General features: G+C 43.0%; 1 protein-coding gene across 3 annotated transcripts; it reads right to left on the reverse strand.

The window, feature by feature from the left end:
* Positions 1-161,782: 161,782 nt before the first annotated feature.
* On the reverse strand, positions 161,783-430,035 carry KCNK2 (potassium two pore domain channel subfamily K member 2). 3 transcript variants are annotated; one of them, XM_060246797.1, is made up of 7 exons: positions 429,725-430,035; positions 351,405-351,715; positions 303,617-303,734; positions 244,604-244,785; positions 237,539-237,725; positions 223,439-223,578; positions 161,783-164,062 (listed from the first exon to the last, which is right to left on the reverse strand). In XM_060246797.1, exons 1-7 carry the CDS (start codon positions 429,756-429,758, stop codon positions 163,745-163,747), a joined length of 1,290 nt encoding a protein of 429 aa, XP_060102780.1. In that variant the 5' UTR covers positions 429,759-430,035; the 3' UTR covers positions 161,783-163,744. The 3 variants fall into 3 exon arrangements, with proteins under 3 accessions (XP_060102780.1, XP_060102790.1, XP_060102798.1); XM_060246807.1 differs by having other exon boundaries at positions 244,604-244,764; positions 429,725-430,033; XM_060246815.1 differs by lacking the exon at positions 429,725-430,035 and adding an exon at positions 354,468-354,616.
* Between the last annotated feature and the right edge of the window lie 103,662 nt (positions 430,036-533,697).

Here is a 533,697-nt window from a genome sequence, read left to right on the forward strand (position 1 = left end):
CTGGTTTCCCCCCCCCTCCAATGAAACAATGGAGTATGGGGACACCTTTTTTTGGTGGGGCATAACTCAGACTCAATCCTCACCAAACTTGGAGAGCAGGTAGAGTTGGCTGGAAATCCCTTGTGAGTTTATTGACTCTAGTATGGGGGGGGGGGGGGGAGAGCATTCTACCACATCACAAACTTCATAATCTGAGCTAGTTTGTTCAGCTCTTAAAAGTTCATGGTGATTTGTGGCTCACAAAGCAGGCACACCACAAACTGAAATGAGCCACATTTTTCCAGTTTGTGTGCAGTCTTATCTTGTGCAACAGTTAATTCTAAAGGATAAAACTCATTGTTCTTTGGGTTACACATTTTATGTCTACCCTTGCTCACAGGTTTCAGAATGCTCTTGCCTGTAAACATTATGATTCTCCCTTTAGAAACTTCTGCTGTGCTGGCAAGTTCCACGCAACAAGTCAGTGTTAAATCTGTTTTTTGCAAAAGTCATTTATAGAGTGTTTGATCTCTTGTTCCACATACAATTCTATCTGTCATATGACAGTCTGTGATGGCACTAAAATTACAGGTTGCTGCTGGAGTTCTTAATGTGGTTACATAAGCATCCAGCCCTTCTTCAGCACCCTGCTGCTTCATAAAGAAATTACAGTGTTTCACAGTTTCGTTTTGTTTGGGTATACAGAATTTATCTAGTGACTTAAGTAACTGCTCCACAGAACAGCCAGTGTCAAGGACAAGAGACATGCTTGCCTTTCTTTCCTCCTCTTTATGAGGCAATGTAACAGCTTTTGTGTGTGTATGTGTGTGTGCTTTTCTTCCTCTTTCTCCAAGGCAAGATCCATATAGTTCTTTCCAGTGTTTCCATACCTGGGCAAGATTGATTGCAGTAAAGTTCAATGGGCATTGGGTGCTTCAAGCCTTGTCCCATGTTACAAAAGTCCCTACTGCTTTAGTTGTACTGAGTGCAGAGCTTTAGATGAGTTCTGCTGCTAAACTGCTGGCACCATGGTTCAAATGGGATAATAACAGAGAGTCAGGAAGGAGTAAAATGGAAAAGCCTATGTTAATAAATCTACTTGAAACTCCAGAACTCTCATGTGTGCATTCATGTGTGCATGTGCACTTCTATGTTGAGTCTAGGGCACACACATACACAAGCTTGGAAACCTCCCTGCCCAACACTCTGACAATGCCAGCCATTTAAAAAGAGCTTCGCCAGCAGCAGCAACAGCTAGAAGAGTGTGTGTGTAGTCCTAGCAATGTCACCTGGAGCTCTGGCTTCATTCTCCAGCCATGGCCATCCTCCTGGCCTGCACGGCTGAGCTATCAGAGGGAAGGGAAGCTGCAGCTGGGCTGAGGACCACTGTTGCCCCTGTGGGGGGAGGAGGGAGGGGTGTCCCTGGGCCAGTGGCACCCTAGGCAATTGCCTAATTTGCCTAGCAGGCAGGCCAGCCCTGTGGGAACCAGAGATCAGTTTTAATTCCAGAAGATCTCCAGGTCCCAACTAGAGGTTGGCAACAATACCTAAGTCACTTTCTGAGGCAGTTCCCTCACTCCATATCTCCCATGTCCCTGAGTTTACCCCTTCCCTTGTTTACTTTCCTAATTATCTCAGTTCCATATTGCAGGTATGGGAGGGGAAGATATGTAGAGCAACAATATCACATGAGCTGTAGTGTTTGTGTTATATGTTACTAGGAAAGGAGTAGAGTCAGGGAGCATCTAAGATCTAATATGGCCTTGGGATACATACAGGCTCAAAAATAGTGGATTTGTGTATCAGGTTTCCAAGGGGAGATGTTGCCGACCTTGGCTTAAGGCACTGTCCCTTACTATGATCCTGGCCACTAAACATGATCCTTCCAGGTCTTCTTCCCCATGCAATCTCCCTGGGATACCTTTCCTTGTGGATTTATTGTATGGCTACTGCCATCATTTTAGCAGCTCTGTTGTAAATAAGAAGCTGATGCTAACACCAGCCTTTCATCAGTGGAAAGCAGAAAACAGGGTGGATGGGAAGAGAGGCACAGAAATCAGACAAGATGAGATACAAATGAAGAGAGCTTCAGTTTCACTTTCAGACCTTTAATGGCATAACATAGGATACATAGAAAGATTTAAGTGGGCAAAATAAATCAAGATTAAACTTAGGTTGAATATAAATCAAGCATAGCCAGAGTTGTGTTGAACAATAGCGGCCAAGAATTTTGCTACAGCATAGGTAATTTCTAAATTAGAGTCATTCAGAAAAACCGACAGAAAGACAAATCATTCTGATTGATGGTAGGTGGGGAGAATCTGCAAAACAATTCCTGATGGGGTTTTTCAAATAGGTAACAATTATTCTATAAGTGGAAAATTGTATCAGGGCAGTTCACACCGCAGGAACAGAGTCTTTCAGGAAAAGGAATTTGGAGATATCTCCCCTGCAAAACCTTGGAAGAAAATGCATTCAATCTGGCCAACATAAAAGCCTTATGATAGCAAGGGATCACTAAATCAGTTAAACATTGGGCATCTTACTGCAGAAATGAAGAGAGCTGAAGCTGGCCTAGAGTTGTTAAGCTCCTCTTCGGGGCTCTAGTTTTGGCTCCTAACTGCTCATTATTAAGCAGCTTCCTTGAACTATCCCTTGAACTATCACACTATTAAGTGTGAATGTGTGTGTATGTATTAGTATTTTGGCTTTAATTAATAAGTTTGAACAGATCTTTTTATTTATTTAATTTATACCATGCCCCTTCTCCCTATGGGGACTTAGGGCAGCTTATTTAAAAATATCAATCAATACAAATACAATAAAATACAAATAACAGCAATAAATCGAACAATAAAACCATCTAAAACATTTTCATTACAAATTGCTTGGAGAATTAAAACAACTTGGCCAGATTCCCATTTTGTAACATTTGCCAAAGGATGCATGATTCCAAGGTGAAAAAAGTAACCATCTATGGAGCATTCATATGCTAACAGAAGTACTCTTCTTTTTTAAAATGCCCAGAGCTACATATGAACATATGAAGCTGCCTTATACTGAATCAGACACTTGGTCCATCAAAGTCAGTATTGTCTTCTCAGACTGGCAGCAGCTCTCCAGGGTCTCAAGCTGAGGTTTTTCACACCTATTTGCCTGGACCCTTTTTTGGAGATGCCGGGGATTCAAGCTATCAATTTCTTTCATAAAATGTGACCTCTTATTTCCAAAATACTTTGTATGAGGAGTGTCAAATAAAATTCACATGAAAACTGATCCGGACTTTATTAGGACTTATATTATTGCTTGGTAAAAGGCCCAAAAGATATTTATGAGGGACCATCATAACTGAACTTAACTGATGAAGAAGACTAATATGTTCAGCAAAGAAGCTTTGAGTAGAGGCAAGGAGAGACACTTTAGACTTCTGTTTCACTTTCTGTATGCAAAATCTCACAAAAAGAAATCTAACAAAACCATACCCAGTAACTGGGAAAAAGCTCACAGAAAAAAAACCACCGTCGTAATGCTCACAGGAAAAAAGCTCACAGGAAAAAAGCCCAAAGAAAAGTGTGGCCTTTTTTCTGTATGGTTTTTTTCTGTGTGGCCTTTTTTCCATGTAGGCTTTTTTCTGTGGGCTTTTTTTCATGGAACCCCTAATACCTACTACCTAAAGGAAATCAGTTTAATAGTAATTCCAACACAGAAGAAAATATGGTTCTGTGAGGGGCACAATGGGGGATCTTTAATATAAATTCTTAGCAACTTCATGAACTTGCAGTTTCCAGAATTCTTTGAAAGAAGCCAAATCATTATAAAATGGTATGGGTATATATTATAGACACGCCCAATTTATGGCATATTAGAGTAGATTCTATCACACAATACATTAGGTTGCTGGAATTTCCTGTTTCTTCCAGACTGTATGTCTTTTGGTACCTAACATAGGTCCAGTGCTTTCCCCCATTAACTTAATAGGTATGATGTCTCTTTTTTCCTTCACTACTCTCATTTGTACCTTGCTGATCAATCACTTGTACACACTTATAACCTCCACTTATAACTGAGTGATTGCCTTTAAATATTAAGTTGAGACAGATATGTGATTGAAACATAATTCACTAGGAATAGGCATGCTGACAGGCTAGGTTGCTGTCTTTGAAATAAAGGCCTGAAGGTCAGAGGAATATTATATGTGAAGGGGGTTAGATTTCAACCGCTTTCCCCCTTCCTTTCTTGCTCCTTTCAGTCTACTTTCGATGCCAGTTTTAGTTGATAATAGAATATTATCCAGACAAATAGATTTAAAATCAGCTGGAGTCATTGCAAGCTCATGAAGGATAGTCATCTCTGAGAGAGTTCTACATTTTGTCCAGCACCAGTGCTGGGGAGCCAATGCAAGGCTGGTGACCCAGGCCAAATGCCCCTGCCACCCCTCACCTCCTTGGCAAGGGTGAGCTCAATAGTGGCCACCATGGGGCTCCCGGCCTGAGTGCACGTGCATGCGTGCACCCTGACACTCCATCCCTCACATCTGCGCTTGGAAGCAGAGACATGAGGGGCAGAGCGACAGCAAGCGAGTGGCGTGCATCTGCACTGAGGCCAGAAGTCCCACAGCAGCTGCTACGGAGCTTGCTATTTTCCTCATCTCAAAAGCAAGGGCAGGTGGGAAGGCCAAAACCAGCGCCCTCCCTCCAGGGCTGTGCTCCAGGCAACAGCCTGAGGCTGCCTAATGGACGTGCCAGCTCTGATATTGTCTCACCACAGTTGTCATCAGAGTTAAGTTGCCTTATCACTTTCTGCAACGTAATTCTCATGGCACCAAATCATTTCATGTCTTGAATTACTGTTATCTCACTTCTCTACAATCATCATTTGGCTGATTCTTGGCATCTCTAGTCTGCTTTGCAACTTATCTTTCCTCAAAACTACAGAGTTGATACAGTGGATCATACTTCAACAGAAAGATGACAGAAATGTCTTCTGAAGAATACTGGCTTTCAGTCTGTCAGTCACCTACACCAAATAGGAAATACCAGGACATTTACTTTGTCCCATAGGATTCAGAGGCTGCTTTGTGTATCAGGTTATAACATTTACAAGTTCAGACACAGAGGAATCTAAACATTTCAGCTCAGGTTTTGCCACAGCAGCAAGAACAATGGATATTCTGTGTAGGCAGGATATATTGAATACTGAGCAGCAATGGACTAAAAAAAATCATCAACACCATAGAAGAAAAATGGAAGAGCAAAACATTCTATCTGTTAGGATTTTAGAAAGTCTAGATACAGGGCTGGCCCTAGACAGTCTGGTACCCTAGGCAATGCTAATTTCTGATGCCCCTCTGCACTGATAACGTCACCAAGTCATGTGAGGGGTGCCCAATTTGGCACCCCCAGAAGGCCGGTGCCTTAGGCAATTGTCTAGTTTGCCTAGTAGCAGGGCCAGGCCTGCCTAGATATATAGGAGAGTGCAGAAGTATTCAAATTATACCATCAAAATGTAACAGATTAATAATTTTCTTTTTTTTTACTCTCTTTGTGATAGTACATTAGAATCTCCTTTTGCCTGTGATGAACTGCAGCCTGGCTGAGAGCTTGAACTATTTAGTGATACACCAAGAAATTTCAGGTAGGCATTGCCTCAAAAAGTCTCAGAATCAACTGACGTGCTGTTAGTTTAAGGCCTCCAAACTACTCTTGTTTGTTTTGACTACATTCCTCCTCACTTCCTGAAATCCTGCCTAATGGGCTTGTCCACCTTCTGCCCTGATCTGGAAAGTTAGAATGGTACACCTCTGATAGAAGCATGAGTTTTGGTTTTTTCTTCTGGAGCCCCTATAACACCTAGGCTTTTATTCAGTGAAGATCACTGTCCTTATTTTGGGCTTTGTTCCTCACATTAGCTTTGTGGTATAGCAGATCTTGGAGCAGAGATGGTATTGTCTTGGCTTTGTTTTCAAGACTGGATCCATCCTATAGTAGAGGGCACAGGGGAGAGGAAAGCAATTACTTTTCCCTCTGTAAGCTAACTGACAGGTGCAATGTTGCTGCCACCATCAGCAAGAGACAGACTGAATTCCCCCAGGGGGACGTGGCATCCTCAATACAGGTCATTAAACTGATGGGCATTTTGCTAGTCACAAATCATCAGGACAAATAATTTGTTTGCTAATTTAAGATGAAGTATTTTGAACATTCTTTCAGCTGAAACAAGTATTTCACATTATTTTTAAAAATCCATTAAAATATAACTATATTTTACAATGCAATAATGAAGGTAGCATTTACAAAAAACACCAAGGAGAAATGTGATATAATCCTATGTGATATAATCCTGTGTGATTATATGTCATACAACACAATATATCATTTCTAACAACTGTGTCCCCTAATGTAACACCAGTTCAGAGGGATAAGCACAACTTTCTGAATCATAAACTAAATCATTTCTTGTGGCACCAGAAATGTTCCCTGGAGATCTTCTAGTCTGGTATGTGAAAGGATGCAAGAATACAATTTGAGATTACAAGGAATGTTAATGCTATTGAACACATTAGATATGACCTAAATTATGAATGGCACCAACAGACAGTTCTCGCATGGCATGTATGGGTTGAAGAGTTGCCTAGACAAATAGCTCTGCTGATATTTGCCACAACATCAAACATAAAGTGTGGCTATTATTTATTTAAAATAGTTATATTCCCTTCTTTCCTTTGAGTCAATGGGGCTAACAAAGCAACAACAAACTGACAGCATAAAACAATCCACCAGTGATTTAAAAACAAAAAAAATGAAATAAGATAAAAACAGCACACCCAGTTCTGTGAAAACAATTCTTCCTAGTTGAAATGCTCCTTAAAATAGAATAACTTTACAAGCCTTCTTGAATGTGGAAGTAAAGGTGTCCTCCACACCTTCTCCGATAACCGATTCTAAAGAACTGGTGGTGGCAGAAAGTACCGTCAAGTTGCAGCCAACTTATGATGACCCTATAGCAGTGCTGGCGAACCTTTTAGAGACTGAGTGCCCAAACTGCACCCCAAAACCCACTTATTTATTGCAAAGTGCCAACACGGCAATTTAACCTGAATACTGAGGTTTTAGTTTAGAAAAAAACTCATAGTGAAATAACAAACTGAAAGAACATTTGGTCTGGATAGCATTTGCTTAGGAAACCAACAAAATAGTAACATGTCAGAATGGGAGAATGATGGTGAGAGTGTCATAAGGCAATGAATGGAGGCTGTTCATTGCTCTGTTGCTTGCAGGTCTGGTTTTAAACTGAAAACATGCCTTTCCCAGAGGTGTTCCTGTCCAAATAATTTACTTTTGAACATGTACATACATTATAAACATCATTCTAGTTTGCCATTAGGAAAAAAGAATACATTAAAATATAGTGTGTTTAGTGGGAGCTGGTGGTCAGGGTGTCCAAATCAGATCAGGGAGGTCCTGATTCATATACCCACTCTGCCCTTACAGCTTGCTGGGAAACCTTGGACCAGTAATATACTCTGAGTTAACCCACCTCATAGGTTCATTGTGAAGATAAAAGAGAAGGGGAGAGTGTGTCAAACCACTTCAGTGTCCTTTTGGGGAAGGAAGACAGGGGATACATGATGTTAGTTAATAAATTAAGTTGATGAAAGGAGTCCACTGATCTAAGCAGCATCTTAGAGAACAAGATTTTTGAGAGTCAAAGCTCCCTTTATCTAATCGAGGGAGCTCTAATGCTGGAAAGCTTGTGCCCGCTCCCCCAAATCTTGTTGGTCTCTAAGGTGCTCCTGGGTTCGAATCTAGTTGTTCTACAATGGATCAGCTTAGCTACCCTTGGAAACTTCAGGGATAGTCTGAATTGTATTAACTAGAAAGTCTGATGTGAGAAAGCAGGGCCAGTTTGATGTAGAGGTTAAGTGCTGGGAGAATTAAGCTTGATTTCCCTCTCCTCCACTTTCAGCTACTGGAATGGCCTTGGGTCAGCCATAGCTATCATAGAGCTGTCCTTGAAAGGGCAGCTTCTGGGAGAGCTTCTGTCAGCCCCCACCTACCTCACAGGGTATCTGTTGTGGGGGAGGAAGATAAAGGAGATTGTGAGCTGCTCTGAGACCCTGAGATTCAGAGTGAAGGGCAGGATATAAATCCAATATCATCTTCTTTCTTTAAACTAAAACTGCAATCCTGTGCATGTGTAGAGAGTGCTCACTGTGCTCACAGTGCCCAATGAGGAAAGGCTCATTGGGGACTTGGGGATATTCAGTCTGGAGAAGAGGAGGTTGAGGGGGGGAGACATGGTTGCTTTTTTGAAGTATTAGAAGGGCTGCCACTTAGAGGAGGGCAGGGAGCTGTTCCTGCTGGCAACAGAAAAGAGGACTGGCATAGGAAAAACTTTTAAACAGTAAGAGTTGTTCAACAATTCAATCGACCCCCTCACTGGCAGTCTTTAAGCAGCGGCTGGACAAACACTTGTCAGGGATTCTCTGGAAAAGCAGAACAACAGTGCAAGAGTTCAAAGCCAGGTTATCAACAATTTGCCTTATGGTCCCTGTAGCTTGAATGAGCTCTGCTTAGATACTGCTATCAGAAGTATCGTATTTGAAAGCAAGGAAGTCTGCAGTTCCTCCCTTTCCACTCCTAAATCAGAGGCAATCCCAGCTGCTGTTTCTGCCAGATTAGTGAGATCCAACATTTCCTGTAATAAACCCACATCCCTTCAAATAAATGTGCTCGATACAAGGTCCTGATCTCTCTTTCCCTCCCATCCATCCCCACACACCCATGCTCTCTTCTTCCCTTCGGCTTTGACCGTGCCACAACAGTTTTGAAATATGAAACGCAACCAGGTCTTGGCCACATGAAAATGTGAAGCTGCCTTAAACCCATCTCTGTAGTGCAGGGGTGGCCAAACTGTAGCTCAGCTCGGAAGCCACATGTGGCTCTTTCATACGCATCGTGTGGCTCTTGAAGCCCTCACCAGAGAAGGCATTTGTCTCTCTAAACCACTTCTTCAAGCCAAGCCAGACAGTGGCTTGGAGAATGATTTAAAGTTTAAGTTGCTTTCTTTCCACCTCTCTCCCTCCCCACCTTCCTTCCTTCCTTCCTTCCTTCCTTCCTTCCTTCCTTCCTTCCTTCCTTCCTTCCTTCCTTCCTTCCTTCCTTCCTTCCTTCCTTCCTGCAGACATCTGACATTCGTGTCTGGTGGCTCTCACACATCTGACATTTATTCTATGTGGCTCTTATGTTAAGCAAGTTTGGCCACCCCTGCCCTAGTGGGTCCCATCTAACCCCCTCCCTAAAACTGCAGGAACACCTACAAGAAATTTTCCTCTGTGTGTTTCCCCCCACGCCAGAATTCCAAAGGTGCCCACAAGCTCAAAAAGGCAGGAGTGCCCTGTTGTCTCTCTGAAGGAAGCCCAGTTAGGGTTGCCAGGTTTGGGTTGGGAAATACCTGGAGATTTGGTGGAAGGAGCCTGAGTTTGGGGAGCAGAGGAGTTTCAATGAGATATGACTCCAGAGCCTCGTGGGGGGGGGGGGCGGGATGAGGGAGTGTGTGTGCCCACAGAAAGGGCTCCGAGTGCCGCTTTGGCACCCGTGCCATAGGTTCACCACCACTGCCCTATAGGTTTCCAAGGCAAGGGACATCCAGAGGTGGTTTGCCATTGCCTGCCACAGTGTAGCAACCTGAGACTTCCTTGGTGGGCTCCCTTCCAAGTACTAATCAGGGCAACCTGCTTAGCTTAAAAGATCTGATTAAATCAGACTAGCCTGGGCCAACCAAGAAAGAGACTGACACCAGATTGGGTTTAAGAAAGGGCCACTTCATTAATTATTTACACTTTTCTGCAGCAAGGGCAAACTTCAAATGCAGAATAGGCCAATGCTCCAATGCCAGGGGTGGCTCCAGAACACCTCTTTGTTATACTTTGAACAAGCCATCTCAAGCATAACAAATGGTGTGTTGCCCACCAAACCACGGAACTTAGAGAAGGAGTATAGCCAGGTTGGTCCCAAATGCAGTCCTCATTGTGAACCCTGGACTGCAAAAGTAGAAGGCTGAGCCTGATGGACCCCTTGACCCCAATGGGGAAGTGATATATGGTGCTCACCGAATCCATGTTCCCTTTCAAACACTGGCCTATCAAGTGACCAAACCAAATGAAAGAGGAAAGATGGGGGGTAGAGCTGGGTTTAAATCTTTGCTGTCTCCACCTCTCCACTGCAATGCCATGATTCTGGGCATCACATGTCACCTGTCTACTCCTCCTTCCATGGAGGCAAAGTGGCCCCTGCCTGCTACCACCACCAGGGCTCTGCAGCTGGCAAGGGGCCAGAAAAGGGCTGGCACTGCCTCATAAAAAGCCTGCATTCTGACTGCTGCCAAATGGACAGTCCTGAGTGATGGTACCACATGGAGAAGGCTCTCTGAGGAGCTCAACAAATGTGAGGAAATATATTGAAAGGGAGGCCTAGGTGTACAGTGAGCATATACCCGAAAACTATAGCTATTTGCATCATTCCAGCATACCTCCATTTCATGTCACCAACTTGGGGCAGGGTACACATTTTCCCTTCCAACTTTGCATGTTTGTCATGCCAAATGCTACTGTATCTGAAGTGCTATGTGAAGTGGGGAACAGCTTTATGAGTGCTGTAAACAGAGATCACTGTCTAACAACAAAATCATAAGAATTTGTGGGAGCTTCTTTACTTCTGACTAATTTTGCACCTCATGCAATTTATTTTCTTTGTTGAATCAAGCTGTTAGAATTGTTACTCTCTCTTTCATTGTTCCTATTAAATCAGGAAAAATGTCAATAAATGATAAATTTATCAGTTCAACTGATGTTGTGGAACAGCTCCCATAATGAAGGCAATATCAGAACATTTGTTAGTTCTGATTATAGTCTTCTGGTCTGAACACTGAACTAAGTATTCTTCTGAGTTACGAAGCCCACAGAATCAGTGGCCAGCATCACTACTAGGAGAGGTAGTAGATTCACTGAGATAAAAAAAGTGTCTGCTTAAGATTTATATAGACTATAAAGTATTACTGATATATATTGATTATTCCAGTTAGAACAGACTTTATTCTTAATGACTGGGACATTGGATGCAGGGAGAAACTTCAGCCCCTAACTCTACAGCCCCTAACTTCCAAAAATACATTCATATGTATTGCTATATAAGAAAATGACTGCCATCCCTTCCTGTAAAGGAAACCTAGCACACTCTGCTGGGACTCAACAACAGATTTAGGGCAATATGTTCTCACCTTCCCTGATAAATGGGTTGCCAAACCAAGTACTGGGAATCCTTTGCATGTTTGTGTCAAAGAATATTCCACTTCCCTCTCTTGAAGGCACTCCTAGTTTGTGGTATTGAACAGCAGGGTAAGGGAGTGGGAAAGGGACAGTGTGCACAACTGGTTACCTTCCTTCTTCTGATGAGATCTTTAATGGAAAGTTTGGATTTCCTACTTTTATCAATGAGGCGAGTCGCCATCCCACTCTCCTTCGACGCCTTTCAAAAGACCCCAGGGTAAATTTTGCAGGGGCTTGCTTAGCAAGGATGGCTAGCGATCATCTTCCACTATTACTCACTCTAGCTCCTTTAGTTCCATTACTGGTTCAAGATGCTTCTGTTCAACATCATAGGTTCAAAAACGTCTCCAAGCCCTGGTTCGATAAAGAATGCAAGCAAGCAAGAAGAGATCTAAAATCAGCGTATCATGCATATAAGAACTCTGAGGGCCTTGATTCTCTGTGTGCACAATACCATCTTTCATGTTCTAAGAAGTTATACAAACAACTGATTGCCACAAAGAAGCGTGAGGCCATGAAAGTGCTGTGAAATAGCATTATACAGTCATCCAAGGAGAAGATCTTGACAGGGTTTTGGAAATTGATCTCAAGCCACTCCTGCAGAGACATCTCCCCCATTGACTCATTTGTCACTCCCAAGAATTGGGAATCATTTTTTCAAGTGCTGTACTCTGATCCCCACCATTCTGCAGTTCCCCAGATTCATGAGGCCCTTTCAGACCTGCCACCTTGGCCTCCAGTAACGGCTGGAGAAGTTAGATCTTTGATCAGTAAACTCAAGAGAGGCAAAGCTCCAGGCCCTGATTTTAGTCCCCAGATCTATTGAAAGATAATATAGACTGGTGGTCCTCTCTCTTGGCCCCATTGTTTACATATATAGATTTGACAGGGGATTTACCTGAGGCCTGGAGAGAGGCTATCATCATTCCTTTTTTTAAGTCCGGGCAGAAGGATAATCCAGCCAATTATAGGCCAATCAGCCTCTTGAGTATTCTGGGCAAACTATATGCTAGCCATCTTCTAGAGAAATTGCAGTGCTGGCTGATTCAAGAAAGGTATTTGGTAGACAAGCAGGCTGGGTTTAGGGAAGGACGATCCACGTTGGGACATAATTTGATTCTATCACATTTGATAGAAAAATACGCAACCAGCAGAACGGTTTCTCTTTATGCAGCCTTTATTGACTTAAAATCTGCTTTTGACTCCATTCCCAGAGGGAAATTATGGGAGAAGTTAAGTGCCACCTCAATTGACAGGAGACTTTTATTCCTGATCCAGTCATTATATACCAACACGTCTATTAGGGTCAGGTGCAATAAGCAAGGTCTCCTTACTGACCCTATTCCAACTTTAAAAGGAGTCAAGCAAGGCTGAGTGCTGGCCCCTTCCCTTTTTGCCATCTTTATTAATGATATGATCAGCAACCTCCATCTAGTCGATACTCATCCCCCTCCCTGGCAGATAGGCAACTGGTAGCCTTACTCTTTGCAGATGACACAATCTTGCTGTCTAGAACACCAGTAGGCCTTAGAAGGGCATTAGCTCAATTTGGTCTTTATTGTGATCATAACCTCTTAGAGATTAATTATCAGAAAACAAAAGTAATGGCTTTTGGCCCAAAACCAAGGCTAAGGAGATGGAATATAAATGGCCATAGTCTACAATAGCTAACAATTTACAAATATTTGGGGGTCATGATTCATTCCTCAGGGTCAAAGAAGGCTCACCACAAATATGCTACCAATTCTGGTCGCAAATCGACCCAGGCCACCATTAGGTTTTTTCTCACGAAAGGGGGGCATTTTATACCAGTTGCATTAAAACTCTACTTGGCCAAAACAATACCCCAACTCACTTATGAAACTATGTTGGGTCCATCCTTATCAAGTTTTGATCCCCTTGAGAAAATTCAGTCCAAATTCTTGAGAGCCATTTTCCACTTTCCAACCTGCATTTCCAGTGCAGAACTACGCTTGGAAAGTGGCTTGCTAAGGATAGAGGCTAGGGTGAGCCTACTTTCAATCACCACTTGGCTTAATCTCAGCCATTGCCCCACGAATATCACATCGTTGATTTTAAAGGATAGTTATTGTTCCTCTTGGGTTAGAGCCATCCATCAGAAATTGTCTACGCTTGGCTTTTCAGCTGAATCTCTCCAGATAATGACCCTGGATCAAGCCAGGGCCATAGTCAAACAGAGACTACAAGACATTGAGAGACAGAATGATATTGCCAAGGTCCCGGATTATCTAGCTCCCCCACAAAGGAGATATGTGTTAGCTCCAGCCCCCTATCTCTCAACTCTAACAATACCATCCCACAGAAGGGCCTTTTCTATGGCCCGTTGTAATATCTTTCCTTCAGCAGTCGTTGAGGGCCGCTTTAGAAAGGTGCCTATGGCTGAGCGGGTTTGTCCTTGTGGTGCAGATAAAGTTGAAACAATTGACCATGTTTTGTTTGGGTGTGGCCTATACCCTGGCATACGAGCCAGGTACATTTATTCTTTGTTGGAGGGATGTCTCAGGTTTTCTGATTTCAAAATCAGAAATACGCTGTTATCAGATTTTAACCCCCAATTCACAATTAATTGTGCCAAATTTATTGCGGTAGCTAGGAGAATTCGTGAGGATTATGTAAAGAAGGGGTCCTGAACTGACTGTTTTTTGAATATTTCCAAGCTTGTTTTTTATCTTTTCTTAAATGCCTGAGTACTCTGTATACCATCACAAATGCTACTGAAACTGATATAAATACAGAGACCATGCATAAAGTTGCCAAATTTTGTTCCCATGCAATCAAATTGCATTTTATGGTTCTTACAAGTTAATGTCGAGGTAACAGATTGTAATTTTAACCAGTGTATTCTAGCTAATATTTTTTCTGGAGCTGTATAATTTTAAAACCTTTTATTATATGTACTATATTTATTAAGCTAGAAGATGTTTGACCACTACTGTATTATTTGTCATATCTTATTATTCATACTAATGTCCTATATATTATTTTCACATTTATTTTTTAAATATCTTACGTTTTACCTATTTAGGTCCATTTTGATTTTTACAATTTTTATGTGGTTGTTGTTGGCCTGCATTGTGCTGTGTATTGACCACTGTTGTCACTCAAGAACTAGGGAAAACATTTGTTTCCTGGGAACAACAGAAAGGAATGGGTTTGGAACAGCAGGAACTATCTTTCTTAACTTTTAGCAAAAATGAGCAGGAGGTTGGGTAGTGAGAAGTAGAAAGCAGAAGTGAGGAATGGTGGGGAAGGTCCAGAAAATTCTCTCCTTCTCCTTTTCTCATCCTTTAAGTTAGTTATCAAATAAAGGTTATCAAAGAAAAAATATATAGGCTATCAAATATCAAAGGGCAAATATCGAATGCCTTATCTGGCCAATACCAGATGTCAAATATCAAATATCTTTGCATGTCAAATACCAACACTGAATATCAGATATCAAATTTTCAGCAAGTAATACCAAAATTTACAATGAAGGAATTTGTGGAAGACTTATGAGGGCAGATTTGTTTCCATATTAATAATACACCTGAAACTGACAAGTGCTCCTCTCACTTCACTGCAGCTGTAAATATAGAGAGAACTAGAAACCTTATTAAAAATGTTCATACAGTATACATTATTCTTTTCTGAGCCAAAGGAACAATAAAAGGTATAAAGATAGATTTGTAGAGAGGTGGATATTGCTTATTGATTTTGGGGGCAACAAAAATGTAATGTAATGTTTTTGTTATGCACTTAATTATGCTTACTAAATGTTTTTTGTCTTGTGGGCTTTAAAATTAATAAAATTGCTAATGCATCTGCTTGATGTAAGAAAGTTGTAGCATTTCAGGAACACAAAAATAAGTGTGGACTTCTAATTCCAACCCCCCCCCCCCAAAAAAAAATGTCTTAGCAGTTGAAAATGCTTTTGTAATATGTATTCTCATGGAGAGTAAAAGGGAGCAAGAGAAGGAGATATTGGGGGGGGGGGGGGAGGCTATTTTTTGCACATTGTAATTAGAGTAATCTGTAACCATTACAGTAGCTGTCTTTGATTGCCTTTTTTTTAGCTGTAGCTGTGTAGTGTTCTTAAATTAATTGCAATCTAAACAGAGAGCAGTTGTTTTCAAAGCAGACACGCTGTTCTTGAGCAAGTTAATTTCAGATCATAAAATCACTTGGAAGTGGCCACTAGCCTTCAGCATTTGTGGCAATCAGCTTAAAGGTGGACCACTGTGAACCAGAAAGTCTTCTACATCTCTTTCTGCAGGGGTACTGATTTCTGTAGTCTGGAGATCAGTTGTGTTGTGTAATGTGCATGTTCTTTACCAGTATTCCTGCATGGATCATTGGAGTCTTAAGGACTGAGCTTGAGACTCTAGAACAATGGGCAGTAGGATCCAAATCCCTACTGCTCTGGTCCAACCAGAAGACCCCTGTTGGTTCAAATGATCCAATGGCGTCCTAGCGCAGGAACCCAGGACTGTATATAGTTGGCCCCGTTTAGTCAGTCTGTAGTTCAGCCATTATGATGCTGTACTGAATAAAGTGAGCTATGATCATGGCAACCTTGTCTCTTCTATGTGTGGAACCCACTAAGTTGTAAAAGCAGGAGATCTCCAGATCATACGTGGAAGGTCAAAACCTTAACTTATGGGGAGTTATGTTCCCCTAAGAATCAAGGTGGGGTACTCAAGTATTTCAGAAGTGCACATAAGAGATGCCCTGGTGGATCAGGTTAAAGGCTCACCCATTCAGTAACTTTTCACAAAAAGCCAGTGAATTTCCCTTGAGGGCCAACAGAACGGGCATAAAGGCAGAGGTCTTTTCCTGATGAATCCTCTTATCACTGCTATTCCAGGGTTTACTGCCTCTTGATGAGTAGGCTCACTTTTAGTTATCATGGCTAGTAGCCATTAATGGACCTATCAGCCCTTTTAAAGCCATCTGTGGTTGTAGCCATCACTAAATTTTTGATGAAATGCAAAATGTTTCCTTTCTTTTTTTCTTTTTTCTTTTAAAAAAGATATTCCTAAACTAAAGTATATGGCTGGTTTCTTTTCTTTGATACCCACACAAACATTTGATCAAGGTTGGGATTAACATCCTCCACTCTTCCATCTTATTTTCATAGTTAATTGCAAATGCATGACAGGAGTCAGAACATGAGCTGTTTTAACCTCTGGTGAAATAAATAAGCTTGATAAAGTGAAATTATTAGTGAAGTTGAATCAGCAGGTATTTAACCATTTAAAAAGTCAAATAATTTCATTACAATCTTCATACTTTTGTTGGTGAGATATGAACCCTTCCTCCGAGCTTCAAAAGGAATAGTAAGGGTTCAACCCTTCTCTAGGTATACCAAGCACACTTGGTCCTATCTAGCCAATGCTATCAATGATTCAGTTCCAATGAAAGCAATAGAATAGGACATAGCTGTGACTCAAGTTGCACCAATTCCACTGGGCATTAATTGTGACTAACTTTTTTTTTGCTGGACTAACTTTTTTTTTGCTGGAATGTGCCCACAAGGATTGGCAAAACCCTTGGAATTTGCAGGTGCTCTGCACTTTTAACCAGCATTAAGGTGAGATTAATGAGATCTGTGCACAGCCTCCACTGCTAGGTGGAATATGCAGCAAATAAAGTTGAGTTTTCTTTATGAGTTTAAGAAGTGTCTGAATGAAGATGTGGAAACAATAAGAATGTATTTACAAAATTCTTCTGGAAGCAAACAACCCCCCCCCCCCCTAAGGACACTACAATCTGGAATACATATCAGCAAACCTTGAAAACAGTACAATAAAAAAATACTAGTTCTGTTTTTTTAAACAAAACAAAACAAAAACACACACCAATGTATCAGTTCAAAACTGGATCTGCCAACATGGTCCTCTACTTTAAACCTGTTGTGATGGACTGCACTTTTAAAAGCTTAGAAGTGCTGGGTAAACAGATAAAGGGCTGACAGGCTGCTCCAAGCAATCCGATTGCTTAGCATCAGCTGAACAGAGAAAGACTTCTGAACTGGATGCTAAGGGGAATTCAGCCTGATTTCAGTCCTAGCTGAGAAGGGTTGAGCACTGTCAGTTTTGGAATTCAGCCTTAGCTGAGAGCAATTTAACACAGGCAAGAGAACTGAGGGAAAGCTGGCAAGGACAACTGGGTAGGCGGGTGGAGACTACCATTCAGGTTAAGGAAAGGGGACAGATCTTCTAGACAGAGAAGAAAATTCCTTACTAGTCAAAGAGGGCATTAGCTCTGAACAGTGCAGAGATCCCTGGTCTGATGTGGCTAGAAACTGCCTTTAGAGACTGTTAGAGACAGTTAAAAACTCAAGACAAGTAATGGTAGAGTTTACCAGCCTTCTGGAAACTAATGGAGTCAGTGAACACTCACAGAAAGGGTAGAAGATGAAGAAGAAGATATTGGATTTATATCCCACCCTCCACTCCGAAGAGTCTCAGAGTGGCTCACAATCTCCTTTACCTTCCTCCCCCACAACAGACACCCTGTGAGGTGGGTGGGGCTGGAGGGGGCTCTCACAGCAGCTGCCCTTTCAAGGACAACCTCTGCCAGAGCTATGGCTGACCCAAGGCCATGCTAGCAGGTGCAAGTGGAGGAGTGGGGAATCAAACCCGGTTCTCCCAGATAAGAGTCCACACACTTAACCACTACACCAAACTGGCTCATATCTCACCAACAAAAGAAAGGGTACTGGAGTGTTTGAGGAAGACATTAGAACAAATGCCTCTCAACATAAAGATTTAAGTCTCTGTGAAAAGCTTAAGAAACTCTCAGCCTAAAATACAAGAACTAAACTCTGTGCATGTACTGGTTTTACCTCAGAAATTTCATCCCCTGATTTCACCTGACCTTTATGTTGAATAAAATATTTTGTTAATTTTGGAATATCAAAATGCCTCAAGTGACATTTAAGTTGATTAAGTTAAAGCAGGCTCCTGATCCTTCCCTCAGGTTCCTGGGCTGAGCCAACAGCCAAAATATGCTGTGACAGGGTGGGACAGCCAAAGTTCTTCAGCAAAGAAGAAAACACATTACTAGGGCAGCTCAGTCAGTAAAGGAAAAGAAAATGGAGGGAAAATCTCACCTCTGAGGGAGGGAAGTGGACGGAGCCATCATACCTGTGTTTCCTGAGATCTTTAGAAAAGTAGGTTGAGATACTGATGTTTAGAGCTGGTACTTAAAATCCACAATTTGCCTCCTTACTCAGATCAACACTAATTTAAATAAACAGCAAAACATGTTCATTTTTCCTGAAGTACTACATTATACAGCCACAGAATGTAAAACACCAAGAAAGTGTCTATATGTAACTCCCATATATTTTCACAGGAAATACGCAGGAGAAGTTTCCAGCGGCTATTTCTTTAAAAAGGTCTTTGGTTTAACCTGCAGGAAAATTAGTCATGAACCATATGGTTCTCTCTAGACTCCAAGAGTGAAAATGGCTTCCTGATTTCTTTTTTCATATTTTTTTTGTTAAAAAAGCAAGCACCAGGGAATGAATTAGAAAAACAAAACAAGCAAAACCCTAAAAGCTTCCTGTAAGGCATTGTACAAACATAGTTGCTGGGGACATGGATTGGTGGCAGGCACACATCAAGGCCCTGTTTGTGTACATGTTGGCAGTGTTCCATGGCTCTGTGTCATACCTCACCCCTGCCTTCCTCCCTTCTACTCTACCTGTGAAAGCTGGGGTCTCCTGGGTATCCCTCAAGGGGCAGGTTTACCATGTTGGAACATCCCATGTTTCTGGGATGGCACACAGTGAGTTGGTCCCAGACAGGTCCCAGGGTGCAGGTGTGCTTTGGGTGATAGTGTGATGGATAATGGTTCCCTGTCCCCATATTATGTTGCTGCCTCTGCTCTGCTTTGCTGGAGCTTCTGTATTTAAGATGATGGGGGCCATGAGCATGTCCCAGAGCTGCAGGGGCTACCCCTCCCTGCCCCTCTGCTCACATATCCCTGAAGTTGGCTCCATGTGACTGCTGCCATGTGGTTGGTTGATTGCCCTCATCCATTATAGCCATACTGCTGCACCCCTGTGACATCTCAAGGACATGAAGGCATGCTTGCTGGAGATATTGGCATAGTTGTGGACAGGGCTTTTTTTTCTGGAAAAAGAGGTGCCAAAACTCTCAAGAGGGAAATGAAGGGAAAACAAACAGGCACTCCTCATGAACTTTTAAAGATTTTTTTGAGAATTTGGTTTCCATGAAGAGGTTCTGGAACTCCATTCTGCTGTGTTCGCCCAGGGGAAAAAGTTTCTGGTTGTGGTCATATGGCCTATCTGCAGAACCATTTGCCTTGTCCTTTCCTGCACAATTTCCACATAGGGATCAGCATCACTACTTTTGTGCTAGTGGCCAGCCACCTCCACCACAACTTATCTCAAGATTGCATTACACATCTTTATTTTCTTGGATTTTTGCTAGGTAACTTGAAAAGTTTATAAGAAGTCTGTCTTTTTACAAGAGAAGATATTTAAGTACAGTTCTGTAGTTTAGTCTATTTATGTACCACAAAAACTAGCCAGGGAAAAACAATCTAGAGTCTCTATTTCATTGATGTTTTGTTGAAAGCAAACTTTCAGGTTTTTTAGACATTGGAACTCCTTCAGGGTCATAAATGTTTTTAGATATCTCTTTGGGAATGTCAAATTCTGCCAGGGTGATCTTTGACTTTCCCTGAACTGTTCATGGAATTTTATTGAGAATGTAAGCTTTTGTGTGCTAAAAGCACACTTCATCAGACAAGAGTACAGGATGGAATTAGCAGTCCTACATATATAGATAGAGGGCAGTGAATTGGTATGCAAAATAGTGAAAATGTTTTTAGCAGATTAAAAGAATAACAAGTTGGGGCCTGGTAATCATTGGTTATTTATGGTTGATTTATATGATTTGTGACTGGTTTTATTGTCTACTGAAATAATTGCCTGCTGGACTAAACAGTCAAGTCAGTAAGAAAGGGGGGGGAGTATAACTTGGGCTGCATGAGAATGTCCATGCACAGAAAGCTAATTGTACTGTAATGCATAATCTGCAGTGCATAGAATTGAGTGAAGCAACTTACTAAACAGCCATGAACAAGTCAATTAACACTCAAACTTCTCATCAAAAAGTCTGTTCACAACTGACCAATAGGATGTGAGCTGAAGATGCAGATAACTGAGCATCCATAGTCAAAAGCTGCCTTCAAGGTCTGTTTGATCTCGTCTTTTAACTACAATACAGAGGGTAGTCAGTTACATGGTCTATAATTTTATATATTTTTCCTAAAGGCCACACGGTCCTACATTTTTATCAGTTCTTTGACTATCTGAAATATTTATACCCCCACACTCAAAAGCAGAGTTCTCAAAGAGTACAATAGAATGCATAATTAGACTAATACCCAAAGGATAAAACTGCAGCAGAGAAAACTGAACAGCAGCAATACAGAGGATAACACTCAGGAGTTGAAAGATAAACAGCTTCCCAGTTTGATTGCAGTAACATTCTGTACATGAAATCAGGTTGAAAACTGGTCAGAAAGTTCAACTGGTTCATAATGAAATCAATTATGTGGTACACTTAATTATAATAAAACCCTTCCATTCTCACTTCTGGGTAAAGCCAAAAAATTGATCAGTAACTTCAGTATTTACAAAAGCAGTTGCAAAGAGGTAAACTGACAAAGATATCTCAACCTATCAAGAAAACTAAATCCTAACTAGGAGAAATTTTACATGTAGTTTAGCTTCCATCCAGCATTGATTTATGTAGTATGAATAATGTTCTCTCAGTTTTTGAAGAGTAAAATAAACAATTGGTGATCTTTGCATATGCAGGGAGAAGAGGAACAGAGTGAAAGACACATGATTCAGAAAGAATAATGCTTTTTATAGATTAGTTGCAGGAGACAAAATCAGAAAACATGCTGAACGCTTTAGCAGGATGTGTTCAATTATCTGTGTCAATATATTCAAATTACTAGCAATAATTGTGTGTCTGTCCAGAATGCCTGCTGTGAAAAATGGAGCCAGTAATTAATTACTAAACCTTATATGTAATGCCAGATAGGATTTCCACCCTGTGCTGGCAAACTACAGGAGCTTTGGAGGGGTGGAGAATGGGGAAGGGGAACATCACTGACATGGTGGTGTCACTTTCCAGTGATAGTCTGCATGTGATGTCACTGTTCTCCCCCCTCCCAATACCACATTGCTCTAGGATTTCCTTCAATCTTATGTTTCAGCCTCCAAGCAAGAAATTTTTAATGATTTGGGTGGGGTTTTTTGCCAGTTTAATATATAGCAAATTTTTCTGTATTTTAGTAGTTTCAATTAGCTCTAAGATTATATGTTCTGCTTGTAATTTTTTTATATAAATTTGATTACTTTATGTTTGTTTATGGGCTTTTTCTAATTTTGCTATTTGTTGTTGTAACTCATTAATTTTATATTCTCTATTTTTTTTTTTTTTGGTATGTGGGTAATGAGATTGCCAAACCTTGGATGACTGTTTCTGATGCTTCCCATACAATCATTGAGGAGACTCCACAATCCTTATTTTCTTTGAAGTAATTTTGAAGATTTTTAAAATATTTGTTCACAATGAATTGAATTTAATAAAATGTTTTTATTAAACTTCCACATTCTCTCATGAATAGTTTGTCTCAGATCACTCAATTTGCACATCATAGGAAAATGATCAGACCAGGCTCTCAAACCTATTTGAGCTTCTTTCAAGTCTGGCATCAATTGTTTCGACAACAAAATATAGCCAATCCATGTATATGTATTAAACTAGGCTGAGTAAAAAGTGTAATCCTTATCTGTTTGGTGGCAACAACACCAGGAATAATAAAACTCAGTTTTTTCAATAACAAACTAAATTCACTATCTGGATTACATTGCCTATGTGATCTTCTACTTGGATATGATTTATCCAATTTTTCGTTAACCACATATTTTAAATCACCACCTAATATAACTTTTTCAGATTGAAATTTTCATAATTTAATAAAAAAATTGTTTGAGAAAAGAAATCTAGTCTATTGTAAACCATTTGTCCATACAATGAGCCCTTAATAAAAATAAAATGACCAACAGGGTCTACAACAGTATCAACATACTCATATCTAAGATGGCCAGCCAATAATATTGCCACTCCATGAGACTTCGAGTTTCATTGGGCATGAAATCGTGATTGATACGAGGAAGATTTTACCACCAGGTGATCTGCAGATCTCAAATGCGTTTCCTGCAGTAAAAGAATATCTGTTTCTCTTTTTAAGATCTGTGATGTTATATGTCTCTGTTTAATATTGTATTGAGACCACACACATTGAATGTCATAACATTGATTTCCAAAGTCATATTGCACTTATCAGTTCACTAGCCTGTTAACTTTTATATGTAACAATTATTGATCTAACTGTGTCTCTTATCTTTATTGAAGTCACAACCCTAAAAACTATCACTAATTAAATCTACCAGTTATATCTAAACACCTATAAATTACCTATAAATTGCTATAATACTATAAATCTAAATCCCTGTCAAACTATACTACTATTTATTCTTATAAAATCTGTGCTATACTACTATCAATCTAATAATACTAACTACCACTAATATACTTATAATAGCACTATATCACTTTAACCTATCCAATTTCAATATTTTTTGAGTACCTTGGAACAGTTCAATAACCTACCCCCTCCATTTACTGCCATATCTAACTCATATCTAAAACTTTTAACCAAACTTATTCATAGTAACACTATACTTATATTAATAACATTCTGGTATCACAGCTAGAATAATAAAAGAATATACACGATAGATGACAATACAGCACAGAAATTAACTTAATGAGTGTCAAGTCTTGAAGATTTCCTGGTCAATTCTGCAGGAGGATCTAAGTTTAATGTCTTAAGGAGAGTTAAGCCACTGTCAACATCATGAGGAGTAAGCAGTTTCCCCATATGCTGCACTTGAATTTTGCAGTACATTAACCATCAGTGTTTAATGTTGACTTCTTGCAATTTTTGAGTCACAAGTTTAAAAATTGTCTAAATGGCAAGAGCATGGATGGAATATCAGGGAATACTGTGATTTTCTCCTCTTTATATGGCAAAAAGCCTGCCTCTAGCCTTCAATATTGCATTGAGAATCCTGAAATCTTTTAACATGATCAGAATATCTCTTGGTTATTTCCTGTTAGGGTTACTGGGGGCACCAAGTCTGTATGCTCTATATATGACTGGAGTAGTACTTGCTTCCAAAAATAAGCATTTAGCAAGACAGTAATCAACAAATTGAATAAGGTCATTCAATGCCTCCACATCTTCAGCAAACCCACAAAGTTTCAAATTAGATTGTTTTAAGGTAGCTTCCAATGGAAGAATTTTTCCTTGCAAGTGAATATTTTCATCTTGCAATGTGAGCCCTAAATTAAGAGCAGTATCCGCTGCTTGTGCAGTCTGCATTAAAGTTGTCATAAGGTCTTTCAATTGTTCATTAATAGGCTTTAAAAGGCTAGCTATTTTTGTTGTGAGTTTGTCCAACACTGAATCCTCCATTGTCTGGAGGGAAGACTGCATTGAGTGCTGAATAATTGCTCCCAAAGAAGCTTTGTCTTGGTGCTCACCCATTTCCTGATCAGCTGTGGCTGCCATTTTGTCTGGAGATGTTTGTGTTGTCTCTGAAAAGGTCTGCTGCATTTCCCCACCAAAATATGCTCGAATCAAGCCAGAACACTTTGGGGATTAGTGTGCACGTGATCCTCCTGTCGTGCCCATCCTCCGTTTGCTAGTTTTGTGACCAGGGAGCAGTTAGGGGGCAGAAATGGGGATGGGCACTCCAGGGGGAATAATTCATGCAACCACCATGTTCACTTGCATCACCCTGCCCCCCATTTCACTCAATCTTTATGATAAAGACTGTAGAAATTGAGGTAATTCCAACAGCATTGCAGATGTAGTGACTGGAAATGAAGTCAGCATGTCCACTATGTCTTCCCTCCTCTTATTTTCTCATGTTGCAAAAGCCTATGCCTAGTGATCAGCACACATATCTACTATAATTATATCCCACACATCCTCCTAGAACCTCAGGAGGGCATGAATGGATGGTCTCATTGCATGCTTTCAGTAACTCATATCCCGTTTTTTTTGTCTGTATTTCCATTATACACACACACATGAACACACACCCCTCTGTGAGATAGTTTGGACTGAGAGGAACTACCTCAGTAGCACCCATGAGATTCATGATTGAATGGGGATCTGAACATAGGTATCCCTTGGGCAAGACTGACACTTTAAGTACTACAATGGCTCTCATTTAGGCTTTCTTGAAGTCATTTCATAGACTGCATACAGCTGTCAGTTTGGTCCTAGAGTAAACTCAACAGGAAATACCACCCAGTCTCTGACAACCAAACCATCACAGCCATGATGACCAAGTTTGGAACTACCATTTTCCAAAGCAGTTACCCTCTGAATATAAGTGCTGAGTCACTCTTATGTTGTTACAATCGGATGCTTTGCCCACTGGCTCTCTAATATAGAACAAACTTGATTCTAGCATCACCTTTGTCATTGTTTCAAGGATTCTGAAAAACATCTTCAGCTGGGCTTCTGAATAGGGATCATAGGGTAAATTCTACTTGATCAGAAGCCCTTATATTGCTCTTAGCTTGAGAAAAACTGGTTTTGACATTGTAAATGGCATCTGAAGTGTAAACTGTTAATATGTCTTTTACAACAGGGATCAGAGGATCAGAAACCATCAGTGTCTATTACATCTGATGACACATTCTCAGCAGGGAAACAGCAATCATACTTTAAATCTATCTGTGATACATAATGTCATTTTCACCTGTAAAAATGAATTCCAGAGAATAGTTTTCTTAAAAATCAGCTATAGCAGCTGCTGTGCTAGAGATTGTTGAATCACCAGCCTTAAGAAATGCAAATATACTAATAATTATTTGATGTAATCCAGACATCTCTATAAGGGATAAAAAACTTCGACACCAAGTTGGTGAGAATGTGAGACAGGAAATGGGGAGAAAGCAGTCTCTCTTGCCTCTCTTTTCCTTAGGGTTCCCAGTCTCCTGCTGAGGGCAAGGTTTCCCCCAATCTCGGGGCCTCCAACCTGCCAACACAGGATTAGCCAGTAGGGGGAGGCCCACCTCTGAAGAGCTCCATCAGTGCCCAATGTGCCCAACGTGATGACATCACCCAGATGTGACATAATTGCACTGGGCATGTCATACAAGGATGCTTTAGCATTTTGGTAAAAAAACTCTATGGTGCCATAGACTTTTTAACCAAAATACTAGAGCATACCTGCGCAGTGCAATTATGTCACTTCCAGGTGATATCATTTCACCATGCATGCAAAGAGCACATGAAGGAAGTCCCCCCCACACTGGCAGCCAGCCAAGACCTAGCAACCCTACTTTTCCTGCTCCATCTTACCATCTCTTTTCCATCCTTTTCACCTTCTCCCTCAAAGTACAGCGGGGGCTGGTCTCTACCACTTCTATTCCTTTCTGTATTTTATCCATGCCTGCCAGTCTGTGACTTACAAAACATCAACGATATACTCTGGCTTGCCAGATATATGGCAATTTCTCTCCTAGCTGCTCTTTTTGGTCTCTCAGGCAGATAACCAATTTAGAAAATTTATCAAGTTCCTAACAGGTTGCCATCCACTGCAAGCAACATGTAGGGTAGCAATAACAGTTATGTAGCAGCATACAGTGGAATGGAACAGTTACAGTGTTTACTGTATTTGGTCCTGGGGGATGCGCCATCTTGAGGGAAGAGGTAACTTCAGTTATTGGGTTCCTGGAACACCTAGATTTGAGTCCAGTGGCACCTTAGAAACCAACTGGGCTCTTTTTGTAGCAGGAACTCCTTTGCATATTGGGTCACACTTCCCTGACATAGCCAATATTTCAAGAGCTTACAAGGTTCTTATTACAGGGTCCAATGTAAGCACTTGGAGGATTGGCTACACCAGGGGAGTGTGGCCCAATATGTAAAGGAGTTCCTGCTACAAAAAAAAAAGTCCTTGAGACCAAGGAGATTTTTGGGGTATAAATTTTTGAAAGTCAAAGCTCCCTTCAGGAATCTGGGATCCTGGAGACACCACTGCTTTGTTAAAGAAGGATAGAGAAGCAGTGGAAGAGCATCAGGAGGCCAAATCTAAACAGATGCTTAGTTGCTGAGAGATGGAGAGTGGGAACATGGCTGCCATCATGTTTCCACCCTCCAGTTCTTTAATTAAAATATATTGGCTCTCCAAGTTGATTCTTTCTTCAGGAAGTGGCAAAGTCACAGATGCAAAATAAAACAGAAGTGCAGTGGCACTTCTAAAAACTAGCAACATATATTCCAGCACAGCTCATAGGTGAGCTTGGGTTGGACGGTGTCTGATCAATGCACGCATGTCCAGGGGGGCTTCCTGACCATCTCAGCCAGACCATTCCACAAGGTGGGGTCCACCCCAGAGAATGCACATGAACGGGCAGTTACTGATCTTACCCATTTCTGGGGTGGCACCTTCTGAAGGCTTTGTTCAGATTAGCAGAGTTGTTACAGCAGTGCATAGCAGGATAGACAGTCATGAAGGTAAGTGAATAAAGGCCATGAAGGGCTCTGAAGGTGATAATCAAAACCTTGAATTCAACCCAGTAACTAATCAGTAAACAGTGCAGTATCTGCAGAATGGGTGTAGCATGCAAGTTCCACTTTGTACCAGATAGTAGCCAGACTACAGAATGCAGCACCAAACAGAATTTTCAAATTTTCTTTAAGGACAGACACATGGTGCAGTGCATTGCAGTAATCTAGCCTCAAGTTAATGTAGCATGATCCACATGGCCAGATCAGCCAGATCGAGATAGGGGCCCATCCTTCAAAACCAACATTACTTCCCAAAGGGCTTTTTTTGTAGCAGGAACTCCTTTGCATATTAGGCCATACCTGCCCCCCCAATGTAGCCAATCCTCCTGGAGTTTACAGTAGGCCCTGTACTAAGAGCCCTTTAAGTTTTTGGAGGATTGGCTACATCAGGGGTATGTGGCCTAATATGCAAAGGAGTTCCTGCTACAAAAAAAAGCCCTGCTTTCCAATCAATGTTACTTCTGTCCTGTCAGGTATGATGCACCCACAGGCAATATTTCCCCTCCATTTTTCTTCACCTTTGTGACTGAGTCACCCTACTTATCTGTTTTCTTCTTTCCTTAAGAACTCTGGCTGTCCTACAATATAACAAAATGATACTTTAATTAATAGAAATACATTTAAATGTGATATAGAAATACATTTAAAAATAAGTGCACAAAATTCTAGCATTGTCCATAGTCAGTTTCTGGCTTTCTTTAAATGGATAACAGTGCACTAATTTATAAGGAATGCCAGTTTCAGATGTATTTCAAAATACATCTCACTGTTAAGAGCATATCAAGGGTCCTTTTTTTTTGTCTGCGACTCTCCCCAAGAAATAGCTCTTCAGCTTTTTGCAAAGCAGAATGATCTCAGCAGTGTTTTGGTTATTTACTTTAACAGTTTCTGCCCTGCCTTTCTGAAAAGCGCAAGCAAAAATTTTGTTTCCAAGTTCCACATTATGCAAAAATGATTGTTTGGTGTGGTGGTATTTTATTATTGGTGCCACTATGATGAATTCTTATTTTTACTTTTAGACCTACATGTGTGGCTTTGGCATCATTCAGAGGTCTTCAGTTCCTGTTGATCTTTAATACTTTGGGACAGTGACAGTTTTGGACCAGATTCAGCCAGTGTTAACTTAGCACCCCAGTCACCCCAGTATAACAAAGATGAGTGTTCCAAAAAAGAGCAAAACCTACCGCTTTCATGATGAATGGGAAATGGACTACTTCTTCATCATGATGAAAGACAAGTGTTGTTGTCTACTTTGTAATGCCGCTGTATCCTTGCCCAAAAAGGGTAATCTGGAACATCATTATAAGGCTCTGCACAGCAATAAGTTTGATGCTGATTTTCCACCCAAAAGTGAACTTCGTAAACTGAAGCTCAAAGAGCTTAAATCTAAATTGGCTGCACAGCAACAGTTGATGGCGAAGTCAAGGTCACATTCGGTCAATGCAACCATGGCATCCTTCAAGGTCAGCAACCTGATCGCAAAGAAATGCAAACTTTTCAATGAAGGAGGACAATCTTTTTGAAGGATTTAAGAATAAGAAAGAGATCATAGCTGCTGTTCAAGATGTATAATTGTCAAGAAACATCGTTGTGCGGCGAATAGAAGAGATGTGTGGAGACACAACTGAACAATTGTTGGAGGATGTTTTAGTTTGTGTTGCTTTCTCACTCCAACTGGATGAATCTACAGACATAAGAGACATAGCCCAGTCACTAGTCTTTATTTGGATGGTTTTTAAAGATTTCAGTGTTAAAGAAGAACTACTTGGAATGATTTCTTTAAAAGGGAGAACTGCCAGTCAGGAAATATTCAGTTCTTTCCATTCTTTTGTGTCAAAGTGTAATCTTCCATTGCATAAACTTGTTTCCATCACTACTGATGGAGCAAGAGCAATGACAGGTGAGGTTAACGGTTTCATAGGCCTCTGTAGACAGCATGACGATTTTCCAGATTTCCTTTCTTACCACTGCATCATTCACCAGCAAGTTTTGCCAAGCAAGAGACTCAATACAAAGACGGTCATGGACATCACTTTCAAAATTGTAAATTCAGTTCATGGAAGATCACTTCAAAGATGGCTTTTCAATCTTACTCTTGATGAAGGGGCAGCGGAAATCATTTTGCACACAGATGTAAGGTGGCTAAGTAGGCACAAATTTCTGCAAAGATTTTGTGATTTGCTGAATTAAATAAGAAGGTTTTTGAAGGAGAGGGGAGATGACAAAGCAGACTTGGAAGATGAGGAGTGGTTATGTGATATGGCATTTCTCGCTAACTTTACAGGCGAACTAAATGATATGAACACTTAACTTCAAGGTAAAAACAAATGCATCAGCAAGATGATGAGTACAGTTTCATCCTACAAGAGCAACTTTGAGCTAATGACTTTACAGGCGAACTAAGTGATATGAACACTTAACTTCAAGGTAAAAACAAATGCATCAGCAAGATGATGAGTACAGTTTCATCCTACAAGAGCAACTTTGAGCTAATGATGACTGACCTTGCAAACAACACTTTTGATCATTTTCCTAATACGCAGGACCATCTGGAACAATATCCAAATTTTGTTTTTCAGAACGAGAAGTATGTGACAGAAATCTGCTCTGTTATCCAGGAATTCGAAAAAAGATTCTGTGACTTCCAAAGAATTGAAAAAGTTGTGAAGTACTTGTCATACCCATTCAAACCAGATATGGACATTAAGGAAACTGCAGCTGCTATCAGTAAAAATTACTCATTGAACAAGGCATCTCTTGAAAACGAAATAGTAACCCTTAAAAATGAAATTTTTCTCAAGAAGGGGCAGCGGAGCAAGAATAGTTTTGGAAGCTAGTGCCTAGAGACAAATTTCCCAACTTGAGAAGATGCAGTGAAGCTCTACACTCCTGTTTCGTTTCAACTTATTTGTGTGAATCTGCGCTTTCCCATCTGAAAATGACAAAGAGTACACAGCGTTCCAACATGACAGATGAACATCTCCAGGATTCCCTGAGACTGGCCCTCACGCAATATTCACCCAACTTCAAAAAGCTGGTGGATGAAATGCAGGCTCAGACGTCTCACTAATTAGCAACAGCGAAGTTTCAAAGATTGCGCAAGATCAGCCTGGATCAATACTTGACCTACATTTAACACAAATTACTCAATAAAAGTTAAAGAAAGTTATAACAATAAAAATTTAAGAAAAACTGTTCGCAATTCTTTCTGGATTTTCAGCTCTCTGTTTTGTTTTTGCTTATTTTGCTTACCAGTAAATGACAGAAGGTGCATTGTAAATGTGTGTGTGTGTGGGGGGGGGGCGGTGGAATCCAACTTTGGTGGGTTAAAATCTAATTTGAAACTTAATTTTCATGGTGGTAGATCATCAGCACTTTTGTCCAGAAAAAATAGATCATGACCTGTTCGAAGTTGGACATGCCTGGAATACTGGTTCAGCTTTAGATTCCCTGTGCTTCAGGCAAGCTGTCTGATTTTTAATTTTTTCAAATACCATATAAATATTATAAAACACAGAAAATTTTATTTGGCACAATTTGGGGGTGGGGGTGGTGGAATGGATACATTATGGTATAGACACCAGCCATTCAACTATTTTCTGTCGCAAATTTACAACACTGATTTGTTCACACTTCAGCACTGGAAAGGAAAAGGTATGTTGGGATTCATTATAGTCTAATGCTGCCTCCTTGCTCTACAAACTTTATATCTTCCTGCAACAGTCATTTGAATATGAAGTGACCAAAATCTAATTTGAAAAGAATTAACTAATTAACATTGGTATTAAAAAGCATATATATTTAGAATGATCCAGATTGAAAAATGAACTACAGTTGGTATATTCAGAAATCATTGCATCTGACCATTATTATGACTTGTGGCTGTCCAGACAAAAGCCCCAATCAGAGAGAGGGACAGTTAGCAGATCAGGTTTTATTGGGAAGAGAAGTCAGTGTAGGAACCAAATGAACTGTGAAAGGCAGCTTAAGCTGAGGACCTATCATAATTTTATGTTGATGCACCCCAGGCAGCCAGTGCTATTATTTATTCTTGTATTTTAAACAAATGAAATAGACTATTATTTTATTCATTTGAAAATGAATGCACATCTCTACAACACTCCCTTTTCCTGCAGACATTTCTCATTATCATTCAGCAAAAGTTCTGGAAATTGTAGATTCCACCCACCGCTTTCCATGAATGGCATGCTTTCTGGTTTTGTAAGGACATTTTTGAATCTAATCTATGAAAGATTGGCATCAGATATTTTAGTTTTACAAAATCATTAAAAATGCAAGGATTCAAAGCTTTTAGTCTTTATTTTTCCACATTAGACTATGAAAAATAACATATGGGAAGAAATAAGGTAAGAAAAGAAATAAAATGTAGAGGTTCCAAAGGGGCCCATAAATACCTAGAGCCTTTTATCACCACCTGTGGCAGTACATGCAGACAGATGCTCAAGGGTATCCAAACCTAAAAATAGCTTCTATAGGGTAGAGGAAGTCTGCAATCCCACCTGGAGCAGTGATTAAAATGGTTAAACTATTAGTGATGTAAATCATGATCTTGCAAGACACTATGCTCTTCATGAATCGTTAAACAATTTTCCTTCACCTCCAAGTGTCTTTAGTAGTATTCAGAGATCAGCACCTCTAAAAAATAGAGAATCAGCAATGCTTGTACCTGATATACTGAACAAAACTATCTGAATTGCATGAAAATTGTACTTCAGGCATAGGGAGTGAAAGCAAAATAACATTAGAAATAAGAGAATAAAATATAACATGACATTCCCAAATAAATTACCTCAGGAGACATCTGGACCAATGACCTCTGGAGACAGCTGGACTGAGGTGGATCAGCGCTGCTGCTACTTTTGGATTTTATGGCAGTGTTTGACATGGTTGATCGTGACCTTTTGATCCACCACCTTGCCAACATGGGGATTTGGGGGACTATTTTACAATGCCTTTCCTCTTCTCTCTGAGGTCAGGGAAAGAGAGTGGCACTAAGGGAGAGGGTCTCACTGTGATTCCCACTGAGTTGCAGGATCCCTCAGGGAGTGACTCTTCCCGATGTTATTTAACATCTACATGTGCCCTCCCACCCCGCTGATCTGGGAATTCGGGCTTGGGTGCCATCAATATGCAGATGACACTCAGCTGTATCTGTTAATGGACGGCTGGCCAGATTTGGCCCCAGACATCTTGGACTGGGCACTGGGGTCCATGGGTCGTTGGTTGAGGCACACCAGGCTGAAGCTGAATCCATCAAAGATGGAGGTCCTGTATCTGAGCTGTGGGGACTTGAGTGGAGAAATCCAGCTTCCTACTCTGGATGGGGTACCTTTAAAGCCTGCCCCCAGGGTTTGGAGCCTAGGTGTGGTCCTGGATGCCTCTCTGTCTATGGAGACAAAGGTCACAGTGGCTGCCAAATCTGCCTTTTTCCATCTTCGGTTGGTCCGGCAGCTAGTTCCCTATCTCTCTTCCTGAGACTTGGCTACAGTGCAACAGGTCTTGATATTAACCTTCAAAGCCTTGAATGGCTAGGGATCAACATACCTGCAGGGCTGCATCTCCTTATATGTCCCATGAAGAAGAAGATACTGAATTTATATCCCACCCTATACTCTGAATCTCAGAGTCTCAGAGCAGTCACAATCTCCTCTATCTCTCCCCCCCCCACAACAGACACCCTGTGAGGTGGGTGGGGCTGAGAGAGCGTTTTACAGCAGCTGCCCTTTCAAGAAAAACTCCTGTGAAAGCTATGGCTGACCCAAGGTCATTCCAGCAGGTGCAAGTGGAGGAGTGGGGAATCAAACCCGATTCTCCCAGATAAGAGTCCGCACACTTAACCACTACACCAAACTGACTCTCATTAAGGGCATTAAGGTCAACTGATCAATGCTTGCTGGTAGTCCCTGCCTCAAAAGAGGTCTGACTGGCTTTGACTAGGGCCAGGGCTTTCTCAGCTCTGGCCCCAACCTTGTGGAAAGAGCTCTGTATGGAGATCAGGGTCCTGCATGACCTACTATAGTTCCACAAGGTCTATAAGATGGAGCTCTTCTGCCAGGCCTTTAACTGAATCCATGTGTGTGTGTGTATATATATGTGTGTGTGTGTGATCAGCTCTCCAGCTGAAAACCTGTTGTAAATAATTGTAAATTGGCCCAGACCTGTTCTCATCTGCTCACATAATTCACCTCACTATGCATTAATCTGTAAATTGGATGTCATTGAGCAGATGTGGAAATATCGCCATCTGTTTGTTCTATAACTTGTGTGCTACATATTGTTTTTATGGAGGTTTTATTTTTTTACTGTGATATTGTATTGGATTATTCTTGTAACTCACCTGTGTCTGCTTTGGTGGGTTATATGGGATATGAATTCCATCAAATACATACATACATACATACATGCATACATACATACATATATACCAGCCTGCTATAGCTGAGTGTAGTGCAGTAGCTAGAGTCTTCCACTTTTACTAAAAAGATCTGAAGTTTTCAAATCCCTGCTCAGCTATGAAGCTCATTAGCAGTCCCATCTCAAGATCTGTCATGGCACTAGCACTAAGAGCTGGTAACCTGAACTCAGTTGAGGAGAAATATGCAAAAAGTCTACTCAGCGAAGTACACAGAGCACAGCAACTGCACTGGAGTGTGTAGCAATTCTGTCACAACCCACCAATCATGACAAGGCATGCCAATGACAGCTCTGTGACAGGCAGAGATAAAAACAGCCAATGAACACATAGTGATGTAGCCACACCTTCCTGATGGCAGCCTGCCACTGCTTATATGCCACTCCAGCCATGCTACCCACATTCAAATACAGTTTGCTTGGCAGAGGCAATCTCCAAGACCTCACCCACACAAGGGTTCAGGTCTTTGGGTGGGTGGAAGTGTCTGAAGTGCTAAGCAAGGGGGATGCATACAGAAGAGCAGTGATATGAGAACACATCATCATGGAAGACATTTATTTTAGCTGCTCAGTAGATCACTGGGAAAAGACACTTCTGTGACAAATGGGTCGTTGAATTTTGACCAGCAGGGTGCTTGCAAGAGAGCAAAGCATGGTCGGCAACAAACCAATAAGCTGCAAAACAGAAAGATGAGACCAGGTAAAAATCTGCACCTCACACACTTGGGAGCCATCCTCTAAAAGCACACTCAACTGGGCATGCATGACTAAAGTTACTTATGGACTTTTGCTACTCAAGAGAAGTTTAAGAACTATGGCTTGGGGACCTTAATGTGTTTTGAATGTAAGTGTTTAAGCATGTAATAGATATTAATTACAACACGCTAGTATAAGCAAGTTACAGTGTTTTGCCTTTGTGTTTGCTCAGCCTCCAGGTGGGGCCTGGAGATCTCCCACTTTTACAACTGATCTCCAGCTGGCAGAGATCAGCTCCCCTGGAGAAGATGGCTGCTTTGCAGGGTAGACTCTATGGCATTTTGCCCTGCTGAGGCTCTTCCCCTTCTCAAGCCCTGCCTTCTCCTGGATCCACTCCCAAAATCTCAAGGTATTTTCCAACACAGGCCTGGCAACCCTAGCTGCCAGTCAGAATAGACAATCCTAAACTAAGTAGTCCAATAGTCTCATTCTGTCAAAAGCAGTAGTTTCAAACGCTAGAATACTACTTGATCTAGCATAGAAGAAAGACACATATTTAATAGATTTATTCTCAGTATGGGGTGCTTGTTTTTCCCCTCACCTGACTTCATTTTCAAACTCTGTGGTATTTAAGCATTCAAATGCCTAATTTAGTGCACAAAAACTGGGCTAAAACCAATAAATGAATGGGGGAGACTTGTCTTAGCAGTAGTATGTGCAAAAAGGATCTAGGGGTCTTAGTGGATCATATACTGAACATGAGTCAACAGTGTGATGCGGTGGCTAAAAAGGTAAATGCAATGTTGGGCTGTAACAACAGAAGTATAGTGTCAAGATCACGCAATGTGATGGTATCGCTTTACTCTGCTCTGGTAAGACCTCACCTGGAGTATTGTGTTCAGTTTTGGGCACCACATTTTAAGAAGAATATAGATAAGCTGGAAGGGGTCCAGAGGAGGGCGACGAAGATGGTGAGGGGTCTGGAGACCAAGTCCTATGACGAAAGGTTGAAGGAGCTGGGGATGTTTAGCCTGGAGAGGAGGCGGCTGAGAGGTGATATGATCACCATCTTCAAGTACTTGAAGGGCTGTCATATAGAGGATGGTGAGGAATTGTTTTCTGTGGCCCCGGAAGGTAGAAACCAGTGAGTTGAAATGAAATCAAAAGAGTTTCCGGCTCAACATTAGGAAGAACTTCCTGACCATTAGAGCGATTCCTCAGTGGAACAGGCTTTCTCGGGAGGTGGTGGGCTCTCATTCCTTGGAGGTTTTTAAACAGAGGCTAGATGGCCATCTGACAGCAATGAAGATCCTGTGAATTTAGGGGGAGGTGTTTGTGAGTTTCCTGCATTGTGCAGGCGGTTGGACTAGATGACCCTAGAGGTCCCTTCCAACTCTATGATTCCATGATTCTATGAAATGACAACAGTTGCATCATTTAACACTTTCCATTTCCCATTTCCTTTTGACTGGATGAATAAGTTTACAGACATTCCAATTGTTTTGCACATTAAAAGATTCTTTGCAGTCAGCCACATGCTCCTGTGGTGATCTTGACCCTGTGGTGAATTCAGCAGGAAGTGTTTATAGCTTCAGAACTGTTTTAAGGCTTCAAACAGAACGTGCTGAAGTCTTAATATGAAGATTTTGTTCAATGCTTGGTATCTTGTGGTAATGAAAGTATCCTCTTATTTGGGCAGCTGTTTCTCTAAACTTCCTTTATCAGGATATTACATTTCAAGGAACACTGGTTGGCCTTTAGCCCTAGCACTATGTGGAAGTGAGAACCAATGATAACAGTGTTTTGAGACATCGGCATTTTTACCACAGTAACTATTTCATGCCTTTGGTTGCTTTCAAGCGTAGGAGCAAGCTTCACTTGAAGTGGAAGATCCATGACTGGATCTCTCCCAGATAAGTAGCTGGGGAGTGGTTTTCCGGTTTTCTGCATTTTCCGCAGTCAGAATTTCCCCTATGCTGCTAATGACAACCTGCTTTATCACTTTAGATTACCTGGTAATACTATAGAGCAGAGATTTCAAACATGCGGCCCAGGGGGCAAATCAGGCCATCAAAGGGCTCCTATCAGGCTCCTGAGCAACTGGCTGTCATCTGCTTTCTTCTCTCTCTCTCTCTCTCTCTCACTCACTCAGCTTGTGGCATAGGAACTACAGTTAACTATCAAAGAATCCAAAGTTAGAAAAACAAGTGTAGTGTGTTGTGTGTATATACTTCAGTGGATGTGAATGAATCTGTGAAGCTATGGTTGTACTTCTGTTTCAATCTTCAGGTGCGATCAGAAAGGCTTTTTGACCTACCATAGCCACTGCCATAGCCACTCCTACCCCAGAGTTTAATGTGCGCAATCACACACTCACATCTGCTCCCTGCAGCCTGCTCATCCTTACCTCGTCATAAGACAGGCTGAGAATGGAATAAACAGCCACTGCGAACTTCCCAATAGCAAATTCCTTGCTGAGCCTCTGTGGTGCACTTCCAGCCAGATGAACAGCCTGGGCAAGCCATACATGCACCCTGCACATGCAGGAGCAGTGTGAAAGCACCTCTCAGCGCACATGTAGCCCCTGCCTGTCATGGGCACCATCTGATTGCTGGAGCACACCTCAATCTGGGGCAGCTTTTTCAAAGCCAAGATGTCACTGCAGCTGAATCCTGATCTGATGTATCTATTATTCACATTATGGGCTTTGGTTAGCTGCAATTTCAAGTCTAGATGCCTGTATTTGCTCCAAGCCTGTACAGTTATTTAATACTTTCAAATCTGTTAATAGAGAAGTACCACACGTAACTGCAGAACTACTTTACTGGTGACTGGTGGATGCAAGCCTGCAAAATTTATGCAAATATAAAACCCATGGCATTCAAACTAATAGTTAAGTTGTAACCTTGCCTTACTTCCTGTGCTTTCTGCTTATTAAAGGGAAATACCATCCATGAAAATTAATATGTAAGAATATTTTGCTAACCTCAATTTTTCAATTTAAAACAGAAATAGGTGGTATTAGCTTACTTTAATAGGATTTATTTAATGCTGTAGCTCCTTTTGTGAACTACTTTAGAAAGTAGTATATACTGTAAATATGAATAAATTAAAAGAAATATCATCATGAAGATGACTGAGATATTAATTCTTAGGTTTAAGTACATTGACTGAGAGGCATGGCTTCAAGAGGGTTCAAATTATTTCTCCCACGCTATTCAATCTCTATGTAAATATCTTTGGGAAATCTTTTTTGGGCCTGGAGTAAGCTGCCATCAATATGCTAATGACAACCTGCTTTATATTACTTTATATTACCTGGTAATACTATAGAGCAGAGATTTCAAACATGCGGCCCAGGGGGCAAATCAGGCCACCAAAGGGCTCCTATCAGGCTCCTGAGCAACTGGCTGTCATCTGCTTCTCTCTCTCTCTCCCTTGCTTCCTTCTACATCACAGCTTGCTTTGCCAGGTTTGCTCAATCGCACAGGAGCTACAGAGCAAAGTCTCTGTTTTCTCCATTTCCTGAGGCTCCTCCCTTGGGGAGGAAGGGGAGGAGGGAGAGCTTGCTTTGTGAGGCTCTCTCAGTTGCACAGCAGAGCTACTGAGTCAAGCCTCTCTTCCTTCTATTGGCTGAGGTTCCTCCCCCACTTGTGGGGAAAGAGCCAGAGCTTCCTTTGCCCAGTTCTCTGGATTTCATGGGAGAAATATGAAGAAAGCACCTTTAATACCAATAATGTTTTATTTTAAGTTTTAAAAAATGCTTAATTGTGTTTGTCTGTGCCCCTTATATAGTTTATATCTCTACCTGGCATCACATTTTATGACACGCATGGCCTGGCCCAACAAGGTCTCATTTATTCTAAAAAAGAAATGCTGGGAAATACTGCTTACTACTTAGCCTTAAAATTTATCACAAAAAGTTATTTTAAAAGTCAACTTTTCATCACAAACATCCAAAATAAGGACTTTATTGTGCTTGTGTGGAAGGATTTGTTCCACTTTAAGCTGCAAGTCATGACAAAGGCAATGAAACATATCACTGGTTTTACATAGACTGGCTTTATATGAATAGACTTTTCCTCTCACACATCAATGCCACGTTGGAAGACTGACTTGTGAAATACTTGCTTTAAGGATTCTGTAAAATTCTTTGTGGCACCTTTAAGAAATGCTAGTGTGAGCAAGTTTGGTAAGAGTCATTCTGTGGACTCCCTTGTACGTTCATTGTGCCTGCGAGCACATTTTGATTTATGAATCCTTATTTTGGATGCTTGTTATGAACTGTTGACTTTTTAAATAACCTTTGGTGATAAATTTTCAGGCTAAGTAGTAAGCAGTATTTCCCTGTGTTTCTTTTTTGGAATTCTACTTCCATGCAGGGAATTCCCTTTTTCTCCTAAGGTCTCATTTATGTCACATTTTGGCCCTCATAACAAATGAATTCAACACCCCTGCTTAGAGATTCTGAAACAGGGCATGACTGCTGTGGTTAAATGGCTAAGGGTAAAGAAGCTGAAATTGAATCCTGATGTGGTGAGACATGTATAAAGAGATATAGGGCTGTGAAGAGATACTTCTTCACAGAAACAGAGACAGGCTGCTCCAAGGAATCTGATTGTTTAACAGCTGAGCAGAGAAAGACTTGAGAGCTGAATGCTAAAGAGAACTGGGACTAGCCCTGATGGAGAAGAGTTGGGTTCTGACAGAGTCTTAATTCAGTCATGACTGAGAGCAGTTTTAACACAGAATACTGGGTAGTTTGGCAAGAAAGAGTGGATAGTTAGGTGAAGACTCACATTTGGGCAAAGGAAAGGTACTAGATCTTCTAGTGAGAAATGTCCCTACCCAGTCAAAACAGGGAGATAGCTCTAAAAAGTGGAGAGATCCTCGGTCTGGTGTGGTTACAAATTGCCTTTAGAGACCTTAAGGGTCAGTTAAAAACTCAAGAGGAATACTGGTGTTTCAAGAGAAGTTTGGGTACTGGAAAGACTGTACCAGCCTTCTGGAAACCAAAGGAATCAGAGAATATTCAAAGAAAGTGTACTGGAGTGTTTGGGAAAACACTGGAACAAAAGCCTCTCAACATAAATATTTAAGTAATTGTGAACAGCTTAAGAAATTCCCATTAGCCTGAAACATATGAACAGTAGTCTATAAATCTACTGATTTTACCTCAGGGTTATTTATTCAAGTTACCTCAGAAATTTTACTCCTGATTTCACCTGAACTTTTCCCTTCTATGTTGAATATTTTTTTTTAATTTCATAAGCTTTGAGTGCCATTTTAATTATTTAAGACTGTGACCCAGGAAGCTGAGAATGTCAGGGAGAGGGGGGAGGCACCCAGCAGTGCCCTGTAGGTGAGGTTGTGCCCCAGGCAGCTGCCTACCTCACCTACTTTCATGTGCTGGCTATGGTAGAAGATTGTTGCATTTATTGTATCTACAAAATATTTACTCCATTGCTCTGAAGTATCTGGTAAACTATTTGCACGAAGATGGACATGAGTTGGCTGGAAGGATTCCATTTAGGAAATAACCATATCTTGCACCCAAGTCATTTTTGTACCCCAGAATTGCATACAGACAATGTTGAGAGACAATTTTAGTGATGGCCATGATTCCTTGATCTGACCTCCAGATCAACTGTTTATAAAGTTTTATGACATCTGTATCAGGGATACAGTGCAGTTGTGATCATTTTTGCACATCTTGGATTATCTGGAAAAAGACTGAGATGGTAGAAGGAGTCCATGGTCAAAATAAACTAAATATTAAAGAGTGAGGTAGGTAAAAGAAAGATTACAGTACAGACCATTGGCTGCCTTAAGAAAATAAAAGATGCCCTGAATCACACTAGTACTCTGTCTAATCTAGCATCCCACACCACACATTTTTCCTGGAGGGCAAATAAACATGAAATAGAGTCTAAGGCCTTTCCCGTAGTGTTGTGTTCTGACACTGGCATTTAGAGTTTTACTGCCTCCAAATGTGTCAAGTGCCTTGCCATGAATTATGCTTCAGTACCATTATGCTTCAGTACTAATTGTGCTATGCTTTGCTCCTTTATCTCTGCAACAAGTAACAAGATTCCTTTCCTCCAGCCAGAGACAGAACCTTAAGGCCAGGTCACTGATAGCGCAGCACCTGCTTGGGAAAGGGACTGGACAACTGGAGAGGGGTTATGCTTGCCCACGCTTTTGCTTCCTGCCTTGCTTTGAAAGTGTAACCATTATTCTAATCTAAAGTATATATAAGGGGCCATTGCCCTGGCTCACTAGTCTTAGCAAAACTCATTTTGCTGCTAGTAGCATCAGTGACTAATAAAACTGCCATTCATCAAAGTGGACTGTTTAAATTACTTGAGTTACTGGGGTCTTGACAAAATGTTGAGGTTCCCTTTAAGTACCATGGTTTGTAGCCATCAGTGGGCTTAACTCCATGAATCTATCTAACCACCTTTTAAAGACATCCATACTTGTGGCCATCACTGCACCCACTGGTAGTGAATTCCACTATTCATTAAATCCCACAACTTAATTTACTCATTCAGTAAATAATTATTTCCTTTCGTCCATTCTTGATTTAACTTGTTCATAAATGATTTAGAGTTGGGAGTGAGCAGTGAAGTGGCCAAGTTTGCAGATGACACTAAATTGTTCAGGGTGGTGAGAACCAGAGAGGATTGTGAGGAACTCCAAAGGGATCTGTTGAGGCTGGGTGAGTGGGCGTCAACGTGGCAGATGCGGTTCAGTGTGGCCAAGTGCAAAGTAATGCACATTGAGGCCAAGAATCGCAGCTACAAATACAAGTTGATGTGGTGTGAACTGGCAGAGACTGACCAAGAGAGAGATCTTGGGGTCGTGGTAGATAACTCACTGAAAATGTCAAGACAGTGTGCGTTTGCAACAAAAAAGGCCAACACCATGCTGGAAATTATTAGGAAAAGAATTGAAAACAAATCAGCCAGTATCATAATGCACCTGTATAAATCGATGGTGCGGTCTCATTTGGAGTACTGTGTGCAGTTCTGGTCGCCACACCTCAAAAAGGATATTATAGCATTGGAGAAAGTCCAGAAAAGGGCAACTAGAATGATTAAAGGGCTGGAACACTTTCCCTATGAAGAAAGGTCGAAACGCTTGGGGCTCTTTAGCTTGGAGAAACGTCGACTGCGGGGTGACATGATAGAGGTTTACAAGATAATGCATGGGATGGAGAAAGTAAAGAAAGAAGTACTTTTCTCCCTTTCTCACAATACAAGAACTCGTGGGCATTCGATGAAATTGCTGAGCAGACACGTTAAAACGGATAAAAGGAAGTACTTCTTCACCCAAAGGGTGATTAACATGTGGAATTCACTGCCACAGGAAGTGGTGGTGGCCACAAGCATAGCCACCTTCAAGAGGGGGTTAGATAAAAATATGGAGCAGAGGTCCATCAGTGGCTATTAGCCACAGTGTGTATATGTGTGTATGTATATAATTTTTGGGGGGGCCACTGTGTGACACAGAGTGTTGGATTGGATGGGCCATTGGCCTGATCTAACATGGCTTCTCTTATTTGATTGTCCATCTTGATTCCACTGAGTGACCCCAAGCTGTAGTATTATGAGAGAAGGAGAAAAAGTTCTCTCTATCCACTTTTTCTCCCCAATCCTCTGGTGCATCATTTTACAAAGCACTAGGGTGTTCCCCTTTATCTAATTAATAGAAACAGAGATTGAGTATAAATGGGCAATTTTTGCAATGGAGGATGGTAAGCAGTTGGGTGCCGCAGGGCTCAGTACTGGGTCCCATGTTTTTAACTTGTTCATTAATGATTTGGAGTTGGGAGTAAGCAGTGAAGTGGCTAAGTTTGCAGATGACACTAAATTGTTCAGGGTGGTGAGAACCAGAGAGGATTGTGAGGCACTCCAAAGGAATCTGTTGAGGCTGGGTAAGTGGACGTCCATGTGGTAGATGAGATTCAGTGTGGCCAAGAGCAAAGTAATGCACATTGGGGCCAAAAATCCCAGCTATAAATACAAGTTGATGGGGTGTGAACTGGCAGAGACTGACCAAGAGAGAGATCACTGAAAATGTCAAGACAGTGTGAGATTGCAATAAAAAAGGCCAATGCCATGCTGGGAATTATTAGGAAGGGAACTGAAAACAAATCAGCCAGTATCATAATGCCCCTGTATAAATCGATGGTGCGGCCTCATTTGGAGTACTATGTACAATTCTGGTCACCGCACCTCAAAAAAGATATAGCATTGGAAAAAGTGCAGAAAAGGGCAACTAGAATGATTAAAGGCTTGGGACACTTTCACTATGAAGAAAGGTTAAAACGCTTGGGGCTCTTTAGCTTGGAGAAATGTTGACTGCGGGGTGACATGATAGAGGTTTACAAGGTTGTGCATGGGATAGATAAGGTAAAGAAGTACTTTTCACTCTTTCTCACAATACGAGAACTCATGGACATACAATCATAGACAGATTCAAGAGGGGATTGGATAAGCATATGGAGCAGAGGTCCATCATTGGCTATTAGCCACAGCTTATTGTTGGAACTCTGTCTGGGGAAGTGATGCTCTGTATTCTTGGTGCTTGGGGGGGGGGGGCACAGTGGTTTCTAGCCCCACTGCTAGACCTCCTGATGGCACTTGGTTTTTATGGCTACTGTGTGACACAGAGTGTTGGACTGGATGGGCCATTGGCCTGATCCAACATGGCTTCTCTTATGTTCTTATCTGTGGAACAGTAAGTTCAACAGAGTATGTAGTAGCTAAATGCATACCACTTTGAGCTGCTGGTAGATTTAAGATGATTTAAGATGAAACAAGACAATTTTAAATATATGAGATAATATGGCTAATTCTCAACCAGGGAAAAACTTCATGAAAAATGAAGATTCCTGGGGGGGGGAAACAAGTCAGAAAAATGTGGGGTTTTTTTATTGTGATTGTCATGATGCCTTAGATTTCTGAAATTCTATGTCAGCAAATGGAAGTAGAAAATAAATCCTAACCAGCCCTTTGGCAGCAGTTCAATAGGTGATTCAAAAGCTGTTCACATTAGCATTGACTTTATAGAACTACAACAGCTTTGAAAGCAATAGTGAGACACTGCAGATAACCTAACGATTATCAAAGAGTTTGAAATAATACCATATACTAAAAATTTCTGGAGTTAACCTGTAGCACATGGAGTATCAATAGTAACTCAAACTATTATTTTTCTCATGACATTCTCCTTATTTTGATTAATGTTTTAATCAACATATGCTTTCCTTTTCATTTTCTTGATATTTATTTTGCCACTGAGAGTGGTGCTTGCTTGTCAAAACTGGCAAATGAGAACATTTGTCATTTACAGAGTGTGCAAGTTTCTTCCAAGTACTGCTGTTCTTTAAATCTATTTTAACTTTTTTTTTGTCTGATAATGGCAGCAATAATAATACTCAGAGGACTGGATTTTAACATCTGTGAGTGCAAGGAGAACAACTGACACAAACCTCCCTCTTACCCCAGCAGCCCCCAATGCTAAGATGCTCATTGACGGAATACCATGTGGTATGGGTGGAGTAAGAAAGAGGAATGCTTGCAGCGACCTTGATGCTTCTGCTAGTAGAAGAGTTGCTTAATTCTCCTTTTCCTCACTGCCCTTTCACATTGTGTCCACAAAGGCATGGTGACCTTTAGCCTTATTTTGGGGAGGGGGGATAGATGGAACTGTTGGAGAAGGGACAGGTGGAATAGATCACTTCTCACAATATCCAACCCAGCATTTACTTAAAGCTTTCAAGCATTCATAGCATTATACATTCATTATTTCCCTTCTTCAACAAGCTGGGCACTTCAGGTGAATAAATAGTATATGTACCCTTGGGCCTGTAAAAAAACACTTGTGTCTGGTGCTTTGCCCCTTATTCTACCATAAGACTTGCTTTCTCACATAGTGGAATTTTTGATTTCAGGAACTGGCAACTCTCTTTAATAAACTGTTTAGGGAGATTTAAAAAGTGAACAGGAGTTTGTCACTAGAGTTTTTTTAAGATCATGACACTTCCGTCCTCATTATCTGATAAGTGTTCTATCTTGCTTGTTTTCTCATCTTCCTTTGGGAAGAAGATCCCTTTAGAATTCAGGCCTTGATTGTGTTCTAGTTGCTATGGTTACCAGCTGTCAAACTGAAAAGAGATCTGCCTGTTGAGCAATAGTTGAATGCAAGGGTGTATAATTTCTACATTAAAAATTGCTAATTTTATTTTATGTGTCTATTAAAATATTTGTACCTCACCTTTCCTCATGGTTCAAGGAGGTTCAAAGTAATTTCATTACCTCTTATCCCCAAAACAGATATTTTTAAAGTAACACACACAAAAAAAGAACTTCAAAAATATGTACAGAATGCAGCTGATATTGAGCTCTTTTGAGTTCCATTCATTTATATGGAAAGGTTGAACATGGAGCTAAATCTCTTCCATTTAAATCAATGAGACTTGAAAGTCATTATCAATGGTTGAACCATTTTTCTTAAAGACAATGAATGGAGAATCAATGTAATATAATGGGTTAAATGTCAGACCAATACTAGGGTAAAAAAAAATACTAGGGTACCAAGATTCAAATTCCCACTTATGAAACTTTCTGAGTGACTTGGGCCAGATTCTGCCTCAGCCAACCTATTTCACAGAGTTGTTGTGGGAATAAAACAGAGGAGGGGAGAACCGTTCCCCCTGCCAAACTTTTTGGAGAAAAGGCAGCATTACAATGCAACAGAATTGTAATTCATTCAAATGAAAATTACTTGCAATATATTTAGTCATGAGATGAAGAAACAAGCTGGATATGACCGTTATGTCACATGAAATCTACAACTAACATACATGAAATTCTTACACAATGAAATATAAATCAAAATGTCTTGCAATAAAAATTTGCCTCATTTGCTAATTCATGATAATTTACTAATAACTAATTCTATCAGTGCTGGCAATTGTCTAACACTGGTTAATTTCATTACATTTAATAATAATTCTTCACAACAAGGGAGTAAACTGCATATAATTATTTTCTTTCTTTCTTTACTTATTTGTACCCCACTTTTTTCCTCAATGGGACCCAATGCAGCTTACAACTGTAATACACAGAATATAAATGAACCAATACACAAAACAAGTAACTACATATTGGGCTGGTTCTAGATTCTGTGGCCACCTCATCTGAAAACCTAGTGAAGAAGTCAGGGCTACAGCAAAAGAAATCAAGGTGTTGAGTAAATCTTTTATTATTACTTCCTGTTCCCAATGTGTTTTGCATATGACTTCGTCAGGGGATCTGTTACAATCAAGAATACGCTCATACAATAAAAACCATTCATAAAACATGCATAATCAATACAATTCATTTTAAATATTTTTCTAACAATTAGTTTTAAAAATTATAGGAACCTACAATTTAAAATAGTCTTTTAGAAAAAATATTTATTTTAAAAGATTTTGTAATAATTTAACCCTAGGAAATTAGCAGCAAAATTAATGTATAGCTGAACAATTATTCTGCTTATCTCTTGTAGCATAATCCTCCAGTCTCACCTTGAGCAATAAAGGTAGAATCAGGCTCAAGGGGTTATATTATCTGATGCAATAGGTGTTCATTTAACCCTTTGAAGGGCCATAATTCAAAAGCATTTTCAAAATCATTGTATACACATTATAGTATCAGTTCTTTAAACAGCAGAGTGTAAAACACCCTAGAACTAAATAAGTTCTGAAATATATCTTTTGGTTAGAATATTAGTTCCAAAGTAAGAGATTAATATAACCACAGGAAGAAAGCCAGAGTGGAAAAGGAGACTTGGAGAGCAGAGACTCTTAGAACAACTGAAGACAAAAGCAGTATGGTCAGGTATGTTTTTGCTGTAAGAAAACTGGACACCTAAAGAAAGATTGTTCATTTTGGAAAGCTGAGTAATGGAAGGGTGTCTCTAGAGCAGTAAAAGAATCACCGCTTAGTGCCTCTGAATGTGGAGGAATGTGGCTAGTAGCCATTGGCAGACATCTCCTGTGAATCTATCTGATCCCTTTTTGAAGCTGTTTATTCCTGTGGCCCTCACTACATCCTTCAGCAGTGAATTCCACATTTTAATCACTCTGTGCAAAGTACTATTTCTTTTTGTCATCCCTGAACCTAATGTCCAGCAGTTTCATTGGATGATTTCAAGTTATAATATTTCAGGAGAGGAACAAATGTGTTTTTTGTCAACTCTCTCTACCCCATGTATAATTTTATAAACCTTTATCAAGTGAATGACCTTATTACTTGCTATAAGCAATAAAAGGAAAATGATAGTCCACAAGCTCAACCAAAAATTTGAAACTGAGGACCTAGGGAACATACATTACCTGAGGATCCAAACTGAGAGGGATGAAGATGGGAGCTTCTTCCTCAACTCAAACCAAAGAATCAGTGAGATGATGATAATGATGATAATGATTTTATTTCTATCCTCCTCTTCTCACAAGTGGGCTCAGAGCAGGTTACGACATAAAAACACAATAATAAAACAAGTTCAGCTACTATAAAACTTTTGAGATGCTGGAACACTGCAAAATGATGTAAGAAAGGAAGAAAGAACTCTCACAGCAACAGATAATTTGTAGAATCAACATGAGATTCATCCACTACCAAGCAATGATGAATATTGGAAAGCAACAGGAAAATTGCTATATTTTGCCACAGACTCTAAGCCAGACATTGCAACAGTAATAGGAATTCTGTGTAGAAAGCTGAGTAACCAACCCAGCATGGCTGGACAGGAGTGAAGAGGGTTATGTGGTACTTAAAGGCCTTTTTAAAAAAAAGAGAGAGAGAGAGAAATTTCTTTATTATATATTGAACTAGAATGCCACCCACAAGGTATTATTGACATGAAGTTAAAATTACCATCCAGTTCAGACCCTAGACTCTTCAGTTATGTAGTTGCAGACTGGGCAAGTGACACTAGGCAGGGACCATAAGTCTACTACTAGATATCTTTTTGTGTATGGTGGGGAGTTAATCAGCTGGGCTAGTAGAAAACAAACAACAGTAACACTCTCATCTACAAAGGCTGAATATACCAATAGCACAGCAATAACAATGGATCACACGCTGTAGAAGTGGAGGAAATTTGAGGGTTAATTTACTTGCACAGTTATTCAATAAGTAAGGGGGAGTAACATCGTCTAGTAATTGGGGTCTATAAGTTTCTTCTTCTAATTTCTGTTTTGTTTTTTCCTTGCTTTTATTGCTTGCTGGATCTGCCACTGATCTAGGGTTGCCAGCAAGCTGGTGAAGCCTGGAGATCACCCACTTTCACAGCTGATCTCCACCTGGCAGATATCAGCTCTCTTGAAGAAAATGTGCTGCTTGAAGGGCACTTGGAGTAATTAGTAGACTGATCAAAGCCACCAAGTAATACACTGTCTTTCAGTCTGCAAAAATATATTATAAGGATTGTATACAACACATAATAAACAATACTAATTATGATAGAGGCCGGCGATCACAATGAAATGAGAAGCTTAATGCTGTGATTAGAGAATGTAGAACAGGGTTCCTAAATAGTCGAGCTGTTAAACTGAAGAAAGAATTGAAACATCATCAAAATCTAGAGAGATGTCTTTTTAAGAAAGTGGCTGCACTGAAGCTAAACTCCTCAGGAGCGCCCACCTTGTGAATTTCAGTTGGACTATTTCCAAGTTTGGACATATCTATTCATTTGCGGATGGGGTTTTTTTTGGCCCCTTGGGATTTCTGCTACTTTAAAAGGCCCTAGCACCACCGGCCTCTATAATTATTGTATTGTTTATTATGTGTTGTACACAATCCTTATAATATATTTTTGCAAACTGAAAGATGGTGTATTACTTGGCTTTGATCAGTCCCTTGAAGAAAATGACTGCTTTGAAGGGTGGACTCTATGGCATTGTACCGTGCTGAGGCCCCTCCCCTCATCAAACTCTGCCCTCTCCTGGATCCACCCTCAGGGTCTCAATTAGTTCCTTCTAGAAAGCAAACTTATATCACAAGCTATATCCCAAAGCAAACCTATATCACAAGCTATATCACAAAGCAAACCTATATCACAAGGGGAGTTGCTAGTTGGATGGGTAGAATTCACAACTGTTCACCCCATCAGTTGCAATTTCCCAGCAGGCCCCAAACCCTAATGCAGAGAGAGTAGCATGAAGGGTTCCCAGCCTCCAGGCAAACTTGGAGCTCTCTTGGAATTAATACTTAGTTTGAGATGAGAGATGAGTTCCCCTGGAGAAAACATCTGCATTGGTGGGTAGACTCTATGGCATTATACCCTGCAAGCCTGGTAGCATGTATGGGATTTGCCATGCCAGTAATGATAAAAAGGACTGATTTTGTAAAATTTCATAATGTACGTATTTTCCCCCCTACAACTATGTCCAACTGACATCTCAATAAACCTATTTAGGATCAGATCACAAACTTCAATCCAGGTCTATTGAGCTACTTCTGGGTTTTGCAAGGACCTGTGTCCTGCACTGAATGCAAATGCCACCCTCCCCCCCCCCCAATATTTATTGAGTACCATACTATATTTGTGTATGTACAATTTGTACCTCTCCTGCTTCTTGAGAGAAAGTCATATGTCTCTACAGCTATACCGCGTCGTATACTAGCTCAGACACAGGGCCATCCAGCTGCATATTGCTCACTTTTTAAAAAGCTGTGAAATTCTCTTTTCTGCTGTATTTTGTTATGGTTATGCTTTGTTGTTTCTGAAGAAGTCAGGCTCCTTTGCAAACCCACGAATGGCACTCAAAGGGCTGTCAAGTACTTGGTATTCTTTAGAGATTTGTAGAAAGGCCCTTTTCATTTTGTTTTATTTTCCTCTTGTGAAAAAAACTAGACCGTACTGTCCTGCTCATTATTAAAGCTGTTAATTGTGGTTATTTCATTTGTTCTCTGTCTCCAATACATTTCCACTTCAAACACTTTTTTGCCACACAACTGTGATGAAATTATCCAGGGCTGTCCCTCTCTCCAAGGGATCCTTCCTGCCAGATTTCAGACAGACAGGAGAAAGAGTTTTATAAGCAGAATGGGCAACCCATAGATGTAGGTATGATAAAGGAGGCACAGAGGCTTGCCCTTAACATCCTAATAAAGCAGGCAGTGTGGCAGAGTATGGAGATATAGTATGTAAATGATAAATGCCACTGGACAGATACTGCATTTAGAAGACACATGGCAGGCATAGAGGGGATGGGTTCAAGTGAAGGGGCATCATAAAGAGTCAGCATCCAACCCTTTGCCTGCTCTGATGTCAGTGCAGGAATAATTCCTCTTTTCCGTTTCTCTTTGGGAACACATATATGTACAGTTCCACCGAACTCTTTAAAACCTAAGTGTACTTTTTTGGGCAGCAGGGAGGGTACATATGTACATTATCAAATGGAGTTCGCCTGCAGTAAAACCAGGTGTCAAAAAGCCAACAAATTATCAGTGCACTTTGCCATAGTTGGTACTATTGCTTAAGCTCAAAATTAATTAGGAATACAAATATACGTCCATCTCATAATGCTCAGTTTTATGACAAGTTGCGTAGCATTTTCCACGCACATTGTCCTCCACAATGTAAAAAGTGATTTCATGTGATTTTGAATCCCAACTAGCATTTCCATAGGTACAAGGCTTACGGAATGTGGTTTCTCCCTCCCTCCCTTCCCCCATAATCCTGTTCCTGGGGGTTTCCTGTTCCCTCAGGAGCAGGATATGGAGGCCATTTTGTGCTTCCACAAAAATAGAGGAGGTGCTATTGAACTTCATAGGGTTGCCAAGTCCAATTTAAGAAATATCTGGGGACTTTGGGGGTGGAGCCAGGAGACATTGGGGGCGGAGCCAAGAGCAAGGGTGTGACAAGCATAATTGAACTCCAAGGGAGTTCTGGCCATCACATTTAAAGGGACTGCACAAATTTTTAAATGCCTTCCTTCCATAGGAAATGATGAAGGATAGGGGCACCTTCTTTTGGGGCTCATAGAATTGGACCCCCTGGTCCAATCTTTTTGAAACTTGGGAGGTATTTTGGGGAGAGGCACTAGATACTGTACTGAAAATTTGGTGCATCTATCTCAAAAAACAGCCCCCCCAGAGCCCCCGACACCCACGGATCAATTCCCCATCATTCCCTATGGGAATCCTTCATGGAGGTGCATGATGGCTCCGGGGGCGGGGCTTCCCCCGCCGGCCAGCTGGCTGGGGGAGGGAGGAAGCCTGTAAAACCGGGGGATCCCCCTCTGGGACCTGGGGATTGGGAAGCCTAGAACTTCAGGACCAGGCTACTCACCCAAATCTTTTTTGATGGTTATTTACTTTAGCTTGGTCAATTCTCTAGATTGCCTTTCGCAAAGATTTGTATTCAGAGATTGTTTTTCACAAAGATTTTTATTCAGATTTAAACCTTTAACACATTCACAGGTATGCTTGTAGGCACGGGGGAGACAAATTTCTAATCTAGTGTTGAGAACTATTCCAGGGGGCAACATAATACATGCAATAACATGAATGTCATTACAAACTAGTACAGAACTCTCAGAACAGCACAATTTTCTGAACAAGGAATTCTAAATCAAGCCAAGGGTACGCTACCCATCACTGGGCACAGTCAACTGAAGAATACATCTAACACTCATGAATGGGAGAATGTGCTTGCTCAGGAATGTGTTTCTACTTTTCCAGTTTTGACTGAACTTCTGAATGTGGGTGAATGCAATTAGTTCCCTGTACTAGTTTTTATAGATTATGTAATGATGAATGGTGAAGATGGTGAGGGGTCTGGAGACCAAGTCCTATGAAGAAAAGTTGAAGGAGCTGGGCATGTTTAGCCTGGAGAGGAGGCAGCTGAGAGGTGATATGATCACCATCTTCAAGTATTTGAAAAGCTGTCATATAGAGGATGGTGTGGAATTGTTTTCTGTAGCTCCAGAAAGTAGGACTAGAACCAATGGGTTGAAATTAAATCAAAAGAGTTTCGGCTCAACATTAGGAAGAACTTCCTGACCTTTATAGTGGTTCCTCAGTGGAACAGGCTTCCTCAGGGAGTGGTGGGCTCTCCTTCCTTGGAGGTTTTTAAACAGAGGCTAGATGGCCATCTGACAGCAATGAAGATCCTGTGAATTTAAGGGGAGATATTTGTGAGTTTCCTGCATTGTGCAGGGGGTTGGACTAGATGACCCTTTCAATGATTCTATGATTCCTGCTCATGATAAGCAAGACTTTAATAAGCTCTTCTTTCATATTCAGTGACAGGTGATGAAACATAAAATTGCTTCCCTTCTATTTCATTTATATGGCAGACAGTGAAAATATCATACTTTACCAAATCCAAGCTCAATTTAGTCACGAAACAATTATAATGATTTCTGCAGTGTACAATTCATACTTGGAGACTGTACTTCAAATGCTAGCAGAAAGACATCACAAGTGACATGAAAGCAAACAAGAAAGAGGAGAGCACCAGCAATTTTAATGAGGGGACACTGGGTAATTTTAACATTTCAGAGAGCTCTGAGAGAGAGCAGATAAGAAGTGCTATAGGGGTGAGGTTTGGCTTTCTAAACAGCTGGGGAAGTTGCTGAGAATTTCTGAGTTTGTGGTTCCTGGGGAACTGCTGTTTGGTTTGAATGGGTTGAAGGTGATTGTTGCTGATTGATTAGGAGTGGCTGTGTTCCTGGGGCAGACTGAGGCCCCACCCTCTTTGCATTATTAAGCTGCGCCTTGCCAGAGGCGCAAGCCTTTGGCATGAGCCGAAGGGCGAGAGCTAAAGGGCTCTTGGCCTGTGGCTCTTAGCCTGGGGGCTGTGTAAAGACCAGGAACCCATATTCCGATTTTCCTTGTGTTCGCAATAAGGTAAGTAGACCCTCCAGAAGGAGAGCCACATAAACAAACAGGATTTAAAAGGGGACTCTGTGTGTGTGTATATAAAAATATTTTTTTTCTTTTATTGATTGACAATATGATATAGCAGAAAGATAAACACATAATAAATTTAAACAAATACAGTTGAAGTAAACAAAAAACACTAATACTAAATTAGGTTACATTATTCTCTGTATATGACATAGTTTAACTTTCAATAAATTATAATATAATACTCCAATTTTCACTTATTGATTAGTTACCATATTGATTATCAGTACAAATGCCATTTATTAACTAAATTTGGAATTTCCCCTTGAGAAATTAAATATTCTATTGGAAACCAAATTGTTTCAAAGGTTGTTGAACTAACATTATTTAATAAAAAAATTATATTTGCTGTTATCTTGCTCATCATGTAAAGGTTCCACAATTTTTTGTGCCAGAGGTCTAATGAAGGTTTTCTTTTATCTTTCCATAATAATGCAGTTGTGGCTTTGGCTGCATAAAGTAATAATGCAATAGTTTTTTTCACTATATTAGGAATTGATTTAGAAGAATATATATTTAATAATATTGATTCTGGTGAGGTTTCAATTTCACGTCCTGTAATCGTTTGGATTATTTTAGTTACATCTTCCCCAAAAGGTACACTGATGAACAAAATATCCAGCAGTGTGTATAAGATCCATCTTCAGTGCAATTTTTCCAACATTTCTTAGAAAGATGAGGTATGAAATGTGCTAATTGACTCAGAGTGCTATACCAAAAAGTCTTAATTTTCAGGGTTTGTTGTCTGATTTCTAAAGTTGACATTGTTGCATCATATGAATTCTTTTGTTCCCAAAGGTCAGAAGTAAGATATGTCTTACAAATAGACTGCCATTTTTTTATATGCAGTTTTTTGATCATCTTTACAACCATTAAAGTCTGGTATATTTGTGAGAGAAGTCCTTTTGAGTTGCTATATATAGCTTGAATATTTTTTTCAAAAGAAGTTAATGGCTGTTTAATTATTTTTTCTAAATGAATGGAGTCACAAAAACTTTTATTTGGAGATATGATAGCCAAGATAGTTTCATACCCAATCTTGCTTCTAATGTAATTTTATCCATTAATTTTCTTTTGTGGCACAGGTCTACTAATGTAGTTATTCTGGCCTTTTGTGAGAAAGTATATTGCTGAAGATCCTGTGCCGGTGGGTACCAAATTTGACCAATAAATGAGGTATACCTAGATATTTTAGGAAGTAATTTTGTTCGAACTGTATCCCAAATATTATTGACGCCATTAGCATTTCATTTTTTTTTACCTCTTTTGGCCTTTCTTTTGTAATTTGCCATATTACATCATTTATGTGGTAAGGATGGAAAAAATCTGTCAATATGTTAACCCAATCTGGATTGTTGTCTATTTTAAGTATAAGAAAGACCTTAGTGAGATGTGCTAGCTTATAGTAGTCTAAAACTGATGGAAATTGCATGCCCCCCTTGTGTTATATTTCTGCATAGAATAGAATGTTTTATTCTATGTCACTTCTGAGACCATAAAAAATCAGTTATCAATTTCTGCCAAATATTTAATTGCTTATTTGATGTGTGTATTGGAACAGTTCAAAACAAAAATATAAATTTTGGCATAACAAAAGCTTTTATTAAATGTAAGTGGATTTTTCCCCATTTCTGAATTTGTTGAAGAAGTTCTTTATGCCATTTTAAATAATTGTCTTTAAATAAATTATCTAAATTTGAGATAGTTGAATGTCTAAATATGAAAGATTGTTTAATGACCATTGAAAAGAAAAAGTATTTTTGATTTTAGTTTTCAGATCCATATTTAAATGTAAAGGCATTAATTTTGATTTATCATGATTAATTTTCAAACCAGTTGCTTCACTATATTCTTGTAAAATTATTTGTAGCTACTGGAGAGCTTTCATTGGTGATGATAAAAATAAAAGCATATTGTCCACAAATAGTGTGAGTTTGTATTCTTTATTGCCAATTTTGATTCCTTTCACAGTAGCATTATTTCTAATTAACGTTGCTAGAGGTTCAATTGTTAATGCGAAAAGTAGTGGGGATAATGGGCATCCCTGTCTTGTGCCTTTTTCTAATATAAAGGTTTCAGAATGAATATTATTTATTTTGAGAAAAGTTTGAGGGTTATTATAAATAGCTTCTATAGCCTTTAAAAATTTTGTGCCAAAGTCCATTTTTAGTAGGAGTGCTTTGAGGAATGAGATATTTACTGAGTCAAATGCTTTGGCTATATCCAAAGAAAGTAATGTTGATGGAATTTTATATTTATTAATATATTGCATAATATGGATGGTCTTATAAGTATTGTCCACTAGATCTCTACCTGAATTGAAACCAACCTGGTCTTTATCAATATAATTCTGTACTATTTTGTTTAGTCTTAGTTATTGATGGCATAAAGATTTTAAAGTCCACATTTAATAATGATATTGGCCTACACGAGGATGGGATCGTTACGTCTTTTTGAGGTTTGGGGATTTCGGTAATGGCAGCTTGTTTCCATGACTGTGGCATAATGCCAGAAGTTTGCATATAATTGCAGACTTTAAGTAAGGGCTCTATTAAATCCATTGCAAAAGCCTTATAAAAGCTGGTAGTGAAGCCGTCAGGGCCTGGTGCCTTATTATTTTTGAGAGATTGTATAGTTTCTAGGATCTCTTTTTTGGTGAAGGGTTTTTCCATAAATTCTTTGTGCTCTTTTAATAATGTTTTAGGTCGAAATTTTTTTTAAAAAAATGTTTATTTTTTGTTGTGAAGTGTTATTAGCTGAGTACAATTTTTTATAATATTCAAAAAAAGTCTGGCATATTTGGTCTCTTTTAGTTAGCAACTTGCCAGTTTTATTTTTTATCACATATATATGGTTATTAGCTTGACTCTTTTAGCTAAATTTTTGAGTAGTTTAGGGGAGTTACACCAGTTTTCTTGTTTTAAAGCCAATGGGTCTTTTTGAATTTGTTCTGAATCTAAGATTTCTAATTGTCTTCTTTTGGCCAAAAGTAGTTTGTATACTTGTTTACCACATTTTTTTTATGTTTTATCTCTAGATTTTGAATAGATTGAATTAAATTCTGTCTCAATTGTCGCTTTTGTTTGTTTATATAAGCTCAATATGAAATAATTTGTCCTCTAATAGTTGGCCTTAATGCGTCCTAAAGAGTCAGAGGAGTGCTCCTCGGTTGTGTTTTCCTTAAAATAAATTTGTATTTGTTTTGTGAGCTCTATTTTATAATGCTGGTTCAGCAACAGAATTAAATGTCCAAGATCTCATAGGACATGTTTCCTTATTCAAAGCCAATATAGTTTCCACCCAGGCATGGTCACTCTATAATTTGATGCCTATCTGTGATGAAACTAGCAAAGAGATGAAGCCCTGGGAAATTAAAATATAGTCTATCCATGTATGTATTGCATGTCTAGTGGAATAAAATGTAAAGTCTTTCTCTTTTGGGTTTATCATCTCCATGAGTCTATTAGAGCAAATTTTGATAAAAGTTCTGCCAATTTCATATTATTATTTTCGCTTTTTCATTTTTTGCTTTTGCCTAATTTATAAGTTTCATCTAATTGATAATTAACTATGTAATTGAAATCCCCTCCAATGATTAATTCACCTTCCCTAAATTGATCAATTTCTTTAAAAGTATCTTTCAGAAATTGTAATTGTTCTTGATTGGGAGCATATATCAAACATAAAGTAATTTTTTTGTTTTCCAGTAAACCTTTAATAAAAATGAACCTTCCTTTTTTGATCCTTCAGTATCTCTTCACAAATAAATTTTACATTCTTGGATAATAATATTGCCACTCCTCTGGCTTTCAATGAACTGTTTGCCGGATACTGTAAAGTAAACCAATTATTACAAAACAATTTTTTACTACTATCTCTAAGATGTGTCTCTAGTAAAAAGAGTATGTCTGGGTGTAATTTTATCAATTTAGAATACACTCTTCTCCATTTAACAGGGTTATTCAATCCTCTTGTATTTAATGAATAAACTTTAGATTGTTGTACCATTTGATCAGTAATAAATTTCACTATAAAAAGCACAAGGTAATATTATATTAAAAAAAACTTGCTTAAGCTTTAACTTCAAAGAGCTAACAAAAAAGAAAATTAGTATAGTGTTCTTCTTTCACACACTTGTACTAAGGCGACTCTATCCTATCTTATCTTATAACTACCTGTTATACTTTGTTAAGCTATGTCTATTACTTATCCTAATATTTTATATAATTAACCTATCACTAAACTTATCCAATAACTAACAATCTAAAACTATCCCTTATCTATTCTAGAATCTATCAGTCTTAAACAGACCTATTCTTATATTCTGTTACAATTTTATTTCTAACCTATCTAAACACTATTATTCCAACTCAACTTCTTTCTAAACCATTGGCTCCTGTTAAATCACAGGAGTGTAGGAGCAAAGTTCTCACTACCAACTCCTGGTTTAGTAAAAATTAAATAGAGGGCTTTCAATCAAACTAAAAACATAATGCAACCCTTACTTCTGACAAAAAAAAGATAAATACAATCTCTCTGTAAGTAACTTTACCAGGTATGAATTCTAGTCATTCAATCATTGTCCTTTTCATGGTATTTTTTCATTTAGAGTTGAAAGTACTGGAATTCTGCTGGTCTTGGTCTTTGGTGGTGTGTTATACTGCAGTCTTTTTGTTTTCGGGTTCTTCTTGGTAATATCCATAGACTCAGACAAACTCAGCTTCTTTAGCAATATCTGATGCTTGAAATCTGCTGTTGTTGTGTATCACCTGTAGTGTGGCAGGACCCAACCATTTGTATCTTTGTTGGGCTTTTTTAAGTTGTTGAGTGATGGGTTTTAGCTCTCTCCCCTTTGAGATGGCATCTGGGGGAAGGTCAGGAAAAATTTCAATACTGAGGTCATGATACTGAAATGTTTTCCTTTTTCTTGCTTCTTGAAGAGTGTGGATTTTTACTCAGTAATCCAGAAATGTGACTATTATGTCCCTTGGCCCTTTCCTTTTAGGATTTACTGGCGGTCTTAATCGATAGGCCTTCATTAGGCTAGGCACAGTGTCTTCCTCCAAGCGTAGTTTTTTAGCAAGCCAGTGCGCCATAAATGATTTTAAGTTTTGAGTAAAGCCCCTAATTTTAAGTTATTCTGTCTGATTTCAGTTTCTAACAATAGTATTTTAGAAGCCATTTGTTCATGTTCCTTCTGTATAAGTTGATTTTCTTGGATGGTTTTAGCGAGGGTCATTGAACACTTCGCTGTTTTGCCAACCTCCAGAAGGTTATTTTTAATTTCAAGCAATTGAGTTTGTGTTGGCTCAAAGAGGACTTTTATTTTTTCAAACAAATTGTTTTCCATTTCATTTAAGTCTGTTTTATTTACAGGGGAAGCCTCCTCTTGCATGGGCATCGACTCATCCGCCATTTATTTTTGCCCTGTTCCTGGCCCACCGTCTTTTTCCTGAGCGTATTTGCACTAAAATAATCACTCACCAGCTGCGATTTTTTTACCTACGCCTGCTCCGGACAGTGATTTTAAAGTCCCAGTGATCTTTTTATCCATTCGTGGATGTTGAGAATATTTTTTTAGTGGATCAGTGTCAGTTTAAGGGAAGAGTTTTTACTCTAGGCATCCATCTTGTTTGCCTTGGGACTGCATATTTTTAAAAAGCTATAATGAAGGTAGAATGGCAGCGGGGGGTGGGGTTTTTCCAGTGTTTTGCACTGTGTCACATATATGACTATCTGCCCACAGGACAGAAGTCTTGGGTATGCACTCAATGCAAAGAGCTCCTGGTCCTTAGGGAATGAGTTCATACCCAGGAGGCCAAGGTGACTGACTTGTAGAAGCAGAGACAGTCAGTTAGGCACTTGGAGAAGACTCATGGGGACGTATTAGATGAGCCCCACTCCCATTTCTGCTAGGGAGCATGAGGGTCGAGAGGGAACAGGGCACCGTTCTGAGGATAAGGGGAATGCGCCCTCAGAAGGGACCTCTTCTTCAGTTGATGAGCGGGTATCCTTTCGCGCCAAGGAAACATCCCTGGGCAGGGAAGGAGGAGGGGGTCTTAGAAGTTGATAATTCGATCCTTAGGTAAGTAGATAGCTGGGTGGCAAAACCACGTACTGACCGTATGGTGACTTGCCTGCCTGGTGTGAAGACAGCAGACATTGCGCGTGTTGTAGATAGGCTGACAGACACTGGTGGGAAGGAGCCAGCGGTTGTGGTGCATGTTGGCACCAATGTGGGGAAATGCAGTCGTGAGGTCCTAAAGGAAAAATTTAGACTGCTAGGTGGGAGACTTAAGGCCAGGACCTCCAAGGTAGCCTTCTCAGAAGTGCTACCTGTTCCACGTGCAGGGCTGGAGAGACAGGCACAAATTAGAAGTCTCAATGTGTGGATGAGACGATGGTGAAGGGAGGAAGGGTTTAAGTTTGTTAGGCACTAGGACGCTTTCTGGAACAAGCAGGAGCTGTACAAAAGAGATGGTCTTCACTTGTCCCCATATGGAACCAGGCTGCTGGCGATTAAAATCAAAAAGGTGGCAAAGCAGTTTTTAAACTAAATCTTGGGAGAAAGCTGACAGGAGATGAAATGAGGTGGTGACAAACAATATGGAGTGTCTGCCAAAGTCTCGAGGTATCAGGAGGAAGGTTGCAGGCCTAACTTGCCTGGGAAATTATAGATGTTTGTATACAAATGCTAGAAGTGTTCAAAGTAAAATTTGGTGAGTTGGAATGTTTAGTCTTGGGGAAAAACATAGACATTGTGGGAATTTCAGAAACTTGGTGGAATGAGGAGAATCAGTGGGACACGGTGATTCCTGGATATAAGTAATATCGGAAGGATAGGGAGGAAAGGGTTGGAGGTGGGGTGGCTCTGTATGTCAGAGAGGGTATACAGTCCAGTAAGACCAAGGTTAGAGAATTAGATTCCCTTCTAGATATGCTTTGGGTCAAAATAGAGGGCCCAAAAGGAAATTTAACTATGGGAGTTTGTTATCACCCACCAAATCCAAAGATAGAGGACGATTATAATATGATGGAAGGTTTAAAGATAGTGGCTAAATGTAAAAACTGTGTTGTAACAGGTGATTTTAACTACCCGCAGATTGATTGGGTCAATATGTGTTCAGGTCGAGAGAAAGAGATTGACGCCTTCAATGACTGTGCTATGGAGCAGATGGTCACAGAACCTACCAGGGGTGGGGCGATCCTGGATTTGGTCCTAAGTAATGCCCAAGACTTGGTGAGAGATGTAAAAGTGATTGCACTGCTTGGGAGCAGTGACCATAACGTTATTGATTTCACCATTTGTATAAATAGGGAGTTGCCCCAAAAGACCAGCACAACCAAGTTTAACTTTAAGAGGGGTAAATTCTCTGAGATGAGGAGGCATGTGAAGAGGAAACTGAAAGGAAAGGTAAATACAGTCAAAACCCTTGGGGAAGTTGGGAGGCTATTTAAAACTATAATCCTGGAAGCTCAGATAAAATATATACCACAAGTTAGGAAAGGCACAAACAGGCATAAGAAAAGTCCTGCATGGTTAACAAACAAAGAAATGGAAGCTGTAAAAGGTAAGAAGGACTCCTTTAAGCAGTGGAAAGCTAGTCCAAGTGAGATTAATAAAAGGGAACACAGGCTGTGGCAAATCAAATGCAAGACTGTGATCAGGCAGGCAAAAAGGGATTATGAGGAGCATATTGCAAAAAAACATAAAGACCAACCATAAAAATTTCTTCAAATATATTAGAAGCAGGAAACCAGCCAGGGAGGCAGTGGGGCCCTTGGATGACCAAGGGGTAAAAGGATTACTGAAGGAGGATAGGGAAATGGCTGAGAAGCTGAATGCATTTTTTGCCTCTGTGTTCACTGTGGAAGATGAGAAGTGTTTAGCCGCTCCAGAACCACTAATTTTGGAAGGGGTGTTGAAAGTCAGGTTGTGGTGAGAAGAGAGGAGATCCTACAACTGATTGACAAATTAAAAACTAATAAGTCACCCTGTCCGGATGGCATACATCCAAAAGTTCTGAAAGAACTCAAAGTTGAACTTGTGGATCTTCTAACAAAAATATGTAATCTTTCATTGAAAGCATTCCTGAGGACTGGAAAGTAGCAAATGTCACTCCCATCTTTAAAAAGGGTTCCAAAGGAGATCCGGGAAATTACAGGCCAGTCAGTCTGACTTCAATACCGGGAAAGTTGGTAGAAACCATTATCAAGGACAGAATGAGTAGGCACATTGATGAACACAAGTTATTGAGGAAGACTCAGCATGGGTTCTGTAAGGGAAGATCTTGCCTCACTAACCTGTTACAGTTCTTTGAGGGGGTGAACAAACATGTGGACAAAGGGGACCCAATAGATGTTGTTTACCTTGACTTCCAGAAAGCTTTTGATAAAGTTCCTCATCAAAGGCTCCTTAGTAAGCTCGAGAGTCGTTGAGTAAAAGGACAGGTCCTCTTGTGGATCAAAAACTGGCTGATTAATAGAAAACAGCAAGTGAGTATAAATGGGTAATTTTTAGAGAGGAGGGTGGTAAGCAGTGGGGTGCCACAGGGCTCAGTACCGGGTCCCATGCTCTTTAATTTGTTCATTAATAATTTGGAGTTGGGAGTAAGCAGTGAAGTGGCCAAGTTTGCAGATGACACTAAATTGTTCATGGTGGTGAGAACCAGAGAGGATTGTGAGGCACTCCAAAATGATCTGTTGAGGTTGGGTGAGTGGGCGTCAACGTGGCAGATGAGGTTCAATGTGACCAAGTGCAAAGTAATGCACATTGGGGTCAAGAATCCCAGCTCCAAATACAAGATGATGAGGTGTGAACTGTCAGAGACTGATCAAGAGAGAGAACTTGGGGTCATGGTAGATAACTCACTGAAAATGTCAAGACATTGTGCGATTGCAATAAAAAAGACCAACGCCATGCTGGGAATTATTAGGAAGGGAACTGAAAACAAATCAGCCAGTATCATAATGCCCCTGTACAAATCAATGGTCCAGTCTCATCTGGAATACTGTGTACAATTCTGGTCACCGCACCTCAAAAAGGATATTATAGCATTTGAAAAAGTTCAGAAAAGGGCAACTAGAATGATTAAAGGTTTGGAACACTTTCCCTATGAAGAAAGGTTAAAATGCTTGGCGCTCTTTAACTTGGAGAAACGTTGACTGCAGGGTGACATGATAGAGGTTTACAAGATTATGCATGGGATGGAGAAAGTAGAGAAAGAAGTACTTTTCTCCCTTTCTCACAACACAAGAAATCGTGGGCAGTCAATGAAATTGCGAGCAGTCAGGTTAAAATGGATAAAAGGAAGTACTTCTTCACCCAAAGGGTGATTAACATGTGGAATTCACTGCCACAGGAGGTGGTGGCGGCTACAAGCATAGCCAGCTTTAAGAGGGGAGTGGATAAAAATATGGAGCAGAGGTCCATCAGTGGTATGAGCCACAGTGTGTGTGTGTGTGTGTGTATATATATATGTGTGTATATGTATATATATGTATATATGTATATGTGTGTGTGTGTGTGTTTATATATATGTGTGTATATGTATTTATGTATATGTGTGTGTGTGTGTGTGTGTGTATACACACACACATATATTGGCCACTGTGTGACACAGTGTTGGACTAGATGGGCCGTTTGCCTGATCCAACATGTCTTCTCTTATGTTCTTAATGAGAGGGGCATTGGGTATCCCAGAAGGCACATAACTAATAGAAGCCAAAATTGGTTCTTTGTGAGAGTGAGAGAGGCAAAAGTAAAAGACATACTAGCAGAGCTCCATGGATCAGTTGTGGAAGTCCCTTCATTCCTACAGCTACAGTCCTTTCATGCCTATATTTATTCCTATGGAGGTCCCTCCTTACTACTTTCTGGAATACCTTCTGTTTCCAGAATCTTCTGGAATTTTATTCTCTATATGACATTAATGACACTTTGCATTGATTTTTTTTAAATTTTCAGCTGTACAGTAACTGTTGCTTCCAGGTAGGCAACTGATCCCCTGAGCCCTCTATGACTACCCTGTCCACTGACATCCCTCAGAGGCAAAATTTTCCCTCCATTTCCCCCCTTTACTAATGAGCTACCCCAATAATATGTTGTTGTTGTTTTTTTGAAGAATTCTGGCTGTCCCACCCTGCTACTGTATGATGTTTTGGTTGCTGGTTCAGCCCAGGAACCTGAGGTAAGGATCAGGATCTCACTTTAACTTAAATGGCACTACAGGCTTTCTGAAATTCAGAAATAACAAAAGATGCCATGCCATCGTGCCTGTTGTCTCCCCGGGCGAGAATGCAGTGGCAGGGCAGGCATGGGTGGGGGGGGGGATGGGGGCAGATGCTGCCCTTGGGTGCCAGAGACCCAAGTGCTGGACCTGGACTTGCCACAAACTAGCACAACTTGCTTGTGCATTAACCAGTGTTAGTTTGTGGCAAGCCCAGAGCTGGGCTCACTCTTCCCCTCTGAGCTCAGCTTCCCTTGTAAGGGAAGCCAAGCTTTGAGAAGAAGAACATGCCCTGCTCGTCAAGCTGAGAGCAGCCAGGCAGGGCTCACTGTCCTCCAAGCCTGGCTTCCCTTGCAAGAGCCTCACCAACAAAAAAAATGAATGAATGAAAGGGGAAAGAGAGAGAGAGAGAGAGAGAGAGAGAGAGAGAAAGAAAGAAAGAAAGAAAGAAAGAAAGAAAGAAAGAAAGAAAGAAAGAAAGAAAGAAAGAAAGAAAGAAAGAAAGAAAGAAAGAAAGAAAGAAAGAAAGTGTGACAGAACCGGCCCGATTCTGCCTTCAGACCCGGTCCCGTCAGCTCCCTATTGAGTCGCCAACTCCTGGAGGGAGCTATTTCTCCTCCTGCCCCTTGGGCTTGCTGTCACCACCTGCTCAGTCTAGGGGTTCAGATTGAGAGGAACAGGACTCCCAATCCCCCTCTCCAGCTATGAGGCCAGGCCTCAAGGTCCTCTGCCACCCTGTACTTGGGTTTCACAGAGACCTCAGCACTTCTTTGGGGCACCCCTGGAGGACTGGCACCTTATCCAACTGCATGCCTTCCCCGGGGCCCCCTTCTTAAAACAGCGTGGTCTAAGCGGTTTGGGGATCTATGTGGTACAGAGTTTGACTGCCAGCATTCCAAACAGTAAAAATATATTTATTTAAAAGAGAAAAAGAAAAGAAAAGAAGAACAAAACAAAAACAGTTGCATTTAAAAAGTTAGCACAGCACAGCACCCGTACAGCAAACAGCATGACAAACAAAATGTGGTTTTAAACGTGTCCTACTGTCCCTGATCTAAACATGCCCTGCCTTTTTGGATGACTTACTTGGTCTGACTGCCTGGGGGCCTTTTCTCTTGAATAGGCCGCATGCACAGGCAGGAGCCCCCACACTGGCAACCTCTTCCTTCGAGCTGCAGCTGAGAACTGAAAACTCTTTGTCAGTGTTAAGTTGCTTTAAGACAACTAAAAACTGCTGAATCATTTGTTATGTAACTAAGCTATACAGGAGTCATGAGAATCTCAGGTGCAGCTAATGAAAACAATCAGTGTTATGATTGGTGGGCTGTACTATATTAGTAAAAAGCCTAGCCCTGTGTGGGTGTGGTTGATGATGCTGATGGAGAGAGAGAAGGAGCAGACGTTGTGTGTGAAGGAGGAACATCTTGCTTGCATACTGAAACTCTGAAGGATTGCTTAGCTACTGAATTTGATGTATGGACTGGATTTCTGACTTCTCTACTTGGACTAAGAATTGGTACTGTATATTGGACTGACTGACTTTACTGTGTATGACCCATTGGCTTGCCTGAGACTGCTTCTTACGTGTTAACCCAATACAACTGATTACTTGGCTGTCTTGGAGTTTTGTTTTCTTTACCACAGTGTTCTGGAGTTGCACTTTACTACCTACTCAACAGGGACACTTCCCTACGCGTATCAAAACTCTGTCATCGGTTATGGGCCCAGCCCCGCCCAGTCTCCTGGAGAGTAAGAGCAACATAAGTGCCAACAGTTCCTGTGGTCTACTCATGAGTAACAGCCGTTTATTGGGCGTGGCAGTTTTTTTTTCTGCACATAGGCACAATGGAGTCCTGTATCCAAGTCTCCGTTATTCTTGTTAAGAGACTGAACGGAGATAATTACAGCACCTGGTCTGAGAAGGTCACTATGCTTCTAAAATACCAAGGCTTGTGGGAGTACGTGACGAATCCACCCGACGTAGCCCGTTTAGACTCTGCTAATGATGCAGCCGAAATTACTAAACACAAAAGCAACGAGGATAAGGCTTGTGCTTTAATTGGTCTCACTTTGGAAGACAGCCAGCTTATCCACATAAAATCCTTAAACAGTGCAAAAGCAAGTTGGGATGCCCTAAAGTCTCTTTATGTTAGTGACAGTGTGGGGTCCCATATATACTTAATGAAGAAACTCCTTACAGCAAAATATGAGGCTGGTGGGGACATGAATAGCCACCTAGAATTCATGAAAAGGAATTTGCAGCTGCTGCAAGAAAAAGAGGTGATTTTTTCTGAGCAACAGCAAGCTTACATAATCCTTTGCTCCCTGGACGCTAGTTACAATCAGTTTGTAGCCAATTTGGATATATTATCAAGAACTGAGATAACAGTGTCAAACATCACCCACCGTTTAATGAATGAGGACATGAGGAGGAGGGATGCAGCTATGTTTCAGCTATCTCCAGCTCATGCAGTCAAGTCTCCCGGACGGGAGGAATTTAAAGGGGCAGATAATCATGCAGCAAATGATAAAATTTTCTCAGTGAGGAGATGTTTTTTGTGTAACAGCTCAAAACACCTCAAGCACCAATGTAAATGCTTCAAAGAGAAACAGTCAACAGTACCTCCCAAGGGAGGAAAGCACGTGAACCTTGTTGTTAACAATTCTTCCTATAGCAACCAGTTCTTAATCGACAGTGGTGCGACTGTGAACATTATTAAGAACAAAAATCTCTTTGACACCTACACACCAGTCAAAGGTCAGTGTGTCAAATTAGCAGATGGGCTTTGTGCCCGGGTAGCAGGAAATGGTCTTGTTAAAATTCCTAGCCTTAAAAGAACACTTCAAATGCTTCATGTGCCAAGCTTAAAGTATAATATGATATCTGTATCTACTTTGACTGAGCAAAATTTTAAAGTCTCTTTTACAGCTGACAGCTGCCTGATTAATGCAGATGACATTTCTGTTGTGGCCAAAAGAAAGACAATTTATATTTCTTGGAGAGTGATGACATGATCCACCATGTGAGTATGAATAAGCCTCCTCACGAGGAGTGCATTCACATGTGGCACAGACGGTTGGGGCACATAAATTTCCATGCTGTTAAAAGAACTTTACAAGCAGCTGAAATTACCCCCAAGGCCTGCAATTGTTTTGTAGACTGTGAAATTTGCAAGGCAACAAAATCTAAAGCAGCACCAACTGTATCTCCAACAAAATTCAAGTCTGATGCAATACTGGACCTCGTTTTCCTAGATCTGATTGGACCCTTTCCAACCAGAAGTTTGGGCGGAGCTAAATTCTGTTTGCATATAGAGGATCATCATTCTCGCTATGGTTTTTGTTTTTTACTTAGATCAAAGGCTGAGACGTATCAAACTTTCAGCAATTGGCTTCGTTTCATCAAGAGGAAAACAGAAAAGGTTCCACGCACTATCATTACTGATAATGGTACAGAATTTTGCAATGACAAAATGTTTTCCCTATGCAGGAGATATGGAATCAGTCATCAACGGACGGCACCGTACTGACCACAACATAATTCATTTTGTGAAAGGAGAAATCAAACCCTTTATAATATGTGCTTATCTATGTTGAGAGACAGCAACCTACCAATGTGTTATTGGGGGGAAAGTATAATGTGTGCTTCCCATGTTCTAAACTACTCTTGGTCTTCTGCTACTGGCAAAATACCAGCTGAAATATGGTATGGCAGAAAAGTTACAATTAACCATATAAAGATATTTGGGATACCAGCTTATGTAAATATCCCAAAGCAGCTCCAGAGAAAGGGGCACAACAAGGCTGTTAAGTTGTTATTTCTTGGTTATGCGAATAATCACAAGGCTTACAGATTTTCCCAAGCAGGTGAAAAGAAGATAACAACTTCATGCTCTGCAAATTTTCTGGAAACCTCTGTGGGTTGGGAGAGAACGTCCTCTACAGTATTCCCGCCTGCAGCGGAGAAAACTGGTACGCTGCCACCACCTAGAGGCGAGAGGCGGAGTCCTTCACCCAACAGCAGAGACATCAAGCCAGAACCTGTAACACCTCCATCTTCGGGAGCGGCAGTGTCACAGCAGCAGCAGCAGCAGCCAGATGTCCAGCATAAAGCACCAGATGAGGCAACAACACCGGTTCTACGACGATCTACGAGAGAAACACGTCCTCCAGATCGCTACAGTCCGGGACAAGTGTGCATCGTTCTTGCTGAACCTTCCAGCTATGAGAGCATCAAGCATCTAACGCAAGATGAGCAGACTGGATGGTCAGATGCCATGACTGCGGAACTTGAGTCGTTGAAAAGTCTGCAAGTGTATGAAGAGTCTGTAATACCACCCAACCAAAAACTCATTGGGTGTAGATGGGTTTTTAAGTTAAAATCTGGATCAGATGGGCAGGTGCAATACAAGGCTAGACTTGTGGCACAAGGGTACTTACAGTCAGCACTAGAATATGACGAAACTTTTTCACCAACACTCAAGGCCACATCAATCTATTGCGCATTGTCTTATGCAGCAAAACACAATTGTGTAATTAAACACCTTGATGTCAAAACCGCTTACTTGCACACACCTCTAGAACATACAATTTATATGAAATTGCCACCAGGTGTGTCTGGTGAAAATGGCAATGTTAACTTATGTTGGAAACTTAAAAAATCTTTGTACGGGTTAAAACAATCTGGGCATCAGTGGAATCAATATTTAACTGAATGTTTGAAAAAGCTTGGTTTCAAACAAGGTGTAGCTGACCAATGTATATTTGTCAAGGGAAAAGGGGAGCAGCAGTGCTTAATACTTGTCTTTGTGGACGACTTAGCCATAATTTGTAGAAATGCAAAAATGCTAAATACCATTGTTGAAACTCTAAAGAACCAGTTTACAGTGAGAGATCTGGGCAACATCAGACAATATGTTGGTTTAGACATAGAATGTGTAAATGGAGGGTACCGAGTCTCACAAAAGGGTAAAATAACTCAGTTATTGAAAAGTTACAAAATGGACCAAAGCAAGGGAGTTAAATGCCCTATGCTACAGAATTTTGACATAGATGACAATGAGAGTCCATTGTTTGACCAAAGTATTTATCAGTCCTTGATTGGCAGTCTTTTATATATAGCAAACTGGTCAAGGCCTGATATTGCAATGGCAACCAACCAATTGGCCAGGGCGGTGAAGCAGCCAAGACAGAGCCATTGGATTGCGGCGAAACACATCCTTAGGTACTTAAAACATACTATAGAATACAGTTTGTTTATTACACCAACTAAAGACCTAAGAATATATGCATATGCAGATGCAAGTTTTGCCAGTGACCAAAACACCCGACAGTCCACTACCGGATTGGCAATTTTCTTTGGTGGTGCACTAATAAATAAATAAGTTACGGAATAAATAAAATAATAGGATGGAAATCCTTGAAACAACGACATGTAGCCCTCTCATCATGCGAGGCAGAGTACTCAGCACTTAGCACAGTGTGTAGCGAACTTATTTGGTACAAGCAGCTATTATCTGACATTGGTTTATTTTATGTAGAACCTATAACTGTGTACGAGGACAATCAAGCGGCTATCAAGCTAGCAAACAGTCTAGGAGTAAAATCTAGATCAAAACACACAGATGTAAGGTTTCACAACGTAAAACAATGCTTAGAAGACAAGCTAATCAATCTTGAGTACTGCGCTACAGCTGAAAATATTGCTGATATCTTTACAAAGTCTCAGACACCTGTTAAACACAAGGAGAACTGTCTGAAACTAGGTTTAAAGTAAAGGTGAAAAGGCTGGCAATGCTACTGTATATAAACTATGGATGTTTTATGTGACTGTATAGAATGTTTAGTTCCATAAGGGGAGGATGTCAGTGTTAAGTTGCTTTAAGACAACTAAAAACTGCTGAATCATTTGTTATGTAACTAAGCTATACAGGAGTCATGAGAATCTCAGGTGCAGCTAATGAAAACAATCAGTGTTATGATTGGTGGGCTGTACTATATTAGTAAAAAGCCTAGCCCTGTGTGGGTGTGGTTGATGATGCTGATGGAGAGAGAGAAGGAGCAGACGTTGTGTGTGAAGGAGGAACATCTTGCTTGCATACTGAAACTCTGAAGGATTGCTTAGCTACTGAATTTGATGTATGGACTGGATTTCTGACTTCTCTACTTGGACTAAGAATTGGTACTGTATATTGGACTGACTGACTTTACTGTGTATGACCCATTGGCTTGCCTGAGACTGCTTCTTACATGGTAACCCAATACAACTGATTACTTGGCTGTCTTGGAGTTTTGTTTTCTTTACCACAGTGTTCTGGAGTTGCACTTTACTACCTACTCAACAGGGACACTTCCCTACGCGTATCAAAACTCTGTCACTCTTCCTCCTAACTCACATGCAGAGAACAAAAGAACTTCCTGTCTCTCTAGGAGACTTTCCCCTTAGCGTTGTTGGTTTGGCTCTGGAAGGGAGGGGGGAGTGAGGGGAAGGCTAAGCCCAAGCCTGCTTCGCAGTTTCATGTTTTCCCTCCCAATGAAGCTCCAACATTGACTAAAATGGCGTTTCTCCACAGAAAGAAAGAAAGATGAATGAATGAATCAAAGATGAATGAATCAAAGGGAGGAGAGAGTTGGAAAAAAAGAAAGACGGACAAAAAGAAGGAAAGAATGAATGAATGAAAGGGGGAGACAGTTGGAAACAAATAGAGAAAAAAAGAAAGAAAGAGAAATTTAATAGGAAGGAAGGAAAAGGGAGGGAAGGAGTGAAAGAAAGGAGGGGAAAAAGCAAGCAAGCAAGAAAAGCAAAAAATAAAGAGACTGAAAGAAAGGGGATGCAAGCAACTCACCTGTAAAAGTGCTGACTCTTACAAAGCCCCAGCTCTGCAGCTTGGCCCCTCAAGCCCCACTGGCCAAGTGGATGTTGGGAGGCTCTGCCCCAGCGCAGCAGGCCTCCCCGAGCCCTGCTAGGCAGTGCAACATCAGGAGGCCCCGGCGCAAGCGCTGCAGGCCTCCCCGAGTCTCGCCGGACACCCAGACATTGGGAGGCCCCAGCGCAAGCGCGGCAGGCCTCTCCAAGCCCCATCAGACAGCGTGACGTCTGGAGGCCCCTGTGCAAGCATGGCAGGCCTCCCTGAGCCCCGCCAGACACCCGGATGTTGGGAGGCCTCCACACAAGTGCGGCTGGCCTTTCTGAGCCCCGCCAGGCAGTGGGGGAAGTCAATGAGGCCGAGCCAGAATGCTGCCTGGACCAGCCAGAACGGCGTTCCAGTGTGTTTCGGCTCAAAAAAAGCCCTGGGCTTGTGTATCAGTACCTTATATGGATTAAAACTACACATAGAAAGGTTGGTTGGATTATGTCAAATGTGTAATTTGAACTGGCTCTCAGCACACACCTGTGACTAATGGCAATGAATTATAATTCTGAACCCTATAAGCAGTGCTATCTTCAATGCTTAATTTGACAGAGATACTCCAGTTTTTTAAAACTTATTTACTTAACCAAATTCAAAGGAAATTATTTTATAGAGGTAATGCACATAAGAAGTAAAAGGAAGAAGATATAATTCTCTTCTTAATAATCCCCATACAATAGTGGATTTGCTATAACTAGCTAAGGGGGGACTTCTGGCAAGATGGTGTTGTGAAGCAGAGCGTTTTCGCTGGGCTCTGGTGAATGCTCTGTTTTAGCAAGCTCTAGAGAGGATCCTCCTGGAGAGGATACCTCTTAGAGAAGTGTCAGGGGACACTTTGTAGTCTGGGGAGCTGGCAGGTAACCCGGAGGGGAAGCGGAGGCTTACCTTTCGATCCCAGCCCTTCCTGTGTCCAGAGCTTGCTAACGCTCTAGTGTTAAACTGGGCCACCGGGAAGGAGTTGGCAGGGTAATGGACTTTTAAGACTGAAACTCTGTTGATATTTTTAGCTGTGCTGGCTGAACAGAAGAGAGAAGCAGAGAAGAGACAGAAGGAATGTGTATGTGAAAGGAGTGGCAGAAACGGGAAGAGGCAACGACGGAGGGGTGAATTGAGAAGCTGAAAGGAAGAAAAGTGGAGTGGAGCTGGGAGGCTGAAAAGTGGAGAGACGGAACAGAATGGAGAAGCGAATGACAGGGAGAGCATGAGTCTACTTTGGCTGAGTAGAGGACGGAGGGGTGAGCTGAGAAACTGAGGAGTCGAAAAGCGGAGTGCAGCTAGGCTGGGAGGCCGAAAAGCGGAGAGATGGAATGGAACGAAGAAGCGAAGGATGGGGAAAGCGTGAGTCTGGATCGATGTGAGGAGGGAAGGGAAGGACACTTACAAGGAAATAACAAGAGAGGAAGAACAAGATTTGACTCAAGAGCGGACGTGGTGGAATTGGGTGTGAAGAAAGGAGCAGTTGAAATGGTGGTAGGACAGAAAGTTTGAAACCGAAAGTAGCAAGAAAATGGCAACAGCCGTGGAAAGGAACTATGAGTAGAAGAAAGTATTGATTGGTGAGAGTAAGTAGCAGAAGGTTTGTGAAAGGAGGAATGGATTGGGATTAAAGTTTCAGAATATATAAGAAGGTAAAGGGTGTAGAAGATATTGTGGAATTTTAGAGGTTTAGATTTATATCGAAGGGACAGGAAAGCCTAAAAAAGGAAGAGGTGGTTTTTAGCTATTTTTATATGGCGGCCACCACTTCCTTGAAGAGTGGCAGAATACTGTGGTAGAAGAGAAAGGAAGACATCAGGACTATGAGGAGGAGTGACTTTTGAATAAAGATATATAGGGTACATATTAAGAAGAAAGAAGGCAGAAGAAGGAAGAAAAAGGGGACTAAAGTTGTTGATACCATTGACTTTTAGTGCAACGGAACATTGATAAGAAATACAAGAAATTTGTTTAATTATTGCTGGGAATATTATTGGGTTATATACTGTTATTGTGGAATTGATTGATTGAATTTGATTGGGGAATTTGAACTATAGAAAGAATGAACTGTATTTATTATGTTGACTAATGTTAGAATTCAATTAATTAGAATAATTAGACAGCATAGGAAGTTGATGGGATTGGAATAAATTTATTTGTAAAGGTGTTGAATAAGTTAGTAAGGTAGTTAAGTTGGTTAAATTGAGAGTGACTGGCAGAAATTTTAGAAATGGAGTCTAAAATTAAAAAATTTGGTCAGGGTACCCCGCCAGGGGGAGGTAAATCAGGATCTACTGCAATTAACCAGGATGCTCTGGAAAAACTACAAAATATAATGATAGCAGGGTTTAAACAGAACCAGGAAGCTTTAGAAGAAATTAAAACTGAATTAATGGGAGAAATTGAGAAAACTAATGAACGTGGTAGAATTTCAAAAACAATTGCTAGTTAATACACAACAAGTACATGACCTGTCAGCAAAGGTAGAGAAATTAAAGGACCAAGGAGAAGCAATGGCTATAAGTACATGAGAAAATAAATCCAACTTGTCAGAACTTGAAGACAGAGTACAAGAAACTCATATAAAAAAAGGTGATACAAAATACTTTCAAAATAAAAAATTAGGACAGCTCTATTATTCATGTGATTCTGGAAAAAAAGGGGTGTCGCTATTTATGTGAAGGAACATATAAATTCTAAATTGTTATATAATGATGAAACAGGCAGAATTGTATTAAGTAGAGATTAATGGGAATAAAATAATTTTGGGGAACATATATGCTCCAAACAATAATCAAGAGAAATTTGGAATATGGTCAAGAAAATTTTTGTATTGTAGGTGATTACAATGCTATATTTGATGTGGGGAAGGATAAAAAATATGAAAAAGCTAAAGCAAAATTCACACCGCTTATTACCAAAAACCTTTTTTAAAATGGCTGATGAGTTTAACTTAGTAGACGTATGGAGAATGAAGAACCCGCAAACTAAAGACTTCATCTACTTTTCACAAATACATAATTGTTGGTCGCGGATAGATATGTGTTGGATGTCAGCCTCCTTGGGCTGGTCCGTCGTTCAAGCAGATATTTATCCAAAGACGTATGCTGCATAACCCAGTACAAATCAATTTGAAAGATTCTTCATGTAAGCCATGTTGGACTCTGAATTTACAAATTCTAAAGGAAGAAGCAATTATAGAGAAGGCTAAAAAAGATATAAAGATGTTTTTTGAGTGTAATCTGAAAAAAGATATGCAGATGCAAGTAATTTGGGATGCCATTAAAGCCTTCTTTAGAGGGATAGCAATTAGCTTTACTGCAAAAAGAAAGAAAGAACGGAGAAAAGCTTATACTGATCTAATAATGGAATTAAGTGACTTGGAAAAACAACAAAAAGTTAAAAATACAAAAGAAATATTAAAGATTTATGCAATACAACATGAAATAAATTTATTATTGGCTGATGAATTAGAGAAGAAGCTGAAGTGGACTTAACAAAATTATTTTGAAAGTGTTAATAAGACTAGTAGGTGGTTGGCATATAAATTAAGAAAAGAAAGAGAGAAAAAAGTTATAAGATCACTCAAGAATGAAAATAAAGAAGAAGTTGCAGAAAAATCCCAAATGGATATAATAGTGCAAGACTTTTATCGGAAACTTTATAAGAAGCAAGAGATTCCGCAACAATCTCAGGAGGAATATATCAAAGATGTGAAGATCAAACAACTGACAAGGGAGCAACGGGATGGACTAGAAAATCCTATTATGATACATGAAATAATAGAGGTACTGAAAAGACAGAAAAGTAATAAATCGCCTGGCCCTGATGGACTGCCAATCGAATTCTTTAAAACATTCGAAGAGATCTTGTTGATTCCTTATAAAAGTGTAATAGAGGAAGTACAAGAAACAGCTATAATACCATCATCTTGGAGTGAGGCACTGATATCACTGATCCATAAGAAAGGGACAGATCCATCAGAAATTCACAATTATAGACCAATCTCATTTTTAAATGCCGACTATAAAATATTTGCATCAATTCTGTCTGAGAGGCTTAAAAAAGTTATATCTATTGTGATCAATGAAGACCAAACAGGGTTTATTCCTGGAAGAATGATGAGACAGAATATAAGATTCTTTATGAATATTCTAGAGTATTATCGGGTGCATCCTAAAAAGCAGTTTGCAGGCACTGCGCTAAACGCAGAAAAGGCGTTTGACAACGTCAATTGGAATTTCATTTTAAAATCCTTAAAAGCTATGAGATGTGGTGAAGCTTTTATTAAACTAGTTAGAGCCATTTATACAAAACAAAATGCGGAAATAAACATTAACGGTCACTTTACAGTGCCAATAAATATAGAACGGGGTACTAGACAGGGATGCCAGTTGTTGCCCTTGCTCTTTATCATAACATTGGAATTCTTAATTACTAAAATAAGAGATGACAATGAAATCAAAGGTACCAAAATCAAAGGGGAAAAATATAAAATATGAGCCTTTGCGGATGACTTATTACTTATAGTAGAGGATCCCATCTCTTCAATAGAGTATTTGATGAAGAGACTGGATCAATATGGAGGAGTATCTGGCTTTAAAGTAAATGTACAGAAAAATAAATTTTTGACTCAAAACATGACTAAAGATCAAATTGTTCAATTAGAAATGAAATCTGGTTTTAAACATGAAAAGAAAATTAAATATTTAGGTATTTATTTTTCAAATGATCTAAAAACTTTACAAAGGGACAACTACAATAAGATTCTAAAAGAAATTCAAACACACTTACTCAGATGGAGAGATTTACAAATTTCTTTATTGGGGAGAATTGCCACAATTAAAATGAATGCACTGCCTAGGATACTATTTCTATTCCAGATGGTACCAATTATTCTGTCGCAAACCTTTTTTCAGCAATTAAATAAAATGATTACAATATTTATTTGGCAAAACAAGAAACCGAGAATTAAATTAAAGGTTTTGCAAGATAGCACATCAAGAGGCAGTCTAGCCCTGCCTGATTGGAGAATCTATCATAAAGCATGCTGTTTAGCACGGTTAAAAGATTGGTTCATGTTAGAAAATAAAAGATTATTGGTACTGGAAGGTATAGGACTGGCAAGAGGCTGGCACGCCTATATTTGGTATCAGCCTCCAATGAGAAAAAATATCTTCCTCAGACATGAAATAAGAAAGTCATTATATAAAGTGTGGAATGAAGTTAAAAATATGATCTACATGTATGTACCATTTGAGGTTGTTAGCTGCCCTGAGCCTGCTTTGGCGGGGAGGGTGGGATATAAATAAAATGTTGATTGATTGATTGATCTTGGCTTTCACCAATAGAAGCTTCCAGTCAACCCAATTTATACTGCTGGGAAAATAATTATAATTATGGTGTGTTACTGGACAAACAGAACAACCTAAATTTGGATGACAGTGTGAAATTGGATTGATGGTTGAAGAATCAAGTAAAATCCAAATACCAATCAGATAAGGAAATGGGATTTAGTAAAAAACCAAATGAATTTGATGTGATAATTCATGATAATCAGAAACTTATTTCGAAATTTACAATTGGCTGTTACAAATTAAAATGCAAAGTGAAATGGTTAAAGAAAGCTGGATAAAATGGTTGAAGGATTTTGGATATAGTATCGATTTAGAGGAATGGGAAAAAAATTGGAATCAAAATTTAAAACTAACCAAATCATCAGTGTTCAAAGAAAATTTATACAAAATGCTATATAGGTGGTATTTAACACCCAAAAGATTGAGTAAAATATATCCTAAGTATTCAAATAAATGTTGGAAATGTAGGAGAGTAAAAGGGTCCCTCTATCACATCTGGTGACAGTGTGCGTATGCTAAAAAATACTGGACCCAGGTCAATATCTGGATTCAAAAAATATCAGGAATAAGATGTCAACATACTCCGGAATTGTATTTGTTGAATTTGTGTAAAGGAAACATCTCCAGATCAAAAAAGAAACTCTTGCTGCATATATTAACAGTTGCAAGAATATTATATGCAAAATATTGGAAAGTCTCTAAGATACCGGACAGGGACGAATTTTTACAAAAACTGTTAGAGACAGCTGAAATGGACACGTTAACTATTAGATTAAGAGGTGGGAATTTACAAGAGTGTAGAAAGACATGGGATGATGTATATGTTTGGATAAAAAGTATGGGAATTTCTATGAAAAAATCGGAATTTTGTTATGGTAAAACCCTCTAACTCCTTAGTGTGGATGGGTGGGTGGTGGTGGTGGTGTGGTTGTGTTTGTGTATGTATAGTTCCTTTTTTGTATATGGAATCTGTAAAATAAAGAGATTTAAAATGAAAAAAAAAGATATAACCAGCTAAGGGAACTGAAGATTCACTTAAATATGTTCAAATATTATGCATCATCCCCCATGACAATGCAGATGTCCAAACAACTTTTGTTAAGAATCAGATATGTTTTACATTTACAAGGTACAGCATTTATTTTAAGAAAACAGAAAAGCTATCACAATGATATTGTTATGAATTACAAGCCAGTATCTAGCATATAGGATTCCATAGCTTTGCAATATAAATGAAATGTCATGGTGTCTAAAAGAACAAAACAAAAAGAAAAGAAACAGACTCCTTAATATGGAAAATCCACCACATCCTTGGCCCCAGTTACGGTAGATTGATTACTCTTGAGTATATGTTTCATTAAAATGAAAGCTAATCCATAAAAATTAATGGTATTTATTGCAACAAATGATGGTCAATTCCTTTGAATAAATGGGAGCCACACAGTGAGCAAAAGGAAGCCTATGAAGAAAAGCTTGTTAATAATTAACTAATCATGAAAGCTGTTAAGTATGATGAGTGTGGTCATGATATGAACTGAGAGACATTTGAGTTTGATGAATGATTTAAAAAAATGCATTGAATTTCATATTAAATAGATCTGGGGCTGTAATACACAGCATGGAAATTATTTCTACTAATGGAAAGATTCCTCTGCTTTGTTTTCAGGAAGACATAGACACCTTCCACTTTCTTGAAAGGCTGGGATAGTAATCTTCTCTTTGATCCATGGATCTGTAATTTATTATCCATTCAGAGTGCTCCCCTTTTCCCTTTTGTGTAGGGTTGCCAATCCCCATGTGGGCACGGAAGAAAAAAAGGGGGCTCCCTGAGTTTAAGCAAAGCTATAATAGAAAAAACATCAGGGTGAAACAATAAACACTATACTATCAAAACATTTATTACAAGAAAATAATAGGGCGAAGAGAAAAACCTGTGGTCTCTACTTCTAAGTAGCCTCTACTTCTAAACAGTCAATAATGAGAAATTCCCATGTGGGGGCAGGGGATCCTCCAGTTTGGAGGCCCTCCCCCCACTTCAGGATCATCAGAAAGTATATGGGGGAGGAGTGTCTGCTAGGCACTCCGTTATACCCTAGGGAGACCAATTTCCATAGGGTATAATGGAAAATTGATCTGCACATATCTGGGGCTCTGGTAAGGGCTGCTTTTTAAGACAGAGGCACCAGATTTTCAGCATAGCATCTGGTGCATCTCCACAAAATACTCCCAAAATTTTAAAAAAGATTGGACCAGGGGGTTAAATTCTATTAGCCCCCAAAGAAGGTGCCCCTATCCTTCGTTATTTCCAAATGAGGGAAAGTATTTAAAAGGTGTGCAGTCCCTTTAAATGTGATTGCCAGAGCTCCCTTTGGAGTTCAATCATGCTTGTCACACCCTTGCTCCTGGCTCCACCCCCAAAGTCCCCTGGCTCCACCCCCAAAGTCCCCAGATATTTCTTGAGTCACACTTGGCAACCCTACTTTTGTGGCAAGAGGTGAAAAAAAGAGGGTGCTTTAATTATGTTCGACATCTTACGTTGGCAAAATGTCTATGTCATTTAAAAAATAAGTCAAATTCTATAGTCATATTTAATGTTGCTGATTTTTGGAAGGCAAGGGGTGGACACTGAACCATGGCCCACCTGCCCAGAGTATCAAGTGATTGCAACCATATGCCCAGGACTCAGCTGAGTTGAGAAAAAAAAATCTCCTGGAGCAGTCTCTGTTCTACAGGAAAACATTCACTCTTCTCTGGACCAATCCAAGCAACTTTCTCTAGCAAGATATTATAAGTATGTCCCCAGGCTCACAGTCTCTGAACATAAAACACAATTACTGATATGCATTTTAGCAATTGTGACCAAACAATTATGGATCACCATCCCTTAGCTATTAGCTGGTTTAAAGTGTAATTGAAATTATGGAACTGTTTTATTCATTTTTAACTTGTTTACTATAACTTGCCCTGACCCCCACTTGTAGGGGAAGGCAGGATATAAATTTCATAAAATAAATAAATCAATAAATCATAACTCTTTGTTAACATTCTGAAGCTGTGATCAAACACACTAAATAATCCACTTTCAACCCATTTTCAAAGTACTTTCCAATTGGATTTTGTCAGTTCGCACAGTAAAATCGAGTTGGAAAATGCACTGAAAGTGGACTGAAAGTAAATTATTTAGGGTGTGTGATCGCAGCCGGAGACTAATCTCCTACATTATTAGCATCCAAATCAACTTTATCTTCAAAATGCCTAAGAAATCACAACAAGCCTCTGAATCACCCAAGTTTACATCATTAATGCAAGCCAGAAAGGCCCCCTCACAATATGGACCAAGTACATGGCTTTTTACTGACACAGTGTTCAATGAAAACTGTGCTCTGCTGGCATCACTACCACAAAATAGGGACAAACTTGTGTCTCAACTTGTGTATAATGTACACAAGTACAAGTAATGTAATAATCTGCTCATCATTAAGTCTCATTTAACATTTGATCAAAACAGAAGATCAGGTTGAGCGTAAGGGTGCAATCACAGAAGTTGTTCAGACAGCCAGGAAATGCACCCTACATATGCTTTAGAGATTTGCTACCAGGGAGTACCAGGTAGCTATTTAATCTGGTCCCAGTCCATCCTAAAATGAGGTAAGGACAGGCAGGACTCAGGAGGCAAATGTGTTTATGTGATCATGCACATTAAACCAGGATGGGAGGCATGGCTAGGTCAGGCCAAATCTCTCGTGTGATCGCACCCTAAGAGTCACCATAACTATGGGAAGCTTCCTAGGGATCCACACCACTGTCATATTGCTATACTCCCATCTCTAACAAAAATCAAAATATTTGTTGGTGGAGCCAGAATGCCCAGAGGATTATTTATTTCAAATGGATTTCCCTACCTCTATCAGGTCTTGAGTAAAGCATGATGTATCAGTGTATGACTAGCAACAGAAGTTTCCTGTGGATTTTAATTTTCTATTTAATTGGGCAAGGATCAAGTTTTCGCAAGCAGGCTGCCATCTCCCCCCTGTTCTGCCATCAAAATATCTCAGTATTTGCCAAGGCAGTGCTGACAACCCTATTTCTGAGATCTATTTTCTACATGTAAGCCTTCACTTGATGATGCTGATATCCAGTTCTGACTACAAATATACTTACTCTATGGGCTGCTTTGAGCATTCAAAAGAAGTTGTGAACAAGGAGGCATATATGATTCATGCATCCTATCCCCAGTCTTCTTGGTGTTATCTGAAAGAACAAGATGTGCTTTTTATTTTTTGTTAAATTTTTCCCTTTGAAATATTTATAAGCCTGCCTTTCTCCTGAGCAACTCAGGACCCAATGCAGGTAATATATATAGTACAATAAAATAGTGTACTATCACAGAAATAAGAACAATACATTAAAGCAACAAATATTAAATACACTAAAACCACATTAACACACCCAGCTAAAAACACCTCCTGCCCCTCTGGCAAGACATCCTCCTTCAATCTGCCCAGAATATTTCAGTTTTACGGCCTTGCTGGAAAGCCAGGAGGGTAGAACCCCCCCCCCCCTTTCCTGGAAGGTGTTTCCATCACTGAAAACATGAGCCTAGGCTTTTGAGGACTGTGCCTTAGACAAAGGTGGCACTGACAATAGACCTTGCTTGGGAAACATTCCTATCCACTTTGGTAGGAATTTGAGAGAGTAAGCCTCTTGTTCTTTTGAGCATACAAAACTGTCAGGATTCAACCTGAACAATAGTGACTGACCTAGGCTGTCTCATGTACTACATAAAGAGCTGCTTCCCAGCAAGTCAGACCATTGGTCCTCCTAGGTCAAAACTGTCTCATCTGGCAGCAGTTCTCCAGACACATCTTTCCCAACACTTGATCATAGATATTATTTAGCAAGATATGTCACCGAATAAGCCTGTGACATTCTGTGTTCAAAACATGTGCTCTAACAATGAACCACAGCCCTTCTCTTGAGTCCCCTATTTCTTTTGTCATGGATAAAAGATATTGTAAAATGCTGGCATTTTGAAGGAAACCAGCATTTAATTATATTGTGCTTCAAATGATCAGCCATGCTATTTATCATCCTGTTTTGCATCTGTGATCACTTTCTCACTTTTAAATTATGTATTAATACAGAACAAACCAAATGGCTGGACAGAATCCAAGAATTCTCTTTGGACAATAAAGTCTGAAAGGGAGACCATGAGAGAAATCTTCATTTGTCAGTATCCCTTTTTTACTCATTAGTTTAATCTCATTTTCTATGTGTTAGAAGGTAGGGGGCTATGAAATCTATTCAGACTTCATGTGCCAGAGAGAGCTGCTGAGAGTATTATGGCACATTTACTCTAGGCACAGGTGGGTGGATATAAGGAATGAGCCCTAACATTCTCTGCAAATTGGTTTTCAGTTTATTAAAATCTTTTGGATATCTTGATGACTCAATTCCCTAAGACACAAGAGGAAAAAAAGTGGAAATCTGAAGAGTAGTCATCAGAAAACTCAGTCTTGCATTGCTTCGCTGACAAGGCCACACTGCCCAGTATCAAATATGCATAGGTAAGAAGAGCCAAAACAAATCAAGAATTCTTGGCAGCTCATCAGGAATGTGGCTAGTATTAATATTTTGCAGTAGAAAAGTTCAATGAACAGGTTAAGTTTCTTTACCCAGAAGTTAGGCAGGGCTGAGCTGGGCAAAACTCTGCTGCATTAGCTGACACAGCTTCTATAACAGTGTGCAGACTGCACAGTTGCCAACCTCCAGGTGGGAAGAAGAACCAAAACCTAGATTTCCGTTACCAACCAGCCTCAAAAAACTCACAAATAGTATGAATACATAACAATATATTCAATCTACAAAATATTATCTCTTATGAATGAAATATCCATAGAAAAGATATCCAAGCCATATACAAAGACAGCCCCCAATACAAGAAAAAAAAAATTAGTCCATAATGGTGTTCAAACAATCCAGAAGGGAGTCCACAGTTCATATCAACTTGAATAAACAAATTTCAATCTTTCCTAATTCAAAATTTCATAACAACAAGACAGTATGTAGTCTTCCTTGTTCACTTTTGCTTTTTCTGGGTTACACCTATAGCATTTAGATCATGGCATAACACTTCAGTGCAGTAGTCAAAGTCTTGCAAGAATAAAAACTTTGTTGATATTAAAGGAGTCACTGGGCTCCAACTACTGCACCCTTCTTAAATCTTTGTTCGCGAAGTCAAACCGAGAGAGAGAGAGAGGGCTCCAACTTTGTTCTGTTGCATGGGTAGACTCAGCTTTCACCTTGAAATGAATGCACCACAGAGGCCAGGAGCTGTGGCAAGCCTACTCCCCAACATCACATAAATCACCAAATATTGTTTTGTGAGAAGGGTTTTTTTTTTGTTTTTCAACAGTTCTTTCAGAGTCAAAACTATCTCATCTGGCAGCAGTTCTCCAGATACATCTTTCCCAACACCTGATCATAGATATTATTTAGCAAGATATGTCACCAAATAAGTGCTCATTGAGTTTCTCTTATCTTCCGTGCTGTTTATTACCTATGTCAGATACACAATACTTGAGACTTACACTTCATTGTATCTTTTCATTCTGTTTTTAGTGTTTTCACACATGCTAAATAATGCAGTTTCTGTTCTCTTCAGTTACTGTTTACAAGTGGATTTTGCCATACACAGTAAAATCCAGTTTCAAAGTGCATTGAAAATGGATTGAAAGTGCTTTATTTAGTGTGTGAAAGTGCAATTATTAGTTTGTTCTTTACTCTAGTACTTTTGTTTTGCTATCTTATTTCAGTTTACACATTAAAAAATTGAGCTGTCTACAACTCCTCTGCTCACTGCCCAAAATGGTCCTCCTTAAGGCATCCTACTGTAAGGCTCTTTTGGAAAAAAGGTTTGGGGCTTAGTCTGATTAATAGACTGCAGATACTTAGGCCGGATAGCTGATGTGTACATAGCTTTGTATTAATTTGCATGCTTAGCAAGGGCTCATGGGGCATGCTTTTGAAAAGGCCACTACGACTAGGAGAGATGGTACAAAGCAAGACTGAGCTAGCTGAAAGGAGAGAGCACCTTCAGCATGTTTCAATATAATAACCCCTTGGAGGTGTTAAATTGAAACATGCTGAAGGTGCTCTCTGAAAGGCAAAGCCTGTTTCTAGGCTTTGGATCCAAAAAGGACACAGATCTGAAACTGCTAGTTGGGAAGAAGTGAAGATTTCTCCCTGGGAGAGCATTGGTGACCAGAAACAACTAAAGAAGCTGAGAAGAGCAAGGAGCAGGAATTGTTAACAGCTGAACCCTTCAATGACTGCCTGAGATCAACACCCACAGAACTCCTAGAGATACACCTGATAGCTGATGCAACAAACCATAAGGCGAGACGATCTTCACAGGGGAAGTAGTTTATATTTTATTTAAGATTTAAACTATGATCCATTTGTAATTCTAAACAAAGGTCTAAGTAAATTAAAATTAGGGATTTCTGTACTGTAAGTAGCAATGATTAATGTACCTATGCTTTCCCCCCCAACAATATGTGATTTTAGTTAGTTTAGTGATAAACAATAAGTAGCGACTCACTGATCTACTTTGTTGTACTGTCTGCACCTTCTACAAAGTGGATTGTGAGTAAGATTGCTCTGGGGACACTGGATAATGAACCACTATTGAGAGCTTTTGGGAACATTTTTCACAGTTGAGTTCCATTGTATTTAAATAAACTGGATATATATTTTGAATCTGTGAATTAGTCTTAATTTGTCTATTGTGTTGTTTGAAGAGTTTGTATAATTGTCAACAATAATATTCTGATACTGATGTCACTTGACCATACAACAGTGCTATAAACTAAGTAATTAGCAATGAAGTGCTAAGCAGTTATACCCTTCAAATAAAATGAGTGGCCTAAGAAGGGGACAGTGGTGTAACTCTGCTTAGGAGTTTACTGTAGATAGTTTATAAATACCAGCATTGTTGATTCTAGATGCTATTGAAGAGATGTAAAAGGTAGCAGTGTGAAGGGACCTACAGTTTTATAGTATCTGTTCATCAAGTGAGAGGGTTTCATCCAGTGATATTTGATAGTTGTTGTAAGATTTGACCAGATTTCATGAACAGAATATTTCAAGAACATAGAGTCCTTGATCCAGTACAGTATACTGGTTAGATTGTTGGACTGGGACTGGAGAGACCTTGGTTAAATTCACATAACATGAGAAAAGAAGAGAATATTGTAAAATACTTTCAGTCCCCTTTGGGGAGAAATGTGGAATATAAAATGAAATAAAACTACATATGAATAAACTTGCCCTGAAGTTTACTGTTTTACCTTGAGAGATATTCTCTGTCAACCTAATCTACTTCACAGAGTTGCCGTGAGATTAAAATGGAGGACAAGAGAAACGTGTACTGCACACTGAGCTCTGTGGAGGAAGGGCAGGATAAAAATGCATTTAACAAAACACTGGCGATTTCAGCAAGTTTGCCATAGTTGCACAAGTGTTCCAAATGTACAAAATTGCAACATTTAATCTAAATTTTGCTTCCAATATGTTTTTTTTTCATGAGATCAATTCATTCATGAGACCAGTTCTTCAGATAATCTATGATATATTAAGTATAGCAGAGAAATCCTGAAAAGACTCTTGGAAGTGGCATCCCCTGTCACATTTGTGATGATACAAAGATGGAAACTGATTCAACAAACCAGGGGAAAACCTTGTCATGGGAATACTTGTGGGTCTATTTTGTAAAAGAAGAAGAAGAAACCCTGCCATGTAAAAAATTACCCTCAGGAAGTTGAATCACTGGCAGATGTATTATATGATCATTTATCCCACACAAACAAGTATGTAGCATCAATATTCCATCTGCATTTCCAAGATGTCATTATAATGCTACACAGATATCTGTGAAACTGGCACCATGGAGCTTCTCTGCCAAACAGGGAGCCGGAATGTCTGAGCTACAATTCAGTAGGGCCAGTAAACCCAGGATAAAAAGAATCCCATCTGGCACTGTGAGTTTCCAGGTGCAGGGCTCCAAATGAAATACTCCCACATTCTTCTGTTTTAACCACAGATGAGCTGCCTAACATCTATGAATTCCTTCCTGTTTGGAAAACACTGGATAAAATATTCATATCCTGGCCCTGTTAAGCTAAACACCATAAGGTCATAGATTTAAATTCTCTTACAGCATGGCAAGAACTGATGTGAACTCTTTTTCTTCTCTCTACATTACCCAAGAAAAATTGCATCAATTTTAAGTAAGCATGGCAGAGCAGTTAGTCAGTTTGAAGAGCCAGATGCTCATGTTTAAAGCCTTGATAAAAGTTGTCCAAAAAGCCTTCATACCCCAAAATGTCTACAAATTTTAAGCTAGAATTCTGTGATGTGACTTCAGTGAATCTGATGAGATAAAGGACAGTGGAGAGGTCCTTCTCAGAATGTGTGGCGTGACCTTGACCATTGTGAAGAATGAACTGTAGCAAGTGGCAGTGTTGAATGTCTACATTAGAGTCCTTCTATGTCAACAAGAAATTGCTGGCTTGACATTATGTAGCATATTTATGTCAGGGACATTTTGGAGGATTCAGGCCAAGAATCAAGAGTCAGAACTAATCCAAGGAAATGAGTCTATGAAGTAAATATACAACAGAGAGACTAATTGAATATAACAGACTGATGTTTTAAGGAACTTTATACAAGCTAACCGGGACAGCTCCAGACATTTTGCCTCCTGCCACCACCCCTTACTTCACGGTTCCCCCACCATCCCTACCATTTTCTCAGTGTTTCCAGAACACCAAAATGATGTTGCATTCAAAAGAGGAAGAATGTTGCATGAGCTGAGGAAGTCATGATGGCTTTTGAGGGGAGAGATGAGGAGAAATAATTCTTCCTTCTCCTGGACAAAATTTGCTGCCTGAGACAATCACCTCACCTCATGGATGAACTCGCCCTGAAGTACCAGGGTTGCAGGTAGACTGAAGAACAGCAAATAGACCGTGAAGCAAGACAAGCAGATAGATGAACAAGGACTGATTCAGGGAGCAGGCAGTCAAAAAAGAAGAACCTGGAGATATAAAATAGCAGCAACACTGGTCAAAAGGGAGGAGGAAGAGTAGGAGGAGATTGGATTTATATCATCCCTTCACTCACAGTGGCTTACCTTCCATTCCTCTCTCTACAAAAGACATCCCATGAGGTAGGTGGGGCTGAGAGAGCTCTTTTGAGAACTGCTCTGAGAGAACTGTGGCTGAGATCAAGATCACCCAGCTGCTGCATGTGGGGGAATCAAATCCAGTTCTCCCAGACTAGAGTCCGTGCTCTTAACTACTACACCAAACTGGCTCTCAAAAACAAAGTATACAAGTACAACAAAGTATACCTAAAATTGGGGTGTATTGATCATGAAGCCTGTGAAGCCTGCCTGAACTTTCTGAGTCGCTTGCTAGATCATCATATATCATAGAAGCCAATCAGGCTACAGCTGGTCAACATACAGACAGGGCTAACACACTAGACCAGTAAAAGTAGAAAAACCCAATCCACTTGGTCCACATGGCAGAAAAGGCAACTATGGGACATTGCTGCATAGGACTTCCTCAGGCTTATATTTGAAGTAAAACAAACAAACAAAGTACACGTATGAGAAGGTATATGTAAAATTGGGGTGTATTGTAAATTAGAAAATGAAAGCATCACCAGAACCCACAATATGAAAAATGTGACAAGCATATGATTGTAAACAATATTTAATACATCATTAGCAATTGTTTAAACTATAAAATAAACAGTATAATTATAGAAATATCAGAAATTTCAAGAGGCATTAAACTACAGATTGCAAGCCAAACTCCATTCAGACCATTCTTGCATATTTAATTTTAAAATAGCTACCAGTTCAAAACCAAGAGCCAGCAAAGGTCTGTTGCCCCTGTTGTAAAATATCCAAAGTAACATTAAACCAAAGTAGAAAATCCCCATTCACTGTTTTCATCCTGACAGCTGGTCCACAAGGCTGACAAGGACTGCTCTGAGACACTGCAAAATAAGAAGACTTCAGGCTTCTATTTGAAGTCTACAACTCCAATTGGGAATGTGTGCAGTTGCTATGGGGCATGTCCTGTATCAAATCAATCCACCCTGAAGTCTGCTTATTCCAGTTTACCTGATTGGCAGATTGCAACTGAACAAAAAACCTTCAAGAACAGCCTTGAGAGGCGCCACCCATTGTGAATTAATGTGCCTCCTTTGAAATAGATGAATTGTCACTCACTACACATGCCATTTAGGGGAAAGGACTGCTAAGGATTAATGAAACAGTCCTCTTGTTATTTAATCAGTTTTCAGGAAGCAAATACAGCAAGCTATTGCAGAGAAGCAAGAATTTTCCTAACTTAAGAGAAGATCAGGAAATCAAATACTGTTAAAGGAATGGACTGAAAAACCTATGATCTCCATTACATCATCAATGCCATCTCTACCACTAATTTTCCCATATTATTAACTATGCCAGTTGTTACCTTAAATATACCCAAAATATCTGCCTATTGTTCTCTTTAAGTTTTTGAAGGGCTGTCACTTAAAGGAAAGCAGGGAATTGTTCCTGTTGGCAGCAAAGCATAGGACTTGCAATAATGGGTCTAAATTAAGGGCAGGAAGGTAGCAGCTGGATATTAAGCAAAACTTTTTTACAGGAAGAGTTGTTCAACAGTGGAATCAGCTACTGAGGGAGATGGTGATCTCCTCCTCACTAGCAGTCTTTAAGCAGCAGCTGGACAAACACTTGTTGGCAATGCTGTAGGCTGATCCTGCATTGAGCAGGGGGTTGGACTAGATGGCCTGTATGGTCCCTTCCAGCTCTGTGATTCTATGGTTCTGTGTAAATACTGGATAACTGACTAATCTACAATAACTATCTAGATTTCATTTTTTAAATTTTTAAATTAATTTTAATATCTAGATTTCATTTGTAGCTTTTCCCCTAATGTCCAATAAAGGAAGTAAAATGTATTTGTCACATTTCTATTGTACTATGCTTTAGAAGAACAGTCATGGGAATAATTTTCAGTCCAATATTATGAAGAGTTACTCCAGTTCAAGGTCACTGATTTAAATAGGCTTAGAATGGAGTAATGCTTCATAGAATTGCACTACTTGTCCTTCTTTCAGTTCTGCTTAAGAAATAATGACATGACCATAGATATTTAGATAAGCCTCAGGGCTCTGGGAAGTTCCACCTTGGGGTGTGTACTGACTCACATTAAAACCAGCCTTGCATTACTTTGAATATGTTCTGATGTCTCTTTTTAATGAATGTATAACATGTCTGTGAACCCAGTACTGTTAGATGCTGTTATCTGCTTCCACTTTATGCTTCTTCTGTTGGGAATTAAGAGCCCTGCAGCCAGTTGCCTGAGATAGGACCCTTTCATACCCTCAGAAACACCAGCCAGAAAATTAGTTACAGCAGCAACACGTCTGGAAAGCAAGCAGTGAAAAGATATGTCCTCTATGTACTTTCTTTCCTGGCTCACTCACCTGTCCCCTAAACATCACTGTTGCCACTGCCTTCTTCTAGGAAGGAATGCATTCTGGGAAAGTGGCCCATCAACTGTTGTCATTCTCCAGGTGGGGTTTGGAGGTCTCTTGGAATTAAACTGATCTTCAAACTACAGAGATTTGGGCTGGCCTTCCTGTCAAGAACAGGAAGGAGAGGAGGTTCCTTAAAAATAATGAAGGATAGGGGCACCTTCTTTGGGGGCTCATAGAATTGGACCCCGCAGTCCAAAACTTGGAGGGTATTTTGAGGAGAGACATCAGATGCTATGCTGCAAATTTAGTGCCTCTATCTCAAAAAACAGCCCCCTCAAAGCCCCAGATACATGCCAATCAATTCTCCATTATTCCCTATGGGAATAGGTCTCCATAGGGAATAATGGAGTGCCCAACAGACATTTCCTCCCCCCCTCGCTTTCTGATGACCCTGAAGCGGGGGAAGGGCCTCCAAACCGGTGGATCCCCTGCCCCCACCTGGTTATTGGCAACCTTAATGTTCCACCCTGTTATATAGGTGGACTCAAGGGAAGACTTAGATATTCCCGTCAGCTCATTTGAGCCAGGCAGACTGAGCTTGGGAATGTGGGAACAAAGGGCTGCAGGGATTTGAATCCTGCAGCCCTTTGTTCCCACATTCCCCACCAATCACAAGCCCCCACCAGTTTGAATGACCCAATGATGTGCTAGCACAGGAACCTAGATGATGTATATAAGTACATTTCCTCCCCCCTCATTTTCTGGTGACCCTGAAGCGGGGGAAGGACCTCCAAACTGGTGGATCCCCTGCCCCCACCTGGTTATTGGCAACCCTAGTGTTCCACCCTGTTATGTAGGTGGACTCAAGGGAAGACTTGGATATTCCCGCCGGCTCATTTGAGGCAGACTGAGCTTGGAAATGTGGAAACAAAGGGCTGCAGGAGCCAAAACCCTGTTACCCTAAACCAATCATAAGCCCCCACTAGTTTGAATGACCCAATGATATGCTAGATGACGTATATAAGTTGGGCCTGCAGGTCCCATCCCCATTCTTGTATTGTAACTTTTCCTATGTGATTTCTAATAAAGAGCTTGTTATCACTACATGAGATTCTACCATGCCTAGAACCCACTATATTATAGTGGCAACGAAGGTGGGATCTGGATAAACGAGATCCAGGGCACCCTGGTACCACCAAGCACACCGAGCTCCAGCACCGCCGTGCAACTGGCACCGCCGCCCAGCCCGATCATGGCCGTCGTGTCCAGATCACAAAACTCCATTCCAGAGTTTGACGTGGCACAGCGAATCAAGGAGGATGAGCTCGAAATCAAGAAGGCCATCCTGCTAAGCAACTGCAGCATCGCCACACTACAGCTAGTAGAGGGCCTGGTCGCACCAGAGACGCTAGAGATGTCTTCCTTCGATAAGATCATTGAGGCGCTGACAGCAGTACTGGGGGCACTGCTGCGTACTGGGGGCATCACCACCCTACTTCCCCACAACAGGCAGTGCATCCTAACAGCGCTGTACGAAACCCATCCAGGGATAGTACGCATGAAAGCGCTGGCCCGCAGCTATGTCTGGTGGCCAGGAATTGACGACGTCATAGAATCCTGGGTGGCCTGATGTCAGCCATGCCAGGAGACACGACTGGCACTGCCCCGCGCCCCCGCCCAACAGTGGGAGTCCACTCGCATTCCCTGGTCCCGCCTGCACCTCGACTTTGCGGGGCCCTTCCAGGGGCATCTATTCTTCCTCATTGTGGACTCCTACTCCAAATGGTTGGAGGTAGTGCCAGTAGCCTCTACTTCTTCGCGGGCAGCACTAGGGGTGCTCCGCAGGGTTTTTACCACACATGGCCTCCCAGACACGTTGGTATCCGACAATGGGACGGCCTTCACCTCAGCCAAGTTTCAGGATTTCTGTAGCCGGAATTTAATAAAACACATAAGGTCAGCCCCCTTCCACCCAGCCACAAATGGCCAAGTGGAAAGAATGGTGTGGGCTATGAAGGAAACACTCCGCCGCATAATATATGGGGAGTGGGAAGCGCAATCCGCCGAGTGCCTCTTAGCACAGCATTCCACCCCCAGTATGGTCACTGGCTGCAGCCCAGCAGAGCTTTTCATGGGCCGGCGGTTGACAACCCTCCTGGATCACATACACCCAGACTGCACACCCGACCTACAGGAGATACCAGAGGCAGTCCGGGCCCTCCGGGGGTTTGACATGGGGGACTTGGTGTTTGCCTAAAACTTTGGGGAACGGCCAGCCTGGATACCAGCATGAGTATCCCAGGTACTAGGGACTGTCATGTATGAAGTCATCACAGAGGGGGGATGCACAGTAAAACAGCACATTGACCAATTATGCAGGCGAGAGGCACCCGGGGGAAAAGACGAGAACGCAACCACCCTGGCGCCTGATCTAGGCAAAACAACTCCTGAGCCGGAGGGAGCGGAAGAGCCCACAGTTACACTGGAACAGACAGAACCACCCTCAGCACCAGAGGCCGCGGAGGGCCCCATCCAGCCAGCAGAATCCCCCTCGGCACCTGGACCTCCGGGTGCAGAAACCACGTCGCCACCAGCTCCAGTGCTCAGGCAGTCGACGCGAAAGCACCGCAAGCCCGCATACCTTAAAGGCTATGTTCACTAGGCTTGCAAACTAAGAAGGGAGGGATGTTATGTAGGTGGACTCAATGGAAGACTTGTATATTCCTGCTAGCTCATTTGAGCCAGGCAGACTGAGCTTGGGGACATGGGAACAAAGGGCTGCAGGATCCAAATCCCTGCAGCCCTAGACCAATCACAAGCCCCCACCAGTTTGAATGACCCAATGATGTGCTAGCGTGGGAACCTAGATGATGTATATAAGTTGGGCCTGCAGGCCCCATCTTCATTCTTGCATTGTAACTTTTACTATGTGATTCCTAATAAAGAGCTTGTTATCACTACATGAGACTCTGCCATGCCTAGAACCCACTATATTATACAACCAGTTTTTCCTTTCTAGTTTAGCATGAAAGCCTTCCTTATGTAAACACCTTTGGCCCCACTCCCTGGACCTTGGTCCCAGTTAGAGTTCAGCCCCATCTCTTCCTGGAAGTGATGAAAGAAGGCTGTATACACACTCTCAGGGCTGCCTGTCCTTTGCTTTTTGTCTTAGGCTTTAAAGGTATCAGGTCCCACTTCTCTCCTCCATCTTCTTCTTACCCTGACACTTCCTGGCTGCTCGCCTTCAGTTATGCAGGCTGCTGCCAGATTGTCCAAATATCCATCCTCCTCCCTAGCAGTGATGAGAGCTGCTGCTTAGTTGGGGCCCACTGCTGCTTGCCTCACCTGGCTGGCCACTACTCCTGGGTTCCCTGCTGCCTCCCTCTCTGGGTAAGGGATTTTGGGCAATGGGTTTCTCCCAGCTTGCCTGTCAAGGATGGGAGCCCGCCCTGGACACTGGGAAAAAATGGCTGTTTTGGAGGTTGGACTCTATGGGACTATACCCTTTTAAGGTCCCTCCCATCCCCAAACCCTGCCCTCTGTAGGCTCCACCTCAAATCTCCAGAAACTGAAGTGGCTTCTCTAGCCCATCTCAATATACCTTGTGTCTCATCAGGAAGAGACAGAGCAGGAGTGTTGAACTCATTTGTTAAGACAGCTGGATGTGACACAAATGGGACTTTGTGGGCCTGGGTCATGTGCGTTATAAAATGCAATGTGAAGTATCAGAGATATAAACTTTATAAAGACAGAAACACAATTAAATATATTATTTTTAACTTAAAATGCAAACATGCTTAAAACTCTTGCAATATTTTGTTTAAAATGGAAAGCTGGGGTAATAGTGGAATATGGCAATGCAATTTTTAAAATAAAACATGAAGAAAAAGCACGAGGATCACAGCAGAAACTAAAAATATAAAATGTTCTGAGCCTGGGAAAACAATGAAATGGTATTGCAAGCTTCTCCTCCTCCTCCATGGTCTGCTCAGAATGGCAATGGCTCTCCAGTATAATATCCCCCTTTGGCTGTGGGTTCTCAGGTTAGAGTATTCACTAGGTCAGGTCCATTCAGCAGAGACAAGTTGGTTCAGAGCATTAGCCCTTTATTTGCAAGGACACAACTCCAGGAAGCATGAGCTTCAGCTGTCTAGGAACGCTGAAAAGTTAAGCTGATCACCACTCCATTGAAACACATTGCAGCACAAAGTTGCAAGGAAATTGTGGAATGGATTTTCCATTAAGGTCTCTGGGCCCTATCTATCTGGGCACAGAGACCTTAATGGAAAACCCATTGCAAGTTCTCCTTGCAACTTTGCTTCCTGCTGCAGCCTGCAAAGACAAGAGGGCTGAAGGAGCTGGGAACTTAGGCAGCCTAAGAGGTTCAAAGGGTGAGGACAGGAAGGGGAGAAAAGAACCTGTGTGAGGAAAAGCCCCCTTACAGAACATCGTAATCACCAACTTGGTTGCCAGAGCACCTGGAGAAGTGACTCACACACGTCTGGCCAGAGAGTGTGGGTAAACCTATCCAGGGGTAAAAGGGACTTATGTAGTACAAGCAGCCATAACGCTACAAAGGCACTCAAGACCGGTACAAGAGTGCCCATCAGGAGAACGGAAGGCTTCCCGTCGGTCCGTATGATGTCCATCCCAGCCATAGAGCGGAGGAGACTGTGCCGCCAGGAGCTATCCAGGCGAACAGTTTTGAAGCACTGACCATAGAATCCACTTTGGAGGGCTAACACCACACGCAGACATCTTCCTACCAGGCTTGACTCCATTCCAGCGAAGTGGACAGCTCACGTACACATCAGTTGTCACCTGTGCCTGCAAGCAACCTACCCATCCCAGGAGTGGCTAATCGTCCAACTGCCACTTTCTTTGTCTAACGGAACTCAAGACAAAGACTGGTGCCAAGGAGAAGACAGAAGAAGAGGAAGACCATCTTCAGCCAGAGCCAAGTTCCTTTGTGTAAACTGGGTGTTACCTAGGCCATGATTTGACCCTCTATTGTCACCCTTTTCGATAAGTCTAATAGTCTTAAGTATCTCCCCTCCCAGTAATCTCTCCTATTCTTCTCCCCAGCTGTCATTTTGGAGCCTCCCCCTGGTGCATTTTAACCTGAAAGTTCACTCAAATATCCAGGATACAAGCAAGTTCATTGGTTAGGAATGGGCACCCAATTAGGTGACATCAATGAACTTCCTATTGGCTATCGTAGTAGTCCAGCCCTTATGGTCACTGTGAAGCCTCCCCTTTTTGGGATGTCATACATCAGCTGACCACCTTTCTCCTCCCTCGTACCTCCCATCCCCTAAGGGCTCAAGAGAGTCCTTATAACCTGTGGACTAGCTACCCACAGGTGTGCTTCTAGCAGTATCCCAATTTCCACTGCCTAGATCCATCCCCGATTCTAAGGCCAAGTTTCGGGTCCCCTCTGCCACTTCATCGCTCATCGCCATTGGAGCCTTCCTTGAAGACTACGATCGGTAAATATCACCCTGTTTGTCTACCCATGTGTTCCCCTATCTCTCTATCTATTTTTCTTAGGACTGTATGTATGATTTTATGAGTATTTTATCTTGTATGAAAGCCTATATTTTTCTGAATAAATTTTAATTGTTTTACTTTATTAGAGTCCCTAATATTTTTAAGCATTAATTTCTGGATGTGGAATCCTGTATACACCGGTAAAAAATCCTGACTAAGCCAGGTGCCCACCTGACAATTCCCCAACCTTGTTTTAAGGGCATTTTGGCTTATAACTGGGTGGGTTGGTTCTGGCCCATGGGCTGGATATTTGACACCCTTGAAAAGAGGTGGTTTCAGTAGACCAACCAGCTGTAGCTTAGGGCTGCTATTGTACTCACACTAACTAAGGAGTGGATCCCATTGAACACAATGCTATTTATCTGAGTATACATGGTTAGAATCATTGTTAGTCATTTATTGAGAGAATTTATATATCCCACCTTTACCTCAAAGCAGTCAAAACCCAAGCCAGATAACCATTCTAGGTTTGTTGATGTGCTACAATCACTCATACATTAAACAGCATTCAAAATATATTTCAAGGGTTTAAAAAAAACCCCTCTTTTTCATGTACATCTCTATGCTTCCTAGGATTCCTTGATATACCAAAACTCATTGCTCTGTCCACTATATCATACTGACTCCCCCCCCCCCCCAATATTTGGTGGTTGGAAGTGTTTTGAACAGGTAAAGTTACCACATCTCAGGTCTTCAGACTGATTTGGTGACTTATTTCTTGGACCTCAGGGTGCTGGGCTGATATTGCAGGGCTGTAACCTAGCTCACACATGTAAGGGCTTCTTTTAATACATGTCTGTCTGTGGTACCTACTGCATGTGTAAATTGGAATTAGGAAGCAATTATCTGACATAGCTCAATTACAGTTGATATTTAGCACATACCTAATTTCTATGTGATATTTTAATATGGTGAATAGTTTGTTTCTTCAAAGTCATATGATTGTGACTACACACATTCACAGACACCATGTGGCATAAACCTTAGTGACATGCAGGAGCGTGCAGTTTTTTATTCTGTATTTTTCTCCTTAGCCCTGATTTTTTTTGGGGGGGGGGGGAGGGTTCCTGAAAAAAACCTTCCCAATACCGGTAAAGTATTCTGATCCAAGATTTTTCAGAAATCCCTCCCCCCCTCCCCCAATAGACCTGAATTGAAAATTACACAGAGAGAAAAAGCAATGGCAAAGCTGCGAAAAACTGCTGAGAGGGAGCTCAGCTGGGGCTCTTTGGTGACAGCCAGTTTGGTGTAGTGGTTAACTGCATGGACTCTTATCTGGGAGAACCAGGTTTGATTCCCCACTCCTCCATAGTGCAACTGCTGGAGTGACCTTGGGTCAGTTATAACTTTGCCAAAGCTGTTCTGCTCAAGAGAAGTTTCTGTCAAAGTCTCTCAGTCCCACCTACATCACAGGGTGTGGGAGTGAAGGGGAGGGGAAGGGATAGGTGATTGTAAACTGCTCTGAGACACCTTCGGGTAGTGAAGGGAGGGTATAAACCCAATCTCTTCTTCTTCTTTAAAAAACCTGCGTTTAAAGGGACTGCAGAAGGAAGCCTCAAAACAGCTGAGCAGCCAGAGCAATCTGCTCAAGCCCTCCAGCTGTTCTGGGTTTGCTGGCAATTCCCAAATATATCTAGGATTTTTTTCAGGGATAATTTTTGGTGTTCCTAAAAATACTGGATACATTTTGGCTGCTGAAATATATCTTCAAAATACTAATGAGGTGTTTTGCAGGTATATTTTCAGTTTGGGTAAACCCAAATGCACACTCCTAGTGGCATGTGGAAGTACAGCTATTATTATTATTATTATTATTATTGATTATAGTTCTTGCTCCATGGCATCACCAATCCCTGCCTAAGAGTTTGGATTTTTGGGAGTCTGGCAACCCTATTACATGAGGTTCTTGATCACTATTCCTAGTTTTTGTTTTCACAGTTCTTGATGTCTGGAGGAAATGAAGAGGAAGAAGAAGAAAGTTTCACTAGGTCTTTAGGAGTCTTAAGAGTCTACCCTAAGGTTAACTATTGTGTTAAACAGAATGAAATTTTGTTTTCATAGACATGCCAGACCAAATTAATGTAAATCTTTAATTGTCTTACTGTGTTTTTTTCTGTAATATTTTCCATGCCTGCTTATTCTCAATTACCAATGATTTTTAAAGCCTGTTCTTTAAATTGCCATAATTAATTATGACATTTTATAATGAATTCATCTGCAGGCATAAACATCTCCAGTGTTAATATGTTGTGACAATGAAAACGAAAGTCATACTTTTTTTTAATGACAAAATGTAAGAGCATTAAATCAGACAGAATCTGTTTTTGTTATGTTTTTGAATACAGGCCGTTTTACTCTTTCATAAACGCCATGATGAAAAGAAATTCAGAAAGGACAGGAACAGCAAATTTTGTTTTATAGTTCTTTGATTTTCTTGGGTATTCAGAAAATACTTACCTTATGATGCTTCCATCTTCATTTGAAAACAGGTTGATATAATAGAAAGGAGAAGCAAATGGTGCAGTTGGACCAGTACGAAATAAAGAAGGCTGTCCTTGTGTTCCCAGGGACTATAGTTATAGGTAACATAGGTAGTTTTATGGCAGTGTGAAATATGATCCACTCACTATTTTTCATAAACATTAAAAACTACCCCAGAGAAGTACTGAGAGTAACAGACTTGTGCTGCACCAAGAATCACTCTAGAACTGCTACATGTTCTTTTTTTTTCCTTTTAAGGTTAGGCAAATCTGGCATACCAACTTAATAAGTAATGGTGTTCTCACATAAACTTTGTTGTGGCCCCAGCACCAAGTGGAGGGGCAAGGTAGGTGCCCAAGACAAAGAGTTCCTCTGTATCCCAACTACTAACCCCATTAATAGCTTCAGTTAAAATAACACAAAATCACACATAATTTTTCAGAAAAGTGGAATAATATTGGTCACAACTTCATTAGTTACAGCTGTAGTATACTTTGGTGCAGTATGGGGTACTAAATCCTGTCCATTGACTGATCCCCCTGCCAGCTGATGATCTGCTGGACACCTTGTGATGACAGGTCTCTGGATCCCACAAGGATGGATGCCCCAAGGTGGTCTCCCCTGCCACCTAAGCATGAGGGTAATCCCTGGCTGTGCCTCCAGGCTGGGTGTACCACTTGACCCTCATGCCAAAATCTCTTAAGGGGATCCCCAAACTCAGGAAAAAGTGCATGCAGGGCAGCATTCCTGATAATGGATCTGGTCCCATGCTGATATTGGCAAGTTGTGACAAGAAAGAAGATCAATAGAAACAAAGCTGCATGCAAACCCCATCAAACAACACCTAACCAAAGGGCTTTGAAGGTGGGCCAAGCTGTCCATTGCTGAAGATGGTGAGCAGCGGTGGCTTGGCACCCTAAACAGCACCTGGGGGGCCTGCATCCCCAAGACCCACTGATAGGGCCAGCATGAGGTCAGGTGGGCCCCAGTTTCCCACGCTTTCTGCTGGCCTACCCCCTCTGGACAGGCATTCCACCATGGATGCCCTTGCTCTCCCTGCCACAAACAGGACCTCAGGTAATTTTGGGTCCCAACTTTAAAAAAAAAAATTCCATGAATTTTTCTCATGTTATTTTTTTTAGCAAACCTCATATAATTTAAAGTAAATGGCAGGCAGGAGCTAGCCTTCAAACAAAATGTCCTTGTGCTCAGGACAGGAGAAATGTGATAATTACTTTGTGCCTCTCACCTAGCTTTTGTTTTGTTGCTGACCTACTTGGAAACACTTCACCACTCTCCTCTTAAGATGCCCCTTGGTGCCTTTTCTCCACCCCCTCCTTCAATGGATTTTGTTTTTTATTTGGTTCTTGTGTTGACTTGCTGGCAACAATATTTCTGCCCTCATGGGAGAGTTAGTCATACTAAAAACTATGCATACAACTGAATACATCCTCAGTAGGAAATAGTGGAGCAGTAATAAGAAACATGAGATTTTTCAGAGGAAGACAAATGTCATGAATTTTTTTTTTCTGCCACTGTGGACATACCTTTAAATACAAAACATGCAGTGCTTTGGATTCTACATAGATCAAGAAGGTGATTGTATAAACATTCATCTAGAGTTCAGGGTTTTTCCATCCAGATGTTTTATAACAGTAGAGAAATTTCCAGTTAAGAGGCTTTGATCAAAAGAATAATCGAAGTGTCTGTACAAACTATTCTTCAGTAAAATTTGAAAAAAAATCCGTATCATGATCATAAAGAAGGGGGAATATAACAAGCCTGTCAAAAAGTGCAATCTTTGTCTGAAGCTGTAGACCTCTTCCTATGGCCTTGATTCTTTCAAGGTACTCAAACTTTAAAATAAATTAATAGTTCAGACAAATGATGTGTTAAAAAAGAAACAGTTGACAAAGGAATAACCTGGGGTCTCTCTCCTTCACACAGCCTATCTTCCTCTCATTCAGTCTGTTAATTAAAATATTTGTAATCATTTTTCTTCATATAATGTGCCCAAGGTGGTTTACAAAGCGATACATACAAGCAATACTCCCTCTAAGCTGGGTGCCCTTTGTGAGCAAAAATTCTACTTCATGAGCTGCTGTCATTAAAGTTGTGAGCTGTTGCATAAATTAGTTTGTTCTCGGGCCATTTTTCCTGAGCTAAGGCAAAAATGTGTGAGCCAAAGGCTAAAAAACTGAGCTAACTCAGAGGGAACACTGCATACAAACATACAGCCAGTTTTTTAGCTGTGCAGTAGCTGTGGTGATAGAGTTTCATTTGGTTTTGCTTTGTAACTGCTTTATATCTGCTGAGGTAAATAAATTGTGTAAATGGGAACTACAACTCCTATAAGGTTGTGTGAAACTTAAATGAACGAAACAACATTGATACATCGATTTTGACAATCATGTGCCTGCAGCCTGCAGCATAGCTGCTATCATGTGCCTGCAGCCTGCAGCATAGCTGCTAGGCTGCAAAGGCACGAGTTTGCTTCCCTAGATGGGAAGAGTCAGGGGGCGCCCCGTTTGGGTGTGCAGATTGGGAGGCGTGGTTTGACCTTCTAATGGCCAGAGCCACGCTCTCCTCAGTCTGGGGCAAGCAGGCAGACGATCGGCCCCTCCCACCTGCCCTGTATGTTATGTGGGCAATTTGCTGGTTGCCTCAATTGAGGAGCCGGGTAGGAATTTTTTACACTTGGGCTGATTGGCAGTGGCCGGGGTGTGATTTTTGCCTACCCTACATAGCATTGCAGTGGATTGAGGAATTGGCTATTGGGAGGTGCTGTTAAATAGGTGGTCACTTTAGTGGCAGGTTTTTGGGGTTTAGGGCACTATGCAGCCAGGGGAGGACTGTGAAGTATCCCTCTTTTGGGGAATTTGGGGTCTGGCATGATCAACCCTGGGGTTAAAGACCCAGGTTTGGAGAATGCAGACTGCCGGGAGACTCGGCTAGAGGGTGCGTTTCTGGCGAGACGTGCATCTGGGTTTGGGCCCTCTGGTGTGTGCCTCCCTGCTAGGCCTGCCCGGAGGGAGCTGAGTAACATTCAGCTCTGGCCGGGGGGCTGGGTCTCTCGCCCGTTATGGCAGGGGAGCGGTCGCAGTGACCCCTAGCCCTGGCCAGGCCACTGGTTGGGTACCCTTGCTGTTTATAAGGATTTAATAAAGTGGCCCAATTTTCTTCCAACACTTTGTGTCTGACTCATTATTCCATCATTGGGGGGGCAAACACCAAGCAGCAAGATTTGTTCTTTTATTAAACAATTGACTATAGAGCAGTACATAATGGCAACATGTCTGTGGCAGGAGGAGAAACAAGGACTTTGTGAAAATAATGCACATGTGTGGAAAGTGTGAAGATAATACACATGCATGGGATACTGCTGATTGTACTGTGTCATACAGTCTGAGTAAGAGAAAAGCACCCTGGCAAGTAGGCTTGAGCTGCTTATGAGCAAGCAAACTGCATGATGAAAAATCAGTTATCTGCTTGTTACGGGTGAGCAGGGATATATGCTGGAATTAAAGTCAAATCAAGCCAAAAAGATTTTATCTGTAAAGAATCTTTCCAAAACATTCCATGCAGTGGCTGAATTACTTTGCTCCACTTTGGGGAGTCATAAGACTACATGCTATCCTAAACAATTTAGCTGGATGAGATTCAGAAAATGTTATGGTAGCAGCAGAAAAAAGTTTTCTTTGCTGCTGTCACTGCCATTTGTTAGGATTTCCTCCAATAAGCTCATTGTTGTGCTCTGTCTGATTTGGCACGAGTCTTCTGTCAGCATCACTAATCCATCCATTCATTACTTTATTTGGATTTTTATGCTACCTGTTCACAGTCCACCTCAAAGAGGCTTACAATTAAAATAATGAATAATCAATATAAAAACAACTAGACATTAAAACCAGCCCAGAGGTATCCAAACAACATACAGTTATCTATCTGTAAAAAAAGAAAGAAACATTTTGCATACAATGGATACATGTTTGAAAATATATGTATCATAGAAGTACATTAATCAGGGAGCTGTGATTTGGATGCAGTTCCCTACAAAATGGGCACTTGGTAGCTGCTCTTTGGATTGCCATTGTAAATGTTTCTGAGCCTTATCCTAATCCTACAGGAAACTATGAAGATAAAATTTGAGAAGAATGTGTTGTAATCTGTCCCAATTCCATTGGGACTAATGCAGAAAAAGAAGTCTAAGGAAATAAAATAAAGAATAATCAGGGCTTTTTTGAGCAGGAATGCACAGGAATGCAGTTCCGGCTGGCTTGGTGTCAGGGAGTGTGGCTTAATATGCTAATAAATTCCTGCTGGGCTTTTTCTACAAAAAGCCATATGTTAAACAATGGTGACTTCAAGGAGTGTGGCCTAATATGCAAATGAGTTCTTGCTGGGTTTTTTCTACCAAAAAAGCCCTGAGAATAATATTGCTTGTCATTTGTATTCTAAATCAAAATGTTTGCTGTATTCATATTTTTCCTTTGTTTTCTCATGTTATCTCTACATTATGCCTACTTTTCTAGAAAATGTGAATGAGACATCTGTATGATAATTAATATGCACTACACATGGACAAAAAGCTCTTCTAAGGATTCATTGTTATTCCTTAGCAGCTGTGGTTTCACTTCTCACTTCGGCATTTTGCTTCTCCATCATACACTATCTCCAACAGTTGATCAAATGATAGACTAGTGCATTTGAAGCCTTACATCATAATTTGGAGGGAAATTACAGAAGGGGAAATGTTCTGCTTAATTCTCATGCTGTCTGAACCTCTGCTCTCCAGTATATCTATTGGGATGTTTTCTCTGCATAAATATCTAGCCACAATAATGCATGACTGAAAGATAATGCTGAGAAAAGGGAACAGGTTCCTTGTGGTATTGTTAAATACAAAAATGAGTTTCAAGAGTAGCAACTGTGAAAACTTGTGGAAAATCTCTGAGAGATGCTGTATTCACTAAAGGTGAGATCCAATGAGGAGGTATGTTGTTTCTTCAGATTCCAGAAATATTATGCCATTGCAATGGGATATTATATGGGCATATCATTATGGAATCTGTAGTGATAAGTACCAAATCAGACTTTTCCCTGCAGCCACTGTGGCCGGACCTGCCTGTCCCACATTGGTCTTGTCAGCCACCAGTGAGCCTGCAGCAGACGTGGACCTTTCTTAAATCTTCATTTGCGAAGTCAAGCCGAGAGAGAGAGTGATAAGTAAAGATAATCCCTTTCTTCAGCTTGATGATCTTGAGAAACAGCAGTATAATAACTGGCATGCAGGGCCTGTTGTGACTGCTGCCCTGGAAAGAGGGATGTGTTGACCTCTCACTCTCTGGAGGTCCAGAAGCAGATCCAGTACTGAGGAATATTTTCTCAGGTGCCCTACTAGATCTTCTTATACGTTAAACATAAATATGACCTGCAAGGTAATTTGTCTTGAAAAAACAAAATGAAAGGGGCACACAAAAATGTATTTTCTGTTTCTCAGACTTTCTGTTTCTCAGACAGATAGTCTGCTGTGTTTTTAGACTTGGCCTTTCCACTTAATGCTTAACTGTTTGCTCCATTGATTTAAAGTCTGCATTTTGCAGGATTCCCACCCCCCCCCCCCAATTAAAGAACATAACAGGGACAAAATCCAGCTTACATTGGTATTTGTACACTAAACTTTAGCCACCTAGTTGAAACAAAAGAGATATGTGTGATAATGTAATTTTCAAAAGAGGATAGGCTCAGCGGTAGAGCATCTGTTTGGCATGTGGAAGTTCCTGTTGGAATAGGCAATGTCTGGTAAACAAAGAACAGGAGAAGAAGACCCTGCAAGGGGCAGCAAGAACACATATAGGATAGTGAGGACAGCACCTTTTATCTTGTTAATAATTCTTGTCTGTCTCCAGATTTTTCCATGGTTTTGATCCTTCTTCAGCCTGGTCTCAATGCAATAGGCGCATAGTTTTTGTTTCTGGCTCTTCTATGTATCTGTTGCATTGATCCAAACCTGAAAATAAATAAATAAATAAAATTATGTACTGTGGCTTTGTGAAGCATCTTTAAAGAGAGACCAGGCTGAAGAAGGATCAAAACCATGGAAAAGTCCTAGTAGGGTGGTCCCATATTCTCTCTTCTGGATACTTTGGACTCTTTTAACAATTATTGGATCTTCAAGGGTTCAGCAGCAGAATACTTTGGAGGCATTTAGCCCAGAGAAACATTTTTTGAATTATTTCCTGAGGGTGATATAAGAACCTGGATTTTGTTAAAGGACTAGCCACTGCGTTCAAGGACCTTCTTGCTGGTCCCCCCCGTTTTCACAGAGTTTGCTACGTCATGGTGCGACCGAATTGTCCGGCGGTATAACCGGATGGGCAGGCTGGGCCCACCAACCTCGTCAGCCTAAGAGAAGGAAAACTCTAACATCAAACCCGGGCAGATAGAGCTCGTTAATGTAACACCTACCACCTGGAGGACTCACTGCCGGCGTCCCGGCTTACTGGGCCATGGCAGATGACCCCCAGGTGAAAGGGTGGAGCCAGTACCGCGCACACTGCGCTTCACCTAAAAAATTCCTCTGCGCAGGCCTGAAGGGCATATCCACACACACAACTCCCTTCTTAAATCTTCGTTCGCGAAGCCAAGCCGAGAGAGAGATGTGCTTTAATTGTTGTTTGTATAAAAGTTATTAGGATATACACATTTTGAATGTGAGAGTTAAATAATTTCCAGTGAGTTCTTGCTACCCATGGAGAAAATAGCTGCTTTGAAGTGTGGACTCTATGGCATTTTACCCTGCTGAGGCCTCTCTCTTCCCGAAACCCCACCCTCTCCTGGACCCACCCCCAGAGTCTCCAGGTATTTTCCAACACAGACCTGGCTACCCTTACTGCAGTAGCCTCCTAAGGAAGCGGTATGCAACACACAAGTCACCACCTGCTTCCCATTGGTTGGCAGTGAAACCTGAAGGAGTATCCCCATTGATTATTTGAAAGGGCAGCCAGGGGGCACCCATGCCATGCATTGATGTTGATAAAGAACTGATTGGAGTAACTTCTGATGAGTGTGCTGAGAAACCAGCTTGTGCTTTGAAACAAAATAAGAACTGAAAAGTAGAAATGAGTAACATTTTTGTTAATCTTATTGAAATTATTTTACAAACTTCCCTCAAAATAAACAGAAAGCCCTCCCTAGATTTGCCTCAAAATTCATTTTAGACAAAAGCCTAGCAGAAAGGAAAATGAATGATTCTGGGGAGTTCAGTTTCAGAAATATAGTTTCCTGGGGATCTTCAAGAGAGTTTAATTATGCACATCAGAAAATGATTCTCAAAATGGCTTGAAGCAATGAGGCAGTACATTGTCAGTATTAATCGAAAACTAAATACATTTTCAATGTGCTTCCAATTAAAACACAGTAAGCAAACAATTTATATTGATTTCTCTTTATTAGACAAAAAAATACACCAGGGTTCACAATGTATTAAAAGAAACCCCAAAGAATCTCCACCCCTTTCTCCTTCATTCTTCTGTAACATTTTTTTTGGTTAAAATAAGAATAATCACAGGAATAAATAATTGTTATTGCTGTTAGTAGCACCTGTTATGCTTTACATATTCTGTCTCAAGTCTTACAACAGTCCTATCGGGTAGGTCAGTAGTATTATTGTCCTCATACCGTGGATAGGATCTGATGCTGAGTCCCAGGTCAGACATCTGGTTGGCACTTTATTTCACATGATAAAGGAGTGCCACCTCCACATACATACCTAAATAACACTCTTCATATAGGTCTCAGAGAGAGAGAGAGAATCCTACAAGTTGGGTCTCCACATGAGATAATTATGACATCCATTACATTATGCAACAGCATTCCTTTGTGGTTTAAACCCCAGCATCTAAAATTCAGACACACTGCCTCTGAACACAAAGGTTCTATAATGGGTGAAACTCAGAGTTTATATAGTGTCAGCTATTGAAGGCAAGTAGTTGGAGATGAGAGACAGTATGGGTACACTGACTAGGCAGGATGTGTGAAACAACATCTTTATGACACCAGTTACTCAACAGTTGGTGAGAAGGTGTCAAGCTCCAAGGAACCAAGTCCTTTTCATTATTTGAATTATCATGCCACTGCTCACTGTGCTGGATTCCTCATCTGCTGAAGTGTGCTTAGAGCACATGAAAGCTTACATTCTGAATTACCATGTGATATATTATTTTCTGATTCATATATCCCATTGTGGCCTCATAAGAAATATTAAAAACAGAATTGCTTATAGAAAGGCTGCAATATATAAAAAAAAAAAGACAGATCAATTTCTTTTTGGATCCAAAATGGCTTCTGGAAGTTTATTGCTGGCAGAAGCAGAGCTCCTCTTCATGTTTCAGAGACTCGCTTTCCATACTGATTCAGAACCAAAACCAGAACAAAGGACTGCTGAAAGTAAGACTGTAGCCTGGTGTAGTGGTTACAGTATCTAACTAGGAGAAGGGAGGTCTGTAATACAGATCCTCACCCGGCCATATAGATTGCTGTATTACCCTAGCCCAATAACTCACTTTCAAGCTAGGAGACAATTGCACCTTTAAAACCAACTTAGTTTTATTCAGAACATACGCTTTCGTGTGCTCTAAGCACACTTCATCTGACAAGGAATCCGGCACAGTGAGCAGAGCCTCACATAGCTGATAAGCAGTGGTTCAGAATGCAAAATGGTACAGATTTAAGATCCAGTAAAAGAATAGTAAAATTAACAAATTGAGCAAACCTTTGATCTGAATAGCATGAGCATGCAAAAGCAACAAAACAGTACTATGTAAAACTGTGAGAGTGTCTGTTATATTTGTACCATTTTACATTCTAAACCCCTGCCTACCAAATAATTTTACTATTCTATCACTGGATCTTAAATCCTTACCATTTTGCATTCTGAGCCACTGCCTACCAGCTATGTGTGGCTCTGCTCACTGTGCCGGATTCCTCGTCTGATGAAGTGTGCTTAGAGCACACGAAAGCTTATGTTCTGAATAAAACTAAATTGGTCTTAAAGATGCAATTGACTCCTATTTTGTTCTACTATTTCAGACCAACACAGCTGCCTACTTGGATCTATCACTTTCAAGCTAACCTTGCTACTTAGGGTTGCCAGTCCTGGGCTGACAAACTCCAGGAGCTGGAGTCTGGGGAGGAGGAGTGTCACTGAGGATGCATCCATGCTACACTAAATAATGAGTTTCGCAACTGGATTTTTACTGTGAAGGAATAGCAAAAATCCACTTTTCCAAAGGGTTGGGGTGGGGGAGAGTTTTCCAAAGGGTCTGGGGGGGGGGAGAAAAGGGATGAAGACACTGACACTGTTGGCAGGGCTTCTGGGTGAATATCTAAAAATAATATCACAGCTCTGCTCCCATTTTGCTCAAAAATGTCCACAATCTCAATGGTAAAGATCATACAGATTAGTGGAAATCCTTAGAGCATCATGATGTCATAGAATCTGCAATGGTGTCCCCCCCCATTTTTTTTCTCCCACTGCTTGATCAAGTGAGTGAGGGCAATGGAGTGCAGGAGTGGCAGCTTACCCACTGTGGACAGGCAACTGGCAACCGTAATGATACCACACTAGGGCCGCGGTCACACTCATCATTAAATCCATCCCTAACCCGTCGCTATTATACCCCGCAGATTTTTTACAATGAATTTCCTGATCAGACATCCCTCCATCCTTCAGTTCTAAGCAGCGGACCTCATTTTTTGAGATGGCATTCCACACTCACGCAAGCGCAGTACCGTGGAATATCGTGCTTGGCTTTTTTTTTTTAAAAGGTGCCAGAAAAGGTGGGTGATCTGCCCCCCCCCCCCAAATTAAACGCCTGGCCAGGGAGGGGAAGCCCAGGAGTTCTCTTTGCTGTCTCTCCGCCTGGCAGGGAGACAGCAAAGGTCGGTGATCTTCCTCCCCCCCATTTAAGCCCCCCGCCGTGGTGTTTAAATGGGGGGGAGCACAACAACTCTCTTTGCTGTCTCTTCGCCTAGCGGGGAGATGGCAAAGGTGGGTCATCTTCTCCCCCCCCCATTTAAACACCCTGCCGTGGTGTTTAAATGGGGGGGGGAGCACGGCAACTCTCTTTGCTGTCTCTCCACCTGGTGGGGAGACAGCAAAGGTGGGTGAACTTCCTCCCCCCCCCCATTTAAACACCCCGCTGTGGTGTTTAAATGGGGGAGAGCATGGCAACTCTCTTTGCTGTCTCTTCGCCTAGCAGGGAGATGGCAAAGGTGGGTCATCTTCCTCCCCCCCCATTTAAACGGGACAGGGTAAAAGCCGAAATGGGTCGGAACAGGCCGAAATCGGCATCAAACAATGTAGACTGTCACAAAAAATGAACACCCCACCAGGGTGTTTAAATGGGGGGGAGCACAGGAACTCTCTTTGCCGTATCTCCACCTGGCGGGGAGAAGGCAAAGGTGGCCAATCTGCCCCCCCACACCATTTAGGAAAGGTCTCCTGTGCAAGCACTAGTTGTTTTCAACTCTGGGGTGACGCTGTTTTCACAAAGTTTTCACGGCAGACCTTTTACGGGGTGGTTTGCCATTGCCTTCCCGGTCATTACACTTTCCCCCTCAGCAAGCTGGGTACATATTTTACCGACCTCGAAAGGTTGGAAGGCTGAGTCAACAATTGCTGGCGCAATGATATCATTTGGAGTGGGCTCTCACAGGGAAGCGGATGTGCGCTTGTGATGAGTCAGCTACAATGGAGCGTTAAAACATAGAAAGTACGCGTGGGAGTCTTCGGAAGCATTCTTATTCCAGATTTAATGTACTATCAAAAAAGTCCACGTCTCAGTCATGGCAGTTTGGGACATGAACGAGCCAACGACCATTGCCAGAAGCTGATGTTTGGACAACCGCATAAAATCCGACATGCATCCGATGCTTTCATCCTTGCACATCTCGTCAGTTTATGTACGTCTGACCTTGGCCTAGCTCTCTTAATGACAGTTATTAACACATTTTTCAGCAGCCAACTGCCTTTATTTCCACAGTTATATTCCATAATTATGATATGTTCAAGCAAAACACATTTCCTTAACCAGAACTGCAATAAAGAACTCTCCAAATATTATTGACAATAAAATTATGTTTGGAACATAATTTGGAACAACTCATAGGTAGAATTCTAGCTATACTCAAATCAAAATCATTCATTTAATTGTAATCTGCATACTCCAGATGGTACTTATATTGCCCATGGCAGGGCTACATGCTGCAATTTCTTGTCAGCAGTATATAGCCATTGCTGCCTTCAGCTATTCACTTTTTTAAAAAGCAAATTAATAAACCTAACAAGTAGAAAATTAAGGTGGGCTAGGCCATGTCACTCATGGTATTCCCTAAAAGATCAGCAAGTCTGCTTACAGACCGGCACTTTGGGTCGACTCAGAGACACTTCTGAAGTCGACCCAAAAAATCTGTGTAGATGGCAACATCTCCTGGCCGTCCTCCTCCCATCCTCACTCTATCCTCCAGGATTCTTTGACTGGCTAAAAAAGCTACCACTTCCAAAGTGGTAGCAAATATTTGAGCCGGCCATCAGTTGCCTCCCTGCCATCTGGATGGGGAAGGCGCAAGTGAGGCAACTTGGTGGTCTGGAGCTGCCAAGCCGCCCCAAGCTGTTCCTGGGGTTTTTTGTAAAGGAAACCAATCAGAGCTCTGGTGTGCTTGTGCACACAAGCACTTGTCCCACAAGGGGGGGGGGGGGGAAGGGAGACTTCCGGGGTTGGAAAATGGCGAGCTGAGTTGCTTTCCATAACGGGGGCAGGCTGGCACGTCTGTTCAGGGTAGTAAAAGGCAAATTAATGCCTTCTGCCTACATTTCTCAGCTAGAGAATTGTCCAAGATTTGCACAGATACTTTGAGGAGACTTACCTTTGCTGAAAGGGAGTCCGGGGGGGGGGGCTCCTTTGAGGGATCTCCAAAGAGAAGTTGCATATTCATCATCTGCAGAAGTTTCCAGAGTCATTAATTTGGCATAAGCTTGGCAGGATCCAAACCTTCTTTTACAATTTTAAACATCTAATCTGCAAAGGGCTGGTGTTGAGTTGGATAAACTATGGGAAAAAGGTACTATTTGGTATCTCTTCATTCTGGGACTAATTCAAGTTAAACAAAACAAAAGTAAAAGGTGGGAGTTGGAAATACTGAAAGCCTGAAAGGAGAAGAAGATAAGGGGCTAAATTTGAACTTTTTAAACTTAAAAGACAGTGTTAAAAGAAGAAAGGAATTTATTGTTTAGTCTATCTGTGGTTGAGGAGGCAGCACCATCATCACAGACCTGCAGTTCTCACAGTCAACACAGGAAATACGTCAGATATCATGAGATTTCTCTACCAGTGAAACGAGATTTGAAGGCAAGAAAAGCAGGAAGTATTGGAGAAAGAAGAAGGAAGTCAATGAAGCAAACAGCCTACTCTAGAATTATAATACCAGAGAGAAACATCAGTGCCCATTGTTGTTGGGAGGACAAAGTTTTAACATTGTTTTTAAAGTGATTAGGACATTAAAAATTGGTGGAGTTAACAGATTTGGCAATTAAAAAATTACTATTGTTGGATAGTAGATAAGAAGATTTGAATTGGTAAAAGGGAAAAAAGGAATTTTTTTTTAAAGTGAAGCAAAAGTTGTGACTGCCATTTTGGGAGAAATAAAAACTTTAAACATTAATATCTGATCCTGGGAGGCTCAGAGGACAGTGAAATTGGGTGCATTGGAAAGGGCAAGCTTCACCTTATCAAACCTGATGGTTCAAATTTAATTTGGTGAGATTAATTTTTTGATTTCTTTTATATATCAGACCTGAAACAAACTCGTGCTAGGTATGCTTCAATAGAGAAAATACAAGCCCAATTAGATGCAATGGAAGCTAGGATAATGAAGGGGGTGAAAGAAATGATAACTGCCTCTAAAAAAGAAATAAGAAAGGATATTGAGGACTCAAAAAAAGAATTAAAAAAAGAAATAGAAAATCTCAGAAATGACACTGTGGTAATAACAAAGAAAGAACAAGAAGTGGGAGAGAGAGTGAAAACACATGACTCCACCTTGTTAAAATTACAAGAAAAAGTGACAATTCATGACTGCAAACTGATGGAAACTCAGATCCATCTGAGAGGTGTACCTGAAGATGAAGAATTAGACTTGAAAGAATACAGAATAAAAATAATTGCAGAATTTTTGCAGGAAGATCCTGAAGGGAATAGAAATATGTATGACTATATGTATAGAGTAAATTCACTCTATGCAAAAAAGAATAATCTTCCAAGAGATGTGGTCATAAGATTTATGACAAAAGAAATGGTTGGAAAAATCATGAATAAAAACTTTTAAAAGTCATTGACAGTGGGAGGCAGTAGAGTAAGAATTATGAAAGAACTGCCAAGACAAGGGTTAACTGACAGAAAGGCATATAAAAAATTGACAGAAAAATTACGTGACAATGGAATGAGGTATAGATGGATAATACCTGAAGGTTTGAGCTTTGAACTTCAAGGGAAAACGATTACAATCACAAATACACAGGAACTGCGTAGATTTTATGAAAAAAAATAAAGAATTTGCACCATGATGGATTACAAATTGATATCTTGGAATGTAAATGGACTAAATTCACCACAAGAAAAAAAGGCAACATTTCATTGGATTAAAAAAAAAAATGTAATATAGTATGTTTGCAAGAAGTGAATATTAGACAAAAGGATTATAAATGTTATGGAATAAACAATTGGGACTAGAATATTTTACATTAGCTGAACAGAAGAAGAGAGGAGTAGTCTTTTATATTAAACAAGAATTAGACCCGAAATTGGTATTTAAAGATAAGGATGAAAAATATATAGCGGTAGAAATTACTTTGAATGCAAAAAAACCGTTGTTATTGGGACTTTATGCTCCAAATGCTGCTAAAGACATTTTCTTTAAAAATATTACACAACATCTTGATGAAGTGACCTATGAGCAAATCTTATTGATGGGGGACTTTAACAGAGCAATTCAGAATACAATAGATCTAGGAAGGAAAAAAATGATAAAGAAGGAAAATTGCCAAAATCTTTTTTTTAATTGGTTAAAAAGGAGACTTTGGAAGATATATGGAGGAAGTTTAATCCTGAAGTACAGGACTATACCTTTTTTCAGCTAGACATAGCTCTTTCTGTAGAATTGACAAGTTGTGGGGTACTAAAGATTTGGGGCTTATAACAAAGAAAATAGAGATATTACCTAAAATAGGAGCTGATCCACAATAATGTGGATTACAAAATTGTTGAAAAAGTCAAGAAGATGGAGATTAAATGAAGATTTACTACAAAATAAAGAAATAGTGACATCTCTAGAAAATAAATCCAAAGCATACTTCCAAGTAAATGACAGAGAGGATATAGAATTTCAGATAGTATGGGATGCCTACAAGGCAGTAATGAGAGGATTACTAATAACATTGAATAATAAAGACAAGAGAGCAAAAGATAAATAGATGTTGGATATTCAAAATGAAATTAAGAAAAAAGAAGGTGAATTAAGGAAAAGGTCAGGAAAAAAGAAAATTATAAGGGAGATTACATTATTGCAAGCACAAATGAGACATCTGTTAAATAAAGAATTGGAATGGAATTTGAAAAAAATTAAAACAGAAATCTTTCGAGGGAGCGAATAAACCTGGAAAATATTTGGCCTGGCAATTGAAGAAAAAGAGAGAAAGTAAAATTATTAATAAAATTGTGGCTGATGGAAGAGAGATGGTAGATCAAAAAGGAATAGAGAATTTTTTAAATATTATGCTAAACTGTTTAAAGGTGTTAAAGTAAAGAAGGAAAAGATGGAAGCATATTTGCAGAAGATTAAAATAGCACCCTTAACTGATTATATGGAAAAAGTTTTGAATGATCCAATTGAAAAAATAGAAATTGAAGTAGCGATTAATGCAATGAAAATTGGAAAGGCTCCTGGACCAGATGGATTTACAGCGAAAAAATTTAAAACGTTTAAAGAAGAATTAATACCAAAACTTCAAAAACTAATGAATGTGATAAGAATAAACGGGAAAATACCAAATACATGGAAGGAAGCAGTAATTTTGTTGATTCCAAAGGAAGATAGAGATGTCACTAATGTAAAGAATTATAGACCAATCTCATTATTGAACAATGATTATAAGATATACACAAGAATCTTAGCACAATGGCTTAAACAATATCTAATAAATTTTATAAATGAAGACCAAGTGGGTTTTCTCCCTAAAAAGCAAATAAGAGACAATATTGTAAATATTGTTGTAAATATAGTAGAATACTAGGATATTGTTGTAAATATCGTAGAATACTATGAAAGACATCCAGAGAAGGAAGTTGCATTATTCTTTGCGGACGCAGAGAAAGCTTTTGATCATTTGAATTGGGACTTTATGTTTGCAGTAATGGAGAAAATAAAGTTGGGGGAAAACTTTATAAGAATGATAAAAGCAATTTATACTGAACAACATGCAAGGTTATGTATAAATGCAGATCTTACAGAAGAAATGATAATCAGCAAAGGTACAAGGCAAGGTTGTCTGCTTTCACATTGTTGTTTATAATGACTCTTGAAATCTTATTGCTGCAAATACAAGATGATGAAGAAATTGAAGGAACGAGAATTAAAGGATTTTCCTATAAATATAGAGCATTTGCAGACGATATAATGTTTATAAATGAAAATCCTATGCAAGTAACACCTTTGTTATTAGCCAAAATACAAGATTTTGGAGAATTGACGGGACTTTATGTTAATAAAGAAAAGTCAAAAATTTTGTGTAAAAATATGCAAGTAAGTAAACAAAAGGAATTGCAGATATTAACGGGATGTGAAATTACCCCTAAAGTAGAATATTTGGGCGTGGAGGGGACAGTGAAGAATACTGATTTGTTTAAAAACAATTATGAAAAGTTATGGCATAAAATGGAAAAAGATGTGATAAAATGGAACAAGCTTAATTTGTCACTGCTTGGTAGAGTAGCTGCGGTTAAGATGAACATTTTGTCAATAATAATGTATTTGTTTCAAACTGTTCCGATTGTGAAAGACAGTAAATAATTGAATAAATGGCATTTTAAGCTGCACCTTGCCAAAGGCTGAGCACATCTCACAGAGGTCTGAGAGGAGCAGAACAGAGCAGAGCAGCTCTCATAGCTGAGACAGCTGGAGAAGTTGCTGGGAATTTCTGAGTTTTGGAAGACTTCATTCTGACCTTTGTAGGGCTGCCTAAAATTCTGAGGTGTGATAGCTGGGGAACTGCTGTTTGTTTGGTCTTTGTTTGCTCTTTGTTTGGTTGAGTGGGTTAAAGGAGAAAGAGATTGAGAGTGACTGAGAGTGATTGCTGCTGATTACTGAGTAGTGCCTCTGCTCCACCCTCTTTGCATTTTAAGCTGTGCTTTGCCAAGGCGCAAGAGCTAAAGGGCTCTTGGCCTGTGGCTCTTCGCCTGGGGGCTCTCTAAGCACCAGGAACCCAGATCCCTGATTTCCTTGTTCTCCCAATAAGGTAAGTTGACCCTCCAGAAGGGGAGCCACTTAAATAAACAGCATTTAAAGAGGACTGTGTGTGTGTGTGTGTGTGTGTGTATATATATATATATATATATATATATATATATATATATATATATATATATATATATAAGATAGAATGCCAGCAGGGGGTTGGGGGCTTTCCAGTGTTTTGCACTGAGTGTCACATGTCTGACTATCTGCCCAAAGGACAGAAGCCTTGGGTGTGTGCTCGATGCAAGGAGCTCCTTGCATCGAGTTCGTACCCTTGAGGCCGAGGTGACTGCCCTAGAGAAGCAGAGACGGTCAGTTAGGCACTTGGGGAAGAGTCTCGGGGGCGTATTAGATGAGCCCCGCTCTGAATGTAGCAGCCCCATTGCTGCCAGAGAGTGTGAGGGTCGAAAGGGAAAAGGGCACCGGGCTGAGGATAAGGGGAATGCGCCCTCAGAAGGGACCTCTTCTTCGGTTGGTGAGCGGGAATCCTTTTGCACCAAGGAACCATCCCTGGGCAGGGGGAGAGGGGGGGGTTGTTAGTTGGTGATTCGATCCTTAGGCAAGTAGACAGCTAGGTAGCGAAACCGCATACTGACAGTATGGTGACTTGCCTGCCTGGTGCGAAGATAGCGGACATTACGTGTGTAGTAGATAGGCTGATAGACAGTGCTGGGGAGGATCCCGTGGTCATGGTGCAGTTGGCACCAATGATGTGGGGAAATGCAGTCGTGAGGTCCTGGAGGAAAAAATTAGGTTGCTAGGCGGGAGACTTAAGGGCAGGACCTCCAAGGTAGCCTTCTCGGAAATGCTACCTGTTCCGCATGCAGGGCAGGAGAGACAGGCACAAATTAGAAGTCTCAATGTGCGGATGAGACGATGGTGTAAGGAGGAAGGGTTTAAGTTTGTTAGGCACTGGGATGCTTTCTGGAACAACCAGGCTGCTGGCGCTTAAAATCAAAAAGGTGGCAGAGCAGTTTTTAAACTAAATCTTGGGGGAAGCTGACAGGAGATGAAATGTCTCTGCTTCGGGAGGACTCGTCTCAAAGAGATGAAGGGTTGGCTGCTATTTTTCTACCGGGTAATGGACCAGAGTTGTCCACTGCGATGGTGACAAGTAGTATGGACTGTCTGCCAGAGTCTCGAGGCGGCAGGAGGAAGGTGGCGGGCCTAGCTTGCCTCGGAAATTATAGATGTTTGTATGCAAATGCTAGAAGTGTTCGAAGTAAAATTCGTGAATTGGAATGTTTAGTGTTGGGAGAAAACATAGACATTGTGGGAATTTCAGAAACTTGGTGGAATGAGGAGAATCAGTGGGACATGGTGATTCCTGGATATAAGTTATATCGGAAGGATAGGGAGGGAAGGGTTGGAGGTGGGGTGGCTCTGTATGTCAGAGAGGATATACGGTCCAGTAAGACTGAGGTTAGAGAATTAGATTCACTTTTAGAAATGCTTTGGGTTGAAATAGAGGGCCCAAAAGGAAATTTAACTATGGGAGTTTGTTATCGCCCACCAAATCAAAAGAGAGAGGACGATTATAATATGATGGAAGGCTTAAAGATAGCGGCTAAACGTAAAAACTGTGTTGTAATAGGTGATTTTAACTACCCGCAGATTGATTGGGTCTGGTCGAGAGAAAGAGATTGAGTTTCTTGATGCTCTCAATGACTGTGCTATGGAGCGGATGGTCTAAGAACCTACCAGGGGTGGGGCGATCCTGGATTTGGTCCTAAGTAATACCCAAGACTTGGTGAGAGATGTAAAAGTGATTGCGCTGCTTGGGAGCAGTGACCATAATGTTATTGATTTCACCATTTGTATAAATAAGGAATTGTCCAAAAAGACCGCCACAACCATGTTTAACTTTAAAAGGGGTAAATACACTGAGATGAGGAGGCATGTGAGGAGGAAACTGAAAGGAAAGGTAAATACGGTCAAAACCCTTGGGAAGTTTGGAGACTATTTAAAACTATAATCCTAGAAGCTCAGATAAAATATGTACCACAAGTTAGGAAAGCCACAAACAGGCATAAGAAAAGGCCTGCATGGTTAACAAACAAAGTAATGGAAGCTGTAAAAGGTAAGAAGGACTCCTTTAAGCGGTAGAAAACCAGTCCAAGTGAGATTAGTAAAAGGGAACACAGGCTGTGGCAAATCAAATGCAAGACTGTGATCAGGCAGGCAAAAAGGGACTATGAGGAGCATATTGCAAAAAACATAAAGACCAACAATAAAAAATTTCTTCAAATATATTAGAAGTAGGAAACCAGCCAGGGAGGCAGTGGGGCCCTTGGATGACCATGGGGTAAAAGGATTACTGAAGGAGGATAGGGAAATGGCTGAGAAGCTGAATGAATTTTTTGCCTCCGTCTTCACTGTGGAAGATGAGAACTTTTTACCTGCCCCAGAACCACTAATTTTGGAAGGGGTGTTGAAAGACCTGAGTCAGATTGAGGTGATTGAGGTCAGATTGAGGTCCTACAACTGATAGACAAATTAAAAACTAATAAGTCACCGGGTCCGGATGGCATACATCCGAGAGTTCTGAAAGAACTCAAAGTTGAACTTGTGGATCTTTTAACAAAAATCTGTAATCTTTCATTGAAATCTGCCTCCATTCCTGAGGACTGGAAGGTAGCAAATGTCACCCCCATCATTAAAAAGGGTTCCAGAGGAGATCCGGAAAATTACAGGCCAGTCAGTCTGACTTCAATACCGGGAAAGTTGGTAGAAACCATTATCAAGGACAGAATGAGTAGGCACATTGATGAACACAAGTTATTGAGGATGTCTCAGCATGGGTTCTGTAAGGGAAGATCTTGCCTCACTAACCTGTTACATTTCTTTGAGGGAGTGAACAAACATGTGGACAAAGGAGACCCGATAGATATTGTTTACCTTGACTTCCAGAAAGCTTTTGATAAAGTTCCTCATCAAAGCTTCTTAGTACGCTCGAGAGTCATGGAGTAAAAGGACAGGTCCTCTTGTGGATCAAAAGCTGGCTAATTAATAGGAAGCAGAAATTGAGTATAAATGGGCAGTCTTTGCAGTGGAGAACGGTAAACAGTGGTGTGCCGCAGGGCTCAGTACTCGGTCCGATGCTCTTTAACTTGTTCATAAATGATTTGGAGTTGAGTGTAGGCAGTGAAGTGACCAAGTTTGCAGATGACACTAAATTGTTCAGGGTGGTAATAACCATAGAGGATTGTGAGGAACTCCAAAGGGATCTGTTGAGGCTGGTTGAGTGGGCGTAATGTGGCAGATGATGTTCAGTATGGCCAAGTGCAAAGTAATGCACATTGGGGCCAAGAATCCCAGCTACAAATACAAGTTGATGGGGTGTGAACTGGCAGAGGCTGATCAAGAGAGAGATCTTGGGGTCGTGGTAGATAACTCACTGAAAATGTCAAGACAGTGTGAGATTGCAATAAAAAAGGCCAATGCCATGCTGGGTATTATTAGGAAGGGAATTGAAAACAAATCAGCCAGTATCATAATCTGTATAAATCGATGGTGTGGTCTCATTTGGAATACTGTGTGCAATTCTGGTCACTGCACCTCAAAAAGGATATTATAGCAATGGAAAAAGTTCAGAAAAGGGCAACTAGAATGAGTAAAGGTTTGGAACACTTTCCCTATGAAGAAAGGTTAAAACGCTTGAGGCTCTTTAGCTTGGAGAAACGTTGACTGTGGGGTGACATGATAGAGGTTTACAAGATTATGCATGGGATGGAGAAGGTAGAGAAAGAAGTACTTTTCTCCCTTTCTCACAATGCAAGAACTCGTGGGCATTCAATGAAATTGCTGAGCAGTCGGGTCAAAATGGATAAAAGGAAGTACTTCTTCACCCAAAGGGTGATTAACATGTGGAATTCACTGCCACTTGAGGTGTTGGCGGCTACAAGCATAGCCTGCTTCAAGAGGGGGTTAGATAAAAATATGGAGCAGAGGGCCATCAGTGGCTATTAGCCATAGTGTTTGTGTGTGTGTGTGTGTGTGTGTTTGGCCACTGTGTGATACAGAGTATTGAACTGGATGGGCCATTGGCCGGATCCAACATGGCTTCTGTTATGTTCTTATGTGCTGACAGGCCTAGGTTAGGAAACCTCCAGGAGGAGGCTGAAGATATCCTGGTATTACAACTGAACTCCAGACAACAGATTTTTTTTTCTCCTGGAGAAAATAACTGCTTTGAAGGGTGGACTCTATGACATTATATTTAGTTTGGCCTCTCCCCTCTCCAAAGTCTGGCTTCTGTAGACTCCACCACAAAATCTCCAGGAATTTCTCACCGACCTAGAACTGGCAGCTGTAGTCAGGACTAGCCCCAATGAGTTTTCCCTCAAAGGCCAAAATAGACCTGGAAAGGGCCTCCTCCCCCAGCATTTTACTGACAGAACCAAGCTTGGTTGTAGGGTTGCCAGGTCCAACTCAGAAAATACCTGGGGACTTGGGGGGTGGAGCCAGGAGATTTTCCCATTGCCTCCCAAAATAAATAAAAACACAGCAATGCCATTCCTCTGAATACAGTCTTTATTTTCTTGTCTCCCAGAAGCTGACTGCACTTCCACTAAATGAAAGTGAACATGCACACACACTCACAAATCAGCCAAAATAAACACAGCTTGCTAGCACACACTTTTGTGATCTCACTGGGGCAATTTATTCATTGGAACTGCTGTATTTCAACCAACTTCTTCAGACTAACAGGAAAACAAAAGCAGAGCAACACCAAACAAACAAAGGGACTCTGCTTGCTTCTCTTCCTTTTACACACTCATCAGGAAAACCCAGGAACCCTCATCCAGTTGGGGGAAGACTGTCTGTGGCTGTTTCCATTCTCCCTCTGTCAGCCAATCAAAAGAGGCTTTCTTTCTCGCTTCTGCAAAGCAGTGTCTCAGTCCTCAGCCAATAGAATGCAACAGACCTTGAGTGGTGTCTGATGGACCAAAGGTTGATGCAGTGCACAGCACAGTCAATGAGAGAGCTTGAAAGTGTCAATACCATAGGCTTCTTATATATATAGGCTTCCTGTAATCCATACTGACAGTATCCTGGTTGTTCCTGGACAGTTTTCAAAGCCAGCCCTTCCTAGAGCACATTACAGTAATCTAACCTACATATAATCAAATTCAGATCACCATGCCCAGAACACACTTTTTGAAGAACTGTTACAGCTTATGTAGCCAAAACTGGCAAGAGGTGCTACATACCATACAGGAGATCTAACCCTCCATCCATAAAACAGCATATAGCAGCGCCCAGGATATGAATCTGTTTCTTCAGGAATTTAACCCCCTCCAGCTCATGACAGGCTAACTCCTTAAGCAGCTTTGCCATTGAGCAAGAGCATTTCAATCTTGATTGTATTGAGCTTCAGTTTATTGGTGCTGATCCATACTATTACTATCTCCGGTCATTTCCACAGACCCACCAAACTCAGCTGTTAAGGAGAGATAGAGCTGGGTGTCATCTGCATATTGGTGGCACCTTACTCCAAGTCCCGCAATGATTTCTCCCAGTAGTTTCATGTAGACAAAAACAATGTGCAAAACCAGATGGATTCCTGCAAAACACCATAGCATAGACACCATGGGCCCAACCATAGCCTTCTAGAATCAACCAATCAGAGCAGCATAATCAAGGATCCTTTACTTGATAGCAGAAATGGGTGAAAATGTAAGATATACTACCCCAGAAAATGCATTTGAGAGCAGATCTTGAAAAAGAAATCTTCAGGTACTACACGATGCTTGGACAAGATGTATAGTAGCAATGTTCTGATGTATATTAGCTAGCTTAAGACAGGCAGTAAATGATACTCTCCAGCAAGATGCATTGTTAAAGGGAATGAATAAGCAGAATGCATTTCACCCTGTTCTTTACTTCTGGATCCTGCTCCTAAAAACATATCAAGAAGCCCAGGATTTTGAGTACAACAGAAGGGTATAGATTTGTTTTCTTGCATTCTTAACCCACTGGCCTGTATTTTGCAGTCTGGAAGAAGAAAGGATATTTTTCTTCTCACTTTAACAGAGCAGTGTTCAGTTTGGATGAGACTGCATTGAACCAATATAATGAATAGATCTTGCCAGGGCATATTTTTGTAGGCAGTTACAGTGTGTCTGGGAGAGATTGTCTGGAACATAAAGTAAGACGATAAAGTCTTATTTGAGTTCAGAACTAGCCCACCTACTCCAGGTCAGTCCCATTTAAATCACTGGCATTGCTTCAGTTTAAGGAGGCTCCAAAGTGTGTGAAATAAAGTATATTGGCAAGTGCAGTGTGTCATCATTGGATGAGAAGGCCTGCACCTGCTAAAATACCCTCTTCTGGATGTCAGTGCAATGAACATAGCCACTGTAGTTTCATGGACACCTGCTGGGCAGGATATCAGTGTAAGGCATATCAGAAATCTGTCCTTTCTACCTGCATCATGAATCCCCTGTCCTATTGAAATGTCTTTCCCCTTGAAACCCACTTATGAACCCTCCGCAGTGTTTGCATTCATGTCTTCTGCAACTAACATAAATATGGCTGAGTTCATGCCTCCTACAAATTAAAAACAACTTGCTAATACCTCCTGAAGCAAGTATATTTTTTGTCAGTAGACTAACCCCGCTCCCTTTTATAATGTTTGGATGGAAATATTGCACAATTATCAAAAGTGGGGAAGCCATTAGTGTTTTCTTTCCCTCTTCCCACCAGTACTATTTAGCCATAGCCTATCTCTGTGGTCAATTAGTAAAATTCTCCAAATCTTTGCAAATGTGTTCCTGCTCCCCCAGATCCTTAACTTTCATTCAGTTTTATTCAGTCTTATGGCTTCTTTCTGGTTTTCCTGTGATATCATTTGCATCCGTGCAGGCAGATAGAAAGGTGTGGAATATTCAGGCTTATCTGACATTGCAGTAATGTAATACATACTTTACATACCAGACACCCATCAACCTTGTGTAATGGGAATGCACACTGCCCCCACTCCTCCCAATATGTGTGAACAGGGGCAACCCACTTATTTACAATGCATGTGCAACTTTGGGATGCACAAACTGACCACTGAATTTTTCAATGTTCACATTGAGTTCGCTTGCGAAGAGGGCGGGATAGAAATTTAAAGTAATAAATAAATTCACATGATCATGCCTGGTAAATATGTGTATTGGCCCATTTGTACAACATGGAGACAGCACATATCAGAAGAATCACAGGGATCGTGTACTCCCATTAGTCATGGTTGCTGGTCTTTTGGTACACATTATTGTAACATCTGAAGAGTACTAATTATTATATATGATAAAAGTGCAGAGGTTTTGAATGAAAATAAGATAAAAGGTCTACAAACCTATGACATTCTTCACTATAATTACATTTGAATGTATTGCAAAAGGGGTACTTTTTTTGCAACCCCTATTAATTACAGTGAATAGAAAGTTTGTGAACTTTGCAAAAGAAAGTAGGCATATCAACCACCAGTAGAGAAGGCAGCAAACTGTTTGCTGGGGGAATAGCCTGGAGGAAAATGAGATGCCTAATTAACTAGTTTGTATTGAAGGAATTGTAAGAATTTTTGCTTCATCAGCAAGGTACTGGTGCAACCTTTAGCACCATCATCAAAACCGAGCTCATTAGCATTAGTCTTTTACACTTTCCCAACTGCTTTAGATTTCAAAGAAAAATTATAGTGATGACTCTGTAAGGAGGCCAACTCTTTATTTCTGAAGAAACACCCTAGGGGTTAGGGATTAAACTCACTGAAACAAGAAACCTGTGAGCGAGCTGCACTCTTGCAGATTGCAGGTGGAAGTTCACATGACTGAATTCTCCTCCATTCAAAAAAATGCCTAAAGCAATCTGGCTGTCACAGAAATTGCTAAACTAGAACCTTTCACCCCCGAAATCTATGCTTCCATGTACAGGGATCTCTATCTATGAAGGAACTTTCAATTTACTGAGATCCTACCCTACATGCTTAACAAACATGTGAGTAGGTGTGATCTGGTAGATATGTTACTCTTGTGCTTTGAAAAGGCCGCAAGATAAGAGGAGGGATGAAAGATTGTTTGAATGACAAGAAGCAGAGGCTATGATACTGCAGAGCTGGAAAAAGTACAGAAGGCAATGAAGATGATTAAAGGTTGGTGTATTTTTCTCATGAGAAAAGGCTAGGTCAGAGGTGTTGAACTCATCTGTTATGAGGGTGGGATCTGACACAAATGTCACTTTGTTAGGCTGGGCCATGCATGCCATAAAATGTAACATGAGGTACCGGAGATATAAACTTTATAAAGGTGATTTTAGATGCCCGCTTGAGGGGATGGTGGGATACCAATCCAATAAATGAAATGAATGACAATAGCAAGTGAATGACAATAGCAGGCTTGATTGGATTAGGTGTGACATGCAGACAGGTAGTAAGTGTGAAGATACCAGCGTTGGTAATGAGACAGGAAATCCTAGGTCTCAATTCCATCCAGGAGGATTCAGTCCAGGAGAATGCAAAGAATAAATGGACATAAGTCTGACATTAGAAACTACAGCATTCAGTTGCTGACTGAAGAGTAGCAATGCTCTTACAAAGGAATTTCAAAGGGAGATCTCAAACTGATAATGAAGTTCAAGACAATGCATCCTTCAGGACTGAACTGAGAGCTAGTTTTCCTGTCTCATTATGTCAAGCATGCATATTTCTGTGTGCCATGATGGTCCCTAAGACAAAGAACAGAACACCAACCTCTCCTGCTCCCCCCTCTTTTACAACATAAGGGCATCTATCTGGCCCAAGGATGTTTAGGTTAGCCTGGCTGGTAACAGTGTGATGCGCCTCTCCCCCAGATTCACACAGACAGGTCTTATCTGCTCTCAGAGAAAGTGTGAGAAAGGGAGATGTTTTTAATAGCCTACATTCCTTAGTAATAAAAGAGATACTATGTAGTAACCTTTGAACCCGTGACTCAAATTGCATCTGTATGGTATCCTTTGAAGCTATCCTATAAAGTAACTATGTAACTCTGTATACGTCATAACTTCCAAGGATTCTGTCCTTGGCAAAGCTATTGAGTTTCTACAATAAAGCAACTTTTGATTCAATAACAAAAGACTGATTATTGGGAAATAGCGGTGCTTGACACATTACCAGTGTGTGGCAACTGAAACCATTTGGCATGTAAAACTACTCCACTCTCCAAGATATAAGGACTCATCCAAGTGTTCTAATTCCTAAGCAGTGTCTTTTTGAAATAAAATAAATACAGATAGGAACAGAGAAATCCATTTTTTTTTAAAAAAAAAAAATCAGACTAAACCAAGATAATTTCCTCAGTGTACATTGTGCTTATAAGAATAATCCATTCATCAACCCACCCTCACTCCCTCAGAAGAAGTGTGCTTGCACACCAAAGCTTATACCTGGAATAAAACATTTTTGTTCTTAAAGCTGCCATGGGACTCCAACTTTGTTTTCTCTCTCTCTCTTTCCTCCCCTTCCCTCCACTCCAAAGAAGAGGAGCAACCCCAGAGAAGAAAGCAGAAGTTATTTGTTTGTGGCCGGTGGGGGGGGGGGGGGGGGAGAGGCTTGTCTTTGAATCAGGAATCTTTGAATCAGGAAGCAGCCATGGAGCTGTGTGTGTGAAGGGATGGGGAGAAGGGAGACAAGAGGCAGTAAGCAAAGAACCACTGAAGGAGTTTGGGGGAAAGCAAGCTATGATGCATCTGCAGCAGCAGCCCTGGAAAAGGAAGCAGGAGAAGGAAGTTGCGCAGGGGACAGATTTGAGCCCTGAAAGGGCCAGATCCTGCCTATGGGCTGCATGTTTGACACCACTGGGCTAGGGAGTCAAGAAAAAGGACAGCTAAGAGGGGACATGTTAAAGATTTAAAAATTATGCTCAGAGTGGATAAAGTTGAGAGACCATTCCTGCACAAGTGTAAACCTCCACATCAGCATCCTTAAATAATAAAAGTTGGAAAACTTTCTACACAACTTTATGCTTCCCTAGGAGTACATTCAAATTTAGTACCCTGTTATCCCACATTTTCGAAATCTACTTTTTCCATGATCCCCCCCCCCCAACTTTGAATCAGAACTCACTGTTTTCCATTGAGGAATTCCTAATTTTGGTTTTTGTTTCCTGCCTCCCTTTTGTTGTGTGTTCACTCACCTCCTGCCCCCACTCAAGTTGTCTCCTGAGCAATCTGCTAATTTTTAAAAGTGTAATGTTGATTGTGTCACAATGCAATATTTTCATTATAGCATAGCAGTGTTATAATCTTGGGACAAAATGGGCAGCGAGGTTTCATGTGGGCTTCTCTGTGAGATTACCCATCAATTAAGCTCCTTTCCTTTCCTTTTTTGGGGTGGGTGGGTTTTGTTGCCTCATGCTTGTATTGTTTCTTCATTCTTTCCCCCTTCTCTTTCCCTATAGCTCCCAGTGTGTTTTCAATGACAATGCAGTCTTTTAAACATCTAAAAATAATGGAATTATGCAATTGATTTGATAATCATGGAAACTCAACATGTGCAATGCTTTCATTTAGTGTGCATAATTATTGAATAACAATGTTATGAATTAGTTTATTCAGTTTGATACTTAAGAACAGAATACTATTTTCATCAGGGCTTTTCTTGTAGCAGAAACCCCTTTGCATATTAGGCCACACACCCCTGATGCAGCCAATTCACCTGGAGCTTACAGTAGTCACTGCACTAAGAGCCCTGTAAGCTCTTGGAGGACTGGCTCCATCAGGGGTGTGTGGCCTAATATACAAAGGAGTTCCTGCTACCAAAAAAAGGCCCTGATTTTCATTATAATTTTGTGGGAATCTTTGGTAGCCATTTTCTTAGTTGGCAACTTAGGAGGAGCAGGGGACCTTTGAAATGGTTAGGTAACCCTAGAGTACCACAATAAGAGGTGAATTAATCATACAAAAAACCGTGGAAAAATAATGAACTGTTATAAATTCAAAATTAAACCAATAACACAGTACAACTGAAAAATAGTCTATGAAAAATATATTTAACAACAATACCTCAAGCAAGGTTTTCTGGTCATGGTGGTTTCAGAGGCCATGTACAAAGCTGATAAGATATATAGACCCCAACTTTTATTGGATAGGGTAGATGGAAGGGAAGACAGAATAGTATGTGCCTTTGATCACACACCTTTTTCAAATAAGGTGAGGACAATTATTAATAAACACTGGCACATCTTGAATGATGTGCCAAGATGTGGAAATAGACCCCTTGTAGGCTTGAGGAAGACTCATAGTATCAATGATTTAATTGTACATTCAGATATTAGAAGTCTAAAATCTGTAAATAGTGACTCGGTGATTGGAAATTTTGCATGTGGGAGATGCAAGGCTTAGTGATCCAGACTGAGGTGTTTGTACATGATGACATCAAAGTTATGCTAAGGCATTTTAGCACATGCTCAACATGCCACGTCGTGTACTGGGTCATGTGTGGATGTGGGAAAATCTACATAGGTCACACAACCAGACAAATTAGGATCTGAATATTGGAACACCAATCTCGGATTCGCTTAAAAAATATGGAAGCCCCTCTTTCAGAGCATTTTGTGTCTAATAATCATACAGAAAATGATATGAAATTTTGGGTTTTGTATAAATATCAGGGAGGTGACAAATCACAGAATGAGATTCAGGAAATCCTGCTTAGGGAGGAGGCTTTCTGGATTTTTAAAATGAATTCACTTGAACCCATAGTTACTTTTTGTAACTATGTGTTTAAAAATAGACTTTGTCCTTGCTTTAATGTTCATTTTTGTGTAGCTTTGTATAAAGATCGTTCCAACTTGTTTTTATGGTGTAAAAATGTACCCAGTTTACCTGTATCCATTGTGAGAATATCGCTTTAAGAGACTAACAGGCACATTCCATTGATACGGTATATGAGTGTGTGTGTGAGTGAATGGTTGAGATTTTCTCTATGCTATGTGCTGCGTATGAATGATCCGATGTGAACTGGTAAGAGAATATTTGGGTGGTTTGTTTATTTATTGATCGATCTAGATATTAATATATGTTGAGCACTTGTGTGTGACTCTGTGCTTTTTGATAGGTGGGAGATGCCTCTCTGAGGAAGGTCCCATTGGAAACAGTGACAAAGGCGAGCGTCACTGTCGGAGGCTGCAGTCGGAGTCCTCTGCTCACGACCTGAGTTTGATTCCAGTGGAAGCTGGGTTCAGGTAGCCAGCTCCAGGTTGACTCAGCCTTCCATCCTTCCAAGGTCGGTAAAATGAGGACCCAGCTTGCTGGGGGGAAAGTGTAGATGACTGGGGAAGGCAATGGCAAACCACCACGTAAAAAGTCTGCCATGAAAACGTTGTGAAAGCAACATCACCCCAGAGTTGGAAACGACTAGTGCTTGCACAGGGGACTACTTTTACCTTTTTATAAAATCATCATAAATAAGTGAAGCATCAAATGTGCAACTTGAAATTTGAATTTAAAAACCCAACAAAAGAATATAAGTAGATGTTTCTGCATGTCAACATTGCAAGCAATGGCACTTTAATTTGTCCGCAGGAGCGGCTGAATGGTTCTTTAGCGTTTGAAGTTGGAAACGGACATGCATGTATAGAACTTTGAAATTTGTCTCACACAATTAGAAGGTGTACTTTGTGATATTTCTAACTTTATATATTGCTAAATATAATTGTTGTTTAATATATTTTTCATAGACTATTTTTCAATTGTACTGTGTTAATTGGTTTAATTTTGGATTTATAATAACAGTTTATTTTTCCATGGTTTTTTGTATGATTGGTTGATCTTTGAAATGGTGACAACCAGGCCTTTTTTTCTGGGGGAACATGGCAGAATGGAGTTTTGGAACCTCATTGTGGAAACAAAATTCTCAAAAAAAATGTTTAAAAGTTCATGAGGTGGACCATGTGTTTCTTCTTCATTTCCCTCTTGAGAGTTCATTTCCCTCTTGAGAGTTATTCTATTGAATAACACTGTTGTGAATTGCTGTATTCAGTTTGACAATCGCCAGCCATTTTCTTGGTTGGTGATTAAGAAGTAGTGGGGAACCTTTGAAATGGCACCAACCATGATGTTCCCTCAGCCTTTTTAACCATGTTATGTTGTTATAGCTGTTGGAAAAGGCAATGTAGGGAGGTGGTGGGAAAGCATGAAGACAATTAAATAGGATAGTGTGGTCAGCATCTACTCTCCTGTTAAGTGTCATTCCTTGTCTGTTTCAAGATTGTTAGTCATAGGGCAATTTCTCCCTTCTTGGAAGTGCCATGCTCAGTCTTATTCTATCTCTCAGCTAGAGATGTAGTTAGGAACCTATCTCTGTCTCTCCTTAGGTCAGTCACAATTCTTGAAAGAGCTGCTCTCTGATGAGCAGTTCTTAAAAAGAGTTCTCTCTACTTCACAGGGTGTCTGTTGTGGGGAGAGGAAGGGAAAGGAGATTGTAAGCTGCTCTGATATTCTGAATGAAGAGTGGGATATAAATCCAATCTCTTCTTCTTCTTTTCTTTCCTATCAAGTATGCTAATTTCTAAATAAACCTTCATCTACTGTTTAAATAGAAAGTTCACCATTGCTGTGTCAATTACTCTGCCAACAATAACAGTACTGCATATGCAAAAAAAGAGATTCCATATTGGTGACGTACATGATGACACATTTCGCATGCTTTGTAATTAATGAATAACAGTGTTGTGATTGAGTGTATCCAGTTCAACCATCAAAATCCATTTTCTTACTTTATGACTAAGGAGGAGGGAGGACCTTTGAAATGGTGGCAAAGAGCTAATGCTGTTTCCACAGTCAGCCTAATAGTAGCCATAGAGGTGCAGAAGGTGGAAAGGAGAGACATCAGCCACTCCCCCTGCCTGAGTGGGAAGTCTGGCTGAACTGAGTTGGCATCCTTGCTGAAATCAATGCAGCAGCCTGGGATGAGGTAAGCCTTTTCTCGCCATCATTGCCATTGGGGTGAAGGAACCTTAAGGTGTCCAGCAGGCTTATCCTAAGGACTAGAACTTTGGCATCTGAGTTCTACCCGTAAAAACAAACCTGACAGCATTTTTAAGCATTAATGCAAGAACACAACTTCTAGGTAGGCTATTGAACAATTGACCTTTGAATATTGGAAAGATTTCATCATTATGAATGTGGTCCAAGACATGCTGCGTCAGGATATTGTTTCATTTCTTAAATCACTTTCCTCAGCAAAACAAGAAACTCATCCAACATTTCCAATTTCGGGCTGAAGGTTTTTCAGTGTAACAGGTGAATGAAAAGGCAGTTTAGACTGAAATCAATTTAAGAAACAAATGTCTTGCAGCATATAAATATTGGACATATTTATATATTTATTTGCCTCATTCATATCTTAACTTTCCAACCATAAAATGGGTCCTCAGGGTGGCCTACTACAAGAAAGGAAGAAAGGAATAAAATTATAGTTACAATAAAAATAGGCAATCTGCTAGTGGCCAATCCCTATTCTTTTTTATAAGGTCTTCATCAGCTTGTTAAAATCATCATAAAATAAAAACAGTGTTCTTTAAAACTATCACAATAAAAAGACAGAAGTAGGGACCCACAAGAAATTTGCAGGGTGGCTATCCCATTTCCCCCTCATATCTTTGCTTCCTTACCTCTCTCATGCTCTTTCTCCCTTCTGACACCTCTTTACTTACTCTCTCTTTCTGCCCCCATCACTCTCTTTGTTTTTCTGCCTCCCACCCCATTACTCACTCTTTCTGCCCCCATCACTCTCCCAGCCACCCACCTGCTTCCTCCATCCCCACAGCAGCAGTGGGGCAGCAGCTCTCCAAGAATCACAACAGATCTCCCAGTTACAGAAATCAGTTTGCCAGCTCCAGGCTTGCCAGCACTAGGTTGGGACATTCCTGGAGATTTGGGGGTGGCGCCTTGGGACAGTGAGGCTTATGGAGGGAAGCAACCTCTGCAAGGTATAATGCTATAGACTCTACCCTCCAAAGCAGCCATTTTCTCCAGGGGAACTAATCTATGCCATTCAGATAGCAGTTGTATTTTTGGGTGCTCTTCAGCCCTCACCTGGAGGTTGGCAACGGTAATTTTCATGAAGGAAAGGGATGACCTGGGGGTGGAGTCTATGATATTATTCCTGTATGATGTCCCTCCTGTCTTCAAACCCCACCACCCACTCAAATTTCCCAACCTGGAGTTGACAACTCTATCTTCTTCCCACCAAACAGCCAATGTAACTTATCTGCCCCTTGTCTTCAGCTTTCCATTTCCTCCCCTCCCATAGCCCCTACCTCAAAGAACTACAGTCTTTCTCCACATTATTCTCTCCTCCTTTTTATCTGAAAAACAACCCTGTGAGGTAGGTTAGGCTGAAAGTATGTGACTGGTACAAAATCACCCAGTCAACTTCCACAGCAAGACGGGCATCTGAACATAAGTCTCGCAGATCCTACTTTGAAGCTCTAACACTGCACCATGCTGGCTTCCATAGAAGGGTACAGTTGAATAGTAGCAAGCAGCCAGGCTACTTTGAGTCAGGTGATATCAAGTCAACCAGAGGGTGCTGCCATTCCTATGGTTGCCAACCTCCAGGTGGGATCTGGAGAGCCTCCAGAATTACAACTGAACTTTAGACAACAGAGATCCATCCCCCTGGAGAAAATGGGTGCTTTGGAGAGTGGACTCTGTGGCATTATATTCAGCTGAGGCCTCTCCCTTCCCCAAATCCTGCCTCCTCAGACTCTACCACAAAAATCTCTAGGTATTTCTCAGCCTGCAGCTGGCAACTCTTGACAGGACTGGCCCTAAGGATCCCTCCCTCAAAGGCCAATATAGACCTGGAATGGACCCTGCATCCTCCCTCTGCCTTAACTGACAGAACCAAGCTTGAAATGTTATGGCTGCCTAGCAACAACCACTGAGGGAATCCAATTTTTAAAGTTACAGGTGCTCCTTTTATCATTTTTGGCTTTTTAAAGCCGCACAGTAGTTTTTTTAAAAAAAAGATTTCACATTTTCCTGCAAACCTAGGGTCTTTTTCAGAATTGTAGAAAGATCTGTTTTGCTTATTCACAGCTCCAGTCACTGGATTTAAGTATCCAAAGCTATTCCGACTTTGCTATTCAAGTGTAAGATAAGATCAGCATAACTAAAGTGATAATATAGTCCACAAAAGCTCTGTTAATAAATATGACATGATGATAACAGGGATAGAAATGTCCCTTAAGTGCCAAGGCATTACTATATGGGGTAGTAGTCATGTAATGTTCACCAGCAATTACATTTGCATCTGTTAAGTACTACTTCCTTGGTAAAAGATATTTTATTAACATTAACACTGCACAAAGCCATCCTGGCAAATATGGCCAAGAACCTAAACTAGACCTTAAAAACTGTAGAAGTTCACTCCAAGGACTTGCAGCTATACTTGTGGCTGCTAGGTCCTAGTGGCTACTCATGAGTAAACACACAGCAGGCTCCAATTTGGATCAGGAGCACTGCTCGGGAGAAGGAGAAATTCCTGCCTTCTCCTGTTTTTGGCAGCTGAAATGGCCCAGAGGGTATGGGGGTGATTTGCTCTATAAGAACCATCCTGTGCAAGCATGTATGCTAGCAAAAATAGCATGGGGAGAAGGTAAGAATTCTTTTGCACAGAGGTCCTGATCTGAAACATGCTCTGCAGCATATTTACTCATGATTTGCCACCAGGAACAAGCAGCTACGGTATAGTCCTTGTGATGAACTTGTGCAGTTTGTAATGTTAGCCAAAATGCCCTCAAAACGAGGTTGGGGAATTAGTTAGGTGGGCACCTGGCTCACTAGGAATCTTTTTACCAATTTATACCAGGCTCAACCATCCAGAGGGTAATTGCTCAATAAAAAAGGACTCTAATTTAATAAAACCAATTGTAATTTATTTAGAATAATAGTTCTTTCACACAAGATAAAAATACAAACAATCATACATTCACACAGGTCTAAGAAACACAGATAGATTGATAGGGGAACATATAAGGGTAGACAGACAGGGTAATATTTACCTCTCGCAGACTTCAAGGAAGGCTCCAGTGGCGACAGTTGAGGGAATGGGGGAGGACCCGAAACTGATCAGGAATCGGGGCTGGATCTATGCAGCGGAAGGTGGGTTGCTGATAGAAGCACACATGAGTGGAGTTGGGTTAGAGGTTATAAGGCCTCACCTCAGCCCTTAGGAGATGGGAGGCAATGGGGAGGAAGAATGGGAGGCTCTGTGATGACCATGAAGGCTGGACATTAGCAGAGCCAATGGTGAGTCCTTTGGTGACATCCAATTGGGTGTCAGCTTTAATCAATGAACTTCACCTTAGTTCTGTGAACCTGGAAATTTCCAAGTTGCAATATGGCCTAAGGTGGCTCCAAGGTGTTAGACTGGGGTAAGAATGGGAATGGCTGGATACTTAAGGTTAAATGGGATTATCTGAAAAGGTGATAATAGAGAATCAAATACTGGCCTAGGTATCACCCGGGTAAGACAAAAGACTTGGTTGATGGAGGAGATGTTCTTCCTCTTTTCTCATCATCTTCTGGGCAAGAATTATTGTTTAGGATATTGCCAGGCAATCAGGACTAACAGTTGAGCTGTTAATCCATTCATGGGACAAATGGGTTGCTTGCGGGCTAAGGGTGACTCAGGGTGTGTACGTGAGCTTCTCACTATGAAGGAATAAAGTCCAGCCTGGCAGGAAGATGGCTACAAGTGGTGTTAGCGAGACACAGTGGATTCCATGCTCAGCGCTTCAACACCGGTCGCCTGGAAAGCTCTGTGGCGGCGCAGCTTCTTCCCCACCATGGCGGACCCACGCAGTGACAGGGAAACGTCCGTGCCCGTTGGCAAGCACTCTATACCGGTTTAGAATGCCTACACACTTAGGCTGTTTACACACATGAGTCCCTTTTAGTCCCTGGATGGTTTCGCTCACACCCTCTGGCCAAAGGTGTGTGGGCTCACTTCTCCAGGCGCCCTGGCAACCATGCTGGTGACTATGATATTGGGGAAAGAGGGGTCTTTTCCTCACAGTAATGTCTATTAAGGCTCTGCATTAATTTAAATTTTCTCCTTTGCAGTCAGGAATTTGGCTGTAACAGGCCTCAGATGAGCTGTTTTTGGCAGCACCTGAGGTACTCCTCCTATCCTAATATGTATGCCACAGGCAGATCCTTCAAGTCCCAGTTCCTTGAAGTTACTTCCCTCTGAAGTTTTTCTTCTTCACCTGTTGCTCACCTGTTACCACATCACTGCTACTTGTGGTTTGGTGAAGAAGAGTTGGATTTATACCCCACCCTTCAGTCTCAGAGTGGCTTACAATTTCTTTCCCTTCCTCTCCTCACAACAGACACCCTGTGAGGTACGTGGGGCTGAGAGAGCTCTTAGAGATCTGTTCTGAGAGAAGGTCACCCAGCTGGCTGCATGTGGAGGAGTGGGGAATCAAACCCAGTTCTCCAGATTAGAATCTGCCATTCTTAACCACACCAAACTGGCTCTCATCACAATGCTGATGACTCCATACCATCTAATATTCAACAGACAAAAATAGTCCCCTTTATATTCTACCAAAGATTACTAAGTAAGCCCCCCATAACCATAATCACACAGATTAAATGTTCTATTCTACCTGGCATATTCACTTTGTTTGGCTTGCACTAACTTAAAAGTAAACAGGTGGTTTTGCTTTTGGTTAAAATCTGTTGGAAAAACCAAGTTGCTCTATAATACAGTATCTGTCAATGGTTGAAAATATGTGCAGTGGCAGATTGTGCACCATATGTGTGCATGTATACATGTATCTTGAAGACAAGCTGCATCCACCAGCACCACTCCTCAGAGTTTTAACTCCTACAGACTTCGGGGCAGGAGTTCAACCCCAAAACTGAAGAATTTTGGTAATGCACACTATGTTAATTAGGCTTTCAAAAAGGGGAAAATAGCAGAACAAATGGGGGCAATGATTAGCTATCAGAACATGACATAAAGGGGGCAGCGATTAGCTATCAGAACATTGGTGCTGTACATCCCTTATAAACCAGACCAGTTGATTTCTATTTGACACTGTTTCCAGCCTTTAGCTCATTCCTCCTCTTCTATGGGCTTCTGCGTCTTGTCCAACCCCTATCAATTTCACATGATACTGAGCTGTTCCTCTTTCTGGGGATTGGCTGTGCAGGGTAAGATGTGAGGGCCTCTTCAAAGCTGGCAAGGACATGTGGCTGCCAGGGCCAGGCTGTTGTGTTCAACAGCATATTCCTTATTGAAATCACTGGGGTCAAGAGTACTAAGACTTGGGTAGGCTGTATCCATAGAGCAAATGAGCATTCTTAAACTTTATCCCCCCTTCCAACCAGCAGGGTCTGTTCTATTCAGCAAAAATTCCTGGCATTGAGTTCTTCTGTAAAATGCTTAGAATAAATTAATGAAGTCCAAAGGAAAGCCGGTGCTTCTGGAATCAAAAGACACAAGCTGATACAATTACTACAAATGAATTCAAAGTCCGAAGGACAAAGTATTCAACTTATCAATAAATGTGTAAATTATTCCTATGATGGCAGCAGATTAATACCAGCAGAAATAACAAGGTCACTCTTTTTTGGATTCTTAAGACACACTTAAGAATTATTCATTTGCATCTCATTTTGTATTCGGAACTCATACCTAATGAGCAGCATATGCTTGGGGAAGCCAGATTCCATATTCAAAGAATTTACAACCCAAATCTTTGTCTTTGTGTGTATTTGTGTGCCTATGTGTGTCACACACACAGGTACACAATAAGTTCAGTCAATGGATTAAACAGAAGAAAGTTGTGACTATTCTAGGTTCAAAACAAAATAAAAAATATACTCAGAAATTTCATTGATGCTAAGGCATGCAAAGTAAGACGTTATATAAACTGCATGTGAAATGCATAGAAAAGCAATTCTTCAAACAGAATGACAGAAATAGGCACTTTGCAATTATATCCATCATTCAGGAGAATCATATAGATTTTCTCAGTCAGTGTCCAAATGAAAGAAGAAAATACTCTGGATGAGATCCATGCCTTGGGGACATTAACCGGAAGCTTTAGCCAGGATACCCTTTATGTCATTTTGAGTATTTCTAAATTATTGTGTAAGTGAAATAAATGAGCTGTCAAAAACACAATGCTGCTAAGTATAAATCTTTTGTGCAACTGATACTGGTTTTCCTGAAGTGAATACTTTGACTTGGTTCAGAAAACATATGAGACTGTTGCTTTATTGCATAATAATGACATTGTCATGTAACCAGACAGGCTCTAACAGCCCAGTGGGTTTGCAATGTATTCCAGCCACAGCCCTCTTAATACTAAATCTTTGCTAAATTGCCCATTATGAAAACAGAGACCCAAAAATCTAGGAATCACTGTAAGGAAGGCAAAAACAAGCAAACATCTATCAAATTATGAAAAAAAAGAATATTTAGCTCTGTCATTTATCAGCTTAATCTGATCTATGGCAGGATTTCCGCAGTAAAAAACTATATATTTGAGAGTGAGGGGTACAGCAACACTGGGCCTTATTCCAGGAGGCTTTTCCTTTTGTAGCCCAGGAATGGATAAGTGATGTATGTAGTGGTTAAGAACAGTAGCCTTTAATCTAGGAAACCAGGTTTGATTCCCCAATTCCTACTCTTCCACATGGGGGAGTTATTTGTGAAATTCCTGCATTGTGCAGGAGGTTGGACTAGATGACCCTGGAGTACTTTGCCTCCCAAGTCAGAATGAAGAGTCGGACACAAGGTATTGGTAAAACTAAGGGCCACTTTATTATATGAATAAACAAAACGGCAAGGGCAACTAAACTGTGGCCTGGTCAGGGCCAGGGGTCTCAACAGACCGCTCCCCTGCCATTAGTGGGCGAGAGACCCGGCCCTTCAGCCGGAGCTGTGTGTCACAGCTCCCACCAGGCCGGCCCAGCAGGGAGACACGCCCCAGAGGGCCCAACTACCAGACGCACGTCTCAATGGAAGGCCCTCTTTGGTTGAACCTCCAGGACAGTCTGCATTCACCCACCCCGGGTTATGAACACCCAAAGGTAGATCCTGCAAGACCCCTAACTCCCCAAAAGGGGGAGGCTTTCCGGTCCTCCCCTAGCCACATAGCACCATAAACCCAGCAAAACCTGCCACTACTAAGGCCAAGTCTCTACTTAGGGCTTAGCACCCACCAGAAGGCCTAGAGCCAACTGCAGCCCTTGCCGAAGATCCCTCAAGAAAAGCATAATACCCTTTTCTGAGAGATGCACCCCATCCCCTCTGTAGAGGTCAGGATATTTTGTAGAAATATCCAGATGGGGCAGATAGTGGCCCAACCCCCCTTCCAATGCCTTTCGAATCTCCTTATTCACTCTGTAATGAGCCCTCTTTATTCCTGCTGGATTCCAAGCACTGCGCCAAACCAGGCAGGGAATCATGGCCAACCAAATTATAATGGTCCCCGGCCATCTCTCCCTGATGTGCCTAAAATCATCTCATGCCTGCAGGACCAAAGCCTTGCCTTTTATCAACCCAAGATCATCCCCCCCCCCAAGTGAATGATTAAAACCTGAGGAGGAGGGCCCACATTCCCGTGAAACAACAATGACAGCAGGCCAAGCCACTGCAGACCCCGGCACCCCTGCCGTTCAACAGTAATATATTGGCTAAGTCCCAGCTGAGAACCAACCGAAATTCTCCGAGCCTGATGTGCGGCCCAAAACACATAGCTGTGTCCACAGACGAGAACTCGGCTCCTCTGGCCAGGAACAACAGCATCTAAAAAGAAAAAACAGATAAGCTGTAAACACATACCAAAACTACACCAGCTTTCAATAAAACAAGCTAAGAATGGAGCAAAGGACGAACATAAGATTTGTATGCCAGTGAACACCAGTGACCAAGGCGCTGAATGGAGGAAGAGGGGATAACCCAAGGCAGCGGCCGTAGAGGCCACCCCAATTCTAAAGGACTGGGTACCAAACCGCACTCCAGACAACCCCAACTGAGCTAATGACCTAGAAGTCACCACCCAAAACTGATGCTTAGTCAGAGGGCTGCTGCCCAGATGACAAAACAAAAACCCCTCATAGTTTCCCCGCACTGCCAAATAAGCAGCCAACGCTGAAACTGGGCAAAACTCAACCTCAGAGCACGTACCCAGCTCCAACACGGTCCCCTTGCTGCGCTGATCAGTCTTAGAGCGCCACACGGCAAGAACTGCCTTACCTTCCATTAACCTTAAATCCCGAAGTGACAAAGCCCTGCCAGAAGCATCATTTCTGGAGCTTGCCACTAACTCACGGACCCTAAGTGCCCCCAAAAAGGTCACCAAAGAGACCGCATGAAACAAAACAGACTCAAAATGAGATGCACAAACCATACTCCAACCCCCCTTCAAACCCCTAAGAATCAAAGGTGAAATGGGTTTCCTGGTGTCGGAACCAGGCCCCATCTCCCTGAACCATCCCTCCAGCATCTTTTGCAGGCAAAAATCTGTTTCTTCTTTATATCCCAACGCCTTGCTAGCAAAAGCCAGCGCAGACAGATGTCCTCTGATGGATTGCACAGCCAATCCCTTACCTTTTAAGGAAACGCAATAGTGGAGCAACTGCTCCACCGGGAGGGGCCAAATAATGCGATACCCTACCTCAGCCCTAAAGTCCTCAAACTGCAAAATGGGAAAGAACTTGAGAAAAGTGAGATCTCGGTTCAATCCCGCATGAACCCATGACTCAGGCCAAACATCAGCGCACCAGTGTCCACGGTGCCTTTAGACTTCCCCATCCCTTTTCGCCCAGACATCCTCCTGGAATAATGACAGATGAAACCCACAAACAACCAATAGCCCTTGCAGGCACTTTACAATGAATAACCCTGCCCTAAAATGGCTCCCAATTCAAGGCAGCACCCAAAATGGCTACCAAATATCAGCCCCTAAAATGGCCACCAAAAGATAAGCCCCTAAAATGGTCGTCACCCTGTGACAAGATTTAATTAAAATGGCCACCAAGCCCAATAAGGGGGGGGGGGACGCAAAAAATAAGTAGCCACCAATTACCACCCTAATACTCCCACCCAAGCCCAAGGAGAAAAAAAAAAAACCAACAGAAAGCTCAGCCCTAGTTAAGTCCCGGGGGGGTGGGGGGTGGAGGAGAGCTACACGTGCCGCAAAACAAAGAAAGGAAAAGATTTTTTTAAAAAAACAAAAACCATGCGAGTCCCGCGCCGCGACCTCCTTCCAATTGATGCTGCACTCCCAGCTCAGGATCAGTCCCACAAGGCCCGAATGGGAGCAAGCACACTCCAACGGCCCTGTTCCTCCAAACGAGGCCCCAATCCCTCGGAGCTCTTCAGAGCCTGCTGAACACCCAGTCCAAAAGGAGCTGAATGGGAGGCCTAATCTCTCTAAGCTGGCTCGAAGCGCCACTAAACGCTCCTGCTGAGCCAAGCTATCCACGAGGGACTGAAAGATGGGGGCGGAGGCCTGGCTGTTACAGCGTCCAAGCCCCGCCCCCTCAAAAGCGCGCCTAAATGGCCGACAAGTCCTCCCTTCCCTCCAGGGAGGCAAATAAATTCCCTAGCAGCCGAGCTGCGATGCAGCCAGCTGCCAGAAATTCCTTCCAACTCTATGATTCTATTAAGTGTTCTGTGTGACCTTGGCCCATTCACACTTCTCTCAGAACTCTCTTAGCCCCACCTACCTCATGTACTTGTTGTGGGGACAGGAAAGGTAGCTACTCTGAGACTCCTGAAGTTGACAAAAGTGGGGTAAAAAAAACAACCTTATTTTTGACCCTCCTGCAAGCATATCCCATCCCTCAAGAAAATTGTACTCCATGACATTGTCACTAAGGAGGATGCCACCAAGCTCCCTTCCTATATCCACACATACATCAGGACAGGTTGAATTCATCATGAAATTTTTGCTTGCACTAGAGCTCTTGTGCAAGCGCAAGGGCAAGAAAAAGATTGCAGGGGCTGTTTGTGCTATGTGAAACTTGCTGTATCCCTACTTGCTGCTGTATTTTCACAAGGTATCATGCAACCAATTTCTGGGCACTGTAATGTATAAAGAGAAAGATAACAGGTATTGAATAAGATATCACAAGTAGAATTGTGAAATCTAGATGGGTTGCCATGTTTGTCTCTAGCAGTAGATAAGGGTTAAAAGTTCAGTAGCACCTTAAAAACTAACAAAATTTGTGATAGTGTATGAGCTTTCATCAGTCACTGCTCACTTTTTCAGATACAGCTAGAATGTGAGTCTATTTGTCCTATATATTGAAAAGTGGAATGATTTCAGATGCCAAATGATATTAGCGGGCAAATGACAATAGAAGATGTGATTGGATTAGGTGTGATGGGCAGAGAGGTAGTAGGCATGGAGAAATCATTATTGATAATGATACAGGAAACCTAGAATTGGGTTCCCACTGGAGAAAACCCATTTGGCCTGCAGGCCAAACAGAGGAGATGAATGCTGGTCATTAAAAAAAAAAAAACTTTTTCAGGGATAGGAAGATGAGGGCTATGAGCCAGGTGACCTGACTGGGAATGTGTGGGGTATCTCCTATTAGGGGCAGGATTCCTAACTTTGGATTGGGGAAAGTGTTCTAGGTTCAAATACTTTCCCCAGATGCTGTGAACTGCAGGGACTCAAAATCCTTTGCAAAGGGACAGTAGGGAGTTTTGGGATGTGTTTGCACCATCTAAGGTTACTGTCTTGTATTGAAATGTAGGAAGACTCTTGTTTTGACATTCTTTTCCTTAGATCTCTGTCTCCTAGGCAACTGTCCGCATATGTGTTCTAGTTTAATCTTTAGCAATAAAGTTCTTTCCTGTTTAAGTAATTCAAATCCTACCCACATGTTGTGGCCTTCTTACACAACTAATAACATGGGGCAGGGGAGGGAATAAGGTAACTGGAAAGCTCTCTCCTTTGTACTTGCTCAGAAGCAGCCTCACTATGGTTCCCCAAGGCACTGGTTACATGATTTATCTTTTGAGGTGATAGCACAAGGGAAAAACGCACTTTTATATTCAGGTAAATGCACAATACTCATGTGAGAACAGAGAGACCCAGGGTGGGTTTGTGAGTGACAGCTCTAAACAAATGAAAAAGCAAGAAAGAGATAAGCTGATATTATTAGGCTATTAAGAGAGAGGCTGATATTAGGCTATTATGGGAGATCCTCTTGTACCTTCTTTGTGATAACCCTCTCTCCCATCCAGCAACCTTGCCATATGGGGAATAACAGGTCAGCAGAGCCTTCTCAATGGTTGCAGGAAGTTTCTTTAAAAATAAGCTTACTTTTTCACATGTAAGAGCCAAGTGGGTACAAAAAAGAAACTTCTATCACTTATTTATGCCATAATTTAGTTACAACTTGGGCAAGCGACGCAAAAATAACAGTTGTTACCAGTTTATTGAATACAGTATGGTATAATGTCAGTTATTTTTGACATGGCTGCACTCTATTTTGGCTAGTGTCTGGGTTTAAAGTAGCAGTTTCCTTGAACAGATGTAAGGAGAGAAAGGAAAACTTGATGTTTTGGTTTAGCATATTTTTCAAATTGGCGTGTAGTGCAAAGAAAGAAAAAGGACTGCTCTTAGCTATTCAGAGTCATTATTTTGCATTTGCTCAGATGCAGGCATTTCCATAGAGGTTAACAATATTCAGAACAGGAGTTTAAGGACAGATTCTTACTGCAATGGTAGTAAGAATCACTGACTCTGTCCTAAGAAACAGTTGCCTTTTCCTGAGGTCAAGGGGGGGGGGAGGATTTAGAGGGGAGCAAAAGGGAAGGAAAGGAGACAGATGTCTTAGAACTACATTTCTAAGGAATTCGGCCCCCTCCCAGCCGAGCGGTCGATCGCCGCTGAGGCTGGGGGCCGTTCATTGCCTCCCCGGTGGGATGGAGGCAGTGGATCATCCCAGTAGCTGGTGGGAGCGAGGCGCGGCCTTAAAAGGCCGCCCCCGCCCCCTATAATGCAGTTCGGAAAACTTCTTGGGCGAGGCAGAGCAGCGTCTGCTTCGTCCGGAGCGTCGAGGCCTGGTCGGCCTGAAGAGATCGGCTCGGGAGTCGGCGGCGGGTGTTCGAACGGTGGTGCATAGCTGTGCAGCGCCGTTTGGTTTGCCCATGGGTTGTTTGGGCTCGGACGAGCTTGCGAAGGCTCGGGGGTGGCGCGACAGCGGCCCATTTGTGCGAAGGTGGGATTGTCAGGCGGTTTTTTGCTCAGGGAGGGTGACTTCAGGGTGGGGGCCTTCAGAGTCTGTGAGAGCCTCATTGGTGAAGTGGGCTGCACGTCTGCCTCATAATTTTTAGGTCGTGAGTTCAGGCCCCATACGGGGCAAGCTCAATACCTTTTGGAGGGTGGGGTTCAGGAGTATTACTAATAAGGGATGGGATTAGTGACCCACTCCCCCTCCCCCCCCAACGACATTCACTGTTTTTTTGGCTGTGGTTTCTGCAGCACTGCGGCCATTAGTATGGGGCCAAAAAAGGGCCAAGGAAATACAAAAGGCAGACAGCCTGCTAAAAGGCCCTCCAAGAGACCTCCCCCTGACCAGCCCTCGGTTGATGAGGGTGAGGACGTAGGACTCGGCAGGCTATCACTGAACAGCTGGCAGCCTTGGAGGAAGTCAGGGGGGTGGCTGGCCCCTGCCGGAGAGTCACAGGGATCATGGGTTCTGGGAGAGCGGCTACCATATCCTTCCAAAAGGAGGTGCTTGCCCGGCTTTCTGTTTTACAGGGTGCTGAAGCGGGCGGCGACAGCATGAGGGAGGTTGTACCACCAGTGGAGGAACAGAAGGAGGAGCCCTATGTAGCAGTGGTAGTGCCGCCTGATGTTGCTGGTAAGTCACTTGCACAACAGCAAGGGGTTGTCTGGCCATGGGGCCCTTGGGGTCCTAGTTTGGCTTCAAGTTCTGGGATGGTAATGGGGCCTCAGGCTTTAGGGATTGGCTATTTAGGGGCGGGGTCGCCTATCACCAGGCCAGCGTTTTCAGGTATGCCTTCCCTGCAAGCATGCAGTTCGGTTACAACGGCTGCAGGGGGTGGCACCTGGGTGCCTTGGTATTCGGTCACAGTGGCAGGTGGTCAAGGCAGTGGCCCCGGGCCAAGTGGGCACATGTCAGCAGGGGGTGTTCTACCTTGGGGCTGGCAACAGGCCCCTTCTACATCTTCATCATGGCTCCCGCAGCAGAGTGGCATTTGGGGGTTTCCATCTCACCCACCAGTCCCATATGGCATGGTGGATTTTCATGCACTGCCATTTGGTGACCCCGCCATGCCTCTCGGTGACCATCTTACTGCTGCCACCAGGGACAAGATTTTAAAAGGTGAATACATTGACGGGTTTAGCCTTTTATATAGAGAGTTAGAAAAGAAGTCAAAGGATGAGCTGGATGAAAAAGACAAGGAGAAACTGAAATGGAGGAAGGTGGATAGGACCTGGTCAAATTGGCTTCCAGGTTTCCTTATTTATGCTGGAGTCATAGTGAGGGCTCAGCCATGGTGCGCTGCCCCCATGTTCCAGTACTGTGATATTATATATAGGGCATATAACGATTTTACTGGAGGGGCGTGGCTTCAATGTGATGAACAATTTTGCATGAGGGTGGCGGTTAATCCTGGCCTTCCGTGGGACCAGATTAACCAGCAGCTATGGCTGCAGCTTATGGCGCCTGCAAAGCCAAACGCCGGCGAAAGATCAAATAGCAGACACCTCATTCAGAAGACAGCGACTCCTATGGGCTCCCGCGCGACCGCAGGGCAGTTGGTTCAGCAACGGCTGCATTGCTGGGAGTTTACCTCCCAAGGCGTGTGTGCCAGAAAGGCTTGTAGGTACAAGCACGAGTGTCCGCTTTGTGGAGGCCCCCACGCATTTACGGCCTGTAGCAGATCCAAATCAAGGGGAGCTAATAAGTGTCCGGGCAGGGCGCCGGGGCAGCATCTTGCAAAAGGGGCCCAGCCCCATTCAACTGAGGGTTCTTAAGGAGCTGCTTCATAATTATCCACGTTTGGATGATGCAAGGTATCTTTTGGAGGGGTTTTCTCACGGGTTTAGAATTCCATATCAGGGCCCACGGACCCAGTTTTCCTGTTCTAATCTGCGTTCTGTTAAGGGTTTGGAGCATATCGTGCGAGCAAAAATTAAGAAAGAGTGTGCCGAGGGCCGGGTGTTAGGCCCTTTCGTGTTCCCACCTGTGCCAAATTTATGGGTGTCCTCCCTCGGGGTGGTACCTAAAAAAGCGGCTGGCGAATTTAGGCTAATCCACCACCTTTCTTATCCTAGGGGGCAATCAGTGAATTACGCCATACCTGAGGAGCTTTGCTCAGTTAAATATACGTTTTTCGACCAGGCAGTGCTGATAGTGTGGCAGTGTGGAGTTGGAGCGTAGCTCGCTAAGTGTGATATTAAGTCCACATTTCGCTTACTCCCGGTGCACCCAGCGGATTTTGAATTGTTAGGTTTTGCTTTTGAGGGAAGTTTTTACATTGATAGAGCGCTCCCAATGGGATCTTCAGTTTCATGCGTGGCTTTTGAGCGTTCTAGCACCTTTCTGGAGTGGGCACTACGGGCCAGAATGGGGTTGCGAGACACGGCACATTATCTGGACGATTTCTCTTTGCGGGTCCCGCGGGCTCCGGGCAGTGTCTTTTTCTGTTAACGGCTTTTGAGGGGTTAGCTAAGGAGTTAGGTGTTCCACTCACTTGCGAAAAAACGGAGGGCCCTACTATGGTTTTGACCTTTTTAGGTATTGAGATCGATACTGTGCGCCAGTTTTCTAGGCTGCCTGAGGATAAGCGGGCAAGTCTCCTGGCATGAGTTAGGTCTGTATTGAGTAAGCGCAAGGTCATGCTTTTGGAATTGCAACAGTTAGTTGGTCATTTGAATTTTGCATGCAAAGTAGTTGCCCCGGTAGGGCTTTCTTAAGGCATTTTTGCGACAGAATGGTTTCCCTTCGCTTGCCGCATCATTTTACCCAGGTTAACGAGGAGATGTGCAGCAACCTTAGAGTTTGGGAGACATTTTTGATGGAGTTCAACGGTATTTCCTTTTGGCGAAGGGACATGCTGCTGGAAGCAGAGCTCCAGATTGTCTCCAATGCCGCTGGTTCCACTGGTTTCGGGGTTTATTTTCAGGGGCACTGGTGTGCCGAGCAGTGGTCGCGCAAGTGGCTGGGTTCTGAGCTTTGTCGGAACTTGACGTTTTTGGAATTTTTTCCTATCGTGGTTGCGATTTTCCTTTGGGGTGAGGCTCTAGCTAATCACACAGTACACTTCTGGTGTGACAACATGGCAGTGGTGCATGTTGTTAACCGTTAGACGTCTAAGTCCCCCCCAGTGATGAGGTTGGTCAGGGCATTCACTTTGCATTGTCTTAAGTTAAATATTCTTTTTTTGGCTAAGCATGTTCCCGGGATTTGTAACGGAGTGGCGGACGCTTTGTCTTGCCAATAGATGGAGCGTTGTCGTCAGTTAGCTCTGGAGGCTGACCCGTTTCCCGCGCACATCCCAGCGGAATTCTGGCAGATTGGCGGGATGAAGTTAGCTGGGCAATCCACCTCGCCATAGCACCCAGCACCAAAAGGTCGTATGACCGGGCGGCTAGCCAGTTCGCAGCTTTTAGGGAGGGGGCTGGGTTACCGGAGGTTTGGCCCATGCCTGTTGAACAGCTGTTGCAGTTTTGTGTTCGGCAGCGGGAGCGGGGCCTTTCGATAAAATCTATCAGGGGACAGATGGCCGTGTTGTCTTTCTTGAGCAAGGCACGCGGTCATCCGGATGCGACTAAGGATTTTCATATCCAAAAAATGCTAGAGGGTTGGTCCCGAGAGACAGGCTTCCATGTCGATGGTAGACAGCCTATTTCGCCATCTATTTTATTGGGGCTTCGTGTCACATGGGCGCGGGTTTATGGCTCTGATTACGAGGAGGCGCTGTTCCAGATGGCCGCATTGACGGCCTTTTGGGGGGCCTTTAGAGTGTCTGAGTTGGTGGCGCTTTCCTGTAATGACACTTCTGCAAGGGCCCTGCAGTTGGGGGACTTAAAGTTATTGGGCAATCAGGTGGCGTTGCAGTCAAAGACTGACCAGAAGCAACAAGGTTGCACGGTTACGATTGGGCCTTGTTCAGAGAAGGAGTTGTGCCCAGTTGTGGCCTTGGTGCATTACTTGGATTTGCGCGGGGGGTCAGATGACCCTCTTTTTCGCCACGCTGACACGTCACCCTTGACCAACTATCAATTTTGGGCTGTCACTAGCCAAGCATTAGCGGTGCTAGGTCTGGGCGGGGTAAGATTCAGCACTCATTCTTTCAGGATCGTGGCTGCTTCTACGGCTGCAGCGATGGGTTACGGGGGTGAGGACATTCGTCGGGTGGGATGTTGGAAGTCCAGGGCCTATCGAACTTACATTCGGCCATTGCAGCCTTGAGGCCTGAGTTCATTTTCGCTAGATGTATTCATCCCCCCCCCCTTCCCCACCTGGTTCGGGGGCAGCCGTTGGGTTAATGTTTAGTGGGTTTGATCAACAGTTTTAACGGATTTTTTCTTCTAGGTGCTGTGGCTGGTGTTGAAAGGAAAAGGATCCTGATATGTGGCCACAGTATTGTGTTTTGGGCAGCACATCAGGCCAGACGGACGCCAGTTGGTTCGCAGCTGGGCCTGAGTGACAGAGCCGTAATTGAGTGGCAGGGCCACCGGGGCGTGAAGTGGTCGGGGCTCCTGCCACTGCTGTTTGGGGGTGCTAGGCGTCCTCCTCCACAGATCTTGGTGATACATCTGGGAGAGAATGACTTGGGCCTGATGAAGGGAGGGGCCCTTTCAATTCAGGCCCAGGCTGATATTGCCTTGATTGTGAAAAGGTGGCCGGGTGTTCTTGTCCTGTGGTTGGCCATGCTGCCACGCCGGGTGTGGTGGGCAGCTTGGGATCCCGCTGGTTTGGAGCATGCCAGGATCAAGGCTAATAGGGCTGTGTGAAAAGCCATTGGAGGGGGGCTTGGGATTTATGTGCCTCATCCTTCCATTCAGGCTAATTTTTTGGAGTTGTATAGGGATGATGGGGTTCATCTTTCAGTTAAGGGCAATGAGGTTTTTTTGGCTGACTTATGGCAAGGGCTGGTGCAAGTTTTGGAGGTTGGCTTGGGTACAGTGGCCTAAGCAGAGGCTTGGCACTGTTTGTGGCTATTTTTGTTGGGAATATGTTGGGGATTGGTGAGCACCTGTGGCACCGCACCATTTTGGTGAATGGCCTCCCTGGGTGACCATTAAGCTGTACAGCCTAAGGTCGGCTCCGGGGAGGCTGGGGATCTCGTCACATGGAGAGTGTCCACATTCCGGGCTGTATGGCTTTGGGGATGGTGGAGCTTTGGTGAGCGGGATCATGTTGTAGGGCCGGCCGGGTCTGAGCCATTGGGTTGGCTCATACCTGGGGCTTTGGGGGCTCGCCCGTTTTCAGGTCAAGGAGGTGGTCTGGCTTGACCCCTGGCTTGATCTGTCCCCATGCTTTCCCCCTTGCCATTAAGTTAATAAAGTGGCCCTTTATTCCACTTCTGTGTATGTCTCATTATTCCGACTGGGGGGGGGCAATGTAGTTTCTACGGACACCTATGGGAATTGTACAATTTGGAGCAAGGAAGCACTATTATCAGCTGAAACCAAGGACAGAGATTCTGATTAATACTGACTATGATGGGGATCCCTGCGAATGAGTACCTGAAACCAACTGCATTGCTACTACTGCCGAGGCACAAGTTCTACAGGCCTGACCTATAGCAACATTATACATTTTATGTGTGATATCTAAGTACATATCTGGATCAGCTTTATTTAATTTTGAAATCTCATAATATTAACTACTTTTTCATAGGTTGAAAAAATATTCACCACTTATTCACAAAAACTGTCTTACCAGTTTCTTGAAGGGAATTGCAAATGAGTAATGGTTGCTATCCTGGTGAAATTCAAGAAGGCATAAAATTGATTGACTCCAATTAAAAAGCAATGACAGATACTACAATGAAATACATTCGTAGGTGAGAAATGAAAGATCTGTTGTCTTGAAAACCTTGCTGGTGCTTCTATATTTTCAGGTATACCCTCTCATCTCAACTCTCATTGCTGAGTTGCCTGGATTTCCAGCAGAAATTAATCTCAGCCACCAAAAAGTATGTATACAATCTTACTCTTTCTGGGTCTGAATTCTTGTCCAAACCATTTAGTCATTCTGTCAGCATTGTTTCCTTTTCTATATTTTCTTCTTAACAATATAGTTATATTTAAGATCTATATCTGATCAGTAACACCTCCAAGGGTAGAAAATAAATGTATCAGACCACTTTCTTAAAAGCCTGAAGGTTTTTTTTTAAAGAACCAAATTTGTCTTTATCCTCATTTTTTTTCTTTATTTACCAGTAACATTATGAATGTCACCTCTGAATTATGTAGTGCCAAAAAAGCTCCTATGACATTTCAAAAAACATAGCCCTCTGCTAAATATAAACATATTCCAGAAAGAGTGTGTTGCTTTACTTCATTCTTGGTTTTATCTTCATTTTTATAACATAGAACTTGCTTAAAAATAACACAGAATGTATTGTCACTCTTGATGACTCTATAATATCACACAGTAAGATACAGATTGATTGGAAGATATTCCATAGCCTTATTTATTCTTTATTTTAGTGATTCATTACTCTGTTTTTCTCTCTAGAGAAGATCAAAAGTCACTTACAAGAACACCTAGGTCTAATTTAACCAATAATTTAAACAACAGTGTGAAAAATGAGACCACCAATATAACTTTAAAGATAAACTTGTACTTTGTTGCCTTTGTTAAGCAAGATAAATAGGGATTGCCTTAGTACTCAAGTGACTCCTCTACCCACCTTCTCCCTCAATGAAGGTTGTACCATGTGCTTTGTGCAGCTCCTCCCCCCAATGTGTGTCCTATAAACAAACCATCCATTTATTTCCATCCCGGGGTCTAAGCGATTAAGTTGCTCATTCTTGGAAATCTGGCTGAAGATTGGGAAGGTAACAGAATCCTGTTCTAACACTGCTCTACCAATGCAGATGTACCTCTAGTTGCCTGGTTTTAGAAAATAATTCATACATTTAAGTTCTACTAAATTATCACAGGGGGTAAAGAGGTGTCCTCATTGAATTTTTGCTGAGGAGCAGAATGCACTCTTCACTAAGCCCTGCAAGTCAAGAACACACTGACACAAGTCTTCTTTTGGTAAGGGGACAACGTGCACTATACTGCCTCCATGGTCCAAGCTTCTATTATCACTGGGAACTCCTACGTTGCATTAAACCTATTTAAACTCAAATCTCAGCCAAGATCTCTCTAGATAAACTTTTGTCGCCCACTCCACATTTGCAATATGGCAATGATAATATTATCCTGTCTCTCAAAGTTGTTATAGGGATCACTGAACTAATTCATGTGAAGTGCTTTGACTGTTTGAAATGTTCTATATAAATGCTAAACAGTAGCATTCCTCATATGTAAATTTACTGTTCTTTTTATTATCTAGTAGGTTTTCCCCCCTACCTTAGAGGAAGCAAAATCTATTCACATTAAATGTAGTTTCTGAAACGGTAATCAATATGCTCAGAAAGCAGTGAATTCAGCATGTTAACCTCTCTCCCCCAACCCCGTAGCACTCAATAAGAGGCATTGATTAAATGTGGCTTATAATTATGAGCAACACAACAGTTCTGTGCTTTGACATCTAAGCTCTTATCAGATGAGAAGTGTTTAAAAAGCATCCCCTTCCTCTGCCTTCTCTATATTACTCCCCATGCCCACGCTGGCATACTAGGCCCCATTGCCAGCCTCACATCTTCCATAGATTTCTTTTTGTAATCCAACAGCCCCTGATTCAGTACTGGGGAATTATTTCCCCTGTAGTTTCCCTCTAGATTTGTTAAAGCTTCCTTTAGAGCCTTTATGGTTCCTTAAGCAATACTACAATTTGTAATTTGTAGGCCTGAGGATCACATGACCTCTACTGCATTAGTTAACACTTGAGAAGGATTGTTTTGTGGATTTAGTGACAAAGCCCTGTTTTCTTGGCAATTGTTTATGATATTTGAGAACTCAGTGGTAATAAACAATGGTTCCATTTTGTTAATATTATTGACCCTTTTTGGTTGCCTAATGTGATTAATTGTGTGGTTGGAGTTTAAGCAGTTCCTGTTGAGTGGCAGCTGTCTTGTTCAGCCAAGTCAATGGCTTTCTTCTTTGTGTATTGCTGTAACACATCAGCATTCTTTGGGTATATTAATATTTCATAATCTCTGTCACCTTAACTTCAGGCTACAGTCATTAGAACATGATGTTCAAGCCTAAATTCTGCTGTTGTTTTTGTTCCCTGAGTGCTGTGTCAGTTTTACGGTTTACTTTGCCAAGGAATCTGTGTGCCTTGACAGTGCATGTATTATTGCTCTTGCAATCAGATGGGTCCAACAAGGGATATTCAGATATTGTGTATCTGTTATTCACCAGGTTAATATACCACAAATATCTATGCCAAGCAAATTTAAGTGTCTTGATGCTGGAGTAAGCAAGAAAGTTCATGCAGATACCTCTTATGGGAACAGGAACAGTGCTACAGTAGTTATTATCAGTTATACAGTACTTTGTAAAGCAGAGTTGCCTCATTTAGTCTCAAAATAAACCTGGAATGAAAACCAATGACACTACCATTTTATGGAAAGAAGACAGAGAGTGAAAGATAATGCAAAATGTAAACAATCTTGAATGTCCCATAAATGTATGAAGGCCCTCATGAATATTGGATAGGTTTGAGACAAAATACTACTTAAATAAACCACAGGAACTGCCAAGCACTTTAGATGCAGAAGATGGTTCTTTACTTATAGTCTGATTTTCTTGCTGAGACTCCAATTGGTTGACAAAAATAGAAAAAATGCAATAAAGAAAATTGTATAAGGCATACAGTAAATGACGCAAAAACTGAATTACAAAAATTAGATAACAATGTAGTACAAATCAGATAATACATACAATAAACAGTGAAATATTCTACAATCCCATTTCCATCATAAGAAAGGAGTTGTGAATTTCCTGTGTTGTGCAGAGGGTTGGGCTAGATGATCCTTGAGGTCCCTTCCAGCTTTGTTTTTACATCAGCTTTATTTTCAATAAAATCCCTGTCTTACGGATGACATGGCATGTATCTTCCTTCAGCCCATAAGGCTTAAATATGTACTATAAAGCTGCAGAGTCTTTTGCCAGCAAAAATTGCTGAAAGTAAATTATAACAAAATCAAAGCAATTGTTATAGCCAAGAGGACAAAGGAGCATAAATGGACCACAGATGGCTTGCAAATGGAAGGGGTCTATATAAAGTCCATTTAAATGAATACCTGACTAAGAAAAGAGCACATACTAGCAATTACATTTTGTTACCTCTCAGTCAGTATAGGCAAGACTGAATTTTGGAACAAGGAAGAAATCTAGTGATCCAACCAGTTAAGATCTATATTGACAAGGTTATTGATCAAATTATATAAGATGCAGAATTATAGAGCCTGGATAATATTACCACTCTAAAGACTTTTTAGTTCTCTGGCATTTGTTAATGACATGGCACCTGTATTGTTATGAACAGAAACTGGATCCATTAAAAGAAGTACCCCAAAGTGCTATTATTGTATTGCCTAAGGTTATAAAACACAGTTGAGAATCAGTAACCTAAGAAACACAGCTTGTGAAGCAATGGTAGAAAATCTGAAAGCCTTACATAAGAATACAATCTGCCTGTAACCTGGGCAAACTGGCTAGGCAAACTGCTATGAAGGACTCTGGTAGGCCTTTCTTTGTTTACTCTGAATAAAGTTATACTTTTATTTGCTTAAGAAGACCCTCAGCATATTTTTTAGTGATTGTGGCATCTTACACCAGGGGCTGTAAAAGAATTAATATAAGAGAGGGACAATAGTAGAGACACCCAACCAGATAAGAAAGTTGTTCAACATACACAGTTCTCTCACAGATAACTACTTTCTCAAGGTAGATTATATATAAATGGCTATTTTACAGAACATACACATTGCCCTTTGCTTCCAAACAAACAATGCCAACATTTACTTGTCTGGATGGCAAATAAATTGCAACCCCAGTAAATGAACTATGTACAATACAATTACCAGGCTATAGCGGCAGTTATCATGTCATTCTGTAATCCTTTTTTTATGAGAATCCCTTCTCGAGCTTCACATGGATATTTCTGTAAATATATGTGCTGATTTACTGCTGCTGACCTTTTTTTTAGATACTTGTCGTTAACGCTATTTTGCAATGCCCTATGGTTTTAGCAAACAAATGGAACTGAATAGATATCCAGAAAGTGTAGGAAGCACCTAGTGAGTTCTAATCTTACTATGAAAGCTGCAGTCAACCAATTGACTGCTTGATTCAAAATACCCTCTGCCGATTTCATGTTCTCTCAGCAAACTATCCTGGGGTCTATGCTTGTCTTCCCATTTTCTTTCTGCCGACAGCACATAGCTCCTTCTAGCCATAGTTCCTTACATGAGTCTATCTCCAGCTCCAACATACTCTTGGACTTTCTTATTCGTGGTTTGCAGTTTCAGTTCCCTTTTCCTTTAAGCTTCTGTCTTCATTGTTCAGTCACCATTCCTGATTATCTCTTATCTTGTTGCTGTCTGCTTTTCCCTTGAGGTGTCTTTCCATTTACACCTTTTCCAACTTAAGTTTATACCAGTAGATCTGTGATCAATTCTGGAATGCTTTTTTTTGGGGGGGGGGGAAGGGGGGAGAATGAAGGCTCCCAGGAGCTGTGAATTTGATTCCATCAGTGGTCTTAGGAAAAAGGAAGCTTATCTATTTTGCCTTAAGCTATTTTTGTGATTAAAATCCAATGACTAGCTGGTTTTTCACCAGGTAATTTGCCTTCCTGCTATTTGCTGTTTAAACCTATGTGGAGGTTTTCATGCCACAATTACCTTTTCATTTTTCCACATCAAAGCTTCTACTTGAAGACCATATACCATGAGGTTGCAGAAGCTCAACCAGTGGCTCTGTGGAGCCAGAAATAATTAGAAGTTAATTATATGTATCTATCTGAAGAACTTCAAATCAATCTATTACCTTTCTCAGTACAGCAAAAGATCTTTCCTTTGATAAGCATAGACATACATATTCACTTTTACTTTTTCCAGCATAGAGTACTTGTCTTTTATATCAAGCTTATATTGCTAATTTCATATAAAAGTAACAGAAATACGAGTAAATTTCATTGGTGAAATGTCTTTAAACTTCACATTAAGCCATTTAACTTCAAACAAACTGAAATTACAGGGTAATAATGGATTTTTCCTACCATCCGCATCACCAATTTTTCAATTACTTATTCAGTTTATTCCACTGAAAATCATTCATTTTTTCTTTGTTAAGAATATTTCTACTCTTTGCATTCAATATTTCTGCTACAGTTCTCCACTTTTGGAGCAGGAGAAACAGTGATTTTTTAAAGTGTCATAAATCAACCAACGTGAACAGGTATGATTTTCTTTTGATCTAGACAATATCAGATTTTTAACTCTAAATGACTGTACTCAGGGGCGTTGCATTCAGATCAAAATGAACCTATTGAATGATCCTCAGGAACCCCTTATCTGTTACTGAACAGAATAGATAGTCCACAGGACAAACTGCAAGTCTACATCTTGTGAATGAGTAAACATATGGTTTGTGATTCCTCAAGCCTTTATATCCCCCTCCCACACACACACACTGCTCAAGGCATATGGGGGTGGCTTCTAATACAATTGGATATTCCTTGGGTGCTGGTAAGGGAAAGGTCTGGTTTTGGTACTTCTGTTGCTCTTAGTTCCCCATATAATCACAGAATACTTTGATTCTCAGTGGGACTACTGAACTTCATTGAGCTGTCACAAAAAGAGTACTTGCTGTATTTGTGGCATAAGGATTATAGCTAGTGAGAGATTATTTTTTGTAGTTATGTAACAGTGGTGCTCTCTCTTTCCAAATAATTATTTAAACTACAAAATCACAATGAAATAAAGTCACTCTTCAACAAAATTGGGGAGGGGGGAAATTTCATGGAAGAAACAGTACAAACCTAATTAAAAGAATCTCCACAATCAAAAGCATTTTGGAACTGCTGGGTTTTATAGTTTTTGAACAAGTAGAGACCTCATTGGGGAACTGATACCACACCCTCAGAGCAATTCCTAAATTGATCAGGCTCTATGCCTCATATCTGATGTCCTCCCTTTGCAGACCATAATCAAAAATAAAATTATGGGGCGGGGCGGGACAAAGGTATGTTAGCACCAGGCCATGATATAAGAACCAACATCTTTAATTAGGCCTCGGAGACCATTGGCAACCATCACCACAATATAGGATGAATATGCTTATTTCCCCTTTTGACTTAGACAACATCAGATTTTTAACCTTACCCTAACAGAACTTTTAAATTCCTGTCAAAATCAATTATTCTTACAGCAACATGGTGAAAATTGTCACAGAAGAAAGTGAACAAAATTGCCATATTCCAAAGTTCAATGGCTTAACTTTTGTATTCTGCCTTGGGAACCAACATGGGAAATGTGAAACATAATTTTTAATTGTTGGCTGATCCTGTGATCCCACTGCTCTGACAGTAGCTACATCACAACTACATTAGGTGTTTCTCTGACATAATGTCATCACGATCCAACCAACGCAGCCATGCAGCGAAGTAGAAAGCAATACTAACAGAAACAAGAGGTGATGTGTTGACATCAACAGGCACTTCTTTAGAGTCTCTGGCAAGACTACCACCACACATCTACTATAGTTATGGTAGCTGATGATCCCATCACATGTATAGAAACCAGGACTGTAGCCACTGGGGGGCCTGTGCGGGCACTGCCCCCCTGGCATCCAGGTTGGACCCCCTGACTCCCAGGGGGCCCTCCAGGGTGCAGCCATTGTTTTTGTCATGAGTGACAGCCAGAACAGGGAGAGCAGAGCAGGGCACCGTGCACTGAAGCAGCAAAAGCAGCAGGTGGAAAGGAGGGAGGCAGAGGAGTGGAAGCTGTGTGGAATGGGCTGGGGAGAGGGGGATGGATGGTGCTGCTGACTAAAAAGGTGACAGAGAGAGAGATGAAAGGAACCCCCCTACTAGCACACAAGGTGAAGTCTCTTCTTGACTCCAAAGTTTTAAGGTTGGCTCCCTTGACTTAGCCACTTCCAGTGACTCCAGCTTTTGCCCCTACCCCAGAAAGCTTCTGAGAAGTGGCAAGCCCCACAGTGGATGGAAAAGGGTGCCCCCCAACTTTTAAAAAAGCCCCTTGACTTTTAAAATCCTGGCTACGGCCCTGATGGAAACACCAGTCAAAGTACAATTGCAAGCAACACCCCTGTGATGCCACTTTCCCTAGTGTATGCCTTTTTATATACACTTAACAAACAACCAGTTAGCAAGGAAGAGAGAACTGTGCTTTTTGTGGAATTGTCTGGGAGCAAAATCACCTCAAAGGCTTTTGATGCCCTAGGTGAATGACGTTGCCCCCACCCCACCCCAACCCCCCACAAAGAAGCTGCCCTCACTGGGACCAGGAATATATTGCTTCATCATCAACCCCAGACCTAGCAACATCAGAATGCTCTACCTACCACCTGAGGGTAGCAGAACGGGAGTTAGTTCTTTACTTACAGTCTGACTTTCTTGCTGAGATTCCAAAATAGACAAAAATAGAAAAAATGCAATAAAGAAAATTGGATAAGGCATACAGTAAATGACACAAAATTTGAATTACAAAAATTAGATAACAATGCAGTACAAATCAGATAATACATAAAATAAACAGTGAAATATTCTACAATCCTATTTCCATCATGAAGGGAGGAGTTGTGAATTTCCTGTGTTCTGCCTACTGCCTGCTGGATAGGTCACCTCCAGTTTTGAATGACAGAAACAGAATTGTTCCCTTCCCTGAGTGGCCCTAGCTTCTTTTCTAGGCTTCCCAAATCCCCCGCCTAGCCGGGGGACCCCCGATTTGGAGCCTTCTGCCCCCGCTCGCCAAAAATCTGGAAAGCGGGGGAGAATGGTGGCCCTTCCCACCTAGCCCCGATCCCAGCAGCTTCTCCTTGCCCTTCCCTTCCCACCCAGCCCCGATTGCAGCAGCCTTTCTTCAGTTTTCCCAGGCTGCTTCCCGCCCCCAATCAGCTGGCTGGTGGGGGGGGGAGAGGGAGCCCCGCCCACAAAGGACCATGTGCCTTGGCACCTCTGGAGGCTTGACTTGAAAGGCTTCAATTTAGGATGGTGTGTCTGTGTTTCTGTGAAGAAGCTGGCAGCAACTGGTGGGTAGAGAGGCCGATCCGCTGCTTCAGACTCGCCAGAAAGGGGGAGGGGGAGAGGGAAATGTCTTCATTATTCCCTATGTGATCAATTCTCATAGGGTATAATGGGGAATTGTTCTGGAGGTTCTGGGGGCTCTGGGGGAGCTGTTTTTTTGAGGTAGAGGCACCAAATTTTCAATATAGTATCTAGTGCCTCTCCCCAAAGTACCCTCCAAGTTTCAAAACGATTGGACCAGGGGGTCCAATTCTATGAGCCCCAAAAGAAGGTGCCCCTATCCTTCATTATTTGCTATGGAAGGAAGACATTTAAAAAGATGTGCTGTCCCTTTAAATGTGATGGCCAGAACTCTCTTGGAGTTCAATTATGCTTGTCACACCCTTGTTCCTGGCTCCACTCCCAAAGTCTCCTGGCTCCACCCCCAATGTTCCCAGATATTTCTTGAATTGGACTTGGCAACCCTATTTTCCCTTAGAAAAAAGTGTTGGGAGTGTTCAGGTTTACTTTCTCTGTTTAAAGCTCTGCTTTCAGGAAGTGCTTTGGCTTGTTTCTACAGATATTAGTTCTTGCCTTCTTACTTACGGTGCCCTGGAGGCTTATACTGCAGAAAAGCCAGCAAAGTGATTAATGACTGCCATTCATTCTTCCACCTACAAACACACTTCCTTACTGCAGCTATACCAATGGTAGATTTTCATACCTTCCCCATATCACAATTGATTCAAATATATTAAAGGTTGTCTTGAAGATCTAGTTGTAAATGAGACAAATAAGTTAGCAGATGCAAGAGTGAATGACAGTTATATTTGATTTTTAATGGATCAGTAGATTTGACCTGCTCTTGTGAATTGCTCATACATACAGCCAGATATTGACTCAAGATCATAGTTCAGTAATTTTGAACATTGTTCTGCAAGCATCTGAGTAGTCAACAGTTCAGAAGGCTACACTAAGTTCTAATTGTACAGACTTTCCACAAACAGATCACCTCTGCAGCATATTATGGATGAAATTCTCCTCCATGTCCAGTGTGAAATTTAGCCCCTTCATATACATAACACTGGTGCTTCTGTATGTCATTGTGTTGATGCATGATGTCACTGCTGGCCCCAAACTGGAAGTGATGTAATCACCCTCCTGACTAGGAGGTCCACTATGATATCTCATTGCTGGGAATTTCACAGTTATATGTATAAGGCTGCTAAACGGTGTCTTTCCATTTGTAGTGGGCTGCCAAGCAGATGACTTACATAGTCATTCTTGCCTGGGAAGTATGATATTCACATACACCCTGCTATGGCACAGGATCTCACCACAGAAGGTAAGTGGCTGGACATGCCCCAGTGAAAGGAACCTTAGATGATTGAAGGGCATGAGTGAGTGATATTTTTCAGCATATATTACCATGTCACATTACAATTTGATGTACAAATATGTTTGGCTAAGGATATCTACAGGCCAGTTGCAAAGTAAGAGTTGCTCATTAAATTTTCCATAAAGAGAGGATTCCTCCCCCCGCCCCACCCTACTGCTCACTACCTTCAGGGAAGCCTCCAAAGTGAACTTCCCCGTACCATGCCTGTTTTTGCTTCATTGAGATGCTGTTGCTAACTCAGCAAAGCCATAAAAAATGAATGCTGCAAAAAAGAAAAAAAGGAACTTCAATCCCAAGCACAGTGCATCTAGAGAAGTGAAGGAAAGGAAAGGTCCCCTGTGCAAGCACCAGCCATTTCCAACTCTGGGGCAACATTGCTTTCACAACGTTTTCATGGCAGACTTTTTATGGGGTGGTTTGCCATTGCCTTTCCCAGTCTTTTACACTTTCCCCCCAGTAAGCTGGATACTCATTTTACCGACCTTGGAACGATGGAAGGCTGAGTCAACCTTGAGCCAGCTACCTGAATCCAGCTTCTGCCGGAATCGAACTCAGGTCGTGAGCAGAGAGTTCAGACCACAGTATTGCTGTACTCTTGCTTTACCACTCGGCACCATGGGGCCACGACAAAGGAAAGGTCCCCTGTGGAAGCACCAGTCGTTTCTGACTCTGGGGTGACATTGCTTTCACGTTTTCACAGCAGACTTTTTAAGGGTGGTTTGCCATTGCCTTCCCCAGTTTTTTACACTTTCCCTCCAGCAAGCTGGGTACTCATTTTACCGACCTCGGAAGGGTGGAAGGCTGAGTCAACCTTGGGCCAGCTACCTGAATCCAGCTTCCACTGGAATCGAACTCAGGTCGTGAGCAGAGAGTTCAGACCACAGTACTGCAGTACTGCTGCTTTACCACTGTGCACCACGGGGCCATGGAGAAGTGAAGAAAACTATTAATGAAAGGTTGGGAAAGAAAACTGGATAAGGACAGTAACTATGTTTGCTTGTGGCAAATAAAGCATACAGAAACTAGAAATCTTGCTTGCAGTATTTTATTCCCAATTCTTGCTACAGAATGTGTGCTACTTCAGGAGAAAAGCTGGCACTGGTCACTCCTCTGGCCTCCTGTTGACCCTCCAGGTTCATCATATCTGCCCTTAAGTGCTGGTCGGCCACCCTTAAATCCCCCAACCCTGCACCTGCGGCTGAACTCGCCTTTAAGGGACCCCCACCACTTTTCATCTCCTCACACTTCTATCCTGAAGACATTTACTAGGGCATAATAGAGAGTAGGTCCCACTGAACACAATGGGATTTACTTCTAAATATACATTCATAGGACTGCACTGTAACGTTGGTTCAACACACACGAAGCTGCTTTATACTGAATCAGACTCTTGGTCCACCAAAGACAGTATTGTCTACTCAGACTGGCAGCAGCTCTCCAGGGTCTCAGGCTGAGCTCTTTCACATCTCTGATAACCTATCCCTTTTAACTGGAGATGCCAGGGATTGAATCTGGGACCATTCACATGCCAAGTATACGCTCTACCACGGAAGTATTGCATTTTTCCCCTTTTTATCCATCAATTGTGTGTAATTCTGCCTCATCCCCAGGGGACTGGAATCAAAAGTCCAGCTTGACAAACTATACCTAGAAGCTGTTTTGCTGTCTCTCTCCCTTTCCAAACCCATCCTCTCTATTTATTTTATTTATTTTATTCGATTTTTAGACCCTTCTGTAGAACAGGCTCAGGGTGGGTTACATCATAAAAACAATCAACAGTTAAAGACCAATTTAAAATACATAAAATCTAAAATTACATAGTAACAGTAGAGACTAAAATGGCAAATTCTGCCTCACAAACATGGCCTATTGTCCAAGTCCAGCAGGTCCTATAGCACTGGGATGGAATGAAGGGGGGAGGCTGGTAACAAGTGATATCCACTGCCTCAACTGAAAGCCTGGTGAAAGAGCTCTGCTTTACAGGTCCTGCAGAATTGAAGCAGATTCCGCAGGGCCCAGATCTCCAGGGGGAGCTCATTCCACCAGGCAGGGGCCAGGGTCAAAAAGGCCTTGGCCCTCATTGAGGCCAGATGGACATCTCTGGGACTGGGTATCACCAAAAGATGTTGAGTCGCTAATCGTAAAGACCTATGGGGTTCATATAGGGATAGGCGGTCCTGAAGGTATGCTGGCCCCTAGCCATATAGGGCTTTAAAAGTAAGTACCAGCATCTTGAACCAGATCCAGTACTCAATGGGTAGCCAGTGCAGTTTGCACAGCACAAGATGGATACTTGCCCATACAGACGACAATGTCAACATCCATGTAGCAGCATTCTGCACCAGCTAGAGTTTCCAGAGGAAGGTCAAGGGCAGCCCCACATAGGGAGAGTTACAGTAATCTAGCCTGGAAGTGACCATTGCATGGGTCACTGTGGCCAGGTCATAGGGGGTGAGATACAGGACCAACTGTCTGACCCACCTCAGATGGAAAAAGGCCGATCTGGCTGTGTAGTAACCTGGGCCTCCATAGAGAGGCATCCAGGAATACCCCCAAGCTCTTCACCCTTGACATAGGAATCAATGGAGCCCCATCAAAACTGGGAGCCTGATCTCTGATCTCAGCCCCCTGTAACCTGTAATCCATCTTTGATGGATTCAATTTCAGCTGGCTCTGTTGCAACCAACCAGCCATGGCTTGTAATGCCCTACCCAGTTCCTCTGGAGCCAAATCCAGGCAGCCATCCATCAACTGTGAGGAAAAAACCCCTTACAGAACATCGTAATCACCAACTTGGTTGCCAGAGCACCTGGAGAAGTGACTCACACACGTCTGGCCAGAGAGTGTGGGTAAACCTATCCAGGGGCAAAAGGGACCTATGCAGTACTAGCAGCCATAACGCTACAAAGGCACTCAAGACCGGTACAAGAGTGCCCACCAGGAGAACAGATGGCTTCCCATCGTTCCGTATGACATCCATCCCAGCCATGGAGTGGAGGAGACTGCGCCACCAGGAGCTATCCAGGCAAACGGTTTTGAAGCACTGACCATGGAATCCACCGTGGAGAGCTAACACCACATGCAGCCATCTTTCTTCCAGGCTTGACTCCATTCCAGCAAAGCAGACGGCTCACGTACACACCAGATGTCACCTGTGCCTGCAAGCAATCTACCCACCCCAGGAGTGGTTAATCATCCAACCGCCACTGTCTTTGTCCAACGGAACTCAAGACAAAGACTGGTGCCAAGGAGAAGACAGAAGAAGAGGAAGACCATCTTCAGCCAGAGCCACGTTCCTTTGTGTAAACTGGGTGTTACCTAGGCCATGATTCGACCCTCTATTGTCACCCTTTTAGATAAGTCTAATAGTCTTAAGTATCTCCCCACCCAGTAATCTCCTCTATTCTTCTCCCCAACTGTCATTTTGGGAGCCTCCCCTTGGTCCATTTCAACCTGAAAGTTCACTCAGGTATCCAGGATCCAAGCCAGTCCATTGGTCAAGAGCAAGCACCCAATTAGATGCCACCAATGAACTTTCTATTGGTTGTCGCAGTAGTCTAGCCCTTATGGTCACTGCAAAACCTCCCCTTTTTGAGAGGTCATGCATCAGCTGACCACCTTCCTCCTCCCTCATACTTCCCATCCCCTAAGGGTTCAAGAGAGTCTTTATAATCTGTGGACTAGCTATCCACAGGTGTGCTTCTAGCAGTATCCCAACTTCCGCTGCATAGATCCATCCCCGATTCCTGATCAGTTTCGGGTCCCTTCTCCCACTTCCTCGCTCGTCGCCATTGGAGCCTTCCTTGAAGACTACGATCGGTAAATATCATCCTGTTTGTCTACCCATGTGTTCCCCTATCTCTCTATCTATTTTTCTTAGGACTGTGTGTATGATTTTATGAGTATTTTATCTTGTATGGAAGCCTATATTTTTCTTAATACATTTTAATTGTTTTACTTAATTAGAGTCCCTAATATTTTTAAGCATTACTTTCTGGACGTGGAATCCTGTATACACAGGTAAAAGTGAGCCAGGTGCCCACCTGACAATTCCCCAACCTCGTTTTGAGGGCATTTTGGCTTACACAAAAGATAAAGCTGGGTGTCATCTGCATATTGATGACACCCCATCCCATACTTCCAGATAATCTGGGCAAGGGGGCGCATGTAGATTTTGAATAACATTGGGGGAATAATTGCTCCCTGTGGCACACCGCATTGTAATGGGTGCCGCTGGGATAGTTAAGAACATAAGAACATAAGAGAAGCCATGTTGGATCAGGCCAATGGCACATCCAGTCCAACACTTTGTGTCACACAGTGGCCAACCCCCCCCCCCCAAGTGCCATCAGGAGGTTCACAATTGGGGCTAGAAGCCCTTCCACTTTGCCCCCCACCCCCAAGCACAAGAATACAGATCATCACTGCCCCAGACAGTTCCAATAATATGCTGTGGCTAATAGCCACTGATGGACCTCTTCTCCATATTTTTATCCAATCCCCTCTTGAAGTTGGTTATGCTTGTAGCCACCGCTACCTCCTGTGGCAGTGAATTCCACATGTTAATCACCCTTTGGGTGAAGAAGTACTTCTTTTTATCCATTCTAACCTGATTGTTCAGCAATTTCATTGAATGCCCACAAGTTCTTGTATTGTGAGAAAGGGAGAAAAGGACTTCTTTCTCTACTTTCTCCATCCCATTCATAATCTTGTAAACCTCTATCATGTCACCCCACAGTCAACGTTTCTCCAAGCTAAAGAGCCCCAAGTGTTTTAAGCTTTCTTCATAGGGAAAGTATTCCAAACCTTTAATCTTTCTAGTTGCCCTTTTCTGGACTTTTCTAATGCTATAATATCCTTTTTGAGGTGTGGTGACTAGAATTGTACACAGTATTACAAATGAGACCGCACCATCGATTTATACAGGGGCATTATGATACTGGCTGATTTGTTTTCAATTCCCTTCCTAATAATTCCCAGCATGGCGTTGGCCTTTTTTATTGCAAACGCACACTGTCTTGACGTTTTCAGTGAGTAATCTATCATGACCGCAAGATCTCTCTTGGTCAGTCTCTGCCAGTTCACACCCCATCAACTTGTATTTGTAGCTGGGATTTTTGGCCCCAATGTGCATTACTTTGCACTTGGTCACATTGAACCTCATCTGCCACATTGACGCCTCAAGTTCACCCCCAAGTGCCACCCCTCTGTCCCCGACCTTGGAGAAAGGAGACCAACCATTATAGGGCCAGCCCCCATATCCCTCTAGGATCTGAAACAAGGTTCTTAAGATCTGAAACTTGACTTGAATGCACAACAAGTCTCAAACCAAGCCAGTTTGGTGTAGTGGCTAAGTGCAGATTCTAATGTGGGAGAACTGGCTTTGATTCCCCACTCCCCCACCTGCACCTGCTGGCGTGACCTTGGTTCAGCCACAGTTCTAGAAAGAGCTGCTTTCTCAAGAGCAGTTAGAGCTCTTTCAGCTGCACCTACCTCACAGGGTGTCTGTTGTGGGGAGAGGAAGGGAAGGAGACTATAAGCCACTCTGAGACGCCAAGAGAATGGCAGGGTATAAATCCAATCGCCATCATCTTCTTCTTCCATTAACAGAAGGCACTTGTCTCAGGGTAGCAGAACTTCCAGGTTCCACCTTCCCGCTGCAGTCTACTGATATCCTGGAAATGCTGCTCCTGGGGAATTCAGGACACTCTGGAATACCAAGATAGGCAAATTGGGGGTCTGCATTAGGAAGGGGGAACTGACAGATGTTACATCTACTTACCCTTGTTTGTATTTCATAATAGATACAATAAAGTTTGGAAAATGGAAAAAAAGATGGTACATTACCTTTCCACCACTGAACCCTTTAGTCTAGATCCAATCAAATACACGTCCATGAATGCAAACCCCCTGAGTACAGCCTAGACAGCTGTCAACTGATGACAAGAAGCATCTTTGCACAAGTGGGAGAGGCAAGAAATCACAATCCATCACTTTGTCTCACTTAGTTCTGTGCTCCTTTTGATACCAAATTGATTTCCAGTCTATATCACCAAACCCCAACACCTACCAAAAATACCTAGGCACAACCAACAGCCATGTATCTTCCAAAAGAACAGGATAACCCCAGCAGTCCTGATGAAGAGTTAGGTGTCCTGTTGGTGGAAGTGGCCTATGGACTGTGCAGAATCTCTCAGTGTGGAGTTTTGTGGGGATCCCTATGGGTACTATGAAATAAGGGACAAAGATTATCTCAGTGTGCTATGTACCAGTCTTGTGTGCAACATAGCCTATTTAATTTATCAATATCTGAGAAGGTGGAACAGAACAAGAAAAGCTAGAAATCTGTTCTACTGAATCTCTATACACTTTGTGTTCACAGTGTGACTCGTACTAAACACTGTGATTTTATTTTTTCCTACACTTTATTGCTGGTTCTTTTATTAAAATATGCATTGAATCTAACCAATTACCTTTGAAAGTATATAACTAAAATACTGCTAGAAGTTTAGAAAATATAAACAATTCAAGAGAATTCCTTCCCTTCATAGCTCCCAAACATCCATTTAACTAGAGACAGAATCGGGCATTCTTCTCTACAATGACCCATAATGGCTCCTCATATCTACCTAATGAAGCCAGAAAAGTCCCTACAGTCTAGTCTCTATACTCTTCAGTAGCAGAATGCACATAAATATGCAATTATCACTAAAATTACTGCTACTTTAGGATATATAGTTCTTCAAGTATGCAAAATTTTGGCACATGGATACAATAGTGTCCACATTGACATATATGTGGGCCACTTTCTGGATCCTTCATCATTACCACTGCTACTTCTTTCAGTTATGACCTGGCTATTCTGTGAAGGTTGAGAGAAGGATTAGCATAATTGTAGTGTCCAGGCAATCATGAATGCACCTGAGAATTTCCAGTGACCACTGCACCGGAAAGTTGAAACTATCAAAGTTAGGGCAGAAACAATAATGGGGGAATAGCCAGAATAAATGCCCTAAACCAGTGGCTTAGAAGTATGAAAAAACATCAAAGGACGATCTGATATTGCAAACCTTGGCTTCCTTTTCATTTTTACTGGGGATTGCCCCCTTTGCTTGACTTGGACTATCAACTCCTCCTCTATAGGAAAATTCTTGAGCTATAATCCTAGCCACACCAATATTAGACCCAAGATGTTTGATAGACTGCCAGAGTCACAGGTGAATGCCTGATGGCTCAAAAGAGCTCAAATAAAACAATAAGTTTCATTTATAGTGGTTTTGGGTAGTCACATAGATAGATAGATGATAGATGATAGATGATAGATAGATAGATAGATAGATAGATAGATAGATAGATAGATAGATAGATAGATAGATAGATAGATAGATAGATAGATAGATAGATAGATGATGGACAGACGGACAGACAGATAAACAAACAAACAAACAAACAAAGAAATAAATTTATTATCATTTCCTTACAACAACCTTGAAAGATAAGTCACTATTATTGTTCCCATATTCCAAAAGGGTGAATAGTGAGCCTCCACTGGTGTAACACCTCTAAGTACTGTCCAAAGTGCTGAAGGACATACTGCCTGCTGCATATTGTTCTTGTTACGTTCAGATCTAGCTTTGAACGTAACAGAGGATAAGTTCCCACTGAACAGAGAAATGTGTCTGGGCTGTACATGGGTGTTTATATGATACACTTCTTCCCTGTATAAAAATATTCTTCTCACTTGGACATCTAGATGTCTGGGATAAATTTCTATGGAACCCATTCCCCACATTATGAGATCTATAAGTAAATGCTTTGCAGAGGCAGCTGAGCTCTTAATAGCAGCATTCTATCTTGAATCACAAGATGCTATCCAAACTCCTTCCAAGTTTAAAAAGTAACTTGTAAAGCCACTGGGAGGGAGCCACCAATTTTCAGCAACAGGAATTAAAGATCTGTTGTGCTTCCACAGTGTCTTTTTGATATTTAAAGGAGCTTTCAGGATAGGGGGCTGTGTGCTAAAACAAATATAAAGGGGCAAGAACAAGAAGAGTTTTTTTTTTTAATTTGAGAAGAAACAAGTTGATGCTAGAAAGGGAATGGTGTTATTGAATCTGCCATCTTGATTTTATTTCCTAACTTTTGTAATTTGGTCCAAAATAATTCAAATTCCAGAGCTCCACTGTGCTGGTTTTACAAAAGAGTTCTCACCATTATAATGGCAACAAGTAGGAGACTTGGTAAGGTATGTTTTAATTAAAAACTTTATTATTTTTTATTTTCATTACAATTCACAGTTTATACATGGCAAGATGACCTTTCTTACCATGTCAACATTCAGAACACTGTGCTGGGGAAAATGGTGGGGATGAGGGCTTTTTCTTTGAAGAGCCTGGCCATATTTAATGGAACCTTGCTGATCTGAGATGTATACTCTCATTCATTCTTCACTAATTGCTATTTACACTGATAACTTAGATTTGTAGAAAAGATGAAGCATCCATTAATTTAACATTCATAGTTTATGTTATTTAATAGTCCGACAATATGGATTTATTTGAATTGTGTCCAATCAATGTCCCATTTTGCTTTAATGTTCTCAGAGTCAAGGATGTGAGCCTCAAACAGCTCTGCCGGTGCAAATACTTGTCATTTCAATGGCATTGCACCATAGTTATGCTTTGAGGATCAGGCTGCCTATTAAGCTTTTAAGGGGTGTTATGTTTATTTTACATACAGCCAGGTTGCAATAAAATTAAAATAATTAAAACTTTTAAAAAGATAACCATTCCATTATTTTAATTCTGCATTCCTTCTGAATCTTGCACACACACACAGAGAGAAACAAAGACACAAGAGGCTTTAAAATGAAAGTCATTTTTTTTCTTTAAGACAACCAATGAAATCCCTAGGGTAGGTTTCAGATCTGCATATCAGCCTATTCTATCCAAATATCCATTGATATTTGGATTGTGCTATTGGTCAACTGTTGTTCACGTCTGCATTTGTGTTCAGTTACCTTCTGTATTCTCAGAGGAGAAAGTCACAGTGATGCCAGTTTCAGCTGCATTCCCACTTTAATCCCACTTCTAGAGTGGGAAGAAACATTGTAGGTTGTAACATTCAGGAAGGCAATCCAGAAGGCAGGATCCCTGTGCTAAAGTAGCTTATGGCAGGACGTGGCTAGAACAAAAAAAATTAGAATCCCTTTCTGCCACCAATGTTGTCTTGACTAGAAACCACTCTGCTGCTGTTGATTCAGAAGTGTTCTGCATTGTTGGTATGTGAATGAATCTTTTCAATGCATCAAGTAACTAACAGTATTTGTTATCGCTTATCATATAATTTAGCAACACAACACTGAAGATTTTTTGGTATGTAATGTGTGGGGCTGAATTGTGGATCATAGTTTAAATGATACCTGACATGGATCCATAAATTCTACAGGTCTACAGAGTATACATATATCATCTGCACCTGAGTAAAAGAAATGCTTGCTGGGGGACACCTTTTGCACCCTTATAATTACAGCGCCTTTAAAGCTAGACTTAGGAGTGTTGCTTTGATGTCCTTTGATTTGGCATCTCTTTCAACGCTGGTATCCTCAGCTTTATACACCCTTAAAACATCATTGTTTGGGGCATGATGAAATCTCAAATGAGATATGTTACTCATGCAGGAACCAACCAATCAACAGACAAAAACCCATATGAGAGTTATAGAGGTTCTGTTTCTTTAAAAGATAAGGCACTGACAAAAATTTCTTAGGTAAAAGGCTGCATAAGATTTTCTTGCCATTTACATTTAGTTTGTAGTCCATACATGGTCCATTCCTAGGCTTGGTAAGGTAGACCCTGAAAAGTTTAAGGACTGATCCCTCAAAGCTACATTGTTAATCTAAACTGGTATTATTCATTCTTTACGCCTTATGGCACATTAGGAGAGATGAAAAAACAGTCTGGGCACAAAAAAGGCATCAGACATTGCTTGTTCCAGCATTTGTCAATGACAGAGTGCCATTCATTTTGTGTCTTTCAAGAAATATGATGGTGACTCTGAATCCTTATTGTGGTGGGTTTCTGTTGGAACTCATGCATGTGATAAAAAAATGCTATTAGCATCAGTTATGAACAGGTAAAATATCAGGAACTACAAGGTAAGTCTAAACCACAGGCTTTTTCTTATTAAAAGATCAGGATTCAAAGTCAGCGCTACTTAATGTTTTCAATAACAGCAATTTCTTCAGCTGCACAGTGAGGAGTCAAGCCATTCATATAAATGCTGTCTGTCTTTGTGATGGCAGGCAAGATATCTTTCTCGCTGGTGAGGTGGTTGACAGACAAGGTTCTCTTGCAAGGAGTCAGGTCCTGGCTGTGGTTCACTGCCATTTCAGCAGAGAGCTTCCTCTTGATGGAGGTAGCTCGCTGGAACTTGTCATAAATTTCCACACTCAGGCGCCTGCGTGTTTCTTTGAACTCTGCAGTGACATTGGCCGTCCATTCAGCTGCATGAGCTCTGAACTCTCCCACCTAAGGAACATAACAACAGAAGGAAGAAGAGAAAGAAATAACACTGCTATACACTTTTTAAAAAAATGCTTGAGTGGCATAAAGCTTCAGAAAGAACAAAGGGAAAACTGTGCCCAAAAGACTGACAGTGAGCAGCTGCCCAATGGCATTACCCTTTTGTACCCAGGTCTCTAATTATTTTGTTCCAGTGGAAAAATTTAGTTGCCATATTAATACAATAAAAGGGACACACCATCATAAACAGCAAAAATCACTGCAGCAAAAGCATTTCACAGCTCTTTTTATAATTTTATCTAGGCCAGTGAGGTGAAATTGCCTTTGAAAATTAAGCCCAGACAGCTGAAAGGATCCCAGCTGGACAGAGAACGCTGAATTCCCTGCAATCCAGACAGTCTGTTATTGTGTTGTTACCAGGGGAGATGTCGTAGTTATTTATGAACACCCTGGCTGCATGTGTAATGATCCTTGTGAGATTCAATACTGACATTTCTAAATTTAGATGGAAAGGGCTTTTAAAATAAAAATGTCAGCTGTCGCTGTTCTATTTTTAGTGCACGTTTGAAATGAGGATTAAGGCAAGTGACAGTTTTAGTCAAGTCAGCAGAATGCTTGCCATTTCCCACCTCTGTTGCAGTCAATATATGAAAATTGCAAGGATACAAAAATAAAAAGGGACTCTGCTACTATTACTTTCTGATCTGATATATATGTACATTCCAGATTCCTGCATTTCATAAAGTGATGAAAGCCCTCACTAATTTAAGCTAATAACTGTTTCCTTTTTAATTGATTTGCATGACCTTTACAGTTGCTGGCCACTTGGTCTAATCTTATTTTCTCAGCCTGGATTCTGGTGTGTCATGGTAAACCAGCCATCTGTACACTTCAACAAGCTCAAATGGCAATATAAACTGGTACGTGCACAGAAATTTATTCAGACTTGGATTCATCCCATGTTTTCTATCCAAAATTTATGATTCTGCAATACTATTGCTACACATATTCCAAGTCTTTATTGTATCTGGGTGAAATTCCCTTTGGTTTCAATGAGAAACATTCCTGTTTGTAACATTTGTGTTTCTCAATCAATTGAGATGACGTTCTCAGAGAGTGTAGCCCTCATCCAAGGACTGCTTTTCCCCCGCACCATTTTCAGGCAGCTAGAAGAAAGCCTCTCATTCTAAAAGCGATTAAAATTCTCATTTGCATATCCATTTCTCATTTGGATATTTCTCATCCATATCTCATTTGGATATGTTAACTTATAGGTTGAAAGATGGTAATCTGGAAGAGTGTAAGAAAACTTGGTATCCAATGTATGAATGGGCCAAACAATTGGGATTTGAATGGATAGAATAACATTACTTGTATTAGTCTCAGTAATTTCGCTCCATTAGATAAATGTATATAGGTTTGTCAATAATGCTTTTGTTGTTGTTGTTGTTTAATTGTTTATTTGTTTTCTGTCTTTTGTTGTTGTAAATAAAATTCTTTTTTGTGGAAAAAAAATAAATAAAATTCTCATTTGCAAATCAAACTGGGAGATTTTTTTTTAAAAGTCACTCAACCAAAGACACAATGAAATAATAAGTGGGAGCAAGCACAGTTTGTCTACCCTAAATTGCACATTCAGCTTTTGTTTTAAAAAATAAAAATAAGCCCCTCTGCTTTTTTTCATTAGTAAATGAGTACCATGTTCTCAAACATCTTGTTTACACTACAATTTAACATGGCCAGGATATCTCAGATTCTGAATAAGCAGCTTTTGCTTACAGAGATTAACTGATCGTTAATGATCTGTATGCCTCCTAGGCCTTTTTCTATAGGGAGGGACACTTACACCTCTGTCCCTCCATCTTCAGGTAAAGTGGGCTGTCTACTGCCAACAGGAGGAGGAAATCCTGGGCGTCTGCCTTTTATCAGTTCTAGAAGAACTCTAACCCTGCCTGAATTCCAAAAAAGCCCACAGCCCCACAAAAGCAAAGTGTACTGTAGATATTGTGCCATCATAGAAAATAATGCTTCCATTCATCCAAGTTAGTTTCTGTGCATAGACAGATGATTTTTAATGTAATTTAATTTTTCAATTTATACCCCTCTCTATACCACAATTTTGTAAAATTTAAGCAAAGATATTTGGTTATGAAAGGAAACAAAAACTGAAATCTACACGCTCACAATCTGCAGGTTTATTGGAGGTAAATTTTACTACAACTATTTTTACTAAGTTGTTTCCAAACATTTGGGCTTAGCCCTATATGGCCGAGGACCTGTCTACCTTAGGGACTGTCTCTCCCCATATGTTCCCCAGAGGGTACTTCATTCTGGAACACAAAACCTTCTATTGATCCTCAGGCCAAGGGAGGCAAGATTGAAGACCACCAGAGATTGCGCCTTCTCAGTCACTGCCCCCTATTGGTGGAACCAACTGCTGGAGGAGGTCAGAGTCTTGTGGGACCTTGCCCAGTTCCACAAGGCCTGCAAGACAACACTTTTTCGGCTAGCTTTTAACTAAGTTGCCAGCTAGCCTCTTATTAAACTGCCAATATAGTAATACAAAAGGATACCTAAGAGCATGAAATGCCATCAAAAATTTGATACTAGCACCAAACTGTTTTATTGTTTTATATTGTTTTAATTGTAATTATTGAATTAATGTTTTATTGTAATTTACTGTTTTCATTGTTGTGAGCCACCCGAAGCCTGCTTCAGTGGGGAGGGCAGGATATAAATATTAAATAATAATAATAACAATAATACCAGCATTGGAGGTAAAATTGAAGGAGAGGGGTTGAGTTTGATTGAATTTGAAAACTGAGTTTGAAAACCAGCATGGTGTGCTGGTGAGTGCACCAGAACAAGATTTGGCCAAAACAGAGTCAGATCCCCATTCTGCCTTGGAAGCATGCTGGGTAACCTTCGGCCAGTCACACACACTCAGCCTGCCCTAGTTTACAGGGTTTGTGTGAGGATAAAATAGAAGATGGGAATTATGTAAGCCACTTTGGGTCCCTAGTGGAGAGAAAGGTAAGATATAGATGCAGTAACTAAATAAATAAACAGCTCTTTCAGTCAGTAAAACATTGACCAATTCCCCACTAGCCTTATGCCACTCTCACTCTCTTCTCCACAGGGCTTCTGTTGTATTTTACACTATCTGCCCCGGGCCTGCAACTCACTTCGCCTTTTCCGTGCAGCAAACAGAAACCAGTTTTTAGAGGATCTTGTTTGTGGTGCAAAAAGAGCTGAGCGAGTTGCAGCCCCGGGGCAGATAGTGTGAAATCCAACGGAAGCCCTGCAGAGAAGAGGAGAGTGAGAGCAGCATAAGGCTAGTGGGGAATCAGTTATTGTCTCTTCACTAAGAGATCCAAGTGATTTTCCACTGTGGCAGCTGTTGAAAAGCTTAGAAGGATGAGTCCAGAATATTAACATGGATTGCAGTTGGGCCTGATCTCTGGAAACCGTCAAGCACTGCCAGTGTCTGGTGCCATACAGTGCTGGTGCCATAATGCAATCAAAGTATATGGGTGTGCGTTTGTGTGTGTGTGTATTGCTGCATGTCACATTAGTAGGTTATGGGAAGAAGAGGAGAAAATGCTGAATGATAAACTTTAAAAAGTGAGCTCACATTATCAAGAAATATTAAAAAGTAGCTATCAAATATCTTTAAGAAAAGTATTAAAGTCTGGGTCTTGCAACCTATGACCAAATAGGTCTTACTGTGGCATTTAATATGGCTCTTTCAAGAATGAAAATCAAATATTTAATTGGGATGAGGTGGGTGGGATGAGGGAATAACCAGCATGTAAAGCAAGCAAAGATTTTTAGGGAACTAAAGTACTTCTTAGGATGCTTTACAGAAAGGAAAATGATAGATGTAAACATTTGCTAGCAATGTATAGGAGTCCTTATTGCTTATGGTGAGAGTTCTCTTGCTGATGATATTCCTTTGTCACCTGTATTGGCTCAATAAAGAGGTGGGAGAAAAATGAAGAAGGAATGATGTCGATCTATATCATAAAGTTTTAGGGAGTCCTCACAACTCTGTGGGGAATGCCTAGAAAGACCCAGAAGTGGCATTACAATATGCATCTTCCCTTCCTCATGCCTCACCCCCAAAATTTTCCAGTGGTTGAGGGCAGAGGCTTGGCAACCCTACCAGTAACCCAAGTGCAAAATATGAACAGATTTATGGCAATGCACTAAAATGATTGCATAAAGTTATCTTATGCATATTTATTACTTACTCTGAGATCTTGTGTATGCCTCCTTGTAACAAGAAATCACAATGGGATAATTAGCAGGGCTTTTTTATTTTAAAAGCCCAGCAGGAACTCATTCTCATATTAGGCCACACCCCCTGACATCACCATTGTTTTACACAGAGCTTTTTTGTAGAACAAGCCCAGCAGGATCTTATTTGCACATTAGGCCACACCCCCTGGTGCCAAGCCGGCCACAACTGCGTTCCTGTGCATTCCTGCTAAACCACCACACACACACACACCCCGATTATCAGTAGTGTTAATTTGTATAGTTCTAGTTATGTGAAAGGGCTTGTGATCCTTGTTCTGAATTTGGACTTCGTTGGGCTCTTGAATTATGAAAGATTGCAGACCTCTGATCTAAGATAGCCTCATTACATTTATTTATTTATTTGAATTTTTAACCCAGTATTTCTGTTTGAAATAAATATTTAAAGTGGCTTCCAATATATCCATATAAAATGGACAGCAGCTACACAAGCACTGGTGATAGTTTTAAATTTTAAAAAGGCATTCCAGAATAAAAAAGCATTTCCAGATTATTTTGGAAGCCCTCTAAAGGAGGAACCATGTTGCTGAGAAACTAGCCCCATCTTATTTCTCCAACAAGGGGTTCCTACAGTGAGAATTCCTTGGCAGGCTTCAGCATGGGTATGTGTGGGTGGAGGAGATTCACTAAGTACCTTGGACCTAAGCCATTTAAAGCCTTAAAGTATTAATATCAGTACTTTGTACTGGGCCCAGTGTAATTGGCACAATGTGGGGGTATGTCCCTGGAAGCACTGGGGCTGCCACATTCTGAACCAGTAGCCCAACCTGTTTGTAGCCAATGTGTGTGACTGTGGAAGTATGGCATATCTGTTCCAGGAAATGAAACAGCTGTGGAAGTATGGCATATCTGTTCCAGGAAATGCAACAGCTGGCAAACCAATATAAGTTAGAAATATGCTTTTGTCGTCTGGGCATGCAGGGTCAAGGAGGCATCCAAGAGTATATGCAAGCTTGCCTCTTGAGGGGAATATGGCCCCACCCAGTGCAAACTGAACACGTATTCCCAATCATGCTTTAAAGCTCATTCAAGGCACCTGTTTTTCTGTATTTAATTTCAGTTTGTTTGCTCTCTCATGGTCCCTTACAGCATTCAATCTAGGGATGTATGCTTGGATATAACCAAACCAAATATATATCTGAAAAACATGTTAGTATTTTTTGGATGTAATTGGGTCTCTAAAATTAAAAAGTAGCTCTAAAATATTTGGAATTACCTGGGAATATCAGGAGCCAATGTTTGCAGGGCCCCAGGACTGGTTTTGCCTTTATTTCCTCCCCCCAACCCATTTCACTGTCTCCCAGGGCTTGGTATCAGTTTGCCAGGCTGCTTTAGTTCAGATTCTGTCAGTTTCAATTGCTTAAAAAAAATTACTCTTTGCTGAAACTTGGTTTGTGTCAGGTTTGCAGTTTTCATGTGGATTCTCAGACTTTATATTGAAATTCTTATGCCTTACATATGTTGAGATTGTCACATTTGACATAGTTTCAGTTTTGCAAGTTTTACATTGTTTAGGTTTAACAATAGCTGCAATAGCTTTCCTATGGGAAGATTCTTGGGTTTTACATTTGTCTCCCACCTCCCCCATTCAGGAGCCCATAGAATTGGACACCATGGTCCAATTGCCTTGAAAACTGAGGGTTATTTAAAGGACAATCACCAGCAGATCCCCTGCAATTTTGGTGCCAGCACCTTTAAAACCACCCCCACTTTCCAGAATTATTCCTCATAGGAATAATGGAGCCAAAAAATATCAGAAACCCAAGGGGGAAAACTGGTTCCAAATACCATGCTGTTATTTGGAAACTGGGAATATCAATATTTTCCAGCTCCTATATATAAGGATATGGAAAATGTCTTTTTTCCCTCTGCAAACCCCTAATGCAGAGACTCTACAATACAAAGGCTCCTGCTAATTTGGAGACAATATCCATTATCTCTGACCCATCCTGACTACAAGAACAAAATTAAGCTTTGTAGTTCCTTTTTATGATGCAAAGAAATTTTGAGAAGCTCTGTTCTGTGCTGGCTTTCACTAGCCATGCATTAACTTCCTACTGCCAACAGATAAAGGGCTCTCTCAGGGCCAAACTAGACATTATGGTGACCACAGGGTGTGATGGGCTGTTTATGCAGTTGAACAGGTGTATGGAGTGGGAACAAAATCATCTGAACCCACTATACCTTATTGGGCCCTTGCGGCATTTTTAAAATGGCATTGGCCCTGGGTTGAACCCATGTCTGCTGTAATGTCTAATTTGGCTCACAATCCTGTGTTTAAGGACACTCCAAAACTGGAGCTGGTCACATTATATACTTTATTTCTAAAAATGTAATATATTTTCTATTGTTGGAGGCACTAAAATTAAAGGGGGCAAGTTTCTATCTATCCATGAAAAAGGCATTCATCTGTTAATATCTCTCAATGCAGAACAGACAAAACACTGCTCTTTTTGCAATTGTCTGGAAAAACATCCCTTCCTGATTTTATGCTGCCAATCCTTTTACTAATAATTCCGATTCAGAGTCTCCAGCCACTTCTAAGGAAAATTGGTAGATCTGGAGATCTGTTGTATTAAATAACTTTACTAGGCTATGTGACTTAAAAAAAAACTGCTTTGAAAACCAGAAAATACATTAGAATATTTTGTCAATTTTTGTTACAGGTTTCTGCTCCAAGATTTCTTAAAAGAGGGGAAAGCTGACCACTTAGTAGCTTATGGGAGACACATAATCATGAGTGAGATAATACCAAGTATTACATGTATTCTTTCTTAACTTTATGAGATGTATTAGTGAACAGTTGTGCTTAATAAACCAATTCATTACTGAGTTAATTAGTAAACTTTAATCGTAGTTTCCAAAAGGTTTATCTTTTCTCCCAATGGAAATCCAAAAGAACCTGGTGTATACTATAGCTAACACATACAAGGAGGTAAAGGTGTTTCAAGGAACTCCAAATAAAGATCAAGCCTAGATCTATCAAAGCACTTCTGCTATAGTATTAGGTTTAAAAAAAAAACCCAAAAATGCAAATATATACAACCAAATGTGAATGCTTTTCTCGGTTTTTATAGCATGATTATATGCCCAGTTAAACAGTACTCATCCTATTTTTAGAAACCTCCCATCAACACCCCATTGAGAATATGCATCTTCTTTTTACAGAAGTAAAAGATTTCAGTTCACAATGTAGTAAGGTAAGATTCTAAAACCTCTGCAGCACAGAAGCAGAGTCCAGAAATATGGAAATGAGAGAAGGATAAGCACAAAGGGAGTACTCTGTACTTAGTCCAACTTGTTTCCAATAAGGTGTAAGTACCCTAGACTTTCTTTGCATCACACTCTACCTTTTCTACAATATAGAAACTCTGCTCACTTTCATTGGTTCTATAGCAGTCTTTTCCATCCACTGCACCAGTTACTCTGTCTTTAATGGAACCTGAAAATGTCAACTGATAATCTGGAGAGCCATATTTCAAATTTAAATATTTCATATTTAAAGTTCCCAGATTTAAAATAAGTTATTACACTTGCTTTGCTTTGGTTACCACCCTTCTTCTCTGTCATCCTCTTCATTACTTGAGTTCAGGACAGCTATTCAAAACTGCCAGCATTCTTATCTGACCTCTTCTTTTGCTGCTGCCAATCTCCCAGCAAAGAATCAGCTGACTATGTAGTAGGAGCTACTCATAATGTCCCCAAACTGTTTAGTCTTCACTCTTCATGCCCACTCATCCTGAAGAAGAGGACAAAAAAGTATCTCTCTAGAAATCACTGTATGATGGGAAAAAACAGCAATCTGAACTCAATTCATGTGCATCCAAGAATGACTTTGCAAGTGACAATCCTACAAAGACATCCAGTTGTGCTATCTTTCATTCATTTGATTGGCATTCCCAGGCTATTGTGTCTGAAGAAAAGCATGCAAAGGAAAACTACACAGGCTGTAAGCTCTAGAACCATTTGCAGTACATTAGACATAATGATTCCGAATTACCAGTTAAGCAAGAACTGACTAGTGCAGAGGTGTCGAGCTCATTTGTTATGAGAGCTGAATCTGACATAAATGGGACTTTGTGGGACCAGGCCATGCATATTATAGAATGTAATGCCAGGTAGTGGAGATATATAAACTTTATAAAGGATACAGAGAAACACAATTTAAGATATTATTTTTTACTTAAAATACAAACATGCTTAAAACTCTTGCAGTGTTTTGTTTAAAATGGAAAGGTGGGGGAATAGTGGGATTTGGCAATGCAATCTTTTTTTTTTTAAAGCATCAAGAAAAAGCACGATCACAGCAGAAACTAAAAATATAAACCAAAAATATAAAATGCTCTGGGCTTAGGAAAACATGAAATGGCTGGGCATTGCAAGCTTCTCCCCATCTCCAGGTCTACTCAGATTGGCAATGGCTCATCCCCCTTTGGCTGTGGGTTTCCTGGTTAGAGTACTCACTAAGCACCAGTTCTAAGGTCCATTCAGCAGAGACATGCTGGCTCAAAGCATCAACCTTTATTTGCAAGGCCACACAACTCCAGCAAAGAACACCTTCTAACTGGCTATATAAATGCTGAAAAGTGAAACTGAGCTGCACTTCATTAAAATACATTGCAGCACAGACAAAGCTGCAAGGAAAACACAGAATGGAGTTTCCATTAAGGTCTCTGTGCCCAAATAGGCTACTCCCAAAGTAGTCTATCTGGGCACAGAGACCTTAATGGAAAGTCCATTCCACATTTTCCTTGCAACTTTGCAAGCCCAGAATTGTTTTCTGCTTCAGCCTGCAAAAACAAAGAAAGATCTATGAACTGGGCAGCCTTGGAGTTTCAAAGGGTGAGGACAAAAGGGAAGAGGGGGGACAAAAGAGCCTGACAGGACTGATTAAAGCCTTGGGCAGGCTGGTTCTGGCCCATGGGATGGACATTTGACATCCCTGGACTAGTGCATTCGACTAGCTGAGTCATGCTGCTTATCTTTTGACAGAAAATAGAGTGATGGATAATACCTATCCTAGATCAACTGCACTGGCTGCCTATCTGCTACTAAACACACTTCTAAGTATGGTTTCTTATTTTTAAAACCCTACATGGTCCATGTCCAATATACTTCTCCAAACATTCTGACATACTCTTAAGAGCCTGAGGTGGGGGGAGCTCAGTAATTTGCATAAATAAAATCTGTTAAAACAGGATTAGGACTTTATTTGTAGTGGCCTCCACACTGAAGAACTCTCTCCTTGGCCATCTTCCTAATGATACTCTTCTGGCAGGTGGCTTGTTGGCAGTTAATGTTACAAATAATTTTTAATATTATGCTGTTTATTGTCCACTTTTTATATTGTTATCTTTTTATCACTACTCTTTTAATGACTTAATTGGTTTAATTGATAATTTTATGTAAGCATTTTCCTGTATGCTTTTACATGTTATGCTTGGAAAAGGTTCTCAACATGGCAAAAATAGAACACATGATGAGGGAAGGGACTTGAAGCCTAGGATTGGTATAGAGAGCCAGTTTGGTGTAGTGGTTAAGTGCGCAGACTCTTATCTGGGAGAACTGAGTTTTTCCCCACTCCTCCACTTGCACCTGATTGAATGGTTTTGGGTCAGCCATAGCTATTACAAAGCTGTCCTTGAAAGGACAGCTTCTGTGAGAGCTCTCTCAGCACCACCTACCTCACAGGGTGTCTGTTGTGTGTGTGTATGGGGGGAAAGGTAAGAAGATTGTGACTATTCTGAGATTTGGAGTATAGGGCAGGATATAAATCCAATTTCTTCTTCTTCTATAAGAGTAATACATAAACACCTAGTTTCTTTGAATGAAACTATGTCCTTGGGGCCAGATGAACTACATCCAAGGATACTAAAATAACTTGCAAAGTAATTTCTGAGCCTCTGTCCATTATTTGTGAGTATTCTTAGAGAACAGGCAAGGTGCCAGAAGATTGGAGGCAGGCAAATGTTGTCCCCAACTTCAAGAAGTGAAAAAAGGAAAATTCTGGTAACTACTGACCTGTCAACTTGATGTCTATTCCTGGAAAAGTTTTAGAATAAATTCTCAGTCAGCCCTTGAGCATTTAGAAAGGATGGCTGTGATCACTAAGAGCCAGCAAGGGTTTCTAAAAAATGTTATGTCAGACTAACCTTATCTCTTTTTTTTTGTGAAAGTTACTTACCTTGCTGGATTAAGGGAATGTTGTAGACATAGAGCGTTTTCACACTGACCTTACTCGGGAGCGACGTCCCTGTTCACCGCGCAGCGTCTGCGCGGATTTCACACTAATTGCTCCGCAGAACCTGGAAGAGCTGCAAAGTCCCACGGCTTTTGTGTCGCAAATGTAAACTGGCTTTTGGCCAGTTTACATTTGCAACGCAAAAGCCACGGGACTTTGCGGCTCTTCCGGGTTCTGCGGAGCAATTAGTGCGAAATCCGCGCAGACGCTGCGCGGTGAAGAGGGACGTCGCTCCTGAGTAAGGTCAGTGCGAAAACGCCAATAGTTTATCTTGATTTAAAGCTTTTGATAAGGTTCCACATAATATTTTTGTTGACAAGTTGGTAAAATGTGGTTTAGATCCTATTACTGTTAGGTTGATCTCTAATTGGTTAACAGATTTTACCCAAAGAGTGCTTGTTTATGGTTCCTCATCCTCTTGGAGAGGAGTAACAAGTTGAGTGCCTCAGGTATCTGTCTTGGGACCTGTTTTGTTCAACATCTTTATAAATGATTTGGATGAAGGAATAGAGGTAATGCTTATTAAATTTGCAGGTGATATTAAACTGGGAGGGGTAGCAAATACAGCAGAAGAGAGTTGGGATACAGGATGATCTTGACAGGCTGGAAAACTGGGCTAAAACAAATGAAATGAATTTGCGGTCAGGCAGCAATTTTTATTCAGGTCAGTTTGGCAGGAAATCTGGGAAGGCTGTGGGTGTTTGTTTTTTTGCCATATTCTAGTTATGGAGCAGGTGTCAATGGGGATATGTGGGGAGAGGTATTTGTGAATTTCCTGCATTGTGTGGGGGGTTGGACTAGATGACCCTGAATGTCCCTTCCATCTCTATGAGTCTATGAATTAGTTGTATCCTGCTGCTTTAATGCTTGATTTCTTAATGGTAATGTTTATACAGGGTTTGTATGTTTAAAATCAATTTTCTAAATGGAGTCAATTTGTATTTTAAAGCACTTGGGTGACTTTAGACAAAAGGACATACCCTAAACAATCCATACTGCATGATAATGATCCTGCCTTTACTGTTGATGATTGAATTTTGTTCTTAGGTCTGTTAAATTCATGAAGGTCTCATCCATCTCCATTGCATTTCCACTGCATAACAGATGCTCAGTATAACAATGACCCAAACTATTGTTCTGTATTGCTAACTGTTCTGTGCCCTCACATGCACTCAAAGAAAATGTTACCTTTTCATAATACAGTTCCCTTTGCTATATATTGTGAAAGACATAAGCTCAAAAGGTTACTGATGGAGAACTGTGTAATTTTCAGACTGCCAGAGCACATAAAGAACAAGCTTGTGTAATTTAGTTCTTCCTTCTTTTCATAATACTATTTTGGTGAATATTCAGCCTTCTTCTTTTCCCGAGGTATGACATTTCCTCATGCTACACTCAATTTTAGCTTAATATGATGCCTGGTAGTACTTCAGGAACTGATTCTAAGTGATTGAAATGCCAGTTGTATATGCTGTTTACTTTCCTCAAATATGGCAACAAGAATCCCCCCCCCCTTTGGATCTTGCTGTGTAGAAACATTAACAGAATTTAGAGACAGAATAATCCACACATTGTACACAGTCATCCTTGGGAAGGATGTATCTTCACAGACTCTTTGGATTCATTAAAATTGGGGCACAAAAAAATATTTCCAGTAGGCTATTTATACAATAATGCCTGCCCAGAAGATTTTCAGCATGTGAGTGATGTCAGAAGCAACTGGTAAGAACAGATACAGAAGGAGGAAGGCCTTGCTCTGAACACTCTCACTACCCAAGCAGTTCTCTACTGTGTTATCTCCTTAAGGAACACTGTCCTGCGAGGACTGTGTGGACCATATGCTGCATACTCTTTTAGGAAGGCTGTTGCAGTTAATATTTTGTGGTTGATTGTGCTGTCCACATATATTGATTATTTTTATACCTTTGCTCTTTTTTATATGATGTACTGTGTAATTCTGAGTATTTTAAAATGTTCTGACCCACATTGGGTTGTCTTTCATACATGAAACAAGGGTTAAAATAAACCAACAATATTTCCTTAGCCTGGAAAAGTTCAATGCCTAGAAAATATCAGCTTGGCATTTAATGCCTTTTTCACAGTTCCACTCAATTTATCCTTGTAGGCAAATAATTTTAGGCTACAGTCCAAACAAGCTCATTTGGAAGAAAGTTTCCGATAGTATTTACTATCTGTTCAGGATTGGAACCGACATTATGGAACATGGCAAACAAAAAAAAGAATAATTAATACATGCTTCCCTTTCTCATAATTCAGTAGGAAGTTTATTTTGGGGGGGATAGCTCCCCTTTAATAAATTTATCTCTTGTTCTCTCAAAACAATTAAACATATTGACTCCCTTAAAGCCTAATCAGCTCTTTAGTCTGATGGGAATTAGAACATATTGAGACCTCAAGCATTATTGTGATTGATACAACAGGAGCTGGTTCAATAACTGTAGGTAAGTAACAAGGTTGCACTTTACTGTGTGCCACATAAGGACCTAAAGAACAAAGATTTTTCTTTGCAAATGTATTTGGGTTTCTTTTTTTAATTTAACTGATCTGTCATTATGAAAAACTGTACATGCCACTGTCATCACCATGAAAAGCTGCTCTAAGTAAATGATAGAATTAAACGTAGGCTGAAGGCATCTTTCTTCTCAAATGCACTGGGAGAACAATTTGAAGTCTGATATAATTTTAATCTGCTGTGCTCCTGTAATTTCTAACAATTATGACTAATACATTGTCTGAAGCTCTGGAATAGTTTTCCCTGATGCAGTTGTCAATAGATTAAAACTAAAACTTCCCATCAACTTCTTAATGATACAGTAGACTAACTAGAAAGGATAAACTAAGTGTCACATTATTTTGCAAAAGATTAGTACACAGAACATTTTGTCTTTGCTTTCAAAAATGTTTTTCTTCAGTGGCTTAAGCACTGGAGTCCACATCAATTTCTGAAAGCAGATGGGCTTAGAAGGAGTTACTAGAAAGCAGTGGGATTGCTTGGGCTCTTGTGCCAACTTGGGCTCTTGGCTAGGACAGCTGTTCTACTTTCAGTTGCTGTCATACCTGAAGACAGTCACAAGGATTTCTTAAAAATCTATAACAACAGGACACACAGTCTTTCCAGCTCTTGTGACTGCAGACAAAAGCATAAGAGTGATTATTTGAGTGTGGCTTAATAGCTCAAAAGCCAAATAAAGGCGCCTGTAACTCTTCAAATCTATCAATAACTATGAGGGATGGTTAAGCCTTTTCAATATAGAAGAAAACCAGCTAACTCTTCAGTACTGGTGTCATGTAAGTCATTGTTCTCATTGTACTAGAGCTATGTTGATCAATTACATTCCTTGGCTATACTCAGGAACATCCCTGCTTTGCTGATGTTCTAAGAACTGAGTTTTCTTCAGTTATCTTACAAAAAAGTAATTTTAAGAACATAAGAATATAAGAGAAGCCATGTTGGATCAGGCCAATGGCCCATCCAGTCCAACACTCTGTGTCACACAGTGGCCAAAAAATTATATACACACACACACACACACACATATACATACACACACACACACACACACACACACACACACATATATATATATATATATATATATATATATATATATATATATATATATATATATATATATATATACACACACATACATATACATATATACACATATATACACACACTGTGGCTAATAGCCACTGATGGACCTCTGCTCCATATTTTTATCTAACCCTCTCTTGAAGTTGGCTATGCTTATAGACGCCACCACCTCCTGTGGCAGTGAATTCCACGTTAATCACCCTTTGGTGAAGAACTTCCTTTTATCCGTTTTAACCCGACTGCTCAGCAATTTCATTGAATGCCCGCGAGTTCTTGTATTGTGAGAAAGGGAGAAAAGGACTTCTTTCTCTACTTCCTCCATCCCATGCATATTCTTGTAAACCTTTATCATGTCACCTTGCAGTTGATGTTTCTTCAAGCTAAAGAGCCCTAAGCGTTTCAACCTTTCTTCATAGGGAAAGTGTTCCAACACTTTAATCATTCTAGTTGTCCTTTTCTGGACTTTTTCCAATGCTATATCCTTTTTGAGGTGTGGTGACCAGAATTGTACACAGTATTCCAAATTAGACTGCACCATCAATTTATACAGGGGCATTATGATACTGGCTGATTTGTTTTCAATTTCCTTCCTAATAATTCCCAGCATGGCATTTGTCTTTTTTATTGCAATTGCACACTGTTTGACGTTTTCAGTGAGTTATCCACCACGACCCCAAGATCTCTCTCTTGGTCAGTCTCTGCCAGTTCACACCCCATCAACTTGTATTTGTAGCTGGGATTTTTGGCCCCAATGTGCATTACTTTGCATTTGGCCACATTGAACCTCATCTGCCACATTGACGCCCACTCACCCAGCCTCAACAGATCCCTTTGGAGTGCCTCACAATCCTCTCTGGTTCTCACCACCCTGAACAATTTACTGTCACCTGCAAACTTGGCCACTTCACTGCTTACTCCCAAATCCAAATAATTTATGAACAAGTTAAAGAGCATGGGACCCAGTACTGAGCCCTGCAGCACCCCACTGCTTACCGTCCTCCACTGTGAAGACTGCCCATTTATACTCACTCTCTGCTTCCTATTAATTAGCCAGTTTTTGATCCACAAGAGGATCTGTCCTTTTACTCCATGACTCTTGAGCTTACTAAGGAGCCTTTGATGAGGAACTTTATCAAAAGCTTTCTGGAAGTCAAGGTAAACAACATCTATTGGGTCTCCTTTGTCCACATGTTTGTTAACCCCGTCAAAGAAATGTAACAGGTTAGTGAGGCAAGATCTTCCCTTACAGAACCCATGCTGAGTCTTCCTCAATAACTCGTGTTCATCAATGTGCCTACTCATTCTGTCCTTGATAATGGTTTCTACCAACTTTTCCAGTATTGAAGTCAGAGTGACTGGCCTGTAATTTCCCAGATCTCCTCTGGAACCCTTTTTAAAGATGGAGGTGACATTTGCTACCTTTCAGTCCTCAGGAACGAAGGCAGATTTCAATGAAAGATTACATATTTTTGCCAATAGATCCACAAGTTCAACTTTGAGTTCTTTCAGAACTCTTGGATGTATGCCATCTGGACCTGGTGACTTAGTTTTTAATTTGTCTATCAGTTGTAGGACCTCCTCTCTTGTCACCTCAGTCTGTCTCAGGTCTTTTAACATTCCTTCCAAATATCTTAAATAAGGTGAAATATCTTAAATAAGGTAACCTAGCTATGAATGGCACAATGACAAATTCATAGAGGAGGAGGATCATGATCATGATCATCACCATCAAATATATATAATTCTCAACATAGCCCCATCTGCAAATATTTAAATCTGGAGATCTAGGAGATTTAGAACAGATTGCAGAAAAATATGAAATTGAGAGAGGATAAATCTCCCCTCTCCGCAGACAAATAATGACTTTGTGAGTGCTGACAACCAGGGCTTTTTTGAGCAGAAATGCACAGGAATCCAGTTCTAGCTGGCTTGGTGTCAGGGAGTGTGGCCTAATATGCAGATGAGTTCCTGCTGGGATTTTTTTTAAAGCCCTGCTGACAACATACCTCTATCAGCTCACCATAGTCCATGGCAGTGTGTGTAGACAATGGAAGAGGTAAAGGGGAGTCACTGCCACCTCACTGAGAGAGATGGAAGAGAAAGCAGTGCTGCAGAAGGGTGGGAGAATGGAGACGACAAAAGCAAAGAAATAGCACTGGAAGCAGTCCAGAAAGAGTAGGAGCTACTGCCACTGCCCCGTCATCAAGCATCTCTGGAGGGGACAGAAGGAAAGTCAGAGCAGCTGGGAGGGGGACAGGAAAGAAGAGTGTGGGGAGGGATGTACAAAATCCCTCCTCCCCATGAGTTTCTCTTGGCTTCTGTAGGGGGAATAGTGGGAGTTCAAAGGTGAAGGGGCAAGTGAGTTGAGGATGGTATCCCCCTTCCATGAGTCTTATGGGTCCCTGCTTCTGCAGTGCATATTATCAATGTGCATGGTGCTTTATGCAGTGCAAGGAGAAATGTCCCTGCCCCTGAAGCTTTCAGTCTACAATTTGTCATACAGGAGACAACAAAGAGCAAGGAGAAAAGTGGAGGTGTAGACAAACAGTAGGATATACTTCCTTTCTAATCGCAAGTGTGAGGTGACTCTTAAAAAAAAGTGTTTTGTGTATTGTTATGGGTCCAAAGAAGTGACAAAACAGTCTTTAGTTCACAAACTATTATAGTATTATTAACAGTTCATGGATAATAACTATAATTAAACTTTGCTACATTTGTTATTTAGCCCATGGTAGCTTACAAAACATGACCACATCCCCAAGCAACACAATACAAACATTCACAAAGGTCTTTCAAAAATGCAATGAGGAGTTGTTCATTTGCCAAAAAATAAATTCAATTCATATTCAGATGCCCACTGCAAAGTGTAGTTTTATGAGCCTCATGTAAAGCCATCAAAGCTGGTGCCTCTTGCCTAGCCATTTTTGGTAGTTCTGCAGTCATCTACTGATAGCTCACTAGCAGTTACTCTGTCCTCAGGCTTCTGCTTTCCCTGGCTCAAGCAATCAATTCCCCACCAGTTGCTGTGTGAGTGCATTTTGATCCACGATTCCCTCCAATTTCCCTTGTGGCGTCCTGCTCTTGTTTTTTGGAGATCCAGAAGCTGCAAGGGAAATTGGAGGAAGTTGCAGATCAAAATGCACCTGCTCAGCAACTGGTGGGGAATTGATTGCTTGAGCTGGGGAAAACAAAAGCCTGGGGTGGAGCAACTGCTAGTGTGGAATCGGTCATCATCTCATTCCCAGTTCTCAGTGTTTGGGGAGAGATTGTTGCCACCAAAGACAGCATAGCTGCCAACTGCTCTACCCTTTTCCCTCCAGACATTGGAAGCTTAAAAAGAAGCTGGATCCTGGCAGGAAAGCCTGCCCCCCTCCGTACTATGTCCATTAGCCTGAATATAGATTTGTTAAGTAACCTGATTTACAAATACTTCATTTATGGTATATGAGGCCATGGTCTTCTATTTGCAAGACCTGAACAAGTCTGTCAATGATAGGACTTGGGAAGGGGGGTTATTCATTCATAGGGGTCACCATAACTTGGAAGCAATTTGAGAGTACATAACACACACATTTGATGCTGCTATTTATAAAACTTTGTTAATTTTACTATTCTGTCATTGGATCTTAAATCTGTACCACTTTACATTTTGCGCCATTGCCTATGTGTGGCTCTGCTCACTGTGCCAGATTCCTCGTCTGATGAAGTGTGCTTAGAGCACACAAAAGCTTATATTCTGAATAAAACTAAGTTGGTCTTAAAGGTGCTATTGACTCCTATTTTGTTCTATTTCTAAAACTGTGAGCCATTCCGAATCTGCACAGAGTGGAGAGAAGCAGATTAGAAGTACCCGAATAAATAAACAAAATTCATTGTCATAGTTCACTAGTATTCCTAATTTACAGGAAATGAGGGCCAAACCAGATGTTCCATGTAAAAAGCTCCCAAAAGGTTTTTTTTTTTTTAATAGCAGGCATATGGTACTGATTCGAATCCTCCCATGCTATTTTCCTAACCTGAAGGAGCCCCATACAGCTGCTATTTGCCCTGTGAGGGTAAACATATAGCTCCTGATTTAAAAAAAAATGCTCTGGAGCTCCATACATCAAAGTCCTTGTATCATCTGACTGAAAGCATAATTCAGATGGAATTTTATCTGTGTGATATCAGCAGTGGAGTTTGGAGGCTGTACTCCCTTCTGCTGTCTCGCTGCAGAGGAAAATGATCTTCCCAGGGGTACAAGACAAAATCCACTGGAATGGAGAGTTAAGAAAAGAATCTCTTACCCTCTGTCACTGAACTGTAAAGCTTGGCATAATAATACTAGTAACAACTCACAGAATTGTTATAAGGCTTATTGGGTTAATAAGGACATTAAGCACAGAGGGAAAACTACTACTAAGAATTTATTTATAAAATATTGAACTTAATTAACCAGTAAGGTTGGCAGACTCCAGGGTGCCCCAGAGATCTCCTGGACTACAGAAAACAGTTCCCCTGGAAAAAAAAGGCTTTTTCAGAGGCTGGATTCTATGCCATTACACCTGCTGAGGTCTCCTCACCACCCCAAACCCCAGCTCTTCTGGCTCCACTCCAAATCTCTAGGAATTTCCTAATCCAGAGTTGGCAACTCTATATCATCTGTTGGCAGAGATCTGAACTTGGTATTCTAGTCCAAGTCCAACACAGTACCTAGCATATCACAGAGCTTAAAAAATGAGCTATGATCTGGGTGTCTTGGTCTCTACCATAAACTCAATAGGTACGCTTAGAAAGCCACTCCTGCTCACCTCCCATCTGCAATGTGGGATAATAATAGTAGCCTATCTTACAGGCCTTTTAAAAAGGATTACAAGGTAATGTGTCAAGCACGCATATTTCTGTGTGCCATGATGGCCCCTAAGACAAAGAGCAGAACACCAACCTCTCCTGCTCCCCCCTCTTGTAAAACATAAGGCCAAGTAATAAATCCATCTGGCCCAAGGATGTTTAGGTTAGCCTGGCTGGTAACAGTGTGATGCGCCTCTCCCCCAGATTCACACAGACAGGTCTTATCTGCTCTCAGAGAAAGTGTGAGAAAGGGAGATGTTTTTAATAGCCTACATTCCTTAGTAATAAAAGAGATACTATGTAGTAACCTTTGAACCCGTCACTCAAATTGCATCTGTATGGTACCCTTTGAAGCTATTCTATAAAGTAACTATGTAAGTCTGTATACGTCATTACTTCCAAGGATTCTGTCCTTGGCAAAGCTATTGAGTTTCTACAATAAAGCAACTTTTGATTCAATAACAAAAGACTGATTATTGGGAAATATCGATGCTTGACATTTTGGAAGTAATCTCACTTGGGGATGTAACTGAACTGGCAACTTTCTGACCATAAGGCGGAGAGAACTCCAGACAATGGAGAAGTCCCCAACACTCCAGTGCGACTGCTGGGTGAGGAATGAGGAGACGGTGCTGACCTGAAACAACCTCCATGGCATACACTCAACGCCAGGAGAGTGGTAGGGAGAGGGTCTCCGCTGCACATACAGCAATTATTCATCACCCCCAAATTATGGGTTCCCAGAAGGTCCACCAGCTTAATGGACGAAGCACCCGCTCAGAGAGAAGCGATCCTGACGCTGCCCTCACTGCGTTCGAGAATGGGAGAGAACGGTGATTAGGGCACTTCGGGGGTGAGCGGAGGGGATGGCCGGGAAGACAGAGAGCAGCCATACCCCGACCCAGATCCAGATGAAGAGCAGGAAGAAGAGCAAAACCCCAACACTTGGGACTTCCTCCGAGCGATGAGATTTGAGATGGCAAAAATGGTCAAAGGGCTGCCAGATGAGATGCAAACCAATGCTACCTTCATGGTCCAAGAGGTGAGGAGGCAGTTAGAGAGAGCACTGCAACCCCTGGATCCAAGAGGAGGACTGCTACCTCCGCTGCCACCCGCAGTGTTACAACAACCCCAACCATTGCCACTGCTGCCGCTACCCCGTGACTATGGAAGGGGCCAAGGGCTAGATGCCACCTTTGACGGGGACCCCGAAGAGGCGGAGTACTTCTCGATACAAGCGAATAGCTTCATGCATTACTGGGGGAATACCTTCCCTGATGAGTTTAGCAGAGTGGATTATTTGGGGTCAAAGCTGAAGGGGGCAGCCAAGCAGTGGTACGTGAGTCTGTATGAAACCAGGAGTCCAGAGTTAGACAATGTGGCAGCATTCCTATGAGCCCTACTGACCCAGTACGAAGATCCTCTACAAGAAACCCGAGCCCTTACTGCACTGAGAGACCTACAATGAGGGTCTAAAGCAGTAAGAGAATACATGGCCGAATTCTGAGCAAATGCAGCCAAAGTATGAGGATGGAATGAGCAGATGAAGATAGAACAATTCCAGTGAGGCCTGAACATGAGCATGCTGGATCGAGCCCTTCAACAAGCTCGCCCTACCACTCTGTTAGGGTAGGTGCAACTAGTGGGTGAAGTTGAAACTAACATGAAGCAAGTGGCTCTCCAACACCAACAGCAGCAAGAGGGTAAGGGGGGACTTGAGTTTCGGTCAGGGCAAAACCCGATGGGCGGAAGGCAAGCCAGGCTGGAGGAACTACCAAACCAGCTACCCCCAGATGTTGCTTTCAGTGTGGCGATCAAAACCACCTGACGGCCAATTGCCCAGAACAACCTCGAGGCCCACCCCCCTCACTCCGAAGACCGGTGCACCCAAGGCGAAGAAAGGGGAAGGATGAGCGAAGGAGCCTGCAAAAGGTAGCTCTGTGTCAGTGACTTCTCAAGAGGAGGAAATTATTGTGGTGGACGAGTTGGGAGAAGACGCATGGGAAGACGAGCCGGCGGGAAACTGGGATGACCTGCACTGAGAGGTGCCGAGCGGCAGGTCGTGGAATTAACGGCACCATTGAGGGTGGGAATAACGAGGACTTTGTTTTTCATCCCACTGACTTTGTTAAACCCTAATCTAAAAAGGTTTATACATGCTCGAGCCCTGCTCAATTCTGGGTGCACTAGAGACATAATCACACCCAAGTTAGTGAAAGCCCTCGAGCTCCATAAGTGTCCATTACCCCATACAGTTCGAGCAAATGGATGGAATGATAATAAGAGGGGAATCATGCATAGAACAAACTCAAGAAGTGCCAATGGGAATAGAAGACCATTGGGACACTGAAGTATTTGTAATAGCCCCATCATCGTCCTTTGACATTGTCTTAGGAGTAGGATGGCTAGCAAAACACAAACCCAACATAAGGTGAGGAGATCAGATTATAGATTTTAGAGACGGGAGGTGTGAGCACCACCACTGGAATGTGGATTGGAGCCCGGAGCCACTCCTGGTGAACGAGAAATTGTGTCTAACCATAAAAGAAGTGAAATCAATCCCCAAGGAGTATAGAGATTAAAACCCTGTGCTTACATTTCCAATAAATTTTCTCAAGAACAGAGGAATTGGTCGGTGTGGGATAAAGAGGCTTTTGCAGTGACTTTTGTGCTAAAAACGTAGAGGTCTTGGTTGGAAGGGGCAAGATTCCTGTTTGAAATATGGACAGATCATAAAAACCTGGAAGCCCTAACTAGGCGCAGGAAACTGATTGAGAAGCCGATCAGGTGGGCAGGATTCTTCGCTAAATTTGATTTTAAGTTAAAGCATATCCCTGGATCTAAGAACTTTCTAGCGGACGCATTGTCGAGACTTCCTCAGCACAACAGCCAGAAGGAGGAGGTGATCGATTCTATCATCTTTCCCAGTCAGTTGGGGGGAGCTGTGACTATGCACTCAAAAGCGAGGCGCGAGAAGGTGGAAGAAAAATGGGGGAGAGAGAGACTGATCACTGAGGCAGAGAAAGAAGGAGAGGCTATACCCGAAGGAGTAAAAAGGGGTGAAGGGGGATTCTGGTTCAAGGACGGTAAACTATATGTGCCACAAATCCTCCATAAAGAAGTACTCCAGTTTTGTCATGACAGCAAACTCTCCGGGCACTTCGGGTATGTCAAAACCCTGCACCTAGTGAATAGACAATTTTGGTGGCCATTCATGAACAGAAATGTTTCAAACTATGTTGCCTCTTGCCCAATATGCATAATGGCTAAAAGAATGGGAGGGAAACCCCCCGGGTTGTTGCAACCTTTGGAAATGGCGACCAGACCATGGTCAGTTGTCTCAATGGATTTTATTGTAGAACTGCCCCCTTCGCAGGGAAAAACCGTAATCCTGGTAGTAGTGGACACCTTTTCTAAACAAGCTCACTTTATTCCTTGTAAACAAATACCCACTGCTAAAAAATTGGCGCAGCTATTATTCCAATACGTGGTGAAATTACAGTCGTTTCCAGACAAGCTAATTAGTGACCAGGGCACTCAGTTCGTTGCCAACTTCTGGCGGGAGTTTTGTAAACTAACTGGAATTGAACAAGGACTGAGCTCCGCTTACCATCCCCAGATGGACGGATGGACGAAGAGAGTGAAGGCTAGAACAATATTTAAGGTGTTTTGTGAATTATCAACAGTAGAATTGGGCAGACCACCTCCCGTTTGCTGAGTACAGATACAATAACAGTATGCATAGTTCCACAAAAACTTCTCCGTTTTTAGTAGTGAATGGTTATGAGGGGAAACCCTTCCCTCTATTGCCTGGGGGAGTAATGCCAGAGATACTGTCATCTTTTGAACAGTGAAGAAGATAAGAAGATATTGGATTTATATCCCACCCTCCACTCCGAAGAGTCTCAGAGTGGCTCACAATCTCCTTTACCTTCCTCCCCCACAACAGACACCCTGTGAGGTGGGTGGAGCTGGAGAGGGCTCTCACAGCAGCTGCCCTTTCAAGGACAACCTCTGCCAGAGCTATGACTGACCCAAGGTCATGCTAGCAGGAGCAAGTGGAGGAGTGGGGAATCAAACCCGGTTCTCCCAGATAAGAGTCCGCACACTTAACCACTACACCAAACTGGCTCTCCAGTGGTGGGGAAAATTAGGGAAAGTGTGGAAAAATATCCAAGAAAACCTGGAAATGGCTAAAAAACATTATGATAAAAGCCATGCACCCGCTTGGGATTTTAAAGTGGGAGATACAGTCTTTCTGTATCTCTTTCTGTATTATTATTATTATTATTATTATTATTATTATTATTATTATTATTATTATTATTCTGTCAACCAAGAACTTGCCATTACCGCAGCCTTCTAAAAAACTGGCCTATAAGTTCTTGGGACCGTTCCATATTAAAATGTAATCAATAAAGTGACAGTAGAACTTGAATTACCTAAACTGTTTAGTAAGATACAGCCCATATTTCATTGCAGTTTACTCCGGAGGGACCCTGGAGCTACGTCTTGGCACCCTCGACTGCAAGTTCCAGAACCTATTCCAATTGGGGATCAGAATCATCGTGAAGTAAAAGAGATTCTAGATGCAAAACTGAAGCGGGGTGTATTGTACTTTCTGATTAGATGGAAACATTTCTCTGTAGCACACGATGAGTGGATTGAAAGCTCAAATGTGAAAGCGCCAGAATTGATTAAAAAATTCTATGCTAAACATCCGTCCAAACCCCGAAGAGGGTCGGGGGGGGGGGGGTATGTCAAGCATGAATATTTCTGTGTGCCATGATGGTCCCTAAGACAAAGAGCAGAACACCAACCTCTCCTGCTCCCCCCCTCTTTTACAACCTAAGGCCAAGTAATAAATCCATCTGGCCCAAGGATGTTTAGGTTAGCCTGGCTGGTAACAGTGTGATGTGCCTCTCCCCCAGATTCACACAGACAGGTCTTATCTGCTCTCAGAGAAAGTGTGAGAAAGGGAGATGTTTTAATAGCCTACATTCCTTAGTAATAAAAGAGATACTATGTTTGAACCCGTGACTCAAATTACATCTGTATGGTACCCTTTGAAGCTATCCTATAAAGTAACTATGTAAGTCTGTATACGTCATTACTTCCAAGGATTCTGTCCTTGGCAAAGCTATTGAGTTTCTACAATAAAGCAACTTTTGATTCAATAACAAAAGACTGATTATTGGGAAATGGAATGTTATAAAAATGCTAATAATTATTTCTGGCCAGTGTAAAACCTGCAGAGGAAGACAAAGTCCTTGAGTGAGTACTAAGTTGAACTAGGTGGAGAAACCTTGAGGACAGCAACTTGAAGTGACTTGAATATGGAAATCTGATCTGAAGCCGGAGTAGAGTTGCCAGGTCCCCCCAGCATGAGGGGATCCCCAGATTTCTGGTGCTTCCCCCAGAACTGGCCAGCTGGTCAGTGGGAGAGAGTTACTGCCCCAAATGTGACAGGCTTACATCACTTGGAAGTCACATTGGCATGTCAGTGAGTGATGCTCAGGTTTTTGGGCAAAGCTCTTTGGTAGAAATGGCTTCAAACCATATAATTTTGCCCCCAAAATGGGGCTTTTTTTGAGCAGGAGTCCCCAGGAACGCAGTTCCAGCTGGCTTGGTCTCAGGGAGTATGACCTAATATGCAAATAAGTTCTTCCTGAGCTCTTTCTACAAAAAAAAGCCCTGCACAAAACACTGATGATGGGAGGGTGGCCTAATATGGAAATGAGCTCCTGCAGGGCTTTATCTACACAAAAAGCCCTGCCAAAAACCAGAGCATTGCCCCCAACATCCCTGACATGACTACATCTCAGGGACTTGTTAGATGTGTCCCACTCTGAATGTGGCAGCCCTGCTGCTGCCAGGGAGCCTGAGGGTCAAGAGGAAACAGGGCATCATGCTGAGGATAAGGGGAATGCATCCTCAGAAGGGACCCCTTCTTCAGTTGCTGAGCGGGTATCCTTTCATGCCAAGGAACCATCCCTGGGTGGGGGGCAGGGTGGCTCTTGGTAGTTGGTGATTCGATTCTTAGACAAGCAGACAGATGGGTGGCAAAAATGCATACTGACCATATGGTGACTTGCCTGCCTGATGAGAAGGTAGCAGACATTATGCGTGCTGTAGATAGGTTGATAGACAATGCTGGGAAGGAGGCAGTGGTCGTGACATATGTTGGCACCAATGATGTGGGGAAATGCAGTTGTGAGGTCCTGGAGAAAAATTTAGGCTGCTAGGCAGGAAACTCAAGGTCAGGACCTCCAAGGTAGCCTTCTCAGGAGTACTACCTGTTCCATGCACAGGGCAGGAGAGACATTCACAAATTAGGAATCTCAATGTGTGGATGAGACGATGGTGTCGGGAGGAAGGGTTCAAGTTTGTTAGGCACTGGGATGCTTTTTGGAACAAGCGGGAGCTGTACAAAAAAGACAGTCTCCACTTGTACCCAGAAGGAACCAGATTGTTGGTGCTTAAAATAAAAAAGGTAGCAGAGCAGTTTTTAAACTGAATTGTGAAGGAAAGCTGACAGGAGATGAAATGTCTCTGGTTTGGGATGACTCATCTCACAGAGATGATGGGTTAGCTGTTACTTTTCTACCAGGCAAAGGATTAGAGTCGTCCACTGAGATGGTGACAAACAGTATGGACTACCTGGCAAACTCTCAAGGTGGCAAGAGGAAGGCTGCGGACCTAACTTGCCTGGAAAATTATAGATGTGTATATGCAAATGCTAGAAGTGTCTGAGGTGAAATCAGGGAGTTGGAATGCTTAGTGTCGGAAGAAAATATAGACATTGTGGGTATTTCAGAAACTTGGTGGAATGAGGAGAATAAGTGGGACATGGTGATTCCTGGATATGAATTATATCGGAAGGATAGGGAGGGAAGGGTTGAAGGTGGGGTGGCTCTGTATGTCAGAGAGGGTATACAGCCCAGTAAGACTGAGAAGGTAAGAGAATTAGATTCCCTTCTAGAAATGCTATGGGTTGAAATAGTGGGCCGAAAAGGAAGTTTAATTCTGGGAGTTTGTTACCATCCACCAGATCAAGAGATAGAGGATGATTATAAAATGATGAAAGAATAAAAGATAGCAGCTAACTACCCGCACATTGATTGTGTCAATATATGTTCTGGTCAAAAGAAAGAGATTGCGTTTCTAGACACTCTCAATGAATGTGCTACTAGGGGTAGGGCATTCCTGGACTTGGTCCTAAGTAATGCTCAAGACCTGGTGATAGATGTAGAAGTGATTGCACTGCCATAATGTTGTTGATTTCACCATTTGTATAAATAGGGAGTTGCCCAAGAAGACCAACACAACTACTTTTAACTTTAAAAGGGGTAAATTCTCTGAGATGAGGAGGCATGTGAAGAGGAAACTGAAAGGAAAGGTAAATAGGGTCAAAGCCCTTGGGGAAGCTTGGCAGCTATTTATAACTACAATCCTAGAAGCTCAGATAAAATATATACCATGAGTCAGGAAAGGCACAAATAGGTATTTTTTTAAAAAAGCCTACATGGTTAACAAACAAAGTAATGGAAGCTGTAAAAGGTAAGAAGGATTCCTTTAAGCGGTGGGAAGCTAGTCCAAGTGAAGTTAATAAAAGGGAGCACAGGCTGTGGCAAATCAAATGCAAGTCTGTGAACAGGCAGGCAAAAAGGGACTTTGAGGAGCATATTGCAAAAAACATAAAGACTAGCAATAAAAAAATTCTTCAAATAGATTAGAAGCAGAAAACCAGCCAGGGAGGCAGGGAGGCCCTTGGATGACCAAGGGGTAAAAGGATTACTGAAGGACGACAGGGAAATGGCTGAGAAGCTGCATGCATTTTTTGCCTCCGTCTTCAGATTGAGGTGACGAGAGAGGACGTCCTACGGCTGATAGACAAATTAAAAACTGATAAGTCACCAGGCCCGGATGGTACACAACCAAGAATTCTGAAAGAACCCAAAAGAGAACTTGTGAGCCTTCTGATGAAAATATGGAATCTTTCATTGAAATCTGCCTCGGTTCCTGAGAACTTGAAGATAGCAAATGCCACCCCCATCTTTTAAAAGGGTTCCAGAGGAGATCCAGGAAATTACAGGCCAATCAGTCTGACTACAATACTGGGGAAATTGGTGTAAACCATTATTAAAGAGAGAATTAGTAGGCACATTGATGAACAAGTTATTGAGGATGACTCAGCATGGGTTCTGTAAGAGAAGATCTTGTCTCACTAACCTGTTAGAGTTCTTTGAGGGGGTGAACAAACATGTGGACAAAGGGGACCCAATAGATGTTGCTTACCTTGACTTCCAGAAGGCTTTTGATAGTTCCTCATCAAAGGCTCTTTAGTAAGCTCGAGAGTCATGGGGTAAAAGGACAAGTCCTCTTGTGGATCAAAAACTGGTTAATTAACAGGAAACAGAGAGTGAGTATAAATGGGCAGTTTTCGCAGTCAAGGGTGGTAAGCAGTGGGGTGCCACAGGGCTCAGTACTGGGTCCAATGCTTTTTAACTTGTTCATTAATGATTTGGAGTTGGGACTAAGCAGTGAAGTGGCTAAGTTTGTGGATGACACTAAGTTGTTCTGGGTGGTGAGAATCAGAGAAGATTGTGAGGAACTCCAAAGGTATCTGTCGAGTCTGGGCGAGTTGGCATCAACATGGAAAATGAGGTTCAACGCAACCAAGTCCAGAGTAATGCACATTGAGGCCAAAAAATCTAAGTATAAATACAAATTGATGGGGTATGAACTGGAGGAGACTGATCAAGAGAGAGATTTTGGGGTCATGGTAGATAACTCACTGAAAATGTCAAGACAATGTGCGACTGCAATATGCTGGGAATTATTAGGAAGGGAATTCAAAACAAATCAGCCAGTATCATAATGTTGTTGTTGTTTAGTCGCACAGTCGAGTCTGACTCTGTGACCCCATGGACAAAGACACGCCAGGCCATCTTTCTTCCACCATCATCCAAAGTCCACTCAAATTCATGTTAGTTACACTAGTAACACTGTCCAGCCATCTCAACTTTTGCTGTCCAATTCTTCTTTTGCCTTCTGTCTTTCAAAGCATCAGGGTCTTCTCTAGTGAGTGCTCCCTTCTGATTTGGTGGCCAGGGCTGATTTCCCTTAGGACTGACTGATTTGATCTTCTTGCAGTCCAAGGGACTCTTAAGAGTCTTCTCTAGCACCACAGCTCGAAAGCATCTGTTTTTTTTGCACTTGGTCTTCCTTATGGTCCAACTTTCACAGCCATACATTGCTGCTGGGAATACCATTGCTTTTACTATATGGACTTTTGTTGTCAGGGTGATGTCTCTACTTTTCATTATACTGCCTAGGTTTGCCATATCTGTCCTCCCAAGAAGCACATGTCTTTTAATTTTATAGCTACAGCCACCATCTGCAGCAATCTTGGATTCCAGAAATGTGAAGTCTGTCACTACTTCCATGTACTACTACATGTACTACTTCCCTTCTATTTGCCAAGGTGTGATAGGGCTGGATGCCATGATCTTAGTGTTTTTGATGTTGAGTTTCAAACCTACTTCTGCACTCTCCTCTTTCACCCTCAACAAGAGGTTCTTTAGGTCCTCCTCACTTTCTGCCATTAGAGTAGTGTCATCTGCATATCTGAGGTTGTTGATGTTTTTCCTGGCATTTTTAATTCCGGCTTCTCCTTTATCCAGGCTGGCATTCCGCATGATGTACTCCGCATATAAATTAAACAAGCAGGGTGACAATATACATCCTTGTCGAACTCCTTTTCCTATTCTAAACCAATCAGTTGTTCCATATCCCATTCTGATAGTTGCTTCTTGATCCTTGTACAGGTTTTTCAGGAGGCATGTGAGGTGGTCTGGTACTCCCATCTCTTTAAGGACTTGCCACAGTTTGTTGTGATCCACACAATCAAAGGCTTTAGCATAGTCAATGAAGCAGAAATAGATGTTTTTCTGTTACTCCCATGCTTTCTCCATAATCCATCAGATGTTGACAATTTGATCTTTGGTTCCTCTACCTCTTCGAAACCCAGCTTGAACTTCTGGTAGTTCCCGATCTACATACTGCTGAAGCCTAGCTTGTAGGATCTTTAACATGACCTTGCTGGCATGTGAAATGAATGCAATGGTGTGATAGTTTGAACACTCCTTGGCATTACCCTTCTTTGGGGTTGGAATATAAACTGATCTTTTCCAATCCTGTGGTCACTGTTGTGTTTTCCAGATTTGTTGACATAATGTGTGCATCACTTTAACAGCATCATCCTAGTGCCTATCTAAAACTGTTCGACCTAAAATAGTGGTGTTTGCTAATAGCTTTTATTATACAATATGTCCGAATGAAACCTTTACAAGTTTGAATCATAATAAAACATATGCAAAAGTTTATTTTTATATGGAAAGAAGGAAAGGAAAGGTCTCCTGTGCACCAGTCGTTTCTGACTCTGGGGTGACGTTGCTTTCACAACGTTTTCACGGCAGACTTTTTACGGGGTGATTTGCCATTGCCTTCCCCAGTCATCTACACTTTCCCCCCAGCAAGCTGGATACTCATTTTACCGACCTCAGAAGGTTGGAAGGCTGAGTTAACCTGGAGTTGGCTGCCTGAACCAGCTTGCGCTGGGATCGAACTCTGGTTGTGAGCAGAGCTTAGGACTGCAGCTTTAACACTCTGCTCCATCTTTTATTTTTATATACACTTACCCAAATTCCACTTCAACATGAGCCCCCCTGTTGTCCAGATATCAAATGGATTAACTCTCCAGGTTCACTTAAACATGCTTGCATCTATTGTTGCAATAGTATCACCGATTTTCTGTTGTAGCATTGTTACCTGGAACACTAAAAAAATTGCTGTAATAAACTTTCTCCATACAAAACTATGTTACATTATGTGACTCTATTCAGGCGCTGTACTTATTCAAAGTTGTAAAGGTTTTATGTGGACACACTGTATCAGACATTAGCTGATGACATTAGTGCTCTAGCAAAGCTCTTGCAAAGATAATCAATCTTTATAGTGGAGTCGTGGGATATGTGGAAAAGAGTGAAGTTCTTTTCTTTAATATGAAATCTGCAGTTTCTCTCCCCCCCCCCCATGAAACTGGATTAAAAAGATGAATATTAAAAATAAACACATTAAATATTTAAAGATCAGAATTGGTCAGGATAATGCTGATCTTTTAAAAGATAACTTTAGCATAGTAATTATAGACACTAGCAGTGCACTTCTAAGGGAGCAGGTGAAAGCTATCAAGGAACCAGCCAGCCACTTTACCTGCACATTCCCAAGATGAGCACTGAGCACTGGTGTGGCAATGCCATGAGGGGAGGGCAGGCCTAAGACCATGGCCAGGAATTATACAGGTTTCTCAGGAGGCATGTGAGGTGGTCTGGTACTCCCATCTCTTTAAGGACTTGCCACAGTTTGTTGTGATCCACACAATCAAAGGCTTTAGCATAGTCAATGAAACAGAAATAGACGTTTTTCTGGTACTCCCATGCTTCTCCAAATTTGATCTCTAGTTCCTCTACCTCTCTGAAACCCAGCTTGAACTTCTGGTAGTTCCTGATCTACATACTGCTGAAACCTAGCTTGTAGGATCTTTAACATGACATTGCTAGCATGTGAAATGAGTGCAATGGTGTGATAGTTTGAACATTCCTTGGCATTACCCTTCTTTGGGATTGGAATATAAACTGACCTTTTCCAATCCTGTGGGCACTGTTGCATTTTCCAAATTTGCTGATATAATACGTGCATCACTTTAACAGCATAGTCTTTTAGGACTTTGGACAGCTAATTGGGATACTGTCATCTCCACTCGCTTTGTTGTTAGTAATGCTTTCTAAGGCCCATTTGACTTTTTTTTTTAGGTGTTGTGACCAGAATTGTATAGAGTACTCCAAATGAGGCTGCACCATCGATTTATACAGGAGTATCATAATGCCCCGTCCTGTATAAATTAATGGTGCTGCCTCATTTGGAATACTGTGTACAATTCTGATCACTGCACCTCAAAAAAGATATTATAGCACTGGAAAAATGTAACTAGAATGATTAAAGTGTTGGAACACTTTCCCTATGAAGAAAGGTTAAAACGTTTTGGGCTCTTTAGCTTGGAGAAACGTCAACTGAGGGGTGACATGATAGAGGTTTACAAGATTATGCATAGGCTAAAAAGCTAGAGAAAAAAGTACTTTTCTCCCTTTCTCACAATACAAGAGCTCATGGACATTCAATAATATTGCTGAGCAGTCGAGTTAGAACTGATAAAAGAAAGCACTTCTTTACCCAAAGGGTGATTAACACATGGAATTCACTGCCACAGGAGTTGGTGGTGGCTGCAAGCATAGAAAGCTTCAAGAGGGGATTGGAAAGCATATGGAGCAGCAGTCCATCAGTGGTTATTAGCCACAGCATATTGTTGGAACTCTCTGTCTGGGGCAGTGATACTCTGTATTCTTGGTGCTTGGGAAGGGCACAGTGGGATGGATTCTAGTGTCCTGGCCCCACTGCTAGACCTCCTGATAGTGCCTGGTTGTTTTGGCCACTGTGTGATACAGAGTGTTGGACTGAATGGGCCATTGGCCTGATCCAACATGACTTCTCTTATGTAGAGCAACAACCATCCTGTGAGGTAGAAGAGGTTAACAGATTATAATGGCTCCAAGGTCACCCAATAATCTTATTTGGCAGAATGGGGATTTGAACCTGAAGGTCCTAATATAACACTTTGAACTACACCCCTCTGAACTGCACCAGCTCTCCCTTGTACACTGGAATCCATTAGCTATTTATTTCAAGAAAGGATGTGTCTCCTGTGGCCATATGAACTTTCTGATCCCCTCTCTTCTGGAGCAGAACTGGAGTCATTACCTGGGGCCAGGAGTACAATAGTTTCAGGATCACTCATTGGGATTTTGATAGTAACCATCTGAGGATTGGGATGATTTGATAGTGGGGGCATTAAGGTCTTCTGAAAGCTTAATTGTTTCACTACCTTTCCACATGAGTCCACGTTAAGTACAATTTTTAGGCTAAGCACTGATGTAAATTGATTCTTCTGCTATTTTGGGTGAATGTTAAGAAACAGAACTCTCTCTCTCTCAATAGTAAGAAACAGAACTATATATATATATATAGTTCTATATCTTAAGAAACAGAATTATATACATAGTTATATATTTGTGATATATATGTGTGTGTGTGTGTATGTGTGTGTGTATACATATAAATACACACATATAGTGTGTATATGTATATATACACACACGCTATAGTATTATTTAAAATACTTGTCTCTTTTTGGCGCACAGCATACTTTTGGCCCAATAAATATGTGCAGCTATACTGACAGTTGTAGTAATTACAATGTCTAGCAAACACAGTGTGCAACTCATCTCCCACAGAAATCAATGGCAAAAGTCCCATAATTGCACTGCCATGGATGTCAAAAAGAATAAATTGCAGGTTAAAATATCAATTCATAGGTATCTGGGGAAAGAAACAAACAACTGCGAAACCAAATATGGAGAAACATATAAAAAAATTATATATGACAGTACTGCACTTAATATTACCCAAACCATAGTATGAACAAGTATGAATAGTTCTTCTCAACCAGAAATGTTATTCTTCTCAACCGTAAGTAACTTTGGGCAGCAACGTTAGTTTACCACCAGATTTTTAAAATGGGTTTAACATAATACTGTGGGTTGATGCCAGATCAGATACAGCCATAAAAGTGTAGCAATGTCTTGTCTGTACTCCATCAAAGAATACATAGTCAGATGTGCCAACTACAACAAGGCACAATTCTACTCAAGTTTCAAAAGGCACTATCTGATACCATTTAATAATTATTCCATTCTAGAGGTTTTGGAGTTTTTGTTTAAAAAGATACTGTAAGCTTTACAAATTGTTTAACCTAATTACAAATTGTAATTTACAATTGTTTATCCTAATTCTTAGTCAGATTTGTACAATGTGATTTGATAACCAAAGCCTCTATGGTGATGGCTTCCAGTCAACATTCTACCAAGAAAGACAAATTTGGGGAATTAATTGTTAATGGGGAAATAACCATTTCATCATAGAGACTGTACACATATTAAGAGAGCGGTTCAATACCATCCATGTCAGTACAAACAAAAAATGCCACAGAACTGGATCTGATTGAACGGCTTGGAAGTACACAAGAGTCCAAAGATCCAATTTTCATGCTACTTTTCAAATGAACAGTGAAATACATGGTTTAAAAACTGGATTAAAGGAATGAGGCTCTCAGCAGCTATTGAAATTGAACTTCAGAAATCTCATTCTAAATAATTAATCTTTTTGATCTGAACAAATATTTGACAAGCCATTGAGCAATGAACGAAGTGTAGAATATGACTGAAAATGAAGATTCCTGATTAAATTACACTCAAAAGGTCATGGTATCTGTAAAGTACTGGGGTCGACGCAGTAAGAGACCAGAGTCGGAGAGTGATTTCAGCAAGCTTTACTTCAGGAACACAACACAGACTGAGCTCTATTCAAACCTCCCGCTCCTTTATACAATTCTAGCCCCCTTCTGATTGGACCTTAACTATGTACATGGATTGGCTATTTACAGAGGCCTAAGGGCCTATCAGGGTACAGTATGAGCCTAGATGTTGATTGGCTACTTATGTTTCAATCCTTCCCCTGATTGGGCACGCTTAGGCCTTCTCTGGAACCCTGGTGTGGAGTACAAGCTTGGCTTGTTCAGCTTCCCTCCAAAAGTAACAGTTCTCCATTTGAACCTAGGACACAACAGTATCAAAGGATCAAATCTGTACTTCAGTAATCCAAGAGCAGAAATATGAAGATCAAGAAACCTAAGGGAAACTAGTTTTGCTGAAAATGAATGTCAGAAATGCTATCTTGTACTAATTTTGTACCACATTCATTCATTTGACATGATTAGATCAGTATTTCCCAAACGTAAATGAAGGATCCTTTTTTTCTGAATTAAAAATGCCAGAACAGTACCTTGACCTGGTTAGCCCAGGCAAGCCAGATCTCATCAGATCTCAGAAGCTAAGCAGAGTTGACACTGGCAAGTACTTTAATGGGAGAACTCCTTGGAAAACCAGGAGTCAGGAGGTGAGGCAGGCTTTATTCAATCATCAACCTAAATATCCTCCAGGCCCCAATAGGGGTCAGTTACCAGAGGTTGCCATGATTTCCAGTTGCACACATACACATTCCCACATGCACATATAAAATACACCCCCCCACACACACACACACACAAAATTTGCCAGAATAATGCACTTCTATCTTGAAAAGATTAACTTTGAGATCTTGGAAGCTAAGCAGGGCTGGTCAATGTTAGTACTTGGAAGGAAGGGCTCCAAAGAAGACTGTAGTTATTATCCAGAGGAAGGCAATGGCAAACCACCTCTGCTCATCTCTTGCCTTGAAAACTCCATGATCCTGGGATCACCATGAATTGGTTGCAATTCAATGGCACAGAATTATTTTGCACTGACCTGAATAGCCCAGGATAGCCCAATCTCATCAGATCTTGGAAACTAAGCAGGGTTAGCCATAGTTAGTATTTGGATGGGAGACCCGCCCCCCCCCCCCTCGAAGGAAGTCCTGGGTTACTACACAGAGGCAGGCAATGGCAATCCATTTATCATGTGCTGACTTGAAAACCCTACAACAGGGATGCGGAATCTTTTTTCTGCCAAGGGCCATATGGATATTTATAACATCATTTGCGGGCCCTAAAAAATGATCAATTTTAAAAAACAGTGCTCTGCCAAAGAAGAATGATTCAGGCCCGCAAAATTAATACAAAGACTTCAAATAGAAAAACAGTGCAGCTCTCTTAGCACTGGCCAAATATGCTCCCACCGGGGGAGCCCCATTAGCAGCCGCGCTGCAGCGTTCTGCACTAGCTGTAGTTTCCGGGTCAGCGCCAAGGGAAGCCCCATGTAGAGAATGTTACAGTGATCTATTCTTGAGGTGACCGTAGCATGGATCACTAGTGCTAAGTCGTTGCGCTCCAGGAAGGGGGTCAACTGCCGCACCCGCCGAAGATGAAAAAAGGCGGATCTAGTAGTGGCTGCTACCTGGGCCTCCATTGTAAAAGAGGACTCCAGGAGCACACCCAAGCTCTTGACCTTGGGGGCCGGGATTAGTGACACCCGATCAAGAGACGGCAGAGGGATCTCCCCCCCTGGACCAGCCCGACTCAGATAGAGAACCTCCGTCTTCATCGGATTCAACTTCAACCGACTCAGCCTGAGCCAAGATGCTACGGCTTGAAGAGCCAGGTCTACATTTTCCAGGGTACAGTACATGGCTTGGTTTGGCCCAGCAATCCCCAAGGGCCACACCAAGTGACCTCGAGGGCTGCATACGGCCCTTGGGACAAAGGTTCCCCACCCCTGCCCTACAAGGTCAACTCAAGAAGGCTGAAATTTGATGGCACTTTACACACAGTACAGGCTCACCAGCAAAAACCAAGCAATGGATAACACAAAGACATGTTATAGAGCTTCCACTGTAAGCATTTTCATACACAGAAAATACACAGATTACTTTAATTAGTGTATTTCTTGTGGCACAGTGACATTTAGTAAGCCTCCAGGATGTGAAAATTATCAATTGATATCCTGTTGCTTGACTATTCAGATTGCAGACATTCTCGAAGACAAGGGCTACGCTCTGGATAGGGCAAATTGGGCTTTGTGTTGCCAACTTCTGCATTATAATGCCCAGCAGACATATTAATAATCCTGAGTGTGGAGATTTTTCTCTCTTTTTATTAGAAAAAAGAATATAAGTCATAGAAACAAATCTATATTTCTAATAGTCAAGTGTGGGCTTACCTGCAGATATCTAAATATGCAGATTGGACCCATATCGAAAGAAAGGAGATTTTCCTCCAAACTTCAGAGAGACTTGTTTTGTAGAAAAAAATATTATTTATTTTTATGACCTCACATTTCTATCCCACTCTTCCCAGATGGATTCAGGGTGGTTCACATCAAGAATCTGAAAACTTTAAAAAACACACGCCCACACCCCGAAAGCATTGCCTGTGTGTATGCAGAAAACAGTCTTATTTTCAGTGTGCTGTGTCTGAGGAGGCAGCATCAGCAACTGGGAACTACAGCAGGCTCAGCAACACTGGTGGTGGAACCTGGGGACCACAGCAGGCCCGGAATTGCACTTGGCCAGGCCACACTGGTGGCAGAGCCCACAAGTTTCATTGGGCTTCACTGCGCTGGTAGCAGACTCTGGGAGGTGCAGCAGACCCTGAGAGGCACACCAGGCCCAAGATCATAGCCATAGCACCTGCTGCTGCGCAAAGAGAATACCAACAAAACTCATTCACTGTGACTATAATTACTATGAAATATAAAGACATTCATGCAAATTTATTACAATCTATGACACCAAGCAGTATGGTGAATTCAAAATATACAGACCCCACTGTTAGAATATTCTCAATAGTGGGTACACTGTTATATAAATTGAAGGGTCCATTGAAGACACTGGAAGCTTCAAACTTTGATGTCTAAAAGTTCAAGTCAAACAGAAGATGTGATATAGTACTCCTTTAATCCCATGAAAATATGCAACAGGGACATCGATTTGCTCCTCAAAGATTATTTCCTCAGGCATGGGATTACTAAAGAAACTTCAAAAGGTCGATGTAGACAATGACTGATAAACATTCTCCACTGGGAAGCGAAGTCTCCACTAGAGTCTCAATTAGGATAATGTTCAGACGGCTCAAGGCTGTGTAAGGAGAAGCAGGATAGAACAAGAAACAGTTGCTCTCTCCTCCTCTCAGCTTCTGAAGTGGCAAAATTAGAGAGAGGCAGAAGGTGATGTGTGGACATTGTTGCTTCCTCCCAACTGGCAAAGCTGGAGGTAGTGGGGGCATGGAAATCATCACCCCCCCCACACTCCACTTAGCTCACAATGCTGAAGGGGATGCAGAAGTCATTACTGCCCCTCCTACCAAGCTCCCAAAGCTGCATGGGAGGGGGGTTCAGTAGTCATTGCTGCTCCCCATGACCTGGTAAGAATAGAGACTGCGGAGAGAACAGGAATAGTCACTCCTCCTGGAAACATGGCAAAGCTGGGGGTATGGAAGTTGTCACTGCTTCTCAAACGGGCTACAGATGTGGGGTTGACAGACAGGGGTTGGGGGCAGAAAGAAAGATGAGGTGACTGATTGAAGTGGTGAGGGTTAGAAAAACAGGGGGTATGGGTGTCACAGAAGGGATGGTGGAAGGGAAATAGTGATGCTCCCTTTCTGCAAGCTCCTTGCAGTTCCCCACTTTTATATAACTATTTCTAGAGCCTCATACACACAACTGGCATAGCAGGCTGATGCCTCATCTACTTTGTGTCAGCATGGCTAAAGTGTACACCTTGTGTCTCTTGCGGGAGCGAAGTGTACACTTTGTGTGGGGAATCAGGTCCACAGATTGTGTTTAAGATATCATCATGGTGCAAGATACTAAGTCCTGTGGTCACAGAGCTGAACAACATAGCCCAGTGCTGTTTGACTTAGTAGATGCCCCCTCTGTGCACAGACCAGTTTATATTGGCTACTGGGAGCCAGCTTGAATACAGCGACAGGGGTTTGGTTGGGGGCCAAGGGGTGTGCACATATCTCTCTTCTGTGGTCTTTGGGACACTGGCAGCATAATAGCTGATGAGAAGGTATTGTTTATTCTCAGATTCAGTGGGTGCCTATAGGCTGCATTGTGGGTTTTGTGTTGAGCTCTCTGGTGTTACTAAGGAGCTTTCCTGTGCTGAGATGGTTTAGGAAACTAATTCCTGGCCATGGTCTTAGGCCTGCCCTCCCCTCATGGCATTGCCACACCAGTGCTCAGTGCTCATCTTGGGAATGTGCAGGTAAAGTGGCTGGCTGGTTCCTTGATAGCTTTCACCTGCTCCCTTAGAAGTGCACTGCTAGTGTCTATAATTACTATGCTAAAGTTATCTTTTAAAAGATCAGCATTATCCTGACCAATTCTGATCTTTAAATATTTAATGTGTTTATTTTTAATATTCATCTTTTTAATCCAGTTTCATGGGGGGGGGAGAGAAACTGCAGATTTCATATTAAAGAAAAGAACTTCACTCTTTTCCACATATCCCACGACTCCACTATAAAGATTGATTATCTTTCCAAGAGCTTTGCTAGAGCACTAATGTCATCAGCTAATGTCTGATACAGTGTGTCCACATAAAACCTTTACAACTTTGAATAAGTACAGCGCCTGAATAGAGTCACATAATGTAACATAGTTTTGTATGGAGAAAGTTTATTACAGCAATTTTTTTAGTGTTCCAGGTAACAATGCTACAACAGAAAATCGGTGATACTATTGCAACAATAGATGCAAGCATGTTTAAGTGAACCTGGAGAGTTAATCCATTTGATATCTGGACAACAGGGGGGCTCATGTTGAAGTGGAATTTGGGTAAGTGTATATAAAAATAAAAGATGGAGCAGAGTATTAAAGCTGCAGTCCTAAGCTCTGCTCACAACCAGAGTTCGATCCCAGCGCAAGCTGGTTCAGGCAGCCAACTCCAGGTTGACTCAGCCTTCCATCCTTCTGAGGTCGGTAAAATGAGTACCCAGCTTGCTGGGGGGAAAGTGTAGATGACTGGGGAAGGCAATGGCAAATCACCCCGTAAAAAGTCTGCCGTGAAAACGTTGTGAAAGCAACGTCACCCCAGAGTCAGAAACGACTGGTGCTTGCACAGGGGACCTTTCCTTTCCTTCCTTCCATATAAAAATAAACTTTTGCATAAGTTTTATTATGATTCAAACTTGTAAAGGTTTCATTCGGACATATTGTATAATAAAAGCTATTAGCAAACACCACTATTTTAGGTCGAACAGTTTTAGATAGGCACTAGGATGATGCTGTTAAAGTGATGCACACATTATGTCAACAAATTTGGAAAACACAACAGTGACCACAGGATTGGAAAAGATCAGTTTATATTCTTTTCTTTTTTTTAGCCTTTTAAATATTCATCATTTATTGAGTTTAGTATATGTAGCAGATCCATAATAACAATAAAAATTTAACAGTTAAACAAACAAAAATTGCGTAGTTCACAATTATCAACTCATCCAGCACCCTGTGACCCGTCACCCTTGTTACCCTACTTATCTATCACTGCCTATTGTATGCCTAATACTTAATATAGCTCTCTGGACCACCTTGGCCCCCACAGCCTAGAGGGAACTATGTTCAAATTCACCTCCCGGACCCTGTAAGTTGTTGACAACCGTCAAAAACGGTGCCCAAATGTCCTCGAATTGTTGTTGTTGCATCATTCGTCGGTAAACCAGCCTTTCATCCACCGCCAATCGCAGCATGTCCTCTAACCATTGCGCTACAGTTCCTGAAAAATCCGTTCTCCACATCTGCATGATTATCCTCTTTGCCGTCATCAGTGCCCGAAATCCCCAATATCGCTGAGGGCGAGACAACACCCATGCTGACGGGAAGTAGTTTAAAAGAACTTGCATGGCTGTGAATCTGTGCTGAGTTCCCAATACGCGGTTTATCCACCTGAGTATATCGCCCCAGAAATCAAGCAGCACCGGGCATGACCAAATCATGTGGCTTAGCCCCGCTTCACCTCCCTGGCATCGCCAACATGCTGGTGAAGTCAAAAGGTTAAATTTGTGTAGTCGAACAGGTGTCCAGTAAATACGGAAATGAATTTTTTGCTGAATTAATATCAAGCGTTGATCTTTAGAAACTTTTCGGATCGCCCTGTTGATTGTGAACCATTGGAATGGTAGAATGCTAAAGTTCAGTTCATCTGCCCATTTTACCCGTAATTCTTCAATTAGCTGTTGTTGTTGCGTCCCATATCGAAAGTACGTGTACAGGGCTTGCACTGGGTTATCTTGCTGCCATGTTCGCCTTAATACAGCTAAAAGGGATGGTGGGTCAGGGGCAGCCAAGGCATCCGGACCCAGCAGCTGCGTCAGCGCCGTCTTTATTTGGTAATAGTGTAGCCATTGGTTAGATTCTAGGTTATACTTGTCTTGAAGCTCCTTAAATGTCCAGAATTCTTCTCTGTTTGGGTCTTGTAGATGATCAAGAGTTGTTATCCCTTTTTCAATCCAACCCTTCCAGACCACTTGGCACCCTCCAATCCTCAATTCTGGGTTTCCCCAAAGAGTCATTGATCCATGTAAGAAGGCGTTAAAGCCTTGCTTGGTACCTATTAGCTGCCATATTCGCCTGGTGGCCTGAACTGCTGGGGGCAATACATCCCCTTGGTAATGCTTCGAACCCAAAACCTCTAGCGTAGAAAGAGGGGCCACTGTTGAAGCCTCGAGAGCCACCCAGTCTGGAGATTCCTTCCATACATCTTGCCTCCACTTACTAACACTTGCCAACATATAGGCCCTATGGTATGCACTTAAGTCTGGCATACCAAAGCCACCTTGATCAATTGAGAGCTGGAGCCTAGCCAAGGAAAGTCGCGGCCTTTTCCCTTCCCACAAGAAGTTTGTTATTAGAGTATTGACTCTTTTAAACCACTTCTGCGGAATATACTGATGGAGACCTCGGAGAACATAAAAAAAGCGGGGGAATGTTACCATCTTGAGGGCATTCACTTTACCCCACAATGACAATGGGATGGGTTTCCATCGGTTAAAGTCAGCTTGTGTTTTCTCCAGGAGCTTTCTAAAATTCATCCCCACTAAGTTTTGACTTCGATTGGGAATTTGTATTCCTAAGTATTGAATCGAGTCCTCCTGAAGTCTAAACCGCTTTCCAACTGCCTCAGGAGTCTTCTTACCGCCCACTTGGAGTACCTCTGTTTTCCCCCAATTCACTTTGTAGCCTGCAAGTTCGCCGAATTCTTCAGTAAGCTTAATAATTGCTGGAAAAGAGGACTCTGGCTCAGTCACCATCAATAGGGCATCGTCTGCATATAGATCAGTTTATATTCCAATCCCAAAGAAGGGTAATGCCAAGGAGTGTTCAAACTATCACACCATTGCACTCATTTCACATGCCAGCAAGGTCATGTTAAAGATCCTACATAAGAACCTAAGAGAAGCCATGTTGGATCAGGCCAACGGCCCATCAAGTCCAACACTCTGTGTCACACAGTGGCAAAAAATTTTATATACACACATACACTGTGGCTAATAGCCGCTGATGGACCTGTGCTCCATATTTTATCTAAACCCTTCTTGAAGGTGGCTATACTTGTGGCCGCCGCCACCTCCTGTGGCAGTAAATTTCATATGTTAATCACCCTTTGGGTGAAGAAGTACTTCCTTTTATCCGTTTTAACCTGTCTGCTCAGCAATTTCATCGAATGCCCACGAGTTCTTGTATTGTGAGAAAGGGAGAAAAGTACTTCTTTCTCTACTTTCTCCATCCCATGCATTATCTTGTAAACCTCTATCATGTCACCCCGCAGTCGACGTTTCTCCAAGCTAAAGAGTCCCAAGCGTTTCAACCTTTCTTCATAGGGAAAGTGCTCCAGCCCTTTACAAGCTAGGCTTCAGCAGTATGTAGATCGGGAACTACCAGAAGTTCAAGCTGGGTTTCGAAGAGGTAGAGGAACCAGAGATCAAATTGCCAACATTCGATGGATTATGGAGAAAGCATGGGAGTACCAGAAAAACATCTATTTCTGCTTCATTGACTATGCTAAAGCCTTTGATTGTGTGGATTACAACAAACTGTGGCAAGCCTGTGATTGTGTGGATTACAACAAACTGTGGAAAGATTGATGGGATTGAATGCACCAGTCTGGCGTGGGATGTTGGAGAGGGGTTGGCAGTTTGGCTGGTGTACCGTCCGCCCAACGCACCAGCTAACGCCTTACCATCACTATTGGAGGCAGTGGCGGGCTGGGCGTTGGAGTACCCGAGGCTTATGGTCCTGGGTGACTTCAACGTCCATGCCAACGACACAGCCTCCACTCAGGCGATGGACCTAGTGTCGTCCATGGCGACACTGGGACTCTCTCAACTTGTCACGACTCCCACGCATCAGGCCGGGCACACATTAGACCTGATCTTTGCAGCCGGGATTTTGGTGAACGATATCGCCATAGAAGCGGTACCATGGTCGGATCACCTAGCCCTTAAGGCCCGTGTGGAGACGCTGCCCCAACCCTGTATGGGCGGAGAGCCTATTTTGGCTCGCCCTCAGGGCCTGATGGACCCGGAACGGTTCCAAACGGCCCTGAGGGATCCCTGGCCCACTGGCAATTCCCTCGATGACCTGGTGGAAATCTGGCAGGGCCAGTTGTCCAGGGCTATCGACGAAATTGCACCCCGGTGCCCTCTGGGCCCTCGTATGAAGCTGGCTCCATGGTATACCTTGGAGTTGCGCCAGCTGAAACAAGGGCTCAGACGACTAGAGAGGCAGTGGAGGCATACTCGGGACGAAGCAACGAGAACATCCTATAGAATGTTTATGAAGTCTTATGAGGTGACAGTCAAGGCTGCAAAGAAAGATTACTTTGCAACCAAGATTGCATCTGCAAATTCGCGCCCAGCACAATTATTTAGAATAATTGGGGATCTTACAACGTTGCCACAAGGCAAACCAATTGTTAGAGAATTAGAAATTGGCTGTGAGGCATTTGCGAAATACTTTGCAGATAAAATCTCGCTGCTCCGCCAAGACCTGCCTACCACATTGGATACAGTGAGTGAAATTGAGGCTCCGTGCCTGTCTTTGGGTTTAGTGCTGGACCACTTCGACCCACTCAGCCTGGAGGAAGTCGACAGAATCCTCTCTGCTGCTCGCCCGACAACATGTGATCTGGACCCTTGCCCCTCTTGGCTGATTAAATCTTGCCAAGGGGAACTTAGATGTCCTTTACGGGACATCATAAATAGATCCCTTTTAGAGGGGCATTTTCCAACACCTCTGAAAGAGGCTTTGATCCGCCCTCTCCTGAAAAAAGCTACAGCAGACCCGGCCGAATTGGCGAACTACCGGCCGGTGTCCAATTTACCGTTTTTAGGTAAAATTATTGAGAGGGCCGTGGCGTTGCAGCTACAGGGGTTTCTGGATGACACTTCTGTCCTAGACCCATGTCAGTCTGCCTTCCGGCTGGGCCATGGGAAAGAGACGGTGCTGGTCGCCTTAGTGGATGACCTCCAACGGCAACTGGATCGGGGCGGCGTTGCGGTACTGATGCTGTTAGATCTGTCGGCTGCATTTGATACAGTCGACCATCGGCTACTGACGCGCCGCCTCGCCGACATTGGGGTTGAGGGGTCGGCCTTGCAATGGCTTTCCTCCTTTCTCCTAGGTTGGGGACAGAGGGTGGCTATCGGGAGCGAGCGGTCCCGGAGGCGCACACTGGATTGTGGGGTGCCCCAGGGAGCAGTTCTCTCCCCGATGTTGTTTAACATCTATATGCGCCCCCTTGCCCAGATTGCCCGGCGGTTTGGGCTGGGTTGCCATCAATATGCAGATGACACCCAGCTCTATCTACTAATGAATGGCTGGCCCGACCCCGCCCCAGGGAACCTCAATCGGGCATTACAGGCTGTTGCGACATGGCTCAGGCTGAATGGGCTGAAGTTGAACCCAGCGAAGACAGAGGTCCTATGCGTGGGTCGCGGCGCTCTGGGAAGGGAAATAGCTCTCCCGGCCTTCGATGGTGCGCCATTGAAAGCAGCGCACCAGGTAAAGAGTCTGGGTGTTTTACTGGAGCCTTCACTATCGATGGAGGCCCAGATAGCAGCCACTGCCAAGTCAGCATTCTTCCATCTGAAGCGGGCAAGGCACTTGGCCCCTTTTCTTGAGCGCCGGGACCTCGCAACAGTGATCCACGCAACGGTCACCTCAAGACTAGACTACTGTAATGCCCTCTACTTGGGGCTACCTATGTGCCGGACCCGGAGATTGCAGCTAGTGCAGAACGCGGCGGCCAGGCTGTTGTTGGGACTCCCGAAACGGGAACATATACGGTCGGGGCTACGTGAACTGCACTGGCTGCCAATTATATACCGGGTCCAGTACAAAGTGTTGGTCGTTACCTTTAAAGCCTTATATGCCGAGGACTTGTCTACCTGAGGGACCGTCTTTCCCCATATGAACCCCAGAGAGCACTGAGGTCAACGGGGAAAAACCTAATGACTATCCCTGGGCCGAAGGAAATTAAATATCAGAGTACCAGAGCACGGGCCTTTTCGATCGCGGCCCCTACCCTATGGAACCGACTCCCCGAGGAGGTGCGGGCCCTGTGGAACCTTGAACAGTTCCGCAGGGCCTGCAAGACCACTCTTTTTAAATTAGCATATTCGGACTGCTAAGAAAAACGGTAATCAAGGATCCGCCAATGCGGTCTAAAGATCTATACCGCAGTATAACTGTATTTATTGGATTGGTTTTAATTTAATGTTTTAATGTCTTATTGTTCTATATTGTAAATCTAAGGTTTTATTTATTACTGTATGTTTTTATGGAATGTTGTTAGCCTCCCTGAGCCTGCCAAGGTGGGGGAGGGCAGGATATAAATGAAATTAATAAATAATAAATAAATAAATAAATAAGTCCTTAAAGAGATGGGAGTACCAGACCACCTCACATGCCTCCTGAGAAACCTGTATAAGGATCAAGAAGCAACTGTCAGAATGGGATATGGAACAACTGATTGGTTTAGAATAGGAAAAGGAGTTCGACAAGGATGTATTGTCACCCTGCTTATTTAATTTATATGCAGAGTACATCACGTGGAATGCTGGCCTGGATGAAGCACAAACTGGAATTAAGATTGCTGGGAAAAACATCAACAACCTCAGATATGCAGATGACACTAATGGCAGAAAGTGAGGAGGACCTAAAGAACCTCTTGTTGAGGATGAAAGAGGAGAGCACAAAAGTAGGATTGAAACTCAACATCAAAAAAACTAAGATCATGGTATATGGCCCCATCACACCTTAGGAAATAGAAGGGGAAGACATGGAAGTGGTGACAGACTTCACATTTCTGGGATCCAAGATCACTGCAGATGGTGACTGTAGCCATGAAATCAAAAGATGTTTGCTCTTGGGAGGACAGCTATGGTGAACCTGGGCAGTATAATAAAAAGGAGAGACATCACCCTGCCAACAAAAGTCTGTATAGTCAAAGCAATGGTATTCCCAGCAGTAATGTATGGCTGTGAGAGCTGGACCATAAAGAAGGCTGAGCACAGAAGAATAGGTGCTTTTGAGATGTGGTGCTGGAGAAGACTCTTGAGAGTCCCTTGGACTGCAATTAGATCAAATCAGTCAGTCCTAAGAGAAATCAACCCAGGCTGTTCATTGGAAGGTCAGATGCTGAAGCTGAAGCTCAAATACTTTGGCCACCAAATGAGAAGGGAGCACTCCCTGGAGAAGATCCTGATGCTAGGAAAGACAGAAGGCAAAAGAAGAAGGGGACAGCAAAAGATGAGATGGCTGGACAGTGTTACTGATGTAACAAACACAAATTTGAGCAGACTTTGGAGGATGGTGGAAGACAGTAGGGTCTGATGTGACTTTGTCCATAGGGTTGCAAAGAGTCGGAATCGACTGTGCGACTGAACAACAACAACAAAGGATATCAATTTATTTATTTGGCCAATGACCAGAACAAGTCAGAAGCAAAAGCTATACAGTAAAATCATTTGGAAATGCGTATATTGCATGTGAATATCTATCACAAATAAATGCACATATATACACTAAGTATTCTGCAGAGTGATGGCCACAGAGTTCAGACTAAGATGTTAATGTTCCTATAGCTCTAAGGTGTTAATGACCAGTAGCACCTGAGAGACCAACAAGCTTTTCAGGATGTAAAGTTTGAGAGACAAAACTCTCTTCATCAGAGCTTCATTGTATTACAGACTAACAAGAAACTAAAGCTCTGGATTTCTTGTACATAAGACAGAGAAGAAGAAGATATGAACATATGAAGCTGCGTTATACTGAATCAGACCCTCGGTCCATCAAAGTCATTATTGTCTACTCAGACTGGCAGCGGCTCTCCAGAGTCTCAAGCTGAGGTTTTTCACACCTATTTGCCTGGACCCTTTTCTGGAGATGTCAGGGATTGAACTTGGGACCTTCTGCTTACCAAGCAGATGCTCTACCACTGAGCCACCGTCCCTCCCCCATATATATTCCTAAGATATTGGATTTATATCCCGCCCGCCACTCCGAAGAGTCTCAGAGCGGCTCACAATCTCCTTTGCCTTCCTCCCCCACAACAGACACCCTGTGAGGTGGGTGGGGCTGGAGAGGGCTCTCAGAGCAGCTGCCCTTTCAAGGACAACCTCGGCCAAAGCTATGGCTGACCGAAGGCCATGTTAGCAGGTGCAAGTGGAGGAGTGGGGAATCAAACCTGGTTCTCCCAGATAAGAGTCTGCACACTTAACCACTACACCAAACTGGCTCTCCTAGAAGCAGAAGCCAATTCCCTGTGCTAGTTGTCAGACTGGGCTGGATAATGGAAAATCAGACTGAAGCAGAGACAAAACAGAAGTGTTTATAGTTGGAGGACCATGGAGTGGAGGGGGGGGGGTGATGACTGTATGGTAGGGTTACATTTTCCTTGAAGGTTCTAGTTCTTAACCTGTCATGCTCCTGAACCTGTCAAAATTTTTGCTGGATGCTCAGGTGGCAGACATGGAAAGGAATGCATTTTATGCTCCCTAGACCTAGCCATTGATGTCAGTTGGGAAGGCTGAGCTTTGGATTCCATAATATCAGGAAGTCAAGTCACCAAAGACCTATGGAAAGTTCCTTTTGGTGGTTGAATTTATGTTGTGGAACAATGTCACCAAAGAGGATCATTTGGCCACACCCCTCCAGTCTTTGCACTGGCAAATAAAGAACTAGCTATCTACCCTGAAATCAGTCTTGAGCTGAGGTAATATTTCCATGCAAATTGGAATTGTACATTTTTTATTCTGGATTTTAAAATTATTTTAATTTAATTCAAGGAATGTTTTCTGACTTGATTTTTAAGGAAATTAAACAGTACTTTGAACACTATGGTTAAACCCATTTTATAAATTATAACAACAGTTGTTTTTCTTCTCCTGCTCTTTAATTCTAGGATGGTGAAGGAACCTCAACCCATACACAACCTCCACAGCATTAGCAAAAGCTTGCATTTTATCTCGCTCCTTCCTAGGAAGACTCAGTGATAGTCAACAAGCTCTGTTCTGTTCATCACACAAATTCAGAGGAGGTGACTCAACTGTACTGCATTTTCCCAGAAACACAGATTACTCAAGTATCAAAACTCACTGAGACATCCAGAAATATCAACAGGGATGAATTATTTCTGTTAATCTGTAGATCATCCAAGGCCACCAAGGCCAGAAACCTGTTTAAGATGGGCTGAGGAAGATGTCACATCCTTCCCAGACCCAGAACAGTCCTAACATCCTTTCCTAGAATGGAAACAAAGTGGGCTTATCAGTGCACAACAACAGTTTCTTATATGCGGAGCTAATCAGCTCAGCCTACTCAACAATGAACTGTAACAGTTCTCCTTCTTACTATTGCCATGTTTTCTACTTGGTCTCCTTCTTTTGTCTACCAACCCAGAGAAGTCACTTTTGTTTTTCACTGCTGGAAGCTAAAAGCTAAAGGCTAAAATAATAACCTGCCATGATGATTATTTGTGCCTGAGCTACTGATTCATTGGTATGCATATATTTACAGCAGAGGTGGCCAAACTGTGGCTCTTTCACACATACTGTGTGACTTTTGAAGCCCCCACCACCCTGTCTGCTTAGAGAAGGCATTTCTCTCTTAAAATAATGTTTTTAAGCCAAGCCAGCCAGTGGCTTGGAGAATGGATTTAAAATTGCTTTCTTTCAAACTCTCCCTCCCTTCTCCCTCCCGCATCTATTTTCCTTCCTTCCTGCCTGCCTGTGGCTCTCAAATGTTTATTCTGTGTGGTTCTTATATTGAGCAAGTTTGACCACTCCTGGTTTACAGCATCAAAGAAAGAACTGACAATCTCAACCATCCCTTTCGATATTGGAGAAGCATTTTCTGAAAATATTGCAAAAAGAAAGCAATATTTAGCATACTAATCAGGGCTTCTTTTTTAAAAAAACCCCAGCAGGAACTCATTTGCATATTAGGCCACACTCCCTGACATCACCATTGTTTCACACAGGGCTTTTTGTAGAAAAAGTCCAGTAGGTGCTCATTTGCATAGTAGGCCACATTCCCCTGTCATCAAGCCAGCTGGAACTGCATTCCTGTTCAAAAAAAGCCCTGCATACTACTATTAGGAAGAGTCCTGCACTGACAGGTGATATGCAAAATATACCATGAAGGGTAACACAGATGGTGGCTATATGCTGACAACACAGAAAAGATTCTGTTTAAGAAAGAAAATGTCATCTTAAAATATCAAACAAAATATGGTCATATAAATTTATTTTTTAAAAAAAGTTATCGCTCACTAATAGATTATTTTAATAGCTTTGTGTTGTGTATTCAAATGGATTTGCTTAATTGTAAGTCATCTAAAGCAGGCCTAATATACATACAAAGAGGCAGCATATACATTTTCCAAATAAATCAGGGGTGGGGAACCTCTGTCCCGAGGGCCGTATGTGGCCCTCGAGGTCACTTGGTGTGGCCCTCGGGGATTGCTGGGCCGAACCGAACCATGTGGCAGCCTCTCTGGGGCCTGGCTGGCCAGCGAGGATCGTGGAGCCCAGCCGTGCTGTGCAGCAACCTCCCCAGGGCCAGGCAGGGATCACAGGGCCCAGATGTACTTTGCGGCAGCCTCCCTGGGGCCTGGCTGGCCAGCCAGAATTGTTGCAGGGGCTGGAAGAGTTACTGCCACAGTTCAGTTTGCACTTGATTATCCCAGATGGTGTGGCCTAATATGCTAATGAGTATGTGACCTAATATGCTAATATTAGGGGATGTGGTCTAATATGCTACTGAGTTCCTGCTGGGTTTTTTCTACAAAAAAGCCCTGGACCTATGCATTTACCTAGGGCAGCTGGGCGTGTGTGTGTGAGTGTGTGTGCATGCCAGATTAGGCTCTCCCCACAAGACTTCAAATAGAAAAACAATTATTTGTATTAATTTTGCGGGCCTGAATCATTCTCCTTTGGCGGAGCACTGTTTTGTTAAGTTGATAATTTTTTATGGCCCGTGAATGATGTTATAAATATCCATATAGCCCTTGGCAGAAAAAAGGTTCCCCACCCCTGAAATAAATAAAAAAAATATCTTATTGAGTATATTTATGCTCTGGATTAAGGAAACCTTAGCAATGAAGGTAGGAAGTGGATATCATATGAGCAGAAAACGAGCAGTAATTCTTTGAGTACATTTGAGAAGAAAAATAAAAAGAACAAACCACAGAGGAACACTATTATGTAATAAGATCCTGCTTTAGTCAAGTGAATATGAATAGCTGACAATGGGTTTTGGGTTGTTGTAGTAACAATGGGGGGGGGGAGGGGTGGGCTCCCTCTTGGGTATCCTGCCCCCCCAGGGAAAGTGTATGCGCAATACATAGCCTCTCCTTCCCGGTGTAGTGAACGCCGCGTGGTCACTGTCCGGCTATGCCTGGCAGATGGTCACTGCAATGGCCTCTCCTGCATTACTGCATCTGTGGCAACACCTTCTCGCTGGTCCCCCCCGTTTCTCACAGAGTTTGCCACGTCATGGTGCGACCGAATGTCTGGCGGTATAACCGGATGGGCAGGCTGGGCTCACCAACCTCGTCAGCCAAGAGAAGGAAAACTCTAACATCAAAACCGGGCAGATAGAGCTCGTTAATGTAACACCTACCACCTGGAGGACTCGCTGCCGGCGTCCCGGCTTACTGGGCCATGGCAGATGACCCCAAGGTGAAAGGGTGGAGCCAGTACTGCGCACACTGTGCCTCACCTAAAAATTCCTCTGCGCAGGCCTGAAGGGCATATCCACATCCACAACCCACAACACACCAAGTCCTGCAGCGATGGGCAAGGGGCGAAACGGCAGGTGGAAGGTGCCACTGGAAGCCGCAGTCCTGATCCTGCATGTAGGCGGTTCAGGGTATTGGTCGCCTGATGCTGACCCGGAGACGAAAGCATCTTTCGGCAGCACCCTGAATGACCAAGCAGCCTTATCTAGGGACAGCACTGCTTGCTCCACACGGAGAGGGGCCTAGAAAAGGTGGCCTAAACAAAGCTCGTCTCCCCCACCCCAGTTGGCTAGCCGCAGTCAACGGGCATCCTTACTTGCGGTCAAAAAATAACAACAAAGAAAAGGCATGCACCTGCCTCACAAAGTGTGCAAAGACTTAAGCTTGTGTGTTGGAACATCAGAACCATGCTTACGCAGTAGACAGTGGTCGCCCTGAACGACGCTCTGCTCTAGTTGCCCACGAACTTCTCAGGTTGAATATTGACATAGCAGCTCTCAGTGAGGTCCGTTTCCCTGAGGAAGGTAGTCTTCGAGAACACGGTGCTGGCTACACCCTCTACTGGTAGGGGAAGTCAAAGGCTGAGAGCCGCCTTTCTGGCGTTGGCTTCATGGTCAGGAACTCCATTGCCTCCAAACTCAAAAACCTGCCAACAGGTCACTCAGATCGCATCATGTCCATGCGCCTCCCACTTCAAAACAAGCAGCATGCAACACTCTTCAGTGTGTATGCCCCAACTCTTCAAGCAGATCCTGCAGAAAAGAACAAGTTCTATGCTGATCTACGCAACCTCGTACGGAAGACCCCTACAGAGGACAAGGTGATCATCCTTGGCGACTTCAATGCCAGAGTAGGTAAAGACTCGGAAGCCTGGAAAGGAGTACTTGGCAAACATGGCATTGGCAATTGCAATGATAACAGGCGCCTCCTGCTAGAATTCTGCACGGAGCACCAGCTTACCATCACCAACACTATCTTTCAGCAGAAGAACAGCCTGAAGACAACCTGGATGCACCCACGGTCCAAGCACTGGCACCTTATCGACTACATTCTGGTGCGCCAGAGAGACCTTCGAGATGTCTTACACACCCGAGTAATGCCCAGAGCGGAATGTCATACGGATCATCATCTTGTACGCTGCAATCTCCGTCTTCACTTTAAACCCACACCCAGGAGAGGAGGTATCCCTCGGAGGAAGCTTCAGGTTGGCAGCCTTCAGTCAGCTGAAGTTAAAGCTGCCTTCCAGGCAAAACTCCAGTCAAAAATTGAGGACCCCAGTTGCCCCACAGACCCTTCTCCAGAAGCACTCTGGGAACACCTAAAAACTACCATCCTGTTGACCTCTGAAGAAGTCCTCGGGTTCTCCACAAGGAAAAACAAGGACTGGTTTGACGAGAACAATCAAGAGATCCAAGAATTACTAGCGAAAAAGAGATCTGCCTACCAAGCACATCTTGCTCAGCCCTCCTGTCCCGGGAAAAAAGCAATCTTTCGCGCTGCATGTAGCAACCTCCAGCGCAAGCTTCGAGACATTCAGAACGAGTGGTGGACCAAGCTTGCAGAGAGAACCCAGCTGTGTGCAGACAATGGTGATTTAAGAGGGTTCTACGAAGCCCTGAAGGCAGTATATGGCCCATCATATCAGGCTCAGAGTCCCTTGCGTAGTGCAGACGGCCAAGTGCTCCTCACAGACAAGGCATCCATACTGAACCGGTGGTCGGAGTATTTTCAGGCTCTCTTCAGTGCCAACCGCGTAGTTCAAGATTCAGCAATCCACCTCACCCCACTTCAACCGGTGAAAACAGAGTTGGATGAGATCCCCACCCTAGAAGAGACTGTTAAAGCCATCAAGCAACTGAAAAGTGGCAAGGCAGCGGGAGTTGATGGAATCCCACCAGAGATCTGGAAGCATGGGGGCACAGTACTACATAGCACACTTCACAAAGTACTTGTCACCTGCTGGCAAACAAGGCAAACTACCACAGGACTTTCGCGATGCAATCATCATCACTCTATACAAGAACAAAGGAGAAAAGTCAGACTGCTCCAACTACCGGGGGATAACCCTGCTCTCCATCGCAGGCAAAATCCTTGCCAGAATACTTCTGAACAGACTGGTGCCCACCATTGCAGAAGAACTCCTCCCAGAGAGTCAGCGCGGCTTCAGAGCTAACAGGAGCACCACCGACATGGTATTTGTTCTCAGGCAGCTCCAAGAGAAATGCAGGGAACAGAACAAGGGTCTATATGTGACTTTTGTCGACCTTACCAAAGCTTTCGATACCGTTAGCAGGAAAGGCCTGCGGCAAATCTTGGAACGTTTAGGATGTCCCCCGAGATTCCTCAGCATGATCATCCAGCTACATGAAGACCAGCGAGGCCAAGTCAGACACTGCAATGACCTCTCGGAGCCCTTCCCAATAGGCACAGGTATAAAGCAAGGCTGCGTTCTCGCGCCAACTCTCTTTACGATCTTCTTTAGCATGATGCTTCAAAGAGCCGCAGTAGATCTAGATGATGACGATGGTGTCTACATCCGCTATCGCACTGATGGCAGCCTGTTCAACCTGAGGCGACTAAAGGCTCACTCCAAGACAATGGAAAAACTCATCCGAGAGCTACTATTTGCTGATGATGCTGCACTTGTCTCCCACTCGGTATCTGCTCTGCAGCATATGATGTCCTGCTTTGCAGAGGCTGCCAAGCTATTTGGCCTAGAAGTTAGTCTGAAGAAGACAGAAGTTCTCCACCAGCCTGCACCCCAGGAAGATTATCACCCTCCCTGCATCACTGTGGGTGAATCAGTACTGAAGACAGTCCAGCAGTTCAGCTACCTGGGGTGCATCATCTCAGATGTCAAGATTGACAAGGAGATTGACAACAGGCTGGCAAAGGCAAACCGTGCATTTGGCCGACTGCACAAAAGAGTATGGAGCAACAAGCATCTGAAAAAAGGCACAAAGATCAATGTTTACAAAGCGGTTGTGTTGACAACCCTCATCTACGGCTCCGAATCGTGGGTTTTATACCATCATCACCTGCGACTCCTTGAGCGCTTTCATCAGCGCTGCCTTCGCACCATCCTCAACATCCACGGGAGTGACTTTGTGACCAACACTGAAGTCCTCAAGAGGGCGGAGGTTACAAGCATCGAAGCACTGCTGTTGAAGACGCAGCTGCGCTGGGCAGGGCATATTTCTAGGATGGAAAACCACTGCCTTCCCAAGATTGCTCTGTATGGCGAACTTTCCACCGGCCATCGAAATAGAGGGGCACCAAAGAAGAGGTACAAGGACTCCTTGAAGAAATCCCTTGGCACCTGTCGCATCAACCATCACCAGTGGTCTGACCTAGCCTCAGATCGCAAAGCATGGAGGCACACCATCCACCAGGCTGTCTCTTCCTTTGAGAACGCACGCATAGCTGGTCTTGAGGACAAAAGGAGATTGAGGAAGAATCGCACTGCTACAGCACCAACTCCAAATCAGACTTTTCCCTGCAGCCACTGTGGCCGGATCTGCCTGTCCCGCATTGGTCTTGTCAGCCACCAGCGAGCCTGCAGCAGACATGGACTACTGCACCCTTCTTAAATCTTCGTTCGCGAAGTCAAGCCGAGAGAGTAACAATGAATACATTTGTTTAGGTTACAGATGTAACAAAGACAATAATGTAAAAGCACAACGATCAGCTGAACAAACAAGATCTGGTGCCATTTTGTTCTACAGCGCCTGTCAAGTCACAGTGCATTTTGTGTATTATACAGGATTAATTCAAACCCTGAAGGTAGTTACATTTCATTTTTAGGTGCTAGAGCACATGGCTAACTGACTTTAAACTCCCTAAAACATCACTGGCAACTGATCTCCATTCTGGACAAAGTGGCTAAAACTGTTGACTATATTCATTTAAAAGATTTATATTCTGCTATCTCCAAAATCTGCCTGAGGACAGAGCATCCCTATCATGTTGTGAGTCTCCTTGCATTGACAGAAGCTGCTAGGAACACACAGCTGGAGTTCCTCAGCTCTTCTTTTGATAACTGTGGGGGCAGACAGGCCATTATGACCACTGGGACTTTTTCTGGTAAACCAATAGCCTCCAGTCCCGTGACTGGAAAGACAACAGCTTGCCCAGCCCTCATGTGGTACAGACAGAATAGCAGCCAGCTGGCTCAGCAGCCAGACTATTTCCTCCTCCCTCCTTTGAAAGGTTGGGGCTGGCAAATAGGGTTGCTAACCTCCAGGTGATGGCTGGAAATTTTCTGCTATTGCAACTGAGCTCCAGGTGACAGGGATCAGTTCACCTGGGGAAAATAGCTGCTTTGGAAGGTGGTCTGTATGGCAATTGTACCCTGTTGTGGTCCCTCCCCTCTCCAAACCCTGCCTTCCTCAGGCTCCACCCCCAAAATCTCCAGGTATTCCCAATCTGGAGCTGGCAATCCTAGGTTGGCATGGGCCAGAGCAGGCAGGCTGCCACTTCCTCCCTCCTTGGGTGTGAGTAGGGGTGAGACCTGGCCTACCACTTGTAGACCAAGCCTCATGGGAGTCTACGGCAACTGGATCGAGGCGGTGTAGCAGTGCTGATGTTATTAGATCTGTCGGCTGCATTTGATACGGTCGACCATCGGCTACTGATCCACCGCCTCGCCGACATTGGGGTTAAGGGGTCTGCTTTACAATGGCTCTCCTCTTTCCTCATGGGTCGGGGACAAAGGGTGGCGATCGGGGGTGAACGATCCCAGAGGCGCACACTAGATTGTGGGGTGCCTCAGGGAGCAGTCCTCTCCCCGATGTTATTCAACATCTATATGCGCCCCCTTGCCCAGATTGCCAGGAGGTTTGGGCTGGGCTGCCACCAATATGCGGATGACACCCAGCTCTATCTGCTAATGGACGGCCGGCCCGCCTCCCCCCCGGAAGACCTGGATCGGGCGTTACAGGCTATTGCAACGTGGCTTAGACTGAGTGGGCTGAAGCTGAATCCGGCAAAGACAGAGGTTCTCTGTGTGGGTCGCGGCGCTCCAGGGAGGGAAATATCCCTCCCGACCTTCGATGGTGTGCAGCTAAAGGCGGCGCAGCAGGTGAAGAGTCTGGGTGTTTTACTGGAGCCTTCATTATCAATGGAGGCCCAGATAACAGCCACTGCCAAGTCAGCTTTCTTCCATCTGAGGCGGGCAAAGCAGTTGGCCCCTTTCCTGGAGCGTCGGGACCTAGCAACGGTGATCCATGCGACGGTCACCTCACGATTGGACTACTGTAACGCCCTCTACATGGGGCTGCCTCTGTGCCGGACCCGGAAGTTACAGCTAGTGCAGAACGCAGCGGCCAGGCTGTTACTTGGTCTCCCAAGATGGGAACATGTGCGGCCGGGGCTACGCGAACTGCACTGGTTACCGATTGTATACCGGGTCCAGTACAAAGTGCTGGTTATCACCTTTAAAGCCCTATATGGCCGAGGACCAGCCTACCTGAGGGACCGTCTCTCCCCGTATGAACCCCAGAGAGCACTGAGGTCAGTAGGAAAGAACAGACTGACTACCCCTGGGCCAAGACAAATTAAACTACAAAATACTCGCTCTCGGGCCTTTTCGGCCGCAGCCCCACATCTCTGGAACCAACTCCCAGAGGAGGTGCGGGCCCTGCGGAACCTTGATCAGTTCCGCAGGGCCTGCAAGACCACCCTTTTTAAATTAGCTTATGAATAACTGAAAATCCGCCATCAGCATCAACTAGAAGAGTGTCAAGGATAGCGTCATAAAATGTTTTAGTTAATTGTTTTAATTCAGGCTTTTAAGGTTAGTTTAATGTTAATTTAATGTTTCTAGTGTAACTGTTTTATTGTTGGTGCACCATTGGTCACCGTATTGTTAGCCGCCCTGAGCCTGCTTCGGCGGGGGAGGGCGGGGTACAAATAAAATTTATTATTATTATTATTATTATTATTATTATTATAAGCCATATTCTAGCTGTTAGGGTGGACTCTGCTCTAACTGATGGACCAATGTTGCCTAGTTCGTCTAGGTCCATCCTTTTCTTTTAAACTTTAAAAGGATTTGGTGGAAGGTCTAGCGGACATAAACAGTTAGTTGGCTCAGCTATTTGGCAGCACCTTGCCCCTTTAAATTTAAGAGAGCCTTTATTTTCTATGAGAGTAGATGTATCCTCTGGAACTCTGGAGGCCAGCTGTAATCTCATAAGAAATAATAGCACTTTATAACTGAAAGGGACAAGACATTTCCAAACAGTTGTTCCAGCACCCCAAAATGGAAAGGAATCCTGAACTGATAAGGACAACCCAGAAATTTGAGATAACAGAAAAGATGCCTCACCAGAAATCTGGATCTGACATTGAAAATGATTTTTTAAAGTGCATACTCCTATTTGATAAAAAGGATTTGATAATCCTCCCTGCTACCATTTACATCTTAATGAAAAAGACAGACGATAAACAAATAAATACTAATGTCACAGTGGAAGTGGACTGGTGTATTATCCAGTGTTTGTACATGCATGCTCTTGCAAGGGGTGGGACAACCTCCTCGACACACTCCCCATGGTCACTGCTGCCTCCTATAAGCCATACAGTCCTGCATGATGTGGTGGGGGATGATGAAGGTTGTATAGATTGAATACCTGGGGAGAGGGGTTGTAGAAAAAGCCCAGCAGGAACTCATTTTCATATTAGGCTACGGCCCCTGATGTCACCATTGTTTCACACAGGGCTTTTTTGTAGTAAAAGCCCAGCAGGAACTCATTTGCATATTGGGCCACACACCTTGATGCCAAGCCAGCCGGAACTGTGTTCCTGTGCATTCCTGCTCAAAAAAAGCCCTGTTGAATACCATCCTAATGGAACAGCCATTTTAATTAAAATTCCTATGCATGTTCTGCCAAACAGCTAAGTGATTCCCATTCATTTCCATGCTGAGTTTGTGGGGAAAAAAACTTCAAGAAGATTCATCTCAATGACATGGGACAATCAAGTTTAGCACCCCTGAGTATATGCTAAAAATGGAGATCAGATTAACATGTCTATCCCCTACATTTTATAATATTCTTTTAAATGTGTATAAGAACAAAATCTTTCAGGTTAATGTTCCATTATTAACTAGATATCAGATTTTCATGGAAATAAATTAACTAAAAAAATGTAGGGGACTCATATTAGAACTTCCTAACCAAATAATGCAACTAGAAATAGAAAATACATTCATGATTAATGACATAAATATATTTGGCAAAACATAGCACTTTCTATTAAAAATGCAAATAAGTCAGCTAAGGGAAGAAGTGGTCTGCTAAGGGATGGTCAGCTAAGGGAAGAAGTGAACACTACCTAAGCAATTTATGTTGAAAAGCAATATATGATCTGTAGATTAAGAACAGATTTCCTTTTCCCACTTCTAAGAAAACAAGCTATTTGTTAAAACTCAATGACATTTTAATTAAAATAACATAGCCACTGTCCCTGTAAAAAAATGCAAAGTGAAATGAGTGTGTGTGTATGTGCTGTCAAATGCATACACATGCCTCAGAATGAGAATAGGTGAGTAGTATCTTTTTGAAGGTGGATTAATGGTCCATAAATATGGGACAAAATACAGATTGTGACACTTATTACAAAACAAGGGGTTCCACAAATCTTTAATATACTCCATGGATATTGTAATATGTGATATCTCAGGGATCAAGAGTGCATTTACTTTATTACATTTACACAAAATGTAACAAAACTATTGTTTTTCTTGTATTTGCAATTTGCACCAACTATTTCAAAGACAAAGACCTGTGAAAATGCTGCCACTTTTAGAAATAGTCTTAAACGGATCCATTCTGTAAGTTACACTAAATTTTAAGAATATGACAGTTAAGAAAACATCAGCCCTCTGAATTATATGCACATTCAATGAGACTGGACTCATTCTTAATAGTACCCTTGAATAGAATACATAGAAATAAATGCACACATCCTTGCATCAGCATAACTTACTCCAATTCTAGTGTCTATAACAACTTTGCAACACTTTATTAAGTGGAGAACACATTTTTTAATGGAACATTGCTCTCTGGCTTTTTTACAGGGTCAAAATATGCACAGTTCTTATAAATATGCTTCCTGGGCTTGCTTTTTCAAGCAGGAAAATAGCATGAACATAAGAAGCTGTACTGAATCAATCCACTGACTCATCAAAGTCAGTATTGTCTACTCTGACTGGCAGCAGCTCTCCAGGGTCTCAGGCATAGGTCTTTCACATCACCTACTACCTTTTTTAACTGGAGATGCTGGGGACTGAAGCCAGGATCTTCTGAGCCACAGCCCCTCCTTCATGAGGAGAAGAGAAAGTTTAAGTCTCCCCACACTGTGTTTTCACAAAAAACATCAAGCTTCTTTTAGCCCTGTTGGGGGGGAAATGGTAGCCATATTACTTGTCCTCATTTATTCCCTTAAACTGTTATCTACATCGTCTTGTGAAGCATTGTCACCTGTAACATATCACTTCAGTAAAAGCAGATATATCTAAAAAGCAATTAAGTGCTTTTAGTAATTATTCCTTTAGCACCACTTGCTTATAGTTGCTGTTTTTCCAAGCTCTGCAGTGAGCAGTGCTTGGCTTAAAGGAACAGTAAATCTCATGTGGGGGAAGAAGCAGTTCTATTGTAAATCAATCCAACTGCTGAATCTTGCTATAAGGCAATTACTGGTTTTCAATTACAGCTTTCCAGAATGCCAACATTCTTTGCTATTTTCATTGTCACATGGGAATTTCTGTTGTTACATTTTTGAAATTTCATGGATAAAACTTGGAAAGGGAAATGTAATTGAGGTAGAATGGTAGCCACAGTTAGCACTCTCTGGCAAAACTGATTATAAACTTTGGGTACAATAAACTAAAATACCCCCCAATAGTATAAATCTATTAAAGAAGACATAAACAATTCTTTAATTGTTAGAATCCTCTGTAAATTTATTGGTTTGTACTTGGCTTCAACAATTTGGTATTGTGTTAGTGGATAGATTCAGCCCAAATAGACCAGCTTAGCTCAGGCTAAGCAGGATCAGCCCTCATTGGTACTTGAATGAGAGACCACAAAGGAAGACTAGGTTGCTATGGAGAGGAAGGCAATGGCAAACTTCTGCTCCTCTCTTGTCAGGAAGCCCCAGGAATTGGGTCACCATGAGTCAATTGTGACTTGATGGCATCTTCTTCTTGTGGAGAGGGAACCACATATGATTCTATTAAGCAACTTCAAGACTAATGTATTTTGCAATACAGGAACATGCCCTTGCAATAATGTCTGATAAAAGATGCAATTAAAATGGAAATACTAACTAGTATACTATTTGTGAAAATGAAAGGGAAAATAACTTTTAAGGGAAATAAGTCTGTTCTAATATAAATTCTGCAATAATTGCTTACCTCTTCCTTGGTCTTTTTGGATATGACTCTTAGCCAATCACCAATCATGCTCAGGACAGCAGCAAAGTATGCAAGGCCCACAAGGATCCAGAACCACACTACTGGTTTGTAGAAATCTAAATATTCAATATCACCTCCCCCTAGAAAATAAAAATTTAAAACACATTCATGCCTTTGCAACCATCATTCTTAATCTATCTTTGGTTATCATAGTTACTAAAAAGGAAGATGATCCTGAATGTAAGATAACCTCCCTGAAGAAGTTGTATTACCTCCCCAAAATTTACTGGACATAACAGTAACTTGTATGCAAATGTAAGATGACCTTCCGCCTTTAAATGGCATAACTAGGAGAAAAGTCTAGTCTTTCCCTAAAGTAAATACTATATTTTTAAATAGCATAGTTTACTAATTCCTTGACAAATGAACTTCTCACAGTCTTTGCAGGACAAATTTCAACACTTCAACAAAGGTCAGGAAAAAAATCAATACAAAACAAAGCACATAATCTATTCCAAATTAAGAGCCCAACCTACCTCACAAGGCTGTTGTGATGATAAAATGGATGAGAGGAGAATGAAGTAAGTTGCTTTGAGTCCCCATTGGGGAGGAAAAAAAGGTAAAGGTAGTCCCTTGTGCAAGTACCAGTCATTTCCAACTCTGGGAGGACGTTGCTTTCACAACATTTTCACAGCAGACGTTTTACGGGGTGATTTGCCATTGCCTTCCCCAGTCATCTACACTTCCCCCCCAGCAAGCTGGGTACTCATTTTACCGACCTCGGAAGGATGGATGGCTGAGTCAACCTTGAGCCGACTACCTGAACCCAGCTTCCACTGGAATCGAACTCAGGTCGTGAGCAGAGAGTTCAGACCGCAGTACTGCAGCTTTATCACTCTGCACTACAGGGCTCTTTTGGGGAGAAAAGCAGGGTACAAATGAACTAAATGAATGAATTGATGAATTTGTCAGTCCCATTGATTTCAATGAGAAAGTTTAGCATATTCTCAAATCTCTCACATCAGATGCCATGGATTATGCCCATAGGTTTCCCCTTCTCCTTTTCTTATATAAGTCACAGACATCAGAGAACCATGCATTAACTCAGCAACTAACCATGCCATCTTAATCGGGCCTACTTAGAATCCTACATAGGTCTATTAAAAGGAGCTAACCTTAGGGAAGTATTTTTAGGATAGCGCTGAAAGTACTCATTCCCTCAATATTAAGATTGAAGTCCTGCGTCCTTTATATATATAAAAATCAGTTTTTCACTTGGATGCAGATTGCAGCCTTTACTGATCTAGAGTAAAGTGCTTGGTGCTTGGGAGGGGCAACAATGTGAAGGCTTCTAGTGTCCTGGCCGTGTGAGACAAAGCCCCCTCTCCATTCTACACAGACATCATGTTTTCTGGACTTTTAGTTCTCACACACATCTACACTCGGACATAGGCCAAGCTGCCAGCTTCCTGCCAGGCCTATGTGAGCTTTTTGGACCTCAGTCCTCAAGGCAATGCTCCCACAGACAGGTCCTAACTCAGCAAGGACTCCCAGCTAGCTATCGTGTGCAAATCTCTGGTTCTGCGGAACATGAGGTTGTGCGACCAACATGAGCTATCCAGCTATGGGGTTTTCAGCCCTCCTGATGGAAGCCATTAAAAGGGCTAACAGGATTTGTGATCATCGTCCTGCATCTTTGGGATGCCATAAGAGCAAAGCAAGAGACCCATGTACTCAATGTGTAACCTGGACATTTCCATAAAGCAATCAAGCTTATCTACATGTGCATCCTGCCAGCCATTTTAAGCTGAACATCACACAAAAGACTGTGTCAGTCAAGATGAGTCAATGACAAAGACCAAGCCAAACCTGGAGACCAATGCCATTGTGTAAGTCAAGGGTCACTTTAGATAACAATTCGGCCCTATACTGTCACATTAGATAACTTTGTTCAGTTGTGATAAGTCCATTAACCCATTACTTTCCAAACGTCACCATGGAGCCTCTGCTTTTCTGAGGTCACATACCACATGTCCCAGCATCATAGCACACCTGACCCCTGTGTCATGGGTCATCTGACCTCACCCCCCTGAGGGTACATGATAGTCCTTAAAAGATCTGACCCATGGCTCCTCTGGTGTGCATCTGACAGTATTCCTACCCTTCTGTATAGATTCACCCCCAAAAGCTTGTCAGATTCAGGTCCCCGATAGTAAGATACACTGGCCATGTCTTACTCCCCTTTCATTTTTTTGTTGCTATTGGAGCTTCAACTGAAGACTACGATAGGTGAAGTATCACATTGTCCGTGTTTTCCCTTCGTGTTACCCCTATCAATTTCCTTCAAATTTTCTTAGCTCTGTATGCGTGTTGAATGAAATTTATTTCCTTGTATGCTTGACCGATTTTTATAATAAAAACCATTTATATTTTTCCAATCCTCTCATTGAGGGCAATTTGGCTTACAGCCCCACTGATAGACCTCCTGATGGCGCCTGGGTTTTTTGACCACTGTGTGCCACAGAGTGTTGGACTGGATGGGCCATTGGCCCGATCCAACATGGCTTCTCTTATGTTCTTAGAGAAAACTCTACTAGTATTCAGACACCTGGGTTTCTAAACATTAACTTACTTAGATGTACTTTTGAACTGAGTGATCTTATTGGTAATACACGAACAGTCTAATGAACAAAGGAGGCTGTCTTAAGTACATTTTCATCTTGATCCAGGAGCCCATTTACCTAAGTACTCACTCAGACAGGCTGCACAAATATTATAAAGAAACAATACAACCACTCAGTGCAGTTTAGTCCCACAGAATCATTGGTAACTTCAGGAAGCAATCTCATTGATTTAATCACTTCTGCGCAGTGACTGTTGACCCCAAAATTTTACAGCTTGAGTGAAAAAGAGTGAAGAACTGCTGGCATATTAAAATGCATGTTTTCAGCATCAGTAATAATTACAAAATGAATGTGACAGGATCATTAACATGATGAACAAATCAGTGAAACTCCCAAAAATTCTGTGACTATCCTCTCTAATACAAGGATTATTCAAAAGAAGAGTATTCCAGGATAAGAGCATATTTTGCTTTTTTTATGTTTAGGATATTACAAGCAGCATTTTTATTGATAATAAATGAAGAGCCTTAGACATAAAGGATGGTATCTTAAATATACCAGTTGCCACTTGAGAATATGGACCTCGCGATGGCAACTTACCATAGTTAATTTTTTCACATTGGCGAGTCACTTGCCCTACTCAAGTAGGTTTGAATACAGACTGAAATATGTATGTGGTCAATGATTAAAAAACTGCTGCAATAATCAAGCATTTACTGTGCAACCTAAGAAAGGTTAATCCCGAACTGGAATAACATTTTTAAAAAGAAAGAAGCAAAAGAAACAGGACCTAATGCTGTAAAAAAGATGCAACATAAGGCCAGACAACAGCATTCATTTTATAATGGCAGATGATGAACTACGAGATCAGAAGGTTGCAGGTGATGAGCAGTATCAGGATGCATTCCTGAAGCCCTTTGGCTTTTGGGGATCAGGACTCATTTCTGGACTGGGAAAAACAAATTACAGACTCTAGCAGAAACTGATGGTGTTTGGGGAACTGTTCAAGGGGAACTGTTCAAGGGACATGAAACCACTTTTTCCAATACAGATAAAAGAGTGGGCACTATTTTAATTTAGCTTTGGGTGCTAAAAAGATCTAAGGTATTTCTCTCTCTCTCCCCTTTGTATTTGTGTATGTGTGTGTGGTGGTACTTTCGATTTGTATCTATTTGTGCATGCTTCCATATTCTCTAAGTTAAGTAATGTCACCTAGTGGTAGACCAAGTCGACTGCAGTAACTACAGCTCTTAGTGTTCCCTATTCGTTGAGGTTATGCAAGGCTAAACCTGTCATGAGTATTTAACACTGCTTTCAATTACAGGCTAAGCAATTTCATTGACTCTAGTACATTAGTGAAATTGTTTAAATCTCCCTGTTAACATTCTTAGGCCACTGCTGCGGTCTGAAGCCAGCTGGCAGTCTTATAATCAACATCACTGTACTGAACATAACCAATGAAGAGGACCTTTAAGACAGAGACACAGAAAAAAAAAATCTGTAGCAAGTTTTAAAATGATGAACAAAATGCATTTTCATACTAAATCCTGCACATTGTTTAAAAAGCAATCTTGGCTTTGACCGGGGCACTCTGGTTCCCGGGACACTCTGATAGGGTGCATAATTATTTTCATTTTTTGTTTCATTTCAGTTGTTTAAATTTTTAGATATTGTATTTATTTCATTCATGATAAAGAACATTGGTTTAATAAGAAACACTTATAGTTCCATCTTCTCTAATTATTTTATCTTCCATTCAACTGGGAAAGAATTTTCAGCAACTATACTTCTCACCCAAGAGACCTTTCCTTCCAAATTTCAGACAGATAGGATGAAAACTTCAGTTTTAAAGGCAATTTAAATTCTCATTCACAGAAGCTGATGTTTCGCAACTCCAAAGGCAGGCAGTGTTATAAAGCAAGCACTGGAAGGCATTTAGCACCACACGAAAAACAAGCAAAGTAGGCAATGACTTGATTTGACATACAAAGGACAGAGCGGACATAAAAGTCAGTCTTTGGTAAGCCAAGGAAGAGAGTTAGCGTTAAACAGCAGTCATAGGATGGTGTTTGGTATTCCAAGACAGCTTACACACCAGCTACAGAGACTTGCAGGAAGTGGGCCTTTAGAAGCAAATTATTTATTTTGGGGTACCTATCCTGTAGCAGAGTAGGATTGCCAAGTTGAATTAAAGAAATATATATCTGGGAACTTTGGGGGTGGAGTCAGGAGACATTGGGGTGGAGCCAGGGGCAAGGTTATGGCAAGCATAATTGAACTCCAAAGGGAGTTCTGGCCATCACATTTAAAGGGACCTTTTAAATGCCTTCGCTCCATTGGAAATAATGAAGGATAGGGGCACCTTCTATTGGGGCTCATAGAATTAGACCCCCTGGTCCAATCCTTTTGAAACTTGGAGGGTATTGTGGGGAAAGGCACTGGATGCTATGCCTCTACCTCAGAAAACAGCTCCCCCAGAGCCCCAGATACCCACAGATCAATTCTCCATTACACCCTTTGGGAATCAGTCTCCATAGGGAATAACTGAGTGCGCAGCAGACATTTCCTCCCCCCCACCCCTGCTTTCTGATGACCCTGAAGTGGGAAGAGGGCTTCTAAACTGGGGGATCCCCTCTCCTCACCTGAGGATTGATGACCCTGAAGGATATGTGGTATATGAATTCAGATGCTACAGCAAACCATAATTTGTAGAAACTGACGTTTACAAACCCAGCTATAAGCCCGTCATTTTTCTGATGACCCTGAACAGGGGGGAGGGCCTCCAAACTGGGGGATCCCCTGCCCTCACCTGAGGATTGGCAACCCTCTAGCAGAGGGAAGAGCTAAAGCTCACTTTCATTCACCATCTGTGCTGTTGACATGGATAACATCAACTGCCAGAATAGATGGAAGGACACAAGAACTTGATTCCATCCATTCCTTCATTAGCCATCTCTTCTCTGGCAACTTGACTCAGTTTCCAGCTGCAGATGGAAGAGCCAGTCCTCAGATTTCTACTTTGTACTAATTCAATGTAATTTCTTTGTAGAACTTTGTTTTGTCAGCCATGTTGAGCATACCAATGGAAAACAAGGATGCAAATTTAATAAATAAATAATACATTCCCAGCTGAAATGCTTACAGCTCTTTGTTCTATAAGGAAAAATAACACTGTAGTGCAAAAGGGAAAGATATTGTTCCAACAGAATAGGTGAACAACAGCCCTTGGCAGGAGCCGAAACGCCAAGAGACATCCCTCATTCCAACTGCTGATACTGGAGGAGGAGGGTGTCTTCTTTGGGAACAGGGAGGAAAAAAACCAAACTTAGCAAGTTCCCTGCAGCAGCAGGCAAGGGTATTTGGCATAGCAGTAACAAGCCTGCTCTGCCATGAATGGCAGAAGAGTGGGAGGGATAAACGTGTTCAGTACACATTGTTCACTCTATAGCAGCCATCTTTGGGTAGAGGCCATGCTGTTAATTATGCTGCCACCCATGCCAAACTAGCCTAATAGGATTTGGGGTATGATGAGGAAAGAGGTTTGGAGACATGTCTCCAGTAAATTTCCTGCAGCCGGCTGCATAGCGGCTCGGCTGCTGGAAATCAATTTGCCTCCCTGGAGGATAATGGAGGACTTCAATGGCCTGTTTAGGCATGCTGCTGAGGGGGTGGGGCTTGGGCATAGTAATGGCCAGACCTCCGTCCCCATTGTTCAGTCCCTCAGTGAAGCTCGGCTCAGTTGGAGCATCTGGAGGTGCTTTGAGCCAGCAAGGAGGGATTAAGCCTGAGTAGGGTCGTGGGAGCGTTTCTTGCTCCCGCTTGGACCCTATCGGTCGGTTTCGTCAGAGGCAGTTGCGAAGCCTGGGCCTGGTGGCGGTGGCCAGTTTAGAGCGGGCCTTCGGGGACAACACAGCTCTACGCGGTCGGTTTTAAGCCCATCCCACCCCCCACTCGAGTACCTCATGTGGCTCCCCACCCTCTTTTTTAATTCAGTCAGGCTGAACTTGCGGTTTGTGCTGGGTGGCCTGTTGGTTCATGGGGATTTTTTAGAGCTTTAATTGGTGGCTGCCACATTGGTTCACTCCCCCCTCATTGGCTTGGCAGCCATTTTATTTTCCCCTCTCTTTCATTAGGAGGAGGCAATTTTAGGGGCTGATCTTTTTGAAGTGGTGGCCATCTTAGGGGTGGTTGAAAGGGGGCTAATTCCATAGATAGCTTGCAAGGGCTATTTTTGGGTGGTGTTGTGAGTTTCATCTGTCCTTGCTGTTGGAAGATGTCTGGGCGAAAGGGGACGGGGAAATCCAAGGGCAAACAGCCGGCACAAAAAGCTCCTAAGGTCCTCTTCAGATGAGGAAGGGGAAGATGAGGTGAACGCAGCTATCTTGCAAAGGCTGCAGGCCCTGGAGCAAGCATCCGGTGTTTCTTCTTTGCAAGGTTTGGGAGCGTGGAAGGTCTCCAAAATGGCATTTCAGGCAGATATCTTAACTAGGTTGTCTATTTTGGAGGGCAGGTCTGCTGGAAATGTTGCAGGAGGAGCTGTGGGTATTGGCACTACTGACGTGGGATCAGGCCCATCTTCGGGGGCTGCGGCATCTGGATTGGCGCTGGTGCCTACTGGAATGCTGGGTAAGGCTGGGGACAGCTCTCTGACATATACCGGGCTTGTTTGGCCTTGGGAGGCATTGGGTCCTGCCCTACTGCTCCTGGCATTGCTCCTGGGGGTTCAGGCGCATCTTCCACCCTAGGTGTGGGTCTTCAGGCAAACTGGGTGTGGTCGCAGGGCCAGTTTGGCCCATATGGGAATTGGCCAGCTGCTGGGCAGCAGGGGGTTGCAGGTTCCTTTTCGGGGGGATGAGGTTTTCCTTCTCCCTATGGGGCAAGTCCCTTTTGCTGCCATGCCTTTTGGAGATGTGGCTTTACCTTTAGGTGATCATTTGTTGCCTGCAACAAAGGTCAAGATCCTAAAGTACATTGATATTTTCTCCCTCCTGTTCTGTGAGTTGGAGAAAAAAGATAAAGAGGATCTGGAAGACAAAAAGAAAGAGAAGTTGAAGAAGCAGAAGGTGGATCGGACTTGGGCCAATTGGCTGCCGGGGTTTTTTATATATGCTGGAGTGATTGTGCGTGCTCAGCCTTGGCGGGTGGCAGCGCTTATCCAGTATATGGATATTATTTATAAAGGGTATACGATGTTTAGTGGCCCAGCCTGGATTCAATATGATGAGGAATTCAGGATGAGGGCTGCTTTGTACCTTTCCATTCAGTGGGATCGTATCCATCAGCAATTGTGGCTTCAGGTCATGTCCCCGGCACGGCCTAATTTGGGTGACCGCTCCGAAAGTTATCATTTGGTTGCTAGGGCATCCGCTACTTCTTCTGCTTTGTCATCTTCTTCCTGCAGTTCTGCAGGGCAGGCGGTTCAACCCAGATTGCTTTGTTGGGAGTTGGGCTCCCAAGGAGTGTGAAGTAGGAAGGCTTGTCAGTTCAAGCATGAATGCCCCATGTGTGGCGGCCCGCACTCCTTTAGCAACTGCCCCAGAGTCCGGCCACATAAGGGCCAAAAGAGACAGGGCGGGGGTGGGAGTACTTCCCAAACTGTAGAAGAAGCCCAGTCCGATAAAGGTGGGACCTCTTGAGCAGTGGCTGCGTAGGTACCCGCATAGGGCAGACAGGGTTTATTTATTAAATGGTTTCACGTTCGGATTTAGAATTCCTTTTCAGGGTTCCTGGGTCCCATTTCGGTCTCGGAACCTTAGTTCTGTTAAAGGTTTAGAGCATGTAGTGGAGGATAAGATTGCCAAAGAGTTAGCTGAGGGCAGGATTTTGGGCCCATTCCTTAATCCTCCGGTGCCTAACCTTAGGGTTTCCCCTTTGGGGGTGGTGCCAAAAAAGGCACCTGGTGAATTTCATTTGATTCACCACCTTTCCTACCCCAAGGGTTCAGCTGTTAATGATGGGATTCCCAAGCAATTATACTCAGTTAGGTATACCAGCTTTGATCAGGCCGTGGGCATCGTTCAATGCTGTGATAAGGGGACAGAGTTGGTTAAATGCGATATTAAATCTGCTTTTCGCCTTTTCCCTGTCCATCCGGCTGATTTTGAGCTTTTAGGTTTTACTTTTGCAGGGCAATTTTACATGGATAGGGCTTTGCCAATGGGCTGCTCTGTCTCATGTGCAGCTTTTGAGTGTTTCAGCACATTCTTGGAATGGGCGGTTCACGGAAAAGTTGGTGTGCAGGATGTTGTTCATTATTTCGATTACTGCCTCTTTGTGGGTCCTGTGGGGACTGGGCGTTGTGCACGGTTGCTATCTGGCTTTATTGAGCTGGCCGCAGAACTGGGGGTTCTGTTGGCTAAAGAGAAAACGGAAGGCTTGGCCCAACGCCTTATCTTCTTGAGGATTGAGCTGGACAGCCTGGCGCAATTGTCCAGAATACCTTTTCAGAAAGTGGCGGATTTAAGGAATAGGATTAATGCCTTCCTTCTTAAGAGAAAGGTCACACTGCTTGAGCTCCAGCAGTTGGTTGGGCTTCTGAACTTTGCTTGCAAAGTGGTTGCTCCTGGACGAACTTTTCTTCGCTGGTTTTGTGATGCTATGGCAGGCCTGCGCTTGCCTCAGCATAGGACCAGGGTTACCAGCAGCATGCGGGAGGATTTGAGGGTATGGCAGGAATTTTTGGAATCCTTTAATGGGATTTCTTTTTGGAGAGAGGACATGAGGCTTGAGGTGGAGCTCCAGGTCATGTCTGATGCCGCTGGGTCTTTAGGTTTTGGGGTTTATTTCCGTGGACATTGTTGCGCAGAAGTATGGCCAGATTCATGGTTTCAAGCAAGGGTGAACCGAGATCTCACGTTTCTTGAGTTCTTTCCCATTCTGGTTGCAGTTTGGCTGTGGGGGAGTTACATGGCCAATTGCACAGTGCATTTTTGGTGCAATAACATGGCTGTGGTCCATTAATTCCCTTCCATCCAAATCTCAATGGGTTATGAGACTGGTGAGGGCTTTTACTCTGAGCTGTCTGTGGCTTAACATACTGTTTTTAGCCAAGCATGTTCCTGGGGTAAATAACAGGGTGGTAGACGCTCTCTCTCGCAAATGGAGAGGTTCCATCAGCTGTCCCCAGACGCCGATTGAGAGCCAGCGCCAATGTCCCAGGAGCTATGGCTGATTGGCGAGCCAAGGCCTGCAGAGCGATAGGCCTAGCCATTGCGCCTAGCACCAGGAAGTCTTACGAACGTGCTGTGCGGCAGTTTGAGGACTTTAGGGCTGAGGTAGGGTATCACATTGTTTGGCCCCTCCCGATGGAGCAGTTGCGCCACTACTGTGTTTCCTTTAAAAGTAAGGGACTGGACATGTGATCCATCAGGGGACGCCTGTCTGCTTTTGCTTTTGCTAGTAAGGCATTGGGATATAAGGAAGAAACAGCAGACTTTCGTCTTCGAAAGATGCTGGAGAGGTGGTTCAGAGAGGCTGGGCCTAGTCCCAACATGAGGAACCCTATTTCCCCTTTGATTCTTAGAGGCTTGAAAGGGGTTTGGAGCATGGTGTGTGCATCTCATTTTGAGTCTGCACTGTTTCATGCGGCCTCTTTAGTGGCCTTTTTTTGGGCCCTTAGGGTCAGTGAGTTAGTGGCAAGTTCCAGAAATGAAGTTTCTGGTAAGGCTTTGTCGCTTCGAGACCTGAGGTTAATGGAGGGTAAGGCAGTTCTTGCCATCCAGAGCTCTAAGACTGACCAGTGCAAAGGGACCGTATTGGAGCTGAGGTTGAGCTGTGCCCAGTTTCTGCTTTGGCTGCTTATTTGGCAGTACGGGGGAACAACAAGGGGTGTTTGTTTTGTCATCCTAGTGGCAGCCCACTGACAATTAGCTTTGGGCTGTGAATTCTAGGGCCTTAGCTGAGCTGGGGTTGTCTGGAGTGCGGTTTGGTACCCACTCCTTTAGAATCGGGGTGGCCTTGACGGCTGCTGCCCTGGGATATCCTTCTTCCTCCATTCAGCACCTTGGCTGTTGGCGATCGCTGGCTTACAAATCTTATGTTCACCCTTTGCTCCATTCTTATCTTTGTTTATTTGCAATGGGAAAGTTATGGTATTTGTTTCTAGTTTGTCTGTTCTTTCCTTTTAGATGCTGTTGCTCCTGGCCAGAGGAGCCAAGTTCTCATCTGTGGACATAGCTATGAGTTTTGGGCTGCACATCAGGCTCAGAGAACTTCGGTCAGCTATCAGCTGGGACTCAGCCAATATGTTACTGTTGAATGGCGGGGGTGCCGGGGTCTTCAGTGGCCTGGCCTGCTGTCATTGTTATTTCATAGGAATGTGGGCCCTCCTCCTCAGGTTTTAATCATTCACTTGTGGGGGAATGACCTCAGGCTGGTAAAAAGCAAGGCTTTGGTCCTGCAGGCACGAGAGGATTTTAGGCACATCAGGGAGAGATGGCCGGGGACCATTATAATTTGGTCAGCCATGATTCCCCGCCTGGTTTGTCTTAGTGCTTGGGACCCTGTAGGTATTGAGAGGGCCCTTTACAAAGCTAATAAGGAAATTCAGAAGGCATTGGAAGGGGGGTTGGGCCACTTTTTGCCCCACCCAAATATTTTTACAAAATATCCTGACCTCTACAGAGGGGATGGGGTGCATATCTCTGAAAAAGGTAACATGCTTTTCTTGAGAGATCTCCAGCAAGGGCTGCGAGTGGCTCTGGGCCTCCTGGTGGGTGCTGAGCCCTAAGTAGAGATTTGGCCTTAGTAGCGGCAGGTTTTACTGGGTTTATGGTGCTAAGCAGCTAGGGGAGGACCGGAAAGCCTCCCCCTTTGGGGAAGTTAGGGGTCTTGCATGATCAACCTTTGGGTGTTCATGACCCGGGGTGGGTGAATGCAGACCTTCCTGGAGGCTCGACCAGAGGGTGCCTTCTATTGAGACATGCATCTGGTGGTTGGGCCCTCTGGGGCATGCCTCCTCGCTGGGCCGGCCTGGCGGGAGCTGTGACACACAGCTCCAACTGGGGGGCCAGGTCTTTCACCCGCTAATGGCAGGGGAGCGGTCTGTTGAGACCCCTGGCCCTGACCAGGCCGCAGTTTAGTTGCCCTTGCCATTTTGTTTATTCATATAATAAAGTGGCTCTTAGTTTTACCAATACCTTGTGTCTGACTCTTCATTTCGACTTGGGGGGCAATGAATTTCCTGCAGCCGGTGGCATAGCGACTCAGCTGCTGGAAATAAATTTGACACTGAGCTATAGCCCCATCCCATAAGGACCTTGCTGGATCAAAGCCAAAGAACAGATATATTAAAGAAGTGGAAACAATTTTCATAATTCTATAGTGAGTTGAATCCCACTCAGATTTGTGCAACCACAAGATGTGGGGGAGGGATTTTTCTGATTCCTCCCTCTCAAAATGCTCCCTGAAATCCTTCTCCTTGGAAAGGTCTCCCACAGCAGGAGGGAATCAGCAAAAACTGCTTCCCTCCATGCTCATCCCCATGGGATCCAAGCTATTATGTGGCTTCTGTTCATAATGTAAGTGATAGTGTTCCTTTTAAAAAGTGAACAAATATATTTGCACAATTAAAGCAGCTGCTATCAATACTTTCTTCCCATTCTCTCCTCCTATTCAATTGTTATTTTAAAAAAAGAGGATTCTCATAGATTCTACTCACATTTCTAAAAGCCTCTCAATTTCTATTTCATTTATCTCTATATGTGTAAATTCTTCTGACACTTTTATCTCCGTAAGGATTCTCCAAGCCTCCTACTCACTTCTTTCAGACACTTAATTTTTTTCAAAGCATGTTGTTAATAATAGACAAAATGTTTTAAGGTTGGATGATACCTGATAGATGGCTTAATTTTTTTTTATAGATGGCTTAAATTTTTGTAAGCCATCAATTAAAAACAGCACAATAGAGTAGCAGTAAAAAAGAATATCAATGTCTACAAGAGAGAAGGAGACTATTCATATGGTAAAAATCATTTTAAAACTCTGGTCATGTATTTTTGACTGGACTAAGGCTGCATTCAGATATTATGCTATACATTGATTTACAATTTAATCAAACCCTGGTTATTTGTGATGACTTAATCCAAGCAGTCTAACTATCTAGGGGTTGTGGTTGGCACAAACCTGGGATTTTGTTCTAGGGCTTATAGCTGGGTTTGTAAACTTCAGTTTCTACAAATTATGGTTTGCTGTACCATCTGAATTCATATACCACAGATGACTGTAGCAATACGATTAGCAAGAGAGGAGGTAAGGAACAGGCAGCTGGTCTGAACACAAACACTGGGGTTTATTATCTACATGTGCCATACTAGTCAGAGCTTGCTGCACAAAACATAGTTCAAACAAAATTTGGTTTTATTCATTCCACACACATTATGAGCCAATTTGCTCTGCGCAGAAACAGATACGTTACCTGTTGTGATGAACTGCATTTTTTTTAAAAAAAGTCTCAGAGTGATGTAAAAAAGAGTAAAGGTATGTGAAGGTATGTGAAGGGTTAATTCTTCACAGAGCCAGAGAGCCTTGAGTAACAGGCTGCTCTGAGCATTCTGATTGGTCAGCATTAGCTAAGTACATAGAGTCTTGAGAGAACTGCATGCTGAGATTTCATTCTGCTTTGAGCCTTGACTGGAGAAAGTATGAATTCTGTCTTGACTGAGAGAGTCTAACTTCAGCCTTAGCTGAGAACAAATTAGGAGTCAAGTTGCACGTTTAAGACCAACAATGTTTTATTCAGAATGTAAGCTTTCATGTGCTTTAAGCACACTTCATCACAGACAGGAGAACTAGGAAAAAGTTGGTCAGGGAGGTTGGGAAATAAACTGAGACTCTATTTGGGCCAAAGAAAGGGGATACAACTTCTAGGAAAGAAGAAGATTCCCTACCCAGTTGAACAGGGTGATATCTCTGAAGGGTATAGAGACCTATGGTCCGCTGCGATTAAACAGAAACCTAAAAAATCATACAAAAACTAGTGTTTTGAGAGAAGGGGTTTGGGTACTTAAAAGGATGTACCAGCCTTCTGGAAAACCAAAATAATTAGAGAAATATGAAGAAAATTTTCTGGAGTGTTTGGAAAAATTCTGGAACAAAAGCCTCTCAATAAAAGTTTTAAGAAAGCTAATGAAACTCTCATTAGCCTGTACATAAGAACTAAAGTCTGCGCAAAATCTATTTTACCTCAAAAATTCCAACCCCTGAATTCACTTGACCTTTCTCCTCTATGTCAAATAAAATATTTTGTTATTTTTGATTTTTTTTAAAAAAAAAAAAACTCAAGTGCCATTATCAGGGTTTAAGTTAAAGGGGGCTCCTGATCCCTCAAGTTCCTGGGCTGTGCCAAAAAGCCAAAATATTGAACCGCCAAAGGGTAGGACAGCCAGATTTCTTACCTAACGAAGAAGAATCCTGTATAATTATTATGTACATCTGTAAAATATTTTTTAAAGTAAATAGAACTTGATAGAAATCTTACCTGCTACATAGTCACCAAAGCCAATGGTCGTTAATGTAATAACTACAAAATAAATTGCATCTAGTGTATTCCAGCCTTCTATCCGCTTGAATGTGACTGCAGGGAGAGCAACAAACAGCACACAACCAAACAGTATGAATATTATTGTTGATATGATGCGAATCTTTGTCTGACTCACATTCCATTTCTAGGGGGAAAAGAACAAACATGAGGAAGGGAAGAAAGAAATCCACTATTAGTAAAACACTGCACTGTTTTGCTAAAATTTTCAATGTTTAAAAGGTTAAAAACCATATAAGAACTAGCACAGTAAAAAAAGAAAAGAAAGACAATAGAACATATAAACCATTTAAAAGACATAAGGATTTTTTTTAATTGTGCCTGGTGGACCTTTCTTGGAAATTGGTTATAAATCTGTGGTGCAACCATGGAGATTGTCCTGTCTAGGCCAGTCTGCAGGAGCATTTACACCATGCCATCCTGAAACACAGCAGGGGCCTAGGAGGGCCTTCTACTGGCTACCACCACTCTGGTAAGGGTCTGCATGGGAGGGCCCAGAGTAACCATCCACCTGTCTTCCTTATTAGTAAATCCTCTTAACTGTGACCAAGGAGACACGAGAACCCAGGCAGTATAACAACAAAAAGAAGTTTATTATTACTGCTCTGAAACAATAACTGGATGATAAAGATTTAGTGCTATCGTGAATATGAAAACAGTAAAGGTTGGTGCAAATAAATAGAAGCCCTGAAGCAACTCACCAGACATTCCCTGCTACTAATACAAAAACTCACCACTGTCCTTGGTAGGGTTACCAGGTCCAATTCAAGAAATATCTGAGAACTTTGGGGGTGGAACCAGGAGACATGGGGTGGAACCAAGAACAAGGCTTAGACAAGCATAAAGAGAGTTCTGGCCATCACATTTAAAGGGACCACACACCCTTTAAATGCCTTCCTGCCATTTGAAATAATGAAGGATATGGGCACCTTCTTTTAGGGCTTATAGAATTGAACCCCCTGGTCCAATCCTTTTGAAACTTGGAAGGCGTTTTGAGGAGAGGCATCAGATGCTATGCTGCAAATTTGGTTTCTCTACATCAAAAGACAGAACTCCCAGGGCCTCAGATACCCATGAATCAATTCTCCATTATATCCTATGGGAAACTTTAAATTTTGTTGAATGGACATTGAATCTGAATTAAGTGCTATAAATTATATATTTTGAGAAAAGTCTTTAAAATATAAAAGAATGATTTTCTTTGAAATGCTTTATTTTTTTGTTGTTCTTCAGTCGCACAGTTGAGTCTGACTCCTTGCAACCCCATGGACAAGTCATGCCAGGCCCTCCTGTCTTCCACCATCCTCTGAAATCTGCTCAAATTCATGATAGTTACATCAGTAACACTGTCCAGTCATCTCATCTTTTGCACTCCCCTTCTTCTTTTGCTTCTTCTTTCCCAGCATCAGGGTCTTCTCCACTGAGTACTCCCTTCTCATTTGGTGGCCAAAGTATTTGAGTTTCAGCTTCAGCATCTGACCTTCCAGGAAACAGTCTGGGTTGATTTCCCTTAGGACTGACTGATTTGATCTTCTTGCAGTCCAAGGGACTCTCAAGATTCTTCTCCAGCACCACAGCTTGAAAGCATCTATTCTTCTGCGCTCGTCCTTTCTTATGGTCCAACTCTCACATGGACTTTTGTTGGCAGGGTCTCTACTTTTGTCTCTACTTTTTATTATACTGCCTAGGTTTGCCATAGCTGTCCTCCCAAGGAGCAAACGTTATTTAATTTCATGGCTACAGTCACCATCTGCAGTGATCTTGGATCCCAGAAATGTGAAGTCTGTCACAACTTCCATGTCTTCTTCTATTCGCCAAGGTGTGATGGGGCCGAATGCCATGATTTTTTGATGTTGAGTTTCAAGCCTACTTTTGTGCTCTCCTCATTCACCCTCAACAAGAGGTTCTTTAGGTCCTCCTCACTCTCTGCCATTAGAGTGGTGTCATCTGCATATCTGAGGTTGTTGATGTGTTTCCAAGGAATCTTAATTCCGGCTTGTGTGTCATCCAGGCCAGCATTCCACATGATGTACTCTGCATATAAATTAAATAAGCAGGGTGACAATATACATCCTTGTCGAACTCCTTTTCCTATTCTAAACCAATCAGTTGCTCCGTATCCCATTCACAGTGGTTATTGCAGTTTTCACCCACCAGGGGATTGGCAACCCTATTCCTCGAGTGAGGGATTTCTTCCCAGGTGCAAGCTCTCTAGACTTCAGCCTGCCTCCAGTTCAGCCTTCCAGAGAGAGAACCTCTCTCTCTGCCTGCAGCCTCTTCAGGAAAGAACACATCCTGTCTGTGCTTGGCCCTTTTATGCTTTCCTCCCAGGTCCCACCCCTCTCTCAGCCAGTTTTTCCTCCAAAACCTTGCCACCCAATCAGAGGGACAGAGGGGATCATGGGAAATGTAGACTTTCTGTAATAACTCCTAGGCAGGCTTCTCAGGAGCCTGTAGGCCTCACTAGGCCCAGGATCATGACATATCCTAAGCAGCTACACCCTTCCAAATCCAATATTAAAAATCCCAGCACTAAACAAATCTATTTGCTTCAACAAAGGAGTGAATTAGTAGGGCCTGCAAACATGCCAATCAATTAACCTTTGATACTGTTCACATCGGAGTAAGCACAGTCCTACTGAGAAGAGCCTAAATAGCCATAAGACAGGAGATCTGTTCTCAGTAGGGTTGATAGAACAACCAGTGGGGGATGGAGGACCATTCCGCTTAAAATTCTGCTACATTTGGCTTAAAATCTAAGAGTAGGGTTACCTGGCAACCAGTGGGAGTGAGGAAGAACATACTAGAGGGAAAAGGCCTTGTTGCTGGAATTGCACAGAAGCCAGATATTCCCTCTAAATACCAAAACATCTCCAAGAAGTCACTGGCATGATATCACTTCCTGTACAATGCTGGCTATGTGCCTGGACTTTTCTCTTTTTACTGGTAAGCCTTTCCTCCAGCCAGCTGATGGGCAGTTCGGGAGAGGGCCCTTGCAACGGGGAACCCCCATAGGGTTGCCAAGTCCCCTGTGGCCTTCAGCACAGAACTTTTTTCACGCATGCTATGAGCATGTGGCACAATGACATCACTCATAAGTGATGTCATTGCACCAGCCACGTCGCATGCTGGCAGCTTTAGGAGCTTCTGGAAAAATTCCATGGTTTTCCCAGATGCTCTAGCAATTTGGGAGGAAAACTCTATCCCCCCCTGCTGGCCCACTGCCATATTGGGCCGGGCTGGGCCATGTGTGCCTATTTAAGATTAGGTAGCAGAGATGTAAACTTTACAAAGGACACAGACAAACACAATTAAAGATTTTACAATAAACTTAAAAATAAAACATGCTTAAAACATTACAAGTAATTGGTCTTAAAGGTGCTTTTTTGTATTTCTCCCATAGGACCCAGGGAACTGGGCAAAGGAAGCTCTGGCTCTTTTCTTCCTTCCCCAGGGGACCAGAAGGGGGAGGAGCCTCAGCTAGTAGAAGGAAGAGAGGCTTGGCTCAGTAGCTCTGCTGTGTGATTGAGAGAGCCTGGCAAAGCAAATTCTGCCTCCCCCCGCCTTTCCTCCACAAGGAAGTGCCTCAACCAATAGAGAAAATAGAGGTTTTGCTCTGTAGCTCCTGTGCAGTTGAGCAAGCCTGGCAAAACAAGCTGTGATACAGAAGGGAGCAAGAGACAGGGAGAAGGAAGGAGATGACAGCCAGTTGTTCAAGGGCCTGATAGGAGCCCTCTGGGTGCCTGATCTGGCCCCTGGGCCGCATGTTTGACACCCCTGGTCTAAATGATGTTGATAAAATGAATAAGAGAAGCCATGTTGGATCAGGCCAATGGCCCATCCAGTCCAACACTCGGTGTCACACAATGGCCAAAAAATCCAAGTGCCATCAGGAAGTCCACCAGTAGGGCCAGAACACTAGAAGCCCCTCCCACTGTGCTCCCCCCCCAGCACCAAGAATACAGAGCATCACTGCCCCAGACAGGGAGTTCCAATGATAAGCTGTGGCTAATAGCCACTGATGGACCTCTGCTCCATATGCTTATCCAATCTCCTCTTGAATCTCAGGCCAGAGGCAAACCATAAAACATTTGAAAGAGGGGGGAAAGCCTGGTGAAGGAATGTTTTAGCCTGGTGCCTAAAAGAAAGTAAGGTAGGCAAGAGATGATTCTCACATGGCAGGGCATTTCAGAGGTATGGTGCCACCACTTAAAAAGCCCTGTCTCTGGTCACCACCTACATCAGTTCTGAAGGTGGGGGCACAGTGTACAGGTCTTCTTCGGAGGATCTTAATTGGTGGGGTGGATAATTAGCCTGAACATGGATGAAGTTTTCTACAGGACAAAGTAATCAGTCCTGGATAAGTGGAAATAAAGGGCACTATTATTTGTGAAGAAGGCATCAATAACATATGTAATGCCCAGGTATCTTTATTTTCTTAATAAACCAATTTCATTGTGTGGTACTGGCATATATCATACCATCCTACTGGGCAAAACCTAATGCATTCTTCCAGCTTAAGAAACTGGAGGAGCTCTTTCAACAGAAGAGCTACTTAAATTGGGAGGAAGGCTCCTTAAACTGGAGGAAAGGACCTTATACTGGAAACATGTCATCCAGCCTATGCTTGGATATATGACAGTGTCTTTATGCAAAGACTGCTCAATCTGTAATCCAGAATAACTACTTCACAGTATGAGGGTACAATCATACAGCAGTTGTCATATGAGGTACACAGTGGTCTGAATTACCAATGGACTAGCTCATCTCATTCCCTTAAAAGAATGTATTTATTTAATTCAATTGTATCCCACCCTCCCCGCCGAGGCAGGCTCAGGGAAGCTCACATGGTCATTCATATGCATGAATATAAACATACAATAAAACATTAAATCAGTTAAAACAATTTAAAACATAGAAATTGACATTCCAGGTGCTATGATCTTAAGTGTGTTGTCTTGCTATTCCAGCTAGATGTTCTCCGTAAAGCATATCTTAGTGTTCCAGATGGGATGCAGGCTGGAAGGAGGCCGAGCATTCTGGTATCTCAGACTCCTTCCCTTAAATCTATGCCTGTTCCCACCACTGTACTTTCCCCTCCCCAGGAGCACCGGAATCCCCAGCTCATTCATCACCTCTTCTGATGGTCTTCGCAATCGCCTCAGACCAAACAAGGCGTGGTAATAGCAGCAATACAAAAAATACAGAGAAAGCCCCAAACTATACCTGATGTGCCACTGCTTGATGGTAACACACAATTTGTGAGTCAATGACAGAAATACCATAATGTAAATAATGCAAATGATGCAAAATACATACATTTTATTTTATTATTTCTCACACTGCCTTCTATGTGATTTGCCTTCAAAGAATTTATTTCGCAGGATAATGATAAAATATTTATAATAAAATTGCTACCAAAGCCAGTGCATGCAAAAAGTGTTTCATACAGAATTTAATATAGTTTTTAAAGAAATGTCAACGATTTGAAATGAAATATAATGCATACTATGTAATGAATGATTTCAGTGTTCTTAAGATTGTTCTGCACATTACAACTATGTGTACGGTTCCCTGCCTCCTGTTGGGGGTGGGGCTACCCCTGGTTTGGGGGCCTCTAATCTGCTGGCATGGAGCTGGCCAGCGGGGGGAACCAGAAGTGATGTGCAGGCATGTTGTGCACAGGATGCTCTAGCACACAGGTAAAAAAGCCTCTATGATGTACCCAGCATGGTGACATCACTTCTGGGTGACACCATCATGATGTGCGTGCTTCCCCCAATGGCAGCCAGGTAATACCTGGTACCCTACTACTGTGGAAAACACTGGTGGTACATTGGAATGATATCCATACTCTATTTGCGCCAGGGATTGCTGGTATAACAGCAAAGCAGTTATCTGCAGATTCTTTTCCTTTAGCTTTCCAGATATACTATCCAGTTTGAAGAATTGTTTCTTCTTTCTCTATTGTTTGTTTTTTTTATTATACAGAAAATCAGACTGTAGCCAGGATGAACAAAGAGGAATACTGCCCCACCTGAACCACTGATTTATCCCACCTACAGAATTTTCCCAAAACTGGCTTTTGCATCTATAGACTGATATTTTCTTTATATAGATTTAGAATTTGGTTTTAGAATAGAAGTTTCTAGAAAACATCAGTGGCAACTGGTATCCCTTAATAATGGCAGTTCTACCTAAGATTCCTCTATGCTACCAATAAAAAACTCTTGAAAACAGCTGGTCAGCTAATTATTTTTCGTGAAGTGTTTTATGATGTTGCTTTAAATGCCAACTCAATTCTAAATCAAACTGAGAGGAATTGGCCTATTATAACAGTGATTTAATTTCCCTTTCCCCTTGTTTTCCTTTATGATGATGCAAGCAAGATGTATGATGAAGAATGCAAGAAGACCATTACAGAAGTCTTACAAGTATTTTAGAACCAAAATTCATGTCACAGGCATGCAAACATATGTAACTCTGTCCCAAGAAACTTTTTAAAAAATGACTTCAGAAAGAGGCAATGTAGAGCAGAGAAGCTTTTTTTTGTCCCTACTTCTCCTCTCCAGATTTCAAATGCAAATATGGACCACTGTTGCAAGGAAGTAGGATGAAATTTCTGATTTGGAGCTGAGAACCACAGAGAAAGTGTTAAATGTTCCCTCCATTCACCATTCTCAAATTCACCCCTCAAACTATTTTTGAGCAACAAGAAACTCCATCATAGTGACTAGTATGTGTCAGCATACTAAATTAGCTCTTAAGACAATGGCAAATATCCACCTTAACACATTATTATGCAAAAATCCAAGACTAAATCATCAGTGTGTTGCTGTTGTTGTGGACAGTTTGCTTTGAAAGGAGCAGAAGCTTTTAATACTCTTTCCACCACATATGGATCATTTTACTATTGTTTCCATTATGTATTTCCTGTTTTTTAAAATCACATTTGCTAAGGTAGAGCAATGATTTAAATTTTAGGAAAATGCATATCATACTCACAACAAATGTGTCTTCTACTCTGGCAATTCCTTTCCCAAATATGGTCCCAAGCTGATCTCCAACTCCAGCCAACAGAAAACCAAAAAGAGGAATTCCTAGTAAGGCATAGATGATGCAGAATATCTTTCCACCTTCTGTACGTGGTGAGATGTTCCCAAATCCTAAATTACAAACAACTTGAGCTGTTGATAAATCAGTTAAAGGCATTAAATTACACATTTAATTAATGCTACAGATAAGGAAAATTTAAAACATTCCCTGGGAGTACATAAATCACATCAAAATAGCGCAACATTCACATAGAAATTTTAACCGAATTTGCTTGCTAAAATCACTTTAAGCTGAACTGCATATGAGATGCTATATGTAGAATCAATCTGCCTTTCTAACACAGCTAGAAGACACTGAAGAAAGCTCTTCATTTTCATATGATATTACTATAAAATTTTACACAGGCAGGCTTCCAATTCATTTCAATTTTTCTTGGTGATTTCAAACTGGGGCTGACACTCATAGGTAAAGTATCATTGGCTGTACAGTCCCATGCAATTACTCTAGTTTAAATCCCTTTATTTTTATTTCTGACTATGCAGCCCTATTTAGCCTGGAATAACTCTGCCACATGATTAGACTGTACATAATCTAAATAAGTATATATTTAATATATAAAATTTACAACCATACTTGCCATGGGAAATCTCTCTCCGACCAGTAACATTCTTGTGTTTTTTAATTGGATAAAACAGCTATTATTTAATTAAATGGGGGGGGGGGGACTGGTGGAGCCAAGTAGCAAAGGCACAGATCTCCTTAGTAGTACAACTATTTCCAGTCACAGACTTCCAAAAGGAGTCACTGTTTCTAGTGGATATCCTTAAAGTTCTCTTGTTCTGAAGCTAAGAAATAATTTAACAGGTAATGGGTGCTAAAACTTAAAGGTGTGTTTTGCTCCAGTGGAAAATTTAAAGCAACTAATTCTCACCCTAATAGAGACCGTCAATGATGTTAGGCTTAAGGTCTAAAATAATATTTATTTAAATATTTGTATACCCCTTTTCTGTTTTATGCTCAGGTCAGTTTCCAACAGATCATACTAAAATATTAGAATAATTAAAATAACAAAATTCAGATAATCACTACAACAGCAGATCAATTTCCAAAAGGCCATTTAAATAAACTTGACTTACATCTTTTTCTAAAGATTACCAGGGGTGACAGTTTGCACACTTCTCTAGGCAACCCATTTCAAACAGCTGGGACTTCCCTTGAAAAAGTCATGAATCTATCAGGATCCACTGTAGCTGGGTCTGAGTCCAGAGCTGTCTCACTCTTCAGGGTTGCTTTTTGTTGGGAAAGTACTCCAGGATAGAGTCTCAGAACCAAGCAAGAGGAAGGGGCTTCCTTTCACTCAGTTTCCCCAAACTGCTCTGCTAAGTACCTATGCCTACCTGCTGGGCTGCTCCTTGGCTGCTCCTAGGCATGCCTTTTAAATGCTTCTCCAAGGGAGGGACAACCCTTGACTCAGTCAGTCCTCTCATCCCAAACTAGTCCTGGGGATTAACAGGTCCTTGGGTAAATGGATACTTGCCTCGGATTAGCAAGGTCCCTGGCCCTTCTCCCTGAACTTCTTCAAACAACTAGCTACTCCACCCAACCAGAAAACCTAAATCAGATGGCTAAATTCCATAATAACTGTCAAATCAGAAGGGTTTCAACCATTCATGAATGATAGAGACAATTTAGACAGAGCACTTTATATATTAGAGAATGCTGTTCTGTACATTTCTGACTGCAGCCCAATTGAAAAAAGTTATGCAAATCAAACCAGTATTCAAACATGAAAGACAAAACCATATCCAAAGCATATACACTAAATATAATTTCATTTTCTCAACGTTCAACTGAGTTATTGCTTTGCAATAACAACAAATGGAATGCTGAACTGGTACATTAAATTATTTTCCTTCTTTTACCATGAAGTTCTGTTACAAAACAAGTTTCAGGACACAGCAGCTGTATTTTCTATTGCAGAGGATGTCGTATCATTAGATTTAAATGTAGCTTGGATCCTTATTCCTATGGCTACTCTATCTGTTGAACCAATATCTAAACTAAAAATTTCCTGTTAAATGCCTTTCTTTGGAGAACTCATTGCATCTGGAGAAGCTGATTATAATGACAGTTCTAACAGGATGGACTTTCAGAGGGTACTACAAAAGTGGAAGCAATTACAGTGTGAAGAAGGATGAGCCATATGTTTTATTTAATATGCCTTTCAGTCTGGAAAGCTATTATGGGCATGGTTCCCAGTTCTGGACTTACAATGAATCTGAAGACTATAATCATGAGCAGAGACTCTGACCCATGGAAACTGAATGGGAAAGCTGAATAAAGTTAAAAGACCAATGGTGACTTAACTAGCCTTTCCTCACTTTGCTTTGCTAAAACTGAAGATAATATATCTTGTTCTTCCACAAAATACATGCCATATTATGTATAAATTATTCAGTACCTAGTACCTGAATTAATTATATACATTAATGTTTCACTCTCCCAGACAAGTGCATCTGACCCATCCATCATTGAACTAATAATTCAAACACAACACTGATTGCTGTACTTAGCAAGATAACATTGTATAATTTTAGGAATGCAATCGCCTGCATTTGCCTCTATCTTACCTTTTCCCTCCTTCAATGTGGCAAAACCTGAATATAGAATAAGCCACACACGCATACATTTTACCATTTATATTGCACAGGGTCAGTGATTCCTCTGTTGTAAACTAAAATTGGAGTCCCAAACACCGTCCGAACTGTGCATACTCACATTTCAAAACAATAGCCAGTTTGTTTATCCAGCCAAGGAAATCAATGCATATAAGCAGACATCCACACGCACATGGTCCAATGATTACTGCAGGCACAAATCATATGTCTACTGGACTTTACACATGAACACAGTTGTCATCTCTTCCACTAAATAGCTTTCAGAAGAATTACTTTTCAATGGAGCGTTGTGCATTCAAATTGCCATTCTGGTAAAAATAGTCATTTGTACATACCTCTTAAGTTCAACAACACTTGACCAGGCCATGAATATTTGGATTTGACCTTTCTTATACAATTATATCTTAAAACACACTCAGTAGTATTGGTGAATATTTCCCAGAATTTATTAATGCTGAAAATGTATACGCAGTTAAAAGAGAGAGTCAGTGATGATACCATCAACCTATCAATTGATGGATCAGATGGAGAGGGGAAACCTGAGAACACCGGTCATATATTGCTTTTAAACCCCTTCCACATTAGCTGCTGCATTTAGTAGCATATTTCATGAGGCTCTTGTTTAGGAAAGAACATTGTCACATAATTACCTCCTTGTAATTCAGTTCATCGCTCAGCATTGTTTCACTTTTATTATGACCTACATCCTTTCACAGTACTGGCTATATTTCTAATCAGGCACGTAACATTTCTCTTGTTAGAACACTTGTAGTATGCTGTATTACAATATTGCTATCCTTCAGCCCAGGACTGAGGAATCACTATATAGAAAATTATTTTGCATAAACTAAGCATAACTGTCTCATTCAGATTATATTCATTGTATTATTTTTTAAAAATCAAGCATTATAAACTAAAGAAACCCCCTAACCTTTTATTCTGAGGAATTTTATGTTTGTCTTCACACAAGATGTGGCAAGAACAGTGGAGGTGCAGGGCTTTTCAAACATATTTACCCAAAATAATTTTAAATTGAATGCATCTGCATTCAAGACTTTTGTGAAGGTGGAAATCTGTAGGTTGCCTGGTCCTTACCTGACACCAGCAGGGGCTGGGAGGGAGCTCTCTGAGAGTGTGTGGGGTGATGTCACCATGATGACATCGCACAGAAGTGACATCATCACACTGGAGACATTGCATGGCAATGGTCTGGTATTTTGGGCAAAACTCTTTGATTATCATATTGATGGTGTGATGAAGTCTCCTTGTGATGTCATCATGTTGGAGATGTCCCATGGGCTTGTGGTTGTTGGGGACAGTTTCCACCCACCAGCCAGCTGGCTGGCTGTGGACAGGATAGGCTTCCGAATCCCCAGGTCCCAGCGGGGAATCCCCCAGTTTTACAGGCTTCCCCCCCCCCGCCCCCAGTCAGCTGGCCAGCAGGGAAGCCCCTTCCCCACAGCCAGCATGTACCTCTAGAGCTTCTGTAGGACCTGCAAACAGGTCCGGTTTTAAAATGTGTGTTTTCCTTTAAATTAGAGCAGGAAGTACGAGGTCTGGAAAGGGTTACTTCATGAGGAAAGGGTACTTCATGAGGAAGGGATAGCAACAGCAGACCTCGTCAGAGTGCAGCCCTTCTGTTTGTTTGTTTTGCTTTCATTTCAGACAAGTGAGTGTGTGTGTAAAAGAGAGCAGTGTAGCCCCTGTACTTTCCAGACCTCATTGTGGAGGCACCAGAGACAGTTAAGCATGTGTGTGTGTTGTGTCTTGCATTTCAGTCCTGAAATTACAACACAGCGGACGCTATGGGGGTGACCAGTGGAAGTCCACTGGTCCTTGGATGTAGCTCTGCAAATGCGCTCCGCCAATCAAGATCTGTGGCGAGAAGTATAACTGGCCAGCATTGGACCTGGCCAGACTGAGGGTTGTTCCGGGGTATGTATATAATCGGGACCCGGCCTGCATTGCCTTGCCTTGTGATGTACTCGCAAATAAAGCATGTTGCCTTCAACACTTCTCGTCACTCAGTACATTACAGTGACGACGGTGGAATTCTAGCCAGGTAACTTCGCTGACCTGGCCGGAGATGAGGAAGGCATGCATTCGTGAGAGACAGAAGTGCCCGCTGCCGCTGCCATGGCTAACCCAAGTGGGATGACGGGCCACCTTGCAGAGTTCGACCCCGCCAACCCCGATAGGTGGGAGACCTACACGGAATGGGTCGACTGCTATCTACGAGCAAACATGATTACAGATGACAGCCATAAGAGAGACGTACTCCTGAGTGTCTGCAGGGAGGCCACATTCGAGATCGCAAAGGGTCTCTTGGCCCCCGTGAAGATCATGGAGAAAACGTATGAGGAGATAGTCAGACTCCTGACCGGGCACTTCTTGCCCCAGCCTTCCATCATCGCCTGCCGATTCCTCTTCCACAAGAGGTATCAACGGGTGGGAGAGACAGCTGCCATCTACCTGGCTGCTCTCCGCCAAATTGCGGGGAAATGCAGCTTCGATAAGCTGGACGAAGCCCTGAGGGATCGCTTCGTCTGGGGCCTCCGAGATGAAAGACTGCAGCAATAGCTCTTCGCAAAGAAAGAGTTCACACTCCAACTCGCCTTCAATGAAGCCACCACGTTCGAGAGAGCAACCAAAGCTTACAACAACCCGCGAGCGGAAGCCGTCCAGCAGGAGAAGATGGCACCAGGCAACCCAGAGGAGGAGGAGGCAAACCAGCTACGTCACCAACCAGGAATGGGGCTGAGAGCGCCCACTCGGCCATGAGCAACAGAGAGACCAGCCAACACCAAGTGAGCCCGCTGTGGGGACCCACACGAGCGCCAGGACTGCCCCTATCTCAACATGGACTGCAGGAACTGCGGAAGAGTGGGCCGCATAGCATGGGCTTGCCGGGCCAAGGCCACCCACAGACGCCAGTCCACCAACCACGACTCAACCGATGCCTACTCGACCGCATCGACTAGCCTGCAGGTAATGAACTTGCCCCTCACCACCCCAGATAAAGTCAGGGTGTTGGTCCTAATCAAGGGCGCTCCATGCCTAATGGAGCTGGACTCGGGCTCCTCCATCTCCATAATTTTGGAGGAGTCCTAAGAAAACTTTGTCCCCATGGCCGGCCCTGGCTGCAACCAGCGGACTTCATATTGTGGGACTTAAAAAAAAAACCCTGTACAGATTTTGGTTTCGGCCACTGTAAGGGTAGAGTTTAAGAACTTTAAGGGCAAGCTGGACATTCTTGTGGTCAAACGCCAGCTCATCACATTACTGGGGCTGGCCTGGGTATTCAAATAGTGGGGGTGCAGCAGATGCGAAAGCAAAATTTTGAGCACGTGTGCCGGGAATTCCCAGAAGTGTTTGATGGGTCCCTGGGGTGCTACAAGGGGCCTCCCATCACCTTACCCCTCGATACCCACATGAGACAGATAAGGCTGAAGGCCAGGCGAGTTCCGTTCACTCTTAAACCAAAAATAGAAGCAGAGCTGGACTGCCTCACGGCCCAGGGAGTGCTAGAACCAGTATCCTATGCTGCATGGGAAACACCCATAGTCACTCCAGTGAAGCCGAATGGAGATGTGCACATATGCGCCGATTACAAGTGCACAATAAATAAGGCACTTCAGGACAACCCTTACCCCATTCCGATGGTCAGCCACGTACTGGCAGCCCTAGCAGGCTCTAAGGTTTTTGGGAAACTGGACTTGGCCCAGGCGTACCAGCAACTCCCGGTGGACAGCAGAAGCCCAGACCATTATGACCATTATGACTCACAGGGGAGCTTTTCGGGTGTGGTGGTTGCAATTTGAGGTTAGTGTGGCTCCAGGGATTTTTCAGAGCATAATGGATTCTCTTTTCAAAGCGATCCCCGGAGTGCAACCATTTTTGATGACATTTTGATCGCCGCCCCAGACGCTGAGGAGTTCAGCAGCTGGCTGCGTGAGGTACTCTGCCGTTTCCAGGTGGCGGGACTTAAGTTAAAGCGGGAGAAGTGTTCCCTCGGGGTGTTGAGGGTAGAGTTCTTGGGGTTTGCAGTAGACACTGCAGGAATCCACCCGACAACCGACAAGACCAGGGCTATTGTCCACACCCCGGCCCCCATGTGCAAGACAAAGTTACAAAGTTTCTTGGGATTATTACATTTTTATCACTCATTTTTGCCCCACAAAGCGGCCATCGCAGAACCCCTTCATAGGCTCCTCGATAAAAACGCCCCGTGGGTCTGGGAAAAGAAGCAGGCTGCCGCTTTTCAGGCAGTCAAGGACCTCCTAGTTTCCAATGATGTGCTCCACCATTTTGACGAATCCTTACCAGTGATTCTGGCTTGCGATGCTTCCCCGTACGGTGTGGGCACCGTCCTGGGGCACCAACTCCCGGATGGGAGGGAGGTTCCCATGGCCTATTATTCGAGGACCCTGACCCCTGCGGAGTGCAACTATGCCCAGATAGACAAGGAGGCCTTGGCAATAGTGGCAGGTGTGCATAAATTCAATGACTACCTGTACGGTAGGCGTTTCATGATCACCATGGACCATAAGCCGCTACTGGGCCTCCTCACCCCAGATCACCAGACACCGCAAATTCTGTCACAGTGCGTCCTGCGGTGGAATCAGTTCCTCAACTCATACACATATGCCCTGGTCCACCACCCCAGCAAAGCTATGGGACACGCGGACGCCCTCATCTGCCTGCCGCTGCCCTCTATGGACCCGGATCCCTGCCCACCATGTGATGCTTATAGAGACTCTACCAGAGAGGCCCCTCCATGCCGCTGAGGTAGCTAGGGCCACGGGTAGAGACCGCATCCTCGCACACATTTTAAACTAGGTAGGAAGGGGGTGGCCCACGGGCAAACTGGACGCAGAATTCAGGGCATTCGCATCACGCAGAGAAGAACTGTCCATGCACAAGGGGTGCCTTCTCTGGGGTAGCAGGGTGGTGGTTCCCCCCCATTGCGAAAGCAAGTGCTGGAAGCCCTACACGAAACACACCCAGGGATAGTGCGCATGAAGGCCCTGGCATGTAGCTATGTATGGTGGCCGGGGATGGACGAGGAGATAGAAGGGTGGGTTCGAAGGTGCCAACCCTGCCAAGAGTCGCGACCTGATCCGCCCAATGCCCCTGTCTACCGCTGGGAGTCCAACAGGAGGCCGTGGTCCCGGCTACACCTAGTCTTTGTGGGTCCATACCAGGGCCAAATATTCTTTATCGTAGTCGATGCATACACCAAGTGGTTGGAAGTGATTCCCGTAGCTTCAACCTCCACCACGGTGGTGGTCAGAGCCTTGTGAAGGGTCTTTTGCACTCATGGGATTCCCGAGACCCTTGTCACGGACAATGGGACCGCTTTCACCTCCCGGGAATTCCAGGAGTTCTTGAATCAGTACCTCATCCAGCACATTCGGTTCGCCCCTTTCCATCCAGCCACCAACAGCCAAGCAGAGCGCATGGTGCGCACCACTGAAGAGGCCCTGGGTCGCATTGTACAGGGAGATTGGGATCACTACCTGGCAGCCTTCCTATTTGATAACAGAATCACCCCCAACCCCGTCATCGGGTTAAGCCCTGCCGAGTTACTAATGTTGATCACGAGGCTAGACAGGCTGCATCCTGACTGGGCTACGGACCTCCGCAGTTCCCCCGAAACCAGGAAAGCCGCTAGGGGATTCTTTCCAGGGGATCCAGTATATGCAAAGAACTTCGCAAGCGGGCCAGAGTGGTTAGCCACCCAGGTGCTGTGGGTCACCGGGTCCCGCTCCTACAAGTTCTCGTCCGAGGGGGGCCAGATCCTAAGGAGGCATATTGACCAGCTGTGCTGTCACACATTGCTGGAAGAACTGACAGCGATTGGGGGAGCGGGAAGCAAGGGAGTACTATCAGCAACACCCCTGGAAGCTGCTCAGCCTATGCCAGCCATACCGACTAAGTGGGCGGAAGAGCACCACAGCGGAGAGAGCAACCCCCCTGAGAGGAGATTCCGGAACAGCAACAGGTGACGGACAGCCCTTTTCTGGTGTCACCCCACCACAAGGAACCAGCTGCCTCCGCAGCCACGTCAGCCGCTCCAACTCCCCAAATAACCCCAAGGAGGTCGACCCGGGAATGTAGGGCACCAGCCTACTTGAAAGACTTCGTGTCTTGAACTAGCGGGGAAGGAGTGTTGTGTCTTGCATTTCAGTCCTGAAATTACAACACAGCGGACGCTATGGAGGTGACCAGTGGAAGTCCACTGGTCCCCGGATGCAGCTCCGTAAATGCGCTCTGCCAATCAAGATCTGTGGCAGGAAGTTTAACTAGCCAGGATTGGACCTGGCCAGACTGAGGGTTGTTCCGGGGTATGTATATAATCGGGACTCGGCCCGCGTTGCCTTGCCTTGTGATGTACTCGTGAATAAAGCATGTTGCTTTCAACACGTCTCATCACTCAGTACATTACAGTGTGAGTGAAAGAGAAAGCGGGGGGGGGGGGGGAGGGGAGGGAACTCTACTATTCCCTATGGAGACTTATTGTCATAGGAAATAATGGAGAATTGATCTGCAAGTATCTGGGGCTCTGAGGGGGCTGTTTTTTGAGGTAGAGGCACCAAATTTGCAGCATAGCATCCAGTATCCCTCCCCAAAGTACCCACCACGTTTCAAAAAGATTGGACCAGGGGGTCCAATTCTATGAGCCCCAAAAGAAGATGCCCCTATCTTTCATTATTTCCTATGGAAGGAAGGGATTTAAAAGATGTGCAGTCCCTTTAAATGTGATGGCCAGAACTCCCTCGAAGTTCAATTATGCTTGTCACACCCTTGCTCCTGGCTCCACCCCCAAAGTCTCCTGGCTCCATCCCCAAAGACCACAGATATTTCTTGAATTGGACTTGGCAACCCTAGGACAGGAGCCCTTGAAACTGGGGGATCCCTCACTCCCATTTGTGGGCTGGCAACCCTAGAAATCTGCACTTTTCCCTCACAACACCTGAAAATCTAGAGAAAAGGAGAGCAAGTTAAAAGAAGTGGAAGTTACCACGTTTCCTTATCTTGTTGCTTGTGTTTTGTATGAAGACATCATACCTCTAGAGATTAGGGCTGAGTAATGTGGGAAGAGAAAGAGCTAAAGGAGAGAAATAAGTTATTTCCTAGTCTGATTTTATGTTGCATTACAGATTTAATACAATGCTCATACGGTGGATGAAGAGTCCCAGAACAGTGCTCCTCAGATGCAGTAGCGGAAACCTTGATATTCTATAAAAGCATCTTCCCAGCTAACCACATAATCAGAGTTACCAGCGTGGATTCTGCTAATCTCTTGGGGAGTGAAGGATTCACAGCTATACCTGCCAAGAAAACAGGTGATCAACACAGCCAGTCATCTATTCTCTGCTTGATACAAATGCTGCTGGAGTGCTATGCAACAACCCACTGAATTGAAAGTACTAAAGAGTTCCCACAAAATGCACAGTGCCCTTTATAAACATGGGATAAACGGAAAACTCTTCATTTAGAAACTTGTTTCCAAAACACTGACTTCAGGAAGAAGCCAACAAGAAAATAATAACAACTTGCAACATTTGGATTCTGTCCCAGCAGTGCACTTTGAAAGCTGAAGAGCAACCTTGAACTTTTCAGCTTTGCCAGTTTCCATACTGTGTGAACACCTGTGCTGGATGGTATTATAAGGACATGTTTTAAACTATTCTGAAGTCATCCCATAGGCCAGGATGCAAAGAGCTATTCTGGGTGCTTCTTAAGACCTCAGGCATGTTTACTGGATTTTTTTCTTTCATTCAGGAAAACTGCCACTCCATACCACACTCATATGTTGCTTCTGCTACCTTCCTCCCTTTCAAAGGCTGTTTGGTAAGCAATTTTTCAGGGGGAGAGGGGCTGATAATGAAGAAGCCCAAGTTAAAGTCCCCTTAGGGATCTGGAACTGAAAGTCACATGGTTCTTTGAATCCAGGCGCTGTTCTGACCTATTGGCTATAGATGTATATTGTATCTAAACAAAAATTTTCAGAATATTTTTATAGGTGATATTAATTTTATTGATTTATTTAAAACATTTATTTCCTATCATATAGTCTTAGATTCAAGGAAGCTAATTCATGTTCCTGTAATTTCCTCCCTGCATTTTCCAATTATGTGATTTGCCCAAAGATGACCTAATGTATAAAACTTATTAAAAAAAACTAAATACTACGGGAAAAAAGCATCAGCAGGTTCTGCTGTAACAAAAATGTATTTCCCAGAAATCATGCTGTCATGATTAACATAACTTCTTAGAACATGCTATAAATTGAGAGGGGTACTGTTGGTAATAATTACTCTAGCTGAGCAGCTAAATGAGACAACTCATTGATTACATAACTGTGAAGTTTTAAAACAGAATAAATTCAGTTTATCCTGTGTTTCTATCATTCATTCTGAGTATTCTATTAGAACAATGTACTTCCTATTATTGCATCATAATAGTAAAGATGTTTTGTTGACATCATAAATATGTCAACAAAATGCATTACCTCAGATCAATGTGGACATAATGTCACATGTCACTGTGATCAAAGATAATAGGTATGTCACTCATATATTTACCTCATTTTTTTGAGAAAGAAACCTGCCGGACTAGTACCTGGGGACTTGAGTTTGAATCCTCAGTTGTGCCATGCAAGCTCGCTGGGTGACCTTGGGCCAGTCACACACTCTCAGATTACCCTACCTCACAGGGTGCTATGAGAATAAAATTGAGAAGATGAGAATGTAATACTGTGATTGATGGTATTTAAAGTCATCAAGAGGTCCAGAAGAATTAACAGCATTGCATTCCCCCATACATCTCCTGGTGCATGACATCCACTAGGGCAATCAAGGCCTATTTCCAGACCTGAAGGTCCCATTTCCAGACCTGAAACCAGACTGGAATGGATGCAAATGTTCCACTTCATTTGGGAATCCCTGATGTTGCCAAGCCTTTACTAATTCAAGCACCTTGCTCAAGAATTGTATATTTGAGACTGGATAATAGTTATTAAGTTCTCCTGGGCCCAGAGTAGGTTTCTTTATGAGCAGTTGCACCACCGCCCACTTCAAGGCAGAATGGCTCGAAAAAAATACATTAAAATATAGTGGAAGATGGGTTAGTATATGTAATGTGATAAACAGCCAATATCCATTATTCTGATATACTATTCTAAAAGAGAAATACATTGGAATACTGTGGATATATAGCTATACTTGGTGAGAGTGGGTTTAGCATATGTAATGAGATTAAAAAAAAACCAATATCCCTGTTCAGTCCTGGGGTGAAAGCCACCCCTGGTGGAATGCATCCAGGGCATCTTTACCATATGTCCAGACAATAAAAAAGACAGACCCAAAAAAGACAACAGAATGCCACTAGTGACCCCCCCCCCCAATGTTGCCAATCTTCCTAGAGCTTACAGTAGGTCCTGTACTAAGAGCCCTGTAAGCTCTTGGAGGAGTGGCTACATCAGGGGTGTATAGCCTAATATACAAAGGAGTTCCTGCTAGAAAAAAAAGCCCTGACTAGTGGCCAGACTAGTGGCTCTTGGAGGAGTGGCTACATCAGGGGTGTTTAGCCTAATATACATAGGAGTTCCTGCTAGAAAAAAAAGCCCTGACTAGTGGCCAGACACAACTCTCAACTGAAAACAGTCAAAACTTATCAACAGTGACTTACAACCTCTATATGACAGTGATAGCCCTCTTTCAACAGTACTGGGGGACAGGACTGGATCTACATGCTTTTTTGAGGGGGGGGGGCAAAATAAAAAAATGATGCTCCCTTATGGGCCCATAGAATAGAATGGACTCCATACCAATTTGGCAACCCCCCCCCCCCCTCTGGTGACACCTGGGGCAAGCTTCCCCCTAGATCTGGCCCTGCTGGGTGGTAAACCTTTTCTTGCACATAGACAGCCCCCTAATCTCAAACAACTCTTCACCCATAACAATGCAACATCTCATTTGAGCATGGACACCAGTACCAGAGCTTGCAATAAACCCAAGTGCCAACTTTGCTGCCACATACACTCAGAGAACACAATCACTGGACCTAACAGCATTAACTACACCATCTCAGGCTCATTCACTTGTTCATCTTCCAACATTATATATGCTATTAAATGCCAACAATGCCTTTCAGTTCTTTACATAGGGCAAACAGGACAAGCCCTACAACAAAGGATAAATGAACACAAATCTGACATCAAGAATCACAAAACTGATTCCTTCCAGAACATGCAATGGGTGACCTCAAAGTTGCTGTTTTACTGCAAAGGAACTTCAAGAACAGAATGGAGAGGAAAATTGCTGAATTACGAATTATTATGAAACTTGTTCATTAATGATTTGGAGTTGGGAGTAAGCAGTGAAGTGGCTAAGTTTGTGGATGACACTAAATTGTTCAGGGTGGTGAGAGCCAGAGAGAATTATGAGGCACTCCAAAGGGATCTGTTGAGGTTGGGTGAGTGGGCATCAACATGGCAAATGAGGTTCAACGTGGCCAAGTGCAAGGTAATGCACATTGGGGCCAAAAATCCTAACTATAAATACAAGTTGATGGGGTGTGAACTGGATAAAACTGACCAAGAGAGAGATCTTGGGGTCATGGTAGATAACTCACTGAAAATGTCGAGTCAGTGTGCAACTGCAATAAAAAAGGCCAATACTATGCTGGGAATTATTAGGAAGCAAATTGAGAACAAATCAGCCAGTATCATAATGCCCCTGTATAAATGGATAGTGCGACCTCATTTGGAGAATTGTGTACAATTCTGGTCACCACACCGCAAAAGATATTATAGCATTGGAAAAAGTGCAGAAAAGGGCAACTAGAATGATTAAAGAGCTGGAACACTTTCCCTATGAAGAAAGAAAGATTAAAATGCTTGGGGCTCTTTAACTTGGAGAAACGTCGACTGAGGGATGACTTGATAGAGGTTTACAAGATTTTGCATGGGATAGAGAAGGTAGAGAAAGACCTGCTTTTCTCCCTTTCTCACAATACAAGAACTTGTGGACACTCAATGAAGTTGCTGAGCAGTCGGGTTAGAATGGATAAAAGGAAGTACTTTGTCATGCCCTGGGGTGCAGGCAGGGAATGAGACTCAGTCCTGGGCAGGGTAGCTGAAGAACAGGGGAAACCACCAGGGTGAGTCCAATGCACAGAGTCTGAAACCAGTCCTAGGTCAGAGCATACCATCTACTAGGGACTTGGAACCTTGATTTTAAATGGACAAATGTAACTAATAGGGGAAGTCCCTGTTGGGACTTTTATTTTTCATTATGCTCTCTGTTTATTGTATGTTATGCTTTATGCTTGATTGAACTCTAACTGTGTAGCTGTTTTCTGTTTTGTTTTCTATCCATATATTTTAAGCCTTCTATCTAAACAAGAAGCTGAGATGTGCTAAGTTTATCTAACTGTTTTGTTTTCTATCAATCCATTTGAAGCCTTCTGTCTAAAGAGAAACTTGGAGTCTAATAAACTGTTTGCTTTCCTAAACATGGAGTTTAAGCAAGTTTATCTACGAGGTCTTATTAGTGAGTAGGTATTAGCTTTCTGATAACTGCAGGTTGTTTTGGTTCTTGCAGGTTTTGGTTTTGGGGTTTTCCGTTGTTGGGGGTACAAAAGAACCCCCCCAACAGCACTTTAAAGACTAACAACATTTGTGGCAGCTTTTATCAGTCACTGCTCACTGGACTCCTGTTTTATTTTATTAATGCACATCTTGCCTTAGAAGAGGAGTGGTGTATCAGGGTAATAAGTAATCTAGCAAAACCAAAACTATTTGCCCCTTTCCCCAGAGACATTCAAGAGGACTCTGTTCCATTCACAGTCTCTAATTCAGATATGTAACCATGCTTAACCAGGATCAACACTTCTATCACTGTGGTCTCTAAGGATTAGGAATCCCTAGACCACAATGCTTGCCATTCTGATGATGTAACTTTATATTACTGGCGCTTAGCCATAAAAAGTTTACGGGTTGTATTCCTAAGCATAACTAGGGGAGCTTTGACAATTAATAACTACAAATCACAGGAATTGCTGCATACACCAGAACACCAAACTATATCAACATCTGAAGAGTAATATGAAAGATTAGTTATTTGACTGAGAGATACATGAACTTCCAGGTGTGATATGAAGCTGAAATTAAACATACTGGTGGAAATGGCCCATGACAGCACACTGCAACCCCCAATAGAACTTTAAAATATTACTCTCCAAAACAATCTCATCACTTAGCTACCACCAGCACAACAGCATATGGCTGAACTACAAATAGCTGTATAAAATAAGAGAGACAAGAATACTGGTCTCAGGAGAGCATGTTTCCTTCACTGCGCATCCTAACCATTCATCATAAGAAGTTGAATGACCTGATGTTTCCACATTTACTCTAAAAAAATAAGGAGTATTCATTTTCAAATGCTAAAAGGGGACTTCTGGCAATGAGAATGAGAAGTTGATTTCCACAATAGAGCAACATAATTTGTTCTTACAATAAATGGACACCAATGCTCTACTCCTTTTTCCTTAAAAGACAATGAGTTGTTACAGATTATCATTTTACCCTTATTTTATTTATATTATACATTTAGGACATGTTATGCCATCTCTCTGTGAATTTGCTTGGCCCCAAGCATTTTAGGATTTAAAAATCAGCACTTTGGATTGTGTCCAGAAACAAATGGGCAGCTAGTGCAGATCTTTCAGTACTGGGGATATATGATCCCTGTATACAACCCATGACAATAGCCTGGATCCCCTGGTTTGGAGGCCCTCCTTCCACTTCAGGGTTATCAGAAAGTGGGCAAGGGGCAGGGTAGGGAAATGTCTGCTCAGCACGCCATTATTCCCTATGGAGACCAATTACCATAAGGTATAATGGAGAATAGATCCATGGATATCTGGGGCTCTGGGGAGCTGTTTTTAGAGGTAAAGACACCAAATTTGCAGGATAGCATCGGATGCCTCTCCTCAAAACACCCTCCAAGTTTCAAAGGGATTGGACCAGGGGGTCCAATTCTATGAGAAGGTGCCCCTATCCTTCATTATTTCCAGTGGAGGGAAGGCATTTAAAAGAAATGTGGTCCCTTTAAATGTGAGGGCCAGAACTTCCTTCAGGGTTCAATTGTGCTTATCACATCCGTGCTCCTGGCTCCACCCCCAAATTCCCCAGTTATTTCATGGCAACCCTAAGCAGGGCTTTTTTGGTAGAAAAAGCCCTACAGGAACTCATTTGCAGATTAGGCAACACCCCCTGATATCACCATTGTTTCACACAGGGCTTTTAATAGACAAAACCCAGCAGGAACTCATTTGCATATTAAGCCATACCCCTGGTGCCAAGCCAGCCAGAACTGCGCTCCTGTGCATTCCTGTTCAAAAAAAGCCCTGACCTGAAGTCTAAATGACCTCAAAATAGTCTCTGAGAAAAAATATGCAGGAAGACAAGAGACCCACAATCATATCATGGAGATGTGGCCTGAAACTATGCTTCCGTTCATGCTGAAAGTTTGGTAGAGTGTAAAATACTGTTAAAGAGATTTCCAAAATTGCTAGTGAGTTTACAACAGTACTGAAAGATTCCTTTAAGGGTGTACCTTATTACCTTAAAATGTGTTTAAAAGTAATTTTGAAAAAATACAGTTTAAGATTATATTTTGGCCTTCTCATATTCTATCTATATAAATATATAGCCAACTGAGGTCAAAATGCTTTAATGGCAAGAACATACTACTATTGCTGGGGTGAATGCAAGACTAAAAAATGATGAAGCTTGGCTTCGCTGGGCCAGGTGTAACTGGCAAATTTGCCAAGAATGTTTTGGTTTCACTCATTCACCAGAACATTCATTTTTTGCTATCTCTCTCAAGGTCCTGACCCAGTCATCAGAGTATTGAAACATGCATATTTAAGTATATTTCTAAGTGCTTTGAGGGTCATGAGAAGTGCATTAATTGAAACATATCTAAAAATAGCACACTTTTGTGGTTTGCATAAATAAGATATTTTGTGCTATGTGCTTGTAGCACAATGTACTAGCTATGCACATTAGATAATTATGATCCTGAGGAAAGCCACCTTTCAAAACAGCATGGTCTGCATAACAGAGAATGTATATACCTTAGGAGAACTTCTCAATTTATGCAATAAACATCATCAAGCATGATCATTAAATATGAATACAGCAGTCTAACACTGGTGTTCCTGTAGCAAACTTATACAACATGAATGATATACATGTATCCTGAGAATCTTGTCTGCATCAGAACATCTTGGACTTTTGGTGTCTGCAATTTAGACTGGGGAAATAACATGAAGGTAAGGTTGCCAGGTCCAACTCAGAAAATATCTGGAGACTTTGGAGGTGGACCCTGGAGCAAGGGTGTGACAAGCATGATTAAATTCTTAAGGAAGTTCAGAGCATCACATTTAAAGGGACTGCACTCCTTTTAAATGCCTTACCTCCATTTGGAAATAATAAAGGATGGGGATATCTTGTTTTGGAGCTCATAGAATTGGACCCCCTGGTCCAATCTTTTTGAAACTTATGGGGTTTTTTAAAGAGAGGCACCAGATGCAATGCTGAAAATTTGGTGCCTCTACCTCAAAAAAAGACCCCAGATACCACTGATCAACTCACCATTGTATCTTATGGGAACCAGCAGACATTCAAACCCCTCGCCCCATTTTCTGATAACCCTGAAGTGAGCGGAGGGCCTCCAAACCAGGAGATCATCTGTCCCCAGGAGGGGATTAGCAACCCTACATGAAAGGAAAGGTTTGAATGTTCTCTTCCTGCTCTGATTAAATTGGAACACTCCCCCCAACTGCATTAAATAAAAACATCAGGAGGTCTAACTATGTATCACTTTCATTGTTGTAATATGGCTATGAAGAGATCTCTAAACCAGTCACTGTATCAGTAAATGAGTGTTAAGAATTAGATGCAAAACCTATAGCATCTGTATAATATAATGGCCTATTAAAGCCAACATGACAGCACTGCAAAATTATTTACCACAGGTGCGTACCTGTGACGCTACTGGGTGGCATAGAAAACTTGTGGTTTACTGACCCAAGAAACTGGCCCCTCCCAGACAGCTGGCTTTGCCAGCAATAGGCGGGGGGGGGATGCTGTTGCCTACCCGGATGGAGGTAGGCTGAGCGACATCCCGACCATCCGGGAATCTGCTGCTGGGCAGGGAGTCAGGGCTATAAAATCCCCAGCCCCGCCCAGTGTGTCGCAGTTCGTTTCAGCTCTCAGAAGGAGAGCTGCGTCGGGGGAGCGTCCAGTGCGAGTCTTGGAGGGCCGGGGCCAACGCGATCGGCAGCGCTAGCACGGGGTCATCTGGTGTTCAGTGCGAGCGGCGGCGGCAGGCTGGGCAGTTTCTTCGGCGCATGCGGCGGTTCCAGGCTAGGCCACTTTTTTCTGGCGCGAGCGGCGGCAACATAGTCGGGCCGTTCTCGGCAGGGAGAGAGGCGGCGCCAAGGGGTTTGGCCTCAAGGGGTTGTTGGCTCAGGGCAGACTGCAGTTGCAGGGGGCTTGGCCAGTTGGCCTCCCCCCCCTCATATTTATCCTTGGCAGAGGCCTACATGGGGGGCTGGTCAGGTGTCGCCAGGGGAGGGATGGTGGCTCAGTGGTAGAGCTTCTGCTTGATAAGCAGAAGGTCCCAGGTTCAATCCCCAGCATCTCTCTCCCCCCCACCGTTTGGTTTTGGGTCCATATCTTGGTCAGGGGATAGGGGGTTAATTGCAAGGGGTTGTCTGTGCCCCCGCCTTCATTTGTTATCCTCTTTAGCTGGACACAGGGGAAAGGGAGGCAAGGAGTGCATCAGGCCTCCATATACATGAGCCAGATTAGGCCACCGGGGCGGAGTTGGTACAGGGGCCTGGGTAATGGCTCCTAAGAAGGGTCAGGGCCAGGCCTGTAAGGAGGCGGGGCCAGGAATCGGGCCCCCCTGGAGAGGGGGACCAGGAGGCCCAGATAAGGCAGGCTATTATGGACCAATTAGATGCTTTGGAGCAGCAGAGGGGTGCCATAGGGGTGCCTATATGGGAGGGGCACTGTAGGGCAATGGGCCAATTTGCCCGGTTAACATTTGAGAAGGAGGTGCTGGCCTGTCTTTCTGCATTACAGGGCGGAGCCAAAAATGCCGACAGGAGATGCGAGTCGGACCATGAGGACAGTGATGACATGGGGGAACTGCCTGGCAGGGAGCCCCGGGATCGTGGGGCAGTGGAAGAAGTTGGACAGCCGGCCCCTCTGGGGATGTGGGTAAACCTCCTTTGCAACACCAACCTCAGGTGTGGCCTTGGGGCCCCTGGGGCTTGTCACAGTCAACAGTGTCCCTAAGTACAGCGGGTGGGGTAGCAGTAATGCCAGGAAATGTTGGGCCTTGGGTACCCCAGGGTTTGGCCGGCCATCATGGGCTTGGGGTGCTCCTTTGATACCGCCACAAAGTCAGAGTGGTGCAGGGGCTGGTTCACAGGCTCCTTCACAGGCAGTTGCCCCAGTGGCCTCACAGAGTACCCCCACCCCACAGCCTGCATTGGGCGTGCTTCCGTGGGGTGGGCAAGGACAGTTGCCAATGCAAGGGGGGTGGACGAGTTTCCCGTGTGGCATGGGGAGCTACCCCCCGAATCCCTATGGGACCATACTGTTTCAGGTGCTTCCATATGGTGACACTGCACTGCCATTGGGGGATCACCTGTCAGTGGCTACAAGGGATAAGATTTTGAAGGGAGAATATGTTGATGTCTTTAGCCTCCTCTTTAGAGAATTGGAAAAATAGGATAAGGAGGAATTCGACAACAAGGAGAAGGAAAAGCTAAAGCGGAGAAAGGTGGATAGGACCTGGGCTAATTGGCTGCCAGGTTTCTTAATTTACGCGGGGGTTATAGCTAGGGCGCAGCCAGTTTGGGTGGCCACACTTTTTCAGTATTACAACATAGTGTACCGCGCATACACTGATTTTGTGGGCGCAGCCTGGTTGCAATATGACGAGGCCTTTCAAATGTGGGCCACAGTCAACCCTGGGATGCCCTGGGACCAGATTAACCAGCAGCTCTGGCTGCAGTTAATGTCACCAGCGAAACCTAACTCAGGTGATAGGGCTGATAGTGGACACCTAGTGCATAAGCAACAGGTGAGTGTAGGTGCCCATGGTACGGCAGGCCAGTCGGTTCAACCCCGGCTGTTATGTTGGGATTTCACATCCAAGGGCGTGTGTTCCAGGAAGGTTTAAACATGAGTGCCCGCTGTGTGGCGGGTCACATGCCTTTTCAGCCTGTAGTAAGTCCAAACCCAGGGTGGGTGCTAAATGCCCCAGGGATGGGGGTAGCCAGCAGCCACCTGGAAAAGTCCCATATAGGTGAAGGTACTTAGGCAGTTGCTGGTCAATTATCTTCTGGTGACGGATAGGGTCTACCTATTGGACGGTTTTTCCTTTGGATTTCGTATTCCATATCAGGGACCTAGAGTACCTTGTTTGGCTCCCAATCGGCGTTCCATAGTAGGAATGGAGCATGTAGTAAGAGCTAAAATAGCTAAGGAGTGTGCGGAGGGGAGAGTCCTCGGCCCCTTTGAGGCTCCACCAGTACCTACCTTACGGGTATCTCCCTTGGGGGTGGTGCGTAAAAAGGCACCCAGGGAATACTGTTTGATACACCACTTGTCTTACCCCAAGGGCAGATCAGTTAACGATTCCATTCCGGACGTTCTCTGTTTGGTCACGTACACCTCGTTTGACCAAGCGGTCAAAGTGGTTCAGGGTTGTGGCGTGACGGCTGAAATGGCGAAATGTGACATTAAGCCTGCCTTTCACCTTTTGCCGGTGCATCTGGAAGATTTTGACCTGCTGGGCTTTAGTTTTGAAGGGAAATATTACATGGACAGGGCTTTACCTATGGGTTGCTCAGTGTCTTGTGCTGCTTTCGAGAGTTTTAGTTCCTTTATGGAATGGGCGCTCAGGGCCAGGTCGGGGCTAAGCGATATGGTTCACTATTTGGATGATTTCCTTTTCGTGGGCCTGGTGGGGTCTGGGCAATGCGCCAGGTTACTGCAGTCATTTGTGGAGCTTGCGCAGGAGCTCAGAGTGCCACTGCCACACGAAATGACAGAGGGCCCTAGTTCAGTGCTCACGTTTTTGGGTATTGAGTTGGATACCATGCAGCAAGCTTCACGGCTGCCTGCGGAAAAAGTGTAAGGTCTCAGAGAGCGATTGGCATCTCTTAGGAAGCAGCGCAAAGTGTCGTTGCTTGAGCTCCAGCAGATTGTGGGGCATTTCAATTTTGCATGCAAAGTTGTTGCCCCGGGAAGGGCCTTTTTGCCACGCCTATGTGACGCCATGGGGCCCTTGCGGCTCCCTCACCATAGAATGCGAGTGACTGCAGGCATGTGGAGGGACTTAGAGGTATGGGAGGAGTTTTTTGATTCCTTCAATGGAGTTTCTTTTTGGCAGGAGGACTTGAAGATTGAAGCGGAGCTCCAGTTATCTTCGGATGCGGTGGGTGCCACCAGATTTGGAGTATATTTTCGAGGCCACTGGTGTGGGAACTTTGGCCCACTGGGTGGTTGGCCAGTGGGCTCTGCCGTGACCTCACTTTTTTGGAGTTCTTTCCCATTATAGTAGACGTTTGGCTTTGGGATGAGCAACTGGCCAACCACACGGTTCATTTCTGGTGTGATAACATGGTGGTTGTACATGTTATCAACTCCTTGTCATCCAGATCAGAATTAGTTATGAATCTGGTGCGGGCATTTACATTGCGGTGCCTCCGGTTGAACATTCTATTTCTAGCACGTTTTTTTTCCCATTTAATATTGTCTCTACTGCAACAAATCTTCCATCTTTATCTTTAAACACTAATTTTGGCTCCAGTTCTTGTCTAATATACAAAACCACTCCCCTTTTCTTCTGTTCAGCTAATGAAAAAAATTCTACTCTCAATTGTTTGTTCCATAAAAATTTATAGTCCTTTTGTTTAATATGCACTTCTCGCAAACAAATTATATTACAGTTTTGTTTCTTAATCCAATGAAATGTTGCCCTTCTTTTTTGTGGTGAATTTAGTCCATTAACATTCCAAAAAAATAATTTGTAATCCATCATGGTGCAAATTCTTTATTTTCTTCAAAAAATCTACACAGCTCCTGAGCATTTGTAATTGTGTTTCTCTTCCCCTGGAGTTCAAAGCTCAAACCTTCAGGTATTATCCATCTAAACTTCATTCCATTGTCTCTCAATTTTTCTGTCAACTTTTTATATGTTCTTCTGTCGTTTATCACTTGCCTTGGCAGCTCCTTCATGATTCTCACTTTACTGCCTCCCACTATCAATGTCTTTTCAAAGTTTTTATTCATGATCCTTCCCACCATTTCCTTTGTCATATATCTTATAACAACATCTCTTGGTAAGTTATTTTTCTTGGCAAAAAGTGAATTCACTCTATACATATAATCACACATGTTTTTAGTCTCTTCAGGGGCTTCATCTAAAAATTCTGCAATTATTTTTATTATATATCCTTTTAAATCACCATCCTCCCCTTCAGGTACTCCTCTCAGACGTATCTGGGCCTCCATCAATTTGCAGTCATGGATTGTCACTTTTTCTTGCATTTTCAACAAGGTGGAATCATATACTTTCATTTTGCCTTCTACCTCCTGCACTTTCTTAGATGTTTCCTCAGTTTCCTTTCTGAGATCTTCCATGTCTTTTCTAATCTCTGCAATAATTTCTTTTTTCGATTCATTTATCATCTCTCTCACCCCTTTCATCATTCTGGACTCTATTGCCTCTAATTGGTCCTGCATTTTTTCCAATGAAGTAGCCCTTATAAGGGGGCTGCTTGTGTTCAGACATTTAAAAACACCAAAAATTTTAATCTCACAAATTTCAAATTTAACTATCAGATTCAAAAGATTAGAGCTTGCTTTTTATAACAAGCCTAATTTTGCCATCCTCGGAGCTTCCTAAACCAAGATATTAATTTTTAAACCTTTTAAACCCTTTAAAAAAACCCCAAAATTTTGGACCTCACCAATTTCCAATTCAACTATCAGGTTCAAAAGAGTAGCACTTGCCCTTTATAACAAGCCCAATTCACCATCCTCGGAGCTCCCAAAGTCAAGATATTTATTTTTTAAGTTTTTAAATCTTCCAAAATGGTGGTCACAACTTTTTACTGCCCCTTGCAATTTTTTTCCCTTTTAAAAACTTCCGAGGACCACACAAATATGACCAATATTATTTATCTTCTTACCCTCTTCTCAATTCCAATGATTTTTTTTTAGTTCTTAACTTTTTATTACATTTAACAACAACAATAACAAAATATATATATACACAAAACATAAACTTAGGGATGTAGACAGCGGGATGCATTATATACTTATATCATTAGAATAAAAATCCTTTGTTCTAACCTAAACCAAATCATACATACTACAGTTAACCCCTTTTTACACTATATTCTTATTATCTTTCCCCCATAACCATTCATACAATAAGTTCCATTTCCCTTCTGTTTGTCTATTTGTTAATTTCTTCTCTTAATATCTCCATCAGAGTATCTACCTCAGCTCAGTCTAGAACCAACCAAAAATACTTTCTTTCTTCTACACTGTGATCCAAAAGAACATTTGGCATTTCAAGTCATCTTACTTTATTTATAAATTACACAGTATCAATTTAATTCCCTGCAACAACAACAACAAAAAAACCCCAGCAAGTTTGGAATACACTTTAATACAATAAGTTCCGTTTTCCTTCTATCTAATTGTTAATTTCTTCTCTTAGTATCTCCATCAGAGTATCTACCTCAGCTAAGTCTAGAACTAACGAAAAAGAAAACTTTCTTTCTTCTACACTGTGGTCCAAAAAAGAAGAAAAAAAAAACATTGGCATTTCAAATCATCTTACTTTGTTTGTGAATTGCATGGTATCAATTTGTTTGTCCTTGACCCGTGCCAGTCTGGGTTCCGACCGGGCCATGGGACGGAGACAGTGCTGGTCGCCTTGGTGGATGACCTCCAGCGGCATCTGGATCGGGGCGGCTCTGCGGTACTGATGTTATTAGACCTGTCGGCGGCATTTGATACAGTCGACCATCAGTTACTAAAGCGCCGCCTTGCCGACATAGGGGTTAGGGGGCTGGCCTTACAGTGGCTTTCCTCCTTCCTCTCCGATCGGGGACAAAGGGTGGCCATTGGGGGCGAGCGATCCCAGAGGCACACACTTGATTGTGGGGTGCCTCAGGGAGCAGTTCTCTCCCCAATGCTGTTTAACATTTATATGCGCCCCCTTGCCCAGATTGTCCGGAGGTTTGGGCTGGGTTGCCATCAATATGCAGATGACACCCAGCTCTATCTACTAATGGACGGCCAGCCTGGCTCCGCCCCAGGGAACCTGGATCGGGCCTTGCAGGCTGTAGCGGCGTGGCTTAGATTGAGTGGGTTGAAGTTGAACCCAGCGAAGACAGAGGTCCTTTGCGTGGGTCGCGGCGCCCAGGGAGGGGAAATAGCTCTCCCAACCTTCGACGGCGCACCATTGGAACCAGTGCGCCAGGTAAAGAGTTTGGGTGTTTTACTGGAGCCTTCATTATCAATGGAGGCCCAGATAGCAGCCACTGCCAAGTCAGCATTCTTTCATCTGAAGCGGGCAAGGCAGTTGGCCCCCTTCCTGGAACGCCGCGACCTCGCAACAGTGATCCATGCAACGGTCACCTCAAGATTGGACTACTGTAATGCCCTCTACTTGGGGCTACCTCTGTGCCGGACTCGGAAGCTGCAGCTAGTGCAGAATGCGGCGGCCAGGCTGTTACTGGGGCTCCCGAAATGGGAGCACATACAGCCGGGGCTGCGCAGACTGCACTGGCTGCCAGTTATATACCGAGTCCAGTACAAAGTGTTGGTTATTACCTTTAAAGCCCTATATGGCCGAGGACCTGCCTACCTAAGGGACCGTCTCTCCCCGTATGAACCCCAGAGGGCACTGAGGTCAGCAAGTAAAAACAAAATGACCATCCCTGGGCCGAGAGAGGCCAGGCTCCAAAGCACCAGGGTGCGAGCCTTTTCAGTTGCGGCACCTGCACTGTGGAACCAGCTCCCGGAGGAGGTGCGGGCCCTGCGGAACCTCGACCAGTTCCGCAGGGCCTGCAAGACTGCCCTTTTTAGACGCGCCTATAATGATACGGACTGCTGAGTTGCAATGAACGAAGAACCGCCATCTTTAACACCATTTAAATTGGCAGAATCAGCGCCAGAACAGCTATTACTGCCAGATATATATATAATGTAATGTAAATTAAGTATTTTAATTGAATTAACGGGTTTTTATGTGTAATTTTAATTGTTAATCTAATGTTTTACTATTTATGTTAATATATTATTTACTGTTAGCCGCCCTGAGCCGCTTTGCGGGGAGGGCGGGGTAGAAATAAAATTTATTATTATTATTATTATTATTATTATTATTATTATTATTATTATTGTTTCCCTGCAACAAAGCAACCAGCAATTTCGAAATACATTTTCTTCAGTTTTATTGGTGTAATATGCCAACGATATAACTTTAATGATTTGTCTCTCATCGTCTGGCAGACCAATTCCTTCATTTTCCTCCTAATACACCTTATATAAACCTCTCTCAGCAGGCGGTGTTCCTTGAAATAAATAAGGCGAGCTCTATAGCCATTTTCCATATCTTTCTCCAATTCCTTTTTCTTCATACCAAGAACTGGTGTCAAGATCTCTACTATCACCTCCTTTATATGGTCATACCTATCCTCTGGAATATTCTACATTCCTGAAATATGCTCTACCTGCACCGTTTCTATTCTCACTAATCTGTCCCCTTCGTATTTTTGAACTTTTTCAATCTCCTCAGACTTTTCATTCACTACTTCCAACTTTCCTTCCACATATTTTGCAGATTGTGTCAAGCCATGAATCTCTTCCTTTACTTCCGTCAATTGCTTTTGCAGGCCATCTAATTTCTTATTTACTCCATCTAATTGTTCTGTCAGATTTGCCTGCACCTGACTCAATGCATTCATAAAATACAATTGCATAGAATTCTGCACTTCCTCTATAACTTCCTGTGAGGACATTATCTCCATCAGTTTTAAAGTTGCCAATAGTGGGACTAACCTATCTATTTTGTCTTACTTGTATGTCATACTCATTTTTCTATTATCCAAGGTCTTACTGACACCCCAGTTCCAATTCATATACTACTACTTCGCCTTACTTCACTCAAAATTCATACATCACCTTCCTTTAACACTCTCACATACTGCTGATTTTCTGTATGATTTTCTATATGTAATGAGTTAATGTGAATGTTCAGGTGAAGGGTGTTTGGTGGTAAAGAATAGTAATTTAAGGATATAAATTCCAATGATTTTTAATGTCCCAAATTCTTTAATTTTTTTTTATTTTGGCCTCCCAGCAATGGCCGCCGATGTTTCTCAAAGGTATATATTCCTAGAGTAGGTTTTCTTTCCACTACTTCATGCTTTTGTTGCCACGAAGTCTCATTCACACTGGTAAGGAGATCTCACGATACTTGACGTATTTCCTGTCTTGCTCAGATGTACTGCAGGTCTGTGCCAATATGACGATGGTGCTTTTTCTTCCAAAACCGCAAGTAGACTAAACAATAAATTCCTTTCCAGTTTTTAACAGTTTTTAACACTGTCCTTTATATTTATAAAGTCCAAATTTCACCTCTTCCTTCCCTCTTCTTCCAAGCTCTCTAAATTTTCCTTTCCCACCTTTTAAATTTGTATCTTTAAGCTGTAAATAGTTCTAGAATGAAAGATAGTTATCTGTACCTTTTCTTCCAATTATCCAAGTTTCCACTGGTCTTGCAAAGCTTTAGATGTTTAGCAATGTCCAAGAAAGTTAGGATCCTGCCGAGCTTATGTCAAATAAATGACTCTAAAAAACTTCTGCAGATGATGAAAATGCAACTCTTCCCGGAGACCCCTCAAAGCCTCAAAGAAGCCCCCCCCCCCGGGACTTCTTTTAAGCCAAGGTAAATCTCCTTAAAGTTTCCTGTGCATATCTTGGACTAATCTCTGACTGAGAAAAGTAGGCAGTAGGCATTAATTTGCCTTCCAGTACCCCAAACAGAAGTTCCAGCCTGCTCCCGTTGTGAGAAGCAGCTCAGCTCGACATTTTCCTCCCCCGTTGTTATTGGGATTGTATGCGCCTAATGGTGCAAAGGATTTTTTTTTTTAAGACATTACACAACAGCTTGATGAACTGACCTATGACCAAGTTTTGATAATGGGAGATTTTAATGGAACAGTTAAGAACTCATTGGATAGATCTGAAGGGGGAAAAACAATTGTAAAGAAGGAAAATTGCCAAAGTCTTTTTTTTAACTGGTTGAACAAGAAAATTTTGAAGATATATAGAGGAAATTTAACCCTGAAGTTCGGGACTATACTTTTTTTTCAGCAAGACACAAAACTTTTTCTAGAATTGACATGTTGTGGGGAACCAAAGACTTAGGTCTTATAACAAGGAAGATAGAGATTTTACCTAAAATTGGGGCTGATTATAACCCAATAATGTGGATTACAAAATTGTCCAAGAAATTGAGAAGATGGAGATTGAATGAAGATTTGCTACAGAATAAAGAAACAGTGACATACCTAGAGAATGAAACTAAAGCTTTTTTCCAAGTAAATGATAAAGAGGATATTGATTTTCAGATGGTCTGGGATGCTTATAAAGCAGTAATGAGAGGAGTGTTGATTACTTTGAATAATAAAGATAAGAGAATGAAAGAAAAGCAGTTGTTGGACATTCAAAATGAAATAAAGAAAAAGGAAGAGGAGTTGAGAAAAAGATCAGGGAAAAAGAAAATTTTAAGGGAAATTACAATATTACAAACTCAATTGAGACATTTGTTAAATAAAGAAGTGGAATGGAGTTTGAAAAGACTTCAGCAGAAATCCTTTGAAGGAGCAAATAAACCGGGAAAGTATTTGGCTTGGCAATTGAAGAAAAAGAGAGAAAACAGAATAATTAACAGAATTGTGGTAGATGAAAGAAAAGTGGTTACTCAAGAGGGAATAAAAAGAGAATTTTTAAGTACTATACCAAATTGTTTAAAGGTGTTAAAATAAAGAAAGAGAAGATGGATGAGTATTTACAAAAGATAAAAATAGAGCCCTTAACTGAAAATATGAGAAAAATTTTGAATGATCCTATTGAAAAAATAGAGGTTCAAGCAGCAATTAATGCAATGGAAAATGGAAAAGCACCTGGACCAGATGGATATACAGCTAAATATCTTAAAACTTTTAAAGATGAACTAATACCAAAACTGCAGAAGTTGATGAACATGATAAGAATAAGAGGGAATGTACCAAACACATGGAAAGAAGCTGTTATTTCGTTGATACCCAAGGAAGATAGAGATGTCATGAATGTAAAAAATTATAGACCTATTTCTCTATTAAATAATGATTATAAAATATTTACAAGAATCTTGGCAGAACGGCTTAAACAACATTTGATAAACTTTATAAAGGAAGATCAAGCAGGATTCCTTCCCAAAAGACAAATAAGAGACAATATTAGAACTGTTGTAAATATTGTTGAATATTATGAAAGACATCCAGAAAAAGAAGTAGCATTATTCTTTGCAGATGCAGAGAAAGCATTTGACAATTTAAATTGGGACTTTATGTTTGCAGTAATGAAAAAATGGAGCTGGGAGAAAGTTTTATAAGAATGATAAAAGTAATATACTCTGAACAAAGTGCAAGGTTGTGTATAAATGCAAACCTTACAGAAGGTATGAAAGTCAGCAAAGGTACTAGACAAGGCTGTCTGCTTTCACCATTGTTGTTTATAATGACTCTTGAAATATTACTGATGCAGATCCAAGAGGAAAAAGAGATAGAAGGTCTAAGAATAAAAGGATTTACTTACAAATACAGAGCTTTTGCTGATTATATAATGTTTATAAATGAAAACCCCATACAAGTTACACCTTTGTTGTTAGCCAAAATACAAGAATACGGGGAGTTGGCGGGACTTGGTATTAATAGAGAAAAATCAAAAATTCTGTGTAAAAATATGCAGATGAATAAGCAACAAGAACTACAGAGACTAATGGGCTGTGAAGTCACTTCTAAGGTAAAGTACCTAGGGGTAGGGATTACAATGAAAAATATTGACTTGTTTAAAAATAACTATGAGAAGTTATGGAGTAAAATGGATGAAGACATGCTAAAATGGAACAAGCTTAAGTTGTCATTGCTCGGTAGAATAACTGCAATTAAAATGAATATTTTACCAAGAATAATGTATTTGTTTCAAACTATTCCTATTGTGAAGGATGGCAAACAATTTGATAAATGACGAAGGAAAATCTCAGAATTTGTGTGGGCTGGGAAGAAACCAAGGATTAAAATGAAAATTTTGACTGATGCAAAAGAGAGAGGTGGATTTCAACTACCAGATTTAAAATTATATCATGAAGCAGTTTGTTTAGTGTGGATGAAAGAATGGATAACATTGTTAAATAAAAAACTTTTGGCGTGGAAGGTCATGGAAAAAAATTTGGCTGGCACACATATTTGTATTATGGAAAAAAGATGGATGGTTTTTTCTCTAACCATTATATAAGAAGTAATTTACTAAATACATGGATGAAATACAAGAACTATGGAGATGAGAGAAGACCGTTATGGATAGTGCCAGCTGAAGTAATAAAAATAACGGCTGAGATAGATGAAGAAAAGTGGTTGTCATATAATCAATTATTAAAAATACAAAGTAGCAAAATAGAACTGAAAACTGCTGAAGAGTTGAATCATAAATATGATTGGTTCCAAATGCAACAAATGAAGAGCTTGGTGGAGAATGATATTAAAACTGAAGGAATAAGGAAAGAGCAAACAGAAATGGAAAAAGTTCTGCTTGGAGATAATGATAAATAAATTTCAAAAGTATATAAATTACTTCTACAATGGCCTACAGTAGATGAAGTAGTGAAATCTCAAATGATCAAATGGGCAATTAATGTAAATAAAGAAATACAGATGGAAACTTGGGAATATTTGTGGAAGAACTCTATGAAATTTTCAACATGTCAAAGTATTAAAGAAAACTGTTTTAAGATGATGTATAGATGGTATATGACTCCTAAAAAAATAGCAAAGATGAATAACAAGATGCCAGACAGATGTTGGAAATGTAAAAAGCATGAAGGTTCTTTCTACCATATGTGGTGGACTTGTGAAAGAGCAAAACAGTATTGGCAAATGATTCAACAAGAAATTACTAGGATATTGGGATATGAAGTAATGAAAGTTGCAGAGACTTTCTTATTGAGATTACAAATGGAAAAATTTCCAAAAGAAGATAGAACTTTAATCTGGTACTTGCTTTCAGCTGCTAGGACATTGTATGCGCAGTTGTGGAAGCAAGAAAAAATACCAGAGAAATGGGATTGGATTATAAAAGTTATGACATGGAGTGCAATGGACAAATTAACAAGAATATTAAGAGACTATGATTTAGAAGTTTTTAAGACGGGGTGGAAAAGGTTTAGAAGATATATAGAAAAAGAGTGGAAAATAAAAGGACATTGGACAATTTTTGATAATAATTAAGTTTTAAAAAGAAGAAGAATATAAATTCTTGTTTTAATAGTTAAGGGTACCTTTAATATTTTTTTAAGTAAATAACACTGGCGGGGGTCAAGTAACAGGGGGAGGGGTGGGGGGAAAAGTAATATATGGGGTAGATAAAAGAAATTTTTAAAGATTTAAGATATAGATTTATTACCATATTATACTAATAAAATTGTTTTACCAAGAACATTCTATTTCTAGCATGACATGTTCCGGGAGTGTGCAATGGGGTGGTGGATGCTCTATCTCACCAACAGATCGAGCGCTTTCGCCAACTTGCTCCGGAAGCGGACCCTCAGCCAGTGCGAATGCCCCAGGAACTTTGGCAGCTTGGGAAGCTGAAGCCGGTAGGGCGATTCAATTAGCGTTGGCTCCGAGCACCCAAAAGGCTTATGAAAGGGCTGACTTGCAGTTTCGGGTGTTTAGGAGTGCTGCCGGGCTGCCAGATAGCTGGCTGGTCCCGGTGGCGCACATTATACAGTTTTGTATTTATCAGAAGGATAGAGGGTTAGGGCTGAAGTCAATTAGGGGCCAGTTGGCAGCGCTTGCCTTTATCAGTAAAACACAAGGCCTTCCGAAACGTACAGGTGATTTTAGAGTCAGGAAGATGCTGGAGGGCTGGGCTAGGGAGCATGGGCCGCGGGCGGATGCCCGGCAATCCATATCCCCTTCTGTCCTGCAAGGACTGTATAAGGTTTGGCCCGGGGTGTGTTCATCCTCCTTTGAGGCCGCTCTTTTTCACGCGGCTCCTTTGTTGGCCTTTTTTGGTGCACTTCGGATTAGTGAATTGGTGGTGCAGTCAAAGAAAGACAATTCTGACCTGGCGCTGCGTGCCAGTGACGTCAAATTTGAAGGGGGACAAGTACAACTGACAGGCGATCCAAAACAGACCAGCATTGGAGGGGCATGCTTATTACAATCGGCCAGTGTGCAATGCCTGAGTTGTGCCCAGTTAGGGCACTGGAGAAGTATTTACAGGTCAGGGGGGAGGGAGATGGCCCCTTGTTTTGCCACAGCGATGGGTCCTCCCTGACAAAATGCTAATTCCGGGCAGTGACAGGTACGGCACTGGCTAAGTTGGGGTTAGGGGGTGTTAAATTTGGGACACATTCGTTCCGGATTGGTGCCGCTTCCACGGCAGCCGCAATGGGCTATGCACCCCCTGCTTTACAGAGGATCAGCCATTGGCGGTCAGCAGCCTTCAAATCCTATGTGCGCCGTTGGTCACTTAGAAGCGTGGGGGGGCTAGTTAGTATTTTCGTGCCCTTTGGCAATTTTTTCCCGTTGGTGATTATTTTCTGTTTTCCAGGTGCTGTGGCTCGTAGGGAGAGGCATCGGATCCTCATCTGCGGGCACAGTATGGTGTTCTGGGCTGCCCATCAGGCCAGGAGATCACCAGTTGGCACCCAGCTGGGCCTCAGCGAGTGGGCAACGGTGGAGTGGCTGGGTCGCCGTGGCCTGTGCTGGTCAGGGATCATGCCACTGTTGTTTCATGGGAGGAGGGCGCCTCCTCCGCACATCCTGGTCATCCACTTGGGTGGAAATGACCTAGGTTTGATGAAGGGGAAGGCCCTTTCGTTGCAGGTGAAAGCGGATCTTCTGGCCATTAAATGTAGATGGCCAGGAGTTATTTTAGTTTGGTCGGCAATTTTGCCATGCAGGGTCTGGCATTATGCCTTGTCCCCCAGGGGGATAGAGCGAGCCAGACGCAAGGCCAACTGGGCCTTGCAGAAGGCCATGGAAGGGGGCTTAGGGATATTCCTTCCCCATCCGGCCATACGAGTCGAGAATGCCGACTTGTATAGGCCGGATGGCGTTCATTTATCAGAGTTGGGTAACCGGGCCTTTATGGACGAACTAAGAAAGGGGTTGCGGTCGGCTCTGGGCTGTCCAGTGGGCGCGAATGCCTAAGCGGAGGCTTGGCATTGGTGGTGGCAGGATGAGGTATGGGCCACAGTGTTTTGGGGGGGCACCTATGGCTCAGCACCTGTTGGTGCAGGTGGTCTGTATGAACTGCAGATGGGCTTTACAGCTAATGCTGGGAGTGCACATCACGACAAAGCCTCACCGGGGAGGATCTTTCCAGTGGGATCAATGCTGGCCTAGGTAGAGGTGGAGTATGGGCCTGGCTGCTCAGCACCACCCAGAATATATTGGGCTTGTGCTGGGGGCAGGGTGGCTCGCCCCTTTTCAGGACAAGGTGGGGTCATGGGGCTGACCCCAGGGCTTGTCTTGTTAGGCCTTACCCCTTGCCAGTTTTAGTTTATTCAAGTTGTTTAAATAAAGCGGCCCTGTTTATCCAACATACTATGTCAGCCTCTTCATTCCGACTGGGTGGGCAAACCAGCCCCTCCCAGATGGCTGGCTTCACCAGCGATAGGCTGGGGGGACGCTATTGCCTACCCAGATGGAGGTAGGCTGAGCGACGTCCCGGCCATCTGGGAATCTGCTGCTGGGCGGGGAGTCAGGGCTATAAAAGCTGCTAAGCTGTGTTTGCAAGATTTGCTCCCCTGGTGAGGAAAGAGCGGAGCTTTGGCCCATTTGGGTGCGATTTTGAGGGGGCAGGGCTTGGCTGTGTTAACGGTGAAGCCTCCGCTCGCCTGTGCAATCCTTTCAATAATCGGCCCTCCCACCCGCCCTGTTTGTTATGTAATTAATTGCTGGTCGTCTCAGGTGAGGGGCCAGGTAGGAATTTTTTGCTCCCCAGCTGATTGGCTGTTGCTGGGGTGTGTTTTTCGCTTACCCTACATAGCAAAGCAGTGGATTGTGGAATTGGCTATTGGGAGGTGCTGTTTAATAATTGGTCACTTTGGTTTGGCAAGTTTTACTGGGTTAGGGTACTTTGCGGCTAGGGGAGGACCATGGAGCATCCCCCTTTTGGGGAGTCAGGGGTCTGGCATAATCAACCTTCGAGTTTGATGACCCAGGGTGGGGAAAATGCAGACTGTCCTGGAGGCTCGACTAGTGGGTGCCTTCCACTGAGACATGCATCTGGTGGCTGGGCCCTCTGGGGCATGCCTCCTTGCTGGGCTGGCCTGGCGGGAGCTATGTCTCACAGCTCCGGCTGGAAGCTGGGTCTCTCACCCATGAATGGCAGGAGAGCAGTCTGTTGAGACCCCTAGCCCTGACCAGGCCGCACTTTTGGGTGCCCTTGCCATTGTGATTATTATGATTAATAAAGTGGCCCTTAGTTATATGAAAGCCATGTGTCCGACTCTTCATTCCAGTCTTGGGGGGCAAATAATTTCTGTGTCTTGTTTAATATGCAATGTATACTAATCTTTGATATATATGGCTTTATTGTTGTATAATCCCTTTCTTTCTTTTGTATTATTATTATTATTATCATTATTATTATTATTATCTTATTTTCTAAAACAAAATATATGTTCAGAAAAGCAATTGAACTTGAATGAATTACTTTTCTTAGCACTTTGGCAATCCAAATATTACATTTTATACATAGTTAATCAAGAACAGAGGTTTTTTTTTTTTTTTAGTAGGAATGCACAGGAATGCCGTTCCAGCTGGCTTGGCATTAGGGGCTGTAGCCTAATATGCAAATGAGTTCCTGCTGGGCTTTTAATAATAATAATAATACTTTTTATTTATATCCTGCCCTTCCCGCCGAAGCAGTCTCAGGGCGGCTCACAACATATTAGTTCAATACAATACAATAAAATCATATAATTCAACAAATACTACATTATAAAACCATCATTTATATTGACATTCCAATTAAAATTAACAGTTATTGTGCTAAATTACAGGTTTTTAATAAATTGATAGTGGAATACAACAGCAGCGAATCTATCATTTGCTCAGCATTCAGCGAAGGCCATCTTAAAAAGAGTAGTCTTGCAGGCCCTGCGGAATTCTTCAATTTGGCCTCCCTCGACCCAGGGATATTCAGCTGGTTCTTTCCCGCCGACCTGAGTGCTCCCTGGGGTTCATATGGGGAGAGACGGTCCCTCAGGTAGGCAGGCCCTCGACCATATAGGGCTTTAAAGGTAATAACCAGCACTTTGTACCGAACCCAGTATGCAACCGGCAGCCAGTGCAGCCCACGCAGCCCCAGCTGTATGTGCTCTCACTTCGGGAGCCCTAACAATAGCCTAGCCACTGCATTCTGCACCAGCTGCAGCTTCCGGGTTCGGCACAAAGGCACCCCCATGTAGAGGTCATTACAGTAATCCAGTCTTGAGGTGACCGTTGCATGGATCACTGTTGATAGGTCCTGGCGCTCAAGGAAGGGAGCCAACTGCCTCGCCCGTCTAAGATGAAAAAATGCGGACTTGGCAGTGGCCACTATCTGGGCCTCCATTTTCAATGAAGGCTCCAGTAGAACCCGCAAGCTCTTGACCCGGTGCGCCGCTTTCAGCGACACACCGTCAAAAACCGGGAGAGGAATTTCCCTTCCCAGAGCGCCACGACCCAAGCAAAGGACCTCCGTCTTCGTTGGATTCATCTTCAACCCACTCAGCCTTAGCCAACCTGCTACGGCTTGCAGCGCCAGGTCCAGATTTTTTGGGATGCAGTCAGGCTGGCCGTCCATTAGTAGATAGAGCTGGGTGTCATCCGCATATTGATGACACCCCAGCCCATACCTCCGGGCAATCTGGGCAAGGGGGTGCATGTAGATGTTAAATAATATTGGAGAGAGAACTGTTCCCTGCAGCACCCCACAATCTAGTGAGTGCCTCTGGGACAGCTCTCCCCCAATTGCCACCCTTTGTCCCCATCCATCAAGGAAGGAGGAAAGCCACTGTAAGGCCAACACCCTAATCCCTGCGTCGACGAGCTGATGGGTCAGTAACTGATGGTCGACCATGTTGAACACAGCCGACAGGCCACGCCGCCTCGATCCAGATGCCGCTGGAGATCATCCACCAAGGCGACCAGCAGTGTCTCCGTCCCATGGCCTGGGCGGAAGCCAGACTAGTAAGGATCTAATAAAGCTATGTGTCAAACAATGGTTATGTCAGTGGGTGTAGCCTAATATGCAAATAAGTTCCTGCTGGGCTTTTTCTATAAAACGCCCATATCAAGAATAATTTTACTGCCAGTGATATCTTCAGTTTATTGCTCTTAAGCATCCAGAATACATATTACATTTGCAATGGAGATGTCATGGAGTAAGCTGACTTGTGGCAAGTCATTCTCTTCTATGTGTTTTCAACTGCCTCAGTTCTAAATCTCATGACTGCCACTAGTGGGCAATGTTTCCTCTAAGCTGCAGAGTCTTGTGAGCAAAAATTCCACTGTGAGCTACTGGTCTTAAATTTGTGAGCTACTGGCATTAAAGTTGTGAGCTGCTGCATAAATTATTGTGCTCTGGAGTCATCCTGTATGAGCTGAAGGCTAAAAATCTGTGAGCTAGCTCATGCTAACTCACCTTAGAGGGAACACTGCTAATGGGGTCTAGAAAACTCCAAAGGATCATGATTCTTGCTATGAGTATCTTGTCTAGAATATTGTCTACTTTATTATGTTATTATGTTATTTTTAGAAAGAAAGCAGTCAAGAGCATTAGCAACCCATCCACAAACAAAAGTGTATATGATACACTTGCAACGAATCCTGTTTTACCACAATTTGCTGAACTGGATAGCCAAACCAGCTGTGGTAGTGCCATCATTCACATATTTCCCCACCCACATATAAAAATGAAGAGGACTTTAATAATAAAAATACTGTAAATATAAACAATATTATTGAGAAAGAACTGCAAACTCTGGACCCTATGCACCTGTATCTTAGTTGTCACCATCTGAGAGGTAGAAAAAATAGAAATTGAAAGTAGGAAACAAATCAGTAGTATTGGGATAGAAATATTGGGTTTTCTCTGCTTTGGCTTCCAAATGAAGCACTTTTTTCAAAAAAGTATCAACACAAAACCATGCTGCAATAATCACATTTTCATATTTCCATGTCCTTAATATACTCCTTCCCAAACTTACTTGATTATGTTATTTTTAGAAAGAAAGCAGTCAAGAGCATCAGCAACCCATCCACAAACAAAAGGTATACATTTCCCTGCCTTGCAAAGATTCTGCCCACACCCCAGTATCTAATACTTTGAGCCTACTAGTCAGTACACTCTGGTGACAGAGTTTGTGAATCAACTGGCAGCTGATTCTCTGTTGCCAGCTCAGGGCTGGGGGGTGGGGCTGAGGGGCCAGTGTGCTTTTTATATGTGGGTGGGGAAATATGTGAATGATGGCACTGCCACACCTGGCTAAGGATCTATGTCTGGTCCCTCAGAGACCTCCTCCTCCTGCAGACCCTCTGCCACTAGCTGTGGGTTTGGGGTCTGGTCTGCTGGCTGCCACCTTCTCACAGCAGCATCTCCTTGCTCTCAGCTGCTCTATGACACAATGATAAGTGCATGTTGAAGGGAAATTTTTTTTGGAGGAAAAGAATTTTTTTTGGAGGGGAGGAAAGAAGGTGGAAGAAAGTGTGGAGAAAACTCCTCAGGTAGAAACTAGGTTACCAAAGGGGCTGCCAAGCCCCTGGTGATGGCAGGGGATTCCTCACTCCCCTGTAGAAGTATAGGGAATTTTAAAATGAGTAGCATCACCAGTAGAGGTGTACAAAAATCAATATTTTTCATATTTGGGTATATTGACCCAAAATATTCTGATTCCTAATATTTATGAATACCAAATACAAGCACAATATTTGGATTTTGGCTTAATGTGGATTTCTAAATTTTTCAGGTCCACTATTCTCTATAGGGAAACTTCCTGGGTGGATGGGGTGATTGGTTTTAAAGGGACAGGCACCAAAATTGCAGTAAAGCTGCTGATTCCAATTTCAAATAGAGTAGACCAAGGGGTCCAATTCTATGGGCTCCTGAAGAGGGTGCCCGCAGCTCCATTATTCTCAAAGGAGGGAGGGGAAACCCCCAGGATGAAAAAAGGGGGAAGACAAACTCAGCTCTAAAATATACCAGCATTGTTCCAAGGTTCAAGCTAACTTAAAGATCAATATTATAAATATATATATATTATTTGTGGTGTACACAGTGGCAAATATTTAAAGATTAAAAACAAATGATCTGAAAATCAGGCTTCAAAGAGCATCAGCATAAGCTTGAAATACACTTTAGTCATTTTACATACAGACACATACTCTCTCTCTCGGCTTGACTTCGCGAATGAAGATTTAAGAAAGGTGCAGTAGTCCACGTCTGCTGCAGGCTCGCTGGTGGCTGACAAGACCAATGCGGGACAGGCAGGTCCGGCCACAGTGGCTGCAGGGAAAAGTCTGATTTGGGGTTGGTGCTGTAGCAGTACAATTCTTCCTCAATCTCCTTTTGTCCTCAAGACCAGCTATGCGTGCGTTCTCAAAGGAAGAAACAGCCTGGTGGATGGTGTGCCTCCATGCTTTGCGATCTGAGGCTAGGTCAGACCACTGGTGATGGTTAATGCAACAGGTACCAAGGGATTTCTTCAAGGAGTCCTTGAACCTCTTCTTTGGTGCCCCTCTATTTCGATGGCCGGTGGAAAGTTCGCCATACAGGGCAATCTTGGGAAGGCAGTGGTTTTCCATCCTGTAGATATGCCCTGCCCAGCGCAGCTGCGTCTTCAACAGCAATGCCTCGATGCTTGTAACCTCCGCCCGCTTGAGGACTTCAGTGTTGGTCACAAAGTCACTCCAGTGGATGTTGAGGATGGTGCGAAGGCAGCGCTGATGAAAGCGCTCAAGGAGTTGCAGATGATGACGGTATAATACCCAAGATTCGGAGCCGTAGATGAGGGTTGTCATCACAACCACTTTGTAAACATTGATCTTTGTGCCCTTTTTCAGATGCTTGTTGCTCCACACTCTTTTATGCAGTCGGCCAAATGCACGGTTTGCCTTTGCCAGTCTATTATCAATCTCCTTGTCGATCTTGGCATCTGAGGAGATGATGCACCCCAGGTAGCTGAACTGCTGGACTGTCTTCAAAACTGATTCACCCACAGTGATGCAAGGAGGGTGATAATCTTCCTGACACATACATCCAATGGCTATTGTATTGCTACTCTTGATTGATGTCACACACATCCAGAGACTTGGGAAATTTCTTACCAGATTATTATATCACTGAAGAGTTTATTGTGCATGTGCGTTTACCATGGCCTATTCCATAAACTTTCAGCAACTGCACAACATATGAGAAAGCCACACCAGGCTTCAGTGTATATATATATATATATATATACGTGCTTCTGGATGTGTGTGTGCATTCTAATCTTAGTATTAGTGACCACTGAGGAAGACCTTACCAAAATGCATATGGTCCATCGGTCATTTGATATATTTGTCATCTGTGTATGTGAAAAGCTTATTAATGGTCTGATCTTTAGACCATTCATTTTTAATCTTGTAATATTTGCTACTGTTTATATCATAAATATATATATGATAAGAGTTTGACCCTTCTAACAGTGCTGGGGTGGGGGTGGGGGGGACCCTCTAAACTGCTTCCAGGCAAAGTCATGCCTACCAGCTGTAATCACTGGCCAAATGCCTCCCATGGAAGAACCAACAACAATTCCAACAGAATCCTTGCACAACCCAGTAGAACCAAAAGCCAATGTGCCAAGCCAAACAGAACCAAGATCAAACCAGATAATCTCTGCAGTGGAAACTGAAGATGAGATCACTGTCACCTGAAACTGAAGCACAGCAGAATCAATGACAACATACAGATGCCCAGCAGAATTCAGTGCCACTGTGACAGTTTAAGTCCAAGAGAAGTAATGTCAAACCCAGAGAATAACAGCAGAACAAATCAAGCAAGGGGAGAGAAACACAAAGGAAAAAGGAGAATAATTTTGAAACTGACAAACAGACCTGAAACTAACAGAAGCAGCCTGGAAAGCCTATGAAATCCTAGAGTGACACAGAAACAAAGGAAAAAATGGGAGTGGGGGAGAAAAAAAACCCCAGGGAGCCTGCATACATCTTCCCTGTTAATCCCAGTATCCCAAAAAATTCATGAATACATTTGGGATGCCAAATAAATCCAAGAAATATCAATATGGAGTTTCTTTTGTTATATTTTTAGCTTGGTTTTACCTGAATGCACATCCCTAATCACCTAATGATGTCTCTTCCAAGGAAAATGTATATGTGACAGTGGGTAGCTTCAGGAATCATCAGAAACCCTATGGTTTTGTCATGGAGCTTTGGCAATTTTTAGAGCTACTAATGCTACTTCTGGATTTTTCCTGGAAGGGATACTGTCATGGCAATGACACTGTCCTCTATGTCCCCAGCCCTAATTCCCACACTTGGCTGGTAACCCTAGTCAAGAACAAGTGTGCCTCTGCTATTGCAGAGTATCTTATCTGTATAGAAGAAGCCATAGTCTCATATAAGCATAAATGTACTAGCAAACATGTCTAGATATACATTAAAACTAACTATAGATGAGAACACAACTCTTCAATAGTGTATTCTATCTTATTAATTATGGATAGAATTATGGATGGTAACAGATAGTTAAAGAAAGGGAAGGATTAGTTAATATGGTTATTAGTTTATTATGGTTATTGTTTATTAGTTACATAAACAATAAACCTATCCTTGAAAATGTGCTGTACTGTATACCTTTTCTTTCCAAAGGTTGTAGAGTACATACAGGAATTATTTTGCTCCAGTGCTGTGAATTGTCTTTCATAAAAATCTTAATATTTTGATTGAATAAAAAACTGTCTTTAAAAGCATCACTGTCAGGTGACCATCTAGTCTCTGTTTAAAAATCTCAAAAGAAGGAGAGCCAAGCACCTCATGAGGAAGCCTGTTTCATGGAGGAATTGCTCTGTCAGGAAGTTCTTCCTAATGCAAGGGTGTCAAACATATGGCCGGGGGGCTGAATCAGGCCCCTGGAGGGTTCCTATGTGGCCCCCAAACAACTGGCTGTCACCTGCTTCCTTCTCCCTCCCTCTTGCTTCTTTCTGCATCACAGCTTGCTTTGCCAGGCTTGCTTGATCACACAGGAGCTACAGAGCAAAACCTTAATTTTCTCCAGTGGTTGAGGCTCCTCCTCCTCCTGGTCCCCTGAGGAAGGAAGGAAAGAGCCAGAGCTTCCTTTGCCCAGTTCCCTGAATCCGATGAGAGAGATACAAAGAAAGCACCTTTAAGACTAATGAGTGCTAATGTTTTAGATATGTTTTATTTTAAGTTTTTTTTAAAAAAAATATTTAGTTTTGTTTGTCTGTGTCCTTTATAAAGTTTATATCTCTTCTACCTAATATTAAATTAGGTACACACATGGCCCAGCCTGGCCAACAAGGTCTCATTTATGTCAGATCCAGCCCTCACAACAAATGAGCTCGATACCCCTGTCCTAATGTTTAGCCAAAAACTCTTTTGATTTAATTTCAACCTGCCGGTTCTGGTTCAACCTTCTGGGGCAACAGAAAATAATTCCATACCATATGACAAATCTTCAAGTACTCAAAGATGGTGATCATATCACCCCTCAGCCGCCTCCTCTCCAGGATAAACATACCCAGCTCCTTTAACCTTTCCTCATAGGACTTGGTCTCCAGACTCCAGGCAAGTGGAGTGCCTCAAGGATCTTTCCTGGGACCTGCTTTGTTCAACATCTTTATAAATGATTTGGATGAAGGAATAAAGGGAATGCTTATTAAATTTGCCAATGATACTAAATTGGGAGGGGTTGCAAATACAGTAGAAGACAGAAACAGGATACAGGATGACCTTGACAGGCTGGGAAACTGGGCTAAAACCAATAAAATGAATTTTAACAGGGATAAATGTAAAGTTCTGCATTTAGGTAGGAAAAATCCAATGCATGGTTATAGGGTGGGGGAGACTTGTCTTAGCAGCAGTATGTGCGAAAAGGATCTAGGGGTCTTAGTCGATAATACGCTGAACATGAGTCAACAGTGTGATGCGGTGGCTAAAAAAGGCAAATGCAATTTTGGGTTGTATAAACAGGAGTATAGTGTCCAGGTCACATGATGTGATGGTATTGCTTTACTCTGCTCTAGTGAGACCTCAACTGGCGTATTGTGTTCAGTTTTGGGCACCACATTTTAAGAAGGATATAGACAAGTTGGAACGGGTACAGAGGAGGGCAACGAAGATGGTGAGGGGTCTGGAGACCAAGTTCTATGAGGAAAGGTTGAAGGAGCTGGGGATGTTTAGCCTTGAGAGGAAGCGGCTGAGTAGGGTTGCCAAGTCCAATTCAAGAAATATCTGGGGACTTTGGGGGTGGAGCCAGGAGACATTGGGGTGGAAAGGCTGTGACAAGAATAATTGAACTCCAAAGGGAGTTCTGGCCATCACATTTAAAGGGACGGCACACCTTTTCAATTCCTTCATTCCATAGGAAATAATGAAGGATTGGGACACCTTCTTTTGGGGCTCATAGAATTTGGCCCCCTGGTCCAATATTTTTGAAATGTGGGGGGTATTTTGGAGAGAGGCACTAGATGCTATACTGAAAATTTGGTGCCTCTACCCCAAAAAACAGCCCCCCAAAGCCCCAAATGCCTGTGTATCAATTCTCCATGATTTTCTATGGGAATAAATCTCCATAAGGAATAATAGAGTTCCCAGCAGACGTTTCCCTCCCCTCCCCCTGCTTTCTGACGACCCTGAAGCGGGGGGAGGGCCTCCAAACCAGGGGATCCCCTGCCCCCATCTGGGGATTGGCAACCCTATGGCTGAGAGGTGATATGATCACCATCTTCAAGTACTTGAAGGGCTGTCATATAGAGGATGGCGTGGAATTGTTTTCTGTGGCCCAAAAAGGAAGGACCAGAACCAATGGATTGAAATTAAATCGAAAGAGTTTCTGGCTCAACATTAGGAAGAACTTCCTAACAGTTAGAGTGATCCCTCAGTGGAACAAGCTTCCTCAGAAGGTGGTGGGCTCTCCTTCCTTGGAGGTTTTTAAACAGAGGCTAGATGGCCATCTGACAGCAATTAAGATCCTGTGAATTTAGAGGGAGGTGTTTGTGAGTTTCCTGCACTGTGCAGGGGGTTGTACTAGATGACCCTGGAGGTCTCTTCCAACTCTATGATTACTCACTGTCTTTGTTGCCTTCCTCTGTTCCAACTTGTCTATATCCTTCTTAAATGGTGGTGCCCAAAACTGAACACAATACTCTAGGAGAGGTCTAACCAAAGTAGAGTAAACCAATACCATCACTTTGCATTATCTGGAAACAATACTTCGGCTGATAAAGCCCAAAATCAAATTTGCCTTTTTAGCCACTATATCACACTGCTGATTCATGTTCCGTGTACAGTCCACTAAAACCCCTAGATCAGTGGTGGACAAGGGAACTCCTGATTTGGAGGCCTTCCTCCCACTTCAGGGTTATCAGAAAGTGGGGTGGGGAGGTGGGGGGGTGGAAATGTCTGCTGGGCACTCCATTATACCTTATGTAGACTGATTCCCATAAGGCAATAGTGGTGAACCTATGGCATGGGTGTCAGAGGCGGCACTCAGAGCCCTCTCTGTGAGCATGCGTGCTCCCTCGCCCCACTCCCCTGTGCACGAGGCTCTGGAGTCATATCTCATTGAAGCTCCTCTTCTACACAAACTCAGGCTCCTTCCCCCAAATCTCCAGGTATTTCCCAACCCAAACATGGCAACCGTAACTGGGCCTCCTTCAGAGAGACAACAGGACATTCCAACCTTTTTGAGCTCGTGGGCAACTTTGGAATTCTGATATGGGGGGTGCAACCACAATGCAGCCTCCAAGCACAACACACAGAGGAAAATTCCTTGCAGGTGTTCCTGCAGTTTTAGGGAGGGGGTTAGATGGGACCCATCATTCTCCCATTCTGACATGTTACTATTTTGTTGGTTTCCTAAGCAAATGCTATCCAGACCAAATGTTCTTTCAGTTTGTTTATTTCACTATGAGTTGGTTTTTCTAAACTAAAGCCCCAGTATGATAGTGAGAATGTCATAAGGCAATAAATGGAGGCTGTTCATTGCTCTGTTGCGTGCAGGTCTGGGTTAAACTGAGAACATGCCTTTCCCTGAGGTGTTCCTGTCCACCTAATTTACTTTTGAACATGTAACATGCATTATAAACATCATTCTAGTTTGCCATTAGGAAAAAAGAATACATTAAAATATAGTGTGTTTAGAAGGAGCTGGTGGTTAGGGTGTCCAAATCAGATCTGGGAGGTCCTAATTCATATGCCCACTATGCCCTGGCAGCTTGCTGGGAAACCTTGGACCAGAAATATACTCTGAGTTAACCCACCTCATAGGTTCATTGTGAGGATAAAAGAGAAGGAGAGAGTGTGTCAAACCACTTCAGTGTCCTTTTGGGGGAGGAAGGCAGGGAATACATGATGTTAGTTAATAAATTAAGTTGATGAAAGGAGTCCACTGATTTATATGGGTAAATCTGAGTTCAGCAGCACCTTAGAGAACAAGATTTTTGAGAGTCAAAGCTCCTTTTATCTAATCGAGGGAGCTCTAATGCTAGAAAGCTTATGCCCCCTCCCCCAAATCTTTAGGGTCTCTAAGGTGCTCCTGGGCTCGAATCTAGTTGTTCTACTAAGGACCAGCACAGCTACCCTCTGAAACTTCAGGGAAAGTCAGAATTGTATTAACTAGAAAGTCTGATGTGAGAAAGGAGGGCCAGTTTGGTGTAGAGGTTAAGTGTGTGGACTCTTATCTGGGAGAACCAGGTTTGATTCCCCACTCCTCCACTTTCAGCTGCTGGAATGGCCTTGGGTCAGCCATAGCTATCACAGAGCTGTCCTTGAAAGAGCATCTTTGGGAAAGCTTCTCTCAGCCCCACCTACCTCGCAGGGTGTCTGTTGTGGGGGAGGAAGATAAAGGAGATTGTGAGCTGCTCTGAGATCCTGAGATTCAGAGTGAAGTTATTGGATATAAATCCAATATCTTCTTCTTTCTTTAAACTAAAACTGCAATCCTGTGCATGTGTAGAGAGTAGGTGTCACAGTACTCACTGTAGATTACTTCTGAGTAACCATGAAGAGCAAGCCCAATGAGGAAAGGCTAAGGGACTTGGGGATATTCAGTTTGGAGAAGAGGAGGTTAAGGGGGGAAGACATGATTGTTCTTGTGAAGTATTAGAAGGGCTGCCACTTAGAGGAGGGCAGGGAGCTGTTCTTGCTGGCAGCAGAGGAGAGGACTGGCATAGAGTAAGAGTTGTTACTTTTTTAACAGTAAGAGTTGTTCAGCAATGCAATTAACCCCCTCACTGGCAGTCTTTAAGCAGCGGCTGGACAAACACTTGTCAGGGATGCTCTGGAAAACCAGAACAGCAGTGCAACAGTTCAAAAACAGCTTATCAACAATTTGCCTTATGATCCCTGTAGCTTGAAAGAGCTCTGCTCAGAAACTGCTATCAGAAGCATCGTATTTGAAAGCAAGGAAGCCTGCAGTTCCTCCCTTTCCACTCCTAAACCAGACGTGATTCCAGCCGCTGTTTCTGCCAGATTAGTGGGATGAACATATGAAGCTGCCTTATACTGAATCAGACCTTTGGTCCATCAAAGTCAGTATTGTCTTCTCAGACTGGCAGCGGCTCTCCAGGGTCACAAGCTGAGGTTTTTCACACCTATTTGCCTGGACCCTTTTTAGTTGGAGATGCCGGGGATTGAACCTGAGACCTTCTGCTTCCCAAGCAGATGCTCTGCCACTGAGCCACCGTCCCTCCCCAACATTTCCTGTAATAAACCCACATTCCTTCCAAAAAATGTGTTTGATTCAAGGTCCTGATCTCTCCCCCCACCCCAATCCCCACACACCCATGTTCTCTTCTTCCCTTTGGCTTGGACCATGCCACAACAGTTTTGAAATAAGAAACGCAACCAGGTCTTGGCCACTTGAAAACGTGAAGCTGCCTTATACCCATATCTCTAGTGCAGGGGTGGCCAAACTGTGTCTTGGAGCCACATGTGGCTCTTTCACACACATCGTGTGGCTCTTGAAGCCTGCACCAGAGAAGGCATTTGTCTCTTTACACCACTTCTTCAAGCCAAACCAGCCAGTGGCTTGGAGGATGCATTTAAAGTTCAAGTTGCTTTCTTTCCACCCCTCTCTCTCCCTCCCCACCTATTTTCCTTCCTTCCTTTCTTCCTTCTCTCAGACAACTGACATTTGTGTCTGGTGGCTCTCACACATCTGACATTTATTCTATGTGGCTCTTATGTTAAGCAAGTTTGGCCACCCCTGCCCTAGTGGGTCCCATCTAACCCCCTCCCTAAAACTGCAAGAACACCTGCAAGGAATTTTCCTCTGTGTGTTGTGCTTGGGGGCTGCACTGTGGTTGCACCCCCCATGTCAGAATTCCAAAGGTGCCCACGAGCTCAAAAAAGTTGGAATGCCCTGTTGTCTCTCTGAAGGAAGCCCAGTTAGGGTTGCCATGTTTGGGTTGGGAAATACCTGAAGATTTGGGGGAAGGAGCCTGAGTTTGGGTAGAAGAGGAGCTTCAATGAGATATGACTCCAGAGCCTCGTGCACAGGGGAGTGGGGCGAGGGAGCGCGCATGCTCACAGAGAGGGCTCCGAGTGCCGCTTCTGACACCCATGCCATAGGTTCGCAACTACTGCCCTATGGGAATCAGTCTACATAAGGTGTGCCCAGCAGACATTTCCCCCCCACACCTTCTCACCATGCTTTCTAATAACCCTGAAGTGGGAGGAAGGCCTCCAAACCAGGAGATCCCTTGTCCCCAACTGAGGATTGGCAACCCTACTTGGTTTCCAGGCCCCTGATCATTTTCATCACTCTCTTAAGCACCCACTCCACTTTGTTCACATTGTTTTTGAAGTAAGGCCTCTAGAACTGCACACAGTACTCCAGGTGTGGCCTTACCAATGTGGTGTAAGCAGGACTATGATGTCTTGTGATTTGGATTTATGCCTTTGTTGATACACCCCAAGATGACAATAGCTTTTTTTTTTGCCACTGCATCCCATTGACTGCTCGTATTTAGCTTAGAGTCCACCCATACCCCAAGAGCTTGTTTATACACAGTGCTTCCCAGATGTTGCCCCCCCATTCGGTATGCACATTTCTAATTTTGTTACCCATTTATAGAATTCTGCACTTATCCTTGTTAATCAAACCACATGAGGCCATGTCCTATGCTATGACTACGAAGTTATTTTGGAAAACTGATGAATGGCTTTTTAAAAAAAAACAGAAATTCAATTATTATGAAGTCCTGTTGAAGCAACTATTTTTATCCTCCAGTGAGAGTCTTAAAGGACATCTGTAAATTATTATTGATTGTTTTTGAAGAGGAATAATTTGATGGAGAAACAACATCTGTATAGACTAGTTCAATATATCTGCACAACTGGTTCACATAAAAAACCCCTCTGTCTACTATTTTAGGTGCATAAAAGTTTTACTCAGTGCTTTTTGCCCAATCAATTAGCACAAGTAAAAAATAAAATAAAAGTTCTCTTGGGTCAGACATGTTTTGTTTTTGTTAATTATCTGTGTGACTGACAAATGGCAATATTATCTGCTTCCTTGTGATTAAATTTGCCTCTAACTTGAATTGTAAACTATGAAATTACACCTTGTCATTATATTTGCTACCCAGGGTTCATCACTTCCACAGCAAGTGATAAAAAGCGACAATTTATTTTTAATTAGCCTAATACACTATTTGTAGAAAAAGCAGATCACCTTCAAGATAAATATTGTAAGAAAACAACTTTGCAAAGTTGGGGAAAATTGTTGTATTAACCATTCAATAATAGAGCATAAAATAAGACAGGTGTGCAAACAGCGATGTTTAAGTAAGAAATAAAAATAGAATTGTAAACTTGCAGGGTATTGACATAAGACAATAACTATCACATCTATGCAAGGATTAGTGTTGGCACCTGTGTAATTTCAAAAAGCAGAGGAGATAGTAGGTACCAGCAGCTCTTGTTCCAGTAACATTGCAGTAATCAACACCTGAATGAGCTAGCTTCATACAGCTCTCAACTAAAGGACCCTGGAGTTTTGGGGAGCCCTTTTACTAGAGATTTTTGATGTACTGTCTAAATGGCTTACAGGAAGCAACACTCAGTTGTTTCCAAAATTCAAGGACTACTGAGTAAATACTGAATATTAAACCAAAACTGCAAATAAGTTCTTGGAAAAAAATCTGTAGGGGTTGTGTGGATAGAGTTGATATAATATTTTGGTTATGCCATTTACATTTGTATTTTTTAGTTTGGCTATGCACTTCTTTCTTCTCTCAACTGTATCATGGTAATAACAAAAAAATTAAAAAAAATAATTGCATATAAGTTTTTGGCAGTTGCCAAATGGTATAGTCTGTATGTCCACGCATAATTTTAATTTTTCATGGTACTTCAATAGCCTAAAAGAAGGGAAAACTTAATATTTGTAATTCTCTTGCCTATAGATTAAGATGGGTAGCCAAGCCATGTTAGTCTGTCTGTAGCAGTAGAAAAGAGTAAGACTCTAGTAGCACCTTAAAGACTAACAAAACTTGTGGTAGGGTATAGAATCAAAGAATCATAGAGTTGGAAGGTACCTCCAGGGTCATCTAGTCCAACCCCCTGCACAATGCAGGAAATTCACAAATACCTCCCCCTAAATTCACAGGATCCGCATTGCTGTCAGATGGCCATCCAGCCTCTGTTTAAAAACCTCCAGGGAAGGAGAGCCCACCACCTCCCAAGGAAACCTGTTCCACTGAGGAACTGCTCTAACTGTCAGTAATTTCTTCTTAATGTTGAGCTGGAAACTCTTTTGATGTAATTTCAACCTGTTGGTTCTGATACTACTTTCTGGGGCCACAGAAAACAATTCTGCACCATCCTCTATATGACAGCCCTTCAAGTACTTGAATATGCTGAGAAGTCATCCCAGCCAGGTTGGCATGCTGCAGGGAGAGACCTCCTCATGGAATGCAGATCCTGGGGCTAGCATCTCCTGCAGTATAGTTTAAACCATCCCAGCCAGGATCCGCACGTGATGGGGAGAGACCTCTCTGCAGGACGCAGATCCTGGGGCCAGTTTCTCCTGCAGTGCAGTTTAAACCATGCTGCAGAAGAAGCCAAGCCAGCCCCAGAATCAGGCTGCCTTTAAAAAAAACAAAAAACCTCGGTGTTTTTCTTGGACCTGATTTTTTGGACCTGAAAAAATTCAAGATTTCTGGAAAATTCTGGATCCGAATATGATACCACTATTGGGATCCAGTATTTTTTCAGAAATACCAAAAATCCAATAGAACCAATCCGAAAAATACACATTTAAAAAATTGCAGAGGGCTGTTGGTCTTTGAGGAAGAACTCATTGTGGCTAGGCCTGGCAGCAATCACTCAGCAACTTTCTGCCATGCAACATACATGATTTACCCAAGCTCAGTTAGTTGCTACTGTTCAGCAGTAGCCATTCTACAAAAGCCAGTATGGTGTAGTGGTTATAGAGTTTCAGACTAGGATCCGGGAGACACGTGTTCACTGAGTGACTTTTGGCCAGTCACATATTCTCACCCTAACCTACTTTACAGGGTTGTTATGAGAATAAAATAGAGGGGGAAAGAATGATTAGGGATTATGTTCCCTGTTATGGAGAAAGGAGAAGGTATAAAATAAAGACATAACACTGATGATGAGGGCAGATAAAAGGTAGTTTGATTGTTGCATGGGTAGTAGAGAAGGAAGCTGGTAAATCTGAGGATATTGGGCCAGGAAAGAAGATGTGACTAATTTTGTCCAAAATTAATACAGCATAATATGTATGGTAATACAGTGTTTTCTGTTGTACTAACTTTGATTTGATAACAAATATTCTGCTAGCCTTACAATGACTGTAAGAGTGTTTTTCCAAACAGTACACATTATTTTGTTTACTGAAAAGTTAGTGTTTTCTATTTCTAACTTCCCCCCTACCTCTCATGTCACAAAAACTAAAATATGTTTGCTAAAACAGCACAGAATGCCACAGAGTACAGATCTCACCTATTCAGTATTGAGAATGTTTATAGTCAGTTCTGCACTTGCCAGTTCTTGGTTCACACATTAACTCACCCAGCAAATGGCCTCCTGACCTCCCTTCTTGTCCACAGGGTCTCCCCAATCCATGCATTTAATCTCCTCCTTAGAGTCAAGAGCAGGGCATAGTCTCAACATATGTATACGTGTGTATGCGAGTGCATGCACTCGTGCGTTTGCAAGCACACGTGCACACACACCTCTGTCCCTTGTGGCCCTTTTGTCTGCAGAAATGGGGTAGGAAGGTAGAAGTGGGGGAATGCTTTCACCTGCCCTGGCTGAGCCCTGCAGGCCAGAATCAAAACACAGCCTGCAACAAAAAAGAGTTTCAGACCTCAGAGGGAAAGGCCAGATCCTTTAAGACTATATCTTGACAACAGTACTGCTGAATGGGCTGCTACAATTCCTTTTGTTTGTCTAATCCCCAAGTGACCACCTCTAGAGATGGGCTACACTTTAAACCCTGGCCCATTTAAAACAAACTAACATGATTAGGCCAATTCACCAGGCAAACAGAGGACTATGTTCACACATGACTGAAAGCAGATAAATTGGCATAGGTTCTTGGGCTCAATCCAGATATATGACACAACCAGCCATACCTAGTGCTCAGGGAGGAAGGATGGATTTTGGTGTCCAGCTGGCAAGAAATGTTGTGATACAAAGAGCAAAACTGGCCTATGCCAGACAAGAAAACCAACTAGGGGAAACAAGCCCTGGGACCAGTCCTCAGATTCAGTGGGAGCTCACAGGAGCACAGCTCCTGAACCTTTCTGAGAGTTCCACCTTCTCCTTCTGAGAGTTCCACCTCCTTGTCCATTGAATAGTTTGTGCAGCTGCATAACAATCCCTGGATGAGCTCCACCACCTATTTTTCTACAAAGCGACTCCTGCCTGGGACTAAGTCTGCATGAGATGGCTCTTTTGGATGGCAAGAGTGCTGGGGCCCTCTCCCATTGTTCGCTTTTGGCTGCTGGCCTTTCAGTGCCCTAGCTGGGCAGCCTTCCTTCCCTTTTGCCCACTCGTGGGTCTCCCCCTTCACCCCTTGTGTCTCCGCTTCTTCCATCTTCAGCTCTGTTTTTCACTCTCTTCCACTCCTCCTCCAGACCTTTGCTTGGCTTCTTTCCACTGCCCTTTCAAAAGCTGGCTTCAGCTGCTGTCGTTTTTTTTTTTCTGACTTCCGTTTATACCTGTTATGCCCTGCATGGGCAGCTTTTCTTCACTCCTGCCTCCCTCAGTTTTGGCTTGTACATCCAGAAAGAGTGCACCTCCTGCATCAGACCCTTCCCAACAGAGGGCAGCAGCCAGAAAGGGGGGGCGGGTGCTAGAAGATAGTCTTGTCTAGGGCACCAGATAGTCTACAGCCAGCCCTAGTGATGGCTAAGCTTACTTTACAGATAAGGAAAAAAAGACAATTAGCTTGTTTATTGTCTCTTTATAGAATTTTTCATGAAACAGAAAATAAGGAATGGATTTGGTGAATAACAAAATTAGATAATAGAAAAAAGAGAGTTTTTCATTGTGAAAAAAAGTAAGAGAAAATTTTGTAATCAAACCTGCATTTGTTGTAGAGAAAACTGGGAGCTTCCTTTTATTATATGTGTGTATATATTTCCTTTCCTTTTTTTGTTATTGCTTGTTATCTGTTTTGTTCTTTCTTTTAATAAAATTTTTAAATACCACCCCCCAAAGAACCCAAGTCTGGGTCCCCCCAGGTCACTGCTCCTTTTGCCAGTAAGCAGCATCTGTCCCCATGGGCCCTTGAAGTTAAATGCACGGGGATAAAGCAGGCCTTTATAAAAATGTATAAAGGTTTATTGAATAGTCTTTAAAAATAGAATATTACTGTGCAACCAGGGCCAGCCCAATACCCTGGGGCGCCCTATGCAGACTTGCTGCCTGGCGCGCCCCCCCAAAGTGCCCCTATGGCTCCCCACCTGAGACTCTGCACCCCCTCCTCCTCCCCTCCCCACCCCCCACGTGGTGTCCTGCCCGACCTCCTGCCCCCCCCCCCGGCACTCCGCTCGCCTGCCCACTGCTGCTAAATGCGGCAATGCTCTGCTCACTCCCTTCCCCTTGGGGCTCACCAGTTAAAAGTACGCTTAGCCGGCTTCGCAGTTTGCGCCTGCGCATTTTGTTAAGAGACAAAACACACAGGCGCGAGCTGTGAAGCCGGCAAAGCTTACTTTTAGCTGGCGAGCCCCAGGGAGAAGGGAGCGAGCAAACAGAGCACTGGGGGGGGGGCGGGATGCCACACCAGGGGGGGTGGCCCGGAGGGGGCTAGCGGCAGCTCGGAGGGGGCTAGTGGCAGTGGCGGCGGGGAGGGGGGAGGGAGGCAAGCTAAGCGCTTGCATGGAGCACCAGAGGGGGGAGCGAGAGTCCAATTTGCTGCCCCTCACTTCTTGGCGCCCTAGGCAACCGCCTAGTTTGCCTAGTGGGAGGGCCGGCCCTGTGTGCAGCACAGTCTCCACTGCTTAGCAACAAAGAAATAAAAAAGCTAACTTGCTATCTAATACATTCAGTACCTGGTATTAGATGGCACACCTTTCTAGAATATAAACATCCAATCTAGAGCTTTAAATGTTCTCTACAAAGCTGTCCATCACGGTGTAGCATAACATAGCAAAAGAGTACTAACATGGCAGAATCATAGAACTAGCATGGCTTCCCTCTGGCCTATAGCTTTATTATAGTCTTTTGCCCTCAGGCACCAGGTGGTCTCTCAAATCCAATCAGGGGGCTCACTTGATGGAACTCTCCAGAATATATTAACACTCCTAATTCCCCCCTCCCATCAAGTTACACTATTGAACACAGGTTCTCACAATTAATTAATTACCACATTCTTGAATCTGGCCTTGAAAGAGATACAGATCGTGTAACCAGGAAGGCTCAATTACGGCCATCTGTGAGTCAGAGCATGCCTACTAATAATCATGTTAACCCTTGAGAGGGAATCAGGGTTTTTGTCTCATACAGTTAAATACAAGATTTATCACATTGTTGTTGCCTTGTGAAATATTAGGATGAGGAAATAAAGAACTGGAAAAAGGAAATTTCCCAGAAAATGTAAAAAAAAAAAAGATACAGAAAAAAGGATTGGAGGGTTGCTGAATCAAGTCTTCACAACAAAGCAAATGGCACATGAAAACTAGAAATAGTGAGTTGTTAGGGCTACCAAGCTAACCTCTATCAGTCCTGCTAAGGTTGTCATCCTTTTGGTAAGTTTTGTATTCTTTTATTATGATTATGGGATAGAGGAAAACTTTTGGGTGCATGGCTAGGTATCATGTCATTTGATGTTGTGATGGCTCCCCCCACCCCTTGGTTCCTCCTGCTGCTGCACTGGGCAGCAGTAGATGGCTAGCAGGGTGGGGAGGGCAGCAGGTCTACAACAGGAGATCCCCCTACTACAGACCCACTTTGCCAAGTGGGGTGGATCTACTATGAAACTAATAAAGTTTAAGTTTCAAGGTCTCTAATCCTGGAGCGGCCTCAAATTGCTCTTAGAATTAGTGAACAATTCTGAAATTGATGAGGACAGTATTAAACTTGTAATATCACATTTCAAAGATAATACTGACCACAAATTAGTAAGCAAGTGTTATCAGTTCAAAGAATATTTTAGGAAATCCCAAAACACAGAAGAAAACACGTCATCTAAAATGCAATGCACAGAATTTCTTCCACTTAGCAATACCTGATTGAAGTGTCCCCTAATATTACTACTGTGCTTATGCTGTACTTTGACAATGCCTATCATAAACTGTGAAGCAGAAAGGAATTTCTTAAAGCTTTCCTTTATTTAAAAAAACAAATTTCAATCTACCATGACTGAAGAGCACTTAAATTCTTTATGCATATTGCCTCTAGAAAATGACATTGCAAGGAAGCTCTCATATGACAAAAGTGTATGTGAATATGTTGCTAGAAAAAACAGAAAGAGTATTTTGTAAAATGTGTTTCATGTAGTATGAACTCTCATAGGTGTCTAAAATAAAAGATTATATTAACTGTGGTCTTTCTATGTTTCATTTCATCGTTCTATGATGCATCACACATGTATGTAATGTTTCTCTAATTTTCATCCCCCATAACATGAAAACTATAAGGCATAGCTGAGGAATTTTTGTTATACTCATCTTGTTTGCATCCATTTTCTAGTACTTGAGGGTTTGTGATGAGGTTTGCACCCATCCCTATTCCTAACCCTTTACCTTGAGTGCCTTACTGAACCATGTTGCTACAGTGAAACACTATTTCCTCTGAAAAACACCCTCCTGAATAATCCAGTTTTGCACATCTTGCAGAAAGCCAGGAGGATGGGAGCTTTCCTGACTTTGCCAGGCAGACCAGGGCTTTTTTTGAGCAGGAACACAGTTCCAGCTGTCATGATTGTGGGAAATCATTAATGTGTGGCAGAATTCTCACTCTGAATATAATCTACATGGCTATAGTAAAATTCTGTCAACAGGGATGGAGTCAATAGTACAATCCCCATTGTTCAGCTGAGTCAATAAACTACATAACAAGACAGAAAATGTTCTGACCTCAAAAGAAATCCTTGTGCCTGCAGGCGACATACATGGGAGAAAGAAATATTCTTTACAATAAAAGTCCGTTTGAACTCATAGTAAAAAAGACCAGGTCTCTAATCACAAATGTGTATCTACAAGGATTTACATTTGTCTGTTAAGCACTAGCTCAGACCTGCCATCTCACAAGGCATATCTTTCCAGAATGCCAATAGTTGATTGTGGTTTTTTTAAGTTTCAGAAAAACAAATAGAATTGCATGACATTATTCTATGTGACTACAAAAATACTAAACATTGTTGAACCTTGCACAAATTTGATGTTCACCCCTCATAGAGTCAGGATCTATCTTAAACAATATTACATGTAATATCAAAGATTCTGTGCCATAACCAAAACACGAAAGCAACTGATCTGTCAGTTCCTGGATGTCCTCCAAAGGCCAATCAGAAGCTCTACTGGCCTCATCCACTTAAAAAAAAAACACTTGGTGGACACCAGAAAAGGTGCTGGCTGGCACCATGGCACCCATGAGTACTACATTAGGGATTCCTGTACTAAAAGTACAGAGGCTGTCCATGTACAAGGGTAAAGCTCCTGAAATCACCACCTGAGTACTATCAGAAGCAAAATTGTTCCTGTTATTTTTCAAAAATGTCAATTACACTGAAAATTGATTTTCAAAAATAGTAGCCTTGTTGGAACATTACAGCCTCTCAGACAAACTGAAAGCTGTCAATGCTATCACATATCCTAGTGAGGGATAGAAACAGGGCAGGCGTGCCCATTAGGTGACCTTAGGCCATTGCCTAGGATGGCAGCCCTCAGCACCCCCACCATGTGACTCATAGCAGAGGGAGTGCAGGCAGGGGTTGCCAGTGCCCAACATGGCAGCCTCTCAGTCTTCCTGCCCCCTGTCTCCCTGGCATCACTGCTGGCTCTGTTCCACATGCCCACTCTCACCCAGTGAAAAGCTGCCAGAAGCTCTGACATGGAGGAGGAAGAGGGAGTGCAGGAGCCAGCCAAGTTGGTGCCTGAGTGTCCGTGGGATACCTGTGCAACCCCCCCCCCCTCACCCCTCCTCCTCCTCCACATTGGTTGACTTTTTTCTTCTGCTCCTCCTCTTGTGGCCCAGTGGTGGCAGCTTGTGTTTGTTCCTCTCACATGCTGTGGCTTTGCTGAGGCCAGATTGTGGGTTGCCTTTTTCCTCCCTCCATTTGTGTGCATACTGACTCTTTCCCTCCGTAGTCCTTGCTCTTTTGGTTAGATGAAGATGCTCTGGAAGCTGCAAGAGGGGAAGGAAGGGCACTGCCCGGTGGGCAGGCAGGTGGGGTGGTGGGCAGGAAGTCAGGAGTGCAAGAGCTGTCAGCAAGGAGAGTTCAGTGGTGGGGGCTTGGCCTAGGGTGCCAAAAAGCCTGGCATTGGCCCTGGATAGAAATTGAATGTGACAACACTGAAACACAAAACTATCAGGACAATTCCCTCTTGCTTCAGATAGGATTGTATTCCTTCTAGTTCAGGAACTGGTTAATATAGGAAAACTATCAACCATAGTTCATAATAAATGTCTTCCCATCACAGCTTTAGAAAGCTAAGAATGTGATCTCTGCTCTGGATCACATACATTCTGTTGCTAGAAACAGCCTAATTTATTGTGTTGTTCCATCAAATATCTACAGTTTAAAATCCTAAAACAGAAAATTGTGACTTCTTGGTGACATCATAGAGGTCTAGAAAATTATGTGTGGCCTAGTACTAGAACGCAGGGTTCAAGAAGACAGACAATAACAAACTGCTTCTTTATGTAATGGGTAGTTGACTTGAGAAACTCACTGCCATGCCATGTGATGGCCACTGGTTAGATGGATTTAAAAGGAGGTTGGACAGATCTATTAGGCTTCCCGAATCCCCCGCCTGAACAGGGGACCCCCGTTTTGGAGCCTCCTCCCCCCCCCGCTCACCAAAAATCCAGAAAGCGGGGGGGAGGGGGAATGGCGGCCCTTCCCACCCAGCCCCAATCCCAGCAGCTTCTCCTCGCCCTTTCCCTTCCCACCAATCCCCGGTGCTTCTCATCGTCCCTTCCCTTCCCACCCCGGATCGCAGCAGCTTCTCCTTGCCCTTCCCTTCCCACCTAGCCTCGATTGCAGCAGCCGTTCTTCCATTTTCCCAGGCTGCTTCCCGGCCCCAGTCAGCTGGCTGGCGGGGGGGAAGCCCCGCCCCACCTGCAAAGGACCATGTGCCTTTGCACCTCCGGAGGCTTGACTGAAAGGCTTCAATTTGGGATGGTGTGTCTGCGTTGCTATGAAGAGGCTGGCAGCAACTCGTGAGTAGAGAGGCCAATCCCCTGCATCAGATTTGCCAGAAATGGGGGGGGGAGAGGGAAACAACTTCATTATTTCCTATGTGGAGATCGATTCTCATAGGGTATAATGAGGAATTGATCTGGAGGTTTCGGGGGCTCTGGGGGAGCTGTTTTTTGAGCTAGAGGCACCAAATGTTCAATATAGTATCTAGTGCCTCTCCCCAAAGTACCCTCCAAGTTTCAAAACGATTGGACCAGGGGGTCCAATTCTGTGAGCCCCAAAAGAAGGTCCCCCTATCCATTATTTCCTATGGAAGGAAGACATTTTAAAAGGTGAGCTGTCCCTTTAAATGTGATGGCCAGAACTCTCTTGGAGTTCAATTATGCTTGTCACACCCTTGTTCCTGGCTCCACCCACAATGTCTCCTGGCTCCACCCCCAAAGTCTCCTGGCTCCACCCTCAAAGTCTCCAGATATTTATTGAATTGGACTTGGCAACCCTAAGATCTATGCAGGGTATTAGCCATTATCTTTGAATTCAGAAACAGAATGCCTCTGATTGTCAGATTTTGGGGAGCAGCCAGAAGGTGAGGACTCTTATCAGCAAGAACTGCCTGTAGGCTTCCATGTGGTATCTGACTGGCAGTGGCCACTATTGGAGACAGGATGCTGGCCTAGGTGGATCACTGGTCTCATCTAGCATGAGTATTTTGATGTTCCAATGTTCTTAAATGTTTCAGATAAAAAGAAAACCATTGAATTTGTCTGGTATATTAAAAAAATTAATATACCAGACAAGTTTATTAACTTTAACCAAAATGGCCTGCAGCCACACTGCGAAAAATTATGGAGCACTTAGTTTTCCTGAGCAAACAAGATAGTATAATAATAAAATCTCAATGGTACAAAAAGCATATGCAATATTCCACACATTAGATTTACAAATGTTACTTATTTTTTGTGCAACATCATTATTAATTCACAGGTGAACAGTTTCAGGCAAACAGTTTCAGGCAGGCAGTTTCAAGCAAAGTACAGTTTCAGGCAAAGTACTCTTTATGTAGCAGCCCAAACCTATTGCCTTTCTGCATGACAAAGTGGACTGGATAACTTTTGGAGTATCACTGGAGTAGCAAAACATTCAAGATATCACATCAGTGCAGCTGCTAACAACAATGCAACTGTACTTTGTATAGCTACACATGAACCAAACACTGATGGAAAATCAGTGTGGTAGGAAAAAGAATATCACTGAGCATTATCCAATTCACATGAACAGGATCAGCTCTCTTTCCTTTCCTTTGATTGCAGTAGCATTCTGGGTACAAAACAGGAAAATTAATTTAAAAACAAACATGAGCAGAGAGTATAAAGATTAACATCTCAAAGAGACCATAAGATGCTAACTGGCAGCCAAACTAGATGTGATGGCAGCATATCCCTGTGCTCTAATAGGTTCTGCCCTCATAGTATATAAAGCAAGAACGTGTGGTGGTTTAAATTTAATAGCAAAGGAAGCATGCTGGTGAGGCATGGAAATGGACCCTATGCCCATAGCTTAGTTCATGGCATTCCTTCTCTCCAAGCACTTTCCTCCCAGCTGAGCATATCTCTAGGGATGGACATGAACTGGATCACAAATGTAATTTCATGATGAATTTTGGCCAGTTTGTGAATCAGCGTTCATGAACTGAAGAGCTGCCATGAACTTTCATGAATTTTAAGGCAGTTTGTGGTTGTTCCTGAAGAGCAGGAAGCAGGAATTTAAATGGCTCAGAGCCTCTCAGCAATTTTTCACCAGGAGCAGAAAGCAGGGGTTTAAATGGCTTGAAACCACAGCCTTCTGTTTCCCATCACTTTTTGTGGGGGAACCCTTGCTTTCTGCTCTCCACTGCTTTTACCAGCCAAACTAGATTAAATGGCTCAGAGTCATTTCTACTCCCTGCCAAAAGTGGAGTCATGAACCTCTATAAATCAGTTCAGTTCATGAACCAACCTCCTGTTCATATTGGTTTGTGGTTCAGTTTGTGGTTCAGGCATGAACCCATCCCTATATATCTCCAGAACAGGACCTTCACTGACCAGAAAGTGCCTACCACAACAGTCTGTGGGAGAGGTAAGATGCAGATGGGAAGAGTTCTGCACACTTCATTGGCATGTCCTTTGCTGTAAAAAAAGGACCCTACCTGGTTCTTTCTATGTGATAGTGGAAGATCCAGGTTTTAACACATGGGTCTGCTGGCATCATGTCTAGTTTGGCATGGTGCAAATGTCCATGTAGCATCTGTGGTAAAGGTTGCATAAAATTAAATATTAGAGGTAATCCTATTCCTGAACTTTTGCATGTAACCAACAAGACTAATAAAACCTAAAATGGTCAGGCTTATCATAAAATTGTATTTCCTAACCTGACTCCCCAGAATTGTGATGCCTAATTTAAAATTTATGAAAGCTGTATAAAATCAAGCATGTCATTTCTAGAAACCCAAAGCAATAGTTTACAGAACAGATTTGCTTTAAAACAAAAATATTCTAATTATTTGTTAACACAGTGAAATTATCTGAATTATTTCCTATATAGTGAAGTAAATCTGCTTTTTAGCAATGCTTTTATGCCATTACTGACTTTGTTGTATGCATCAAAACAAATATAAAATTATTATTAAAACTGATTAAATTTGACACAGAAAAATAGACATAAATATTAAATTTGATTTAATACACTATTAAAATATAATAATAAATAATGTCCTACCTATGGTGGTTATTACAGTGCCAGCAAAGAAGAAGGAACTTCCCAAATCCCAATGACTGACGTGATTAGTCGTGTTTCCTATTGGTATGACTCCTGCATTTATTGCTGCCACTACTTGCTGCAATTTAAAGAGATATTTGTCAATATTCATGAAACATAAATAAGAATGTTAGAATATGTGACTCTGTACTTTTGTGAATTTATCAGATTAAACCAATAAAAAAAGATAAACACACACAGTTCTTTTACAGTTTTGCAAATGATTCAAGTTCAGCCACATCTGACCTAAGCATAGTTGAATGCATAGAAAAATGCAAATTACTCATTTCTGCTTATAAAGATTCAATCCTAAACCTGCTGCAGTTAGTGGATAGAGAATATCAACAACCTTGGCAGCCTTTATAAAAAAAATGCTGGTGGAATGTACAGATGTATATTTTATTCATTTTCTATTAATTGTTTCCATTCCTCAAAGTTTTGAAAACCATCACCTGGATATTAACTGCCTGCTCTACAGTATACTGGTAACTTCTAATTTCTGATTCAGACAGTATGTCTAACTTCATAGCACACTTTCCCCTTTATTTTATCCCTTGTTGCAGGTCTCTCTTTCGCCTCCCCCCAATCAATCCATTAATAAGAACGTAAGAGAAACCATGTTGGATCCAGCCAATGGCCCATCCAGTCCAACACTCTGTGTCACACAGTGGCCAAAAAAACCCAGGTGCCATCAGGTGGTCCATCAGTGGGGCCAGGACACAAGAAGCCATCCATCCATTCATCCATCCCTCAGCATCTGCAGACATGATTGTGGGAGACAAACTGTAACTTCAGAACACCTGATGCAAATCTGTAAATTTAGTACTGGAGAATTAAGTGCTCCTTTGCCCCTTCCCTGTGGAATCGATCCATGCATCTACCTATTCATCTGTTTGGTAGGGCTGTGGTTACACAATGTTTAAGAATGGATATTTTGAACATGAATGCACACTACTGTCTAGAAAGCTAAACACTCAAGAAAAATTAGCCCTGATTAAAGCACATTTGAAACAATAGATATTATAGATTCTTATTCAGGAACCAAAGCTAGATACCGAAACTATAGCTAGGCAAGCCACAGAGGAGAGAAGGCACAGAAGTTGCCCACTCCTCCTGGTCAGAGTGACCAGGGAAAATTATATTATAAGTTCCCTGGATAGGCACTGACCTAAAAGAATGTGGAAAGTAGTACACAGTGGGGTACCACTGGGCTCAGTACTAGGTCCAATGCTTTTTAAACTTATTCATTAATGATTTTGAGTTTGAAGTTAGCAGTAAAGTGACAAAGTTTGTGGATGGCACTAAGTTGTTTATTTATTTATTTATTTATTTGGTGACTTCTATCCCGCCCTTCCCACAAGTGGCTCAGGGCGGCTTACAACAACAATAAAACAATAAAACAGTAAAATCAGAGCAAGTTATTACCTCTAAAATCAGACAATTAAAACCTAAAAACCTTAAAATTAAACATTAAACTATACAGTATAAACACAAAAATCTGGTAGCTACATTATCTCATCAGGCATAGGCTAACCGGAAGAGGGCTGTCTTACAGGCCCTGCGGAACTGAGCAAGGTCCCGCAGGGCCCTCACCTCTTCCGGTAGCTGGTTCCACCACATAGGGGCCATTGTGGAAAAGGCCCTGTCTCTAGTTGCCTTGAGACGCACTTCCTTGGGCCCGGGGATGATGAGCAGATTTTGAGTGCCAGACCTCAGTGCTCTCTGGGGAACGTGTGGGGAGAGACGGTCCCTCAGGTAGGCAGGTCCCAGGCCATATAGGGCTTTAAAGGTGATGACCAGCACCTTGTACCGGACTCGGTATATTATTGGAAGCCAGTGCAGAGCCCGAAGGCCCGGCCGGATGTGCCCCCACCTTGGGAGGCCCAGTAACAGCCGGGCCGCGGCATTCTGCACTAGCTGCAATTTCCGGGTCCGGCACAGGGGCAGCCCCATGTAGAGGGCATTGCAGTAATCCAACCTCGAGGTGACCGTGGCATGGATCACTGTTGCTAGGTCGTCGGGGGCCAGGAAGGGGGTCAACTGCCTTGCCCGTCTAAGATGAAAAAACGCGGACTTGGCAGTGGCCGCTATCTGAGCCTCCATCTTTAGGGACGGCTCCAATAGCACCCCCAGGCTCCTGACCCTGTCCGCTGGCCTCAGCGGTACACCGTCAAAAGCTGGCAGAGGGATTTCCCCTCCCGGTCCCCGACGGCCCAAACAAAGGACCTCTGTCTTCGCAGGATTCAATGTCAGTCCACTCAGTCTGAGCCACTCAGCCACGGCCTGTAGTGCCCGGTCCAGGTTTTCTGGGGCGCAGACCGGTCGGTTGTCCATAAGTAGATAGAGCTGGGTGTCATCAGCATACTGGTGACACCCCAGCCCATACCTTCGGGCAATCTGGGCAAGAGGTCGCATATAGATGTTAAACAACATCGGGGAGAGAACCGCTCCCTGGGGCACCCCACAGTTAAGTGAGCGCCTCTGGGACAGTTCCCCCCCAATCGCGACCCTTTGTCCCCGACCTTCAAGGAAGGAGGAAAGCCACTGCAAGGCCAACCCCTGAATCCCCGCGTCGGCAAGGCGGCAAGTCAGCAGCCGATGGTCGACCGTATCGAACGCCGCCGATAGGTCCAACAACATCAGTACTGCCGAGCCACCCCGATCCAGATGCCGTTGAAGGTCATCCACCAGGGCAACCAACACCGTCTCCGTCCCGTGACCTGGGCGGAAGCCGGACTGAAGTGGGTCAAGGATGGAAGCGTCCTCCAGGAAAGTCTGTAGCTGCCTCGCCACTGCCCTCTCAATAAGTTTGCCCAAAAAGGGCAGGTTTGAGACCGGCCTATAGTGTGCCAATTGGGCCGGGTCTAAAGATGGTTTTTTTAAGAGGGGCCGGACCACGGCCTCTTTAAGGGGCGCCGGAAAAAGCCCTTCCGTTAGGGATCTGTTTATGATATCCCGTATAGGATATCTGAGATCCCCCTGGCAAGATTTAATAAGCCAGGAAGGGCATGGGTCCAATTTGCAAGTTGTTGGGCGGGCAGATGAGAGAATCCTGTCGACTTCCTCCAGGCTGAGGGGGCTGAAACCGTCCAGGATATAATTCGAAGACATGCTCGGGGCCTCGGTTGCGTTAACTGTCTCAAAGTTGACAGGGAGGTCGTGGCGGAGTGACGCGATCTTGTCCGCAAAATAGTTTGCAAAAGCCTCACAGCCTATCTCTAATTCAACGGAATTTGGTCTGCCCTGGGGCAGAGTCGTCAGGTCTCGAATTATTTCGAACAATTGTGCCGGGCGCGAAGTTGCGGACGCAATCTTAGCCGCAAAGTATGTCTTCTTTGCGGATTTGATTGCCATCTCATAGGTCTTCAAACTCTCTCTATAAGATGTTCGGGTCGCTTCGTCTCGAGTACGCCGCCATTGCCTCTCTAGTCGTCTGAGGTCCCGCTTCAATTGCCGCAATTCCTGGTTGAACCAGGGAGACGGTTTGAGGCGAGGGCGCAGAGGACGCCTAGGCGCGATCTCCTCGATAGCCCTGGAGAGTCCATCATTCCAGGACTCGACCAGAGCCTCCAGGGAATCGCCAGTGGGCCAGATATCCCGTAGAGCCGTCAGGAACCGTTCCGGGTCCATCAGGCTCCGCGGGCGAGCCAAAATATGCTCTCCGCCCAAACGGGTTTGGGGTGACATATCCACACGAGCCTTGAGGGCAAAGTGATCCGACCATGGCACTGCTTCTATTGCAATATCGTTCACTTGTACTCCCGCCACGAAGACCAGGTCTAACATGTGTCCCGCCTGATGAGTGGGCGTTGTAACAACCTGGGAGAGTCCTAGTGTCACCATGGATGACACCAGATCCATCGCCCGGTCGGAGGCCGCGTCGTCGGCGTGGACATTGAAGTCACCCAAGACCAATAGCCTTGGGTACTCCAACGCCCAGCCCGCCGCGGCCTCCACCAGGGATGGTAAGGCGGCGGCTGGTGCGTTAGGCGGTCGGTACACCAGCCAAATCGCCAACCCCTCCCCAACGTCCCACATCAGGCCGGCACATTCAATGCCTGGAATCTCCGGGGCCGGGAGAGCCCTAAAGGTGTAAGCCTCTCGTATGAGTAATGCCACTCCTCCCCCCCCCCGCCCGCTAGTCCGGGACTGGTGGAGGACCGAGTAACCCGGGGGGGTCATCTGGGAGAGAGCCACAGTCTCCCCATCTCGAACCCAGGTCTCGGTCACGCAAGCCAGGTCCATGTCCTGTTCCAGTAGGAAGTCTCGAAGGACACCGGTCTTATTATTAATGGACCTGGCATTGCACAACACCAGTGTCGGAGGCGGGTAAGTTCGTCTGGTCCCACTACCTGTCACCGTTGGGATGGGACGCAGGCTGGAAGGTGGTCGAGCACTCTCTTGTCTCAGCCTCCTTCGCTTGTAGATCTGCCTGCTCCCACCGTCATACCTTCCCCTCCCCAGGAGCACAGTCATCGTCTGTGGTGGATACCAGTGTGTCGACTAATGATAATGGAAACTCAGTAGGCAAAGTGCTGCTGTATCCCAGAAATACGGAGTAGTAAATACAGAGTGTTAAGGTGCAAAATTCTACTAATTATATTATGGAGGCTCTAAAAGCAAAAGTGCAGTAGTGTCAGAAGTCCGAAAAGTGCAAGGCGGGAAAGTCTAAAGTGCGATAGTGTCCAAAAAAGTGCAAGGTGGCAGAGTCTAAGGTGCGGGGTGTAGGTGGCTGTCTTGTGGCAGAGGCGGGTATTAAGTCTCAGTCTTGTTCTTACTCTTAGATGGTAAGGTTGCATAGTTCTTACAGTTGGTAGTATTAACGTTCTCATCGGTGTTCCTGTTGGGGGGGGAGAGTCTGAGAGCTCAGGCAGCCTCCACCCGGCTCCAGGGCTCCAGGGGGGTGCTAGTCCTCCCTGTTTCCCCAGCTGTGCGGCCGCTGCCCAAGCAACTCAGTTTCCGGGTGAGTTGTAATTCACCCTTTCTCCCACTGGGCGTCCTCAGCTCACTCTCCGCCCTGTATGTGGACTCCAGGTGTTTACAGTTCCACTAGGGGAGAGAGGAGGCAAGGGAAAAAGGCGGGGGGGGAGAGGGGGGGCCGTCGTCCCACTGGTAGGCTAGCTACCCTGGTACTTCGCCCCTCCCTACCTCACCCGCAGCTGTCTCCAAACACCCTGATGCCACCGTCTCCCCAACCGAAATGCCACTCTTGGGTACTCCTCCCTATTCCTCACACTCTGCGCCTCACACCTCGCACCACCGCCTCGTGCAGTCTCCGGCCGGGTCTCCGGCGAGATGGTCCCTCAGGTAGATAATCCTCAGGCGGACGGTCCCCCAAACAACCAGTCTGTAGGCTCTATCGCCTCAAACTCCCGGCCGTCTCCGCTCACAGGCATTAACCCCGCCAGTCGTCAACCCCGCCGGCCGTCAGCCCGTTCCCGTCTGCACACTCCGGGCACAGCGCCCTTCGTTTCTCGCCGTTTTTCGTCCTCACTCGCTCGCGTCCACAGCCAGCAGTCGTCCGCGTCCTTGGCCGATAGCCCGGCTCAATCCGCACATCCAGGCACCGTCTCTGGCGTCTCAGCGTCGAGGTTGGGGCTGGGAGCAGGGGCGGCTCGTCTTAGTCTTGGTAAGCACTTTCAGTCCGCTCCGTTTGTAACAGCGGTAAACAGCGGTAAACTGTAACCAGCAGCAGATTAGCTCACCGAGAATGTAGCTTGCCTTCAGTATAGGTGTTATAAATGTTGTAGGTGGCGTTTTCCAACGTTCTAGACTATGTTGCTGTTGTTATTATGGCTGGAGCTTTAGCACGGAGCTCCTCGCCTCGCCGCCATCTTTATAAGTTGTTCAGGATGTTAAGAACCAGGGAGGATTATTATATGCCCCAAAGGGATCTGTTGAGACTGTGTGAGTGGGTGTCAGCGTGACAAATGAGGTTTAATGTAGGCAAGTGCAAAGTAATGCACATTGGAGCCAAAATTCCTAACTATGAATATACATTCATGGGGTCTGAACTGGTGGTAACTGGCCAGGAGAGAGATCTTGGAATCATGGTAGATAACTCACTGAAAATGTCGACTCAGTTTGTGACAGCAATAAAAAATGCTATGCTGGGGATTCTTAGGAAGGGGACTGAAAACAAATCAGCCAATGTCATAATGCCTCTGTATAAACCTATGATGCAACCTCATTTGGAATACTGTGTTCAGTTCTGGTTACCGCACCTCAAAAAAAGATACTATAGCGTAAGTGCAGAAAAGGGCAACTAAAATTATTAAGGGGATGTAACACCTTTGCTAGGAAGAATGATTAAAGAGGTTAGGATTCATGAGCTTGGAGAAGCGATGATTGAGGGGTGACATGATAGAGCTTTACAAAATTATGCATGGGATAGAGAAAGTAGAAAAAGAAGTACTTTCTCCCTTTCTCACAATACAAGAACTCATGGACAGTCAATGAAATTAATGAGCAGTAAGCTTAGAACAGCTAAAAGGAAGTTTTTGTGTCTTGAACATAAGCTGTTATACCGCATAGCGATCTCTACAGAGGCGACCCGTGGGTCCCCGGATGTAGCTCGCCAGACACCCCGCCCATCAAGATCTGTGGTGGGAAGTTTGACTGACCAGGATTGGACTGGTCAGACGAGGGGGCAGTTCCAGGTAATGTATATAAACGGGACCCGGCCCGCGTGCTCTCTCTCTTGTGATGTGCTACTGAATAAACCATGTTGCCTTCCAAACTGTCTCGGTTTCAAGTACATTACAGAAGTACTTCTTCACCCAAAGAGTAATTAATGTGTGGAATTCACTGCCACAAGATATGGTGGTGGCTAAAGCATAGACAAGTTCTAGAGGGGAATAGATAAACATATGGAGCAGAGGTCCATCAGTGGTTATTACCCACAAGGTATAGATGGAATACTATTTCTGGGGCAGTGATGTTTTGTATTCTTGGTTTGTGGGAGGGCTTTTGCAGCCTTGTCCTGCCATGAACTTCCTGATGGCACCTGGTTTTGGGCTGCTGTGTGACACAGAAAGTTGGACTGGATGGGCTAGATCCAGCATGGCTTCTCTTATGTTGTTAATGGTCTACTGTATGTTCCAGTATATACCCACAGATTAAAAAATAGCAATAACCTAAAAAGGTGTTCCCATTATCTGGGAGATGGTCTTCCATGAAAAGTTTCAATTTTTGAAATGAGTCCCAGAGCATTTGTGGGGGTGTTTTAGTATGCTTTTATTAAGTAAAACCCCTGACACATCGGTTTTAGTCATAAAACAACCAATAAAAACATAAGATTTTGTTTATGTACTGATTTCACGAATCCATTCATTAATAAAGCAACCCATGAGAGTTATCTGACTTGCCTTCAAATCAATGGGAGAAATCTATGGTTTTAATAGATTAAGATATTTTCTTAATCTATTGAAATTGCTTATTTTCAATATTTGTAGATGGTTAAACTGCATGTTCCATGCTATCATATTTAATATATTCAAAATAAGCAATATCTTTAATATCAGTGGTTATTCTACACACTAAATTACTAATCCTTAAATATTCTGAATCAGAACTCAACACTATGAAATCGTTCACTTCTACTTTGAGATATACTAGCAGTGTGATACAAATAATAATTAAAATGTAGCTCTTGAGTACTTCTTTTGTGACAGCTAAAATAATTTAACCATTTCTAACAGGAAAATAGCAACTGCTTTTGTAGTTTGTAAAATCGTATCAACATTGTAAAATCATATTAACATGTAAGGTTGCTAGGACAACTGGTGGGAGGGTTTGTGGACAGGGACATGGTGGGGGCAACACTGCAGGCATAATTATGGGTAGCTCTAGGAATTGCCAAAAAACCCTCATAAACACATAAGGAAAGCCCTGTGTGAGGTTCTGCCAGTTATCAACCCAACAAACTCATTCTCATGAAAACATTGAAGGTTAGATACAAGTAGGGACTCTTTGCTCATAGAGAGCCATTGCCAGGAATGACACCTCCTGCACACTACAATAGTTCATAGGTCAGCAGTGAAGAAACAAAACTTAACATAGACAGCAAGAACAGAAACATAACACATATAACATTGCAGACCTAACCTGACATTCTGCTCCCCCAAAACATCACCCCCTCCTGGCTGGCCCAGGAACTGTTGGTGGAATTCCCAGATCAGTTTCAGGGCCCACATATCTGTTGATCTAACCCATCCATTATGCCCTTCTGAGAAATGGGCCCATTTAATCAGATAGTATAACAATCCTGGCTTCATCTTAGAGTCCAGGATGTGTTCCACCTCCTGATGTAGTTGGCCACCAATTAGCAAAGGTGAGGGAGGGGGCATGGGTTGTGGGTAAGCTTGCCAATCCCCAGGTCTCAGTGGGGAATCCCCACTTTTGAAGGCTCCTTCCCGCCCCCAGTCAGCTGGCCGGCATGGGAAGCCCTGCCCCCACAGCCAGCACCTGCCTTTCCACTTTAGAACTAGAGCAGGGGTGGCCAAACTGTGGCTCTGTGGCTCCTTAAAGTCTCCTCTGTGGCTCCCAAAGCTTTATCTCCCCCTCCCATTCATCCCAAGAACCCGTTTTGAAAGCGGAGAGCTAGTAAAAAGAAATTTAAAGCAAAGAGGAGGGTGGTCGGGCAGGCTAGAGCAGCTGGTGAGGAAAAATCTGGTGATGATATGAAGCTCTGTTCACAGACAGCTAAGCTCCGCCCCCCCAGCTCCCAGCAGCCCCCAATCCTGCCAGGACAAGCCCGGGGTGCAACTCTATCTCTTCTTGCTGCTGCCATGAGTTGGAAATGGCTACCAGAGAGAGGGAGAGATGTCTCTTTCCTACCCAGCCATGCAGGCTCCTTAAAATCTGCAAAGTCCAGAGAAGGGCAACTAGAATGATTAAAGGGCTGGAGCACTTTCCCTATGAAGAAAGGTTGAAACACTTGGGACTCTTTAGCTTGGAGAAACGTCGACTGCAGGGTGACATGATAGAGGTTTACAAGATAATGCATGGGATGAAGAAAGTAGAGAAAGAAGTATTTTTCTCCCTTTCTCACAATACAAGAACTCGTGGGCATTCGATGAACTTGCTGAGTAGACTGGTTAAAACGGATAAAAGGAAGTACTTCTTCACCCAAAGGGTGATTAACATGTGGAATTCACTGCCACAGGAGGTGGTGGCGGCCACAAGTATAGCCACCTTCAAGAGGGGTTTAGATAAAAATAGGGAGCACAGGTCCATCAGTGGCTATTGGCCACAGTGTGTGTGTATATATACAATTTTTTGCCACTGTGTGACACAGAGTGTTGGACTGGATGGGCCGTTGGCCTGATCCAACATGGCTTCTCTTATGTTCTTATGCAACAGGAAAGGGGTGGGGGAAGCAGGCAGGGCACAATGTTGCTCTTCTAGGTGACGATGTGAAGCTGCACTGATCCAAAGAGAGGGAGAGAACAGTCCCTTGTAGGTTTTCCAATGTGCCTCTGCTTACAAAGAAATCTCTTTCCCTCTAGGTCAGGCAGGCTGCTTAAAAAACTCTGGGAGAGGCTGCAGTGATCCAGAGAAAGAGAAAACAGCCCCTCTGTAGTTTTTCCATTGTGCTTACTAAGAAGTCTCTTTCTCACCCAGCCCAGGCAACCCCCTTAAAATCTCTGCAAAAAAAGGGGGGCGGGGGAGGGAAACAGGCATGGAGCAAGTTTCTCCATTGTTTCTCCAAAGTGTCTCTGTTTATTGTGTAAATAAGGTGGGGGGGTTTAGGGGGGCAGAACACTGTATGGAGAAGAACATAAAAGCCTTTTTTTGCTTTAAATATAACTTGGGTAGGAAGTGCCACTTTGCCCTTGCTTAAGGTGCTGACTTATTTGGCCGACTGCACAAAAGAGTGTGGAGCAACAAGCATCTGAAAAAAGGCACAAAGATCAATGTTTACAAAGCGGTTGTGATAACAACCCTCATCTACGGCTCCGAATCGTGGGTTTTATACCGTCATCACCTGCGACTCCTTGAGTGCTTTCATCAGCGCTGCCTTCGCACCATCCTCAACATCCACTGGAGTGACTTTGTGACCAACACTGAAGTCCTCAAGAGGGCGGAGGTTACAAGCATCGAAGCACTGCTGTTGAAGACGCAGCTGCGCTGGGCAGGGCATATTTCTAGGATGGAAAACCACCGCCTTCCCAAGATTGCTCTGTATGGCGAACTTTCCACCGGCCATCGAAATAGAGGGGCACCAAAGAAGAGGTACAAGGACTCCTTGAAGAAATCCCTTGGCAACTGTCGCATCAACTATCACCAGTGGTCTGACCTAGCCTCAGATCGCAAAGCATGGAGGCACACCATCCACCAAGCTGTCTCTTCCTTTGAGAACGCACGCATAGCTGGTCTTGAGGACAAAAGGAGATTGAGGAAGAATCGCACTGCTACAGCACCAACCCCAAATCAGACTTTTCCCTGCAGCCACTGTGGCCGGATCTGCCTGTCCCGCATTGGTCTTGTCAGCCACCAGCGAGCCTGCAGCAGACGTGGACTACTGCACCCTTCTTAAATCTTTGTTCGCGAAGTCAAGCCGAGAGAGAGAGAGAAAGGTGCTGAGCTGAGCATGCTGGGCCCTTGCAAAACTGTGTTGCAGATTCATTGTTTATTTTGGCTGCAGTGTGTACGTCCCATAATAAAGCCATGCTTGGAAATGCTACCAGACCCTGACAAGGGGCTTGTGGTTGTGGGATACAACAAATGACACTTTCAGATAGTGGGGAAAGCAAAAAAGAGGAGGAAGGGAAGACTGCATTAAAGGAATGGAAAAACTCTTGTTTGAAAATATTTATTTTGAAAATATGTATTTATTTTGGGAAAAGGAAAGTCCTGACTCCGCCCTAAAGTCTCCTGACTCCATCCCAAAGTCTCCTGGCTCTACCCCCAAAGTCCCCAGATATTTTCTGAGTTAGACTTGGCAACCCTAGTTGTGGGTGCCATTTGCTCAGCCCAGGGTCTCTTTTTAGCAAGCCAAAATGAAAAATAGGGTGAATGTTTTTAAAGCTTTTTGGCAAACCCACTTCCACAGTTACTTCACTTACCAAATGCACCACCTTAAATGGGCCTAGGTACTTCCAACCCAGTTTCCTTGTTGGCTGCACCCCCTTCTTGTGGAGATGTACACCAAATCCCCAACCTTAATGTCCCAGGAGGAAGACCTCTTTTTGTCAGCTTGTGCCTTATAATCTGCCTTGGCTTTTTCCAGAGTCTTTTAAATAAAACCAAATGAGCCACTAGTTTAGTCCACCAGTCTTGGAAATCTCCTTCCTGGCAGGTTCTCCCTCAGGCATGCCCAGAAATGGCTTGCCTTCAAAACCTTGAACTTTTTGGAAGGGTGAAGCTTCTGCTGGGTTATGGAAACTGTTATTATAGCAGTATTCTGCAAATGGTAGCAAGTCTACCCAGTCATCCTGTTGAAAATTAACATGACAATGTAAAAATTGTTCTAGCACTTGATTTCTCCTCTCCAAATGGCCATCAGTTTGGGGGTGATAAACTGAGTTTAGCCCCTGCTGTATTCCTATCAGCTTTAAAAACTCCTTCGAGAACTTAACAATGAACTGGGCGCCATTACTGAATATCACTTTGTCAGGGAAAGAGTGCAGCCATTCATCTCAAGTGATTTTGGCCCTCAAATGAGACCAGGTCAGGGCATTGCTGAAACAAAGAATAATGGACACTGAGAGGCAGTCTGACTTCCCTAGGGACACAGCCTTTATAGCTCGTGAGCAAACTAGATACTGGCTTGTTGCTCCTGCACATTTATTTTACCTAGATGTTCATAAGTTCAGGAGAGCTTTACTTTAGCTAGTGCTCAGCACTTCTTCCCACTGTGCTTGAGGGGAGGTACAAGAGGTCCCCCTATGTATAGTGACTCTATCAGTACAATCAAGGGAAAATTGAAACCATTGAAACCATATCTGGGTGCTGTTGAGTTGTCTTTTTAAATGTTTTTATTGTATTTTATTGTTTTATTATATGTTGTACTCCGCCCTGAGCCCTACAGAGAATGAGCGGAATAGAAATTTACTAAAATAATAAATGAAATAATAAATATATGTTTTTAGGTGCCCCTGGCATAACCAGGTTCATGCCAAATATGTAGCATCCATAATGAAGCAACTGCCTGCCCCAACAGAACTTGATTGTATTACCTATTTGTTAGCTGATGAAAATCAGGCTATCACTAAAGACGTAGCCAAATTTTGTGCAGCTTATTTTAGTATCCGATTGCACAAATTGTTAAATTCTTTTAATTTCCTTTAAATCTCCTTTTGATATGTGGTGGATTCTTACATATACAATTTAACTTGATTGTATGGTCCTCCCTTATTTAGTATTCTTGAACAATTTTAAACTATTTTTATGGTTGATGTAAGTTAGATGTTATACTGGCCTGGTGCTGCAATAAAGCTTCCTACCTACCTACCCAGGACTGGCCTGAGCCTTTTTGGTGCCCTAGGCAGGGCAGCAAAGTTTCGCCCCTCCCCTGCTCCTGCTGCTTATTCATGAGTAGGCAGCAGGCACGGGGCTACTTGCGAGTAAGTGGCAGGCATGGGGCCTGCCAGCCCAAAGGGAGGGCAAGCGGGAGCTGGCAGTGGTGGTGGCAGGGTGAGGGGGGAAGGGTGAGTGGGATCTGGCAGCAGCAGGGTGAGTGGAGGGGGAGGGCAAGCAGGAGGTGGGAGCTGGCGGCAGCGGCAGGGTGAGTGGAGGGAGGGCAAACGGGAGCTGGCAGTGGCAGGGCGGGCTGAAGCTGGCAGCTGCAGCAGGATGAGTTTGGGCAGGCAGGTACTAGCTGCTGCAGCAGCAGCAGCAGCGGGGGGGAGAAAGGCAAATTAGGCGGTTGTCTTGGGCACCAAGAGGGGGGAGCCCAATTTGTGCCCCCTCCCTCCTGGTGCCCTAGGCAACTGCCTAGTTTGCCTAGTGGGTGAGCTGACTCTGTACCTACATACTAGGGGGCAAGTCTATTGAAATTACTCCCCATGGGTGTGAAGGGGTCTCAAGCAACTTTAACTGTCCAGGAGATTTGCCTCCCTGGTTTTTCCCCATTATGCAAACTGGGCAAGAAGACACATATTGTGAAATATCCTTGCGAATGTTTGGCCACCAAAATTGCCTCTGAGCCAAGTGCAGCACTTTTACAAAGCTAAAGTATCATGCCTGGGCCTTAAATTCAGCAGGAGCTCACAGGAGCACAGCTCCTGAACCTTTCTGAGGGTTCCTCCTCCTCCTCCCCACCTACCGTGTCCATTGAATAGTAGGTGCAGCTGCATAACAATCCCTGGATTAGGAGAGCAGGCAGCCAGCCAGCCATCAGGAGCTTTGCCACGACCCCAGCAGTTCTCATTAATCCCTGTAGAAGCCCATGCCACCCTTTATCCACTTCCTATGTGAGTTTGGGTGGCAGATGGTTTGCTGGCCTTTTGACTTGGGGAGGAGTGGCCAGCCCATGCAGTCTCACTTACCAGGGGCTCTCCTTTTTTTGTTAGATTGCTTTTGGTTGGTGGGGGGTGGCATATGCTAATAGGTATGCTAATGAGCTACACCACCTATTTTTCTAAAAACGACCCCTGGTCATGTCAGATGGTTGTCATGACAATGGCATAAAATTTCCCCATGTAGGGTGTCTGGCACATAGACATGGATCCCAATCCCCCAGTTCAAGCGGGGGATCCCCTGATTTGGGGAGGGCTTTCCCACCACCGGCCAGCTGGTCAGTGGGGGAAATCCCACCCCAAAATGAAGTTTTGGGGGCCATTTCTGGTAAAACCGGAAGTGCTTCCCAGAGCGGCCATTTGAGTGGGGAAGCACAAAGGGCCACTCAAATGGCTGCTAGCAACTTGAGTGGTCCCTTTTGCTTCCCCTACAAAGACAAAAAGGACCACTCAAAATGGCTGCAGAGCTTCAGTGATCCTGATCACTGAGCAGGCTTGCAGCTAGTTTAGGCTAGTGAAGAGAATGTCTGATGCAATGTTTGAAGCAACTTTTCGCTAGAAGCCAGATAGTCTCAGTGGGTGCAGATTCAAGGTTGTAAAGTAGATAACAAAAGGGCCTCCGCCTCTTTGAGAAGCCTCTTGCAAGAGCTGATAACGCATGGAGACAGAAGGTAGAAGGAGAGCAAGGGGGTGGGGAATGTTGAGTTAGATAAGCCTGGGGGCCTGCCTGCTTGTTTGGGGTGTGAATAAAAATGGTCTGAATGAGAATAACTTTAACTTAGTCATATTGGGCCTATGACTGGCTAAGTTCTGCCTTGATATCAAAGTAAAACTCCGTTTCATAGCAGCTAGTGTTCTCTGCTTCACTAGCAGCGATTCCTTTTCAGGGATCAGTTTTGCTGCTTTCCCCCCCTCCCCAATTAGAAGGGGGGAAGAGTGAAACTGGCAATGAAATGGCTGGTACCCATTTGAGTGGTCCCTTTTTATCCCCTAGATACCACTCAAATGGCTGCCCTCCATTTCCTGTTTGGGCTACTTCTGATTTTACCAGAAGTGGTCCAAAGCATTGTTTGCATACCCACCCTCCTCCCAGAACACCCACCACCACCACCAAAGGTCTCCACTGGAAAGGTAAGGGGGTTTGGCAACCCTAGTGTGTGTGTGTGAGAGTATGTGTAAGTGCAGCCAGCTGCTGGGGAGAATTAAGAAATGACTGTATTCAGGGAAACTGAATATTTATTTATTTTAGGGAATGGGAAAGTCGCCTGGCTCCACCCCAAAGTCTCTCAGCCACACCCCCAAAGTCCCCAGGTATTTTCTTAGTTAGACTTGGCAACCCTACACATAGATTTTGTCCCCCTTTCTATAAGTACCCATCTGGTCCCTTTTGCAAGTCTGCCTTACAGTCCAAATCATTTTCCTTGCCCAGGGCATCTTTGATCTTTTCTATCCAGCAGGAGAGTTCTGGGTCATTCTCTCATTTCTTAATTTGGCTATAGGTCATCACTGCCCCCAAAGCTGTGCTTTGGTAAACAATGAGTCAATCCCTCCCGTTTGTTTTCATGTTGGGGTAGGTGGGAAAGTCAGGAAGTCAGACTTTCCCAGGAGGTGTTTTGGAATGAACTTAAACCTTGAGAAGAATTCTGCCCATTGTACTTGCTTGGCCCCCAGTGTGCTGTGATCGCAGTGCCTCTAGTTTTTTGTGATCAGTCCAAACATCAAAAGCTACCTCTCACCCCTCTAGCCAGTGATGCCAAGTTTCTAAGGCTAATTTTACTTCTGCTGCCTCCTTGTCTCACACCGACTAGTTCTCTTCAGTCTCCAAGAATTTCTGGGAGACATACATATAGGGGTAAAGCTTGCCATCTGAGCCCATAGCCATGTCACTGGCATAATCTTGCACAAGAAATTTTTTATTGTTTTCTGGGTGGTACAGTACCCTTGAATGACCAAGGGGTAAAAGGATTACTGAAGGAGGATAGGGAAATGGCTGAGAAGCTGAATGCTTTTTTTGCCTCCATCTTCACTGTGGAAGATGAGAAGTGTTTGTCCACTCCAGAACCGCTGATTTTGGGAGGGGTGTTGAAGGACCTGGGTCAGATTGAGGTGAGAGAGAAGGTCCTATGGCTGATAGACAATTTAAAAACTGATAAGTCACCAGGCCTGGATGGCATGAATCCAAGAGTTCTGAAAGAACTCAAAGGTGAACTTGTGGATTTTTTGACAAAAAATATGTAATCTTTCATTAAAATCTGCCTCCATTCCTGAGGACTGGAAGGTAGAGAATGTCACCCCCATCGTTAAAAAGGGTTCCAGAGGAGATCCAAGAAATTACAGGCCAGTCTGACTTCAACACTGGGAAAGTTGGTAGAAACAGTTATTAAAGAGAGAATTAGGCACATTGATGAATAAACGTTATTAAGGAAGACTCAGCATGGGTTCTGTAAGGGAAAGAAGTACTTTTCCTTTCTCTCAATACAAGAACTCATGGACACTCAATGAGATTGCTGAGCAGTCAGATTAGAACTGATAAAAGGAAATACTTCTTCACCCCAAGGGTGATTAACACATGGAATTCACTACCACAGGAGGTGGTGGCAGCTACTAACATAGACAGTTTCAAGAGGGGATTAGAAAAACATATGGAGAAGAGGTCCATCAGTGGCTATAAGTCACAGCCAGTGTTCCTCTAAACTGAGCTAGCATAAGCTAGCTCACTGATTTTTAGCCTCCAGCTCACACATTTTTGTCTTAGCTCAGGAAGGATGACCCCAGAGTACAATAATTTATGCAGTAGCTCACAACATTACGGCCAGTAGCTCACAACTTTAATACCAGTGTCTCACAAAGTAGAATTTTTGCTCACAAGACTCTGAAGCTTAGAGGGAACAGCATATTGTTGGAACTTTCCATATGGGGCAGTGATGCTCTGTATTCTTGGTGCTTAGGGAGGGCAACAGTGGAAGGGCTTCTTGTGTCCTGACCCCACTGATGGACCTCTGGGTGGCACCTGGTTTTTTTGGCCACCATGTGATACAGAGTGTTGGAGTAGATGGGCCATTGGCCTGATTCTACATTGCTTCTCTTACGTTCTTATGTACCAGTTCTGAAAGAAATAGTCCTTTCAACTTTTTGAATGCTTGTTAGCATTCAGAGGACCAGTTTAGCTTGGCTCCTGGTTTCTTCCTCCCTAGCCCCTTATCCTTTGTTTTGAACAGATCTCTAAGGGGCAGCACCACCTGAGCAACATTTTTTTATGAATGGGCAGTAGAAATTGGTGAACCTTAAAAATGACTGTAGTTTGTGCCTCATTTTGGAGTGTTCCCAGCCCAGCACATTTCTAATTTTTTTGTGGAGCCCATTCCCAGTCCTGCCTGAAACACACAATACCCCAAGAAGTAAAGCTCTTATTGGTGAAATTTGCACTTTGAAAGCTTAGCAAATAGTTTGTACTTGTATAGGGTTTCCAGGACCTCCTGGACTAGCTTTTATGTGGTAAAGAAGATTGTTGGAATAAATCAACACATCATCAGGATACACTACTACCTCTATGTACAAGAATTTGTGCAACACTTTGTTTATTTTTATTTATTTATTCGATTTATATCCCGCCCTCCCCACCGAGGCGGGCTCAGGGCGGCTCACAACATAAAATTCAACAATCGGCTTAATAAACAGTAAAATACATTAAATAATTTACAAAAATTAAAACAGTAAAACAGAGAAACAGTCAATCAGTTTGGTGCTATTCTTACAACCTTCCTTCACAGTTTTAAATCCCAATCAGTTAAATGCCAGTCGGAAGAGGACCGTCTTACAGGCCTTGCGGAACTGCCCTAGGTTCCGCAAGGCCCTCACCTCTTCCGGTAGCTAGTTCCACCATCCAGGGGCTGTAATTATATGAACATATGAAGCTGCCTCATACTGAATCAGACCCTTGGTCCATCAAAGTCAGTACTGTCTACTCAGACTGGCAGTGGCTCTCCAGGGTCTCAAGCTGAGGTTTTTCACGCCTACTTGCCCGGACCCTTTTCAGTTGGAGATGCCAGGGATTAAACTTGGGACCTTCTGCTTACCAAGCAGATGCTCTACCACTGCTCTACCACTTTCTCCCTAAATTGAAAAGGCCCTATCCTTAGTTGACTTCAGGCAGGCCTCCTTTGGCCTGGGGATTGATAGCAGATTTTGAGAACCAGATCTAAGCACTCTCTGGGGAACATATGGGGAGAGACGGTCCCTAAGGTAGGTAGGTCCTAGGCCATATAGGGCTTTAAAGGTAAGAACCAGCACCTTGTACCGAACTCGGTATATTATTGGCAGCCAGTGAAGTCCCCAGAGCCCCAGCTGAATATGCTCCCACCTAGACAGCCCTAACAATAGCCAGGCAGCGCATTCTGCACTTGCTGCAACTTCTGGGTTCGGCACAGGGGCAGCCCCATGTAAAGGGCATTACAGTAGTCCAACCTCGAGGTGACCATTGCATGGATCACTGTTGCCAGGTCGCCATGCTCCAGGAAAGGAGCCAACTGCCTCGCCCGCCTCAGATGAAAGAATGCGGACTTAGCCGTGGCTGCTATCTGGGCCTCCGTTGTCAGGGCAGGCTCCAGTAGTACCTCCAGGCTCCTGACCCTGCACGCCATTGTCAGTGGCACACCGTCAAAGGCCAGTAGGGGAATTTCCCTTCCTGGACCCCACCGACCCAAGCAAAGGACCTGTGTCTTCGCTGGATTTAGTTTCAGTCTACTCAGCCTAAGCCATCCAGCCACGACTTGCAACGCCAGGTCCAGATTTTCTGGAACATAGTCAGGCTGGCCATCCATCAGTAGATAGAGCTGGGTGTCATCGGCATATTGATTACAACCCAACACGTACCTCCGGGCAAGCTAGGCAAGGGGACACATATAGATGTTGAACAACATCGGGGAGAGCACTGTCCCCTGAGGCACCCCGCAATCAAGCTTGTGTCTCCGGAACAGTTCACCCCCAATCGCCACCCTTTGTCCCCGACTATCAAGGAAAGAGGAAAGCCATTGTAAGGCCAACCCCTGAATTCCCGTGTCGGCGAGACGGCAAGTCAGCAACTGATGGTCGACCGTATCGAACGCTGCCAATAGGTCCAACAGCATCAGTACTGCCAAGCCGCCTTGATCAAGGTGCCGCTGAAGGTCATCCACCAGGGCGACAGCACTGTCTCCGTCCCATGGCCCGGGCAGAAGTTAATGTGCACTCCTGTGGTGCCCTGTATCCTGAAAGGCATTACTAGATATTCAGATTGGTCTGGGGGATGTTGAATGCCATTTTCCATTAGTCTCCTTCTTTATTGTGGTCTCTAAAGTAGGCATCATGCAGGTCTAGTTTGGTGAAGACCTTTCCTTTAGCCACCCCCCCTCCCCAACAAGTCTCTGATCAGGGGTATAGGGTAGGCATTTTATGTGGAGACTGCATTTATTCCCCTTTAGTCAGTACACAACCTTTGACTTCTATCTTTCTTTTTCCAAAACACAGGGAGAGCTGGCAGAATGTATGAAGCCTTGTTCCATATTTTTATCAATGAACTTCCACAATTTAGCCCTCTCTGCTGGATTCAAGGAATAGAGCTTTGCTTTGGGTAGGGTCTCCCCTGGTATTAGCTCTATTTCACAGTCAGTCACCCTTTGTGGGGGGCAGCTCATCCACCTCCCTCTCTTTGAACACACAGCTTAAGTCTCTGTACTCAGGAGGAATCACCACTAGATCCTATATTACCTTTGGAAGTGGGGGTCAGGCTGGCCTCCAAGCTGTGTTCCATTAGTGCTCCCCTGCACATCTTATGAGGGAAGCACAGTCATTGCTCCTTACATGATGGACCATGTAAGGGTTATGGTCCACCAGCCACCACACCCCAAGGGCCACTGGAAAACTTGCAGATGGGGTGACTATAAAAGTCTGTTCTTCCCAATGGTGACCCATCCCTACTGGCACTAATTCCATCTCCAGGGTACATGGGTTTCCCCACACTGGAGTTCCATCCATTTGCTCAAACCAGAAAGGCTTCAGAAGCCATACCATGTCCAATCCCAACCCAGTGACTATCAAGGGCATAATTAGTCCCTGCTGCACCGTGAATCCAGGAGGGTGCATACTCTTATGTGGGTCCTCAATCTAGGGTTTACTAAAGTGATGGGAATGTAAAACAAAGTTTCTTTGGTTCTCACCCAGGGTGGTGCATCGATCCCTCGGACCTGCTGTTTTGCACCTTTTACAGCAGGTCTCTCCCATTTCCTGATGGCTGAGGCCTTTCCGTGTCACTCCCCAACAAGGTGCTGGATCAGCTGTCCTCTAGGTTGTCTGCCAGGTGTGGTGTTGTCATTCCTTCACTCCCGCCATGGATCTGTCCAGCTTGCTCCTTGGTGTTCCCTTGGTGGGGCCTCTTTTTTCTTAGTTCCCAGTGGAGCTTTGGTGGTTTGGGGCAGTTGGCAGCAGAGTAGCTGTCTGCTCTACATCTAAGACATAAGTCCAGCTTCATTCGGTGGTCCTTCTCTGCATCAGAGGGACCTCACTTAGAATGGAACTTCTCTCCCTGGTGCTCATTACTCACTCTCCCCTGGCTGGCATGATGCTGCTGTCAGAGGAGTTTCACCACCTGCTCATGGTTCTCTATTTCACAGGCCAACTGCATCCAGCCCATGAGGGTGCACCATCACTTTTTGCCAGTAGGTCCAGATTCAATCCAGCTTGGTAGAATGCAGTTTTCACTGATTCCATCCAATCATGCAATTTGACTGTGTAATCTCTGAACTCAGCCAAGAACTCACGCACTGACTTGTTCCCCGGTACATCTGCTTTAACTTGATACATGCCATCACCTCCTTGAGGGGGTCTACATATTGGTCTCATAGGAATCTTAGGAAGTCTTGCATAGTTCAGAGTTTCATTGTCCTGCCCTCATACAGGGTGACATACCATTTCGCTGCTGCTTCCCCCAGGTGAGAGCCCAGGTAACTTAGCTTGCCTCAGTTTGGAATGTGTGTCCCCACTCATGCAAGAAGTCACAGACTTGCACCTAGAAGTAGACCAGCTCCTGTGGATCACTTTCGAACTTGGCTTCCAATTTTCACTGGCTGGTAGGGGCCAGTGGTCCCACCGGACCAGCTGGTGGAGCTGGTTGCAGGGGTAGGGGTAGGGGCACTGGCACTCTAGGGACTTGGCCATAAAGAAGGACTTTTCCATTGCAAGGCCATGCCAGCACCGGCAGGGATCATTGCTCATCTGCAGCCCCCTGGTCAGGTGGCTGTTGCAGCAGCAGGCACTGAGACACATTGACAGCCATTCACGTTACCCCCTGGACAAACTCCATGAAGGCAAACATCTTCTGCCTCATCTCTTCCCACCACCCTGCCATTTTGGCTCACAAGTGCCATTAATCTCCCGGGGACATGAGCTGTGCATTGTCAGGATCTCCTTCATTGGACTCCTCATTGTCTTCCTCTTGCCATCTGCCAGGGAGGTAATCCTCAAGGGAGGTACTCCTCAGGATAGATGCTTTCCCCAAAGTACCTGATTTGGTATCTTTCTCATTGCCAAGCATCCTTTCTTGAGGAGGTCACTCTGGGCGTCCAATGTCTGGGGGTTATCTCCAGCTAGTCCATCTGGTCATATTCCCAATGAATGGATTGGGACCCCATTCATCTTCTCATGTTGAGCCAGAGCAGTAGGAGTTGCACCCCTACCCCTTCAGGCTTATTGGTTTTGGCATCAACAAACTTGTCTGAATTCTCTTTTGATTCCTTGTCAGGCTCCCTGCCTGCATTGTGCATGCCAGACTCATCATCATAATTTCTTGCCATGGGTCAGTGTCCAGGTACCTGGTGTCACCAAAAGCAACAGAGCTGGATGGGATTCCTAGCAAAATGTGAGGTTCTGCCAGTTATCAACCCAACAAACTCATTCTCATGAAAATATGGTTAGAATTTACTGAAAGTTAGATGCAGGTAGTGACTCTTTGCTCATAGAGAGCCATTGCCAGGAATGACACAATTAACATCAGTAATTACAGTTATAGAAAACAAAACCACAGGCAACTCAAGTCTCCATATCCTAGCCAGTTCTTTCTCATAGTGTTCAGTGCCCAGCTGTGCCAGTCTTCCTTCTATTGGCTGAGGCTCCACCCCTCCTGGTCCCCTGGGGAAGGAAGGAAATAGCCAGAGCTTCCTTTGCCCAGTTCCCTAGATCCCATGGGAGAAATACAAAGAAAGCACCTTTAAAACCAATGAGTGTTAATGTTTTAAGCATGTTTTATTTTTTAAAAAATTGCTAATTGTGTTTGTGTCCTTGATAAAGTTTATATCTCTGCAACCTAATCTTAAATAGGTACACATATGGCCTGGCCCAACAAGATGATAATAATAATAATAATAATAATAATAATAATAATAATAATAATAATAATAATAATAATAATAATAATAATAATAATAATAATAATAATAATTGTCAGTGTTAAGTTGCTTTAAGAGAACTAAAAACTGCTGAATCATTTGTTATGTAACTAAGCTATACAGGAGTCACGAGAATCTCAGGTGCAGCTAATGTTACAATCAGTGTTATGATTGGATGGCTGTACTATATCAGTAAAAAGCCTTGCCCTGTGTGGGTGATGAGAAGGAGCAGAAGGACGTTGTGAGTGAAGGAGGAACATCTTGCTTCTATACTGAACTCTGGAGGATTGCATGGCTACTGATATGATGTATGGACTGGATTTTTGACTTCTCTACTTGGACATAAAATTGGTACTGTATATTGGACAGACTGCTTTGATGTGTATGACCCATTGGCTTGCCTAAGACTGCTTCCTACGTGTTAACCCTGAATACAACTGTTTACTTGGCTGTCTTGGAGTTTTGTTTCTTTACCACAGTGTTCTGGAGTTGCACTCTACTACCTACTCATACAGGGGCACCTTCCTACGCACACAAAACTTTGTCAATAATAATAATAATAATAATAATAATAATAATTTTTTTATTTCTATCCCGCCCTCCCCGCCGAAGCAGGCTCAGGGCGGCTCACGACATAAATGCACTGTACATCAGTCAGATCCAGCCCTCATAACAAGTAAGTTTGACACCCCTGTTCTAGGGGCCTCATACTCCCAAGGTCAGCAGTTGCATTCCCAGGTGAGGAAATGCCCGTTGCTATGGTAACAAGATAAGCTATATAATGGTGAAAAGCAAAAAGCACAAAATAACCAGCCTCCATCATCTCCCATTGCCTGCACACTCTTGTGCATTATAATATAGTTCATTTTAGTTTTATGCTAAGTTGTATAGGGCTAAAATGTATCAAAAGAAACCTATTGCTTAAATGGTTTTATAAGCTTAGTCAGTTTGATTTTTTTTTGGGGGGGGGGCTGTACTTTGGCTTTATTATGCATTTGATGTATTTTAATTATTCACCAATAAACTGATTTATACAACAACAACAAAAGGAAACAAAACTTAACATAGGAAGCAAGAACAGAAACATAACACATATAACATGGCAGGCCTAACCTGATACCCTGCTTAATCAGATCCATGGTCCAATCAGTCCAGCATCCTGTCTGACACAGTGGCCAACCCATTCCTCTTGAGGACCTTCCCCTGATGTTGCCTTGTTTACTGCCTCTGAACATGGAGGTTCCGTTTAATCATCATGGCTAGTAGCCACTGATAGACTTATCTTCCTTGAATCCGTTTCTTTTAAAGCTGTCTATGTAGGGCTGCCAGCTCCAGGTTGGGAAAAACCTGGAGATTTTGAGGATGGCGCCTGAGAAGGGCAAGGCTTAGGGAAGGAAGGGACTTCAATGGGATATAATGACATACAGCCCACTTTCCAAAGCGGTCATTTTCTCCAGGTGAATTGATGTCTGTTGCCTAGAGATCATTTGTAATTCCAGGAGATTGTCCAGTCATCATCTGGAGGTTGCGGTTGGTCGAGGAATGGTCCAGGTCTAGGGCGGCCAAGTTCCCACTGGGGGTGGGGAATCTTCTGGTTTGGGGGGCCTCAACCCACCAGCACAGAGCAGGCTGCCGGGAGGATCCCTACCCCCAAAGGGCCCTGTCATTGTGTGACATGCCCTGCACAACGACATCACCCAGAAGTGACATTATCATGCTGGGCACCACATTGTGAGGAAATGCTCTAGGATTCACGGTAAAACTCATAGAGTTTTTAGCACGAATACTAGAGCATCCCCGGCACAATGTGCCTGGTGTGATGATGTCACTTCCGGGTGATCTCATTGTGCTGTGCGCGAGAATACTCCCTTGCCGCAGCAGCGGAGGGACCTGGCAACCCTACCCAGGTCTTACACATTCCCAGCAGAGCCAATGATTTTAAAAAGTAAATACGAGTTGTTAAGATACAACTGGCAGTTATTTCAGTGCAGATGGAAGCTGGTAGATATGGAGGTGGGAATTTTTTAGGGATGCCAGGTCGGACTCAAATATCTGGGGACTTTGGGGGTGGAGCAAGAAGCAAGGTTGTGACAAGCGTGACTAAACTCCAAAGGGAGTTCTGGCCATCACATTTAAAGGGATATGCCTTCCCTCCATTGGAAATAAAGGAGGATGGGGGCACCTTCTTTTGGGGCTCACAGAATTGGACCCCCCTAGCCTAAGCTTCTTGAAACTCGAGAAGGGGTTGAGGAAAACACCATAGGCTATGCTGAAAATTTGGTGCCTCTACCTAAAAAAACCCAGGCCCCCCCAGACATAAGAACATAAGAATATAAGAGAAGCCATGTTGGATCAGGCCAATGGCCCATGCAGTCCAACACTCTGTGTCACACAGTGGCCAAAAAACCCAAGTGCCATCAAGAAGTCCACCAGTGGAGCTAGAAGCCTTTTTACTGTGCCCCCACCAAGCACAAGAATACAGAGCATTACTGCCCCAAACAGAGAGTTCCAACAATAAGCTGTGGTTAATAGCTACTAATGGACCTCTGCTCCATATGCTTATCTATGCCCCCCCCCCTTTTTTGAAAACATATGGTAACAAATTATATTTCTTGCATCATTAATAACTTCTTTTATCTATCCCATATATTACTTTCTACCCACCCCTCCCCCCGTTACTTGACCCACGCCGGTGCTATTTACTTAAAATACTAATATTAAAAGGTACCCTTAACTAATAAAAACAAAAATTAATATTATTTTTTCTAAAACGTAATCATTATCAAAAATTGTCCAATGTCCTTTTATTTTCCAATCTTTTTCTACCTATCTTCTGAACTTTTTCCACTCCATCTTAAAAACTTCTAAATCATAGTCTCTTAAAGTTCTTGTTAATTTGTCCATTTCACTCCATGTCATAACTTTTACAATCCAATCCCATTTCTCTGGTATTTTTTCTTGCTTCCACAACTGCGCATATAATGTCCTAGCAGCTGAAAGCAAGTACCAAATTATAGTTCTATCTTCTTTTGAAAATTTTTCCATTTGTAATCCCAACAGAAAAGTCTCTGCAACTTTCTTAAATTCAAATCCCAAGATCTTAGAAATTTCTTGTTGAATCATCTGCCAATACTTTTTTGCTCTTTCACAAATCCACCACATATGGTAGAAAGAACCTTCATGTTTTTACATTTCCAACATCTATCTGGCATCTTGTTGTTCATCTTTGCCAATTTTTAGTATACATCATTTTAAAACAGTTCTCTTTAATACTATGACATGTCGAAAGCTTCATAGAATTCTTCCACAAATATTCCAAGTTTCCATCTGTATTTCTTTATTTACATTATTTGCCCATTTAATCATTTGAGATTTCACTATTTAATCTTCTGTAGACCATTTTAAAAGTAATTTATATAGTTCTGAAATTAATTTTTCATTATCTCCAAGCAGAACCAAACTCTTTATTTGTTGCATTTGGAACCAATCATATTTATTATTCAGCTCTTCAGCAGTTTTCAATCCTATTTTGCCACCTTGTATTTTTAATAATTAATTATATGACAACCACTTTTCTTCACCTATCTCAGCTGTTATCTTTATTGCTTCAGCTGGCACTATCCATAACAATCTTCTCTCATCACCATATTTCTTATATTTCATCGATGTATTTAGCAAAGTATTTCTTATATAATGGTGAGAGAAAAAACCGTCCATCTTCTTTTTTCCATAATACATATACGCGTGCCAGCCAAATTTATTTCAGTGACCTTCCAGCGCTACGAGTTTTTTATTTAATCCATTCCCCTTTTGAAGCTGTCTATGCTTGTAGCCGCCGCCACCTCCTGTGGCAGTGAATTCCAGTGTTAATCACGCTTTGGGTGAAGTACTTCCTTTTATCCATTCTAACCAGACTGCTCAAAAATTTAAGTGAATGCCCACAAGTTCTTAGAATCATAGAGTTGGAAGGGACCTCCAGGGCCATCTAGTCCAACCCCCTGCACAATGCAGGAAACTCACAAACACCTCCCCCTAAATTCACAGGATCTTCATTGCTGTCAGATGGCCATCCAGCTTCTGTTTAAAAACCTCCAAGGAAGGAAAGCCCACCACCTCCCGAGGAAGCCTGCTCCACTGAGGAATTACTCTAACAGTCAGGAAGTTTTTCCTAATCTAGAATCAAAAACTCTTTTGATTTAATTTCAACCCATTGGTTCTGATCCTACGTTCTGGGGCCACAAAAAACAATTCCACGCCATCCTCTAGATGACAGCCCTTCAAGCACTTGAAGATGGTGATCATATCACCTCTCAGCCTCCTCCTCTCCTCTCCTTTCAGCTAAACATCCCCAACTCCTTCAACCTTTCGTCATAGGACTTCGTCTCCAGACCTCTCCCCATCTTCGTCACCCTCCTCTTAACCCATTCCAGCTTGTCTATATCCTTCTTAAAATGTGGTGCCCCAAACTGAACACAATAAGAACATAAGAACATAAGAGAAGCCATGTTAGATCAGGCCAATGGCCCATCCAGTCCAACACTCTGTTTCACACAGTGGCAAAAAAATGTTATATATACACACACACACACTGTAGCTAATAGCCACTGATGGACCTCTGCTCCATATTTTTATCTAAACCCCTCTTGAAGCTGGCTATGCTTGTGGCCGCCACCACCTCCTGTGGCAGTGAATTCCACATGTTAATCACCCTTTGGGTGAAGAAGTACTTCCTTTTATCCGTTTTAACCTGTCTGCTCAGCAATTTCATCGAATGCCCACGAGTTCTTGTATTGTGAGAAAGGGAGAAAAGTACTTCTTTCTCTATTTTCTCCATCCCATGCATTATATTGTAAACCTCTATCATGTCACCCCACAGTCGACGTTTCTCCAAGCTAAAGAGCCCCAAGAGTTTCAACCTTTCTTCATAGGGAAAGTGTTCCAGCCCTTTAATCATTCTAGTTGCCCTTTTCTGGACTTTCTCTAATGCTATAATATCCTTTTTGAGGTGCGGCGACCAGAACTGCACACAGTACTCCAAATGAGACCGCACCATTGATTTATACAGGGGCATTATGATACTGGCTGATTTGTTTTCAATTCCCTTCCTAATAATTCCCAGCATGGCGTTGGCCTTTTTTATTGCAAACGCACACTGTCTTGACATTTTCAGTGAGTTATCTACCATGACCCCAAAATCTCTCTCCTGGTCAGTTTCTGCCAGTTCACACCCCATCAACTTGTACTTGTAGCTGGGATTCTTGGCCCCAATATGCATTACTTTGCACTTGGCCACATTGAACCGCATCTGCCACGTTGACGCCCACTCACCCAGCCTCAACAGATCCCTTTGAAGTTCCTCACAATCCTCTCTGGTTCTCACCACCCTGAACAATTTAGTGTCATCCGCAAACTTGGCCACTTCACTGCTCACTCCCAACTCTAAATCATTTATGAACAAGTTAAAGAACATGGGACCCAGTACTGATCCCTGCGGCACCCCACTGCTTACCGTCCTCCACTGCGAAGACTGCCCATTTATACTCACTCTCTGCTTCCTATTACTCAGCCAGTTTTTGATCCACAAGAGGACCTGTCCTTTTATTCCATGACTCTCAAGCTTTCTAAGGAGCCTTTGATGAGGAACTTTATCAAAAGCTTTCTGGAAGTCAAGGTAAACAATATCTATCATCCGCATCTCCTTTGTCCACATGTTTGTTCACCCCCTCAAAGAAATGTAACAGGTTAGTGAGGCAAGATCTTCCCTTACAGAACCCATGCTGAGTCTTCCTCAATAACCCGTGTTCATCAATGTGCCTACTCATTCTGTCCTTGATAATGGTTTCTACCAACTTTCCCGGTATTGAAGTCAGACTGACTGGCCTGTAATTTCCCGGATCTCCTCTGGAACCCTTTTTAAAGACGGGGGTGACATTTGCTACCTTCCAGTCCTCAGGAATGGAGGCAGATTTCAATGAAAGATTACATATTTTTGTTAGAAGATCCACAAGTTCAACTTTGAGTTCTTTCAGAACTCTCGGATGTATGCCATCTGGACCCGGTGACTTATTAGTTTTTAATTTGTCTATCAGTTGTAGGACCTCCTCTTTTGTCACCTCAATCTGACTCAGGTCTTTCAACACCCCTTCCAAAATTAGTGGTTCTGGGGCAGGCAAAAAGTTCTCATCTTCCACAGTGAAGACGGAGGCAAAAAATTCATTCAGCTTCTCAGCCATTTCCCTATCCTCCTTCAGTAATCCTTTTACTCCATGGTCATCCAAGGGCCCAACTGCCTCCCTGGCTGGTTTCCTGCTTCTAATATATTTGAAGAAATTTTTATTGTTGGTCTTTATGTTTTTTGCAATATGCTCCTCATAGTCCCTTTTTGCCTGCCTGATCACAGTCTTGCATTTGATTTGCCACAGCCTGTGTTCCCTTTTACTAATCTCACTTGGACTGGTTTTCTACCGCTTAAAGGAGTCCTTCTTCCTTTTACAGCTTCCATTACTTTGTTTGTTAACCATGCAGGCCTTTTCTTATGCCTGTTTGTGCCTTTCCTAACTTGTGGTATCTATTTTATCTGAACTAGGATTATAGTTTTAAATAGTCTCCAAGCTTCCCCAAGGGTTTTGACCGTATTTACCTTTCCTTTCAGTTTCCTCCTCACATGCCTCCTCATCTCAGTGTATTTACCTCTTTGAAAGTTAAACGTGGTTGTGGCGGTCTTTTTGGGCAACTCCCTATTTATACAAACGGTGAAATTAATAACATTATGGTCACTGCTCCCAAGCGGTGCAATCACTTTTACATCTCTCACCAAGTCTTGGGCATTAATACTCCAGGTGAGGTCTTACCAGAGCAGAGTAAAGCGATACCATCACTTCATGTGATCTGGACACTATACTTCTGTTGATACAGCCCAAAATTTCATTTGCCTTTTTAGACACCGCATCACTTGGGCACAATACTCCAAGTGAGGTCTTACCAGAGCAGAGTAAAGTGATACCATCACTTCATGTGATCTGGAAACTATACTTCTGTTGATACAGCCCAAAATTGCATTTGCCTTTTTAGATACCGCATCACACTGTTGACTCATGTTCAGCGTATTACCCACTAAGACTCCTAGATCCTTTTCGCACATACTACTGCTAAGACAAGTCTCCCCCATTCTATAACCATGCGTTGGATTTTTCCTACTTAAATGCAGAACTTTACATTTATCCCTGTTAAAATTCATTTTATTGATTTTAGTCCAGTTTTCCAGCCTGTCAAAGTCATCCTGTATCCTGTTTCTTTCTTCTACTGTATTTGCAACCCCTTCCTATTTAGTATCATTGGTAAATTTAATAAGCATTCCCTCTATTCCTTCATCCAAATAGTTTATAAAGATGTTGAACAAAATAGGTCCCAGGACAGATCCTTGAGGCACTCCACTTGTCGCTCCTCTCCATGAGGATGAGGAACCATTCACAAGCACTCTTTGGGTGCGATCAGTCAACCAGTTACAGATTCACCTAATGGTAACAGAATCCAAACCACTTTTTACCAACTTGTCAACAAGGATCGTATGTGGAACCTTCTCAAAAGCCTTACTGAAATCAAGATAAACAATGTCTACTGCATTCCCCTGATCGAGCAAGGTAGTCACTTTCTCAAAAAAAGAGATCAGGTTAATCTGACATGACTTGTTCTTGAAAAACCCGTGCTGGCTCTTAGTAATCACATCCATTCTTTCTAAATGTTCCAGGACCGACTGTTTAATTATCTGTTCTAAAACTTTTCCAGGTATAAGGTATAGATGTCAATCTGACAGATTGGTAGTTACCTAGATTCTCTTTTTCCCCCCTTCTTGAAGATGGGGACAACATTCGCCCACCTCCAATCTTCCGGCACCTCTCCTGTTTGCCAAGAATTCTCAAAAATAATAGCCAGAGGCTCAGAAATTACATCCGCAAGCTCTTTTAGAACCCTTGGATGCAATTCATCTGGCCCTGAGGACTTAGTTTTATTTAAAGAAACTAGGTGTTTATGTACTACCCCTATGCTGATCCTAGGTTGGAACGCCATACCCTTCTTATATGTTCTGTTTTTGCCACGTTGAGCACCATTTCCCTCAGAAGAGAAGACTGAGGAAAAGTAGGAATTGAGCAGTTCTGCCCTTTCTTCATTACCTGTTACAATTTCACTTTCTTGCCCTCTCAACGGCCCTACCATGTCCTTGCTCTTTTTCTTACTCTGAACATAAGAAAAGAACCCTTTTTTGTTGTTTTTAGTGTCTTTGGCCAGCGTAAGTTCATACTGAGCTTTAGCTTTCCTACTTTTTCTCTACAAGCACTGGTGATTTGTTTATATTCATCCTTGGTTATAAGGCCCTCCTTCCAATTCCTAAAGGAGTCTTTTTTATTTCTGAAGTATTTAGAGAGCTGTTTATGGAGCCAACTCGGCTTCTTTAGGCTTTTTCCATTTTTTCTTCTCATAGAAATTGTCTGTGATTGAGCTTTAAGTATTTCGCTTTTAAGAAACTCCCACCCTTCCTGAACCCCCTTCTTCCTAAGTATTTCTGACCATGGGATTTTACCCAGAATAGTTCTAAGCTTACCAAAGTTTCCCTTTCTGATGTCCAACCTATGACTACGTATAGCTTTTCCCTTCCCTAAAACTGTAAATTCCAAAATCACATGGTCACTAGTGCCCAGAGTGCCCACTATTTCCACTTCTTCAATCAATTCTTCATTGTTGATGAGAATCAGATCCAAGAGAGCAGATCCCCTTGTTTCCTTCTTCACTTTCTGGAAAAGGAAGTTGTCAGCAAGACAAGTCAGGAATCTATTTGACTTTTCATTTTTAGCAAAGTTGGAATTCCAACAGATGTCCGGGCAATTGAAATCTCCCATGATCACTGTATTGAGGTATTCTTGTATTGTGAGAAAGGTAGAAAAGTACTTCTTTCTCTACTTTCTCCATCCCATGAATTATCTTGTAAACCTCTATCATGACACCCCGCAGTCGAAGTTTCTCCAAGCTAAAAAGCCCCAGCATTTTAACCTTTCTTCATAGCGGAAGCGTTCCAACCCTTTAATCATTCTAGTTGCCCTTTTTCCAATGCTATAATATCTTTTTTGAGGTGCGGTGACCAGAATTGTACACAGTATTCCAAATGAGACAGCATCATCGATTTATACAGGGGCATTATGATACTGCCTGATTTGTTTTCAATTCCCTTCCTAATAATTCCGACCATGGCATTGGCCTTTTTTATTGCAATCGCACACTGTCTTGACATTTTCAGTGAGTTATCTATCATGACCCCAAGATCTCTTGGACAGTCTCTGCCGGTTCACACCCCATCAACTTGTATTTACAGTTAGGATTTTTGGCCCCAATGTGCATTACTTTGCACTTGGCCACTTTGAACCTCATTTGCCGCATTGATGCCCACTCGCCCAGCCTCAACAGATCCCTTTGGAGTGCCTCACAATCCTCTCTGATTTTCACCACCCTGAACGATTCAGTGTCATCTGCAAACTTAGCCACTTCATTGCTTATTCCCAACTTCAAATCATTAATGAACAAGTTAAAGACCATGGGACTCAGTACTGAGCCCTGCGGCACCCCACTGCTTATCATCTACCACTGCAAAAATTGCCCATTTATACTCACTCTCTGGTTCCTATTAATTAGCCAGTTTTTGATCCACAAGAGGACTTGTCCTTTTACTCCATGACTCTCAAGCTTACTAAGGAGCCTTTGATGAGGAACTTTATCAAAAGTTTATGGTAGTCAAGGTAAACAACATTTATTGGGTCCCCTTTGTCCACATGTTTGTTCACCCCCTCCAAGAACTCTAATAGGTTATTGAGACAAGCTCTTCCCTTACAGAACCCATGCTGAGTCTTCCCCAATAACTTTTGTTAATCAGTGTTCATCAATTCATTCAATCAACTAATTCTCTCTTTGATAATGGTTTCTACCAACTTTCCCAGTATTGAAGACAGACTGACTGGCCTGTAATTTCCTGGATCTCCTCTGGAACTCTTTTTAACAATGGGGGTGACATTCGCTACCTTACAGTCCTCAGGAACGGAGGCAGATTTCAATGAAAGATTACATATTTTTGTCATGAGTCCACAAGTTCACCTTTAAGTTCTTTCAGAACTCTTGGATGTACGCCATCCGGGCCTGATGACTTATTAGTTTTTAATTTGTCTATCCGTTGTAGGACCTCCTCTCTCGCCACCTCAATCTGATTCAGGTCCTTCAACACCCCTTCCAAAATTAGTGGTTCTGGAGTGGGCAAACACTTCTCATCTTCCACAGTAAAGACGGAGGCAAAAAATGCGTTCAGCTTCTCAGCATTTCCCTTTCCTCCTTCAGTAATCCTTTTACTCCTTGGTCATCCAAGGGCCCAACTGCCTCCCTGGCTGGTTTACTGCTTCTAATATATTTGAAGAAATTTTTATTGCTGGTCTTTATGTTTTTTGCAATATGCTCCTCATAGTCCCTTTTTGCCTGCCTGATCACAGTCTTGCATTTGATTTGCCACAGCTTGTGTTCCCTTTTATTAACCTCACTTGGACTAGCTTTCCATTGCTTAAAGGAATCCTTCTTACCTTTTACAGCTTCCTAACTTGTGGTATATATTTTATCTGAGCTTCTAGGATTGTAGTTTTAAATAGCCTCCAAGCTTCCCCAAGGGTTTTGACTCTATTTACCTTTCATTTCAGTTTCCTCTTCACATGCCTTCTCATGTCAGAGAATTTACCCCTTTTAAAGTTAAACGTGGTTGTGTTGGTTTTTTGAGGCAACTTCCTATTTATACAAATGACCAAATCAATAACATTATGGTCACTGCTCCCAAGCGGACCACCAGATACCCACAGATTGATTATCCTTTATACCCTTTGGGGATCAGTTTCCAGAGGATATAATGCAGTGCCCAGCAGACATTCCCAGCCCCTGCCTTCTGATAACCCTGAAGTGAGGGGGGATCCCCTACCCCTTACTGGGGATTGGCAACCCTAGAATTTTCAAAGATACCCACCACTAGGCAAGGCTGCTCACTTCTTATAGGATCCTGAAATACATTGATACAAAGACCCCTGTTCCTTCCACCTCCACTTTAATATTCTGCAATATTGATAAGGAACAACACAGAACTCCTGTCTACACTACTAGAGAAAGAAAAAAAATGACCTGATCTGCATAACTGAAACCTAGTTGTAAGAAAATGACATAGTGTGTCTGCCCCAATTAACTCCACATGGTAATGCAGTCCTTCTTCATCATATTGGATGGCTGAGAGGAGGGTCAGCTATTATCCTCCCTGAGTTCTTCAGCTTCTACAGACTCCCAGTGCAGACTATCATTGGCATTAACAGTATGTCTGGGGCATTGGATGGCTGAGAGGAGGGTCAGCTATTATGACTGCTACATATATAGCCCTTCATGGCTTGGACACTCATGACTGTCTGTGGTATGAGTCATTGTGATGGGGTATAAGAGGAAAGGTTGTACCATACGACCTTTCCTCTTATGCCCCTCACAACAATTTTGCTCATTTTTAACAGGGCCTTATACAAAGGGGCAAGTTCATCAAGTACCCTGCAAAGGGGCAAGATCACCCTGTGAAGGGGCAAGATCAACAAGTACCCATATACACAGGAAAGCTCCTGAACTTTCAGCTTTCTGCAAACTATAAAAAACTGAACTGTTTAAGACATTTTTATAAAGCAATGAGGCTACATTATAAGAGAATTATTCAAAAAGGCATTTAGGGTTGCCAGTCCCCAGTTGGAGGCAGGGGATCCCTTGGTTTGGAGACCCTCCCCCTACTTCAGGGTTATCAGAAAGCAGGGGGGTAGGCAATGTCTGATGGGCATTGCATTATACCCATGGGATAAAATGGATAATCAATCCATGAGTATCAGGGGCTTTGGGGGGGGGGACTGTTTTTTGAGGTAGAAGCACCAAATTTTCAGTGTAGCATCTGATGCCTCTCATCAACCCACCCACTCCCCAACTTTCAAGAAGACTGGATCAGGGAGTCCAATTCTATTAGCCCCCAAAGAAGGTGCCCCCTTCCTCCATTATTTCCAATGAAGGGAAGGCATTTAAAAGGAGCACAAGCAGGGCTTTTTTGTAGCAAGAACTCCTTTGCATATTAGGCCACACACCCCTGATGTAGCCAATCCTCCAGGAGCTTACAGGAGGCCCTGTACTAAGAGCCCTGTAAGCTCTTGGAGGATTGGCTACATCAGGGGTGTGTTGCCCTATATGCAAAGTAGTTCCTGCTACAAAAAAAAAGCCCTGAGCATAGTCCCTTTAAATGTGATGGCCAAAACTCCCTTTGGTGTTCAGTCATGCCGGTCACAATCTTGCTCCATCCCCAAAGTCCCCAAATATTTCCTGAGCTGGACCTATTAACCCTACAGTAGATAGAACGGGATTGCGGAATATACTATTATGTATTGTCTGTTATTGTATATTTTTATCTTGTTCTCACTGCATTATATTTTTATTTAAACAGAAATTTCTTGCACTGTTTAACGTGTTATGTTTAATACTTGTGCCTTGTTCCAGATTTCTACAAGTGCTATTGTGTTGTTTATTAGATGTCTCATCCCACTGATTTTATGAACTGAAACTCTGTAATCTGCCTTGAGTCTCAGAAGGGAAGGCATACCATAAATAACATAAGTAATAATTATAATAATAAAGAGGGTTTATGTCATGGAAAATCTTAGGGTTTGTGTGAATACTGTGTATATATGAAACTGGGTTTCCCTCGCTTTGTATGAAATCTCTACATTTCATGCAAGTGGAAGGGTCTGAAAAGTAGAAGTGTGTGTATAAAGTGCCATCAAGTCACAGTCAACATATGGCAACCCCAGAGGTGATTTGCCATTGCCTTCCTCTGCAGAGTCTTCCCTGGTGGTCTCCTTTTCAAGCACTGACCCTGCCTAGCTTCTGAGGTCTGAAGAGAGAGGACTATACCTTACTGCCTTTACTCTCACTGTCATGCATAACATAACAAAATTAATCTCACATAATCGTCATTTCAACAGACCTTGGTGTGAGCATACATAGTATGGTGTGTGACTTCCAGCCTTTAGACTTGTGCCAAGTTTTCCCCATATTGTGAGCATAAATAGTATGGTGTATGACTTTCAGCCTCTGGACTTGTGAATGGGGTTGCCAAGTTTTCCCCAAATTGCTAGAATGTCCTCACACAAAACCATAGAATTTTCTGTGATTTCCTAGAGCAAAGGTGGGGAACCTCCACCCCGAGGGCTGTATATGACCCTCGAGGTCACTTGGTGTGGCCCTCGGGGATTGCTGGACAGATACATAGATTGCCATGTGGTAGCCTCTCTGGGGCCTGGCTGGCCAGCGAGGATTGTGGGGCCCAGTCACACTGTGCAGCAGCCTCCCCAGGGCCAGGCAGGGATCAAAGGGCCCAGATGTACTGTGCAGCAGCCTTCCTGGGGCCTGGCTGGCTGACTGGCCAGAATTGTGCAGGGCCTGAAAAAGTTATTGTCACAGTTCAGTTTGCACTTGATTATCCCAGATGGTGTGGCCTATTATGCTAATGACTGTGTGACCTAATACACTAATATTAGGGGATGTGGTGTAATATGCTACTGAGTCCTGATGGGCTTTTTCTACAAAAAAACCCTGGACCTATGCATTTGCCTAGGGAGGTGGGCCAGGTGTATGTGTGTGTGCCAGATTAGGCTCTCCCCAAATGACTTCAAAAAGAAAAACAATTATTTGCATTCATTTTGCTGGCCTGAATCATTCTCCTTCAGCGGAGCACTGTTTTTTAAGTTGATAATTTTTTATGGCCCGCGAATAATGTTATAAATATTCCTATGGCCCTTGGCAGAAAAAAGGTTTCCCACCCCTGTCCTAGAGCATCCCCACGCAATGTGCCCGGCGCAACATGTCACTTCTGAGTGATATCATTGTGCTGTGCATGCTGCGCAGTGACAGGACTCTTCTGGGGTGGGGATCCCCCTGGCAGCCTCCTCCCTGCTGGTGGGTTGGGGCCCACCAAACCAGAGGATCACCGGCCCCCACTGGGAACTTGGCAGCCCTACTTGTGAAGAGTGGTACTACATTAATCACACTTTATAACTCTAATGGACAGGCTAGTTCCACTGCAACCTAAAAGCAATCAATCATGGAATATTGGTGAGTGGACAGTTGGAAAACAGCAGTTAAGAGAGCAGTTGGGAGCTGAGAGGGAAAACAGTATGTCTGATTGAGTGAAACTGAGGAGAAAAGCTGCTTAGAGTTGGCTGAAAAGAGTCAGTTTGTAAAAAAGGATCCCAAGTGCTGGAACAGGGAAACAGTTCAAAAGTTCAATTGGAAACAAAATGTTATAACACCCACCTTACCTTTTTAAACATTACGTTCAAATAACATCTACCTTTCTTTCTTAAATGTTATGTTCAAATAATTAAATAAAAGTTAATTTCTTGGGTGTTTTTTTTTAACCCTGTGGGCTTTAAGAACATAAGAGAAGCCATGTTGGATCAGTCGAATGGCCCAGCCAGTCCAACACTCTGTGTCACACAGTGCCAAAAAAAATCAAATGCCATCAGGAGGTCCACCAGTGGGGCCAGGACTACTAGAAGCCCTCCCACTGTGCCCCCCCAAGCACCAAGAATACAGAGCATCACTGCCCCAGAAAGAGAGTTCCAACAATAAACTGTGGCTAATAGCCACTGATGGACCTCTGCTCAATATGCTTATGCAATCTCCTCTTGAAGCTATCTATGCTTGTAGCTGCCACCACCTCCTGTGGCAGTGAATTCCATGTGTTAATCACCCTTTGGGTGAAGAAGTACTTCCTTTTATCAGTTCTAACCTGACAATACAGCAATTTCATTTAATGTCCACGTGTTCTCGTATTGTGAGAAAGGGAGAAAAGTACTTCTTTTTCTACCTTCTCTATCTCTGCATAATCTTGTAAACCTCTATCATGTCACCCCTCAGTCAATGCTCCTCTGAGCTAAAGAGCCCCAAGCATTTTAACCTTGCTTCACAGGGAAAGTGTTCCAACTCTTTAATCATTCTAGTTGCCCTTTTCTGCACTTTTCCCAAAGCTAAAATATCTTTTTTGAGGTGCGGTGACCAGAATTGTACACAGTACTCCAAATGAGGCCACACCATCGATCTATACAGGAGCATTATGATACTGGTTGATTTGTTTTCAATTCACTTCCTAATAATTCCCGGCATTGCATTGGCCTTTTTTATTGCAGTTGCATGCTGTCTCGACATTTTCAGTGAGTTATCAACCACGACCCAAAGATCTCTCTCTTGGTCAGTCTTCTCCAGTTCACACCCCATCAACTTGTATTTATAGTTAGGATTACTTTGCATTTGGCCACGTGCATTACTTTGCACTTGGCCACGGTGAACCTCATTTGCCACACTGATGCCCACTCACCCAGCCTCGACAGATTCCTTTGGAGTGCCTCACAATTCTCTATGGTTCTCACTACCCTGAACAATTTAGTGTCATTGGCAAACTTCACCACTTCTCTGCTTACTTCCAACTCCAAATCATTAATGAACAAGTTAAAAAGCATTGGACCCAGTACTGAGCCTTGCGGTACCCCATCGCTTATCACCCTTGTAATGTACTGGGGTCGGCGCAGTAAGAGACCAGAGTCGGAGAGTGATTTCAGCAAGCTTTACTTCAGGAACACACACACAACACACTGAGCTCTGTTCAAACTTCCCACTCCTTTATACAATTCTTGCCCCCTTCTGATTGGTCCTTAACTATTTACATGGATTGGCTATTTACAGGGCCCTAAGGGCCTATCAGGGTACAGTATGAGCCTGGATGTTGATTGGCTACTTATGTTTCAATCCTTCCCCTGATTGGGCACGCTTAGGCCTTCTCTGGAACCCTGGTCTGGAGTTCAAGCTCTGGCTTGTTCGGCTTCCCTCCAAAAGTAACAGTTCCCTCCAGGACTATGTCACCTGATAGTTCCAGCTATCAGGTGACATAGTCCTGGAGATATGCCGGAGGGCGGCGGTCTCGTGTCGGAGCTCCGAGGGGACTGGGCGTTCCGACTCGGTTGGTGGTTTCATGGCTGGAGACATCTGGGACAGTGGCCCCGGGAGACCTGGGTTCAGCTGCGCGGTCGGGGGTCTCCTCCTGCTGGGCCGAAGCGGGCTCCACAGAACCCTGTTCTGTGTCAGGCTCTCGAGGACTTACGTTGTCCGGATCTGGAGCCTCTGACCTTGGCTCCCCGGCAGGCAGGCGACCTCGGAGTTGGTCGATGTGTCGCCTCAGGAGATGTCCACCCTCCAAGGTCACTGCATAGGAGACCGGTCCGGTGACGTGGTCCACCTTTCCAGGGAGCCAGGGAGGGCCAGCGGTGGCATAGTTCCATGCCCACACTGTCTCACCTGGGTAGAACCCTCTGGGGGCTTTAAGGTGTTCTGGCGCCGGTCACCTGTCTGGGGCTCGGTCAGGGTGCAGCTTGTCCAGTAGGGTGCTGATGCGGCGGCCCATGAGGAGTTCTGCTGGACTGCGACCTGTGGAGGCGGTGGGTGTGGTCCGGTAGGCCATTAGGAAACACGCCATGTCTTTTGGCCAGTCTGAGGGGCCCAGACGGTTCAAGGCCTCCTTTGCCGTGTGCACCATCCACTCTGCCTGGCCGTTGGTGGCTGGATGAAACAGTGCAGAGTGAATGTGCCTGATGAGGTTCCTGGCCAAGAAGTCCTGGAACACTGCGGATGTGAATGCTGTGCCGTTGTCGGTGACGATGGTCTCCGGCAAACCATGGGTTGCAAAGATGGTCCTCAGAGCCCTGATGGTCGCCTGCGATGATGGCGAGGGCACCTCGACCACCTCCAACGACTTGGAGTATGAATCCACTAGTATGAGTAGAGTCCGCCCATGGAAGGGGCCAGCAAAGTCCATATGCAGTCTTGACCAGGGGGTTTTGGTGGATTCCCATGATTGCACTGCGCCACGTGGGGGGTCAGGCCTTGACACCTGGCACGTCGGGCACCTTTTAACCCAAGCCTCAATTTCTGCATTGAGGCTGGGCCACCAGACATAGCTCCGTGCGAGAGCCTTCATGAGGACTATGCCCGGGTGTGCCTCGTGCAGGGCTCTCAGTCGGTCTTGCAAGGGTTTGGGGATGACGACTCTGTTGCCCCATAGTAGGCAGCCTTTGTGGGTGGATAGTTCGTCTTTCCGGGCTGCAAATGGCGTAAATTTCAGCCCAGTCGAGCCCTTGGGCCACCCCCTCCCCACCCAGTCCAAGACACGGGAGAGGACTGGATCACGAGCGGAGCGGGCAGCAATGTCGCGGGTGAGCAATGGCCTGTCCGGAAGCATGTCCATCAGTAGGATCTGATGAGCCGGGTCTGGATCGGGATCCACGTCAGGCAAGGGCAAGTGGCTCAGGGCGTCAGCATGGCCCATTGCCTTGCCCGGGCCATGCACTAGGGTGTAAGTGTAGCCGGCTAGAAAAATGGACTAACGGAAGACCCGTGGGGACAACACCTGAGGGGTCTGCCGGTCCGATGCAAAGAGGCCCAAGAGGGGTTTGTGGTCCGTATAGAGGGTAAAGGGCCGGCCGTAGATGTAATCATGAAATTTTTTTACGCCGGCCACGACTGCCAACCCTTCTTTGTCGATTTGGGCGTAGTTCCGCTCCACCGACGAGAGGGTCCGCGAGTAGTACGCGATAGGGACTTCGGTCCCATCCGGGAGTCGATGGCCCAGAACTGCCCCCATGCCATAAGGGGATGCGTCCTGGGCAGGGTCGAAATGGGCAAGGACGGAGTTGGACATCAGGAGGCCCTTGATATCCTGGAAGGCTTTAGCGTGCTGGCGGCCCCATGCCCAGGGTCGGTTCTTGTCTAGAAGCCGGTGCAGGGGTTCGGCCACCGCTGCCTTGTGGGGGAGAAAAGCATGATAAAAGATTAGGAGGCCGAGGAAGGCCTGGAGTTCCTGCTTGTTGGTGGGCGCTGGGGCATCTCTGATGGCACGCAGCTTGGCATCGGAGGGGTGGACCCCCTGGGCATCGATGGAGAACCCCAGGAATTCCACCCAATCCATGCCCAGGAGGCACTTCTCCCGTTTGACCTTGAGGCCGGCTGTTTGAAAACGTTGTAGGACTCCTCTAAGGCGGGTGGCGAATTCTTCAGGCGAGGCTGCCGCGATCAGCACATCATTGAAGAATGGAGTGCCTCCGGGAAGTCCTTTTAAAAGGGAGTCCATTAGTTCCTGGAACAACCCTGGAGCCACACTCACGCCAAATTGCAACCGCTTTACTCTAAAGGCCCCCCGGTGGGTCACAATTGTTTGGGCGTTGGCCGTGGCCTCATCCACCAGCAGTTGTTGGTAAGCTTGGGCCAAGTCCAACTTGCCGAAAATTTTTGCGCCGGCTAGGGTGGCTAGAACGTGGCTGACGATGGGCACAGGGTATGCATGGGCCTGAAGAGCCTTGTTGAGGGTGCACTTATAGTCTGCACAAATCTGCACCTCCCCATTGGGCTTGACTGGAGTCGCGATGGGAGTTTCCCAGGTTGCGTGGGTGACAGGCTCTAGTATTCCCTGTGCAATCAGTTTATCCAGTTCCTCCTCAATTTTAGGCTTGAGCGCGAATGGAACTCGCCGCGCTTTAAGCCTAATAGGCCGCACTGTGGGGTCGAGGTGTAGTGAAACCGGGGGACCCGTGTAGCAGCCCAAGGTGCCATCGAAGACAGCCGGGAACTCTTCGTAAACCTTGTTAAAGTCCACTCCGACAGTCTTATTGACCCCCCTGATCTCTAGTCCCAGGGGCTTGAACCAGTCGAGACCCAAAATGTTTGTAAGGTGGTTCTTGACCACTAGCACTTGTAGCTGGCCCTTGAACCCCTTGTATTGGACTGGGATCGGGCCCACTCCCAAGTTAGGCACCTTATTCTTCTGGAAGTCCACTAAGGTAAACCCCGGGTCCCTGAGACGAGGCCTCAGCCTGGTGGGAATTTTAAAAAATGTCTCTGTTGCTATAATAGATGATGCTGACCCAGAGTCCACCTCCATTTGGCAGGGCACCCCCCCGATCCCTACATTGACCCGGATTTTGGAGGGCCTGATTGGCGAGGGTAGGTACTGTACCGGGTATCGGTGGGTGTGGATAGCGTCGATTTCGAAGTCTGGCTGGCCTTCGGATCTTTGTGGGACGCGTGCTCGGGATTTGGATCTGCAGGCATAGGCGATGTGGCCTTCCTTGTTGCAGAGTCGACAGGTGGCATTCCAGAATCGGCAGGTCTTCTGCTCGTGCTGGCCCCCACAACTTGCACGTGCAGGTGGTATCTTGTGTCTCATGCCTTGTGGGACGTGGGTGGTCTTCCTTCCTGCTGAACGATAGCCGGTTTGTAGAGCTCTGTCCTCGTCCGAGTCCTCAGTAGATGGTTCAGGGTTGATCTGGTGTGCCGCAGCCTGTCTTGTCGGCCGTGGCTCTGCTGATCTGCCCTTCTCCCAGCTGGTGACCACGTCGACTGCCTTTGTTAGGTCGCAATCGGAGAGGGACAGGAGTTTCCGCACTAGTTTTTCATCCCTCAAGCCCCATACAAACTGGTCAAGAAGGGCTTTGTTGAGGTCTGCGAAACTGCATCGGCTTGCCACCCGGCGTAGGCTTGTTAAGAATGCCATGGCAGTTTCGCCTGCCTTCTGTGCCCTTTGTCAGAAGTCCCAGTGCCGGGTGAGCTTGGTTGGCTGGGGCTGGAAATACTTCTCCAGAGTGCTGATGATGTCGTCCACCGGCGTCGCTGAGAGCTTCCTGGGTTGGAGAAGAGCCCTGGCTAAGTCCACGGTCTCCGTGCCACACGTACTGATAAGCAGAGCTCTCTGCATGGTAGTCTCTGTAATCTTCCGGAAGGTCAGGTATGACTGGAAGCCTTCGACCCACGAGTCCCACAGCTCGGGGTGATCGATGCTAAAGGGCTGTAGGAGGTTGGCTGGAGCCTCCATTCTTGGCAGCACATCTGGGCGGCTTGCGAGCTGGGGTGTGCGCAGAGCGGAGGTGCGGACCCAGATGGCTTGGATTTAGCCGCCTTTCCGTGTTCCTGGTTCTGTTGCTGGTTCTTACTGGCATCCCATCCTCGTCGCCCGTGTAATGTACTGGGGTCGGTGCAGTAAGAGACCAGCGTCGGAGAGTGATTTCAGCAAGCTTTACTTCAGGAACACACACACAACACACTGAGCTCTGTTCAAACTTCCCACTCCTTTATACAATTCTTGCCTCCTTCTGATTGGTCCTTAAATATCTACATGGATTGGCTATTTACAGGGCCCTAAGGGCCTATCAGGGTACAGTATGAGCCTAGATGTTGATTGGCTACTTATGTTTCAATCCTTCCCCTGATTGGGCACGCTTAGGCCTTCTCTGGAACCCTGGTGTGGAGTTCAAGCTCTGGCTTGTTCGGCTTCCCTCCAAAAGTAACAGTTCTCCCATTTGAGCCTAGGACACAACAACCCTGCACTCCAAAAATTTCCCATTTATACTCATTCTCTGTTTCCTATTAATTAGTTTTTGATCCACAAGAGGACTTGTCTTTTTAGCCCATGACTCTCGAGCTTACTAAGGAGCCTTTGATGAGGAACTAACAGGTTAGTGAGACAAGATCTTCCCTTACAGAGCCCATGCTGAGTCTTCCTCAATAACTTTTGTTCATCATTGTGCCTACTTATTATCTCTTTGATAATGGTTTCCACCCATTTTGTGTCTCAGGGAAAGAAACACAACCACATTCATATCTTAGTCTACATATATTGGATATAAATATACAATGGCACTATGTGAATTGAACAGCGTTTAAGCTTCCAACCCCAATAACTCAGTGAAGCATTTGAGTGAGGGTCTGTTAGTAAAGCGGGATAGGCTACTCTGCTTATGTCTTCATGCAAAAGAGAAATTACCTGAGGTGTGAAATGGTCATGGCTCTCTAGAGAGTCTAACAGAGACAACGAGGGTGGCAAAAGTAATGTCCTGACCTTCTTGTAATCCTGAACCTGAGAGAGAGGGTGAGGGTGAGAGGCATGCTGTGTGAGTGGAAAAGGGTGTCACAATAACATTTTGGCAAAATACTGAGATTTGACAGTTTTTCACTAAATATTCATAGAATCATAGAGTTCAAAGAGACCTCCAGGGTCATCTAGAGCAGGGGTGTCAAACTCATTTGTTATGGGGGCTGGATCTGACATAAATGAGACCTTGTTGGGCTGGGCCATGTTGGGCCAGGCCATGTATGTACCTATTTAAGATTAGGTAGCAGAGATACAAACTTTTTAAAGGACACAGACAAATACGATTAAAGTTCTTAAAAAAAAAAAAACCCTTAAAATAATACACTCTTAAAGCATTAGCACTTGTTGGTCTTAAAGATGCTTTCTTTGTATTTTTCAACATGGGATCCAGGGAACTGGACAAAGAAAGCTCTGGCTCTTTCCCTCCCTCTCCAGGGAGCCAGGAGGCAGAGCAGCCTCAACCAATGGAGAAAAATAGAGGTTTTGCTCTGTAGCTCCTGTGCAACTGAGCAAGCCTTGCAAAGCAAGCTGTGATGCAGAAGGAAGCAAGAGAGAGGCAGAAGAAAACAGATGACAGCCAGTTGTTTGGGGGCCACATAGGAACCCTCCGGGGGCCTGATTCAACCCCCAGGCCACATGTTTGACACCCCTGATCTAGACTAAACCCTTGCATGATGCAGGAAACTCACAAATACCTCCCCCCTAACTTCATACCTCCCCTCTAAGTTCTGCCTAAGCCCACAGAATCAACATTTCTATTAGATGGCCATCTAGCCTCTGTTTAAAATCCCCCAAAGAAGAAGATCCCACCACCTCCTGAGGAAACCTGTTCAGCTGAGGAACTGCTCCTACAGTCAGGAAGTTTTTCCTAATGCTGGGCCAGAAACTTCTCTGATTTAATTTCAACCATTGGTTCTGGTCCAGCCTTCTGGGGCAACAGAAAACAATTCTGCACAATCCTCTATATGACAGCCCTTCAAGTACTTGAAGATGGTGATCATATCACCTTTCAGCCTCCTCCTCTCCAGGCTAAACATACCCAGCTCCTTCAGCCAGGACTTGGTTCAGACCCCTCACCACCTTTGTTGTCCTCGTCTGGGTACGTTCCAGCTTGCTTATATCCTTCTTCAATTGTGCTGCCCAAAACCGAACACAATACTCTAGGTGAGGTCTAACCAAAGCAGAGTAAAGCAATACCATCACTTTGCATGACCTAGACACTATATTTCTTTTGATACAGCCCAAAATCACATTTGCCTTTTTAGCTACCACATCACACTGCTGACATGTTCAGTGTATGGTCCACTAAGACCCCTAGATCCTTTTCACACATACTTCTGTCAAGACAAGTCTCCCTGTCCTATAATGTATGCATTTGTTTTTTCCTACCTAAATGCAGAACTTTACATTTATCCCTGTTAAAATTAACTTTGTTTTAGCCCAGTTTTCCAACTTGTCAAGAGCATCCTGTCTCTGTATTCGACTGTATATTGCTATCCCTCTCATTTTAGTATCATCAGCAAAGCATTCCCTCTAGTCCTTCATCTAAATTATTTATAAAGGTATTAAACAAAACAGGTCCCAGGACAGATCCTTGAGGCAATTCACTTGTCACTCTTCTCCAAGAGGATGAGGAACCATTAACAAGCACTCTTTGGGTGTGATCTGTCAAACAGTTACAGATCCACCTAACAGTAACTGTTTATTTAAAACTTTTATTAGCTACCTTTCTACCTTGTGGCGCTCAAGTTGGCTTACAATAGAAATAAAACAGTAGTTATAAAACACATACGGATGACATATGGATGGGTGTTTTTCACTGCTCCAATTCATACAATAGCTAGCTGAGGTGCTAATTCCAGATGGCTGAGCTTCACATTGCAGTGGGGGTGGGGGGGTATGCATGACAGGACCAATCACAGAGACAACCTGGATCATTTGCTTAGTTTCCAGATCTTCATCACACCAGCAACCCCTGGGAATTAATCATATGGCTCAGGTACCACACATGACTAGACCTTGCATATGTCATGCAATATGGAAATTATTTCCCAGTGGCTGTCATGTATACTAATTATGAACTGGGCCACTGAATTCTTTGGTTTCTATGCTGCCCCATTTGAGGAATCTGCATATATCACTGCAAACCTCTTGTTCTGAGTTGGGATTGTCTTTCACATAGTTACTTTTCAAGAAAAGCAACCCTCAGCATGCTCAATAAAAGAAGAATAAATCTGAAAAGAACAAACCTAAGTTTACAAGAAACAAAACTAATGAAAAGTAGATGAAATGCAGTAAAATAAATTCAAATTACAATAAATGGAAAACCACTGCAGAAATATATTGATTTTATAAATTGGAACTTCTACAAAGTCTGCAGAGAATACAATCATTAAGGAAGGGGAAATATCTGGTAGGGGCAAAATGAAAGTAAAAAAAATGGGAAGGGGCAATATTTGGACAAAACTGAAACATAAAGAAATACAGCCCAGTTTGCAATTAAATTTTGTGAAAACAACTATCTGCTAGGAAAAATGATTTTAATATTCTGCCTAGGAAATATGACACTGCTATACCTGGAAAGTCACATTCTCTCAATATCAGCTATAACACAAGCACAATATTCACCTACACAGCAGTGTAAGAATGAACAAAATAGGGATTATAAATTGTTATAGAAATGATTACAAAAATAGTTACATTTGCTTCCATTGATGAACAGCATTTTGAGAGGTGCAATAGAAGTACATAGTTTATAGAAAAGAACTATATCCTCAAATTCACTTAAGAACTATGGTAGTTGCAAATAAAGGTAATGGAGCTACTCCTGAGTCAGTGAATTACAGAGTACAAATTCAGCCTATAGTTAGAATTAATGAATGGCACCTGAGCAAGTTCTGTCCTTGACTCAATGCTATTAAGGCTGGTTTGAATTAGAATCCTATTATTTATTACATTTTTATACCACTCTTCATCCAAATAGCTCAAGGTGGCATATTTGGCTCCTCCCTCCTCCATTTTATTTTCACAATTATGACAATGTGATCCAAAACAGCTATACATTGTAAAGCCCTTCAAAATTAATGCTTCAAAAGGCGTAATTCTGGAGTTGGACTGTATTGTGACTGGCCCAAAGTCACCCAGGGGCTTCATAGCAGTTGGCACAATGAGGATTAAACCTAGATCTTCTGGATCTAAGTCCACCTGCAACCAATACACCACACTGACTTCTTCCCCATTCAGGAATTCAGAAAACAAACATGGATAAATTTACAATATAGATATTGTACAGGTATATCCTTATAGAGATTACTTCAAAAAGGTCTGGACATGAACCAGACTAATGCAGATGCTTTTTGCAATAAAAACTTAAACTTAACTTTAGTCTGGAAGAAAGTAATAGGCAACTATTGTCTGAAAACAGAACACTAGTAAATACACTGCTGTAATTTTCTTCACACATACTCTATCATTAGAGCTATCTAATACTCTACAACTGTATAATGTTTACCTTCCTATCTTTCAAAGAATTCAATTTTCAAGTACTGTTTATGTTTTCAATCACACAGAAGAACAATCCACACTGGAGCAAAACTGTTATTACAACTGAATGATGAATGAGCAACTGAACACCACTCCTAAAATATATTTTCTTCAACAATTAAATAACTACACAAGATGACAGGCTGGCTGAAATGGAAGGTGAACTTTGAACTACTAGAAAACCAAAAGTTCCTTTCAGCACTAACTGTTATAGAACTGCACGAAATATTCATGACAGCTTTGGAGGATTTTTAACACTTCCCAAGGAGAAATTGTCTGCCCAACAGGATGGCTAATTGGTGAAAACATCTCATGTATGTGGACTAAAACCATTTCCATGGGGTTTTTTTTACATATAAATTGGTCACAGGATAAAATTAACCCTTTTCTCATTATTATTTAGCATGAAAAACCATTTGTATTAATACTGAAAGAATCAGCTTTATTACTTTGCATGAAAGGCCATTTGTATTAACATTGAAAGAACCAGCATTTGGATATCAGCAGTTTCATTCAACACTATATGGATTGCAACTGCATCTGAAGCAGTTATTTAGTGGATTAGTGGATATAGCACAGATTTGCATTCTTTACTTTCAAGATCAGGCTTTTTATGCAACAGCTGACTATTCTCCCTATTTCAAAAGCACAAGTACAACAAAATATATTCTTCAATAACTGTTATCAATAAATAAGTATTCTCACAGTCCTTCCCTTTAGGGATTTTTTTGAACCTATGACCAAAGGATCCAGACAGCTTTATTCTGGTACAGCTTCTCTTTTTTTCTAGTGCTGAGAACAGTAATCATGCTATAAATAGCATTGATAATAAATATTAAGTTTAGGCAAGAGTGAGATGCTATACATACTGCCCACTGTTTGTACTGAACATGCTGTGGAAACCTGTTTAAACTTGGTTATCTTCCATAGAGGGCAGTAAAGAAAACTCTTGTTGCTTTTTCTATCTCTTCTATCAGGCTATATAGCAACTCATCTAATGTAAGTGGAGAACATTGAACTGCTTCCATTTATGAACAACAGTTTGAGATGCACAACAGAAGTATTCAATGAACAGATTGGCTTTAATGTTGACTTAGTGTAAAAAAAGAGTCAGCAATTATTTTTGCACATCAGAGCCAAATTACCAGCACCAATAATTTATTTCAAATACCAGTGCACTGTGTCAAGATGCTGAGATCACAGCATCCATGAAACTCATAAATAACGTTCTGTTTAAAGACATGGCAAGAGCGTACTTCTTTACAGGTCATTACCTCAATGAGTTCATCAAGTTCTGTTGTATTCACACAGGAATGCTGAGATACAAACGTCTGCTTCTGGATCACAATTGTGGTTCTCTGGTTAGTTTCATGTGGCTGCTCCAGGGCTTTGAATACAGTAGCTCCAATAATTAAATACAAAACCACCACCAGAAAAATGGTTGAGACCGTCTTCCATTTCATAACATTAATGGTTGTATCACTCTCTTCCCGTGAAGCAAGCACAGTGGGTTTGGTAGAAAATGACAGCCTGGGTTTGGAGTTCTGAGTGGCAGATTTGGGATCCAGTAAGTCAGGTGCCGCCACTAATAAAAGAAAAAGAGAGAATGCTAATTTTTACAAAGCTTGTCAGAGATTTATTCAGGGCTTCTTCTTCTTGCTAGAGGGCTGGAGAGAAGCTATTAATACAAGTGACAATTTATCTTCAGAGATTCTTGCATTGCAAATTAACTCCACTTGTTCACCCTCACAAGAGTTTTGAATGAGAAGTTCTAGTAACCTGTCTTACTCAATACTCATGTCTTTAGATAACCTTACTGTAATATTTGCAGTCCTGAAAATCTGCAAAAACATTATATAGAAAAACCATTGGATGTAACACTAATGACATAACAATCACTGATATCGTTATCACCAATAATGAATAAATATGCTTTCTGATATTACATATTCCATTAAGTTCTCATAAATTTTACTCATCCCGATTTGTGATAAATATTAGTAATGAGACACCCCAAGCTATATTTTAAATTCAGCACCAAACATATAGTACACCCCTGTCCATGTGTTAGGTTCAGAGGAATACATTATTAGAGTATCAAAGCTTCCAGATTCATCCTATATATGACTTTTCATCAAAAATATCTGTGAGTTACACTGGATAGTAAGCATTTGTGATGGAAACCCCTTTTTAGAAATGTATACTGGTACTTGGCTGGAGACTGGCTAGAAAATATTTTCAGCTGCTAAGTACTAGGGCAATTTTTCAGATAACCAGGTAGTCAGGATTTTCCCAGTTCTATAGGACAAAAAAAGGAGGGACTTTCCGCCTCATTTGTTGCTACACACAAAAGCCACTGATGTTGTCCTTCATTATTGTAAACTAGACAAAATCTATTACATGTGACACTTGTATAGTTTTTTCTATGAAATAGATAATATAGTGAGCATATTAAATGTACTGATTTTTTTTTAAAAAAAATGTTAATTTATCATCAACCACAGGAAAATCCCAACCCATATCTCTTTCTCCCTCTCTTTTCTACCCTCACAAGTCTGAAAGGTGGATATGACCTAAAAGGAGTGAGAGAGCAAGTCGTGTGTGTCATACAGCTTGTTCTTCAGGAGCTAGACTATAGCATTACAGCACGTCCATGCCTAGAAAGAGACATAAGGGTTGGAGACAGGCTTTGAAGAAGGCAATCATCCATGGCAAATTTAATTAACATAGTGGACATGAACTCCAGACAAATGTAGCAAACAGGCATAGATGAGAAACCACCTTCCTCATGACTCATGCATTGTCATCTAGCTGCTGTTTCTCATCTCCTAGAAAGCTAGAAGTTCAGGAAAAACCCTCATGCATTGAATACCAGTCTCAGAACTTTCATTCTAAACAAAAACCTCACTATGCCTAAAGTAGATATGATAGGACTACTCCCATTCATTTCAGGGAGGGTATTCTAGAGTGAGTGGCTGAAGATTTCAATTGACTGAGGAGCTGCTTACAGAGCTGAATGGATTTCCCCATTAACAGGTGATGATTTCCCTGTGATGATATCAGAAAGGGAAACCTATAAGCCAGTTAAACTTAGGCACTGACTGAATTACTATAAATTGCCTTCAGTGGGCAGGCAATCAAGCTGAGTAATTTGTGACCAGCAGCAAAATCAAGAGTGGACCAACCACCATTCTATTATTGCTTAATGCTGTCACTATCACTTGTATTGTTTTTTGTCTTTGGCAAATTGCCACCCTGCTCCTTCTCTCCTCCCCCCCACCCCAAAATGGTGGCAACTGAGATTTCTTCCACTCCTGCTACTTACCAGGACATTTTGCTCTTTTCTAGGAGCACCCCCCTCCCCTGCTCTGATGCAATGCATGCCCATCTTCCAAAGGAAATCCTGGCACCCTTGGGGAAATGCAGTCCCCAAGTTCCCTTGATCCACTCCCCTTTAGAAAGCAATATGCAGCTAAGCTAACAAAGGGGGAAGAGGTGGCAGGAGAAAGCGGTCTTCTTCACAAAGATGGCATAAATGCATCGCTGCCCTAAGCATCAGCCTTCCCCATCCACCTTTTTAGCCCTTCTGAAAACCATCCACCTTACCAAGATTAGTCCCCTCTTCCCTCCCCAGTGAGATCTTCACCCTGGCAGAGACAACCCCACCTTTTGATGTTTTAGAGTCATCACAAGAAATACAGAAACCCCCTGCCTCTCTCGATTCCCCATTTTTATATATATATATATATATATATATATATATATATATATATATATATATATATATATATATATATATATATATATATATATATATATATATATATATATATATATATATATATATATATATATATATTAAAAAAGGAAGCAACCCGTTTCCCCCCTCCCTCCCCACGCAGTTGAAATCGTTTGCAAAGAAGAACTTTTGTGTACCCAGCAGGGATGGGAAACGTCTAGGTCTCCCGTGCCTTATTCCCCCCCCCCCCTTCCCCTTCATGTATCCTCAGCAAAGCTCCACACAACCCTTAAACAAAGATGAAGTGTAAAGAAGCGCCTATGAGACAAGGTGTTGCATGCAGCACACAGAGCCCGTGCAATAAGGATGGCTGGGCTGGCGGGGGGGGGGAGGGGAGGGGGGTGCGAGGAAGGCAGAGAAAGGTATCAGGATGGTGGGGAAGGGGCGAAAATGGGCTCCCCTCCTAAAGGCTGGGGTGGGGTTGGTGGAGCTTCCTCTGCACTAACGCGAGGATGCACTGGCAAAAGCAAAGGAGCATGCAGCAGATCCAGGCAGCCTTTCCAAGGCAGCGAGACGCGCCATTGTAACGAGTACTCACTTCTTATTTACAGACCCGGTGCCCTCTCCTCGCTTCACGGGCAGGCATTTTTTCAGGGCTCGGGGAGGCAGAGTTTGGAGAGCAAGGTGCGGGGGGGGGGAGAATGGGGTGGGGATGGGAGGAGGAGAGGGGAGGGGAGGGGGAGAAAGACACGAAAGAAGAGAAGGAAGCAGCGCGTGGGTCTGTCTGAGAAGGCACCACCGAGAGAAGGCAAGAGAGCGCGCGCGCACGCACACACACACACACAGGCACACACACCACCCAGGCACCAACAAATAAATCGGGGCGGGGGGGGGGCTTGGCTGCTTAGCCCGGATCCCACAGGCGCCCCCTCGCTGGGGGTGTGAGCCGTATGTCCGCGCGCGCGAGTGTGTGTGCGTAGCGCCTGGTGCCTCCCTCTGGCGGGTGTTGTCTGGGTGCCCGGGCTAAGCGGCTGGTTGTCCAGTCAAGGTGTGTCTGTGTGTGGAACTCCCTTCGCTCTCTCCCCTCCCGTCCTCCCCCGCACCTCCTCCCTCGCCAGGCAGCGCTCAGCGCGGTTGGCTCGCTCGCTTGGGGATGTGTGCCACTCGCCCTCGCAAAGAGAACAGGGTCTGGCACACGCTGCGGCCACCGAGCGGGCAGTCCTTCCTCGCGTGGCGTGTGTGGCTGAAGGGAGGCTGGAAGCGTTCACTTTGTCCAACGGGCTCCTTCTGCCCCTGCTGCCGGAGGGCTCTGTCTGGCACAGGTAAAAAGCAGTTGCTGAAGGGTGCTCCGCTCTGGCCATTTTCCTGGCAGGGCGGGTCCTGGGAGAGGAACGCTGTTGTCCACCTGTGTGTCCCCCTTATGCTGCTCCTCTCTTTAACCACCTCAGTACTTTGCCCACCTTTTCCACACAGCCACAAAGCAAAGTACCGAGAGCTGTATGCTATGGGGTGGGCAACTTTAAAAAAAATCAGTCTCAGAGTTGGAAGATAACACCAACGGCATTTAGTCAAATGCAGGAACTACAACTATAATAACCCCAAGTAGGTATCCAACTGATTCCTTGAAACCTCCAAAGAATCCAACTCCTCACAAGGAAGACTGCTCCAGGGTCAAACACACCTTGCAAACCAGTCAAGAAGTTCTCCTTCAAATTTAGATGAATTCCTTTGCTCTAATTTATATCCATTTGTCCTGTCATCCAACATGACTGAAAACATATCCACCCTATCCCTCACATAGCACCCCTCTAGGTATTGGAAGGTGGTTATCATAGCATCTCACAAGCATCTCTTGTCCAATATAGAGATTCCTGACCCCCTTTGACCTCTCCTCATAGGACATACAAATCCCTCACCAGCTTCACTGCCCTACACTGGACTTCTTCCTGCTTGTTGGGATTCTTTCCAAACTGTGGTACTCAAACTGAACACAATAGTCTTGGTGAGGCCTAGCCAAGGCAGTGTAGAGTGTCACAGTACCTTGTATAGTTAAGCAGGAGTCTCTGGAAAAGTGGGCTCTAAACCATGAAAATTTATGCTGGAATAAAAGTCTCTAAAGTGCCATGAGACTTGCTTATTTTTGCCACAACAGAGTAACACATCTAATCCTCTGAAAATATTCCTTTGATGTAAAAGAATTGTTGGAGGCAAATTGATTGGGATGGAAGGTGAAAGTGAGGGAAAGGGAAGAATTCTTCTACTAAATGACAGGAACGCATAAATACACATCACATACTCCATCACCACTGAATGTCTGAATTCCTTTGCCTTGACTGCAAAATGATCCCTTCTTTTTTCACTGAACTTGTGGATGAAGCTAAGGGTCACCACAAGAAAAGCAACCATAGTGATCCATCATAAGTAGGAAGTATAGTTTTATTAAGTTTCTTAAACCTACACTTTTAACCTGCCACTCCCTTCATCCAAGAGTTGAGCAATGCAATCAGAATAATCTGATGCCTCTTTTGTGGGATCATAACTCTTCAGATGCATCTTCACTCTAATTGTAGTTTCTGTGGGGAAAAACAAGTGCATTTGGAATGGAATGGCTCACTACGTGACCTTGAGCCAATCACTGGCTCTCAGGGTTGTTTTAAAGAAGAGCCGTGGCTCAATGGTAGAGCATCTGCTTGACATGCATAAACGTCCAGGTTCAATCCCAGCATCTCCAATTTAAAAGACTGGGTAGTGGGTGAAGTGAAAGACCTTAGCCTGAGACCCTGTGGAGTTGCTGCCAGTCCAAGTAGCTGGACTGACCTAGATGGGCCAATGGTCTGATTCAGTATAAAGAAGGTTCATTTGTGAGAATAAAATGGGAGAGCATAAATGCATGTTTACCTGCTCCTCATAATAAGAATTCCTTACACTTTGAAAAGTAGTATGTCAGGAAGGGCCCTAAATTTAAAGCATTCCTCCTTTTACATCCTAGTTTCTAATTGTAAGACACTATATGACTCTGAACAGGTGCATATTGTCAATAATACATTAAAATGCAAGTGTTAGCTTCAAATTTCCTTCACCTGAAATGTGAAGAAATGCCAGTGAGAATTGTGCGGAATGATAGTTATTGACTGATTGCAGAACTTGCCTCTAAAAAGGATAATTGAGGTTCATTTAGTCTGCTCAGTGGTCTTACCATTTCAAGTGCAACAGTGTCCCAGAGACAGTTTGTGTAAGATGCTGCTATCACTCAGGAATATGTTGAGGGTTGTCTTGAGTAAAGCACCTATAATATTCAGAACAAACAAAGAAAGGAACCCAAGGCATAAACAGTCCTTCACAGAAGTTTGCCTAGCCAACTTGTCCAAAGCCATCAGCAAAGCCTGTTCTGGAGCTGTTTCAGACTTTGGTGCACTGGAATATTAAACATGAAACAGACTTAAAACATGAAACATTTCTTACCTTGATGCCTGCTGTATTTGCAGACTTTGAGCGCAAGGAACCTGGATAAGCTGTAAGTGCATCACAAATGACTGAAGGACATATTCTTAACCAGTGTTCATGCAGTCATGGTTTATCTGTGAGATAGTTTTAATTCCACTAAGCAACACTTTCAAGCTACTTGATTTGCCCTTTTTAGAAATCTGACCTTATACTAAACTTGCTCTAGAGGATGCACAAGAGACCTCATCATGTACCATTTAGTCAGTTTCCTGATGTTTCTATTGAGTTCAATGGGATTAATTCTTAAGAGACTTCTTAAGCACATTACATTTTCCAACAAGACTGACTCTGGGATGGAGAAAATATGTATAAATATGTGCATCTAGGCTTCCACCTTCCAGTATACTAACCTAGAATTTTCCTATTTGCGCCACTGCTCTGGAGTAAGTTGTTTTAGGAGAGTAGCCATAATTTGGATGTAGGCTTTGGCTTCTGTACTACTCACTGTTGAAAGAATCTGCACAACTCCACAATTTGTAGTGGAGCCTCTAGACAGAAAGGGCATCACTATATATTTATATGACCTTATTCCCTTCCGTTAGAGCCTGGAAAATTTCATACATAAAACACCATTCTTCTCTTTTTTTTCCCTTTCCCCTCTGAAAAGTTTGTTACCAATGGCCCTGTATAAATACTGCCTGTTCCTCCCAAGGGAGAAAAATATCATTTTCTTACAGCTTCTTTTTACAGTTATATAGAAAAAGCAGCATGTAACATTCTTTGATCCAGGAGTCAATGGTAAGACATATTAACACGTATTAACTATCACAGCCTCACTGTTTTCACAAGGGTACATAAGCAATAAAGATGTTTTTTTCTTTCTGAGAAAGACCAGCTAAGTTGTCCCGTGCATTCAAGGAAACACATATAAAGGTTAGGCTTAAGAGCCCATTTGGTTAAGGAAATGTTTTTGGAAAGCAAGAAATATTATTCAAGAGAGCAGTACCACAAACATTAGATACATGCAGCATCTGTCAATATTCAAAATTGTTTTTATGTCATGTACAGCAGCAACAATATTAATCCTAGATAAAAGGTGTTTTTGCTATTTACATATTAATATAGAAGAAGAAGAAGAAGAAGAAGAAGAAGAAGAAGAAGATGATGATGATGATGATGATGATGATGATGATATTGGATTTATACCCCACCCTTTACTCTGAATGGCTTCTGAGAGTGGCCTACAATCTCCTTTACCTTCCTCCCCCACAACAAACACCTTGTGAGCTAGGTGGTGGCTGAGAGAGCTCTCCCAGTAGCTGCCCTTTCAAGGACAGCTCTGTGAGAGCTATGGCTAACCCAAGGCCATTTCAGCAGCTGCAATTGGAGTGGGGAATTAAACCCAGTTCTCCCAGATAAGACTCCTCACATTTAACCTCTACAGCAAGCTGGCTTTCAGAAGTAACCCTTAAGTTTCTACAACACATTATACAGTACAGTCTTGTTTCCAGTCATTTTCAACATAACCATAATGTTAGAAATGTTTATCAGGCATGAAAAATGGTGGTTTGCTTGTCTATGGTGAGTCATGGCTTTGTATGCCAGATAATATAATTTCACAGTCATTTATCCTCTCTTTGCTACCAAAAAAAAAGTTTTAGCAGTAATATTGGCTTCAAAGCTGCCAGTTGTCTCTAACTGATTTTTTTTTAATTAGTTTGGCTAAAAAGGTAGGTGATAGTGGGAAATTTTCACCTTCAGTTAACTAGTAGATGAGAAAGACCCTGTATTACCTAGAGTTTCAATGCAGTAGAGTGGAGAAGGGAGGTGGACATGGGTTTTATGTTCCACATTGTTCTTTTAGCAGCTTGTTATGACCTTAGAGTTCAAATAGTAAGCCATAGGTAGTTGTTATGTAGTAACACTCACTGATAAAACACTGATTGTGTTGACTTATCTGACATTGTTGATAACATAACAAAATGGCAAGATTTGCTTAAATGTTTGTAATCCACATGGGGTCTTTGAGACAAAGGCTGACTATACATTAAGTAAATAGTAAATAAATAAACAAAAGTCATGTTTTAAAATATTTAAATAGCTCAGTAGTTATTCTGTGTCCTATTTATAATAGATTGATTAAATTTATATCCCATTCTGCCACAGGATTCTCAGGTTGTCCTATGATACAAAAATAGAAAATAAATATTAAAACAATAAGATTAAACAATAAGAATATTAATAATGAAAGTACCAAGTAAATCAGCAGAAAAAGCAGCAACAACCACAAACTTAAAAACCTAGCAGAAACTTAAAGCAATAACAACAATAATTATACCTGTCAAGCATGCATATTTCTGTGTGCCATAATAGACCTTAAGACAAAGAGCAGGACACTTCCCCCACCCCTTTCTTCTTTAACATCTGGCCCAAAGATGTTTAAGTTAACCTTGCTGTGAACGGTGTGAGGCGCCTCTCCCCCAGATTCACACAGCCAGGTCTTATCTGCTCTCAGAGAAAGTGTGAGAAAGGGAGATGCTTGTAACCGCTTGCATTCCTAAGTAGTAGAAGAGATAATAAGTAGTAACCTTTGAACCCGTGACTCAAATTGCATCTTTATGTTACTCTTTTGTAAGCCAAAATGCCCTCAAAACAAGGTTGGGGAATAGTCAGGTGGGCACCTGGCTCACTCAGGATCTTTTACCTTTGTATACAAGATTAACCGTCCAGAAAAGTAATGCGTAAGAATATTGGGACTCTAATTAAGTAAAATCAATTAAAATTTATTAAGAAAAATATAGGCTTCCATACAAGACAAAATACTCATCAAAACACACATTCAGTTCTAGGAAACATAGATAGATAGGGGAACACATGGGTAGACAAACAGGGTGATATTTACCTATCGTAGTCTTCAGGGAAGGCTCCAATGGCAACAAGCGAGGAAGTGGGAGAAGGGACCCGAAACTGATCAGGAATCAGGGATTGATCTATGCAGCGGAAGTTGGGATACTGATAGAAGCACACCTGTGGGTAGCTAGTCCACAGATTATAAGGACTCTCTTGAGTCCTTAAGGGATGGGAGGTACGAGGGAGGAGAAAGGTGGTCAAGCTGGTGCATGACCTCACTAAAAGGGGAGGTTTCACAGTGACCATAAGGGCTGGACTACTGCGACAACCAATGGAAAGTGCATTGGTGACACCTAATTGGGTGCTTGCTCTTGACCAATGGACTTGCCTGGATCCTGGATACCTGAGAGAACCTTCAGATTGAAACTGACCAGGGGGCGGCTCCAAAGTGACAGCTGGAAAGAAGAATAGAAGTGACTACTGTGTGGGGAACACTCAAGATTAGGGAACTTATCTGAAAGGGTTACAATAGAGAGTCAAATTGTGGCCTAGGTAACACCCAGTATATACAAAGAAACTTGGCTCTGGCTGAAGATGGTCTTCCTCTTCTTCTGTCTTCTTCTGGCCACCAGTCTTTGTCTAGAGTTCCGTTAAACAAAGAAAGTGGCAGCTGGACTATTCGCCACTCCTGGGATGCGGTCAGACGGAACATTAACCGCGATTCACCCATGCCCCCAATGCGGAGTTAAAGTGGACGTTCAGACATCCACATCTGTCAACCGATGTGGAGTCGTGATCATCCCAGCTTGCGCCGCATGTATAGCGGGATAATTTGACTGTTGAAAAAGTCCGGTCCTTTTTCGAAGACCCGCAACAAGGTCAGGTTTTTAGAGTGTGGATGTTCGGTGCGGGATACAGGCACGACAGAACACTACCCTTGCCCTAGTGCTCACTGTTGTAGTTTGCGTATTCTTCCACTCAATGAACCAAAAAGCATATTCCTCAACTTAATATAACATTAAATGCCAAGGCATTAAAAAAAGGAAATGTAACCTTTTCCCAGATGTAAAGAATATAAGAAATGAGTTTCTCTCTTGTTTTAAATCGACTGCACAACAAGTAGTCCCCCACCAAAACTTGATTTGAAATCCACTGGCTGGTTGACGGAACTACTTGTTTTCCCGCCTATCGCTCGAAGCACTTTTGTCCGGCTTGCACAGAACATTTTGAACACGCTGCACAATATGGCTGGAGTTCGGGGCTTATCATGGAGGAGAGAGGAGGTATTGGACTTGCTCGCACTCTGGGGGGAAAGCAGGGTGCAAAGAGTGCTCAAGCAATCCCACAGAAATATCGACATCTACGAGGAGATTGTGAAGGGGATGGTGGCAAGGGGCCACAAGAGGACGGCGTTAGAGTGCCGCACCAAGACCAAGGCACTTCGTTCGGAGTATCGAAAAGTCATTGCGGCTAATGCGAAATCGGGATCCAACAAGAAAAGCTGCCCGTACTTCGAGGAGCTTGACGCCATTCTACACGAAGAGGCGGACATTCGCCTGAACCGTGTGACGCAGAGCACTAGACGCCAGAGCTCTTGTTCTGGGTTGGAGGGGGGGCAGGGAGGTGAGCCTCCAGACTCCATTCTTCTGTTCTCCCAGGAGAAAAGCGCTACGAGAGAGACGCAGGGCGAGGCTGCAAGAAAACATGTCATGTCAGGTAAAAATCATGACTATCTCGTCTACCTGTAAGTGTCCCCATGATGTTTGGGGAGGGGGGTTCTCAAAACAGGATTGGTGGCCGTGAGATTGGAATGGAAAGCCTTGTTTTCCCAAGGCTTCGGTGCTCTGAGACATGGGGAGTGGGCCTCACATTTTTTGGTCGAGGGGGGGCATTCAGCGGGGCGACCAACTCCCCCTCTCTCCTTTCCTCTCGGCCTACTGCCCCCCACCCATGATCACATGCTGATTTATTTCTTTTTCTACAGATTCCTCCGGTTTTCCAGCAATGGATGATGTGGAGGCAGAGATCCTGGATAGTGACGCCACGCAGGTGGACTTCCCAGAGAATTCGGGTGAGTTTAACCTGGTATGATTACTTCTCAGCTACTCCGTTTCTAGGTGTCCTAGTTGTCGAGCTATGTCATGCGCTATGCTATAATGTGTGTTTTGACCAGTGCTTGACTATTGGGATTCTGCTCTCCATGCTCCTCATCCAACATGTGCAGTGCATGATTAACTCTAAGTGATAATTTCCTCACATCACTCCTCCAAGACTTGGACTAAGGGAGACTTAATTCTCTCTACAGAACACACAATCACACTGGACCTGGTTCGGGTGGATGTGAATGGGAGTGTTGGCACGGGTGAGGGGCTTGTTGAACGTGAGTTAGCGAGGGTTGCCCTTGCTAAAAGCTTGGTTAAATTTTTACAGAAAATAGATTGCTCTCTTCCCCTGGGGCCCTCGGCCAGGAAGGGGGGGGGGTTAGGTGGGAGCACTGTGAGATGGGGAATCATCACAGTATTTAACCATGCCCTTTGAGAGGGCCAGACATTTTACCGTTGCTCCCTTGTCTTTCCCCTAGCTGCTGTCATTTCCACAACACCACCAACCATGCCTATGAGGGAGAAATCTGCTTTGAGTGACAGGAACCCTGACAGTAAGTTTGCAAGTGGAGGAGGTGATCTGACCCTCGAATAAAATGGCTAATCTTGACTCTTATCTGGGAGAACAGGATATCTCTGATGGGATAATCCTGGCCCTTGCTGGCAAAGTTTTTTAAGACTTGCCTAAAAAGTTTCCTTCACCACTGTCCATGTTATAGACTCTCTCACACTCAGCCTTCAGCAACCATGCTGCATGTCTTTATTCCCTTCAAAATCTCCATAGCTGGCTACTGAGTTTGGAATGGAGGGAGTTTTGGAGGATTTCTCTTGCCCAAAAGGTGACCACGGGCTAACCAATGATAAGTCCAATTCTCTTCATAATTTCAGGCTGTTACTCATGCTGCACAATCATTCCATCAGCCTTTATTTATGTCTTTCCCCTATAACTTCCTTCTCATCCCGTGCCCTAGCTCAGTTTCAGTAGTTCTCACAATTTTGGGGGGCAATGTAAGAACCTGCTTTGTGGAGTTCTACGTTTACACCGCAGGTTTAACAGGTTACTCAACTTTTATTCAACTTCAACATTTTATTCAACTTCAGATATTCCACCAGGAGCACTAATGTCGGAGCTGACCCCTAGGTCATGCGAGGCTGTTTTGAGGGCTAGGAGGAAGAAGGTATCGGCGCTTCAGGAGGTGGGAGAGCACCTCGCACAGCAGGCCGCACGTGACAACGAGTCCATGATTGCGTCCTCACGACAGGAGCATCTGGAGGTTCTGGAGGAAATGCGGGCCTCTCGGCAGCAGCAGGGAGCCTCTAGGGAAACCATGGAAGGCTTTATGAACGCTGCAGTCACCACCATGGGGGACATCTTGAAGACCTTGGTTCCTTTGGTCCAGTTGATAACAGCATGTCAACTGGACTTCAATGGAAATGATGCCACCTTGAACAGGGTGGGTGATAGTGATTTGAGAAGGGCCTCTGTGGGTGATGCTGCCCAAGAGCCAGTGTCCCCTAAGGACTCCAGCATTAGTGGCAACAGTCAACGCTCCAGGCATGCCCCTAAAAGAAAAACCCCCTACACGCCACCAAGCTGAAATGTCATGCTGATGGCGCAGTGGAGGTTGGCTATCAAAAGTACATTGGCTATATAGAGCAATCACGACTAAGTTATTGACAAAACGATCTTAAGATTCCTCTAATGTCATGCCATGGCAATGCGATTGAGAGAGGCTACCCAGGAAAAGCCATACTCCCTGGTTGGTGTTGTTTCCCCACAGTCCATGCAGGGTTTGGCCTAAATTGAAATCTTCGATTGTGCTGGTTTTCTTAAAATAAAGGCTCCTGAACCTGCCATTTCATAGTAGGTTTTTATTTAAACATCTACATTGAAGCTGTGGTTGTGAGTGGGCATGGCACGGACCCTCACTAAGTCGCAGAGATTGAGAACTCCACCCTATATGAAAAGGCCAGGCCAAAGCATAACAAAAACCATACAGGGAACTGTATATCAAATTCAGGGAGTGCCTCAAGGACCAACACTGTCTGCCTATGCACTCCTCTTAGACTGAGGACAACTAGACCAGATACCGGACTTTCCAGATACCGCAATGTGAGGAAATGCTCCTTACAGAACATTTTCTCTTTCTCTTTTCTTAAAACACCGTGCACACACGCACACTCACTGTACATGCATCCACACACGTAGAAGACCGCACAGCTGGGCAGTTAACGGATCAGCTCTGGGCAGCACATAAATCAAGTCCTTAAAACCTGGACAAGGTTCAGTTTTAAGGCACTCATTTAAGTCCCGAGGGCCCGCTAGGAAAAGCGCCATGCACCCTCACCACAGCAAAACTTCTGTTTAACCACATTTGGACTCGCTGGGGGATCCCTCAAGTCATGGACTCATATTTAGGCTTGCATTTCATTGGGGAGGTAACCAAAGAACTTTGCAAAGCCTTAGGGGTAGAGCGGCGCTTCCATATTGCGAGACATCCATAAGTGTCCGGAGCAATTGAACGGACTAACCTGACCATTACAGAGGCACTGCCTAAACTAGTCCAGTCAACAGGCAGGGATTGGGATAACGGTCTGTATCCCAAGGAACTCATGCTGTGCAAAGTAATTAAGTCTAGCTACAGAGACAATGACAGCAGACTCCTCGTTTGCAGTTACAACATTGGTGTTTGTGACGAGGAATGGGTCAGACCCCCAAATGTGATTTCATTATGTGTAGGAACCAGAATAACAACTCAGCAGTTGTATTGCTTCTCTCATGAAGACACACTAAGACTTTTGGTAGCAATGAACTGTGCGTATGTCCCAAAAGGCCCACGCGGACTGCCGACATCTCCAAAGAACCCCAAACGTCAGTCCAGCCTTTAAAGGGTTTACAGAGGATATGGGGCCATACTGTGACATAGCCATTGTGTCGATCGCGGTACAGAAGGAAGGGGATCCCTTTAAAATTATGATATCAGTTGGCTCTAGAGAAGAAAAAGAGGTAGCTCTCTCCATAAGTTCGGCCACAGGAGAGATATTCCGATACAATATAACCACATGGGAGGACCAGAATTGGATAGTTACTAAGACACAACTAGAGAAACAAGGTCCTCCAGACTGGTTTTTAAAAATAGACAACCTGTGCCATGAGAAGCAGGTGGCAGCCACGAAATATGCTAAATTGGGAGCTTTTACTGCAAACCTTCACTTCAAGCCCAATCCATAAATGTAGCCATGGCTATGGGAATAATTAGACAGGCAGTGGAAGGACATGTTTCTGTAGAGATTAAGCAAGTACTCACGCCCAAAATTTCAAACTTGGAACTGGAACTAGAAGCATGGTGGACACCAGTAAAATACCTCTTTCATGGCTGAGACCCAGGAATTAAGACTTCTCCTTTTATTAATTTATGCAAACAGTTTCTTTTATATGCATCCCATCATCCCACCAGGACTACAAATGGGACCTAACGAAGTCCTGCACTCTCTATACTCAGAGAAATGGGCTAGAAGTGACAACGGAGAATGGGAAGCAGTGAACCTGCAAGCATGGGAATACTCTTCCCTGACACAGGAGAAAGTATAATAATTACATCTTCTCCCTAAAGCTTTCATTGAAGGTCAATTTTTGGTCTGTGTTTTCTCTAGCTTTTAGTTTTTCTGTCTTTTACTGTAATAAGGCAGGGCTAAAGAGCCCTAGAGTTATGGGTCCGAACCAGAGAGTATGTCAGCAAGAAGGAGACAAACTCCAAATGCCCAGGCAGTTTAGAAGTGATGGATCACAGAGACAACACACAACGGACATTTCCATCTGATGAAGGATTTGGATCAGACCCTTTGAGACCCTGGTAATGCAGCCCTAAATGCATAACTGCATAAGGGACCAGTCTGGTCATAGCCTAAATTCCACAGTGTTCCTCTGCTGACCCTGTCCTATCGACTGACTGTAAGGTCATAAGAAGGACAAAGTCAGGTGGGTTCCTTTCCAAGTATTTCCCTACCTTGCCTAAAGGTTTTGGGAAGCTCCTCCTCCTTACTCCCACCCCAAGCAGAGTTTATTTGGCGGGGGGGGAGACCATTGCTTCGCCGCTCCAAATCAGCTGCAGGCTTGAGGCATTTGCATGATCCCGCTCTGCACATGCTCCAACCTGAAGCCAGGGTGCAAGGAAAGATGGGAAATGGAGTCCGTCTCCCATTCACCAATTTTGCAAGTTCAAGGTTAGCCTTATTGGACTGAGCAGTATGGAGAAACTTTTAGTTTTTCTTTTTTTACAGTAATAAGGAAGGGATGAAGAGCCCTAGAGTTATGGGTCCGAACCAGAGAGTATGTCAGCAAGAAGGAGACAAACTACAAAGGCCCAGGCAGTTTAGAAGGCGTTGGATCATGGAGCCAACACACAACAAACAATCATTTCTGGGCGCTCCAAATCGGCACCTGGAAAGACGCTGTTCTGACCCATTGAGCCAACAAGAGTCTGAGGGAGTTGACTAAGGAAACGCTTCTGACCTTTTAAGCCCCTGGTAATGCAGCCCTTCTCTGCATAACTGCAGAAGGGACCAGAGCGGCCATAAGATCCAGCCAGAACAGCGAAAATAGGCAGTCTTTTTCTGTTGACCCGACTACGGTGACTAGCCATATGGTCATCAGGAGACCAGAGCTATGTGGGTTCCTTATAGCTATGGATTTCACTTATGGTTAAAAGAAGTCCCCGTTCTTTTCCATCTTTTTTTCCCACCCCCGAAACGTGTCTTAATTTAAATGAAATTACTAGCAGTCTTGCTTCCAGATGGCCGTGGGCTTGAGGCATTTGCATGATCCCACTCTGCACATGCTCCAACCTGAAGCCAGGGCACAAGGAAAGATGGGGAATGGAGTCCACTCCCATTCACCAATTGTTGCAAGTTCAAGGTCTATATTTTACTGAGTGAAAGGAGGGCTTAAGAGCCCCAGGATGTTGTGACAGGAGAACAGGCCTTTCCAGACTCCAGATACCCTAGCAGTAAGAATTGCTGCATTTAGACTCCAATAGCATCTTTGGAGCACCAGTGTCTAGCAAGCAATTCATTACTGCAGGGTCCAGAGTTGACACGTTGGCAGAAACTGTCTTGGCCCTTTGAGGCGCCCAGTAATCTGGCAGTCAACCCAACTTCTTCCCTAGTGATCCATGATCCTGAGGTATTAGAGGAATCTGGAGAGGGAAAGAAGTTGCAGCCAAAAGTGCCAACTCAGGGAACCTGGCAGTGAGTTTGTTCTGACCCAAAGAGCCATCTGGGAGTGCAGCCCTTGCTCACATAACTGCAGAAGGGACCCAGAATGGATATAGGGCACCGAACCAGGAAGCTTGGCGCAGTGACTTTCCGCAACCAGCCCTTGTCTACCAACTAGCTTTCAGGTCCGAGCGAGGGTCCTGTACTGACAGCATTCCCCGCGCGGCATGTTTTCATAAGGCCATAGACCCTAAGTGTAGACCTCCTTCTTGAAGCAATGAATGTGTGTATGTTTCTTTTTGATAGGACTGTCATTTGCCCCTCGTTCCCAGCCCGCCTCGGTTTTGGCTCATTTGCATGACCATACTCAGCACATGCTCCAACCCAACGCATAGGAACGGGTGAAGCCAGGAAAGAGAGTTCTTTTTTCTTGTTTTTTTTTTTTTTGATATATTTTTCACCAAAAAGGTTGGGCCGACCAGCAGTCCTGAGGATTAAAAGAGGGCAGGCAGTGACACTTGCCCCCCGGAGCACGGGCGCCCCTTCTAAAAGTTCCGCCCCTCCAGGGTCTCAAAGGGTCAGAACAGAGTCTCCCCAGATACCAAACTGCAAGGGCACCCGGAGTCTGACTGGCATGCGAGCCCCTGAATGGGGAAGATTGACTTGGCTCACCCTCTCTGAGCAAAGTCAAACTACGCAAGGTTCTAATAAGTTGCAGTGACTACCAATTAACACGTCTTGTCTAATGGGAAGAGGAAAAATCTGCATAGGTCCTCCTCCTCAGACCCTAGCGCACAACCCCTTCCATAGTTTCCTCGTAAATCACCTCACCCACCAGTGGGAGGCAGCACCGATTAGGAATCATGATGTGTCAGGTTGAGGGGTGCCATCTCCAGGGCAGGAAACATACTCAAAATGTCACCTTCAGACACTCATGGTTGTGCCTATATAGTTGTGAGTCTATTTTTCAACAAGAGATGTGTGCCAGCCCTAAAAAGGGCCAGCTTTGAGGTAGTTGGGTTGTCCGAACCGAGGAGTGTGAGTCTTATCTGTTGTCACCTTTGCAGTGCATATTTCTTGAGGTGTGTTAATGTGATGTCATCACAGAGTCACCGAGAACAGAAGCAAGGAGGGAGAGCCCCTGCTCTTGCAAACTGGGTTCGGAGCAGTTCGCCCCAAGCTTCAGCAACCCCTCTCGAAGGGCCCATGAACCTTTACCCCCATAGGCGGTTAGGTCTATGTGTCACAAGTTACCCCCAAAAGGGAAAGAGCCCCTACCTAAACAGCAGCAGTCCAGCATGACTAGAGGTCCAAAACAAGTGACCCGTCTAGATTTATGATCCTGGTTATGAATATTTTATGAAATATATGTACCAGCATGCCTTGCATGAATTCATTAGCATTACCCAGCCCACGTTCCAGATATATCTAGTAGACGCTGGTAACGTCTGCATGTGGACAGGAAGTATGCAACACGAGACTACCTGCCCCCCCCCCTTCCAGCAATAAAAGTCTGGTTGAGGGACGGACCCTATGTTGAGTGACAGGATGGGTTGAGAAGTGGAATATTCTATCTTTCACCATGTAAAGGGGGAATCCCCCCCTCCCCGACAGGGAGGGATTCCAAATAGGCCCTAGGATCCAGCTTTATGGCCGGCCTTCCAGAGCCACAAAGGCTCTAGTTTAAAAAGGAGAAATTGGCGCACTGAGCTAACTTCCCCGAACCCAGTGCAAGGGGAGAGGCTACCCAGGAATAGCCATACTCCCTGGTTCAGGCTGTTAACTCAGTGGCCGGTGACTCCCGGAAACATGACCTTCCACATGAAATAGTGCATGAAGTTTGCCAAGTAATGTACTTTTAAATTAGAGTGTGTGAACAATGCAATGGAAAATGTAACCATAGAAATGAAATGTTGAAAGGCACTGCATTTATTGTCATGTGTGCATGAGGAAAATAGGTTAATCACGTACAAGAAAGCATGCATATTTTACCCAGAATCCCTCAGCTTGTTACTGTTTGCATATATGTATGGGAGCCCCTTAATGATGGGGCATCACTAAGGCATGTGGCCCCGAGATTGAGGGCAGCGGAAAGACCTGATCGGACTCGGAGAACTCCATGCTGAGCAGGCTCATTGGAAAATTTGGCTTCAATCCTGGATATTCTTCCCTACGAGTGGGGGGGTGAGACGACTAAGGGCCTTCGACGGATGTTTTTATATTTCACCCTCATCAGGACTCTTGTTTACTGAACTGGTACATTGAAGAAGAACCTCTCCAAACCCCAGCATAAGGAATCTTTCGAGGGGGGGAGATGAAATGAGAATTCGAAAGTAGTAAGGAATTGCAATGTGTTAGAATAGATATAGAATAAAATATGAATTTAACTTGTAATCTTGGATTCTAATATGAATGTATGCTTTTATTCTGTGATAAATTGTGTGCTTTAACCAATCGAATATTGCTGCTTTCCCGTCGTCCCGCATGACGCCCATCTCGGCCATGGAGCGCAAGAAGTTGCGCCGCCAAGAGCTGTCCATGCGAATGGCTTTCAGCACCACAGGGAGCTGTCCAGGCAAACGTTTTTCAGCAGTGAACATGGAATCCACCATGGAAGGCTAACACCACTTGCAGCTATCTTCCCGCCAGACCAGACTCCATCACAATGAAGCGAAGGACTCATGTACTCACCAAATGTCACCTTTGTACACAGTGACCAGCATTGCCTGTGAGTAGGAAGCTGAGCCAAAGGGAACATTGACAGACTCAAGGAATGCATTTTCATTGGGAAAGGGGAGATCAACGACCACCATGGTCAGGATGACAGTGCAAATGGGGGCTTGAGAGCTCCCTGGATTAGAATAGATTAGATTGGGTGGTAAAGAGGGAGTAGACAGCTTAAGGGTCCACCTTAACCGGGGGAAAAGGGAGGTTTGTGGACTCTGGGACACAATAAATTGGCAATACAGGAAATTTAAAACCTCCAAGGACACATTGAAACGCGCAAAGCAAGATTGACAGCAAGCTGAGTCAAAATATCAATTTAGTTTAATAAACACTTGTAAAGCCTGGGGATTGGGACAAGTGAGGATTGGGGAAGGATCACAACACCAGAGAGAAACTAAAAATCAGTCTTGGTGACAGGCATGCCTCACCGGCTTGTAGCTCATAGTTAACGATGATGTTGGGACACTGGGTGGCATGGCACATCTGTAGGCGTTCGGTGTCAACTCCACGAAGCCACGATCCATGCTGTATTGCAAGGCATGTCAAGGCGCGCGCCTACGCACACTCTGAAAGTGTGCAGTTACCGCTGCACATACAGCACGACCCATCTCCAGCTGCCACTCATCCACATGGTCGTTCACTCCTTCATCATCATCCTGAACTACCACTGGAGGGGTGTCTTCTGGGAGCATCACAGCATCATGACTTCTCGCGTCACAGAGGTTGTGTAAGATTCAGCAAAATTCTCACAGGGGGTTTGAACAATGGAGCCCAGAAGCAAGTATGGGGGGAGGGCGGTAAGAAAGAAAGCACAATAAAATTTAGAGGTTCCAGAGCTCTGCTTCTGTGAGCACCTGCCCAAAATGAGGCCTGGCCTTCATACAAAAAGAGCTACAGCTCTGCTGCTCTGCTGTTCCTTCCTCAACATGGTCAGCAGAAGAGCTGCATACTGACTAGAGGTCCCAGTAAGCTTTGCCCTGGAAGTTTAAAGCTGTTAACTCCAGGCTTGACATTTCTATCTGATTAACATTGCTGGTAGTAGGACAGTGCTATCTCAGCAAGACTGAAGTACTTGACTCCAACCTGTGTTTAGCTTTGGCCTTAGCCTTACCTTGAACTCCCCCAGGAATTGTGACTTTTTGCTCAAACAAGACAACTTTTCTGTTACACCATGGACTACCTCTTTCAGATCCTGGTCCTGACATTAAATCTACTGAACCCTGCCAATCTGATTTTCTGTCTCCAATTTTCTGACTACATGAGTTTTGGCTTGACTTGGACTCCTCTATCTTGTCTGACCAGCTATGTGCTTCAGCACCTGTTGATCAATAATTAAACAGCTAGGTACAATTTGATAAATGGCGAAGAAAAATTCCAGAATTTGTGTGCACTGGGAAGAAACCAAGGATTAAAATGAAAATTTTGACAGATGCAAAAGAGAGAAGTGGATTTCAATTACCAAACTTAAAATTATATCAGGAAGCAGTTTGTCTAGTGTGGATAAAAGAATGGATAATGCTGTTAAATAAAAAACTCTTAGCACCGAAGGTCACGGAAAAACATTTGGTTGTCACACTTATATGTATTATGGAAAAAAGAAGATGGACGTTTTTTTCTCTCACCATTATATAAGAAATACTTTGCTAAATACATGGATGAAATATAAGAAATATGGAGATGAGAGAAGATCGTTATGGATAGTGCCAGCTGAAGTAATAAAGATAACAGCTGAGATAGGTGAAGAAAAGTGGTTGTCATATAATCAATTATTAAAAATACAATGTGGTAAAATAGAATTGAAAACTGCTGAAGAAAATAATAATAGATTGGTTTCAAATGCAACAAATAAAAAGTTTGGTGGATAATGATATCAAAACTGAAGGAATAAGAAAAGAACAAACAGAAATAGAAAAAGTTCTGCTTGGAGACAATGAAAAATTAATTTCAAAAATATATAAATTACTTTTAAAATGGTCTACGGAGGATGAAGTAGTGAAATTTCAAATGATTAAATGGGCAATTAATGTAAATAAAGAAATACAGATGGAAACCTGGGAGTACTTGTGGAAGAATTCTATGAAGCTTTCGACGTGTCATAGTATTACAGAGAACTGTTTTAAAATGATGTATAGATGGTATATGACTACTAAAAATTGGCAAAGAGCTACTGTTTGCTGATGATGCTGCACTCGTCTCCCACTCGGTATCAGCTCTGCAGCATATGACGTCCTGCTTTGCAGAGGCTGCCAAGCTATTCGGCCTAGAAGTTAGTCTGAAGAAGACAGAAGTTCTCCACCAGCCTGCACCCCAGGAAGATTATCACCCTCCCTGCATCACTGTGGGTGAATCAGTTCTGAAGACAGTCCAGCAGTTCAGCTACCTGGGGTGCATCATCTCCTCAGATGCCAAGATCGACAAGGAGATTGACAACAGGCTGGCAAAGGCAAACCGTGCATTTGGCCGACTGCACAAAAGAGTGTGGAGCAACAAGCATCTGAAAAAAGGCACAAAGATCAATGTTTACAAAGCGGTTGTGATGACAACCCTCATCTATGGCTCCGAATCGTGGGTTTTATACCGTCATCACCTGCGACTCCTTGAGCGCTTTCATCAGCGCTGCCTTCGCACCATCCTCAACATCCACTGGAGTGACTTTGTGACCAACACTGAAGTCCTCAAGCGGGCAGAGGTTACCAGCATCGAGGCACTGCTGTTGAAGACGCAGCTGCGCTGGGCAGGGCATATTTCTAGGATGGAAAACCACCGCCTTCCCAAGATTGCCCTGTATGGCGAACTCTCCACCAGCCATCGAAATAGAGGGGCACCAAAGAAGAGGTACAAGGACTCCTTGAAGAAATCCCTTAGCACCTGTCACATCAACCATCACCAGTGGTCTGACCTAGCCTCAGATCGCAAAGCATGGAGGCACACCATCCACCGGGCTGTCTCTTCCTTTGAGAACGCACGCATAGCTGGTCTTGAGGACAAAAGGAGATTGAGGAAGAATCGCACTGCTACAGGACCAACCCTAAATCAGACTTTTCCCTGCAGCCGCTGTGGCCAGACCTGCCTGTCCCACATTGGTCTTGTCAGCCACCAGCGAGCCTGCAGCAAACGTGGACTATTGCACCCTTCTTAAATCTTCGTTCGCGAAGCCAAGCCGAGAGAGAGAGAGAGAGAGAGAGACTAAAAATTGGCAAAGATGAACAACAAGATGCCGGATAGATGTTGGAAATGTAAAAACATGAAGGTACTTTTTACCATAAGTGGTGGACTTGTGAAAGAGCAAAAAAGTATTGGCAGATGATTCAACAAGAAATTTCTAAGATCTTGGGATATGAATTTAAGAAAGTTGCAGAGACTTTTCTGTTGGGATTACAAATGGAAACATTTCCAAAAGAAGATAGAACTATAATTTGGTACTTGCTTTCAGCTGCTAGGACATTATATGCGCAGTTGTGGAAGCAAGAAAAAATACCAGAGAAATGGGATTGGATTGTAAAAGTTATGACATGGAGTGAAATGGACAAATTAACAAGAACTTTAAGAGACTATGATTTAGACGTTTTTAAGATGGAGTGGAAAAAGTTCAGAAGATATGTAGAAAAAGATTGGAAAATAAAAGGACATTGGACAATTTTTGATAATGACTAAGTTTTAGAAAAAAGAAGAATATTAAGTTTTGTTCTTATTAGTTAAGGGTACCTTTAAATATGAGTATTTTAAGTAAATAACACCAGCGGGGGTCAAGTAACGGGGGGAGGGGTGGGAAAAAAGTAATATATGGGATAAATAAAAGAAGTTATTAATGATACAAGAAATATAATTTGTTACCATATGTTACCAAATAAAATTGTATTTTACAAAAAAAAATAAACAGCTAGGTTAGCATTTATCTAGTAATATTTTTATGATTGTTATTTTATTATTTATCCATCAATAAATCTGAATATTATTACTTCATTTCATTTGTAACTATTCACTGCAAGTGGTGAATTATTGTAATATGCTAATTATTAACAATAAAGTATTCTTCTTTGTTTGACTTATGACTCAGAGCGTTCCAGGAACAACAGACACCTTGTGAGATGGGGACACACTCAGAACTTTAAGAATGAGTACTCAGTTATCACTTCATGGTGATATTACTTCTGACATTATTCAGTGAAGTTAAAGGTAACTTTAGTCACAGTAAAATAGCAATGTTAGTATATAAATGCATTTAATGACAGGTATTTGGGTCTGTTTAGCAATGGCAAAATATTTGGAGGATCACAAGAATACTCTTATCTTCATGCACCAGATCAGCAAAATTACTCACCAGTGGAAAATGTTCCATATAAAGGTACTTTCTGATTTATTGTGAACTGCTTTTCTAGTTGTGACAAGGGACACCACTGATGTTTTCTCAGCTGAAGCTTTGCCCTACATGGCAGTCACAGTTTTCTTTGAGGCCTTCAACTGTTCCACAAAGACAAATCCTCTATTTTTAAAATATTCACCAAATATTTTGTGTGACTAGTTTGCATTCAAATTTGAAGATGAGCAGCCCAAATAGCCCAGCTTGCCTAGGGTTTGCCAGAGCTTGGGAGCTAAGCAGTGGCAGCCATGGTCAGATGGTGGAGCACTAGGGAAGATGGGGGGGGGTGCCATTGAAGGGGAGACCCCTGAATAATTAATGAATAATCCTATAAAATAATAAATGAAAATATGCACTTGTCTTTAAAAAGCAAAAAAGGGCATCTGATGTAATGTTGAAGAAGCTGCAAGTGATAAACCAGACAGGCTTCAATTGGTGTGAGTCACATATGTGTATATGTGTATATAGCAGGAAGGCTTTCTAAGGAAATTCCTTGCTAAATAGATAAGCAGAGACACATTGGAAAACTACCAGGCAGAAAGGGGAGGGGGGAAGTGAATCTGATAACTGTGAGGGCCAGCCTGCAAGCTTGCTTTTTTGCTTAAAATGGATGGTTTGAGAAGTGTACGGGGGTTCATTATTTTTGGGAGCCTTGCTGCTCAAATGAACCTTGCTATTGGTACCAAATAGTAAAATACCTTGTTTTCAATCAGTAAGTGTGTGGCCTCGTTATTTCCCTGCTACACCATTCATACCTCTGCTTGTCTCTTGCCTGGAACACTCCATGGATGGGGATGCCATGAGTCAATTGCAACTTCGAACAGTTTGAAGTATGAGTGCTACACTGGTTCTGAACTTCATTAAGCAAACAACTGCAAATGAGACGGCAGAGTAAGAAGGGATATTGATAAAGGAAAATATGGATTGCTGGATAATTGGAAATGGTAGAGAAGGGTGGAATTAATAAGGCCCACAGAAATGCTTTTAGAATCTTTTGCCTAAGCAAGAGGGGAACTGGCTGCCCGCTAAGCAAACGAAGAAGACAAGCAGCAAAATTTGTAACTTCCCGAGCAAAACCGCAGGTTGTTCAAGGCTAGCTGGGGCCCCAGCAGCGAGCTTAAGAAGAACTTCCTCTTTCTGCAGGTAGAACATATATGCAAGATAAAAGCAATTTAGCAATAAGGAATGTGTGTGATAATATTCTTAACAAGGAAACAGGGTGCAGCTGGCAGGGGAAGACCCATATAAGGACGAACCTAGGAAGATGAACCAACAGACTAGTACATCACATAAATTGTGGTCGATGCATGTTTTTGTCAGTGTCCCAGGGACCTGGGAAGCTGAGACTGTTTTAGATAGTGAGTGGGTGGAGACACCCTATAAAGGATGGCAGGTAACTACAGTCATTGCTCAGAGTTTCTCTGAAGCCCGTGTACAAAGGGCCCGTGCACGTTAAATAAAGAAGCTGTTTTCCTGATTCCTCGTCTCCACTGCCTCCATTATTGATCCGGCTGAAATTGGTAACGTATAAATAGGGTTTTTCCGTAACACAAGCACTGACAATACACACCACAGACACATAGGCAGGATCAAGTTAGAGCTTACAACTCTTTTCCAGTTCCAGTCTTCCAAACAAACTCTTTGCTGTTGATGTCATTAGTGAACAACATGGGGAAAATGCAGAGACAAACATAACTGTTGGTGGTGTGCTACCAAGAGTCACTATGGAAAGATATTCAGTACCCAGGATCTCTTGAAAAATATTTCAGAGGATGAAAATATGTGTTCTAACATTTTGTTAGAACAAAGAAAAATGGTTGCATTTAATTTACATGAACATGACTGATCTCAAGCCACAGCGCGTGTGGCGCTCATGTTTAGTCAGTTTCCATAATTGTTCACATCTAGAATGAACAAACAGAAATCTGCACCCCTAAATAATGAAATGGCCAGGAAATTAGAAGACTTTAAAACCAAATTTTACTGTGCAGTTTAAGCATATACACTCTTTTAAGTTCATCAAAGCCAATGGGTGTAACTGTGTTTAAGTCTGCACTAGTAGACTCTTTCTGCTTTAATCACACAGCCACCATAGCACAGAATCTCCACCACACTTGCTACCAACCGTTACAAGGAACAACTGGATAAAAGCAGTTTATGTACCTCAGTTCAGTCAGATCTAGTTATTTGAGTCCTAGCTATGTTAAACCCAACTCTGTGATGTGTAGGTCTTCCTTGCAATCAGCATTCCCTCTAAGCTGAGTTAGTGTGAGCTCACAGTTTTTTAGCCTCTGGCTCATACATTTTTGTCTTAGATGAGGAAAAGTTGCCCCAGAGCAAGCTAATTTATGCAGTAGCTCACATCTTTAAAGCCAATAGCTCACGAAGTAGAATTTTTGCTCACAAGATTCCACAGCTTAGAAGGAGTATTGCTGACAACCTAAGAATTATTACTGTTGCCAGGAGCAAAGCCATACTGGGGATTGGCTGAATTGGCATCAGCCAATCTGTAAATTAGTGGTTAAAACTTTGTCTGTGACCCTGTTAGTAAGCCAATCTGCTAAGGAACTGAAGGAAGAATTTGTGTCACAACTACTAAACTATGGCAATATTCTGAGATTGTGGTAAAATGGATGGTAGCAATGTGGATTTAGCAACCAGCGTAGTAACAGCACAACTAACTGTTATCCTAAGTAAGTCTTTAAAAAGGTAAAGGTAGTCCCCTGTGCAAGCACCAGTCATTTTTGACTCTGGGATGACGTTGTTTTCACAATGTTTTCACGTAAATCTTATCAGGCTCTTATTCAGGTCTGTTCAATGGGTCTTAGTCCCACAAATGTGTTTTTGGGATTGTGCTATACGCGGGGCTTTTTTTCTTGGGAAACATGGTGGAAAGGAGTTCTGGAACCTCTTTGTGGAAATAAAATTCATGAGGAGCACCTGTGTGCTTCTTCCATTTCCCTCTTGAGAGTTCTGACATCTCTTTTTTCCAGGAAAAAAGTACTGACTGTAAGTTTTGTGAAGGGAGTTGGACTAACGATGAGATGTGCCACATATCTAGAGAAGCTATGTGCCTGGGGCCACTGATTGTTGAGGCAATAGATGAGTCCCCAAATGCTAATCTGTAAACTATTTAGGGTCAGCCATGAAGCTTGAAAACAGCACGAGTATCACTGCTTCCCTGCAGTCAATAAATGTTGTAGTGATATCAATAGCATGCTTCTCCAGTTTTCTGTCAGATCTCATTCTTATGAGAAACTGTCTTAGATGGAGCTGTTTACAGTAGCTACTGGGGTTGAAAGGGAAAAAAAGTCCTGTGTAATCTTCTATGAACAAATGTCAAAAATGTTTACACTTGTACTTAGTCATGAAATTTTCCTGTGGATAAATATTGCTTGGTTGCCAAAGAAAGTCATAGGTGTCATTAACTAAAATCTCAATCAAAGTAATTATCACACCCACTTGTATATCTTGATCACAGCATGGTAAATTATCTGCTAAGCAGTCATGCATTGGTTCTTTCACACAGCACCATTTATAAGGCAAAAATATTTTCACATGTGCCCATCTATTTTCGTACTGATCTGTTGTCATTCTTAATTGGGTTGTAATTTTTTTCAGCTCATAAATGTCTGATTTATTCATGTCCAGTAAGTGGGAAGTTGTTTTAGAATTCAAAGAGTATTTGTTGTCATCATTAATATTGTCAAAGCATGTTTTTCTTTTACTTATTTGCAAGATTCCTTACAGGAAGCCTGTTTGCCAGCATCATGTTTCTAGCTCTAAGAGCATTTGTCTGGATGAACTATTTACAGGTATTATAATTTGTTTGGTTTACTGGATTTACTTGAACTGGTTTTGGATTAGTTGGAAACAAGTGGGAGACCTGCTAGGACTTGCAGGGGGCATTTCACACACACACCCCAAAGAAAATACAGTTTCCTCTTTCCCTTCTCTAAAAGACCCATAGCCTCAACCAGGGGTCATTTTGTGGAGGGGGGGGAAGGTGGTGGAGCTCATCCAGGGATTGTTATGCAGCCGCACCTACAATTCAATGGATAAGGTGGGAAGGAAGAGGTGGAACTCTCAAAAAGGTTAAGCAGCTGCGCTCCTGGGGGCTCTCGCTGAATCCAAGGCCTGGCTTCACCTTTCCTGCTTCCTCCTCTCACTACCCACCAACAAACTTTCCTTTTACCTGCCCAATCTTTAATAATAATAATAATAATAATAATAATAATAATAATAATAATGTTGTTGTTGTTTACATTTGATGAATCGCCCTATCCTGGCTAGTGCCAGGCTCTGGGCAATGTACAACATTAAAAAATACATACATACATACACACACACACACACACACACACACATATATATATATACCGTATTTTTTGCACCATAAGACTCACTTTTTCCCCCCCAAAAAGTGGAGGGGAAAGTGTGTGCGTCTTAAGGAGCGAATACTGCAAAAAATTCACACAAATGCCTCTAAATTCACACAAACAGCTCTAAAAACTAGGTGCGTCTTATGCTCAGGTGCGTCTTATGGAGCGAAAAATACGGTATATATATAATCAGTTACATTACAAGATTACAAACCCTGATGGTGTCTTTAAAGTGCTTTTATTCAGTCATTACATCATATCCAGGGTGGGGGGGTCCCCCCAAGAGGAGGTGGAGAGGAAAATAGCAACCATCTCTGTCCTTATGCAAAGGCTTGGTGGAACATCTCTGACAGGCCCTGCAAAACTGTAAAAGATCCCTGATGTCTTCTGGCCGAGCATTCCATCAGGTTGGGGCCAGGACTGAAAAAGCCCTGGCCCTTTTTGAGGGCAGCTGGACCTCTTTGGGGCCAGGGATCACCAGCAGATTTTGACCAGTGGAGCGTAACGCCCTTCCAGGGATATTGTGGAGAAGGTGGTCCCGTAGATACGTCAGTTTCAGACCACTCGAGGCCTTAAAGGTCATAACCAAAACCTTGAATCTAACTCGGTACTCAACCAGCAACCAGTGCAGATGGCGCAGCACAGATAGAATATGTGTCATCCATGGTGTTCTTGTCAGGACTCACGCTGCCACATTCTGGACCCGTTGGAGCTTCTGGATCAGTCTCAAGGGTAGGCCAACATAGAGTGAGTTACAGTAGTCTAGTCTGGAGGTGACCATCGTATGGATTACTGTGGCTAGGTCCAAGTGAGATAGGAGGGGAGCTAGCTGCTGGGCTTGACAAAGAGGAAAAAGGCTGCCTTGGCAATATGAATGACCTGGGCCTCCATTGAAAGCAAGGTATCCAGTGTCACTCCTAAGTTCTTGACGGTAGGCGCTGGTGTTAATAGCGCCCTGTCAAGAGTCAGTAGTCTACGCTCCAGTTCCAACCCTGCTCCCAACCACAGAACCTCCATCTTTGATGAGTTCAGCTTCAACCTGCTCTTCCTTAGCCAGCCCACCACGGCCTCCAAACCCTCAGCCAGAGATTGTGGAACTGTAGCCAACTGGTCATCCAATAGCAAATATAGTTGGGTGTCATCTGCATATTGATGACATCCCAGCCCAAAGCTCCATACCAACTGCGCAAGGCGGTGCATATAGACATTGAATAACATTGGGGAGAAGAGTGCCTCTTGTGGAACCCCATACAAGAGGGGATATCTAGTGGACACATTCTCACCTTGCGCCACCCTCTGTTCCCAACTGTGCAGAAAAGAGGAAAGCCATTGCAAGGCCACCCCGCATATTCCCACTTCAGCGAGGCAGTGAGTCAACAATGCATAGTCAACTGTGTCAAACACTGCTGTAAGGTCTAACAATAACAACAGCACCGACCCGCCTCGATACAGAGCTGCATACGGAGGTCATCTGTTAGAGCAGGGGCGTCAAACATGCGGCCCAGGGCTCCAATCAGGCCCTCCAGCAACTGACTGTTGTCTGCTTCATTCTCCCTTGCCTGCTGTGTTCGGTCACCATTTTGTGTTTCTCCCCAGCGATCAGTCAGCCAGTAAAGCAGTCTTTCTTGGCTCCTTCTCTCTCCCCCTCCCTTTTCCCAAAGGGAGGAGGAGAGAGGAGTAGCCTTAGCTAATGAAAGAGCCTGGCTCTATAGCTCTGCTGGGTGTTTGCCAGTCTCAACTAATCACCCTGCAGAGCTACTGAGCCAAGCCTCTCTTCCTTCCAGACTGAGGCTCTTCCCTCTCTGTGCCCTGGGGGAAGGAAGGAAAGAGCCAGAGCTTCCTTTACCCAGTCTCCACCATTGGAAGAAATACAAAGAGCACTTTTATTGAAGGTATGAGCTTTTTGCCTTGCTACAGAGAGAGAGGGGTGGGGAGGGAGATTTGTTGGGCTTGTTATGGGTGCAGCTTGGTTCCCGTCATCTTTTTCATTGTATTCATGTCCTCCAATCTTTCTCAATAGGAAAGTATGTGAACTATTTAGAAGAGAAATAACAACAAGCTAGCATTAGGCTGAGTGTGTGTGTGTCTAGCCCAGGTTTACCCAAGATATTTCCATTGATTTTTCTTTCACATTTTCCTTTGATTGGGAATCTTGAATTTAGACTTCCCAGATAGTAGGCTGATACTAATCATTGTACATGGCTGTCTCTGTTTTTGTACTGCCACATAGGCGTTGTAGTTATTTTTCTGAAGAAAACAATAGTTTTGCAAACAAGCACATAGCCCGCAGTCTGTGCCATGGTGCCTTCACATAATTTTGACCAGCACATGAAGCAACTTATGTACAAAAGCTCACAATGCCCAGCTGCTTCATGTTTTCCTCTGGGTCTGAGGCTCAAAATATTGACTAAGAGATCTTTGTAATGAATGTCAATAAATCGAAAGTAGGTTTGCAACTTATAGATGTGCACACTTAAACAACACTTGAACAGCATATTTAAGATTGGTACAGTACAGACATTGTCTGCAGTTTTTGATGCAATAATTCATAGCAAGAGATGACATTTATCAGACTATAAAACAAAATATTGCAAGAGTACTAATGTTTTAAGTAAAAAAAAATTGTGTTTGTCTGCGCTCCCTTTATACAGTTTATATGTCCGCTACCTGACGTTACATTTTATGACACACACAGCCTAGCCCAACAAGGTCTCATTTATGTCAAATCCGGACTTCATAACAAATGAGTTTGACACCCCTGTGTTTGAGTGACCAGGCAGTTTCAGTCCCTTGTCCACGGCAGAAACCAGACTGGAATAGGTCTAGCACCAATGTGTCCTCCAGAAAGCCCTGAAGCTGCTTGGCTACTGGTTTCTCAATTACCTTGCCCAGAAACAGCAAGTTTGAAACTAGGCAGTAATTGGCTGGATGTAAAGGATCCATCGATGGCTTTTTAAAGAGCAGTAAGACCATTGCTTCCCTGAGGTCCTCTGGAAACACCCTTCTCTCCAGCGACAGGTTGATTATTTCCATCATAGGGCCCCAGATCCTCTTGTCACCAGCTTTAACTAGCCACAAGGGACACAGGTCAAGTAGGCAAGTGATGAGCCTAACAGCACTCAGGACTCTGTCAACATTGGAAGAGGAAAACAGATTGAAAGAGTCAAAAACTGAACCCAAAGATGGCCATGGGGCCTCCAGTTCACTTACTGTATCTAGATTGGCAGGCAAGTTGCGATGGAGCAACAGGACTTTATCTGAAAAAAGCTCATAAACACCTCTGAATCAATAGCCAAATTTCTACCACTATTTGAACCTCTTGGTGTGAGGGATGTTAACGACTGAATTACCCTAAACAATTGAGCTTGGCGTGAGTCTGTGGATGTGATGGAGGCTGAGTAGAATTCCCTCTTCGCAGCCTTCACCACCATTTCATAGGCTTTCACAACTGTCCTATGAGATGTTCATCTTGCCTCGCCACAAGTACGCCGCCAAACTTGCTCTAGTCGTCTGAGCTCCTATTTCATCCCCCTGAGTTCTTCTGTATACCAGGAGTATGATTTCTCACAGGAGCGGAGAGGACTTCATTTATTTATTTATTTCATTTATACCTTTCCTCAGGGCTCTTTTTTTAGCAGGAGCTCCCTTGCAAATTAGGCCACACCCCCTGATGTAGCCTCCAAGAGCTTAGAGGGCTCTTAGTACAGGGCCTACTGTAAGCTCCAGGAGGATTGGCTACGTCAGGGGGGCATGGTCTAATATGCAGAGGAGCTCCTGCTAGAAAAAGAGTCCTGCCTTTCCTTTCCCTACAATAGGGCTCCAAAGTTGTTTGCATAATTCTCCTCTCTTCCATTTATCTTCTCAACAACCCTGTAAGATAGATTCGGCTGAGAATGCATAACTGGCTCAAGGTCACACAGTGAACTTCCATGACAAAGTGTTGATTTGAACCTGGGTCTCCCAAATCATGTTCTGAAACTCTACTCACTATACCTGATCGACCTCCATGGGATGGCCGCTGTTGAGCAGTAGCAATCAGCCAGGCCTAGTTGAGTTATGCAAGCCAAGTGGTAACAAATTGCTTGGTGGTTGCTGTTGTGCCTGGTCCATGCTGAGTCCTCCCTCAAGGGCCAAAGCAGCCCTGGAAAGAGCTGTATCCACTGATTTGGACATATTGTTACTTAGGTATATTGATGAAAAATCATAGGATTGGATTCAACATTTCTGTTTCACTAATGGCAGGAGGGGATGTGGAATGGTATGGTATAGCCTGATCTTGTCAGGTATTGGAAACTAAGCAGTGTCAGAGCATGAAGAAAAATTCTGCAGAGGAAAACAATGGCAAACCATGTCTGCTTCTCATTTGCCTTGAAAGCCTCTTGGCTGGGTCACCATAAGCTGGTTGTGATTAGATAACACAGACATACATATAATAGCTGGAGACTTCTCCAATACAAAATACATTTTACTAGCAGAAGAGGCATATTCTACCATCACAAGGCTCCTTGCACCAACAGAACATTTATTGGCTTGAAGGAAGGTTTTAATATTAATGGCACAGAAACGTTAGACTAAGCCCATGGTAATTTATTGAGGCAACAGATAACTGATTATATAATCGAAATAATGAGGCTGGCAGACAAACTTACTGTTTTTATTTGGTTAGTGATATACTGACTACTATAATTACAGATAATTCTGTATCAACAATTTTTTTAAAAAATCAACTGATTTATCATTGGCAGTCACTGAATTATGCAAGCTGACATGGTACAGAGTATATCTCTGTTATTACAAATAGTTTTCATTCCACTGACTTACAATTGCTTATTTACAAGAAAGAAAAAACAATGAAAACTGAATTACTTTTCACCCTAGGGTCCCATCCTAAGCCCTGTTTAAGAGAGAACCAGTTTGGTGTAGTGGTTATGTGTGTGGACTCTAATCACATACAAAACCTTTCATGGCCTTGGTCCCTCTTATTTGCGAGCCCACCTCTGTCCCTATGCTCTGCCATGTCAGTCATGTCAGCAGGGTCGTCTGCAGGAACCAACCTGAAAATGGACAAAATCAGCAGCTGCCTGTACACAAGCTTTCTCTGTTGTGGCTCTCACCCTGTGGAATGGCCTGCCCAAAGAAGTCAGGAAAGCTCCCATTTTCCCGGCCTTCCACAAACTATGCAAAACTGAATTATCCAAGAGGAATGTTCTGCACAGGCAATAGGGTTGCACTGCACAAAATAGTTCACAAACTTGGATAAATGATTCGGGTCAGTGGTCTATACTGCTTTGTGGAGCTATTATAATTAGGATCCTGTTAGGTAATTTTTGTACTGGTTAATGTGTCATGTTAAAATTATGCTGTTTCAGTTGTTCCTGGTGGTTCCATACTTCTAAAACCCTAATGCACTGATTATTGATTTTGTTGATTTTATTGATTATACTGATTATAGTTGATTATATTGATTTACCATGTGTAATCTGCCTTTAGTCTCTATGAGAAAGGTGGACTATAAATAATGTGAATTAAATAAATAAATAAATAAATAAATAAATAAATAAATAAATAAATAAATAAATAAATAAATAAATACAATTTCTGGGATCAGTTAGGAATTGAGGTGTGGGGGGGGGGGCTCCCAGTTGGCAGCTGAAGAACTTTTTGCCTGTTTTGCAATATCTCAAGAAGGGGGGGTATTCCCATCAAATAAGCATGGTCTTTGACTAGATAGTGTTACTAGAAATGCTGGGGAGGGGTTTCTTTGGATGGGGGGGAATTAGCAAGAGGTAGAACATAGGTAGAGTTTAGGAGTTAATCTTTTACCAATAATACAAAGGTCCAGTACCAGAAAAAAGACTCCAGAGTTAAAATAGTTTTAAAATGTTTACTTAGAAAAATATGTGAAAATACAATCACACATACAAGCAATACAATACACACAATCAAGATACTAGGAAAATAGTTGGGAAAGAATAGAGACTTTAAAGAATTATTACAGAGGTAGTATTTACCTAATCCAGATATCCATGTGAAAATTAAAGATGGAGATGTGCACAGCCAACATGCCACGTCTAAGAGGCCCATTATTTAGATTAATGGAGAAATTACCTATGTGCCCAGATTGATTTGCTCTAATGTTTTGTAGTATTTGGAGTGGTGGAGATCCTCCTAGAGTGATGATGGCTCTTAATGGTCATTGATGTGTCTTTCCTGGGAACCTGAATGGGTTCCCAGTTCAAGACAATAGGTGAGTATGACACTTGATGTTTGGCATGATGGGCTTAATGTTTGGTATCTATTTAGTTTTGATACTCTGAGGAGGAGTCAAGATCGAAGACAAAAGATTTGTGCAATACATCAATAGAGGTAAACAAAACAAGCTGAATTGTGACAGGAAGGCAGGAAGATGAACCATTAGTTAGCTAGCCAGAGATTAAGATATGAACAATACATTACCTGTGAACTCTATTGTTCTCTACATTCCCTTTTTTGGGGGAGGAGGGGGGAAGGAGGATGCCTTATGTTGTAATCAGAACAAGCCCAGACATGTTCCTCTGGCCCTTTACACTTGGCCTGTTTCTGACAAGCAGCTTCCATCTTAGCTCCAAAGCTGGGAACCCCACCACTTGTAGGGTACTCCCTTAGAGGCAGGCAATGCCTCCTGGCTACAAGATTCCATAAATATTTTGGCAGGAATAGTGCTGGTTGCTCATGATAGGTAGGAATGAGGCATCAGGCATGGGAGGGTATTTCAGGAACAGTCTATTGTAGGTCTTATGACAGTGTGTGGTTTGAGGAAGGAGTGCCCTTGTTGCTGAGGAACATCTTTCCAAACTTGGTAGTGGCCTTATAGCACACCAGGGGAGGAGGATGAGGCTTGGCGCCTCTCAGTACATTCCATGTGCAGCAAGGATAAACAAGCCATGTTCAAGATTGGAGCCAGAGTGGATCTTCCCAACAAAGGCTTCCCAGTGTAACCCATCCATTAAATGTTAGAATATTTTAATAAATTATGACATAAATCACCTATTAAATAAAACTAGTTAAATTCAAATTGGGATCTCATGTCTTTATTTGGGGATGTAAGCAGGAATGTTTATAAACATTCTATAACACCTATAAAACTTTCCAGATCTGGCTTTTACTTCTCAAAAACTATGGTCAATATCTCTGTCTGTATGTCTATTTGTTTATGAAGAAATTTAAGCATAGTAAACCACAAGGACTATAAAGTGGATTATGTGGAAACCTGGATTTTATTTTATTTTCCATTAAACAATTCAACAAGAAAACAGCAAAAATAAAAACAACACAGAGATTATGTAAAAGATATCAAGGAAAAGGTAAAATACCCAGAGCTGTTTTGATTAAGTTTTATGATAAGGGACTGAAGAAATTGATTTTTCACTGTCTGTCAAAAATCTGGAACAGTGATACATAAATCAGGAATTATGTTATACATTTTAGTAGAAATTTTAAGAAGAACTCAACTAAAAGTTGTAATACCAGTTTTACTGCAGGAGAAATTTAGATTCTGTGTTTGTTTCTCTTTGATAAATATCAGGGCTTTTTTTGAGCCAGAATGCACCAGAATGGAGTTCCGGCTGGCATCAGAAGCGTTCCAGCTGCCTGTGTTAGAGTTCCGGCTCCACCCTGGATTCTGTTGTCTGCTGCACTTGGGGCCGAGCCGAGCTCACAGGGCAGCCTCCCAGTGCCCAGGTCACTTGCTGCCTTTGGGGGGGGGGCAGTTGAGCTTCAGCAGCTGCCTCCTGGCACCTGGGTCACTTGGCGCCTTCAGGGAGCCCAGCCCTGGTTGAGCAGCTGCCTCCTGCTGCCTGCTGCCTTTGGGAGGCCCAGCCATGCTCCAGTGGGTCACCTGCCGAGTTGGGAGAGCCCAGCTGCACTCCAGCAGCTGCATCCCTGCAGCCAGGTTCCTGTTGCCTTTGGGAGGCCCAGCCACATTCCAGCAGCAGCCTCCTGGCACCTGGGTCACATGCAGCATTTTGGGGGCCCAACCACTTCACATGATGGCCTCCTGGGGCCCTACAACAGCATGTGGTAGTGAGTAAAACAGTTCTTTCTTTCTTTCCCCTGTTCTTTTCATTTCTTCCGCCCTTGTGCCATTTCTTGCCCCTCTCGTTCCATTTCTACCCCTCTTTGTTCTTTTACCCCTTATTTCCATTTCTTCCTTTCAGTTTCTTTCCCTTCCTGGTTCCATTTCTGCTGCATTCTATTCCCCACCCCCCATTTCCATTTCTTTCTTTCAGTTTCTTTCCCCTCATGGTTCCATTTCTGCCCTGTTCCATTTCTCCTTCCCCTTGTTCCATCCCTTCCCATTTCCATTTATTTCTTACATTTTCCTTCCCCTCCTGGTTCTATTTCTGCCCTGTTCCATTCTCCCCCCCCCCCCACACACACATTTCCATTTCTTTCTTTCAGTTTCTTTCCCCTCCAGGTTCCATTTATTTCCTGTCCTCACTCCATTTCTCTCCTCCCCCCTTTCTGTTTCTGCTGTCTCCTGCAGTCTTCTTGGTGGTCTCCCTTCCAGGTACTGATTTACTTTAAAAGGAAAAAAAAAACTCATGAAAATTCAGGGATCTGTAAAATCCCTGGGGGAATGCAAGTGCTCCCCCATTTTGTGGTTACAGCCTTACCCCACCCTCATTGCTGGCTATTTTAAAGCAGGAGTGGACTGAGAAGGGGAAATGGTCCTGGTAGGTTGCCAGCCTACAAGTAAGACCTGAAGTTCTCCCAGAATTGCAACTGATCCCCAGACTGCAGAGATCAATTCCACTGGAAGAAATGGCAGTTCCAGAGGGTGAGTTGTATATCAGAGCATCCCTGCTGATAGTCTGTTCTCTTCAGATCCAAATTTCCAGGAATTTCTCAACCTTGAGCTGGCAACCCTGCCCTGAAGCAAGCCATGATGAGTGGCACCTGTGGCATTGCAAGGCAGCACTGTAGGGCCTTTACACTCCATGATGTCAGCAACAGGCAGCCATGCAGGAGGAAATAGTTGGTATCTAAGGCAGCAGGCTAGGGTTGCCAAGCTCCAGGTGGGACCTGGAGAACCTCCATTATGACAGCTAATCTTCAGACTACAGGTTTCTTTCTTTCTTTCTTTCTTTCTTTCTTTCTTTCTTTCTTTCTTTCTTTCTTTCTTTCTTTCTTTCTTTCTTTCTTTCTTTCTTTCTTTCTTTCCTTCTTTCCTTCTTTCCTTCTTTCCCCTTCTCAGTCCACTTCTGCTTTGAAATAGCCAGCAATTAAATGATATGAAAGCTCCCTTCATTAGATACATAACTCTAAGCCAAACTGACCTCACAAAGCACCTTAGACCAATAAGATTTTAGGAGTACAAACTTTTGACAGTCAAAGCCACCACAAAGTGTACTTGTTGTGCTTTGATAAAAACTCAACTCAAAAATTTAGTGCCTGGTTAAATTTCAACTATGTTGGGTAAATTATCTTAAAATTAATGGCTGTCATTAAATCTATACTCCAAGATAGAAGAGAGAAATAAAGGCTCACTAATATCAGAATACAGAATGATTCCAATGTAAATTATCCTTTTAGCAAATATTTTGAGCATCTTTTATTGTATAACATAAAGATTATTTTAAATGTTAAATTAAATAATGCTTTATTTCCCTGTATACACTTAATTGCTTTTACAACTAGATTATTTTTTGAGTTCTAAAGAGTTAGCTATGACCTTTTTTTCCCTTTGCACTGTCCTTAACAGAGAAGTGTGAATTAATGGATGTTGCCGTTGTTATGGATTAGCTGTGTGGCAGAAAACCTCATTACTATTTTGAATTAATATTATCTCCTTGAAAGAAAGCTAATGGTGTATGGGCCTGACTCCAAAAAGTATTGCTAATGTTCTTTTGTAATTAACTTTTGTGTTTCTTCTTTCAGTGTTTCTTTAACATGGCCTGAGTTTGGAGCAAAAGGCTCATGGCCAGGATACTAATAATTTTCTTCCATTCTGGCTTTCAATTTTTACAGGGCCTGTTAAAATTCTGGTAGAAGAACTGTATGTTTTCAGAAATATTCTTTGGCATATTATTTTCTGTTGTAATGTGAGGAAAAAACCCCTTACAGACATCATAATTACCAGCTTGGTTGCCAGAGCACCTGGAGAAGTGACTCACACACATCTGGCCAGAGAGTGTGAGCACACCTATCCAGGGGCAAAAGGGACTTATGCAGTACAAGCAGCCATAACGCTACAAAGGCACTCAAGACCGGTACAAGAGTACCCACCAGGAGAACGGAAGACTTCCCATCATTCCGTATGACATCTATCCCAGCCATGGAACAGAGGAAACTGCGCCACCAGGAGCTATCCAGGCGAATGGTTTTGAAGCACTGACCATGGAATCCACCATGGAGGGCTAACACCACATGCAGCCATCTTCCTACCAGGCTTGACTCCATTCCAGTGAAGCAGATGGCTCATGTACATACCAGATGTCACCTGTGCCTGCAAGCAACCTACGCACCCCAGGAGTGGCTAATTGTCCAACCGCCACTCTCTTTGTCTAACGGAACTCAAGACAAAGACTGGTGTCAAAGAGAAGACAGAAGAAGAGGAAGACCATCTTCAGACAGAGCCAAGTTCCTTTGTACAAACTGGGTGTTACCTAGGCCATGATATGACTCTCTATTGTCACCCTTTTAGATAAGTCTAATAGTCTTAAGTATCTCCCCACCCAGTAATCTCCTCTATTCTTCTCACCAACTGTCATTTTGGAGCCTCCCCCTGGTCCATTTCAACCTGAAAGTTCACTCAGGTATCCAGGATCCAAGCAAGTCTATTGGTCAGGAATGGGCACCCAATTAGGTGCCACCAATGAACTTTCTATTGGTTGTCGCAGTAGTCCAGCCCTTATGGTCACTGCGAAACCTCCCCTTTTTGGGAGGCCATGCATCAGCTGGCCACCTTCCTCCTCCCTCGTACCTCCCTCGTACCTCCCATCCCCTAAGGGCTCAAGAGAGTCCTTATAATCTGTGGACTAGCTACCCACAGGTGTGCTTCTATCAGTATCCCAATTCCGCTGCATAGATCCATCCCCGATTCGTGATCAGTTTCGGGTCCCCTCTCCCACTTCCTCGCTCGTCGCCATTGGAGCCTTCCTTGAAGACTACAATAGGTAAATATTGCCCTGTTCGTCTACCCATGTGTTTCCCTATCTCTCTCTCTATTTTTCTTATGACTGTATGTATGATTTTACGAGTATTTTATCTTGTATGGAAGCCTATATTTTTCTGGAATAAATTTTAATTGCTTTACTTAATTAGAGCCCCTAATATTTTTAAGCATTACTTTCTGGACGTGGAATCCTGTATACACAGGTAAAAGATCCTGACTAAGCCAGGTGCCCACCTGACAATTCCCCAACCTCATTTTGAGGGCATTTTGGCTTACAGTAAAAGCTCTACATTAAGGTTCTCTTCAGATGCTAAGTGTTGTTATCATGAGGACAAGGCAAATGAAGCTGTGAGTCTAGGGTTTTTTTAGTGAGTTGAATATGGCTTGACTGAGGCAGCAGAAGGCAAGGCTTTTGATGGACAAATCTATGCTCATGCTGTTTGATTGCACATAAAAGAATGGCTCCTGGAATGCAAGAGTGAAAGAGAAATTTTACTTTGCAGTTCCATTTGTGAAAAACATTGCACATGAGCTACTGTAAGATAAAGCCCTTTTGTCATTTCCAGTCAGTATTGCTGTGTACAAGAATGTAAAGGTTAACTGACACCATTGTTACAGTTCAGATTAGAACTGTCAGGGCTTTTTTTGAGCAGGAACACACAGGAACGCAGTTCCAGCTAGCTTGGCATCAGGGAGCGTGGTCTAAAATGCAAATGAGTTTCTGCTGGGCTTTTTCTTAAAAAAAAAAAAAAGCCCTGTGATATGACTTGATTGAAGAAGGTCTTTGTGGGGGGCATTTTACCTTCTGTTATGTCTCCCACAAATGAAAATACAAGATGGAACACAGTCAATTTGACTTAGAATCAAATAATTGGGCCATATAGGCCATGTAGTTTAATCCCCTGCTCAATGTAGGATCAACCTAAAGCATTCCTGGCAAGTGTTCGTTCAGATGCTGCTTGAAGACTACCAATTGGAGGGGAGCTCACCACCTCCCTAGGCAGCCAATTTGATTGTAAAAAAAAAAATAAATCTTAATATCCAGCTGGCATCTTTCTGCCAGTTATTTAAACCCATTATTGAGAGTCCTGTCCTCTACTGCGAACAGGAACAGTTCGCTGCTCTCCTCTAAGTGACAGTCTTTCAAATGTGTAAGGAGAGTGATCATACAGTCCACCCATATCCCAAACTCTTGTTCACATATACTGCTACCCAGAAGTATACCTTCCATCTTGTATGTTTCTCATTAAGGTCCGCAGTCACACTCACCATTAAATCCATCCCTAACCCATCGCTATTATACCCCCCAGCTTTTTTACAACGAATTTCCTGATCAGACATCCCTCCATCCTTCAGTTCTAAGCAGCGTTGGTCCCGTCCTTGGTTGATCAGAGGTCTCAACCGGACCTCATTTTTTGAGATGGCATTCCACACTCACGCAAGCACAGTACCGTGAGATATCGTGCTTGGCTTTTTTTTTAAAGGTGCCTGAAAAGGTGGGCGATCTACCCTTCCCCCCCATTTAAACACCCGGAAAAGAAGGGGAAGCCCAGGAGTTCTCTTTGCTATCTCTCCGCCTGGCGGGGACACAGCAAAGGTGGGTCATCTTCCTCCCCCCCCCATTTAAACACCCCGCTGTGGTGTTTAAATGGGGGGGAGCACGGCAACTCTCTTTGCTGTCTCTTTGCCTGGCGGCGAGTCAGCAAAGGTGGGGGATCTTCCTCCCCCCCCCCATTTAAACACCCCGCCATGGTGTTGAAATGGGGGGGGGAGCACAGCAACTCTCTTTGCTGTCTCTCTGCCTGGTGGGGAGACAGCAAAGATAGATAGATAGATAGATAGATAGATAGATAGATAGATAGATAGATAGATAGATAGATAGATAGATAGATAGATAGATAGATAGATAGATAAATTTATTGTCATTGTTCTCAAAAAAGAAAATGAGAGCAACGAAATGAGGTGCTCTTCCACAAACATACAAAGGTGGGTCATCTTCCTCCCCTGGCAGGGAGACAGCAAAGGTGGGCAATCTGCCCCCCCCCCCGGCATTTAGGAAAGTTCTCCTGTGCAAGCACCAGTCGTTTTAGACTCTGGGGTGATGCTGCTTTCACAAAGTTTTCACGGCAGACCTTTTACTGGGTGGTTTGCCATTGCCTTCCCCAGTCATTACACTTCCCCCCCCCCAGCAAGCTGGGTACATATATTACTGACCTCGGAATGTTGGAAGGCTGAGTCAACAATTGCTGGCGCAATGATATCATTTGGAGTGGGCTCTCGTAGGGAAGCGGATGTGCGCTTGCGACGAATCAACTACAGTGGAGTGTTCAAACATAAAAAGTACGCGTGGGAGTCGTCGGAAGCATTCTTTTTCCGGATTTAATGTACTATCAAAAAAGTCTACGTCTCAATCGTGGCAGTTTGGGACACGAACGAGCCAACGACCATTGCCAGATGCTGATGTTTGGACAACCGCATAAAATCCGACATTCATCTGGCTTTCATCCATGCCCATCTCATCAGTTTATGTGTGTCTGACCTCAGCCTATGTTACCCAAATGTAGAACTCTGCACTTATCCTTGTTGAAGTACATCTTGTTCACATCCACCCACTTTTCCAGTGTATTCAGATCTCATTTAATTCTATATCTTCCAGTGTGTTCACTACTCCTCCCAATTTGGGGTCATCTGCAAATTTAATGAGCAGTCCCTCCACCCTTTCATCTAGATCATTTTTAAAAATATTGAAAAGTACTGAGCCCTGTGGCACCCCACTGGATACCTCCCTCCAATCAGACAAAATGCCATTGACAACTACCATTTGAGTTTGGCTCTCCAACCAGTTCCCTACCACCTAACTGTCCTAGAGTCCAATCTATGGTCCTCCAGTTTACCCATCAGAACAACATGGAAAACCCTGAGGTCTCTCTACTAACCTTTGATGGAGCACCACTCACGTTGGTGCCAAAGGTTAAAAGCTTAGGGGTGCTCCTGGATCCCTCTCTAACAATGGAGGCCCAGGTAGCAGCCACTGCTAAATCAGCCTTCTATCACCTTTGGCTGATAAGGCAGTTGGTCCCCTTTCTCGAATGCATGACTTGGCAACAGTGATCCATGCTGTGGTCACCCCAAGACTGGATTACTGTAATGCCCTCTACATAGGGTTGCCCTTGTCTCAAACGCAGAAGCTTCAACTAATGCAGAATGCTGCAGCCATATTCTTAATGGGGCTTCCTTAATGGGAGCATATTCAACCTGTGCTGAAAGTGCTGCACTGGTTACCTATTGCTTACTGGATTCATTTCAAGGTGCTGGTTATCACCTTTAAAGCCCTGTATGGCCAGGGACCTGCATACCTTCAGGACTGCCTTTCCTTGCATGTTCCCCAGAGAGCACTTTGGTCAGGGTAGCAAAATCTGCTTTCGATTCCCAGCCTCAAAGAGGCCAGGCTCAAGGGCCTTTTCTGTTGTAGCTTCGTGCTGGTGGAATGAGCTCCCAGAGGAGGTTAGGGTCCTGTGAGAGCTTCCACAGTTCTGCAGGGCCTGCAAAACAGTGCTCTTCTGCCAGGCATTTGCTAACTAAGATCAATGACAACAACAGACCATCTGGCCCATAACAACAGACATTGAATGACCTGGCCCACCTGAAATGCACAATCATGACTTTAGGACCTTTTCCTGATAAAACATCTAGCAGTAACAGCCAAACAACAAACTTCAACATGAAATGAACTGGCAGCTATTGGCCATTACCAACATATTAGCATATTACTATTTAAGATCAAAATAGCACCTGATACTGTTTGATGTTTTTATATATTATGTATTTTTATATTTTTATGTTTATGGTTTATATCAATACTGTTTTTATATGACTTTTATGGAATGTAAGCTGCCCTGAGGCTGCTTTGGCAGGCAGGGCAGGATATAAGCCAAATAAATAAATATAAATAGTCCCCTTTGCAAGCACCGAGTTGTTGCTGACCCATGGGGTAATGTCAAATCACAATGTTTTCTTGGCGGACTTTTTATGGGGTGGTTTGCCATTGTCTTCCCCAGTCATCTACACTCTATCCCCAGCAAGCTGGGTACTTATTTTATTGACCTTGGAAGGATGGAAGGCTTAGTTGACCTTGAGCCAGCTATCTGAACCCAGCTTCTGCCGGGATCAAACTCAGGTCATGAGCAGAGTTTGGACTGCAATACTGCAGCTTACCACTCTGCTATGTTAAACATTTACTATATTTAGTCTTGACATGACTACATGAAACATTAGTTAGACTCCATGTAATATTGGTACAGTTGCAGATTGAGATGTTGAGTTTTCACATTGATTCATCACTTACAATGCAAACTTAAACACTTTTCAAAGCTTGCTGAAGTTAGAAGGGCATAACTCTGCTTTGAATTGCGGTTTTAATAGCACAACCATATAATGGAATAGCAGTGACATATATTTCCTGTGTAGTTTAGGCTGAGTGGGATTGTGTACATTAATAACAAAATGCTAACTGCAAGTCAGTCTAGTAGGTGCCTATCATTGGTCCAAGACTAAGGATTAGAACTGAATGAATGAGCGAATTAATAATTTACAATTGCAGATTTTTGTGTTGCCCAATCATAGTGGCAGTGGAAAGTGTCAAAACTGACTAGTGGCAACCTCATAGGGTTTTCAAAGCAACAGATGTTAAGAGGTGGTTTGCCATTGCCTGCCTCCATGTCACAACTCTGGTATTCCTTGGAGATCTTCCATCCAAATACTAGTCAGAACTGACTTTGCTTAGCTTCTAATATACAATCACATTTGAGTAGAAATTGCCTGAAAGTGTCCAAAGCTGGCATAAAATACCTCAGAAAGCTATAGTTCAAGTCAGACTTGATGACAAATCATGGTTTGTCTATCAGGAGTATTCCCATAAAATCCTCTTCCTGTTCTTGTTTTTGATAATCATGATTTTTTGTGGCTTCTATGTTTTCAAGCTGTGGTTGGCATCTTGCTGCCACACCATAACCTGAAACTACTGTTTGATTTGCCAGCCATGTTTGCAAGTCCAAGTATAAGTACACATATCTGATTTGTAAAGAGAAGGCTATTGGCATCTTCCTTTTATCAAATATGTAGTATCATGGCAAAGAGTCTTGGGTAGATAGAATGGACCTAGGGGTAAAAGTGTTGGGGTTTAAATATACTATTAGCAGAGTAACATGGAGAGAACCACGAATAACAGCCAGGCACACGATTTAGCTTAAGAAACAAAGTAGTTTACTTTACTAATGAGGAAAAGGTATGACTGGGATTTCTAGAAAACAAAGAAGGATTCATTATCCTATCTAGCTTCTAGGCTACATCTTGACTCTCTCGAGTCTTAACTTCAACTGCATGGAGATCTAAGGGCTTAACACAAAGGGCAATAAAACTGACCAAATGGTTTCCCTTAGACCACCACCCAAATATATGGATTAGCCTATTAGGGCTCTCCCTCAATGGTCACTATGCATATTGACACCTAGCCTTGGCGGGAAATACGTGCAAACATTCTCATTGGCTCTACCTACTCACTGGCTAAACATCAGCATGCATATACAAACACTTAATTAACTCATGACAACAGGAAGTGAAATTGCATCAGAAACCCAACAAAAAGACCATGTTGGTTTAAGACAACATTTGCAGACTGGATGGGTTCCTTGACAGGGAGTCTGTTTCTTCCAGTGCCTTCCAGACAACTAGAAGTGGAATCCACAAATGTTACCCCACCCAGGCCTGACGCTAGAGCCTCAGGCACCCCAGGCCAGAACTGGCCTCGCATCACCTCCCCACTGCCCCACCTGCAAGGAGGACAGGTGCAGCGGTGCAGGAGAGGAGGGCTGGGTGGGTTCCTGGTGCCTGCATAGTGCAGTCTTGGAGCACCTCCGAGTCTGCGCTGCACTGGCACAGCTTACCTACAGCCCCTATTCAGCCTTCTTGGGCAGACCCAAAAAAGCTGAGCAGGAGCTGCAGGTGAGCCACCCTGCCCAGTTGCTTTCACCTTTAAGGCCAGAGCAGTCAGGCAGGGAGGAGGTGTTCTCCTCTGAGATTGGCTTCCCTTATGAGGGGAGCTGAGCTCAGAAAAGCTTTGTTGCCTAGCTGCTTTCACCTTTAAGGCCAGAGCAGTTGGGGGGGGGGGCGTTCTCCTCTGAGATTGGCTTCCCTCATGAGGGGAGTTGAGATCAGAGAAACCTCTCCGCCTGGCTGCTCTTGCCTTTAAGGCCAGAGCGGTCAGGCGGGGGGGGGGGGAGGGTCTCCTCTGAGATCGGTTTCCCTCATGAAGGGAGCCAAGCTCAGAGAAGCATCTCTGCCTGGCTGTTTTCACCTTTAAGGCCAGAGCAGTCAGGAGGGGGGGGGTTCTCCTCTGAGATTGGCTTCCCTCATGAAGGGAGTTGAGATCAGAGAAACTTCTCCACCTGGCTGCTCTTGCCTCTAAGGCCAGAGCAGTCAGGCGGGGGGGGGGGGGGAGGGTCTCCTCTGAGATCAGTTTCCCTCATGAAGGGAGCTGAGCTCAGAGAAGCCTCTCTACCTGGCTGCTTTCACCTTTAAGGCCAGAGCAGCCGGGGGGGGGGGGGGCATTCTCCTCCTAGTTCGGCTTCCCTTCCCAGGAAAGCTGGGTTCATTGGAGAGCACATGGTCATTCACCATCCTGCTGTTCCCAGGTTTGCAGCCAAGAGCAGCAGGGCAGGGGGGAGGGTGCCCAACAGCACCCCGTAGGTGAGGTGGTGCCCGAGGCAACCACCTAACTCACCTACTCCCACACGCCAGGCATGACCCCACCCAGCTTCATTTGAAATCTGGCTCAGCTCCAGAACTTCTAGAATGTTCAGTTTAGGACATACAGAACATATTTCACACTGTTCTGATAAAAAATGAGCAAGTGGAATGGGAGTGTCTCCCCATGCATCTTTGCATTATTGTTAGTTCTTTGGAAATACTCATGAATTAATAGAAGCTGACAGGGTTCTATAACTTTTTTTTGACTGGCATTCTTTCTAAAAAATTTACCAAAGTTACCTTCTTCACATCTAAAGAGACAAATTGACAGAGTGTTACAACTTGCAGAAAATTCATGCTAACCTACTTCAAACACAGTAATTAAAAGGATGAATCAATTTTAGCTACGTAGGATCAAAGAAACCTCCCATCAGCTGAGTGTTTAATATTATTCCAGAGGGAAAAAAGATACTTAATCTCTAATAATAAGCAATCTCTTGATTTTAACAGTGTTAGACTTTTTTTAACTTGCATGTCAAAAACCTCTGTTCTCCCTATTGAAATAGTCAATCTCTAAGGTATGTGTAAAACACCATATTTTAGATATGAATGTATCAATGGTGACTTAAGTGATTCCTTGATATGATCGGTAGGGAAACAGATCATACAAAAATTGGTTGCCTAGATAAAATGCTAACTGTATTACTTGTCATGTAATGCGTACACATAATGCTGAACTGTGAATCTATCATGCATTTCATTACTTTGAAGACTTTTTTGCTTTAAATTGGCATGAACACTTAATGCATAAATAATACATTGAGAATGCTGATAAAGTTGAATAAGCACACACAGTACATGGGCGCACTGAACATCCATCTCACAATTGAACATACATAAAGAACCATACCTGGCTATAGTATTCCAAGCTTATCCATCCCAGTATGGAAAATGAACAAAAAACTTCTTGGTTGCTCATGAATAATCTATTTTCAGCCCCAGGATGTCTGAGCTACACTTCACCTGGCAAGGTGTCAGTTACTTGGCCATATCTCAAAGTCTGGTTAACTGATTTAACAAACAGTACTAAGGAACTTGGGAAGGCAAAACTGTTGTGCAGGGCTTTTTTTTGTAGAAAAAGCCCAGCAGGAACTCCTTTACATATTTGGCCACACCCCCTGACATCAAGCCAGCTGGAACTGCATTGCTGTGTGTTCCTACTTTAAAAAAAGCTTTGCTGTTGCATATATACTTTGCATCTTATTCAGCATACTTTTCATACATCCACGATTTATTTTGCCTCCTGTTGGTGTTTAAGCTTTGGAGTTGGCACAGTTTACCAAACCTCAATGAAAAATTGTGTCTAATACTGTGAACTTTTAGCAGTTTGAATGTCTAATAACAAATTTTCCCTAATACTTGCCATAGGTATAGTTCCATACTGTGTTATAATAAAAGTAAAGGTAAAGGTAGTCCCCTGTGCAAGTACCAGTCGTTTCTGACTCTGGGGTGACGTTGTTTCACAGTGTTTTCACAGCAGACTTTTTATGGGGTGGTTTGCCATTGCTTTCCCCAGTCATCTACACTTTACCCCCAGCAAGCTGGGTCCTCATTTTACTGACCTCGGAAGGATGGAAGGCTGAGTCAACCTTGAGCCGGCTACCTGAGCCAGCTTTCACTGGGATTGAACTCAGGTCATGAGCAGAGGGCTCCGACTGCAGTTTTACCACTCTGCGCCATGGGGCTCTTATAAACAAGGTAACTTATAAACAAGGCTCTTAAAAGAACATAAGAGAAGCCATGTTAGATCAGGCCAATGTCCCATCCAGTCCAACACTCTGTGTCACACAGTGGCCCAAAAAAATTATATATATATACACACACACACACAAACACACATATACACACTGTGGCTAATAGCCACTGATGGACCTCTGCTCCATATTTTTATCTAACCCCCTCTTGAAGGTGGCTATGCTTGTGGCCGCCACCACCTCCTGTGGCAGTGAATTCCACATGTTAATCATCCTTTGGGTGAAGAAGTACTTCCTTTTATCCATTTTAACCTGTCTGCTCAGCAATTTCATCGAATGCCCACAAGTTCTTGTATTGTGAGAAAGTAGGGTGACCATAATGTCTGAAGGCCAGCCAGGGACACGTTGGGGGGGGGGAGGTAGGGGTGCGCGCGCGCCGCCGGAAACAGGAAGTGACGTCACTTCCGGTGACGTCATGCCACCACAGGAAACAGGAAGTGACATCACTTCCTGTGACATCATTTCCCCGCGTCACCTGCCGGAAATGGGAAGTGACATCACTTCCTGTGACATCATTTCCCCCAAATGACATCATTTCCCCCAAATGCCACTGCCGGAAACAGGAAGTGACTTCACAGCACTTCCTGTGACATCCCCAAAAATCCCCCAAATATCACAGCTGGAAACAATTTTGTTCTGAAATCCTGTATATACTTCATCAGTATATGGGATAAGGCACTTTCTCAACTGTGCTGCATAATGCAGCCTATTTATTTTGTCCTGTTTGCTCTGTTGGCTCTATCTGCGCCACCTTCATCACTTTCGGGGTGTGGATCCCCCAGTGGGGTGGTCTCCCGACTCCCTCCGCCGGCTGTTTCTGATAGCCCTGCGCCCCCTCTTTCATTTGATATGTGTCCCGTGCGGGTGCCACCCTCCCGCCGGGAGATGCTGCAAAATGAGCCCCCTTGAGGCTTATGGCGGCAGGGATCGGGGGAAGCGAGCTAGACTGCTGTTCTTTTGAGGGGTTATAGAGTGTTTCGAGCCCGTCCCTGTGGCATCGGTCCCATCGGCGGCGGCGGCGAGTCCTGCGGCGGCGGCCTCGCGGCGAGGGAGGGAGGGAGCTGCCGGCGCTGGCCTCTGGAGGCCTCCAGGGACCAGCGCCGGCTGCTCTGCGGCCTCTCCGCGGCCTCCGCTGGTCCCTGGAGGCCCTCCAGGGACCAGCGGAGGCCGCGGGGAGGCCTTCGCTGGTCGGCGCTGGTCCCGGAAGGCCTTCCAGAGGCTCTGGAAGGCCTTCCGGGACCAGCGCCGGGTGCTCCGCGGCGTCCCCGCGGCCTCCGCTGGTCCCTGGAGGCCCTCCAGAGCCTCTGGAGGGCCTCCAGGGACCAGCGGAGGCCGCGGGGACGCCTTCGCTTGTCGGCGCTGATCCCGGAAGGCCTACCAGAGGCTCTGGAAAGCCTTCCGGGACCAGCGCCGGGTGCTGCGCGGCGTCCCCGCGGCCTCCGCTGGTCCCTGGAGGCCCTCCAGAGCCTCTGGAGGGCCTCCAGGGACCAGCGGAGGCCGCGGGGACGCCTTCGCTGGTCGGCGCTGGTCCCGGAAGGCCTTCCAGAGGCTCTGGAAGGCCTTCCGGGACCAGCGCCGGGTGCTCCGCGGCGTCCCCGCGGCCTCCGCTGGTCCCTGGAGGCCCTCCAGAGCCTCTGGAGGGCCTCCAGGGACCAGCGGAGGCCGCGGGGACGCCTTCGCTGGTCGCCGCTGGTCCCGGAAGGCCTTCCAGAGTCTCTGGAAGGCCTTCCGGAGTCTCTGGAAGGCCTTCCGGAGTCTCTGGAAGGCCTTCCGGGACCAGCGCCGGGTGCTCCGTGGCGTCCCCGCGGCCTCCGCTGGTCCCTGGAGGCCCTCCAGAGACTCTGGAGGGCCTCCAGGGACCAGCGGAGGCCGCGGGGACGCCTTCGCTGGTCGGCGCTGGTCCCGGAAGGCCTTCCAGAGGCTCTGGAAGGCCTTCCGGGACCAGCGCCGGGTGCTCCGCGGTGTCCCCGCGGCCTTCGCTGGTCCCTGGAGGCCCTCCAGAGACTCTGGAGGGCCTCCAGGGACCAGCGGAGGCTGCGGGGACGCCTTCGCTGGTCGGCGCTGGTCCCAGAAGGCCTTCCAGAGGCTCTGGAAGGCCTTCCGGGACCAGCGCCGGGTGCTCCGCGGCCTCTCCGCGGCCTCCGCTGTTCGCTGGAGGCCCTCCAGAGTCTCTGGAGGGCTTCCAGCAACCAGCGGAGGCCACGGAGAGGCCTCCACCACCGCCGCCGGGCCCCGCGCGCAGGCGGGGAAGGCGGCGAGTGAGGGAGGGAGCGTCCCTGCGCGTGCGCAGGGGCCCTGCGCAGGCGCAGGGACGCTCCCTCCCTCACTCCCCGCCTTCCCCGCCGGCGCCCGCGGCCCACCGCCTCCGGGGCTGGCTAAACCGGGACCTTTAATGGTCCCGGTATAGGCAGCCCGGGAGGCGGGATTGGGTGGCCAGAACCGGGACATTCCCGGGCTCCCGGGACGGTCTGGCCACCCTATGAGAAAGGGAGAAAAGTACTTCTTTCTCTACTTTCTCCATCCCATGAATTATCTTGTAAACCTCTATCATGTCACCCCACAGTTGAGGTTTCTCCAAGCTAAAGAGCCCCAAGAGTTTCAACCTTTCTTCATAGGGAAAGTGTTCCAGCCCTTTAATCATTCTAGTTGCCCTTTTCTGGACTTTCTCCAATGCTGTAATATCCTTTTTGAGGTGCGGTGACCAGAACTGCACACAGTACTCCAAATGAGACCGCACCATCGATTTATACAGGGGCATTATGATACTGGCTGATTTATTTTCAATTCCCTTCCTAATAATTCCCAACATGGCGTTGGCCTTTTTTATTGCAAACGCACACTGTCTTGACATTTTCAGTGAGTTATCTACCACGACCCCAAGATCTCTCTCTTGGTCAGTCTCTGCCAGTTCACACCCATCAACTTGTATTTGTAGCTGGGATTCTTGGCCCCAATGTGCATTACTTTGCACTTGGCCACATTGAACCACATCTGCCACGTTGACGCCCACTCACCCAGCCTCAATAGAACCCTTTGGAGGTCCTCTCTGGTTCTCACCACCCTGAACAATTTAGTGTCATCCGCAAACTTGGCCACTTCACTGCACTTCACGGACCTATAAACACGGGGCTCTGTGTTATAATAGGGGATTTTAACTACCCACACATTGATTGGTTCAATATGTGTTCAAGTCAGGAGAAAGAGGTTGTGTGTCTAGAAACACAATGACTGTACTATGGAACAAAAGGTCACAGAACCCACCAGGGGAAAAGCAATCCTGGACTTGGCCCTAAGTAATGCCCACGACCTGGTGAGAGATGGAAAAGTGAATGCACTGCTTGGGAGCAGTGACCATAATGTTGTTGATTTCACCATTTGTATAAGTAGCTGAACCACTTTTAACTTTAAAAGGGGTAACTTTTCTGAGATGAGGAGGCATGTGAAGAGGAAACTGAAAGGAAAGGTAAATAGGGTCAAAACCATTGGGGAAGCTTGGAGACAATTTAAAACTACAGTCCTAGAGGCTCAGATAAAATATATACTGCAGGTTAGGAGACGCACAAATAGGTATAGAAAAAGGCCTGCATGGTTAACAAACAAAGTAATGGAAGCTCTAAAAGGTAAGAAGGATTCCTTTAAGTGGTGGAAAGCTAGTCCCAGTGATGCTTATAAAAGGGAACACAGGCTGTGGCAAATAAAATGCAAGTCTGTCATCAGGCAGGCAAAAAGGGAATACAGGAGCATATTGCAAAAAACATAAAGACCAACCATAAAAAATTCTTCAAATACATTAGAAGAGGAAACCAGTCAGTGGGGCCCTTGGATGACCAGGGGGTAAAAGGATTACTGAAGGAGGATAGGGAAATGGCTGAGAAGCTGAATGCATTTTTTGCCCCTGTCTTTACTGTGGAAGATGAGAAGTGTTTGCCCACTCCAGAACCGCTGATTTAGGAAAGGGTGTTGAAAGACCTCAGTCAGATTGAGATGAGCGGCTCACAATCTCCTTTACCTTTTCCCCCCACAACAGACACCCTGTGAGGTGGGTGGGGCTGGAGAGGGCTCTCACAGCAGCTGCCCTTTCAAGGACAACCTCTGCCAGAGCTATGGCTGACCCAAGGCCATGCTAGCAGGTGCAAGTGGAGGAGTGGGGAATCAAACCCGGTTCTCCCAGATAAGAGTCCGCACACTTAACCACTACACCAAACTGGCTCTGATGACAGGACAGTGAAAAGTTTTTAAAGTGTACTAATGGTATTTATAAGAACTATCCAGCTGTAATATTGTCAGGAGAAAAGACATAATATTTTGAGTAATCCACCCTTTTATTTCTACATTTTAAATGCTGCAGAGCTTGCAGAGTAAAGAAAAGGCTGTTATACAAGCAACAGTAGAAAGAAATACCAAATAAATTCTCTTCTCAGCTGCCATCTGTTGCTGCAAGAGCCATTTATTGAAATGGCATTGCAACAGAGTAGTGGGTTTGCTCCATTAACTTTTGTGATTTAACCTTCACAATTCTGCTTGGATTTAGTAGCTGATAATAAGAGACAAAATAAAGTTGTCTGGTAAGGAATTCCAAGAAAACCAGGCTGATGCAGCAAATGATTGTCCTTGCTTCGCAAACACATAAGTAATGCTCTTATTTTCAGGCTGGAAACTTCCTATCCCATGAATAAAAAATTCTAATAAAACATACAAGATCATTTAATTATAAAGCAAATAATAAATATCTTATATTTTTAATATCTGGATATGTTATATATTATAGTAAATACCTATATTTAAATAATAATAATAAGAAGAAGACTGCAGATTTATACCCCGCCCTTCTCTCTGAATTAGAGACTCAGAGCGGCTTACAATCTCCTATATCCTCCCCCCACAACAGACACCCTGTGAGGTGGGTGGGGCTGGGAGGTCTCTCATAGCAGCTGCCCTTTAAAGGACAAGCCTGCAATAGCTGTGGCTAACACAAGGCCATTCCAGCAGCTACAAGTGGAGGAGTGGGGAATCAAACCCGGTTCTCCCAGATAAGAGTCCAGACACTTAACCACTACACCAAACTGGCTCTCAATTATAAATAATATGCAGATGTGAATATGGATGTTTTAAGACAAATATTTAGTGTCAGAAAAACTCTGAAACACCAGTAAAGTTTGACAGTCACCCAAATCTGATTTTCAGCATATGGCCCTTCCAAACAGATATATCAGAACCCATATCCAACCAGTGCTCTGCCAGCTACACTGGTTCCAGATTGAATAATGGCTCAAGTTCAAGGTTCTGATTTTAACCTTTAAATCCCTACATAGTCTGGGACCAGCATATTTTAAGGACTGCCTCTCCTGGCATAACCATCAAAGAGCTCCATGCTGTCAGAATAACAACACACTGACAATCCCAGGTCCAAGGAGCTTTCGATTCAACTAAATCCAGAGTCTTCTCACCTCTAGTGCCAGCTTGGTGGAATACTGTTCCAAGTGAAATTTAGGTCCTCTGTGACTTAGTACAGTTCTAGAGGGCCTGAAAAACAGAACTGTACCACCAAGCTTAGGGCTGAAGCCAGTGAGAACTCTCACCTTATCAGATCCTCCTCCCTTATCTTCTCCCCTTTTCTTGGACCAGTGTAATATAATTTAAATCTGCCCCGGATTAGACATTATTATTATGCCACCTAATTAATTGGAAATCTTGTTATATTTAATTGAATTATTTGTTGCCTGTTCTCAGTCCTACTATAGTAAGAACTGGATAGAAATTGAAATAAATAAATAAATTTACTTGTAAATGTCTAAAAATTGAAGATGTCCATGCCTGTTTTCAGACATCTGTTAAATGTGTTTTGGTAAGATTGTTAGTTTTACGCAAGAATGTCAACATTCACCTTTTACATGTCCACTTTAATATATATATTGCTGGGTATGACAGATCTGTGTCAGAGTTGGAAAGAAAGCTCAGGTAAGTCCTAAGCTCTATTGCATCTACCAGGTCTTCTGAGTCACTTATATGTGGCTTTGTGGTGGCAGAACAGTAATACAGGAAGGCTTGCCGATCCCCAGGTCCCAGCAGGGGCTCTCCCACTTTTCCAGGCTCCTTCCTGCACCTAGTCAGCTGGCCGGAGGGGGGAAGCCCCGCCCCCATAGCCACCATGTGCCTTTCCACCTCCTGAGGCTTCAGACTTCACTTGGAAAAGCTTCCTCTTGGGATGGTGTGTCTGTGTCTTTAAGGCTGAATGGGAGCGGGGGGAGCAGGCAGGACAACATGGCTGCTCCCAGTGGCTGTGAATGCAGCCCAGATGATCAGTTGGTGCACAATCTTTTCAGAAGTCATTTGCATAGGAAAGGTAAACTTGAACTTTTGGTTGCTCTGTATAGGAACCTGTTTATGGAATGGAAGAAAACTCCACCTCTCTCTTTTTTATTTGCCAGTGTTAGCCTGAAGATCAGCAGTTCCTGCGAGTAAAGCCCCAGTGAGATCACAAAAATGTGAGCTTGCAAACTGTGCATTTTGGCTGCTTTCTGTGTGTTTACACTTTAATTTACTAGAATTGCAGCTATTGAGGGATGAAGAAATGATGACTCTTCAGGTGAACTGCACTGCTGTATTTTTATGTATTTATTCTGGGAATGGGAAAGTCTGGCTCCACCCAAAGTTGCTTGGCTCCACCCCCAAAGTCCCCAGATATTTTCTGAATTAGACTTGGCAACCCTACAACAGGCCTTATTCCTAGTTAGCTCATAGGTTCACTATATTTCAGAGGTGACTTGACATCACTTAGCACATGTATCTTTACACTGAAGCCCTCTCCATATTGCAATCCGAACTGTTGAAAAGGCACACAGAACACAGATTAGCTTCTCTTCTCCTTTCCTCTGGATCCCATTTCAGTGCATTTCCATATAATGTTGTTTTTCCCTTTATAATGTTACAGGAACTCTTCTCTCAAAGAAAATGCTGGTCATTTCTTGTCACAATTATTATAGCCCTTTCCTCTCTCATCTTCTGTTGCAGCACTCAGGATCACTCATCTCCATTTGGCTGCTGCCAAAATCATCCTTTCCCCCCTGTTCTGGTTACATGATTGCCCTCCTAAAATTCACTTCCACTTCCTGTCTGCTCCCAGATTCTGCTCCATCTCAACTTTAAATGCCTCTAATGTAACTGCCTCTATTGTCAAATCCCAAAGCCTGACCTCCAGCCTTCAACCTCAGCTTTAGGTCTTAGATCCTTCAAACAACCAACTAGAATAACTAAACTAGAATGATTAAAGGTTTGGAACACTTTCCCTATGAAGAAAGGTTAAAACGCTTGGGGCTCTTTAGCTTGGAGAAACGTCGACTGCGGGGTGACATGATAGAGGTTTATAAGATTATGCATGGGATGGAGAAAGTAGAGAAAGAGGTACTTTTCTCCCTTTCTCACAATACAAGAACTCATGGGCATTCGATGAAATTGCTGAGCAATTGGGTTAGAACGGATAAAAGGAGGTACTTCATCCAAAGGGTGATTAACATGTGGAATTCACTGCCACAGGAGATGGTGGTGGCCACAAGCATAGCCAGCTTCAAGAGGGGGTTAGATAAAAATATGGACAGAGGTCCATCAGTGGCTATTAGCTACTGTGTGTATATATGAGTGTATATACATATGTGTGTGTTTATATATATATATATAATTTTTTTTGCCACTGTGTGACACAGAGTGTTGGACTGGATGAGCCATTCGCCTGATCCAACATGGCTTCTCTTATGTTCTAACCACATCCTTTCTCCTTTCTTCCCCTGTGATAACTGAAACTGTTTCCCAGAACACCTGCATGATTCCACTTTTCTCACATCCTTCAAATTCCCCTTCAAATCCCACTTTTTGCATGAAGCTGTTGGCAAATCCCTGAGTTTATGTCCTCTACTGAAGCTAAGCCTGAAACTACCAGAACAAAGTAGGAGTCCAGTAGCACCTTTAAGACCAACAAAATTTTATAACACCAAGTTTTTTATATTAATTTAATCCTAGAATGTTTTTAGCTATAATGATGATTAATTTTATAAATGGTTAAGTTATAATATGTACGTTTTAATTGTTGAAATGTCTGTGTTGTGAGCCGCCCTGAGCCTGCTTTGGCGAGGAGGGCGGGATACAAATTAAATGTTGTTATTATTATTGTTGTTGTTATTATTATTATTTCAGAATTTAAGCTTTCATATGCTTGCATACTTCATCAGACAATGGAATGGGGTACAGTGAGCAAAGCTACATATAGCTCTCTCATACTTCTCTTATACCTGGATTACATTCATGACATTTTTATTGTCTGGACACATGGCAAAGAAACCCTGGATGCATTCCACCAGGCATTCAATGACTTTCACCCTACCATCAACCTGACAACGAAACAGTCTATGCAAGAAATACATTTTCTGGACACCACTATATGGATGCATAGACACTACTTTATACCGGAAACTTACCAACAAACATACCTGCATGCCTCCAGCTACCATCCCAAACATTCGAAACAATCCATTGTATACAGCCAGGCTCTACGCTACAGCCGCATTTGCTCCAATCCTACTGACAGAGATTCTCACCTGAGGGATCTATAACAAATCTTTTTGGAACTAAAGTACTGACCTGATGAAGTCAGGAAACAGATTAACAAAGCCAGAAGGATACCCAGAGAAAACCTGTTACAAGACAGATTCAAAAAAGACAATAATACCACTAGTGGTCGCACACAACTCAAATGAAAACAGTTCAACGTATCATCAACCAACCTCTATTGGACAGTGACAGCTCTTTTTCAAAAGGACTGGGGGTTAAACCTTTTCTTGTACACAGGCAACCGCCTAATCTCAAACAGCTCCATACCCACAGCAATACAACATCTCATTTGAGCATGGACACTGGTGCCAAAATTTGACATTTGTGCCAACTTTGCTGCCACATACACCCAAGCAATACAATTTATTTATTTATTTTATTTAGCAGATTTATATTCCGCCCTTTCCCATGCGGGCTCAGGGCAGATTAGTCATAATAAAGCAGTTAAAATACAACAATAAATTAATAATACACAATTGAATTAACTGGCCCTAACAGCATTAACTATGCCATCTCAGACTCATTCACTTGTTCATCTTCCAAAATTATATATGCCATTAAATACCAACAATGCTCTTCAGTTCTCTACATAGGACAAACAGGACAAACTTATGCCAAAGGATAAACGAACAGAAATCTGACATCAGGAATTACAAAACTGAGAAACCTGCAGGAGAACACTTTAACATTCCAGAACATTCAGTGGGTGACCTCAAAGTAGCTGCTTACTGCAAAGGAACTTCAAGAACAGAATGGAGAGGGAAATTGCTGAATTACAAATTATTATGAAACCTGGAACAAACACCTCCCTGGAACTGAACAGGGATGTTGGGTTTTGTTTTTGTTTTTTTAAAAATCTCATTACATATGCTAAACCCGTTCTCACCAAGTATAGCTTGATACATAGTATTCCAATGTATTTCTCTTTTATAATAGTGTATCAGAATAATGTTTTTTGTATTGACATACTTAAATAAGGGATATTGTCTGTTTATCTCATTACTTATACTAAACCCATCTTCCACTATATTTTAATTCATTCTTTTTTTCTAATGGCAAACTAGAATGATGTTTACAATATATGTTACGTGGTTAAAAAGCAAGTTACATGGACAGGAACACCTCTGGGAAAGACATGTTCTCAGTTAACAGACTGCATTTATCACTTTACGACACTCTCACCATCATTCTCTCATTCTGACATGTTACTGTTTTATTGGTTTCCCATGTAAATAATATCCGGACCAAATGTTCCTTCAGTTTTTAATTTCACTATTTTGCCATTGTATTCTAACTTTGTACCACTTTGCATTCTTAAACTACTGCCCACCAGGTATATGTACTTTAGCTCTGCTCACTGTACCCATTCCATTGTCTGATGAAGTACGCATGTATATGAAAGCTTACATTCTGAATAAAACTTTATTGGTCTTAAAGGTGCTACTGGACTCCTACTTTATTCTATTGCTTCAGACCAACATAGCTGCCCAGTGCCACCTGGATCTATCTACCTGTTAACTAATGCACACATTCTTCCCAAACTTTGTCCCACTTCCATCCCACTCTCCTCTCTCTGTTGTCTTCCTTGTATCAAATGTTTAGATTGTAAGATCCTTGAGCCAGAGAACCTGGAGTGTCTTGTAAAGTACCATGCACACCAATAACATCACTAGCACCCTTTTATTTCATCATCCAGCATCTTGCATGCAAAGATACATTTGATATTATCTGGTATAGAATCGTGTTTTGTAGATACAGAACTAACAGAGACAAGCTCTTGTCCCAAGTTAATAATTTACTGCACAGCATTACATCATTAGAATTAGTGTTGCATATCCAGATAGTTATGTCAGGAGCACATTAACTTACCTTGGGCCATTTTGTGATTTCAACAACCATGCCTCCAGAATGGCAACTGCAAATGGTAGCCCAAGGATGTAGATAGCTCTCCATTACCCTGAAACAGCTGGGTGCAGCTTCTTTTTATAATTAGCAAACATCAAGGTTTGTGTTCCGAGATATCAGGCAGTCCACATAGTTTATCAAGCCTCTTTGCAGAATGTAAGATTTGCTTTTCACACTGTGTTATGTACTCATAGGTGAAAATAGAATAAGAAAAGCTGATTTCTCTTGCAAGCCTATGAGAATTAAGGGCACAGTTGTTTATCCAACTGTCAAACTGCCGCATCCACTGTGAAGAGTTTTTTGCTATTGAAAGCCATTAAAGATCAAATTATAACTGACCATTCTGCCTTGGGAAATCTTCCCAATTGTGTTCAGAAACAGCATCAACACTGAACAGATAGAGTTCTCCAACTGGGAAAAAATGAAGGTGATGGATATTTAGGACATCTGTGTAATCTAATCTAATGATTAGAACCTGGTTGTATGCAATGAAGGATGACTCTATGAAGTAGGAACATAAGAACATAGAGAAACCATGTTGGATCAGGCCAATGGCCTATCCAGTCCACACTCTGTGTCACACAGTGGCAAAAAAAACCCCTAGGGGCCATCAGGAGATCCATCAGTGGGACCAGGATACTAGAAGCCCTCCCACTGTTGCCCCCCCAGGAAGAATAATGCTTCTGTGTTCACATATCTTTTCTTAAAAACACGATATTCTCTGATGACTGTTTTGCTTTAATTATTTTGATTCAGCTGTTTTTCTCATTGCTCAATTTTCTTTGATGTCTATAGTTATTGTTTTCTCATCTTTAAAATGGACATATTAAGTAGAAATATTGAAGTAGATAACAATTATATGAGAGATAAGATCATTAGAGGGCTGTGCTTCAAAATGTTAAGAATGCCTTCCCATAATATAAACCAGGATGGAATTCTAACAGGAGCTCCTTTGCATATTAGGCCACACACCCCTGATGTAGCCAATCCTCCAAGAGCTTACAAGGCTCTTTTTTTGTAAGCTCTTGGAGGACTGGCAACATCAGGAGTGTGTGGCCTAATATGCAAAGGAGCTCCTGCTAGAATTTCACCCCTGATATAAACAAAATTGCAGTATTCTTTTTTCTCTCTCCATTCTTTTGTTCTTACCCTGTCTCTTGATGCATATGAAAATGCACATTGTCACTTTTAATCAGGTTTCCCCCCATATGATAACAGTCACATGCAACATCTTGACACAGTCTGTGGATGTGGATCCATATTTTTGCTAATCCTTTATGTAGAACTTCATAGGTTCTAGGGGAAAAAGCACAAAGGAAAAAAGCCCAAAGAAAAAGCCCCATGGACATAAATGCTCACAGGAAAAAAGCCCCCATGGAAACATGCCCACATGGAAATAAACTCACATGGAAAGAAGCCCACACAGAAAAAAGCCCATACTGAAAGAAGCTCACATGGAAAAAAGCCCCCATGGAAAAATATGTTAAGCACCATAGATGTTTATAATTGTGGAATAGGGTTGCCATGGAAAAGGGAATAAGGTTGCCAAGTCCAATTCAAGAAATATCTGGGAACTTTGGGGGTGGAGCCAGAAGCAAGGTTGTGACAAGCACAACTGAACTCCAAAGGGAGTTCTGCCCATCACATCTAAAGGGACCACGCTCCTTTTAAATGCCTTCCTTCCATAGGAAATAATGAAATCCTTTTAAACCTTGGAGGGTATTTTGGGGAGAGACACTGGATGCTATGCTGCAAATTTGGTAAATCCACCTGAAAAAACAGCCCCCCCCCCCCCAAAGCCTGCGATACTAGTGGATTAATTCTCCATTGTACCATTCTCCATTGTACCATTTTTTTTAATTAATTCCAACTATGTTTATTGATTTCTTCCTTCCAGATACTTGCCAGAGTCAGTCCTGCTTAGCTTCTTAGTTCTATGAGGCCTTGACTACTTCTGCTATTTAAGAAAGAGAAGCTATCACAGAGAAGGCAGTAATTTGCCTAACCCAAAAACCATACATTTTGACATTCCTGAAAAGTATAGGCAACTGATACTTCTCGATTCTGCTGTGGAAAAACAGAATTCTGGTTTTAGGTGATACAGATCTTATGCTTGAATTAAACAAAGATACCATCTATGGAGATTGCACCTTTGATAAAGTGCCAAATATGTTTTACCAACTGTACACATGGCATGCCAAGGTGGGTAATTCATATCCACAATGTATTTACATTTTACTTCAAAAAAAAAAACCCTTGGACACCTGTAATAGAATGTTTGAAATAATGAAGCTATTGATTCCAGATAAACTGTTGTGAGGGCACATTGCTTTTAATTCCTTGTTCCGTTTCAGTTATCCCAATGTGTGGTGTCTATTTGATAGACTGCAGAGGGACCTGGCTTGTTACAAACTAACATTGGCTAATGCACAGGCAGGTCCCTAGAGGTAGAAAAGAGGAAATATGAGGCACTACATGACATGGTTGCCAGTTCTGTGCAACAATATGAGCAGGTGGAAGATAAACTTAGTTGCTTAAAGAGACTGGCTAATTTGCAATGAAGAATTATATCTGAGTTATTATTGTTGTTAAATAATTGTTGCTTTTACTATTAGGGTTAGATAGTCTTTTGTCGTGGTCACTGAGTGTACAGTGTACACAATGTATTAACATTAAAAAGTTTGACAAATCGTAAATTAATAAAGTTAAAGTACATATATATATTTCTACGTAGAGTTTAATTTCATTATTGTTTTTCCTTCTTAATAAAGTTCATTGATAACAAAATGGACACTTCTTGTTGCATGTAAATATGACATATTTTAATCCTAAAATAACCATATAAAAATAACAAAATGGTCACTTTTTGTTGCATGTGAATATGACTTATTTTAATCCTAAAATAACAACAAAATGTTATTAATGGTTATCCACAATTATAAACATCTAAGGTGCTTTACATATTTTTCATGGGGGCTTCTTTCAGTCAGGGCTTTTTTCCGTGTGGGCTTCTTTCCATGTGGGTTTATTTCCATGTGGACATTTTTCCATGGGGGCTTTTTCCTGTGAGCATTTATGTCCATGGGATTCTTTCTTTAGGCTTTTTTCCTTTGGGATTTTTTCCTTTGTGCTTTTTTCCGGTTACCAACTTCATAAGAACATAAGAGAAGCCATGTTGGATCAGGCCAATGGCCCATCCAGTCCAACACTCTGTGTCACACAGTGGCAAAAAAAATTATATATACACACACACATTGGCTAATAGCCACTGATGGACCTGTGCTCCATATTTTTATCTAAACCCCTCTTGAAGGTGGCTATACTAGTGGCCGCCACCACCTCCTGTGGCAGTGAATTCCACATGTTAATCATCCTTTGGGTGAAGAAGTACTTCCTTTTATCCGTTTTAACCTGTCTGCTCAGCAATTTCATCGAATGACCACGAGTTCTTGTATTGTGAGAAAGGGAGAAAAGTACTTCTTTCTCTACTTTCTCCATCCCATGCATTATCTTGTAAACCTCTATCATGTTTCTCCAAGCTAAAGAGCCCCAAGCTTTTGAACCTTCCTTCATAGGGAAAGTGCTCCAGCCCTTTAATCATTCTAGTTGCCCTTTTCTGGACTTTCTCCAATGCTATAATATCCTTTTTGAGGTGCGGCGACCAGAACTGCACACAGTACTCCAAATGAGACCGCACCATCGATTTATACAGGGGCATTATGATACTGGCTCATTTGTTTTCAATTCCCTTCCTAATAATTCCCAGCATGGGACCCAATTTTATTGCAAACGCACACTGTCTTGACATTTTCAGTGAGTTATCTACCACGACCCCAAGATCTCTCTCTTGGTCAGTCTCTGCCAGTTCACACCCCATCAACTTGTATTTGTAGCTGGGATTCTTGGCCCCAAGGTGCATTACTTTGTACTTGGCCACATTGAACCGCATCTGCCACATTGACGCCCACTCACCCAGCCTCAACAGATCCCTTTGGAGTTCCTCACAATCCTCTCTGGTTCTCACCACCCTGAACAAATTAGTGTCATCCGCAAACTTGGCCACTTCACTGCTCACTCCCAACTCTAAATCATTTATGAACAAGTTAAAAAGCATGGAACCCAGTACCGAGCCCTGCGGCACCCCACTGCTTACCGTCCTCCACTGCGAAGACTGCCCATTTATACTCACTCTCTGCTTCCTATTACTTAGCCAGTTTTTGATCCACAAGAGGACCTGTCCTTTTACTCAATGACTCTCAAGCTTTCTAAGGAGCCTTTGATGAGGAACTTTATCAAAAGCTTTCTGGAAGTCAAGGTAAACAACATCTATCGGGTCTCCTTTGTCCACATGTTTGTTCACCCCCTCAAAGAAATGTAACAGCTTAGTGAGGCAAGATCTTCCTTTCCCTCATAATATCTTCATGGTTAAATGTGTTGACAGCTATTAATTTGCAAGCAATTAAATGCAAATTTAGAAGCAAAGGACAGATTGATATGAAAGAATTATATCACAATTTTTTAAAATTTGTTTACCCCAGTTACGGTTCAAGATGTATGCTACAGTAAACTTGCTGAAGTTAAACAAGTCTGGGTCTGCTCACTGCCATTGTGATATTGGGATCTGCTGTACTTCACCTTGAACTACATGATGGCCAGGAATGTCTGCCACCAGTTGAATCTGCTTTGGCCTCTCCTGAGGTTTTTTTTTTTTCTTTTTTAGATCTGGCCACTGTGGAGTATGATCTGGTGACATCTAGATTAGATTATTACATGGGACTGTCTCTGAACGAAGTGTACAGATACTATATTTGCTACAGAATGATGCAACTGGAATGCTGACTGGGCCAAAGGGACTGTTTCACTCTAGGGTTGCTCCATCTGGGCCAAATTCAGAGTGCTGGCAGTACACCTTAAAGCCCAGTAAACCTAGGGACCTGCATAGCTTAAGGACTGCTATGAGGGAGTCAAAATCAGTGGGCAAAAAGGAGACCACATTGAAATTTTTGTCACATCTTTACCCAGTACCTCAGGAGAACCAAAATTAACCATTTCAGAAATAATGAAGACACTGATAGCATTTTAAACTTCAAACCAAATAATAGATTTATCATGTGCAGAAAAGCTAGAAAGGGAGGAAATAATATCTGTAGTGTCTTGTGCTTTAACAAAGCACCACGCGGCCCTGCAGTAAAGGGCGACCAGGGGAAGTCCCTTGGTCACCCTGCGCAATGCAGGAAAAGACTCCGCCTATCAAGACCAGCGGCGGGAAGTTTGACTGGCCAGGATTGGGCTGGCCAGCTAGGGGGCTGTTCTGGGATAAATGTATATAAAGCGGGTCCCGGCCCACATGAGTCAGTTCCGTAATGTACCTTCTAATAAAGCATGTTGCCTTCTACACATCTCGTCACTGAGTACATTACACTAGTGACGAGGATGGGATCTGGCAAGGAGGGCTTCCCCGAGTGGAACCTGACCTGGCTGGAGACGAGGAAGGCGCAGGACCGCAAGAAACGGAGACGCCTGCCGCCACAATGGCAAACTCTAGCGTAACGACGGGCCATCTTGCTGAGTTCAATCCGGACCACCCCGAACGATGGGAGACCTACACCGAACGGGTCAAGTGCTACCTGCGGGCCAACATGATCATGAAAGACAACCGCATGAGGGATGTCCTGTTGAGCGTCTGCGGAGAGGCAACCTTCGAGATCGCACGCGGTCTCTCTGCCCCCGTGAAGCTCACCGAGAGGACACACGGGGAGGTCGTCAGACTCCTCACAGGGCATTTCTCGCCCCAGCCGTCCATCGAAGCCCGCCGATTCCTCTTCCATAAGAGGGATCAGAAGCCCGGGGAAACGGTGGCAGTGTACCTGGCCGCTCTCCGGCAGATTGCAGGGAACTGCAGTTTCGATAAGAGGGAGGAGGCCCTGAGAGACCGATTCGTCTGGGGCCTCCGAGACGAAAGGCTGCAGCAGAAGCTCTTCGCCAAGGAAGAGCTCACCCTCCAACAAGCCTTCAACGAGGCGACGGCCTTCGAGAGAGCCACCAAAGCATACAGCCACCCACAAGGAGAGACCGTCCACCAGGAAGAGATGGCGCCCATCAAATGCGCAAGCTGCGGTGACCCCCACGAGAGGAGGGACTGTCCATACCGCAACATGGACTGCCGAAGCTGTGGGAAGATGGGCCACATTGCTCGGGCTTGCCGGGCCAAGAACAGCCGCCGGCAACTGACAGCGCATCACAACTCCACCGAGGCCCACACGACAGCATCAACCAGCCTGCAGGTATTGATCTTACCCCTCTCTGCCCCCGACAAGGTCAAAATGACGGTCCTCATCAAGGGCGCCCCATGCCTCATGGAGGTGGACTCGGGTTCCTCCATCTCCATAATTTTGGAGGAAACCCTAAGGAAACTTTGTCCTCGCCGCCGCCTCCACCTGAGGCCGGCTGACTTTGTTCCAGAAAAACCCGGTGCACATCGTGGGGTGGGCCCGGGTACGGGTAGAGAGAGAGAACTTCCGGGGGCCACTGGACATCCTGGTGGTCAAGCGCCAGCTCACAACCTTACTGGGGCTGGCCTGGTTCCAACTGTTAGGGATCCAGCTAGTGGGGGTAGAGCAAGTGCAGACGGGCAGTTTTGAGGACATCTGCCGGGAATTCCAGGCAGTTTTCGATGGGTCCCTGGGGAGTTACAAAGGGCCGCCCATCACCCTGCCGCTCGATCTCCTGGTCAGACCGATCTGGCTTAAGGCAAGGCAAGTCCCGTTAGCCTTAAAACCAAAGATAGAGGCGGAACTGGACTGTCTCACAGCCCAAGGGGTCCTAGAACCAGTGCCTTATGCGGCCTGGGAAACCCCCATAGTCACGCCGGTGAAACCCAATGGGGAATGTGAGAATTTGCGCTGACTACAAGTGCACAATAAACAAAGCGCTCCAGGACAACCCCTACCCCGTCCCGGTGGTTAGCCATGTACTGGCAGCACTAGCAGGGTACAAAATTTTTGGAAAGCTGGATCTAGCTCAAGCGTACCAGCAACTACCGGTTGAAGCCAAGACAGCTGAGGCACAGACCATAGTGACTCAAAGGGGAGCTTTCAGGGTTCAAAGGCTACAATTTGGGGTTAGCGTAGCTCCGGGGATCTTTCAGAGCATAATGGACTCTCTCCTTAAAGGGATCCCCGGAGTGCAGCCATTTTTCGATGACGTTTTAATCGCCGCCCTGGACGCACAAGAGTTCAACAGCTGCCTGAGAGAGGTGCTCAGCATTTCCAAGCGGCAGGGCTGAAAGTCAAAAAAGAAAAATGTTTGCTAGGAGTGCCACGGGCGGAGTTCCTGGGGTTCGCCGTGGACGCAGCGGGAATCTACCCGATGGCAGACAAGACCAGGGCTATTGTCCAGGCCCCAGCCCCCACGGGCAAAGCGGAGCTACAGAGTTTTTTGGGGTTGTTGAACTTTTATCATTCGTTCTTGCCCCACAAAGCGGCCATAGCGGAACCGCTCCACTGGCTGTTGGACAAACAAGCCCCGTGGGTTTGGGGGAAGCGCCAAGCTGCTGCATTCCAAGCGGTGAAAGACCTCCTAGTCTCGAACGCCGTACTTCACCACTTCGACGAGGGCCTGCCGCTGATCCTGGCCTGCGACGCTTCCCCGTACGGAGTGGGCACCGTCCTGGGGCACCAACTCCCGGACGGGAGGGAAGTCCCAGTGGCATACTATTCAAGGACCCTGACCCCCACGGAGCGCAACTACGCTCAAATCGATAAGGAGGCCTTGGCAATCGTGGCGGGGGTGCACAAATTCAATGATTACTTGTATGGCAGGCGTTTCACCATAGCCACGGACCACAAGCCGCTCCTTGGTCTCCTCGCCCCTGACCACCAGACCCCACAAATATTATCACAGCGGGTCCTGAGGTGGAACCAATTCCTGAACTCTTACACATACACATTGGTGCACCGCCCGGGCAAAGCCATGGGGCACGCTGATGCCCTCAGCCACCTGCCGCTTCCCTCGACGGACCCAGACCCACCCCGGCCCACGGGGTAATGCTCATCGAGTCCCTGCCCGAGCGCCCCCTCCATGTCGCGGAAGTGGCTCGAGCAATAGGCAGGGACCGTATCCTCGCTCGCGTTTTGGACTGGGTGGGAAGGGGGTGGCCCACGGGCAAGGTGGACAGTGAGTTCAGGCCGTTCGCATCCCATAAAGAATAACTATGCTCCCACAAGGGGTGCATACTCTGGGGCAGCAGGGTGGTGGTCCCCCCCCATGCGCAAACAGGTACTCGAAGCGCTGCACAAAACCCACCCGGGGATTGTAAGGATGAAAGCCCTGGCCCAAAGCTATGTGTGGTGGCCAGGCATGGATGAGGAAATAGAGGGGTGGGTGAGAAGGTGCCAACCATGCCAGGAGTCCAGGCCCGATCCGCCCTCCACACCAGTCCACCGATGGGAGTCTAACAGGCGGCCGTGGTCTCGTCTTCACTTAGATTTTGCCGGGCCATACCAGGGTCAAATATTCTTTATCCTGGTTGATGCCTATACAAAATGGCTGGAGGTAATCCCGGTAGTGTCTACCTCCACGGCAGCAGCCATCAGAGCCTTACGGAGGGTTTTCTGCACGCACGGGATCCCCAATACCCTGGTCACTGACAATGGCACCACATTTACCTCCTGGGAGTTCTGGGAGTTCATCGGGAGATACCTCATAAAGCACATTAGGTCCTCCCCCTTTCATCCGGCCACCAACGGCCAGGCTGAACGCATGGTGTGAACCACCAAAGAGGCCCTGGGTCGCATTGTCCAAGGGGACTAGGACCACCACCTCGCAGCCTTCCTGTTCCATAACAGGATTACCCCCAACCCAACAACAGGGTCCAGCCCCGTGGAACTACTCACGGGGAGGAAATTAACAACCAGGCTAGACAGGCTAAACCCGGACCGAGCCACAGACGTCTGCAGTTCCCCAGAAGTCAGGGAAGTGGTGCGGGGGTTCTTTCTGGGCAATCCCGTCTATGCGAAGAACTTCGCAAGTGGTCCAGAATGGGTAGCCGGCCGGGTACTGAGGGTGACGGGGTCCCGATCATACGAGGTAGCGACCGAGGGTGGCCAGGTTCTGAGGAGGCACATCGATCAGCTGTGCCGCCGCACCTTGCCGGAGGAACTACACAAGGCGGAGGAAGCAACGAGCGAGGGAGAGCCAGCAACGGAAACCCCAGAAGCGGCCCCGCCTGCGCTGAGCCTGCTGACGTACGATCCCACGAGGCCGGCGGATCCCGAATGACAACCAGAGCCGGCCCGCCAGCCACCGAGGGAGAATCCCCAAGAGGCGGCCCCCTGCCTGGAGCCCGCTTCCACGCCGCAAGCAACCCCGCGGCGATCTACCCGGGAACGCAGGGCGCCAGCATACTTGCAGGACTATGTACCTTAGACTAGGGGGGGAGGAGTGTAGTGTCTTGTGCTTTAACAAAGCACCACATTGCCCTGCAGTAAAGGGCGACCAGGGGAAGTTCCTTGGTCACCCTGCACAGCGCGGGAAGTTTGACTGGCCAGGATTGGGCTGGACAGCTAGGGGGCTGTTCCGGGATAAATGTATATAAAGCGGGTCCCAGCCCGCGTGAGTCAGTTCCGTAATGTACCTTCTAATAAAGCATGTTGCCTTCTACACATCTCGTCACTGAGTACATTACAATATCAGATAAACGTTTATAAAAATCAGTTGGCAGGCAGAAAATCCAAGTAATAAATAAGAACAAGAACATAAGAGACGCCACGTTGGATCAGGCCAATGGCCCATCCAGTCGAACACTCTGTATCACACAGTGGCCAAAACACACACACACACTGTGGCTAATAGCCTCTGATGGACGTCTGCTCCATATTTTTATCCAATCCCCTCTTAAAGCTGGCTATGCTTGTAGCCACCACCACCTCCTGTGGCAGTGAATTCCACATGTTAATCACCCTTTGGGTGAAGAAGTACTTCCTTTTATCCATTTTAACCTGACTGCTCAGCAATTTCATCGAATGCCCACGAGTTCTTGTATTGTGAGAAAGGGAGAAAAGGACTCCTTTCTCCACTTTCTCCACCCCATGCATTTTCTTGTAAACCTCTATCAAGACATCCCGCAGTCGACATTTCTCCAAGTTAAAGAGCCCCAAGTGTTGCAACCTTTCTTCATAGGGAAAGTGTTCCAAACCTTTCATCATTCTAGTTGCCCTTTTCTGGACTTTTTTCAATGCTATAATATCCTTTTTGAAGTGCGGTGACCAGAATTGCACACAGTACTCCAAATGAGACCGCACCATCGATTTATACAGGGGCAATATGATACTGGCTGATTTGTTTTCAATTCCCTTCCTAATAATTCCCAGCATGGTGTTGGCCTTTTTTATTGCAATCGCACACTGTCTTGGCATTTTCAGTTAGTTATCTACCACGACCCCAAGATCTCTCTGTTGGTCAGTTTCTGCCAGTTCACAACCCATCAACTTGTATTTGTAGCTGGGATTCTTGGCCCCAATGTGCATTACTTTGCACTTGGCCACATTGAACCTCATCTGCCACGTTGACGCCCACTCAACCAGCCTCAACAGATCCCTTTGGAGTGCCTCACAATCCTCTCTGGTTCTCGCCACCCTGAACAATTTAGTGTCATCTGCAAACTTGGCCACTTCACTGCTTACTCCCAACTCCAGATCATTAATGAACAAGTTAAAGAGCATGGGACCCAGTACTGAGCCCTGCGGCACACCACTGCTTACCGTCTTCCACTGAGAAGACTGCCCATTTATACTCACTTTCTGCTTCCTATTAATTAGCCAATTTTTGATTCACAAGAGGACCTGTCCTTTTACTCCATGACTCTCGAGCTTACTAAGGAGCCTTTGATGAGGAACTTTATCAAAAACTTTCTGGAGGTCAAGATAAACAACATCTATTGGGTCCCCTTTGTCCACATGCTTGTTCACCCCCTCAAAGAACTGTAACAGGTTAGTGAGGCAAGATCTTCCCTTACAGAACCCATGCTGAGTCTTCCTCAATAACTTGTGTTCATCAATGTGCCTACTCATTCTGTCCTTGATAATGGTTTCTACCAACTTTCCCGGTATTGAAGTCAGACTGACTGGCCTGTAATTTCCCGGATCTCCTCTGGAACCCTTTTTAAAGATGGGGGTGACATTTGCTACCTTCCAGTTCTCAGGAACGGAGGCAGATTTCAATGAAAGATTACATATTTTTGTCAGGAGATCCACAAGTTCAACTTTGAGTTCTTTCAGAACTCTTGGATGTATGCCATCCCGACCTGGTGACTAATTAGTTTTTAATTCGTCAATCACTTGTAGGACCTCCTCTCTTGTCACCTCAATCTGACTCACGTCTTTCAATACCCCTTCCAAAAGTAGTGGTTCTGGAGCGGGCAAACACTTCGCGTCTTCCACAGTGAAGATGGAGGCAAAAAATGCATTCAGCTTCTCAGCCATTTCCCTATCCTCCTTCAGTAATCCTTTGACCCCTTGGTCATCGAAGGGTCCCACTGCCTCCCTGGCTGGTTTCCTGCTTCTAATATATTTGAAGAAATTTTTATGGTTGGTCTTTATGTTTTTTGCAATATGCTCCTCATAATCCCTTTTTGCCTGCCTGATTACAGTCTTGCATTTGATTTGCCACAGCCTGTGTTCCCTTTTATTAATCTCACTTGGACTAGCTTTCCATCGCTTAAAGGAGTCCTTCTTACCTTTTACAGCTTGCATTACTTTGTTTGTTAACCATGCAGGCCTTCTCTTATACCTGTTTATGCCTTTCCTAACTTGTGGTATATATTTTATCTGAGCTTCTAGGATTGTAGTTTTAAATAGCCTCCAAGCTTCTCCAAGGATTTTGACTGTATTTTCCTTTCCTTTCAGTTTCCTCTTCACATGCCTCCTCATCTCAGAGAATTTACCCCTTTTGAAGTTAAATGTGGTTGTGCTGGTCTTTTGTGGCAATTCCCTATTTATACAAATGGTGAAATCAATAACGTTATGGTCACTGCTCCCAAGCGGTGCGATCACTTTTACATCTCTCACCAGGTCTTGGGCATTACTTAGGACCAAATCCAGGATCACCCCATCCCTGTTAGGTTCTGTGACCATCTGCTCCATAACTCAAGAACACTTCTTATATTGGCAGGTTAGTATTGTAATATAAAAACAAATAGTGTTTTCCTCACACTGGATAAAATTCTTAACTAGAAAGACTTTGAAAGTTGATTTTGGCTTTTCAAAATATTTTTTTCCACACACTATCTCACTCACACAGTGGACTGACTGAACTTGTCACAGATCTTCCCTTCACAGACCCTTTCCCCCAGCAACTTAGATCTCCTCTTGACTGTTAAGCTAGTACCTCATTCACTTGTGTTCCCTTACATAGCTAGGATGTCTGTCTGAGTTCTGGGATTTCCACATAGCCACAAGAACCTTTTGTCCTTCTCACAGTGTGTGAGAGTTGGTATTCTATCTAAGAACCAGGAGTCTGCCCTCTTCCCTGACAGAACTCATCAGCAGAGATTTTTAGACTCACTCTGCCTTGTGACACTTTGTGCCACAGCCTTGAGAGTTTTCCCCAGAAAGAGCTTTTGTTGTTTGTTGATTGACGAAATAAACTCTCATACAGACAAGAGCTCTAAATCACAACCAACTCTGTCTCATAAACTGAACTGAACACTCGATCAGTCTGCTCTCAGCTCCAAACTCTTCTTCAAACTGAAAACTGAGGAGATTTCCCCCCTGGCTGCCTCCTTCCACTTGATACATTCGTTACCATGGAAGCGGCAAGCCAATCAGAGTGAGCTTCTCAACTCTCACTCAGGCAGACTGCTTTTCAGCCCTTTACAACTGCCTATTCCAATATGAACCTGCCCAACCATTCCAAAATTGTGGAATTTTCTCCCTAGGGAGATTGTCTATCCTTCTCATCTGTGCATGCAAGTGGGTGAAGACATTTTTCTTTAGTTTGACATTCCTTACTGACCTTCCTTCCTGCTTATGCTTTAATTGCTGTTGTATATGTATATAATTTTTAAAGTTGATTTCTAATGTCTTTTTAACTGTTTGTTGGCTTGAAGGCTGTTGTGCCTGCCCCAGACCCAGCCCTTGCTAACTCAGAGCAGGAGCCACCTGAAACTGATCAGGCCACACCGGGCCCTAGCTCAGCCCCCGCCCTTGCTAACTCAGAGCAGGAGCCACCTGAAACTGATCAGGCCACACCGGGCCCTAGCTCAGCCCCCGCCCTTGCTAACTCAGAGCAGGAGCCACCTGAAACTGATCAGGCCACACCAGGCCCTAGTGCATCCCCTCCTGAATCACCACCTCCTGTAAGCCGGCTACGTGAGAAGAGGCGACAGGAGTTCAGAAACAGACGGAGAGATGCACGCATGCGTGGGAGGAGAGATCTCAGCCCGGAGTACTAACAAGTTAACAAGCCAGCACAGTATATCTGTAACCCTGACCTCAAGGCAAACTGTGCTGGCAACGAACGATCCTCCTGGGACGTGACCACGCTCTGCACCCTCTTGCTTGCTGCAAGAACCCGTGTAACTCCTGACCCGGCCTGAACCTTGGACTTGAACTTCTGGACTCTGACTTTGCTTCGTGGACTGACCTAGGTAATTGGCGTTGTTTTCTCTGGCTTCCGACCCCCTGCATTCCTGCGACCAAGCTTTCTGTCTCCTCCTTCGGCCGGACTGATTTACGGTGTTGAAATAATTGGACTGTTTAACGACCACCCCCGCGCTCCTCCCCAGCCGGCTGACAGAGTTCTGGCCAGCTGCCGGACGTTGGCAGCCGTCGTTCCTTATCTGCAACCCGGGCCCTGTCAAAGGCCCAAATTGAGTGGGAAAGTGGGATAAAAACATTTTAAATTAATAAATAAAAATAAAAAATGGGGTCTAATGCAAAGGACTAAATAACACAGGATAATAGAAAATAATATGCATTTAGCAATGATTCATTGTATTCATAAGGAATATAGTTCAATCTACCCATGAACTGCAGTATTCTTCATTACAAAAAGAATTACACTGCAACAAAAATTCACTTCTCTCAAGTCACATTTTATGGTTTCCCTTTCCAGTTATAGGTCTGTAACTGTTTTCAAGAGACATGATGACCTTTCTTTTTGGTCCTTTTGATTATCTAATTCTACATTTTTAGACAGTGACACATTTCTGGGTTGGAATTTAATGAAAATCAGAAAGATCAACAAAACAGCAGGCATTTCTCAACTGTAAACAACTTTTCATATTTGGAAGTAATGTTTTTGCTATATGGTGAATAAGATTATAATAGTAATCAGGCTGCCACTTTCAACATTGCAAAAAACCAGGCTCAGTAAAATAAGGCAAGAGAAACTCATGTTTTGAAAATGAGCTACAAATGTTAGTACAATGTATTTTGGAGGAATTTAAAGAGATACTGAATCTTTGCCAGGTCCTGATGTTTGCCTGGTCCTAGGAAGTTTCCAAAAATTTTATCAGTCTCAACAAAAACCTGAAATATGTCACGCTGAAGAGTAATTCACAACTACCTCTGTTGATCTGAGCATATGGATCACATTGATTCTTACAGAAACCAGGGAAATGGTAAAGCTGTCACCTGAATTACTTCACCCTGTTTATTTGTTTATTTATTTCCATAGATTTATAAGCTGCCCTTTTCCATAGTGGGCTCAGGGCGACTTCCAACATAATAAAACAATCCAAACAGTTTAAGAACAATTAAAACAGTTAAAACAGTTTAACTCCATACATTTCATATGATCAACGCCATACACTGAAATCACAGGCTATACAATAAATTGCAAAAGTGGTAAATAAACTGGCGATCACATCTTCAGTAAAGACTGAATAGGCCTGCAGGTCACTGAATTACCAAGTATGCATAAACAAATCTCAAGTTCTTGGAGAATAATATTTTCCAATGTTTTAATAAAATACTAATTTCAAAGTACTGATAATTCCTATGAAGTTTTCCCCAGCCATACATGTCCAACCAGAAATCAGCCAACGCGGCACTTCAAAGACACTTAGGTTTTTATTTATTTATTTAAAATGTTTGTAAATGACTTTTCTCCTAATCAATGGCACACAAAATGGCTTACATCACTAAAATCAGCTAAAATCTCAGTTTGCAGAAATACACTACAAATAAATACCTGTGGGTAGCTAGTCCACAGGTTATAAGGACTATCTTGAGCCCTTAGGGGATGGGAGGTACGAGGGAGGAGGAAGGTGGTCAGCTGATGCATGACCTCACAAAAAGGGGAGGCTTTGCAGTGACCATAAAGGCAGGACTACTGCGAGAGCCAATAGAAAGTTCATTGGTGTCACCTAATTGGGTGCCCATTTCTGACCAATGAACAGACTTGGATCCTGGATACCTGAGTGAACTTTCAGGTTGAAATGGACCAGGGTGGGGATGTACCAAGGGGATAATAAAGAGAAGAATGGAGGAAATCACTGGGTGGAGGTATGCTTGAGTTATCTAAAAGGATGACAATAGAGGGCCAAATTGTTATCTAAGGTAACACGCAGTTTACACAAAGGAACTTGGCTTTGGCTGAAGATGGTCTTCCTCTTCTTCTGTCTTCTTCTTTGTGCCAGTCTTTGTCTTGAGTTCCGCTGGACAAAGACAGTGGTGGTTGGGCGATTAGCCACGCCTGGGATGGGTTGATTACCTACAATCACTGGTGACATCTGGTGAGTATGTGAGCTGGTCGCTTCGCTGGAATGGAGTCTGGCCTGGTAGGAAGATGGCTGTGTGTGCTGTTAGCCCTCCACGGTGGATTCCATGGTCAGTGCTTCAAAACGGTTCGCCTGGATAGCTCCTGGCAGCGCAGTCTTGTACCAGTCTCAAGTGCCTCTGTAGTGTTGTGGCTGCTAGTACCACATAAGTCCCTTTTGCTCCTGGATAGGTTTACTCACACTCTCTGGCCAGACGTGTGTGAGCTACTTTTCCAGGTGCTCTGGCAACTAAGTTGGTGACTATGATGTTCTGCAAGGTGTTTTTCCTCACAGCTGACCCACCTTCCCTCTCCATGGACAGCCCAAGACTAGCTGGTTGCTATATTTGGGGCCAAGCAAGAGTTTGGCAAGGGGTTGCCAGTTTGGCCAAGTGTAGAGCCCTTTGTTTGCCTGTTCCATGCTGTCTATGGAAGCCTAGCACAGTCCACTTTCAAAATTGTCAGAATATTGACATAATAAGTATGACATAGATAAGTCATTTAATGAATTTAAATTATTTAAAATAAAGAAAAAACTAGTTGACCCATTTTCCATTGCCTGGTGTCTTCATCTGGGGGTGCTGCTGGGGCAAATGAGGCTCTCAGATCGTGAAGAGCTTGAACTGATCATAAAAGCAAATTGCCAGCCAAAGTAATGCTCTTAAACGCAATGTGTTCAAAATGTTTAACCCTGTCAGCAGTATAAATGCTGCATTCTGCATCAGTTGTAGCTTTTGTATTGTCTTGAGCAGTGAGCAATGCTGAAAATTATATGATTCTTTGCCTACCATAAGCTCACTTAGATGCTTCTCCACTAGCATATAGCTGACTTTATTTTTATTACATAACATCCAAAACAACTCTCTTTAAACGTGTGTTTTAATTAGCCTGCATGTTTTTTTTCTGTATATGTACAGGGTGTCAGAGAGATATCTTCCAGTTTCACAGCTAGGGGTAGCTGTAGTCTGAAGACATAAATCAGTGTTTTTCATTTTTTGTACAAGATTTTGAACATCCACAGGGATCTTTTTACATAGAAGTATGTGGATTTCTTGGCATGAAATAAATGTTGAATGCATATTGAAGTGGTTTTCTGGCTCACATATGTCCACATCATAGATATGTGGCATATCCATAGATGGTGGCATAGCAAAGCACTCAGGCAGCTTCTTCACTGCTAGCTAGAAGCAAGTATCTTAGGGCCTTGCACATGCCTTTATCCAGAGTTACTGAGAATGTACACTACTGCATGCTGAGCCACCTGGGGCTACACATTGAAAAAATTCCCAAACTATAATATTTTCCCATGTTCCATTACAATTTATCCTGGGACCTTATATATGCAAAGCATGTGTACAGCCACAGGATCTCCAATTCCAAAACATATAGACACTTACAAGAGGCCCCTCATGAGAAGTCACAAAAACTAGAAGACCACTGTCAGTCCTAATGAGCAAATTATGTTTGATTTTAACCTATGTCAATGAGATCTCAAATTTGGGACTGAGATTAGTTCACACAATTTCTGGCTGAAAATTCTGTGTGTTCAGTGTTCAAGACACTGAACTCAGAGAATTACAAGATATTGAACATCCATGACTGCCGGTCAGCATAATTTTTTTTAAATTGAGGGCTCACATGGCTACTGTTTTTTAAAAAAAAATCTGCACTGGATAGATGATCATGGGTCTTCTGGTATCTTGTCTATCTTGGCCCCACAAATTTTCATACAAGTATGCTTGGTTCTTGATACCCTCTTGTATATACTAAATTGCAAACTGAGCATTATTTGAATTGATCTTATATTATTTAAAATGTTATTTCTCATTAAGGCACTAAAAGGGAAGTTTGGCTACTTAATGATTAACATCTGTTTTTTTTTTTCATGGGCACCTAGGAATACATGAAATGGTTTCAATTGCCCATCACAAGACTTCCTATATTTTCAGAGACCTATGGTCATTTCATTGTGTAAGGAAACTTGAGCTGAGATGAGGAATGGATAACAGTAGCTGTCAGAAAGGTTCTGTTAAGCATAGGCCAAATAAGATTTAGTAAGATTTAGAACTGTTGCTTCCAGAGAAAAGCACTTTAGTTTAAAAAACACACACACACACCTAGCATGCACTCCTTATTGCAGACTACAAATTCTGAATGTGTACTCAGGAAGATAAGACTTCAAACACAGAAAAAAATAGTGTCGACACAGAAATCTAGAAAGGGAAAGGGGGGAGTGCTGTATTTCCCAAGGAAGTGTGCTTACATGTGAATTCACTGTAAAAAAAATCATTACTGTGTTTCTGCCCTTCTTCATGTCCCCCCAGGGATAGGCATTAGTGTTCAAGTAGGATTAGCTGCATGACTGTACATAGCCTTATTTCCTTCCTGTACCAGATGAACATCAATATTGTATGTTATGAAAAAGACAGAACCCTCAGCAAGCTACAATTCCCAGGCCTTCTCTTGGGGAGAATCCTTGATAGTTAAAGTGTTGCAAACTCCAGTGTCCAGAAAATACCTGGAGATTTTGGAGTTGAAGCCTGGGGAAGGGAATGTTTGAGGAGGGGAGGGACCTCAGCAGGGTACAGTGGCATACAGTTCACCCTTCAAAGCCACAATTTTCTTCAGGGGAACTGATCTCATCATCTCAAGATCAACTGTAATAGAAGAAGATCTCCATGCCCTACCTGGAGGTTGGCAACCTAAGGTTGTCACCTTCCAGTTCATCATTCACAGGGAAATGAAAGAATGCTGGTATTGGGTAAAAGCAGTCCCAGATTCCCACACCAAAGGATAGGGAGGACTGGCCATTTAACTTACAGGGAAAGTTACCACTGAACCACTATCTCTCTGCTAATGGCCAAGAGAAAGCAGAGCCAAGCCCCAGCAACTCTGTCAGCATCTTTGGGCCACTTTGCTTAGAGTCTTCATCAGTAATACCATATGGTAACAACTCACCCAGTCATCTCTTTCTGCACTGCTGCTAGTTTGGAGGAGGATGCAGTGGGTGAGTTAATGCCCACTGACAGCCCTACTGATCTGAGTGGCCCTGAAGCAGTAGCTTGTAGCACCACAGAGGCCACTCAGCTTGGCTTTCCACAATGGTCTCCTTGATGAAAACTGAAGAGCTAGGGCAAGGCTCCCTAACTCACCTTCCAATCCCAGTTTTTCCCCGAAGCTTCTGCTACCATCATACAGAGATACAGCCTTTCATGAGACTGCTTCTGTCTTCATCTGTAGAAGACAGTAGCTGCCTCAGTTAAAGATGTTAGAATAGGTGGTTGCTAGGGATGCTGGGCTACTGGTGGGACCTGGGGATATCCCAGGATAGCAGCTCATATCTAGACTACAGAGATCAGTTCTCCTGCAGAAACTAGATGATTTGGAGGGTAGACTCTGTGGAATTTACCCCACTGAGGTCCCTATCCTTCCCAGGAACCACCCCAAAATCTCCAGGAATTTTCCATCCTGGATCTGAGAACCCTACCCCCCATCCCTAACCAGTTACCAAGAGAAACCAGGAAACCATATAATTTGCCCCTGTTTTCTACCTTATAATTGCAGTTCCCAACCTCTCACTGGAGGCGGGGGTTCCCCTGCTTTTGGGGCCTCCAACCTGCTGGTACAGGATTGGCTGGTGGGTGGAGCTCCACCCCTGAAGAGCTCTATCACACCAGACATAACCCGGCACAATGACATCATGCAGAAGTGACATAATTGTACTGGGCATGTCACTTGGAGACGCTGTAGCATTTTGGTTTAAAAAACCCCTCTATGGTGCCATATGGAAGTCCCCCAGCTGGCAGCCAGGCAAGACCTTGCAACCCTATGACCATTGTGTAGAAAAGACGTCAGACTACTTTACACTACATGCATAAGTCACATTTTTCTTGAAAAATGCCAGAACAGTGATTTTCAATTTTTTGATATTAGATATTCTATTTAAAAACAACAACAACAACAACACTAAAATTCTAAGAACAGGTCAGGCTTATGTTCACCAGGTGTCCATTATGTAGCATTTGCCAAATTTCAAGGAACAGATATTTCTTGCTGTTGAAAGATGCCAGAAGGGAACTTTCCTTTCCTATTGCTCTGTACATACTCATATTATGTTTGAATATTTAACTCAATATTTTAGGAAACATATAGCTAGCTATAAGCATGATTTGGTTTTCATCTATTCAAACAGGCACTCATATGAAGCAATTGACTTTCAGTTACTTCTTATATGCTCCACTGTATGCCATAACATCAAACTCATATTATGTACAACAAAAAATATTAATAAATAAAATGTAGGATGAAAATGCTTATATGATCTGACATTTAAATACTGATAAAATACATTTATATGATGCATTTTTTAACAGAAAAGCCAAAGGACTACCGGTTCTGCAATTCTGCACATACCTAGACTTCTCAAATTCCACTGGGATCTAAATAACCTAGGTGCACAGGGCTGATTTCAAGATAATGAATTAGGATTAGTTTATAACTAAAACATTGTTCAAATATTGACATATATATTACACTATCTAGGAGCACTGAAAATAGACATGCTTGTTTCCCAAATATTTAACAAATTGTGGAGTTAAGCATAATCTTAATGTAGCATTTTGCATTCATAAATCAAATAGAAACATAAAAGTAAAATAGTTGGTTAAGAATTGATAGGTAACTTGGAACTCTCAAGCTTCAGATCAAATCTGAGCTAAGGAATCCAAAGATGTTGAATCAATAGTATGCCCCAATGGACTGTGATAATAATATTTTGATTTGCAGCAAGGATACTTACAATGGAAATGATACCGTGCTTGTAGGTTCATCATTTGGTGATATAATTAGAAATCAGCATTTTTCTTCCTTCTCTGGATATTGTATTTCTTTCCCACTCCTCCTAAAAGTGATTCACTTTGAACCTTTTCATCCAAATAGCATATTTCATTCTTAACTGCATCACAGGGTTTTGGTTGTTGGTTTGTTTGTGGTAGCTGTATTTCTGTCCTAAACAATCAAGCAATTGCACACAAGTCAGTAAGTCATCTGTGGCATTAAATCTATCACATTTGCATGATGATTTACATCTCCAATCTGTTCAACAAGTGATGGCTGATTCCACTGCAAAAATATTCTTCATTGAGGTGCCTGTTATATGTATCCTTTATAAGATTTTTAAAAACGAAACTTGTAAGAAGTAATCCAGAGATTAAAAGACAAGAACCTGAATGAATCAAACAAAATAATCTTATTTGTTTTGTCTTCCTACCCAATTCACACATTATGTGTGTGCTGAGTGCAGTGCCATCTCTACTGCAATAGTATCCAAAGAATTTTTAGACACTCAGCAGGGTTTGAAGTAGATAATATTTTCCATTCTTTAAAGGACAAAGTTTATTTTTAAGGCCCCATGGTCACTAAATAGAATCATGATATAGTTTTTGTTCATGTGTCTCTCCGTGTGTATGTATGGGGGGAGGGTGTGCTAAACAGCTGTTCCTGTGTTATATTATTTCAGATAAATAAAGGCCTGCAATGTGCAAGACTTTTTGAATATGAATTCTTTGCTAATTTTAAATCAATAACAAAATTAATAAATATCTATAAATCAAAAAAAGGATGGCATTTCTCTCATGATTTTCACTTGTCAGGCACTGATATGAAATATGTTTTATAAATATTATTATATTATTTTTATGATGACATCTTTATTCTTTATATACATAAGATCTAATACAGCATCCTGTTTCAAATAGCAGCCAGTTAGATGTGTCAGGGAAGCCTCCAAGCAGTATGTGAATGTAATAGCATTCCCATGTTGTTTGTTAAGGTCTGAATAAGGCTCTGAATAAGGAGTTTCTGTTTAGCTATTGATAAGCTACCTCTGACTAGATGGTACTGCAGCCTATCTATCAGCTGTCCTGCCAGCCTGGTGCCCCCATTAGCAGGATCAGGAGCAGCGCCAGAATTGAGAGGGAAATGGGTTGCAGCCACATCCTCCTTGGCTCTTCCTTGGCAGCCTGGATAGATGCCAGACATCCTCTCATTAATCCACTTGTTGGTGGGCCCTTTTAAAGACGGTGTACTACCAAGCTTTCACAAGCTCTGCTCCCTTCATGAGAAATCAGGAATTATATTGGATATCTTGGTATCTCCATTTCTGCCTGCCTCAGACCTAGGCTTGCCATTTGCCCAATGCTGGAAGGTAAACCCTCAGCCTCAGCTCTAATCCCGTCAAATTGAAAATGCCCAGAAAATGGCCTCCCTAGTGATGTTCTAGGAACTTCCCCATATTTCTGTGGTCTTTATCACAGAGATTAGGGGAAAGTCCTAGAGTGTCACCCAAAAGTGATGTCACATCCACCCCAAACTCTACCTGCCCCAGGTACTATCCTTAATAATTTCCTAGAATTTGTTGAGGCAGTGCTGGCAACACTACTCAGAGCCTCACCAGGACCTTGCTGCTGAGCTGTTGAAATGGTGGTGTTCTGGTGTCCTTTTAAAGGGGAGTTCCTTTGCAGATACCACCCCTTGGTAGCTCCCAGGGAAGTCCAGGGATTCTCCTGCTCACATACACTATGCATTAGTTCTCATCTTTTCCTCTGTTTAAAGAAAAAGTTTCCATATTTTAAAGAAAAAAGTTATTTCCCAGGAAGTAGAGAGAGAATCAAGGGGATCTGCTATCTTGGATGTGATTCTCACTAACAGGGAAGAACTGATTGATGAGGTGGAACTAGTGGCACCCTGTGTGGGAATCACATGGTTGTAATGTTATCTGACCATCTGCACCCCACATAGGCTGAAAACAGGAGCGTGGGAGGATAATGCATCTGGCCACCCAGATTCCATTACGTCTGCAGACACAAGAGCACAAGATCCTTACACCCCTGTTCAACTTTATTTCTGCTCCCTCAGATAAATCTATTCCTGATAACTGTTGAGTTTGTATTAGTAGACTATGCAGGCACAACCTCCTGGTAACTAGGCAGATGTTTCCTGGACAGATCACAAGAACCTGGAAGCCCTAACGGGCCGGAGGAAACTGACCGCCAAACAAATCCGGTGGGTGGGGTTCTTTGCTCAATTTGACTTTGTGCTCAAACACATCCCGGGTTCCAAGAACTTTTTGGCCGACGCTCTTTCACGCTCTTTCATGCTTGCCCCAGCACGAGAGCCAGAGGGAGGAAGTCATACTTAGAGCTCCAACATCTGACACTCAGCTCCTGCTTATCAATGCCTGGCACAGGCCCCAAGTGCACACTCCGTCGTTCTCAATGACCCCCTTCATTGGTAGGCATGGGAGGACAGTTATCACAGGCTGAGCAGAAACATTTGGATGAGTTAAAGTTTTTGATCCAAAAGTCCGGCGGGTCTGTGACTTCTGGTCAACTTAAGTCTCTGTTACAAGAGATTAGTAAGCAATGCCTCTGGTACCCGGAGGGAGGTTCTCTTAAACTTCAGGACTGGGAGAAGATAGGGAAGACCTTTCACACAGAGCCCCGAGCTTGTATTAAACTTCTGCAAGTCTGGCATCAATGCAGGTATGCAGTAGAGAAATTTATGCCCATTTCTAACCCAAGCCAGCTCTCCAAACATTGTCCCCTAAAAGGCACTGGTGTCCAACTTGTGCCCCCTGCCCCTCCTCTTCTTCCTCCTCCTTCTCCCCCTCCTCCACCAACAGATCCACCCATGGGCCCACCATCTAATGCCCCAGGATGCATGGTCTGTGAAGTTTTGGAGAAGGAACTTGATCAGGCTAAATTGGAAGATGTCCCAGAATTGGCAGAAATGTTGTCTATTTGCCCTGTACATTTGACAGGGGAAGAGTTGCCTGACCTTTTATCAGTATGCCCAGTAACATATGCACAGCATGAGAATAGGCAGCAGGTTGTTAACTATACTGTGTTGCCCACTCTGTTTTGAGTGAAATTCAAAAGGCTATCAGAGATATGGGCATAGGGGGAACCAATGTGCAAGGTCTTTTAGAAGGAATCTCTAATGGATACACTGTGATTCCTCAAGATTGGAAAAATATGATGAGGGTGATGTGGGTGTATGTGGTATGGGACAGTGAATATTGCAATCTGGCTAATGTTCAAGGGTGTGGCTCCATTGGGTCTTATACTGATGAACAACTATATGGATCTGGACTATTGAAGCACAAACTGTGCTCTACAACAACAACAACATTTTATTTATATCCCGCCCTCCCCGCCGGGGCAGGCTCAGGGCGGCTAACAACACAATTCAAGTTTAGCTATACATGTTAGATAAAATTACAGTTAAACAACATGAACATTTAATTAAAAATCTGCTTAAGTTTTAAAATTAAATTAAATTAAATTAATAAAAGTGCTAATGCTATGTTTACTTTGCAACCCTTGCTATAGAAGGGCGGTCAGCTCATAGTTTTGCAACTGTCTGTCAAAAGCCACAAGAGCCCTATTTAGACCTTATCAATTGTCTTCAGGCAGCAATCAGAAGACAGGTTGATAATCCTGATGCAGCAGGAGAATTGATGATGAAATTGGCCAAGGAAAATGCTAATTTGGATTCAAAAAGAGCCCCGTAGTGCAGAGTGTTAAAGCTGCATTACTGCAGTCTTGAGCTCTGCTTACGGCCTTCGTTTGATCCCAGTGAAAGCTGGATTCAGGTAGCAGCCTCAAGGTTACTCAGCCTTCCATTCTTCTGAGGTTGGTCAAATGAGTACTCAGTTTGTTGGGGGGGGGAAGTGTAAAAGACACACTTTACTTTGCAGCAGTGCTCAGTGCAGCAGGCTGAGATTGCTGCTAGAGCAATGGCTTTTTCAGCTCTATTCACAACGGCCTTTCAACTTAATAGTTGACACCTTATATGCATTTAATTTGATTCATCAACTTCCTGGTGCATGTATCTATCCAAATTGACCTTAATTTGATTGGCTATATTTTTAAACTTGCAGTTTTTAATTTCTTGTTGTGGGTTACCTCTTTTCTGTTGCACATAGTGGAAGCTATTTTAATCTTCCTGGTGTGATTGCTCAGGGCAAGGCATTTGCTGATAAGACTTTGAAAGATGTTACTTTTCTATTTATTTTTCCTTTCTCAGTCACAGCTATTTTTACAAAAATGCCAAAGCACTAGACAAACAGTTCTTGCTGCTTTTGATCAGGCTCAGCACATTGTGACTCTACTCATCATATTCCTGATTATGCTGTTAACCTGTATGGTTTGCAAACTAACATAAGAACATAAGAGAAGCTGTGTTGGATCAGGCTAGTGGCCCATCCAGTCCAGCACTCTGTGCCATACAGTGACCAATATATGTGTCAGTTTGGTGTAGTGATTAAGTGTGCAGACTCTTATCTGAAAGAGCCAGGTTTGATTCCCCACTCCTTCACTTGCATCTGCTGGAACAGCCTTGGATTAGCCATAGCTCTGGCAAAGGTTGTCCTTGAAAGTGCAGCTGCTGTGAAAATTCTCTCAGCCCCACCCACCTCACAGGGTGTCTGTTGTGAGGGAGGGAGATAAAGGAGATTGTGAGCTGCTCTGAGACTCTTGAGTGGAGGGCAGAACATGAATCCAATGTCTTCTTCTATGCATACACACATGCACATATATATGTATATATATACTGTGGCTAATAGCAACTGATGGACCTCTGCTCTATATTTTTTATCTAGTCCCCTCTTGGGACTGGCTATGCTTGTAGCTGCCACCACCTCCTGTGGCAGTGAATTCCACATGTTAATCACCCTTTGGGTGAAAAAGTACTTCCGTTTATCTGTTTTAGCCTGACTGCTTAGCAATTTCATTGAATGCTCACAAGTTTTTGTATTGTGAGAAAGGGAGAAAAGTACTTTCTCCACTTTCTCCATCCCATGCATAATCTTGTAAATTGTTATCATGTCACCCTGCAGTCAATGTTTCTCCAAGCCAAAGAGCCTCAAGTGTTTTAACCTTTCCTCATAGGGAAAGTGCTCCCTAACAAACTTTGACAAATGGATATTAACCATATAGTTTCCCTGAAACCCTGATACTGTGTCCATGTTTGCATAGACATGTACTCTGGATATCTTTAGGCTATTGCTCACTGTGGTAAAGCCACAAAACATGTCATGGCTCACCTTATTTCTGCCTTTGTGGTAGTGGGCCACTCCTCAAAGTGGGGAATCTGCTACTCATGTCATTGCTCACTTAATTGCTGCCATCACTGTCCTCAAAAACTCAAAAACTCAGGACAGGCAATGGCCCTGCCTACTATTATGCTGGTTTCCAAAAAATTTGTATTCTATGAGACATCAGTCTCAGTCCTGGTATTTCTTATAATTCCACAGGTCAAGCTATTGTGGAACATACTAATCAGACACTGAAAACCACTCTTCAAAAACAATTAAAAGGAGTGAAAATGAGGGTTCCTACCCAAATGCAGGTTCAGAAATAATTGAATTTGGTCTTTGGGCTTATTAAATTGGAATGGTCCAGCTCCCCTTATTACCTGGGGGTGCAGGCATGCTGCTGTGTTTTCTCTTGCATGTCTTTTGTGGGTTCTGGCACATTGTGTTTGCCCAGCTAAAGATGGCATGGCATCAAGGTCTCCCAAATCTGATTCCTAATTTCAATCTCAGCCTCAAACAAGAGATTGTGCAATGCCCACACACCCAGACAGCTCGTGATATCACATGGGGGGATGTGAAGCGTCTAACTAATCAAGCTCAACAAACGCTGAAAGAGGCTGGGCAAGAGCCTTCTCCAGAGAATTTGGTGGCTGCTGTTTTTGCAGCTCACAATGATTTTTTGTTGTTTGTGTTTATGTATTTTGTCTCCTATCAAGGCTATTAGTTTTACATTTAACACAGTTTTCTATCTTACTTTGAACTTACCCAATTTTTCATTCATTTAAATCTGAAAATTCCTTTTGTTGTTAGTACTGAATTTTTATTTTCTGAAAAGAACAGTGTTTTAAAATTCTACCTCACAAATTTTGGTTCCTACATTACCTCTTTTCATTTGAAGTTATAGCATGTGTTATAAAAGAACATCTGTACCCTTCCTTGGATAAAACTACCATCTCACTGTGCATCTTCTCTCTTAAGTCTTGAAAAACTAATACTTTGTTTTACCAGTGACCCAATTATTCCCAGTGTCGTGTTTCTCATAGAAATACCTTTTCTAGATTTGTTGGTAATTCACTAGGCAGAATTCCTGAAAACTCTTGGTCTTCATTAGAAATCTGGACTTTAATAATGTTCTGCATTCCTCAAACGTATATCTTCATTTGCTCTCTTAATGTCATTTATAGTTATGTTCCATCTATGAACTGTACATATCAATCTTCCTATTTAGCTATTTGGTGAACCTCTTACCTGTGGAAAGAGGCATCTACATGCTTATCTATCCTATTTTATGTCTCCCTATAGTGTCTTGTTAGAGTTTGACCTTTTCTGAGTGTTTTGTTTAGAAAATCCTTTCTATATGGATGTGCACTAGCCTGAATCATGAGAAGTGATGCATAGGTTTATATTGTGGATTTGTATTCTGCATAATGTATGGTGTATAAAATTTGCCCTTTAACAATGGAAAGGTAGAGCCCTTGTCAAACTAAAACTCCATCTGAGGAGGAGGAAGTCTCCAGTCCAAAACAAGTGTGGTAATTTAGCTAATGTGTGCAACCCTATCTCAACAGGGTTGAGCTCAAGTTATGGCAATTTGTGGATAGCCAAGAAAAGCTTTAAAGTGAAAAAGCACCTATTATTCTTGTTTTGTTTGTTTGTTTCTCCAAGTATGTTTTCCAGGCTCTTCCATATCTACCCAGAGGTCCTGAAATTTGCCTGGTCATGCCTCATTGATGTTGGAAGGAAGGCCTCCCCCAGAACCCCATCCAAACTGAGTTATGGAGAAAACTTATTTCCAGGGAAATTCCTCTGCCTAGCAAAAGGCTGGTTGCCCCAACTGATCACAACAGCAGCCCCACTGCCACTTCCAAGTTGTGCTTCCAGGAAAAGGAATTCCTTTTGGCTGCAATAGAAACAGATTTCCCTGTGAAAAGATTGCCATGCATTGAGCACGCAAACTCTCCATGAACTCAAGAAAGAAGACCTTTTGTTAGACTAAGGGAGGAGGGGAACAAGGAATTAGTCAGGAAATGGTTTTTGTATTGTAATAATGTAGCCAGTATGGACTGCCCATCTCTGGCAATGCTCTTACCTATGTTAATGTAGCCAGTATGGACTGCCCACCTTTGGCAATGCTCTCACCTATGTTTGAATGTGTCATCCTGATCACCCCTACCACAATAAGTTGCTTGCCATAAAGGCACATGAATTTATTCATTTTATAGCATGTCACTTGCATATGTCCCTCATTGTTGCTTATGTGCCTAGAAATTGAAATGATAGCTAGTAATGGTTATTGATAAAGAATTGTCAATACCAAGACACATAGCTTTCCCTCATGCATGTAGAGCTTACTTTTTGGTGGCTGACATTTCTAAGCCCTTTCCCTTTGTCCCAACTGTGTCTCAACCCTGGTTGTTTGAAATCTGAATGGCAGTGTATCATGAAAAGTGGCACACATCATCCAATTAGGCAGTACAAAAAAAGGGGGAATTGATACCAGAGTGCTGCCAAATAAAAAGGGTAGCCCTGAAATACATGGGGGACCCTCTCAAGCTAGTCTGTGTGCCCAGGAAGTCCCCATGATGGAGACCAGGAAAATTCCATACTGGAAGGCTGGGCTGCAAAGCCAAGGCATGCCTCTGAGTGACTTTTCCCCCTACATACACACACACATTTTCTCTAGATGGAACAAACACATCTTCTCTAAATGGAATGATCCTGAGATGTGCCTGTGTAAGTGAATAATCCCAAAACTGTCTCTCTCCTCCTGTGGTTCATCTTTACCCTGTCTCTGTCCATCCTTACCCCATGGAAGTGTCATTTCACTCCCTTCTGGGAATGTCGAAACCAAATTGTCACTTAACTACCTTTCCTGAGTGGTCACACAGAATTATGATCACACAAAATTGCCTTAATAAAATAAGCTTTCAATAAATAAATAAAAAAGAGTGAAATGTGGGGATCACGTGGTTGTAATGCTATCTGACCATCTGCACCCCACATAGTCTAAAAACAGGAGCGTGGGAGGATCATGCGTCTGGCCACCCAGATTCCATTACGTCTGCAGACAAAAGAGCACAAGATCCTTACACTCATGTTCAACTTTATTTCTGCTCCCTCAGATAAATCTATTCCTGATAACTGCTGAGTTTGTATTAGTAGACTATGCAGACACGACCTCCTGGTAACTGGGCAGATGTTTCGTGTTTGGGTGACTTCAGTGTGATTGCAACATGTATAAAAATAAAGGAACCTTGCTCAGAAGGGCAAGATTCTTCTTCTTCTCCCAACACCCATGTCAAGTGATCATTCCTACACCCTGGTTCGTAGTGACCATGTGATTTTGGAATTTACAGTCTTGGGGAAGGGAAAAGCTGTATGTAGTCAGACATATAGGTTAGACTTCAGGAAAGCAAATTTTGACAAATATAGAATTTAGACAAACTTAGGGCTCTTTGACTTGGAAAAACATTGACTGAGGTGTGATATGATTGAGGTTTACAAGATTATGCATGGGAGAAAGAAGAGAACAATACAAGAACTCAATTGAGTGAGTACTCAATGAAATTGCTGAGCAGTTGGGTTAGAATGGATAAAAGGATATACTTCTTCACCCAAAGGGTGATTAACACCTTCAAGATGGGACTGGTTAACATATTTATTATTACTATTTATTTATTACGTTTAATTTCTATCCTGCCCTCTCCGCAAGTAGACTCAGGGAGGCTAACAATCAGTTCTATAATGCAACCAATAAAATACAAAAACCAATAAAATATAATTTAAAACATTTTGTGGTGCTATACAACTTTGATATGGCGGGATCTTTCTTTTTTGCTGTTAGTGTTCTTTTGATAAACATATGGAACAAAGATCCATCAGTGGCTATTAGCCACAGCTTATTGTTGGAACTCTGTCTGGGACAGTGATGCTCTGTATTCTTGAAGCTTGGCGGGGGGGGGGGGCAGTGGGAGGGCTTCTAGTGTCCTGGCCCCACTGATGGACCTCCTGATGGTGCCTGGGTTTTTTGGCCACTGTGTGACACAGAGTGTTGGACTGGATGAGCCATTGGCCTGATCCGACATGGCTTCTCTTATGTTCTAATGAGTGATGCTGATTAAAATCCCATGGTCAGAAACACTTAACAAGAAGAGAGTTCAAAAGGGGTGGGAGTTTCTTAAAAACAAAATATTGAAGGCACAATCACAAATTATTCCTATGAGAAGGAAAACTGGGAGGACCCTAAAGAAGCCAAGGTGGCACCATAAAAAGTTCTCTAAAGACCTGAGAAATAAAAAAGACTCATTTAGGAAATAGAAGGAGAGTCTTATGACCAAGGATGAATATAAATAAATAACTAGTGCTTGTAGAGAAAGATTTAGGAAAGCTAATGCTCAGTATGAGCTTAGACTACTGAGAGATGCTAAAAAACCAAAAAAGTGGTTTTTTCTTATGTTCAAAGTAAGGAAAAGAGCAAGGACATGTAGGCCCCTTGTTAAGACAGGAAAGTGAAATTGTAACAGATGATGAAGAAAGGGTAGAATTGAGAGGAAAAGGATGTCTATTTTTCTAGCCTATCTAGCCTCTCCAACTCTCTTGTAGTCTTCCTCTGTAGTCTGAGGCAGGAGAGAGCATGAAGTCCTTGACTTTCAACAGAGATCAGATGTAATTCTGAGAGAAATCCAGGCTCTGCACTGAAGTTGGTAACTGTACCAAGTATGCAACTATAAAGCTGTTCTACATAGGTCCTGCAAAACAAAGCTGTTCCGCTAGGTCTTTGGATGAGGCAGTGAGCATCCATTCATCGATCAGTTGGCCTCCCCCCTACTGCCCTCCTGCTTTACTACTCTGCTGGTGCTATATTGTGGTATTATTGTGCTATACTACCTTGCCATCTTGTTGAATTATTTTGCTGCACCTTATGAATGCTGTAATTAGTTTTATTATGATTTTATTGTGATTTTATTTTATTTGATGTACTCCACTCTGAGCCCCCAATGGGGGATTGGGCGTAATATAAATAAACTAATAATAATAATAATCTGTTTGAGGCTGGTGGTGGATAGGTATAAAGTTATTATACTGCATGGCGATCGCTACAGAGGTGACCTGTGGGTCCCCGGATGTAGCTCGCCAGACGCCCCGCCCATCAAGATCTGTGGCGGGAAGTTTGACTGACCAGGATTGGACTGGTCAGACGAGGGGGCAGTTCCGGGTAATGTATATAAGCGGGACCCAGCCCACGTGCTCTCTCTCTTGTGATGTGCTACTGAATAAACCATGTTGCCTTCAACCCGTCTCGATTTCCAGTACATTATAGTGGGCATGGTTTCCTGAGGAGGATTAAGAGTGTGACACTCTAAATAGCCTCAGTATTCACCATACTTCTGACCCTTGCATTTTCCACTCCAGTGAACTCCCATGGTAATGGAAGGGAAAATATGATAAAATTTAACAGTTCTATACGTTTATTTTGTTTTAGCAGTCAGGTAATTTTTTTGTTTTGTGGCTTTCTCTCAAAGTTTTTGCAAATTGTACTGATGCTTGTATGCTCCCTACTTATCAGAGACACTTACTTATACATGGTTTAACATACTTCCAAATCCCTGTACAGTCTGTAATCTATACACATCTTTTCCACAGTACTAATAAGGATACCTTACAAATAGTTTTCCACCTTGAAGGTTTGCTGTAGCCAGCCTGTGAAGAATTATATTGGTTTCAGCTGTTGACTTCAGTGAAACAAAAATCTATTTATGCAGCTGGATCCATTTGTTTTCACAAAAAGAACCAGAAAAACCCACAGGAATCAAGCAACACATTTTAGAGGGGGCAGGGACCTTGTGGTATTGACCGGAAACCTTAATTAAGAGAAGCTGAAGAATGCACATGACATTTCAACTCTACTAAAGTTAAAAAGAAGATAAAATATTTAAGGATTTCATTGTTTTTAAGACTTGGACCACTGGGAATATATACTCCTATGTAAGGCGCACACACAAAAGTTCTTAAAAGGGGGCAAGCTGATAGTCTCAAAAATACTCATGCCAGTCTGCATACATAAATGATAATACTAGCACAGTTACTGGATATTTCATTTCTTCAGGTAGGATTTCCATGGGGTTATGATATGGGCCCTAGAGGGGGGGGGGATATGAATAAGCCTCATCTATCCAAATTTTGATGCTAGTATGGATTCAAGACTATCAGATATACTAGCAGCCCCTGGCATTTTTCTGAAGTTTAAAAATGCACAAGCAGTGTGGTAGAGGGAAGATCACATTCTCTGTTCTTGTTCTCAGCATCCACATGATGATAGAACACTCACATGTAAGGTAACTTCTGTGATCAGGGAACTCATAGAATCATACAGTTGGAAAGGACATCCAGGGTCATCTAGTCCAACCACCTGTACAATGGAGGAAACTCACAAGTGCCTCTCCCACACACATACATTCCAGGATTCCTTGCCAAACTGGCCTGGAGAAAAACTGCTGACCCTAAAGTGCCAATCAGAATTTCCCTGGGCATGTAAGAAAGAGCTTCAAGAACTAAGCATTGATGCAACCCTTCCTGTCCTCCTTCTCATGGTATGCCTAATTCACAGAATCAGCATTGCTGTCAGATGGCCATCTAGCCTCTGCTTAAAAACCTCCAAGGTAGGAAAGCCCACCACCTCCCAAGGAAGCATGTTCCATTGAGGAACTGCTCTAACTGTCAGGAAGTTTTTCTTAATGTTTAGCTGGAAACTAGTTCAATTTAATTTCAACCTGCTGCTTCCGGTCTGACCTTCTGGGGCAACAGAAAACAATTCTGCATCATCCTCTATATGACAGCCCTTCAAGTACTTGATGGTGATCATATCACCATTCACTCATCTCCTCTCTGGGCTAAACATACACAGCTCCTTCAGCCTTTCCTCATAAGGACTTGATCTCCAAAGGACTTGTTACCCTCCTTTGGACACATTCCAGCTTGTTGATATCCTTCTTAAAATGTGGTGACCAAAACTGAACACAATACTCTAGGTGAGGTCTAACCAGAGCAGAGTAAAGCAATACCATCACTTCATTTGATCTGGACACTATACTTCTATTAATACAGCCCAAAATCACAGTCACCTTTTTAGCCACCACATCACATTACTGACTCATGTTCAGTGTATAGTCTATTAAGAATCATAGATCCTTTTGCACATACTACTGCCAAGACAAGTCTCCCCTATCCTATAATTATGCATTTGATTTTTCCTACCTAAATGCAGAACTCTACATTTATCCCTGTTAAAATTCATTTTAGCCTGGTTTTGCAGCCTGTCGAGATCATCCTGTCTTTGTCTTCTACTGAGTTTGCAATCTCTCCCAATTTAGTATATTTAGCAATTTAATAAACATTCCCTCAATTCCTTCATCCAAATCATTTATAAAGATGTCAAACAAAACAGGTCCCAGGACAGATTCTTGAGGCACTGCACTTGTCACTCATCTCCAGAGGAAGAGGAACCATTCACAAGCACTCTTTGGGTGTGAAACTATTATACCCACAGTACCATTCGTGTTGTATCATCTGATTGTTCATTGATTGTTTTATGGTTTTATGATTTTACTATTGGATTTTACTGTTTTATTGTGCTTGTGATCCACCCTGAGTCCATTATGGGGAACCAGTCACAGATCCACCTAATCAGGGGTCATTTTGTAGAAAAATAGGTGGTGGAGCTCATCCAGGGATTGTTATGCAGCTGCACCTACTATTCAATGGACAAGGTGGGAAGGAAGAGGTGGAACTCTCAGAAAGGTTCAGGAGCTGTGCTCCTGTGAGCTCCCGCTGAATCTGAGGCCTGCATTTAATGGTAACAGGATCCAAACCAGATTTTACCAACTTGTCAACAAGGATAGTATGTGGAACCTTGCGAACAAGGATAGTGGAGAACCAGTTTGGTGTAGTGGTTAAGTGTGCAAATGCTTATCTGGGAGAACCAGGTTTGATTCCCCACTCTTCCACTTGCATCTGCTGGAATGGCCTTGGGTCAGCCATAGCTCTGGCAGAGGTTGTCCTTGAAAGGGCAGCTGCAGTGAGAGCCCTCTCAGCCCCACCCACCTCACAGGATGTCTGTTGTAGGGGAGATAGATAAAGGAGATTGTGAGCCGCTCTGAGACTCTGAGATTCGAAGTGAAGGGCGGTATATAAATCCAATTTCTTCTTCTTCTTCTCAAAAGCCTTACTGAAATAAAGATAAACTATATCGACAGTATTCCCCTGATCCAGCAAGAGAGTCACTTTCTCAAAAAAGGAGATCAGGTTAGTTTGATATGACTTGTTCTTGAGAAACCCATAGTAATCACAACTATCCTTTCTAAATGTTCAAGGATCATTCTGTTTTCATGATTTGCTCTAAAACTTTTCCAGGAATAGATGTCAAGCTGATGGGTTGGTAGTGTCACATTCTCAGGGCACAGGCAGGGAGGAGTCCAAAGCCAGTCCAAGGTCAAAGTCCAGGAAGTCAAGCAGGGGCCAAGTCACCAAAGCAAAATCACAAACCGGAATCAGAAGTCAGTGTCCAAAAGCCAAAGGGTCAGTGGTGCCAAGGAATTCAAGCAGGTCAAGATCTGGAATCAGGAAGGAGCATGGATGAAAGTCAGGGAATTGACTTGTTGCTTCCACAAGGTTATCAGGTCCTGGGTGGGAGTTATATGGGAGCCTCAATCAGCCTGCTCCTTGGGTGGCAGCGACTCTGCTAGAACTCGAGGCTGAGAGATCTGAAGCATCGGTGTGCCATGTCTTTGCTCTGAAATTCTTTCCTGAGCCTGCTTCAAACTCTTGAGATGGGAGGGGGAGAGTTTGGAGGAGATTGACTGTCAACAACCGTCACTGGTGCCTGGAATGTGGGGAGAGTGATTGATGGGCCAGCTGCTGGTTGTTTGGCTGAGGAGCTGCCTGGCAACTCTTCCAGGTCTGTTAACCCTTCCAGCTCCCCCTCATCAGGGCTCATGACAGGTAGTTACCCGGATCCTCCTTTCCCTCCTTCTAGAAGATGGGGACAACATTTGCCGGCCTCCAATCTTCTGGCACCTCACCTGTTCTCCAAGAATTCTCAAAAATAATAGAAGAGGCTCAGCAATTAATTCTGCAGATTCTTTTAGTACCATTGGATGCAGTTCATCTGGCCCTGAGGACATAGTTTCATTTATGTGCCACCCCTATGCTGATCCTAGGCTGCCACCCCCTTCCCTCATCATATGTTCTGTTTTCACCATGTTGAACATCACTTGCCTCACAAGAGAAGACTGAGGAAAAGTAGCAATTGAGCATTTCTGAACTTTCTTTATTCTGTTATAATTTCACTTTCCTGTCCTCGCAAGGGGCCTACCATGTCCTTGCTCTTTTTCTTACTTTGAACATAAGAAAAGAACCCTTTTTTGTTGTTTTTAGCATCTCTCAGTAGCCTAAGCTCATACTGAGCTTTAGCTCTCCTAAATCTTTCTCTACAAACACTGGCTATTTGTTTATATTCATCCTTGGTTATAAGGCCCTTCTTCCATTTCCTAAATAAGCCTTTTTTATTTCTCAAGTCTTTAAAGATCTGTTTATGGAGCCACCTTGGCTTCTTTAGGTTCATCCCATTTTTCCTTCTCATAGGAATAATTTTTTATTGCGCTTTCAATATTTTGTTTTTAAGAAACTCCCACCCCTCTTGAACTCCCTTCTTGTTATGTGTTTCTGACCATGGAATTTTACTGAGCATCACTCTTAAGTCCCCTTCCTGTATTAGGACTTCCGGTTCCTCCTGTTTGTTTTCCATACTTTGCACATTAGTGTAAAGACATCAGAATCCATCTTTATACATCCTGAGTTTTTTGTCTTTGTATGTACCTGTGAGTCAATGTTATCTAGCATATGTGCCATTCCCTGCAAAACTTTAGCATTCTTATTTCCAGTTATTGGCATCATACTAGGCTTTCAATTATTGTCATGCTCCCCCATACAATTTAGTTTAAAGCCCTCCATATTAGATTAGCAAGGCTCTTACCAAACACCTTTTTTCACACCACCATGAAGTGCAAACCATCTCCTGATAGAAGAGCTTCATCTTGAAAGTGCAAGCCATGGTCCCAAAATCCAAACATTTCCTGATGACGTAGCCATAGGGTTGCCAAGTCCAATTCAAGAAATATCTGGGGACTTTGGGGGTGGAGCCAGGAGACATTGGATATTGGATTTATATCCCGCCCTCCACTCCGAAGAGTCTCAGAGTGGCTCACAATCTCCTTTACCTTCCTCCCCCACAACAGACACCCTGTGAGGTGGGTGGGGCTAAGAGAGCTCTTACAGCAGCTGCCCTTTCAAGGACAACCTCTGCCAGGGCTATGGCTAACCCAAGGCCATTCCAGCAGGTGCAAGTGGAGGAATGAGGAATCAACCCCGGTTCTCCCAGATAAGAGTCCACACACTTAACCACTACACCAAACTGGCTCTGGGGTGGAGACATTGGGGTGGAGCCAGGAGCAAGGGTGTGACAAGCATAATTGAACTCCAAAGGGAGTTTTGGCCATCACATTTCAAGGGACCGCACATCTTTTAAATGCCTTCCTTCCATAGGAAATAATGAAGGATAGGAGCATCTTCTTTGGGGGCTCATAGAATTGGACCCCCTAGTCCAATCTTTTTGAAACTTAGGGAGTATTTTGGGGAGAGCCTCTGGATACTATACAGAAAATTTGGTGCCTCTACCTCAAAAAACAGGGGGCCCAGAGCCCCAGATACCCGTGGATAAATTCTCCATTATTTTCTATAGGAATAAGTCTCCATAGGGAATCATGAGTACCCAGCAGAAATTTCCCTCCCCTCCCCCCGCTTTCTGATTACCCTGAAGCGGGGGGAGGGCCTCCAAACCGTGGGATGCCCTGCCCCCACCTGGGGATTGGCAACCCTACGTAACCAGTCATTTATTTACAGTATTCTTGTTTCCCATCCTAAGCCATGGAGAACTGATGAAACCCCAACCTGCACCCCTGCTCCTTCACCTTTTGACCCAGAGCCACATTTTAATACATTCCAGGCTATGTTGGGCACTGCAGTATCTTTTGTTCCCACATGGATCAGCAAGAAAGGATAATAATACATGGGCTTCACGAGTCTTCCTACCCTTTCTGTCACATCCCAAATGCATGTGCCCAGTAGACAGCATGCCTCTCCAGATGACAAGTCCAGTCAGCACACTTTGGGCTCTACCTCTCTGAGTAGGGAATCCCCAATTACTAGCACACTCCTCTTCCTATATTGGGGATCAGAAGCTTCTCATCCACATGGTTATGTGAAACTTCCTCCAAGCTTCATAGAGGCTGGGGAAATAGCCCTTGTTCTAATGGTTCAGAATCAGTATCTGAAGATTCCAGGAGATCCTGGAATTGATTGCTTAGCAGCAGAGGCTCAGAATGTCTCCTGATTTTCATGCTCCTGTGGGTTACACTTTTCCACGTGTCCTTTGCCTGCATTGAGTTTTCCTCCATTTGCTGAGATACCTTTTCCTCTTTATATTGTTGTCCTCTCAAGAGCATTCTATCCATGAAATCCTCACCTTCCCTTATACACTGCAGTGTGGACAAGCAAGCCTCAAGTCCTCGTATCTTCTCCTCCAGTAGGGCTACCAACTTGTATTTGCTGCTCACTGTTACCCTCAGGTAAGAAAACAAACATCCCACAGACATTACATGTCATTGCCTCAGCTCCCTAACCAGCTATTATGTGTGGAACATAAGAACATAAGAGAAGCCATGTTGGATCAGGCCAATGGCCCATCCAGTCCAACACTCTGTGTCACACAGTGGCCAATATATGAGTGTGTGTGTGTGTGTGTGTGTGTGTATAGATATATCTACACACACACATATATATATATATTAGCCACAGTGTGTGTGTGTGTGTGTGTATATATATATATATATATATATATATATATATATATATATACACACATACTGTGGCTAATAGCCACTGATGGACCTCTGCTCCATATTTTTATCCAGTCCCCTCTTAAAGCTGGCTATGCTTGTAGCCGCCACCACCTCCTGTGGCAGTGAATTCCACATGTTAGTCACCCTTTGGGTGAAGAAGTACTTCCTTTTATCCGTTTTAACCTGACTGCTCAGCAATTTCATTGAATGCCCACAAGTTCTTGTACTGTGAGAAAGGCATAAAAGTACTTCTTTCTCTACTTTCTCCATACCATTCATAATCTTGTAAACCTCTATCATGTCACCCTGCAGTCGACGTTTCTCCAAGCTAAAGAGCCCCAAGCGTTTTAAACTTTCTTCATAAGGAAAGTGTTCCAAACCTTTAATCATTCTAGCTGCCCTTTTCTGGACTTTTTCCAATGCTATAATATCCTTTTTGAGGTGCGGTGACCAGAATTGCACACAGTATTCCAAATGAGACCGCACCATCGATTTATACAGGGGCATTATGATACTGGCTGATTTGTTTTCAATTCCCTTCCTAATAATTCCCAGCATGGCGTTGGCCTTTTTTATTGCAATCGCACACTGTCTCGACATTTTCAGTGGGTTATGTACCACGGCCCCAAGATCTCTCTCTTGGTCAGTCTCTGCCACTTCACAACCCATCAACTTGTATTTGTAGCTGGGATTCTTGGCCCCAATGTGCATTACTTTGCACTTGGCCACATTGAACCTCATCTGCCACGTTGACGCCCACTCACCCAGGCTCGACAGATCCCTTTGGAGTGCCTCACAATCCTCTCTGGTTTTCACCACCCTGAATAATTTAGTGTCATCTGCAAACTTCGCCACTTCACTGCTTACTCCCATGTAAGGAAATGCCCCTCATTTCCAGAACATCATAGTCACCCGTCTGGTTGCCAGAGTGTCTGGAGACAGAGCTCTCACACATCTGCCAGAAGGACGTGGGTTTGTCTACCTGACTGGAAAGGACTTATGAATACTAACAGCCACAATGCTAAAGCAGCGCTCCGGGTTCCTGGAGGAGCACTAGCAAGGAGAACTAATGGTTTCCAAGTTGCTTCGGGCGAATGCCATCTCTATCTTGGAGCAAAAGAAAGTGCGCTGCTAGGAGCTATCCAGGCCATGCGGTTTTCAGCCTTGACCATAGAATCCATTTTGGGAGGCTAACACCAGCTATCTTCCAGCAGTGCCAAGACTTCATTTCAGCAAAGCGGGAGGCACACATACGCAACAGATGTGACACATCCATGAGGCAATCAAGCTTATCCAGGCGTGGACCCTGCCGGACCACCCAAGCCAACGGACCCCAGGACAAAGACTGGTGGCAAGAAGAACACTGAAGAAGAGGAAGACCATCTTCAGCGAGCCAAGTTCCTTTGTGTAAACCGGGGGTTACCTTAGGTAGCAATTTGGCCATCTATTGTCACCTTTTTAAATGAGTTTAATAGTCTTAAGCACACCTCCACCCAGTAATTTCCCCCATTCTTTTCCCCAGCTGTCATCCTGGAGCCTCCCCCTTGGCCCATTGTTACCTGTACAGCCAACCAGGTAACCCAGGCCAAGCCTGCTCATTGGCTAGCTAAGAGCATCCAATCAGGGGTCGCCAATTAACTGGCTATTGGCTACCACAAAGTCCAGCCCTTATGGTCACTGCGAAGCCTCTTCTTTTTCCTGAGGTCACAGATCAGCTGACTACTTTCCTCCTCCCTCGTACCTCCCATCCCCTGAGGGTCCAAGGTAGTCCTTATAACCTCTGACCCGACTCCACTCATGTGTGCATCTAGCAGTACCCCAGTTCCGCTGTCTAGATCCATCCCCGATTTTTGGCCAGTTTTGGGTCCATTTCCCCCGTCCTCTTTCATCGCCATTGGAGCCTTCCTTGAAGACTACGATCAGCAATTATCACCCTGTTTGTCTACCCATGTGTTGTCTCTATATCTCTTTCTATTTTTCTTAGGACTGTATGTTTGTTTTGTGGATTACTTATCTTATATGTAAGCCTATATTTTTCTGGAATAAATTTTAATTGTTTTTACTTAATTAGAGTTCCTAATATTTTTAAGCATTAATTTCTGGACATGGAATCCTGTATACACAGATAAAAGATCCTTATTAAGCCAGGTGCCCACCTGACAATTCCCCAGCCTCGTTTTGAGGGCATTTTGGCTTACACCCAACAAGTTAAAGAGCATGGGACCCAGTACTGAGTCCTGCGGCACACTACTGCTTACCGTCCTCCACTGTGAAGACTGCCCTTTTATACTCACTCTCTGCTTCCTATTAATTAGCCAATTTTTGATCCACAAGAGGACCTGTCCTTTTACTCCATGACTCTAGAGCTTACTAAGGAGCCTTTGATGAGGAACTTTATCAAAAGCTTTCTGGAAGTCAAGGTAAACAACATCTATTGCGTCTCCTTTGCCAACGTGTTTCTTCACACCCTCAAAGAACTGTAACAGGTTAGTGAGGCAAGATCTTCCCTTAGAGAACCCATGCTGAGTCTTCCTCAATAACTTGTGTTCATCCATGTGCCTACTCATTCTGTCCTTGATAATGGTTTCTATCAACTTTCCCAGTATTGAAGTCAGACTGACTGGCCTGTAATTTCCCAGATCTCCTCTGGAACCCTTTTTAAAGATAGGGGTGACATTTGCTATCTTCCAGTCCTCAGGAACAAAGGCGGATTTCAATGAAAGATTACATATTTTTGTCGGGAGATCTACAAATTCAACTTTCAGTTCTTTCAGAACTCTTGGATGTATGCCATCCAGACCTGGTGACTAATTAATTTTTAATTTGTCAATCAGTTGTAGGACCTCCTCTCTTGTCACCTCAATTTGACTCAGGTCTTTCAATATCCCTTCCAAAATTTGTGGTTCTGGAGCGGGCAAACACTTTTCATCTTCCACAGTGAAGACGGAGGCAAAAAATGGATTCAGCTTCTCAGCCATTTCCCTATCCTCCTTCAGTAATCCTTTTACCCCTTGGTCATCCAAGGGCCCCACTGCCTCCCTGGCTGGTTTCCTGCTTCTTATATATTTGAAGAAAATTTTATGGTTGCAATATGCTCCTCATAGTCCCTTTTTGTCTGCCTGATCACAGTCTTGCATTTGAGTTGCCACAGCCTGTGTTCCCTTTTATTAATCTCACTTGAACTAGCTTTCCATCGCTTAAAGGAGTCCTTCTTACCTTTTACAGCTTCCATTACTTTGTTTGTTAACCATGCAGGCCTTCTCTTATACCTCTTTGTGCCTTTCCTAACTTGTGGTATATATTTTATCTGAGCTTCTAGGATTGTAGTTTTAAATAGCCTCCAAGCTTCCCCAAGGGTTTTGACTGTATTTACCTTTCCTTTCAGTTTCCTCTTCACATGCCTCCTCATCTCAGTGTGGACGTTTGAGGGAGCAGGATAGTGTCTAGTGTCATAATCATCTCTGCCAGGAGAGAAGTTCATTTGTTTGATTTTCCACTTGCTAGAGTTCCAAGCAATACATCAATCTTTCAGTACTTTCCCAGCATGAATGCAGTTGTAAACTATCTGCAGAAAACAAAGCATAATACAAGCAGAAATCTTCTGGGTAGTTATGTAAGAGACTAGACATGGGCGTGAATTGAACTAAAAATCATGATTTGTGCACAAATCAGGCCAATTCATAGTTCATTTCAAACCATTTTGTTTGTTTGCACCTTGCCTGAACTGGAAAACAAGCTGCCTTTTTTCCTTGGCAGTTCATTTTTCTATGGGAGCAGACACCCTTACTCAGCTGCTTTCACTTTGCAGCATGGAGAGAGAAGAGTTAATGTCATGAGAGCTGAAGCTGAGCTTTCCTGGGGCACCTGCTCGGGGGGGGGGGGGGGGCTATAACTCTGACATTCCAAATCCAATCAATGCCAAACTTGAAGGGCAGGGTGGAGGAGAGCCTGCTGAAGATTCCTGGTGAATTTTATACCTCCTGAACCAAATGAACCAACAAACCATGAACCAATTCGGGCAATGATATCAACCAGAAAATGAAATAAACCACCAATTTGGGTAATCAATGAACCTTTTTTTTAAAAAAAAGTTTTTATTGATTTTCCATGAAAAGAAAAGGAAGGGGAATTAGAAATAGGATAAAAGTGAAAGATACATAGATAGGAAAATGAAATAAAGACAGTACATTATGCATGTTGCTATATCACCACACATAACAAGACCATAGAGTATTTCAATAAACTCAGAATAAACATAACCAGTAATGTATGACTATTGTAAGTTCATGCCTATACTTATGAACCTTAAAATGAACCACCATTTTCCTGTTCTATGCCCATTCCTACAGAAGAACTCTAGGCCATCCTTGGCCTGAAGTGGAGGATTCCCACCACATGGTGGTATTGCTAATGTATGCTTCAATTTTTAAGGCCCGCACATCTTGCCCTGATCGTATTATGCTTTGTTTTCTGCAGATAGTTTACAACTGCATTCATGCTGGGAAAGTACTGAAAGATTGATGTATTGCTTGGAACTCTAGCAAGTGGAAAATCAAACAAATGAACTTCTCTCCTGGCAGAGATTATTATGACACTAGTCATGAGCAATAAAAGCTAGTGCAAGTCATTACTGATGAAGCTGAGAATGATAGCAGTTTGTAGCCTGTGGCCACAGGGTTTTGGACAGCATTTCAAGCCTAAACTTGAAGTACTCTGACTTTGTAAAAGTGACTGCGTTTTTTAGATTTGAACTACCCCTAACTTGATATTTACAGGGGTTAAACTTGTGATTGCAAAACCCAGGCACTCAGTCTTACATCTTGTAACCAGATTAGGGGGTTCTGCCATGATACTAATAAAGGATGCAGGTAAATATAAATTTACTGATAGATGGCAGTTAAGTGCGTTTTTCAGATAAAACACTTTAAGGAATTCCAGGTACAGAGTTCCTAAACATTTTTCACTTGGCAAATATAACTATATAGGAGCCCATTTTGAATTCAGACAGCCAGGAGAGTTTTAAGCTTTTCCCTTTGTGCAATTTTTCTGTCCTGAAATGTCTGCAAAGAGCTGTCATTTGCACTATAGGTGCATATGGACATGCTCTTGTGGCTTATATTTTTGTCACAGCTGGACAAATAACCACTCTGTGAGTTGTGTCATTTTAGGAAAATGTCATGAGGAGAAAGGATTAACTCCCTGGTCCAAGTCTACATTGGCTCCCTGCATGCATGCTGTTTACAACAAAACAAAGCAAAACATAGTTGTTAATTTAGTCTGACACTGAACCTAAGGAGAGTTAGATATTCCTAAACCAAGATTTCAAGTTCCACTAATGTAAAACTAACAACTAAGATTCAAAGAATGTTAAGCTAAGTTAACCTAAGCAGGTTAATAAATAAATAAATGGCAGCAAGTACTGCTAACTTTGGCCACCAAATGAGAAGGGAGCACTCACTAGAGAAGACCCTGATGCTGGGAAAGACAGAAGGCAAAAGAAGAAGAGGATGGCAAAAGATGAGATGGCTGCACAGCATTACTGGTATAACTAACATGAATTTGAGCAGACTTCGGAGGATGGTAGAAGACAGGAGGGCCTGGCGTGACTTGGTCCATGGGGTCGCAAAGAGTCGGACTTGACTGCAACTGAACAACAACAACAGTACTGCTAACACATAGCTGCTCACATAATGTTGTAATAGGTTGATTGCCATCAGCAGAACCTCCAACTATTTTTAACCTCAAGATTTGGTCCTTGTGAAAAATTAAAGAACACATTTAAATGAAATTAAATTAAGACACATTAGCTTTTGCAGAGAACAATGATAACTTCTGGTGCTATTTTCTGCTCATATTACCAGTAAATTTCTTTTGCCATAGAGTTGCCAAGTCCCCACCAGCTGCCAGAGGGGACTTTTTCGTGTGCACTACACACGCACGGCATGATGACATCACCTGAGAGTGATGTATCACTCCGGGTATATCACATGGAAATGCTCTAAGAAATCACAGAAAACTCTTATGGTTTTATGTGGAGACACTCTAGCAATTTGGGGGGGGGGGACTCTATACCTGGAAGTGACGTATCACACTGGGCATGTCACGTGGGAATGCTCTAGGAAATTGTGGGAAACTCTATGGTTTTATACAGGACCACTCTAGCAATTTTTCCCAACATTTCTAGAATGTCCCTGCATGAAACCATAGAGTTTCCCACAATTTCCTAGAGCATCCCCACATGACGCACCCAGCACAATACGTCATTTCCAGGTGATGTCATTGTGCCATATGTCGACAGGACTCTTTGGGGGTGGGGATCCTCCGGTGGCCTCCTCCCTGCTGACAGGTTGGGGCCCACCAAAGCAGGGGATCCCCCACCCCCCCAGAGGGAAATTGTCAGCCCTATTTTGTCAACACATCCTGGGAGTCAGGAATAGTTCTTGGTACCTTTTTAAGATTTTCACTAAAACATACCCATATGAATCAGGCTGAAGTCCAATGCTTTAATTGATTCATTTACAAGTTATAATGAAGGACCAAGGAGGGGTGCCAACTCCCCCTTGGAATGTTTCTGGAGATTTAGGGACAGAGCCTGGGGAGGGAAGAATCTGGAGACAGAAGGGAGCAAGGATATGGTGCCATAGAGTCCACCCTCCAAAATGGCTCATTCCTCTAGGGGAGATCACTTGTAATTCCAGGAGAACTGCAGGGTCTACCTGCAGGCTGTCAAACCTAAGTATAACTAGGGTTGCCAGCTCTGAGTGGGGAAATACCTGGAGATTTTGGGAGTGGAGTGGAGCCAGGTTTGGGGAGGAGAGGGACCTCAGCAGGGTATAATGCCTACAGTCTACCCCCAAAGCAGCCATTTTCTCCAAGGTACTGATCTTGGTCATCTGGAGATCAACTGTAGTAGGCAGAGATCTCCATAGGCTTCCCAATCCCACAGTCCCAGCGGGGGAACCTCTGGTTTTCCAGGCTCCACCCTGCCCACAGCCAGCTGGGCAGTGTGGGAAGCCCTGCCCCCACAGCCTGTGTTTGTTTTGGATTCAGTTCAGATGTCTTTGTATAGTAACCTGTTTATGGGATGGAGGAAAACTCCACTTCTCTCTCCTTTCATTTGCCTGTGTTAGTCTGAAGAAGTTGGCAGGAAGTACAGCAGTTCCTGTATGGTAAAGCCCCAGTGAGATCACAAAAGTGTTTGCTTGAAAACTCTGTTTATTTTGGCAGCTTTGTTAGTGTGTGTTCACTTTCATTTACTGGAATTGTAGCTGCTAGGGGACAAGGAAATGAAGACTATTCAGGAGAATTGCACTGCTGTATTTGTATTTATTTAGGGAATGGAAAAGTCTTCTGGCTCACCCTCAAAATCTCCTGGCTCCACCCCCAAAGTCCCCAGGTATTTTCTGAGTTGGACTTGGCAGCCATAGATCTCCAGGTGTCACATGATGGTTGGCAACCCAAACAATTCAAAATTTTCCCCACAGGCATTAAGGAATGTTATTCATTATTATTTTTATTTCCTGATTTCCAGTGTGGATGACTGGCTGAGGCCAGGTGAACTGTGATGAAAATAAAACATTAATTAGACTTAGATTTTCTGCCTCAATAGGGCATAGGCTTACCATATTCCCCATAATGGTGGAAAATCTCTCCCCCCCCCCTTCCATGCAGTTTACCTGGGCAATGGGAGAAAACTGACTGGTGAAATGGGGCACATTACTGTCATCCCTGACACAATTACACAACTTCCAGGTCATGCTGGAAGTTGCATCATCAATCTAGAATGACAATCATGCTCCCCTCATCTGCACAATGTTCCTGCCTCCACAATTTCCTCCCTCCCCCAGTTGCCAGGCCATTGCAGGCATACTGCAACTCTACTTCACAGTGTTGAAGTTAGTCTGCAAAATTTATGTCCAGGGATGGCAATTCCACTCTCACCCTCAGCTGCCCAAATCTTGGGCATGTTAAAGAAAGGGCTCCAGCAAACAGGAGGCAGAACCTGGCATTTTGCTAATGGCTCCTTTTGAATTTAGTTTATTATGGTGTGGGGTTTTGTTTTGCTTTTTGTTGCAAATTTGCAATGGTACTTAACACAGAAGAATGTACTTCCATTTCTATGCACTTGGTTTCCAAGCTGGTCTTCCTCTTTGGTTTCAAGAAAGAACTCAGTGATTTATATTATAAAAGAGATTGATGCTAAACTTAGCTTCACCTGTGATAAGACATTCTTAAAATGACTGCTTGGAATCAATTTGCAGAGAGGGTAATTTGACAGAAGGCAGGTGAGAAATTACCTTTCAATTTGCCTTTACTCATACCTACAGTTTCAAAACTGCAAGGGGAGGGAATCCAGGTAAATATTGACTGCAGACACTTACCTGGTTTATTTATATCCTTCCCTCTTGTTATATACATATAGAGAGGGAGGGGGATTTTGAATGCCATTTCTGAATAATTGCACATGCTGCTAATAATGTGATTCTTAAACTTGAAGCTCCTGAGGATCATAGAATCATAGCGTTGGAAGGGACCTCTAGGGTTATCTAGTTCAACCCCCTGCACAATGCAGGAAACTCACAAACACTTCCCGCTAAATTCACAGGATCTTCATTGCTGTCAGATGGCCATCTAGCCTCTGTTTAAAAACATCCAAGGAAGGAGAGCCCACCACCTCCCAAGGAAGCCTGTTCCGCTGAGGAATCGCTCTAACGGTCAGGAAGTTCTTCCTACTGTTGAGCCGGAAACTCTTTTGATTTAATTTCAATCCATTGGTTCTGGTCCTACCTTCTGGGGCCACAGAAAACAATTCCACACCATCCTCTATATGACAGCCCTTCAAGTACTTGAAGATGGTGATCATATCACCTCTCAGCCGCCTCCTCTCCAGGCTAAACATCCCCAGCTCCTTCAACCTTTCGTCATAGGACTTGGTCTCCAGACCTCTCACCATCTTCATCTCCCTCCTGTGGATTCGTTCCAGCTTGTCTATATCCTTCTTAAAATGTGGTGCCCAAAACTGAACACAATACTCCAGGTGAGTTCTTACCAGAGCAGAGTAAAGTGATACCATCACATCACATGATCTGGACACTATATTTCTGTTGATACAGCACAAAATTGTATTTGCCTTTTCAGCTACTGCATCACACTGTTGACTTATGTTCAGCGTATGATCCCTATGCTGACATTGATCCTTTTCACACATACTACTTCTAAGACAAGTCTCCCCCATCCTATAACCATGCATTGGATCTGAACAGAGTTTGCATGAGTTCAGAACTCAACTCTGATACTGCTATGAGACTGTGAATCTATTTGGATGCAATTCAGGTTGTAAAAATATGTTCATGATTAAGAATATATACCTTAAGTCTTACTTTAATGTGAACTAAAACACGTTATGTCCTGCACAGCTATTGAAAACAAAGTAACCCTCTAAGTGCAAACATTTTAAAAGTTATAGTTATGACAACAATATCTCAAATGCATACAATATCTCAAATTGACCACCTAGGCTGAAAACCAGTAGGCCTCATGTTTGATTGAAAACAGCATTGAATTGTATGAGCTGCTCTTTGGAGGGCATGTACAATGCTAGGAATTGTTTGGCTTAAACTAAAAGGCCAAACTCTGCCAAAAATAATCTATTTTTAAAATTGAAATTATACCTAATGTCAGAGAAACTTTTAAAGGGATCAGTCTGTTAGCATCTAGAGGACAACTTGGTGATCTGGAAAAGTTAGCATGGATTTGACCCCAACAGTCTTGCCAGACCAACCTCATTTCCTTGTTTGATCAAGTGACAAGCTTACTGAATCAAGGGAATGCTGTTGATGCTGTTTATCTGGAATTTAGTAAAACTTTTGACAGGATTTCCCATGATCAGGGGTCATTTTGTAGAAAAATAGGTGGTGGAGCTCATTCAGGGATTGTTATGCAGCTGCACCTACTATTCAATGCACAAGGTAGGTAGGTGGGGAGGAGGAGGGGAGAGGCATCAGAAAGGTTCAGGAGCTGCACTCCTGTGAGCTCCTGCTGAATTCAAGGCCTGCCCATGATGTTCTGATGGGTAAACGACAGGATTGTGGACTGGGCTCTAGGATAGTTAGGTGGGTGGACAACCACACTCAAAAGGGTGGTTGCCAATGGCATTTCATCTGAATGGAGGGAGGTGTCCAGTGGGGTGCCACAGGGCTTGAGTTCTGGGCCTGGTACTTTTCAATATTTTTATCAATGAACTGGTTGAGGGTGTGGAAGGGCCACTCATTAAATTTGCAGATGACACCAAATTGGGAGGAGCAGCAAGCACTCCAGAAGGTAGAGGTAGAATTCAAAGAGATCTGAACACTTGACTGGAAAAGTGGGCAGAAGTAAACAAGATGTAATTTAACAAGGTAAGTGCAAATTCTACATCTGAATAACAAAAATGAGCAACATGCACACTGGATGGGGAATACACTTCTGGGTAGCATTGTGTGTGAACAAGAAGTTGGGGTACAAGTGGACTGTAAGTTAAATGTGAGCAGCTAGCGTGATGCAGTGATAAAAAAGGCTAACACAATCTTGGGGTGTATCAACAGAGGCATAACATCCCAACCTCAAGATGTCATACATTGCATTAATCAGGCTGCACCTGGAGTACTGTCTGCAGTTCTAGAGGCCTCACTTTCAGAATGATGTGGACAGAATGGAGTGGGTGCAGAGGAGAGAAACAAGGATAATCAGGGGCCTGAGGACCAAGCCCTGTGAGGAAAGGCTGAGAGACATGAGAATGTTCAGTTTGGAGAAGAGGAGGTTGAGGGGGGAACATGATTGCTCTCTATAAGTATTTAAAGGGCTGTCACTTAGAGGAAGACTGGGAACTGTTCCTGTTGACAGCAGAGAAGAGGACTCGCAATAATAGGTTTAAATTAAGGGAGGGAAGGTACTGACTGGATATTAAGAAAAACCTTACAGGAAGAATTGTTCTACAGTAGAATCAGCTACCAAGTCATGTGGGTGAGTTCCCTCCTCACTAGCAGTATTTAACCAGCAGTTGGACAAACACTTGTTGGGGTTGCTCTCTAGGCTGATCCTGCATTGAGCAGGGGCTTGGACTAGATGGCCTATTATGGCCCAACTGTATGATTCTATGGAATTTCATTAGATCCCCATTATGCAGAACATAATGGACTCTGTAGCCAAAATTATGCACCTTTAATTACTAGTGTTTAATTTTGATTGGGCATCATCCTATGTAATTATTTGTGCTTTAACAAATGTCATTTTCTCCCTTGTCCCTTGCTTATTATTTATTTCATCCTGTTCACTATGCTCATTGATTTGTTGTGTGTTGTAAGCTCTGGGGGAAAGAACAATGCAGAATAATTATTTTATTATGGTTCTTTGCTGATGGATGTAATGCTAGCTTCATTTTTTGCTGTTATTGATTGTTGGTGATTTTATTCTTTCATCTACTTATACAGTAGCTCTCTTGATAGCATATATGTTAAAGGGTGCAGAGTTTCAGTAAAGCTGAGTTCACTTACCTAAAATTTTATGGAAATTCTATGAAAATGCTTTTGCAAAATAATTCAAATCACATAATGGGAAGAACTAGGTTTGAAACATGAGCTCATTAAGTTTTATGTGTCTTATTAAATACAGCTATGCGACTCTCATTAACTTAATTCTTTCTGATTGTGCTTGTCCTTGGAAGAGTTTGCTTTTTGCAGCAGATAACTTTATTTTGTTTAAATCACTTCAATATTATGATGTAGTTCAGTCTATAATGTAATCATCACAGATCTGTTCTCCATACAAAATTAGAACTACATATCTGCCTTACCAACAAAAGAAACATCACATTGGGCACAAAGATGAGTTGGGGAATTGTAAAATATATTTAGGTAAAATGAAAACAAATATAAAAACAAACCTGAAAAGTTATTTTCTCTTCCCATATGTAATCATTCTTATAATGTCTATATAATAGCTATATATGACCTCTAGAATATCAAAATATCCTCAAAGCAGGGCCACTTGAGGCTAAATTATGTTTCTGGAAACCCAGGAAAGTTTGAAGGGGGAAACATATGAAGGGGAAAAGGGGGGCATACTATGCCTGTGTGGACATCACATATTGGTGGTTTTATTCTTTCATCTACTTATATGGTAGCTCTCTTGACAGCACATATGTTAAACGGTGCAGAATGTAATTTTTTTTAGTAAACATTTTCCTACCTGAGTTCCTACTTGTAGCAGCCTCAAATGACATCTGACATTATATAGACTCCTCAAGAAGCTAAAATGATCTGATTGGAAGTTAGAGACAGGAAAGACAGGAGAGCATATGATGACTGACAAGTGGAAAAGGAAATCTGGGAGAGGTGGCAAAAGCAGTAGTAGGCAATAGTCAATGGGATGAAACGAAGCAGAGAAGTATAGTGGGGAAGGAAATAAACAGAATCAATTGCACTGGGAAGAGAGAAACTGGTGCTGAGTAGGGGAGTGGGGATATCTTTCACTGTAGAAGGCTCTGTAGGTCTCTACTCCTGGTAATTTCAATTATGCATGATCCCAAATCCAATCCACTTTAGATTTTTTTTGTTCTGAAATATATGATTCATTTGATATTGCTAGATCTATACCCAATTTTCAAAAGTGAGGAAAATGCATAGAAATATTTCAGTAAGGGTTGATTTCTGAAAGGACTTTAGTGTCAATAAGCATGTTGAATGACCACAATCCTTCACAACTGCCTAATCAAGTTCACACAGTGGACACAGGGTAGCCAGCTTCCAAGAGGGGCCTGGAGATCTCCTGGGATTAAAATTGATCTCCAAATGACAGGGATCAGGTCCCCTGGAATAAATGACTGCTTTGGAGGGTAGACTATATGGAATCATATTCTTGCTGAGCTCCCTTCCCTCACCCAACCCTGCCTGACCCACTCGTGATCCCTAAATTTCCAGGAACTTTCCAACCAGAACTTTGCAATTGTAGTGGAGACATTCAACAATAAGTGAAACCTTGGTTAGAATTCTTTCTAATTATTATGCCATTCGTTCTAGAAAACTTAACTTTAAAACATATGTGACAGAAAGAACACAAGGGTTGAACAACTCACAGGAAACTAGATGGAAGAGATCTAGGAATAAAAAAAAAAACCCACCAGGTTGCCAGGGGAACAGTAGGTCCAAAGTTGGTGCAGAAAATACAAACATTGGTCACAAAAGTTGCAAGTAGTCTGTCCAGTCATTTGAATATATATGGATTTTGCTAATATTAAACAACTTTTGCTTCTCTCAGAATTTGTTGAATGCTTCTGTCAAGCAGGAATCTTCACATTCATGAAACCAAGTGGCATGGGTTGATTACCCATGAAGAATTTCTTCAATAGGACATCGATGCAGGTGAAAAGGAGATACCACCCTCAGCACAGATTGACTAACAGCCTAGATTAATGTTTTCTATGGGTCCCTTGTAGGGAGGCCCCAGGAAAATATTTCTAGCCTTAATGAAACTCTTTGCTTCCCTCAAAATTCCTAGGATATTTCAGCAGGAACCTCTTAGCCTTGAAATGTTGCTTTAGGTGAAATTCAGTGACAGCTCCAATTATTCTTATTTGGGAACGTGACTTTATTATTTATATTTATTTGTTTTTAAAATATATAGCCGGCCTTTTCTCAGCAGGGGCCCAGGCAGCTAACAGAGACTCTTTAAAATGAATAAAACCTATAAAAGATTTTATTTTAGTATTTTATTTATTTACAAGGGCCACTGACCTTTGTTAGTACAGGGAGGTGTTCCACAGGAAACATCCTAAAACATACCAAAAACAGCTGATAAAGTCTGTGACTGGTATTCCATATCTGGTTTTGTTATACCTGTTATACAGAAGTTAGAATTTCATAAAAGAGGTGCTCGTTTTCCCAAAGTGAACCTCGTAATGATTGAACAAATATTGTAAAGACCCTATCATCTTCAGTTGTGCTGTTGAAAATGCTAATGTGCATTTATGTTAGTAGGTTTATTTGTAAGCAGGTTCTCCATGCTGCCTTTGCAAAGATAAGATAGATTCTAGAATACCTATATGTGAATAAACATACTTGCAAATAGGTGACTTCAGCCTTCCTTCCAATCAGAAAACTGGTATGCCCTCCTTTAAGCACATTTTTTTTTTTGCAACTGAACTGGAATTCTTTTCTGCAATAAGTATAATTGTGAATAAGTGCCTGATTCTAATATTTGAAATAGGAGGCCTTCTCACAGATCACTACTACTTTGCTGATCTTGGGCATATGAGTATAAGAAATACTCATGGAGTAACACAGGAACCAAAAAGTAGAAGAAAGGTATACTGATGGGCAAAGTAGTCTTACCATCTGTTCCTTATTTAAAGTTATTGTTCCTTATTTGCAGGGCCAGTGCTACCTACCTGTAGGCCAACTAGGCTGAGGCTTCTCCCCCTCCTTGTCTCCTAGGGAAGAAGAGAAACAGCCAGAGCCTCCTTTGCCCAGATCCCTCAATCCAGTGGGAGAGATACAAAGAAAGCACCTTTAAGGCCAACAAAGTTGTATTCAAGGTATAAGCTGTTTGCCTTGCTACTGAAAGACAGAGAGAAAGTGTGTGTTTTGTTGATTTATTGTGTCAGGGCTCTCCTGGGTGCAATTGGGTTTGCCTCCCTCTTTTCTCTGAATTCATGCCTTCATGATACTGTCTTTCTCAGTAGGAAAATAATGTGTACTATTTAGAAGAGGAATAACAATAAGCCAGTGAGGTGGCTTAGGCTGAGAATTTGCATCCAGACCAAGTTCACCCAGCACATTTCCTTTGCAGACTGGGGGTTTTGAATGCAGACTTCCCAGTTTGTAGGCTGATGCCAACCACTATGCATCACTGTCTCTCTATTCTTGTACTGCCTCATGAGAGTTGTGCTTATTTCTCTAGGGAAGACTATAGTTTTGTAAACAAACACTTAGGCCTTAGTATGTGTCATGGAGCCTTCACACGTTCTTGACCAGCACATGAAGCAACCTCTGTACAAAAGCTCACAATGCCCAACCATTTCATGTTTTCTTCTGGGTCTTAGGTTCAAAGCAATGGCGATGAGATTTCTGTAATGAATGTCAATACATCAAAATTAGGTTTGCAACTTACAGATACACATCTGAAAAACACCTAAACAGCATACTCGAGAGTGCTACAGCAGAGACATTGTCTCCAGTTTTTGATGAAATAATTCTGAGCAAGGGGTATCAGTTATCAGAGACTGTTAAATAAATAAAATATTGCAAGAGAGCTAATATTTTAAGCATGTTTTATTTCAAGTTTTAAAAAATCTTTAATTATGTTTGTGTCCTTTATAAAATTTATATCTCCATTACCTGGCATTACATTTTATGACATAAATGGCCCAGCCCAACAAGATTTCATCCCTTTAACAAATGAGTTTGACACCCCTTCTACAATGTTTTTGTAGATGACATGAAATGCAAATCTCATCTCTACAAACAGCAGCTTTAATTCAATGTATTCAAGGAAGGTATGTTCTCTCATAAAGTAGTAGTCATTTGCTGACACACAAGACATGATTTTCTTATGGTTTTGTAACACAATTCTTTCTTTGGTTGTCCTTGAGTGGCAAAAATGGAAACAAGTTAAATAAAAATAAATGTGACAAGGACCGATAAAATGGGAACAATCTTTGTCAGGCTCCAAATAGCTCACCTAGCACTGATGGTGGCTTGAGATAATCCCAGCAGAGTCTGCTTCATTCTGTTCCTCCCAGACAGGAGGTATGTATAACTAAGTAAGGTATTATATTTTCACACGATGGAAAACCACCGCCTTCCCAAGATTGCCCTGTATGGCGAACTCTCCACCGGCCATCGAAATAGAGGGGCACCAAAGAAGAGGTACAAGGACTCCTTGAAGAAATCCCTTAGCACCTGTCACATCAACCATCACCAGTGGTCTGACCTAGCCTCAGATCGCAAAGCATGGAGGCACACCATCCACCAGGCTGTCTCTTCCTTTGAGAACGCACGCATAGCTGGTCTTGAGGACAAAAGGAGATTGAGGAAGAATCGCACTGCTACAGAACCAACCCTAAATCAGACTTTTCCCTGCAGCCGCTGTGGCCGGACCTGCCTGTCCCACATTGGTCTTGTCAGCCACCAGCAAGCCTGCAGCAAACGTGGACTATTGCACCCTTCTTAAATCTTCGTTCGCGAAGCCAAGCCGAGAGAGAGAGAGAGAGAGAGAGAGAGTAATGGAGCACCATATTCCCATGCCCTGCTTCATGAAGTTCACCTTCCCTAAAAAAAGATGCATGATGAACTCTTTAATTCACATCCTAGACCATTATATACCATATTGACAATGACTGAATTCTACCTATGAGTAATTTCATGTACAAGTGGAGGTATAACCTTAACCATAAGGTCTGTTTGCAGTTCTCAAGATATTGATGAGTGCATTTTAGAACCATCCTATCTGCTTTATTGGTTGGTATTAAAAGTCAAATGGCTGACATTATACTTTTCTATATCCCTGGCATTTAAGCTGCTGCAGTGCAGTTTGAGTATGGGAATGTGGCATTAAGTAAGAAAGGGTAATTAGCTCATTTACTATGTGCAAACTGCCATCAGTATAGCAGCGACCTACATGATTACAACAGAATATTTTGCTTAATTCCCTGCACCCACCTGACAGTGCTGTTAAAGTATTTAAGGGCTATTTCTCACAGTAAACCTGGGCTGTACTGTTTCAAACAACAGGTAAAGGCACATAATGATTAAATACTTCTCTAAACAAATGAATTATTTCTAAAAGTCAGGAAAAAGACTAGGCTAGAACCTCCACAACTATTTACTGTGTGCAAGGAACCTTTTGTTTGGAGAAAGTTTCATACCTATGAACTTCCCCAATCCTCAATCTGATTTGGATTACTAACATTAAGAATCAGGCTGAAATTTGCATGGTAGCAAACTAATATGAAATGATACCATCTAAACATACAATATTGGACAACTGGACAATGCATTATCTGGAATATGCTTTACCTAAAACAGCTGTAATCCCTATAGATGTAATTTGGAAAAGACAATTCTACTGCCAACAAAACCAAAAATAACTCAGGATAGTTCTCTAAACAGCTGTAAAAAAAATTGATAATTGACAAAGCCCTTTCTCTCAAGGCGCTGTTTGTTGCTGCTTTTAACAGTTGTTTACTTATTAGGGTTTATTTACTTGCTTGCCTTTACAGTATCTGCTGATGTATCTAACTCTTATATCCTAAAATGCTTTACACCCTTCCATAAGGAAATAATACTATTTTTATAAGCTTCAAATACGGCTCAAAATGGAATTATTGCACTAATACATGAACAATTCAATATCATAGCATGGAAACAAGAATTAGCCTGCTAAATTTGATATCAATTATATTCTGAATTTAAGGTCAAAGCAAGTTATGAGTCTCAGATGCTTTTCTTCTCAACCCTGTTGTCAGGCAATGGCCAAGAGATATGGAAAGACAACAACCAATTTTGAGGCACATGAGAGGCTAATGGTGCAATCCTAAACAGAATTACACTCTCCTAAACCCTTTGATGTCAACAGCCTCAGATGGATGTAATTTTGCTTAGGCGGCATTGCAGAGCTGCAGTCTTATGAACATGTACTTAACAGTTAAGTCTCTTTAAATGTTATTTGGACCTTAATTATATTTCTACTGAGTGACTGTGGGGCCCTATGGATGGGGGTGGACCCAGGATGCTGGAATCACTGCCACCACCACCCCACCACCACCCCACCACCACCCCACCACCCCTGTGCTATGGACAAGCAAGGGGTGAACCTTGCCCTGTGTGAGATGGGGTGGAGTCACTTCTGCTGCTAAACAAAGTAGAATTGTCATGTCCCACCAGGCCACCAGCAAGAGATGGGAAAGTAGGGCTGCCAGATCCAGGTTGGGAAACTCCTGGAGACTTGGGGATGGAGCCTGGGGAGGACAGAGATCTTAGTGGGTACAATATATATATATATTGTACCCACTGAGATCTCGGTCCTCCACAGGGGGTTATATATATGGGGGGGGGGGGTTGTCATCAACATGCTTCTTGATTCCCCCCCCCTTTGTTTTGCTCAAGGTGCTACTGATATACTAAGAACATAGGTAGTTGTAAATGTATTTTTTTTAAAAAAAAAAAAAAAGAGAATTCTGTTACTGAAATTTACTGTTTGGTAGACAATGTCATTCTCCACTAAGAAAGGGAAATAGTGAGCCTACATTAAACTGTTTGTCAGTTGCTTCTTTATAAAATGGACCTTTGTTTTATTCATTAATTCATTCATTTATAGGATTTCTATCCCACCCATCCTGTCAATCTGGCTTGGAGTGGGTTACAGACTTGCATCTTAAAAGGTGTCAGACAGCAGCTAATCCTCATCACAGAAAAATTATGTAGTCCTTGAAGAAATTGCTGCTTAAAATGCTGTGTCCTGAGTATATAGCTGAAGTCTTCATCCACTTGCTTTTAAATACTATAAGGAAATAATACTATCCTGCTACATATTGTGAATTACCCCGGGGGGTGGGGCTGGAATATAAACTCTTAAGGCAATACTCCTCCCATGATTTGATATATCTCACAGGCCTTAGTATGCTTGGAAATTTCCTCAGTGATCTGCCAGTGAAGAGAGTCCTGAGGAATAGCCTATTTCTCTGATGCAGAAGCTGTTTTCCTGTCAAGGATCCTTTTAGGCTCTCAGTCATCCAAGACCTTGCACTATTAAACTTAAGCCCCACTAGGGGTTGTTTTGTAGAAAAATAGGTGGTGGAGCTCATCCAGGGATTGTTATGCAGCTGCAATACTATTCAAAGGACAAGGAGATGGAACTCTCAGGAGGAGGAAGTTCAGGAGCTGTACTCCTGTGAGCTCCCACTGAATCTGAGGCCTGAGCCCCACCCCATCCCCACATCCTACTACTTCTGTCACTATTCTCATCTCCCACAGGGAATATTTAAACCAGTCATGGTAGTTACAGTGACTTCCCCTCTCTTTACCTCCATTTGTTCCTTTATTTGCCTGGTTAAGTTTTTCTAAGAAGGAAATGATACTGATAATTATTTTCTCTTGAATCTCAGAGCATGGTAATTGCATCAAATCATGTCTTTTTTTATACATTTGTCATTTACTCCCTGAGACTATCTAATTCAATATCCTTGGTCTGTTAGTAACCTATAATAATGTACTTAAGTCAAGCATATTGCTTTATTTTTGTACCGAAGGGCAAAAAAAATAATAATAATAGGAAGAAACTCATGACAGCTCGATGCATCTTACTAGGGTTGTTTTTAAGTTATTAAGCAACAATTTTGTTATTGCTATATGTTGGATAGCTTAAGGGTGACTCAGAGAAGCAGGCTCGGGATGCAAAGTGATTTCCTTATTTATGGTCAATTACATGCCAAATACAGGATGACCAGATGCAAGGAAGACAGGAATCAAGTCTAAAAGCAATGAAGAAAGACCTTTCAGCAGGTGCAGTGTTTCTTGCTGATGCATGACAACTTCCATCTCACAGGTTTCCTTCTTTTTTGCCACCATACCACCAAGCTATTTGGAACATATATTCTAGCACTTCAGGCTCAGTAATAGTTCCAGTATGTTTACCACAGTAAACACTTTGCCTGTAGGAAATAGGTTTCCCTCCATACAGTTCAGGTTGGAAGAAGTCCAGTGAACAGCTATGAGCATCTCAAAGATCATAGAAGGCAACATACTGATTGATAGACTGAGGAATCAAGAAGTTATAGTCCACTAGGTGTATGCTTCACTGAGTAGCTGCCTCATGGTCAGAGGTGGATCTAGTGCAGTACCACAGCCTCTAGTGCCTGTGGCAGCATTGGGCCTGTCTATCCCTCAACACTGATAGAGACAGAAACTAATTTTCTGCTGGTTGATTGTCCGAAGGTAGACAGCAGTAGCAGCTGCATGTCACTGTTAACTATTCATTCACCTGCTTTAGTGAGAAGTGATGCCTACTAGAGTAAGGAACAACTACTGCCAATCAGAGTGGGAAGACTGGTGAGTGTCAGCTGCTCTACATTTGCTTGGGAAATGAACAGAGATGGGCATGAGCCACAAAAATGTATTTCAATTAACTTTGTGTTTCATGTAATTCCTGTAATTCCCCAACTGGCCAGTTCTGTGAAGTAACAATAATAAAAAAAATATGTAACCAAATATACATATTTGGACCGCAAACTCTATGAACCCAGTTGGTTTACATCAAAACTGAACTAGGTTTGTGCCCAGAACAGCTGAGCCACAGAGACAGCCTGCAACTGGCTGGACCGCAAACTCCATGAACCCAGTTGGTTTACATCAAAACTGAACCAGGTTTGTGCCCAGAATAGCTGAGCCACAGAGACAGCCTGCTCCCAGGTACAGCTGTTTAAAGGGACTTTCTTGGGGAGCTAGCCCCAGCGGCTGGCTGACTGAGAAAGACTCTTTAAACTGCTGAGCCCCATGGAGCAAAGAGCTCTCCTGGTATGCCCCAAGAACAGCTCACATTATATAAAAACATTAACATTTTATCAAACAGATAAAAGATTTTTTTAAAACAGCCAACAATAGAATAAAAAACATAATAAAACGGCAAAAGCAGTAATAAAATGTCAGGTAAAAAAAGATTGTACTGGCTATCATTACTAAAACCAGTGGTTAGCAGTAGACTCTAGAGTTTCAGGGAATAAAAACCTCAACTGACCTCCAGAATGAAATAAAATAATTCCCCAGGATTCTAGAAAATAAAAAGATGGAATGTGTCCAACCTCCTGGGGTACAGCATTCCACTGTCTGAGGGCTGCAACTGAAAGGGTCCTGTCCTGCATACCCATGAATGTCATCTCTGTTAATGCATACGAACATGCAGAGCAGGACACAAGTAGCTGATCTTTGATCATCTCGCACACCCACCTACAATGCTGAGTAGTGCAGTTGTCTATTCATAGGAGTAGAGAGAAAGATATTAACAGAAAGAGAAGAAGAAAGGCAGATAAGGACAACAGTCATGGGAACAATGCAGATGCATTTGTAAAAGCCAAAGCATTTGTCCACAGTTTGAATCACAGTTTGGTCCACTGTGACCTTACCCTTACCTGGCGGCTTTATAGTCTGGAAGGATTTGGTAACATATTTTTTGTATTATTGTTACTTCACAGAACTGGCCAGTTGGGGAATTACAGGAATGAGACCGCAGTTCTCTTCCTGCAAGGAAGTCAGGCCAAAAAAAAAATGTTTTGAAAAGCATGACACTTGCTGAGCAAACCCTCATCTTTCCCATAAAGCTGTTTTGGGTTCTGCAAGGCAGCTAGTTTCATGCTGTTGATTTGATATGGACTTGCTTTGATCATGCTCACATGCTGGTGAGCCCCTGGCTGTGAGAAACAGTGCAGCAAATGAAATACAGAAAGAGGGAAGATGGACACACTGCTCTTTGAACTGAGGCAAGAGCTGATTGGAGCCAATCAGATTCTAGCTCTTCAGATAAAGGGTTTGTATTGGGCTCTGCCTGTATACCAGAGTGTAGATGCCACTGAAGAGAGCTGAAAATAAATTAGGATTTCTCGTAAATTGTTTTTGCAATATTAGTTGACTTCTGTGATTACACCTTTTGTTATCCAGTAATTTTTACCAACAAGAATAAAGTCATCTCCAAAAGATTTTGAATCATGTCAGTATGTTGGGTTGCTCATTATTTGACTTAGTATAGTGCAGTAGCTAAAGAATGTGTGCTTTGGATTATGAACTGGATCAACAACCTTAGGAAAATCATTGTGTCTCATTTGCAACTTTTATGGAGTTGTGAGACTAAGATTAAGAAAACAAAGTAATAAATTCTAAATAGTAGTTGTCACATTTTCCCGTGTTTGCTCTTCCATGTAGGTATCATGTAGTAATATAAAGAGTGTTATCTCCAGAGATTATTGTTGGCACCATCATTGTTTATTAGAGCAAGAACACTCTTGAACCCTTAAAAACCCTTGGGTAGCCTGTTTTATACAGGACAAAACTGTTTTATGTTGATGTGTTCTACAGCCAATAACAATAAAGTACTAGATACTATAATTCTGGCTATATGGGGAGGCAGCAAGCACCAACAAAGCTCGACCCAACAGATCAAGATACTGAGTTCAGTCTACGGGAGGGTCAGGGACATGGAGGTAGCTATCAAGTCAGCAGCATCACATCACTTCCTGACTGATACATACTGACTGATACATACTGATATTATACTGACCCTGATAAGGGGATTTTACTCTTAGGACCTAAACTGGAAGGTACATGTTTGCAATATTACTATTTGCTGTATATGTAATTGCTGCTGACATAAAGCCAGATACATTTGTGACCTTCCAAAAAATTGTATTGTTCATTTTCAGATTGGAACATTCAATTTTGGGTCCTATTTTTTATTGATTTAAAAATGCAACAGAGACTTTGTTGTATGTTGAAATTTATACTATTTGACCTAGGGCTGCCAAGCTCCCGCCAGGGGCAGGGAATCCCCCAATCTGAGGGCCCCAACCTGCTGGCAGGGCAGGGAGCAGGCTGCTGGGAGGATCTCCACCCCTGAAGATCCCCACCACCGCAGGATGTGCCCTGCACAATGACATCACCTGGAAATGATGTCATCACACCGGGGAAGTTGCACTGGGGATGCTCTAGGAATCGTGAATCCTAGAGTATCCCCATCACAACACTCTAGGAATTGTGGTAAAACTCTATGGTACCATAGAGTTTTATTGTGAGTTCCAGAGCATCCCTGGTGCACCGTCCCCAGCATGAAGACACTTTTGGGTAATGTCATAGTGCCAGGCGCATAAAACGAGAGAGAGAGAACAGTCCCCTGCTGCAATGGCAGAGGGACTTGGGAACCCTAATTTAACCTCTGAAGAAGGCCTTTGCAGACTGAAATATGTCAGGTCACATACTGTATGGTTCTTTCATGTGCATTTCTCACTTTGATGATTTTATGAGGTTTAATTTGGGTCCCTACAAGGTTTTTATATGTTTTTGTAATAAACACATGGACTTTTGTCTATAACTATTGATGTTTTTAACTTTGGGCCCCTTAATAGTATTCTAAACTTCCTTGGGAGGTTTTTGCTTGGTTGGTTTAGTTTCTTTCCCCCTCTCTTTGTGGTTACCAAGCCAACAGCATCACATACTTTCAAGGAAAACCCAAGCATGATATCATTTTTCTCTAGGAATTTTCTAAAACTCTACGATAAAGCTATTTCCAGAAGTTCTGAGAGAGAAATGATGTCACTTCTGGATTTTACCTGGAAATCACATCACACCATTGGCCTTTCAGTCTTCTTCAAAACCCTGTATTACAGTAATGATAAACACAACTGGAGCTGCTGTATTAGATAAACAATATAAGGAAACCACTGGAAACAATGTAACTGTCAAGCATGCAGTTTTCAAAAGAACGAGTCAAGTAGATACAAAACTACGTTTATTGCTAAATCGAGATGCTCTCTTGGTGCAGGACCTTGAGAGTGATGCCAACATTACATTGATACACTTCTTTTAAGACATACATCAAAGGGTTCTCACGGGAAGGGGTGAGGAATGCCAGCCGGTGCATAAACTATCATAAAAGTCTACATTCTCACTATGTTATCAGTATCTCATCCTTGCTTTCCCAGATGGTCTACACTCCCATGCAGGAATGTATGGGAAGGTGTCACTCCTCTTCTCTACTAGTTTCCTTTCCTAATTCACTACAAAAGCCATAAAGCAGGGGGGGGGGGGGGGAGAGAGAATAACAGAGCCATGTTACCTCGGCCCTCCATGATGTTTTACAGACCAGCTTTATGGAGGGCACTAAAACCATATATCACATTGCATTTTACCATGCTTGACAGTAATCTCCACATAAACCATGTGTGAATATATTTAGTGCAAAACTGAAAAGAACAAAAAATACAGAACACTGAGTATGCAATATATGAATTGTCCCCACAAAGTCTTTCCACAGCCTGATAAATGGATTCTTCAAGTAGACACAGAAGTGGGTGAAAACTTATTGCAGGACTCCTCATGTTTTTGATAGTAAACACTTCATCAGCCTCCTTTCCCGACTTTGTATGGAGCCTTAGCTAGATTTTTTTAACATGGATTAATGCATGCTCTCTCCAGCTGCTGCTGGCTCTCCAATTGCACTGGCTACCAGTCGAGCACCAGATTCATTTCAAGATGCTGGTGATGATTCTTAAGGCTATGATTCTTAAGGCGATGATTCTATGTGGACTGGGACCAATATATCTGAGGGACTGCCTCTCCCCATATATGCTCTGTGGATCACCATTTGTTGGTTGTCCCTAGCCTGAAGAATGTTCACTTAGCCTCAACCAGGGACAGGGCCTTTTCTGCCTCACTTCAGAGGCTGTAAAGATGTAGAGTCAATTTTAGTATATGTCTGCCAAAGCAAATACCCTTTAAAGATGTATTTTGTTCCCTTTCCTTTCCTTTTTGTTGTTGTTGTTGTTCAATTGCACAGTCGATTTTGACTCTTTGCGACCCCCATGTCATGCCAGGCCCTCCTGTCTTCCATCATCCTCCGAAGTCTGCTCAAATTCATGTTAGTTACATAAGTAATGCTGTCCAGCCATCTCATCTTTTGCTGTCCCCCTCTTCTTTTGCCTTCTGTCTTTCCCAGCATCAGGGTCTTCTCCAGTGAGTGCTCCCTTCCCATTTTTGGCCAAAGTATTTGAGTTTCAGCTTCAGCATCTGACCTTCCAGCGAACAGTCAGGGTTGATTTCCCTTAGAACTGACTGATGTGATCTTCTTGCAGTCCAAGGGACTCTCAAGATTTTATGACTTATTGTTTTAAATTGTGTAAATGACTGTTGAAAGCCGCCCTGAGTCCGCTTGCAGAGAGGGCGGGATAAAAGTCTAATGTTGTAAGCCGCCCTGAGCCTGCCTTGGCGGGGAGGGCGGGGTATAAATAAAAACATTATTATTATTATTATTATTATTAAAATAAAAAAATAAAAAAAACGATTCTTCTCCAGCATCACAGCTCAAAAGCATCTATTCTTCTGCACTCGGCCTTTCTTATGGTCCAGCTCTTACAGCCATACATTACTACTGGGAATACCATCGCTTTGACTATACGGACTTTTGTAGGCAGGGTGATGTCTCTACTTTTTATTATACTGCCTATGTTTGCCATAGCTGTCCTCCCAAGGGGCAAACGTCTTTTAGTTCATGGCTAATGTCACCATCTGTGGTGATCTTGGATCCCAGAAATGTAAAGTCTGTCATTACTTCCACATCTTCCCCTTCTATTTGCCAAGGACTGATGGGGCCAGATGCCATGATCTTAGTTTTTTTGATGTTGAGTTTCAATCCTACTTTTGTGCTCTCCTCTTTCACCCTCAACAAGAGGTTCTTTAGGTCCTCTTCACTTTCTGCCATTAGAGTGGCATCATCTGCATATCTGAGGTTGTTGATGTTTTTGTTTTGTTGATGTTGATGTTTTCCTGGAGAGCCAGTTTGGTGTAGTGGTTAAGTGTGGTTAAGTGTGCAGACTCTTATCTGGGAGAACCGGGTTTGATTCCCTACTCCTCCACTTGCACCTGCTAGCATGGCCTTGGGTCAGCCATAGCCCTGGCAGAGGTTGTCCTTGAAAGGGCAGCTGCTGTGAGAGCCCTCTCCAGCCCCACCCACCTCACAGGGTGTCTGTTGTGGGGGAGGAAGGTAAAGGAGATTGTGAGCCGCTCTGAGACTCTTCGGAGTGGAGGGCGGGATATAAATCCAATATCATCATCTTCTTCTTCCTGGCAATCTTAAATTCCAGCTTGTGCTTCATTCAGGCCAGCATTCCGCATGATGTACTCTGCATATAAATTAAATAAGTAGGGTGACAATATTCATCCTTGTCGAATTCCTTTTCCTATTCTAAACCAGTCAGTTGTTCCATATCCCGTTCTGACAGTGGCTTCTTGACCCTTATACAGGTTTCTCAGGAGACATGTGAGGTGGTCTGGTACTCCCATCTCTTTAAGGACTTGTCACAGTTTATTGTGATCCACACAATCAAAGGCTTTAGTATAGTCAATGAAGCAGAAATAGACATTTTTCTGGTACTCCCATGCTCTCTCCATAATCCAGCGAATGTTGGCAATTTGATCTCTAGTTCCTCTACCTCTATGAAACCCAGCTTGAACTTCTGGTAGTTCCTGCTCTACATACTGCTGAAGCCTAGCTTGTAGGATCTTTAACATGACCTTGCTGACATGTGAAATGAGTGCAACAGTGCTATAGTTTGAACATTCCTTGGCATTACCCTTCTTTGGGATTGGAATATAACCTGACCTTTTCCAGTCCTGTGGCCACTGTTGTGTTTTCCAAATTTGCTGATATAATGTGTGCATCTCTTTAACAGCATTGTCTTTTAGGACTTTGAATAGCTCAACTTTGATACCATCATCTCTGCTCACTTTGTTGTTAGTAATGCTTTCTAAGGCCCATTTGACGTTGCACTCCAGGAACTTCATCTGGCTCAGGATCAGCGATTTCACTGTCATGGTTGTCAAGGACATTGAGATCCTTCTTGTATAATCCTTCTGTGTATTCTTGCCACCTCTTCCTAATCTCTTCTGCTTCTGTTAGGTCCCTACAGTTCTTGTCCTTTATTATTGCCATCTTTGCACGAAACATTCCCTTGATTTCTCCAATTTTCTTGAAGAGATCTCTTGTCCTTCCCATTCTGTTATTTTCCTCTATTGCTTTGCATTGTTCCTTCAGGATGGCCTCCTTATCTTTCTTTGCTGTTCTCTGGAAATCTGCATTCAGTTGGGTGAATCCTGATCAAACTCCTTTTCCTATTCTAAATCAATCAGTTGTTCCATATCCCATTCTGACAGTTGCTTCTTGACCCTTATACAGGTTTCTCAGAAGACATGTGAACTGTCTTTTCACATTTGCCTTTCACTTTTCTTCTTTCCTCAGCTGTTTGTAAAGCCTCTTCAGACAGCCACTTTGTTTTCTTGCATTTCTTTTTCTTTGGGATGGTGCTGATTGCTGCCTTCTGTACAATGTCATGGACCTCCATCCATAGTTCTTCAGGCACTCTGTCTAGGAACTCTAGTTCCTTAAACCTATTCTTCAACTCCACTGTACATTCATAAGGGATGTGATCAACATCAAACCTGAATGGCCTAATGGCTTCCCCAGTTTTCTTCAGTTTAAGCCTGAATTTTGCAATGATTAGCTCATGATCTGAGCCGCAGTCAGCTCTAGGTCTTGTTTTTGCTGACTGTAAAGAGCTTCTCCATCTTTAACTGCGGAGTATATAATCAATCTGATTTCTGTGTTGCCCATCAGGTGATGTCCATGTGTAGAGTCAGCTTTCAGGTTGATGGAAGAGGGTGTTTGCTATGACCAGCTTGTTCTCTTGACAAAACTCTATTAGCCTTTGTCCAACTTCATTTTGTTCTTCAAGGCCAAACTTGTCCGTTGTTCCGGTTACCTTTTGACTTCCTACTTTGACATTCCTGTCCCCTAGGATGAGGAGGACATCTTTTTTTGGTGTTAGTTCTAGAAGGTGTTGTAGATCTTCATAGAACCAGTCCACTTCAGCCTCTTCTGCATCAGTAGTTGGGGCATAGACTTGAATTATTGTGATTTTGAATAGTTTGCCTTGGATACAGACCGAGATCATTCTGTCATTTTTGAGAGAGTATTCCATTACTGCCTTCCTCACTTTCTTGTTAACTATAAAGGCCACACCATTTTTTCTATGGGACTCTTGCCCACAGTATTAGATGTAGTGATCTTCTGAGTTAAATTTGCCCATTCGCATCCATTTTAGTTAACTGATTCCCAAGATGTCGATGTTCAGTCTTGGCATTTCTTGTTTGACTACATCCAGCTTACCTTGATCCATAGATCTTATATTCCATGTTCCAATGAAGTATTGTTCTTTGCAGCATCGGACTTTCCTTTCACCATCAGACATATCCACAGCTGAGCATCCTTTCGGCTTTGGCCCAGCCACTTCAGTCTTTCTGTGGCTACTGGTACTTGCTCTCTGCTCTTCCCCAGTAGCATATTGGACACCTTCCGACCTGAGGGGCTCCTCTTCCAGTGCCATATCTTTTAGCCTTTTGTTACTGTCCATGGAGTTTTTTTGGCAAGGCTACTGGAGTTGGTTGCCATTTCCTTCTCCAGTGGATTGCATTTTGTCTGGGTTCTCAGCTTTGGTCTGTCCATCTTGGGTGGCCTTGCATGGCATAGCCCACAGCCTCACTGAACCACGCAAGTCCTTTCACCACATCAAGGCAGCAATCCATGAGAAAGCTTTCCTTTTTGCTTTCCCTTTATACACTTAACCCTTTAGCTAGGGTTTCCAGGTCCCACTCAAGAAATACCTGGGGACTTTGAGGGTGGAGCCAGGAGCAAGGATATGACAAGCAACTAGAATGATTAAAGGGCTGGAACACTTTCCCTATGAAGAAACGTTGAAACGCTTAGGGCTCTTTAGCTTGGAGAAACGTCGACTGCGGGGTGACATGATAGAGGTTTACAAGATAATGCATGGGATGGAGAAAGTAGAGAAAGAAATACTTTTCTCCCTTTCTCACAATACAAGAACTCGTGGGCATTCGATGAAATTGCTGAGCAGAAAGGTTAAAACGGATAACAGGAAGTACTTCTTCACCCAAAGGGTGATAAACATGTGGAATTCACTGCCACAGGAGGTGGTGGCGGCCACAAGCATAGCCACCTTCAAGAGAAGGTTAGATAAAAATATGGAGCAGAGGTCCATCAGTGGCTATTAGCCACAGTGTGTGTGTGTGTGTGTGTGTGTGTGTGTGTGTGTGTATATTTGGCCACTGTGTGACACAGAATGTTGGACTGGATGGGCCATTGGCCTGATCTAACATGGCTTCTCTTATGTTCTTAAGCATGAATGAACTCTGAAGGGAAGTCTGGCAATCACATTTAAAGGGAATGCATGCCTTTAAAATGCCTTCCCTCCATTAGGAAATAATGAAGGATGGGACACCTTCTTTTGGGGCTCATAGAATTAGACCCCCTGGTCCAATCTTTCTGAAACTTAGGGGGTGGTTTGTGGAGAGGTATCAGATGGTGTGCAGAAATTTGGTGCCTCTGACTCAAAAAATAGACCCCCCCAGAACCCCAGATACCCACAGATCACTTCTCCATTATACCCTATGGGAATCGTGGAGTGCCCAGCAGACATTTCCCTCCTCCCCCCATATGAGTCCATACCAGAGATACTTGGGAAAGTGCAGGTTCCTGTAGTTCCTGCACCCTGGCTGCCATCAGAGCATAGGCAGGAACATATGAGAAGAGAAGGCCTTTCTAACCCTGCCTCTGAAACGTCTTCTTTTTTAATAATACAAACATATCAGAAGCTTTTTCTCATAACTTCGGTTACCTGACCTGTAACACTTTCTCCAGGGGCAGCTGTCATTTCCACTGGAGCAGACCTGCCTAACTGAAAAAAAGTACATTCATATCCTTGCTCTTCACAAGCTAATGTGGCAGTGACAAGAGCAGCCGTAATCTTTTTAAATGATGCTGTGAGGGGGAAATTCATATCTCTGGAGTCTATTTCACTCAACTTAGAAAGTGAAATATAAAGACACAGTATATGTTTCTCTAAACATCAAATTTAGTTTATTTTTAGACCATATACATAACTCAGTAGCATTGAGACAGCACTGCAGCTCCACAAATACATTTTAGTAACAAACTCCAGTGGAGTTAGCAAGTCTGTAGCAACTTGAACATTCAAAGAATGTGTTAGTACATACAGGAACCTGAGTATGCGTAGGACTCCTGGAGATTTCCATTATCTTCTTGAAGGGGGTTGAATATGCAGAGAACAGAAAGCCTCTGTACACATGGGGGCATTGTAAAGACTCCTTTACATTTTTTCAGTTGTTTATTTTGCTTCATGAACAGACCATAATAACTTTTGCAAGGCATTACTTACAAACTAGAAACCTAATACAGATAACCATTTTACTCATGTCATAACTTACTCTAATGCATGAAATACATGTTAATAGCTGAGGTTTTACAAGTAGGGCATGGAGGGATGGCTACTTTCAGTTACGCCTTTGAGACAGCATAATGGCTAGTCTCCCTGATGGATTGTCTTCATTGGTCCTCTGATAAGGAGAGAGAGGAGTTAGTGCCCCTGGACCTCTCAGTGGCTTTTGATACCATCAACTACAACATACTTCTGATTGGGAGACTTCTGCTTGGCTGTTTGGACAATGGCCTGCAGGCTCCTTGACAGTTCTGTCTTGTCCGTCATACTTTTTAACACTGCATTTACAGAGCTCCAGTTCCAGAGGATTTGCCCCATTACATTCTATCCTGGTCTCTGTATAGAGCCTAGCATCAAATTTATTGCAATGCTTTTGAGTGGCTTAAACTCTTCCTTGGAAGCAGAAATGCTGACCTTTCTTCTCTTGAATACTGACCCAGTCATATATAATGTTTTTGTCTGTTCTGACAACTAAGAAAATACAAGTGAAAACTGGGGGCCCAGATTTAACATAGGTCTTGGATGTGGTCCAGCAGGATGGGTGGGGAAGGGCAGAGAAGGGCTGTGGCATGCTTGCGTGCCCATTTTCCTGAGTATCCCTTTAAGGGATCTTAGGCTGAGGGATTCAAAGAATGTGCCCTGCTTGGTGGCTGGCAGGAGTTACCCTCACACTCAGGTGACATTCGATATCAGTTGTTATTGTGAGATCGGCTCCTTTCACCCGCTCTCCACAAGGCAGAGAGGAAATCAAAGCAGCCCTGTGCCTTGATCTGCCTCCTCTTCCATTGAAATGGGAAGAGAGACAGATTGGCTACTTTCACCCCCTCTCCGCAAGGTGAAGAAGCAGTGAAATCACCCCCGCACCTCGGATCTGCCTCCTTCCCCATTTAAAGACTCCCACGGCCAGTTGATTTCAGTGGTAGATTGCATATTTTGTCACATAATAACTTTTGTAAGGCAAGTTCACATTTGAGTTCTTTCAGAACTTTTGGATGAATGCCAGTTGGGCCTGTCAATTTTTAATTAGTCCATCAGTTATAGGACCTCCTCTCTTGTCACCTCAATCTGACTCAAGTCTTTCACACACACTCCCCAAAATTGGTGGTTCTGGAGTGGGCAAGCACCTTCCATCTTCTACAGTGAAGACAGAGGCAAAAAATGTATTATGTTTGGAAATGTTTGAGGTCAAAAGTTAAGCTGATCTGGGAAGAGGTGTTCAATTTGCACTAGAAGAAGAAGATATTGGATTTTTATCCCACCCTCCACTCCGAAGAGTCTCAGAGCGGCTCACAATCTCCTTTACCTTCCTCCCCCACAACAGCAGGTGCAAGTGGAGGAGTGGGGAATCAAACCCGGTTCTCCCAGATAAGAGTCCGCACACTTAACCACTATACCAAACTGGCTCTCCAATTTGTACTCATGTACTAGATGAGGATGTACTTATCCTAAAAAACACAAGTTCACAGCTGGGGCATGTTTTTCAATGCCTCATTGACTCTGGATGTCATGTGACAGATGTGGACCACATAGCTATAGGCACATTTGCCTTTGTATATCATATTGAACTACTGTAACTTGTTGTCTATTGAGCTGAAAGTGGTGATCAGGGTCTTACAGGGACTGGCCAGAGCAAGCACATCACTCCCAGCTTGTGCTTACTACACTGCCAGGCATCATGCTTCCAAAGTGCTAGTGTTAACTTTTAATGCCTTCAGTAGCTTGAGTCAATGTTACCAGGTATCTCTATCTCTGGTGCCTCTACTCATGCATGCCAACTCATGTTTGGAGATTGGCAGGGGAAGTCATATGGTAGGATATCCCTGTTAAAGAAATAGGGTTGCTAGCCTTTAGATGGGGCCTGGAGATCTCCCACTTTTACAACTAATCTCCAGCTGGCAGAGATCAGTTCCCTGGAGAAAATGGCTGCTTTGAAGGGTGAACTCTATGGCATTGTACCTTGTTGAGGCCCCTTACCTCTTCAAACCCTCCCTCTCCTGGATCCAACTCCAAAGTCTCCAGGTATTTTCCAACACAGACCTGACAACCCTATGAGGAAATACAGTCAGTGGAATCTCACAGAAGGGATTTCTTAGTGGCTGCCCCTGCTCTTTGGTGCTTTCTCTCGCCACCCCCACCCTCACCCCCTGCACTGCAAACAGATTCTTCTTTAGAAGATCTACTGAGAACTTTGTTTTAATTCCAAAAGGCCTTTTTAAGTTAAATTTGTTGGTGATATTTGCATGTTTAAATAGCTGCTATTTATTCTGTTATATTTGCACTTTAATAAGCCACCTTGTGTATTTATTGAGGAATATAAACATTCTAATATATAAATATAGAATCTTTGGGTCCGTACTTTCTGCAGACAGTATCTATGCAAGTTTACGTCTATGCATGTTCCAATGAGTTCAGTGAAACTTTGTCCTTGTAAATTTCTTACAGGACATTTTCAAAAATTAAATTACAAAGTAAAGCAATATGGGAAGTGAATTCACTGTGAATATTCATTTCACATGAACCAGGATTCAGCTGCAATTAGAAGAGCTAAATTCATCAGAAAACTTTGACTCTCAAAAGTTTGTGCCCTGAAAATCTTGTTGGTCTCTAGGTGCTACTGAACTCAAATCTAGCCACAAAGCTACATTCCTGAAAGTAGCTGCACTTAGAAGACTCTGTCAAAACCACTCTCCTCTTAACAAAACCTATTTTGAGTTGATATTCTTTTGTGAGCAGCGTCAGACACTGGAATACAACTACAGTACTGCTTAGTTTAACTGACTCCATTTTCTTAGCATTGCTACTAACCATGAGAAAGCTTGCTGCATATCAAAGTAGAGGTCACAGAATGTTACTAACGGTTGTTGTGAACATTCCTTTCCCTGCAAACTAACAAAAGATACTTTCCTTTGAAGATAAGGGCCTCAGGGCTGGCAATTTGGCCATTCCTGTGAAACAGCTAAACAAAGAGATAAGAGGAAGTACCCATGTGAAAGTTAGCACCCCGACCTAGCAATGTTTAGATGTGTGGGTTTTTGCATAGCAAGCTCTGATGTAGAATTCTTTAAGTTATGTGCTCATGTGCAACAATGTATCAGTTTCAATCTCTCTTCGTTCAGATGCCATGGGTTCTCTAATAAAACCTATACTTTGTATCAAATCAAAGTCTGGTTGATTTGAAGTTCCATTGTCTGACATTTTGGAACTGATCCATGTTTTAAGAGTTTATCCATGCCAGCTACTTTTAAGCCAGATGGCTGTAAAATTTCCGGAGAACGGAGAACCTACTGAACCAGCAGAGGAGCCAAAGACCACCCCCCCCCCCACGTTACAGGAACGAGGGGCACAGGGGGATCCCTGCTGCATTTCCAGATGATCTTCCTCACTCCAAAGCAGTGGAAGCCCCGCACCTCCACCACCTTGATGGACGAGGCGCCGGGTCGACACGAGAAGCTACTCACGAGACCAGACCAGGGTGAGAACCTGGGAGGCAACGGTAACCCAAAACGGGGGACAACGGAGGAGGTTCGAGGCTGGGAGGCCAACTCGGATGGTGAGGATGGGAACCCCCCAAAAGGAGAGGAAATCTTCGAGCGGATGTGAGAGGAGATGAAGAGGTGGCCCAAAGACCTCCGCAACGAGATCCAGGCCAACACGGTGCACATTGCGAGAGAGGTACAACGGCATCTCGACTAGCTACGCGTTAGGCCAACGCCAGGCCCCGGATTACTGGATGCGCTGCCTGGGGAACCGGCAGCACCCCCCGCACCACCAGTGGGGCCAGCCGCCCCGCAACCCGTGGGGCCTGGGCCCTGGGACGGGGGGAGAAGCAGAGGGCTGGACATCACTTTTTACGGAGACCCCGAAGAAGTCGAATTCTTCACGATTCAGGGCAATAGCTACATGCACTACTGGGGGAACACTTTCCTTAACAAGCCCAGCCGTGTGGACTACCTCGCATCGAAGCTGAAAGGAGCAGCCCGGAGATGGTACATAAGCCTGTACAAGAGTCGGGGCCCCGAGCTGACCAGTGTAGGAAGGTTCCTGCAAGCAATGCTACGCCAGTACGAAGACCCTCTCCAAAAAATCCAAGCACTGACCGCACTGCGCGAGATGCAACAGGGGTTGAAAATGGTGAGAGAGTACACCGCAGACTTCAGAGCCCACTGTGTGAGGGTCAGGGGCTGGAGCGAATTGATGAAGATCGAAGCCTACCAGAGAGGCCTCAACGTGAGCCTGCTGGATTGAGCCGTCCATCAAGCCCACCCAACCACGCTGGTGGGGTGGATGCAACTAGCCAGGGAGGTGGAGACCAATATGAAGCACATAGCCCTTCAACGCCAACAGCAGCAAGGGGCGAAGGGGGGAAGAGAAGCTCGGCTGGGGGTGAAGCCAGAGGTGAAGAAGGCCCAAACCCCGGGAGGGACCCCCAAACCAACAGGGGGGTGAAAATGTTACTGCTGTGGAGACCCGGGGCACCTGGCCGTAAATTGCCCAGAAAAGCCTCGAGTGCCCCCCCTGAACCCGAAGCCGATTTTGGCCGGCCCAAAGAAGACCCCAGGAAAGCCCAAGGAGCCCAGTCGGGGCAGTGCCACCATGTCAATGGCGATTGATGAGGATAGTATAATTACTGAGGAGCTGAGTGACGAAGCATGGGAACCTGAGCCGGCAGAAAACAAGAACGACCTGCACTAAAGGGTGCCGGGCTGCAGGTTGTGGAAATATCGGCACCATTACAGGTGAGAATAACCCAGTCCCTACTTTTTGTTCCCCTGACTTTACTAAACCCAAGACTTAAGAGATACATGCACACCCGGGCCTTGGTCGATTCTGGGTGCACCTGAGAGATCATAACCCCACACCTTGTGGATGCCCTGGGACTGGCATGGAACATCCTCCCCCACCCGATCCAATGTGAACAGATGGATGGGTCAGCCATGAGGGGGGAACCATGCATGGAGGAGACCCAGGGGCTACCAGTGGGGATTGAGGAACATTGGGAGGTGGAAGTGTATGTTATCGCCCCATCGTCCTCTTTCGACATGGTGTTAGGGGTGGGCTGGCTTGCAAGGCACCAGCCTGACATACAGTGGGGAGAGCAAACTATAGACTCTATGGATCAACAGTGTGCGCACCATCACTGGCTGGGGAAATGGGGGCCAGCACCACCCCCTAAGAACGAGACTATGTGTGTGTCGGTGGAAGAAATCAGGTCGATACCTAAAGAGTATTGAGACCTGCGGAGGGTGTTTAGCGAGGAGGAAGCCAACGAGCTACCACCCCACCGCAGCACCGACTGTGCCATCGAACTGATCCCGGGGCAGGAACTCCCAAAGGCAAAACTGTACTCCATGGGGTGGGCAGAGAAGGCAGAACTGAGAAAGTTCATTGACAAAAACCTCAAAAGAGGGTTCATCAGACCCACCACGGCCCCTCACGCGGCCCCAGTCCTCTTCCGGAAGAAGAAGGACGGGAGCCTTAGACTTTGCATGGACTTTCGCAGGATAAACAGGATCTCGATGTCAAATGCCTACCCCATCCCATTAATTAAAGACTTACTAAGTACAGTATCGGAGGGGTCCATTTTCACTAAACTGGACCTAAGGGATGCCTACTTCAGAGTAAGGATTAAGAAGGGGGACGAGTGGAAAATGGCGTCCAACACACCGATGGGGCAGTTCGAATACTTAGGGATGCCGTTTGGCCTTCAAGGAGCCCCCGGGGTGTTTATGAACTTTATTAACGAAGTGCTCAGGGAATATCTGTACAAGGGGGTGGTGGTGTATCTGGATGACATCATTATCTATTCCAAAGATCTACCCTCCCACATACAGCTGGTGAGAAAAGTGCTCTCCACACTGTATGAGCACAAACTGTATGCAAAATTGTCAAAATGTGAATTTCATCAAGCGGAACAAGATTACCTTGGGTTCCAGGTGTCAGGGAAGGGATTGGCAATGGACCCAGCCAAAATACAAGCCCTGCTGGACTGGGAGCCCCCGAGGACACGTAGACAGCTACAATCCTTCCTTGGATTCATGAATTTCTATAGGGGATTCATCCAGTGGTTCGCCCAGGTGATGCTGCCCCTGACCGACCTACTTAAGACTAAAGGGAGGGGGCTGGAGGCAAAGAAACCCGGGGCAAAACTCCGATGGTCGCCGGAGTGCCAGGGGGCATTTGAGCAGCTTAAGAGATTATTCACAAGTGAACCTATCCTGGCCCACCCGAACAAACTCAAGCCCTTTGTGGTCCAGTGCGATGCTTCCGATGTAGTCGTCGGAGCAATATTAATGCAGAAAGATGAAGCGGGGCGGTTAAGGCCATGCACCTACATCTCCCGGAAATTCTCCCCAGAGCAAAGGAACTGGTCGGTCTGGGACAAAGAGGCATTCGCCATAACATTTGCCTTAAAGACTTGGCGGTCGTGGTTGGAGGGGGCGAGAGTCCCGTTTGGACTGACCATATGGACTGACCATAAAAACCTAGAAACCTTGATTGGCCGATGGAAGTTAACCGCAAAGCAGATCCGTTGGGCCGGTTTCTTTGCCAAATTTGACTTTACCTTAAGACACATCCCGGGGGCAAAGAACTTTCTAGCCAATGCACTATCTCGGCTTCCCCAGCATGAAAGTCAGAAGGAGGAGGTTGTAGACTCTCTAATTCCTCCTTTGGCGGTAGTCGGGGCGGTGACTACTCGCTCCGGGAAGAACTTGAAGTCTCTGGAGCCGTGGGGGGGGGCAGTAGACTAATCGAGAAGACAGAGAAAGAGGGCGAGCAAAGACCAGAGGGACTTGTAAAGGGGGAAGGGGGTTTTTGGTACCACGAGGAAAAACTGTATGTGCCCAAAGCCCTCCACTCTGAGGTCTTGCAACACTGCCACTGCAACAAAATAGAAGGGCATTTGGGGTATGTGAAGACGCTGAATTTGGTAAATCAGCAGTTCTGGTGGCCAAAAATGTAAAAGGACATCTCTGAGTTTGTGAACTCCTGCCCAAAGCCAAAAAGAGAGGGGGCAAAACACCCGGCAAAACACCCGGCCTCCTCCAGCTGACCCCCACACCAATGAGACCATGGTCGGTAGTATCTATGGACTTTATAGTAGAGCTCCCATCATCTCAGGGCAAAACTGTAATCTTGGTAGTAGTGGACACTTTTCTAAACAGGTGCATTTTATTCCCTGCAAACAACTCCCCACTTCCAAAAAATTGGCCTACCTGTTTTTCCAACACGTTGTTAGATTACACTCATTACCAGACAAGGTCATTAGCGACCGCGGGCCACAGTTCGTTGCCAACTTCTGGCGGGAGTTTTGCAAGCTGGTGGGCATAGAACAAGGTTTGAGTTCTGCGTACCACCCACAGACGGATGGACAGACAGAATGCGTGAACGCCCTTCTGGAACAATACCTAAGGTGCTATGTGAACTATCAACATACTAATTGGGTTGAGCTGCTGCCGTTTGCCGAGTACAGATATAATAATAGCTTGCATAGCTCAACCAAAGCAACACCGTTCCAAATAGTTCATGGCTACGAAGGGAAACCGTTCCCACTGCTGCCCAGCCAAAAAGCAACAGCGCCACCTACCTCTTGTCAACAATTGTGGGAAGAAATAAAAAAGGGGTGGGCAGTCATCCAAGAAAATCTAGAGACAGCCAAAAGGGACTATAAAACCCATTTCAAGAAGCACTCCCCAGAATGGGACTTTAAAGTAGGGGAGATGGTGTTCCTATCGACTAAGAACCTGCCATTGCCGCAGTGCTGTCGGAATCTGGCCTACAAGTATGTGGGGCCCTTTAAGATCAAATGGGTGATCAATAAAGTGACTGTTGAATTGGAACTCCCTAAAATGTTTAGTAAAGTTCACCCTGTGTTTCATTGCAGCCTTCTTCATCAAGACCCTGGCGGCTCGTCTTGGCACCCCCGCCCTCCAGAGCCTCCACCTATTCCAGTAAAGGGCCAGAGTCACCATGAGTCGCAAGAGCTGTTAGACGCCAAAATAAAAAGGGGGGTATTGCACTACTTGGTGCACTGGAAGTATTTTTCTCCCAGCTGCGATGAGTGGGTCAAGTCATGCGGCCTCTGGGCACCTATGCTTCTTAAGAAATTTTACCTACTGCACCCAGACAAACCCCGAGCAAGAGCTTAGGGGGGGCAGTATGTCAGACACTGAAATACAACTACAGTACTGCTTAGCATAACTGACTCCATTTTCTTAGCATTGCTACTAACCATGAGAAAGCTTGCTGCATATCAAAGTAGAGGTCGCAGAATGTTACTAACGGTTGTTGTGAACATTCCTTTCCCTGCAAACTAACAAAAGATACTTTCCTTTGAAGATAAGGGACTCAGGGCTGGCAGTTTGGCCATCCCTGTGAAACAGCTAAACAAAGAGATAAGAGGAAGTACCCGTGTGAAAGTTAGCATCCCAACCTAGCAATGTTTAGATGTGTGGGTTTTTGCACAGCAAGCTTTGATGTAGAATTCTTTAAGTTATGTGCTCATGTGCAACAATGTTATCAGTTCCAATCTCTTTTCGTTCAGATGCCATGGGTTCTCTAATAAAACCTATACTTTGTATCAAATCAAAGTCTGGTTGATTTGAAGTTCCATTGTCTGACACTTTTGTGGGCAGTATATAACAGGGATAGTAATCTGATCCACACTAATGGAAATGAGTCATGAATGGGTATGTCTCTTTATGATTCATCTGGGCTGTTTAGTTTAGTTGCATATAATATAATATAATATAATATATATATACACACACACACACACAACATGGAATTATATTGTACAAAACATGGAATTGATTATCAAGCTGTGTGAGATATATGGATTCAGAAATACTGAGAGTTGAAAAATATTAATTTACTTATCTCATTTATAAGCCTCCTTTTTCATTGAGATTCAAGTCAGATTATATATTTAGACAGTGATCTTAAACATGTCTGTTTAGAACCCTAAACTAGTCTGTTCAGTGAGGCTCACTCTAGGGCTGCTAACCTCCCACAATGGTGGGGGACCTCCACTGATAGCCCTTGTTGCCCACCAGATTTTCAAATGGTGTTAGGAGAAAAAAAATTAATAAATCAGTGGCATCTGTGCTGTAACATCACTTCCAGGTAAAACCTAAAAGTAACATCAGGTAGCTCTAGGAATTTTCAGAAACTCTGTGATTTTACCATTGAGGTTCCAATGATTCCTAGAGCTATCCAGTGTCATTTCTGGGTTTTTCTGGAATTGACATCATGGTGCAGACACTCCATGTCCCTACCTCTGAAGCTCCCAGTTAGTTGCCTACCTCATTCTCAGAAAATTGTTCTTCAGACTACAGTGTTAGAACACAACTGATAAAACCATTATGCTTACAACAAACAACACTGGGGTTCTTTTCACTTGTCTGCTTTCCTTTGATCCTGGCTGATTTCTAACTTCAACTTCTGGGTTTGTGGATGGAATCAATGAGGTATTTGTACGATTGAGCATTATTAACGATTTCCCCTAATTTTTAAAAATTATATTCCCTGGTTAAAAGACATAGAAACTAGTGACACTGGATGCACTGAGCACTATTTCCTCCTCATCCAGTCCACCTTATCAGTGGACCTTTGTCCCATAGCATATCTCCACAGTAGAACTAATGGGTTACAGAACCTTCTACCATGCATCAATTCTTTACTTATGGCGCACGGTGGTACGGCTTTAGTAGATCATAATTTTGGGTCTGGATGTGTGGCTGGAAGGTCCTGCTGCCCACCAAAGTACTGGATTAGAAGAGACATTAAATCTTATATTGCCACAGAAGAACAACTATAGTATCTGTGCTGTCTCCCTTGGCATTGTCTGGTTAAAATGCTTATAGTTCAGGGGTTAACACCTCGTTTCCAAAGAGGAAAGGGTAGCAAATGGAGCCATGAAAATGAAGCCAAGAACTGTCTCAAGGGATGCAGGATCACACAGTCCAGGACAAACTGTACAATTTGCTGATGGACCTTGTAACTGAAATTTGCATTAAAAATGCACTTTGTCAACAAGTTATTTAAGGCTTTTTTCATTGTCCACATCCTTCCTGCTGGTCCAGGCTTCTGGGTCATTACTTTAAATTGGTGATTTAAAATATTAACAAATTAGGTTTACTAGTTAAAGGCACTCATTTTTTAACAATTCATTGCATGAAGAAATTAAAGGATTTCAAGAACCATGTGGTACCATTTAGATTTGCTACATGATGGATAGAAGCATAAATGTTTCTGATAAAATGCCAGCCAAACTGATAGCTCCTATTTCTTTCATAAAAGCTTATGTGCCTAAGTAAAAAAAAAAAAGATTGTGAAGCAAGGGTGTCAAACATGTGGCTTGAGACTGAATAAGGGCCCCAGAGGGTTCCTATCAGGCCTGCTAGCAAGTCTGCTTTCTTCTCCCTCTATCTTGTTAAATTCTGTGTCACAGCTTGTTTTGCCAGGCTTGCTCAATTGCACAGGACCTACAGAGCAAAGCTTCTATTTTCTCCATTGGCTGAGGCTTCTCCCTTGGGGAGGAAGGGGAGGAGGGACTGCTCACTTTGCCAGGCTCTCTGAATTGCACAACAGAGCTACTGAGCCAAGCCTCTTTTCCTTCTGTTGGCTGTGGCTCCACCCCCTCCTCATCCTCTGAGGAGGAGGGGAAAGAGCCAGAGCTTCCTTTGCCCAGTTCCCTTAATCTCATGGGAGAGATACAAAATCTTTAATTGTACTTGTCTGTGTTCTTTATAAAGTTTATATCTCTGCTACCTGACATTACATTTTATGACACACATGGCCCAGCCCAACAAGGTCTCATTTATGTGGGATCTTGCCCTCATAACAAATGAGTTCGACACGCCTGAAGTATATGTAGCTAGCTAGTCACACATTTACAGAAATGATAGCTTCATACAGTGCATTTTGTATGCACGTTTGCATTTATTTATTTATATCTCACTTATCTCTTTTCTCCTCCATTTTCTGATTTGGTAGACCAGGCTGACAATCTGTGATAGGCCCAGGGTCACCTAGCAAGCTTCCAGGGCAAAAGGAGGGATTTGAACCCAGGTTGCCCAGGGTCTTAGTCCTCCACCATATCCACTGCACAACACTGACTCTCTTTGTATACAAAGCAATGGATTATTACACACTACAGGAGAACATAACAGGCCTTGGGCATTCTACAGCTGGGTACTCTATGTGTGAACTTGGTCTATGGAAATACTCCTCACTGCTATAGCGTGTGAATGATAGGGTTGCTGTAATGTACTCAGAGACGAGACGTGTAGAAGGCAACATACTTTAGATGGTACATCACAGAACAGGGCAATGTGGGCCGGGACCCGCTTTATATAAATTCAACCCGGAACAGCCCTCCAGCTGGCCAGCCCAATCCTGGCCAGTCAAACTTCCCGCCACTGATCATGATTGGCAGAGTCTTTTCCCGCGCTACGCAGGGCGACCAAGGGACTTCCCCTGGTTGCCTCTGCTGCAATGCCACGCGGAGTTCTAGTTAATCCCAAGACACTACACTCCTCCCCCCCAGTCAGATGTACATAATCCTGTAAATATGCTGGGCCCTGCGCTCCCGTGTAGATCTCCTTGGGGTAGCTGGTTGCACGGAAACGAAGAGGTGGTCTCCTCTTGTTGATTCGCCTCCGAGGGCTGTCGGGCCGGCTCCGGTTGCAGTTCCGGCTCGGCCGGCCTCGGGGGATCGTATGTAGGCAGGCTCGGTGCTGGCGGGGCCGCTTCTGGGGTTTCCGTTGCGGGCTCTCCCCTGCTCACCGCTTCCCCTGCCTCTGGTGGTTCCTCTGGCATGGTGCGGCAGCGCAGCTGATCGATGTGCCTCCTCAGCACCTGGCCCCCCTCGGTCCCTACCTCATATGATCGGGACCCAGTCACCCTAAGGACCCGCCCGGCTACCCATTCCGGACCGCTTGCAAAGTTCTTCGCATACACGGGTTCCCCAGGGGAGAACCCTCGCACTGCTTCCCTGACTTCTGGGGAACTGCGGACATCCGTGGCTCAGTCCGGGTGGAGCCAGTCTAGCCGGGTTGTTAATTTCCTCTCCATGAGTAGCTCCGCGGGGCTGGACCCTGTTGTTGGGTTGGGGGTGATTCTGTTATGGAACAGGAAGGCCGCGAGGCGGTGGTCCCAATCCCCTTGAACAATGTGACCTAGGGCCTCTTTGGTGGTTCGTACCATGCGTTCTGCCTGGCCGTTGGTGGCCGGGTGGAAGGGAGCAGACCTAATGTGTGATATGAGGTATCTCCCTATGAACTCCCGGAATTCCCGGGTGGTGAATGCGGTGCCGTTGTCTGTGACCAGGGTATCGGGGATCCTGTGTGTGCAAAAAACCCTCCGCAAGGCTCTGACGGCTGCTGCCGTGGAGGTAGACGCTACCGGGATCACCTCTAGCCATTTTGTGTAGGCATCGACTAGGATGAAGAATATTTGCCCCTGGTACGGCCCAGCGAAATCTAAGTGTAGACAGGACCACGGCCGCCTGTTGGACTCCCATCGGTGGACTGGTGCAGAGGGCGGATCGGGCCTGGACTCCTGGCATGGTTGGCACCTTCTCACCCACCCCTCTATTTCCTCATCCATGCCTGGCCACCACACATAGCTTCGGGCCAGGGCTTTCATCCTCACAATCCCCGGGTGGGTTTCGTGCAGGGCTTCGAGTACCTGTTTGCGCATGGGGGGGAACCACCACCCTGCTGCCCCAGAGTATGCACCCCTTGTGGGAGGATAGTTCGTCTCTATGGGATGCGAACGGCCTGAACTCACTGTCCACCTTGCCCATGGGCCACCCTCTTCCCACTCACTCCAAAACCCAAGCGAGGATACAGTCCCTGTCTGTTGCTCAAGTGACCTCCGCGATGTGGAGGGGGCGCTCGGGCAGGGACTCAATGAGCATCACCCCGTGGGCCGGGGCGGGATCTGGGTCTGTCTAGGGCAGCGGCAGGCGGCTGAGGGCGTCAGCGTGCCCCATGGCTTTGCCCGGGCGGTGCACCAATGTGTACGTGTATGAGTTCAGGAATTGGTTCCACCTCAGGACCCGCTGTGATAATATTTGTGGGGTCTGGTGGTCAGGGGCGAGGAGACCCAGGAGCGGCTTGTGGTCCATGGCGATGGTGAAACGCCTACCATACAGGTAGTCGTTAAATTCGTGCACCCCGGCCACGATTGCCAAGGCCTCCTTATCGATTTGAGCGTAGTTGCGCTCCGCGGGGGTCAGGGTCCTTGAATAGTACGCCACCGGGACTTCCCTCCCGTCTGGGAGTTGGTGCCCCAGGACAGCGCCCACTCCGTACGGGGAAGCGTCGCAGGCCAGGATCAGCGGCAGGCCCTCGTCGAAGTGGTGAAGCACGGCGTTCAAGACTAGGAGATCTTTCACCGCTTGGAACGCAGCGGCTTGGCGCTTCCCCCAAACCCACGGGTCTTGTTTGTCCAGCAGCCAGTGAAGCGGTTCCGCTATGGCAGCTTTGTGGGGCAAGAACGAATGATAAAAGTTCAACAACCCCAAAAAACTCTGTAGCTCCGCTTTGCCCGTGGGAGCTGGGGCCTGGACAATAGCCCTGGTCTTGTCCGCCATCGGGTGGATTCCTGCCGCGTCCACGGCGAACCCCAGGAACTCCACCCGCAGCACTCCTAGCAAGCATTTTTCTTTTTTGACTTTCAGCCCCGCCGCTTGGAAGCGGCTGAGTACCTCTCTCAGGCGGCTGCTGAACTCTCGTGCGTCCGGGGCGGCGATTAGAACGTCATCGAAAAATGGCTGCACTCCGGGGATCCCTTTAAGAAGAGAGTCCATTATGCTTTGAAAGATCCCCGGAGCTACGCTAACCCCAAATTGTAGCCTCTGAACCCTGAAAGCTCCACTGTAACTCACTATGGTCTGTGCCTCAGCTGTCTTGGTGTCGAGCGGTAGTTGCTGGTACGCTTGAGCTAAATCCAGCTTTCCAAAAATTTTGGACCCTGCTAATGCAGCCAGTACATGGCGAACCACCGGGACGGGATAGGGGTTGTCCTGGAGCGCTTTGTTTATTGTGCACTTGTAGTCAGCCCAAATTCTCACGTCCCCATTGGGTTTCACCGGCGTGACTATGGGGGTTTCCCAGGCCACATAAGACACTGGTTCTAGGACTCCTTGGGCTGTGAGGCGGTCCAGTTCCACCTCTATCTTTGGTTTTAAGGCGAACGGGACTCACCTCGCCTTATGCCGGATCGGTCTGATTAGGGGATCGAGAGGCAGGGTGATGGGCGGCCCTTTGTAACTCCCGAGGGACCCATCGAAAACTGCTGGGAACTCCCGGCAGATGTCCTCAAAACTGCACGTCTGCACTTGCTCCACCCCCACTAACTGGATCCCTAACGGTTGGAACCAGGCCAGCCCCAGTAAGGTGGTGAGCTGGCGCTTGACCACCAGGATGTCCAGTGGCCCCCGGAAGTCCCCTCTCTCTACCCGTACCCGGGCCCAACCCACGATGTGCACCGGGTTTTTCTGGAAGTCCCTCAGAACAAAGTCAGCCGGCCTCAGGTGGAGGCGGCAGCAAGGACAAAGTTTTCTTAGGGTTTCCTCCAAAATTATGGAGATGGAGGAACCCGAGTCCACCTCCATGAGGCATGGGGCGCCCTCGATGAGGACCGTCATTTTGACCTTGTCGGGGGCAGAGAGGGGCAAGTTCAATACCTGCAGGCTGGTTGACGCTGTCGTGTGGGCCTCGGTGGAGTCGTGATGCGCTGTCGGTCGCCGGCAGCTGTTCTTGGCCAGGCAAGCCCGAGCAATGTGGCCCATCTTTCCACAGCTTCGGCAGTCCATGTTGTGGTATGGACAGTCCCTCCTCTCATGTGGGTCACCGCAGCTGGCGCATTTGATGGTGGAGGGTCCCTCCATTGCCCGTTGTCTCGTGGGGGCTCTTGCGGCCGCGCCTTGCGGCCGCCGGAGCTATAAGGCCTCTTCGTCCTCCCGGTCGCCCGGTGCCACCTCCTCCTGGTGGACTGCCTCTCCACGTGGGTGGCTGTATGCTTTAGTGGCCCTCTTGAAGGCCGTCGCCTCGTTGAAGGCTTGCTGGAGGGTGAGCTCTTCCTTGGCAAAGAGCTTCTGTTGCAGCCTTTCGTCTCGGAGGCCCCAGACGAATCGGTCCCTCAGGGCCTCCTCCCGCTTATCGAAACTGCAGTTTCCTGCGATCTGGCGGAGAGCGGCCAGGTAGACTGCAGCCGTTTCCCCGGGCTTTTGATTCCTCTTGTGAAAGAGGAATCTGCGGGCGACGATGGACGGTTGGGGCGAGAAGTGCCCTGTGAGGAGTCTGACGACCTCCCCGCATGTCCTTTCGGTGAGCTTCGCTGGGGCAGAGACTGCGTGCGATCTCGAAGGTTGCCTCTCCGCAGATGCTCAACAGGACGTCCCTCATTCGGTTGTCTTTCCTGATCATGTTGGCCCGCCGGTAGCACTCGACCCGTTCAGTGTAGGTCTCCCACTGTTCGGGGTGGTCGGGGTTGAATTCAGCAAGATGGCCTGTCGTTACGCTAGGGTTCGCCATTGTGGCGGCGGGCGTCTCTTTTTCTTGCGGTCCTGCGCCTTCCTCGTCTCCAGCCAGGTCAGCTGCTTTCCACTTGGGGAAGCCTCCTAGCTAGATCCCATCCTCGTCGCCAGTGTAATGTACTCAGGGACGAGACGTGTAGAAGGCAACATACTATTAGATGGTACATCACAGAACAGGGGAACGCGGGCCGGGACCCGCTTTATATACATTCAACCCGGAACAGCCCTCCAGCTGGCCAGCCCAATCCTGGCCAGTCAAACTTCCCGCCACTGATCATGATTGGCAGAGTCTTTTCCCGCACTGCGCAGGGCGACCAAGGGATTTTCCCTGGTCGCCTCTGCTGCAATGCTGCGCAGAGTTCTATTTGATCCCAAGACACTACAGTTGCCAAGTCCAATTAAAGAAAAATCTGGGGACTTTGGGGGCAGAGCCAGGAGACTTTGGGGGTGTAGCCAGGAGACATTGGGGGTGAAGCCAAAAACAAGGGTGTGACAAGCATAATTGAACTCCAAGGAAGTTCTGGCCATCACATTTAAAGGGACAGCACACCTTTTTAAATGCCTTTCTTCCATAGGAAATAATGAAGGATAGGGGCACCATCTTTTGGGGCTCATAGAATTGGACCCCCTGGTCCAATCGTTTTGAAACTGGGGGGTATTTTGGGGAGAGGCACTAGATGCTATACTAAAAGTTTGGTGCCTCTACCTCAAAAAATAGCCCCCCCCCAGAGCCCCCAATACCCATGGATCAATTCCCTATTATTCCCTATGGGAATCGTTCTCAATAGGGAATAATAGAGTGCCCAGTAGACATTTCCCTCCCCCACCACACTTTCTAAAGGGGGGTGAGGGCCTCCAAACCAGGTAATCCCCTGCCCCCCCCCTCTCTCACATGCAGAAATACTTACTTGGTCTCCTTCCAGCAGAACTTTGCTCGCTGTGCAAACGAAAGCAGAAGAAAGGGAGGGGCCATTCTCCATGGAAACTGTTAGTGACCCTTTCCCATGAAGCCTTTCCTGTTTCCTGTGCAGCCTTAAAGGGGCACACATTTTAAAAACTGTTTGCAGGTTTGTAAACCTGCAGGAGCTCTACAACGATATGATGCCTACATGCATGTTCTCTCCCCCCCCCTGCTTTCGGATTTCTGGAGAGTGGGGGAGGAGGCCGCAAATTTGGGGGTCCCCCACCAGGGCGGGGGGGGGGGTGGGAAGCCTAGTGAATGAGGCTGTAGAAACGCATAGCTGCACTGAATGATGAAGCATGTGCATTAGCCTCAACAGGCAGTAGCCTGAGAAGTGCTAGCTTTTTGCATTTTGTAGGTGAGGAATGGGGGGAACTATAGGCCTCAGCTTTTTCTGCAAGTCTGAGACACCCACATCTTAGTCCATTGAATTATTGCTGTACTTTGGAAGTGATTTTGTTTTTGCTAATATGATCAGCTTGTGAAATTAACAGTATAATGATACAGCTATAATCAAGCAAATATATTTTGTTTTTATTTTAAATATATTTCCTTACTGCTAGTATTTTTGCATGAAGGGGACAAAAATAGTTGGGAATAGCATTACCTACTCCTTCCCTTAACAATGGGTCTGATATTGTTCATATATGCACTAAATCATTCTCTATGAGAACCAGGGCTTTTTTTGAGCAGGAATGCACAGGAACATAGTTCTGGCTGGCTTGGTGTCAGGGGTGTGGCCTAATATGCAAATGAGTTCCTGTTGAGAAAAAGCCCTGTGTGAAACAATGGTGATGTCAGGGGTGTGGTCTAATATACAAATGAGATTCCCTGGGCTTTTCTACAAAAAATAAAACAACCCTGATGAGAATCATATAATAACACAGAAAGCTAGCATACTCTTTTGGTGTCTTCTCAAAAAAGGAGGAACATTGTCAGTTTGTGTTTGCTTTTTTTAAAAAAAAAAAAACCAACAACCCCAAGTTGGGAAAAATTAGCCTTGCATTGACTCTTCTTGTGAGAATTCTCATGAATGTGCCATGTCATCGAAGCACAGGATAACAAACACAAAAAACAACAACGTTAATGGGCGAAAGCTAGGTTCAAAGTTCTGGCTTGCTGTCCTTCTTGAAAACATTCCTCAGTGTTGATCCTTTGTGTACTTTTAAAATTAGTGGAAAATAAAGATGAAAACTGATTAATGCTTACTTTTAGGTTTGTTTTTATTTGTGAGTCACTCTGTGAAGAGTTTGCATTAGCCAGTGTCCTGCAGTTCAGCCATGTTTGTATGGTCTTGGTGCTTAGCAGGATGTGCCACAAAGATGAATTTTAGTGGAGTGTGCTCGATGAAATGCTTAATTCTTAACAGCTGATTTAGAAACCTCTCTTGTCACCTGACCAAAATAATCCCTGGACTATTGGAGATGGCTGAATCATTTGCTGAGTGATTGCGGCAGGCAGTTGCCTAGGAGCCAGGCCTGTGTTCATCTGGAAAGATAGAAGACCATCCTAGTAGCCTAAAGCAAGGCACATGCTGGGTCCTTCTGTTGCAGCCCCTGGTTTCTCCATTACTTCTAGGTGAGAGTGGGAGTGGGTAATCACAGGGCTGTATTCATGAATCACTGCTTGGGGAGAGAGCAGGGACTACCTGTCCCTGTAGCCTCAGTTCTTGCCTTGGCAATGATTACAAACGGAGCTTAAAGGCTTTTTGCTGACTGAGCTGTATGAGAATGAAGAATATACAGTGCTGAATACCACTGTAATTCATTAGAAGATCAATGTTTTTATTAATGTATTCTTAAAATAATCTTTTTTTTACAAATGTTATATATTCATAAAACAACCTTGCTTGGGTTGCCAACTTTCAGTTGGGAAATTCCTGGAGAGTGCAGGGGGAGTGGACTTTGGGCACTGGAAGTACTTAAGTGGAATAAAATGCTGTGTCTACTCTCCAGAGTTAACATTTTCTCCAGGGGAAAAGATCTCTATAGTCTGGAGATGAATTGTAATTCAAGGAGATAACCAGGGCCCACTTGAAGGTGACTGAACTCTCAAGAGCTAGACCAATTTCTCACTCACCTTACACTGCTCTCACATTCCTCTTCTCAGCGGGGCTTCCTTCCAATTTCACACTATCTGCCCCGGGGCTGCAGCTAGCATCGGCTTTTTCACGCCGCAAACAGAAACCTCTAAAAACCAGTTTCTGTTTGCAATGCAAAAAAGCCAATGCTAGTTGCAGCCCCAGGGCAGTGTGAAATCAGAAGGAAGCCCTGCTGAGAAGAAGAATGTGAGAGAAGCATAAGGTGAGTGGGAAATCGGTCTTAGAAGAATGTGAGAGCAGGATAAGGTTAGTGGGAAATCGGTCTTAGTGTCTGTTTCCCCATTCAGGGCCTGTCTGGGAGGGGCCTCACTTAAGTCTTGTTCCACTAGTGCTGGTTGCAGTCCTCCAGTGTATGGCTTAGTATTCTAGGGTTGCCAATCCCCAGGTGGGGGCAGGGGATCCCCCAATTTGGAGGTCCTCCCCCCGCTTCAGGGTCGTCATAAAGCAGGGGGAGGGGAGGGAAATGTCTGCTGGAAACTCTTATTCCTTTGGGAGATTTATTCTCATAGAAAATAATGGAGAATTGATCCACAGGTATCTGGGGCTCGGGGGGGGCTGTTATTTGAGGTAGAGGCACCAAATTTTCAATATAGCATCTAGTGCCTCTCCCCAAAATACCCCCCAAGTTTCAAAAAGATTGGACCAGGGGGTTAAATTCTATGAGTCCCAAAAGAAGGTGCCCCTATCCTTCATTATTTCCTATGATAGGAAGGCATTGAAAAGGTGTGCCGTCCCTTTAAATGTGATGGTCAGAACTCCCTTTGGAGTTCAATTATGCTTGTCACAGCCTTGATCTTGGATCCACCCCTAATTTCTCCTGGCTCCACCCCCAAAGTCCCCAGATATTTCTTAAATTGGACTTGGCAACCCTATTAAGTATTCTCCGTCTGTAAGTGCTCTCTTCCAGATGGAAGCAGTAAAGAGACCTATTATTGAAGCCACCATAGTCTCCTGTGTGCTGATTCTTGAGCAGGAATGAAGGATGAGTGCCTCAGAGGATTCTACAGTTCCAGCCTAGAAATGAAACACAAAATAACTACAGGAATACTGATGGAATAATTTCAAATAAAGGGATCTTCCACATAGGGTTGCCAAGTCCAACTCAACAAATATCTGGGGACTTTGGGGTGGAGCCAGGAGACTTTGGGAGTGGAGCCAGGAGACTTCTGTGATGTCATTTTCTGTGATGTCACTTCCAGGTCAAAGATCAAGTGATGTCACTTCCACTCATTCGATGATGTCACTTCCAGCACACTCCACTAAAACCCCACTTCTTCCTTTGACATCACTTTCTGGGCACTCTCCCAAACCTGCCTTTTCCTCTGAAGAAACTTCTTCCCACCCCCAAACTTCAAACATACTGTCGTATATAACTTCCCACCCCCACCTTTTCCCCATTTTACCTCTAGGCCAGGGGTGGTCAAAATTGCTTAATGCTAAGAATCACATAGAATAAACATCAGATGTTTGAGAGCCACAAGACATGAACATCAGCTGTTTGAAACAGGCACATAGGCAAATAGATGGAGGCAGGGCTTGAATTTGGTAGGAGCTCACAGGAGCACAGCACCTGAACCTCCAGCCAGGGTCTGTATGCAGTGGGCAGTTCTCTCCCCACTGCACACAGATTCCGGGGCACACACAAATGAGATATGGTACTGAGCTCCCACACCTTTTTTTCTACAAAATGACCCCTGGATAGGGGAGGAGGGAGGGAGAGGTGGAAAGAAAGCAACTTTAACTTTAAATGCATTCTCCAAGCTGCCAGCTGCCTGGAAAAATAATTTAGAGAGAGAAATGCCTTCTCCAAGCTGGCCAATGGGGCAGCAGTGGGGGCTTCGGGAGCCACACAGTATTTGTGAAAGAGCCACATGTGGCTCCTGAGCCTCAGTTTGGCCACCCTTGCTCTAGACTTTTATGCCTCCTGCCTGTGCAAAAATAACAAAAATTTTGCATAAAGCATCAAGGATGCTGTAGAACCTTACTGATGGGGAGAGTTATAGACGAAATAGCAAAACATATATTTACTTGTACCAAAATAAATAACCTAACCAAAGCACTCTGGATTGGTTTGTTTTTAAAGAAGGTCAAATTTCAGCAGAAAACAAAGCAGGCCAAAAGAAGAGAGTTTGACTTCAGTAGCAAAAGGGAACTCCAGCAGATACATTTCACTCAGCACACATAACAAGCATAATTCATAGCTTCAAAACAGACCAAAAAAAACCTCACCACCACAAAAATGCAGTGTTAATTTGAAAATTAGATTGTGCTTTAACAATAAGAAATACTGCCAACAGAATACTTTCTGCATATACTCCACAACTAATTTAAGAAGATATATATAACACACAGGTAGAGGCTATCCAACATATAATATTAGTATTGTTATCAGCTTCATTTATAGCCCACCTTCCTCACTGAGACTCAGGACAGAATACAAAAAATGAAAAGCAATTCAGTCAGACAGCAAGAGCCTTTAATAAACAATGTATTAGGACTACAATTACTGAAGTGGAGAACAATGCAAATGAATTACTTGGTAAAATATTCAAAAACAGTATAGTGCAGGAGTGGCTAAACTGTGGCTCAGGAGCCACATGTAGCTCTTTCACACATATTGTGTGGCTGTCAAAGCCCACACCACCCTGTCAGCTGACTCGGAGAAGGCATTTCTCTCTTTAAATCAAGCCTAGTCCACCAGTGGCTTGAAGAATGCATTTAAAGTTGCTTTCTTTCCACCTCTCCCTCCCCTCAGCTATTTGTCTGCCTGCCTTCCTGCTCTCAAACATCTGACATTCATGTCTTGTGGCTCTCAAACATCTGACATCTAGTCTATGTGGCTCTTACATTACACAAGTTTGGCCACCCCTTGTCTAGAGCATGGCATAAAAGTTCTGCCAAAAATGAAGCCCTTTACACCGACTTTAGTAGGAAAGAGATGCATGCAATGTTGATTCTGTTAACTTCTTCGTGAATTTCCTGCATTGTGCAGGGGGTTGGACTAGGTGACCCTGGAGGCCCTTCCAGCTCTAAGGTTCAATGATTCTATGCACTGAACTGCACACTTCACACTATGCAAAATGCACAACAGAAAACTGTATGAACCTTGGGTTGCCAGCCTCTAGGTGGGACCTGAGGAATCCCCTGGAATTACAGCTCATTTTTAGACTACACACTGGAGAAAACTGCTGCTTCAGAGGGAGAACCGTATGACATTAAACCCTGCTGAGGTGCCTTTCCTCTCCAGGTTATGTCCCCAAATCTCCACATGTTTCTCATCTGGATATGGCAACCCAACTCCCCCATTCCCTGCCAGTGGCCAGGAGCTCCTATATTTCTTTTCTGTGGAAGGTAGCCTTTTGATACTTTTATTCTCCTAGCAGAAACTGCCTGCATCTTAACTATGATATATAACTAAAAGTACTACTGAATTTGTTTACTTTGCAAATTAAGTCTGTCAACTGAAAACTTGAGGGTATAACTGTGTTTCACACATCTCCTTCCCTGAGTCATAGGCAGGAGTGGCCAACAGTAGCTCTCCAGGTGTTTTTGCCTACAACTCCCATCAGCCCCAGTCATTGCTGGCTGGGGCTGATGGGAGTTGTAGGCAAAACAACATCTGGAGAGCTACCATTCGCCACTCCTGTCATAGGGCGTTCCAGCCCCTCTTATTTACAGTGCCAGTTGCTGGTTTGAACAACTAGCATCCACTGGATGTTATTTTGCTGTAATTTTAGGGGAACCCCAGCTCCCACCTGGAGGCTGGCATCTTTCCAGGTTATGCTGCAGAAAGGCTTCTGTTCTTGGTTTTTTAGCTCCTTGCTTTTCTGCTTCTTTCTATTCTCCACCCCTCCACTGTGCAAGTCTTCCCCCCTGGAAAATCCTCTTCTGTGCCCTTTATTTTATTTTATTTTTAAATTCAAAACTGGTCCTGAAATCCTGTTGCTGGAGCCCTGTTTTGTCCAGGTCCAAACCTTTTCCCCACACCCACCTTTACACTCAGAAAAAAATTATAACTTACAGTGCAGTTGGGAGAGAAGAAGCAAAAGTTTGTTTGGGAGACCACGTGGAAGGAAGCCAAGGAAGGAGGAGGAAAAGCTGAGTCTGGGAGGAGCAAGAGAGACTTCAGGAAGGAAGGAAGGTGCTGAAGTGGAACTGAGTTGGGAGGGGAGGAGCCAAGGTGGTGGTGGGGGGAAGCTAGGGAACCTGTTTAAAGGAGCAGGGGAAATTTCTTGCTACAAATGCCGCACTAGGCAGGCAAGTTCCAACTCTTCCCAATTTATTTAGCCACCCACGAGTGAGCACATAGCTCTAAATAAAAGCTCTCAAGCCTCCCAGCCTCAGTGAAGCAACGAGCCCGATAGTATCCTCCACCCCCAAGCTCCAACAGCAAGCCTGCCCAGAGAGCCTGCATTCCTCCCCCCACTGCTTCCGGATTTTTGGAGAGCGGGGGAGGAGGCTGCTAATCAGGGGTCCCCCGCCAGGGCGGGGGGCTTGGGAAGCCTACTTCCACATCTTGGGGGGGGGGGGTTAGATTATCTGAGGGCAGTTTCTCCTCCCACTGTACATACCATCAGTGAGACCAATGACAGTGGCCTGTCCCCAAACAGTGGGAGATGCCAAGCCCACCCAGCTTGGTGGGCAGCCTCAGGACAATCAACAGGGTGGGGCTGTGGTAAAGGGATGGACCAACTGTCACCCAAATCCAACAAGGGACAATGCTGGGCAGGTGTCTCCAAGGCTAGCAGCTTAGAGAGAGTATTGTTCAGAACTCTGTTAGCCCCCCCTACGTCACAGGGTGTTTGTTGTGGGGAAGGCAAGGGAAGGTGCTTGTAAGTCACTCCAAGACTCCTTCAAGTAGCGAAGGGCAGGGTATAAAAACAACTCTTCTTCTTCTGAATCTCCAGACTCCAACAGAGATCCAGTTGCAGTAATCTCTAGTGCCTTCCTCGGTGCATATCTCATACTCCATATTTCCAAAAACAGTTCACTTTTTCTCACTGGCTTTTGCACAAATCCAACCTTCTAATAAATCTCAGTTTACCTTTATCTCTTGAATTGTGAAAATTGTCAACTGTGTAAGAGTTGCCAGATTATGTTGTGATTTCTGCCATGCTCTAGGGTGAGACTATCCATGGTTTTGCTCTCACTGTCACTGCCACCATCTCAGGTAAAATCCAGCCCCTCTTGTCTCTCTTGTAGGTTGCCTGAGGCCAACTCCACAGAGGAGCCACACTGTAGCATGCTAATGAGTCAAGGCAGGTGAGTAAGGATTCATGTAGGCCCTCTCTAATTAAACAACTTTAAAACGGGAAACCATGTTAGTCTGTCTGTAGCAGCAGAAAAGAGCAAGAGTCCTCTAGCACCTTAAAGAGTAACAAATTTGTGGCAGGGTATGACTCACGCATACTGAAAGTTCTTCGAGTTTTCTCTCAAACTTGAAGAGCTATATAAAGGAAGATTGATTTCTTCCAAACCTGCTGAAACTGTGCATACTTTCCTAGCCTTTGTTGTAGGAATTGGAGAGTAAGGACTAAAAATAAAAATGAGTTTCTATAAATAGAGATAATTAAAGTAGCTTTTAAAACTCCCAGATAAACATGACTACTTTGAAATAAAAATACATTATTTATGAGAAGCTCAGTAGGATTACAAAATCACTTAGGGGGAAGAAAATGTCTCCTAAACTAGAGCAGATATTGTACAGATGTGCTTCCTGTAATGCTGAAATGATATCACAGAAGCTCAGGGTTAGCTGGAAATTTTATTGATGAAAATAACACACTCAGCAAGTGTGTAAGCCGAAAAACGAGGTTGGGGAATTAGTAAGGTGGGCACCTGGCTCACTCAGGATCTTTTAACCTATGTCTACAAGATTAACCAACCAGAGAGTAGTGCTTAAAATAATGGGGACTCTAATTTAGTAAAACCAATTATAATTTATTGAGAAAAATATAGTCTTCCATACAAGATAAAAATACACATACAATCACACATACAGTCCTAGGAAATATAGACTGTACCTTCTATCTAAAAAGTTGGAGCCACTATCTAAACTACTCAAAAATCAATATAGCATTCCAATGGGCCAAAGGATACTTCCTCAAATGCTAAGATTCGGAGGATACATACATTGGCTACATTGTATAACACACAGCATTCATAAAAGCACTACATTATAAAATCTCATAAAAGCAGAAGTTATAAAAAGATAAAAACCATAGGTCATAAAAGAGTAAAATCATAAGCTCTGTCTAGACCAGCTAGACCGCAATATCAGAATTGTTAAAAGCACACAGCAGATTATAGCAATTGATTATAAAGACACACAATCACATTTGAATTCGGGGTTACATTTGAATTCATATATCCTATAGCTAGACTAATACAAAGTTTTCCTATCTATTTCTGACCTTTGTTCTTCAGTTCTCTTCTTCTCCCCCCCTTCCTCAATAAGCTTCTTATACTGGGGTTGGAAGAGGCTCTCTTGCATATCCTGGCTTGTCGGATGTCTTGTTCTGGAGGGGAGGAGGTAGAGGGCGCCGGGCAATAGTCGTCCCACCCACCCCCCACCCACCCCAGTATCCAAAGATGCCCAAAGTGAAGTCAGAGCCTCCGCAGAGCATGCTCCATGTGGGGGTTTCCGATTCTTTCCAAATCCATTCGTGTTTAGGTTCACATGGTCTGGGGAGACCCTATCCTGAGGGGTCTCTACACATTCATGCAAACAATGGGAGGAAAAAGGATTCTGGAAGAAGTTATACACACTTTTTGTTTTGGGTTTACATGTTTTGGCAACAATACACACAATAAGCATAACATCTCCTACATGACCAGGTCCCAAAATGATTTCTGTTTCTTCCTGTACCCACTCACTCCTATTTGGAAGTGAGTTGGTGTCCATGTCCTCAAGTCCTTGAGGCAGTGGGAGTTATGTTCTCTGGAAATCTCCGGCCATTGAGTTAGCAACCCGAACCAAGGAGTATGGCACCAAGAGGCTTCTTCCATTGCACTGGGTTCGGGGAAGTTAGCTCAATGCGCTGCTGTCTCCGTTTTTAACTAGAGCCTTTGTGGCTCTGGAGGGCCAGTATTAAGCCTGGCCCTCTTTTAGGGCCAACTTGGAGCCTCTCCCTGGCTAGGAGGGGGAGACTCCCCCTTTTCTTGGTGAAAAATAGAATGGTACATTCCTTGACCCAATCTGTCACTCAGTCCAAGATCCGTCCCTCCGTCAGTCAGTTTTGGCTGGACGGGAGAGGGATCTGGGTTGTCTTGTGTTATCCATTTCCTGTACATGTGCAGCCATTCCCAGAGTCTACTGGACATAGCTTGGTCATGGGCAGGAAAATGCTAATGAATCCATGCAGGGCATTCTAGTCTGCCTATTTTCTTAGCCACTTAAACATAGCAGTATAGTGGAGGATATGAGTGGTGGGTATTTTGAGGGGGCTGTAACTGCTTGGGGCGAACTTCTCCGAACCCAAATAGCAATGGCGGGGGCCTTGCCTCCCTGCTTCTTGTTCTTGGTGACTCTGTGCTTTTGTCACACTCTAAAGCACACACCACACAATATATACCACAAAAGGTGACAACTGGTTTGGACCCACACTCCTTGGTTCGGACCCCACAATTTCTTCAAAGCCGGCCCTTTTAAGGGCTGGCACTCCTTTCCTGGTAACAAATAGACTTACAAATACACATACATGGTCGTAATTACATTTCAGTTACCTCTCCTGCACGGGAGATGGCAACAGGCAACCTGACACGTCATGCATTCTGCTAAGTGCTGCCTCCCATCAGTAGACAAGGTGGTTTACCAAGGCTCCAGGGAGGGGATTGCATGTTATGGTCTGAAAAGGAAGGAGGAGTTCATGTAAATACTGTTCTGCCCAGAGATAGTTTTTCTGGACTTTGGCAGGAGTATATCCTTTATGAATACACCCAGGGGACTTTATAATAACACATACAGTAGTAATATCATCATCCCCACATTTTTCCCAAGGCAACTCTAAGTTACTGTGACTGATAGGGGCCTCTCAATGCCTGGCCTCACTCGGAGTAACTGGACCCAGCCATTCTGCTCTCTTCCAGGCTCGTGTGCACTAGTACAGACTCCGGGCGCCCTTGCACGTTGGCACCTGTGGAGAAACTGTTCTGGCACTCTGAGACCCCGTAGGAGCTGAACTTTTAGCTGGAGCTCCGTGCTCCGGAGGGCAAGTGTCACTGCCTGCCCTCTTTTAAACCTTAGGGCCGCTGGTACGGCCCAAACCTTCTTAGTGAAAAACAGAAACAAAAATCCAATGCTAAAATCTAATACTAGAACTCTATGTCCCAGCTTCCCTTGTTCCTGTGCGTCAGGTTGGAGCATGTGCAGAGTGCATTCATTCAAATGAGCCAAACCGAGGCAGGTTGGGAACAAGGGGGGGTATATGACAATTTCATTAAAAGTGGACCTTAACCAGTTCCACCGGGCCTGCAAGACCATCCTCTTCCAGCTGGCTTTTTAATGTGGAATTATTGTACCTTCGTCATCAAAAGCTATGTTATACTAAGATCGTAGCACCAAATTAATCTGTGGTTTAAAATTGTTGTTTTAATTGATGGTTTTATTGTAATTGTATATTTAATTGAGGAATAACTGTTATATAATTGGGGTGTTTTATTATTGTACCATTGTAATGTCATATTTTATGTTATGTAAGCTGCCCTGAGCCTGCTTCGGCGAGGAGGGCGGGATATAAATTAAAAAATTATTATTATTATTATTATTATTATTATTATTATTATTATTATTATTATTATTATTATTATTATTACCACTAACCCAACTCCCCACAGGTGTGCATCTAGCAGTACCCCATTCCTGCTGTTTAGATACATCCCCGATTCCTGATCAGTTGAGGGTCCCTTCCCCCATTGCCCTAGTTTGGCGCCATTGGAGCCTTCCTCGAAGACTATGATCGGTAATTATCACCCTGTTTGTCTATTCCTGTGTTACCTCTGTGCATTTTTCTCTATTTTTATTAGGTCTGTATGTGTGTTATATGTATCCATTACCTTGTATGTGTGTTCTATAAGTTTCTGAAATAAAAGGAAGGAAAGCCCACAACCTCCCAAGGAATCCTGTTCCACTGAGGAACTGCTCTAACTGTCAGGAAGTTCTTCCTAATGTTGAGTCAGAAACTCTTTAATTTAAGTTGGTTCTGGTCCTACTTTCTGGGGCTACAGAAAACAATTCCACACCATCCTCAATAAGACAGCCCTTCAAGTACTTGAAGATAGTGATCATATCACCTCTCAGCCACCTCCACTCCAGGCTAAACATGCCCAGCTCCTTCAACCTTTCTTCATAGGACTTGGTCTCCAGACCCCTCACCATCTTCATCGCCCTCCTCTGCACCCATTTCAGCTTATCTATACCCTTCTTAAAATATGGTGCCCAAACATTCATCAACATGCTTGTTGATACTGACAGTGCAAACTTGGCATTGGAGTCTATGGTTTTAGAAGGGACTAACCCTTCTCAATATTCCTCTGCCAAACAGTTAAAGAGTTTGATGAGGCACAACCAGGGCTGGTGCCAGGCTTGCTGGCACCTTAGACTGGGAGGGTGGGGGCTGCCCCCTCCCTCCTAGACAATTTAAATTGCTCAGGAGGGTGCCCATGCGCAGCTGCTGCTCTTCCCATGTCCTGTGAGAAAAAGACCCCTAATTTCAGTAATGTACAGACATCGTAATCACCCATTTGGTTGCCAGGGTGCCTGGAGATTCAACTCACACACATCTGCCAGGGAAGTGTGGGTTCTGTCTACCAGAATGTAAGGGACTTATGTGAGTACTAACTGCCACAGTGTTGCAGCAGCACTCTGTATCTCTGGAGGAGTTTCCAGCCGCTCCGTGCACGCACCATCTCGGCCGCTGCAACGGAAGAAGTTGCACCACCAGGAACTGTCCAGGCAAGCGGCTTCCAGCCTTGACCATGAAATCATGCTGATTATCCTTCAGCAAGACTCTTTGATGTGTATAACAATTCTTTCTCTAATAACCCTTTCTACCAATTTACCGAGGACAGACTTAGTTAACTGATCTATGGTTTATTGGGTTCCCCTAGATGCCCTTAAAAAAAAAATCAGTGTGGTATTGTCTATTTTCCAGTCTTTTGGTACAAAGGCTAAGATTAGTGATAAATCACAAAAATTTATTAGAAGTTGACCAATGTTATTTTTTGAGTTTTTAAAGAACTGCTATGTATATATAAAAGAAAACTTGAACCAAATTTGCTGTGGTTAAAAATGGCACCCTACTTAGCTGAATCATTTAGATTGCCATATTTGTGCTTTGACTATGCAATATCTCAGTGTCCCACTGCTCGTTTCAAAAGTCTAGTAACACCATCACCCCACATCCTGAATGGTATTCATATTGTCATATTATGCTGTTATTCAAAATTTCCCTAGCAACTCATTTCTTCAGCCTTTTCATTCCTTATAAGAGGTTTGCGCTGTTCCTACCCAATATGAGTAATTTTCGCAAAATCGCTGTTTCCCTACAATCATGCCCCCTCTCCTAACTCTTTAAAATAAAGCAATCCCATGTGCATTTTACAAAAAGAAAAATCAGGCTTAAAGTTGATGCGTGAAGGGAAAAGGCAGGGAACCTGGCCCATGCTGACCCATGCAGTGTGGTTTCCAAGCAGGGTTCTATTTGCCCTGTACTGTTCATTGCTCCCAAGGTGACAGGTTTGTGGTTCCTGTTGTTATGGGAATAATCACACAGCTCACTAACACCTTCCTTTAACCTTTGCAGACTTCCTGAGAAAACACTGAGAAACCAGCGTGGCTTCCCTTGGGGTCTGGGACTGGACCACGTTAGCAATTTCAGCAGCTCCAGAAGGTAAGAAAGAATCTGGATGTGTTCCGCTTTCCTCTCCCACCCCCTTCCTCAGAAGCCTGTTTGTTCAGGGAATGAGGAAGGAATTTTGTGTTAACTTCAGGGCTCTAATGTTCCTCCCCATTCTCACCCTGCCAGTTTTTAGTCCTTTTACCTAGTTTATATTATTGCAGAGGGATAAAGAGACATAAGGATACCAGGTAGCCAGTAACATATTTTCTTAATCTCATGAATTTAGAGATTTTGTTTTTTTCCCCTCCAGGAATTGTATTTTTTAAATTACATATGCTTTCCTCATATGCTCCAACTGACCCTGTTCTAGAAGTTAAATCTCAGAGGGGGTTCATGAGCACATTTTGACTCCACTATGCATGCCTGTCAATGCATGCATATGAGTTTAAATTATCAGTGTACCTCTTATTTTCAGTGTCCCCTTCCCCACAACTATATGTTGATTTCAGTGTTTCAAAATGAGTTGTGTTGTTCAGTCACATTGGCAGGGCTTTTTTTTTTTTGTAGCAGGAACTCCTTTGCATATTAGGCTACACTCTCCTGATGTAGCCAATCCTCCAAGAGCATACAGTAGGCCCTGTATGAAGAGCCCTGTAAGCTTTCAGAGGATTGGCTACATCAGGGGGGTGTAGCCTAATATGCAAAGGAGTTCCTGCTCCAAAAAAGGCCCTGCACATCTGCAAGTACAGCCGGATGCACTGAATGATTAAATGTTCTATTAAACATTGCTAGATGTCAGAAGGTAAATTGTAGTGCTAGTTAACGACACACCTTGCTTGTGAAGGCAATGCTGGACAATCTTTTGCAGAGTCAATGAGTACAACAGGAGCGGGCAAAGAAGAGGTTTCAGCAACATGCATAACAATGGAATATGCTTACTCTCTAAAGCCCAAAATTTATATATATTTTTAATTTTTACTTAGCTATACCTTAAGACAATACCTTCATTGCAAGGTTTCTGACAATTCCCTTTACCTTATGGAAACAACAAACTGTGTGAAATTTGTAATGTACGTACAGAAAGGATTTGAATTCTTCAAGAACATACATTGATTGCACTCCTAAAGCTCACTTAGACCAATTCCTCACTAGCAGCTGCTCCACCACCAGACTTCGGCTTTCCCTGGCTCAAGTGATCAATTCCCCATTAGTTGCTGTGTGGGTGCATTTTGATCCATGGCTTCCTCCAATTTCCCTCACAGCTTCCAGATCTCTGAAAAAAACAAGAGCAGGAAGCCACAAGCGAAATTGACCAGGAAGCTACTGGTCAAAATGTGCAGAGAAACTAGTGGAGAATTGATCACTTGAGCCCAGGAAAGCAGAAGCCCAGGGGTGGAGCAACTGCTAATGAAGAATCAGTCTTAATATACTCTGACTGAACATCATGGATCATGAATACAGTACTGGAGACACTAATCTACCCAGGATATTATAGCCATGAAGTATGTGTAAGCACTGCTCTGCTGCCAGCAGCTGCCGTCGTCATATATGCCACATTAGCATTGCATAATGTCAATGCACAACAGAGAATGGCAAGGAATTTGAGTTTGGCAATACTAGAATAATAAAAATGTTGATTATTAGCAGTTGTTTTAGAATTCTTTTATAACAATGGTCTTGAATCAGGAACTCATAGCAAGTCCCAGGTGCTTGAACTTTGCACTGACCCTCAAGAAGGAAGATGCTGATCTGCCACTCCTCAGCAACATAAGTATGGAGGGCCATTAAGTGGTCGTACTCACTCAGCAGAGATCACATGACATGGAACCAATAGGGTTCCATCTAGATGCTGACTCCGATATGGCTCCTCAGTCTGAGTAACTTATTGCGTAAGGGTAGACTGAGGTAGCTTCAGACCAGGGGTGGTCAAACTTGTTCAATGTAAGAGCCACATAGAATAAATGTCAGATGTTTGAGAGCCACAAGGCATGAACATCAGGTGTTTGAGAGCTGCAAGATGGAAGGAAGGAAGGAAGGAAGGAAGGAAGGAAGGAAGGAAGGAAGGAAGGAAGGAAGGAAGGAAGGAAGGAAGGAAAGGAAAATAGATGGGGAGAGAGGGAGAGGTGGAAAGAAAGAAACTTTAAGTTTAAATGCATTCACCAATCTACTGGCTGGCATGACTTGCAGAAGTGATTTAAAGAGAGAAATGCCTTTTCCAAGCTGGTCAATGGAGTGGTGGGGCTTCGAGAGCCACACAATATGTGTGAAAGATTCATGTTGTGGCTGCTTTTGCTTCAGACTCACCACTGACTAGACTGACAGGCTTGACACCTGACTTCCTACATTAGTCACCTGCCTGGTTGGTACCTGCTTGCCTCCAACTGCCTTCTCTGACATGATCACTAATTGAACACATTGGTTCCAATGTCTATGTTGTGAGAAGGCAGAAAATAGCTGGGGTCACATGACAGCTGGGATTATTTTCTGTACCCTATCCCTGATCCTTCCCCCAGTTCCCTAATTTTCCCTGTTAACTTTAATACAACTTGTTATCAGGAGGTGGTAGCAAGCTGCCTGAAGGAAAGGCCGGCTCCAGGTGCGAGGCTGGGGAATTTAAACACTGCAGACCCATCCTCAAGGGGGTGAATGGGAATAAAGTACTGCAAGCAAGATTCCCTTAGTGTTGGTCCAGTTTATTTTCAACATATGTTATTGGTCCTCAGGTACTCTAAGAACCAATGATAATGGACTGGGTCCAATGAAGCACCAATGGAATAATTTCCACCTGTGGAGTACAGCTGCCTCACTTCTCCCTTCCTGCTGCATCCTGAGATGCCCTCCAAAATGCTGTTCTTAAAGAGTAGTATTTTGGGCTGCAGTGAAGGGTGGCAAGAAAGTAGCATTCTGTATGTAGAAATCATTCAATTTTGAGTTCAAGCCATGACTTTTTGGCTTTATTTGAAAATACTGTTAAATGCGTCATCATGAACTTGGGCACAGTATGTTTTTGTTGGAAACTTTTAAAAGCATCTAGAGGGGAAAGGTGGGGGGAAGTCCACCCACTATTATTGAATGGCAGGACTTTTTTGTAGCAGGGCTCTTCTTACAGGGTCTACTGTATGCTCTTTGAGGACTGGCTACATCAAGGGGGTGTGGCCTAATATGCAAAGGAGTTTCTGCTACAAAAAAGCCCAGGTGAATGGTATAATATTCCGTGACCTTTAAAAAAATCTATTTCTATGAAACAAAACTGCTGTAACTGGTAGATGATGTTTATTTACACTGAAATCTTTTCATTATTTTCTGGATGGAAAAAGATTATGAGTAATTCAGATGTATATTTGTTGTCACTGTCATTATTTATTTATTTATTTATTTATCAGATTTATATCCCGCCCTCGCCCGACAGACTCAGGGAGGCTAACAACAGTTTAAAACATTAACAATTTACAAACATATTAAAATTAGATCTATAAAAACATTTCCATATATATTAAAAATCCGAGATGGCAAGCTTCTGTTTTCCATTATATTAATTCAATGAGATTGTAAATGCTGAAAATAATAGCCACCTCCCCCTAACCATTAAAGGCGAGTTTGAAAAGTTCGGTCTTACAGGCCCTGTGGCAGATCCTGCAGAGCCCTGATGTTTTCGGGGAGGGCATTCCACAAAGTGGGGGCTGTTACCGAGAACGCTCTGGCTTTAGTGCTGGTCAATCAAGCTTCTTTCTATCCAGAGATCTTAAGGAGATTTTGAGACCCTGAACGTAGTGCTCTCTGGGGTACGTATGGGGAAAGGCGGTCCCGAAGGTAGACAGGTCCCAGGCCATATAGGGCTTTAAAGGTTATAACTGGCACCTTGAAGTGAATCTGGAATGCCACAGGCAACCAATGTAATGCTTTCAGCACAGGCTGAACGTGCTCCCATACAGGTAGTTCCATTAACAACCTGACTGCTGCGTTTTGCACCAGTTGCAGCCTCTGAAGTTGAGTCAAGGGCATCCCCATGTAGAGAGCATTACACTAGTCTATTCTTGAGGTGACTGTTGCATGGATCACTGTTGCCAAGTCGTCGTGCTCCAGGTATGAACCAACTGCCTTATCTGCCTAAAATGGTAGAATGCAGATTTGGCAGTGGCTGCTACCTGGGCCTCCATTGTCAGCGAAGGCTCCAGGAGCACCCCCAAGCTCTTGACCTTCAACCCTGGCACTAATAGCATCCCATCAAAGGCTGGCAAGGGGATTTCCCTATCCAGGCCACTGCAACTCAGGCACAGGACCTCTGTCTTTGCTGGGTTCAATTTCAGTCAACTCTGCCTAAGCCATTTCACTATGGCTTGCAATGTCAGGTCCAGATCTTCCAGGGTGCAGCTGAACTGGTCCCCCAACAATAGATAGACCTGGGTGTCATCTACATACTGGTGACAACCCAGCCCGTATCTCTGGACAATCTGAGCAAGGGGGCGCATGTAGATGTTAAACAACATCGGAGAGAGGACTGCCCCCTGAGGATCCAGTGAGGATCCTTATCTGCGAAAAAAATCTGCAAAAGCCTCACAGCCGATTCCCAATTCCTTATCGTTTGGTCTGTTCTGTGGCAAGTTTGTAAGCATATGAATTGTTCTAAATAATTGGGCTGGGCGAGAATTCGCAGATGCAATCTGGGTTGCAAAGTAAGCCCTCTTCGCAGCCTTAACCGCCATCTTATAGGACTTCATAAACAGTCTATAAGATGTTCTTGTTTCTTCATTGCGGATGCACCACCATCGCCTCTCTAGCCGTCTTAGCTGCTATTTCATCAGCCACAACTCCAGGGTATACCACGGTGCTAGCCGCGAACAGCAATGAAGAGGGCGCCGGGGAGCAATCTCGTTGATGGCTGTGGAGAGTTGTTGATTCCACATCTCTGCTAGTTCATCCAGCAAGTCGCCAGGGGGCCAAGGATCCCGCAGAGCCATTTGAAGCCATATAGGGTCCATATGGCTTCACGGGCGAGCCAAAATATGCTCACCGGCTAAACAGGGTTGTGGCGGCACAACCATATGGGCCTTCAGGGCATAGTGGTCTGACTATGGCACTGCCTAAGCAGTAATCTGGTCCACCGTAACTCCCGCCGCAAAGATTAAATCCAGCGTGTGCCCAGCCTGATGGGTGGTAGTTGTTACATATTGGGAGAGACCCAGTGTCGCCATGGATGACACCAGGTCCGTCATCCGTAAGGAGTTCGCGTCATCGGCATGGACATTGAAGTCACCCAGGACTAAAAGCCGTGGGTACTCCAATACCCAGCCTGCTATGGCCTCCATAAGGGACGGTAAGGCACTGGCTGGTGCAGTAGGCAGACGGTACACTAGCCAGATAGCCAACCTCCCCCCCACATCTCATACCAGGCCAGCACACTCTATGCCAATAATCATTGGGGATGGGAGCACCCAGAAGGAGTAAGCCTCCCGTATAAGTAGTCCCCCCCTCCCCCCGCCCACTAGTTTATGACTAGTGAAGGACCGAGTACCCAGGTGGAGCCATTTGAGAGAGAGCTATCGTCTCTCCATCTCACACCCAGGTCTCGGTCACGCAAGCCAGGTCCATTGCTCCTGCAGGAAGTCTCGTAGGACTGCGGTCTTATTATTAATGGACCTGGCATTACACAACACCAGGGACGGAGGTGGCCCCACTACTTGCTACCATCGGGATGGGACCTAATTAATGTAATCAATAGTTCATGGAAGGCAGGAGAGGGATTACACCCTCTGTCCTCACTCTCCATCAAGAGATCAGAAGAGAAATGAAATGTATAGAAATGCATGAGCATAAAACATATATTTATTCTAACTGTTACGATTAACAGAGCAAAGTTTGAGACCAGTGGCACATCTAATACCAACAAAGTTTAATTCTGGCTATAAGCTTTCATGTGCATGCACACTTCTTCAGACACTTCTTCAGATGAAGAAGCATGAATGCACACGAAAGTTAATACCCAGAATTAATCTTTGTTGATCTTAAAGGTGCCACTGGACTCAAACTTTGTTCTATCACTTCAAACCAACATGGCTACCCACCTGAATCTGTCATAATTAATGTAATCAATAGAGCATGGAGGACAAAATAAGGATTACATCCAGGGCTTTTTTTGCAGCAGCAGCAACTTCTTCCATATTAGGCCACACCCCCTTGATGTAGCCAGTCCTCAAAGAGCTGACAGTAGGTCCTGTATGAAGAACCCTTAAGCTCTTGGAGGAGGCCTAATATGCAAAGGAGTTCCTGCTACAAAAAAAGCCCTGATTACATCCACTGTCCTCACTCTCCACTACAAAGATCAGAAGAGAAAATATGTGCCTTCAAATGCCTGGGCATAAAACACTCTCCGTGCAGTCAGGAATTTTGCTTTTTCAGGTTCTTGACATAATGGAAAGAGCCCTACACATTTACAGGTATGTGTATCTAGGTTCCATCCAGGTGTTTGACTAAATACAGAGAGGTTAGGAGAAGGGAAAGTAGATGTGATCATGTACCATGTGTTCACCTGAATGTTTGAAAGAGCTTGTGTTCTGTGTTCTCTCTGCAATGTTCACGGTTGGGGGTGGCAGGGATATTCAGAACTGGGGCTGGTTCACCAACATGGTTCCATTGTAATCATCTACACTGAGCCACCTACATCAGCATAGCTCTACTGCTTCTGATAGTAGCAGTCTTTTAAAATGGGATTACAGTTTACAGACAGACTAATATAATTGATTTGTTCTACTACCTGTTTCAAGACACTGCTATATCTGTGTTGCCATAATAAGCCACTCTTCAATGCCATTGCGATTGCTGTGTGTAAAACCAGAGCATTTATATTTGTTGTGGCATAATTACAGGGGGGGCGGTTTTGAAAAAAAATGTAGAACTTAGCAAATAATAGAATTTAGCAGACAACACTGAGAAGAAGAAATTACCCCCAAAATAGATGGTGGTTCTGTGTTGTCTGCTTATCATCATCATCATGAAAAACTACTTGTGTTCTGCCTTACAGCTATGTTGCTATAACTTCCATCTAAATTTCAGCTCCTTCACAATGTTCACTATTGCTTTCATGAGATGTTGAATTCTGTGGCCTACAGCAGGTAGACCCATCTCCTTGAAAATCTGGAACTTAAGCATGAGTGGAATTTAAGCATGAGAAAGCAGGACTCCAGCCCCTGCCCCACACCTGCCATGCAAAAACAAAAGCTGTGGTTTATAATCTTGTGGACAGGCCACTTGACTGGGAACTGGAATCCAGTCACTTTATTAAATGCCAGTCCATAGTTAATAAAATGAGAGGGCTCTGTAACTGTTCAATAAACATTGCTCATTGCTGATACTTATGAGCTCAAATCTCATTAACACACTATTGGAATGCCAGTACTGCGATTAAAATCCACACTTTCATGTGTTTAAATTGAAAAAAGAATAATTAGTGGGAACCTTAGGTATTAAAACTAGAGCAAAGAGTGAAGGGAATACTACTGATCCACAAACCACAAAATCTTTCCTGATTTAAAGCAGATGTCAGCAGCTGACAACTCCCAAACTCACTGATAGGTACCATCAGTCAATCCATTGCCCACTTGGTCTCTATTCTGAAATGAGTAAGACTTCTGCACTGCCCAAAAAGAGGAGGGAAGAGATCCTTACTACAGGCCACATGAAAGAAAAAAGACCAAAGGGGGAAAATTCCCCCCCCCCCCACATAGATATATAAACTCCGGGGGGGGGGGGGATGCTAGGGCCTATGATTAGGAAATTCTACAAGCTGAAAATGAGATGCAAAATGTTGAGATCCTTCCTTTTTACTGCTCAACACATAAGAGACAGTAAAAGGAACCATAACCATTACAAATGTATGGGGGGTGGGGCAGGGAAACCAGCTAGCACGTATGTGTTGTTTTAGTGTTGTCTTATCCTTTTACCTTAACTCCACTGAATCTGTACACTGCTAATGGTACCAAGACTTGGCACTGATGAATTGCTGCTCTGTTTTTAAACTGCAATCAAGCCATTAATCGGTTAATCACTTCAATTAACCAATAAGTGCTTGTAGCTCTTTAAACAGCAAATATTATCTAAGAACCAGTAAGCCTTAAACCAGAACATGAGATCTGATTAAGAATATATGGAGACAGGGTTTAGGAAAGGGAACAGATAGCTCAAAGGAAATAGCTATGCGCAGTGGCAGCTACTGCCTGCTGCTCTGAAGAAGGTCAAGTAACAGTAGTAATATCTAGAAGGTAAAATTTAGAAGCATGGAAGGTTTCCATACAACTAATTGTGCTAGTGGATGCGTTTGCTAAAAAGTAAATCTTGAAAAGCATTTAAACTGTTGATATTTTGGGCAAGTTTTCAGAACTGCTTCAGAAACCTGGTATCATGGACAGCCATATTTCTTCTTTAGGTTCCTTTGTCAAATCATATGTAAAAATTGTAGTGTTGCCACATGTGAATGTGACCAAGAAACCGAACTCTCAAGGAGGGGATATGCAAATGAAAAGGCTGCTTACGTCAATTGTTAAGGGTGCAAGGTTAATCCTTAACTTTGAGTTACCTTTCGCAGTTTCCCACTATGATGGACTGGGTAGAAGTCTCAGTGAGTGACAGCTGGAGGAATTCACTGTGATTGGCTGATAGCCTCGAATGGTAACAAAAGTAACTGTTAAGAGAGCCAGATCCAAGTGGGCAGCCATGTTGGTCTGAAGTAGCTGAACAAAGCAGGAGTCAAGTCTCACCTTTAAGACCAGCCAAGTTTTATTCAGAACGGAAGCTTTCATGTGCTAAGCACACTTCATCAGATGAGGGGATCAGGTATTGTGGGCTACTTTGGACTCATTTCAGCCTGGTTTTAGGCCAGGCTATGGAACAAAGATGACCCTGATGGCTTTAGCTGATTATCTCCATTGGAAAGTAGACAAAGAGCCATGCTTCAACAGGAAGGAAGGAAATTTAAAAATGAATAGGGCATTGCTTCCAGTTGTGGCGTTGGCTGCCATCAGTCAACGCTGACACTGGGCCTGGTGGGGAGCGCACCTCCTGTGCCTGCCTGCCTCTGGAGCTCTAGTTCTCCCTCCAGTGGATATTCTTCCTTCAACCCGCAGCGTCTCTGGCGCTGACCATAGGTTTGCACAGTTTGGTAACATCTAGGCTATCACTGCAGAGATATACCCACATGCAGTGTTTTACTTTTCCTGGAGGGACTCAATGGTGGCCATTGGCCATGCCGGCTCATACTTTCTCCTTGTTCTCATTTGCACTAGAGGCAAAGATTTTATATATATAAATGAGAAATACTGTGTTCTGCTTGAACAGTGCTCTACCTTCTTTTTAGGTCTAAAAATTTACTTTGCCATCAGGTGCTTAATTCTGCTTTTCTGCACAACCTATAATGAGGCCGCAGCAGGGATGCTTGTTGAAGAGATGCTCTGACAATGACAGAAAGCAATCAGTTTCTCTGGTCCTGCCACCATGTGGAGGTCAAACACTGATGAATGGACTCCCTGGTGTGTACAGTGCTGCCTAAGTCTTGCGTGCTGTGGGCAGAGATGTTAAGAGTGTATATTTTAACATGCCAAAAGTGGTATAAAATACAATCATTACTCAAGCAGACAGAGAGAAGAGAAAGCAAGATAAAGGGTATGGAGCACTTTGCAGATTTAGAAAGGGCATGACCAAGCCCTTAAGCCTAGGATAGCTCATAGTAGAGTTCCACAGAGGAGGTCTGCAGCTCTGACTACAGTTCTTGCTCTTACAAGGTTCATGTCAGGACTCAAGACAGCCTGGCTATTCAATAGATCTCCTAAAGGATTTGGGGTAGAAATCCAGCTTGTGTGCCACAACCTAGCTCTGGCCAAATGCAAACTGCATCAGCCATAATGGTGGTGCTATAAACCAGAGCAGGTCAGGTGATATTCCTTGACTCTATGTAAGTCTACTTTAATCAAAATTATAAAACTATAGCCACTGAAAATGGAAATGTGGTATAAAATTACATCAGAGGTGGTTGTGACTTTTCATGCCCATATCCATCAAGATACATGCATAAATTATTTCAAGGGCAACTGACCTTTTCTCTTGTCAGAATTTAAGTAGAGACGCCACCATTCTTTTTGATATTACTGACATATGCAGCTCCAATGTGCCTGGTGTGGCTTTTTTCTAACTTTTTGAGCCAAAAGTAAGCAATTATATAGTGCAGGAGAAGCAGGAAAGAGTCTCTGTAATGTCACCAAGGCTGCAGCTCTCCTTATCCTGTCCAGGTACGCTACTAATGTTTCTAGATGTTCTATCAGATTACATGCATTTAACAGCACTTTGATAAGTAAACATTAGCCAATGATATTGCTTGTTGCTACAATGTGAAATGTTACAAAAACAATCTAAGTAAGTTTTTCCTTCTGATTAGTTGATAATCTTTTGTGTCAGAAATGAAAATCCTTTGTTGCTAGTGGCGCACAGGTAGCAAGTAGAACATGTGTAATTTATTGGAATGCTTCAAGTAAGCAACCAGAAGTTGTTGTTGGTTTCTATAAAGAAAAAAAATGTAAAGTGACACAGGGGCTGACCTGAAAGAAAGACAATTGAACACGGAGCACTAGCTTTATTTCCACATCACTGACTTCTATGGCAACTTGAGCAAGCCAACCAGTTGCCCTGAAGGGCCAACAAACAGGGCATAGAGGCTATGACTTTCCTCTGATGTGCCTCCCAGTGCTGTTCTTCAAAGGTTTACTGTCTCTTGCCTATGGAGAATCATTTCAATTATCATCACTAGTAGCTACTGGTGGGTCTTTCCATATGCTCATGGTTATCACTACATCCACTGGCAGTGAATTCTATAATTTAAATACTTTTTGAGTAAAGAAGTATTTGCTTTTTTCTGTCCTGAATCTATTCCCCCATCAAGTTTAAGGGATGCGCCCTGAGTTTGAATACTTTGGAAGGGTGTGTGTGTTCTTTTTATCAACTAGCTGTATCCATGCATAATTTTATAAACCTCTATGATGGTCCCCCTCATTTTTCTTTTTCTAAATTGAAAAGTTCTAGACAATGATCCACACACCAGTACTCTGGACCTGTGAGTAAATGAAAGCACAACTATGAGTTTTGAAGGGATACTAAGATCCAGACAGAATAAAATCAGAAATGAAGTTTTTTGAGAGCAATAATAAATCTTATCATAAGCAACAGAAATAATAGTATAATAAAAATACCCTCCTGAACCACTCCATTACACTACAGCTGAACATTTAATCACACTTACTAGGTAATACACTGTAAGAACAACAGCAGTAGAGATGAGCCAACAGCCCCTGGTATTGTTTGTTAACTGATGGCTGGCATGCTTCAAGCTGTGTACTCTCAATTAAGCACTACCTGAAATAAAGACCATATATGTATTTATTAGTAAAATGTTTCTATCTCATCTTTCCTTTTGGTTCAAGGCAGCTTACAATAATAGCTAAAACATCCCCAGCAAGAAAGCAAAGATAAAACAGCAAGCCCCTAGGGTTGCCAAGTCCAATTCAAGGGGACTTTGGGGGTGGAGCCAGGAGACATTGGGGTGGAGCCAGAAGCAAGGGTGTGACAAGCATAATTGAACCCCAAAGGGAGTTTTGGCCATCACATTTCAAGGGACCGTACATCTTTTAAATCCTTCCATAGGAAATAATGAAGGATAGGAGCACCTTCTTTGGGGGCTCATAGAATTGGACCCCCTGGTCCAATCTTTTTGAAACTTAGGGAGTATTTTGGGGAGAGCCACTGGATACTATACAGAAAATTTGGTGCCTCTACCTCAAAAAACAGGGCCCCCAGAGCCCCAGATACCCGTGGATAAATTCTCCATTATTTTCTATGGGAATAAGCCTCCATAGGGAATCACAGGTACCCAGCAGACATTTCCCTCCCCTCCCCCTGCTTTCTGATTACCCTGAAGCGGGGGAAGGGCCTCCAAATCGGGGGATCCCCTGCCCCCACCTGGGGATTGGCAACCCTACAAGCCCCAAATCTCCCTCCCCTTAAAACAGGCAAACCAGCAGGCCTTGCAGCACCTGGTGAAAATCTCCAGAGAGGGGAGAAACAGGCCAGAATGAGGAGAAAATGTCCTCCTGGGGAAAGAAGACCAGAATGTGACAAAACAGGCTATGTCCTCTTACTAGCCAGCTCAATAGTTTTTGGTACCCTAGGTTGAACTATGACTGTGGTGCCCCTCCAACCTTCAACAGAGAGAAAAGTGAGAGGTCTAGAATGGGCCAATTAGTCTCTCTCAGAATAATCAACCTTGCAGGATTGTAGTAGAGATAAAATGGAGTGAAAGAATTATGTAAACTGGACTATGCCCCCCCTTTTGCCTCCCTCCCTCCCCCCTTACCTTCCTTTTTTAAAAGCCACTCTTAATTCCCCTCCACACACAAAAGCAATCCATAGTACCATGTCTATACTTGAGATGGTACTTTCCTCCCACACCTTTTGGCTCAGTGCCTCTGGGATAGCATGTAGGAGACTGGGGATTTCCTGAGCAGAAAAATGCAACAGCCTTTTCTCCTTTACTACCAATGTGTAGTGAATCCAGGCAGATGGACATAAAGGGGGTCAAAGTCCAGGTCTTCTTGGGAACCCAATGGTAAGGGGAAGCAGGAGTCACTGCCACCACTGGCTGACAGCCCTCACTTTGCACAGGGTGGGCAGATGCAAGCTGCTTCTGCAAGCTACCCAGAGGCTGATGTGTCTGTAGCAGGATCACTTGGGATAAGGCAGGAGTGTATAAACCAGCAGCCCTCATCCTGTGCAAGATGGAAGGGAGCTTCTGTGAAATGGCAGCCCTTGTTTTCTGCTCGCTTTTCCTCCCCCCTCCATTGGAATGGAAGGCCTGAGGCCCTTTTGGCCTCCCAATACACCCCTGGGATGAGGTAGCAGGTGACAGGGCTATTCACAAGTCAGTTTGGTATAGTGGTTAAGAGTGTGGATACTGAATACCTCTTTTGAACAGCTAAGGAAGAAGTATTCTGCATTAATGAGGCACAGCTATTGACTCCAAACTAGGGTTGCCAAGTCCAATTAAAGAAAAATCTGGGGACTTTGGGGGCGGAGCCAGGAGAATTTGGGGGTGGAGCCAGGAACAAGGATGTGACAAGCATAATTGAACTCCAAGGGAGTTCTGGCCATCACATTTAAAGGGAAGCCTTTTTAAATGCCTTTCTTCCATAGGAAATAATTAAGGATAGGGGCACCATCTTTTGGGGCTCATAGAATTGGACCCTCTGGTCCAATTGTTTTAAACTTGGGGGGTATTTGGGGGAGAGGCACTAGATGCTATACTAAAAATCTGGTGCCTCTACCTCAAAAAATAGCACCCCCCCCCCAGAGCCCCCAATACCCATGGATCAATTTCCTATTATTCCCTATAGGAATCGTTCTCATAGGGAATAATAGAGTGCCTAGTAGACATTTCCCTCCCCTCCCATGCTTTCTAAAGGGGAGGGGAGGGCCTCCATACCAGGGAATCCCTCCTCCCTGCCCCCTCCCTCTCTCACACACACAAATACTTACTTGGTCTTCTTCCATCAGAACTTTGCTTACTGTGAAAACGAAAGCAAGGCTGCACAGGAAAAGAAAGCGAGGGGCCGTTCTCCATGGAAACTGTTACTGACCCTTTCCCATGAAGCCCTTCTTGTTTCCTGTTTCCTGTGCAGCCTTAAAGAGGCACACATTTTAAAAACGGATTAGAAGCTCTACAACAACATGATGCCTACAGATATGTTCTCTCTCCCCCCCCCGCCCCCCCTCTCGCTTCCAGATTTTTTGAGAGCAGGGCAGGGGGGTTGGGAAGCCTACTTCAAACTGAGAGTCTGTTATGAGCTACTGGAAACCTAAGACAGAAGAGGAGCAGCTTTTTGGGAACCAGCAATCTTGCCAGATCTACAGACCATTAATATTACAAATAAAAATCCCTTGACAAAGGACTCAAAATGGACTATACAGTAAAGAAAAGGGATAATACATCACATTGGTGTTTGATTATTGATGGCATTATATGTTTTGGACATATTCTTAAAAGGATGTATATCAGATTTCAATGTAACTGTGAAAACTGGTGCTTGTGACATTAACAGGAATTATTGTGATTGTATACTGTGATGGAATAGAGTTTATAAAAAGACAAGACATAGACACAATTGAGGATTTATAATAAGAATTTATTGTGATACATTTTTTTAGCACAGTGAGTAAACTAGCTAAGCAATCCCCCACCACGTCCAGCAGCAAAGCACTTTATCCCATTGCAGGTACACCCTCTCTGTACAAAACCACAACATCAACAAGTCCAGTCGGCACACTTTGGGGTCTACCCCTCTCAGTAGGGCATTCCCAGTTACCAGCATACACCTTTTCCTATATTGGGGAGCACAACCTCAGGTCTTCTCATCCATATGGTCCTGAGAAACTTTATTCAAGCTTCATTGAGGCTGAGGAAATAGGCTTTGTTCTAGTAGTTCAGAATCATATTCATGGAGAGATCCTGTAACTGATTGCTTAGCAGCAGAGGCTCAGAACATCTCCTTATTTTCCTGCTCTTTGGGGTTACATTTTTCCACATGCCCTCCACCTGTAATGGGTTCTCCTCCATTCTTTGAGATATCTTTTCCTCTTTCTCCTGTTGTCCTCCCATGAGCACTTAATGCGTTCTATCCATGAAATCCTCACCTTCCCCTTATACACTGTAGTGTGGACAAGCATGCCTCAGGTCCCTGTATTTTCTCCTCCAGTAGGGCTACCAACTTACACTTGCTGCAAGTGTAACTGCTGTTACCCTCAGGTAAAAATACAATCATCCCACAGACTTTACACGTCACTGCCTCAGCTCCCTCATCAGCCATGCTGCTGCAATCCTTTTCAATATTAGTTCTGTTTATCTTAACTTCCCTGAAGACTCCACTGTGAAATTACCTCTTGAGACTACTTGAGCTACTCACTCTCCTACAGAGCCTCCAGGCTATGAGCCAAAAGGCAAAAACCCTTTGGCTCTCACCCCTTGGCTCATGCCTCTGGCGAGGAGGTGCCTTGCAATTTAAATGCTCACCTCTGACTCAACAGCCAGAGCAACAGTAGAGGCCTGGGCCCGCAACCATCCCCAGGCAGACAGGCCCTCCTCTTTTAGCAATAAACCAGACAAAAACCACATAGAAGCTAGCAGAAACCCCTCTCCAGCAGGCACCAAGCACTCACACATATCTTTCACACAGCAACCAGTGTTCCCTCTAAGCTGAGTTAGTGTGAGCTAGCTCACAATTTTTTAGCCTTTGGTGCACACATTTTTCTTAGCTCAGGAAAAATGGCCTCAGAACAAACTAATTTATGCAGTAGTTCACAACTTTAATGCCAGTAGCTGACAAAGTAGAACTTTTGCTCACAAGACCCCATAGCTTAGAGGGAGTATTGACAGCAACCCTCACTCAGCTCTCTCACACAGCAACCTCACTTAATGCTCCCAGCAGTTTAGGAAAGGCAAAATTAACACTCACCTCACCAGCAGTTCTGTCCCAGCTCCTTTCCCCAGCACAGTCGAATCACTTCTGTCTTAAATTGTGGAGCTCAAAACTTCTAGACAGTATATCATAAAGTCCATCCTCTGAAATGGCCATTTTCTCTAGGGGAAAGTAAACCCTGTAGTCTGGAGATCAGTTGTAATTCCTGAAGACCTCCAACCCCCAGCTTGAGGCTGCCAATGTTGTGTGTGTTTATGGTAGGAAAAAGGTCACAAGCATTTTCTGCACAGTTTGTAGGTCATGAAAGTGCTAAGATTCTCTTATCAAAATCACTTTTATTATTGCAATGTATTGTAATAATATTTATATATAAAAAAAGAAAAACCATCAAAGAAAGCACTAATACAAGAATAATACCAATACATTACTTTTCACCCCTTCCATCCCCCTTTTTCTGACTCCTGCCGGTGTTTACGTAAATTGCTAAAAATACAAGGTAATAACTCTTTAAAAACCTTATACTCTAATCTCTTAACCTTTAACAAAAGAAAAAGATACTATTAATCCAGTAAAAAAACAAAAAACATTTCTTCTTTTCTTTATAACCATTCAACTGTTTTCAAACATCACTAAATGTTCCTTTACTTTCCAATGTTTTTAAACATATATTTGAAATTTCTCCCAATCCATCTTAAACTTCTCCAAACCATAGTCCTTTAAGATTCTTGTAAGTTTGTCCATTTCACTCCAAGACATAACTTTTAAAATCCAGTCCCATTTTTCTGGTATTTTATCTTGCTTCCATAGCTGTGCATATAATATTCTTGCAGCTGAAAGTAGATACCACACAATAGTTCTATCTGATTTCGGAAAACTTTCCATTTGAAATCCCAACAAAAATACGTCTGGAGATCTCTTAACATCATAACCTAATTTTTTTTAATCATTTGCCAATATTGTCTTGCCTTTTCACATGTCCACCACATGTGGTAAAAAGAACCTTTATGCTTTTTACATTTCCAACATCTGTCTGACATCTGATTGCTCATTTTTGCCAATTTCTTGGGTGTCATATACCATCTATATAACATTTTAAAACAGTCCTCTTTAATGTTATAAATGTAGATAACTTCATAGAGTTCTTCCACAAGTGTTCCCATGACTTCATTTGTATTTCTTTGTTTATATTAATTGCCCATTTTATCATTTGAGATTTAACTACTTCATGACTTCCGAGGTTGGAAAATGCCGAGCTGAACTGCTTCTCAGAAGGGGAGCAGGCTGGAACTTCTGTTCGGGGTAGTGGAAGGCAATCTAATGCCTACTGCCTACTTTTCTTAGTCAGAGATTAGTCCAAGATATGCACAGGAAACTTTGAGGAGATTTACTTTGGCTAAAAGGGAGTCCCGGGGAGTCCCAGAGATGAGTTGCATTTTCATCATCTGCAGAAGTTTCCAGAGTCATTTATTTGACTTAAGCTCGACAGAATCCTAATCTTCTTTGATACTACAAAACATCTAAAGCTATAAAAGACCAGTGTTGATCTGGATAGCTACAGATCGCTATCTTTCATTCCGGGACTAACTAAAGTTAAACAAAATAAAATCAGAAGGTGGGAAATTGAAATCTAGAAAGCTTGGAAGAAGAAGGGGCGAAGTTTGGACTTTGTAAATTTAAAGGACAGTGTTAAAAACTGGAAAGGAATTTATTGTTCAGTCTACTTGCGGTTTTTGAGAAAAAGCCACATCATCATAGAACTGCAGCTCCCACAGTCAACACAGGAAATACGTCAAGCATTATCAGATCTCTCTACCAGCGAAAATGGGATTTGGTGGCAAGTAAAGCAGGAAGCATTGGATGGAAAAGGGGAATCATTGAAGCAGCCAGCCTACTCTAGGACTATAATATCATAGAAAAACATCGGCCAAGGAGGCCAAAATTTAAATAAAACTTTTAAAGTGTTCAGGACATTAAAACTTGGTGGAGCCGACAGAGGTGACGATTATAAGGTAAATGCTATTGGACATTATTGCTAATAACTATTTTAGAAGCCTCTAGAGGAAAAAGGAAAAAAAATTAAAGTGAGGCAGCAAGTTGCGACCACCATTTTGGAGAAAATAAAAACTTTAAAAATAAATATCTGGGTCCAGGAGGCTCTGAGGACGGCGAAATTAGGCTTATTGAAGAAAGCAAGCTTCACTCTTTTAAACCTGATAGCTGAAATTTAATTTGGTGAGGTCAAATTTTTTGGTGTTTTTACATGTCAGACCACAAGCAAACCTGTGCAAGGACTGCTTCACTGGAGAAAATGCAGGATCAATTGAATGCAATAGAAGCCAGGATAATGAAAGAAATGGAGATGATAACTGCTTCCAAAAAAAGAAATTAGAAAAAGATATTGAAGAGCTAAAAAAAGATATAGAGGATCTCAGAAATGAGACTCTGTGGTAACATCAAAGAAAGTGCAAGAGATGGAAGGGAGAGTGAAAGTACGTGATTCCACCTTGTTAAAAATACAAGAAAAAGTGGCAATTCATGACTGCAAATTGATGGAGACTCAGATACGTCTGAGAGGAGTACCTGAGGATGAAGAAACTGACTTGAAAGAACATATAATAAAAATAATTGCAGAATTTTTGGAGGAAGATCCTGAAGGGACTAGAAACATGTAAGACTATAGAGTGAATTCACTTTATGCTAAAAAAAATAATCTCCCAAGAGATGTGGTTATATGACAGAAGAAATGGTGGGGGAAATTATGAATAAAATTTTTGAAAAGACATTGATAGTGGGAGGCAGCAGAGTAAGAATTATGAAGGAGTTGCCAAGACAAATGATAAATGACAGAAGAGCATATAAGAAACTGACAGAAAAATTACGGGACAATGAAATGAGGTATAGATGGATAATACCTAAAGGTTTGAGCTTTGGACTTCAAGGAAAAAGGATTACAATTACAAACACACAGGAATTGCATAGATTTTGTGAAGAACATAAAGAATTTGCACCATGATGGATTACAAATTGTTATCTTGGAATGTAAATGGACTAAATTCACCACAAAAAAGAAAGGCAATGTTTCATTGGATTAAAAAGCAAAATTGTAATATAGTTTGTTTACAAGAAGCACATATTAAACAAAAGAATTACAATTTTTTATGGAATAAGCAATTGGGACTAGAATTCAATTCATTGGCTGAACAGAAGAAAAGGGGAGTGATTTTTTATATTAAACAAGAATTGGACGTGAAATTAGTGTTTAAAGATAAAGATGGAAGATTTGTAGCGGTAAAAATAATATTAAATGCAAAAAAAGTTCTTATTGGGACTGTATGCACCAAATGGAGCAAAGGATGCTTTTTTTAAAGACATTATACACAATTTGATGAAGTGACATATGATCAAGTTTTGATAATGGGGGACTTTAATGGAACAATTAAGAATACACTGGATAGGTCTGAGGGGGAAAAAATAATAAGGAAGGAAAATTGCCAAAGTCTTTTTTTGAATTGGTCAAACAAGAAAACCTGGAAGATATATGAAGAAAATTTAACCCTGAAGTGCGGGACTATACCTGTTTTTCCAGCAAGACATAATACTTTTTCCAGAATTGACATGTTGTGGGGCATTAAGGATTTAGGCCTTATAACAAAGAAAATAGAGATTTTACCTAAAATAGGGGTTGATCATAACCCAATAATGTGGATTACAAAATTGTCTAAAAAGTTTAGAAGATGGAGATTAAATGAAGATTTACTACAGAATAAAGAAATAGTGACATCTCTAGAAAACGAAACTAAAGCTTTCTTCCAAATAAACGATAAAAAAGATTTAGAATTTCAGATAAAAGCAATATATACTGAACAACGAGCAAGGCTATGTATAAATGCAGACCTTACAGAAGATATGATAATTGGCAAAGGTACAAGACAAGGCTGTCTGCTTTCTCCACTGTTGTTTATAATGTCTCTTGAAATCTTACTGAAGCAAATCCAAGAAGACAAAGAAACAGATGGATTAAAAGTAAAAGGATTTACTTATAAATATAGAGTATTTGCAGATGATATAATGAGTATTAATGAAAATCCCATACAAGTAACACCTTTGTTGTTAGCTAAAATACAAGAATGTGGAGAATTGGCGGGACTTTATATTAATTAAAAAAAATCAAAACTTCTATGTAAAAATATGCAAGTAAATAAACAAAAGGAATTGCAGAAGCTAACGGGTTGTGAAGTTAGAGGTAAAATATTTGAGTGTGGAGATAACAATGAAGAAAATTGATTTGTTTAAAAACAATTATGAGAAGCTATGGCGTAAAATGGATGAAGATATGATAAAATGGAATAAACTTAATTTGTCATTGCTGGGCAGAATAGCTGCAATTAAAATGTATATTCTGCCAAGAATAATATATTTGTTTCAAACTATTCCGATTGTGAAAGACAGTAAACAATTTAAAAGATGGCAAAGAAAAATCTGGGAAGAAACCAAGGGTTAAAATAAAAATTTTAACAGAAGCAAAAGAGAGAGGTGGATTCCAATTATCAGACTTAACATTATATCATGAAGCAGTTTGTTTAGTGTGGATAAAAGAATGGATGATGCTGTTAAACAAAAAACTCTTAGCGTTGGAAGGTCATGGAAATAAATTTGGCTGGCACGCTTATATGTATTATGGGAAAAAAAGATTGATTTTTTTTTCACCATTATATAAGAAACAACTTGTTAAATACGTGGATAAAATATAAGAAATATGGGGATGAGAGAAAGCCGTTATGGATAGTGCCAGCAGAAGTAATAAAAATAACAGCTGAGATGGGTGAAGAAAAATAGTTGTCATATAACCAACTATTAAAAATACAAAGTGGCAAAATAGAATTGAAAACTGCTGAAGAACTGAATAATAAATATGATTGGTTTCAAATGCAACAAATAAAGAGCTTGGTGGAAAAGGATACTAAAAAGTAAATAACACCAGCGGGGGTCAAGTAATGGGGGGAGGGGTGGTTAGAAAGTAATATATGGGTTAGATAAAAAGAAGTTATTAATGATGCAAGAAATAGATATTGTTACCATATGTTACTAAATAAAAATTGTTTTTAACTGAGATTTAACTACTTCATCTTCTGTAGACCATTTCAATAACAGTTTATAAATTCTTGATTTCAATTTGTCATTATCACCAAAGCATTCTTTCCAATTCTGTTTGTTCTTGTCTTACACCTTCATTTTTAATGTCCTGTTCCACCAAGCTCTTAATTTGTTGCATTTGAAACCAATTATATTTGTAGTCCAATTCTTCTACCGATTTTAGTTCAACTTTCTCACTATGCATCTTTAACAACTGTTTATATGACAACCACTTCACTTTGGAGGTATCTGAATATAACTTTATTACTTCCGTTGGCACAATCCAGAGCGGTTTTCTCTCATCCCCATATCTTTTGTATTTTAACCATTTATTCAACAAGTTTCTTCTTATATAGTGATGTGAAAAAAAACCGTCCATCTTATTTTTCCCATAATACATATAAGCATGCCAACAAAAAAAAATTTCCATGACCTTCTAGTGTTAGTAGTTTTCTATTTAATAACGTCATCGATTCTTTAATCCACACCAAGGATACTGCATCATGGTATAACTTTAAATCAGGCAATTGGAAACCTCCCCTTTCCTTTGCATCAGTCAAAATTTTCATTTTAATTCTTGATTTTTTTCCAGCCCACACAAATTCTGAGATCTTTCTTTGCCATTTACTAAATTGTTTGTAATCCTTCACAATTGGGATTGTCTGAAATAAAAACATAATTCTTGGTAGAACATTCATTTTGATTGCAGAAATTCTGCCCAGTAAAGACAACTTCAATTTATTCCATTTTAACAAATCTCCATCAATCTTGCACCAAAGCTTCTCGTAGTTTTTATACAAATCTATATTTTTCATAGTAATTTCCACACCCAGATTATTGATTATAAATTCTTCAAATACATTACATTACATCTGTATGCCATACATCATGTTATTGTTTCCTGTTTCATAATCCAGTTACAAATAAATAAACAAAAACAATAAAATACGAAATCCACAAAATTTTTAAAACAGAGAGCAAAGATAGATTGTTTCCTAAATTCCTGCAATGCTTAATATTCTTACAATCCATCCATTCCTTTTTCTTATATTCACCCTCTATTAGTCATTTCTTACAACTTTTAACCCTTTACTTGCTTTTCTCATCTTTGACTCTGTTTTGTATCCAATCTTATAATTTCTCCCATCTTTGATTTGCCAATTTTTTTGATTTCTCATTAACTATTGCCGTGAGTATGTCTGCTTCTGCAGCTTGTAAAACCTTATCTATTAATTCTTCCATATTTGGAGTTTTGTCTAATCTCCAATATTTTGCATATAACATTCTTCAGGCGGTGAGAATGTGTACTATCAAATGAACATCCTCCTTAACCACGTCTTTCTTAACCAGACTTAGTAGTACAATTTCGGGCTTCAACTGAATTACCATTTTCAGCATTCCTTGAAGGAATTCAAAGACTTTGATCCAATATTTTTTTTTTTGCCCTTTTTCATGTCCACCATAAATGATAGAACGTGCCAATTTTTTCACCACATTTCCAACAATTTGGCAATAATCCTGGATATATTTTAGTTAACTGAACTGGTGTGATGTACCACCTATGAAACACCTTAAATAGATTTTCTCTAAAATTTACCGCCTTCGTGATCTTACAGTTGATCTGCCATAATTGTGCCCACTGCTCTAAGTCTATATTTTTTCCCAGATTTTGTGACCATTTTATCATTACTTCTTTCACCGTCTCATCCTTAAGTTTCCGTTGCATAAGATAATTATAAAACTTTTTTATTAGTTTATCCTCCTTACTCATTAACAGTTTGTCAAAATCAAAGTTTCCTTTATTAAAACCAATTAGCTTGTCTTTGTTAAATTTTGCATTAATCTGCATTGTTAACCACCAATCCATTTTTATGCCTGGGTTCCCTAACTTCTCAGCTGTTTTTAAAGTATCATCCTCATTTAATAAGTCTTGATATCTCACAGTCTTTGATATTGTAAACAATTGTGGTTGTATAGATGCTTTGTTGGGAGAAAGCCATCTTGGGGTCTTATTATATATTTTCTTTTTTACTTTTTCCCAGCAATCCAACAATGATTTATGTACCAAATGATTACTAAAATACTTATGTCCTTTGCTAATATACCACATATTCGCATGCCATCCTGTTTTGAGATCATGTCCTTCTATTGCTAAGATTCTTTTGTTCTCCAATCTCACCCATCCACTTAACCAAACCAAAGCATTAGCCGTATAATATGTTTCCCAGTCTGGCAGGCCTAGTCCCCCATTTTCCATTTTGTCCCACAAAATTTTACATTTTATCCTGGGTTTCCTGCCCTGCCATATAAAAAACATAATTATTTTGTTTAATCTTGCAAAAAAATCTTTCCTTAACACTATATTTATAGTCTGAAATAGAAACGTAAGTTTTGGGAGAATAACCATTTTTACTACTGCAATACGACCCATAAATGACAACTGCAGGTTACCCCACTTTTTAAAAGTTATTTCTTTCTCCTTTAACAGCCTCAAGTAGTTATTTTCATAAATAGTACTACATTTATTAGTTAAATGTATTCCCAAATACCTAACCTTCTTTTCACATTGAAAACCAGCCTTGTCTACTAACTGTTTCATCATCGAGTCTGTCATATTTTTTGTTAACATTTTAGATTTTTGCTTATTTACTTTCAGGCCTGCCACTTGAACATACTCTTTTAACTCCTTTAAAACTTCATCAATAGATTCCAATGGGTTTTGTAAAATCAATATAACATCATCTGTATATGCTTGTATTTTGTATTCCTCCCCTTTCACTTTAAATCCTTTAATACCATTATTCTTCCTAATCGTTATGCTAAGAGCCTCTAACAACAATATAAATAACAGGAAGGATAGAGGGCATCCTTGTGTTGTACCTTTTAATAAATTTATTTCCTCTGTGTATTCACCGTTCACTATGATTTTAGCTTTTTGTTTAGTATATATGGTCTGTACCATTCTTATAAACTCATCTCCACAATCCATTATTTTTAGTTGTTCTATCAAAAAAATCCAATTTAAGTTGTCAAAAGCTTTTTCTGCATCGAGTAGGACCAGCGCCACCTGCTTATCTGGATTAATTTTATAGTATTCTAAGGCATTTAAAATGGTTCTCATGTTGTTTCTCATCTGTCTCCTAGGGAGGAATCCCGATTGGTCTTGGTGTATTATATCTATCAAGATCTTTTTTAATCTAGTTGCTAAGATGTTTGCATAGATTTTATAGTCTACGTTAAGGAGGGATATGGGCCTATAATTCTTAACTTCTTCCAAATCAGTATTCTCTTTAGGAATAAGAACTATATTAGCATGTTGCCATGTCTCTGGTAGATCTGCTTTTGCCCATATATATTCCATCAGATGTTTGAATGGGAGTGAAAGACATTCTTTAAAAGCAATGTAATATTCAGCTGGAAGACCATCAGGACCTGCTGATTTATTTATTTATTTTTGTTTATTCCATGCTTCCTCAATTTCCTGCATCGTTATTGGACTGTTTAACAATTCTTTCTGTTCTTCTTTTAATATTGGTTGACCCCTTGTTGTCAGATATTCTTTTTGTTTAGACTCATTAATTTCTGTTCTACTATATAACTGTGTATAATAGTCCTTAACAATTTGCTTAATGTCCTGTGAAAGATATTTCTGCTTCCCTTCTTTGTCTTTTAAAACATTTATCAGTCTTTTTTCCTGTTCCTTCCAGATTTTATACGCTAACCACCTTTCTGGTTTATTTGCCTTTTGATAATTTACTTTTGAAACAACTTCACACTCAGCTACACATTGTAATTCTTTGTTGATTCTTTGTCATATTTTTACACAAAATTTTCAATTTTTCTTTGTTTATATAAAAACTTGCCAGCTCTTCATATTCTTGTATCTTATGAAGCAGCAATGGTATTACACAAATATGATTTTCATTGATAAACATTACATCATCAGCAAATGCTCTATATTTATAAGAAAAACCTTTCAATTTCAGTCCTTCTGTCTCCTTATCTTCACTTATTTGCATAAGCAAAATCTCTAAAGTCATTATAAATATCAATGGAGATAGAGGGCAACCTTGTCTCATACTTTTGCTGATTATCATTTTTTCCGTCAAGTCTGCATTTATACAAAGTCTTGCTTGTTGTTCAGTATATATCACCTTGACCATTCTTATAAAATGTTCCCCTAGTCCCAATTTCTCCATCACATTATCAAAGGCCTTCTCTGCATCAGCAAAGAATAATGCCACTTCCTTTTCAGGGTGCTTCTCATAATATTCAACAATGTCTATAACCGTTCTGATATTGTCTCTAATTTGTCTCCTGGGAAGAAATCCTGCTTGCTCATCTTTAATGAAATTATTCAAATGCTGTTTGAGTCTTTCTGCTAGTATCCTAGCATATATTTTATAATCATTATTGAGTAATGAAATTGGTCTATAATTTTTTACACTTGTGGTGTCTCTATCTTCTTTCGGTATCAATGAAATTACTGCTTCCTTCCATGTATTTGGCACTTTCCCATCAGTTCTTATTATAGTCATCAGTTTTTGCAGTTTTGGTACTAATGTCTCTGCGAGGACTTTATAAAATTTTGCTGTAAAGCCATCTGGACCCGGTGCTTTTCCCAATTTCATTGAATTTATTGCTGCTTCAACTTCTATTTTTCCAATTGGTTCATTTAAGACCTTTTGCATGTTTTCTGTTAAGGGATTTACTTGTATTTTCTGTAAATAAACATTTATTTTACTCTGCTCCACCTTTTGACATTGGAACAACTTAGCATAATATTTATAAAATTCCCTTTTAATTCCTGCTTGGTCCACAATATTTTTGCCTTCTGATACAATTTTGTTAATAAATTTACTCTCTCTTTTTTTTTTCATTTGCCATGCCAGGTATTTTCCAGGTTTATTTCCTCCTTCAAAAGATTTTTGTTGCAATCTTTTGAGATTCCATTCTACTTCTTTATTTAGCAGATGTCTTAGCTGGTTCTGTAATATTGTGATCTCCCTTATAATTTTCTTTTTCCCCGGCTGCTTTCTAAGTTCCTTTTCCTTATTAGCAATCTCTTTTTGGATATCCAACATTTGTTTCTCTTTTGCCCTTTCGTCTTTATTGTTCAATGTAATTAAAATGCCTCTTATTACAGCTTTATATGCATCCCACACCGTTTGAAATTGAATGTCCTCTTTTTCATTTATTTGAAAGAAAGTTTTAGTTTCTTTTTCTACAGATGCCACTATATCTACTTTCTGTAGTAAATCTTGATTTATCCTCCACCTTCTAGTCTTTTTGGAATGCTTTGCTGACCACATTATTGGGTTATGATCTGCCCCCACTGTAGGAAGAATCTCTATTTTTTTTATCATAAGTCCAAGATCTTTTGTAGCCCATAACATATCAATCCTTGAGAAAGAATTATGTCTTGCTGAAAAAAAGGTGTAATCACCTTTCCTCCAAAAGTCCTCTAAACGTCTTCCAAACTTTCCTCCAAATGTCTTCCAAACTTTCTTGATTCACTAAGTCAAAAAAAGACTTCTGTAATTTCCCTTCTTTATTTCTTTTTCCAGATCTGTCTAAAATATTTTTAACTGTTCCATTAAAATCTCCCATCACCATTATTTGTTCATATACCACTTGGTCCAATTGCTGTACAATTTCTTTAAAGAAAGAGTCCTTTGCCCCATTTGGGGCATACAATCCCACTAACAATGTCTTTTTGTCCTTTAATGACACTTCCACTGCTACATATCTTCCATCATCATCTTAACACTCCCCCTTTTTTTTCTTTAGACAATGAAAAAAATTCTGTACTCAATTGCTTGTTCCATAAAATTTGTAATCTATTTGTTTAATATGCACTTCTTGTAAACAAATTATATTACATTTTTGCTTTTTAATCCAATGAAATGTAGCCTTTCTTTTTTGCGGTGAATTTAGTCCATTTACATTCCAAAATAATAATTTGTAATCCATAATTATTCTTCACTTATTCTGCATCCCCAAAATCCCTATATTCCTCAAAAAATCTCCTCTGGTCTTGGACATTGTTAATTATAATCCTCTTTCCTTCCAATTCAAAGCTTAGACCTTCTGGTAGTATCCATCTGTATCTCTAACCTTTGTCACATAGTTTATCAGTTAATTTCTTGTACAGTCTTCTGTCATTTATGACCTTTCTTGGCAGCTCTTTCATAATTCTTACTCTGCTTCCTTCTACCTCCATTGCTTTTTCAAATTGTTTACTTAAAAGTTTTTCAACCACATCTCTTGATACAATTCTTACTACCACATCTCTTGGTAGCTTATTGTTTTGGCATACATTGAATTGACCCTATATATATATATATATATATATATATATATATATATATATATATATATATATATATAGTCATAGGCATAGCTAGATTGATCAGGGTCCATCTCCAAAAATTCAGCAATTATACCTATTATATATGTCTTCAACTCAAATGCTTCATTTTCAGGAACTCCTCTCAGACGTACCTGGTTGTCCATTATCTTACATTCTTGTAGA

This window comes from Heteronotia binoei, chromosome 1, assembly GCF_032191835.1.
Source record: "Heteronotia binoei isolate CCM8104 ecotype False Entrance Well chromosome 1, APGP_CSIRO_Hbin_v1, whole genome shotgun sequence".
In the NCBI taxonomy this organism is placed as follows: Eukaryota; Metazoa; Chordata; class Lepidosauria; order Squamata; family Gekkonidae; genus Heteronotia; species Heteronotia binoei.

Coding starts and splice junctions, on each gene's coding strand:
- KCNK2 (XM_060246797.1), bottom strand. CDS start 429,758: ATGATGAACCTACAAGCACGGTATCATTTCCATT. Junction 351,716..429,724: donor AGCACGGTATCATTTCCATT/GTAAGTATCCTT, acceptor TTCTTTTATTAG/TGGCGGCACCTGACTTACTG. Junction 303,735..351,404: donor AACTTGATGAACTCATTGAG/GTAATGACCTGT, acceptor TTTAAATTGCAG/CAAGTAGTGGCAGCAATAAA.